Source organism: Canis lupus, chromosome 23 (assembly GCF_003254725.2).
Source record: "Canis lupus dingo isolate Sandy chromosome 23, ASM325472v2, whole genome shotgun sequence".
In the NCBI taxonomy this organism is placed as follows: domain Eukaryota; kingdom Metazoa; phylum Chordata; class Mammalia; order Carnivora; family Canidae; genus Canis; species Canis lupus.
In genome coordinates, this window is record NC_064265.1 from 3,310,657 (window position 1) to 3,795,343 (window position 484,687).

The 484,687-nt window shown below is 39.0% G+C and overlaps 8 protein-coding genes, 1 long non-coding RNA gene and 2 pseudogenes across 65 annotated transcripts; 7 read left to right on the forward strand and 4 right to left on the reverse strand.

Annotated features, from left to right (window-relative positions):
* The first annotated feature begins 3,074 nt into the window (after window positions 1–3,074).
* Window positions 3,075–181,127, forward strand: CLASP2 (cytoplasmic linker associated protein 2). Of its 46 annotated transcripts, XM_025461432.3 has the most exons (43): window positions 3,076–3,491; window positions 18,224–18,302; window positions 24,672–24,775; window positions 26,600–26,691; window positions 27,854–27,929; window positions 29,469–29,566; window positions 37,016–37,086; window positions 60,783–60,929; window positions 76,231–76,310; window positions 77,965–78,057; window positions 80,769–80,914; window positions 84,343–84,478; window positions 92,067–92,137; window positions 95,510–95,569; window positions 97,014–97,091; window positions 98,040–98,207; window positions 101,179–101,234; window positions 102,105–102,278; window positions 109,631–109,654; window positions 111,325–111,342; window positions 113,406–113,507; window positions 113,661–113,687; window positions 116,530–116,556; window positions 119,265–119,435; window positions 119,861–119,968; window positions 123,562–123,624; window positions 124,588–124,694; window positions 126,544–126,567; window positions 127,986–128,230; window positions 129,607–129,670; window positions 140,257–140,420; window positions 141,411–141,489; window positions 141,622–141,672; window positions 145,831–145,974; window positions 154,132–154,275; window positions 155,623–155,729; window positions 157,407–157,560; window positions 160,972–161,200; window positions 168,971–169,164; window positions 169,684–169,812; window positions 174,247–174,453; window positions 176,035–176,151; window positions 178,940–181,127. In XM_025461432.3, exons 1-43 carry the CDS (start codon window positions 3,297–3,299, stop codon window positions 179,024–179,026), a joined length of 4,710 nt encoding a protein of 1,569 aa, XP_025317217.3. In that variant the 5' UTR covers window positions 3,076–3,296; the 3' UTR covers window positions 179,027–181,127. The 46 variants fall into 46 exon arrangements, with proteins under 46 accessions (XP_048955722.1, XP_025317217.3, XP_035560850.2 ...); XM_049099765.1 differs by lacking the exon at window positions 109,631–109,654 and having other exon boundaries at window positions 3,075–3,491; XM_035704957.2 differs by lacking the exon at window positions 141,622–141,672.
* Window positions 90,501–91,312, forward strand: LOC112668866 (transcription initiation factor TFIID subunit 9-like; annotated as a pseudogene).
* Window positions 181,128–201,671: 20,544 nt separating the features above from the next.
* On the reverse strand, window positions 201,672–203,063 carry LOC112668890 (neural Wiskott-Aldrich syndrome protein-like). Its single transcript, XM_025461537.1, has 3 exons — window positions 202,708–203,063; window positions 202,150–202,468; window positions 201,672–202,007 (listed from the first exon to the last, which is right to left on the reverse strand). The coding sequence occupies exons 1-3, from the start codon at window positions 203,061–203,063 to the stop codon at window positions 201,672–201,674; spliced, it is 1,011 nt and encodes a 336-aa protein (XP_025317322.1).
* Window positions 202,852–255,385, forward strand: UBP1 (upstream binding protein 1). Of its 4 annotated transcripts, XM_025461425.3 has the most exons (16): window positions 202,857–203,220; window positions 217,091–217,242; window positions 226,655–226,731; window positions 232,450–232,555; window positions 233,231–233,337; window positions 234,868–235,020; window positions 235,122–235,232; window positions 235,667–235,774; window positions 240,885–240,988; window positions 242,902–242,956; window positions 243,241–243,334; window positions 246,132–246,222; window positions 246,983–247,098; window positions 248,957–249,099; window positions 249,825–249,876; window positions 252,335–255,385. In XM_025461425.3, the coding sequence occupies exons 1-16, from the start codon at window positions 203,108–203,110 to the stop codon at window positions 252,370–252,372; spliced, it is 1,620 nt and encodes a 539-aa protein (XP_025317210.1). In that variant the 5' UTR covers window positions 202,857–203,107; the 3' UTR covers window positions 252,373–255,385. The 4 variants fall into 4 exon arrangements, with proteins under 4 accessions (XP_025317214.1, XP_025317210.1, XP_025317213.1 ...); XM_025461428.3 differs by lacking the exon at window positions 235,667–235,774 and having other exon boundaries at window positions 202,858–203,220; XM_049099794.1 differs by lacking the exon at window positions 217,091–217,242 and having other exon boundaries at window positions 202,859–203,220.
* An 11-nt stretch (window positions 255,386–255,396) lies between these two features.
* On the reverse strand, window positions 255,397–364,055 carry FBXL2 (F-box and leucine rich repeat protein 2). Its single transcript, XM_025461430.3, is given in 18 exon segments — window positions 255,397–256,352; window positions 257,021–257,233; window positions 279,030–279,086; window positions 279,635–279,679; window positions 280,447–280,507; window positions 282,005–282,135; window positions 283,846–283,920; window positions 284,053–284,179; window positions 284,400–284,495; window positions 284,596–284,664; window positions 291,823–291,917; window positions 296,174–296,194; window positions 296,196–296,249; window positions 296,746–296,800; window positions 329,353–329,426; window positions 339,945–340,038; window positions 340,178–340,239; window positions 363,907–364,055. Coding segments are annotated over 18 exon segments (1,440 nt in total). The 5' UTR covers window positions 363,910–364,055; the 3' UTR covers window positions 255,397–256,244.
* Window positions 364,056–364,152: 97 nt separating this feature from the next.
* On the forward strand, window positions 364,153–455,801 carry SUSD5 (sushi domain containing 5). 8 transcript variants are annotated; one of them, XM_049099796.1, is made up of 7 exons: window positions 364,153–364,403; window positions 366,248–366,356; window positions 367,507–367,686; window positions 405,798–405,975; window positions 409,445–409,563; window positions 426,786–426,974; window positions 445,628–455,801. In XM_049099796.1, exons 3-7 carry the CDS (start codon window positions 367,617–367,619, stop codon window positions 446,932–446,934), a joined length of 1,863 nt encoding a protein of 620 aa, XP_048955753.1. In that variant the 5' UTR covers window positions 364,153–364,403; window positions 366,248–366,356; window positions 367,507–367,616; the 3' UTR covers window positions 446,935–455,801. The 8 variants fall into 8 exon arrangements, 3 of the variants coding, with proteins under 3 accessions (XP_048955753.1, XP_048955754.1, XP_048955752.1); XR_007405155.1 differs by lacking the exons at window positions 405,798–405,975; window positions 409,445–409,563; window positions 426,786–426,974; window positions 445,628–455,801 and adding exons at window positions 386,771–386,962; window positions 390,084–390,170; window positions 390,328–391,375 and having other exon boundaries at window positions 367,537–367,686; XM_049099797.1 differs by lacking the exon at window positions 366,248–366,356.
* On the forward strand, window positions 373,644–375,076 carry LOC112668807 (dynactin subunit 2-like). Its single transcript, XM_035704999.2, has one exon. The coding sequence runs from the start codon at window positions 373,755–373,757 to the stop codon at window positions 374,715–374,717; it is 963 nt and encodes a 320-aa protein (XP_035560892.1). The 5' UTR covers window positions 373,644–373,754; the 3' UTR covers window positions 374,718–375,076.
* LOC125752147 (aminoacyl tRNA synthase complex-interacting multifunctional protein 2-like) lies at window positions 375,486–377,010 on the forward strand. Its single transcript, XM_049099798.1, has one exon. The coding sequence runs from the start codon at window positions 376,116–376,118 to the stop codon at window positions 376,851–376,853; it is 738 nt and encodes a 245-aa protein (XP_048955755.1). The 5' UTR covers window positions 375,486–376,115; the 3' UTR covers window positions 376,854–377,010.
* LOC112668809 (epithelial splicing regulatory protein 1-like) lies at window positions 376,886–386,313 on the forward strand (annotated as a pseudogene).
* Window positions 392,915–398,101, reverse strand: LOC112668810 (uncharacterized). 2 transcript variants are annotated; one of them, XR_003141891.3, is made up of 3 exons: window positions 397,852–398,101; window positions 395,149–395,217; window positions 392,915–394,728 (listed from the first exon to the last, which is right to left on the reverse strand). It is a non-coding gene; the product is annotated as an uncharacterized LOC112668810 (long non-coding RNA). The 2 variants fall into 2 exon arrangements; XR_007405157.1 differs by having other exon boundaries at window positions 395,149–398,101.
* Window positions 455,802–455,830: 29 nt separating the features above from the next.
* On the reverse strand, window positions 455,831–480,575 carry LOC112668805 (cartilage associated protein). Its single transcript, XM_025461418.3, has 7 exons — window positions 480,037–480,575; window positions 477,669–477,818; window positions 475,762–475,933; window positions 470,870–470,998; window positions 466,407–466,552; window positions 464,960–465,043; window positions 455,831–456,578 (listed from the first exon to the last, which is right to left on the reverse strand). Exons 1-7 carry the CDS (start codon window positions 480,538–480,540, stop codon window positions 456,525–456,527), a joined length of 1,239 nt encoding a protein of 412 aa, XP_025317203.1. The 5' UTR covers window positions 480,541–480,575; the 3' UTR covers window positions 455,831–456,524.
* Window positions 480,576–484,687: the final 4,112 nt, after the last annotated feature.

Sequence of the window (484,687 nt, forward strand, 5' to 3'; positions counted from 1 at the left end):
AAGGTTTGCGAGATCACAGAAGTGAGACATCTTAGGTTTTAATCGTGGATCTGAAATCATGAGCGAGACAGGAGACTTAACCAGACTTAAGCTGCACCTCAGCTTTCTTGTCTCTAAAATGAGGACTCAATACCTTCCATATAGAAGTGCGTGAATAAACAAATAAATCTTAAAAAAAGTGCTTGGAGGATTAACAGACCTAACATAAGTCAGGCTATGCTCCTCAGGCAACAGCTTTTGTGAAACCCAGTTCCCATTAGCCCATGCCTTCTTCCCATATGAGCTGCTATTTGTGTTTCCTGTATTTTGTCTCTCTGAGAACTTGGGTATTGTCAAGTATCTGTGAGGTATTGTCAGGTAAACTGTGTGCTTCGGCACCCTAGGCCGCTATAGCAAGCTCACCTAGAGCAGTCCAGGATACTTTAGATTTTATTATTTTTTTATTTTTTTATTTTTTTGATACTTTAGATTTTAAAGATAAATAGTGATACCTGGCATCTGTCAGACATGGCACAAACTGTACTGGCTCTAGGAAGTTCACAGTTTCAACATTAAATTGTAGTACATTTCTTTCAATGATGTCCTATCTTTGCAAGGCTGTTTTCAGTGCTGTATGGAAATCTATGTACAATAGTATGAATATGGCAGAATCCAATCTGATTCCAAGGTCTGAGAAATTGCACAGTGACCAAGAGGTACAGACTTCTTGTAAGTACCTAAGTGTTGTTATTTAAAAATAAAAAACGTATTTTTTTTCTGGTTGCCTGGGTGGCTCAGTTGGTTGAGCATCCGATTCTTGGTTTCTGCTCATGACCCATGAGATCAAGCCCTGCCTTCTGCTCCATGCTCAGCATGGAGCCTGCTCGGAGTCTTTCCCTCTTCCTCTCCCTCCCCTGCTGCCCCCCTCTCCTACACACTCTCTCTCAAATATTCTTTAAAAATGAACTTCTCTCAATTTTTTTGTGTTATTTTACATCAGGCTACTAAGATCTTAGGTATGAATACTCATTAATTTGTTTGGATGTTACTATTCTGTGGGTGGTATTTCTTAGGTTTTTTTTGTTTTGGTCTAGAGGTGTATGAAAAGTTGACTGAGATACTAGGTAGGTGCTGAGAACTAGAAAGTCTGAGAACTTTCTGTTCTAATGATGATTAACCTAGGATAGACAACAGTGATATAAATATGTAGATTTTACAGTGGGCATGTGATGACAAATGTTACAACATTCAAGGCTACATTTTGTAAACTATTCCCCAAGAAACCACTTCTTTCACTAATTAATTCCTATGTACCATCAAATCTCTATTTTTTTTTAAGATTTTTGTGAGAGACAGCATGTAAGCAGACGGAGGGACAGATGGAGAAACAGGCTCCCCACTGAGCAGGGAGCTGAATGTGGGGCTTTATTTAAACCTGGGACCCTGGGATCATGACCTGAGTTGAAGGCACAGGCTTAACCTAATTGATTGAGTCACTTAGGCACCCGCTGAATTCCAATTTAAATATAACCTCTAGCAGGAAGCTTTCCCTGATTTACAACTCTATTCCCATTTTCAGTGCCCTCTAGATAAGGAACCTCTCATCTGGGCTTCCAAAAACCCTTTGTTTATTCCATTATAGCATCCTGGAATTGTTTTTTTTTTTTTTTGCCTTTGAGTTTGTTTTGGGTGGAGAACAGTTTAAATGAACTTTGTATCTATGGAACCTGGCACAGTGTCTAGCAGGTAACAAGTGCTCAGAAGATACTTGATGAGTTAATGAAACACGTGCAGCTGTATATGGGTAAGAGCAATCAGTATTTACTAAGCATTTTATAGGTACTTCCAGGGTTATTCGAATGCCATCATATTATAAGTTGAAGAATACTTAGTTTTCTTATGATTTAAAGACCAGCTAGTGTGATCTGTGCATTCAGAAAGGTGAATGGAGGGCTAAGAGCAACAGTCATTTTTGGCTGTAGGAACACACTAAGAGGTCTGTAACCAACAATCCTGAGCATACTGCATACTGTGGAAAATGTGCAGCAACTGGAACTGTCAAGCACTGCTGGTGAGAGCGCAACTTAATGCAGCCACTTTATTTGGCTAATATTTCCTAATATTAAGTACATGTTTATCTGAAGACCTGGTCGTTCCAGTCCTTGGTATTTATCTATGAGAAACGAAAACATGTGTTGACGCAAGGACTTCTACACATTATTAAAAAGCTCTTAACACAAAGGTCTATAAGCAGGTGGATGGTCCACGATCGTACTGCTTGCACACAACGGGATCGTGCTCAGCAACGGAGGGGCGTGGCTCCCACGCGAGCAGCGCTGGTGACTGTCAGAACATCGGCTCAGGAGGAGGACGGCTGGCTCTAGGGGTGCCCGCCTGCCCGCCGCGTGAGGTTACGGGATGCTACAGGGAGAAACCACACCCAGGTTCTAGAAATTAGATGAGCGCTTCCGGGGCGGGAGCGGGGTTTGTGGTGGTAGTGGTCGTCCGTCAACTGGGGAGTGCCTGAGCTCACCGCAGGGTGGGAGTGTGCCCTGGCAAATACGTTTGCCTAAACTCGTGATCTGTACACTTACACTACGTGTACTTTGTTCCGTGTACGTTAAAGCTCAGTTAAAAACAAAACAAAACAAATTACACGGTGACCCAACCAATAACGGTGGCTGGAAGCAGAGGTCGTGGGTGTTCTTTTGAGGAAGTGAATTCTTACAAGTTGAAAACAACAACGACGACGACGAGTGTGGAGACCGGGAAGGGGATTACCCAGGACCAGGAACTTTCCCCGGTACGGAGGAGGTAACGCAGCAGCACACTCGGAGGCGTTCTCTACCTCGGGGTGGCAGGGATGGGGCCCGGGGCCCGACACTGCCAGCCTTCGGAAGATGCCGACCTTTGGGGCTCCCAGCCCCGCCAGGGGTCCCACGCCGCCCCGCCGCCCCCGGGCCCGCCGGCGCTCCCACCACGCCCGCCCACCCGCCCTGGCGCCGCCGCCGCCGCCGCCGCCGCCGCCGCCGCCGGGAGGCAGCAGTCCGCAGACCTGGCGCTAGCCGGCGTCGCGCTGACGACACGCGCGTGCTGACGTCACCGGCCGCCGCGGCCTCTAAAGCGGGCTGGGTGGCGGGGGGCGCCGAGTTTGACTAGTTTGGGGGCCGCGCAGCGCCTGGCGCCGGTCCCGCCGCTCGCCGCGCCCCGCGAGCCTTGTGTCGGCCGGACGGAGCGCTCCCCGCCCGCTCCCGGGGGCCCCGCACTGGCGGCTGGGCGGCGCTCGCAGAAAGTTGGTTCCTCCCGGGCGGGCGGCCATGGAGCCCCGCAGCATGGAGTACTTCAGCGCCCAGGTGCAGCAGAAGGACGTCGGCGGCCGCCTGCAGGTCGGCCAGAAGCTGCTGCTCTACCTCAGCGCCCCCGGCGCCATCCCGGACCTGGAGAAGGACCTGGGCCGCCTGGGCGAGACGGTCGACGCGCTCACCGGCTGGGTGGGCTCCAGCAACTACCGGGTAAGCGGCGGCGGCGGCGGCGCGGCGGACGGGGCACGCCCTCCCGGCCGGCCCTTTAATCCCCGGCTTGCGTGACCTGCGGGGTGAGCCCCCGGTGCGCCGGCCCTCGGGACCGCCCGGCGGGGGGTGTGGGGGGGACCTGAGGGTCAGGGTCCCTGGAGGCCCCTCCCCATCCCCCGGTGCGCCGGCCCTCGGGACCGCCCGGCGCGGGGGCGGGGGGGGGCCCTGAGGGTCAGGGGTCGCGCCCCCACCGCCGCCCTGGGCGCAGGTTCCCACCACGACCGAGTGTTTCCTCACTTGTGAACAGTGACAGATTCAGCGATTTCGGGACACAGTGCGGAGTTATTTGGCATTAGGACACAATGTTTGATCACCTATTTAAAAAATCATTGGTACTTTGCACACACAAAGCGCTCGAAGACTTTTTGCGTTTGCAAACCTTGTAAACACTACCTAGACCTAGGACATTAGGTACGATTTTAATTTTTAAGTTCAAAAGAGTATGTCAAGTTAATCCTTAATGTGTTTTTTATCCTACTTAATCTTGTTTCTTTTTTTCTTTTATAAATTTTGAGTCTGGAAGGTTGTGCTCTTTGTCTCTAAAGGATCTGTAGAGTTTAATCAGTGCCTGATTAAGTTTACCGTTAAATCTAACAAAGATGCTGACCCAAGGGCATTATGTATTTGTTTTTAATTCATTGTCGATAGAAAGCAGTTGAACATTCCCTGTCAACTTGTTTTGCTGCAGTTGAGGACTGAATCAGTTTGAAACTTGTGTGCCAGTAGGTGATCTGGTGAAACGTGTCTTAGTGGGTTTGAGCTGATCCTGAAAAATAATTATGAGCCACAAGAATGAGTGTTTTTGAAGAGCTGGTAGTAGGCAGGTTGTAAAATAGCCACGTTGAGACCAGGTGAATATTCTGTAATTAGCTTGTACTGTAGTTTTTAGCAGTTATTTTTCTTTCTAGTCTTCTGGTGGCAGTGTTGCTTTAAAATGCTGGCCCAAATCTATGGTTGAAGTGATTCTTCTAAGTAATTTATACTTATAATCCTGCGAATAAGCTGTACTTTGCAAGTTTTATTCTCAGAGAGTAAAAAATCAAACTCTACAATTACTATGTAGATTTAATGGTGAATCCATGAGTTTTAGAAGGGGTTGACTTTTACAAGAATAACAAACTGTATGGGAATTAACTACCTGGATGCTCTATTACATACCATTTCATTATTTTTTAAACTTTAGAAAACGTTAACGTTTAATGATACATCAGTACTGTTTGGGAGGTTATTATTTTTGGGGGAGAAACAACCTAAATTTGCTTACACTAAGGATATATGCACACTCAAGAAAATTGATTTTATGTTGCAACATAGGCTGTTAGCTCTTTGGTAATGCTTGCTCCCCTTCCCAAGTGAAATGTGTCCCCTTCTATGCTGGCCCATTTCACTCTGCACGTGTAACATCTCATCACCTTCTATGCTGGCGGTGGTGAGTTGGCTTTGGACCATTTTACCATCAGTGAATAGCATTTGACCAGTCAAATGAAGGAATGAAACACATCTCTTGGCCTCTGTGATACCATAGTATCCTAATTTTTCTTTAATGTCTTTAAGCACTCAGTGCTGGGTGGAAGTAGTCCTTAAGAATTAGGACTTTCAACTGGTCCTTAAGAATTAGAATCCATGAGGGATCTGACTCAGGTTCTCATCTCTTTACTACTACACATTCTCTCCTTGCTCCTTACTAGATACTGTAGTCTGAGACAGTTTCCACAATCAGAAGAAAACTGTCACAGGCTTCTGCATCTTTATTTATATGCTCTCTTGTAGTTGTGCCATATATTCTACCCTTTTCTCCATTACAATGAATGAATGGTCTATCTTCCTCACTTACTATATGTATCAGTCCCTCCACATGAATATTAGATTTCCTCGTCTCTTGCCTACTTAAGGCCATTAATTCATTAATTCTGTTTTCTCCTTGAATCATTAGTTCTCTTCTTTCTACTGAATGCTATATGTAAAACCTTTTCTGATGTTTTTAAAAGGGCATTTGAATTAGTTTCCTATTTGGGTTTTATAAACTAAATTACCAAGCTAGATCATCATTTTTTACCCAAGATACAATAAAATATATTTAAGTCTTTTGAAAAAAAGTGTATCATGGAATTTTTTTGAACATACAAATAGAGAATTGTACTTAAATTTCAAATTATGCTGAACAAAATGCAATTTCCTTCACATTTGGTAGTACTTTATATTTGAGTATCTTCATAACCATCGTTACTTCCCAAAATTTGAGTGATTATGCTATATGCTGTGTATTATTCTGGATACTGAGGATCTAGCTGTGAACAAGACTAGTAAAGCTCATTCATTTAGCTTCATTGGGTATTCATTGAGGACCTACCATGAGCAGGCACTCTTCTAGGCACTTCAGATATAGTAGTGGGAAAACCAAAATCCTTGCCTTTGTGGACTTAGATTCTAGTGGAGGTAGAGGAATACACAAAGGTAAATAACTAGAATCTGTAGTGTGCTAGAGGTGGTAAGTTCTTTGGGGAAAAAAAGCAGTGAAGGGAATAGGGAGTGTTGGGCAGGATCCATGTAGTCAAGAAAGTGAGGTGAAATTTGGATATAGACAATGAAATAAATATAGGAGTGAAGAATGATTTAGGCAAAGGAAATTGCAAATATGGAGGCCCTAGTTCTATGGAGGAACAACATGGCTAGAGTTTACAAGTGATGTGTTAAGAAAGATTAAATTAGGGAGGCAGACGGAAAGAACTTTATAGGATTTTATTCTAAGTCAGTGGATGGTTTTATATAGAGGGTGGCTGCTTTGTGGAGAGTGGACTATAAAGGAGCAACAAAAGAAGCAGGGAGGTGATGGTGGCTAAGACTGGTTTGGTAGCAATGGCAATGTTGGGAAGTGGAGGATTTTGAGATACGCTTTGGTGATAGAGCCATTGGGACGTCCCGTTGGGTTGAGAGAGAGGAATTAATGATAATTGCTTTTCTTGAGCATCTGTCATATACTTGGCAAATTGATGGAGGAGTACTTGAACTTGGGGTTAAGATTTTCCTACTCCTTTTCTGTACTTTCCTAAACCTCTTCAGTATCCTTTGATTTGTCAGCTCTACTTTTTTATATATATTATCTGCAAGTATAACAGTAAGTTGACTCTAAAAATGGAGAAATAAATAGCATTTAGGGTTTTTTTTTTCCAATTTTATTTATTTATTCATGAGAGACACAGAGAGAGGCAGAGACAGAGGGAGAAGCAGGCTCCCAGCAAAGCAGGGAGCCTGATGTGGGGCTTGATCTTAGGACCCCAGAATCACGACCTGAGCTGAAGCAGCCACTCGACCAACTGAGCCACCCAGGTGCCTCATAAATAGCGTTTATATTATAACTATGTAATGCTGAGCTGAGTAATGTGCTAAGATATCAAGTCTTCTCAGAATCCAAAATCACAGCCCCTTTGCTATTTGAAGGATGAAACACATTCTAATGTTAGCCTCACCTCGATTGTTTCTTATAAACCATCCATTTGTTAAAATACAGTATTTCTTAGATTGCTTAAATACAAATTGTTGGATCTATTTGTATATGGACCATGCCTTTTCTTTTTACTTAACCATAAAGAATGTCCCCATTGGTTTTTTTTTTTTTTTAAAGATTTTATTTATTTAACTCATGACAGACACGGGGGAGGGGGGAGCGAGAAAGAGGGGCAGAGACACAGGCAGAAGGAGAAGCAGGCTCCATGTAGGGAACCCAACATGGGACCTGATCCCGGGTCTCCAGGATCACACCCCAGGCCAAAGACAGTGCTAAACCGCTGGGCCACCGGGGCTGCCCTATTTTTAATTTTTAATGTAAACATTCTTTTTTTTTTTTTTAAATAAATTTTATTTATTTATTTGAGAGAGACACAGAGAGAGAGAGGCAGACACACAGGCAGAGGGAGAAACAGGCTCCACGCAGGGAGCCCGACATGGGACACGATCCTAGGTCTCCAGGATCATGCCCTGGGCTGAAGGCTGTGCTAAACTGCTGAGCCACGGGGGCTGCCCCTGTAAACATTCTTATACATTGTCTCTTTGTATATGTGCATGACAGTTGTTTAGGGCAGTGATTCTGAACTGTGTTAGATTCAGTGGCCTGTTTTAACATCTCCCTTATAATGTAATAAGATTTATAGATAATACCTACTACACATAATTTTTATTTTTTATTTTTTTATTGGAGTTCAGTTTGCCAACATATAGCATAACACCCAGTGCTCATCCCATCAACTGCCCCCCTCAGTGCCTGTCACCCAGTCATTCCCACCCCCCGCCCACCTCCCTTTCTACCACTCCTTGTTCGTTTCCCAGAGTTAGGAGTCTCTCATGTTCTGTCTCCCTTTCTGATATTTCCCACTCATTTTTTCTCCTTTCACCTTTATTCCCTTTCACTATTTTTTATATTCCCCAAATGAATGAGACCATATAATCTTTGTCCTTCTCCGATTGACTTACTTCACTCAGCATAATACCCTCCAGTTCCATCCACGTTGAAGCAAATGGTGGGTATTTGTGGTTTCTAATGGCTGAGTAATATTCCATTGTATACATAGACCACATCTTCTTTATCCATTCATCTTTCGACGGACACCGAGGCTCCTTCCACAGTTTGGCTATTGTGGACATTGCTGCTAGAAACATCGGGGTGCAGGTGTCCCGGCGTTTCACTGCATCTGTATCTTTGGGGTAAATCCCCAGCAGTGCAATTGCTGGGTCGTAGGGCAGATCTATTTTTAACTCTTTGAGGAAACTCCACCCAGTTTTCCAGAGTGGCTGTACCAGTTCACATTCCCCCCAACACTGCAAGAGGGTTCCCCTTTCTCCACATCCTCTCCAACATTTGTTGTTTCCTGCCTTGTTAATTTTCCCCATTCTCCCTGGTGTGAGGTGGTACCTCATTGTGGTTTTGATTTGTATTTCCCTGACAGCAAGTGATGCAGAGCATTTTCTCATTACACATAATTTTTAAAAATCACACGAATGTCCTATCTATATTAAAAATGTAAAGTTATAAGTAATTTGTAAGGGATAAAATAGATTTCAGTATATGAATGTCCCAGCCTGACTTCCCATGAATGCTACCATGGCCAGTTCAGACCACTGTGGTATGTATGTGGTTGGTGGCATTACAAGCGGCATTACTATTGGCAGTTGTGATATTCTAAAACTCTAAATCCTGTAAGTTACTTTCCTTGAGTACTCCAACTTAAAGAGTTTGACCACCTCAAACTAGTTAGCTTTTAAGTATCCCATGGTCCCTTTAGTCTGAGCTTAAATTTCCTGGTCAGTCACACCCTGACATTCATTCCTAATTCTGTTTTCCCCCTTCATACTAAAGGTAGACGGTAAAGAACACAAAACCTCTGACTTCAATTTAAATTTCAGACCTTCAAGTGGGCTCTAATTGGTGACTGGTAATTATACTATATTTCCTAGTTCTTTCTTTTTTTTTTTTTCCTTCTTTTTTTTTTTTCCTAGTTCTTTCAGTCTTTCTCGTAGACAACTATTTTATATCTTTTCCTCCCACCTCAGACCTACTGGTATCTCTTCTTCCATCATCAGTGTCAGCTGATGGCTTACTTGCTACTTACTTTATGGAGAAAATTGAAGGAATTGGAATTTCTTAAGATTCCCATTACGGTATGTACCTACCTCCCGGCATTTATACCCATATCAGGCTCAATGTTTGTTGAATCTAAATTAAAACACATTTGGCCCTTGACTTACTAGCCAGGTGCATTCCTGGGGAACTTATACTTATAATGGTTTTTTCTTTAATGTCTTTCATTAATATTTCATTATTTTCTCCAAGCAGGTTTTATGCACATTTTGTTAGATTTACTCTCAGAGTATAAATGGTGTTTTTTTAATTTTTAAAACTATGCTGATGTATTGAAATGAAATGGCATTTTTGGATAATGATTTTTGTGGCCAAACTGCTTATAATTCAAAACGTTTTTTCTGCAGTTTGTGGATTCTTTTATGTTTTCTCTACATATAATAATCTCTCCTCATTCATGGGGGATACATTTTTAAGACCCCCCCCCAGCAGATGCCAGAAACAACAGATAATACCTACATATTTATGTATGTTTGTTTTTCCTATGCATACATACCTATGATAAAGTTTAATTTATGTTGGGCACAATAAGAGATTAATAATAAAATAACATTTATAACAATATACTATAATAAAAGTTATGTGAATGTGGTCTCTCTTACAAATCTCCTTGTACGATACCTTCTTATGATGTGGGAGAATGAAGTGATGAGATGAAATGAGGGTAATGATGTAGGTATTGTAACATAGTGTTAGGCTACTGTTGAACTTCTGATGAGGATTATCTACTTCCAAACCAAGTTGACCTTGGTAACTGAGGTGTGGAAAGCAAAACTGGAGATAAGGGCGGATTACTGATTTTTTTTTTTAAGATATTATTTATTTATTTGTGAGAGACAGAGAGAGAGAGGGGCAAAGATACAGGCCAAGGGAGAAGCAGGCTCCTCACAAGGAGCCTGATGTGGGACCTGACCCCAGATCCTGGGATAACGCCCTGAGCGAAAGGCAGACGCTCAACCACTGAGCCACCCAGGCATCCCAACTGATGGTTAATTTTTAAAAAATTTATTTAAAAATTGTTAATATAACCTCAGTACCATTATCCTATGTAAAAAATAATTCCTTGGCATGAAATATGCAGGTTTAAGGTTCCAGTTTTTAAAATGTCATACAAATTTTTAAATTAGGTGTTTTGTTTGTTTGTATTTTTAGTAATCTCCACAGCCAGCTTGGAGCTCAGCATGGGCCTTGAACCTCGACCCTCAGATCGAGACCTGAGCTGAGACCAAGAGTTGGATGCTTAACTGACTGAGCCACCCAGGCTCTTTAATTATTTCAAGTAAAATCAGGATCCAAATAAGATTTCCACATTGTGACTCGTTAACATATTACTTTCCTCTTGCTGCTGTAACAAATTACCACGCACTTAGTAGCCTAAAACAGCATAGATTCATTTTCTTACAGTTCTAGATGTTAGAAGTCCAAAATGGGTTTCATTGGAATAAAATCAAGGTTTTGGCAAGATTGTATTGTTCTAGAGAACTTCAAGGAGATAATGTTCCATATTCTGGAAACTCCATGTGTTTCTTGGCTCATGGCCTCTTCTGTCTTCAAAGCTAGCAGTGTAGCACCTTCAGATCTTTCTTCCTACTGTTTTTTTCATCACATCTCTGCTTACTCTCCTGCCTCTCATTTATGAGGGATCTTATGACATATTGGGCCCAGGATAACCCAGAGTAATTTCCCCATTTTAAATCTTTACTACATCTTTAGAGTTCTTTTTTACTACTTAAGGTACCATACTCAGAGTTCTTAGGTGTTAGGATGTGGGCACCTTTGGGAGGCTATCTTTATTAAGTTTCTTTGAATTTGTTTCTCCCTTGGTTTCTCTTTTTAAATATTCTTGGATTTATTTGTGGAGTTTCCCACATTCATGATTTTGCTGTGATGTTAGTTCTTCTGTATTTATTAAATTGGTAGTTGGACCTGAAGCTTGATCAGATTCAGTCTTTCTTTTGTTCCCACTCAAGAGGAACATAACACAAAAAAGCGCATAAGGTCTGATAGTATCTTTTTATGATGTTAGCAACCACTAACGTTCAGCGTTTAGATCTCTTAATTCATTCAGGTTTGCAAAATGATACTCTAATTTTGCCATTCCTTCACTTATTAACTAGAATACTTGTATAAAGAGAAACACCATTTATTTCTGTTTGTTTACTCACTGGCATAGTTTATAATAGAAAGGCAGGTGCACCTCCTTTTGTTGTGCTTTACATTATTGTGCCTCATAGATACTGCATTTTTCACAAATTGAAGGTTTGTGGCAACCCTGCATTAAACAAGTCTATTGGTGACCTTTTTCCATCAGCATTTGGCCACTTCATTATCTCTTTGTCACATTTTGGTAATTTTTGGAGTATTTCTAATATTTTTGTTATTTTGTGTTATGATGATCCATGTGATCAGTTCTCTGATGTTACTATGTAATTGTTGGGGGGGGCACCATGAACCATACCCATTCAAGATGGTGAACTTAATAAATGTGTTCTGACTGCTCCACTGACCAGCCATTTCCCTGTCTCTCCCCCTCTCTCTGGGTTTCTCTGTTCCCTGAGACACAACCATATTGAAATGAGGCCAGTTAGTATCTCTATGATGGCCTCTAGGTTTTCAAGTGGAAGAAAGACTTGCGTGTCTCTTGCATTAAATTAAAAGCTAGAAATGATCAAACTTATGAGGGGAAGGCAGATAGGCCAAAAGCTAGGCCTCTTGTGACAAACAGCCAACTTGTGGCTGCAAAGGAAAGGTTCTTGAGGAAATTAAAAGTGCTACTCCAGTGAACACACAAATGATAAAGTAAAACAGCTTTATTGCTGATAAAGAGACAGAGTTTTAGTGGTTTATCCAGATCAAAGTGGCCACAACACTCCCTTAAGCCAAAGCTGCATCCTGAGCAAGGCCCTAACTTTCTTCAATTTGTGAAGGCTGAAGGCTGAGATCATTGAGGAAGCCGCAGAAGTTTGAAGCCAGAAGGTGATTCATGGGATTTAAGGAAAAAAGCCATCTCCATAACATAAAAGTGCAAGGTGAGCAGCAGGTGCTGATATAGAAGTTCCAACAAGTTATTCAGAAGATCTAGCTAGCTAGAAGGTAGCTACCGTAAACAACAGATTTTCAACATAGATGGAATAGCCTTATATTAGGAATAATAGGCTATCTAGGGCTCTCACAGAGAGGAGAGAACCCAATGCCTGGCTTCAAAGGACAGGGTGACTCTCTTGTTAGGGGCTAATGCAGCCTGTGACTCTCAGGAGAAGCCAGTGCTTCACTTACCATTCTGAAAATCCTAAGGCCCTTAAGAATTATGCTAAACCTACTCCCCTTGTGCTCTGTAAGTGGGACAACAAAGCTTGGGTAAGAGCACATCTATTTACAACATGGTTTCCTGAATATTTTAAGCCACTGCTGGAAAAAAAAAGATTCCTTTCAAAATATTGCTGCTCTTTGACAATGAGTCTGGTCACCCAAGAGCTCCAGTGAAGATGTACAATGATAATTGATGCTATCTTCATGCCTGCTAACACAGTATCCAATCTGCAGCCTATGGGTCAAGAAGTAATTTCAGCTTTGAAGACTTACTACTTAAATACATTTTGTACTGCAGATAGTGATTCCTGTGATGGATTAGGGCAAAGTAAACTGAAAACCTTTTGAAGAGGATTCACCATTGTAGATGCCAAGAACATTTGTGATAACTTGGGAGAGGTCAAAATATCAACATAAATAGGAGTTTGGAAGAAGCAGATGGCTTTGAGGAGTTCAGTGGAGGGCATAACTGCAGATGTGGTAGAAATAGCAAGATAACTGGAATTAGAGGTGGAGCCTTCGCTGTGCAACAGCTTTTTATTTTGATGTAGTCCCACTAGTTTACTTTTGCTTTTGTTTCCCTTGCCTCAGGAGACATAGAAGTTGTTATGGCCAGTGTCAAAGAAGTTACTGTCTGTGTTCTCTGCTAGGATTTTTATGGTTTCAGGTCTTACAGTGAGGTCTTTGATCCATTTTGAGTTTTTTTGTGTGTGTGTGTAAGATGTAAGAAAGTGATCCAAGTGGTCCAGTTTCATTCTTCTGCATGTTGCTGTCCAGTTTTCCTGCTGTTGTTGGAGAAACTTTTTCCCATTGGATATTATGATGGGTTAAATATGTGTTGGGGATTAAGGATTGCACTTGCTGTGATGAGCATAGGGTGATGGAAGTGTTGTGTCAATATGTCGTACACCTCACACTCATGTAACACTGTACATTCAGTAACTGGAATTAAAGTAACCTGGAGAAGGAAAAGAAATGGAACCTGAAGATGTGCCTAACTGCTGCCATCTCATGATAAAACTTAAGCAGATGAGGAGTTGCTTCTTGTGGATGAGCAAAGAAAGTTTTTCTTTGGATGGGATCTACTCCTGGTGAAGATGCTGTGAAGATTGTAGAAATGACACCAAAAAGTTGAAAATATTACAAGTATTTAGTTAGTAAGCAGCATCAGAGTTTGAGAACATTGACTCTGATTTTGAAAGAAATTCTGTGGGTAAAATGCTATCAAAAAGCATCACATGCTACAGAGAAATCCTTCAGGAAAGGAAAAGTCAATTGTTGCAGCAAACTTCACTGTGGTCTTATTTTAAGAAATTGCCACAGCCTCTACAGCCTTCATTCAGGAACCACCATCCTATCCTGATTGGTCAGCAGCCATCAACATCAAGGCAGGACCCTCCACCAGCCAAAAGATTACAACTTGCTGAAAGCTCAGATAATGATTAACATTTTTTAGCAGTAAAGTATTTTGTAATTAAGGCATGTGCTTTTTTTTTTTAGATATAATGATAATGTTGCTTACTAGAGCATAGTATAGGGTAAACATGACTTTTATATGCACTGGGAAATGGAAAAATTCATTCGACTTACTTTGTTGCGATATTCCCATTATTGCAGTGGTCTGGAACAGAATTCACAGTATTTCTGAATTCACAGTATTTGTGAGGTATGCCTGTAGTTCATATGATTCTTTCCTTTCATTTACTAATTGTCAAAATATTGAGGTTGTCTTCTAGCATCCTCCAATATTGGCCAAATAGTTTTCATCATTATGAATTCTTATATTTAAACATATCTAATGTGTTTCAAGACAACACAGTTATTATTATTCTTACTAATATTTACGGTGTCCTGCCTTGACATGACCCTAGTAATCTCTTAGAGCATACTTGCTGTTTAGTATCACAAGATATCCTATTTCCTGCTCTAGCCTGGAATCAGCCACCTCTCCAAGAAACTGGTTCTTTTTAGTGGGAAATAGTATGTGGAAAATACAGTATGAGTATGAGTACTAGTGGAACTCATTGTTACTTGTTTGATCATTTCTAGATTTTTTCCAATGAATACCATAGGTTTTATTTTAATTTTAAAGAAAAATACATCATGGGGGATCTCTGGGTAGCTCAGTGGTTTAGCGCCTGCCTTTGGCCCAGGGCGTGATCCTAGGAGTCCTGGGATCCACTCCCGCGTCGGGCTCCCGGCATGGAGCCTGCTTCTCCCTCCTCCTGTGTCTCTGCCTCTCTCTCTCTCTCTCTCTCTATCATAAATCAATCAATCAATCAGTCAATCTTTAAAAAATTAAAAAGAAAAATACATCATGAATTCATAGTGATTCTAGTTCAGTTTCAGGACTGATTTTTTACTACTTCCGTATGTCTTCTAATCTCCTTTAATCAACAAGATTTTAAAAAGCATTGAAGTTTCTTTTTTGGTAGAGTTTGGTTTTTGTCCATAGGTTATATGCCCCTCGAGAAAGATAATCAAATTATTATACTTTAAAGTCACTTGAAACAGTCTTTTGTGTGGTTATAATACTAATTTGGTATATGTTTCAGTTCACTTATTTTGTTTTCAGTGAAATTAGTTATTGTTACAAATACAGTGTATTCCAATTAGTCTGGTTTCTTTCTCAATTCTTTTTTTTTTTTTTTTTAATTTTTATTTATTTATGATAGTCACAGAGAAAGAGAGAGAGAGGCGGAGACATAGGCAGAGGGAGAAGCAGGCTCCATGCACCAGGAGCCCGATATGGGATTCGATCCCGGGTCTCCAGGATCGCGCCCTGGGCCAAAGGCAGGCGCTAAACCGTTGCGCCACCCAGGGATCCCTCTTTCTCAATTCTTTATAGCCTGTTCGTAACCATTAAATTTTTTTCCTGATCATTTTTCCCATTGCTGTTATTTATGATAAACATTTCTAATTATATCTATTTGTAGTACATATATGCATATTTCCAACTTGCTTTTTAAACTTAACAGAATGAAGGTGCACCTGCATGGCTCAGTTGGTTAAGCATCTAACTCTTGATTTCGGCTCAGGTCCATGCTCTCAGGGTTGTGAGATCGAGAATTGTGTCAGGCTCCGCACTTAATGGGGAGTCTCTTGAGAGTCTCTCCTCTTCCCCTCCCCCTGCTCTCTTGCTCTCTCTCTGAAATAAATAAAATCTTAAAACAATATCATGGAGGTTATTGCATAGCAGAATTAGAGTAGTCCTCATTTATATTTTATTTATTTATTTATTTATTTTTTTAAAATGGGGACATGACCCTTTTTTTTTTTTTAATTTTTATTTATTTATGATAGTCACAGAGAGAGAAAGAGAGGCAGAGACACAGGCAGAGGGAGAAGCAGGCTCCATGCACCAGGAGCCCGATGTGGGATTCGATCCCGGGTCTCCAGGATCACGCCCTGAGCCAAAGGCAGGCGCCAAACCGCTGCGCCACCCAGGGATCCCTCTCATTTTTATTTTTAAAGTGTTACAGTACCCTATAGCATGGATGCACCATAATTTATTGAATCTGTCTCATATTGGTGAATGACAGTTTCTGGTCTCTCACAATGAATAATATTCACATGTTCTTTAATAATTTTGCTAGTATATCTTAGGGATAGATTTCTAAGTGAGATCTTACCTAGTATACGTATTTTTCCTGCTGATTTGAGTTACTGCTTTTATCATCTGTAAAGTCTGTTAAGTCTGTGATTCTATTTATAGGTTTTCAATTATGTTTTAACAGCTTTATTGAGGGGCGCCTGGGTGGCTCAGTGGTTGAGCATATGCCTTTGCCTCAGGGCATGAGCTGGGGTTCTGGGATCAAGTCCTGCATCCGGCACTCCACAGGGAGTCTGCTTCTCCCTCTGCCTGTGTCTCTGTCTCTCTCTGTGTGTCGCTCATGAATAAATAAATAAAATCTTAAAAAAAAAAAACCAGCTTTATTGATGTAATTTACATACTATACAATTTATTCATTTGAAGTGTACGGTTCATTAACCTTTTAGTACATTTACAAATGTATACAGCCATCAGCACAGTTAATTTTAGAATATTTTCATTACCTCAAGAGGATCCCTGTACCCTTTCACTGATACCACTTGATCCCCCCCTATACACACACACACACACACACACACACACACACAGTTCTAAGCAACCACTAATCTACTTTCTATTACTATAGGTTTGTCTATTCTGGACATTTCTTAGTTGTTTAATTATATAACATCTGGCCACTTGTGACTCTTTTTTCACTTAAAATGTTTTCAAGGTTCATTCATGTGGTAGCATGTACCAGTCCTATTTATGACCACATTTTCTTTATCCATCAGTTGAGGAATATGTGGGCTTTTGTACCTTTTAGCTATTGTGAATAATGCTGTAATGAGCATTGGCATACAGGTATCTGTTTGTATCCTGCTTTAATTCCTTTGAATATATACCTAGGAGTGGAATTAACTGTTGGGCACTCAGTGTTTTTTTTAACACCTTTCACTTTAGACCTTCCCTTTTTTCCTGTACTTTATAGATGTTTTTTTCCATGTTCTCTTCTCCAGTGGTAAACTGTTCCTTTTCTGTTCTTGCTAGCCTACTTGTGGGAAGTGGGAATGTTCTCTGCTTTTCTGGTCCAGCTTCAGTCTTCGGAGCCCTTTGTTCCTAAGTCTTGGGGATGAGACTTTATCAGAGATCCTGCCTCTCCTCAACTGTAGACCTCTAAATCACCTGAGCCCAGGATGATTTTCTGCTTCTCTCTCTGAAGTAGAGAACTTTTTTTCTTTTCTCTTTGATCAGCAGCAGTGAGTTTTTACCTGTGTCCTGGAGTGACAGTATTTGTCTTTCAATAGCTTCATGCCTTTGTTCCTTACAAGACAAGGGTATGGGAAAGGAAAGGTTTGTGCCTTTCCTAAAGAGGCAGCTGTTCCCTTCCTCCGAGACCTGTACAACCAAGAGATAATTTTCCAATCATGAGTGTCAAGGTTTGTGAGAAAGCCGGTAAATGGAGGTCTCTCCTTTTGTATCTGTGGCTACTAGGGATTACATACTTTGATGCTAGCCCACATTCAGCTATTAACAATGAGTTAAATAAAGTTGAACTCTTTTTAATTTTTTTTAAAGTTGAACTCTTAACTTGCTTGTATCACAGCTTTATTTTCCTTCTGTCCTCTACCACATGTGTCATATTGCTTATGTCCCATGTCTCCTTGGGAGCATCTATCTTTCCTTAAATTTCAGGCTAGTTGATTATCCTATAACTTTGGGATTTTGATGGATTCAAGAATAGATAACGATTCTATAGATTATTTGGCTTTTTCTTGTTAACAGTGGGAGTGGTATTTTTTTTTCCAGTGTCTTTATCCTGGACAAAAGCTGGGATTCCTCTGTAATTAAAGGTGCTCTTATTTTTAACTTTCATTTAGGAAACATTTCAACATTATAGAAAAGTTGTATGATGGTCAGTGTGAACTTCTTTGTACCCTTCACCTAATTTACCAGTTACTAACATTTTGTCAAATACACTTTATCTTCCTGCATATTTATACATTATTATTATTATTGAACCATTTGAGAATAGGGGGCCCTAACCTCATGACTGTTTACCCCTGGATACTTCAATCTCCTTATTTTTTTTAAAAAAAACTTGGTAATATATGAAGATCTTTATATGTCAGTGATTGTAATTGATATGAAAGAATGCATTGATAGTTTGTATTCATTAAAATTTCTTTCTATCTGTAGGTATCATTAATGGGATTGGAAATTTTAAGTGCCTTTGTGGACAGATTATCAACACGATTTAAGTCCTATGTAGTAATGGGTAAGTTAACTTTATTTAAAAGTCATTGTAGATTTTGATATACTGCCTTTCTTTCTCCTGGTTTTTAATGGAAAGAGTTCTCTGTGAATGCAAAAATGTAATTTTGTACAACCCAGAGACCCACGTAGCATTTTAGTTTGCCTAGACATAAAAGATTTTAAGCCTAAAGAATACTTCCTTTGAAACAAAAAAAAGGCAAAAAACACACAATATACTGTTAATAGATTTTTACTTCATATTTAAAAATGTTTTACTGTAATGTTTACTTTTTTGTAACATTAAAAACTTACACAGCATCACTTTTTTCTTTTTATTTTTTTTTCCTTTTCAAATTTTTATTTAAATACTAGTTAACATACTAATCAACATAGTTGATTAATACAACTAATCAATATTAGTTGTAGGAATAGAATTCAGTGATTGATCATTTACATAGAACACCCAGTGCTCATCATAACAAGAGCCCTCCTTAATTCCCTTCACTCATCTAGCACCCCCCCCCCCCCCGCCCCGCACCTTCTTCCCAACATCAAGCCTTAGTTTTTTCTCTATCATTAAGAGTTTCTTCTGGTTTGTTTCCCTTTTTCTCTTTTTTTCCCCCTTCTCATAAGTTTATCTGTTTTATTTCTTAAATTCCACATATGAGTGAAATTATATAGTATTTGTCTTTCTCTGACTTACTTCATTTAGCATAATACACTCTAGCTCTATCCACATCATTGTAAGATTGGTAAGATTTCATTCTTTTTGATGGCTGAGTAATATTCCATTGTGTATATATACCACATCTTTATCCATTCATCAGTTGATGGACATTTGGGCTCTTGCTATGGTTTGGCTATTGTAATAATGCTGCTATAAAAATTGGGGTGCATGTACCCTTTCGAATCTGTATTTTTCTGTCCTTTGGGTAAATGCCTAGTAGTGTAATTGCTAGATCATAGAGTATTTCTGTTTCTAACTTTGAGGAATCTTCATACTTTTTTTCCAAAGTGGCCACACCAGTTTGCATTCCTTTAGCACCACTTTTTAGACTGTGTGTGGTAAAGGACCACCAGTTCTTTTTTTGCTAGTCTGTTGCAGATGATAGTTTGTAAAATATAATAAAAATAAATTACAGCAAAGTGAAAGGAAAAAATATAAGGCCCAATTTTTTATCATTAGATCCAATAAAAAAATTGTTTTGGTCAGATTGTTTTTTAAAATTTTACTTTATAACACTCTCATTTCTTTCTTTTCTTTTTTTTTTTTTACCATAAATAATTTATAGGCTGGTCCTGGGCTGCCAGCCATATTTAGAGGTACACTTAACAGTAGTGTTTTTGCAGTACAGTACATTAAAAACTAGTGTACTAGTACAATGCTTTTCTTTGTGTAGTGGTTAGGATTACAGCATTGGCTTTGACCTATTTTCTAAACCTGAGTGACCTTCATGTATCTTTTAGAGTGCTTTGATGAATAGATTTGGTTCCTATTTAAGGGAAACCTCAGATGTATGTGATTTTCTTTTATTGATTAAGTTAATGCTTAAGAATGCCTCACACTTATTTTCAAATTATCTTTGGTTAGCTTTTTTTTCATGTTTGGTATGTCCCCAAATTCTGCTGATTGCATTTATTTATTTATTTATTTATTTATTTATTTATTTATTTATTTATTTTTATTCTTAAAAATTTCTTTTATTTTTATTGTGTATCCTTTTAGCAGAAGCATCTTAGTGAGTTTTCCTTTATTATTCTCTTTTTATTTATTTTTATTTTATTTTATTTTATTTTATTTTATTTTATTTTATTTTATTTTTATGATTCTCTTTTTAATCAATACCTGGTTCCAATTCATTCTTTGTATGAATATCTTCTGGAAAGGTGGTTTTTTTACTCTATCAGTCTTCTGCTTAAAATCCTATGATGTTAGAAACTACACTCTGCAAACGTGTTTTACTTATGTATTTTCTTAAAATTTTTTGAATGATTGCTTATAATTAGAATGTTTTACATAAAAATTCATGTTTATGACTTGTCTTGAACAATTGGTCAATATGGCAACCCTGATTTTCCACTCCCACAGGTACTTATTGGGTGGAGTTTTGCAATAGCTTCCCTTTGAATGGGTCATGAGCTTTCTGATTCATAAGTCCCTCCCATCTTCTCTTGTGTCCTCATAACTGAGAATACTGCAAGCTTGGAATACTGCCATTTTTAGAGCTAATTCATTTTTGGCATTTTCTGTATGTCCCTGACTATTGGCATTTATGTTTGTGACCCTTGCCCTGTAGTATTTCCCTAATATTAGTTGTGACAGATAGTATTTTAGACTTGACAGTAATTCTAGGTATTATGTATCTTGCTTAATTTTTGAACACAAGGAGGGCCGGATGGGGGTTGATGCACCGACTGCTTGTAATGAGGCGGTAGGAGTATTGGGACGAGAATCCTAGTTTGTTGCCTCCTAGGACTGTCCTCTTTTCAGAACTTTTTTGCTGTCCTTTGGTGTTCTAGTTTTCTCACCATGTTTGTCCCCTCTGCATCATAGTAGCCTTATTCATCAGTGATCTTTAGCAAATACTCTTCTCCACTTTAGCTAATCAGAAACTTGCTTGCTTTTGTTAGTTCTGGCTTAATTTGTTCATGCTGTTGTTTCTTCTTGAAATCCTCTCCTCTTGGGTTATCTGGGTGGTATAGTCGGGTAAGTGTCCGACTCTTGGTTTCATCTTGGTTTCGGCTTGGGATCTCAGGACCCTGAGATCAAGCCCCAAATCAGGTTCTGCATGGAGTCTGCTTGGGACACTCTGCCCCTCCCCTCTTTCTCTCTCTCAAATATGTAAATAAATGTAAAAAAAAAATCTCCTTTTTTCTATCGTTCTTTCTCTTTAAAAGATTTACTTCAAATTTCAGTATCTGGGAGCTTTTCAGATTAACCTCACCCTACATTGAATTTTTCTTTACACCATAATTCTTATACCCTTAAATACTTAATAAATTACGTTAAGTTGCTCTTGTTGGTAGGTATTTCCTGTGTGTTCTCTTATAGGCTTATATGTGTAGTTTTTTTGTCTTCTGATCTCTTACTCTTATATGATTACTTCTGTGCATTAATGTCAGCCAACATCATTTTCACTTTGAACCCTAGGTGTTCATTATTTTTCTTGGTGAAACTTGGATTTGTTATCAGTTGAGAGTCAGTGTGGTATAATAGGAACGTTTCAGCACTAGTTTTCTACTATATATTGCCTACTTGTTATCCTCTCACATATATGAGAGATTATCCTTTTACTATTTCTAATTTATATGATAGTTCCATAAGTAGGCAGTATATCTGTGTACTCTTAAGGAAGTACAGTACTAGGGTTGACTTTCTTGTTTTACTCTGTCTTAGAACTTAGCCAGACCACTTTAGAAGCCTTTCTGTAAAAGGAAGGAATTGAAATAAATTATGTGCAGAAGGTTTTTGTTTTTGTTTTTAAATAATATATATATGTATGATATACATATATATATATGTATATATATGTAACTTGATGTGCATGACATTTTCTTTTGATGCGCTTAGGTCATCATAGATATATTTACCTTTTTACATTAAAAGTGAAGAGATGTTTTAGAAAAATTGAGATTCAATTTCAGTTGTAGATGAAGTGCCATAAAGAATATGGGCTCTTTTGATGTAGTTCTTCAATATAAAATATTCAAATTTTCTTTGTGACCACATGTACTGTGCAAAAATAAGCTTTTGAAACAAAAAAAATATGCACAATTTACATTTAACACTGATCACCAACCCTGGTTTTATGATAACTGAATTCAGTAAAGGATCTCATATTTTATAAATTTTAAGCAGATACTTTTAATCGAAAATGGAATTACAGAAAGAATATTAGAATAGTTGGACTACCTGGTTATCAGTTTTGCATCTTGTAAAATGGTATGCATCTCATGTACTGAGAGAATAAAATATACCAGCTGTTCTTTACCTTCTTTGGTGTTTCCTGTTCAAATTGCAGTCTGATCTATTCATCTGTTTAACAAGTTTTTACCATCTATAGGGTAAAAAGGTCTGTTTTGGATTCCTATAATTATCTTTTGAATATTCATCATGTTGAATGGTAAAATTCAGTGGTCATTATATTATATACAGATCTTTAGGACTTAAACTGTTGACTCTTCCAAATGCTTATGGGCTTAGCATAAGTCTTTTTTACCAGTTTTACTTCATCTTCTCACTAGCCATGTGAGGTATAGGCCTGTATCTGTCCTTATCTTATGGACAAGGAAAGTTTGAAATGCAGAGAAATTTACTGTTTTGCATAATTAATAACTGGTAGAGCTAGGAATAAAATCTTACTCTGCATTAAAAAGGAATTCTAATGCAAAAAATTCACGGATTTTTTAAATAACTAATAAAAAGTTTATGTAGTGTGAAACTGTTTTTGTTGTTTATTTTTTATAAAATTTAAGTTTTTCATATTGAAGTGAGCCCTTGTTTGGGCCAACATTTAAATTTTCTATTTGGAGTTAAATTCCTCCTCTCAAGAATGAAGTGGCTATTTTTTTTTCATACTACTGTTGTGTGATTATTAAAAACATACACAAGAGAACACCTCAGTTACAAGTAAATAGAAATAGTTATGACTGGGACCTAATTGTGTGGATTATTTAAATCCTGGTTTCAGCTTGCTATATGTGTGATTTTGGGCAAAGCATTTAATCCCTTTGGGTCTTCTCTATCAAATGGGCCTAGTCTATTTCATAGAATTGTTATGAAGATGACATGAGATAATTCCAAGCTTAGTACATAATAGTATTTTAACATTATTAAGTGTTTATTACTATCGTCTGCCTCTCAGAAGCTATCAGAACCAGAGTCCCACAATAGCCAATCCTACAGATGTCAATGATTTTCTCTGATGTTAATAATACATCTAAGCAAGATGAGAAGTGTTTATATTAATCCAACTGACAGGTACTTCAGTTGCTTCATGATTAGGCTTATGATTTTGTAACAAGGACTCTTTCTTACACAGTCATTTCATTGATTAAACTTAGGTTTTTGGATATCATTCCATCTGGTATAGTGGGCTTCTCACTCTAGTTGAATTTCCTTCCAAAAATAATTAATTTCTTTTTTCCTTAAGTGTTGTTGTTTATTATTATTACATTAGTCTTGTTGTTGTATTGTAGACGTTATATTGTAGAACATATTTGCATCAAATTATATATACATTTAATTATAATTGTTTATAAATAAATGAGAGAAAATCCCTTTCTCTCTCATTTCTTCTTCCCTTTTTTAAAAGAGGCCTCAGCCTTCATTGCCTCAGGGAAAGGAAGGCCATAGCTATCTGTCAAAAGAGAAACTAAAGTTAATTTCTTTGCCTTTGAATGTGCAGGATGATGGTAGGGATGATGGAGGTGGTAGGTGACACACAGAGAGAGCACTTACTCAGTGCCCTTCACTCTAAGTTGTTTAAATTTATTCTCTTTTAAATTTTCAGTCATCTTCTGAGGTGAGTACTGCTACAAACATTTATGGGTTGAGGATGTAAAGACAAAAGCTGATCAGATATTGTTGCCATGTGCCTTTTAACACCACACAAGGAGCAATGGTAATTTAAGGGATTGCAGAAAGACAATTTTGACTGTGAGGTATTTTTGCCCTGTGAGTGGACTTTAGAACCTGTTACCCTCTAAGTTCTAGCTATTCCCTCCCTTTCCCTTCATGCTGCCTCTCAATAGATGTGATTTCTTTTTGGTGCTTTATTGATATGTAGTTTCAGAAACCTTTTTTGTGAAAACTCTTCAAGAATGGACACTCACCTGCCTTTCCCACCTCCTTTCATGAAATGGTGCCACAGTCTTAGACGTAGAAAAACCTCTATCCCAGGGGCCGAGGCTTTTATTTTTGTCAGTTGAGTAATATGTCATACATACATAAGAGTGTATATCAAACATGTAATTGTAAACTAACACCTGCTTGTGCCCAGCCCAGGCAACTAGAACTCTGTCATCTTAGATACTGCCTCTGCATTCCTGATGACACCTCCCTCCCTCTACCAGAGATAACCACTGACATGTCCTTTTAGATAACCATTCCCTTGCTGGTGTGTAGAGCTTGACTAGCTATACACATCTCTAAATAGGATAATATTTAGTCTTGCCTGTTTTTTGAACATTTATCATAAGTGGATATCATGTAGTATATGTGCTTTTGAAACTTCCTTCTCCTTTACTTTTGATTAGACTTACAAGTAAAATAATTTGCTTACCCCTTAACTTTCCATTTATGGAAACAAGGTGTTTATAATTTTGTAAAATATAGCTTATAATGGAGGTAAATTATAAATATTTACTCTTTTTTTCTGCCTTTTTCTAGTTATTGTAGCTTTAATAGACAGAATGGGAGATGCCAAAGACAAAGTTCGAGATGAAGCTCAGACTCTGATATTGAAGTTAATGGATCAAGTAGCACCACCTATGGTAGGCCTTCATTTTCAAATTTAGATTTTGCTAATCAATGATGAGATATAAGTAAAGACAGCTGGTAATCACAGCAAGTCATTGAAGCTCCAAGGGACATGAAAACTGAAATTTTAAACGGTGAATTGTTGTTAATTGTTAAAGGATTTAAAATTTAAGATAAAATGTCAATATTTAACTTTTTGGGTTTTTTTTGCTTTTCTTTTTCCTATTTTCTACTCTTTGACATCTTTTACAAAGCTAACTCAGAGATTCTCTTGGACGCTATGGTGATTATATTATTCTTCAGGATTTTCTATTTTTCCTACCTACAGATAATATAGTATTTAGAGAGAAAGCTCATTTTGAGAGCTACTGAATGCTATATTTAATTTGTGCAACTTTTACAGCAACAAGAAGAAATTTATTTTTATTTGAACAAGTGGTTGCTAATTGTATAAGGCATATATTCTATGACACTGACTTGTGTTTTATGAATATAGTAGGAAAAATTAGCCCTTATGGAGATATTTTGAAAGGAGAGCAAAAGGGGCCCCTGGGTGACTCAGTCAATTAAGCATCTAACTCTTGATCTCAGGGTTGTGAGTTTAAGCTCTGTGCTGGGGTAGGTGCAGAGCCTACTTAAAATAAAAAAAAAAAGGTGCGACAATAAATTGACACGTAAACAAAGATTTAAAGAGTATCTCATGTTAAGTAGAAAAAAATCAGAATTTACAGTATATACAGTGATATTATGGTCATTACCTAAAATACAGTTTTAAAATTATAATACATACTACATATGCTTTGAAAAAATTCAGAGTATTAAATTGTAAAAATAAACTGTTTGCCCAGATATTTTATATCTTGAAAGAAGTTCTTGTTAATAGTTTGGTGGGTATCCTATAACACTTGTTTGATGGTTAAATTGTAACTCATTTTTTGATATGCTATTATAAACAGTTCCATAGGAACATCCTTATACATGTGTCTTTGGACATAAATATAAGTATTTATATAGAATAGTGTTCCAGAGATGTTGTTCCTGCATCAGGTTATTCACATTTAAGATTTACTGAGTAAACTTCCAAGTTACCTTCCAGAATATTTGGCAGAAAAAGAAATATTAGTAGAACTGAATAAAGAGTCCAGGAAGAGGTATGTGTGTGTGTGCACATGAATTTAATAAATGCTAAGGATGATGTTTCTATATGTGGAGAAAGGATTGATTGAGACAATTGGCTATGTGTTTAGAAGAATAAAGTTGGATTCCTTCCTGCCCCAAGTTCTTATAATTACTGTGAATTATCTGTATAGATATGTATACTTTTTATGAAAGAGAATTATAGTAGGGAGCAATAAGATGACTTTTACCAAATAATGTTTTTGTACTTGGTTAACAGGCTAAAGCAAGAAAAGCGTGAATTATAAAATGTTGAAAAAGCCTGTTCCATGTGACAGTGTGGAGTAGTTGCTAGGCAACATTGGACCTTTCAAATACTTCCTGGACTACTGGGCTTATAATGGTAGCATTGTTGTTGGGAGGTTTCTAAAGCTTAGAAAGAATTCTATGTCCATGGAAATTCTAAGGTTTTTAGAATTGGACATGGTTTTTCTGAGAATAATTGATTCTAAAGTGAACGATAACTAAATAAAAACTAAAAATGTGATTAAGACACTTGAATGAGAGCAACATTAGTATAAATTTGGCTTAGAAAAGCTTATAGAGAAATAAAGTCTGATGGGAAAATTCAGTTATCATTAAGGTTGGTGATAAGGTTGGGAATTAAAGTTATAACACGAGTAATTTAATTTTGTGTTATATATTTCTTTTCTTTGGAATAGTACATTTGGGAACAGTTGGCTTCTGGTTTTAAGCACAAGAATTTTCGATCTCGAGAAGGCGTGTGTCTGTGTCTTATTGAAACCTTAAACATGTAAGTTTTATGATTATTGAAAATAGCCATCTTGTTTTTCATTTTTCTGAAAGGGAAAAGCAATACTCATTTCGTAAAGCTTGAAGAAAACTATGGAAATAACGTTTTGAGTAGTTATGAATTGATCTCTGGTATGAGAGTTTTTATTTGATTTGATGTCTTTAGCTGTTAATTTTTTATGTGTATATTAATTTTAAATTACTAGTGATAAATGTTTCTTTTTCTTGAGTAAGTTGATAATTTCTACCCAAAATAGATGGTCATATAAGATACATTGACATAACTTAGGATATACTTCTATTCTGGGCCCAGTTTGGAATTGTTTTTAGTTAACTCAGTGGTATTTCAGATATTGTAGCCATTTCCCCCAACCCATGTTTTCTAGACCACTGTGGGTAGACTGTTCTAAAAATCATAGACTGAACAAGACTCTTCCAGATAACTAGCCAGTGAATCAGGTAGCAGTAAGCAGAGCTCTGACAGCATAGAGCCACAGAGCTCAGAATTCCAGTCTGAAGAAGTTGTAAACTAGTGCTTTTTTTCTCTTTCTGGATTTTTTGGTCAAGTTCTATGCAACAAGATAGGTGATATATAGTAGCTTTCAACTTTTCCTGTAGTGTTACTTCCTTTTTTCTAACTATACCTTCATTTATTTTCTTTTACTCCTCTATGATCCTTTCTGCCATCTAGAGCTTGTAAGTGCATTCAGTTCTGCACAATTTTCATGGTTTTTGGCTCTCCTGTCATTTGCTTTCAACCCATGACCTCATCAAAATATTAATAAGCATAAAGGTTTTATTGGAATGCAAATTTATTTGAGACCCAGTGTCTAAAAAAATCACTCTTAAAGCAAAAGCTCCAATTTTCATGAGTAATCATAGGTTGCTAGGTTCAAGAGTGTCATTGGTTGAACATTTTGTTCTGTTGGATCATGTGTTGACAGTTTTCATTGTCAGTCATGATTTTTCAAGTTTGCATATGTCACATTGTTTAGAATTAGTTTTTGCTTGTGTCTCATGTCCTTCATGTTTTAGTGATGTGTACCCATGCTTTCCACCATATTTGTCTTATTGATACAGACAAGAAGAAAGTATAAGGATATTTTGTTTACTGTTTGATTAAAACCAAATTCTCTTTTATTTCTGTTTCAAATTACATTTAGTTTTGGGACTCAGCCACTAGCCCTCAGCAAGTTGGTACCACATTTGTGTATCCTATTTGAAGATTCCAACAGTAAGGTAAAATTTTACTTACATTCAAGCCTTGACTAATTTTTTTGGCTACCTCTTCTTTTCTAGTGCCCTTATTACTTCATTTAAAAAAAAGGAGGGTGGAGGGAGGGGGGGTAGTGAAGTCAAGATTTCACCTCATTTTTTTCTTTTAAAATCCACCAAAGTTACTCTCTAAGAACACTTTCATATTCCCATGAGTTGCCTAAGTTTGTCACTCGTTTGGCTAATATTAAGGAACTAAAAGGATAGTTTTTGGGTTTGTAAGATTGAATGACAAAGAGCCTGGATTCCTTTCTATAGTCTTCCTACATGTTAATTGTGAGGACAGATTGTCAGCCTACATTCCTGAATGTAGTGCATAACAACTACTTTTTGCAATAGTCATAACCCTAATTAACAGAGGGTATTTGTACCAGTGGTGTATTACTTGTTAGAAATTTCTTTACCTGAGCCATGTATGCTATAGGCATAATACAGGGGTGTATTCTAGGTCTTGTCCATCCTGTTGAAGTTGAATCTTGACTATAACCTTTTTCGCATAACTTGGGCATTTGGAATAACCCTGGATAGTTTTCCTTACTATTAGGCCCTAGCTCTGCCTCTGGAGTTTGAAGAGAGTTCTACTATCTCTTTATCTGCTCTTTGACAATGAGCTGTGCAAGGAAACTAGAGCTGTCTTCCAAATTCTTGTCTTGAGTCCACATTTTTTTTTAAATTGTGGTAAAATATACACAACATAAAATTTACCATTCCAGTCATATTTTTAGTGTACAATTCATTTACATTAAGTACATTCACACTGTTGTACAACCATCACCACCGTCCATCTCCAGAACTTTTTCATCTTCCCAGCCTCCATACCCATTAAACAATAACTCTCCAATCTTCCCAACTCCCAGCTCCTGGCCACCACATTTTATTTTCTTTCTATATGATTGTACTACTCTAGGTACTTCATGAAAGTGGAACCATACAATTTGTCCTTTTGTATCTGGCATATTTAACATAGCATAATATCTTCAAGGTTTGTCTGTGTTATAGCACATGTTAGAATTTCCTCCCTTTTTAAGGCTGAATAATATTCCATTGTATGTGTGTATACCACATTTTGTTCATACATTCATCCATAGGTGGAGATTTGGGTTTGTTTCACCTTTTGGCTATTGTGAATAATGATGCTGTGAACACTGGTGTTGAGTTCAGACCATATTCTTGAAGGGCAGTTTTATTTCAGGAAAGTATATTAACCACAATAATGATTTGTATTCATACAGTTATTGGCAATTCTTTAAGCAGTCTTAATACAAATAGAAGATTTTTAAAAAGCCACATTGGTAACTTTTATGTATGTGTTTCTTAGATTTTTACAAAGTTTCCCTAGAGTTTTCATAGCAAGTCCTCTTCATTTTTGTTAATGACCTGCCAGAATCTCTCAGGGGTTTTAGAGACATTAAAACCAACTGAGAACTTCAAGTTATAATGATGCCTTGAGGTGAAGTATTTGATTATGTCTCATCTAAGTTTAAGCTCTGAATTCTTTGGCAGGTGAGAGATGCTGCAGTATTGGCTATGGTGGAAATCTATAGACATGTGGGAGAGAGAGTGAGGGTGGATCTTTATAAGAGAGGAATTCCTCCTGCTAGGTAAGTCATGCTAAATTTGTTTTTCTTTGATGCTGATTTTAAAAGTTTTAATTTCATATGTTTATTTTCAATAGGTTCAATTTTCTGAAATGTTTTAAAATTCACAGAATACAAAAAGATATATAGGTTATCACTGTTTAAAAAGTTCTTTATATCCTGTAATTTTTTTGGACATTGTTTGGTTATTTACTCATACATTATTTAATATTTAATTAAATACCATCCAGTAAACTGTCTTTTGATACCAGGCACTAATAATTATTTGAAAGATGCTTGAGCAAGAATTTGGTAAAAATATTAATCTATTCATTAAGTAAATATTTTTTGAGTGCCTCTTGTTGAAAGGTATCACACAAACTGGATGACAGAAAGCTGTATAAGAATTAGTCACTAGTCTTAAAACCTAGTCAAATAAGGGATCCGTGGGTGGCGCAGCGGTTTAGCGCCTGCCTTTGGCCCAGGGCGCGATCCTGGAGACCCAGGATCGAATCTCACATCGGGCTCCCGGTGCATGGAGCCTGCTTCTCCCTCTGCCTGTGTCTCTGCCTCTCTCTCTCTGTGCGTGTGTGACTATCATAAATAAATAAAAATTAAAAAAAAAAAAACCTAGTCAAATAAAAAGAAAATTTACAATATCTGAGTACAATAGCTTTGGTCAGATCAGTAAAAATCCTATTGATGAGCTTCTCATATATCAGAACATTTTTTTCCAAAGATACTTTTTTTTCTTTAGTACTTCTCAGAGTTACTATTTTTATTAAATATTATTCCAATTAAATTTTTTGTAATCAAATTTTAGTTCCTGTTTTAAAGGGGGCTTGAAAAGATTTTTTAAAACTTTTCATTATGGAGAATTTCAAACATCTACTGAAGTAGACAATAGTATAATGAACTTTCATGTGCCCGTTAACCAGCTTCAATAATTAACAACTAGTGGCCAGTTTTGTATGTTATAGTCTTACCAACTTATTCCTATCCTGTATTATTTTGAAGCAAATCCCTATTCATAATATTTCATCTGTAATTCAGTACATTTCTAAATGAAAAAAAGTTTTTTTTTAAATCGCAACTATAATACTATCATCACAACTTAAATCTTTTCGCAAATCTGTAAATCCAATATCCAGTCAGCATTCAAACTTCCAGTTGTTTCATAAACGTCATAAGTTTGTGTATATATTTTTAGGTTTGGTCGAATCAGGATCCAAATACAGTCCAACAATTAGTTGATATGTTCTTACAAGTCTTTTTGAATCTTTATATACCTCCAATGCTTTTTTTTCTTGTGTTTATTTGTTGAATAAGCCAGGTAGTTTATCTTGTAAAGTTTCCCATATTCTGAATATTGCTAATTCTTTTTCTGTGATATGATTTAACATATCCTTCTGTCTTTATATCCTATAAATTGGTAGTTGGATCTGGAGGCTTGATTAGATTTTTGGTAGTAGGGGGCAGGGTGTCAGGAGATGCAAGGCTACTTCAGAGGTGGTAGTATGTTCTGTTATAACTCATTATACCTGGCTGTCTCTCTTACCATGTAGTATTTTCCAATACCAATTATTTTTCAGTAATTGTCCATTAAATATGCATTTTGTTTACTTATTCATTCATTTTCTACTTCCGGGGCTAACAATTTCATTTGAGTAAATCCTACATCATCTTATATGAATGAAAGAAATGATGTTAGCATAATGTATTTATGTGTAAGAGTGTGTATATGTACATATATATTATATATTTTAAATGTTCTACTGAAATTATTTTTATTAAATAATTTTATAATTTTATGCAAGTATTAAATCCATACAGAAAAGTATGTAAATCATAAGTATGCAGCTGTGTAAATTTATCACAAAGTGAATACTCCCATGTGTCTACCACATAGGTAGCAAAGTTGAACATTAAAATCACCCACAAGCCTCCCTAAATCTTTCTTAATTCTTGAATTTTTAAATTTTATGTAAGTGGAATCATATAGTATGTATTCTTTTGTGTCTGGTCTCTTTCAGTTAACATTATTATTATATTTTAAAGATTTATTTACTTATTTGAGAGACAGAGCAGGGGGAGAGACAGAGGGAGATGATCCTCAAGCAGTACCACCCCTCCCCCCACCCCCTTGTTGAGCATGGAGCCCACCTCACCATAGGGCTCAATCCCATGACCCTGAGATCATGACCTGAGCCGAAACTGAGAGTTAGTTGCTCAACCAGTCGAGCCACCTGGGTGCCCCTTGTTGTTGTTGTTGTTGTTGTTGTTGTTTTAAGTCATTTAGGTTGTTGGATTTTGCCATTTAGCTTTCCATTTTATGAATAAGTCCTACTTTATGAATCCATATTAATGATGGACTTGTGAGTTATTTTCAGTTTGTTGCTTTTTTTTTTTTGAATAATGCAATTAAAAAATATTATGTTGGCGCACCCGGGTGGTTCAGTCTTTTGAGTGTCTGCCTTTGGCTCAGGTCGTGACCCCAAGTTCCTGGGATCAAGCCCTACATCCGGCTTCCTGCTCAGCGGCGGGGCGGGGGGGGGGGGGGGGGGGGGGGGGGGGGAGAGGGGGTGAGGCGGGGGTGGCTGGCTGCTTCTCCTCTTCCCTCTGCCCCTTTTCCAGACTCAATTTCTTTCTCTCTTTCAAATAAATAAATGAAACCTTAATAAAGAAATAAGTAAATAAATAACACTCTTGTACCTGTCTTTTTGTGTACCTATATATTCGTCTCCTGGAATGTATCTAAGGGTGGAATTGCTGGGCCATATGGTATGCTTACCTATAATTGATATTGACAAACAGTTTTCCAGAGTGATTGTATGCACTGATATTTTCACTGGCCCTGTTTGCAAGTTCCTATTATTCTGCATTTTCATTGACATTTAGTATTTAGTCTTAACTCACTAATTTTAAGTTTCTGGTACATGTGTTATCATTATAGGGGTAATCTATATTTTTCTGATTACTAATAAGGAAGAGAACCATTTTGTGTATTTATCAGCCATTTGGGTATGTTCTTTTAAAGTGTCTTTTCAGATCTCCTGCCTATTTTTAAAAATTGGGTGGTCTGTCATTTAAAAATTGATTAGTGGGACTTTCTAAAATACATTCTAGATACAAGTCATTGCTAGCTATGCATATGTTTCAGATATCTTCTCCCTTTGTGACTTGCCTTTTTATTTTCTTGATGATGTCTTTTAATGTACATAAGTTTTTAATTTTGATGTAGTTTCCAGTCATTTCCTTTATGATTAGAAATTTCTGTGCCCAGTTTAAAAAATCTTTGTGACATTCTCTGGGTAACTGTCCTGAAGTTTTTTTTTTTTTTTTTTTTTTTTGTCTTGAAGTTTTATTCACATTTTGATTTATAGTCCATGTGATATTTTCTTTCAAAATGGTGTGAGATAGGGGTTCAGACACATTTTTTTAAAAGATTTTATTTATTTATTCATGAGAGACAGAGAGAGGCACAGACACAGGCAGAGGGAGAAGCAGGCTCCACACAGAGAGCCTGACGTGGGCCTTGATCCTGGGTCTCCAGGATCACACCCTGGGCTGAATGCTGCGCTAAACTGCTGAGCCACCTGGGCTGCCTTAGACACATTTTTTTTTTTGTTTTTCTTATGAGTAGCTATTTGACCAGCATCCCTTATTGAAAACCTCTTTCTTCAGTGTTTCTTTTATTATAAATTAAGTGTCCATATATGTATTTAGGATTTTTCCACCTATGCTCAAAATAAGATTAGCCTATAATATTCCTTTCTTCTTAAGTTATGTTTTATAAATACTTTTAGTTGTTAGGGGAAACTCCTTAACTGATTTCCCCCCCATCAGAATCAGTCTCCTAGGAACTTTATCATACATGGATAGCCTACACTTTTAATGTTCTTACTGAAATAAGCCAATGATTTATTAACCCTGTCCCTTCTTATTTATGGTTTCTCTGACCACTAAGTGGTGAGTCAGTTGGCAGATAAGGATTCTGAGACCAGAGCAGTGACGGGTAGTTGGTCAGAAGCTGAGGCTTTCTGACTCCCAGGCTACAGTTCTTTTCCTCCATGCTCTGGTTCTGTTCTTCTCCATGAGGCTTCTCTACCAGATAGTAGGGAACGAGAGGGTACAGGGTGTGATAGCTTTGCTTATTCAAGCATACAAGTGTTTTCCATCCTTTTAGCATGTGACTTCATTATTTTGTAGGTAGTATTTTGAGTCTAAAACTTTTATAAGGTAAAATATGAATGAATTTTGGTTTACCCATTTCTTTTTTTTTTTTTAATTTTTATTTATTTATGATAGTCACAGAGAGAGAGAGAGAGGCAGAGACACAGGCAGAGGGAGAAGCAGGCTCCATGCACTGGGAGCCCGATGTGGGATTCGATCCCGGGTCTCCAGGATCGTGCCCTAGGCCGAAGGCAGGCGCCAAACCGCTGCGCCACCTAGGGATCCCTTACCCATTTCTTTAGATGATTGTTGCACTGTTTCCCTTTTTCCCTAACATTTATTCTCATAGCTTTATACGGGATATTGCATTTATTTGAAAACTATAATCTTTTATCATATAGTGGTTATGTTCTCACTTTAATTTTCTGAAAAGTATTTCTGCCTATTAAATGCGCTCCCTTGGTGATTTCCAAATTTCCTATTGGATATAGCCCTTTAGGGTAGAATTTCTGATTTTGTCCACCCTTATTTATATCAAGAACATTCTTTATTAAAATAGCTGAACTTAAGTATTATTTATAAAGCCATTGAGTCAAATAGTTTTAAAGTAATAATTAAGCATTTTTTTCCCTGGGGTACCTGGTAGCTCAGTTAAGGACCTGTATGTTTTATTTGCCCACTTCACTCAGTTCCTTACCAGTTCTCTTCTCTCAGAGCTTTCTTTCCTCAGTTTCTTACTGTCATTTTGCTACTCTAATTCTTAATTTCATGCTTCTTAACATCTTGTTCTGCCATTTTCCCCAGAGAGCTTTCCTGGATCCTCTCCTTTCTGTTTCTGGCCTGTGTGATCTTTCTTCATTCTGAGGTCCCACCTTCCAGTTCCAGTGTTCCTTCTCCCATTTCATCTTGTCCAGTCTTGTCCTGGGCAACTTGTCTGGTGTCTGCTCAACTCTCTGGAAGATACTACTATGTAGGATGAAGCAACCTGTGTCTTTATTTATTTATTTGTTTGTTTGTTTGTTTGTTTAACCTGTGTCTTTAAACTGAAGTGTGTGCTTTCAGATGTGTGAATATTTTTATTTGTTGAATTCAGTGGAGGTAGAAGGGGGAGGCTAAGGTTTAGAAATCACATTATGATGAGTTCCTAGGAGGAAAAAAATGTATTTTTAAGACAAAAAAGTATCTGCATCTTCGGTTTACAAGCAAGAAATGACAGGATATGGATCAAGGGCTAATAACTAAGGTTGTAGAAATGATGCTGTGAAAGAAACAAGGGTAAGACAGAGAATATCTGGCAATTAAAAACAAAATGACAGGGATCCCTGGGTGGCTCGGCGGTTTCGCGCCTGCCTTTGGCCCAGGGCGCGATCCTGGAGTCCTGGGATCGAGTCCCGCGTTGGGCTCCTGGCATGGAGCCTGCTTCTCCCTCTGCCTGTGTCTCTGCCTCTCTCGTTCTCTATGTCTATCATAAATAAATAAAAATAAATCTTAAAAAAAAATGACAGTGGCCCTCTTCCCTTCTCCACATCTCTAAGTCATAACTTTAAGAATAAATCATAGCATAGGGGTGTCTGGGTGGCTCAGTTAGTTAATTTTTGCTCAGGTCCTGAGATTGAGCCCAATGTCAGGCTCTGCACTGAGTGTGGAACCTGCTTGAGATTCTCTCTCTCCCATTCCCTCTGCCCCTCCTTCCCCTCCTGTGCTCAGCGCTCTCTCTCTCTCTCTCAAATCCATCAGTCAATCAATCAATAATAGCATGATATATAGGAAAGTAAAGGCAAAGCAAACTAAAAAATACTGCTGTCAGCATGATCCCATTTTGATCTAAAGAAAATTTATATATAAATACAAACCATTTATATATAAATACAAACTGAAGGCATACAGTTTAAAAAATTGGATGGTGGGATTGGGGTTTAGGTTTTTTTCTTCTTCCTAATTATATTTCCTAGTTTTCTTTTATAATGAGTATACATTATTTTTGTAATAAACACATTTTTTTTGGTTTTAATGTATTCTGAATTTCTTTAATTGCTTAGGATCTTTTTCTAACAGTTACGTTTTTTTTAATTCATTTTTTATTGGTGTTCAATCTGCCAACATACAGAATAACACCCAGTGCTCATCCCATCAAGTGCCCCTCTCAGTGCTGTTACCCAGTCACCCCCACCCCCCGCCCACCTCCCTTTCTACCACCCCTTGTTCGTTTCCCAGAGTTAGGAGTCTTTCATGGTCTGTCTCCCTTTCTGATATTTCCCACTCATTTTTTTCTCCTTTCCCCTTTATTCCCTTTCACTATTTTTTATATTCCCCAAATGAATGAGACCATATAATCTTTGTCCTTCTCCAATTGACTTATTTCACTTAGCATAATACCCTCCAGTTCCATCCACGTCAAAGCAAATGGTGGGTATTTGTCGTTTCTAATGGCTGAGTAATATTCCATTATATACATATACCACATCTTCTTTATCCATTCATCTTTCTATGGACACCGAGGCTCCTTCCACAGTTTGGCTATTGTGGACATTGCTGCTATAAACATCAGGGTGCAGGTGTCCCGGCGAAGAAACATATTTTTGACTTAAAAAAAAAATGATAGCAGAATATAGAAAGTAATTCTGAATATAATCAGAAGCAGTAATTGAAAGTCAATAGTAGAGAAAATATCAAATTATCAGTTATATCCTTCTCATTTTAGTTTCTAGCATTTTATATTTCATTGTTTTTATGTTTTCCTTATGTTTCCTTTGCATGATTTTATGTACTTTTTAAAGATGTTTGGTGACTCAGATTTATTATAAGGTTGTAGCTAAAGTATTTTTGATGGGTTTGGAGAAATAATTTTATGAAATTATGAAACAATTTCATAATTTTATGAAACTGCACATAGATAACTGCCTGTGTTTGGCTGCTTCTCTACTTAAGAGGGATGGGCTTTGTGTTTTCTCTTAGTAAGTGAGGTAATTAAAAAGAGAATTGTATAAAACTAACTGAATCCCTGAACTTATTTTTCTCAGGGAAGTGATTAAGGAAATTGTTTCTATTTAAACTGTATATAAAGGGCGCCTGAGTGTCTCAGATGGTTGGGCATCTGTCTTCGGCTCAGGTCATAATCCCGAGGGTTCTGGGATCAAGCCCCATGTCAGGCTTCCTACTCACGAGGGAGTCTGCTTCTTCCTGTCTGCCCCCCCCCCCAATCCCCAACTTGTGCGCGCGCTCTCTCTCTGTCAAATAAATAAGATCTTAAAAAAAATTTAACAAAAACTGTATAAAAACAAATGTGTTCTTTATTTCCAGATTAGAGATGATTTTTGCCAAATTTGATGAAGTGCAAAATTCAGGCGGCATGATTTTGAGTGTCTGCAAAGGTAAGAATAATTATGTTATTTCAGTTCTCAAACATTTCTAAGATTGTTTAGCAAAGTTTTAGGTACTAAAACATGTTTTCAAGTCAACTGTTATGTCACTGATTCAGCAGATTTGATTTTGTGGCTTGAACCTTAGTTAGGATATAATAATAGAGTCTTTACATCCTGCTAATTATTACCTATTCTCTGACTCTTTTATAGTAACTGAAAATTTAATTTTGGATCAATTGTGTAAAATGATATGGTTCTTTTCCTAATTTTTGTAGCTTCTGGGTTAAAGATATGTTGACTCTCTTGCTTTCCATGTTCCATGCATAAAATGTTTTCATTCCAAAAGTAATTGTCTTAGTTGTTTTTAGTAAAAGTTTGGGGATTGATGGGCTTTATTACACCTATGTGTAGACTCTCAGTGATGATATTGGTGAAGAGACTTACATGTAGAAACTTCATCAGCATGATCTGATCATCTTTGGTTTCTCAACTGATATGAGACAATTTAGAATACAAGGTTGTTTCGGGTTAGTATCTGGCACTTACTCAATTTGGTGGTTGCTCTTCTTTTTGTAAGGTTGCTAGATTATGTTTGGTTTTAGTGGGTGACATTTACCACGACTTTTCATTTTTAGCCATATATGTGAAGAATATATTCTTTTTCCAAAAATAGTACAGGTGTTTTTTCCACCTAGGAAAGTCGGTTCCTATTAAAGAGAGGGGGAGGGAAGGCACCCGGGTTGTTCAGTCTGCTAAGCATCAGGCTCTTGATTTTGGCTCAGGTCATGATCTCAAAGCCCTAAACTCAATGAGAATCTTCTTCCCCTTCTCTCTCCCTCTGTTCCCCCCCACGCATGCTCAAGCTCTCTCTCAAATAAATAAATCTTTAAAAATAAATAGAGTGTGGTTACCTTAGTAATACACCTGATATTGGGGGGAAAATTGGTATGAGTTGTGTAGTCAAATAATGGAAGAACTAGTTAATATAATTTAGTTCTTTTTTATTAAACCAAGACTGAGCCTTACTGTGTTGCAGGAAGGCAGATGGAATGACAGACAGTTCAGTGTTAAAAACCTAATCTAAACTTAGTTCCAGAAGCGTAAACTGACTTCAGTGCAACAGTCCTCACCCTGACTGCCAGCTGTTTCTCACTCTTCTCTGAATAGAAGGTGTTCTGAGTACCTTATCCTAATTTTTCCAGCAGTTACCTCTATTTCCATAGAAACCAGAAACAGCAGGAAGATTAAATTTAATCTAAATTTCCTGGATTGAGATTACTATGTTTTCATTCCATTTATAGTGCATTCTCATTTGTGTATTTGATTATGTGGCTACAACTCTAAGAAAAAAGTTAAAATGCATATTATAAATTTAAGGTATTTATTACTTGAACATGGTTTATTTTGAAAGTGCTGTCTTTTTGTGAGGTTATTTCTGTTACCTTCAAAATAGAAGGTTTTACATTCCCTGTTCTCTTAGCTCCCATTTCTTTTTCTCGTTTCTCCATAAACAGGAGGTTTGGGGTCAGTATCTGGCATTTATTTCTCTTGGAAGGAGTCTTCAGAGACTTTATGTATTGGAGATTATGATCTGAATATTCTAACTGTGGTCAAATGTGAATATTAAAGTTTAATAGTCATACAGTGGGATATAGAAATAAGTCAGGGTGTTTTTGATGACAATACTATGCTGTCACTGAAAAATACTTTAATGGATTCATTAATAAGGGAAGAGAATAGAAAAGGGAAGCCTATTTATCATATTGGCAAGTCCCAGGGCCTAGGTCTTTCCTCTCCCTTGTCTGTATTCTTTCTCTGTAATGTAATCCAGCCCAAAGGCTTTAAATCATGACTACTTGCTGTTGACTCCTAAATGTGTGATTCTGGCCCTTATTTACCTCTCTTATGCTCTAGATTTAGTAGCTTGTGGCTCGATTACATTTCCTTTGGGGTGCTTAATAGGCATCTCAGGCTTAACTGTTGGTCTCTTCCTTTTCCTCAAATCTCTTTTTCTCCCAGTTTACCATTTCAGCCAGTGCTGCCATCATCAGCTCAGGGTACAAACCTGAATTGATCTCCCCCTTGGTTTACCTTTGAAATCCTAATATATCCAAAATTTGTTCATTTTTTTTCCTGTGTCCACTGCTCACACCCCACCCTAAGTCTTTAGCTTTTACCTGAGTATTGCGATAGATTTCTATTCCATGTTTGCCTTCTAGAATCTATTTTCTACCCAGAAGTAAGAGTGATCTTAAAATGTAGATTAGATCATGTTACAACAGTGAAGAAGACAAAATTTCTGCCTCAGGGAGCCTACATTCTAGGGAGGGAGATAGATTGTAAGCAAGTAAGCAAATGAATATCCAGAATGATTACAGTTGGTAATGGAAAAAATACAACTACCCTTTGTTTAATGAATTTAATGAAACTAATTTAAATTATTCCTAAAATCCTTGCAGCTAAGTGAAAACAATTAAGTGAAAAAATTATTTACACTAACATTATGGTATGTGTCATCCTAACCCCAGACAATGAATAATTTTTGAATAATTTTTATAGGAGAGAAATCTATCAATTGAACACTGAAAACGAATTTTTGTAAGTAACAATTTGAAGGTAAAAAGTTTGTACCCGAAGTAATACTCTTTTTTAAATTTCTCCACGATTTTTCCCTACAAAATTTTCAGCCCTTATTGGCTTATTGTAATTGTGCCCTCAACCTAAAACTTTAAAGTTACAGAACAGAAAAACATTACTGGGCAAAGTAAAAGCTCAAGATGAAAACTTGTGAAAATAGTTCATGCATATAACAGACTGAGAGCCTTTGAAGGTAGCACCCCTTCTCTATCACTTGGTGTACATGTGCAAAGAAAATTGTTAAGAGTTTACCCAAACATGGCATTCAGTTCAGATTTATTTCATATAATATTCTAGAAACTGTTTGGTAAATAAAAAATTTTAGCGTCTATGCCTAAAGCATCACACTTCTTATGATATATTGATTTAGAGTTTTTACCTAAACACAGACAAGAACAAAAAAACCCAGGGGATTTGTTATTAAGGTATAATATTAAGGTATAACTTTATAAGAGATATTTTTTTCTGTTTAGTGTACCTCTTATCCCCTTATGCATGTCCCGATACACAATTTTACATCTCATGCTTTTTGTCTCTGATTTCTTTCATAACTGCCATATCTATATTCTTTTAAGTTTTGGTTGAACTCTTTGACTTGATTTTCTAGAGAACTAGTTCAGCATACTCAAGACACAAAGTAAATTACATAATTAGAGATTTGAGCATATCATTTAGTTTAGGAAAGGGAGAAATGCACATTTTTTAATCTTGAGGGTTTTCTAAGCCTGACTTTAATTCTCATATTAAATTATTATATAATTAATAATATTAGATTATTAGTAAGTAAAGTAATCTAGAGCAGAATCCCTGAGTACAGTGGAGAATTAGCTCTGCTGTTAGAAGATAACTGAGTTTAAAGTTAATCAGATCAAGGCTGGAAGGAGGCAGTACCAGCCCTGGAGGAAGGAAAAGACTGAGAGTTGCAGGCCCCCTGTGATTATGTCTGGGCCTGTTGTCATGGAGCTTTTTAGACCATCTCCTACACTAGCTGAGATGTAAACACCAACAGTGTTGGTGGCTGTGACTGTAAGTCTTTTTCTCTTTCACTGTGAAAAAACTATGCAAAATTCTCATTTGTCTCCTGTGCATAGGATCTAATGAAGTCTTGGAGTAAAATCATCATAAAATGCTTCCCCACTTCTATATTTGAAACAGTTGCTAGAAAAAAATTGCTCTAGAAGGCTGCAATAAAACAAAGCATAGAAATTAGGCTTTGAAATTACCCTGATACTTGGATTATAAGAGGCTAAATAAGGTAACTTGCAGTCTAGTTCTTTATATGCTTGTAGCATACACTTTAGTGAAAAGCAAAGCAGCCCTTTTCTTACATTGATTTTAAAACGTGTTTGTTTGTGACTATTAGCCCCAGGGCCTTCCCGAAGCTTGACAATGTGCTGATGGTTGTGCAGCTTGGATGGAGGGTGCTCCGTGTCCTGCAGCTGCGCACTGGCTAGGTTCTGTCTCCACCAGAAGCAAGCTTTGTTCCGTGTGGCTCTGCTGTCCGCACACAGAGCAGCCTTTGATGGGCTGCCTTTGACGTGATTTGTTTACGGCAGCCAGAAATGCTTCCTGCATAATGAGAGCAGTTAATCATGGAAACTGGGCTATTCCTGTTTGTGCACTTCTAGCAATCTTCTGTTGTAAATATTAAAAGGTAATAACAAAAGCATGAAAACCTTTTTTAAAAGGCACAAATCAGTTAATCCATCAGATCATGTGATCGCTACTGATTACATGGATATCTTTAGGGAAGCAGAAAATGATTGCTGAACACATGCCTTGTGTTTTGATGATTGCATTAAAAGTCCCCTACTGGGATGGCATTTATTGGCTCCTCGAGCTTTTCTTACATTAAATTTCAGGCAGCCAGTATAAGGAGAAGCACCGTAACCTGTGTATAACCACATATGTGTAGTTAAAGAATAATCTTGATCAGGCTCTGCTAGGTTCTGCTAAATAGACAAGGATTTTCAGCAAGACCCCAGACTTTTATTTTGAAGTGGAGTAGCAGCTGTTGGCTATTGCGGTGCAGAGCTGCAGCGCGGCCTGGGTCACACAGTGCTCTGGGTGTCTGCAGGCTGCAGGCCGAACCCAGTGGCGCAGGCACCGAGCAGCATTTATTTGCTGTGCTGTTTGACCTCTCGGTTTGAGAAAGCTCCCTGGACCATCTGAATGGCTATGGGAGATGGTGAGTAAGATCTGTTTTTCTTCTTGTGCTTGTGTTGTTATATACTTCCTTTTAAAGTGACGATCATTTGCTGTGTGAGAAATATATTACTTCCTAAAGACTGTGTGTGTGTGTGTGTGTATGTGTACAGTTGTGTATGGATATATGCACATGTGTGCTTGCTTGCCATTTAGTATCCTTTTCTGCTTGATATGTCTGTATAGGATCTGGCAAATATGTCAGTTTACCTTGCAACCCAAGCAAGCCCTCAGTCTGTGGTAGTCTATAGGAAGGGTTATTGGAAGAAACATGGAATATATGCAAAAGCTTTGAAGAGAGAATATGGAATATGGCTCTTAGACGAATGACAGCTTTTGGCAGGAAGGTTTGGTTGGCTAGCTTATCATCTTTCCTGTTGTATATGACAACAAGTAGAATCTTGTATTAATAAAGTATTTAAGGAAGCAAAATGTCTTGCCATAGACACTATTTTAATTAACATGCTTGTGATTTGTCAGTGTCCCTAGTAAATAGTTCTCTAGAAAATATTTATTCTTTTACAAATCCTATATAGGGTATAATTTGATTAAAAATAGATTTTTCCAGTGTTTTATTATAATAATAATTTTTAAAATATTTCTACAGTGCTTTATACTGTTCCAGAGTACTTTAGTATACTTAGTCTACATTAACTCCTCAGGTACAAATAATTCTATAAGTATACGGAATATTTTGGCATTTCCATTGCACAGATTGTGAAACTGAGGCTTGCTACTATGATAAGTCCTAGATCTAGACACAGAGCAAACGAGAACCAAATCTAGAACCTTAAGTTGCATTCGGTATTGTCCTTCATAACCCCTAACTACCTGAGCATGATTTTTTTTTTTGTTATTAGAGCTTTTTAAAATATGCTTAGAAGTAAACTTTATAACATCATCAATGCCAGAGATATGTATGAAGGGAAATTTGAAGTTCCTCAAAAATATTCTGTATTTTCACTAGGTTCTTAAGGAAGACTGGTCTGTTTTTGGAAGTTTTAATTCTCACAGTTTTATCCTTCCTTATGACAATATGACTTCTCTCTCAGGAGTTTGTCTCCTTGGAACTATGAGGAATGGGATACAAATGTACCAAAATGATGATGTTGGTAAATAGTCATTTAAACTGTTAGGTATATTTTGATTTGATATTGTAATGGTTTATTCCAAGAATTTACGTAAGTCTTTTAGATGTCCTTATGAAAATAATTTTAACTACTAATTTTTAAGGCAAAGTCCATCAAAATTATCAAATTAAGTTCTCATATACTTATGGGCATTGCCAAGTTTATATATTTATTTCTGTTTTAAACCTTAATTTACAGGTAACTCTAAATGTTAAATTTGATTTGGGCCATATTTAGATTTTGTTTCTTTCTTAAACATAAATCACATTAAACATTAAGTCAATGGATATCAGTGTATTTTTGCTTAATTTTTCGTATTTCAAGCAATACATAAATACATTCAGACTATTTAGGAATGTACTCATTTAAAAAAATTAAAGCAACAGTCTTTTATAAAGTTCAGAGGGTAAACCTTTCTCATTCTATTCTTCAAAAGTGAATACTTTTATTGCACTTTATTGATAAGTGTAGCAATACACCTTTATTTAAAAATGGGAGTATTTTTATTGCATTTTATTGATAAGTATAGCAATACACCTTTATTTAAAAATAGGAAATCAGGATGCTTGGGTGGCTCAGCAGTTAAGCATCTGCCTTCAGCTCAGGGCATGATCCTAGGATCCTGGAATCGAGTCCTGCATCAAGCTCCTTCCTCTGAGGGAGCCTGCTTCTTCCTCTGTCTGTTTCTGCCTCTCTCTCTGTGTCTTCATGATTAAATAAATAAAATCTTTTAAAATATAAATAAAGAATAAAAACAGGAAATCTAGGGAGGTGCTTGGTTAGCTCAGTTGGTAAAGCTTGAGACTCTTGATCTTGGGGTTGTGAGTTTGATCCCCATGTTGGGCATAGAGTTTATTCTAAAAATAATTAAAAAGAAATTTATGAGAGAATGAGTTTGAGAGAGAGAGCATAAGCAGGGGGGACGAGTAGAAGAAGCAGACTCCCTGCTGAGCAGGAAGCCTAATGTGGGACTCAGTCCCAGGACCCTGGGATCATGACTTAAAACAAAGGCAGATGCCTGGGATCCCTGGGTGGCGCAGTGGTTTAGCGCCTGCCTTTGGCCCAGGGCGTGGTCCTTGAGACCCGGGATCGAATCCCATGTCGGGCTCCCTGCATGGAGCCTGCTTCTCCCTCTGCCTGTGTCTCTGCCTCTCTCTCTCTCTGAGTGACTTATCATAAATAAATAAAAATTAAAAAAAAAAAACAAAGGCAGATGCTTTTTTTTTTTTTTTTTTGGTGCTGAAACCCGGGATCGAAAAGGCAGATGCTTAACTGACTGAGCCACCCAGGTGCCCTAAAAAAATGAATTCAATTTAATTTAAAAATAGAAATAGGAAATCTGAACAGTAAAGATAGTAAACATAGTAACATGTTACCTTGGGATTTGTAGTTTTTATCAGTTTTATATATACTCTTGTATATTAGTCTTTCTCACATATAATACACATATACTATGCTAATATCATGTGAACATGTGTAACAAATGGATGATGTTATTCCTAACCTGTGTTATTTCTTATTCTTTCATTTTGACTAACAGAAATATCTTCTTTTCAAAATTCAAACAATGCAGATAAAGTAAAATTCCCCTCAGAACCACCTCAAAGCCCAGGTATAAACAGAGGTGAACACTTTTATTATTGTGGTATCTGTTTTTGCATACCTTTTACTGTGCCTTACATGCATATTAAGTATCAAAATAAATGGTTTTGGTTTTTGTTTGCATAAATGATATTGTTCTGAAAGTATTTTTGCCATTTGCTATGTCTACTCAGTATGGCACAGAGTTTTTCTGTTTTTTTTTAATGTTCCTCATGTGTAACTGTCTTTGAATTGTTACATAATATTCCATAGTATGAATGTATCATAACCATTTCTTTTATAGAATTTGAGGTTATTTAATCTCATAAAATTTTTTTTTTTTTTTTTTTTTTTTTTTTTTTTAAATTTTTATTTATTTATGATAGTCACAGAGAGAGAGAGAGAGGCAGAGACACAGGCAGAGGGAGAAGCAGGCTCCATGCACCGGGAGCCTGATGTGGGATCCGATCCCGGGTCTCCAGGATCGCGCCCTGGGCCAAAGGCAGGCGCCAAACCGCTGCGCCACCCAGGGATCCCTCATAAAATTTTTTAAATGATTCCGAAACACTTTTCTACAAGTAATACGTGTGTATACACATATGTTTCTTAAAATACTTTAGAGTAGAATTTCTGGATCTAAGTTTTTTTCATTTCAAATTGTGTTCGTTGTAGCTAATTTCCTCAAAAAGAGACTTTACCCCTTATATTCCCACTACCAGTGCCTGCTATTCTGCATTCTTTTCAGTTCTCGCTATTACTAATATTTTTTAAATTTACCTGTCAAACAGGTGAAAAATATCTCACCCTTTTAAAGACATTTCCACTGCCTGGTAAGGTTGATCATCTTCAAATGTTTGGTTATTTGTATTTCCTTTTCTATGAATTATGTTCTGGCATCCTTAGCCAACTTTTTTTTTGTTATTTAACTTTCTTGTTATTTATTGATAGTTACTTTTTATATATTTTGGCTATCAATCTATTATCTATTGAATACATGTTATATAAGCTTAACTTCAAGATCATATGAAAGATTTTATTAGTTTTCTTTCTAGGCAAACGGGTTTTTGAAACACTGTAATGGCTATCAAGTGAAGAGTTGCTGAGAGTGGCTCTCATGTGCCTTTCTGTTTAGTTTTATTTATCCTTACCCAAGAATATAAAACCAAGTAGTCAGCTGATTGCAAAGTAGCTCTGGGCAGTCAAATCAGATAGAGTTAAAAACCTGTAGGATTATTATGTGGCACTGAGCCCTGCAATCTGCCTCAAAAGCTCATGGGAGGAATTTGCCCTTTGGTGTTATTGCTGCAGAGTGGCTAGAAAGAAACAAGGTTTTGTTGCAAATAGATTGTTTCTACACTTACAACATTTCAATACACTCTGTTCTTTCGAACATGAATATTTTTAAATTTTTTATTTAAATTCAATTACTTAACATATCCTGTATTATTAGTTTCAGAGGTAGAGGTTAGTGATTCGTTAATCTTATATAACACCCAGTACAGGGATCCCTGGGTGGCGCAGCGGTTTGGCGCCTGCCTTTGGCCCAGGGCGCGATCCTGGAGACCCGGGATCGAATCCCACGTCGGGCTCCCGGTGCATGGAGCCTGCTTCTCCCTCTGCCTGTGTCTCTGCCTCTCTCTCTCTCTCTCTGTGACTATCATAAATAAATAACAAAAATTTAAAAAAAAAACAAAAAACAAAAAAAACACCCAGTACTCATTCCATCACGTGCCCTCCTTAATGTCCATCACCCAGTTACCCTATTTCCCCATCACCCTCCCCTCCAGCAACCCTCAGTTTGTTTCCTGTGGCTAAGAGTCTCTTATGGTTTGCCTCCCTCCCTGATTTTGTCTTATTTAATTTTTCCCTCTCTTTCCCTATGATCCTCTCTTTTGTTTCTTAAATTCCACACGCGAGTGAGATCATATGATAATTGTCTTTCTCTGATTGATTTACTTTGCTTAGAATAATATCCTCTCATTTCATCCACATCATTGCAAAGGGCAAGATTTCATTTTTTGATGGTTGAGTAGTATTCCATTGTGTGTGTGTGTACACACACATCATACATCATCTTTATCCATTCAGCTGTCAGTGGACATCATGGCTCTTTCCATAGTTTGATGTTGTGAACACTGGGGTGCAGATGGCCCCTTCAGCTCACTACATTTGTATCTTTGGGGTAAATACCTGGTAGTGCAGTTGCTGGGTCACAGGATAGCTCTATTCTCAACTTTTTGAGGAACCTCCATACTATTTTCCAGAGTGGCCACACCAGCTTGCATTTCCACCAACAGTGTACGAGGGTTCCCCTTTCTCTGTATCCTCGCCAACATCTATCATTTCCTGACTTGTTAATTTTAGCCATTCTGACAGGTGTGAGGTGGTATCTCATTGTGATTTTGATTTGTATTTCCCTGATGGTGAGTGATATTGAGCATTTTTTCCCCAAACATGAATCTTTTAAAAAACATATAAGTGATTGTATAACCTTGACTTTCTAGAGGTAAGCCTTCTAGACCACTCCAAACTGACATATGACTGCTGATTCGGTGGGAAAGGAATAATAGCAAGAAATTAGTGCTGAGTAAATATCTCATCTTCTATACCCTGGAATATTCTTTGTGCTATGCTAGAATTGGGTTAACACAAATCACTGAAAGAAAGCAGCCCTTTAATTTAGTAGCAAAAAGGCCAAACTTTTTCTCTAGAAACAGTGATAATGGGGAAAACAAGGAAAAAAAGTAAATAACAAGGAACAAAAGATTAGGCATTCAGCAATTTAGGCAGTAGAAAATCTTAGCCTTCTTGAAACAGAAGACCACCTTACCCATCTGGGTGCAAGGTCTTGGGGCACCAGTAACAGCATATTCTCCAAGATGATATTGCTGATGAACCTGATTCTTCAAGAAAAGGTTTACATCTTTTTTTTTTGGTATGTGTAGAATGTATAGTTGATGTTCTTGACAGCTATTATGACCAACTATAGTTGTCATGAAAATTTACCCAAAATGACTTTTTGTGAAGGTTGTAAATAAACCTTATTGGGGCATCTGGGTGGCTCAGTTGGTTAAGCCTCTGCCTGTGGCTCAGGTCATGATCTTAGGGTTCTGGGATCAAGCCCCACATCATGGTTGTTGGGCTCCCTGCTCAGTGGGGAGTCTGCTTCTCCCTCTCTCGCTGCCCCCTCCCCCCTGCTTGTGCTCTTACTTTCTTTGTCTTTCTCAAATGAATAAATTTAAAAATCTTAAAAAAATAAACCTTATTATGAATGTCATTTATTATTTACTTTGATATTATGGGTATCATGAAATATGTTGTTTTAAATTTTATTAATACCAAGTAATAAATTGTGTCTGCCCCTTAATTTCATTAAACTATCAGAGGTCTTAAATTTTTAATGGGTTCCTTTAAAGAAAAGAATAAAAGTTTTCAAGCAGGTTTTTAACTAGTGAGTTAATACCTACCTAGAAAGCTAAGTAAGAGATATTATGAAATTTCTTGGTCTATTTTAAACTTTATATGAGATGGACCTTATTTTTTAAATAAAATTCTTAACAATTTAAGATTAATTGTGATCCTCAAAACGCAGCATCTTTGTGAGAATATTAAAATTTGGCCATTGTTTTGAAGCACTTGGATTTTTAATTTCTAGTCATTTCACTAGAATTTTTTGTTTTAGTTTAAGTTGAATACATTGTAAATGTTTACTGTTTGATTATTTTACTTCTTAAAGCTGGTGATTTTCTTTGGCTCTGAGAAATCTTCTTTTATTTTTTTGATAAATTTCTCCCCTTCATTAGCTTTAGTCTCTCCTTACAAAATTGTTACAGTCAACACAGTTGAACCTCCTGTGTTGATTCATTGTCCATTATGTTTTTGTCTCTTAACTTTTATGTCTTTCTCTTTTCCCTTGTATTCTAGGGGTTCTCCTTAACTTTCTCATCCAATCCTTCTATTAAACTTTTTTTTTTTTATTAATATTTTTTATTTATTTATGGTAGTCACAGAGAGAGAGAGAGAGAGAGAGAGAGGCAGAGACATAGGCAGAGGGAGAAGCAGGCTCCATGCACCAGGAGCCTGACGTGGGATTCGATCCCGGGTCTCCAGGATCGCGCCCCGGGCCAAAGGCAGGCGCTAAACCGCTGCGCCACCCAGGGATCCCCAATCCTTCTATTAAATTTTAATTTTGGCAAATAAAAGTTTATGCGATTACAAGAACTTTTTTCCCCTTTTCTGGAGGTTCTATTTTACAGAATTGTGTGTGTGTGTGTGCGTGCGCACACATGCACATATGTAAGCATGCACACGCATACTTGTATATAAAGTATTGAGCTTTCTGAGTTGGGAATTGGAAGACCTTAATGATGAAATCATTTCATAGGGATTTTCAGTGGTTCCTTGCAAATCATTCCTGTCCTTGGTAGCTTAGAGAGAGTATCACTTCTCTGTCCTACAAGGTAGACCAATTCTCACTGCTGTTTCAATTTGCTTCTAAGAATTCTGAGTTGCAACTCTGCAGTGGTTTTATTTTTCAAAAGCTTTTCATCCTTTTAATTTGCATTTTATGAGAACTTGTTGCTACTATTTTTTTGCATGCTGGTTTCATATACTTTGTCCTGCCTCATTTCTGTGGTCTTAATATATTTCTAATAATTTTATTGGGGTTCCATTACAGGGTTTTAAGCAAGAGAGCAAAGCGATTCAAATTGTCATAGTTCTTTTAAGGAAGAATTTCAAACATACCCAGAAATAGAGAATATTGTGACAAACCTCCATTACTACCCACTATACAGTTTCAAGAAATTATCAATACATAACCAATCTTTATTCATCTCTATCCCTACCCATCTTTCCTTAGCTTTACCTATCCTGCTGGATTGGCGTATCTGTGTGTGGACACATATGTATGTACACTCACACACGTAAAGTAAAACATCTTTTTAAGAGACAATTAGAGGTTTTGTTTGTTAGTTACCAGGAAATCTTTTATTGACAACCAGTTTTCATATCTAAAAAATTAACCCTTAGTATCAAATATTCAGTGTTTAGATTTACTCAGTTGTGTCCTAAATATGTTTTTACAGTCGAATTTTATTTATTTTTATTTTTATTTTTATTTTTATTTTTACAGTCGAATTTTAATTCAAACAAGGTTGACCATTCTAATTGGCTGATAAATCACTTAATGCTCTATTCATCTGTAGCAGATGTCTCTCTTTTTTTCCTCTTGCCACTAATTTGTTGAAAAAATATATCAGGTAAAGTTTTACCACATACTAGATTTTGATGATTACATTGCCATGGTGGTTTTATGTTTTTGTTTTTTAAGGTTTTTATATCCCCTTTATTTCCTGAAAATTGAAAATTCTCCTAATGGCTTGATCAGAATCAGGCCTAATTTTTTTGTTTTTGTTTCTTGGGCAGTTTTTGGCACACATTTTTTATAGATGGTGTTATGTATTTTTATCAGAAGCCATACAGTGCCTGATGGTCTTTTTTTGTATATTAGTATTGAACAATGGGTTCAGGTGTTGTCAACTTGATCTATTATTTATAAAGTTCCCCATCAGCCTTTCATTTTTCAGTTTCAGCAGCCACCGGTCCAAGTTACATTTTTAGGTGATCTCTTTGCCTACTCTGTTTGAAAGTTCAAGAATGAAGCAGGGAGACCAGTTAAGTTGTAGCAGTACAAGCAGAGAAGATACTGGTCTTAGATTAGGAATGGCACCAGAAATAAAAATAAATTAGGTGGAATTGAAATATAACTTGGAGTTATATACAACAAGAATTATTAATAATCGATGTGGGGGGATCCCTGGGTGGCGCAGCGGTTTAGCGCCTGCCTTTGGCCCAGGGCGCGATCCTGGAGACCCGGGATCGAATCCCACGTCGGGCTCCCGGTGAATGGAGCCTGCTTCTCCCTCTGCCTGTGTCTCTGCCTCTCTCTCTCTGTGTGTGACTATCATAAATAAATAAAAATTAAAAAAAAAAGTCTCTTAAAAAAAGAATAATCGATGTGGGGCAGAGAACTTGGAATGGGGCTCCTACATCATGGGCTTGAATAGCTAAATAGATGGTGATGTCATTTACTGTGATAGAGGTAGACTTGGGGAGAACAGAGAACAAGTTTGGAGATGGTATTGGTGTTAGGTTATGTATGTCAGATTAGAGATGTCTTCAAGATATCAATGGGGAGAGATATTTAGTAGGGCAGTTGAATATTTAGGTCTGGAATTTAGAGATGGTATAAGCTAGAGACAAAGATTTGAGAGTTGTGAGCATATAGATGTTTTTTAAACTATTGAGAATAGTTGAAGGCATTTAGAAAGTGTGTAGTCTGGAAGGAAGGAAGATATTCAACATTTAGTGATTGGATAAAGGAGGAAGAGACTGAGCTAGAGGGACCTTTGAAGTCAGAGGAAAGCCAAGGAGAGTATTCTATTGTAAAAGCAGAGTGAGGAGTGCAGGCAATTAAAACTTGACTTTTCTGAGACACTTATGGTACCATAGCTTATAGAAATTATTGTTTCCTAATCTCAGTTACTAATTGACCTGTTACATATGATCATGGTCATTGTTAGATATGTAAGAGAGTAAAAGCATTCAGGAATCCAAAGTCCTCTTACTCAATGTTTTAATTAGAATAAGGAAGGATATAGCTTCAAGAGGAAAGAGGAACTTTGGTATAAGAAGCTACTTAATATGAAACAGTATATTTGTGCATGAAATTTGATGGTGTTGTGGGTTGTTCTTTCTTAACTAGTTGGTTTACTGAAGAAAGGCCACCCAAAATGGATTTTTTTAATGAGATATGATATAAAGTTTTGACTTTATCTTTTTTTTTTAAGATTTTATTATTTATTCACGAGAGGCACACACACAGAGGCAAAGACATAGGCAGAGGGAGAAGCAGGCTCCCCACAGGAGCCTGATGTGGGACTCGATCCCCTAACTGGGATCACGCCTTGAGCTAAAGGCAGAGGCTCAACCGCTGAGCCACCCAGGCGTCCCTGGCTTTATCTTTTGATTGGCATGTAAAAATGGAGCAGTTTTTCATTCTTTATGTGAATTCAGATACAGAAATTTCAGGTTTTGGAACACATATACCCATAAGAATGAAGTGGAAAGTTTGAATAGCAATTTGAATATATGGCTTTACTTTGAAGGGAAAAAGAAAAAACGGAAGGGATTTGCTTATGGTCATATAAATTTACAGTTTCCTACCTGAAACCTTGGGGACCAGCTATGTTTTAGAATTCTGAATAGGTCAGAATTTAGAAAAGTAGTGCTCATAAACCATATATGATACAACTCCAGCTGGGTCTGAGGTCGTACCTTGCAATCAAGCACATTAATATTTTTATAGTTAAATATATGCAGATTCACAATGAGTGAAATAAAGACAATAAATAGCTTCATGTCAGTTCACATATTTTGCCTAAGCGAAGTTCAGATCAATTTAGATTTTGCTACCAAATGAATTTAAAAAGATGAAACAATTTAAAGAAGACAACACCTATTCTCAAACTATTCCAAAATATAGAAGTGGAAGGAAAGCTTCCAAATCTATTCTATGAAGCCAGCTTTACTCTGATACCAAAACCAGATAAAGACACTAAAAAAGAGAACTACAGGCCAGTATCTCTAATGAACGTAGATGCAGAAATCCTCAACAAAATTTTAGTAAATCAAATCCAGCAATATTAAAAATCATTTAGCATATCAGATGGGATTTATTCCTGAGAAGTAAGGCTTGTTCAATATTTACAAATCCGTCAACATGATACATTACATCAACAAGAGAGGTTAAAAACCATAAGATCATTTCAGTAGACAACAGAAAAAGCATTTGACCAGGTACAACATCCATTTTTGGTAAAAACTCTTAACAGTAGATTTGGAGGGAATATATGCCTCAATATAATAAAAGCCATATATGAAAAATCCACAGCTAACATCGTACTCAGTGTTAAAAAACTGAGAGCTTTTCCTTTAAGATCCAGAAAAAGAAAAGAATGTCCTATCTCACCGCTTTTATTCAGTATAGTATTGGAAGTCCAAGAAAAAGAAATGAGGCATCTAAACTATAAGAAAAAATAAAACTTATTTGAAGATGATACATTATATATGGAAAACCCGAAAGATTCTATCATAACATTGCTAAATAAAACCGGTAAAGAAATTCAGTGAAGTCAAAGGATACCAGATTAATGTACAGAAATCTGTTGCATTTCTATACATTAATGATGCAGCAGAAAGTAATTCAGAAAACAGTCCCTTGTACAGTTACACCAAAAATAATAAAATACCTAGTATTAAACTTAACCAAGGAGGTAGAAGACTGGTACTCTGAAAAACTATAAAACGTTGATGAAAGAAATTGAAGATGACACAAAACAAATGGAAAGATATTCTGTGCTCAGTGATTGGAAGAACAAATACTGTTAAAATGCTTATATTATCGAAAGCAATCTATACATTTAATGCAATCTCTCTCAAAATACCAATAGCATTTTTCACAGAACTAGAGCAAACAGTTCTGAAATTTGTGTGGAACCACAGAATTCTCCAAAGAGCCAAAGCAGTCTTGAAAAAGAAGACTAAAATTGCAGGTATCACAGTCTAGATTTCAAGATACACTACAAAGCTGTAGTGATTGGGGCAGCTGGGTGGCTCAGTGGTTGAGCATCTGCGTTTGGCTCAGATTGTGGTCCTGGGGTCCTGGGATTCAGTCTTGCATGAGGCTCCCCACAGGGACCCTACTTTTCCCTCTGCCTGTGTCTCTGCCTCTCTCTATCTCTGTCTCTCATGAATAGATAAATGTTTATTTTATTTTATTTTATTTGATAAATCTTTAAACAACAAAAAAGCTGTAGTGATTAAAATAGTATGGTACTGGCACAAAAATAGACACAGTGGAACAGAATAGAAACCTCAGAAATCCATGATTATAATCAATCTTTGACAAAGGAGGCAAGTATATGCATTGGGGAAAGACAGTCTCCTCAACAAATGATATTGGGATAACTGGACAGCTACATGTGAAAGAATGATACTAGATTACTTTCTTACACCATACACAAAAATACACTCAAATGGAATAAGGACCTAAATGTGAGACTTGAAACCATAAAAATCCTAGAAGAATCAACAAAACTAAAAGACAGTTTATGGAATGGGTGAGGATATTTGCAAATGTCATCCAATAAAGGGTTAGCATCCAGAATATATAAAGATTACTCGGCCATAAAAAGGAATAAACTCCCTATTTGCAACAACATGATGGATCTGGAGTGTATAATGCTAAGTGAAATAAGTCAGTCAGAGAAAGACAAATATATGATTTCACTCCAATGTGGAATTTAAGAAATAACACAAAGGAACAAAGAAAAAGACAAACCAAGAAACAGACTCTTAACTATGGAAACAAACTGATGGTTACCAGGGGGGAGATAGCGGAGGGGGTGGGGGTGGGGATTGGGTGAAATAGGTGAAGGGGATTAAAAGTACATGTATCATGATGAGTACTGAATAATGTATAGAATTGTTCAGCCACTATATTGTACACCTGAATCTAGTTTAACACTGGGTGTTAACTACACTGGAGTTAAAAAAAAAGACAAAACACGCTAAAGCTGGACTCTTAGAATTTACTGACTTTCAGTCATTGCAGATAAGGGATTGTAGGCATATCATCTTTCAGTGCTTGCTGAGAACAGTGTCCTGTTATTACAAGAAGGCAAGAAAGGGTAGAGCCTTATTCTAGTTGGGCTTCTTTTTATTTCTTTCCATCTGCCCTCACCCCTACTACCCTTATCCCCTTCCTTCTCCTGCTCTTTTCTTCCCTACTCCTTCATTTCCTCCTTTATTTCCATCATGTTCCTTATTCTGTTGCCATTTCTTTTTCCTCTCCGACTGTTATCTCCATCTTTTTCTTCTATTCTTATCAGCTACTCTTCTTTCTCTCTCCTCCTTTTCCATTCCCATCACACACATAACCACTGTAGCCTGCTACTTTATTAGTTTTTATCCTCTGGTACTTTTTAATAAGTTCATCTTGTTCATTTTCTGCACCAAACCATAGTAATTTTTTTTTAAAACATTGGAGTATCAACATAATCATGCCTTCTGTATTTAATCCTTTTTTATTCAGTAAATATTAAAGTACCTACCATATGTATCCCAGGTGATTTTTTTTTTTTCTGATTTATCTTCCAGTTCACTTGAGCTGTATATAATCTATCTTGCTTGCCCACTGAAGCAAGCATTATATATTTATTTCTAGAAGGTCTGTTTGGTGGTTTTTAAAAATCTGTCACTTCTTAAGGCACCTGGTTGACTTCAGTCGGTTGAGTATCTGACTCTTGGTTTTGGCCCTGATCATGATCTCAGGGTCCTGGAATTGAGCCCTGCATTGCAGGCTTCATGCTCAGCAGGGAGTTTGCTTGAGGATTCTCTCTCCCTATTCCCCTCTCCTCACTCACACCATGCACACTCTCATACTCTCTTCCTCTCTCTTTCAATAAATCTTTTTTAAAAATATCTGTCACTTTTTAAATGATTTGATCCTTGAAATTATTTTCAAGCTTGCGTAGTAAAGTTTTTTTTTTTTTTAAGATTTTTGTGCTCTAAGAAAGAGCACAAGCAGGGGGAGCAGCAGAGAAAGATGGAGGAGAAGCAGACTCCCCACTGAGCAGGGAGCTGGATGCCCAGGGTTTAATCCCAGGACACTGGGATCATGACCTGAGCCAAAGGCAGATGTTTGACTGAACCACCCAGGCACCCCTATAATCTGTGCTTGATAATTCTAGGATTTTTAGTGGATCTGTTCCTGTTCTCTATTTCTTTATTCTTGCTAATGGTTTGTTGTTTTCTGTCATGCCAAGTGACCCTTCAAAAATTATTTGTGCATATAATATGAGGACTGAGACTTTATTCCAGGAAGATTTTTCATTTGCCTTAGCTGTTTCTCGGGAGTAGGTGCACTACCAGTGTGAGCCTACTAAGTTCCTAGGGCTTAAGTCTTCTTGACTGTCCAAGCAGTTGACCTTAATGACATACTCCTTTTGATTTACTTCTCTGTTGTTCTCTTTTGAGAAAAATTGGAAAAGAATAAAAAGTTTAAGAAGATAAGAGCTTACTTATGGTTCACTTCAACCTTAAGAGTATAGTAAAAAACAAAACAAAACAAAACAAAACAAAAAAAACCAAAAAAAACAAAAAAAGAGTATAGTTGTTTGGTATACCAGCTTTTGGTGGGAGGAGTTTCCTATTAGATTCTGTATCTTTTTTATGTAGGTTCCAAATCCTGTTCCCTTTGTTCCACAAAGCCTTCAGAACAGAAATTCATATGTACTGACTCTGTCCCCTATTTCTTACTATTTTGTCAGGTACTTAATTGTTTTAAGGAAGATTTTTTTTTAAAATATCTATTCTATTCAGTATTTGTAGTTGTTTGCCTTTGGAGTTTTGTTTCAATAACCTGGAGACCGAAGGTCCTTCTAAGCATTGTTCACATGTCAGAGTTATGGCAGTGGACAAAATAGACAAAACTTCTTACTCTAATTAGATAATACATTTCAGTGGGAAGAGTCAGATAATAAAGTACAATATATAGATGGTAAGTGCTAAAGAGAGAAATGAAGCAGGAAGGTAGGGATAGATCAGTAGTGTTAGGATGTTGGAAAGTTTATGATTTTAGTGTCTGGAGATGACCTCATTGAGGAAGTGATAGAAGAATAAAGATCTGAAGTTGGTGAGTAAACAGACTGGCTATGGAGGGGAAGAGCTTCTAGGCAAAGGGAACAAGTACAGAGTCCTTTGTAGGAGTCAGGGAAACTGGTGGGGCTGGATTGGAGCAAAAGCTGGAAGCAGCAAGTCGAATCACATACGTGGTATCTAAGATCTTGAAGATCTTGGAGTACTGGTACCTTTTTTTGGACTCATAAGAGCATTTTGAGCAATGGTGTGATGTGCCTTTGTTCAACTCAGGACGTTATGTTGAAAACAAGCTCAAAAGGAGCAAAGGTAGAAAGAATGGCTAACTATGATACTTATCCTGGGAATCTTGTCTAGGCAGTGGGGTTATAGGGTAAACAACACATTTCTGTTCCGTTTCAGTCCAACTTCTGGTTTACTCTTATTATTTCAGGAAATGATAGGTACTAGGGAGAAATATAACTGATTTGGTCTGAATATTTTACAGTTAAGAAAATATTTTTAAGCCTAGAATATTTATAATCTCTAAATTACGAAACATTTTTGAGGACTTAGGATGATGAATTCATTTTTATGAATTCTTTTAGCTTATAGTCAAGAAAAGATGGAACGTTATTAGAAGTGATAAAAATTTTCCGCTTGTAGATATGTTCTGTAGATATGTTCTGTAGATATGTTCTGTCTTGCTTTATGTTTTTGAAGCTGTGTTACTGGGTACATAAAAAGTCAGGGTTTTGATTTTTTCCCCCCTGTTGGATTGACACCCCCCCCCTTTAGGATTATTAAGAGTCTATCTCTAGTAATACTTCATCAAACTGCTTTGTTTGAAATTAGAATAGCTACATCAAGTTTCTATTGTTTGGTATTTGCCATAGTCCATCATTTTACCTTTAACTATTTTTTAAAAAGATTTTATTTATTCATGAGAAACACAAAGAGAGAGGGGCAGAGACATAGGCAGAGGGAACAGCAGCCTCCCCACAGGGAGCCCGATGAGGGACTCGATCACAGAACCCTGAGATCACATCCTGAGCCAAAGGCAGATGCTCAACCGCTGAGCCACCCAGGCATCCCTTTACATTTAACTTCTTTGTGACTTCATAAAGTATACCTTTTTAAAAAATTCAATATTGGTCTTTACTTGGAATGTTTAGTTCCTTTACTTTTCAGGTAATTATTGATATATTTGGCTTCATTTTTGTCCCATTGTCTTCTATTTCTATTTCATCCACTTGTTTCTATCCTTCTTTTTATCCACTTCCTACTTCTTTTCAGTTAATTAGATTTAAAATTTTTTCTTCTATTATTTATGTATACAGTTACTCTTATATTAGTGCTTATGGTAGAGCAGGGATTGGCAAACTGTTGCTTACGGGCTAAATCCAGTACCCTCCTATTGTACATAAAATTTTGTTGAAACAAAAAAAAAAAATTTTTTTTGTTGAAACAGCCACACCCATTTGTTTACATATCACGTATCACTGCTTTGGCACTACAATAGCATAATTGAGTAGCTGTACAGAGAGATTACATGTATGGTTTACAAAGCCTAAAATATTTACTATATGACCCTTTAAAAAAAGAAAATTTGCCAGTACATGCTGTAGAGCAGTGGTTCTTAAACTTGGCCATGCATCAGCATCACTAGGAGGGTTTTAGTACACAGAATGCTGGGCTCCCATCTCCAGAGTTCCTGATCATTAGATTTCTGTTGGGGCCAGAGAATTTGCATTTTTTAAAGTTTTATTTATTTATTTATTTTTTATTGGTGATCAATTTACCAACATACAGAATAACCCCCAGTGCCCGTCACCCAATCACTCCCACCCCCCCGCCCTCCTCCCCTTCTACCACCCCTAGTTCGTTTCCCACAGTTAGGAGTCTTTACGTTCTGTCTCCCTTTCTGATATTTCCCACACATTTCTTCTCCCTTCCCTTATATTCCCTTTCACTATTATTTATATTCCCCAAATGAATGAGAACGTATAATGTTTGTCCTTCTCCGATTGACTTACTTCACTCAGCATAATACCCTCCAGTTCTTCAACGTGGAGAATTTGCATTTTTAAGAAACTGCCAGGTGATGCTCAGCTGTTGGTCCAGTACAGCTATCCTGGAGGTTACAATATGTATGTCTGACTTACTCAATAAAAAATAATGTGTTTATTACTTCCACAATAATCCTTAAAATTCTTAGAACCCTTTAACTGTGTTTGCTTACCTCTTAGGAGCACTATTATATTAATTTCAAACTGGCAACAACTCAAGGGTCGATCAACAGAATGGATATTACTAAATTGTAGTACACTAGAAAACTATAAGCAATGAAATAGAATCTTCCAAACATCATATTGAGTGAAAAGAAGCTAAATACCAGAGTAGATATTATATGATTTCTTTTATGTAAGGCTCAAGAATGTGCAAAGCCAACAATGGAATTAGAAGTCAAGACTAGTTAGTTAGCTTTGGTAGGAAATAATGACTTTGAGGATGTCAGTAAGATCAGCAATAGGGCTGATAATGATCTCTTGGTCTGGAGACTGGTTACACTGGCATGTTTGTTTTGTGAAAATTCATTGAGCTGAATAATTATGATTTATATACTTTTGTCTACCTTATTTTGATAAAAAGTTAAAACTTAATTTCTTAGTAGTTTGAGAATGTTAAGAGTTAATTTTTTTTTAAGTGGTAGAGACATTTATTCTTCATGTGTATGTAGGAACAGAACACTGTTTCCATGGAAACTTCTGGCTACTCGGTGTTTCAGTACCTACCTTTCTGTAGATTTGTGTGTTTACTCCGTCTCTCTTAGCTATATATTTTTTTATAGTAGTGGCAAAAAAAAGTTTATTTGGGATTGTATTAGTGTTTTTAATAAAGCAGTCTATATAGAGCATAGGTTTTTAACTGATCCTGACTGACTCCTTAATAGTATTATGCTAAAAAAGGGTAAAAAAAAAAAAAAAAAAAAAAAAAAAGTCTTGAAGATCCTTTTTTTTCTTATAAATCGTGCTATTTAAGAGAAAAAAAAAAAACACTGAAATGGAATGTGGCTCTATATGGGTGTGTGTCTATTTTGGTTTTCTTTTTCCCAAATAAAAGTCTTATCACTTGTTTGGTAAATTTTCTTTAAAATATATTTAATAGTTGGACTTGAAGTTTCCCTTTGTAGTAATGATTTCATTCTAGTTGATTTGGGAATTTGCATAGGTAAGGAGGAGCGACTTGAAAGGAAAAGATTCTGACATACTGATCTGAAGCCTGTGGTAAATCTGCTTCTCTGCCTCGCCCATCTTGTTTGTCATGGTTGGTTTGTGCAGGGTCCTAGAGAAAACCATCTTCTTCGACGAGTAAATGCATATTGCTTGTGATTTTTTTTGTGAGAGATGAGGGAGTACCATTTTATACAAGGAGATGATACTAGTGTGGTCATTAATATTCTAAAAGGAGCTTTGGATAGGATATTTTAGAATCATTTATGAAAACAAATTGGTTTGGTTTCTGTGGCCTAAATAAACAGCAAATTGTAAGATTACAGAATTAATTATACACAGTAATGAGCACTCTGATATTCCATGTTTTACTGATGCAATAAAAAGCACCCCGGCATAACGATTATTGCATAAAACCTTATTTTATATTCGTATTAATTTTCATGTGAATTAAATAGGAGAAAACAAATTTAGGTTTATCAACCTTTGTATTGAAAGCCTTTGAAATTTAGGCAAAGAATAATTGCAGCTGCATAGATAATTTTTTAAATACATGGAGAATTTTTACCTTTCATCTGGCAGTAGCTGCCATAAGATGATGTCACCTTGTAGCTGATTGGCTGTTACAGCACCTAGGGCAGGGAAGAGAAAGAAAAATGCCGGCACAAACCTCAGTGGTGGTTCTGTGGTTGTTTCTGTCTATTTTTGATAGAATCTTTGATTAGTACTGAATCTACTGTATTTGGCCATGTGAACCATTGGGAGCATCCTAGGGTGAGGGAAATTAAGAGCTTTCAGAGGAATGAGGCGACTGATTTGCAAACGGATCTGTGATTGTAAGTTGCAGGATCTGGGTGGAAGGAATAAGGCAGGGTGTGCTGGAAGATATACTATGGGAGGAGCTGGCAGAAAATGCTTACATGAGTAGCAAAAAAAAAAAAAAAGGAAAAATGCTTTTTACTATCCTTAGAGTTAATATATTTGGTTTTATGTTTTGACTTAATATATAGGCAAGACATACAATATTGCAATCAAATTTTACATAATACTGGATTATTATTATTACCAATATATAATATTCAAAGGAGCTTTATTTTTATATCTTATATCTTACAAAGTAATGGTTTTATATACAGCTTTATTTGGTTTTTGAGTCTTATGGAAAATGGAGCAAAGCTTAGTTCTCTTAAAATACATTTTTTTTTAATGCTTTGTGCAGATAAAAGCTTTGATGATGAAGAATCAGTGGATGGAAATAGGCCATCATCAGGTGCTTCAGCCTTCAAGGTTCCTGCACCTAAAACATCCGGAAATCCTGTCAACAGTGCAAGGAAGCCTGGTTCAGCAGGTGGCCCGAAGGTTGGAGGTAATGTAAATCCATTTCAAATCTGATGTGCATGCCTCATGCCCTTGATATGGACATAATACTTAGAACTTCAGTAGAATATGTTTATTCATGGCTGCAGCATGATTGCAGATCTGGAGAGTCTATTGCAACACACAGAAAAATATGCTGCCTTTTCCAAAATGTTTTTAAAATATTGTATATTGCTGTTTCCTGTGGATTAATGTAGTCGAGAGTATTCATTTTTCAGATGTCATTTTAAAGGGAGACATTTCAGGGAGTTTTGGGATTTGGGTTTTTTTGTTTTTAGGGAGAGAGCAGGTTTTTCAGAATTTGGCTGTTAATTTTCGGGTGCTATAGTTGCTAAAGAAATACTGATTTATGTAACATTTCTATAAATTCACCTAGTAGTGAGTCTTGAATATTTCAATGTTGAAAAAATGGTTGAAGATACTGGGTATTGAATCGTTTGTCACAATGGGAAATGGGTGGTGGTCAAGTGAAATTGCCTTAAAAATGGTTTCTGAATTAGATAATAATAAACAGGAAAAAACAGTTTTTATGAAGTTATACAACACATAGTTGTTTTTTGATCATATTAGAACTTCTAGCATATTGTTTATCTTTTTAAAAATTTTTATGGGTATTTTTTCATATTCTAATAAAACCATGAGTACTTTTCAGGTGCCAGTTTCTGCCAGGTCTTTCTGATAAAATGAATCCTATTAGAATAAGCAAATATTTAATGCTAAAAGGACATTAGCCTGTCTTTCTTTCTTTCTTTCTTTCTTTCTCTTTCTTTCTTTCTTTCTTTCTTTCTTTCTTTCTTTCTTTCTTTCTTTCTTTCTTTCTTTCTTTCTTTCTTTCTTCTTTCGTTTTGGTTTTCATTTGGGAAAACAGATTTTTCCTTGTTTATGATAACTGGTAGGAAAATAATGGTCTTCAATCTCTTTTATTAAAAGCATAAAGGAAAGAAACATAAGTTGTATATTTTGACCAGGTCTTTAAGTTGTGTTCTCTTGATCTTTCTACACAACTGAACGTTAATTTCAAGTCATATGATTTTCTAAATGCAGGGAAAATACCATAAATATTTTAACTATCTTTAGTGTGCCATATAACTATCAAGAAAGATGGTATGATATATACATACTCATATATCTATATATAAACATATCATATATTTACATATATTTATATGCATATAAATAAGTAGGTAAATATTGTGAAATAGAAATGTCTTACTGATTTATCTGGGTATCTTGAATAATTTAAATATTAGTATTTTAATTTCTTCTTGTTTTTTACAATTATAGGAATATATTCTCATCCAAATGTTAGTTATCATATCCTATTACATGATATTTTCTATTATGCATTCTTACCTCTGGTAAAAAGTATGACATCTCTGTGATTTCTTTTTTTGTAACAAATGACTACTTTGAATTACTGTAAGGGGAATTTTTTTATCTTGATTTTTGAATTATAGATTTCTGATATATATGATATAGTTACTTCATGAAACGTTCTTATTTGACTTAAAATGAATTAGTATTTTAAATACATGATATTTAATATTTTTTGTGAATCTGAGCCATTGGTGTGTAATTAGCTCTGTATTTCATGTTTTGTTTTCTTTTCATAGATGAAAACTGAAGTTGTAGTTTATCTACCAAAGCTCACTTAATTTTTATGTTAATTGAATTGATAAAATCTGGTATTCTTTTTAAAGAAACAGAGATTTTCTTTATGCTACCTCACCTTCTCTGGTTTGTAGTCCTACCAGATATGAGAATTGCTAGGTAGCTTTTGTGATAAGTAGCCATTAATCACTCATACAGATTATATCATCCATCTAAGCAGAGGCTCTTTTGATAAAAAATTAAGGGTGATACTTTCATTCCTTCTTCCTTCTCTTCCTCATCCTTCTTCTTTTGGCAATTGCAGATTCATTCTGCAATTTTTTTTGTTTGTTGCTTTTGTTTGCCACAGTTCATTTAGTTTCACTGCCTATTTTTCTGTCTAAGAAAAGAGCTACTAGCCAGAGGATATTGATAATGCTTCAGAAATTAATGCTCTTCTTGGGTGTCAGTCCTTTGAAAATTTAACTTTAGATTTTCTGTTCTTGGCAGAGGCTTAATGATTCTTAAATTAGTTATAGAAAGTTTCCTTAAAGTTGTAGAATCTTTGTGTTAAAGGGGACATTGGCATATAGTTCAATTTGCTATTCAAGTATAGCAGCCCCTTTTATAATATTCCTGTTGGATGACTATTCAACATCTGATTAAAATAATGTGTGGGCATGGATGAAAATTTAGAACAAAAACACCTACGGTACCACTACATGTGGGATAATCAACTGATAAATTATGATGTACTTCTAATTACTTCCATAATTAATTTTCCAATCATTTTTATACCTACACATGTTTTTTCAGGAGGAGGACAGAATTGGCAGCATTCACCATATCTTTTTGTATAGCTTTTTTCTTACTAATATTTTACCTGGAGCATTTTCTCATTATCTTAAATTATTAATTGAAAACTATTCATGGTTAAATAATATCTAGGTTGCTTTCAGTATTTTTTGCTGTTATAAACAATTCCATTATTCTTTTATGTATATCTTTTAGCACCTCTCCAGTCATTTCCTTGGAATAAATCCCTCAAGTTTATTGAATCAAAAGATACAGGGATTTCTAGTGTTCTTTCAGTTTGGCATAGTGTCCTTCAGGAAGATTATAAGCCAAATTCAATTCTGAATAAATTAATACTATTTTATATTGTATTAAAATCTGCCTCTTTGTAACTTAAGCAGAGAAGATGAATTATTTAACATGACACCTTGAAATACTTGAAGGTTGGGTTGCCTCTTCTCTCTTTATAACTATTTTGCTTTCTAGACTATACATTTTCTTTCTCATAAATTTATATGGAATATGGGGATTCAGTCTAGGTATTTCATTTGCTACTCCTAGGAATATAATATACAGATAGGTATGATTATTTCCTAATTAAAGGAATATCGTAGGTTGAGGGTATGTTTTTGTTAGTTGAGTAAGCCTATCACAGTCCTCTGAGTTTAGCAAATATTTTTTCAGGTAAGATTACCAAAATAAAAAATAAAGTGAACTTCTTTGGAATTCTGACTGAATCTACTTCTGAAAATTTAGAGTTTAATTTACCTCTCCCAGAGATACATGTCAAGATTAAAGAGATGTATGCTATTTTTAGCAAAGTATCCTATCCAATTAATTAAAGCCAGTAGGACCTGTGTTTAATCTTTAGTGTGTGTTAGTTTTTCTTTGTTCTTTGGCTCAGCATGCCATCCCGTTTTACTCATACTGTACTGGTGTGGCCTTTAAGTCCAGGAGAACCAAAAAAAGGGATGTGAGTTGCTTCATACCAATATATTATTACTATAGAAACCCATATTATGTGGGTGTCAAAAGTGTTACTTTTGTGCTTTACTAATTAGAATAAGGATAAAATGAATTCCTTTAAATTGTTATTTTCTGAGTAACATTTATAGCGTAATAATAGGAATTAAGGTAAACACGTTTTCTTTTTTTTTTTTGGGTTAATGATCTAGAATATAATAGCTGAAGGTACCTGATTATTTAAAATATTTTTATCTTGAGTATTTTAGGTAATACTTTTTTTTTTAATTTTTTGAGCATTCTCACATATATTCTCTCATTTAAATCAAAACCTCTAGAGTTAGGCACTTTATTATCCTAATTTGACTGATGAGCAAACTAAGGTTTGGAGAAGTTAACTTGTACCATGCATCTAATAAAGTGCATTAAAATGCACAATTACTTTGATATACTGCCACTCACACTAATCTCCCTGAGTAAATGATTCTTTAGAGCCTTTAGCTCTGAGATTATAATCTACAATAATGATCACTACCTTTAAGCAGCCATAAATCAGTTATCTTAAAGCTCACCTAGTACAATAGTTAGCAAATAGAATGGAATTAAAGCAAACCTGAAATTTTTTCATTGTAAATAGAAATGCTTTTTAGTATTTTCTTGTTGAAATCACTCTCCTGTACTGATTATTTTGGCTAGTATTCTTTAAAAAAAAAAGATTTTATTCATTTATTCATAGAGAAAGAGAGAGACCGAGACAGAGACAGAGACACAGGTAGAGGGAAGAAGCAGGCTCCATGCAGAGAGCCTGACATGGGACTCAATCCTGGGTCTCCAGATCACGCCCTGGACTGAAGGCAGCACTAAACAGCTGAGCCACCCGGGCTGTTTGGCTAGTATTTTTAAAATACAGAGGTTGAACTAGATGATAGTATAATTGTTATTTTTGTAATAAGTAGTAAGTACCAGATTTGGGGGTTAGTCATTTGTTACTGAGGCTTGTATGTAATCATGGAGACACATCGTTGGCTAAATCATTAGTTCTCAAAGTTCTGTTGTTCTCTCTCACTTGCTCATTCATTCAAGTAGACTGTTTCCATCTAATATCAAAGACTACTTTGAAATAGTTTAAAATCTTATAATTAAGTAATTACCACCTTTTCTAATTCGGGAATACTTAGTCATCTTTTTGATATATTTATTTTACTTCATTTGTGCCTGACCTGAGGTCTTATTAAGAATGTCCAGATATCTATTTTCCATGCTAATCATTCCCATTTTCTCCCCTCATGCAAACAACAAAGTTGGTTTTCTTTAAAAGAAATAAAGGAGGCACCTGGATGGCTCAGTTGGTTAAGCCTCTTCCTTTGGTGTTAAGTCATAGTCCCAGGGTACTGGTCTTCCTGCTCAGCAGGGAGTCTGCTTATTCCTTTCCCTTTTCCCTTACCCTTGGTTGTGCGTTCTCTATCTATCTATATCTATCTATCTATTATCTATCTATCTATCTATCTATCTATCTATCTATCTATCTATCTCAATAAATAAATAAATAAATAAATAAATAAATAAATAAATAAATAAATAAATCTTTTTTAAAAATAAAGTAAAAAGCACCAGAATCAGTATGTATTTAATAAAAGATTTTTAACTGATAAACCTCAATTTCTTGCTTTTGGACTTTATGTAAAACCAAATAACTTTTCTGTTGTGTGTTTTGTTTTTGTTGTGTTTGTTTTCTTTCTTCTTCCCCTAAAGTAAGGAAAGATACTAAACCAGAATATTTTAGCCCTCAATCTTACAGATTATCTGGCTCCACTTCAGGTGAAGAGACCGAGCCTCTGAAAGTTAAATGATATATCCAAGACAAGACAGTTATAAGCAGAGATGAAACAAATATCCTGTGGTTAGCCAGAGGCTTTTTCTTGGTTCATCTCTGGGTCATCTCCTATCCAGTACTGCATGTGATACATATTTTATCCCATATAGCAAGACAGTATTATTGGTGTTTGTAATGTAGGGATTGGCCAGTAGTCTTTCTCTGTTAAATTACAATGAATCCCACATCATTGTCTATCCATCATAAGAAACCCTGGTACTATTCTTTTTTCTTTTTTAAAGATTTATTATTTATTTTAGGGAGAGGGTAGGATGGTTGGGCAGAGAGAAATGGAGAAAAATCTTCAAGCAGACTCCTCACTGAGCCCAGAGGCCAATGTAGGGCTCAATCTCAGGACCCTGAGATCATGACCGGAGTCAAAATCAAGAGTCAAACACTCGGACAGCAGTTGAATGTCTGCCTTCGACTCACGTGATCCCCGGGTTCTGGGATTGAATCCCACATTGGGCTCCCCACATGGAGCCTGCTTCTTCCTTTGCCTATGTCTCTGCCTCTCTTTATGTCTCTCATGAATAAATAAATAGAATCTTAAAAAAGACAACCGCCTGAGTCACCCACATGCCCCTGGTGCTCTCTTAACTTTAGTTTTAAGGTAAATAGGATACAAGTATTTCAACAGGCTTAATCTAATAGTATCTTGCCTCTCTCTAATCTTGTTGTTCTGCAGTGGCCAGTATTAAGCTTGATATGTATCCTTACACATCTTATTCCATGTTCATTTATGTAGGTACTCAGATTAGATTTTATGTTTGCCCACATTAAACACACTAGTAAGCACTTTGCAACTTGCTTTTTTTCATAGAACATTCATCTTTCAACATCAAAAATGACCACTCTCACATAATTTTATTAGCTATATAGTATTCCATTATTATTGACATACCATGATGTAATAAACTGTTTCTAAGTCAGAGTCATTCAGGTTATCTACAACTTTATGCCATTACAAGGAATGTGGATCTCCATGTACTTATATTTGGACATTGTGGTGCTTCTGATCTGTGGAATAGATTCCTCTGAATGTTCAGTTAAAGATTGGGTATGTTTTTAATTTTAATAAAGATATTATTTTACCTTTTCCAACATTGAATGTAATAGCCTCGTTAATTATTGTCATTAGGTGAAAAATTATGCTTTTTTTTTTCTTTTAATTTGCATTTTTCCATCCACTTATCCATCCTGCCAGCAGCGAGCAAATGTTTTCTGAAAGCTTTTAGCATGCTGCTGCTTTTGTGATCTCTGGAAAACATAAGTAAAAGACCCTGCCTTCCTGGAGTTTTTATTTTATTGAGGTTCAGAATATTTAAATTCATTAATGAAACTAGCATATCCTCTTCTGTGAATTACATGTTGTTATTTGCCCATGTTTTAATTGGGCTGTTTGTCCGCTCATCAGTTCATTACAGTTTTTAAAATATTCAGACCTTAAAAAAATAAAAAATAAAATAAAATAAAATATTCAGACCTTTTATTCTTTTGTTGAAAGTCATAAATATTTCCTCTGTCTCCTTTGTGGAGTTTTTACAACAAAACTTAAAAATTTCTGTTATGGCAGGTAAAATATCTGTTCTGTCCTTTTTGACTTCCAAATTTTCTATCCTGAATGAAAAGGACTATTGTCCAGTCCAGTGCTATGCAAATGTTTTCCAGTTTATTCTAAAACATTATTTTATTTTATTTTTAGTTTGTTCAATATATCTGGAATTTATTTTTGTATAAAGTGACAATATATCCCTTTCAATTTATGTTCTTATGCTTGGCGAATTAATGTCCATGCAATTAAAGAAAACATTCTTTACTTCATTGAATGAATACTGTTGCATGTATTTCAGTTTTCTGTAGTTTCTTTTCTTTTTTCCAGAGCTTATATCTTTGTATCTACTCTAGCTTTATAGTAAGTGGTTTCCCAAACTTTTTATTAAGAAAAATTTTGAGTATATAGCTAAGTTATCATGCAGTGAACACCCATCAGCTAGATTGAACAACTAGTGTTTGCCGTATTTGTTTTAACTCTCTATATAAAAATATCTCCATGTATATTCTTTTTTTAAATCTCAGTTGGAAAGTAAGTTGTAGACATTATGACATTCCAGCCATAAAATATTTAATATGCTGCTCCTAAGACTTAGAGGTATGCTAATGCTACATTATATCCATAATAACATTGTTATACACAAGAGGATTCCATAATATTATGTATAAAATAATTGCATTACCAATAACATTACACATAACATCGATAATGACTTTTTTGAAACGTCTGGACCAGTTGTCTTAGATTGTCTGGGTTTGTTTGGATTTGTCTGATTTCTTTGTGATGTTATTTAACTTGTTCCTTCTGGCCCTTTTATTTTTTGTAAATTCTTAAACTATATATTCACATCCTTTTAATCCATTCCATTCTATATTCAAATTTCCTCAAGTATTCTAAGAATATTTTTTTGTAACAAGTGATTTCTTTGAAACCAGGAAGATTTTTTTTTTAGTTTCTTCATTCAAGAATGCCCTCTTCTGTTGGTATGGTGAAATGGCAGCTATTTACTAAATGATACCTCGGGGGCTTTCTACTTCTAGTTTTGTTTTAGTATCTTATTTCATTAGAGCCCTCATTTTCCCATTCTTCCTTTCTTTTATTCACCAGTCTTCAAAGGGATACCTCTCCTTTCTAAGTGCTACTTACCTGGGAGTCTTGGGGGAAATCTTCGTTGAGGTCTGTGTTCCACCACTACCAGGATCTTCATCCTCCGTACAGTTTCCTCTGATTTTTCTCTCTAGTTAGGACTCTGTAGTTCACATTGCTGGCCTTGGTTGTTCATATTTTCCCAATTGTAGATTGAAGTTTGAAGTGTTATTGGTCTTCTCTTAGTTGTCTTACAAATATGTGCTGAGAGTAATTGTATTTGCTCTTTGGTCTCTGGTTTTTGGAGTATGTAGTTGAATATTTGATTTGAATTTGGATAACTACCGTCTCCCATGGGAATGAAAATGTCTACTCTTGGTTTTAATATTTAGTAAGGAAGTGCCTTTTTTCTTGATAATCCATTGTCTAAGCATTTCGTTGAACTTTAGGACATTATTATTTTAATAGTTTTTACTTTTGCCATTGAGTTGAATCACTTCTTTGTCATGTATCAGAGTTTCATATTTTTGTGGGTCATTTTTGAAGTCTCTATTTTGTTCATTTGATTAATTGGTCTGTTCCTGCACTAAAACCTTATTGTCATAATTAGCTTTGTAAATCTTGATAACTGGTAGGGCAAGTACATCCTTCCCCAAATTCATCAGTTCATTCATTATTAGTGCCTTTTGTTGATTGGTATCTTTGTGGTTCTGTCTACATTATTTCTCTAAGTGTTATATTCATATTCTGTAGTATATAACTAGACTATGTCTATAGTGCTGAGTCTATTATTTGTACTTGTGACTCTTAGTTTTTAATGGTTTGCCTTGTGTATTTGAACTTTTTGGTGAACTCGTTGCTTGAAGTAATTTAATTGATAGGAGTTCTTTGGGCCCAAACTTTGGTTTGTAGAAGTTTTCCTCAGTGATTTGTTCCTGCTCAAAACTGGGGAATCACCAATCAGGGGCCTCTCCAGCCTCTCCTAGATCTTGTCTCAACTGAAGAATTCCAGGTTACTCCTCCCTACTTGTTGGCCAGGGAATCCATTCTTGGATGGGAAGAGCTGCAAAGTCATATTGTGGAAGGAGCATTGAAGAATTCAAGAAATTGTTAACAGCTATCCTTACAAACAATTGCAGTTTGTCCTCTGACCACAATAATTCACATGCTTTTACGCACAAGGTACTTTTCTCAAAAGTTTCGGCTAATTTAGAGCATCAGGTTCAAAGTCCATGATCTTGTGGCCTGCATCAGGTCACATGAAAGGGTTCTGTGGTATGCTGCTGTCCGTCCAGAGGCCTATTAACTAAAAAGACATCTTACTTGCACCCCACATGCTCATCATACAATGGTGGTATCAGGACGGAATATCCATAATAGACATTCCATATAAGAAGGGGAAGAATGAGAAGTTCACTGACATAGCAATTTTCAAATCCAACAGGAACATGTAGTTAGGTTCCCTTACTTAAGGGTTGGTAAGTGTTCCTTTGATGAAGGTTTCATGGTTTCTTTGGGTATGGTTCTCTAAACCAGTATTTTCCTCTCTTCTTGATTTTGCACTGAACTCTGGGCTCTGCCTTCTGAAATAATTCCTCCTTTTGCATAAAAATCTTGTGTTGCAACTGAGTATCTTTTTCAGCCCTGCTTTAAAGAAGGCTCTTGTATTAAACTGTTTCTGTCTCTTGGTAGCACTCTTCAGAAGCACTGGTAATACTCTCATTCATTAACCCTCTAAAAATTATGGGTTTTATATGAATTTTGTTGGGGTTTAAGCCACATTTACCCCCTGTTTCTTTATCATTTATTTTTCTCTTCAGGGCTGGTCTCTTCATTGTAGCAAGAGAAGAACCTGCCCCTTTCCACCTCTGAGACTTGTTCCCCTTGTTCCTGTATCTGAAATATACTGCTTTACCCCTTGTCTCATTCACCTTTATATCTAGCACTTCATCTTATTAGTCATTAAGGACTAAGAAGAATGAAGTTTTCTCTTTATACTTAAACCCTTAAGTAATATTTAGGAATTTCTGAGAGTGCCTACCCTAGTCAGTCTAGCATACTAGAAACCATGCTATCTCATGAGTGCCAGAATCTTCTAATCTCCACCCCACTAAGTTTAGGGTGAGTTCTAGAGCAGAGATCAGCAAACTAAGCCGGGGCCACATCCAGCCACCTGTCTGCTTTTGTTTTATGCATGAGCTAGGCATGTTTTTTTACATTTTTAAATGATTAAAAATACTCAAAAGAAGAATAATATTGTGTGACATGTGAAAACTATATGAAATTCAAATTTTAGTGTCCATCATTAGACCTTTATTGGAATACAGCCTTGCTCATTCATTTACATGTTGTCTGTGGCTGCTTTCACACTACAGTGGCAGAGTTGAATAATTGCAGCTGAAACCATATGGCCCACGAAGTCTACAATACGTATTACTCTCTCTGGCCCATTACAGAAAAAATTTACTGACCTCTGTTTTACAGTAGTTAGACAACTGAGCAAAGCTGTTCTGTTGTGTTTTTGCCCAATGTCTTCCAGTGTAATTATTAACCCAGTTATATTTGAAAGAGCTTTAGTCAAGTTGGAAGCTAGCATTACTCATCCCTTCAGCTCTGCAGCCTCTATTTGTGCTCCTGCTAACTTTTTTTTTAGATATATCTCCACTTTGTGTGTACATTCACTGTCCTTTTTTTTTTTAATTTTTAATTTTTTTGAGAGAAAGTGAGAGTGCTTCAGGAGGTGGAGAGCAGAGGGAGAGAGACTCTGAAGCAGGCTCCACACCCAGTATAGAGCCTGATGTGGGGCTCAGTCTCACCACCCTAAGATCATGACCTGAGCCAAAACCAAGAGTCGGTTACTTAACTGACTGAACCACCCAGATGCCCCCACTTTCTTGGAATATTTAACATTAGAGCCCATCACTCGTTTTGACCCTCCGCCTATGGTATTCATGCTCTTTCCTGGTGCTAAAAGTATTTTATAGTATTTTTTAGGTAAACCTTAAAGCTGGATCAGGAAATGGAGTAATGATTATGAGAATGAACAGTTTATTCAGCAGATTATTCCACTAGGCAGAGATCCTTTTTCTGCTTTTATTGGCCACACAATCAAAACCAAGGGGACGGGAAACATTAGGCAAACTAGAATTGTAAAAAAGTTTACTTGTAATACATGTAAGAGATGATCAAGACCAACCTCAGCATATCCTGTCTTTATACTATTCACATACTTAAAACACTCCCATTAGCAGCAGCTCTGCTTATGCTAAGTGATTCTGAAAGGTAAGAATGAGATACATTGGGGTTAACTATTCAAAATCATACCAGTACTTGTGAAATTAGTAAAGCCCATGTCCAGGTTTATAGACCAAATTATCACATCTGAACTGGCCATACGGCTGCATTTAGTGATATTTGAAGCCTTTCGTCTCTGCTTCTCTGGGACTTTATTTTATTTTATTTTTTTAGTTTTTTTTTAATTGGAGTTCAATTTGCCAATATATAGCATAACACCCAGTGCTCATCCCACCGAGTGCCCCCCTCAGTGCCCGTCACCCAGTCACCCCCACCCCCTGCCTACCTCCCTTTCCACCACCCCTTGTTTGTTTCCCAGAGTTAGGAGTCTCTCATGTTCTGTCTCCCTTTCTGATATTTCCCACTCACTTTTTCTCCTTTCCCCTTTATTCCCTTTCACTATTTTTTATATTATTCTGTGGGACTTTTTAAAAAGCCATGTAATTTTTACTCTACTTACCCTCCCCACTAGGTTATTTTACCCAACTCATAAGACATAACTCTCTGGATAATAAAACTAAGGCAGTACAATCATAGTGAATTGTGACTTTCAAAATTAGACTTTCCTTTGTATGTCTTTAGTCAATGGCACAATTTTCTGGCTTTATTTGGGATTTGTTTAGATGCTCTGTATTTCCACTATGTCTGTTTTTGACATTGTGCTGTGGTTGGTGGGTTAATGTGTTGGAGTTAACATTCTCTTCTACATATTATAGCTTTTGTAAACTGCCTGTATGCTATAGTAACTCTTCATATTGATCTCCCCTTCAGTTTTCCATTTCTCTAAAATTTTCCGACTTCCACACTTGAGCACACTGAAATTGTCAACTGGCTCTGCTCTGGTATCTGCACAGGCTTCCACCCATGGAGATGGTTTCCAGAAACCAGTTGTTCTCAAACTTGCCTAATCGTTCCTTTTGTTACTGTAACAAAGTAATTTGCAACAAGTGGTATATAAGTGAACAGCCTATATTTAATGAATGTGTAAAGAAAGCTGTTTTATGAGAACTGTTGAATGTTTAGGAACTACTTGATAAGGACAAGTCCCTAAAGAAATTTCTGTTCAGTGGCCTGAGCTGGACAAGACAACTGTGAAAGATTGGGAAGAAATTGTAAAAATCTAGGCCTTTACTTTCCTATCAGGGAACCTATTGTTAAAAACAAACCCAGGAAAAAAAAAAAAAAAAAAACCCAGGGCTCCTGGCCAAGTCAGTCAGAAAAAAGAGCTGCTGTTGATCTTGGGGTCATAGGTTCAAGTCCCACATTGGGTATAGAGATTACAAATGAAACATTAGGAGATTGATAAAGGAATGTAGTATAAGATGTTAAGATAATATGGTTAGGTATCTTATTTTTTGTTTCTTTCCTAAAACTGATTATTTTCAGTTAATCTGTTCATTTTTAGTACTGATTATGGGAATAGGGTCACAAGTTTTATTATTGGGTTTTTAATAATAGGGGATAGCTAATTTATTTACTCTTCTAATTGAATTTCCTATAGCAAGAATGTATTCATGCCTCTCTTAGTTTATTAAATTGTCTTTACTTCTAAGTTGTAATTTTATATTGCCTTACAACTTTGTTATACTGTTCTGTGGTCCATCTCTTATTGCTATTAAAACTCAAATACAAAAAGGTGATCTTCAAGGATTTTTGTTTGTTATTTTATTTTATTTTATTTTTTTTTTTTTTTTTTTTTTTTTTTAAATTTTTATTTTATTTATGATAGTTACACACAGAGAGAGAGAGAGAGGCAGAGACACAGGCAGAGGGAGAAGCAGGCTCCATGCACCGGGAGCCCGACGTGGGATTCGATCCCGGGTCTCCAGGATCGCGCCCTGGGCCAAAGGCAGGCGCTAAACCACTGCGCCACCCAGGGATCCCTGTTTGTTATTTTAAAATGAGGAGCTCCTTACATTCAGAAATCCTGAGTGGTTTTTTTTTTTTTAATTAGGATGATGTTAATTTTTAAATCCAATTTTGAAAATATTAATATTTCCTTTGGTAGATGATAAACCTAATTGGGGAGATATTATTATTTAATTTGTAATGGATAGATTTTTAAGTTAATTGTCCCTTTAGGATATGCATCTTTTGTGGTTGAACTCCATTTCAGTGTGTTAAATTATTACCACAAAGAAATAAATATATAGACGAATAAATATATACGGAACCCTACTATATTGGCTGGGCCAGTAGTATAGCCCTACTATATTGGCTATACTATATATAGTTTTTGTCAGGAGACAGAAACTACAGAGGCGCCTGGTTTGGTTAAGCATCTAACTCTTGGTTTTGGCTCAGGTCATGATCTTAAGGATTGTGTGCTCGGCCATGCGTTGGGCTCTATGTGCAACAAGGAGTCTGCTTAAGATTCTCTGCCTCTCCCCCTCTTTCTGCCCCACCCCTTGATCTTGCATGCATGCATGCGCTCTCTCCCCCTCTCTCAAATAAATCTTTAAAAAAAAATAACTGTTGTGTAGGGCACTTGAGTGGCTCAGTTGGTTAAGCATCTACCTTTGGCTTAAGTCATGATCTCAGGGTCCTGGGATGGAGCCCTGTGTCTCTCGGGCTCCCTGCTCAGCAGGGTGTCTGCTTCTCTCTCCCTCTCCCCCCTCCCATTCATGCTTGCTCTCTCTCTCTCTCAAATAATAAAATCTTAAAAAAAAAAAAAACTATAACAGTTTTTTTTTTTTAAGATTTTATTTATTTAAGAGAGAAGAGCGGATGCAAGTGGGAGTAGGGGCAGAGGGAGAGAGAAAATCCCAGGCAGGCAGAAACCTGCTGAGCAAGGAGCCCTACTCACACCTCTATGCCACAACCCTGAGACCATGACCTAAGCTGAAATCAAGAGTTGGATGCTCAACTGACTGAGCCAACCAGGCTTCCCAACAATTATTTTTTACAGGAGATTGATTGATAATTTTTTTTTGAAAGATTTTATTTATTTATTCATTAGAGACACAAAAAAAAGAGGCAGAGATACAGGCAGAGGGAGAAGCAGGCTCCCTACAGGGAGCGTGATGTGGGACTCGACCCCAGGGACTCCAGGATCACACCCTGAGCCAGAGGCAGACACTCAACTGCTAAGCCATCCAGGTGTCCCTTTATAGGAGAATTTAATATAAAGAATTGTTAAGTAGGTATAGTGAATTAAAATGCAAAAATTGACCACTAAAGTGTCACAGGTAGCAATTACATTCAACAGTTGCTACTCCTACAGCTGGAGGAACAAAATGAGGTTAAAATTCTTAAAACTTAGAAGTGGAGTCCTGCAGAGCTGTGGCTTAGACCTCTGTGAGGGAATACTGGCTGGTTGGTGTCTGCAACGGGCCCTGTGAGCTGGTTCAGTGAGGGTTAAAAAAACTGCAACAGGAACCAGGTGCTGTTGACTGAAAGGAACTTCCTGCCAGAGTTGCTACTGTTTTTACTGACAAGAACAAGAAGCCAGAAGGAGCATGTTCCTTCTTCCTTCAACTTCCAGTCTTTTCCAGCACCCCTGTTAACAGAGTTTTAACAGAAATTCATTAGAGTCAGCAGAAAAATGGTTTGCTCAGTTCTAGCCAGGCCTAGCATCACTGAATATGAAAGAGTGGATTTGGAGCTGAAAGACAGTACCTTAATGACTGGCTCTTAAACAGCTATGATCAAGTTTACTTTTTTTATTGTCTATGTATGGTAAAGGAAGATTTCTTTGCATATTTAAATTTAATTTCAAAGCCCTCATTTCTTTCACATTTGCTTTCCTGAGCACTGCAGCATACATGGATCCTCTGCTCTGTTAGTTCCTTCATTTATTGACAGTGTCATTTAAAATTGCCATTTACCTTTTTAAGGGATTCATCTTTCACCTGTATTTCTTGTGTACTTGCTACTGCATTGAGTAAGAATAAGAGGGTTCTATTCTTATAGCTTGGATTTTACGACTAGCCTACCCAGTACTTTATAGAGTTAATCAACTATTGCTGTAGACCTTGACTTTTCTGAAAGATGATTTTTTAATACTGTCTTATAAAATGGAATGTCTCTCAAGATTATGTCTTTGTTGATATCAAAAGTTGTATTTTTCATACTTTTTTGGTGCTAAATGCTTAAAAATAATCTTTAAAAAATAAATTTCTTTTTGATTGGTAGGTGCTTCAAAGGAAGGAGGTGCTGGAGCAGTTGATGAAGATGATTTTATAAAAGCTTTTACAGATGTCCCTACTGTTCAGGTAAGGATACCAGTAAAGTGGCACTCATCATGAATATTGCTTGCATACCTCACATATAATTATTTTTGTCCTTTTTAAAAATTCTTTTTTTCTTTAAATGACTAGGTAAGTAATATACTTGGCTTATTATTACCAAACACTGCTTGTTCAGGTGATTTTTTACTGAGGCTAAAATCGAATCCATATTGAATTACATTGCAATGTTCAACTGCATCCACTTTTGTTAAGCTGTTTGCAATACATTCTTCTTCCTTGTTTTGTTTTTACCTCCTACCTTTTTGCCTACTTTATCTCTGTCCTTTATAGGCATACCTTTCTCTACCTGACTGTTGAATATTGGGATTTCTTAGGGGTTCACTTATGGACCCTTTCCTCTCCACTTTCTTACCAAGTCACTTCCCTCAGACTCATGGCTTCAGCTCCTGCCTTTGCATAGATGATGCATCTCTCTTGAATGCCAAGATAATTTCTCCACTGATTGTTTACCTGACATGCCCGTAAAGATTGTTCAGAGGCATCTCAGACTCAACCTGTCCAAAATGGGGCTAATGATCTCCTTACAAATCTACACTTCCAGTGTTTGGTATGTGGAAAAAGTCATAAATCTAGTTGTAAAAGTCAGAAATCCGAACTTAATCTACTTCATCAGATTTCTAACTTAGTAGTTTTCACACTTCTTTTGCTTGTATTATCTCCTAAAAGAATGTTTGAAAAGTTGTGTACCCTCTCACCAAAGTAAATTTTTTTACTTTTCTCTTTTTCCCTTGTTGAGGAAGGAGGAGCCTTACACTGTATTCCGGAGCAGTGCACTAATTGATTATGGTTGGGTCATTTGCTCTTCCTTGGACCCCTTTGTACCTTTTACTCCTATGCTTTGGCCTTCTTTCATTTTCCTTCTGTCAAGAGCTTTTGCACATGCTCTTCACTCTAGGGAAGGTTAATCTTCCCACTTGGCCTGATGATGTTCAACTCATCTTTTGGCTCTAGTTCAAGCATGACTCTTTCAACTAGTTCACACCTCCTATGTAGACTTTCTTGGAACTGTAGTTCCCTTTGGCAGTACTTCCTATTTGCAGTTTTATATCATTTCATTAATTTGTTTCACTTCCTGACTAGATTATAAGATTCATAAGGCAAAGACCATGCCTATTTTTGCTCACCATAATATCCTTCGATTGCCTAGCATAGTGCATCCCTGTTACATGAATATTTAGGTGAGCAAAAGGATAATGATGTTTTGGGCAAACAGTTGTCTCCTGAGGAAACAAAGCATTTAACTCTCCTGGCTTCAGTGTAGGGAAGCTAACCTAAACCATGTCCTTTTGCAATGGTGTGTAAGTATGAATGGAATAGAAACGTACGTGAAGTCATTTTGAGAAATTAGACCTTATTATTAATTCTTAGGATGTTTACATCATGTTTTTAAATACAAAGCGTTTTTAAGTTAGTCATGAGCAGAGAAATAGCCCAAGGGTAACAGGTAAGGAAAAAAAATTAAAGCATTTTATTTTATTGTCAATAATATACATCTATTTTCCATTAAAAATGGTGCTAGAATGGGAAATAACCTTATTGAAAAGTTGTTATAAACATTGAGGCATAGTTTTGATATTTATGGCAAGAAATATTAATGTCATAATTTTGTATCTTTAAGATCTATTCTAGTCGAGAACTTGAAGAAACATTAAATAAAATCAGGGAAATATTGTCCGATGACAAACATGACTGGGATCAGCGTGCCAATGCAGTAAGTTTTTGTTGTTGTTGTTGTTATCCTTCTCTTCTTTTTTTTTTAATGTTCTAAAAACATGGAGATTCAGAAATATGACTGTGTGATATTTGCTTATAAAATAGTGTTTGAAAGCTAACATTTCTTTCTGGAAAACACTTTGAGAGATAAGAATTTTTTGAATTAGGGTCCGTTTTTATCTTTCTGCTGATCAGCGGAGCCTATCTCACTCATTGGTTAGTCTCTCCACATGTGCTGCTTATTGACTTCACTGATGTCTGGGCAATGGCTTTGTGTGGGCTTACATAGGTGTTCATCAGCAGGCAGTGTTCTCAGTTCTTACAAGGTTTTCCTGTAAAGTAGTTCACTTTGCCCACATGCTCAATAGTTTCATAGTATTGACATCAACTGACAACAGTATGTCTGTCTGGCATTTTTCCTTTCTTTTCTCACATATGTCTCTGAATATGATGAACATTTTTCACCTGTGATTTAAAAGAAAAAAATATTCTATTCTTGAGTTAAGTATATTTTATCCTAAATTCCTTGATAAAATATTTGGTAAATATTTTAAAAATATTATCTACATTGACAAAGGGCTGTATATTTTAAAATTTGTAAATTTGTCAGATTTACATCTGAGATTCCAAATGAGTACCTCTGTCCTCAGGAAGCCAGAGAAAGGGTCCATTTGAAGACTTCTGAGAGGTCTCAATATCTGTTTTGATTAGTAAATCATATAAGGCCCTTTGAAAATTACCCTTTATGATGCTATGAACAAAAAGATTTTCAACTTCTCTAATAGGAAGTTTGCATATATTAAGGTGTTAAAATATTTTAACAAAATATGTTGTTCCATATTTGTTAAATATGATTCATTATTCAGTCTTCAGTTCTGAGATTAGTCTGAGATAGAAAGACTCCTGTCACGGGTAATCTGTGGAGAAACATGACAAATTAAATGTTGTTAATACAAAACACAAACTATGTACTTACGAGGTTTTTGTTGGGGCACCTGGCTGGCTCATTCAGTGGAACGTGCAACTCTTGAAAGTCCAAGGGGTTGTGAGTTCAAGCTCCATGTTAGGTTGTAGACATTACTTTAAAATTTTAGTGTTGCCAAAATATTTTCAACAAAGTTGTTAGTGACTCATAATCTTACTTACAATAAGAGCATGTTTTCTTTCTTATACTGGATGCTGTTAAGTCTTTTTAATTTTTTTACACAGTCTTTTTTTACTGTGATGGAGAAAAATGATGTATCTTTGTTGTAATTAGCATTTGCTTATCACTAGGAAGGTTGAGCACATTTTCATATATTTTGCTCAATTAGATATTGGGTTATTTGTCTTTATCTCATTTTATTATCATTCTTTGTGTATTTCACTTAATGTGCTGCAGGAAATTTTTTTCCTACCATGTTGTGATTTATTTTGTTTTTAGTTAATTGCTTAGGTGCCTTCTGATTTCTCTGCTACCTATGATAGTTTCCCTTACATGCGTTAAGATTCTATAACTATTCTTGCAAAATTTTTCCTACTATTATAGTGTCTTTTTTATGTTTTTCACTGTTAATGTATCTGATTTAGTTTTAAAGATCTTTTTAAAAATTTAGAGAACCTCAGAGTTTAATGTAAAATTATATATATATATATCCATATAATGGATATGATAGGTAAACTTTTAGCTTCTCAGTATGTGTGAGCCCAGATGTGTACCTGTGGTTATTTTTTTTTTTAATAATAAATTATTTTATATTGGTGTTCAATTTGCCAACATACAGAATAACACCCAGTGCTCATCCCGTCAAGTGCCCACCTCAGTGCCTGCTACCCAGTCACTCCCACCCCCCACCCTCCTCCCCTTCCACCACCCCTAGTTCGTTTCCCAGATTTAGGAGTCTTCCATGTTCTATCGCCCTTTCTGATATTTCCCACTTATTTTTTCTCCTTTCCTCTTTATTCCCTTTCACTATTATTTATATTCCCCAAATGAATGAAGCCATATAATGTTTATCCTTCTCTGATTGACTTATTTCACTCAGCATAATACCCTCCAGTTCCATCACCTGTGGTTATTTTTTGATTGGTGTAATTTTATTAGGTATATCTGGTGTTAATATGGAAAACATTTGTCAATCCTATATTAAAAAGGAATCCTTTTTAATATACTAAAGGATCAAAATGGGGAGAAAGAGCTATTTATTTCACAAGGTGTAAAAATATTAAAATATGGACCTGGCTGACTAGTTGGTCCATTTGATTCTGTACTTTTGCTTATGAGTGAATATAGTTTCCAAATTTGGTCCTTTTAAAAATAGTCTCCTTGGTTAGATACTGGTAATTTTTGCCCTCTTGAATGTACTTATACCACTGAATTGTATACTTTAAAATGTTTAAAATGATAAATTTTATGTTAATGTGTATTTTACCACAATAAAGCCTCCCTTAAAATAATAAAATTTATTTAGCTATTCATACATTACATATGTCCATTTTTCTTATAACTAAATCTATAACATTCTTTCCCAGAAAGCTTTCTTTAGTATGCATGTTTATTTATAAGATACATTTAATGCTGTTAAAATGTCTGAATATAAAAAAAAATGTCTGAATATAGATATAAAAATATAATGTCATTTTAAAATTTTTGTTGAAATAATGAAGTTTTGGTAACTTTTTTTTGGTATTGATACTCTATGTCAATAATAAAAATTCTCTTTATTTCAGCTTAAGAAAATTCGATCATTGCTTGTTGCTGGAGCTGCACAATATGACTGCTTTTTCCAACATTTACGCTTGTTGGATGGAGCACTTAAACTTTCAGCAAAAGATCTTAGATCCCAAGTGGTTAGAGAAGCTTGCATTACTGTAGCGTAAGTATATTCTTTCTGTGTAAGTATTTTTTTGTGTGTGTGTGTGTAAGTATTTTTTATGAATGCATTTAGTACTCAGTGATTCAGTGCTCATTAAATAAAGCAAGATAACCCAAAACAGCATGTATGTGATCCAAAAATAATTTTTATTCTAAAAAAGGACCCCATTTATATTATTTTTAAAAAATCATTCTTAACACTATATAAACATTAAAATGTGGTTGTATGTCTAAAGCCTACTGGGCACTTTTGGTCACTAAGTCTGTAAGAAGAGAATGAACAACTCTGAAAACTATTGTTTTTTCTTTACTGAGTTGGATATTAAGCTATTTCTTTTTTTGTTGTTTTAATTTTTTAAAAAGATTTAATTTATTCGTGAGAGGCACACAAAGAGAGGCAGAGACATAGGCAGAGGGAGAAACAGGCTCCCTATTGGGAGCCTGATGCAGGACTCAATTGCAGGTCTTAGGGATCATGACCTGAGCCAAAGGCAGGCACTTGACTACTGAGCCACCCAGTTGTCCCAGCTCTTTATTTCTGATATTTTAACAATTATCCTGGAATTGTAATGTGTCATTAACTTATCAAGATTTAAATTTATTCTGTATATTTATATTCTTCCAAAATTCGGGTATGGTACAATACTTAAATTTCTTTTACCTCTACTTCTGATCTGTGTGATATTGTTACATAAGTGTTCCTTTAAAAATAGGGAACACAAAGATACTTACTATTAATATTTCTAATGAGAATTGCATTAGATGTCCTGGTTAGAATGGGGTGGGGGGAAAGCCCAGGAAGTAAAAACTATGAGGATTGCTAGTAAAGAAATAAGACTGCCATTGTTAACAAATAGTATAATTATCCATGCAGAAAACCACAAGAATATATAGGTATTTTAGTTAAAGGACTTTAGCAAGATGCTAGATACAAGTCATTTTACAAAAATAATTGAATATCTTTTAAAAGCAAAAATAAAAAGGAAAATAAAAATCTACAAAATGTAACCTTGAAAAGTATTCCATGGTTCTGCTTCTAGCAATGATACAATAACTGGTACAGAGGTAGCTGTCTTGCAGAAAATTGAGTAAAACATGTAAAACAGCTATTTATAGTTAACGGACAGTGGACAGAGCAAGACTGTGATTCTTGAAAGAAGCAAATCAGTTGAGCAGTTTGGTCAGCACAGTTTTGACCTGTGCTGGTACTTTCTGGACCATGCAGAAGAGAGGAAGAACCCAAACAGAACAAGAGAGTTTCATTGAGTTGAAGAAACAGAGATTGGAGTTTCTGAAGATTGAAGTGGTTAAAATTTGCAGTGCAGAATCCTGGAGAGTAGAGAAAGAAACAGAAAAGGAGATAGAGATAACTGCATAAGGGATCCCATGAGTCTAGCTCATGTGAAAGGTACAACTCCCTGAGGACAGGAAAGAACTAGTGCTAGAAACTATAAGATAAACAACAGTTCCCAGAGCTCATATTGGCTGGAAGACGTTCAAGTTCTGATGAGCCAGAATGGAGAAACTTAGTTTAATAATCAGGGCATTTGGTAGAGATCCCAAAAAGGCCATTGTATAGGAATAGTACTAAACTAGTTCTAAAGTCAAGTTTCCTTGTGACAAACAAAGATCAGACTGATTCCCAAATACATCACCTGCCTACCAGAACAAAACTCACTCTTTAAAGGAAGACCACACTATCCAGACACAGGTGGTACCTCCTTGCATCTGATTTGAGGTTCCTTTTGCCCGTGAGTTTAGACATAAGAAAACTTGAAAGTATAACTGAACACTAGTAAATAGGTCTGAGTACCTCTGTGAATCAAGAACCTGAATTTTGGGAGCTAACTGTATCACAACAGTATATTTTAAATAAGATACAAATATATAGAAAGTAACCAAAACTGCATGAATTGTCAGAACTGTGATTACAGCATCCTTCTAAAGTGTTCTAACTAAATCATGCAATTAAAGACAATTTAGTTGTTTAACTACAAAATTGGAAAAAGAAGATAGTTGTCTTAGGGGTCACCCAACTAACTAGCATATGGTAGAGTTGTATTTTCAACTAACACCAAAGATGTAAGGGAGTATTTTGAACTAAAACAGTAATGGTACCATTAATAGAAATGGAGACTGTCTTGAGTACTAATTTGGGGAAGATTTTGAACTTGTTTATAAAATATGTTGAATTTGAGATTGATGTTTGGGCATCAGAATAGAAATACCTGATGGATAAAGACTAAAGGTCAGGGCAATCAGGACTGAATGTTTTACCTGTCAAGATAATGGTTAAATTATGAGATCAGATGGCTCTCTTCATCATTGTAAAAAGATGGTAAAGGGGTATGTGGAAGGGTGTCTGGGCAGCTAGGTCGATTGAGAGTCCAACTCTTGATTTCAGCTTAGGGCATGATCTCTGGATCCTAGGATCAAGCTCCCCATTGGCCTCTGCACTCAGCGAGGAGTCGGCTTGTCCCCCTCCTTCCTCCTGCCCCTTACCACCAAAAAAATAAATGAAATCTTTTTTTTTTTCCCCCACAACTGAGGGGCTCAGTCAGTTAAGCATCTGATTCTTTTTTTTTTTTATTTATTTTTATTTATTTTTTTTATTGGTGTTCAATTTACTAACATACAGAATAACCCCCAGTGCCCGTCACCCATTCACTCCCACCCCCCGCCCTCCTCCCCTTCCAACACCCCTAGTTCGTTTCCCAGAGTTAGCAGTCTTTACGTTCTGTCTCCCTTTCTGATATTTCCCACACATTTCTTCCCCCTTCCCTTATATTCCCTTTCACTATTATTTATATTCCCCAAAGGAATGAGAACATATAATGTTTGTCCTTCTCCGACTGGCTTACTTCACTCAGCAAGCATCTGATTCTTGATTTTGGCTCAAGTCATGATCTTGGGATCATGGGATCAAGCTCTGTGGAATCTACACTCAGCATGGAGTCTACTTGAGATTGTCTCCCTCCTCCCACTTGTACTTTCTCTCTAAATAAATAAATAAAATCTTAGAGATGGTAAAATGCCAGATTTCAGCTTTGACTAGACAGTTAAAAGGTGAGAAGAGGGATACCTGGGTGGCTCAGTGGTTGAGCATCTGCCTTCAGCTCAGGTGATCCTGGGGTCCTGGGATCGAGTCCTGCATTGGGCTCTCCATAGGGAGCCTGCTTCTCCCTCTGCCTGCGTCTCTGCCTCTCTCTCTCTCTCTCTGTGTGACTATCATAAATGAATTAAAAAAGGGGGGGGGTAGGAAAAACAAGGAAATGAATAGCATTTGTACTTCTTTTCTCTTTTGTTTTTCTGCCATTAGAAGTGATTGAAATAAAAATTTTAAGTTAATTCAGTAAGAAAATATTTTTAAATTATATGGTCTTACCTGTATTTACTATTTTAAACTTTTTTTTTTGTCTTCCTTTGTAGACATCTTTCAACAGTTTTGGGAAACAAATTTGATCATGGCGCTGAAGCCATTGTACCTACGCTTTTTAATCTCGTCCCCAATAGTGCAAAAGTCATGGCAACTTCTGGATGTGCAGCTATCAGATTCATCATTCGGGTAAGTTCTTCTGTCTTCTTCCCTGTCTCCTCCTCCTTCTCTGTTTTCAATATACTTAAATAAGTCATTGGTATTTTTTTTTTCTTAACCCCAAGGGAAAATAATTTTTGTATGACTTTTTCTGAAATAAAAGCATTACAGTTATTATAGAAATTTAGGTTATCAAGTAAACATGCTTGCATATAGAGTATAATATACACAGGTACATGTACTTATGTGTATGTATGTGTAATTATGTTACAGGTAGTAAGTAATTATGTTATAGGAAGTAACAGGCAAATGTAAAACAGAAAAATGTTATAGGCATTGGTATGACAGGCAAATTCTTAGTATTTCTCACCTTCCATATCTTGAAAGTGCCCCTAAAAAACAGTTAAAAAATAAATCTCCCTTCTTTAATTCTGTCCTTCTGCAACTAATCACTCAAGCCATTCGGTATATACTTTTCCAAACATCTATTCTATGCCTATACAAACTGTATTTACTATAAAGTATAAATATTTATATTTTACATATATATAAATATTTTTTAACTTGTTTTTTAACTTCATGTACTTGGGCAGCTTCCCTTGTCCATCCATATAATTTTTCTTAATGTCTAGACAGGTTCTCTGTTAAAGGACAATAGCATTAAATTGTCTTCACCATTCTTACCTCTGAAATCTATGGAGACCTTTTTCTCCTTTACCAACATTGTATATGATCAGTCTCTTAAAGGCCTTATAATTTAATAAAGTGGCATATTATTTCATACTTTACTTCACATCTCTTAGATTTTTAGACATTAGGTTTTTTTTTCTTTCAGAATTCTGTGGATTGTCATTTTATAGTCTTTGTACATCTTTTCCTCACGGATTTTGAAGGTCTTTTTATGTATCATAAGTATATTGATTCTGTGTTGTAGATATTGCAGGTATAATTTTCTACCAGTCTGTCAGTTTTTCAAATATTAAGCTATTTTTTGTTAAACATAGAACTTTTAACTTTTTGTGTATTAAGACAATGCTTTTTTTGTGGGTTTTGTTATAATTAAAATGACCTTCCGCATTTCACAATTTAAAAAATACTCAGTTATTTGAAACTTTTATAATTTGTTTCTTACATTTAGATCAAACTGGATTTTTGCTTCCTTGTGAAGTATGGGTATCTAATAGGATTTTCCCCCAATACAAAACCACTTGACTCAATGGCATATATAATACAGTCTTTTCTTACAATGCCACTATGTTTACACAATAAATTTCCATTAAGTATATGGGTCTGTTTCCTAAACTCCTGCTCAGTTTCTTTGATGAGTTTGTTGTTTCCTATTAAAGAGATAAAGTTTCAGGGCACCTGGGTGGCTCAGTTGGTTGTCTGCCCTTGGCTTAGGTCATAATCTTGAGATCCTGGGATCCAGCCCTGTGTCAGGCTCCCTGCTCAGCAGGGGGTCTGCTTCTCCCTTTCCTTTTGCCGTCTCCCCCTGCTCGTGCTCTGTCTCTGTTTCTTAGATAGATAGATAGATAGATAGATAGATAGATAGATAGATAGATAGATAGATAATCTTTTAAAAAGTGGGGGACGCCTGTGTGGCTCAGCAATTGAGTGTCTGCCTTGGGCTCAGGGCATGATCCTGGAGTTTTGGGATCGAGTCCCACATCAGGCTCCTGCAGGGAGCCTGCTTCTCTTCTGCCTATGTCTCTATCTCTCTCTCTATGTCTCTCATGAATAAACAAATAAATCTTTTTAAAAAAGGCTATGAATCCTTCTTTTCTGTTTTAATATTTTTTTAAGCTTCTCTAAGACCAGGACCTTCACAGTGTTGAAAAGTTATGAAGGAGGAAAAAATAAAAAGGAAAGTAGTAGGAATTATTGAGATCTGTTTTATCTCTGAGTTTAATGAGAGTACTTTAAATATGATATTTGGAACAGGTTTCTATGGATACTCTATATTAGATTATGGGAATTTCCTTCCGTTCATATTTTTGCTAAATTCTGATCGGGAATAGATGTGAAATCTTACCAACTATCTATTTCAGTAGTTTTAGAAATGATTTTTTTAGAAATGATTCCCTTTTTATTTAACCATTGTACATTCATGAACTGAATTCTGCTTGTACATTGTGGTACTACTAGATTCATTTGGCTAATACTGCAGGTCAGATTTTGGGATTCCTTTTATGTATGAGCCTTTGTAGAACATCCTGTACTTTCCTGTTTACTTATTATATTATTACATTATTCTTTTACTAGGCTTGCTGACCTTGAAGTTCCTTAGTGACTTTCTAGTATTTTAATCTCTAGGCATTTTTGTATTTCATTTTGAATTGTTATTTTTATTTTCTCAGAATATCTTTTTCATAAAGATTTTAAGAATCTTTGACCTGAGGTTGTATACTGTATTCTCGTAAGTTAAAAAAAAAAGTCTCTACCACTGTAGTTCTGTTATCATTTTTTCTTGTTACAATTCTATTCAGTTTTTTTACACTTGCTAGAGGCATTGTTTATGGTTCTTTATAAACTTCAGATTTTAATTTTATTGTTTTCAGGGGTGTCCTTCAGTTTTTTCTACTTTTTTAGTTTCAATAAGTTTCTTAATTCCTTTGACTTGCATTGGCTTCTTTTTTCCCCCTAGATCTTTGTGATATGTTCTTAGGTAATTTGTTGTAATTTTTGTTATTTAAAATTATAAGGCTGTAGGTTTTCTTGTGAATTTGGCATTGGCAACATCCCAATGATTTAGATTTACCAAATTCTCTTTATATTTATCTCTTATAATTTTCATTTCAATGTCCTCTTTGAATTATGTAATATTATTTGCATTTTCAGTTGGTTCTTTTGTTGCTCTTGTCATCCTTTGTTTATAATTTCATTACATTCTGATCAGAGACTTTGGTTATACAGTTTCTTCTTCAGTGGATGCTTTGAATTTTATTTGTGTCCCAGTATATCCTAAATTTATAGAGGTAGTCTTTTAACTACTTGCAAAACATGGAATTTGTTTATAAGAGTACTTTGTTCGTCTCTAAATCTAGCTGGATATTTCACATTATTCAAATTCTTCATAGTCTCATTTTTTTTAAAAAGGTATTTTATCTGGTAAATTTTGATTCTAGTTTTTTAAATTTCATTTTCCTGACAATTCTTACTTTATATATGGTCAAAGGTTTTCTGTTACTATTTTGAAGTAGTATTTTTTTCCTATCATTTGTTTTCTGTTCATTGTGCTTTTTCTTATCTGTTTCTTATTTTCTTAGAAGTTCCTTATTCTTGATCAGTGTCCATAATAAAACCTGTTTTACTTCCCTCACATTTTAAAAAGTTTACATTTTATCTCATTCATGTTGTTTTTCCCTTAACCATTAAACAAAGTTTTTCATTTTCAGCAATTGAAAATTATAATTTTTTTACACTTTTCATTCTTAACTATTGTTAGTAAATTCTTACTAACCAAGTTTAATTGGGTCTGTGTAATTTGGTTTAGTGTGTTCTCAATTTTCATGTGTGTTTATCTTTCAGTATTTTACTTTTTAAATTTAAATTATTTATTTACTTAAGAGAATGTGTGAGCACACCAGTTGGGGGAGTGGCAGAGGAAAGGGACAAGCAGACTCCCCGCTGAGTGTAGAGCCTGATACAGGCATCATCCCAGGACCCTGGGATCATGACCTGCACCAAAGTCGGATGCTTAACCAAGTGAACCACCCAGGCACCCCTATCTTTGCATATTTTAAAGTGGCTTTTCTCTACCTTTACAGAACTAAAAAACTGGACTTTACATTCATATTCCTTTTTCCTCAGAATTGTTTACTTTTCACGGCACCTGGCTGCCTTAGTTGGTAGAACAAGCAACTCTTGATCTCAGGATTGTGAATTTGAGCCCCAGGTTGGGTAGAGATTACTTAAAAAGTAAAAACAAACAAAAACCTTTTTAATTGTTTACTTTTCATTCAGAATTATTTTCTTAATTTTTTATTGTTTCCCTAAGAAGTGAGATATACCATTTGTTTCTTTTCTTAAAAAAAAAAAAAAAAAAAAAAAAGACTTCAGGAAGCCTTCCAGATTAGTCTCCGTGTTAGGAGTTTCCCTAAAACAGATCTAGGAGTCTTCCTTCATTAGTGCTATCCTTTCACAGTGGATAAGGATTTCTGACAAAAATGAATTTTCTTTAAATTATGTTAATTTTCATGGATCATTTATTTATTTATTGCTTCTGTTTCCTTTGTCGGGTTTTTGTCTTGTTATACAGATTTTGGAACCCTCAGTATAATTTATCATTTCTTGGATAATTTTTTGTCTTTTGCCTTATAGCTGTATATGTTCTCAAGAAAAATTTCTTTAAATTCTACTTATGTGACAGTACCCATGTTACCATTCTTAGGCTTCACACATCATACATTGTCTTCAAATCTCTCATTTATCATAAGTTTGTTTAATGTTATTGATATACTATTCTGTCATCTCACTGAAAATAGGAATCAGGTGGTTTTTGTTGTTTTATGTGATTTCCTGTTTATTTTGTCTCCCAGAGGATTTAGATTAGATTAGATCTCTATTTTGATTTCTAATTCTTTTAATTCTAAAGAAGCTTTTTTTTTTTTTTTCCCAGTTATCAGCTTGTATTAATATATTAAAATCTAAATCGTCTGACTTGGTGTTTGGTTAAAATGCTTCACTATAACCCTGAGGTTCACTTTTTATTTTCCTTTGGTACAGCTCCCCCTGAATATGGTGTAGTAATACTTAGGTCAGTGTATCTCCCCATCCCTGTCACTGTGTTGAATGTGGGCTAATCGGCGTAGGGTTTTGGGGAGGTTATAAGAAAGAGGGAAAGGATGGTAGGTAAGACCTATATACTGTGTTGTGGCTGGAGAGTCTCCTTGGGCTTTAACTCCAAAGCAGTGTTTAGGGAATGGGTTTTTCTGGGTGCTGTAGGAAAGAAGTCCACAGAACCTTTCCATGCTGAGTGTAACAGTTAAAGAGCACACAGGTCAGCATTTTCTTCAATAATTCTCTTTTTGAACAACTTCAGGTCTATAGGTAGTTTTCCTCTACAGTAGCTGAAAAAACTTTGCACTTTTATTTTGCTTGAGTTAGTTATAGCAGACACAGATGTGCCATACATATTCTCCTTCAGTGTAAGACTTGTTTTTCCAATACTGGAAGCATGTTCAGCAGAGAGCCTTTAGGGGCTTCCTCTTCAAGGATTGCCTCAGTCGCAGAGAGCTGCCTTTTCCAAGGTCTTGCCCTTCCCTTTAAGGCCCACAGCCGATACCGGATTGATGTGGAAGTATAATGTTTTGGCCATTTTGAACCAACTCAGCGCTACTCTAAAAGGCCATTTTAACTCCAGAGCTGTGGCTGAATCACGGATTGATTTCTTCATCTGCCCTTTCCTGCTTCCTTCACCTCCCTTCCACAGGAGTTGATTCCAAGGGTACTTCTTAATATCCTGCATGCTAGACTTTATCTCAGAGCCTGCTTTCTAGGTAATCAATCCATGTTGTACCATCAGCTCAGAAGAAAAAGCATATTTAAAACATCAAATATTAAAAAATAAATAAATAAATAAAAAATAAAGCATCAAATATGTATGCTTAGATTACTATTTTATTCTTCTGTCAGTTATGCACTTTTTAGTGTGTACTTCACTAATGAAGAGTGATAAAGAATTACTAATAGAAATCAGAAGGTTGTATCTCTTGGGGCACCTGAGTGGCTTAGTCAGTTAAATGTCCAACTCTTGATTTCGGCTCAGGTTATGATCTCAGTCATGGGATCCAGCCCTGCATCGTGGGCTCTATCCTTAGCAAGCAGTCCGCTTGAGAGTCTCTCTCTCCCTCCCACTCTGCCTCCACCCTTGCACTGGCACATCTCTCATTCTCAAATAAATAATCTTTTAAAAAAAATTAATGTAATGTTGCTTTTGAACATCCTGCTCACTAGTACACCAGGGGTTGGAAAAACCACATTAGGCAAAGAACTCGCATCAAGATCAGGACTGAAATACATTAATGTGGGTGATTTAGCTCAAGAAGTCTAATCAACAGATATCATAGAGTCTGGCAAGATGGCTTCTCCCAAGAGCATGCCGAAAGATGCACAGATGATGGCACAAATCCTGAAGGATACGGGGATTACAGAATATGACCCAATAGTTATAAATCAGATGTTGGAGTTTGCCTTCTGATATGTGACCACAATCCTAGATGATGCAGAAATTTATTCAAACCATGCTAAGAAGGCTACTGTTGATGCAGATGATGTGCGGTTGGCCATTCAGTGTTGTGCTGATCAGTCTATTACCTCTCCACCCCCAAAAGATTTTTTTATTAGATATTGCAAGGCAAAGAAATCAAACTCCTTTGCCACTAATCAAGCCATATTCAGACCCCAGGTTGCCACCTGATAGATATTCCTTGATGGCTCCAAACTATAGACTTAAGTCTTTAAAAAAAAAAAAAAGCATCTACTTCTGTGGGAAGAATAACAGTTTCACAGTTAAGTGTTGGTTCTGTTACTAGCAGACCACGTACTCCCACGTACTACATACTCCCACGTACTCCCACGTACTACCATGTACTCTTGGTACACCAACCCCACAAACCATGTCAGAGTCAACTAAAGTAGGGACTCCAATGTCCCTCACAGGGCAGAAGTTTATAGTACAGATGCCCACATCACAGTTCCCAACTGTAAAAGCCTCAATTCCTGCAACATCCGCAGTTCAGAATGTTCTGATTAATCCATTATAAATTGGGTCTAAAAACATTCTTATTACCACTAACATGGTGTCATCACAAAATACTTCCCAATGAATCATCAAATGCATTGAAAAGAAAATGAGAAGATGACAATGATGACTATGATAATTTGTAATCCAGCCTTAATGCTTGTAACATGTATACTTGGTCTTAAATCCATTGTACTGAGATTAAACATGCATGCTGGGTATTTTCAGGTTGTGTTGTAGAAACCTTAAATGGTATTTAATGAATAAATATAGTTATCCTTTCCTATTGAGACGTTGGGTTTTCTTTAATAGGATTAGGAATGGTTATTCATTAGCCTTTAAGTGTGAAAAATAAAATTGTTGTTCATCAAAAAAAAAAAAAGATTGTATCTGTTAAACTTTACCTGAATTCTAGACAGCTGTGGTTCAACCACAATGAAAGGTACGCTAAAATCACCATTTCCAAGTGTATTCCCAGTAGTTAGGTGTGTAGATTCACTCTGGTTATTTGCTTTGATGACTTAATAGTTACTGTTTTTCACCAGCAGTAGCCATAGCCTTTCAAAGAGCATGACAGATGCATGCCCTAGGACTCCCTCCCAGAAATACACTGTCTCAGCAGTTCTTTGCAGTTATACGATTAACTTCTCTTTCTTATATAATATTTTGGCCACACCTGCCCTTCTGAAACTATATCATCATTACTGTTACTTTAATTAGGGGAACTGTTTGACAGTCTTAATTTCTCTCCAAATCTGATTTTATGGTCTTTTTGTTCTGTTATTATATATCTAAATGCTTGGTTGTAACGCAAATAGAAGAAGGAATGATGTGAAGTAGACAATATTTTTCAACCTTTTGAAACATCTTTTTCAGCATACTCATGTACCCAGACTTATACCTTTGATAACAAGCAATTGCACATCAAAATCAGTTCCTGTAAGAAGGTAAGTTTTGAGGGAAAAAAAATTTTAGTATGTCTTTAATATTGTATTATGTTTAATTCTTATTCTGATGAAAAATTAGTTGTCACTACTTTCTTGCCTTCTAGAAACCTTAGTAAATTTTTAAAATCTTATTTCTTATAAAGAAAAAGGAATGAAATGATCATTATAATCATTCATGTTTTCCAGTTTCATCATATTAAGCTTTAGTTTCTTTGGGCTATGGATTGCCTGGTTTTCAGAAAGGATGGAGTATAGAGTCAGGCCTTTGCTAGAGTCCTACAGCTGCCTTTGATTGTCTTACCTTAGGCAATTTAAACCACTATGAACCTCTAATCTACATATGTTAGTAGGGCTAATGATATTGACCCCATAGAATTATGAGGATAAAATGAAATAGATATGCATTAGTAGAATTCAATACAGTGTTTGGAACAGAGTAAACAGCCATATCAGGTCAATCTGTCAGTCTCTCTCTGTCTCTTTATGATTTTTACTGTTTTTAACATCATCATTGTCACCATCAATACTAAAGGCAACAAAAATGAGATTGTACATTTGATGTTTAAGAAAATTGTGAAGAATCAGAGATGCCTGGCTGACACAGTCAAAATTACATGTGACTCTTGATCTTGAGGTCATGAGTTTGAGCCTTATGTTTGGTATAGAGAGTACTTACTTACATAAAGAAATACATACATACAAAAATTGAATCAGGGACACCTAGGTGGCTCAGTTGGTTGAATGTCTGACTCTTGGTCTCAGCTCAGGTCTTGATCTAGGGATTGTGAGTTCAAGCCCCACATTGGGTTCCATGTGGGGCATGGAGCCCACTTAAAAAAACAAAAAAGGAAGGAAGGAAGGAAGGAAGGAAGGAAGGAAGGAAGGAAGGAAGGAAGGAAAAAACTTGAAGTGTATCATGTCATTTCACTGATACGTAGAATCTGAAAAACAAAACAAATGAACATTCAGAAATACAGAGAACTAACTGATGGTTGCCAGAGGGGAGGTGATGGGCAAAATGGGCTGAAGAGGATTAAGAGGTACCAGTTGGAGTTATAAAATGAACAAGTTACAGGGATATGTAAAGTACAACATAGGGAATATAATCAATCAATAATATTGTTTAACTTTGTATGATGGCAGGTCATAACAGTTATTGTAGTGAGCATTTTATGATGTTAAATCACTATGTTATACACCTGAAACTAATAGAGTATTGTGTATATCAAGTACAATTAAAAATAAATTTTAGAAGTAAATTTAAAAATGAAGACATTTAAGTACCATATTTTATATAATAATTTGATGCATGTACCCATCTTTTGTATTCATATTCTTTTCTTGATTTGTTTCTTAACTATTTTAAAATTATGTTGGTTTGATTTATTTTATTCAAAAACCATCTTAAATGATTTTTGCAAGACAGCAGGCATAAGAAAACAACTACATTTTTTATATTTGCAATGAGATATTTGGATCACAACAATTTAAGCTATAGTCCTATCTGATCATATTCTGGTATTACTTCTATTGCTATATACTTATAAAATCTGTTCTTACTCATTTGGAGACTGTATGTGGTTCACGAAGCCTAAAATATTTACTGTCTGGCACTTTACAGAAAAGATTTACCAACCTCTCTGCCTTATATTGAGGAAAGTGCTAATTGGAGAAATAGGAATGTGGCAGAGAAGAGAGAGTCAAAAAATGCATCATAAAATTGCCTTGAAAACGGGGACCAATTCAATAGCTGTAGGGGAATTGAGTGGGTGTAACCTACTCAGAGATGTAAGCTTGCTGAGGGCTACAGAGCCATCAGACAGGCCATTTAGGCCAGAAAACAGGATAAATGGAAGGTCTCAGTAGGAAAAGAAGCTAATGGGGTGGGGGAGTGGGGGTAGGCGAGTGGGAGCAATGTAGGAAGAGCAGGAGTAGGTTGAAGTCAGAGAGTATAGAGGGCTTTGAATGTCTACGAAGAGAAATTTTGACATTACTTCATACCTTGACAGTTTTTGGTGAGGAGGTAGTGTCATCCATCTTAGTTTTATTTCAGCTATGACCAATGATTAAAAAGAGACAGCAAGAAGTATTGGTTTAATTAAGTAGGAATTCTTGTAGCTCGTGTAAGAGGGGCAGGATCTGTACTGGAGCTATATTGATGATAACTGATTGAAGATTTTATTCAGGAAATAAATTCAAGGGATTTGGAGTGTAGAAATGAAAATTGGATCATCGGATATGGTTGAAGAGGTGATATCAAGTGCTTCAGACTGTGGGTTCTGGAATCAGAATGCCAGGGTTTAAGTCCTGTCACTTAGGCAAGTTAATTTAACCTCTGTGTTTCTCATTTTCTAAACTATAACATGGGCTAAAAGAATGGATTTGAGAGGGTAAGAGTTAATATGTTCTTTTGTATGTTAGTGTTTGAGTTGACAGTCTCTGCCTGTATAGGGATGTCCATGAACTGGTTGAAACTTTGACTTGACAGCTGAATTAAAGAATCAGTGCTGGAGATAAAGGCTTAGATGTGAGAAGCATAGTCGATAGAGCTAAGGGTACAGGTGATACAGATAATGTTTCCCAAGTTAAAGACTATGAAAGAGAAGTGGGCGAGGACTACATGAGCACATTTAAAAGAAGGTAGAGGGCAGCCCAGGTGGCAGAGCGATTTAGCGCTGCCTTCAGCCCAAGGCATAATCCTGGAGACTCAGGATCGAGTCCCATGTCAGGCTCCCTGCATGGAGCCTGCTTCTCCCTCTGCCTGTATCTCTGCCTCTCTCTCTCTTTCTCTCTCATGAATAAATAAAATCTTTAAAATAAAAAAAAAATAAAAGAAGGTGGAGAAAAAAATGTTAATAAAAGAAGAGAAACAAGGGATAACTGTGTCATCAGTGCCAAGAAAGAAGAGAAACTCAAGAATGAGATAGTTGAAGAACTTGAGAACTAGGAGGCTTAGGAGAAAAGACACAAATACTTGATTAAAAATTTTATATATATGTATACTTAGGAAAACAAATACAGAAATGGAAGATCTCTTTCTTGGTCGCCATTGTATATCTTCAGTTGCTACTGCAGAGTAGGTGTTTGATAACTATTTTTTAAATTAAATGTGTTACATTTTTATATTTGACAAATATTTTAAGGTAAAATCATGGGGAACCCTCAAGGTTTTTTGAGGGGTCAAAACATAGATAACATAGATAATCGGAGCCTTAAAGTAAGTTAAGTATTTGACAGTTAAGATAACTAAAAACATATCTTATACTTTAATTCAGAGGACAAAGTGCAGTATTATAGAAGAAAGTAATATTTAATTTCAATTAATATAACAATGTAATGTTATAACAGTTACAATTAACTTTTATTTTTCAGGCGTTCATTTGAATTTTTAGATTTATTGTTACAAGAGTGGCAGACTCATTCATTGGAAAGGTATGCATTGACTCCTCCTTTCCCACATCCCTCTCCTCCTCATTGGCACCAGTTCTTTAGAAGTTAATTGTATTGTTTTTGCATTATTCCTCCTTCTGCTTAAAAGTTATTTGTACTGGTTTTCCTTTAAAGCTGTGATACAGTGTGGCTTCTTTTACTCAGGGCAGCTATGATTTTCTTCTTTATTTGGGGGTTGAGTGAGGATAGGTAGGTAGATAGAATGGGTTATAAAAGATACTGCAGGTTAAATTGGGCAGATTTTTAAAATGTATCTCCAGACCAGGTTTCCTGGAGTGTAACTAATCAGGTAATGATTTAATATAGAAGGAGGTCCCTTCTTTTCAAAGGAAAGAGATTTTAAGAGATTCTTTGGAAAGTTTCTCTATCAGCTGTCACGCATTATTGGTCAGGAATACACTGATGTATGATGTAGCTCTGAGATGAACGAAAGGAAAATGTGCACAGCTAGTTGGTCACTAAGCTATTTGGCTATTTGCCCGGTAGTAATTTCAAGTTTGAAGCTTGGAGTATACCTGCATTTACAATGAATACCTTGCTGATTTTCCATTTTCATGGAAATTGTTAAACCTATTTACAACCCATTTTTTAAAAAAATAGAGTTTGTTGTTTAATGTAAGCATGATATAATTCTAGGTTTCTTTTAAGTTCTTTTGTGGCAGCTCCTATTCAGTTAGGTCATATCATAACTAATCATGCTATTAGCAAATCATTTCTACTTTGATGGGTTAGTGAGGAACCACACCGAAGGGGCTTTTTTATTAAGAATTTAAGGGGGATCCCTGGGTGGCTCAGCGGTTTAGCGCCTGCCTTTGGCCCAGGGCATGATCCTGGAGTCCCGGGATCGAGTCCCACATCAGGTTCCCTGCATGGAGCCTGCTTCTCCCTCTGCCTGTCTCTGCCTCTCTCTCTCTCTCTCTCTCTCTTTCTCTCTCTCTCTCTCTCTCTCTCTCTGTGTGTGTGTGTGTGTGTGTGTGTGTGTGTGTGTGTCTCAGGAATAAGTAAATGAAATCTTTAAGAAAAATAATTTAAAATGTGAGTACTATACCTATATACACTGTTTGTACTCCTTATAAAAATAATTATATTCAGGTTTTTGAAGTTTGACTTGTCAGGGGGAAACCATACATGAATGAAATGTGTGGGGTAGATTATTAGAAAATCTTAAATTTATTATTGCACACTAATTTTTTAAATCTCCCCTGCCCTTTTGTGATTGATGTGTAACATATAGCCAATAAGTATACTTTGTGGTGAAATACAGTTTTACTCATGAACCTAAAGGTGTTTGGGGGCTTCTGGCTAGCTCATTTGGTAGAACATGAGACTCTTAGTCTTGGGGTTATGAGTGTGAGTCACATGTTGGGTGTAGAGATTACTTACAAATAATAAAATCTTTTTAAAAATAAGATGTTTTGTTCTATAGACATGCAGCCGTCTTGGTCGAAACTATTAAGAAGGGAATTCATGATGCTGATGCTGAAGCCAGAGTGGAGGCAAGAAAGTAAGTCTATGATGTATTTTTGTGACAGTTTAATTAAATGTACTTGGATATTTTCTTTGAAAGGAATTATACTGGAAGAATGAGAATATAAAAAATGTCCAAGTATTCTACTTGATTTGCTCTTTAGTAATACCAAGACTGATTTTTCTCCATTAAATCTGTACTAGATATATGGGGCACCTGTTGGTAGAGCATGCAACTTGATCTCAAGGTTGTAAGTTTGAGCCCCACATTGGGTATAGAGATTACTTAAAAAAAAAAAAAATGTACTAAATGGCTAACAGTTGACTTTATATTATCATTTGTTTAATCATTAGTATTCATTCCTATTCCATCATAACATCCTCACTTTGATTATGAATTAAAACAACTGCCATTTATTGAGAATATGCTAAGTAACTGATACTGTGGGGCACCTAGTATATATTACTATCTAATCTTTAGAATGATCCTGCAAAAGTGGTATGTCTGTAGATTGGCAACAGAAGTTTGGAGATTTGGAGGCCACACAAACTATAAGAATTGTAGTCAGATTTTGAACAGAGATCTGCTTTTCTCAAAATCCTGCCATCTTTCCACCAAACTTGTTAAATTGAGAAAGTCTTTATTTGAGGGGCACCTGGGTGGCTCAGTTGGTTATGCTCCCAACTCTTGGTTTCTGCTTAGGTCATGGCCTTGCAGTCATGGTATCAAGCCCCTCCTTGGGCTCCATGCTCAGTGCAGACTCTGCTTCAGGTTCTTTCTCCCATCCTCTCTGCCCCTCCTCTCTCTCTCTCTCTCTCTCTCTCTCTCTCAAATAAATAAATAAAATCTTTTAAAAAATATATTCATTTGATATGTAGGAAATATATTAACATGGTCTCACCTTCATTCTTTTTCAATGTATGTATTTTATGTAAAGCTATTATTTTATGTTCTTTTTTTCTTTTTTGTTCCTTTGTTTTACAGGACATACATGGGTCTTAGAAACCACTTTCCTGGTGAAGCTGAAACATTGTATAATTCTCTTGAGCCATCTTATCAGAAGAGTCTTCAAACTTACTTAAAGAGTTCTGGCAGTGTAGCATCTCTTCCACAATCAGACAGGTCCTCATCTAGCTCACAGGAAAGTCTCAAGTAAGGCCATATAAATAATAATTACTGATTTCTTCCTCTCCAAATCCCTGTAGTTACTTAAATTAGATGATTGAATACCTGCTTGTTTTCACTTAAAGGCTTGAAAGAATGATGACTGGAATGTGCAGTTGACCCTTGAACAATATGGGAGCTAGGGATGCTAACCACCCTCTGCACTGTAAAGTTAAAAAATCTGCATATAACTTGACTCCCTCAAAACTTAACTACTAATAGCTTCTTGTTGACAAGAAGCTTTACTGAGAACATAAACAGTCAATGGACACACGCTTTGTATGTTGTATATATGTTATATACAATATTCTTAAAGTTAGGTAGAAAAAAGAAAATGTTACTGGGAAAACCATAAGGAAGGTAAAATACAATTATAACACTGTAGTGTATTGAAGAAAATCTGCATAGAAGTGGACCCTCACAGTTTAAATCTGTGTTGTTCAAGGGTCAGCTGTACTTACTTTTTTGGTTTGTGTCTCAAGGGTTAGATTAGATGCTAGTGTAACTTTTTCTGGAGTGAAGAGTTTAGTGATACAAATTTTGCTTCTGTATGTTCATGTCTGTGAAAATGTTGGGAAGCACTGATTTATATATATTTTTTAGATACCTCAGAAAGGTGGTGAAAGGAGAGGTGGGCGGGGGGGATGGGGGTGACGGGGTGGTGGGCACTGAGGTGGGCACTTGACGGGATGAGCACTGGGTGTTATTCTGTATGTTGACAAATTGAACACCAATAAAAAATAAATTTATTAAAAAATAAATAAATAAATAGATAGATAGATAGATACCCCAGAAATAGTTCATACAGCAAGCAGCCCATTTCTAGGGCATTATAATGGAGGAATTGTAATGGGGATTCAGAAGTCATCTTCAGAACTCTGATACAGTACAGTGTGACTGGTAAAAAAAAAAAAAACACTGCTTTCCTTCCTCATCTTTACCATAACATAAGGACTTTAGCAAATCCCTTGGGGCCAAATTTCTTAGTATCTGACTCACTTCTGTATAATTCCATTCTCATCATTATGTTGGCTTACTCAACCCTTGTTGCTGCCTTGGCAGCCTTTACTCTAATTTTCTATCTCTTGCCCTATGAGGTTGCCCTATGGCATCTCTGATGCCATCTCTACCCCCAAACAGTGGCCTCAAGTGTCTCTAGGTTTCCTCACAAAATATGAGCTTTCCTCTGTGTAATTCCTGTCCCTTTGGGACCTTGACCCCACAAAGACTGATGCTTGCTTTGGCAGCTCCCTAATGTAGGAGTGAGACCAGGGTGAGTCAAGTGAGGCAAACTAGGGCACAAGACTCAAGGAAGCATTCATAGGGTCTTGTGAGTACTGGACTAATGTGCAGTGACTTACAGGAATAAAAGGAGATATCCAATTTTGATATAATTATTGTAAGAATAATTAACCTATCTGAACTTCTGTTTAAATTTGTTATAAAAGGGGATCCCTGGGTGGCGCAGCGGTTTGGCGCCTGCCTTTGGCCCAGGGCGCGATCCTGGAGACCCGGGATCGAATCCCACATCGGGCTCCCTGCATGGAGCCTGCTTCTCCCTCTGCCTGTGTCTCTGCCTCTCTCTCTCTCTGTGTGACTATCATAAATAAATAAAATCTTTAAAAAAAATAAATAAATAAATAAATAAATTTGTTATAAAACCTCCCTGTAAATGAGCTTTGTTGTTTTTTTTCCTTTTATTTACTTTGGTCAAACTTTAGAGTGCCCATGAGCCACCTAAAGATCTTGTTAAAATGCAGAATCCCGTTCAGTAGATCTGGGATGGGACCTGAGATTTTGCATTTTTTCATATGTTCCTGGGTGATATCTTTGCTTTTTGAGTATGGACCATTCTTTGAGTAGCAAATACGTAAACAAGATATTTTATCTCATTTCAGTATAACATCTTTAAATATAAACATCTTTAAGTCCTTGAGTGTTGAAGTGGACTGCCTCAGCCTAATAGAATAACAGTTTTAAGGGCCAGTTATTAAAACAATATAATACTGGATTTAATAACAACTACCAAATTTACAATTTGATAATAATGACTTAAAGAATATATGTCAGTAGCCTCATGTTATTAACCTGTTTGAGGTCTTTGCTTCTCTTTTACTCCTCCTTTAAAATCTATATACTCGGGAATCCCTGGGTGGCTCAGCGGTTTAGCGCCTGCCTTTGGCCCAGGGCGCGATTCTGGAGTCCCGGGATCGAGTCCCACGTCAGGCTCCCAGCATGGAGCCTGCTTCTCCCTCCTCCTGTGTCTCTGCCTCTCTCTCTATGTCTGTCATAAATAAATAAATCTTTAAAAAAAATCTATATACTTTCCCAATTCCCTCTTAAATACTTAGATGTATTATTTATCCATGAGCTGCAGAATGGCATTATAATTAAAGATAATAAAAAAAATACTAAAGGAGATGGTGGATTCTTTGAGATGATTTGAGCTGTTTTGCTTTCTAATCACATTATCCTCAGCAATAGTTCTTAACCTCATTTCTCTTGTCCCACGCAGTAACGCTCAATAGCACTGCATGAATTGCCAATGGCCACAGCCTTTATAGCTTAAATGAAACAGGCTTTGGTTATGCTGAATTCCCTATGTGCTAGTGGTAACTCTCTCCTTATAAGGAAAACATCTTAGAATACAAAGTTGGAGTGTGCTCTGTTGCATCCTCTGTGGTGAGCACTGTAATGGGTGCCGAGCACCAGAGTGAACAACAGCAAGATGATTGCCTGTCTTTGTAGAGCTTTATAGTCTGTTCATTGCTAGTTATTTCATTTTTGCTTCACAGCTGAGATACCATTGATATGTGACAACAAATATTCTAAGATGATTTGTAAAAGGAAAATTAAAATTAGAGATAAACTCTTCAGAAAACTCAGTAGTTCATTAAGGGTTTTGAGAGGAGTAATAAATTACATCTTCTTACTAAAAATATTTCTTATTACCTTGCAGTCGCCCCTTTTCTTCCAAATGGTCTACAGCAAACCCATCAACTGTGGCTGGAAGAGGTAAACTGCCTTTCTAAGCAAGAGTTAACAAGGATATTTTACATAGAAACCTAGTACCACATATATATATATATATATATATATATATATATATATATATATATAATATTACTGTATATTATATACGTTTGTAATGTACAATGCAGTGTATACAATTATATACATACAATATATATGTTATATAGTATAAGCATAATCCAAGTTCCCTGAAGCACAGCTTACTCTTTCTTGTAATGCACTCTGTTGTGGTTTTTTTCAGTTTTTTTACAGTGCTGGTCTGACCCACTCTGTTGACTTCACAGCCTATTCATGGATCATAACTCACAGTTTATAAAACTCTTTATATATAAAACTGAAAAACAAAAGACCAGAAATTTAATGACCTAATTTGCATTGCCTATAAGTGGTAGAATCTGCATTCTTTTCTGAATAACCAAATCCTAGAGTAGTTCTTGCATTTTTCTGATAGTAAAAAAAAACAAAAACAAACAAACAAAACAAAACAGTGCTGTCATTTATTTATATGTACAGTGCTTCATTTTCACGCATCAGTCATGAACATCATCTTTTCATCTACAGAACAGTTGTATGAATTTTACGAAGTATAGGCATTTTTTCCCGTTTTATGGAAGATGAAAGTGAGACAGAGACATACTGAGAAATTGTCCAAGAAGATTTAAACAGGATTGAAACAGAAGCATTCTTACTTTAAAATACTATAAAGTACTTTCTAGTATCCATTTGTACATTGCTTCCTTTTTGACCATTTGTCATCATGGATTAGCTCATGGTGGTTTCAAGTTTATGTAATTTTCATTCTGTTTGCAGTGATTTAAATAATACAGGTTACCTCTGCTTTGTTTCCCATAGTATCAACAGGCAGCAGCAAAGCCAGTTCCCTTCCAGGAAGCCTGCAGCGTTCTCGAAGTGACATTGATGTGAATGCTGCTGCTGGTGCTAAGGCACATCATGCTGCTGGGCAATCTGTGCGAAGTGGGCGGTTAGGTGCAGGTGCCCTGAATCCAGGTTCCTATGCATCACTAGGTAAGACAGCTAATTGTGGGATATTGTACTTTGTTTTCTTCCTGGTCTCAATGAAGTCAGGACAATAGTGATATCTTAATCATTTCTATTTCATTCTTGCTAGTTTAGGGTAGTGCATATGTTTTAACATGATCTTGTGCTTACAACACAATGCTAAGATATTGCAGCTCCCTTGTTTCTATTTTTCCTTTAATCACCCTCCTAATCATCTTGGCACAGAGAGACAATTCTTGATTCCATTATTTGCCTATAGAATTTTCATAGTTCTGCACTACTGCCACACCCACCTACTGGTTACTAAAAGAGTTGGGAAAGGCATTGGCCTTGTATCCAGCTTTTGTTCCCTTGCCAAGAAGTTAAACCCTTTTGGGAATCTGAAAAATGCAAAGCTTAATTATAATCAAAATTTAAACATGTATTCCCAAAGCTATTTGGAATTTTTTTATATTTATCAACATTTTTAGTTTATCTGTTTATTTAAGTAATCTCTATTCCCAATATGGGGCTCAAAATTCATGACCCCAAGATTAAGGGCCTAGCGCTCTTCAACTGAGCGAGCCAGACATCCCTACGTTTATTAGTGTTAAACGTTTGAGACTGTTTATTCATATTGCTTATCTCTGTTTTGTGCTTTATTTTTCTTTCTCTTGAGTAATTCTGGTAGAACACGAGGCAGGCAGATCATTGGAACACAGTAGTACATGATAAAGTTGGCACAGCTACATTCAGTGAGGAAAGGATAAATTCTTCAGTAAATAGTGTTTAGACACCTGGTTTACAATTTGGTATAAAATTAAGTTAGAATCATTATTCACACCATATAAAAATTCATTCCAGATGACTTAATAAGTTGAAAAGCAACTTGATGAAACCAAAGTAGTTGTGTATTCATCTAATCTCAGGTTGGGGGAAGGTATTTCTAAACATAAAAGCCAAAAAACCATGAGGGAAAAGACCCTCAGATTTTTTTTTTAATAAATTTTTTTTTTATTGGTGTTCAATTTACCAACATACAGAATAATACCCAGTGCTCATCCTGTCAAGTGCCCTCCTCAGTGCCTGTCACCCATTCACACCTACCCCCCGCCCTCCTCCCCTTCCACCACCCCTAGTTCGTTTCCCAGAGTTAGGAGTCTTTATGTTCTGTCTCCCTTTCTGATATTTCCCACACATTTCTTCTCCCTTCCCTTATATTCCCTTTCACTATTATTTATATTCCCCAAATGAATGAGAACATACACTGTTTAAGACCCCTCAGATTTAAATCTTAAGTACAAAAATATAAAATCAAGTGGCTGAAAACTTAGAGGGGAAAAAGTTTATTACATACCACCATAAAAGCTAAAATGTCAGCAGGTTTTTATAAGTCTATGAGAAACATAGGAGCTTATTTTTATAGAAAAATATTCTATGTATATCAAAATTATACCCCCAAAACACCAGAACAAATGTTGAACCTTAGCTGGAATCAAACAAGTGCAAATTGAAAAAGCTGTAAATATAATGAAAAAGGATTAGTGCCTACTGCTGATAAAGAATGTGGTTGAAAAGTGCTGATGTGAATTAAACACAACACTTTTTCTGAGTGGCAATTTAGGAATACCCTAATACTTTTTTTTTTACTATTGAAATAAAACTGACATAAATATTATACTAGTTTCAGAGGTACTGCATATTGATTCAACAATTCTATATATTACTCAGTGTTCACCACAATAAGTATAATCACCATACAATGTTATTACAATATTATTGAACTCATGAAGTTTTTTCAGATGTTCAAAATTTATTATGTATTATTATTATTTTAGAGAGAATGAGTGTAAGCGGGTTTGGGGAGAGACACAGGAGATGGGGAGAGAGAATCTTAGGCAGGCTCAGCACAGACTCTGACATGGGACTCAATCTCACAACCCTGAGATCATAACCTGAGCCAAAATTAAGAGTCAGATGCTTAACCAACTGAGCTACCTGGGTGACTCGAAATGTTCAGAATTTAGATCCAGTAATTCTGTGTTTATAGATGATTATGCCAAGAAATAAAAAAGAATATTCATCATATTTTTAATAATAGATGTTATTAAGAGAACTTGGATATATAACAAAGGTGGTATGATTAAATTATGGTATGTACTTATAAATACTATTAACAAATATTAACAAATAATATTTTCAACGAAGATCAAATGATACTACCAATGTGATAATTTCATCATTTTATATAAAATTATACATAAATATATTAGACAAAGATGTTAACCAAGATGTCAACAGTGGGTTGTTCAGTGCTTTTAATTTTCATAAAACTTTTCTTTTTTTTCTTTTTTCTTTTTTATTTATTTATGATAGTCACACACAGAGAAGAGAGAGAGGCAGAGACATAGGAGAGGGAGAAGCAGGCTCCATGCACCAGGAGCCTGACGTGGGATTCGATCCTGGGTCTCCAGGATCGCGCCCTGGGCCAAAGGCAGGCGCTAAACCGCTGCACCACCCAGGGATCCCTCATAAAACTTTTCTATGTTAGAAACATTACCTTGCTAGGAATGCAGTGTTATTTCAGTATATGAAAACAAATCAACTAAATATACTTTATTAATAGAATAAAAAGACAAAAACCACACAATTATTCAAGTATATGCAGAAGAAGTATTTGACAAAGCCCAACAGCTTTTCATGATAAAAAATAATTGACAAATTGGGAATAAAAGGGAAATTTGTGAACCTGATAAAGACCATCTATGAAAAATCCACAGCTATCATTATTATACTTAATGTGAAAGACTGGACACTTTCTCCCAAGATCATCACCAAATAGGGATGTCCACTCTTGCCCTTCCTTTTTTTTTTTTTTTTTTAATATTTTTAAAATTTATTTGAGAGAGAGGGCATGAACCAGGAGTAGAGGCAGAGAGAGAAGCAGGCTTCCTGCTGAGCGGGAGCTCAATGTGGGACTCCATCCCAGGACTGTGAGATCATGACCCAAGCCAAAGGCAGATGCTCAACCAACTGAGCCACCCAGGAGCCCTGACACTCTTGCCCTTCCTGAGAACATTATCATGGAAGTTCTAACCAGGTCATTAAGGCAAGAAAAGGAAATGAGATGTCTCCAGATTGGAAAAAAGTAAAAATCTGTGTTTGCAGAAAACATGACCTTAGATAGAGAAAATCCTAAGGAATCCACAAAAAAAATGATCAGAGCTTAATAATGAGTTCAGCAAGGCTGCAGAAAACATGATCAATATATAAAATTGATTGTATTTCTAAATGCTAGCAATAAGCCATTTGAAATGAAGAAAACAACATCAATTATAATAGCATCAAAAAGAATAAAATGCTTAGGAATTAATATAACAAAAGAAGTGTAAGACTTCTCTAGGAAAAACCACTCATATTTCTTCTTTACTCTCAACACTCCTATTACTTTTTTTATGACACCAGATGTGTGGGTTTTCCACACCAGCCAGTTCTACACCAGCTGGGTGTCCTACATTTCAATTCAGTTTTGAGTTGAATTAGCACAGACCTCACAGGTTAAGGGCTCAGTCCCATAAGACTGCCCCCACCCCCACACTTCAGACATTAATTGCAAATCCAGGTTGTCTCCAGTGCTTCTGACCAAACTGGCTGTAAATCAGAGGTTCCCATAACCTCTTCAGGTTCAGTTAATTTGCTAGATTGACTCACAAAACTCAGGAAAACAGTCTACTTACTACATTGCTGATTTATTACAAAGGACATGTAAAGGATTTGGATGGGCAGCCAAATGAAGAGATAACGTGGGGCAAGGTCTGGAAGGGTCCCAAGCACAAGAGTTTTTGTTCCTATGGAGTTACAGTGTACCACCCTCCTGGTACATTTACCAACCCAGAAAGTCTCTGAACCTTGTACTTTGGGGATTTTTAGGAAAGCTTCATCACATAGTCATTATGAATCATTAGCTCAGTCTTCAGCTTTTCTCCCCTTCCCAGAAGATGGAGAATGAGGCTGAAAATTCTGAGCTTCTGATCATGGCTTTTCATCTTTCTAGTAACCAGCCAGAAGCTCTCTAGAAGCCTACCAGGAATCACCTCGTTAGAACAGAAGACACTCCTATCACCCAAGAAATTACAAGGGTCTTAGGTCAAGGTACCAGGGCCAAAGACCAAGTATTAGAACAAAAAAAGATGCTCCTGGTGCTCTTATAATTTAGGAAATTATAGAGTCTTAGGAGGACTGTGTCAGGGCGGCATAGGGCACCTGGGTGGCTCAGTCAATTGAGTGTCCACCTCTTGGTTTCAGCCCAAGTCATGGTCTCATGGGTTGTAAGATCAAGTCCTGCATCAGGCTTTCTGTGCTTAATGGGGACTCTGCTTAAAATTCTCTCTCTCCCTTTCCCCCTCCCCCATTGCACTTGTGCTCTCTCTCATTGTATAATCTTTAAAATAAATGAATCAATCAAGACTTAACATTGTTAAGATAGCAGATAGACCTATAGATTCATTGCAATCCCCATCAAAAGTCCAGATGCCTTTTTATAGAAATTGACAAGCACATCCTAAAATCCATATGAAAACGCAAGGGATCCAAAATAGATGAAACAATTTTGAGAAAAAACAATCTTGAAAAAGTTGGTGGCCTCACACTTCCCAGTTTCAAAACTTATTCAGACCTATAATAATCAAGTGTCTGTAGTACTGGCATAAGGATAGACATAGAGACCAATGAAGTGGAGTTGAGGGACCAGAAATAAACCCATATATTTATGATCAGTTGATTTTTTTTCACAAGGATACCAAGACCATTCAATGGGGAAAGAATTCTTTTCAACAAATGGTGCTGAAACAACTGGATAGCCAGCCACTTGCCAAGGAATGAATTTGAATCCCTGCCTCACACCATAATTCAGAAAGTTAACTCAAAATGGATCAAAGACCCAAATGTAAGAGCTAAAACTGTAAAACTCTTAGAAGAAAACATAGTTGTAAATTTTTTAAGTAGTGTTTTCTTAGGTACTACACCAAACACACAGCCTAAAAAAGGATAGATAAATTGGGCTTCATCAAAATTTAAAACTTCTGTGCTTCAAAGACCACTATCAAGAAAGTGAAAGGACAGCATAAAGAATGAGAAAAAATATTTGCAAATCATATATCTAATATCTGGGACTTCTATTCCAATTACATGAAGAACTCCTACAACTCAGTAACAAAGACAATCCAATTTAAAAATGGGCAAAAGATTTGAACAGACTTTTCTCTAAAGAAATACAAATTGCCAGTAAGTGTATGAAAAGATGTCTAACGTCATTAATCATTAGGAATGTGGAAATCAGAAACACAGTAAGATACCACTTTATATCCATGTTGATGGCTGTTACCAAAACAATGAACAAAAACAAATGCTAGTGAGGATATGGGGGAATTAAAATCCTCATGCAATGCTGATAAGAATGTAAAACAGTGGAGTTGCTATAACAACAGTTTGGGAGTTTCTCAAAAAGTGAAACAGTTCCAGGTGACCTAACAGTTCCACTCCTAGCTGGTATATCCAAGATAATATGAAGGCTATGTTCTCATAAAAAAATGTCTTCATGAATGTTCATATCAACATTATCCATAATAGCCATGGATACAACCCAAATGTCCATCAGCTGGTGAATGGTTAAATAGATATGTCTGTATACTAGAATGGAATATTATTCAGCCATAAAAGGAGTACATTACATCAAAATACTAATGCATGTTTCAAGATGGGCGGATATTATGAAGACTCCAGCAGCCACTTATTGTTTGATTCCATTTACATGCAATGTCTAGAATAGATGAACCCATGGAAACAGGAAGTAAATTAGTAGTTGCCAGAGGCTGAGAGTCAGGGAGAAGAGGGAGTGGCTCCTAATGGGTACAGGAGTTCTTTTGTGGGTGATAAAAACTTTATGGAATTACTGATGAGGGTTGTGCAACCTTGTTAATATAATAAAAACACTGACTTTTATACTATAAAAGGATGAATTTTAGAGTACATGAATTATTTCTTAACTTTTTTAAGTGGGAAGAAATCTGGAAAACAAATATAAAACCTATTTATCTAGAGTCTTAAAAATAAGTTATATTTTATCTATTATTTTTATTACCAGAAAAAAATACAATATTTGAAATGTTCTAATGTGAACTAGAAAGGCTATTTGTAGCAATATTTTTTTCATAAGAAAGTCTATAATAGTTGTGAGATTGACTTAATTAGTTTCTTTTGGTTAAGGTTTGAATTGCACATAACTTCATTACAGAAGGGAAACGTGTCCCTCTGTCGTCTTTACCTGGCCCAGACTCAGAGACAATGAGTTCCTTGCCCTTAGCTCTTTCTGAGACTTAGATAATAGATTTTCTTCTTCCTCTCTTTTTTTATTTCTTGTTTATTTCTTTATTTCTTCCTCCCTTTCTTTCTCTCTTTTCCTCTCCCTCTACCCCACCCTACTCCCTCTCCCTCTTCTGCCTCTCACCTTCTCTCCTATCCCCACCCCCATCAGCTTCTTACACACATGTGACTGATGTGTTCTCTGTTTCCTTCTACTTTGAGCCTTGCTTGTCATGGCTTAACATTTATGGATGAGAGGGAGTGTTCATTGTTTTTCAGCAAACACTTAATGAGCACTTAGTTTTGCCAGGCACCCCACTAGGACCAGAGATCCAAAAATAGATGCTTCTGTACTGAAGAGTCTCTCAGTCTAGTGATAGATTGCTAAAGAATTAGCGGCTAATATCTTGTTGCATTTTATGCATTTAAGAGTTTGAAGTCCCAGAGAGACATCACACTAGAGGTGTTGAGGAGCCATGGTGGTATAAGGACAAAGGGAAAGATATAGTGGTAATGGAACTCAGAAGAGAGATCTGTGCTTGTGAGATTAGATTTGGAAGTCATTAAACTTAGTATATTACTTAAAGCAGTTGCTGCTGGGTTTTTTTGTTTTGTTTTGTTTTGTTTTGTTTTTTTGTTTTTATTTCTTCGGTACTAACTCCTTTGGGAATGGGGATATGATGAGTGTTTGATTTAAAGAAACTTGGAAGACAAAGCAAGAGGTCTGCTTGATGATGGCAAGGGTCCCAGGTTGGGATATGGGCTTCACTAACTTCTCTTTCTGGCCAATGAAAGGCAAACTCATATTATTGATTCTTTGTTTGTTTTTGTATCTTTGTCTCAAACAGGAACCTCATCTTGTTTAAATCTCCTTATATGTTTTAGTTGAAAACAAGTTTCATATACATGTCTTTGCTATGAATTCTGTCATCTTAAAAATAATGTTTATAGGGATTATAAGATTTTTTTTTCTAATATACTAAGTTTTCCTCTGTTCTTTGCTTGCTCTTTCATCAAAGAGGATACTTCTGACAAGATGGATGGTAAGAACTTCCTTTTCTAATTCTACTAAAGATTTTTATGGCTCTTGGATTCTGTATAATATCTTCATTCTCTTTTTGAAAATAGACTACTTATTTTGCAGCAATCTTAATGTAAAATGGCTATGTAATTCTCTGAATTTTGGGTTAGGTATATCCATTTTTGGGTTTCCCAGTCTCTTCAAAAACTAGGTTACTGTTCGTTGTAAGTTAATCAGTTATCTTTTTTTTTTTTTTTTTTTTTACCTTAGCTCATAAAAATATTCTTGATTTAAGTCTTTCTCTGAGATAGAATCAGAATCAGAAGAATGGAAAGGGATCTCTTTAGTCTACCAACGCTGATACAGAGAGAGACAAATGAAATATTTTACAGATTTATATGGTTATTTGTGAAAATAAAAATGCAAATTACAATGCTATCTTTTTAAGAGTGAGTTTTAAACTAACATTTAATCAGGACTGAACTTTAAGCTTTGGCTTTTTAATTTTAGTGTTCAAGTGATTATTGTATATCTCTACTTGATTCAGTGTGGTATATTTTATCAGTGTGGTATTTGTCAGATACTACACGGCGTATCACCTACAGTGTCCCTTGATCTCCTCAAATACCATGATGCTGTCTAGGAACTTGAGCTGTTGTTAAGAATTTATAGGAAGATACTGAATTAAATTAAGTCTTAGTATGAAATCTAGGAAAAAAATGAAGAACAGTATATTTTTCTGTCAATTATTACATAAGCCCTTAAATTGACATATCTTCCATTCTAATGAAATGTGGGATTTATTTAATCTTGGGTTGGGTACGTGACTATTATGTTGTCTCTGTGCTCCTCTATATATTTCGTGTATGTCATAAGTTTAAAAAATTACTGAATGAAATGAAAGCCTACCACAAAATAGTTTCTGTATTTTAAACCCTTTAGTATCACTTCTTGCACTGAAATTCTGTGTCCTTAAACTATTCTCACTTTCCAGATTAAAAGTGGAAGACTTTTCCTCTTTTAGACTCATCTGTGTCACGTGATCTGTTATTCTCACTGATGTTCAATCCTGTGTTTAAAAAAATATGTGTATACATATACAGATGTACATCTTTTATTGCTCTTTAGTGAGTTGTGATATTTTCACTTGTTCATTTCTGCTACTTTTCATTGACATCTTAAGGAGCATACATAAATATTGAATAAATAGCAAGGTCTTTGTAATGCTTTAATAAAAATACTGGGTTAAAAAAAAAATACTGGGTTAATGAGGCCTAGATCATGGATTTGATAACTCCCATGTTTGTCAGCTTTTTCTAGTTCTCTTATGGACAGATTTTTGAAAATGCACAAGAAAGTATTCTTATTCTGTAAAAATCTTCAAAGACAGTAATGACAGGGTTACATCTTTGAGTGATTAACTTCTATAATTTTCTTTACCATTTCAAATTTCGAGTATGAAATGTAGCAGATAAAAGTGTTTGTTGTGGAATGTTGCCATTTTCATTTGTCTAGTTTTAACCTTTTCTTGTGCTGTGAGTCATTTGATGACCTCAAATTTTGTGTAAGGCTATCAAACTAGATTTTTTTTTTTTCATTTTTTTTTAGTCTTGGGTGGGGGTTGCAAGTAGGTCTTAATATCAGCATTGGCAGAATTTGTTGAAATGTTATTGTTTTATTTCTCTTATTTAGGAGCAACATCTGAAGATGGTAAGAATTATACATTTTGTTAGTAACACAAATACCTCTACCTTAATATTTTCATTAATAGGCATTCAGTATTAAAAACTAAATAGGCTTAATTTCTTTGCACAACTATATAATTTGCCAGCTGTGATAGCTTCTATATTTTGTTTGGTTGTGTTAGTTACACATGTGGATTTTTTTCTTTAGTTCTTCATTTAGAGTTTGATTTGTATTTTGGATCATCTCATGCTAGAAAAAAACATGATTGCTTAACATGTTTAATAATATCTAGTATAAAATAAGTAAATAGTTTTTTTTTCAGTAGCATCATTAATGCTTTTCTTTATTTTTGTATTTTTGTTTTTAATTTATGCTAATTTATTTATACTTTGCGGGGAGCATGCTCCATTGCTTTATCATGGGAGTTTAAATGCATTTATTTAGTCTGCTTTTTAAATGTGTCTTTGATTTAGAATCAGTGGATAATTGCATATATGATTTGAATTTGGGATTATAAAAAACTTGCTAGATACACTAGTTTATTTTATTGAGCCAGTTTAAGAAAATAATTACTTCTTTTGAATTTGTAGAAAGGAAAAAAAATTCATTTTTTAATTTATATTGCCTAAAGGCTGTCTTATTAAATCTCTAATTTTGAAACACTTCTTTTTCTCCTAAGTTTTACACGGATGACCTTTTCTTGTGATCCAAAACCAAGTATATTTAACATTTTTAGTCTCATACATACTCTGATATATTTGAAATATTTCATATTTTTCATATCCATTGGAGTAATCTATAAAAAATGGTTTCTGGCACTGTAGCTTTGTAATTTAGAACAATAGTATCACAATACTTATCCTGATTTCTTTGTTATTTTGGATAAATTCTCCATTTCAAAAATAATAATTTTGTCTTTCTGTTTTACTTCTTAGTTGGGAGAACATTGTATCCTACTCTAAACAGATTCTGTAAAAGGGTGAAAGGCCTGAACTATGGGCTTATTAAGGGCCTTGAAGAATTGAGAGAATGCTAGACTCACCAACTAGACTTCTGGTTTTACTTCTGTTTTATTACTGGTTTTTAATCACTCTCTTAATCTTCTGTCACTCATTTCTTAATTTCGTAATTTCTCCCTACTCTTCATTTATTTTTTTCTAATTAATATAGCCATATCAGGCTAGCCAGTATAATAATTGCCTTACAAATTGTGCTGTTTAACTTGACAAGATTCTGAGCCCTTCTTGATGTTTGTTATTGGTTCTGATTTGATATGGTTGAGACTGCTTGAGAACACCATAGTCCTACTAGTAATATTTTTTTTTTACTAATGACCATTCACTTAGGTACTTTGAGAAACATTATTTCCTTTGGTTCAGAAGCTCTAGAAATAGATGTTTGTGGCTTGATTTTGTGGAGGGGGATGAATCAGTGGTAGAAGAGAAGGGAGTATCCTGAGAAAAGTGCCAACTCTTATGTGATAAATGTTTCCTCAAATTATTTTATAAATGAAATGGGCTGGGGGAAGAAAAATAGTAACTGTGTCCATATCTGTCTATAGTAACCTAGTGCTTGGCACAGGATGAAAATATGACACCATCTCTTCTTGCAAATCCCTTTAGAAGTATATTTTCAGTCAAAATAATTGTTTGAGTTTTTGTTTCTAATAAGATTAGGCTTATATTTAAACTATAGGCTGTATTTGAGAATAAACTAAATTTTATAGAAACTGAAATTTTAGAATTAGAACTGCCAATTAAGAAAATAAATTAACATGCTTATGATAATTATCTTAATTATGACTCTACTGAACTAATAATATCAAACTAAGAATGGAAATATTTTAGTTTGACCTTATTTTTACCCTTGAAAGAAAGTTAGCTTACGGTGCAACACATAAAAAGCAGTATGTATTCTAAAAATTTTAAGAGAAAAATAACCTGTCAGTGATGGTCACATTACTGCAGAATTTAACAATACGTGAAAAGCATACCCAATTAGAAAATTATAGTGAGATTTTTTTCCCCTCATTACTATTACCATTATAGAAAAATCTCTTTAATTACCTAAATAATTTTATTCCTTAGGCCGGGTGAGAGCAAAGCTTTCAGCACCACTTGCTGGCATGGGAAATGCCAAGACAGATTCTCGAGGAAGAAGTCGAACAAAAATGGTGTCTCAGTCGCAGCGTACGTATTGCCTATGAGTTTTCCTGAATTTGTAATACACTAGGATAAGTGTGTTGCTTGTATATGACTGTATTAGGAGATTGACCACTGGATAAAGACAAAGCTAACTTCAAAAAGACAAGCCACATACTGAGTTCTTGTTCTGTACTTTAGGTTCATCATCACCTGACAAAAATGAAGGTATTTTTTTTTCAATGTTTTGGATCAGTTGTTGTGCATGTTTTGGAATTTTTTTGAGTGGGTGTTGTCTTGTCTCTGGTGTGTACTAGGGCTGCATCATTGATTTCTGCCACTTAGACAGAAAAAACTTCATCTGCTGTATAAAGTTTTGCATGGAGATATTTTAACACAAATCTCTTAGCATTAAGGTTTTCTCAGAAACTTGCAAATGTAGAAAATTGTGCTTTTTAGAGGCAAAATAATTGTGATAGCATCTAATCTGGTTGCATCTACCTAATGCTATTCAAGGACAGATATGTGTGTCTTCATCTCCTCCCCAAATCTTTTAGAATACAGTTAGCATTTTTGGCAGGTATATACTGATTCATAGTGAGGAAACATAAATTAAAATGACCAATTCTATTATATTCCTTATTGAATTTAAGATTTATATTTTTACTGTTTCATTGGAAGCTGAGTTCCTCATAAGCACAATTATTAAAAAGCACAATTTTGAGGTCTAGGTAAAATGTTGATTCATTTCTACATGTTCCAGAATAGTAACCCATACATTTATGGCATTATTAATTTAAGAGTTCATTTCTATTCTTTATCAGATTTTTCACTAGCACTTAGCTCTAAAAATAGGAATATTTTTCTAGGGAAGTAATTTGCAAGTTATTCTACATACTTGGCTATTTATTTAACTACCATCCACAGTTGTGTAGGTGATTTATCAAGATATAGATGTCCTATTTTTCTGTTTTTAATTTGATTCCTGAATCTTGGAATCAGGGAAAAGAGCTGGGCTTGGAGGGGGCCATGTAGTGATTACACAAGTCCTGCCAGCAGGTTCTCCTTTTCTCCTTTTTCCCGAGTCAAAAAGTCCAGGCAGAGAAGTGATGGGAATATTCAACAAGAGTCCTAAAAGTAAGGGAATGCTTTGTAAAATTGGTTTGCAAATTGAGGATTATTTATAAATAGGAAAAATGGCAAATGCTTTCTGGATAAGGGCTCTTTTTCCAACCAAATTAGAAATGGATCATATCACATTTTTCCCTGATCTTTTGTATTTTTAATTTTTTTCTGTATTTTTAGAATAATTTTTTTAATCCATCTTTAGCAGTTGTAGCATAGTTGCTTAGAGTCTTGCTACTCAAAATGTAGCATCGGCCTCACCTGGGGGCTAGTTAGAAATGCACAGTTTCATACTACTACAGATGTCCTGAATTCAGTCTTTTTAACAAGATCACCAAGTGATTTGTGTATAATAAAGTCTCAGAAGTATTTGATTTAGATCATGGACTCCGGAGCCATCTTGCCCACTTGTGAATCATGGCTTTTCCACTTTAAGTTGCTGTGTTTCTGTATATTTTTCTATAAAATGAAGAGTATAATCCCAGAGGACTGTAGTAGGATTAAACGTTGTAGTATATTTCATATACTTTAAGACAAATAACAAATACCTGAGCCTTCAGCTGATAAAATTGTCCTCATTGTTATTGTTAACCTAATGTCAACTGAGTTTTAAACTCCTATTGTGTACTTTTGTACTGTTATGTTTATGGCCTTCAGGAAACAAATAAATAATGATAATGTTAGGAAATTTAAAGCATAAGGAAGAATAAAGATAGCAACCCAAAATTTATCCAGTATCTTAAGGATAAAATTAAATTTGATATGAGCTATTTTATTTAGTTCTTTCCTAAAGTAATTCCAAGACAGAACTTGTGACAAAGATTCAAAGTGCTTTGTGTATGGTTTTCTAAGATACTACCTAAGGACCTTCCTTTTAGGTATATTATAATTACTGATCACTTCAGTAAGATTTAGAATAACTTTTTTACATTTGGTTTTTCACTTTGAAACCCAATCTACAATACTTCAAATCCTCTCCTGAAGTATGGGAACATAATAATGATGGGTTTTTTAGGCCTCGTAGGATTTTAAGATCAGAAGACTTTCTCATTATAAAATCACTTAGGTTTTAAATCAGATTGAAGAGGTTTTTGTTTGCTTGCTTGCTTATTTATTTGAATGACTGTATATTCCATTCCAGATTCTTTTGAAAAAGGAAATTATGGCCCTATATGATTTGATGCAAGTTTCTTTACAACATATTTGCACAGAAATATTGCTGTGACCTCCGTCTTCACTTTGTTGTGAAGTAATTCATTAGAGTTTGCATGATCTTTCCAAATTTTTTTATTACCATTTAGGGAAAAAAAAATCCCTTGGGTCAAAGCAGGTGTGTTTTGATGACTAACCAAAATAAATAAAAGCATACCCAATGGAGAGACTTCCAGATTTATATTTACGTAAGGATGGTGTCTTGTTACTGTCGGTAGTGACTGGTTGTGTACAAATGGCTGTACAGCCTGTCAGAAACTTGGTCTCCTCACCCCCGCTCCCTGCTGTTTGTTGTTTTTTTTTCTGTGCATCTTAAAAAAAATTTTCTAGCTTTTTCATGTAAGCTTTCTTCAGCTGTAAGATGTAGTACTTTACCTGTAGTTTTAAATTAAATGTTTAAATAATAAAAATTAAACATTTAATTATTTAGATTATAGGCTATTAGTAGAAGAAAAGCTGAAGAATTTACACTTACTTTTGCAACTTCATTTCATCTGCTTTGTACATGAGTGTCTGATTTCAGCTGTAAAAGCTACTAAATATACTGCTTTTGTTACAGACATCTGGCTTAGGGATTTTTCTTTTAAAGTTTGCTTTTTTTGCTTCAGGGTTTTTTATTTTCTAAGAACTGACTAAAGCTTTCTTATTTCCATCTGCCATTCATTTTAAATCTGCTCCTTCCCTCTTCCTGGATTATAACCCTTACCCTAATTCTGCCTTTGCACTTGTTCAGGATCACAGTCTGCTAATACCATTGGTGGTAAGAATCTATAGACTCTGTGTGTGTTCATCTGTTGTTTGATCACCTATTTTCATTATTGAGAATGGGTTCTATTCAGCAGAAATTCTCAACATAAAATTATATCATGTGTAGCCATATTGGGGCAAAAAATGCTAATTATCTTTGGCCTGTCTTCATTTTATTACCAAAACCTTGAATTGTTGAAATTATCTAAGTTGATCTCACAGGCTTAGTCATTCAAAAGCAAAGGAGCTTTTGTAATGCCTTGAAAATACCTTGTAAAAAGTATAAAGTGGTAGTTTGAAAACTTTAGGTAGCATGAGAGAAATTAGGTATCCAGTTTTAAGTTTTGCAGATTATTTTCTAGTAGCATGCTATTCCCTGGGTAGATCATGTCCCTTTTCATCAACCATGTGGTTTTCTTATAAGTAATTAGCCTATGAGGTTCTTGGCTGAGGAAAGAACCTTGATATTTTCTCTAAGCACAAATAATTCCAACATGAGTCATAGGCATTTGACTGTTGGTAGGGGTTTGGAGTCAGTAGAGAAGAGAGGGTAATGATGAAAGCAAAATGAACACTGGCAATTTTATTTTCTAGGAGAGGGTATGAATGAATTTAAATTGAGAAAGTGTGAGCTTGCATAATTTTGTTGACTACAGTTAACCTAGGATAAATGGAGTGATTACTCTGCTTCTATACCGCATGTTTCTTCTCTGCTGAATAGACCTGCATTTCAAGGAATTCTCCAGTCTCCAACAGCACCTTTACCCCTTAAATTTATATTGTTTTTAACAGAATATCATATTGTATGTGTTCATTCAATTCATTATTTATACTTTTTATATTGTTGCAAGTGTCCCATAAAATATTCCATTGGCTTATCTTGCATTGTGAGTTTGTGGCATGTTGGGTGTTTGGATGTTTTGGTGTGTATGTTTAGTTTAGATACTGCATGGAGAAAATAGGTGCCTTGTGGGTATCCTTAAGGTTATAACTGAAAAAATCCGATTTGAAGATTCTTCACCTGAAACACCAAGAAACAATTGAAATGAGCCATCGCTTTAAAGTAGAGTTGAATAATTACCCTGCAATAATTTAGAATTCCTTCTACGTAAATTGCTAATTTCATTGGAATTACTGCTTTGTTTTATACAGTATTGCTGTAATCAGTGGAAGATAATTTTCATTTTGTGTGCTGGTAAAGTTTAGGAATTAAGCATGAATTTAAATTGTATTCAATAAGACCGTGCCAAGAGAGCTATAGTAATTGTCACAGATAAGCAGCCCATGCACCACAACCAGCTTACCTCCATTCATGTATCATCTGACCTACACAACATGATAAAAATGAGAAAATTTCAAAGTTTTCATGTTTTTAAAAACCCTAAAACCTAGCTGGTATTACCTCAAGACACAGCTGGCTGGAATTAAAAAGTCACCCCTCCCTGCCTTATACTCAGTGCTCCTCCTTCATTAACATCTGCTGCTTGACCACATTGACATTTGAGTCTTTAGTTTTTGTTCTATGGAAATGATTGGGTAAGATTACAAGGTGAGCAGTGACTAACCTTTTGGTTAAGAGAGGTGATGCCCAACAAAGGGGAAAAGTTGCTTTCATTTATTTAAGTGCAAGTTTAACTTTTCCCCTTTATAATGCTACCATTCAGAATGTAGAATTAAATTTTATCTTGTAGTTATCTAGTTTTTTTTCCATTCAATGCATACATAAAATGTTTTGATTGACAAGGAGCTCATTTCCTTAAAAGTTAACCCATGCAGCTTGCCATGTTTCTTAACTTTTTTTTTTTTTTTTTTTTTTAAACCCTTGCTGTAGTCTCTGAGATTTTGTCTGGCTGCCTCTGTCTTTTTCCCCTGACCATGTATTCTCTGCCTTCCAAGACTGAGAATCACCAGTTTGGAAAGGGTCTGACTTCTTTGACATTGCTTTTAGTTCTTTTCTGTCCTCATTAGCCCTGCATCCTAAGTGTGGCCACTCAAAATCCTTTTCTGTTTAAAGGCAAATTGCAAAGTGCACATAGAAGCAAGATAATTTTGTTATACGCATTCAGCGACATCTCAGAAGGCAAAATCTTTTAACGTGGAGAAAACTTTTATTATATTCTTTTTTTTTTTTTTAAGATTTTATTTATTTATTCATGAGAGACACAGGCAGAGGCAGAGACACAGGCAGAGGGAGAAGCAGACTTCATGACTCGGTCCCAGGAATCCAGGATCACACCCTGGGCTGAAGGCAGGCACTAAACTGCTGAGCCACCCAGGGATCCCAAAGTTTTTATTATATTCTTAACAAAATAATAGCAGTAATGGAATGGCTAATCTTTTTTCCTTGCAAATATATAAGCTTTCTAATACATAGCTATAGCCATGTGAAATGCATTGTCAGAGAAGTTATTTTTTGAAAATCTTTTATACTATTTATATTCTGAAACATACTATTAGTGTTGTCCTTATTAAACATAGCATCCTATACCCCCCAAAAGTGAAAATGGATTTTACATTATTTCTACTGTTTAGTCCTAGTATATATAGCATATTTTTTTTTCCAGGTTGTGGTTATATATGTCTTCCTCAGTCCGTTTCCTTTGAACTTAAAATTTGCCATATTATCCCAGTTTTCTCAGATGTATTTCTTGAATTTTTATTCTTTCAACAAGTTCTCTTAGAGTTCACATCTTAACATTTGTATGTATGTTTGGTGTTCAGCTGGCAGCCGATCGGGGTCTCCAGGAAGAGTTCTGACCACAACAGCCCTCTCCACTGTGAGCTCTGGTGTTCAAAGAGTCTTGATTAATTCAGCCTCAGCACCGAAGAGAAGCAAGATACCTCGGAGTCAGGGCTGTAGCAGAGAGGCTAGTCCATCTAGACTGTCAGTGGGTAAGGTATTCTCTGTGAGACTTGGGACTTCTTCTTTCATATTTCAGGCTGGGATATTGGGTAGCATGACAGACATCAGTTGGACACTTAGAAGCTAGAAGAAAACAACTCAATTCAAGGAAAATTGAGATACAGATTATAAATTAGGTATCTTACCTGAAAAATATAATTCATTTATATTTTAATCCTTTTATTTGCAGCCTTTTTATGTTTGTAGAATACCATTTTACCCTTGTAATCTCATACAAATTAGAGGACTGTATTCAAATTTAACTATATTCCTGGTAATGCTTTATCAAAAGTAATTTCTTCTCAACCTTAGAAAGATTGATCAGTTTCTTTAAAAGAAAAATAAAATAGCATATCACAATTCAAATTCTGTCTTTTGTTTCCTCCCTTTCTGTGCTGCTGTTGCTTTGTTTTAGCTCGAAGTAGTCGTATTCCTCGACCAAGTGTGAGTCAAGGATGCAGCCGGGAAGCCAGTCGGGAGAGCAGCAGGGATACAAGTCCTGTTCGCTCTTTTCAGCCCCTTGGTAAGTACTTGGGCAGGTGTTGGGTGCATTTCTTTCCCCTCAGCATCTGATAACAACCTCAGCAGACTTGGAGTTTAGCTTTCTTCATTGACAGCCCATCTTTCCGGTCCTGATAGAAGAAAGAGTCAGAAGGAAATTACATGTTTGGGAAATTCCTTTGACATTTACTTGTTTTAAGTGAGCAAGTTAGATCTTGTATAAACAAATTGCCTCCATAATCAAGTAAATATCACACAGATTTGAACTACAGAATATTGAATTCAAGATTTATCTTAAAAGATAAATCTATACAATTTAAAGGTAACATTTAAATATTTACCCCTAAGTGAAGTATGGGCTATTTCATTTGATAAAATAAGTGCTGTTAGTTTTTTTTTCAGCAGAAATACTAACATTTCAACTTAGATATTTAACTTAGGTTATTAGGAAGAGTGCTGTGCTGCAAAATGCCATATGAACTACTAACTAAAATGGGGAAGATTAATATTTTTATAGTATTTTACAGTTCAATAGTTGTTTCCCATATATTAGCTTGTGTCATGTCACTGCTGTAAAACCTCTCTGTTCCTGATTATGTAAGCTATATTCTAACCTTGACTATAGGAGTATAGTTACCTAAATCGTAAAAATCTTAAATGTTTAAAACTTTTAGTATTTGAGAATAATCAGAGGCAGAGTTTTTTACATTGAAAATTTTTAGAATTTCTGCATGCTTCTTCAACTTTTTAACTAGTATGTACACACCTAAAACTATTTCCAGTTTTTTTCTTTTAATTCTATAAAATGTAGTACTTGGAGAATTTCTCCTTGGACTTTGTGTACATACCTAAAACTATTTCCAGTTTTTTTCTTTTAATTCTATAAAATGTAGTAATTGGAGAATTTCTCCTTGGACTTTGTGACATTTAAGTAGAACATAGTTCTATTCATTGTCTATTAGAGTTATTATTTCCTCCAATAGACATGTTAGTATAGAATATCTAGAGATTAGTTTCTTGTTCCTGGGCCATTTGGTTCAAATAAATCACTAGACTGCCCTGTATAGACCTAGGAAACCCCATTGAGCTAGCGACACCGACAGGGATATCCTCAGCCGTTGTTGTTCCTGTTCCAGTCCCAGGTCCCAGAGTTCCCTTTCAGTACTTTGCAAGAGATGTTTTTAGTTTATATACAATAATCATACACAATATTTTAGTTCATATATGTATAGACTATATGCATACACATAAACATACATGTAGGTGTACATGGTATATCTCCATGTATATGTGTTTTAAAAATGAAATAAATCCTACATTTGTATAAAGCATGTCATCTTGAAGGATTGAAGGAAGGTGGAGTATGTGGTAGTTTAAAAGCATACGTTCTAGGGTCAGATGGCCTGGGTCCTGTAACTTCTGTACCTGAGTTTCCTCATCTATAAAACTAGGATAATAATAGTACGTACTTGTTAGGATTGTTTGTGAAGAAGCTATAATGAGAGAATCATGAAACAAATCCCCCGCAGTGGGCACATAGTGAACGCTTGGTCATTATAATCATCGTCCAGGCCACCACTACTGCTTCTCCACCTTTCCCCTGAAGCTCTAACTGCTTGCCTAGAAGTAGTTTTCTTCTACTTTAGTGGCAAGGGTCTTAGGTATTTTTAGTGGTATAATATCTGCATCTGTGTAATGATAATGCTGCTGAATTGTTTAAAAAAAAAAAAAAAGAGATATCAAGAGGAGACCAAAATGTTTTTCTGTACCTTTTAAACATGTGCAGTAGTCAGAGATTAATGAAATTTATAATCAGCTATTAATCGCTTAAAAAACATTGTTAATATGCCTGTTTTTAAAGAGAGAAATAGTGGCTAGCCATTCATTTTCTAGATTCATCTCAAAGCCTCCTTTTGATAATTTAAATCACTTAAATTTTTATTATTAAGGGAAGCTGTTTTCCTGATTCTAATGAAACATTCTACTATAGTTAAAGAAGATTATATCTTTTAATCATATAGTTTTAGAAGAATTGATTTTTATAGTCATTTTATTCATATATGGATACTGCATAATAAAGGTTGCAGATTAGCCCTGTTTATTACACAGGGGTAAGGGCGGGGTAGCATTCTCGAAGATCGGCTTATCCTTTCCACTCTCATTGTTTGCTGTGTTTGCCTGCATCCTGCTATCCTTAATGTGTTTATTTGGTGAATTCTTTTTTTACCTGACTTGACTATCACCATTCAGCAGATGAGCCCCAAAGTTTGCCATGCCCTCAGTTGTTGTACAAGGCCAATGTACTTGTGAAATAGCACAAGTACAGTGCTCTTTCTAAAGCATCAGAAAAAAAGCAGAGCTGAGCAAAGCCGAACTTCTCTGGATCTTGTACCCTACTTTATGTTTATTTCTGGAGGCAGGTTTCAAAAAATACTCTTGTGTTATTACAAGCATGTGAGTGGTACCTCTTACCTCTTACCTGGATTGGTTCCAGAAAATTTTTTTTAAAATTTTCATTCATTAGGCATTTCCATATTGGTTCTACTCTCAACCATTTCAAAACTTATTTCTGCCAGGTAAAATTAAAACTATATATCAGTATTTTTATTCACAATACCAGTCACCTTTCAGGATTAATTAAACCTTTTGTGTAGTATTCTTTCTGTTTAACCCTTTCAATCTTTTTGATCTTTTTTTTGCGTTCATTAAGGTCGTGTAATAAAAGTATTTTAACTGTTCTAATTAATATATCTAAATAAGAGTAATCTATTTCATTAAATATTAAAATGAGTCTTTCCTAGCTTATTTGTTTCGGTATATAAGAAGAAAACTGACTTTGTGGTGTTAGGAAAATCAGGATTTTAAGATACAAAATTTGAGATACTCTAAAATTAGATTCAGAGAGACATGTCATAAATGGAGACGTCACATTTCTAGGTCTTGATTAGATTATTAATGCTCCCTTTTTTGTGTTCAAATGTTCTTTGATATTTAAAGAACCTTTTACTGAATGCAGAACTTACTTACATTCTATGAACCATTATAGAAAATGTTTAGGTTAATGTAAATGAGATATATTATCTTTTGAACAATGTGAAGATGGTACATATACTGTTTAAGAGCAAAGACCATGAAAGAGGACAGATACTTAGGTGTTTAACTTACTAATTTATGGCTTTGATCACATTAATTAACTTCTCTCTATGCTTGAATTTACCCACCTATAAATGGAATAGTAATACCTGCCTCATTGGGTTCAAGGTTAAAGGAGATAGGATTATTATTGATTACTAATTACCATAGTGGTTTTTTTTTTTTAACTACAATGTTCATTTTTTTGTTTCATGCTTGTATTTTTGACATTTCCTTCCATTTGAATACTTGCTTTTTTTGTCTCCTGTGGGCTTATGTCTGTCCCCTTAGGTGTAAGATCTTTTGTGTGTCAAGGATGATATTACAGTGCTAGTGTTCAGTTGCCTTACTGGCAGTATTCTGATCCTTAACTATTACTAGTAATACCAGTGTTGACTAACTCTCCTTTGCCTGACTATAGTGCTGCCACTATTCCTTGTTTCTGTGGTAATAGATGAGGTTTGTATGGTCCTGTTATTCCAGCCTCCAGACACCATTCCAGATCTACTGGTGCCCTCTACGCCTCCGATGTATACGGGGCCTCAGGTGAAGGATGAGTACATTTTCACTATCATCTGTACATTCATCTCAGATTTTTGTCCTTTTCAGTTTTCATTGAATTGTATATTCATGTTTTTAATTTGTTGGATAATAAGTCATTTGTAATTTTTTTTAATTTTCTCCCAAGTAACTTTATCCCCTTACACTACCTTATTTGGGCATTTTTCCTCACTGGCAGATGACATTTTTTGTATGTATGTAATCTAAGTTATGTCATTTTTAAACATGGAATTGTTTTATGTTCTCAATTATGTACTTCATCTTTGTACATGTTTTGGGGAAAAAAAAAAAAACCAAAATGGTGGATGAAGTGTTTTAATTGTAAATTATGGTGTAGAAAGTAGTTGAGGGGGAGAATCCAACTCTAGTTTGTCTTTACATACCTCAGAATGTTGGGCACACAGTAGGTGCTTAACAAATATCAAATGACATGTCTTGGTTATAGACTGAAATCAACCTGTCTTGATGGAGAAGAAATAATAATTGGAAGGTTTTTTTCCCTTGTTAAACTAGTGTGGCTTTATTGAGGTCCCTAATCATTATTGGTTTGAGGTTTGATCTTTGTTCGGACTACTCTGTGGCTCACCTGTATGGATGAGATTTGCCTGATTGATAGAGCTGGATTAATCACAAGGGCTATAGATTCACAAGCCCTTAGCCAGCCATTCTTTCTTCTATCTTTTGGTCATAAATGTATCATAGCTACTATTCTTTAAATTAATTTTCCACACACTTGTCAGTAATTTTAATTGCCTTTACCATTTTTGTTTTTGTTTTTGTTTTTTAACCAAAAACCAAATGTACACAGAAAATACAGAATTGCTTTTAAAATGCTTTGCTCCATTGGTTTTTTTTTTTTTTCTCCCCTTAAGGATCTTAAAATTTCCAATGTGATGCTGTTATATTTATGACTCTCTCAAAGCTGTTTTCCTCCCTCTGATGAATTAGGTCCTGGGTTTGGGATCAGCCAGTCAAGCCGTCTGTCATCTTCTGTCAGTGCCATGCGAGTCCTGAACACAGGTTCTGATGTGGAGGAGGCTGTAGCAGATGCCTTGGTACTCTTCTCCATTTCCTTATTATTAGATGTTCCAATTATGAAACTAAAGTATGGGTAAGCCAGCCCACCAGTGTGGCAAAGGACATGGGAAAATGCTTGTGGATTATCTAGGAAGATCACATGTGGGTAATGTAAAAAGCAGAGCAGTATAATCAATTCTTGATCTTTAGAATATTTCTTGGAAAAAAAAATAATAAAAAAATAAAATAAAATATTTCTTGGCCAGAAATTTAAGCCAAGGCCAAAAGTAATTGATGGCATGTCAAGAAAATAAATACTGAGGTCATAAATATGATGGTGTGTTTTATGCACTGCAGTACTCTGAGAATAAGGGTATATTAGTACATAAATATTTATTCTACAAGCATATATCTCAGAGCTTGCTTAACTTTGAGTATTTAGAGACTGTTTTAGTCTGGGATAGGATTTTGTTTAGTCTTACTTATGTTTTCTGAGCTAAGAGAAAGTATAACTTCAAGATGTGATAATTAAGATATCTTCCTGGCTCTTTATACTTGACACAATAGATCGTGAGGTTTAAAAACGTTATCTCCAGATCCATGATAGTTTGTCAGAAGAGTGCTGCACATGTATCACTGTTGTTTTTCTCACTTAAAATTTTGAAGGAAGTGTCATTTAAACAGCGACTGGAATTGGCTTTTGCCAATTTCCCAAGTCAATTCAGTATGACACTTTCTCTTTCAAATTATATTAATCCAATGTTTGGGAAGCATTTACTCACTTTCTTACAAAGAACTTATAAAAAGCCTCATCTTTGTTTTGAAATTAAAAATACATTATGTTTTTTAAGACTTTATATCACATCTTAACCAGTGTTGATATGATACAATTTATGCCGTATATATTTGAAAAATAAGTTTTGAAAAAGTCATTGGTCACAGCTGTAATATGATAAATGTAATAACATATGTAGTTCTGCTCTAGCAGTCTATATGCACTGAATTTTTCCCTTTACCTCAGCCATTTGGTTAATTTTTTTTACAAATAATACAACTAAGTAGGAACTTTGTTCTCTTGAGCATGGAGATAGAGTGATCACCTCTTGTTCTGATGATCTGACATCAGTCAAATGCTTTTAATTTACTCTTTTCATCACTATTTCTCAAATCATGTTTTCTAGTTTCTTTTTAAATGGAAGATTTATCGGTTAAATTATGCTCACATAAATTTTATGAAGTGAATGGGTTATTCTTGAACTACTATAATAAATGCTAAGTTAAGATGTATTTGAATTATATAAGGAATATTTAACGACCACCACCAGGGCTAAAAGTTGAATCCCAATAATTTGATTCTGTCTACTTCTATTATTTGCATAGCATAAATATTCCAATTATAACTATTAATTTCTAGGAAAAAACTCTCCAACTATTAAGCTTAATTTGCACCTTGGGAAAATCACAGAAACAAAGTTAACTTTGGAAATGACAAAAGGATTGAAATAGAAAATTTGAGGGGCATCTTAGTGGCTCAGTTGGTTCAGCATCCAACTCTTGACCTCAGCTCAGGTCTTGATCTCAAGAGTTGTAAATTCAGTCCCTGTGTTGGGCTCCACACTGGGCATGGAACCTATTTAAAAAAGAAAAGAAAAGAAAAGAAAATTTGAGTTTCTTTAGGAAAACTGGTTACAGGAATATTTTTGTAGCTCAGGACTACAGGTATTGGCAAGATTAAAGATCTAATCTGCTGATAAGCAGTTCTCATGTATCTATAAAAAAATTTAATGTTTCTGATTTTGGGCATTGTTTATACCTACTTCATTGTGCTGTTTAGCAAAATGTTCTTCATTATTTTCAATTTTCTCTTTAAAAATTTACTGCTCTCAGCTCTTAGGAGACATACGGACCAAGGTATAGACATTGCTGTTTTCTGACATCTTATGATACTGTAACTTTTTTTTCTTGCTTCATCAATTTAACAGATGATAGTCTCTAGAAAATATTCAAGTAAAAGTAGCTCAAGTGAAAGTAGCTTACTAGTTTCAAGAATCTCATTCTTTAATACATCCATTTTTCTGTATATATGATTATCAATAGGGAAATGCCACTTGAACAAACTGTCCTGTAGGGGTTCTTGTCCTTCCAGCTCGACTACTCCATACAAATGAAATGTTATCAGTCACACTGATGTCTATAACAAAACTGATTCTGGGCGGAAAAAAAAAACAAACCTGATTCTGGAGAACACAAGAAATACCACATTAGCACTTTCTAAATTAAGTTGGTATCTCTAAATCAGTGAAAGACATTTATTTAGTAATGGAAATGTCTTTATAAAGCTATTTTGACTTAAATTCAGGTTGATTTTTGTTTTTAGATTTTAGACTTCGGAGAATTTGTAGCCACTGGAATGGTTTTAAATTATTGTACTTATTAACATGTTTCATAGAAATGTCTTCACTGCTCATCAGCCTAAAATCAAATATTAGATTACATAAAGATGTATTTCCAGTTCTTCCAAAGAAATCACAAAATAAGCTATTTACCCTCTCTCATAATTTTTGTTATGCAAGGTATAATTGGCAGTTACCTATATTTAAATAATAAGCTTCAGATGTAAAGAAATCAAAGGAATCTAAATAGGCTTTCTTGCATTTATTGAAATAGACACATTGGGAAAAACTTGGGGGGCCCTCAAGAAGCTTGCCTCCTAAAAATAATAGTAAGCCAAACAGGTTCTCCTCATTTTTTGTCTGTTTTTCACTTCTCTAGGAAACATAGGGTTGGGTACAAAGGAAGAAAGTGTGCCAAGAGAAGTAGTAGCAGACGTAAAAGGAAGATTAGAGAAAAGAGAAGGTAGACAGGAAAAAATTGAGATCATACAGGAAAAAAAGTGTTTAATCCATTCTCATCCTTTAAAAAAGTAATACTCTTCTCACCAACTCAGATTTCCAGTAGTTTCTATTCATTTATACTCTAGTAGTTCTTGGTTTCCATGAAAAGGAAAAAGAAGAGGGAAAAAAACATAATTTGAGCACTTCCCACTTTAATATCCGTACTCTCATATAGTTTTGTTTCTTCTATATCCCATAGTTTAAAAATATTTCTACTAACTTCTAAAACATGTTTTCTGAAGCAAAACTAAATATAATAAAATCAATTATCAATTGATTGATACAACATTGATAATAATTTTATTATTACAGTGATTAGCCGCATGCTTGGTACTGATTTTAAAACAAACACCAGTCCTTTTGCGGTCAGTAGAAATTGTGAAATACCAGTGTATTCTTTTGGCTACTGCTAATGAGAGCCTTTATGTATGTCAGAAAAAACCTGCCCGAAGAAGATATGAATCCTACGGAATGCATTCAGATGATGACGCCAACAGCGATGCATCTAGTGCTTGCTCAGAACGCTCATATAGTTCTCGAAATGGTAGTATTCCTACGTATATGAGGCAGACGGAAGATGTGGCAGAGGTCCTCAATAGATGTGCTAGTTCCAACTGGTCAGAAAGGAAAGAAGGCCTCCTGGGTCTGCAGAACTTATTAAAAAATCAGAGAACACTAAGGTGAGTTGCATTGTCTTAAAATAATTGTCCTGTCAGGTTAGCACTTTCAACTCGATCCTGTTTTCATGACCCCTTAGAGATACTAGTATGGGAACAGACTTGTTTTAAATTCAAAAGATGATTAAAAAAGATAAATTCAAAAGATGGCATCAAAATATTTTCCCAAGCTTCAGGACCATCCATACTATCTGTACTAGAAATTTTTATTTAAAAGGAAGCTTTTTATCCACAAATACAAGTTCATGAAAAAAGTTCTTAATATTTAAAATTAGAAATAATAAAGTGTGCATACGATTAAAGCTGGCCAGTTTGTTAAAATTCATTCTGGATAAATTTTTCAGTGAGAGGAAAGAATATTTATGCTCATTTGAACATGAAGGTATATTCTTAGTGTTCACATAGTATGTGAATCTTAGCGTAATACCAAATGGAATTGGAGTGAATTTCTTTTAACAGAACTTTATTATGGTTTTTAGTTTGATTTGGTTAGGTTTCCTTTCCTAATGGCTTTTACTTCCTTTTCCCCCCTAAATTCTTTATTGTCTTTGTCTGTGTAATATTTTAAACATCTCTAGTCAACCACTTTAAGAACCTAGTTTCAGATAATTCGTAAAGTTTGAGTGTAGTGGAAAATTAGAGGGCTACTTCCTGACTTGATACCTGACATCAGGGTTAGAGTTGTTACCAATATATTTACTTTATGAAGTAGTAAAACTATTTAATTTAAAATAGATGTTCATCTGGGCACTGCCTAATATATTTTAATGTTTGCATATCATACTTCATGAATCATTGCAATAAATCATAATATTGTTCTTAACCCCATCAAGATTAGGTTAATATTAGGTTCAGTATATCGTTATCAGTGGCAAGGTGGTAGCCATAGCATAGAAAGATTTTAGCCTTCAGGTGACCAAATTTATGAAAACATCCTAGCATTTAAAGGGTAAGATTCATGTGCTGGGAATGTCATTTGTACAGTTTCCCTGGTCATGCTACATTAATGAAATACAATTGTAGTTCTTTTTATATAACTTTTAACTTTTAAAATAATGTGGGTTGCAACTGAATTTTTTTCTTAAGAAGCCTAAATACAGCTAAGGTTACTTTTAAATGGATTCTTCCTATAGCAAGATATTAATAAGCTACTTTCAAGGCACCTGTGTGGCTTAGTTGGTTAAGCATCTGACCTTGATTCAGGTCATGATCTCAGGGTTGTGGGATCAAGCCCTGCCCCCACATGGCCCCTTGGACTCCCCACTCAGGAGTCTGCCTCTCCCTCTGCCCCTCCCCCTGCTTGTGCTCTTTCTGTCTCTCTCAAATAAAAATAATCTTTTAAAGAAATATATTAATAAGCTACTTTATTATTTTGACAGTCGAGTTGAGCTGAAAAGATTATGTGAAATTTTCACAAGAATGTTTGCTGATCCTCATGGCAAGGTATGTTTTAGTATTTAAGATTATTTACTCCTATGAGATGTCATTTGTGGATTGTCAAAAAAAAAAAAAAAAAGCACTATAAGCCATTTTTGTTTTATTATTGCCCCAGAATGGTAATAATCTTTTCAAACATAATTGAAATTGTTTGATATCATACATAATTTAGAAATTGCTCTCTGGTAACCATTTAAGCTTCTCCAAAGAGAGATTATCTGAGACTATATATAAGCTGAGGGATATACTAACAAGCACCACTCATAGAAGGAATCAAACTGAATGTATTTGTATCACTAGAAACTTTTTACTGTTTATAAAGGAAAAAAATTGGGTAAATTGAAAAAATATCTTTTTGAGAACTTTTTATTGTTTTCTTCTTTTACAGTGTTAATGTAAATATATTCGTATCTTAAAAGAGCAATTGTGTAGAAAAGAATTGCCAGTAAATAACATAAAAATATTTGTTTATTTTTTAAGCAGCCATTGTTTGGTAGTAACATTAAAAAGGATTTTATCTATTGAAATAGTCCATAAAAATTTTCAAAACATTGTTTAATTTTTAATGTTGATTAAAACATACTTTATTTTTTAAGCAGTTAGGTATAACCTGCATCCATAACCGGGAAATTTTGTTTCACTTTGCAGTATAGTACTGTTGCAAAATGTATTTGGTTACTCTGTTTTCAGAAACGTGTCTGACAATGGTGAAATTTTATTGTCTTTTTTTTTAGGTTACCAGTTGTCTGCATGAGAATTTCTAGCCTAAATGAGAGGGAGATGTGGAAGGGAAATTATAGAAAAATATTAATGAATTTCACCTTATTTTTTATTGTCTTCACTTTATTGTTGTACATATCATCCTCATTTCTTTCTGTTTTCAGTATTTTACTTACTTGCAACACTTACTTTAAAGATAAAATCCTACTTTAGATATAAACTAAAATCCAGCTAAAAATTATAAATTGCTTCTACTTTAAAAGTTTTCAAAGATTATCCTCTATTAGAAGGTATATTTATTTTATCCAAGAATGCAAAACTCTGTTAAAGATAAAGATTAAAAAACACTTGGTTAAGCAGTTTGTTTAAAGTTTATAACTTTCAGGGGTGCCTGGCTGGCTCAGTCAGTGGAGTGTACAACTCTTGGTCTCAGGGTCATGAGTTTCAAGCCCCCATACTGGGCCTACAAATTACCTAAAAGTAAATAAATAAACAAATGAAGTTTATGACTTTCAAACTGAACGTGTAGGTGACTATTTTATGCTTATGTTGCTACCACTAGTTATAGCTGTAAGGCTTGCTTTAATGCAAAAATGTCTATAAATCCTGAACAAATTAGCTGTTGATATATTTTCGTGCCAATATAAACCAAAGGACAAGACAGTTGTAATCTGGATAGACCTGTTTTACAAACAATATTTCAGTAATTATCTATACAACTTTAAAAAATAAAATTTTAAAACATCTTTAATAAGTGATATAATTCTTCTCTGCTGGAAGGTATAAAATGGAGGCTGGATTATTTCTTGAAGTCCCAGTTTACTTTCTGCTAGGAAAATAATACAGTTTAGTTGGATGTTAGAATTTATACAGTAATAAAGAGAAACACTTTTTAAAGAGTCTCTTGGAGATCAATAGGAAAGCTGAGTTTGACGTTGGGAAAGGAACTGAACTGAATATTTATACTTGTCTTCCCTTAATAGACATGGAGAACCATCTGCAGTCCTCCCTAGAATTCTCACAAAGGTGACTTTTTGGGTTTTTTTCATCAGGTTTCATAACTATATACAATTCTTACTGACCCATATGGTTTTGTTTGTTTAATTAGGTTTTTGGCTCTTTAGGTAGTTCATTGAAGACCATTGTAATGGGAGGATTTTTGTTAATTTGTTTTTGCTTGACCTTTGGTGATTGTCCATCAGAGGCTCTTCCAATAATGTAATTCATTAAGAATAAACTGGATACATCACCATACTGTGCTGAGTTTAAAATGTCAGGTTTAATTTGAGCTTTTGCATTATATCCTGATATTAAAATAGCAAATCCCTCCCATTTTTCAAATATATCTTTATAAAGTACCAACAGCTCCATCTTCAGGATCAAGCAACTGATTATAATACTCTACTTTCTTTCCAAATAAAGTCTTATTCTTTTTTTTTTTTTTTAATTTTTATTTATTCATGATAGTCACACAGAGAGAGTGAGAGAGAGAGGCAGAGACATAGGCAGAGGGAGAAACAGGCTCCACGCACCGGGAGCCCGACATGGGATTCGATCCCGGGTCTCCAGGATCGCGCCCTGGGCCAAAGGCAGGCGCCAAACCGCTGCGCCACCCAGGGATCCCTAAAGTCTTATTCTTTATCAGAAGTAGACCATTTTTCTGTAAAGGGCCAGAGTGTAAGTATTTGCAGCTTTGTGGGCCATAATGATCTCTGTCACCACTACTCTGCCATTATAGCACAAAGGCATCTATAAGTAGTATGTAAACACATGAATATGGCTGGGTTGCAACAAAACTTTATTTATGAACATTGAAATTTTAATTTTTTTGTAAATTCCCTTAAAAAAATTTTTAAACCATTTTTAGCTTGCAGACCATAGTTTGTTGATCCCTGTTTTCTATGCTCAATTCTGGGTTATTGACACTACAATAGAAACATGTTCAAAAACCTCTGCTGGTGGAGCTCGTGCCACTGGTTGACGGTTAGGATTCCTGAAGGGAAACAATGTACAGTCCCCTGGGTGAAATCAGCCCTGTGTATTCCTGTGTTTTCCTGCCATTCTCCATTACTGATTTTTGTCTAAATGCTCAATGCTGCCTTGTAATCCTCCTCCTCTCATTTATCTCCTCTGTTCTTCAAGGAGACCATGTCAAATAGTTTCTCTCCTCAAAACTGCAGCCTATTCACCTCCCAACCTTCATTATGCCCCAAGTGTATGTCCTGCCTTCTTAGCTTACCCAGAAGATAGAAGCCATCAAGCAAAAACTCCCATTTCCTGCCTCCAAACCAGCCATCTTAACAGTAGAAACCCATTCTTTCTACTTTCCCTCTTATTGAAATGGAGGGAAGCTTGAAGCTGTTGTTGGCCACACTATTCTATTGGGCATCATTTTTTGCTAATATGGTCTCATCTGCTTGGCCTCCATGAATTTCTCATAAGTTACATTTTGCTGGTTGACATTCCTTTTTGTTTTTCAACTTTGTTGTCAGTGATTTGATGTATCTTTTTCTGCCACTTTAAAGAACGTGATGTGTCTGTTGTTAATGTGCCTGTTGTGTCTCATCCAGTCTTCCTCACACTCTGTCTTCTTACAGCACCTATCTTCGTATTTTACGAAGTGTTGGTGTTGTATAGATTCTTGACCTAGGCTCTCTTCTTCCATTCTATACCTTATCTGAAGCTTAAGTTACTGCTTGCTGTAACCTAATGACTCCCAAAAATGTACTTCCAGCCCATATTTTTCTCTCGTACTTTCTAAGTCACCTGCATTATTGGTCATCATCAACCTCAAAACTACTCTTCCTCCTCTGTTGCTTTATTTCAGATGAAATCACCATTCCCTTACTGCTCAAGTGAAGATTTTGGGCATCATTCTGGAAACTTCACTTAATCCTAATTGATTCTACCTTGTGAATATCTCTCCATTCTCACTGCTAGTTGAACACATAGTGGTCTTTTGCCTGTTGCATCTCCTCTACACTGCATCCTTTAGCAATCTTTTTATAAAAGAGTAATTTTCTTTACCAGCTTTTAAAACCCTGTGGTGACTACTCATTGCCCTCAAGATAATGTCCAAACAAAGCCTATCATTTTGCTTGTCATTTCTTCCTCACTCTCACGCCAGCCTGAAGTATGTCCATGTCCTCAAAGGAGCCATACACTTTTCTCATAGCCTTGAAAAGTGCTATCAGGGACACTTCTTTGTCTTCCTCAAGCTTGGGTTAGCTCTCCACTACTAGTGAATTGTGGTCACTTATCAGTAACCTCAAATGTCTTGAAACCTCACAGGGCAGAAAATGTCCGAAGCCTTGCCCCTAGAATGGACCATAGTGTTTAGGAGGAGACAGACGTCTCATACCATGAGCTTAGTTAGGTGGATTTTTCTCATGAAATCAATATTTCAGTTTCTATGTTAACACCTTCTGGATAATAGCCTGTTGCCATGATAACTGAAGGTTATTCTCACTTAATGCACAACATGATTGAGACTACCTACTGTCCTCAGCAGAAACAAGATACTTAGACAAACAGTGTGGGCAGTCCCATCCACTTTCATGAAGGATCTCCTTCTCCAGCCCACAGAATGTTCCCCTCTTACATATTTTAGAGTATCAGGCGAGCTCTAGTATATAGTGCAGACACCCAAAAAAGGAAGGGTAAGGAAAGAGCTCTTTCTAAATACCACTGAAATAGATACTGGATTTTTTTTCCTGGAACAAGATTGGCAAATGTAGTTTACAAGCTGAAATTATTTGATGCTTGTAACTTGATAACCTTTTTTAACTTCAGATACCAGTATGGAAATAAGTGATGAATGATGACATATGTATGACAATAATTTAGAACAGAAGCTGCAAATGTTTGATTTAATGCCTGTTAATATTTTTCTCGAGAGACAATACAACACAGTTCTAACAAGTATGGATAGTAGAGCTAGATTACTTGGGTTCAAAATCTACCTCCAACACTTATTAGCAGTGTGTGCCTTAGTTTCCTAATCTGTAAGATAGAGTTAATAGTAATACCCACCTCGTAAGGTTGTGAGGATGATTAAATGAGTTAATATTTGTAAAGCCCCAAGAATATACCAAGCATTACATAAGTTTTTGAAAACTAAATTTAAATGAGTTTGAAGAATTAAGGAGTTCAGGGAAGATTTTTATTTTGACTGTTCTAGAATCATTTTTTTTCCCTTAAATGTAAGAAGTGTCAGATGCCAGAAGTTACCTTATGTGTTCTGATGTTTGCCTCTAAAGTAACTGTTTGAAAAGAGCCACCTTCCCTGAGATGCATGCTTTGAATTGGCGTTTTCTGATCTGTATACGTCCTATGTCTTGAAGTCATACCATTGAACCTTGAAGAGCTAGGGTAGGAATTTAACCTATAGCAACTAATATAGGACACAGTTGTTGAGTGCCCAGGTCACATCTCATCTGGTCTCCCAAAGAGTGTTCTAGACAGCAGAGCTGCCTGCAGTCCTAAGAGCAGGAGACCATAATGCATATCTTATGTTGGGAAAATTCAACGTTGTGGTATAAATAGCTAGTTTTTCTTTCCAAACAACTGTAGTTGTTCTAAACCTTCACAGATATCACTTAACTTGTGAATGTATTGTTTCTGAAGAGGGGGGAAAAAAACTAGATGCTGTACTTTAGAAGTAAATGTTGGCACTGTTCAGAAATGGGGGCAGGTGTCTGTTAGTTATAGATTCTTTCTAGAAGTTGAGCCTCAGGATATTAGAGGTCTGGAAAAGAAGTTGGTTTTCTGGGTTTTGTTTTTAAATTTCTTTGGCAAGGAGGTGAGGGAAAAACACAAGAAAATCCCATGCTCTTCTCTCATACTATTCATTTAATACTTATTTTAAAAGCTATTTTGAGTTTACCATAAAACTTTGAAAAACATTTGTCACTTTTATTTTCTAAGTGTTTTTCTTCCATACAGGAACTTTGCATTGATGGCGACTAATTTGTGTGTTTTTCTTTTTTTTCTTTTTTTCCTTTTGCATGCTGTCCCCTGTGTTGGAACTCTCAATAGAGAGTAAGTTGGTTCAATATTTGTTGGAAACCTAACTTTACTGCATGACTGTGAAATTAACCCTTTTTCTCTGTTTTCTCTCCCGAAGAGTTCATGCAGTGTCGGACCCTTTGCAATCCACGAAATGCTATTTGCAATCATGCAAACTGTCATTCTGTTTGGAGATGTGCTTTTTAATCTACTAATTAATCTAATTTGATGATGTTCTTCTGTTTTCTATTTGATGACTGGCACACCTAAGATAGAAGTGAGATTGAGAAAAGACTGCCTCAACTGTAATAGCTCAAATGTTACCATTGTTTTCCAATAAATTACACCTGTGAGATATGTGGAATTATAAACTGATTCCATTGAAGGTTGGTTCTATTGAATTATTAGAAATAATTCCCAATTTCCACAATTACTAAAAAAATCTTTAGCCCTAATCCTCCCATATGTACTTTCTAATATTCTATAAATTTCATTCCATGAAAGCAAAGAAAACAGTTTATGGAGCAGTGGCTCTCAAATTTCTTTTCTGAAATCAAGTTTTTAGCTCTAATATTAGCATATCTACATTCCACTTTCTCTGTTAATTTTAGGTAAGGAAATGGGAGGATATCAACATCTAACATCAGTGAACCTGTGATAGAGTGTCAAGTAAGAAAAAAAAATTTTTTTAAAGATTTTATTTATTTATATATGAGAGACACAGAGAGGCAGAGACACAGGCAGAGGGAGAAGCAAGCTCCATGCAGGGAGCCCAATGCGAGACTCGGTCCCAGGACCCCAGGATCACGCCCTGGGCCAAAGGTGGCGCTAAACCGCTTAGCCACTTGGGCTGCCCTCAAGTAAAAAATTTTATGTGAAATTCTCAATATATGTTTTGGATAGATATATATAGGCATGTATATTATCAGTAAGTACTATTGATAGGATTTAAATATTATGAAAATAATAGAATTCTCTATGTGGAATACTATAAATAACATGTCTACATTTCTTTCATCTGTACTCATATATAATCAAGAGAAATTTCTATTTAGGAGAATCAGAAATCTTCTTAAAGAAAATAGCAGTTCAGATCTTGTCAGGAACATAAACTTTGGATATGTCAGCATGAAAAGAAAGGGCCTCCTGGAAATGACTGGCATGAGTCCAGAGAAATGGGAGATGTCAGAAAGTTTATAGGAGAGAGAAAGAAGTTAATCTTGGCTGGGTTGAAGGGGAGATCTTATATCTTCCCTTGCCATTGAGAAAAAAAGGGCTGGCTACCAATTACAGGGTAACTCTCCATGTAAGAGAAATCCTTACTCTTTAAGGAACTTTTTCCGCACATTAATTGAGCTTTTTTTTTTTTTAATTTTTATTTATTTATGATAGTCACAGAGAGAGAGAGAGAGAGAGGCAGAGACACAGGCAGAAGGAGAAGCAGGCTCCATGCACCAGAAGCCCGATGTGGGATTCGATCCCGGGTCTCCAGGATCGCGCCCTGGGCCAAAGGCAGGCACCAAACCACTGCACCACCCAGGGATCCCTTGAGCAGCTTTTTGTTCAGTCTTCAGCTTCTGATAAACTTTGAGCTTGGCTCTAACTGGTAATGCAAGACTATGTAAAAAATAGAGGCTTTATTCTCAAATGTTATATGTTCCAAATGGGAAGATAATAAAAATACAGAAAAAGTTAAATAGCACTGGTAAGTAAGTCCCACAACAGTTCCAAGGGGCCAAATTCTAAGTGGTGTAAGAAGCTTTCTGACTGGGACATGAGTGGTAAACTTTGTAGTGAGAAACATGCTGTGTGTAAATAGAGGAGTATGGTAAAAAACCAGGAGTGTGGTGAGATGTGCTCAGGGACAAAGACTTTATGTTGCCAGATAGTCCAAGGTCAGTTTGGAGAGTTAGAACATTGTCTAAGTATTTGAGACATTATTTTGTAGACTATTCTATAGACGATGGAGGATTTTGTTTCTCTCAGAAGAATGATATCACAGTTTGATGGTAAGAAAGAAGCATGAGTTGACCTGCTACCTGTTCTGTAAATAAAGTTAGATTGGAATGCAGCTGTGCTCACTTCTTGGCATACTGTCTTTGGCTGTGCTACAGTGGCAGAGTAGTTGTGACAGACATTGTATGGCCTACAAAGCCTAGAATATGTACTTACCTGGCTTCTTCCAGAAATCCAGACTTGAGGTCAGAAAGACCTGGTGCCTATAGTGACAGTATAATGAACAGATTTGGGAAAGGCCAAAAGCTATTTTAGAGGTTATGAGGCTTTGTAGTCTAGAGCAGAGGGGGCCTGTTAAGGTCACACTTTTGATGAAAAGCAAATCACGAAGACTGGCTCTCCATCACTGCACATTTAGAATGCAGAAGGAAAATCCCTGACAACAGAAATGAAAGAAAGAAAAGAAATAATAATGGGAAAGCAGTGGCAAGCTACAGAATGACTAAGCATCCCAAACTAATGAAAAAGCTACTACTTTTTGTGATTAGGAGATAATTGGTGGGAAGGAAACACAAGGATAAATTCTTAAGATGTTATCTTTTGTAGCTATACGCAAAGGATTGAGATTGAGAATATAAAAATAAAGATAGTAGTGGAGACCATATGGAGAGCAAGAATCCAGAATAGAAAGATGAGTCTTAACCGGGATAAAATTGGCTCTCCCATGTAAAAACAATTACCAGAAGGATGTCTATGGAGGAAATGAAAGTAGGGGGAAAGTCAGTGGAGAATTTATGTGGAATGACAATGAAGTAGATGAAGTTATCTCATAATGGAGTGGATGGAACACAGCTGAAAACGAACTAACTTAGCTTTAAGTCATGACCCAACCTTTCACTATGGAAACCTTGGACAAGTCACATAATTTTCTGGTTCTCAGTTTCCTGAGAACCAGATAAAATGGGAGAGTTGACTTGGGAATTGTAATATTGATTTTGCTATAGTGAAAGCTTAAAGTTGGAATCTTCAAGAGAAGAGACAAGAGTTAAAGCAAGATTAAAAGTTAAAGAATTTGAGTGTGGTGCCTGGCAAACTAGGTTTGTGGGATGGGCAGAAAGCCCTGATGTGTAGTGTTTGCTATAATTCCTTAGGTGTAAACACTTGTGCCATTGCTGATTTCAAGCTATCAGCTAGCTTACAAAATTCCTAAATATTTTAAGAATCAGCTTTCTAGGCAAGTACTAACTGAGTCCAACACACTACCCGGCAGATTTGCCAGGGGCCAACCAATAAGAGTCAGTACTAAATTAGATACATGCATTTGCCCTAAAGTAGGTTTAGTGGAGTTCCTCAACAGTATTCTAGACCCAGAGGAGATGGCCAGAGGCCATTTAATTGAGACAGTGGGCCGACTTTTAAATTTAAGAGAAGCTAGGTTTTTAGGTATGGTTGGGAAAGTGGGATGGAAGTTAATGACTCTTCATTGTGAATAAGAGCAGTGTTGAAAAGATACTGCCTGGGAATCAGAGAATATTAGGAAATTTAAGATAGTCATAGTTTCTGCTTTTACACTTAGAGTGCGTCTTGAGAAAATAGCTAGAGTTTATTTTTTTCTAACTCAGATTCAAATATTAAACCTTAGTTATAATTCTAATCAGGAAAATCCTTCATTCCTAAGTTAAGAGAAAAAATGGGAGTGCATGTATAATTGCATAAAGGAAATTCAAGAATAAGGAATATATTGAGAACAAAACTCATTACTCCTCAAATTAGCAAAGTTTTGAGGTTATTAGCTTTTTTAAACCATAGTTTTTATAGTCTGTTGTGATTATACATTGTCTTATGATAGCTGACATTGGTCCTACAATTTTTTTCTTCTTTACCTAGAAATAAATTCTGCAGTATGAATTGAATTTCTTATAGAGATAGAACCTTAATGTTGGTCATTTTTCATGAGTATCTTAATGAAATGCATTACTTAAGAATATTAGCTTTCCTTTCCTTAAAATTTTTTATCTCATAAAACTTTTCAAACTACTTGATTAATATTGCAGCCAAGTAAAAAACCCATCAAAAGAAATGGAGACTGGGGTGCCTGGGTGGCTTAGTGGTTGAGCAGCTGCCTTTGACTCGGGTCCTGATCCCAGGGTCCTGGGATCAAGTCCTGCATCGGGCTCCCCACAGGGAGCCTGCTTTTCCCTCTGTCTATGTCTCTGCCTCTCTCTCTCTCTGTGTCTCATGAATAAATAAAAATATTTAAAAAAAATAGAAAAATAGAAACTAATAGCCATCTATAATTTTTTAGAAATCACTAAAATTAAGATGTAGATTTGTATCCTGAATTTATTTTAGGTACAGTTATAGTTATCCCAGATCATTTAAAATTACATTTGGGGCAGTTTTAATAAATAATGTATCTCATACCACTTTGTGACATCTGACAGATTGAGATATCTAAGAGTCTCTAATTAGCCCAGTATGTCAGAATGTTGTTATACTTTAAGGTAACTGTCAGCAAAGTCATTACCTGAGTGCCACTCTTCCAAAGAGCTAAGAGCTGGTGAGGCTATCAATAGGTAATTCCTTGCCCTAGATTTCAGTTTAACTGGATTTTAAGCTATGGCATCATTGACAGCATTAGGTGTGGCAGTCATTATGGCCAAAGTTTCTTTACCAAGTGATGCTGCATGGAATAGCTAATTGTTGAACTTCGGCAGAAGTTGGATAACAGTTCAAACGTACTCTTGTATCACAGAGTCCAATGAAAAGCAAGAGAGATTGTTTTTCCGCTTGGCTGCCAATCGCTGTGCCTCTGATTCCTGTATTCCCTTTCTATTTTGATTTTCAATTGATCATAAAGGTCAATATTTCCTCCTTTTTCTCTCCCTTTCCCTATTTATCCACTTTAGGTATTCAGCATGTTTTTGGAGACTCTAGTGGATTTTATACAAGTCCACAAAGATGACCTTCAGGACTGGTTGTTTGTACTGCTAACACAACTATTAAAAAAAATGGGTGCTGATTTGCTTGGGTCTGTACAGGCAAAAGTTCAGAAAGCCCTTGATGTTACAAGGTAATATTTTCTTCATATATTTCAAGTTTATCCAGTAGTCATCAGGAATGTTTGGTTTCTGTGTTTAGATTTCTGAGTCCTTTTGATCCATTTAGAGCCACATATTCATTTGAAAATTGCTAATGATGCCCATTCACATGGGTATAGCTAATGCGACATTGGCCCATAAATCAAACACTGCCTTTATTTTCTAAAACCGTCATGTACATTGGTTGAATAATTCAAAGATGATATTTTATCTTAATTAGATTGAAAGCAGAGTTGAAGATCTTATTCAATCTAATGTAAACATAAAAAATATTTCCTAAATTTGAAAAGAATGTTTTATTATGCACTTAAATATTCAGAATCTTTTTTCAGAAGAGTTTGAACCAATGTTATATTTCTACTCTCTTGTATAGATTGTTGAGGTGATTTATTTCAATACCCATTTACTAGGTTGAGGTGAGTCTAGAATTCAGATATTAGGTCTGGGGAAATATCTCTATAAACATTATTAGTTCATTTTTTTCTTTTTCTTTTTAAGATGTTTTTATTCATTTATTTTAGAGAGTGTGCAAGCAGAGGGAGAGGCAGAGAGAGAATCTCAAGCAGACTCCCTGCTAAGGACAGAGCCCAGTGTGGGACTCCATCTCATGACCCTGAGATCATGACCTGAGCTTAAATCAAGAGTCGGACCCTTAACCGACTGAGCCACTCAAGCACCCCACAACTTTTTTTTTTCTGATTAAATCCAGAGTTGAGGCAAGACACAGCATTATTTATTATCTTGTTGCTTTTTAACCCCCAAAAGGATATAGATTCAAATGTTCACATTGTTCTGGGAATAATTGGTGTACGGTACTACATAAACTATACCACTTACAGTTGCTACTTCATACATGCTCTTTGAATGACACGTTTTGGTATTAAGCATAATTTTCTGTTTAGTTTGGTAAATGTTTACTTGCTGATTAATTTTTGTTTTGCTTTATTCTTTGCTTATTTCAGAGAATCTTTTCCAAATGATCTTCAGTTTAATATTCTAATGAGATTTACTGTTGATCAGACCCAAACACCAAGCTTGAAGGTAAAAAATTAAAGTTTTTCAAAGACATTGTAAGGAATTGAAGTATTTTATTAATAAAGTTATATTGATATTTGTATTTCTGTCCAATGAGCAGCTGTTCCATCAGTGGATTTTGTTTTTATAAACTTTCAGACAGTCAAGCCAGCACTTCGGGACCAGCTTCACTCTTTTTGGAGCTCCAAGGTTTTTTTGTTTTTGTTTTAATCTGCATTATTTCTTTTCTTAACTCTCTTTAAAAATTCTGCCGTGTTTCAGAGAATGTTTGTATGCATCTGATTTCAACTACTAACCTCTGTAAGCCCTTTAAGCATGCACAGATTTATTTCAAATGTTACTCAAATGCCAGACTGTCTCTTGAAGAAGCTTACTGGGGATTTCCATTTAGAAGGCAGCACAATTATGGCCATCTAACTCTAAGCTGGTAATGCAGACTTGCTCTGTGAAGTCTTATCTAATTTTATGTTTGTGATTTCCCAATGCTTATTTTTTTAGTTTAGAAGTTTCAGTAGGTATTTTGGGCAAAATGTCAGTTTTGCCTATATATTTATTTTAGTAAATAAAAATTTTTAAGTTTAATCTCCCTACTATTCTCCAGTTCTCCTTAACTGAAAGAGTAACTTTTCTTTTTGCAATGTGGTATTTCTAATGTGTGCATAAAATTTAGAATCAGGATTAACTTTCTCAATTATTAGCACACATTTTCTAGTTAATTTATATGAAAATGAGGTGAATTCCAATTTGTGACTTAAAATAATTATTAAGTTTAACATAAAAGAAAAAATAATTTAATGCAAAATCCTCTGAATTCTTTACTACAGATGTTTTCTTAGTGAGTTTTATTAAATGAGATTAAAGTCAGGGAAATAACAAGCATATGTGCATTTACAAGCCTTATATTTTTCTGCTCTCTTCTGCACGAAATAAATTTCTATAAGCATTATTGCCCATGATCAATTTTCCTTTAAATTTCTGAATATGATTTTGCCTTAAAAATCACAGTTATGTTTCTTCCCAGAGTTACCTGACGCTCAACATAATGTTAATTTCTCAGACCTGCTTTGTGAAAGGGATTCCACCTATTTTGATTTTAAAATGTGACCTACAGAAAGAGAATCATTTACTTTATTGATAAATATGTTTTGAATTCATTGTCTTAGCCATTGTGCAAGGCATTCCTAAGAATATATAATTTACAATCTTTTTATCATTATTATAGTGCATGATAAATTGTAACAAGGGTTATGATTTAGGTACTAGGGGTACCTAGTTTAGGTAGGTATTCAAGTGCTGTTGAAAATGTACATAGAGATATTTCATGGGCCAGTGGAAAGGGAGGTCTCTAAACCATTAGCTTAAGAAATAGAGAAGTTCAGGGAGAGAATAAAGTTGCTGGGTGCCTAAAGAAAAAGACTATGGGAAACAAACAAATTAAAATTAGCTTTCCTGGCTGATGAATCCCTGACCTCTACCTCTGAAACTTAGTAATACATTATATGTTAATTAATTAAATTTAAATTAAAAAAATTTTAAAATAAAGTTAGCTTCCCTATTAGAAAATGGAGACTGGATTTACAGACTATTTTTTATATACATGCATTATGTATTATATAAACACATGCAGGCAAAGCAGGCAAAGCTGTAGGGAAAAACCACTCTTCAATTCTAAATTGATATTTTAAGATAACAAGGAAAAGTTAAATTGGAGTTGTACCTGTGCCCAAAAATAAAAGTAACTTTAGATGGGTGGCAGATTAAGATTAAAAACTTGAACAGGGGACGCCTGGGTGGCTCAGCAGTTGAGCGTCTCCCTTTGGCTCAGGGCGTGATCCCCGGGGTTCCGGGATCGAGTTCCGCGTCGGGCTCCCCGCATGGAGCCTGCTTCTCTCTCCGCCTGTGTCTCTGCCTCTGTCTATGTCTCTCATGAATGAATGGATAAATAAATAAATAGGAAAGGAAGGAAGGAAGGAAGGAAGGAAGGAAGGAAGGAAGGAAGGAAGGAAGGAAGGAAGGAAGGAAGGAAGGAAGGAAGGAGAAAGAAAGAAAGAAAGAAAGAAAGAAAGAAAGAAAGAAAGAAAGAAAGAAAGAAAGAAAGAAAGAAAGAAAGAAAGAAAGAAAGAAAGAAAGAAAAGAAAAGAAAGAAAAGAAAAAAAAAGAAAGAAGAAAAGGGAAAAAAAAAGAAAAGAAAAGAAAGAAAAGAAAAGACAAGACCTGAACAGGTTATAGAAAGACACAACTTGAGATCTATAAAATTCTTTACTAAAAGAATGATGGATCTTTTAGATAAAGGAGAAAATTTTATATGAAATTTTATTTCTCACAGTCATGTGGTTAAATGTCAGACAAGAAGCAATAAAATGGTGCAAATGGCAATACAGAGTGATTTTGAGTAATATTTTAAAAAATAATTTTGGTGACCTCTTTTTCTGGGTTTCACAGATATGCTGTAAAGTTAATGCACATTTTAGTGGGATAATTTTTCCTTCTCTGAAGAAGAATGCATGTTTGTGTTACTAAAATTATGGATGGTATGTCAACTTACGAAATAGCCTACTTAAATCTAAACTTTCAAATGATTATTACATGTGTATTGTGGTTATTTTGCCTAGTGGTATAATAAACACACCTATCCTGTTGAAACCCTTTAAAACTTTACACACCTCTATAAATTGCCAAGACACTGCACTAGTTGAATCTCACATAGCACAAATAATTATATTCAACTATTGACGGTGGTGGTAAATTGAAAACAAACTACATTGATGTTCATTCTTTGATTTACTATAGTCACCTTTCAGTTAGTTATCCACATTTCATAGAAGGTGACATGGCTTCAAGAATCCAGAATATGAGATGTTGCTGTAATTTATTGGGCCTGCTACCATAAAATTAACCGTAAGTCTCTTTCCCTCTCCACTGTACATTTTACCTGAGATGGCTGATAGGTTAACTCCATTTTTTCCAATATGTCTCTTAAAGTTATAGTTCTTAAAATTTATTCATTTTGAAATGAATGTAATCTGATCACTTTTTTCTTTTAAAAATCTTTTTAAAGATTTATTTTAGAGAGAAAGAACATGCATAACAGAGGGGGGAGAGGGAAAGGGGAAGAGAAGCCGACTTCCTGTTGAGCACAGAGCTTGATCCCATAACCTCATGAGTTGAACCAAAGTCAAGAGTCAAATGGTTAACCAACTAAACCACCCAGGCACCCCCTTTTTCTTTTATAAACTGGAGTCTGAAGGGGGAAATGTACAAGAGTCAGAACCTTATTTTAACACTTCACTGCCTTTAAACTTGGCACAGTACTTCCCAAAGACCTTATTGGGGTTGAATGAGACAAGTAGCATGTTAAGATCAATAACAAGGGCAGAAAGATCATTGTTACCTTAAGCTTTGGCAATAGTTTTCAGAGTTGCTGTTTTACTCATACATGTAAACTTTCCCAAGTCAGCAAATCAGTATTTAATACGCGTTCAACATCTGCCATATCCAAGGACTGTGCACTATGCCAGGTGCCATTTCTAAACAGAGTCCTTTAGAATCATTATTTAGAAACCCTAGAATGTTAGAAGATATGACCATTAAAGGTTTTCAACCTGCTTTTCTGTCCCAACATACCTGAGAGAAAGGAGATAATTTAATAGTGGCTTATGCTAAGGATGAAAAAGACTGAATAGAAGGAAGAAGCAATGTGTGCTTTGACCAACCTTCTGCTGATGGTGAAGCCTGCATTCGACCACACACCTACCTACCATGCACCCAAACATCAGGAATTACAAATATGTGTATTTTCTTCAGTGGTACTTTTGTAAAACTTCTTTGTGACACCTCTATTGAAAGGTATTTCTAGCAATTGATGGACCTATTAAGGAACATGATCTCATTGGGTGAATGTCACTGTATGTTTGGAGAAAAACCTGTATTGCCCACCTTGATTACTTACTTAGTTTAGGATACTTTATTTCCAGGATACTTTGGTTCATTTCCCCAAAAGCCAAATTACACTTAATTTATAAAGACTGGCTCCCAGGGAAATGTAGACAAGAGTCAGCTATAAGCTTTGAAGGCCGACTCAAGAAGGGTCTAATCTTGTCAAAAGAGTCTTCTGCACTTGTTTAGACACAGGGAATAAAACACCTGGGACTTAAAAGTTCTGCTATTATGTGAAAAACAAAAATCCACATTACCATGTGTTTGTATCTCAGGTATGTAAGTGGTTATATAATTTCTTTTTTGTTAATTTGTTTCATTTTGTATTGGTCGAAAGAATAATTATTTCTGAAGTATCATCTGTATCTCTCGGTGACTGATTGTCGTCTCTCATTGTGCTTACATCTGCAGGTGAAGGTTGCTATCCTTAAATACATAGAAACTCTGGCCAAACAGATGGATCCAGGAGATTTTATAAATTCCAGTGAAACTCGCCTGGCAGTGTCTCGGGTCATCACTTGGACAACAGAACCCAAAAGTTCTGATGTTCGGAAGGTATGTTTTAACTTAAGGTTTAGAAGATAAATTAGAAAAGCAATTGGTAATCAATACAAAAGATTTACCTTTTGACTGTGGAAGTATTCACTCCTACACCATGTGGTTTATTGCTACCTCCTTTCTTGTAGAAGCTTTGTTGTGGTATAAATAATTTGCCTTTCATTTTTTTCATTTGCCTGGGTTTTTTTTTTTTTATGTTGTTTATCTGTTCATATTTTCAACATCTCTGTAACATATCCATGGGTAACATTTTCCATGTGTTCAAAAACGTAAGTTAGTTATTTCATGGGAAGTTCCTTCCTAGACCTTCTGTTTTCTTTACCATCTTTTTAGCATTTCTCTTCACCCCAATCATTGATTTCTTGCATCTTATATGTAGCTCTGTTTACTCTCTTACTCTGTGAATAATTTTCTTCAATATTTACTGCAAATAAGCACATAGAATATAATATACATTTTATGACCTTTATTTCTAATGGCAAACACTTTACCCAACAGAAGCAGAATGTAGGGCAGCCCTGGTGGCGCAGCGGTTTAGCGCCGTCTGCAGCCCGAGGTGTGATCCTGGAGACCCGGGATCGAGTCCCACGTCGGGTTCCCTGCGGGGAGCCTGCTTCTCCCTCTGCCTGTGTCTCTGCCTCTCTCTCTCTGCGTCTCTATGAATAAATAAATAAAATCTTTAAAAAGATTTAAAAAAAAGCAGAATGTACATTCTTCTCAAGTGTACATGGAACAGTCTCTGAACATATTCTCTGACCACAATGGAATGAAATTAGAAATTAATAACAGGAAAATTTGGGGGGCTCACAAATATGTGGAGACTAAACAACATATTCCTAAATCACCAGTGGATCAAAGAAATCAAAAGGGAAATTAGAAAATACAGTGAGGTGAATGAAAATGAAAACATGACATAACAGAACTTATAGGATATAGGTACTTGTGAGTGGTGCTTAGAGGGAAATTTATAGCAGTTAATGCCTGTAATAATAAGGTCAAATTAGTGACCTTAACTACTACCTTATGACACTGGAAAAAGAAGAACAAACTAACTCTAAAGTAGACAGACATAATCAAGATTAAAGCACAATTTGGAAAAAAAAAAACAAAACACAATTTGGGGCACCTGGCTCAGTTAGTAGAGCACATAACTCTTGTTCTCCATGTTATGAGTTCAAGCCCCTCTTTGGGCATGGAGCCCACTTTGAAAAAAAAAAGATTAAAACACAAATTAATTAAACAAAACAATGATCAGTGAAACTAAAAGCAGGTTTTTCAAAGATCAATGAAATTGGCAAACTTTAAAGTATATTGACCAAAAAGAGATTAAAATTACTAGAATAGAAATGAAAGAGAGAATATGAGCAACCTTACAGAAAAAAAAGAATTGTAAAGGAATACAGTGAATAATTACATGCCTGTAACACAGATGAAACAAATCCTAGAAATATGTAGACTACCAAATTAACTCAAGAAGAAATAGATGTTAATAGAACAAGAGATTGACTTACTAATCAAAAAACTACCTACGAAGAGAAGCCTAGGTTCAGATGGTTTCCCTGGTGAATTCCACAAATTACTACCAATTCTTTAGAAACTTTCAAAAAAGAAGAAGGGACACTTTCCAACTCATTATGTGAGGGCAGATCAAGTACCTTGATACCAAACCCAGACAAAGACACCACAAAAAAAAAAAAAAAAAAAAAAACAAAAACAAAAACTACAGACCAATATCTGTTACATGGATGTATTTAATCCTCGACAAAATATTAGCAAACTAAATCCTGCAACATACAAAAAAGAATTACCATGATTAAGTAAATGGGATTTATCCTAGGAATGCTAAATTAACATCTGAAAGTCTATTAACATAATATACCATATGAATCAAAAGATTAAAAACTCGATTGGCTGGCTCATTCAGTGGAACATATGACACTCCATCTCAGGGTTTTAAGTCCAAGTGCCACATTGGGTGTAGAGATTACTTAAAAATAAACTCTTAAAAGAAGGAAAAAAGAAAAAGCATCTGGTAAAATCTTAACATCATTTCATGATTTAACAAAAAATAAATGAAACCATGGAAAGAACTTTCTCAACCTAACAGAGGCACCTACAGCTAAAATCATAATTAATGCTGAAAGACTGGATGCTTCCTCCTTAAAATTAGGAGCAAGACAAAGATGTCTGCTCTCACTGTTTCTATTCAACATACATCATACAATTCAAGATATGCTATGCATTACACTATACTCTGGTCTAAGTAGAGTACTATTATGTCTCAAAATGTGCAATTCAACAATCTCTATATCTACTCAACTAGGGGTTCTAGCTAGGACAGTTAGGAGAAAGAAAGAAATAAAAGACATCTGGAAAAAAAAAAAAAAAAAAAAAAAAAAAAAAAAAAAAATAAAAGACATCTGGATTATAAATAAAAAAAGAAAAACTAGTTCCATTTACAAATGATATCTCATATAGAGAAAATCCTAAGGAATCACTAAAAAACTATTAGAACTAGTAAGTTCAGCAAGTTTGCAGGATATAAAACAGCACACAGAAAACAGTTCTATATTTCTAAACCCTTGGAGTGAGCAATCAAAAAGTGAAATTAGGAAAATAATTTCAGTTACAATAGCATTAAAAGGTTATAGAAATAAATTTTAACAAAAGAAGTGCAAATCCCAGAAGTTTGTAGAAATTTACAAGCTGATTCCAAAATTCATATGGAACTGCAAGAGTCTCAGAGTAGCTAAAACAGTCTTGAAAAAGAGCAAAGTAGGAGGACTTCACACGCTTCGTGATTTCAAAACCAAGTCAGGCATACCTCAGAAATACTGCAGATTCAGTTCCAAACCACTGCATAAAGCCAAATCACATAAATATTTTCATTTCCCAGTGTATATAAAATTTATCTTTGCACTATGCAGTGGTCCTTAACTGTGTCTTTTATTAAGTATGTCTAAAAAATGTATATACCTGAATTTTAAAATACTGCTAAAAAATGCTAACCATCATCTGAGAATTCAGAGTCCTAATCTTTTGGCAGGTGAAGGGATTATCTCAGTGTTTACTGATAAGAGTGGTGGTTGCTGAAGGTTGGGAAGGCTTTGGCAGTTTCTTGAAATTAGGCAGCAGTGGTGGAAAATAGTATGGAGATTCCTCAAACAAAAATAGAAATACTATATACACTACTGGGTATTACCCAAAAAAAATGAAAACACTAATTTGAAAAGATATTTGTAACCCTGTGTTTATTGCAGCATTATTTTTAATCGCCAAGAAGCAACTCAAGTGTCCATTGATAGATGAATGGATAAAGATGATTAGGTATTCATATACAATGGACCAGTTATAAAAAAGGATGACATCTTGCCATTTACAACAACATGGATGGGCCCAAAGGATATAATGCTAAGTGAGATATCAGATTGAAAAGGACAAATACAAAAAAAAAGAAAAAAAAGAAAGAAAAAGACAGATACCTTGTGATTTTTTTTTTTTTTTAAGATTTTATGTATTTAAGAGAGATTGAGCTTGGCTGGAGCAGAGGCGGAAGGACAGAGGGAACCTTAGAAGCAGACTCCCCACTGACAGGGAAGCCTGATCCCAGGACCCTGGGATCATGATCTGAGCCACAGGCAGATGCTTAACCACCTGAGCCACCCAGGTGCCCCTACCTTGTTTTCACATATATGAAATCTAAAAAACAAAACAATTGAATACATAAATAAAAAGCAGAATCAGACCTGTAAATACAGAAAACGATGACTGCCAGAGGGAAGGAGGCAGAGGATGGGGAAAATGGGTGAAGGAGAATGGAAAATACAGCCTTCAGTTATGGAATGAATAAGGTTATAAGAGGCACAGCATATGATATATAATTAGTGATATTGTAATGGTATTGTATGGTGACAGATGGTAGTTCTTGTGGTGAGCACAACATAACATAGAGAAGTTAAATCACCATGTTGTACATACATGTATATTCAAATTTTAAAAATTATTTTTAAATAAAAATAAAAAATACCTAGAATTCATTTTAAAAATAAGACAACAATGAAGTTTTCTCCATTGATCAAGTCTTCCTTTTGCCAACAATTTCTCAGTAATAGCATTTTACTCACAGACTTTCTTTAAAAATTGGAGTCAGTCCTCAAACCCTGCTGCTGCTTTATCAACTAAGTTTATATAATATTCTAAATCCTTTGTTGTTATTTCAACCATCTTCACAACATGTTCACCAGGAATAGATTCCATCTCAATTACTTTTCTTGCTCATCCATAAGAAGCAACTTAGTTTTATCATGAGATAGCAGTAATTCAGTCACATTTTCAGACTCCACTTCTAATCTAGTTCTGTTGCTAATTCCACCACATCTGCAGTTATGCCCTCCACTGAAGTCTTGAACCCCTCAAAGTCATCTGTGAGGCTTGGAATCAGCTTCTTCCAAACTCCTGTTTATGTTGATATTTGATCTCTCTCAAGTAATCACAAATGTTCTTGGCATCTAGAATTGGTGAATCCTCAGTAAATACTGTTTGAAAAAGTGTGCCAGTAAACTTGTTCAACACAGAGTTGCCACAAACCTCCAAAATGTATAAAAACTTATACAACTCAACACCCAAAATACAGTCCAATTTAAAAATGGGCAGATGACACGAACATCATGTATGTCTCCAAAGAAGACCTACAGATGGCCAGCAGACATATAAAAAGATGCTCCCATCACTCATCATCAGAGAAATGGAAATTAAAACCACAGTGAGATACTACCTCATAACTATCAAAATGGCTAAAATCAAAAACACAGGAAACAAGTATTGGCAAGGATATGGAGAAAAAGGAACCGTCTTGCACTGTTGATGGGAATGCAAGTTGGTACAGCCACTGTATGGAGGTTCCTCAAATTAAAAATAGAACTACCCTATGATCCAGGAATTACAATATTGGGTATTTATCCAAAGAATACAAGAACACTAATTCAAAGTGATACATGCACCTCTGTGTTTATAGCAGCATTATTTACAATAGCCACATTATTGAAGCAACCCAAGTGTCCATCAATTGATGAATAGACAAAGATGATGGTGTGTGTGTGTGTACATATAATGGAATATTATTCAGCCATTAAAAAGAATGGAATCGCACCATTTGCAATGACCTGGATAGAGCTAGAGAGTATAATGCTAAGCAAAATAAGTCAGAGAAAGAGAAATACCGTATAATTTCTCTCCTGTGAATTTAAGAAACAAAACAAGCAAGGGCGGGGGGGGAATGAAAGGGAAGCTCTTAACTATAAAGAACAAACTGAAGGGGCATCTGGCTGGCTCAGTGGGAGGAACATATGACTCTTGATCTCAGAGTTGTAAGTTTAAGCCCCACATTGGGTATAGAGATTACTTTAAAAAATAAAATCTTATGATAAAAAAATCTTTAAAAAGAAAAAAAGAACAAACTGTAGGTCACCAGAGGGGAGATTGGTGGGGGGATGGGTTTAATAGGTGCTGAGGATTAAGGAGTCCATTTTAATGAACACTGGGTAATGTATGGTATTATTGAATTACTATATGTATACCTGAAGCTAATAACATTGACACTGTATGTTAACAAACTAGAATTTAAAAAAAAAAATCTTAAGGGGCATCTGAGTAGCTCAGTCTTTTGAGTGTCTGCATTCGGCTCAGGTCATGATCCTAGGGTCCTGGGATCGAGCCCCACATCAGGCTCCCTGCTCAGTGGAGAGCCTCCTTTTCCCTCTCCCTCTCCTCCTCCCCCTCCCTCTACTCATGCTTGCTCACACGCATGCACACTCTCTCTCTTGCTCACTCGCTCTCTTTTCTCTTGCTCTTTATTTTTAAAAAACAATAAAAACTTTTTAAAAAATGGAATACAGTTTTCTAATAAAGACCTGATTTATGTTGTGAAATAATAAATGAATAAAAATGCATCTAGTAAAGCAAATGTGATGCTAAAATATAAACTAACAGAAATGAAGGACTATCAAAATATGCTAAAACTATTGCATTTTAAATCATACAACTTGGGCAGCCCCGGTGGCTCAGCGGTTTAGCGCCGCCTTCAGCCCAGGGCGTGATCCTGGAGACCCAGGATCGAGTCCCACGTCGGGCTCTCTGTATGGAGCCTGCTTCTCCCTCTGCCTGTGTCTCTGCCTCTCTCTCTCTGTCTCTATGAATAAATAAATAAAATATTAAAAAAAAATAAAAATAAAAAATAAATAAATCATACAACTTAAACCCATATTATTTAATGCAGAAATAGACAAATAGATCAATAGAACATAAAGGAAGATCAGAGGATCAGAAATATAGTTCAGTTTATATAGGTGGTTAATTCATGATAAGGATGTCACTTCATGAGGAAAGGATATACTCACTGATAAATGGTTTTGGAACAGTTGGGCTCTCTACCTCTGAGGGGAAGAAAGCTGAGTCTCATACACCAAAATATACCCTGGATAGAATAAAGTATGCCTTAACAATCATCAATTCATTTGCTCACAGTAACTTGAGGTAGTTTTAGTGTTGTTCCAAAAAAGACCCAGGATCATAAAGTTTTGTTTCAAGATACAAATAGGTTTTTTTAAGTTTTTATTTCAGAGAGAGAAAGAAAGTGTGTGCTCAAGGTGAGAGACGGGCAGGGGGAGAGGGAGAAGCAGAGAATTTCAAAAAAAAAATTCCCCGCTGAGTGTAGAGCCTGACACAGGGCTCAATCTCACAACACTGTGGTGATCTGAACCAAAACCAAGAGTCAGATACTTAACTGACTGAACCACTCAGGCACCCCTAAAGTACAAATAGTTTTATTTAAGTACTATTAACATGTTCAAGGACATACCCATGCAATGTATATTTTGTTGTTTTTAACAAAATGGGCTGTTACAGCCGTTGTTTTATTATATTTTTCCTTTAGCAGTATATGATAGCCCTCTCCTGATTTCTTCACGTATAGAGTTTCATCATCTTTCAAGGCTCTGTTGTGTAGTGTGGCACTGCTCCAATGTAACATAATTTAACCATTCCTGTAGAGTTGTATATTCAGATGTCATAAACACAGAACACTTATATTTTCACAGAGTCAGGTCTGAGAAGGTCCAGGACAAGATGCACATATTTTCATTTGAGTCATGTTAACTTTCTATTTAATCTGAATTTCAGAGTTTGGCTTTCAGTAGTTCTGTTGATTACATTAAAAGAAGGAAGTAAATGTATAATTTTCCTAACTGATCTGCGTAAGCTTCATTTTGTTCCCATTTCTACCAAAACATTATTTTCTGTTTATATAAAAATGAATAGTATTAAGTTGCTCTGGATGGACTTTGTATGGCTTAGGGATATATAGATTTATCCTTTTATCTGAAAGTAGTGTTCTTATGAAACCTTTCATACACCAACATGGTGTAAAGCAAAGAAGCAGTTAGCATTAATTTATATGGAAAAACAGAGTTCCTAGACCGAAAAAAATAACGTATTATAGGCTTTTCTGATACCTTAGGGTACATTTTGGGGTTTTTTTTGGTTAGGGAAAATAGATGCTGTTGTAGGTCTTTTTTTTTTTTTTTTTAAGATTTTTATTTTATTTATTCAAAGAGAGAGACAGGCAGAGACACAGGCAGAGGGAGAAGCAGGCATCATATAGAGAGCCCAACGTGGGACTCGATCCAGGGTCTCCAGGATCATGCCTCGGGCCGCAGGCGGCACTAAACTGCTGTACCACCGGGGCTGCCCTGTTGTAGGTCTTTCATAAAAGCAAAGTGGCGTCATGTGAGCTTTTGAAAGTTGTAGGATGCCTGTATTTGTCTATTTCCATCCACCTTTCTTCTTGTAATCATTTGAGGAAAACTGAAGTAGCATATATTAGTAAAATAACCCTGGAAACTGGTTAACTTTTGCCATTGAATTCTAGATTGTATTCATGACACTTTTTATATTCTCTTCTTACCTTCAAAAAAAAAAAAAAAGGTAGGTCAAATATTTTCTTACTCTCCCAAAAAGAAATTTGAGAGCATATGAAGACAACTTCTTTTTCTGTGGGAAAGATGTCCTTGTGCTATTGAACAGAAATGTTGCGTGAAGAAATTATCTCCTTTGAGTAACCAAAATATACTTCTCTACTCCTATGTCTTTGTTTTCTAGGCAGCACAGTCAGTGCTGATTTCCTTATTTGAACTCAATACCCCAGAGTTTACGATGTTATTAGGAGCTTTACCAAAAACTTTTCAGGATGGTGCTACAAAGCTTCTTCATAATCACCTACGAAACACTGGCAATGGAACCCAGGTATCTTTCAGTTATTTTCTTGGCTATTAATGTGATATGATGGTTTCGCAGCAATTGCTTTCTTTTACATGAAGTAAACTTTTGATCCTAGTATATCTATTTTTTTAGTATATCTATTTTTTATCTATTAGGCAGCATCTGCAGTATTAAATACTGTCCTGGAAAGATTACAGTAGTTAGACTTGTTTATGTTATAATTTGGTATATATGATTTGGTTGGTAGTGAATGGTGGTCAGGTATGAACAAGGAAAGCTAACCAGTCCTTATTTGAGGACCAGAGGGGGGATGACTTGGTTACCAAATAAGATCTGAAGAAGGTAGGGCTTTAAAAGGTATCTTCACTAACCCGTTCATGAGGCTGTTTGTCTATAGTTGCTTAAATACAGAATTTTGTTTTAGGGAAGTAAGGTCTGAATAAATGAAGCAATCCAGTGTTTACATACCTAAATGGCATGAATCATTTACATAATATGCCTAAAGAATTAAACTTAGGTTTTAAAACGACAGATCTTTGATCATGGATAAAGGAAAAATTACATGCACTTATGGCAGGCTTAAGGTAAAGTCAGGGTTAAAAACAATCTGAGAAAAAAAAACAATCTGAGAACAATTTCTTGGGACTGAAGTTGGTTATCTTTTTAAAAAGAGAGGGAAACTGGGTGGCGGGCATTAAGGAGGACATGTGATATGGTGAGCACTGGGTGTTGTTATACTATATATGTTGGCAAACTGAATTTAATTTTAAAAAATACAAATAAAAATAAAAGGAGAGGTAATTGTTTAATTATATCTTAAGAGGTAGGTAAATTAATAATACCAAATTTTACTTTGGTGTGTTTGTGAAAATTATTTGTAAAGCAAACCCAAGGAGAGGTAAAATTTGAATGATTGAAGGAAGGGAATTGGCTTAGAATGGGAAGCTAATTTAAAATTGTTAGTTTGCGGGGAGTACCTGGCTGGCTCAGTCCATAGAGTATGAGATTCTCAATGTCAGGGTCATGAATTCAAGCACCACGTAGGGCATGGTGCCTACTTTAAAATTATTTTTTTTAATTTAATAATTAATTAAAATAATTTGAGATCCTGTTGAGTCTTTGAGAAGAAAGATGTTGACAATATTTGAGAGCAGGAGGTGGGTGAAGAAAACAAAAAAAAGAGGTAGATTTTTGAATGGGGAGAAAGTTTTTCCCTAAGAAAGCAGAGATAAGTACTTGAATACTTAAAATATTGACCTACAAATATGGCTTTTCCATATTGTTCAACTTCTTGATTGCATGGCTTCCTTAAGAGCCTTTTAGTTGAACTTACCTATCGTATGATAATATTTATTTGACTACTCCCGTCAGGGTTCCATGGGGAGTCCTTTGACGAGACCAACACCACGTTCACCAGCCAACTGGTCCAGTCCTCTTACTTCTCCTACCAATACATCACAGAATACTTTATCTCCAAGGTAATAAAAGGGTTATTTTCCATCATGGCTTGTGTTTGCAGATTCTCGTTTCATAGACCACAGACATTAATATAATTCCACTTGATTTCCACTTGATTTGAAAGGTCTTGACACATAGAAACTTAGCAGATACAAAACTTTTTTTAAGTTTATTCCAGAACTAACCCTTTAAATGAAAATAATGCATAGGATATAAAAATTTTTGTAAGTGAAAAGAAAACCTACACAGCTTTTATAAATTACTACTTGAAGCATTAAATGTCATAGTTCTATTACTCAGATATGCTTATAGACAAAAACATAAAAACAGAGAAGAACAAATAAGGAAAGGCTAAATATAAAATGGTCAGGGATGCCTAGGTGACTCAGTAGTTGAGCATCTGCCTTTGGCTCAGGGCATGATTCTGGGATCTGGGGATCGAGTCCTGCATCAGCCTTCCCACAGGGAGCCTGTTTCTCCCTCTGTCTATGTCTCTGCCTCTCTCTCTGTGTCTCTCATGAATAAAAAAATAAAATATTTAAAAATAAAAGAAATGGTCATATATTTGTCTTAGAAAAAAATGTGTCTGTGAAATTGGTCTTTAATGTAAAATATATAAGCTGTGTAAAATTTTCAGACACTTGTGCAGTTCAAGCATGGGCTGTATTTCAGATGAGGTTCTTGACTCATTAATAGACTAATATTTTTTTCCCTTTTCTTGGCCTTTTAAAAAAATAGTATGCATAGTAGTCATATTTATTAACATAGTTATTAACTTAATTTTATTAGCCATATATCATAGCTGCTTCGTAATATTTATTACAATTATAGGATACTTCATCAGCATCTAAGGAAGAAAAAAAGATTGCAAACTTAACATTTAGCTTGTTTATTCCTTGTTATATATGTGTAACGTGATGGCTAAATTCCAGCTTCAGTTGAGTTTTAGAATTTGACTATAAAAATGTCAGTAACGTGTATTATGTTCAGTGTTAAAACTTCTCTGCCTTCCTATAAATTTGTGAAAAATACATTTATCTTTAAACTATACCATTATTATAAGTTAATCACAGGAGTTGGCAAACTTTCTGTAAAGGGACATATGGTAAACATTTCAGACCTTGCAGGCCATGCAGTCTTTGTTGCCTTTACAATGTCTGTTGTTACAGTGTGAAAATAGCTGTAGAGGATGCCTGAATAAGTTCCAATACAATTTTATTTATGGGCACTGAAGTAAGAATTTTATGATTTTCATGTGTCTAGAAATGTTATTTTGACTTTTTTTCAACTGTTTTTTGTTTGTTTTTTGGTGGGCAGCAAAGCAAAGTTTATTGAGCAGTAGTAGAGTTCAGCAAAATTTATTGAGCGATAGTACAAAGCTCCCCAAGAGGGAGAAGACCCCAGAGGGTTCTCTCTCAACTATTTAAAAAGTAAACATTTTTAGATTGGAAGGGTCATGGTTTGCTGACCCCTGGTTAATCAGAACATTTTTGAAGGTAACAGACAAACCAATTGCTAAAGGCTATGCACCTAGAGTCGTTGTAAGCTGCCCTTGGTGGGTAGACTAGGGGACATACCGTAACCATTTATAGTTGTCAGGTTTAGTTTGGTTTTGCTAATGATGCTTTGGGGAATCCTACATAATCTCAAATGTGTTTGTGTTTTAAAACTATAATTAGTTGTCATCTTTTTCTTAGTGCATTTGATTATGACACCGAAAATATGAACTCTGAAGATATTTATAGCTCTCTTAGAGGTGTTACTGAAGCAATTCAGAATTTCAGCTTCCGTAGTCAAGAAGATATGAATGAACCATTGAAAAGGGATTCTAAAAAAGACGATGGTGATTCCGTGAGTATTTGAAAATTCTTTCATTGCAGGCTTTTCCATTAAGAGATTTCTTTTTAAAGATAGCTTTATTTATTTGAGAGAGCGTGCATACACACTTGAGCTGGGGGAGTAGAAGAGGGAGAGAGAATCTTAAGCAAGCTCCACACCCAGTCAGGAGCCTGACACAGGGCTCAATCTGATGATCATGACCTGAGCCGAAATCAAGAATCAGACACCTAACTGACTGAGCCACCCAGGTGCCCCTCATTAAAGAGATTTTTGTTGGATCATTTGTGTTTGTTTGTTTTAAACTTTGCTTTTTGTCATTTTCAAATGTAACTTTTTGGGGGTCAGTCACTCTGCAAGCATTCACTGAGCATCCACCACATGCCAGGCACTGTTTTGGGTCTTTGATTTTACAAGGCAAAGTCGCTGCCTTCAAGTTCCTTATAAATGTTCAGATAGAGATGAGTACTTTTGAGTTTTAGGTTAGAACATAAAGTGAATCTATTTTAGATTAATTGGTCAGGGAAGGCCTAAGTCAGTGGCATTTGCATCAAGAATAAATTAAAAAAAAAAAAGAATAAATAAAGCCATACAAGATCTAGGAGAGAAGAATTGCATAAAAGAAGTGGCAAGTGCAAAAACAGTTAGATGGAATCAAGTTGTGCATAGTTGGAAACCAGATGAAAGGCAGTGTTGTTGGATTGTTGTGAAAGAGTTGGAGGGTAGAACATAAGCCAGATAGGTTTTTATTTTCTCATTAAGTGTAGTGATAGAGATTTGCATCATCAGTTTGTATGGCTCCAATTGAGAATGTTAGGACTCATTTTTCTGACATTGGTAAATATTGTTCAGTTTGTTGCTTCTGCCATCATACAAAGAATAGTTGTTTTTTTAGTTGGGGAGGGGGAGAAAAGAATAGTTGTTTTATTTTTTTGTTTTTAAATATTTTATTTATTTATTCATGAGAGACACAGAGAGAGAGGCAGAGACACAGGCAGAGGGAGAAGCAGGCTCCATGCAGGGAGCCCGACGTGGGACTCGATCCCGGGATTCCAGGACCACACCCCGGGCCAAAGGCAGGCGCTAAACTGCTGAGCCACCCAGGGATCCCCAGAATAGTTATTTTTTTACACTGTTAATTATTTTTCTCAAAACAAGCCATTCCACTATTTCCTATGGAATCCATGGTTCCTCAGTGTTTGTAGAATTGTAGAACATTGTAGTACTTCAGCACATCTCTAAAGGACTTTCTCTTCTGCCTTCCTTACTGCTTTCCTGCTGTTTTCTCCCCATGCCTATCTGGCAGATGGCCCTACTAAATTGGATGCCAGAAACCAGCTTACTACTCATATCTGAGGTTCTCCACCCCAAAAGCTATATGAGGTAACAATAATAGCTTAATAATAAAAGTCACTGTTTGAGACATTTTTCCCTCAGAGATAGCAGAGTGCAGTGTGAGGAGCTCAAACAGTGGATTCTGGCTGAAGAATTTAAACAATTCCAATTCCTGGCAGTTATTAACTTGTTAGATTATTTTATCACTTCTAAGCCTCAGTGTCTTCATTAGAAAAATGATGATATTACTGCCTACGTTAAAAGTTACTATAATAAATTATATGACTCACTATATAGCTACATCCAGTTGCTTGTTTGAACTTCTCATCTTTTTCCCTAGAACTCTTCCTTTCTGTTTCAGTTGATAGCAGCCCTAATTGCTCAGCCAAAAACTTTGGACCAAAGACTTGTCCTTGTTTCCTCTCTTTGTCATCCTCCATACTCAGTCTGTCCAGAAATCTGTTAGTTGTTTTCAAAATATATCCAAAACCCATCCACTTCCCATCACTGCTATTTTAGCTTGAACTATCATCATCATCAATTCATTTACCTGGGTTTTTAAAATAGGTACCTGCCTAATTGGCCTTCTTGATTCTGCCTGTTGGTCTCCTGTCATCCGTTCTTACTCCTCAACTTATAACTCTGTAGGCGGTCCCAGACTACAAGCCAGAGTCTCCTGTTACCTCTCTGGCCTCATGTCCTACTACTTTCCCCTGCTCCAGCCATACTAGCCTCCTTGCTATTTCTTGAACTTCCTGGGCATGCTTTTGCTTCGGGGCCTTTGTCTTGGCTATTCCCTCTGTCTTAGACATCCTTCCTCAGATAGCTCCATGGCTGATTTCCTCAATTCCTTCAAGTCTGTTCAAGAGGCTTACTCTGACCACCCTATCTGATCTGCACCCTCTTCCTCCCACCACAACTCTCATGGTCCCTTTAATCCTGCACTGTCTCCCATACACCAGTCACCTTTTACTATTCCATATACTTTACTTGTTCTTTATGTTTGTAAATGTCTGTTCCCCCCACTAGAATAAACTCTGAAGGTGGACATCATTCTCTCTTTTGTTCACTAATATATCCCCACCTCCAAGAACAATGCATGGCACACAGAAGGGGTAGAGTAAATATTTGAAGAATATTTGTAAAGCACCTAAGTAATGGCTTAGCACACAGTTGCTGTGAGTAGACAGTGACAATGGTGATATTGGTAGTTGTAATGATTTTCATAATAGAATTAGTATCAGTGTTAGTATTGATGTTTTGATAAGTCTGTTAATGTAATCAAACTGTATCAAGCATTCTTTCAAAAGTTATAGTCCTTAAGGCCTTTTTTTTTTTTTTTAACAGCAGGCCTTTTTAAAGAAAAATTGATTCTCTTATACTTAATTGACATGCTTTCATTGTATAATTTACTACCTTAATAATGGAATCTGGCAGATTTTAGTTCTGTGTTGTTATTGAAAATCCTCTTATAACTTTAACTGGCATAGAGAAGCCTTTGGTAATCCCACTGTATATTGTTTGGTCACGCCATTAACAGGGGAACTATAGGAATCATTAGAAACAGCATTCCTTTATGGTTCTTATTTGCCCTCACAGCTGTGGGTTTGAGGTGTTTATTTTTACATCTTTACTATAAGATTTGACATTTTGAATGTTCAATTTTAACTCATCATGTTAATTCCCATTACTTAATTTTTTCAGAGGTTTATTGTTACCTTTTTAAAATAGACTTTGAAGCAATAGGGAAACCTCTTTTTAGAATTTTTTTTTACATTTTTTAATTTAAAATCAATTTGTCCTTTTAGAATTTCAAAGAAATATTTTAAAATGAACTAATTTGCAAGATGCTTGGGTATCTCAGTCTGACTGAGTAAAACGTCTGACTCTTGATTTCACCTAAGGTGGTGATCTCAGAGTCGTGAAATTGAGCCCTGTATCAGGCTCCATGCCCAGCATGGAGCCTGCAGGGATTCTGTCTTCCTCTCTCTCTCTGTCCCTCCCCACCCTCCTTCTCTCAAATAAGCAAATAAGTAAAATGTTTTTTAAAACATAAATTAATTTGCTATACCTTTTCCTCCCCATTAATAGATGTGTGGTGGTCCTGGGATGCCTGACCCAAGAGCAGGAGGTGATGCTACTGATTCAAGCCAAACAGCCCTTGATAATAAAGCTTCATTGCTCCATTCAATGCCTGCTCACTCCTCTCCACGTGCTCGAGACTATAATCCATATAACTATTCAGATAGCATCAGTTCCTTCAATAAGTCTGCCCTCAAGGAAGCCATGTTTGATGATGATGCTGACCAGTTTCCTGATGGTAGGTTCTGGGTCATATTTTGTCACCTGTGTTTTAGAGGACTGGGAATCAATGAAGCAAAAGAAATTGACATGCTCTTTTATTATAACTCCCTAAGAAGTAAGAAGCTTTGGGATGAGAATGTCTCTCCCATCTCGTAGGAGCTCATTTCTAGTGATTTGGTAGTTTTCTACCCCAGAATGAGAAACAGGGTAATCCTGAGATCATACTCAAAATCAGGAAAACCTTACTGACCGCTCAACTGCTCAACTGAAATCAGTTGTAGCCTATAAATTTAGTTTATCTTTAGACACAATTCAGTCATTAATTTTTATACCAGCATGACAAAACCTTAGAAAAACTACCCGTTGTTTATAATAGCCCTTTAATAAAGTAAGAAATCATAAACTCTGGTAAGATGCATTCAAGACCAGATGTGAAAATCTACCATTAGAATTTGGAGCCAATTTAGGACTAGCTCTGGTACTTACAGTGACTTATACCAAGGATGTGGGACTAGCCCTAACATTCACAGTGGCTTGGAACATGGGCATAGGACTAAGTTCTAACACTTACTAAGCTGTACGGTCTATTTGGTTGACTGTCTTGAGTGTCACTTCTGAAAGAGGGTGCAGATATACTACTACCTACTCTTCCAATTACAGTATGCAGTTAGGTTTACAAAAGATGTATAAAAACTGATACAAAGTACAATACATTGCAAATGGTTTAGGTATTTTTAATAAGGAATTACATTTTTCCTGTATGAATTACATAATTCTTTTTTTTTTAATTGAAAACTCTAGTGTAAAGCAATAGATAACTATATATGGGTAAATTTGAAAGTCCCCCCACCTTACCAGCCTCATGATACTATACTTAGGAAGTTTCTGATTTTCCTTTGTTCCTCCAGTGTTGCTGTCAGTGAACCTCTTTCTGCATAAACTTTTATGCACATACGTAAGTAAGAGATTCTTAGAGATATAATTTCTCAATTAAGGGATATGTAAGTTGAAATTTTGAGAGTTACTACCCAATTACCAACTCAAAACTCTTGGCCAGTTTAGGTAGTGCTGATTTCCCTACTGGCACAAGATGTTCAGATGTTTTAAAATTTTGTCATCATGATGGATATAAGGCAGGCCATCCTAATGAGCATTTCCTTAATACTAGGAAGACTGAGTAGTTGGATATCAGAGATTTTTTAATTTTTGTAATTAGGTAAGTGGAAAAAATCCCCACTTTTATTTCTTTGATTACTGATAAGGTTGACGAATCATGTTTCTACCAGTATGTCATGTTAAAAGTCTCAGTATATCACAATTACTACAAAGACAAAATTATGACAACTTGCCAAACTAAGTCCAAATTACATAAGGGTGTATAAAATTGCCAAAATGATTCACTTTGGTGTGTTTTGATCTGTCACAAATAGTTGATTCTGTTGCTGAGGTTTAGTCACAATAGCAGCAAACAGGAAGGAGTAAATTGGACCTAGTGTGAGTGTGTCCTTTAAACCCTCCCTTGTTGCAGCAGCATGGTAAACTGAGACCTGGTATTAGCAGCTTTAATTGTTCTTAAATTATTTATGTACAGAGGTCACAAACTGGGAGACCAAATTGTTTCCACTGACATTTCTTGCCTTGGCTGCGATATATATATATATATAATTTTTTTTATTTTAAAACAAAAGCTTAAAAGATAGGGATATAGCACATAGAACTTTTTCTTGTGCTATAAGTAAGAGTAAGCTGTCAAAAAAAAAAAAAAAAGAGTAAGCTGTCAAACTGATGCTCCATCGCCCCAAATACTTCAGGATATACTTTCTATAAACAAAGACATTCTCCCACATATAACCACAATATCCTTTTTTTTTTTTTTAACCACAATATCCTTATCCAAATCAGGTAATTATCATCAGTACATTAATAACCGCCTGCCCCATTAGAGTTTTGTCTAATTGTCCCAATGATACCTTCTAGCCAAAGGATCCACTTCATAATCTCACATTGCATTCAATCATCGTGTCTCTGTAGTCCTCTTCAGTGTTCAGTCTTTCCTTTGTTCTTGTGACCATGGCACTTTTAAAGATCAGAGACCAATTATTTTGTAGCATTTCCCTCAATTTAGGCTTGTCTGATGTTTTCTCATGATTGGATTCAGGTCATGTGCTCTTGGCATCAGTGTCCCAAAAGTGATAGTGCATTCTTCAGGTAATACATGATTTCACTTTGCCCTTTGACTGGTGATATAAACTTGGTCACTTGATTATGGAGGTAGTTACTAGGCTTCTCCATTGTGAAGTTACTCATTTTGTAATTAAATAAGTGTTTTGTGGGGAGATACCATAAAACTGTGTTAAAATGTATTCATTTAGGGGATCCCTGGGTGGCTCAGCGGTTTGACGCCTGCCTTTGGCCCAGGGCGTGATCCTGGAGTCCCGGGATCGAGTCCCGTGTCAGGCTCCCGGCATGGAGTCTGCTTCTCCCTCCTCCTGTGTGTCTGCCTCTCTCTCTCTGTCTATCATGAAATAAATAAATAAATTTTTTTAAATGTATTCATTTAAAAAGTTTCATTTATATATTTCTAACAGTATGAACTCGTGGTTTACATTGTACTCAATGGGTTATAATTTATAACTATCATTTATTTTGATGCTCAAATTGTCTTTGATTGACCTGTTCTTTTGATATGTCCCCATCCTTGCGTGCTGGAATGACAAAATATTGTTCTGTCCCTGCTTCAGTTCTGGAATCAATAATTTCTTCAAGAATTGATCCTTGGTTTCACTAAATGGAAAATGGTTTTTAAAGGCTAGAGTCTGCCCACAAGGTGTACTTACTGCTAGTGGGCTATCACTATTCCCAAGACTTCTCAGTGGCCAGAGCTAGGGAATGTGTGTGTATGTATGTGTGTATATGTGTACACACACTAATTTACATGTATTTTATTCATCAAAAGCTTACATAAATAACTCCCAATTCCAATTTAGCACCATAAGATTAGTTCTAGTTTCCTCCTTTCTCATATTGATAAACTCCCTTTTTCCTGACACTGAGAAACCTGCCTTCATTATCTTTAATATATTTACTTACTTGATCAGTCCTCCTCTATGCAGCCAGTTTTCCATCTCTGCCACTACCTCCCTACTTGCACAGATGTAATCCTTACCTTGGTGGGCTCTGACAGGTCACACCTGGTCTACCACTCCTGTGGATACTCTTCTTGCCATCGCTGAGCTCTAAAATTCCATACTTTCACGTGTAGAAACCCTGCTTACTCTGCTCAGGAATCTGTGTCCCCAGGCCTGGTCATTTGTAATTTTGATGAATGGAAAAATCTCTTCATTCATGAGGCTGTTTTTGTTTTTGTTTTTGTTTTTGTTTTCTCCCAACTGCTTATGTTAGAGTTAATTAGTATACCACAAAGCCAAAATTGTGACAGCTTAGCAAGAATACCCATTATTGACTGATTCTGTTTTCCTTTAGTAAAGATCATATGTTTTCCATTTGTTAAAGAAAACACCTTTAGAAATTATATAACTGAAATATAAACTGTATAGAATATTTTGAACTTGAGAAAATTACTTCTTCGCAGCAAAAAAATAATTTCTAATTGATTTCTGAAACATAAGACAGCTTTTTATGTTGAACACTCTTGGAAAATGGATAAGCCATCAGTTAAATAAAATAGTTGCTCGGGACGCCTAGGTGGCTTAGTGGTTGAGCATCTGCCTTTGGCTCAGGGCGTGATCCTCGAGTCCCGGGATCGAGTCCCACATTGGGCTCCCTGCATGGAGCCTACTTCTCCCTCTGCCTATGTCTCTGCCTCTCTGTGTCTCTCATGAATAAGTAAATAAAATCTAATAAATAAATCGTATTTGCTCTAAGCTTCATATAGCAGTCATTTATTATTTATGTTCATTTTTATTTTTATTTTTATTTTTTTTATTTTTTTTATGTTCATTTTTAAATTTGAGATAGGGAAGACCTTATTTGACATTATTTTATTGTGAACATTGCAAACATTACCCATTCCTTTTAATTTTATTAACCTCCATTGGTCTTTTGATTTTCCTTCCATGTCTGCCCCAATGCAAAATTTCTCCCCATTTTTTTGTTTTTAAGCACATAACTTGGGACACCTGGATGGCTCAGTGGTTGGGCATCTGCGTTTGGCTCAGGGTGAGATCCTGGAGTCCCAGGATCGAGTCCTGCATCAGGCTCCTTGGGGGGGGGCCTGCTTCTCCTTCTGCCTATGTCTCTGCCTGTGTGTGTGTGTGTGTGTGTGTGTGTCCCTTACGAAGAGACATCCGTAACTTTTGGCAGGAGATAATTATTTTGTTCAAGTCTATGTCTCTGCCTCTGTGTGTGTGTGTGTGTGTGTGTGTGTCTTACAAAGAGACGTCCATAACTTTTGGCAGGAGATAATTATTTTGTTCAAGTCAGAATTTCTATAAAAAACTTTTTTTGAAGTTCTGAGACTTATTTATTATGTCTCTTATTCAGATGTTTCTGTACATGTTACAGACAAATACATTAGTGATAAATTTTTCTAAATTAACAAGTCCAGGCACCTGGGTGGCTTCTGGGTTAAGCATCTGCTTTTGGCTTGGATCGTCATCCCAGGTACTGGGATCAAGCCCTACATCAGGCTCCTTGCTTGAGGAGAGCCTGCTTCTCCCTCTCTCTCTGCCTGCTGCTTCCCTTACTTTGCTTTCGCTCACTCGCTCACTCTCTCTGTCAAATAAATAAATTAAAAAAAAAATTAACGTAAAAAAAAAATCCCCTAATGACTACATCTAATAATGATCTTTGTAAAGTTTACCAAGGACTATACTACTACAGAATAATATCGCTAGTGAAGATGATTCTGTTATTCAAGGAAGACTCATATCAAAGTTTGCCAATGAAAAGAATATCTCATGTTTTCTCAGCACTGCAACAGAAATATCAGAATTGTGCCAATATTTGTCACAAGAACACAAAGAAAATTAATATTAGTGAGTTTATTGTATTCTAAGCCCAGATCTCATGATCGTAGGAAGTCATAGTCTCTTCCCATTTTACTCCTAAGAAAACTGAGCCTCCAGAGTTAAGAATGTGTGTCTACTTCACAAAGGAAGGGTAAGAGGCACAGGCTTAATGGGATTCCAGAGCCTTTTCTGTTCGCATGACCATGATGCCTGTCAGAAGAGGAGATACAGTTGGTTACACTTTAATTGAGTACTTTAGGTTTATCTCATTTTGTATCATATAAATCCATTTATGACAAAATATGTTTTCTTTGGCAGAAATTACTTTCCTGTCATCTGTTCAGACCGTTTTATGTCAAATCATTTCTAATTATCTCCTTAGAGTAACTAAAAAAGCCTATATTTATGGAGAAAAGAGCTGCATTCCTTTGAAAACATTTTTTTGTGAATTCCCTTTATTGGGCTGAAATAAAATACACTCTTACCAGAACAATCCTCTGACATCTGTGAAAGTCTGATAACGTGACTTTTATGAGGTTTAAAGAGATGGATGCATTTATCATGCCAGAGTAGCTGCTGTTAAACCAGTGATACTGTTCCAGTGTTGGTCTATATAATGAAATTATTGTAAGACAGTTTTTATCCTCCAAATTAAGATGTCATCTTTGAACTCAAGATGTTCTTCTTTTTCATAGTTTGCTCTCCATTTTATAGAGGTTTTCTCAAAGCCCTAATCTGGTTCACCTTAGTGATCATTCTTTCCAGATTATGTCACATTTTTAAGCTCAAGAATTGCATTTTGTGCTCTGTGTAAGAGGTTGTTAGTGCTCAAATTGTAGTTCCATGAAAGTTGGTATACTAAACTTCCTTTTTAATAGTGAATGTTGTCACTACATTTTAATTCAATTTCCCTTCCCTATCATCTGTTAGTTATACTCAGTTGAATTCATCTATTCTTTTTTTATTTTTAGAGAGGAAGTAAGGGAAAAGGGGGAGAGGGAGAGAGAGGATGACCTGAGCTGAAATCAAGAGTGGGGTGCTTAACAGACTGAGCTACCCAGATGCCCCTGAACTCATCTATTCTAATAGTTTGGCTTGCTTTCCTTTCCTCAAGTTTCTGAATCCCCCTAAGTAAAATATAATTTCTCTTTCCCTACTTATATTTGTGGGTTCTGTACAACCTCTGTCAGGCCATTCTATCTCTAGGTCCGTGGCTAACCAGTTGGCAGGATGAGGCACAGTAGCTTCTGTTTTTATGGACCAGTAGTGAACTATTCAGCAAACTGCAACCTCAAGGTTCATTTTTGAAAAGTGGGCTCTTTCCTCTTGAGCCTTTTTTGTTATAGTAACAGTTATCTCCCAGATTCCAGGTGCTCAAGCCTTCTCTGTCCTATTAGAATCAGCATATGTGGCAGCCTTTTCCTACAAAAGGCCAGCATGTTCTTGCCAAGCGGACCTACAGACAGTATAGCTCCATGGTGTCAACTGGAGATTCAGGAGAGAGAGTGACCATAGGTGTACCTTCCAAGCTCAGGCCCCATATCCTGTGTTTATTTTATTCCAGAGGAGTTAAGGAAAGGAGTCTGTGGCACAAGCTCAGGCCACTGTCTGCCCAAGTCCCAGAAGGGCTGAATTTGCTATGTATTTTACCACAAAAGAATTTATGAAGAACTCTGGTACTTTGTATTTTTTTTTTTTTGGTACTTTGTAATGTTTTAATATGAACTTTGGGCTGTACCTGTCTTTCCTACAAAAATTACTCAAAGCACTAGAAGTGTCCTTTGACATTCATAGAACTCGTGAGTTTGTGATAATACTTCAAAAAGAATGAAAACTCTTTGATAATCACTGGGCCCAACCCTTGACTCTGAAATTTAAAGGGAAAATAGTATTGTGCCTCTTCTATCAGACTGTTTCCCAATATTCAAAGTAGCTCTGACCGAAAAAGATACTCTCCACGGAAGAATTCCTGCCCAATTTTAATTCCTAATAAAATAATTCAACAATAATCAGTGGGTGAAACCATTACTTGGGACGCCTGGGTGGCTTAGGAATTTAGCGCCTGTCTTTGGCCCGGGGTGTGATCCTGGAGTTCCGGGATCGAGTCCCACATCAGGCTCCCTGTGTGGAGTCTGCTTCTCCCTCTGACTGTCTCTTAAAAGATTGATTGGGGCGCATGGGTGGCACAGTTAGGCAGCTGTCCAATGTTTGGTTTCAGCTCAGCTTGTGATCTCAGGGTCATGACCTCCAACCTTGTGTCGAGCTCAGCCAGAGACTACCTGAGATTCTCTCTCCCTCTCCCTCCACCTCCCCTGCTTCCCACCCAGGGTGCCTGCTTTCTCTCTCTCTTAAAAAAAAGAATATGGGGGAACTTTAATGGTGAAATTGAGTTGTCACCACTTAAATCCAGTGGTCGTTATTGATGTCACTAAAAATGGAGTAGCCAAATATTGCAAGCCTTCTGGCATGACACCATAAAAACATGTACCAATGTATGTAAGGATTAAATGATCTATTTGCCACTTCTAAAAATATTTCAGAAAACAAGTGAGGAGGGACAAAGATGACTGGTAAAATCTTGATAATTGTTAAATCTGGGTGAGGGATATATGAGGGTCTGTTAAGTATTTTCTTTATGTGAATTTTCATTATAAAAAGTTTTAAACTAGAATTGATGTTTTCAAGATGACAAAATAGAAAATTAGTCTTTTTTTTTTCTTAAAACTAACATTGCCTCATGATGTTATAAAGTTGATCCACATACTCATGAGAGATGACCTATAAGTTACAGAATTAACATTATGTCTTCTTGCCAGATCTTTCCCTAGACCACTCTGACCTGGTTGCAGAGCTGTTGAAGGAGCTGTCTAACCACAATGAACGTGTAGAAGAAAGAAAAATCGCCCTGTATGAACTCATGAAACTGACACAGGAAGAATCTTTCAGTGTTTGGGATGAACACTTCAAAACAATATTACTTCTATTGCTTGAAACCCTTGGGGATAAAGAGGTAAATGGCAGGATGTGTAACTAAGAACCACTCTTTCCTGTCTTGGATTGCCCACCCCTGCCTGTAAATCAAGAGCTGCACAAATTTGGAATTTGGGAAAATCAGTCTCTTTTACTGCTACTTCTTGTGTGAAATTTTCATTATGAGTACATTTTCTTCTAAATCAATAGCTCAGTGATTTTGAACAAGTGACAATGGGAAAAATGAAAGGTTGCTGATAGTATTTTTATAGGAGAGTACAAGTTACTTGTTTTGCATATTTAAACTACTTGTTCAGAAGTGAAATTTCCTTTTTCAGAGGATGTTGCTGGTTTTTGATCTCTTACAACTATAAAAAGTGTGATACAAGTTTTCAACTAGAGATGTGAAAACTTAATTATGTAATATACCATATACTTTGTGCAGTTGTCTATGACTTATCCCTGCCCCAGTGTTAAGACCCTTAAGTTACAGAAATGGAAAATTTAGGTCATTGTCTACAATCTAAAATATTAAAAACATTAAAATATTTCTTCTTAGCCTACAATCAGGGCTTTGGCATTAAAAGTTTTAAGAGAAATCCTAAGGCATCAACCAGCCAGATTTAAAAACTATGCAGAACTGACTGTCATGAAAACATTGGAAGCACATAAAGATCCTCATAAGGAGGTAAGTTACCTGACCATTAAATTATTATTTTATTCTCAGTACTTCTGATATTATTTCATGAAATATATAAACACTGTTCGAAGAATACCCTTAAAGAATATGTCATTTCAATCAAATGAACACTCTGATGTTCCAGATAATATCTGATGGACATATAATTAATTTTTTCTATGAAATGAATTATGGTGATATCATGGTCTTTAACCTAAAAAGAAACCCAGCTTATTTTAGGTGACATAATCTTGATTTCATTTTTGGATTTTAATTTGACTTACAGTTTTCTACTTTGGAATTCACCAATTGTCACTGTCCACTTATCAATAAGAATTTGTTTTTTTGAAATAACTAATGAAGATAAAAATCATTATTATTTTAAAGTGATAAAGTATTAGGGTGCCTGGGTGGCTCAGTCAGTTAAGCATCTGACTTTGGCTCAGGTCATAATCCCAGCCAGGGTCCTGGGATCAAACCCCACACTGGGCTCCCTGCTGAGCAGGGAGCCTGCTTCTCCCTCTCCTTCTGCCCCTCCCCTTGCTTATGCTCTCACTCTCTCAAATAAATAAACAAAATTTTAGAAATTTTAAAATTAGGGGCATGGGCGGCTCAGTGATTGAGCATCTACCTTTGGCTCAGGTCATGATACTGGAATCCTGGAATCAAGTCCCACACACCAAGCTCCTCGCAGGGGGCCTGCTTTTTCCTCTGCCTATGTCTCTGCCTCTTCAAGTATGTCTCATGAATAAATTAATAAAATATTTTTTTAAAATTTTTAATAAAGTGGTAAAGTGCTTATAGAAGCTAGATGTCTGTTCAAAGTTTATTCAATAAATGACAGCTTTCCTGAAAGAGTCCTATAAATCTGTCTCATTTATCTTTTTATTTATGGTTGTATAAAATTTTTTTTTACTTTTTAAGCTTTTATTTAAATTCCAGTTAGTTAACAGTGTTATATTAGTTTCAGGTGTAAACTATAGTGATTCAGCTCTTCGATACAATACCAATGCTCATCACAGCAAGTTCATTCCTTAATTCCCATCACATATTTCACCCATCCCCTCCCTAATCTCTTCTTTGGTGACCAGTTTATTCCCTATAGTTAAGGGTCTGTTTCTTGATTTGTCTCTCTCTCCTGTCTCATCTCTTTAGAGTCATAATATTCCCACCACCACCGATGACATTAATGACATAACCATGAGGATTTTTATTAAGTCTCAGAAATAATTAGAAAAGGAAATTTCAAATAGAAACTGCAGTTCCAAGAGAAAGCCCCAGAGCAGTAGCATTAGATGCCTCTGGTAGAACCAAGACGTAAGCAAAAGAGGTCAAAAAAGCAAAGTTAAAAAATAGCAATGAAACAAAATAGATCAAAGCTAAATGTAAAAGCTGAAACTATCATGGGTGTAAATCTTTGTCATCTTGGATTAAGTAGTAATTTCTTAGATGTAACACCAAAAGCACAAGTAGCTAATAACAACAACAAAAACATAAATTCGACTTTATCATAATTTAAAACTTTTGTGCTTCAGAGCACCCAGCTGGTTCAGTTGGTAGAGCATGCAACTCTTGATCTCAAGGTTATAAGTTCAAGCCCCACATTGGGTGTAGAGATTACTTAAAAATAAAATCTTTTGGGGGCACCTTAGTGCTCACTTGGTTAAGCATCCAACTCTTGGTTTCAGCTCAGGTCATGATCTCAGGGTCCTGGGTTCCACACTCAGCAGAGAGTCTGCTTGAGATTCTCCCTCTGCCCCTCTCGCTTGTGCTCTCTCTCTCTCTCTCGCACTCTCTCTCTCTCTCTCTCTTAAGTAAATTTTTTAAAAATAACATTTTTTAAAATAATAAAATAAATAAAAACATTTATGCTTCAGGGGCACCTGGCTGGGTCAGTCAGGTGTAAAGAACCCTTACAACTCAACAAAAAAAGGGAAATAACCCAATTAAAAAAAATAATAATAACCCAATTTAAAAACAGACAAAGGATGGGGGCTCCTGGGTGGCTCAGTCAGTTGAGCTGCTGACTCAGTTTGGGTTCAGAGCATGGGATCAAGCCCTGTGTCCAGCTCTGTGCTCAGTGTAAAGTCTACTTCACTCACTTTCTCTTTCCCTCTGCTTGCCCCCCCTTTCTCTAAAATAAATAAATGAATTTTTAAAAATAGGCAAAGGAGGGATCCCTGGGTGGCACAGCGGTTTGGCGCCTGCCTTTGGCCCAGGGCGCGATCCTGGAGACCCGGGATCGAGTCCCACGTCGGGCTCCCGGTGCATGGAGCCTGCTTCTCCCTCTGCCTGTGTCTCTGCCTCTCTCTCTGTGTGTGTGACTATCATAAATAAATAAATAAAAATTAAAAAAAAAAAGAAAAAAAAATAGGCAAAGGACCTGAATAGGCTGTTATCCAAAGAAGATGCACACATTAAGCACAATAAGCACATGAAAAAATGCTCAGTTATCGGTATTCATTAGGAAAATACAACTAAACCCACAGTGAGATACCATTCCACATACACTAGAAGGAAAGACCATAAGAAGTGTTGGTGAGGGGATCCCTGGGTGGCGCAGCGGTTTAGCGCCTGCCTTTGGCCCAGGGCGCAATCCTGGAGACCCGGGATTGAATCCCACGTCGGGCTCCCGGTGCATGGAGCCTGCTTCTCCCTCTGCCTGTGTCTCTGCCTCTCTCTCTCTCTCTCTCTCTCTCTCTGTGTGTGACTATCATAAATTAAAAAAAAAAAAAAAAAAACAGTGTTGGTGAGGATTTGAGGGTTCCTGGCTGGCTCTGTTGGAAAAACATGAGGCACTTGATCCTCGGGATCTTGAGTTTAAGCCCACATTGGACATAAAGATTACTTAAATAAACAAATAAATCTTTAAAAAAAGGAAAGAAGTAGTATTGATGAGGATTTAAAGAACCCCTCTGGGTAATTTAGTTTTCAAAAGATATGACTGTAGGTCTTGTAGAAGAATGAGTTATAATTTTTTTTAAATCTACATGGGTTTTTATTTTGATTTTTATTATTCAGCTGTTTAGTAGTGGAACATCTATAGTATCTTGCTGAAGGTTTTAAAAACTAATATTTGTAGTTTAATCATCCACCTTCTGACCCAAATAAGATAAGATCTGGCATCTCTATTTTTACAAAAGATAAAATTGACATTCTTTAGGCATTACATCTAAAATTAGCCCTGGGTCTTCTGACTTCCAGTGTATTTGGTACCTCTCTTAGTACCTTTCATAGATTGAGATCATAAGTGAGAAGGTACTAAAGTAGAATCAAAGGAATAATTTTGGGGTGCCTGAGTGGCTCGTTGGGTAAGCATCTGCCTTCGGCTCAGGTCATGATCCCAAGGTCCTGGGATCAAGCTCATGAGTCTGGCTCCCTGCTCAGTGGGGAGCTTGCTCCTCCCTCTCCCTCTGTCTGCCACTCCCCCTGCTTGTGCTCTCTCTCTGTCAAATAAATAAAATCTTTTTTAAAAAGTCCACAATTTTTACATGACCTCAAGACCATCTCTAGAGATTACAGATTCTACTAAGATAGACAGCCAGCCTTTTCTTCTCTTCATTGCACAGAGTCAGCCCTCCCCAGCCCCGGTACAGAAGGAAAGAAAATCATTATGAACAGAAGAAGGAATAGCATGTTAATTTGATAATCATTAATGAGGTGGGGTTTTTTTTAAGATTTTATTTTTAAGCAATCTCTTCACCCAACATGAAGTTGAACGCACAACCCCAAGATCAAGAGCTGGATGTTCCACCAACTGAACAGTCAGGCACCCCAAGATTATTTGTATCTTATTTTGTTAATAATGTGATGGAAAGGGCATGAGTACTCCTGGAGTTGAGGGTACTGATAATGAGCAGGGTTTCAGCTTGGCTGTTGTAGATGACTCCTTGGCACCTTATAGTCTAGATAAACAGAGCCTCCACCACCCAGTACAGCTAGACCACAGTATGATTTAAAAATTGTGTTAGCCTGGGGTGCCTGGGTGGCTTGGATGGTTAAGCATCCAACTCTTGACTTCACCTTAAGTTATGATCTCAAGGTTGTGAGATCTTGTCCCACGTGGGACTCCACACTGAGCACAGAGCTGCTTAGGATTCTCTTTATCCCTCTCTCTCTCTCTGACCCTCCTTCACCGTCCTCTCTCTCAAAAACAAGACACAACTGCATTAGTCAATATTAAGAAAACACAAAAGAAGGGAGAATATCTGGAAGAAATATTTCTCCCCATATATCCATTCTGGCTTCAGAAGTTGGGCAACTTCAATATTTTGCCAGCCCTGTTTTATCTGTACCCTCACTTTTTGTGTTTGCTTATTATAGTAGTTTCAAAGGAAGTTATAGGTATCTTGTTATATTGCAGGTTTCATGAAGTTTGTACTTCCAGGACACAGTATAACATTTAAAAAATTTACTCCCAGCTTACTTTCCTCTTTGTTTTAGGTGGTAAGATCTGCTGAGGAAGCTGCATCAGTGCTGGCCACTTCAATCAGTCCAGAACAGTGCATCAAAGTGCTTTGTCCTATCATCCAAACTGCAGATTACCCAATTAATCTGGCTGCAATCAAAATGCAAACAAAAGTGATAGAGAGAGTATCCAAGGAAACCCTTAACTTGCTTTTGCCAGAGATTATGCCAGGCTTAATACAGGTGAGAAACAAAACTTAGAGAAATAAATGATGATACATTTGGGATTTGGTTATTTTAGGCACTTTGTAGGCAACAGTAGTGGTATGCCAAGGCCTTCCTGCTGTCTTGAATGTTCAGAGCAAAGACTTAGCTCTGTGTGTGTGTGTGTGTGTGTGTGTGTGTGTGTGTGTGTTAAATATATACATAATATAAAACTTAATGGTAATTTTGCCATTTTTCAGTGTGTAATTCAGTGGTTTTAAATACATTTATGATGTACAACCATTACAACTATCCATTTCTAGAACATATTTCATCATCCCAGACAGAAACTCTATACCCATTAATAATTCCCTATTCCCTCTCCCCACCCCTGGTAACTTCTATTATACTTTCTTCTGCTTTCTAGGTTCCTCATGTCAATGGTATCACACAGTATTTGTTCTGTTGTGGCTGGTATATTTCATTTAGTGTAATGTTTTTAGATTCATCCATGTTACAGCATGTATTAGAATTTAATTCATTTTTTATGGCTAAATAGTTTTCATTAGTATGACTACAATTTATCCATTCATCTTTTGATGAGTATTTGGGTTGTTTCCCTTTTTTTTAATAACATAAATATTGCAATAATATATATATATATATGTACATATATATCTAGAAGTCAAATTCCTAAGTATTACTGGATTTCTCTCCAAAATCGTTATACTAATTTACGGTCATAAATGTAATGTGTTTTTTTTCTATGCACACAAAGCCTTCCACATAAACATTTTAATAATGGGATCATATTTTATAACATGTTTTGCTTAATCATAAATTATTAACTTTTCCATCCAATAAATTATATTCTATAATGTAACTGAATGACTATTATATAGTGTGTATATTAAAACCACTCCTTAAAAAAAAATAAAAATAAATAAAAAATAAAACCACTCCTTAAGAGAAATAATTGTTAATTTCTTCATGCATCCTTTGTATTATCTTTGACTCTGTTCTAAGCTTAATATTGCTCAGTAAATTGTGGGGTCCTTGAATATAAGATCCAAATCTCTTCTTCGTTCTTTGGTACTGAAAAGAGAATGTACGTGATATGTGTGTATCATACATATAATGGGTACTGAATGAATTTTTGCTGAGTGAATAACTTAGAATAATGGTAGGGATGGTACAGATCTTGACCTTGCTTCAGCCTGAATTGTAGGAGTACCTTACCTACCAGGCCCAGTTTTGCTTGAGTTTAGGTTTTATTCGATAGTGAAGCGCTCTTGGGCTTCCTGCAGCTGAGTGTTTTAGTAAAAGGTTCATCTAGAGACTTTACAGGGCAGGTTGCAAAGGGGCAGCTTTCCAAGCTAAACAAGGTAGAACCTGATAAGGCTAATAGTGGAGTGTGGAGGTGTGGAAGGGGAAGAAGAAAGAGTGTAGGGCACATTTCTGCCAGCAAAGGTAGAAGGGTTAACTTAACCTCAGTCACGAAAGCTTCCTCTCCTTGATACGCCTGCGATCTCATCTTTGAGCCACATCTTTGGTCCCTGTTGAAATGGTGCTTTTTCAGATACTTCTAGTTAGGAGTGCTAACAAGACTTTTCTCCCTAGGGTTATGATAATTCTGAGAGCAGTGTTCGGAAAGCATGCGTCTTCTGCCTGGTGGCTGTTCATGCGGTAATTGGTGATGAACTAAAACCACATCTCAGTCAGCTCACTGGCAGTAAAGTAAGTAGTGATGCCTTATTCTAAAGGTGATGACATTGATACATTTTTAAATTTTAATTCTTTGTTGTGTTAAAGGATGAATTTGTTATTCAACTTTAAGTCAGCCTTGAGCATCCAACTCATTCCTCCTGCCGTTTGAATTTTAACTGTTTTCTACGTTCACATGGGTCACTCAGGTGAAGTCAAGTAGGGTACATTGCTGTGAAAGAAGTGCCTGCAGCCAGCTGGTTCCTTTCCCACTTCCACACCCAAATCCTTACCCCCAAGGACTGTTTAAGAATAATTAGTGGTTGGGGTGCCTGGCTGGCTCAGTTGGTGAGGTGTGCGACCCTTGATCTTGGTTGTGAGTTCGAGCCCCACATTGGTTATAGAGATTACTTAAGTACATAAGTACATAAATAAATATCCTTTTTTAAAAAAAAGAATAAAGAGTGGTTTTACATATTCATGGATTACTTTATATCTCCCAAAATGTGGAATACTTGAACATTTCTTAAACTTTCCCCTATGAACTATGATAATCAAATATTTGCTGTCCTTAAAACTTAAAAAAAAAAAAGAAAGAAAGAAAGAAAAGAAAACATAGGGGTGCCTGGCTGGCTCATTGAGAAGAACATTACTTAAATAAGCTTTTTTAAAAATGTTTTTAAAGACTTAAAAAGGTGAGTCTTGCTTTTCCTTATTTCTTTAATACCTTTAATACTATCAAACATTGAAATTCATTCTACAAGGTGAGAATAGACTATGATTATTGAATTGTTGCTTATGAACCAGTTAGCAGGAAACACTAAAGAGTTTCCCAAAACCCTAGCAATTATCATTACTATGATCAAATTTCTTTTTAAAATAGCAGGAAGGCAGAGAAAATACCTATAAAGCTCAGGTTAACCTTATGTTAAATACCTGTGTAAGTTATAGATGGATTAAAGCAGTGGTTCTTAATCTGAGTTACCGACCACTTGGACATCTAGGTACTATCTCATCCTTTTTTTTTTTTTTTTTTTAAGATTTTATTTATTTATTCATGAGAGAGAGAGAGAGAGAGGCAGAGACACAGGCAGAGGAAGAAGCAGGCTCCATGCAGGGAGCCCGATGTGGGATTCGATCCCAGGACTCCAGGATTATGCCCTGGGGTGAAGGCAGGCACTAAACCGCTGAGCCACCCAGGGATCCCCTACTATCTCATCCTAAGAAAAATAAATAAATACAGAAAATTTTACACGTAGTCTCAGAGGATTCATTGAGTCCCTGAATCCTATGGATGCCAGGTTAAAAACCCTTGGATCAATGAGTTAATGTTAAAAAAGCAAACTTCAACAGCATAGTTTTCTCTCTTTTTTTTTTTTTTTGTTATTTTATTTCCTTTTCTTTTTTGTTTTAAAATAAACTCTACACCCAACATGGGGCTTGAACTCAAGATCCTAACATCAAGAGCCCCACATGCTCTACCAACTGAGCCAGCCAGGTTCCCCAACACAGAGGTTTTCAAAGACAAAAAAAAATCTCAGCTTTTGTAATAAGCTTAAGTTGTATCCTGATAATGTAGAGATGTCTGTGAAAGAACTAAAATTCAGTACTTTGTCAAGACTTTTAGCTCTAGGAAAAAACTGAGGGTTATTGGAAGGGAAATGGGGGGTGGGGATAGGGTCACTGGGTGAAGGAGGCATGAAGGAGAGCACTTGAAGTAATGAGCACTAGGTGTTCTATGCAACTGATGAATCACTAAATTCTACCCCTGAAACTAATAATACACTATATGTTAATTAAATTGAATTTAAATTTAAAAAATTTTAGTTAAGTACTTTGTTAGAATACTAAGCAGCCAATTGCATGAAACCTGTAGCTAGGCTGAAAAAATATTTGGAAATTAGATGAAAAAAAAGTAGAGCATAAAATTATGTATACATTGATTAAAACTTTATGAAGATATATCATCTAGCAAAGACTGCAAAGTATCACAGAAGGGTACCTGGGTGGCTCAGTTGGTTAAGCATCTGCCTTCAGCTGGGGTCATGATCCCAGGATCCTGGGATCGAGTCCTGCATTGGGCTCCCTGCTCAGTGGGGAGTCTGCTTCTCCCTCTCACACTGCAGCTCCCCCTGCTTGTGCAAGTGCACACGCATGCTCTCTCTCTCTCTCTCTGTCAAATTTAAAAAATCTTTTTTTAAAAAAAGTGACAAAGAAATCAACATTCTTGGAGGGCAGTGTTTTATAGTTTTTAAGATCTTGGGTCCTAGAACCCAAGTGCCTAATTTCATATTTTGGCCCACTTCTTACCTACCCCTGTGACTTTAGGTACACATCCTATATCTTGATTCCCTCATCTATAAAGTGGTTATTGAGATAAGAAGTAATGTAAGGTAGTTAGCTTATTATATAGCACATAGTGCTCAAATATTTGTGCTTAATGTCTTAATAGTGACCTCTTTTTTTCTAAGTTAAAGTTTACATGCTATCACTACAACATTTTTTGAAAAGGCATATTAGAATACTCAAGTCATCAGGGGCACCTGGCTGACTCAGTATGGTAGAGCATGTGACGACTCTAGATCTCGGGGTAGTGAGTTCAAGCCCCATATTGGATGTAGAGATTACTGAAAGAAATATTAATTTGTGAACAGACCAAGACTTGAATTTTTCCTGGTAATTCTTACTTATCAACAATCACTTGGGCATAACTTAGTCTAAAATCTCTTTTTAAATTCATATATGTATATCATTTTTTTAGTGAGCATCTTACTATAATTTATAATTTTCTCAGTGACATATGTTTGGCTTGAATCTGCAGATGAAGCTACTGAATCTTTACATCAAACGCGCACAAACAGGTTCTGGAGGAGCTGATCCCACTACTGATGTTCCTGGACAAAGTTAGTGAAGCTGATTAAAGTGAACCAAGACTCAAAGAAAGGACAGACAGACCACCCCTCATCAACGAAAGGAAATTTTCAAACACATCTTTTGAAACTTACCACCTTTCCCAGTTTTAGTTTTTTGTTTTGTTTTGTATTTTCTGTAACAGAGGGCTATCCTCAGTCTGCATGTAACTTTTATGATAGTTACTCCAAATTCAAAAAGAAGCAGTATTAACATCAGTTGATCAATACAAAGTAATTTTTAATCGAATTCATCATTTCACATGTTTGTACTTCTTTGTCTTCCCATTAACCTTTGCCAGTGTTATGATTGTATAAATTTTTTTAAATGCTGGTTAAAGAGGAATGCTTAAAGCTTTAAAATTTTAACAGTCTAAACATTTTTTTGCCTCTATTCAAATGCAGAATAATATTTTTATTGCTATTTGGAGTTTTGTTCTGTATCATGTCTTATGCCAGAAATACTGAAATGATGTGAAACAAAGCAGGACTAATTTGAACTACAGCTGGACTCTGTTGACGTGATGGTGATACATGTCATTAGTTGCAACTTCTTTGGGGTAATCTGTAGTTTAAGACCTCAGAGAAAGTGCTACAGAATCAGCCAGTTCTGTAACACTGATACTGCTTGTTGGTTGTTGGTCTTGCCATCATTATTTAAAACCATGTCCCCTCTAAGATTCCATAAGAAAGCTGCACCAAATCATCTGCCTGTTGTTTTCTTGATACTTATTAAAATAGAAGGTTTTTATTGCAGGGTTTTTGGTTTATCTTTGTTGTGAATGATGCTTTTTCATATTTATTAATATCAAATTCACTTATGAATAAACTTGATAATGGAAAGAGACAAAATAAAATCAAGTGCATGTGTGTCCTTGACCATCTTCTGTTTCTCATTATAAACAAACTTATTGAAACATGGGAGTCAACCAGCACCTTTTCTTTAAATGGTGGAACCTGGTTTCCTTTTGCCATGAAATTGTGTTACTTGAAAACATTGATCCTGATGAGAGAGATGGTGCAAGGCTATTATCTTTGTGTAATGGACTCAAATTCTCTACCTCTTCAGGGCTAATCCTTATAACTGAGCTGCTGCCTGTAGTGTCTTTTGGAAAACTACTTCAAGGGTGATTTTCTGTTACATTTTAACAAAGTTTTTAATCACCTTTTGCTACACCTATTCTTTTCGTGTGCAGCCAACTTTCAAAAATTACCAGTTTGGTGAAAGGCAAATTAGATCATTTGGAACCAGGATACTAATGATTTCTCATAACCTTTTTTTAAATCCTAACATGAAGTGAATTTGACTGGAAAGGCAAATAGCTATTAGGGAAGCAATTTGCTGTTGTTACAGAGTTATCTGTACTTTCTTTGTTTAATTGAAAAAAATGTAGAAATGTATGTAAAGAATTTAAGACAAGAGTACTGGATGGATGGATGATTTGTCATAGGCTTTTCCCTTTGTTTCTGTTCTAGCAGCAGGAAAATAGTTTCTCTCTATCCCCTCCCCTTTACCTGTAACAATTTTGTTTTCTGCTGTTAATTACATTGTGTATTTATAGTCCTATGCTTACTGTTGTGCATATACTGGCAATAAACCTGTACATAACATTACTTGAAAAAAATAACAATGTATATCAGTTGTTTTTCTGTCTCACTGTCTGACAAGTCACTTAGCTCCCAACCAAGTTTTTAAAAATGTTTCAAAGGTCGTGTATTAGTGGTATTCTCTGAATTTTATAAGTGCATCTGAGGAGAAAAGATTTATCAGGAGGAGCATCCACAGTCAAATTATATAGCTATATATGCATGTGTATGACATAGTTTTATCTAAGAAGAAAAGACATTTTAAACATTGAATTCTTCTCAGTTTCTCAGTAATGTTTTATGTTCCATGACCTTTTGTATGTTTTATAATCACTTTTTAATCTCAATATTGATTTAATTTTGACCTCTGCTTTAAGATCTTGCTTTAACTCTTGCTGACAACTAAGTGTGATTGATATAAGCTGATAATAATAAATAACTCTACTTGAAAACTTAGATCATGTACCTGGCATCTAAAGGCAGGCATTCAAATAAATGAACTGAATAGTGAAAGAGTATGGTTTAATGTGACTAAGTTAAAGCTAATATATTAAAACATGAAAAAAGTCATATTTAAAATTCTATAATTTTAGGGACACCAGGCTGGCTCAGTCGGTAGAGCATGCAATTCTTGATCTCAGGGTCGTGAGTTTGAGCCCCATGTTGGGCATAGAGATTACTTTAAAAAATTAAATAAAAATATATATACATAAAAAATAAATGAAATTCTATAATTTCAATTAATGAAGCTTTATGAAAAGTTATTATAGACTACTCACATTTGTTCATTCCAGAAACATATTTAGGTTTCAGCTATTAAGAACTGGTGAGGGACGCCTGGATGGCTCAGCAGTTGAGCGTCTGCCTTCGGTTCAGGGCGTGATCCTGGGGTCCTAGGGTCAAGTCCCGCATCAGGCTCCCTGCATGGAGCCTGCTTCTCCCTCTGCCTGTGTCTCTGCCTCTCTCTGTGTGTGTCTCTCATGAATAAATAAAAATAAAATATTATTAAAAAAAAAAAAGAACTGGTGAAAAGTTCCTGGTTAAATTTTTTCTTTCCACTTTTCTCTCTAAACATCAGTATCATTCATTTACTGCATTGCTCAGAGCTAATTAAAAGGACATAACTCCAGATTATAAGCCATGTTTGTTTCTTGGAGGTTTTCAAAATCTTAAATAAGCTTCTGCCATTTTCAAGTAAGATGTGATTTGAACCTGAGGTTTCAAATTTGGAATAAATTTACTGTATTCCTTCATATTTTCTCTTACAAATTTTGGGTCAAAACGACTTTTCACCAAGTATGTCTCACAATAAAAGGCTGGAATCTTATCAAGCCATATCTGTTTGTAAATTCAAGTGTATCTTATAATTATTAATTTAGAATAGCATTTACAGAAATAAAAATGAGGATTGGTCATGCATACAAGAACACATTTTTATAAACTTAATCTTTGACATCTTTGCTTCTTGTGTTTAGGTTTATTTCATTGCAATTAAGTACAGTTTTACAGCTAAGCAAAAGAAAGAATTAAGCTTTAAAAAGCCAAGAGTTGGGATCCCTGGGTGGCGCAGCGGTTTGGCGCCTGCCTTTGGCCCAGGGCGCGATCCTGGAGACCCGGGATCGAATCCCACATCGGGCTCCCGGTGCATGGAGCCTGCTTCTCCCTCTGCCTGTGTCTCTGCCTCTCTCTCTCTCTCTCTGTGACTATCATAAATAAATAAAAATAAAAATTAAAAAAAATAAAAATAAAAATAAAAAGCCAAGAGTTAAAGAGTTACCCATCTCTCTTTTTTAAGACTTTATTTTTAAGTCTTCTCAATACCCACCATGTGGCTCAAACTCACAACCCTGAGATCAAGCATCACATGCTTGGAGACACCTGGGTGGCTCAGTGGTTGAGCGTCTGTCTGCCTTCAAGTCAAGTCTGGGGATTGAGTCCCACATCAGGCTCCCTGCATGGAGCCTGCTCCCTCTGCCTGTGTCTGCCTCGCTGTGTCTCACATGAGTAAACAAAATCTTAAAAAAAAGTTGCATGCTCCACTAACCAAGGGAACCAGGTGCCCCAAAAGTTATCCATCTCTATACAGCAGAAATAAATTCTATAAAACTAGAAAAATAGAACAGTTCAATGAAATCAAGAGCTGGTTCCTTGAAAAACAAATCAATAAAATTGATAAACCTCTACCCAGACTTATCAAGAAAAGTAGAGAAAGGATTCAATAGAATCACAAATGAGAAGTAACCAACACTACAGAAATACAGTCATAAGAGAATACTATGAAAAACTATATGCCAACAAATTGACAACATAGAAGAATTGGATAAATTCCTAGTAGAAACAAATGTACCAAAACTGAAGCAGGAAGAAGTACAAAACTTGAACAGACCGATAATCAGCAAAGAAACAGATTCAGTAATCAAAAATCTCCCAACAAACAAAAGTCCAGATCCAGATGGCTTCACAGGTGAATTCTACCAAACATTTAAAGAAGAATTAATATGTATTCTCACCTATTCTGAGAAGAAAAAAAAAAAAAAAGGAAGGAAAACTTCCAAATTTATTCTATGGGGCCAGTATTACCCTGATACCAAAACTGAATAAAGACACCACTAAAAAGAACTACAGGCCAATATCCCTGATGAACATAAATACAAAAATTCTCAACAAAATGTAGGAAACTGAATTCAGCAATACATTTAAAAAATCGTTTGCCACATGAGGTGCCTGCCTGGCTTAGCAGAGCATGCAGCTCTTGATCTCAGGGCTATGAGTTGAGGCCCCATGTTGGGCATGGAGCCTACTTTAAAAATGAAGAATCATTCACCATTATCAAATAGGATTTATTCCTAATTTGCAAGCATGGTCCAATATTCGCAAATCAGTCAACATGATACATCAATAAGAAAAAGGATAAGAACCACAAGTCAGTTCAATAGATGCAGAAAAAGCATTTGACAAAGTACAACATTCACAGTAACTCAACAAAGTGAGTTTAGAGGGAACATAACTCAACATAATAAAGGCCATCTATGAAAAACCCACAGCTAACATCATCCTCTGGGGAAAAACTCTTTTCCCCTAAAGGTCAGGAACAAGGGATGTCCCCTCTCACCACTTTTATTCAACATAGTACTGGAAGTCCTAGCCATGGCACTCAGACAACAAAAAGAAATCAAAAGAATACAAATCAGTAAGGAAAAAGTAAAACTTTCACCATTTGCAGATGACATACTATATATAGAGAACCTAAAAGACTCCACCCCAAAACTGCTACAACTGATAAACAAATTCAGTAATGTCACAGGATGCAAAATCATGTACAGAAATCTGTGCATTTCTATCCACCAATAATGAAGCAGCAGAAAAAGAAATTAAGAAAACAATCCTATTTACAATTGCACCAAAAATGATAAGATACTTAGGAATAAACCTAGCCAAAGAGGTAAAAGATACATACTCTGAAAACTATAGAAGACTTATGAAAGAAATTGAAGATGGCACAAAGAAATGGAAAGACATTCCATACTCGTGGATTAGAAGAACAAACATTTTTAAAGCAATCTACATGTTTAATGCAATCCCTATCAAAATGCCAATTAACATTTTTCCAGAGCTAGAACAAACAATCCTAAAATGTATATAGAACCTTTACAAAAGACCCTAAATAGACAAAGCAATCTTGAAGAAGAAAAGCAAACCTGGAGGCATCACTATTCCAGACTTCAAGTAATATTACAAAGCTATAGTGATCAAAACAGTGTGGTACTGGCACAAAAATAGTCACATAGATCAATAGAGCTGAATGGAAAGTCCAGAAATAAACCCATAATTATACGGTCAATTAACTTTCAACAAAGCAGGAAAGAATATCCAATGGGAAAGAGTCTCTTCAACAAATGGTTTAGAGAAACTAGACCACTTCCTTATACCATATACAAAAATAAATTCAAACTGGCTTAAAGACCTAAATGTGGACCTCCTGGGTGGTTCACAGGCTTTGGCTCAGGTCATGATCCTGGGGTCCTGTTATTGAGCCCATGTGGGCCTCCCTGTTCAGTGGAGAGCCTGCTTCTCCCTTTCCCTCTGCCTACCCCCTCTCATGCTCTCTTTCTAATGAATAAATAATAATAATAATAATAATAATAATAATAATAATAAACTTAACATTGACTATAGCAACATCTTTCTAGATATGTCTCCTGAGGCAATGGAAACAAAAGCAAAAATAAACTATTGGGACCACATCAAAATAAAAATCTGCACAGCAAAGGAAACAATCACCAAAACTAAAAGACAACATACAGAATGGGAGAAGATATTTGCACTACTGGGTGTTTACCCAGAGAATACAAAAACACTAATTCAAAGGAATACATGCATCCCATGTACAACAGCACTGTTTACAATAGCCACATTATGGAAGCAGTCCAAGTATCCATCAATTGATGAATGAAGAAAAGGTGTCATACATATACAATGGAATATTATTTAGCCATAAAAAAGAATGAAATCTTGCCATTTGCAGCCACATGGATGGAGCTAGAAAGTATAATGCTACGTGAAATAAGTCAGAAAAGAGAAATACCATGTGATTTCACTCATATGTGGAATTCAAGAAACAAAACAAACAAAGGGAAAAAAAGTGAGAGAGAGAGAGAGAGAGAGAAATTTAATTATAGAGAACAAACTCATTGTTACCAGAGGGGAGGTCAGTGAGGAGTTTGGTGAAATAGGTGATGCAGATTAAAGAGGCCACTTGCTGTGATGAGCACCGGGTGATGTGTGGAAGGGTTTAATCAGGTGTATATTATACACCTGAAACCAATATAACAGTATATGTTAACTAACTGGAATTTCAATAAAAAATAAAAATTTACCTATCTCTATTGTAAGCAATAGATATTGCTTAAGTAAACTTAAAAAAAAATCTCTTTAAAAAAAAGGGAGCTCTACTATTTTTTTAAGATTTTATTTTTTTTTAAGTAATCTCCACACCCAACATGGGGCTTGAACTCACACCTCTGAGATCAAGGGTCTTCATGCTCTACCGACTGAGCCATCCAGGTGCCCCAGCAAGAGCTTACTTTTAAAACAAAAAAATAATCAAGAAATCTTGGGTATGACTTCTTTCAGTAGTTTTATTTCAAAAGTTTTATTCTTTCCTTATTACGTTAAAATATTGAGTTAGCTCTCCAAACTGAACAAATCACTTGGGTGCCCCCAGCTGGCCACCATTATACAATTTAGTCTAATTTGGCTGGAACAAGGGATACCAGTGGAGGAAGGACCCCAGATGGAGTATTAGATATCGTTAGGTATGTATTCTAAGATAAAACCTAATTGAATTAGAGTTCACCCAAGACTTATGCAGAAGAATAACGTGATTAAAATTAACATCACAAACATTGAAATTTTACATGCTCTGAAAACTTCAGAAGTGAGGTGTCTGTATAGGCTACAATTTTTTACAGATTGGTCTTATGAATCTGATTCTGATTACCTCTATATAGCTATTAAATATTTTAGCACCTGCTGTGCATCTGACACCCCTTCAGTCTGTCTGCTGGAAACTTTTTTTTTTTTTTGTCTGCTGGAAACTTATAGTTGTGGATCTGATAATGAGAGAAACACATTAATGTGCTTTCAGAAATGCGGTTGGTACAAGATGTGCTGGCCCATGACTCAATGACTCACTGTAGAAAAGTGCCCAGAGGTGCTCCTAGTAAACCACCATCCTGAAGGACATGCACTGTGTGCAGCCCTGGTCTCCGAGGATTCTTCAACTATTGGTAGTGTCAGACTGCCAAGGCAGTATTTTTTCCCCTTAAGAAAGTATAAATCAGTTACTTTGTTGGAAGTGAGTAAAAAATTACTTAATAATCAGTTTGTAGATTTTAGTCTCCAGCCAAATTTATATTAGTTTTTATCTAAGTTTATCAGAGTAGAAACTTAGGATCAGAGTTAGAGTATTTTGACATAAGCAAGAAATGAGCCTTTTCTTCTCCATCCTCCTAAAGCCGTGTTTCTCAACTTGGTGATTTTGCCCACTGGAGGACATTTGGCAATATCTGGAGATACTTTGGTTGTCATAACTTGGCAGGGAGGGCCACTGACACCTGGGTATAGGTCAATGATGCTTGCCTGCCAAACAAATATCCTATGGTACACAGGATTGACCCCCACAACAAACAGGTGTCCTGCCGCAGATGTCAACGATGCCCAAATCGAGAGACCTTGCACTAAAGCCAAGGAGTTGCTGTGGACAACTGCTCTAGTGACATAGCCCAGTTTAAAAACAATGAGTCAGGGATAAAAAAAGCAAAAAACCAAGTCAGGTTTTTTTACACCAATGTTGAAGAGAAAGGTGAACAATCCAGAACTCACTTCTAGATGACTAATTTGATTATTTTCCCATCTTTTAATATATATGGGCTCACATACCAACCATTCAACATAAACCATTGACCCCCCAACATAATCCAAACCAACTTACTCCATTCTGAAGTGTCTGTCCAATACAAAGTTAGTCCCTCCAAGGTTGCTCTTATAAAAGAGACAGTAATTTTTATTTTGAGGAACTGATTATCTGGCTCCTGAGGGCAGAGAATTTCCACACAGTGAGGTTCCCTCCAGACCACTAACAGCGCGGTTGACCGAGGAGACCCAGAAGAATGGCCTTGGTGTTGGTTGGCCAGTATTGAAAACTTAATAGTCATTCAAATATCACAGGATTCCACTTATGAAGTGCCCAGAGTAGTTAAATTCATAGAGACAGAAAATAGGATGGTGGGTGCCAGGGGCTAGAGGAAGGGGGAATAAGGTGTGATTGTTTAGTGGGAACAGTCACTGGGGTGATGAAAAGAGGTGGACAGTGGTGATGGCTGCACAATGGTGTGAATGTACTTAACATAACTGAACTTCATGTTTTTATTTTTATTTTACTTATTTTTTGAACGGTACATTTTTAAATGACAAAGATGATAAACACTATGTTGTGTATTTTACCACAACTAGAATAAAAAATGACTTCATGATCATTCAAATGAGGTCACAATATAACAGTGATTAGAACTCTGTTCACCACCTGATTGCTGTGAAGGTCACACACGAAGGTCAGGTAGATGCTGTCTATGTATACATATGGAGTCTATATTAGAACAGAGCAGGAGGTCTGAAAATGTGCGCTCCATCTAGATACACGGAAGGAGATGAACAGTGAAGTCAGACCACTGCCACCGTCGAAGACTAGAGCACCGAAGGCCATCACTTGCAGGAGGTCAGACTATGCCTAATAATCAGGCAGGATTTCATGGAGACCCCACAGCCATCTCATGTGATGGGTGCTATTATTCCCGCTATTCTGGAGATGAGGAAGTGAAGCTTTGAAGGATTAAGTAACTCGCCCAAGTGGTGGAAATAGTGATTTTTACATGAGCAGTCTCACGGCATAATCTGTTCCCTGAACCACACTGTGGCTCTACTTCTCTCGGAAAGGTGAGGAAAGCTGTGGGCGAGGTGCTAGTAGTCAGCATCACAGCAAAATGGACCCTCGTAACCTCTTAAGTGTAATTTCAGTAACGTTCAGTATAGTCACATTGCTGTATGACAGATCTCTAGAACTTCATCTTGCAAGACTGAAATTCTGTACCCATCAAAGACTAACTCCCCCACCACCAGCCCTTGGCATCCACCTCCCCACTTTCTACTTCTGTGATTCTGATCATTTTACATACTTCATAAGAGTGGGAATCATAGAGTATTGTCCTTTTGTGCCTGGCTTATTCACTTAACATAAGGTCCTCGAGGTTCATCTATTTGGTAGCATGCAACAAGGTTTCCTTCTTTATGAAGGCTGAATAATATTCCATTGTATGAATATACCACGTTTCTTCATCCATTCATCTGTCAATGGACAGTGGGTTACTTCTGCCTCTTGCCTATGATAATGCTACACAGTCTTTTTTAAAAACCATTTATGCATTTCTAGCACTGTTCACAATAATTGGAACATAGCAATACTATTATAGCAAGTCTCTCTTTTTTAAACATTTTATTTATTTATTTATTTATTTATTTATTTATTTATTTATTTATTTTTATTTTTTTATTCCTGAGAGACACAGAGAGAACCAGAGACGTAGAGGGAGAAGCAGACTCCCCATAGGGAGCCCAATGTGGGACTCAATCCCCAAACTGGGATCATGCCTTGAGCCAAAGGCAGATGCTCAACCGCTGAGCCACCCAGGCATCCCATATTATAGGAAGTCTTACTATTTGTTTTATAAATGAATACACAAAAGAATTAGTTCAGGGAATCTTTAGAATATCCAAATCTCTTAAAACAATAAGTCATTGTGAGCATTTTCACATTCAGAATTTTACTGGTGTTTTACATTTTAGTTTGAAAAGATATATATATATTTGAAAATATATAAATATATATATGAAAATACATAATAAATACTGTATACTGATTGTTCTTTCTTGTGAGTCAAGACAAAACCTCTTGTGAGGTTTTGTGCTCAGCACATGAGATCTGTTAACTCTTCATTCCAATCCTATGAGTTGGGTATTATCATCATCCTCAATTGACAGAAGACACTGAGACATGGAGAAATTAATTGATTTGCCCAAGGTCTTGTAGCTCATAAGCTTGCAACTAAGTTTCAAACCAAGATAATCTGAGGCCAGAGATAGAAAATTCAATCCCTGTGCTAGAAGTGCTCTAGTTATTGTACATGAACATTTGTAAGGTTCTACCCCAACTTTGTGACTATTGGCACCCTTTAAGATCTAAAAAAAAAAAAAAAAAAAAAAGGGCAGCCCTGGTGGCACAGTGGTTTGGTGCTGCCTGAAGCCTGGGGTGTGATCCTGGAGACCTGGAATCAAGTCCCACATCGGGCTCCCTGCATAGAGCCTGCTTCTCCCTCTGCCTGTGTCTCTGCCTCTCTCTCTGTGTCTATGAATAAATAAATAAAATCTTTAAAAAAAATAAATAAATAAAATAAAAAACAAACAAAAAACTATGGCATTTTAAAACTGCTGTTTATATATATTGAATAACTGGGACATAAAAAACACTGAGTTTCTAAAAATGCACATATCTAACCTAGGGAAATAATCAAAATAAGTAAAAATAATAGTCATAGTAGTTAAGAAGAGGATCCAATTTCCATATCCTTTATCATACTGGAAGCACTGATAAAATGATAACACAAACATTTGTCTTGGAGATGCCTAATAACCCAAAGTGTGCTAGGTGTGGCAGCAGGAGCTCCAGCTCTCCCGTCTCACAGACACTAATAATTCTGATTACATCACCTTTTCCAATTGTCCTGCCTCCCTTTGCTTGCCTGTCTTCAAACCTGGATGGTGAAGAGAAGTCTCTTGAAGACACCATTCAACAGCCTGAAGGAGGGGTAGCCAGCCCTGACTGGAATGCAGGGATAGCAGGCTCCCGGTGGAACGTCTCCAAAGGGGGAGAACAGAAAGAAAGAGGGGGACAAAAGAAGAGGACTCATCTGATGAGTGCATATATTGAAGGGATTTTCTCAGATTTGGGGAAGGAATTAATGTGGGTAACCTGACAAGCACATAGAAAGCAAAGTGTGTATCACAATATATTATGTCTTTATCTGTCAATAATATTTAGACATAATGATATGGAAGTTGACTTAATCAAAGAACTGTGACAACTTTGATGCGGCAGGAGGCATACAGATCATTGAATCATCATCTGCCATTGTAAAAAGTAGATACTACCTAGAAACGAGTACGGAAAGAAATTGATGAAGTTTGGAAGTGGCTGCTTTGGAAAGTACCAATCTCCTGAGAAGGGAGACTGGGGCAGGGGACTGAATTTTGTTATAAACTCAGCAGCATTAGTGGCTGTTTTCAGATATGTACGTTTACCACTTTGATTTTCTTTAAAAATACATAAATTACACGAGCACTTCCAGATGTGTACTGTTCATGGTGACAAAAACAGTAACAAAAAAAAAGGAAAAGAAGAAAGAAGAGAAAGAAAGAAAAAGAAAGAAAGAAAGAAAGAAAGAAAGAAAGAAAAAGAAAGAAAGAAAGAAAGAAAAGAAAGAAAGAAAGAAAGAAAGAAAGAAAGAAAGAAAGAAAGAAAGAAAGAAAAAGGAAAGAAAGAAAGAAGAAAGAAAGAAAGAAAGAAAGAAAGAAAGAAAGAAAGAAAGAAAGAAAGAAAGAAAAGAAAGGCAGCCCTGGTGGCTCAGTGGTTTGGCGCCGCCTTCAGTCCAGGGCGTGATCCTGGAGACCCAGGATCAAGTCCCACATCAGGCTCCCTGCATGGAGCCTGCTCCTCCCTCTGCCTACATCTCTGCCTCGCTCTCTCTCTGTGTCTCTCATGAATAAAATTAAGAAAGAAAGAAAGGAAAGGAAGAAAGAAAGAAGAAAGAAAGAAAGAAGAAAGAAAGAAAGAAAGAAAGAAAGAAAGAAAGAAAGAAAGAAAGAAAGAAAAAAAGAAAGAGAAAGAAAGAAAGAAAAGGGAAAGAATGTGTGCATAACATAGGATTTTAAAATTTGGGGAAAACAAAGAATACATTCCAGATTGCAAACTGGGATGTGAAGGTAGGGGATTCATCTGAGGAAGAGAGAAGAAAGAGGATTTGTGATGTGACATATGATTTCATTTGTGGAAATTTAATGTTTGTTTCATGAAAGTCTTACCTCTACAAAAAAAAAAAAAAAAAAAAGTTTTCCAGTCTTTCCCACTGCTTCCTTGGCCCAGTGTACCTTTTCTCCTACCTCCACATTTAAACCAGCGTTTTTATATGACAAACACCAGTCTTTGGAGCATGCTCTTTGGCAAAGGAAAGTGGTATTTCAGTTCAGAAAACCCCTTAGCACATCAATGATCCGTGGGTAATTGGGGCAGATTGATTCCCATTTTTCTAGGTCTCCAGATCTAAGCTTTTATTTATTTTTTTATTTTTAGCTCTCTCTCCCTCTCTTTTTAAAGATTTTATTTATTTACTCATGAGAGACAGAGAGAGGCAGAGGCACAGGCAGAGGGAGAAGCAGGCTCCATGCAGGGAGCCCAATGTGGGACTCAATCCCAGGACCCCAGGATCACGACCTGGGCCAAAAGCAGAAGCTCAACTGCTGAGCCACCCAGGCTTCCCAGACCTAAGCTTACAACATGTTTTCTGCAAGAGAAAACTTCTTACTTTTTCTGTTTTTAATATCATATGACATGTTGCTATTCTGTGGATCAATCATGAACATCATTCAGACCTACTGCATTTGTAACAAACTCTCCAGGTGACTCATATGATTTGTGACTCATATGCACGTTCATGTGTGAGAAGCACTGATGGAGAGGTGTTTTGTGGTAAACAACACTGATGTTATTTATGTTGTATAGTCCTTTTACTTTAGCAATTGTTAAGCAATTTATGGACTCCACTTTGAATGCTTTCCAGTTAGCAGCTATTTCTTTTCATGACACATTCTCATAGGAAATCTAGTAACAAATTTATTAACTACAATACTGGGAATTCCAGGACTACATCACCAAGATCACACAGCTTCTGGCAACAAAAGGTACACTGTATCATGGTGAAATAACAAGTAGCCTGATTCAAGTTACCAAATGTATTGTTTGAGCAATAAATACTACAACAGAAATGTAATTCAATTCTATTTTAAAAAGTGCTGGAGCACCTAGGCAGCTCGTTCGGGCAAGCATCTATCTGCCTTTGGCTCAGGTCCTGATCCCAGGGTCCTGGGATTGAGACCCACATTGGGCTCCCTGCAGGGAGCCTGCTTCTCCCTCTGCCTATGTCTCTGCTTCTTTCTATGTGTCTCTCATGAATAAATAAATAAAATCTTTAAAAATTCATTTATTGGCTCACTTGGGTGACTCAGTTGGTTAAGCATCTGACTCTTGGTTTCATTTCACGTCACCGTCTCAGGGTCCTGGGATCCAGCCACCACATCAGGGTCTGTGCTTAACAGGAGTCTGCTTGAGATCCTCTCTCTCTCTCTCTCGCTCTCTCTCAAATATAAATACATCTTTTTTTAAAAATCACTTATTCAACAAGTACTTGTGATGTAGGAAAGATGTTGGGGTATGGAGCCAAAAGCCAAGAAAGAATTCTTGAGACATCTTTGGTGCAAAAAAGGCGCTTTTATTAAAGCATGAGGGCAGAAAGAGCTGCACTGGGGTCATGAAGAGTGGCCCATTATATACTTTCCAGTTGGGAGGGGGTCAGGAACAGCATAACCCCCCAGGTATTTTGGAAACAAGGTTTCCAGGACCTTGAGGGGGCTAGCTATTGTTAGGAAAAGGTCACTTACTACTGTGTAACAAAACCTGAGTCATGAGACCCTTCAGATGTATATCGGTAGGCCATGTGCTTGGGGGATGATCGCCAACATGTATCTCGGGGAGGGTAGAGATAAAGGAAGTTTCCAAATGAATTTTTATATGTTGAAGTAGACTTACAGGATCCTGGGGATCTGTTGCCTTTTGCCGTTAGCAAAGTATTAACATTAAGGCAGCTGAGTCCCTAAAGGAAGGTCACTCTGCTTATTTCAAGGACTTCCAATGGGTTCTAAGTAGTATGGAAGTTTAATTTTTCTTTTGCCCCTGCTTCCCACATCACTTGGATGCCCATTCAAATGTCAGACACCGTTCTAGGCACTGGGAATATCCTACTGAAAGAAGCAGACAAAATCTCTTTCCTCATGGAACTTACATTCTAGTCAAAGAGAAAAGATAAATAAGAAAAATGTAGCATACCTGAGATAATGACAAGGACTAAGGACAAAAAATCAAGGAAGGAGGATTTTAAAAGATGAGGATATGATAGAATCTTACAAAGACTGGCCAGGGAAGCCCTCCGTGAGAAGGGTGTGGCGCAGAGGTGAGGAGGTGGATTGTGCTGGCAGCAGAAGGGCTCCCAAACAGTCTGGTCCTTAGTCCCGGGACTGTGGACATCTTACCCTCCGTGGCAAAAGGAACTTTCAGGTGTTGTTAATTTAAGGGCCTTGCGATGGGAAGTTTAGCCTGGGTTAGCCAGGTGGGCCCAATGTCATCACAGCGTCCTTCTAAGTGAAAGGGGAGGCGGGGGTCAGGTGAGGAGGAGGCTGCCGGGGAAGCAGGGGTCCCGCAGTGTGGGAACCCAGGAACGCGAGCTGCCTCCAGAGGCTGGAGAAGGCGAGGCAAGGTTCTTCCCTAGATCCTCCAAAAGGAATGCAGCCTGCTGGCAGCTCCACTTTAGTCCAGTGAAGTTGATTTTGGACATGCGACCTCCAGAACTGTGAGATACTACTTTTGGCTGCTGTAATCCACCCGGTGGCTGGTTGGAGTGCGCTGGGGAGCTCAGGCACCCAGTCAGGCTGCGGTGGTGCCCGGACGTGACTGCTTTAGCAAACATCCTCCAGAGCACGTGGCTTCATAAAACCAACATGCACTCCTCATTTGCAGGACAGCCTGATGCAGGCGGGCCGGGTACTCTGCTCCACGGCCCCAACAGGGGTCCAGCTCCCAGGGCCCCATCAGTGGCTCCCCCTCACCCTGGGCCTCACAGTTGGTTGAATCTTGGATTTGAAAAAAAGCTGTAATAAACAATTTAGGGACAAATGGAGAGATTTGGAAATGAAATGATCATTATATAATGTTACTGAATTTCTTTAGTCGAATCATTAAATTTCTTGATGTAATAATGACATTAGAATCATGCTGGATTGTTTCTGTTCTCTTAGAATACATTGTAAATAGGGTGCCTGTGTGTCTCAGTGGGTTAAGTGTGTGACTCTTGATTTCGGCTCAGGCCCTGATTTCAGGGTCGTGGGGTCCAGCCCTGCATCGGGCCTCGCATCGGGCCCCACATCGGGCTCCTTGCTCAGTGGGAAGTCTGCTTTTGCTTCTCCCTCTGCCCCTCCTTCTGCCTGCTGGCGATATTCTCTCTCTCTCTTGCTCAAATAATAAAATCTTAAAAAAATACATTGTGAAGAATTTAGGCATGGGTTATCAGGAAAGCTGCAACTTAGTCACATGATTAAACAAATAGACAAATGAACAGAAGTAGAGAAATTAGCAAGAGTGAAATATATGACTAAAGAATATATAGCTGATCGCTTTTGTTCTTTTAGCTTTTCTGTACGTTTACAAAAACATAGTTGAAATGAATTACGTTTCTTGGAGAAGCACTTTATTTTTATTTCTTAAAGATTTTATTTATTTGAGAGAGACAGACTGAGCGAACAAGAGAGAGAACACAGGCGAGGAGGGGGCGATGAAGAGAGGGGGAGAGAGAAGCAGACTCCCCGCTGAGCAAGGAGCCCGACAACAGGGGCTTGATCCCAGGACCCCAGGATCAAGACCTGAGCCAAAGGCAGATGCCCAACTGGCTGAGCTACCCAGGGCTCCGAGAAGCATAATTTTATATTAAATGTGCTTAGGAGAAAAAAATTTACCTGTTCTGTTTTCAAGATAAAGGGCATTTGGAAGCATACTTGAATTTTCTGGTCTACAGTTCTCCAGGGTCAAACTTGTCTCAGTTATTGCTGAGTGAAATATCTAAAAAACTCCCAAGTGGCTCAGAGTATTGGTAAATGACTATAAGCTGGAGACTGTCCACATTTGCATATGGTCAAGTAACATTTTGTCCTTTGTCGGATTTTATGACACTGTCAAAAACACCATGAATGATGACAGCAAGGGCACTGGCACATGAAATGTCTGTCCTTGAGCTGCCTGCTTATCCAGGACCTGGTAGTCCACTCCTTCTTGTTGATGAGGTGGGTCAGAGGTTACACACAATAGCAAACACATGATGCTTACTCTGAACCAGGACAAGTTCTAAGCTAGACAACATATTAACTTATTTAATCCTCACAACTCCAAGAGGGAGATAAACTATTATCTCCATTTATAGATGGGGAAACTGAGGTAATGTCCTAGATCACACACTCCTAATTGGCAGAGATAGAATTTGAATCCAGGCAATTTAGCTGCAGAACTCCTATCTATATTCAAAAGAGTACATGGCCTATATTTGTGGTCACATAGTTTATACGATGTTCACATTCTTTTGGACACCATTCCAGTTCTCAAAATCTGAATGCAGGGCATTCTCCCCATGCACACAGAGCCAGGAAGGTAATATTCTCATTTTAAAAGCAAAGAGAATTTATCAAATCCCACCTAATGGTGTTGTTATCCACCAACCTCAGACTGAGCCTATTTGTTAACTGTTTCAGGGACAAATTTTGCTAGTGTTAAGTCCAGTTGACTTGAAGCTTTTCAAAGATCTTGCTGCCTGACTGTATGTGCTGTTTACAAGAATGGCCACAATTTTCCATTCCATCTCCCATTTCTCTCAAAGAGAAAATCTGAAAAATATGCATTTTATAATGGTGAAGCATTTTAAGAACCACCAGACAAAAAGCATCTTTGCTCCTTTTGAGCATTTACACCAAATAATTTTTGTGATTTTGTGCCTCCTTTCACCAAGAGATGGAGTCTGTTTCTCCACCCCTTGGGGCTGGACTAGTTTTGTGACTTGCTTTGGTCAGAGATTTCAGCAGAGGTGATGGCATTCCAGTGCTGGATTAGGGTTTCCTGTTGTCTCTCAGAACCCATCCAACCACCATGAGAACAAGGCAGGGCTAGTCTGCAGGAGTGTGGAGACCATGTAGTGTGACTCAAGCAAACTCAGATGTCCTGGGGAAACCCCAGACATGTGAGAAAGCCAGCCAAGATCAGCAGAACCATCGCTGGCTACGGATGCATGAGGAAGCCTAGCTGGGCTCAGAAGAACTGCACAACTGAGCCCAGCAAAAGTTCTGATACACGGAATCAAGAACTAAAGGAAGCCTGGGTGGCTCAGCAGTTGAGCATCTGCCTTTGACTCAGGGCCTGATCCCAGGGTCTGGGATCCAGTCCCACATCAGGCTCCTGCAGAGAGCCTCCTTCTCTCTCTCTCTCTCTCTCTCATGAATAAATAAATAAAATCTTTAAATAAATAAATGGGTGTTGTTTTAGATCACGACATTTTGAATGTCAAAAAGTTAATTGACCTTCTGGCTCACTGGATACTTAGCACTGGCTTTCCCAAAACTTCAACATGCCTCGGAGGCATCCCTAGTACTCTGCTGTCTTAGTCTTTTCAGGCTGCTTGCTGTAACAACAGCAGACTGGTGGCTTATAAACAATAGCAATTTGTTTTTCATGGCTCTGGAGGCCGGAAGTCTGAGATCTGGGTGCCAACATGATCAGGTGGGTCTTCTTCCAGGGTGCAGACTTCACACTATATCCTCACATGGCAGAGAGGGAGTGGGAGAGCTTTCTTTATAAGAGCACTAATCCCATTCTTGGGGGCATAGCCCCTCCCAAAGGCCCCACCTCCTCCAATACCTTGGGGAGGGGGTAGATTTCAACGTCTGAATTTTGAAGAGACACAAGCATTCAGACGCTGGCACCCATGAACATCTTAACAAAGACAGAATCTGAAAAGGGCGCCTGGGTGGCCCACTGGTTGAGCGTCTGCCTTCAGCTCAGGTCATGATCATTGAGTCTCGGGATCAAGTCCCAAATCAGGCTCCTCACAGGGAGCCTGCTTCTCCCTCTACCTGTGTCTCTGCCTCTGTCTGTCTCTCATGAATAAATAAATAAACTCTTTAAAAAAAAAAAAGAATCTGAAAGGATACATATTTTGAAATAGTTAAGCAGCCAAGAGCCATCACGCAGAAAGTGTGCTACTTCTTAGCATTTGAAAATTTTATCATTTATCACTGATTTTTCTTTTTTTTTCTTTTTTTTAAAGATTTTATTTATTTATTCATGAGAGAGAGAGAGGCAGAGACACAAGCAGGCTCCATGCAGGGAGCGTGACGTGGGACTTGAACCCGGGTCTCCAGGATCATGACCTGGGCCAAAGGCGGCGCTAAACTGCTGAGCCACCCGGGCTCCCCTATCACTGATTTTTCTTAAGGAAAAACTAATTGCTGTGCAGAAGTCCAAGCAGGTAGGTCTTTTCATTCCCAGCAGTCAAATGTGAACACTTCTAAAAGACTTGATTTGCTCCATCAAGAGCTTGTTCTTCCTGTTTCCCAGCTGTATCTTCCTGTTCATTAGCTGTTACTAAGTATTGAGTGGATAAAACCTGTGTAAGGAGAGCAGTTGTTCCTTAGGCTGATCCCCAGGGTCACATTTAATTGGGAGAAAATGGTAGGTATGGGATCATTGACCATGGCTATAGCAGCCTTTCTGTTGAGAGCTGATCAGCTGCTTTCACAATTTTGCAAAACAGCAAGAACTGTGTTCTTCAGATGCTGCTAATCTTTGCCCATTACTGGCAATATAAAATTCGAGTGACCAGGTTTTAGATTGTGTTGCAGGAGGCAGCTCTTAGTTGCTCTCTTCAATGAAAGTTTCTCTGTGCATCTATCTCAAACGCATGTATTCCAACTTGCATATTCTTTGGAGTATGAATGCCATTTTCAATTTTCACCATACTTTGATTTATTTGCAGGAACTTTTTTTTTTTAAGACTTATTTATTTATTTGAGAGACAGAGAACATGAGCAGAGGGAGAGGGAGAAGCAGACTCCCTACAGACCTGGGAGCCAGACTTGGGGCTCCATCCCAGGACTGTGGGATTATGACCTGAACTGAAGGCAGATACTTAACTGACTGAGCCACCCAGGTAAGCCAGGAACTTTAAATGTGTTAGGGAAACACAGCTTTTTTCATGATCTAAGTCCTAAATGGTTTTTTTTCCCTGTTCTTTTGATTTTGCTTATGGTGGTTTACTATAGAGAAATATTTTTGTTTACTATGTTTCTTTACTATTAAGAAATATGTTGTCAAGTGCGTCAATCTCTTAAAATTTCTGGATTTTGTATCATAGTTACAAATGCCTTTTCCTGAGTTTCTAAAGTTATTCTCCCACGTTTTCTTTTTCTTTTTCTCATGTTTTCTTCTAGTGTTTTATAATTTTTTTTTTATTTATGATAGTCACAGAGAGAGAGAGAGAGAGAGAGAGAGAGAGAGAGAGAGGCAGAGACATGGGCAGAGGGAGAAGCAGGCTCCATGAACCCGGAGCCCGACGTGGGATTCGATCCCGGGTCTCCAGGATCGCGCCCTGGGCCAAAGGCAGGCGCTAAACCGCTGCGCGACCCAGAGATCCCATAATTTTGTTTTTGAACATTTTTAAAGAAAAAGAAATTTGAGCCATTTGGAATTTATTCTGGTATAAGCTTTTTCAGGTCCTTAAAGTTGATCCCCAAACCAGTTATTGAATAGTCCATTTTCTTTTTTTTTTTAATAAAGATTTTATTTATTTATTCATGAGAGAGAGAGAGAGAGAGGCAGAGACACAGGCAGAGGGAGAAGCAGGCTCCATGCACCGGGAGCCCGACGTGGGATTCGATTCTGGGTCTCCAGGATCGCACCCTGGGCCAAAGGCAGGCGGCAAACCGCTGCGCCACCCAGGGATCCCTGAATAGTCCATTTTCTTTCACTGATTTGAGACTCAAATTTACTCAATGACACAATTATTTATTGCATAATAAATTTCCATATGCATATTGATCCGTTCCTGGATTTTTCATTCTCTTCCTTTGTTCATTCATTCATCAATGCATACTGGTTTTAAATATTTAGGTTTTATAATGTTTTAATAACTAAACTTAAAAAACTTTTGACTATTTTTGCTCATTTACTTTTCCATGTTAGTCTTAGAATCATTTTGTCCAATTAAAAAAATTCTGTTAGTATTTTTATTGGAATCACATTAAATTTACTACTTAGGTTAAGCGGAACAACCATTATAATACTCGATGTAGTATTTATGTTCAGTGTTTTTTTTTATGTTCATTTTGAGAATTTAAAAATTTTACTTATATAGTTCTTGACACTTCCTATTAGTTTTGAGGCATTTTTATCTTCTTAAATCCTGTTACAAATTGATCCTTTGCTTTCATTATATTCTCAAACCTTTTATAAAACTATTGATCTATGAATATTCATGCTCTATGTCACTGTTATTAAATTTTTACTTGTTTTCCATGAGATCTTCATTTATATGAACATATAATCTATAAGTAGTGACAACTTTCACCTCCTTTTCCCACTTTTATATCTCTAGTTTCTTTTTCTGACTTGTGTTTAGTGCCTTCAAAACCTATTAAGTATAATAATGAATATTACTGTTGTGAATAAAAATCTGTCAAGTTCTTTGATATTCATCCTTCAAAAGATAAGAGACAAATTATCTTCTTGAATGGAGGCTAGCTGGAGTGACTTGCTTCTGTGGAATAGCAATAAAGAGGAAAGGATAATGTATGACTTTGGAGAACAGGTCATAAAAGGTGGTGTAGCTTCCTTTCTCTATCTTGGTTTATTTACTGTGAGGAGAGAGGTGCCAGATTCATGTTTTGAGGACATGCAGGCATTGAGGCTTCTGCCAACAGTCGTCCAAGTGAGCTAGAAAATAGATCCTCCTGCCGCGGTTAAGCCCTCAGATAACTGCAGCTCCAGCTGATATCTTGACTGTAACCTTACGAGAAATTGGAGCCAGAACAACGCAGCCAAGCTGCCCCCCAGATAGGTGTTAGTAACGTTTTTTGTTCATTGGAGCAGATTATAAGATATATTCTTTAAATTTTTATTTATTTATGATAGTCACACAGAGAGAGAGAGAGAGAGAGAGAGAGAGAGAGAGGCGCAGAGACATAGGCCGAGGGAGAAGCAGGCTCCATGCACCGGGAGCCCGACGTGGGACTCGATCCCGGGTCTCCAGGATCGCACCCTGAGTCAAAGGCAGGCGCCAAACCACTGCACCACCCAGGGATCCCTAGAGCAGATTATAAATTGATTCACAGAAAACCCATGAAGCTTAGAAGTGAATTGTATCAGTTTGGCCTGAAAAGGACAACTCGAATACCCCCTGAAGAGAGTACTTCAGACCCCTGCACAACAATGGTTGGGAAATGGCTCAGATAACTACTGAGTTGTAAATATAGGCTAGTTTTTAAGGCACTGGAAGGATAACCCAGAGGGCAGAATCAAGAGTCCAGTGGATGGAGACAAGAACCACTGGGTATTGCCAGAAAGTACGATGAAGTTCTAAGCAAGGAACTGTCAACATTTACCGAATTGGATTTCAGAATGTCAATGCTCTAGTGACTGCTGTGTGCCTTCTGTTCCCCTTTGAAGAAAAATGTCTACAGAGTAAGTTTCCTGTGCCTCTCCCATGATGGCGTGTGAAGTATGAGGTAGTGGTTGGGGTAGGTCACTTGTCTTTTTAACTCACAGATCTTCATACAGAGGGGCCACTTAATGCACACCCAAGGACCATCCAAAGAGCCTCATCTGTTCCAGGACCTCACAAAATCCTGAACCTCGATGTTGTAACGGGATGAGAACTTTGCAGGGGGCTGGGGAGGAGGTGAGTGTTTACTGCATGTGGAAAAGGGTATACATTCTTTGTGGCCAGAGGATGGATTTCGGTTGTTTTAAAACCTGGCCCCCCAAATTATTTAGCTCTCTTCCCATCAGTATGATTCTATGGCGGCTACACTAATACAGTACAGAATAAAGAGTGTATCAGTTTCCGCTCCCAGGCCTTCAGTGTTAAGAGAAAAAATATTCAGTTGTTAAAAATGGTTAAGGCAGACTTTACTCAGGACCGTCCCAATAGGTATTAAGGACCACACCGACAGAGTTTTGCAGTGGAGATTAGGCTCAACTCCAGATACAGCCTGGCTAAGTGAGGGTTTGGGGCCAGGAGCAGGTTGGGGGGAGCGGATATAAAGTTGCTATGAAGGCATTACCAGGAGGGAAGGCCGGGTGGTTCTGGCAGGAACGACCTAACAGGACTCTCTAAAGGCCCCCAGGGTGATCAGACGTCACCGGGGGGCGGCGGGGGCCAGGGGGCCTGAGATAAGGACGGACAGGGTTCTTGCTAGGGCGGCTTTACAATCCCGGGCACAGACGGGCCTAGGGGGTGTGGTCAAGCAAAGAATCTTTGCCATTAAGACACTGACGATTTCCACTTCCCGTCGTGTGAGGCGCTGGCTTTAGAGGCAGCGGCCACGCCGAGCGGACGTCAGGGGCACGCAGAGGCCAGTGCGCTGCAGCGGCCCCACCCCGCCGAGGCCCCAGCCCCGCCACGTGAGCGGGGAAGCCCGAAGGATGACGTTAGCCCAGCCCTGCCACTCCGCCCACAGGGGGGGATCCGGAACGAGGGTCACCCGGCTAAGCCCAGCGAACCTCCAGAACCACGAGCGACAACAATAACCCGAATGCGAGCTACTACTGCGACGGACGCACGAGGTCAACTCGGGCTTGCCATCGTGTTCACTGCAATCTGCAACTGGGAGACTTCCGGAGCCCTCTTTAGGAGCGCTGATTGGCTGACATGCACGTCAATCAGGGCTTTCTACCCAATAGGCTTTCCAGTCCCCAGGCACCTATCCCGCCCCAACCCCGCTCTCTCCGAAGTAGTCTGGGCAGAATCCAGAGACTGCCCGGAAAGACCACAGAGCAGCCAGGGACCTCCCGGAGAGGTGTAGGGGGCTTCCTCCGGCGCGGGCCAATGAACTCTTTCTTCCGGCAGCCAATTCCGTTATCGAGACCGCCCAAGAGGAAGGACGTTTCGATTGGCTGTTCGGTACAGAGGCACAGAGACTCGCGGGAGCCTCGACCAAGCCCTCGCCATTGTTGTCCAGTTGGGCTGTCAATCAGTCCGCCTCTCTGGGTGGGCGGAACTGGACGGCCCGCGGGCCCCGCCTCTTCCGGGGCTGGCCTGCGGAGCTGGCGGGGGGGCGGGGGCTGCGGGAGCCGCGGGGGCGGGGCGCGCTGCTCGGCGGGGACGCTCGGGGGTGCAGCGCCAGGCGTGCTCCCAAAGCGGAGCCGGGCGGGGCGGGGCGGGGCGGGGCGGGGCGAGGGCCGACCGCGCGGGTGGGGGCGGGGCCGGGGCGGGGCCGGAGGAGGCGGAAGCGGGAGAGAGCTCGGGCCGCAGCCATATAGGAGCCAGCGTCCCGGCCGGCGGAGCGGCGGCGGCGGGGTTGGCCGGGGCGGCGGGGCGGGCGGGCCGGGGGCCGGGGTCGAGACCAGGGGTCGGGTGACGGGCGGGCCGAGCTCCCGCCCCATCGCAGAGCCGGGGAGGATGCGGCCGGGGGCTCCGGGGCGGGGCGGGCGGCAGCGGCTGCAGCGCTAGCGGCGCAGGGGGTGGGCGGCGGCGGCGGCGGCATGAGGCGCGGGGCCGGCGCCCGCGGGAGGGAGGCGCTGCCGGCGGCCCGGCCGCTCCCGCTGCAGCTGCTCGCCGGGCTCGCCGTGCCCTGCGTGCGGGGCCCCGGTCGCTCTGGTCCCGGCCGCCGCCCGGGCCGCCCGTGGTGACCATCCGCCGCGCCGCCCGACGCTTCACCCGCGCCCTCCCCCAGGGCGCGCCCGCGGAGCTTCGGCCCCATCGCCTGCTCGCGGAGGCCGCGCCGGGCGGCGGCGAGGCCGGAAGATGGCCTGGGTCCTCAAGATGGACGAGGTGATCGAGTCCGGGCTGGTGCACGACTTCGACGCCAGCCTCTCGGGCATCGGGCAGGAGCTGGGCGCCGGCGCCTACAGCATGAGGTACTCGGCCTCGGTGGGAAAGGCCTGCACGACTTCCCGCCGCGGGGTCCGGGCCGCGTGGCCTCTGCCCAGCCGGGTGGCGGGCGTGCGAGGGCGGCCCCGGGACCTGCACCCCAGGGCTTGTGCCGGCGGTGGAGCGGGCCGGCTGCCGGGGGAAGGGGCTTCCTTTCCTTGCAGGCGGTCGGCTGGCTGCTCGGAGCTGGAGTGCGGGGCGCGGCGCCGTGGAGCTGGTGCTGGGCAAGCACTCGCCAAGGTTTCGGTTATCAGTTCCTATTCTCTTCTACGTTGTAGTCTTTGCTGGTGGCAGATTTTCATCACTTGCTGTTACAGTAGTGATTCTTTCATAAGTGAAAGTAGACGCAGGGGAATAAACGCACCTTAGAGATTGATGTTTTTGGATTGTTTCAAAGTAAAGGTTTTCATTTTGGGGACCATCCTCCTGGGCCATTTCGTTTTCCTTTTGGAAAAGGGCTTTAAGATGCAGCGATTGCACAACAAACACTAGTTTGTTTGGTCCCGGCTGCCTGTACCAGCAGCCATTCATTTTGTTTAATTTTGAAGGTTGAAACAGATCGGAGCTTAGTCTCTGGCCTTTATCCTAGAGAATGCCGTGTTGTGTTTTGTGTGCTTAACTTCTATCAGTTCGGTGGTTCTTTGTTTTTATTTTTAGCAGCGTTATTGAAATACAGCTAATGCACTATAAGTTCATCTTTATTAAAGTGTACAGTTCCATGGTTTGGCAGCTTTCTGTTGAGATTTTTCTGACTGTTCTTTAAATGATGCCTGATGTCTTTGAAGTGCTGTCCGGTCTCCCAGTAGCTTACATACATTTCACTGCAGCTCTGAGGGAGGCTGGAGCATACCTGTCCTGAAGAGAACTTCAGGGTCAGGGCAGGCCTGGGTAGTGGGGGCTGCACCCGGCAGACTCAGCTTGTATAGCTTGCAGGGAAAGCCAGGGGCAATCAAGAACTCAAAGAAAGGACGAGGTGTTTCTTAGAGTGTGGAAGTGTGTGGAGGTCACCAGACTCTGGCCCTGATAAGGTATGCGCTCCTCTCCCTGAACTTGGCATTGATCTCCGCAGTTGTGCAGCTTGAGGGCTTCGGACGAGCTGTCTTATTTTCTAGAACAACTGTCTCAGTTGAAGAAGTTGATCTATTGAACGTCATAGGGTCACCCCACATAGCACTAGAAACCGTGATTCCCTAGGTAAAACAGGCCTGAAGTGCTGTGCTGCTCCTTGAGACCAGGTAAGGCGCACGAAGGGAATTGAGTATTTTCAACTCAAAGGTTGCTTCGCACTTCTCAGTTATGGTAAAATGAAAGTTTGCTGCCAAGAACTTCGCTTATTACGGTTATTTTGAGCTTTTACTTTTCCTAGAGTTTTATTTAAGTGACTCAGCCAGCTAATGAACTTTTGTCTTTGGTTTATTCTGTGAAAAGAAAAGAAAATCATGATTTTAACCTTTCTCTGACCTTGTTCTTAAAATAATGTTTGACATCTTAATGATTATGGGTCTTTTACAACACTTGTCATGGGGAAACTTTCCATTGAATGTTTCGGGTTATTGCTTACATGGTGTGTCATTTAATCTAAAATTTCAGGTATTTTTGAAGGCAATTAGCAGTTTATAAGGAGTTTTTGTTTGTTTTTTAAATATTGAATTGGATCCTCAAAACTGAGGAGCTGATGAGAGTACTTGCCTCTTGCAAAATCAGGGCCCTTATGTGAAATTCAAACTTGGGCAGTACCAAATTGGACTTGACATGGACTAAGTCTGAAGAATGCTTTAGGCTGTTGCCGGCCTCCTTGGATTGAACTGCCCCGGCCTGGGCATGGAGCCCTGAGAAGGCTGGATCCTAGGAGTGCCTAATATCTATTTTCTGCATGGGCAGGCAGTAGTGGCTTTTCATCTGGTATCAAATGGGAAGTAAGGCTATTGATGCTTATCTTTCTCTTTGATTTGTTCTCTCTTAAGTTCAAGAAGTAAACTGAGGTGCTAAATTTGAAATTATTGGAAAAGTGACTTAAATGAAAAGGTGCCTACAAAGTAAACTTTTTTTTTTTTTTTTTGAGTCCAAAGTGAAATATGCTTACTATATTTGCTCCCTGGATGGCTTAAACCATCTATTTTTAAGGACTTCTAAAGAAATCATTTCCTCAGATTTGGGGGAAGATGGCTTGTAAGAAAGATGGTTTCTTTCTTAATTTAAAAAACTGCATTAGGGCACCTGGCTGCCTCTGTCGCTAGAGCATGCAGCTCTTGATCTCAGGGTCGTGAGTTTAAGCCCCGTGTTAGGCACAGAGCCTACCTTAGAAAAAAATCTATTTGCATTAAACAATGCTGGCTGATGGTATTGGGGTATGTGGTGGCAAATTTCTGATATTATCGTTGCTTCCTCGCGTCCTCTTTGTGCTCTTGGCTTTTTCATTTTCTCTGTCTCTGTCTCTGTCTTTCTCTCCTCCCCACCCCTTTTCGTCCCTCCCCTCTTCTGTGTGTATTGCTGTATCACATTTGTTTTTTTTTTTTTTTTTTTAATTTTTTTTAATTTATTTTTTTTTATTTTATTTTTTTTTAATTTATTTTTTATTGGTGTTCAATTTACTAACATACAGAATAACCCCCAGTGCCCGTCACCCATTCACTCCCACCCCCCGCCCTCCTCCCCTTCTACCACCCCTAGTTCGTTTCCCAGAGTTAGCAGTCTTTACGTTCTGTCTCCCTTTCTGATATTTCCCACACATTTCTTCTCCCTTCCCTTATATTCCCTTTCACTATTATTTTGTATCACATTTGTATGTGAGATATGAGCTGCTGCAGATTCTGTTTGAAATGAGGCAGGTCGGGCAGCGCAGGTGGCGCAGCGGTTTATCGCCGCCTTAGGCCCGGGGTGTGATCCTGGAGACTCGCGATCAAGTCCCACGTTCCACGTCGGGCTTCCTGCATGGAGCCTGCTTCTCCCTCTGCCTGTGTCTCTGCCTCTCTCTCTCTCTCTCTCTCTTTCTCTGTGTGTGACTATCATAAATAAATAAAAATTAAAAAAAAATAAAACTCTTAAGAGGGTCTTTTGGGCCCTTGTTAATTTTTTTCCCATCTTACTATTCACATGAAATGTATAATCTGTAGCAATTTAATTTTAAAGACTTAGGAAATAATGTGACCACTTTAGATTACACATAAAATTTTTGTTACCTGGGGATCCCTGGGTGGCGCAGCGGTTTGGCGCCTGCCTTTGGCCCAGGGCGCGATCCGGGATCGAATCCCACATCGGGCTCCCGGTGCATGGAGCCTGCTTCTCCCTCTGCCTATGTCTCTGCCTCTCTCTCTCTCTCTCTCTCTCTCTGTGACTATCATAAATAAATAAAATTTAAAAAAATTGTTTTTGTTACCTTACAGAGGGCATTGGTCTTGTTGTCAAGTAGACTGGGGAGACCTTGGGTCGTGAGGCTCTTGACCCAGCTTGTCCAAAAGATGTCACTGGAGGCTCTTGATCTCATCAGGAGAAAGACTTCAAGGACAGACACAACACAGCAGTACAAGTAGGAAAGTTTGTTGAAGCAGAAGTATGCTCTCAAGATTGGGAATGCTGGCAGGCTCCAGGGAGAGTGGCACCCACTAGATCTGGGTTTCTGTCCACACCCAGCATGGAGCCCAACACCGGGCTTGAACTCACAAGCCTAAGCTTAAGACCTGAGCTGAGATCAAGAGTCGGATGCTTAACCAACTGAGCCACCCAAGTGCCCCTGGGTTTCTGTCTTAACAGCTGTTAACAAGAGGTTGGAATATTTACTACTTGAGGCAGGGATTTCTTGGAAGCCAAGCCTTCTCTCCCATATTTGGTCAGGGGTTTCTTGTCCTGGCACTGGTAGGGAGGAGATTTAGAATGCTAATGTAGTATAATGAAGGAATAATGTGAACCTTGGCCTACTTTGTCAGCCATCTTGGGCCTGTCTGGTTTGATCCGGTTTCTTGTGGTTTTTATTTTGGAGTGCTGCCAGGACAAACCTCTGACTTCCTCTTGGTTGGCTGAGACTTCCTCTGTGCTGGCCTCCAGGCATCCTATTAGAACCTAACTAACTGTCACAGTTCTTTTCTGGGAAATGATAGGCTCACTTTGTTCATTTTTGAGGAAATTTCTGCCCTATACCCAGATCTGAATAATCATAGTTTGTTAGTTTTTCTTTCAAGTTAAAATGATATTCTGTGAGAGAAACTGCTCAGTCGGCCTGCAGATCAAATAAATGGTGGCGTAAAAGCTTTCCTTGAGACAACCATTGCACTTTGGTGTGCCTCAGAAATACATTACACATACCCAAGAGCCAACATATACTAAAATTAATTTTTATGCAGTGACTACCAGTGCCTTGATTTTGCTACCATTTGGTGCCACTCTCTTGGTTCATGCTAAGGCACCAGCAGTTTTAATCACCTTTGGTTGCATGCAAATGTCATCAAAATGAAAAGCAAATAATGTGTTAGTATTCTGAAAATAGGTTTGACCTCTCAAGCCTCCTGAGTCTGTTTCCTCAGGATTCCACAGATCATACTTTTGAGAATCTCTGGTTTAATGTATGCCTACAGTTTAAATACTTAAAATGTTTCCCTCTAAATTAAAGCAAACCCATTATTAGAGCTCAGAGAAGTTAAGTAGCCTGCCAGAGTGTCACTCAACAAATGCTGGAGCTAGTAGGATTTGAAACTCCAGAGCTGGGGTATGGCTTCTACTTCTTTCCATTGTGCTCTTTGGCTGCCTACCGATTAATAATTGAGAGGTCTTCTCAAGATAATAGAGCAAGATCTTTCTGGATAGGAGGAAAATCAGCCAAGAAGGCTATGTATATATTTTCTCTTTATCTTGTATCATTTTTTTTTTCCTCCAGGACTTTGCTGAACTTCATAGTTCTAATAATTTGTAGGATCTTAGACTTTCTAGTTATACAACTTTTTAAAATAATGGTAGATTTGTTTCTTCCTGATGACCTTTACATTTCATTTTCTTGCCTTAGTATGTCAGCTAGGGCTTCACAGCAGTGTTATTTAGAACCACTAAACACTTGAGTTTTTAGTCTTTCTGACTTTAGAGAATGTTCCCAGAGTTTCGTAAATAGGTTACCTTTGTTCCTAAATGAGACTGGTCCTCAATTTTCTTTTCTTGCAAACCTATTACTTACTTTTTTAAACGTCAAGGCTGTATCAGTTTCAAGTGAGTTGAATACTTTCTCTTTCTATGGGCTGAAAGCTTTATTTATGTATTTATGTACGTATGTATGTAGGCTCTGTGCCCAACATGGGGCTTGAACTCCTAACTCTGCATTCAAGAGTTGTGTGCTCTACAGTCAGGTTCCCCTAAGTGTTTTTTAATGAGATGAGACTTACCTATTTGTCCAAATTTTGTAAAGCTCACTTGGAATCTAGCCTGGATTTGGCGACTTTTTTTTTGCACAAGTAGATATTTGCCCCTGTAATTGATTTAATGGACATAGGAATATTCTGAATTTATGATTGTTAGTTGGTTGTGGTAATTTTAATTTTCATAAAAAATTGCTCTAAGTTTTTAGATATTTTTTTAAAAAGATCTCTACAGTATTTGTGATTATTCCCTTCTTTTGTATGACTTGTGTCTTTTCTTTCTTTTGTGACCTCTTTGAGAGGTCATTTTCAATGCTTTACAAGAAGCCAAATGTTGGCTTTTTCTTTTCTGTTGTGTTTTCTCTTTTACTTTTGTGGTTATTTTCTTCGTTTTCTTTGCTTGCTCTTGTTATTTTCCAACTTCGTTGGTTGATGCTTTTTCCTCCTTAATTTTTAGTGTTTTCTAATAGATGCATTTAAAGGCTATATATTTGTCTAAGTCTTGTAGGATTTGAAGGCAACACCTTTTTCTTTGTTCAGTTCTGTTGTTTTCTTTTTTCTTTTATTTGTTGTTGTAGTTCCTCCTATGTCCTGGATGCTAGCCTTTGGTTATATACAGAAGTCATAAACACCTCACCTCCATGACTTGCCTTTCTGTTCTCTCAGGTGGCTTTTGAATGTTCTTGAGTTTGATGTGGTCAAATAGAATAATCTTTTCACTTATACCCTTTCCTTCCTGTGAGGATATAAGATATTCTTACAATCTTTTCTGAAGATTAGTTACTTTAATCTCATATCTAAGTTAACAATCTATCTGGAATAGTTTTTTTCTTTTGTTTTTGGTATGGTATGAAGTAGGAGGCCAGTTGCACTTTTCCCTGCTTGACAAGACTTTTTACTCGAACCTCTTCACAATGCCATTCTGTTCTAAATCAACTGTCCAGAAATGTGGTGTTGTGTTTCCAGATTCTGTATTCTGTCCTTGTGTTCCTGGGGAATGCTCAACTAGATCATGCTTTGTCATTATATTCTTGGATTTGGTTTGTTAATACTTAATTTGGGATTTTTACCTCTATGTTTGTGGTTTAAACAAACTTTTCATTTTCTTTTTTAGTTCTGTTCATAGCTAGTTTTGACTTCAAAATTACAGTAGGCTCATAAAATGAATTAGAAAGTATTTCTTCTCTTTCTTTTCTGTTGAAGACTTTCTGCAAAACTGCCTTTGAAAGTTTGATAGAACTTGCCTGTAAAACCATTCTAGGGTAGGAATTTTCTTTGGGGGAAAATTTTTAACCACAATATCAGTCTTTGTAAGATTATTTTAAAATGATTTTTGTGTCTTGAAGGTGTGTTTTTTTTTTTTTTTTTTTTTTTAAGTTTTAACTTTTTAAAAATTATCTCTACACCTAGCTCAGGGCTCGAAGAATATACAACCCCAAGATCAAGCGTCACATGCTCCACCAACTGAGCTAGCCAGGGTGCCCGTGTGTCTTGAAAGTTTTGATAAGTTATCTTTCCAGGAAATTGTTCATCTATCCATATATTCAAACGTATTTGCATGAAGTTGCTAGTGATATTCTCATCTTTATAGGTTTTTTTTTTTTTTTTTTTTAGGTTTTACTTATTTGAGAGAGTGGAGAGAAAGAATGGGAATGTGGGGATAGGGGCAGAGGGAGAGGGAGAATCAGACTCCCCACTGAGCAGGGAGCCTCATTTGGGGCTCTGTCCCAGGACCCAGGGATCATGATCTGAGCGGAAGGCAGATGCTTAACCAACTGAGCCACCCAGGTGCCCTGCACCTTCTCAGTTCTTCGCCATCTCCCCTTTCTTACCAATTCCTAACCCGCTTTCACCTTGCCCTCTGGAATCCTCAGTCTGCATTACATAGATTGAATTGTGTCCCCCAAAAAGAATATATTGGAAGTCCTAACCTTCAGCACCTCAGAATGTGACCTTATTTGGAAATAAGGTCTTTATAGAGGTTATGAGTTAAAATGATATAATGAGAATAGGCACTGATGTCTTTATAAAAAGAGGACATTCAGGCACAGGGGGAAGACTTAAGTCAAGACACATGGAGGGGAGTGGGGAGGTGGGAAGCTGGCCATGTGATTGGAGGGCTGTGTCTGCAAGCTGTGGAAGGCAGCTCACTTCACCAAAAGCTGGGAGAGAGACCCGGGGCAGAACGTGCACACAGCCCTTGAAGGGAACCAGCTCTGCCAGCACTGGTATTTCAGACTTCTGGCCTTCAGAGCTGAGAGGCAGTGCATTTTCTGTTGTTTGAAGCCACCCCGGTTGTGACAGGCTGAAGAAACTGACACAGGCAACTTTGTCTCATAATGATGTCTTCACCTTGTTCTTTTGGAAAGCTGGCAGTCCTCTCAGCATATACCTTTCCCCTGAAGCCCTGGCAAGCAGTGGTAGTTTATTTCCACAGGCCTGCCACTGCCCAGAACGGTAGGGAAGGATCCTTCTTACTTCTCACTGACACTTTCAAGCTATGCTCCCTTGCTCCTTCCTTGTAAGACCCCTCCCCCACAACTTTGAATTTCATATTACCAAATAGCCAATCAGTCGCCCGGTTATTGCAGTCATCTTAGTGATTTCTGGATCAGACCTCATTATTTTAAAAATTTTAGGTCCTGGTCCATTGTCACCATCTGACACTACTACTTGATTCTTGGTGATTTCAGAAGATATTTAAACGGGCCTTCGGTAGCCTGACATTTCTGTTCCTTGTATCTTTTTTACAGTAGTGTTATCTTCAGCTATTCAGTCCTGTGGTCATATGTTAGACCTTGACATTTCCAATCATGGAGCCACATATATAATCTCAAATTCAGAGTTAACTACCACCTTCTACCCTTTGAGCTCACTTCCACAGTCCCTTCTTTCTCCTGTCATTTGGCCCCTGTTTTGCTTTTATTTCTTTTTTAAAGATTATTTATTTATTTATTTATTTATTTATTTATTTGAGAGAGAGAGAGAATGAGCTGGGGGAGGGGCAGAGGGAAAGAAGCAGACTCCCCACTTGATTGCAGAGCCTGATTCAGGGCTCCATCTCCCCACCCTGAGATCTTGACCTGAGCTAAAATCAAGAGTCAGACACTTAACTGAGCCACCCAGGTGCTCCATCACCCTCTTGAACACATTTTTTTTTTTTTTTTTTTTTTAATCTTCAGCCAGTTTTAATTTCCATGGTCAATAGCTGTATTGTTTCCTTGCATATATCCTGGTCTCTCTTGCCCCCTCTTGCTCTATTCCTCTCTCATCTTTTTTCTTTTAGCAAAACTGTAACCCTGATTAAATGTGACCCTTCACCTACCTTAACCCACCTAAGCAGCTGAATGTGGTCTAGAAAAGCATTGAATGGCTCTTGCCTGAAATTCACAGCCTCAGCATTCAAGTATATCCTTCAGTGGCTGTGCCCTGTTGTTCCCATAGTGGCCTCATCCACTGCTCCCCACCCCCAGTACTGGAGGACCCCAGGACTCCTCTTTGGAATTCTGGCCAGTTTCTCCCCAAGCCTGCTTTTCATTCATTGAGTCCCTTTCTTGGTACTTCCTTCCACAGACTGTACTGGCTGAGATGTTTTTCTTGATGAATTTAGGTGTGGATATCTTATATTTATCCTGTTTTGGTTATTTGGCTTCATGAACCAATGGATTGGTATGCTTTATCACTTCTGGAACTTGCTCAGCCTTTAACTCAATAAAAATATTGCCTCCACAATATTTTTCCCTCTTCTGGGGTTTCAATTCCATGTAAAATCTTCTCACTTTGTCCTTTCTCTTTTGCATTTTCCATCATTTCCCTCTCTGCTGGCTTTTGAATAACTTCTTTTTTACGTATATTCCAGTCTCCTTATTTACTCTACTCTGCATTTCTGTCTGAGCTACTATTAAAGCTAAGTTCTTAATTTTAACAATTTTATTTTCCAGTTCTAAAAGTTCTGTTTGTTTCTTCTCAGCTTTGTTGGCCCTTAAAATTTCCTCTTCCTTACAGATCTTTTTGGGCTAGTCTTTTATTTCTTTATAAAGTTAATAAGCATAATTTTATAGTATGAGTCCTAATCTAGCATCTGAATTTTTTGAGGGTATCAGTCTGTATCCAATTAGGAAAATAGAAACCGTTTAGATCTTTCAAGTGGAGAAAGATTTGATGAAGTATTTGAATGCAAAAGTGCTAGAAGGATTTGAGGGGTGAGGAGGCTTGTTACCTGGTTGCCCCTGGGCTAGCTGCTGGAGGCATGGCTGCTGCTGCCCAGAAATTTCCTGTAGCTGCAATCTGCAGTTTCCTGCTTCTGTCTTTTCCTACTCCCTTTTAATTTCCCACCAGCTCTTCCCTTGTACAATTTAGCTAGCCTCCAGCTGGCAAGAAGTCTTGTTATGTAGTTTCAGACATTGAACCCTCTGCAACAGAGGCAGAAAAGAACTGAATACCAACAGACAGATCTGGAACTGGGAGTATGCCATCTGTTGTTTTTGCTGTTGGTTCTTGCTCCCAGAGTCTTGTTTGTCTTTGTGTGCCTGGTTATTTTTGGGTACTGGCATTTCAAAATTACTTGTAATAATTTGAAGCCTTGAGAAGCTTTTCATTTGCTTGTCAGATCCCTGGGAGCTCTACCTGTCGGGGATATGGTATTACAAAAACAACTGAATACTAGAACTTTCTTCAGGTTCAGCCCAGCAGAAATGATGATCTTAAATTACCTAGACACCTGGTTTTTCATTTTAGCAATAATTGATTATTAGTGCTGCAGTTGGTTTATTGGTTCAGCAGGCATTTGAGACCCTTTGTGATAAATGCTGGGGTAAGTCAGTGAAGTGAAATAAATTTGGGGCATTGGTTATATACTTCTGGGGTGATACAAACTTAAGTCCTGTGTGCTGTGGGGAGGTTATGAGCTTTGTGGGTAGATAGAGCAGCACAAGGGAATTGGGAACATGGATGAGAGGACTGCATTTGTCATGCTGTCTCTGAGAAGGTGACATTTAAATGAAGTGAACAAGATGGACGTCAGAAGAATAGAGTTAAAAACCCAGTGCCAGGGCAGATGCCTTGAAAAATGCAGGATGGGAGGCTGATGTGGGGGACAAGGGCAGTGAGGGCAAGTAGTGGGAAGAAGAACAGAGTGAGTGGGGCCTGGAAGGGATCCTAAGAGAAGGTGAGCGGAGGGGGAGTTCAGAGGAATGAACTGATCTGGCTTCTGTTTGAGGAGGGTCACTGACTGCTGTGTTGATTGGAATGTATTTTCTCGTGAAGTACAAAAGTAATTGGAATTTCAATAGCAATGATCTTTTTTTTTTTTTTTTTTTAAGATCTTATTTTTAAGTAATCTCTACACCTGACTTGGGGCTCAGACTTAACAACCCAGAGATCAAGAGTTGCATGCTCTACTGACAGAGCCAGTCAGACACCTCTTTTTCTTGTCCTTTAAATGCTTACATATATATGACATAAGAATATATATGTTTTCATCTACTGTGAAACCATTTTGACTGTTTTTCATGAAGAGAGCTGTTCTAAGTCTTAAAGTACCATTTTATTTTATATTATTTTTAAGATTTTATTTATGTGGAGGGGAGGGAGAGAGCACAAGCAGAGGAAGAGGGAGAAGTAGACTCCTCACTCAGTGGGGAGCCTGATGAGGGGCTTGATCCCAGGACCGTGAGATCATGACCTGAGCCCAAAGGCAGATGCTTAACTAACTGAGCCACTAGGCACTGCTTAAACTACCATTTTAAAGTCACCTAAGAAAAAATAAAAAATAAAGTCACCTAAGAAGTTTCTATATCTGTCACAAGGTTTTATACATATGCCACCTAGGTGACCTCTAGGTTGTAGTGCTGAGAAGAGCTCTAGAGGAGGGTTGGGCACCGTCACTAACTGTGTGTTTATACTTGTTTGTTTTAGTAGTGTTTGAGTTTCCAAGTATAAAGAGAACTAGTGGGTCATTAATCTGAATAATCAGTCCGGTGCTTTAATAGAGTATATTCAGGGAGGAGGGAATGCAACACATGCTTTCTCTCTCATCTCATTCATTTCAACATTTTGTTTTAAATTGATTAATTCAAATGGGCTAGCCAAATATCTTAGTTAATAATGGCTTTGTAGAAATAAAAAAGGAAAATAAGTAATTCAGTACAAACCCTTGGTCTTCATGTTGATATAGTAGTTATTCATTTAGATTTATTTATTATTATTTTAAAAGATTTTATTTATTTATTAGAGCAAGAAAGAGCATAAGTAGGGGGTGGGGAGAGGGAGAAGGAGGCTCCCTCCCCGCTGGGCAGAGAGCCTGATATGGAGCTCAATCCCACACCCCAGGATCATGACCTGAGCCGAAGGCAGATGCTTAACTAACTGAGCCACCCAAGTGCCACTGGATATATATATTTATTTTTAAGGATTTTATTTATTTATTCATGAGAGACACAGAATGAGAGAGACAAACAGAGGCAGAGGGAGAAGCAGATTCCCTGCAGGGAGCCTGATGTGGGACTCGATCACAGGACCCCAGGATCTCGACACCAGCCAAAGGCAGACGCTAAACTGCTGAGCCACCCAGGCATCCCTGGATATATTTTTTTAAAGATTTATTTATTTATTTATTTATTTATTTATTTATTTATTTATTTATTTATTTAGAACGATCAAGTGAGCAAGCATGGGGAGGGGGCGGTGGCAGGGAGAGAAAATGTGGAGCAGACTCCCCGCTGACATAAGGTTCAGTCTCTGCTGAGATGACCTGAGCCAAAATCAAGAGTCAGTTGCTTAATCACCTGAGCCACCTAGGCACCCCTCATTTGGATACTTTGTTATTATTTTACTTTTTTTAATTTTTTTTTATTTTACTTTTTATTGAGGAATGAACATAGAAACATTATCAAGACACAGATGTAAGGCCAGTGATTTATCTCAAAAACAAATATCGAGGGCAGCCCCGGTGGTTCAGTGGTTTAGCGCCACCTTCAGCCCAGGGCCTGATCCTGGGGACCCGGGATCGAGTCCCGTGTCAGGCTCCCTGCATGGAACCTGCTTCTCCCTCTGCCTGTGTCTCTGCCTCTCTCTCTGTCTTTCATGAATAAAATCTTAAAATAAAAAAACATACCCATAAACTCATACATGGGAAAGTAAAAAGGTATAGCTGCTTTTGGAAAGCCATTTGGCAATTCCTCAAAAAGTTAAATAGAGTAACCATATAACCTAGCAGTTCTACTCCTAGGTTTATATCCAAGGAAATTAAACACATGTCTACACAAAAAATAAGCAAGTGTTCATAGCAGCATTATTTATGATAGCTAAAAAATGGAGATAACCCAGATGTCCCACAGTGGATAATCAGAATGCAATGTGTGCATACATAAGGGAATATCATTCACCTCCAAAAAGGAATAATGAAGTGCTGATACATGTTACAACAGGAGTGGACCTTGAAAACTTATTAGGTAAAAGAAGCCAGTCTCAAAAGGCCAGGTGATTCTATTTGCTTTACATGTTCAGAATAGGCAAATGCATAGAGACAAAGTAGATCACTGCCAGGACTGGGGTAGGGTCAGGGGATAGGGCTGAGGAATGATTGCTAATGGGTATGAGAGTTCTGTTTGAGGTGATGAGAATCTTCTTAGATTAGATAGTTGTGGTAACTGCACAACTTTGTTCATATACCCAAACCCATTGAATTATACACTTTAAAAGGGTGAATTTTTCTGGAATGTAAATTATATTCTCAGTTGTTTTTGTTACAAAACAAAATAAACACATCCATGTATGTTTGGGTTAACAGAGAATATAGACAATGCCCCAGAAGATCTCCCCCCACCATCCGTCCTCCCAGTCCGTGCCCCAAGTTATTCTCGGGGTTAAAAAAATAGCAGCTGTTTCTACTGCTACTGTTTGCTGCTCAGAAGAAGCCATTGTTTTAGACTAAAGCAAGAAGCTTTATGCTCTCTGCATTTGCCAGGCTTTGCAGGGCACTTTTTGTAAAGTACCATTTTAATCAAATGCTTCTTTTTGACTTTATGGTACCAATGTGACCACCTTTCAAAACAGGTAGCTATGCACTCTTGACTTGCTCTTTTTTTAAGGTATATATATATTAGATCTTTTGCTTAATCAGTAGCATGGACTTTATTAAGTATTAAATACTTCTTTATCTGCCTCATCGTAGCTGCTCCGTCCTTTTTTCCCATAGTCACACTAGAGGTATGGGTTATTAATACTATCTTTAGGGGAACTAGAAAACATTAATAGTTCTTTTATTCTCCATGATGTTTTTGAGCTTAAATTCTTATTTATTTATTATTTATTTATTTATTTATTTAATGCTTATAATCTTTACATCCAACATGGGGCTCGAACTCACAATCTCGAGTTCAAGAGTTGCACACTCCACTGACTTGAGACAGCCAGGCACCCCGAGCTTAAGTTTTAAAAGAAACTACACTTATGTGTTTTTATATGCTTTTAAATATTTTAAACTCAAAGTAAGGTCAGTGTTGATTCTTTTGCCTTTCAGCGATGTCTTGGCATTGCCCATTTTTAAGCAGGAAGATTCCAGCCTTCCATTGGATGGTGAGACTAAACACCCACCCTTTCAGTATGTGATGTGTGCTGCAACCTCGCCAGCAGTAAAATTGCATGATGAGACACTCACTTACTTGAACCAAGGTGAGTATGGCTGTATCATGTGTTTTTTTTTGTTTTTTTTTAAGATTTTATTTATTTATTCATGAGAGATAAGAGAAGCAGAGACATAGGGAGAGGGAGGAACCGGCTCCCCCCCCCCCCCCCCCCCCCCGAACCAAATGTGGGACTGGATCCCGGGGCTCCGAGATCACGCCCTGAGCTGAAGGCAGATGCTCAATCACTGAGCCACCCAGGTGTCCCAGCTGTGTCATGTTTTGATGTAAGAATTGAGACGTAGCTGAAGCATTTTGGCAGCTTAGTTTACGGGTAATAATTTGAAATTAGGTTATTTTTCTTAAATTTGGCCACTTTAGTTAACAAAACTTAATAAGCATTTACTGTTGATCAACAAAGTAATAGTTTATGGAAACTGATTTGCATGAAGAGGGTCCATGGAACAAGATTTTTTTTTCCTAAATATTTTATTTATTTGAGAGAGAGAGAAAGAGAGTGTGTGCACACATACACAAGATGAGGAAGGGGAGGAGCAGGCTCCCCACCAAGCAGGGAGCCTGATCAAGCAGGGGCTTGAGCTGAAGGCAGCCACTTGATAGAATGAGACACCCAGGTGCTTCGGTGAAACAAGATTTCTTACAGGGTTTCTCAGACAAAATCCAAAGGAGAAGCAAGTAAGAAAGGATGTCAGTTATTTTTAGGAAGATTGGTTTTAATATGGAACTTGAGAATGAATCAGAAATCCAGTTAGCAAGGAACTTGGGTCTCAGGCTGAAGCAGGTTTGTGCTGAAAATAGACAAGCTGCATCAAGACAGTTGTGGCTAAAATAAACTGTGTTAGGTTTTGTCTACACTTTATGTCTACATATGTCTAGATTTTTTCTGTACTTTATGAGAATAGGATGTTTTGGCAATATGAAAATGAGAGCTGGCAGTGTGGAAAATAGAGATGGAGAATTTACTGTTGGAAATGAGAAGAGATTTTTTTTTTGAGGTGCTCTTAGCAGTTTGGGCATAGGCCAATGTGACTGACCAAATTAGAAATACTTTGTTACATAGCTATAAATTTGTTGGACACACATAGTGAAAGCATATTGCACCCTTATATTTTAAAATAATCTGAATTTTTATTCTTATAGTACATTCTCTCAATGTAGAAAGATTGGGAGATATGCCAAGAGGTAAAGCTGGAAATTGACTACGGTTGCATCCCCACACGATAACTAATTTTTTGTTTTAGGTGTATTTTCCTATGTGTATATCTACTTTATTTCAACAGAATTGGAATTAACATCTGTTCACTTAAGAGCGTATTGTGATTATTCTTCTGTTAAATAGATCTTTAATTCCTTGAACTTTTGGAAAGAGCTATGGATTTTAGACTTGTGATTAGTTTTCTGAAATGTGGAAGGATAACTTATTATAGCTTTTCATTTAATATATAAATTTCAAATCTAGGCAGCCCGGGTGGCTCAGCAGTTTAGCGCTTGCCTTCGGCCCAGGGCATGATCCTCGAGTCCCGGATTGAGTTCCTCTTTGGGCTCCCTGCATGGAGCCTGCTTCTCCCTCTGCCTCTCTCTCTCTCTTTCTCTCTCTCTGTGTCTCTCATGAATAAATAAATAAAATCTTAAAAAAAAATTCAAATCTATGAGGTTTTACTTCAGGTTATTCTACCATAGCACCTATACAATACCCTAACCTTGTCAACATTGTTTGGGTAGGCGTTCTGTGTCCTATTTGAAAGAACCTGAAGTTTGTAGGCCAAGACTTGTTTTAGATTTTAAAATATCTGAAGAAACAGTGTAGGGGCATGGATATTCACTGTAGCATAATTTCTAATGACAAGGAAATAACTTGCATTTCTCTTACTTGGGGAAGTTCTGTTACATGCATACCATGGGATAAATGAATGCACACACACACACACACACACACCCTGTTTAAAGGAACGTGTTGGAGATATCTGTCCTTTGGCCTGGGGAAATACCCATAATTTATCACTGTTATTAAACTGGAAAGAGATATCTAATGTTGGTAAAAGTTGCAGTCTACCATCTGTAGTAATGATGTATTAGACTGACATTTGCTTAGTGCTTATGTATGAAATAAATATATATATATATATATATATACACACACACACACACACACACACACACATACACACACTAAGTACTATACATGTGTTATATAGTTTCCACAGTAACTCTAGGAGAAGTTCAGGGGTACCTGGGAGGTTCAGTTGGTAGAACATGTGACTTTTTTTTTTTTTTCTTCTTTTTCCGAGAGAGGGAGAGAGAGAGAGAGAGAGAGAGAGAGAGAGAGAGCGCGAGCGAGCATGCATGCATGCAAGGTTGGGGGAGAAGGAGAGGAGGAGAGAATCCTAAGCAGGCTCCACATCTAGCACAAAGCCCTACAGGGGGCTGATCTCATGACCCTGAGATCATGACCTGAGCCAAAATCAAGAGTTGAATGCTTAACAACTGACTACACAGGTGCCCCTGAGATAAAACATGTGACTCTTGATCTTGGGGGTCATGAGTTCAGGCTTATTTAAAAAAAAAAATCCATCTTACAGATTTATAAAATAGCTGACAGCAGTTGATTAACTTGCTCAGTTCATACTGAGCTTGGTCAAGCTTAGATTTGACAAAAAATTATTGATGCATATAGTAGTGTGCGCAAGTCTTAAGTGTGTAGTGCAGTGAATTTTTACGTATATTATTCCCTCGAAACTACTATGTCCAGTATTTCTAGCACGCCAGCAAGCTCCCTTGTATTCCCCTCCCAGATGATACTCGAAATTGACTGTAATTAGTAAAAGTGCAGGTGATTTTCTTGCACTTGACTCTGGTCATTGCAGTATTAATGATGAATCTTTTCATGGTTGTAGAATTGTGTTAGTTTATCTTTTAATTTCTTTGTCTTTTAAGAAAAAAGTGGAAAAGTGAACTGCAAATGTAGAAATATTTTTTAAAAATGTATGAATATTGAGGTGCCTGGGTGGCTCAGTTGGTTAAGCATCCATCCAACTCATGATTCTGGCTCATGTCTTGGTCTCAGGTTATGAGATCAGGCCCCAAGTTGGGCTCCCCACTTGGCAAGGAGTCTGCTTCTCTCTCTCCCCCATTCTACCCCTTCCCTTGCTCGGGCGTGTGTATATCCTCACTTGTGCTGCATACGTTCTCTTTCTCTAAAATAAATTGTTAGAAAAGCCTATTTGAATAACCTTTAAAAACACATTGGAGTAATTAAAAGGAATTATTTTATATACCTTTTATTTTTATTTATTTATTTTTAAAAAGATTTTATTTATTTATTCATGAGAGACAGAGAGACACAGGCAGAAGGAGAAACAGGCTCCACGCAGGGAGCCCGATGTGGGACTCAATCCCAGGACTCCAGGATCACTCCCTGAGCCAAAGGCAGATGCCTAACCGCTGAGCAACCTAGGCATCCCTTTTATATACCTTTTAAAAAGGAACTGTAAAACCTTTATTATGTGTGTGTGTGTGTGTGTATATATGTGTATATATATATATATATATATATATATATATATATAGTAAGATTTTATTTATTTATTCATGGGAGACACAGATCGAGAGAGAGGCAGAGACACAGGCAGAGGGAGAAGCAGGCTTCATTTAGGGAGCCCGATGCAGGACTCGATCCTGGGTCTCCAGGACCATGCCCTGGGCCGAAGGCAGGCGCTAAATAGCTGAGCCACCCAGGGATCCCCAAACCTTTATTATAGTACAGGAGTATCAAATATATGTATTACAATGTCATTCTTTCACAGATGTGGCTCCTAGCATTTTTCACTTTGACAAAGGTTCTGGACCCATGATTTTTCATGAATCCACTAAAATTCTTTTCAGTAAGGAGTGGTTCCATAGCTCTCTCTAGAGCCAGGCAAGATTTGGCCTGGGTGAGATGTGGGTTGAGTGTCTTTCATCCCACCTCTTTTAAGCTGCAGAAGCAAACAGATCCAGGCTCATTCAGCATGGTGTCTTCAGGTGATAGGGCTCCCTTTTCAAAGGGAACATTCTCAGGAATGCATATGCAGTTTTGATTAGAAACTAGAAACGAAAAAAAAAAAAAAAGAAACTAGAAACGTTTCCTGTAGTGCATAATATAAAGAGAATCGGGTTAAGTATGGAAAATAATGAGATTTGATTAATTTTATCCAGGAATTACAGCAAAACCCCTATGAATATTTTTTCAGCTGGAGTGACATCATGTCATGTCAACTTCTTGTGAAGTATACCTCTGTGACACCATTTTAGTATTGATGGTTGGACTAAGTATTGACAAAATTTACTGCCTATGTTTTTAGGAATCCAATTGTCACTCACTTTTAAGGCTTATGAATCCATTTTCTTGCATTTATTCTAGCACATGAATGAACTGTAGTTCATTTTAGTTCTAGATGAACTCTTCATCTCCACCAAAGAAAATGACTTAACATGGCAGTATTGCCTTGTGTATTTAAAAAGGACACACCCTATAAGAAGGGATTAGACAGGGCTTTGGAGGTGTCATTGTCAGCATGAATTCTTACTCTTTTTTAACTTACTTGTGAGTTTATCTGCATTCATTTTAGTACATGAAGGAAAGTTGGAAATGATGGTTAATGAAAGCACAGTTACCCCATTTTATGATTATATGATAACTTTGGAGGGATTAATTATCCATGCAGTTAACTTAACTTAGATTATTGACCATACCACACTTTTTATAGATAAAGATTTAAACCCAGAGTGTTCTGATTCCACATCTAGTTTTCTTAACTACCAAATCTCTTTACTGGAGTAGTTCCCAGTGTTTTCTAAGTTTTTAGTTAATTGTCACCATTTAAAACTTGACAGTTTAAATGGAGGATTATATACATGGTTCAGACTTTGAAAGGTATGAATAAATAAAGTCTTCTTTCCTCGTCTCCCAGTTATCAATTTCTGCTTGCCTCAGGCAGCCACTGAATTAGAACCATTTATAAACACCTAAGACAATTCTAATCATGTGTTATGACAGTCTTTGTGTAAGAAAACTATTATACAGTTAATATTTTACTAAATTTATTCTAGTAAACTTGTTCACGTGATGGGTGAATTGTGTGCTTAAGTGTGGTTGTGGTGAATATGATGGTCTTGTCACTCAAGGATGAAATTTAAAAGAGAACTTAAACTTAGTGTGTCTGTAGTAAGGCCCGGTAGATGCTGTCATACATGGTTGCTGATTAAATAGCACTGCCTAGGCTATAAATACCCCTGTTGCGCATTGGATGTCCTTAAGCACATTCTTCACATATCTTTTGGTTTCTTTAAGTGTTTCACCTGGGTACAATGAGTAGTGATTTAAATGTATCCTGTGTCTTTTCTACATGTGATGGGGTATGAGGTGGAAAGGGCCATGGTGAGTAGTGGCTATCTGCGGTCTCAGGAATGGGGCTGCTTTTGAGTGGATCCCATTCCGTCACTTGCTAGCCTAGGCAAATTTCTTAATTTAATACTCCCCACATAAGGTAGTTGAGAATTAAGTTGAATTAATGTGTATAATGCACTTACAAGCCAGGCAGCACATAGAAAGTACAACATGAGCCTTGCTGCTGTTACTGTCATTTATAACTAAGTAGCTTGAATGGTTTCTGTGCTGGAAGACCAACTATTTAGACCTTGGTCGCTGTGTTAGTTTCTTGTTGCTGTTGGATAAGCAGTTTTTACAAATGGCTAGAACCCAACTTGGACTCCATACCTGTGTAACAACTCAGGAAGTTTGCAGGTTTGTTGGAAAGTATGTTGTTATAATCTTTTATTTTTTATATCATTTTTTGCACACACACAGTATAGGAAGGGGCAGAGGGAGAGGCAGAAGCAGACTCTGCACTGAGCAGGGAGCCACATGGGGGGGGGGGTGCTCAGTCCCAGGATCCTGAGATCGTGACCTGAGCCAAAGGCAGATGCTTAACCGACTGAGCCACCCAGACACCCCAGAGAGCCTTTTTTAAAAACAAACAAAACTTACCTTGATTTGAGAAGAATAAAAATCTAATATAGGAGCTTTAATGCTTTATAGGTGCTTTAATACAGGAGCAACAAATCCTAAGATGTGTTTGTGGAAACAGATTGAATTTTATATTGAGCACAGAAGTATCCTTGTTAGGTTGACTAGAAAACATAATACAAAGGAAGATAGGAACATTGAGATTTCGTCCTTTGTTTGATTTTTTTTCAATCCTGAGAATTTAGAGATTTTGAGAATCATAAGATAATGCTGGTGGGACGAGTTGTCGTCGTCGTCGTCGTCCCCTTCCCCTCCCCCACCCCCAGGGGCAGGTTGCTGTACATCTCTTCCACTTCCCATCCCCCTGGCTGCACTTCTTTGAGTTACTGTCTATCCCAGAGAAGTCTCTTGACCCTCTTCTCTTTTTTCTGCACTCACTCTTTACATGATTGTGTCTTTAAGTAGCCATATCTAACAGCTGTACCTGAAAAGTCCTCTGTTAATCTCTCCAATCGACATTTTTTTCCTCTTCACTTCAGATTTGTACATCAACTTGATTATCAATTTGGATGGCTAGTAGATATCTCAGACTTAATGTATTCAGTTGTGCTCTTGATTTTCTCTCCAGGTCTACTCCTGGTGGTCTTCATTATGTTCAGGACCTTCTGTGGCCAAAATTTGGAATAACCTTCAATTCTCCCCCGCCCCCCCCCCCCTCAAATTGCACATCTGATACACCAGCAGATGCTTAGGCTCTTCCTTCAAAATAATCTCCAGTGACAATTTCTTACAGTCTCCACTCCTACTGTTGTATTTGAGTGACTGTTTCAGACTGAGGGAGTTATGCTAACCTGATAAGTGAAAATTGATTTCAGTATGATTTTAATTTGCATTTCTCTGATGGAGATTAGATGTCCTTTAATATGTTTAAGAGTTGTTGGCATTTCCTTTTGTGAACCACGCATTCGTGTCATTTGTTCATTTTATTTCTTGTAGGGATGTTGGACATTAGTTTGTGATTTTGTAGAAGTTCTTTATGGATTAGGAAGATTAGCCTTTTGTGTCTAATATGAGTTGCAGATATTCCCCCTCTTGCATTTTTCCTGTTTGTGTTGACTAGCAGGAATCCACGAGTCAAAGAATATAGTATTTAATTTTAAAAAATACTTATTCATATACTTTAAAATTTATTTTCTGAGTTTAGATCCATTGTTAAGTATGCTGCAAATTTAACTTTTTAAAAATATCTTTTGGCATAGTATTATTTAGTGATAATCTCTCTCATTTTGTTGAATGACTTAAGGACTCTTCCTTAGTAACATACTCTAAATAATGGTTTTCCTTCACCAGCTTTGGAGTGGTTTGGTTGTATTTTGTGGCCATATGACCTAGTACCGTTTGTATATTTACCGTCTGTAAACCCCACTGGAGTATGGATGGATCATAAAGATCCTCAACTTCATTTGGTGCTAGAAGCACACCTTTAATTACTTTTGATTTTCTCCATATCAAGTTATACTGTCATTTTTATTACTTATTTTAGGTACTTATGCAGAAATCATTTTTGTGGTTTGGAGTACCTTCTTAACTTTTGGCAGCAGCATATTTTCCTAATTATATAGCTTGTGTGTGAATATCTGTTTGTGTTTTCTTATGGACACTAAATGAACACTGAGAGAATGTGAGTTGGGCTCATTGGTCACAAGGAAGAAGGCTCTAGGATTAAAATTTGGTCTTCGCTCACACAAAATGTGGTACACAGTGTTCATAATATCACTACTCATGGTAGCCAAGGAGAAACAATCCAGATGTCCATCAGCTGATGAATGGATGAACAAGTTGTAATATGTTTGTGCAGTGAAATAATATTTGCAACAAAAAAGGAATGAAGTATAGACATAGCTTGTAGATGCTGCAGGTTCTGTTTTAGACCACCACAGTAAATACTGCAGTAAAGTGAGTGAGTTTTTTGGTGTCCCAGTGCATATAAAAGTTACTGTGACAGCATCCTGTAGTCTGTTGTAGCATTAATGTCTAAGAAAACATGTATATACTTTAGTTAAAAAATACTTCATTGCTAAAAACTGGGTTATAATGACTGTTCACAGTTCACCTTAATAATGATGAAAAAGTTCGAAATCTTGTGAGAATCACAAAATGTGACATAGAGACACAAAGTGAGCAGATGCTTTTGGAAGAAAGGCCCCGTTAGACTCATTTGATGTGGGATTGTCACATATAAGCCTTCACTTATAAAACTCACAATATCTGCAAAGTGTGATAAAGCAGAACCCAACAAAAGGAGATCTGCCTGTGGTAATACCTGCTACAACATGGGAGAACCTTAAAAATATGTTTTAGTTAAAGAAGCCAGTTAATCACATGTTGTGTGGTTACATTTGTATCAAATGTGCGAAGTAGGCAAGTTGCTAGACAAAGAAAGTAGATTGATGAATGGTTGCCAGGGGCTGGAATGGATGAGGATGGGGAGTGATTGCTAAGGTAGAATTTTCCTTTTGGGGCCATGAAATCCTCTAAAATTGGTAGTGGTGATGGTTACACAATTCTGAATATACTAAAAACTAGTTAATCATATACTTTAAAGGGATGAGTTTTATTGTATGTAAGTTTTATCTCAATAACACTGATCAAGATTTGTTCTTGGGTTATGCATGTATGCATAATAAAAATTTAGTGTGGGGGCGCTTGGGTGGCTCAGCGGTTGAGCATCTGGCTCAGCGGTTGATGCCTTTGGCTCAGGGTATGATTCCTGAGTCCCAGGATGGAGTCCCGCGTCAGGCTCCCTGCATGGAGCCTGCTTCTCCTCCCTCTTCCTGTGTCTCTGCCTTTCTCTGTGTGTCTCTCATGTATAAATAGATAAAATCTTAAGAAAAAAAAAAAATCTCTCTCTCTAAAAAAAAAAAAAAAAAGTGTGGGAGTATAGCAAATGAAAGTAATGCCAGAGAAACTCCTCAGTCTTCTGTGATTGTGCAAGAAGGAAAGGATGGTGGTATTTGCAGGGAAGAGAAAGATCAATCTGAATTTACTTCTCTAGTTGAGAGACAGTTGAATTTTTTCTTTCAAAGATTTTATTATTTGAGAGAGAGCATGCATGTGTGCATACATGCAAGTGGTGGGGAAGAGCAAAGGGGGAGAGTGAGAGAATCCTAAGCAGACCCTGAACTGAGCATGGAGCCCAACACAAGGCTCCATCCCATGACCCTGAGGTTGTCATGACCTGAGCCAAAATCAACAGTTAACCTGACTAACCTAATCACTTAACGTACTGAGCCAGCCACCCACGTGCCCTGGGAGACTATTGAATTTTTATGTTAAACAGAGTGATGTTAAAAAAAAAAAAAAAAGCGTGATGTTCTTTATATGGATTGTTAATGATACACAATTTCTTTACCATCAAATAATTTCTTTAAAATAGGTCAGTCTTATGAAATTCGGATGCTGGATAATCGGAAAATGGGAGATATGCCTGAGATCACTGGAAAATTGGTAAAGGTAAGGATGATCCATCATAATTCCTAACAGATACTGCAATGCTTAAAAAACAGTTTTGCTGTAAAAGTTTTGGGGTTTTTTTTGCACAAGAGTTATTTACAAATTATTTAATTTCACTTTAAGAAGTAATAGCTGTATTGAAACTCCTAACTTTTATTTTTTTTAAAGATTTTATTTATTCATGAGAGACACAGAGAGAGAAAGAGAGGCAGAACACAGGCAGAGGGAGAAGTAGGCTCCTCGCAAGGAGCCTGTTGTGGGACTCAATCCCGGGAACGGGATCACACCCTGAGCCAAAGGCAGACGCTCAACTGCTGAGCCACCCAGGCATCTCTGAAACTCCTAACTTTTTGAGCTATATTTTGTTTACTTATCTGTAAAACAAATGATAGCAGTTAGTGGGTGAAGTAAATGTGAAAGCCCTTTGGAAACTAAGGTACTGTAGTTGTGGCTATGGGGGGAAAAAAACCTACCACCACAACAAAGGCTTAAGGTTTTCTTTAAAAGATATGTGGGGGGTAATGTAAGTGTTCATATGAAACTCTTCAAAACCCTTTTATTTTACCTCTTAAAATTTCTCTAAGTAAAAATCAAACTCTGTTCACTCTATTGATGTATTTGAATGAAGGCAGTCATTCCAAGTATAGAAGGTGTGGCCCACCGCTTTTAGACTATATCATCAGAACCATTTCTGCCCCCTCCAGTGTCATGCAGGGTGGGTCCTCTAGCCTCTACTTGTCACTCACCACGGTGTATTATAAATTCCATAGTATTACAAGGCAAGACTTCTAGAATAAGCTTAAGTGGAAGAAGGCAGAACTTTAGTTTGTCTAAGTGTTAGCAAGAGAAAAGCAGACATGAGTTCTCTTGATGCTTCCCTCTTCCTACAGAGAGGCATGTAGGGGCCTGGGCACTGCTGGGCCCTCAGTATGGAGAGGCATTCCATTGGAAAGACTCCCCTCTGTGGATCTGCCTTTTTAGAGGGTGAGTACAGGAAAGGCAGCCTTCACAGGGGAGTGGATACTAATATAAGGCTAACAAATTTGGTGTGTCTGGGAAAGCCAGGTGCCCAGCACCCAGAGGCCTGAGAGTCTTTGGGATGTTTTAGTGTTCCTCCTACTCCTGGGGGCAGGAAGCCTCCCAATCCTGTGAGAGGTTGAGGGAAAGATAGGGGCTTGCTCCCCACCGATTAGTGTCTTGCCAACTTGGAGTGAGCTCCCAGACTTCTCCTTCTGACTCCTGGGACTCGCATCTTACCCAGAACAGAGGGGGAGAGATTATTTGCCCATTCTCACATTTGCCATTTGTTCTTTGAGTCTGTTGTGTCTGTGCTCAATTGATGGATTTGGTCATTTCCCTGGAGGGTGAGTCAGATGATTTTATTTTTTCATTCTCTCCATTGGCATTCTGACCTGTAGTGAATACTGACTGAGCTTACCGTTTTAAAAAGCCATCATCGTTCAGAGTGAGCAGACCCTACTTGGATTCGCTGTTTCCTGCTGGGCAGATAGCTACGGTCTAGTCAAGGGCCAGACTTAACAGCTCTCATTTTCCAGTGTGTAGGAAGCTTATTGTCAGGCCATTGGGCACCCCGACACCCCTTTAGGCAGATCTGCCAATTGTGTCACACCCACTTAATGTCTAACCAATAGAGATTCCTGGGTGGTTCAGTGGTTGGGCTTCTGCCTTCCCCTCAGATCACGATCCCAGGGTCCAGGGATCGAATCCTGCATTGGGCTCCCTGCTCAGCCAGGAGCCTGCTTCTCCCTCTCCCTCTGCCTGCTGTACCCCCTGCTTGTGTGTGTGCACACGTGCGCTCGCTCTCTATCAAATAAATAAAATCCTTATATAAAGTAAAAAATAAAATTCAACCAATATACATATTTTGAAGATGTGGGTGAACCCTTCTGTTTCTGTGAAAATTGTATTCGGTGACTGTTAGATGTGGTTTTGTTCTTTTTTAAATCAGTATAGAAGTATAGAAAAATTGTTTAAATTGTAGATTTCTCTATAAATTGGAGTAAGACATTATGTGCCCCATATTGATACCCTTAAAACTGGATCCAAAAATGTTAGAACACTACTGAGAAACTACTTCTATGCTAAAATTCAAACATAACCCAGAAGTAGAATGGTATGATGCATCCATATGTGTCTATCATGTGGTCGTTTATGATAAACTCTACATGTCTATCATTGATGCACATGAAAGTTCTCCCACCAACTTCCACAAGAATCGTCAGTTTGCCATGCTTGTATCTCTTTCCGCTTGCGCTTGCTTTTTTCTTTTTTTCTCTCTCTCCCTTCCTTCCTTCTCTCCTTGCTAGACTATAGAATTTACTAACTCATAATTTTATTTTCTCTTTTAAACAGTAATTTTAACTAAGCTCATCATTTCATCATTCATAGCTGTTCAGCATTCTGAGCAAAATAAAACAAACTTTGGCATGTGGATCAAATTCCAAATTTAGGTTTCAGTCAAAGCACTAGAGAAAGTCCCTTTGGAAGCAGTGAAGATAAGCTGGCTTTTCCCTGTAAAATAGGTGGTAAATTTAGAAATAACTCATCTACTAGAGGAGACTTAATGTTTAAAATACTTTTGGTAAGCTAGCTAAAAATATCTGTCAGAGTAACTTGGAATGGTAATTCCAAGGATTAATTAAGTTGTTGCATGACTGCTTTTTAAGTTCAGCTTCCTTGGACTTAGTTCTAAATTAAAATACATTAAAAACACTTAATATACAAAATTAATGCAAGTTAAGAAATTACAGCAAAAATGAGTCTGCATCATGAGATAGTGAACTGTTGACAGTAGAGAAACCATCCACCTATAAGCACAGAGTGGATATTTTGTTGACATTAAACCAGGATTTGTCTTTGGAAACATCAGTTTCCTTAAAGAGCTCCGGATTGGAAAGGTTAATTTTTAAAAGGTCTTAAATTGGTTTTATCTTCCACTTGATAAAGCCCCTTTTCTGGTACTTGGTGGCTGTGCCAGAACACATCCAATTAAGTCTTGAGAGCTGGTCCAGGATTCAGAGCTACAGTCTGCTACAGCCAAAGACTGCAGGGTGAATTTCTTAAAAATTACATCCTTTTTTACCAAGAAGATCCCCAAAATATTCCATAGCAGTCTGTTACCTAATTCCTGGCCCCATGATCTTTGACTCTGCTACTGTGGGGGAGTCTGGGGAGCAAATGCTGGAGTGTCAGCGATGCTTTGGAACTCGCTGAACATGCTTACTGTACTCAGTGAGGTGCTTATTCTATTCGTCATATTGGTAGGGCCCTTTAGCTGTTGCTGGTTGTTTAGGTGTCTGAGTTAATGACTTTTTTTTTTCTCTTCAAATTGCATTTAAGAAGATTTCTTATATATATTGCCACTTCTTAAGTATGGTTCTCCTTTCATATTCCTTACTGTACTATCTTAGTCTGATCTAGAACGGGGTTTAGTAAAGCTCTCAAATGATACCCACATTCTCATACTGTTTCCATCTGAACTTGTGGATTCAGTCTGGGTCTTACTAAATATGGAAGAATCAAAATCATGACATTTCAGTGCTGCACTTTATTCTGAGTTCAGTGTGTTGGTGAGTGTGACCCAGGGGCCACTGCCAGCCTGTGTACCTTCCCTGTGAGGTTTTTGCTGCCAGTGGGTGGCAGCATGACATGGGTGTTGGTGGACTGCCTGGGCAGGCCCTGTACACGTGGGTGCAGGTGGGGGAAGGCAGATAGACATGAATCAGAGCAGCAACTGTGCCTCTGTAGATTTCTACTTTGGTCCTGATGACTGACTTGGCCTCTCTTTAAACTACAGTTGACCCTTGAACAACACAGGTTTGAATGATATGGTTCCATTTACAGGCAGATTTTTTTCAATAAATAAGGTATAGTACTGTAAATGTATTTTATGATTTTCTTAGTAACCATTTCCTTTTCTCTAGCTTTATTGTAAGAATATGGCATATAATATATAACATACTAAATATATGTTCTTCAATTGTTGTTATCACTAAAGTATCTAGTCAACAGTAAGCTGTTAAGTAGTTAAGTTTTGGGGGGATCAAAAGTTATACATGGATTTTTGACTGTGTGGGAATTCAACACTCCTAATCTCCATCCTGTCAAGGGTCAACTATATTTCAAATTAAGATATAGCTAATTTTAAATAGTTTGCTTCAAAATACTTATCTACTATGTTTTGGACAGTACTTGGTGGATAGGGAAGGCAGGCACACTAAAATAGTATTTGTATGTATTGCTAACAAATTATTTCCTATTTATACCAGAGCATCTGTTAGAAATACGATTATCTTATTGCATCATGAGAAAGTTATCTATATAAATGTGTCACAATCATGAATTAGTGCAAACGTGGTATCTGAAGGCATTTGGATGACCTGTTTTCCTGTTCCTGGAATGGAACAATAGTTGGCACCCCAAACCTGTGGGAGGCGAAAGAGGGATGGGTGGAGAACAGAGAGCTGGCCTAGAGTTTGTGGAGTAAAGTCTTCCCTGGAAACAAACCATCCTGTTTGGATAAAGTTTACCTGTGAGGTTTTTTTTTTTTTTTTCCTTTCCCTTGCTTACCTCAGATAACCTCTTGCAAGTGAAATTGTAGAGATGACTTTTGCATATATATGTTCTTCTTCTTCTTCTTTTTTTTTTTTTTTTTTCAGATTCCCCTACCTGTTCCTTGACAATCCTTTTGTTTTTTCATTTCATTAAAATATAGTTAACATGCCATGTTATTGGTTTCAGGTACAATATAATGATTCAGCATTTCTATATATTAGTACTCATCCTTGACTATCTTTAAAGAAGTTCAGTTATCAACTTTTATTTTATTTATTTTATTTTATTTTATTGATTGATTTTATTTTATTTTTATAAAGATTTTATTTATTCAGGAGAGACACACAGAGAGAGGTAGAGACACAGGCAGAGGGAGAAGCAGGCTCCACACAAGGGAGCCCGATGTAGGACTTGATCCCAGGTCTCCAGGATCACACCCTGGGCTGCAGGCGGCACCAAACTGCTGCACCACCAGGGCTGCCCTCAACTATTATTTTAAATGAACAGTTTTACCATTGTACCTTGGTTTCTTTGTTTCTGTTTATACTGCCCTTTCATTTTAGTAATTCCTGTGTGCATCTGATGTTTTCTTCATAGAAATGGAGTTCTTGCTCACTGATTTTATGGGCATGTACCTTAACTTTGAATTGCACTATCAGATTTTAAATAGAAATTTTCCCTAAGTAACCATTTTATTTGCACCTTTTATTTCCAAGTTACAAATCTTGCACCAAATAATTATACTCATAATCCAGATATTATTCCAAGAAAGCAGTTCACTTAGAAAGTGTTTAAAGGGGGATCCCTGGGTGGCTCAGTGGTTTAGCACCTGCCTTTGGCCCAGGGAATGATCCTGGAGTCCCGGGATTGAGTCCCATGTCAGGCTCCAGGCATGGAGCCTGCTTCTCCCTCTGCCTGTGTCTCTGCCTCTCTCTCTCTCTCTCTCTTTCTGTGTGTGTGTCTATCATGAATAAATAAATTTAAAAAAAAATAATAGAAAGTTGTTTAAAGCAGGTTTTTTTTTTTGTTTTTTGTTTTTTTGGTATGCTCCTCTGTTAGAGGTTAATACATAACAAGTGAAAATGCTTCTGCATGTTAGCTGGAACAGTTTAAAAGTACTCATTTTCCCTACTTGTTCCATAGAGCATCATAAGAGTTGTATTCCATGACAGACGGCTACAATATACGGAGCATCAGCAGCTTGAAGGCTGGAAGTGGAATCGTCCAGGAGACAGACTTCTTGATTTAGGTACGAGTGGCTGTCAAAAGAGAGATGAAGGCAGTTGTTTAGGTGTGCCTGGTGGGTAGGGAAGGCGCCATGTATACCTGCACCATGTATAATTGGGTGGAGAGAGTTTTGATGTTAGCAGATCCTGTGTGCCTTGAGTTGTTCTATGGTTTAGAAATGAAGTGGGCTTTTAGTGCTAAAAGAACCTAAACCAAGAATTTGGGGTTTAAAATCATTTATTTAATTCTCAGTTGGCTCCATCCATCATATGTTGAATAAAATGAGATAGAAACCATGGTGAAAGGGATGCCTGGGTGGCTCGTGGTTGAGCATCTGCCTTTGGCGCAGGGTGTGATCTCAGGGTCCTGGGATCAAGTCTCGCATCAGGCTCCCCTCAAGGAGCCTGCTGCTCCCTCTGCCTGTGTCTCTGCTTCTCTCTCTGTGCGTCTCTCATGAATAAATAAATAAAATCTTAAAGAAAAGAAAAGAAACCACCAGCCATCCTGGGAGAAAGTCTGATAGGCATTAGGTGGGTTTCAGTGTTAGCACCTATTGAGCCGTTGACAGGGAAAGCATTGAAGGGAAAGGTTCTGTGTAGAGCTGTAATAGCTTCATTTGAACATAATTATAGTAAGTTGTAAGCTTTTTAGTTACCCGTAGTGAATGAGTTTCTATGTAACTTTTTTTAAAATACAGATATCCCAATGTCTGTGGGAATAATTGACACAAGGACTAATCCAAGCCAGTTAAATGCGGTTGAATTTCTGTGGGACCCTGCAAAGCGCACGTCTGCTTTCATTCAGGTTTGGAGTTTTTATGTTATTAGAAGCATGCTAGCTGAGGCATTTAGAAGGCCATAGATGAGATTGAATTCTTGACACATGAATGTATCTTCTTTAAGTGCTTGTTTGTAAGCTCTTTTGTAATGTTTTCTATTTTACACACTTTTAAACTTACATATGTATATGCTGTTAAATTGGACTTAATCTACTGACTCATTTGTAGAATATATATATATATATATATATATATACATATATAAAGACAGTCTGGCATGTAAAGCATTATTCAAATGTTACTTTTACCATTGATAGTGACAGTAATCAAAACTTTTATTGTTCATAAGATACATTTCTCTTGAACTTAAAAGCTGCTGTTTAAAATAGAATGGGAGTGGGGTACCTGGCTGGCTCAGTCTGTAGGATGTACGAATCTGATCTCTGGGTCGTAAGTTCAAACTCCACATTGGGTGTAGAGTTTACTTAAAAAAATAGAATAAAAGGGTGGGATTGAGAAAAGTGTACAGTTTCAAGATTTTCTCTCTAGTATAATTTAAAGACATTCTAATATTGAAAATTTCAAGCCCCACAAAAGTAAAAGAATAATAATGATGAATCCTCAGGGTACCCATCATCTGGCTTCAGCAGTTAGTAGTAGTTTCCCTTGTTTTAGTTATTGATGGAATACTTTAAAGCGACTCCCAGGCATTTAATTTCACCTATAAATACTCAGTTTGTATCTCTAAGAGATGAATTTTTAAAAAAAAACAATGTATGTAAAATGCAATCAGTAGTAGTTTTTATACCTTGTATACGAAAAGGTAATCTTTATGTAGAAAGGGAAATTGCTTAATTGTTAATCAGCATAAGTCTGATTTGTGTGAACTGTAAAGAATATTTGTTTTTTTAAGTATCTGTAGTATTTTGTGTTTCTTGTGGTTTACCAAATACTACCAATAATCACTAGGGCATGGTACACATTAGTTGACATCATGCTGGGATTGGGAGAGGGGCAGAAGTGGTGGGAAATGAGCGTTGTCCTCAGTGAACTTTGAAGGTTGACAGAAGAGTTTGGATTGATCCAAGCAGGGTGAATTGTGGCCCTGCTCCAGGCGGTCTCACAGCTGGTGTGTGTAGACACAGCAGTAAGCTGCTGGGCTGGCTAGAGTCCAGGTGGTGACAGAAGAGGGCAGACAACAGAAGCTCTCAGCAGTGAGGTGTTGGATGCTGTGGACTGAGCCAGGGAGTCCGGATCTGAGAGCATCATTCAGTCCGGAGTGGAGGTTAGGAGATGTACCTATGATCCAAACAAGTCCTGCATTAGACGAGGAGAGGCACTGGACTGGGGGAGAGCTCATTGCTAGAATGGTCAGAAAGGCCCAGTTGGATTTGTGAAAGCCGTACGGAAAAAATTCATGTCAGCCATCTGGCTAATATGCAGGAGTTTGAAAGGATCTTGAATTTATGGCAGTGGCAGGACATCTGAGAAGGAGCAAAGTAGGAGACTCAGCGGACGGTCCGTTGGGTCCCCTTTCAGCTTGAGTTGTTTTTCAGGTACACTGCATCAGCACAGAGTTTACCCCAAGGAAGCATGGTGGTGAGAAGGGAGTGCCTTTCAGGATTCAAGTTGATACCTTTAAGCAGAATGAAAATGGAGAATACACGGATCATCTACACTCAGCTAGCTGCCAAATCAAAGTGTTTAAGGTGAGCCATAGAAACAAGGCTTTTAGTTACTGAAGCCCAGTTTTGCTTGGAAGTTGTCCATCTTCAGCCCAGTGGATGAAATCATCTGCTTTGTTTTCAAGCCTAAAGGTGCGGATAGGAAACAAAAAACCGACCGAGAGAAGATGGAGAAGAGAACGGCTCACGAGAAGGAAAAGTATCAGCCGTCCTATGACACCACCATCCTTACAGAGGTAGCGCACAGTAGCGTTTGGTATCCGAGGAGGAGAGCGGTTTGCATATCAGCACTCTCTAAGGAGGAGTTGCGCTGTAGCGGGGTCGGGAAGGTGGGGTGGTAGAATGTTCTTGGTGAAATTTGTGGGGAAAGGATTTTACTTAAATTTGGGGGTTTTAATAGATTAAGTTTCCTGGGTGGGGTTGAATGAAGATGCTGAAATCCCAATCAGGTCTCAGAAACAGACCTTCAAAACCTTGAAGTTGGCGAGAGATGAAGTCGGGACCTAGAATGTCTGACTTTTTTTCACTGCTGGGGTTTTGCATTTTCTTTAACTTTGAATCCTGCTAGTCATACGTTTGTTTAATTGGACTGCAGAGACATAAAACAGGGTATTAGATCTTTCTTTGTATAATGAAAAGACATTGATCCCAATCTTTGGTGTTTGTCCAGATGAGGCTTGAGCCTATAATTGAAGATGCAGTTGAACATGAGCAGAAAAAGTCCAGCAAGCGGACTTTGCCAGCAGACTACGGTGATTCTCTGGCAAAGCGAGGCAGTGTAAGGGACTTCTGCTTCTCTTTTCATTGTGCAAGAAACCTTGTGCAGTGTTAGATATAGGATCGACTTCCACAGAAAAGTAAAGCCAAATTTGTTTTTGATGTCCTTGTCTTGATTTAATTTGCTTTTGTTTAGACTTCCTGCTTTCTGTTTGTTCCTCACTGAGGAAAATTTCCTAAATCTAACACTTTAAAACAAAGTTGACCATATTGGGTGGTTTTGGAGGGATAAACGACACCCAGAAATGTGTTCCCTCCCCGTCTCCTTCCCCTTCTCCCTCCCTTCCTCTCTTTCCTTGGCACACACACTTCCTTCAAGAGCACTGAAATTAATAAAAATACTTTCTTTAGTAAAATAGTTATCATTTTTGTGTAATTAAAGAAAAGTTTTGCTTTCTCATGTGTATAACTGATTAAGAAAATTTCATGGATATTTAGAGAAATGATGGCAGCGAGCTTGACATTAACATTCAATACTTTGTGTCACAATTCCCTGCATGTAGTATAAGAGTGTGTGTCTGTGCTTTTAAAAGCCTGTTTGGCAGCACTGGTAGAAACCTTCGCATCAGTGTTTCCTCTTGGTTCCTGCAGTATGATCTAACGCTTCAGGCCAGTCTAGCGCACCTCACTACCCTCAGACCTGGTCCTCCGAACATGCAGTCAAGGGTTTTGGCTTCGTCAGCTTCAGTGCAGCAGATCCTTATTTTATGACCCAGTTCTTCATTGAACAGTCTAGGAAGGTTTATTCTGTCCTTTAATCTTAGATCACCATGTCCCCACAATAAATGTAAACACAGAGCATTCTATAATTTTTTAAATTATTTAAATTTATTTTAAACCATCATCATATATATCAATGGCCACTCTCTCCATCATGGCAGTGCTTATGCTATCAAGGTGCCAGACAGGGGATTTTCACTCTTACACATCTGTGTGATTCTCTGGAGGTTCTGCAAGTCACTGGCACTATCACAGGAACCTCCTTTCCAAATCAAAGCACTGCATGAAAATAGGCAAGAACCATGCACATTTAGTCATCTGGATGGATGGGCAGCACACAGGATGCATTTTCTTTAACTGAGCTCTCTGGTTGTGTGGAACAACTGCTCCTTCCCGGGAATGCCCCCTCCAGTTTTATGTTTTTAATCTTCTCGTTTCCCAGCTGAAGACTCACAAATGGCTCTTGGTAAACTTTTCTGGGAGATCCTGGTAACTCAAATCAGTTTTCCTCTCTTGTTAGAAACTATTTAATTAAAAGGAATGGGTTCTGATAATTCATAAATTAAAGAAATCTGTTATAATCCAGAGCTTATCTGGAGATGGTAGAATTGTTGGTAAATCATTAATGATTCTTAACTCAAGCCTAAAGTATGCAAAACGTCAGCAGTTCACTGGCCTGGGATTTCACATCTTCCTGGAGCGTGTTGCTTACTGCCCTGGGCTGTGTTTGGTTTGGTAAGATACTTCTAGGGGGTGGTTAAAGCTCCTTTTTGAAACCTGTCTGAAAACAAGGTACAGATTAATACCTTAAAAAAGTCCATAGCATTTCCTCTATTTCTGTAAGTGTCTACAAAGAAAGGCCAGCGTTGCTCACAGCTCTTGGATAGTGACAGTGGCTTTCTTTAGGATGGGAGGTGAGGTTCACCTGTTAAAAGGTGCTATGAAATGGTCCCAACTGCATGGAGGCCCTGCTGTTGGTTCCGAAGAGCTGCTACCTGACAAACCCCTTAAGGCATCTGCCAGCCTCTGTCTCCGAGCTGTATTTTACTGGCTCACAAGGGGGCCGCTATTGTCTACGGTCTAGGGTGGGTTGGCATTTTCCAATCTTAAGGGGGAGGGATTTTGTTTACATGCAGCAGAACGGTGCCCACAAAAGTCCAAGCCAGCTGTTGCTGGAGCCATCACAAATTACAGACTCAGCACAGTGTAGCATTGCTCACATTGAAGACAGGGAGGCTGGGAGGCATGACAGAGTAGTAGAAACATTGTGAAAGTCTTCTTCAATCTGTCCTTGCCCTCCTGGGTGGAGACTGGAAGAGGAACCTGTGAGACATGGGTAGGGAGGCCATTTCAGAACCTGCCACCCATTATTCCCTAGGAGCTGAGGCCTCCCAGGAGGACCAGTTTGGTGTTCAGTGAGTAGGGCCTCCTATTTATTGGACAAGTTTTAGATGTCAGATGTTAGCAGCTGTGCTTTTCTACTGTTAAAGGAATCTCGATGTGTGCAAGTGAAATAGGTGTGTATATGGAGGTTCTGTACATTTGGTGGCTCTGCCATATTACTGTGCCGTGTTAACTTGAAGCCTTTTGATGGCTTCGTTTCCTCAGATAGCTGGTAGTGTTAACAGAGCAGATGTGGAGGGGGCCTGATGTTATAAGGTTTACCTCACTCAGATGTGCAAGTTAGGCTGCGTTGTAGTATTTTGTTTCCGGGGGGGGGGTGGTGTAGTAAGGAAATAATCTTCCAGCCAGTGGAGATGATGATGAACATGTGACACCCAGAAAGCTATTAGATCTACCAGTTGGGTTCCTCAGACCGCACAAGCCAAGGAGGTACTGTTTTGTAAGATGAAGAGAGAAACAAGGCCCTAGTTTAAAAGGAGGAAGTACAACTGAAAGATCCTTTCTAGTGAAATTGGTATGTGTGCAGTGAGTTCACCAGTGCTATCCAGCTAGAGTAGATTGCTCTTTAAGAAAGTTGGTAGTTGAAACAACTCTGTAGTCACTTTTCCCATTTTTAAGGGGGCACATAATGGGTGGTTGTAAAGAATGGGAAGAGCTTGGGATTTCTATTTTATTTTCCTTCTGTCCATACTTCTGTTGGATGTCAGACATGTTGTAAGCACCTGTAACCATCGAGGAGACTAGTTTCTGCCCTCACAGTGCTTCACAGTTTCTTAGCTCGTTCACACTGGGGTCTAGACCCTTCTATACTCAAAATAATTTTGAAAAAGTATATACTCCCTTACATATTTTGAGGTTGACATGAAACTTTTCATCATGAATGTAAACAGTTGCAAAGAAGACCATTTTCTTTTCTTTTTTTTTTTTTTAAAGATTTTTAAATTTATTTATTCATGAGAGACACAGAGAGAGAGAGGCAGACACACAGGCAGAGGGAGAAGCAGGCTCCATGCGGGGAGCCCGATGTGGGACTCGATCCCGGGACTCCAGGATCACGCCCTGGGCTGAAGGCAGGTGCTAAACCGCTGAGCCACCCAGGGATCCCCAAGAAGACCATTTTCTTTTCCACTGCCTATAAATAATTTCATCCCAGTATGACATACTTTTATGCCAAAAAAAAAAACTTAAAAAAAAAAGATTTATTTATTTATTTATTTATTTATTTATTTATTTATTTATTTGAGAGATAATGCATGGGCAAGCAAGTGGGGGAAGGGGTGGGAGGGTAGAGGGAGAGAGGGGAGGGAAAGAAGCAGACTGCTGAGTGCAGAGCCCAGCATGGGGTTCAATCTCACAACCCTGAAATCATGACCTGAGGCGAAATCAAAAGTCAGATGCAAAACTAACTGAGCCACCCAGGTGCCCCTGCTTGAAAATCTTTAAATGATCACCCTAGTTACTTCTTTATGACAAACTTACAGAAATTGAAATTTAAAATTTCCTCTGACCATAAGGCTCATAAGTCAGTTGAGATTTTTTTTTTTTTTTTTTTTTTAAAGTAAACTCTATAATCAACATGGGGCTTAAACTCATCCCAAGATCAAGATCAAGCATCACATGCTCTGCTGACTGAGCCAGCCAGGCAGGTGTCCCAATAAATTGAAAACTACTTATTGTGGTACCAGTTTATCAAAACAGCAAATCATATACATTTTGACAAATAGTTGTTAAAAGTAGAAATGTTATTGGAAATGTATCAAGAATGAGGGTAGTAGTATGCACTCAAATTCTAGATGTTTTTGTAGGTAAGAGAAACTTGTTTAGATGTGCTTATTTTTCGTTGAGCAGTGTCATTCAGGTCTTGGAATTCCTTTTGAGTCATCTGCACAAGATCCCAGTGACCTATTTTTGTATGAACTGGTAGATCATTTCAGTCTGTCAGCTGACAGCAGGTCTCCTGAAGTTTTTGAAGGCAGGAAGTTTGAAGACACACAGAAATGTTTGGAGGTCATATATATTTTTGTTTATCCTAGTATCTTTGAACGGTCTTTTGCGTGGTTTGGGGAGTCTTCTCTCCCCTGTCCCTGGTGAGGTATGACAACTTTTTTGTATAAAATGGGAGAAGAGTGATTTCTGAAGGGTGCCTTGGAACTGGGGCCATCCTCACAGACTCACTCTAGATGGAACGTGAGGGAGGTGGACTCACACTGTGTGTAGCTCAGGTTGAAAGGCTTGTACGTGGTTGCCCTGGCCTGCTCAGCCCGCTCAGCATGCTTTTGACTCTAGCTTCTTCACGTCTCCTGATGATAATAGTCAATGCGTCTTTGTATCTTTGTTCTACATTTGGTCGAAATGGTACCTGAAGTTAAAAACACCCTAGCTCACCATGCCCTTTGAGAAACTGTAAATAATAAACCTGTGCAGATGGGTGGAAAGACATGAGCAGCACGATACATGTTGTTGTATGTTGATACCAGGCCTGCCTCACTTTGCTTAGGGATTATTAATTTTAGAGGAATCGACGAATCAGTTGGGTACTGGTGAGGCTGCTCCTTGGGTGAGAGGACAAAGGCGAGCTAATGGGACAGAGCCCCCATCCTGGTCACTGTTGGTCTCATGTCACCTGTGAACCCATTCCTGCCTCTGCTGTTCTAAACCTTGATAGGTGCCTGCTACAGAACTCATAAAGAGGAGAGTGAAAGTTCTTGAAAGCCAGTGGTGCAGACGTGTACATTAAAAATGCCTGCATACATTTTTGCTGTTCTTATCACTTCAGGTCTCCCTGAGGCTAATCAGTGTGTAGATGCAGGTGGCAGGTAAAGGCGCACAGAAGTAAATTTGCTATGTTTCTGTGAGGTTGCTTGATTGTCAGGTGTCTTGTGTTTGATAACCTCACATTTGGCCAGACTAGAGAGTGACTTAGAAAAATATTTCTTCTATACACTTCTAAAACCATCTCATTAATTTGTTTTTGTTTCTGCCCTCAGTGTTCTCCATGGCCCGATACCCCCACAGCCTACGTGAATAGCAGCCCTTCCACAGCGCCCGCCTTCACGTCCCCACAGCAGGGCACTTGCAGCGTCCCCGACAGGTACCGCTTCGTGCCTGCCGCTCCCCCAGGCCTGGCCATGCCAGGCTCCTATGCTGTTCTTGTGCTCAGCTTCCAGCATCTCCTTTGCTGAGGTTTCCAGTCATGGGAGCTAGCCTCCTCAGTGTGAAAGGAGAAGACTTTTCTTTGCCCGCCAGCCATTTTGCTCTTAGCCCTTTGTGCCTCACACATTCACAGCTGTGGAAATTGTAGAAAAGGAGGTGTTTTTAAGATATATCCTTTGTGAGAGAAAACATGAGTGGAGTCTGTGGGTGGAAAAGGGCAGTGAGTTGTACAGTGCACTGTGATGTGGATGTGTTCAGGTTGCGTTCGACGTATGCACCATACGTCGAACGCGAGAGCCGTTTTCTGCCCCACAACCCCCACAACACATGATTGATTGATTTAGGTAAGTCTTTAAATTTAAAGGAAAGGCTTTCAGTTTCTGAAAGTGCTGTGGTTTGAGAAATGGTGATGGTGGACTTGTTCTCTTTTGTTCTGCGGCTCTGATTGGCATCTGTGTAGCCCAGGGCTCCGGGTGGGGGCCGGGGTCCTGTGGGGGCCGCGCGGTGCCGGGAGCGGGGGCCTTCCTGGGGCTTTTCTGAACGGCCCAAGCAGGTCACCTCAGAAGTTCCCTGCAGTCAGGAAGTTTCCAGCTGGGAAGGAAGGCTTCTCTTTCTTACACTTAGCATCCTGTCTTGGTCAGCCCTGGCGGCTGTGACTGGAGCTGTAGAGCAACAGAAACTTGCTTCTTGCTGTTGTGGAACTGGACATGTGAGGTCAGGGTAGGTTCTGGTGAGGGCCCCCTGGGTTGCAGATGCCTCCTGGGTCCTCACACGGTGGAGTGGACACCCCACCTCCCAGCGGCCCCGCCTCAGTCACGCTGTCAGGTCAGGGGGGACAAGGTTGGTCAGCATGCGCATTTGGAGGGCACACAGGAATTCAGTCTGTAACAGTCTGATAAGAAAAACAAAAACCTGCTTTTCCCTGTGGAGATGAAGAGATGGTAGGCAGTTCATCTGGTAGATGTTGGTACTTTACGAGGAGGAGCAGGTGCTTGGACTCTGGTCCGGGAGACCAGGCCCTGGCACGTGCCCTCTGGGGGCGCCACTAGTCTCACAGCACAGGCTGGGATGTCTCAGGCGACGCTTATGACCCCAGAAGCGGGCTGTGGGCCCGCACTGTCTGGGAGCTGTGCTCCACGAGTGACACACACCCTCCTGTCCCAGAGGGTCAGGAAGGACAATCACTGGTCAGATCATAACTTAAGTCATTGAAGTACAGGTGCTAAGAAAGGAGTCTGAGCCCAGGACCAGGAAGTGCCATGCTCCCCCATGGAGTTACCTTAAAAACTCAAGGGGGGTGGCACCCTTTGTTCCTTTTGTTGCCCTGGATTTCCCCCTCTTTTATCATGGGTACATGTATTATTTAAAGGGATCTCACTTTCCATTTTTACTTAGGACCCTTTGTTAGAGCTCCTTATTTTCTTTCTTTCTTTCTTTTTTTTAAGAGCTCCTTATTTTCTTAAAGTGTGTGTGTATGTGGCAATTTACTGTTAACTGTTTATCCTGATTCTTGTATTTTTCCTTACTAAAATGAATGAGTATCCTTCATTTTCCTGGCACCCCTGGAGATAATTGGAATTCTTTTTTAATTGCAATTAAAACTTGCAATTCTTACTATACCTGCTGGAGAAGGAGGAGTCACAAATCAAACAGTCATTTTCTTTGTCCTCACTCCCTGACCAGGGGTGCCAGCATTCTTAAATCACAAATTTATACTCTCTGTCCTCCGATACTATGTTAAATTTACCCAGTTTGATAGCTTTTAAATCTTGATTTAAATATGTGTGTATATGTATACATATAGATGTATATATGAAATAATTCTCTTTTCCTTCCCTCCATTCTCCCCAGCAATTCTTCTTCCCCAAATCATCAGGGAGATGGAGTTTCACAGGCCTGCAGTGAAGTAAGTATGTTCTCCCTGAAGCTGCCTGAAGCTCTGAGGGGCCTGCATTTGTAAGGCTCTTACAGAGATCCAAGGCATTGTTGGGTCCCTGAGTAGTCACACCTGTCTTCCTCTTGGGTGTTTTTTTTACTTTAAACTTGGAGGATTTCTGTGTTTTGTGTGAATATTGTTCTTCATAACATGCCAGCCACTTGGGATTTGGTTTTTTGGGGGGTTTTTTTGTTTTTGTTTTTGTAAGTTTGAATAGTTTCTTGTGTTTCTGTTCATTTTTTCTTTGTTAATAGCAACTTCAGCCTTCAGCCACGATCCAGGAAACACAACAATGGCTGCTCAAAAACAGATTCTCTTCATACACAAGACTGTTTTCCAATTTTTCAGGTATGTTTGTGTTCGTGTTTGTGTACATGTGTGTTTTGTACTTGTTTCTGAACTTTTATTAACCTTAATTTTTAAAAAAATTGAAGTAATTATGGATTCATAAGAGGTTGTCAAAACACTTAGCAGGAAGTCCTATGTACCTGTTCTCCAGTTTCACCTGGTGGTAACATCATGTGTCCCTCTTACACCAGGAAACTGATGTCAGTATGATCCACTGATTCACCAATTTAATGTACCTTCATTTTTGTACAGGTATATATAGTTCTATGCAATCTGTCTCATTTTATTCATTTTATTGTAAAGTAATTTTTTGCTTTACCGTATGTTGCAAAGATAGCACAGAGATGTTTTGTGTACCCTTCTCTCAGTTTCTCATATAATTGTAGTATCGTATCAAAACTGGGAAATAGACGTTGGTGCAAAGTGTGTATATAGTTCTGTGTCATTTTATCACATGTATGGATTTGTATCACCACCACCAAAGTTAAGATACAGAATTATGCCATCACCACAAGGATGCCATCACCACCTTTATACTACCCTGCTCCTCCCCCACCATACCTACTCCCTGGCAATCATTAATCTGTGTTCTGTCTCTTGGATTTTGTCATTTTGAGAATGTCAGATATATGGAATTACATAGTATGTGACCTTTTGAGGTTGGCTTTTTCCCCCTCAACATAATGCCCTTGAGTCCATCCGAGTGATAATGTTTATCAATAGTTCTGTTTTATTGCTGGTGGAGTATGTGCTATGAATCTACTCAGGTATAGTGTTTGTATACTTAAGGTTTTTCTTGCTGAGTTAGCTAAGGGAGTATGTGGAATTTTTAAAAAAGATTTTATTTACTTATATAAGAGAAAGAGTTGGGGAAGGAGCAGAGAGAAAGAATATCCAAGCAGACTCCTGCCAAGTGTGGAGCCTGACTCGGGGGCTTGATCTCACAACCCATGAGATCAAGTTGAAACCAGGCATCAGATGCTTAATTGACTGAGCCACCCTAGTGTCCCTGTTGATGGAATTTTAAAAGGGACCAAGCAAGGTGCTTGCAGTGGTGCTGTAAGAAACCTGTTGAGAGGGACAGAGATAGAAATACCATGTGGGACAGAAGCAGCATTTCCCAAGTATATTTGGCTGTAGGACCCTTTGCCTAACACAGCCTGGCTAAACACCCCCTGAGAATTGCCAGGCCACAGTAAACTGGTAGTGAGCTTGCCTGGCCCGCAGTGCTGTGGGGCCAGGGAAATGGAGTGTGAGCCTTTGAAGAGGACAGAACTATGTGCACACACCTGACCTAGGGGAAAGTTTGATTTCACAAAGGACACAGTTTCCTATTCTGTCAGCCATTTATTGTGACGTTGTGCAATGAGTAGTCATTCCCTGTGTAGCTCTTTGTCTCTTCAAAATTAAAGTACTGGATAAAAGTGTTGCTAGCTTGTAGCCACATTTATATATGATTGTATCTTTATCTGGAAAATTGAAAATCTAAAAATTTCAGTGTGTAGGCAAGATGCATGTTCAACCCTCACAGGAAAGACACGGGAAGAGCAGAGCTATGAAGAGCTCTGGCGGTGGGAGCTGAGGGAGGTCCTGTTAGATGAGTGTGTGTTTCTGTCTGGAAAATGTGGAGCTGGCCTCTTGCATTTCTCTCTTGCAGGAGCTCCCAGCAGTAGAATGGGGAGGGGGGACAGGGAGGCTGCCGCCCTGAACCTCTAGGCACTCACCTTCACAAAAGGCTGTGTGCAGGTCAAGGAGATGCACACACACATCTCTGGCCACAGCTCTGGGCCCTGGGGGAGGTAGCCAGTCTTCGCTTCCCCAGCTCTGAAAACCGACACCTTGAGTGTCTGCTTGATGGTGGTGGGCTTTCCTGGTCTTTTCTTTTACAAGCTAGGAAGTCAGTAGGTTCTCCCCTGCAAGCCTTCAATCAAAAATAGAAAGATAACTCCATTATCTTGTTACATACCTAAGTGGGTATTTATTACATGGAAGTCCTGTCTTAATCCCAGAGGGTACTTGAACTGTACCAGTAAACCACATCATGAGTGTTAATGAAGGGAAAGAGGAGATTATGGACACAATGAAGCATAAAAAGTAGGAAAGTGGGATGAACTTCATGTATCCAACCCCAGCCTTTGGTCAGTCTTGCTCTCTACCGTTCCCTCTCCTGCTTTTCTGTTGTATTTTAAAGCACATCCTAGTTACCAAGCGCTTACACTTAGCAGCGATTTGTGGGGGCAGTCTTAAGGTGATATGCAGTTCTGTGTCATGCTTTCCCTTTCATATTAAAACTGGCTGCTGTGACAGAGTTATGTTGCAGAACATTTACATGTTGAAGTGTAAAGAGGCCTGGTCCCAGCTCTGCTACCAACTTGGGCGAGTCCCCAAAACTCTAGACTTCCATATCCTCTTTTTGTAAAATAAAACATTATTATTGTGATCTCAAGGTTAAATGTCTGGGGTCAGATTTATGTTTACCCACACGACCACCAGCCAGCCAAGACCAGGTGAAGTCATGTATTGGGAACAGGCAGTCCAGTAGGCCCCGCTCGCCATTCTGATTGACCTTCCTCTGGGCTTCTGAGCTCCTCCTCAGTACATAACATGGGAGTGCCAGCATGGGGGTGGGGGGAGGCTCTGTGGGTGCTCTTGTGTTTGCGTGTATGAGCGTACATATGGGAGACCGTGATGGTTTTGAGGGACGGTTCACTGTGTGAAGACAGATGCTGTAAAGCAGCCAGTTCTGCTTGTTCTTTTTCCATCTCTTTGAGAAGAATCTCTTTCTACTGTTCTCCAGGTGCCGACTTATTAAAACTGACAAAGGAAGATTTAGTACAAATTTGTGGTGCAGCCGATGGGATTCGGCTCTATAATTCACTGAAGTCAAGGTAAAATACTGTGTTTTAAAAGGAACCATTTGCTCGAAATTAGGTTGTACCTTTGTGTGGGGAATTGGGGCAGAATGTGTAACCGTGCTAGGTTGGCGTGCGCCTGTGCACTTGGGGCGTGGCGGCATTGTGCTCACAAGAAGACTGTTTTGTGTGCACCTTCAGGGCAGGCCCAGATATGATGCAGGCACTGATGAGGGCAGAGGTAGACTGTAAGACTAGGAATGCACATGGGCAGTACTGATTTCTTGAAGACGACTGGGTTTGTTGCCAAGAAAACAAACTCCTCATTTAGGTGAGCGATACAAATCTCTGGTTTTTCAAGGTCATGTGACTACTACTAAACAGTTGTTAAAAATGTAAACTTCTAATTGTGAATGAAAATGATGGAATTGTAAACTTTTCTGGCTTTTAAGATCCATTTATTATCATTGCTATTTCTAGACTTGTGGTGTGAGAATTCCATTAAAATTGAATCTTACTAACTTTAAATTGCTGACTTAATCTTGAAACTTAAATTTACCAGCATCTGACAGACCCTCTCAATGGTTTAGAGTCTGGATCATCAGATTAGACCACCTGTGATAGTTGGTGTGAGGTGTGTGTTTTTATATTTTTATTAGTCAATTATTTTGTGTAATGAAATAATACTGTAAAGTTCTTTTAAGGAAATAGAACTTAGAGTCCTATAGTTGTCATCTGTACCTACCGTGGGGCTGTGTTCTCCCCTCGGCTCCCATGTGGTGTCTTCTGATTGCAGGTCGGTCAGGCCCCGCTTAACCATCTATGTCTGCCAGGAGCAGCCGAGCAGCTCACCACTGCAAGGGCAGCAGCCTGCAGGCAGTGGAGGTGACAGTGGCAGTGGGACACCCTACGGTGGGTACTGACTCAGAGGCAGCAGCAGGGAGGCCGGGAGCCAGGCTCGGAAGGGCTGTCACCGCATGGGGACTGCTGAGTGGCTCGGGTGGGAGTATGGCCGGTGTTGAGGGTGGCCTGAGGGTCCATGGGGCTGGGCCAAGACGTCGGGGGAGAGGGATCTACTGCCTTTCTCGCTTCCCCCACCACACTGAATCTCCTTTGTCCGTGGCCCTTCGTGCCAGATATAGCTAACAAGGTGGAAGACTAGCCTGAATGCTTTTTGGGACTTTTGCTGGCTTTAATTCCCCACTTACATCTCAAAATTACTGAAATGATGAATATAAGATTGCTGTGTGCCAGGAAAGCAGGAGGGTTTTTGTTTTGTTTTGTTTTGTTTTCCATTTTACAGACTGGGGGCACAAACTTAAAATACCACATGTGCAGAGATTGGTGCGTATAACCGCACTGAGTGTGCAGCCTTGTCTTGACAGGCAGCTGGCCAGCCCTGGGAGCAGTGTGCGGAGGGCACCACATCCCGGGGGCACCACACGCACACTCCATGCCTATCCGTCTGTAGGTTGGGAGGGCTGCTCGGCCTATGGACTCTCCTTATTCTGTAATAGAGTGCTGGGTTAGGGCAGAGACAGGCCCTGGTCCTTCTGTCCTCTAAATATGGCCCTGAAAAAGGAAAACAATCACTCCTTCTTCCCATATTCGGAAACAAAATAAGGGCAACACACTCAGAACTTTCCAGAGAGATGTGTTAAGGAATTAACAGAAACAGTCATTTACCCTAATTTTGGGGAAAGCTCTGTTCAGAATCACTTTGTGTTTGATAAATCCCAGGGAAAGCATCACTCTTGTGAGCTTTTCCATGTGGTGTCATTTTGACTTTATTTTTTATTTTTTTTAATTTTTTTTCATTTTGACTTTAAAAGCTGTGAATCTTAAGACCGAGGATACAGAGGCTTAGTCTGAAATGATAAAATCCTAAAGGAGCTCTCCGTGTGTCATCAAAATGTCATATATCATATCTATGCGATCAGGGTCAGGCCTGATGGGCCTCAGAAGGTGTTTGAGGAGGAGTGTAGGAAATGTTGACCAACAGCCCTAGATCAAGGGTTTCCACAAACTTCCGTAAAAAGGCCAAGTAGGAAATGCCTTGACTTTATGGCCCCGTAGGGGCTCTTTCCCACCAGCTCTGCCTTTGTGCTGCCAGAAGCACCAAGACTATATAGTGATGGGTGTGGCCATGTTCTGATAAGATTCTGCTCCAAAGGAATGAGTGAGGGATCCCTGGGTGGCTCAGTGGTTTAGCTCCTGCCTCTGGCCCAGGGCATGATCCTGGAGTCCTGGGATCGAGTCCCACAACGGGCTCCCTGCATGGAACCTGCTTCTCCCTCTGCCTGTGTCCCTCTCTCTCTCCCTCGCTCCCTCTCTCTCTGTCTCTCATGAATAAATGAATAAAATTAAAAAAAAAAAAAAAAGGAACGAGTGAGGCTAGGGTTTGGCTCACACAAGCTGTAGTTTGGGGACTCCACACTAGAGCAGCTCTGTGGCTCACCGTAATTGTAGTTCCTCATTCTAAGCTTCTCATGATGTGTACTCAGCAGAGGTTTCCATCACTCTAAGCACTCAAGAGACCACTCTTGTTTGGGGAAGCCAGGTTCTAGCACTGATGATCTGTCGCTGGCTGGCTCGAGTCTGTCACTGAGCAGGACCTATAAAGAGCTGTGCTCACTGTGGATGCAACAGATGACACCTGCTATTAAGTTAAATGTTCCAGAAACACCGGCCCCTAGGTGCACTGTGCTGCAACTTGTGGAACACAGATCAAAGACTACTGCTAAAATTCTATTCTCATGTTTTATTTCAGTTTATCATGCAATCTACTTGGAAGAAATGGTTGCTTCAGAAGTTGCTCGAAAACTTGCAATGGTGTTTAATATTCCTTTCCACCAGATTAACCAGGTCTACAGACAGGGGCCCACTGGTATTCACATTCTCGTTAGCGATCAGGTAACGTAAACTGGCGTGCCATCTCTTGTCCCTACCACACTGGCATTTACTTTCTCTCTGTTGTTAAAGGACTGTGCGAAAATTCTGTGATCTCTTGTGCTCTTGAGAATCAGTTTTAAAGAGCTGGGATCAAACTTAATAATCTGTAACCAAGAGTTTTGGATATCTTAGTGATACAAGGACTATAAACCCAGCTCTGTGGCTCAGCCCCTCTGCTCTCCACCCTCCCTTAGAACTCACCCAGGAACTTTGGGCTTAGCAGGGCTTTGGCCCATTTTATGGAGGGAGGTGTTTGGGTGTATTTTCCTTTTGTGCACTGTTCGATGACTGATTTAGGAAAGTGTTAAGGTTATTGTTCCCCCAGTGCTCAGCGACAAGCAAGTAACAGTAGAGGAGCGCTCACGTCAAGGCTTTGTGTTGAGTCGTTATTCACAGAGCCTGCAGGGGACCTGGTAGGCTGGGGGCTGGGTGGGAAGGGTGTGCTGTTGCACTGCCTCAGACCAGCCACGGGCAAGCCTGGTCAGCACATGGCCCTGCCAGCACAGCAGGTGGAAATGCGTACTACCTCACGCTGCTTTTACCAGACTGTTTTGACCTTGGAGTTCTGTACTTGTGCAACAGTATGTAGATGATGACATTTTCCTGTGGTTGCTAATTCAACTGTTTTCTGATCAGCTCAGAAAAAAAGTTGGATCTTAATTGTGTTATTTGCTTTATCCTTCTAGATGGTTCAGAACTTTCAAGATGAGAGTTGTTTTTTATTCTTCACAGTAAAAGGTACTTTGCATGACTGCATGTGTCTTGAAATGCTGGAATCATGAAAGTGTGTGCCTGTAATCAACAGTCATCCTGTGTGTTTACTTTTGAAAATGCTGGCTTTATTGTTTTAAGAAGAGTTTGAAAAATGGATTGAGAATATTTCTAGTGGTTGTAATAGAAAAACTAACTAGCAAATAAGGAAGTGGAATCAGTCTTAGATTATTGAGGGGGAAACTCAATTCAGCCACCATTTCACTGGGCACCTTGTGTCAGACAGCTTTTGGTGCTAGAAAGGTCTGGAACAGAACTCCATGAAACTCCTCGTGGGGAAAGCAGAGCAGAATTGACCACCAGATGCATATAATTAAAAATCTTTTAAGTGCCATGAAGGAGTGGGAAAGTGGAGGTGCTTGTGTATAAGGGGGAGGTTGGGTAGAGGGATGTGGTGTGGATGGTAAGGCCTCAGAGGAGGTGTCAATAATGCTGAGACCCGGAGAATGAGGGGAGCCACCCACTTGGGGAACACTCCAAGGGTGCGAAGGAAAGAGCTGGGCTGCTGTGCAGAGCCAAGCGAAGTCTGTGTCACTGCCATGTGGTGGTGTGAAGGGCACACGGAGCAAGATGGAGTCACAGTGAGAGGTATGGTCTGGTGTGCAGGACCCAGGCACAATGGTAGTTTAGATTTTATTTGAAATGCCCTGGGTTGGGACGCCTGGGTGGCTCAGTGGTTGAGTGTCTGCCTTCGGCTCAGGTCATGATCCCAGGGTCCTGCCATGGAGCCCTACATCGGGCTCCCTGCAGGGAGCCTGCTTCTCCCTCGGCCTATGTCTCTGCCTTTCTCTGTCTCTCTCATGAATAAATAAATACAATCTTTAAAAAAAAAAAAGAAAAGAAAAGAAATACATTGGGAAGTCAGTGAAGTTGTTTAAACCAAGGAGTGATGTGATTAGGTTTTTCTTTCAGTCTTACAACTCTGTGAGAATGGGGGAAAGCTGGAGGCAGGAGAGGTCACCTGGGTATGACACATTTATGGGCAGGGCCCTGCTGGGCTCCACAGTTGGGAGGTGGTGGTGACTCTTGTAAGAGCAGCTGGGCAGATGGTATTTGCAGAAGAGAGGCAGGAATGGTTGTGGGGGAGCAGTCAACAGTTCCATTTTAGGTGTGCTTGGAAAGGTCAAGTTGGCAGGGAATTGTCCCCATCTGCAGCTGGTGGGAAAGGCCTGGACTTAAGGTGCAGTAGCTCCAAGCTGTGGAAATCATTTAGGGAAAGAATATGGAAGGAGGTTCCAGCTGGAGGGTTAATGGAGGGATTTTTTTTTTTAAAGGGCTTATTTATTTAGCCACTTATTTATTAGAATGAGAAAGTGGGTGAGAGCACAAGCAAGGGAGAAGGGTAGAGGAAGAGAGGGAAGCAGACTCCTCGATGAGCTGGGACCCTGATGTAGGACTTGATCCCAGTACACTGGGATCATGACCTGAGCTAAAGGCAGACGCTTCACTAAGCCACCAATGGAAGGATTTTTAAATGCAAAATTATTATATGAGAAGAGACTTTAAAAGTCTGGTGGGTTAAAATCTGAATCTAATCTTACACGAAAGCTGTACTTTGAAGAGCAAGTCCTGTGTCCCCTTTTCCTAGATGTCATTCTTGAAGGGAGCAGTGTAAAATAGCACCCATGTTACGGCTTTGCTTGTGCCGGGTGCCTCGAGGTTGCCATCTCATTATCTGCAGGGTTGCTTTTCCGAGCTGTTCACTTCATCTTTCACTGCCACAGCATCTTTGGCGTAGTGCTCCTCAGTGTTTTGTTGTCACAGCAGTACAGCTTTTACTCTGCAAAACTCAAATGATGTAAACAAGGAAATTCATCCTGTAATTGTATGGTTGTGTTGCTGATGTCAGACATCACAGGACATCCCCTACAATCTCAGTACACTGTTTTTCAGGCTCCTGTCCTCGTGAAAAAATTTCTTTTGTTTCTTGATGAATGCCTGTACTGTTCCTAGCCATTCCGATTAACACTGGGCCATCAGACAAAAGTAGTGATATTTTCAAAATGTTTCAGATCTGCCTCTGAGGAGCTACAAAATTATTTCCAGAAAAGGTGGACGGAAGCACTCAGTTTGTGTTGTGTGGAGGTGGCTGTCCCGTGGGCTGCACGGCGTCCTCACTGCTCTGTCCCCAGCTCCCCGCCCCCTGCTCACATCATTTTGGCCACTTGTCTTGAGTCCCGTACCCCCCAGAGGTGACAGGGAGCATGGGTGCAGGGTGCTGATGGGCATATGGGCCTGACATCAGAAAGTAAAATATCTCAACAGGGACTGTGTTGTACATGCTTTTTTTCTCTAGAATTATTTAAAGGGAACTTGAGTTGGGAAGGGAAACTGTAGCTTTCTGGCAGTTTTCAGTTTAATAGCCTTGATTGTCTTAAGCCTGACTGAAAGAATTGTGTGTAACATCTCTTTCCTTTTCCTGCAGCTGAGAATGGCGATGGTATCCACATAGTTTTGAAGTGATGTCTTACTTAGTCTGAACTATATTCAGTACCAAATAAAGTCACGCTTAAAAGTGTGTGAAGACTGAATCCAAGAAGTCTTGGGATTGGATTTTACCGTATGAAATGTTTCATATTGAAAACACAAGATGACCTTTCTAATGAGCTGTATGAGAGGCGAATCTCCTCACTGTCACTGCCACAGCCAAGCATCCTCGTGAGAGTGAGCACGTTGGGACAACATGCGTGCAGCTCTGGGGGCCACATGCAGGCAGCGCTGCCTGCTTCCCTGGCAGAGGCCAGTAGATACAGTTCCTAGAAGCAGCCTTTGCTGTCTTTTTACACTGTATGCGGTTTGGAAATGAATGTAAAAACGTACTGTGGGCATTTACCTTCTGTGCCAGTTTGGCTCTTATTGCCTGAACCTTATGCTGACCCAGGGTGGGGGTGGGAACAGTGGTGTCGTGGACTCAGCACAGAATCTGTCTGCAGATGTGATGTGCCCATACCATGATCAGTGGTCAGGTAAGAGGCCTGGCACCTTCTCGGAACAAATCATGTCTAAGGGTGTGTGTGACGGGCTCGTGCCAGAGCGGGGAAGATCCAAGCCAGGAAGGCGGGCTTGAAGCAAACTGCATTATCAAGAGTACCTTGGTGAGAGGATCAGTGTAAATCCTAATAGGTACAAAGACTTTTGTGTTTTTGCTTTGTCAAGATTTATTGAAAAACCTTTTGCTTCTGCTTCCATTTTTAGCATTTTGTTTCTGGTTTTCATTTTTGAAGCCCCATTGCTTTTTAAACTCATGTGGTATTCCTCCCTTTCTCTGTCCTCCCCACCCTGCACTGTCCTGTTCTGAAATGTTTTTTAAAGCCCTTCCCCAGACAGTGGAAACCGGTGACCTAGGTAGGGGGGAAAGTATGGTAGTTTCTGACTTGCTGTGAAAGGGGTCTTTGAGTTACCAACAAGTAGAAATTATTCATGGCAAACGAGATGTCATAAATGAAACACTAAATTGTACCGTAAAATTTCACCACACTTCTGAAATACTGAGCTTTAGTACAATCATGGGTAAACATTTTGGTGATTAAGAGGCTTTTTAATATACAACATAATAGCTTCTTTTCCATAAAAAGGTGCCTCTTCCACAAAACCAAATGCTTGTCTGCCAGTGCACTTCTCAAAGGGAGTCCACGGCTTTTGCTGTTTTCCTCTGTCGCTTCTCCCGGCCCCAAGCCTTCCCCACACGCCCCAGCAAGCATCTCTGAGGCCTGTGGTATAGGAGACCGGTTTTTTAAACTTCAGTTCCACTCTGACTGTAGCATCTCTGACCATTGACCAGCTGTCTTGGTTCTGAATGTGTTCCTTGATTCTTATCTTTGCTCAGGCAGGAATAGGAATGAGTAATTTGGGCTTTGAAATCTCTCCCAGAAGACAAACTACTTCGATGGGAAAAAGCTTTGACATTTTGTGTTTTATTTGTAGAGGGGGTTATTGGATACAGAGGAGCCTGGTCTCATACATTTTCATCTTCAGTCTGAAAAGATCTGTAATTCTGTAGACCCTGAAGCGGGGGAACTTTTCTTTCTGCCATCTCCCTTTGCTTTCATATGAACACCTCTTCTGTACCAATCATTTGGAAAAGAAGTGAGCATATCTCTTGTTTTAGAGTTTTGCTTGTCTGTTTAGCATTCCTTTTTGAGTCTCAACATATATGGAACAATAAATGTCATTTAATGCTGTGTGCTATTTTGAATTCCTCATCAGGTTTTAGAAGTGGGGTCAAGAACACTTAAAAGCTCATTGAACTTGAAATTATACCAAGCAGCATTGAACATTAGTCTGTCCCAGCAAAGCAGGTTAAATTATGGCACCAGCAAATTTGCTATTTTTTTTAATAGTAGGATGTATACATTTCAGTATAATAAATGTTTTCCGATTGTTTTGCAAACTCGTGTCTCATTTAAAATCCCAGTTCCTGATGGTGTCACCTCAAGCCCTAGAATCGAGGGGGTTCCATGCGTGTGTGCTGAGCACACCCAAGTCTACATGTTTTAAGAGGTGAGGCCTATGTGTTGCATTCTTTTTGGTTTGTTTTCTCAAAGCTGATGCAGCTGAGGACAGATTATTCCATGAACTATTCCATGCCTACAGAGGAAGCCGCCTTGCTTTTCTCATTTGAGAAACCTCATCTGTGCTGTTCCCTTCTTCTAATGAAGTCAAAGGTCATTGAGGAGGGAGTCCAGTAACTCTGATATGGTTGTGTCCTGGCTCAAAAGAGATGGTATAGAAAGCCCTGGTCATAGAAATTTTTAAGAGAGACTATAATTTACTGAAGCAAGTGTGTGTTTTATGCTTTTTATTTAAATAGCTTCCTACATCAGTCACGCCCCCACGCAGAGTGGTGTCAACGTATATCAAAATTGTCGCTGTGGTATAAAAGCACACATGCTAGACCGGGCAATACTGGAGGACATCGTCCGGCCCTGACTCCATCAGGGCCTGGATGCTCATTCTGATAGTCTTGTTAAATTAACAGGGGTCGTGTGTGCACCTGCCTTCTCTTCCATTGTAACCTGAATGCTCCTAAACGGCCCGTGTAAAGGAAGCCCTGCAGTTGTGGGAAAATAACCGTCTCGGCTTGTTCCACTCCAGCTCCCCGTGAGCTCTGTGCTGGTTGTTAGGAAGGGTCAGCTGCCATGAACACTGAAGTTCACAATGTGAGAGTGGTGATGGGTTCCTAATCTTAATAAATACTACACATGTGAACAGCACAGAATGGAAACCAGAGCTTATCCGATTTTAGATAATACTAAGAAGGTCTGAATTTGGAAAATGGTTTTGCTCAGATTTGTCTGCCATTAAGATTATAGCAATAAAACCCTCTGACTTAAGCATTGCAATGGTTTATTCATTTTTATGAGTCTAAAAGGTGCCAACACTTTACTGATCTGAGTTTTAAGTGTGTACAATTTTTGAATAGTTCTGGTGTAACTTGATTTCTAAGATTTTAAAATAAACTTGGAAAAAAATCACACCCATTCTACATGCATCCATTCATTATTTTTAATTGATTATATATATTATAGATAACTTAAGCCTTAATTCTATTTCCTTAAGGTCCCCCAAATTTTGTGAGAGATGACATGATTAGCTTTTCTCCTACAACAAAAATGCACTCTGCTGTAGCGCACGCCACAGCTTATTTCCAGTCAGGCAACACAGCCTCTGAGTTGTGTTTGTTTAGTTTCTGGTCCCCAAAAGTGTAGATGACAAGCTGACAGAAACAGAAAGGTGAAGACCCTGCTCCACCCAATTCTGAGTCCTCATTTCTTTGGTGTCTCATGGAAATCTACTAACTTGCCTCCCACCTAAGTCTACATATAAAACTCTCAGGCATCACGAATTTGCAGTACAGGTCACTTTGAGAAAGTTTTGCTGTTTCATCAAGTGGAAAAAGTCCTGCTAATCAAAATGAAATCAATGTGAATTAAAGTAGGCCACTGGCTTAAGTATCAGGTAGAAAAAATCAACAGCTTATTTTTTCTGCTTGATTTGTGCTAACACTGATGGTCTATTGAGGAATGCTGACAAAGCCAACAGCAGAACTTCTGTACCTAAGAAGGCACCCACCTCTTAGATTCAGGTCTCTTGCATGTTCCAGGCGGCACTGAGACCACTCTTGCCATGTGCTGACAGACACAAGGCTTTGATTTGATTGCATCGTGGTAGACTAAAGGTGAAAACTATCACCAGTTACTGAAGTCTTTTACCTGTAAATGTCTTTCCCAGTGGAGAACCAAGAGATTTGGGTGAAGGTGGAGCAGGTGGGGAAGACTTGGGTCTTCTCTGGAGGAAGAAACATCTCATTGTGCCTTGGGCTCAGGCAGCTGTCGTCAGAGGATGACACAGCACCTACAAAGTCGCTGGCCACTTCCTCCCACTGCGGTCGGAGGAGTGACAGGAGCAAAATAGGCGTGGACTTTGACGTGAGGGAGCTGAGCCTGGAAGCAGAAGACAGATGAGGAGTGCCGAGTAGTCATCAAGAGGCTACGCTGAGGATTAGAGGGACAATCCCAGACAGGCCTACAGTTCTCCATGTAGAATCCACTCTACTTGATGCTCAGGCAGAGTTCATATAGCATTTCTAGTGTAGGCCAGAGCTGCCCCTGTTGACATACATATCCCCTAAAGCAACACCTTCTGAAGAGAGGTGAACAGAGTATCTGCCCAGGGGCAGTCACTAGTCCTGCGCCCTGAGCGGAATCCTCACAGCCACAGCCCCTGGGCCAGCTCTGGGACATGAATGCAAAGCTGCCTCAACCTAAAGCACACTCAAGGAGACTAGGGGAACTGCCTGGGGGGAGAAAACCCTCTGCTTAAGGCCTCTTCTCTGGAAGTTAACCAGGACTGTGGTCTCCTTCCCACTGGTGATGACTATGTCCCGGATTTCCTTACAAGAGTTCTGATCCCCAGACTGTGGCACCTCTGCCCCACACCCATTCTGGAAGTTGAATCTGCCAGGAGGGAGACCTAATAAGGAAATCTGGAATAAGACACTTGCATAGCGTCAGTTTGTATCACTATAGGCTTAAGAGAAAATGTGGAAGCTGGATTCTTGATGTATTCATGGCTTAAAAACTGCAGGAAGTGGAGCCCCGTGCCCGCTTACCCGCATGCGCTTGATGCCTGCGCGGGTAACCTGCTGGCAGTCGTACAGCTCCAGGCGCTCCAGGCCGCGGCAGTTCTCCAGGTGCTCCAGGGCCACGTCGGTGATGAGGAGACAGTTGTCCAGTTCCAGTACCCGCAGCCTCTCGTGACCGCAGGTGCTGTTGCTCAGGTGCAGGATCCCATCATCAGTGATGAGCTCACAGTGGGACAGACTCTGGAACAGGGAGACATGCGTGGATATCTGTGAGACCTGCTCTCTCCCAGGCTCCAGGCCTGTGAGAAGCGCACATGCTGGGCGGAGCAGAGTCCTACAGTAACTGCTGACCACAGGAGGATTAAACACCAAACCTTGGGGTGCTCTAGCCATGGGTTTGCTGCAGCTCTTGGTGACTGACTTCTCTCATTTTTACAATTACGTAAAAATGGAAATCATATTGCAGGTCACAATACAGTTGAAGAGGACAACATGAGAGGATCCTGAACCTTCCATAAACACCCTGATTCTACAGCTACATAAAGGACAGCCTACTCTAAAAAAAAAAACAAAAAAACAAAAACCCCAAAAACCTAAAAACTGGCTGACTCCACATTGAATGAGAGAAGGCCCATGTCATGGTAGGTAGGAGACGTTGGGACACAATCTTGCCATAAGTCCCACTCCCAATGCAGAGACCCACAGCTGGGAGGGAGGGAACTCAAAACCTGGAGTTTCTCCCTGAGTAGCAAAGGCCTTAAACCCCACATTGGGCATCCTGGCCCTTAAGATCTGTATTTGAGAGACCCTTAAAACATCTAGCTTTGAAAACCAATGGATGTAAACCATGACACCCACAAGACTAGGGATCCCAGAAACAGCTCTTAAAGGGCTCACACACTTGGACTCACCCATCTCAGGGCCCGCATGGAAGTGGCCCATTGAGGGGTGCCTGGACTTTGTGTGGAAGAGGCCCATTTACTTGTCTCAGAGCACTAGCCTGAGGGTCAGGTATCTGATTTGACACATTTAGGGGCATGCTGGGGTACTCTAGGTATGGGGGCTAGGGGGCATTCATCTTTACACTCCTATCTTGCTCCAACTGGAGGATGCTTTTTAAAAAATATATAGGGGACCCCTGGGTGGCGCAGCGGTTTGGCGCCGGCCTTTGGCCCAGGGCGCGATCCTGGAGACCCGGGATCGAATCCCACGTCAGGCTCCCGGTGCATGGAGCCTGCTTCTCCCTCTGCCTGTGTCTCTGCCTCTCTCTCTCTCTCTCTCTCATAAATAAAATTAAAAATATATATGTATAGGCTTTTGCAGCTGCTGCTAGAGGACACCTCTATATCTCCTGGCTCTGGGGGCCAGGAGATGGGACTTAAGCTGGTGGGCCTCACAGGACCATAACCAACAGAGAGAGTGGTTAAATGTCCAGTATTCCCAGGGCACAGCAAGAGACAACAGGCCCAGCAATTGACTCTGTAAAAGAGGCCTAATAGCTTATCATCATAGCTGCAGCCTGAGGGGCAGACTTCTAATTAAACACAGCAAAGGGCGGACTATCCTCACTGGAGACCTCGGAGGGCACCAGGATCTCTTGGAGGGGAGCTTTTATATGCTTCTGGTGCCCCAGTCTTTGGGGCCTGCCATTCAGGGATGCTCTTGGATCAACCTGGCTCTGAGGGGATCCTGGACTCACCTTGTCCCATAAATACCCTATTCTATAGCTATAATAGATGAAAAAAAGTGGAGATAGCATAAGGGATTTATGGGACAACATCAAGTGGACTAAGATTCATATAAAAGTTAGAGAATCTTGAAGTCAGCAAGACAAAAACAACTTCTGTACAAGGGAACCCCCATTAGACTATCAGCAGATTTTTCCACAGAAACCTCAGGACAGAAGGGAGTGACGTGATACATTCATAGTACTGAAGGAAAAACTACTTACAACCAAGAATACTCTAACTAGCAATATTATCATTCAGAACTGGATATAGGGTTTTCCAGACAAGTTAAAGCTAAAGATGTTAATCATTTTGCTAAACCAGCTTTACAAAAAATATTAAAGGGACTCTGTCAAGATGAAAAGACAGGGCACTAATTAATAAAACTTGTGCAAGCATAAATCTTACTGGTTAAGGTAAATATATCGTAAAAGTGTAATGGATTAATCATATCCAGTATGAAGACTGGAAGCCAAAAGTAGTAAAAAAAATAATAACAACAACAAAACCCCAAACTACAAACAAGGGATACACAAGATAAAAAGATGTAACATCAAAAACGGAGGAGGGAGGGAAGAGTAAAAATACAGAGCTTTAGAATGTATTCAAACTGGGATCCCTGGGTGGCGCAGCAGTTTAGCGCCTGCCTTTGGCCCAGGGCGATCCTGGAGACCCAGGATCGAGTCCCACGTCGGGCTCCCGGTGCATGGAGCCTGCTTCTCCCTCTGCCTATGTCTCTGCCTCTCTCTCTCTCTCTCACTTTGTGCCTATCATAAATAAATAAAATTAAAAAAAAAAAAGAATGTATTCAAACTTAAGCTATTATCATAAAATAGACTGTGACAAATATTTATATGTAAGCCTCATGGTAACCACAAAGTAAAAATCTATAGTAGATATATGAAAGATAAAAATAAAAGAATCTAAGTCTAAGACTAAAAGTCATTAAACTACAAAGGAAGAGAATAAAGGAACAGAAAGGAACTACAAAACAGCCGGAAAACAACGAACATAATGGCAGTAAGTACATAACTATCCATAATTACTTTAAATGTAAAATGGACTAAATTCTCCAATCAAAAGACATAGAGCTGGGGCTCCTGGGTGCTTCAGTCAATTAAGCATCTGCCTTTGGCTCAGGTCATGACCCCAGGGTCCTGGGATAGAACCCTACCTTGGGCTCCCTGTTCAGTGGGGAGCCTGTTTCTCCTCCCTGCTTGTGCTCTCTCTCACTATCTCTTGCTCTTCCTTTCTCAAATAAATAAAATCTTAAAAAAAAAAAAAGTGCTCAGTGAATTAAAAAAAAGGACTCATTATATGTTACCTATAAGAGACTCACTTTAGGTGTAAGGATCACACAGATTGAAAGTGAAGGGATGGAAAAAGCCCATGCAAAGAAAAACCTAAAGAAAGTTGGAGGTAGCCATAGTCGTTACATCAGACAAAATATATTTTAAAACAGACTATAATAACAAAGGACGTTACATAATGATAAAGGGGTCAATCCAACAAGCGTATAAACATTGGTAAATATTTATAACCCAACATAGGAGCACCTAAATATATAAAGCATATATTAACAGACCTAAAGTAAGTAATTAGCAATACAATAATGGTAGAGGGCTTTAATACCCACTTACACTTACTTAATGATATAGATAGAACATCCAGACAAAATCAGTAAGGAAGCATAAGCTGTACATAGCATATTGGAACAGATGGACTCCACAGATATATACAGAAGATTCTATACAAAAGCAAAATACACATTCTTCTCAAGTGCACATGGAATGTTCTCCAAAACAAATCATATCTTAGAATACATAAGAAATCTTAATACATTTAAGAAGTGTAAAATCATATCAAACATTTTTTTCTGACCAAAATACTATGAAAGTAGAAATAATTACAAGAAGAAAAGTGGAAAATTCACAAATACATGGATATTTAACATGTTACTGAACTACCACTGAATGAGTCAAAGAAGAAATCAAAAGAGAAATTTAAATATCTTGAGACAAAAGAAAATGGAAATGTAATATACCAAAATTTATGGGATGCAGCAAAAGCAGTTCTAAGGCAATAGTTCATAACAACAAGGGCCTACTTCAAGGAATGAGAAAAGTCAAACCACCTAACTTCACACCTTAAGGAACTAAAGATAGATGACAAAGCCCAAAATTAGTAGAAGGAAGGAAATAAAGATCAGAGAGGACATGAATGAAAGAGACTAAAAAGACAATAGAAAAGATCAATGGACTTAAGATCTGTTTCTTTGAAAAGATAAGCAAAATTGACAAACCTTTAGTTAGAAGAAAAAAGAGAGGGCTCAAGTACATAAAATCAGAAATGAAAAAAGAGATGTTAACAACTGATACCACAGAAATACGATGGATCGTTAAGAGACTACTAAGAACAATGAAGGCCAATAAATTGGACAAGGTAGAAGAAACAGATAAGTTCCTAGAAACAAAGACCAAACAAAACTGAATCATGAAGAAACAGAAAATCTGAGCATACTGATTACTGGTAAGGAGATTGAATCTGTAATCAAAAACTTCCCAATGAAGAGAAGTCGAGGACCAGATGGCTTCATTTATGAATTCTACCAAATACTTAAAGAAGAATTAATGCCAACTGTCCTCAAACTCTTTAAAAAAACAGAAAGGAATATTTCCAAACTCATCTTGCACGGCAAGCATTATCCTGATACTAAGACTAGACCAAGACACTACAAGAAAAGAAAATTACAGACCAACATCTCTGATAAACGCAGGTGCAAAAACTCTCAACAAAATATTACCAAACTGAATTCAACAGTACATCAAAAGAATCCTACACCACAGTCAAGTGGAATTTTTATTTCAGGGATGCAAAGATGGTTCAGCATTTCAAATCAATCAATCAATCAATCATACAGCACAGAAGCAAAATGAAGGATAGAAATCACATGATCATCTAAATAGATGCACTAACAGAATCTGACAAAATTCAACAACCATTTATGATTAAAAAAAACCCCAACACATCAACAAAGTGGGTAAAGAAGGGACATACCTCAACATAATAAAGACTGTATAAGACAAGCTCAAGTTCACAGCTAACATTATACTCAATGGTGAAAAGCTGAAAATTCTCCTTTAAGGTCTGAAACAAGATAAGGATGCCCACTCTTGCCATATTTATTCAACATGGTATTAGAAATCCTAGCCAGAGGGATTAGGCAAAAAAAGAAATAAAGACATACAAATTAGAAAGAAGTAAAACTGTGACTATTTGCAGATGATGTGTTAGATATAGAAAACCCTAAATACTCCACCAAAAAACCATTAGAACTAATAAAAAAAATTCAGTGAAGTCTCAGGATACAAAATTAACACACAGAAACCAGTTTCATTTTTTTTTAAAGATTTTATTTATTTATTCATAGAGTCAGAGAGAGAGAGACACACAGGCAGAGGGAGAAGCAGGCATGATACAGAGAGCCCGATGTGGGACTCGATCCAGGGTCCCCAGGATCACACCCTGGGCTGCAGGCGGCGCTAAACCGCTGCACCACCGGGGCTGCCCAGAAACCAGTTTCATTGTTATACACTAATAATGAGCTATCAGAAAGACAAAGTAAGAGGCACCTTGGCGGCTCAGTCAGTTAAGCATCCAACTGTTGATTTCAGCTCAGATCATGGTTTCAGGAACGAGCCCTATGTTGGGCTCCCTGCTCAGTGGGGAGTTTTCTTGAGATTCCCCCTCACTCCCTCCCTCTGCCCCTATCCCTACTCATATTTGCTCTCTCTCTAAAAAAATAAAGAGAGAGAGAGAGAGAAATTAAGAAAACAATCTCCTTTACAATTGCATCAAAAAGAAAAGTCTAGAAACAAATTTAACCAAGGAGGTATAAAAGACCTGTACTCTGAAAACTATAAGATATTGATGAAAGACATTTAATGACACAAATGGAAAGATACTTTGTGTTCACAGATCAGAAAAATTCAAATTGTAAAGAATGTCCATACTACTCAAAGCAATCTACAGATTCAAGCGATCTTTATCAAAATTCCAGTTGAAATATTTTCAAAAAAATATAGAACAATCCTAAAATTTGTATGGAACTATAAAAAAAGACCTTTATTAGCCAGAGCAATCTTGAGAAAGAACAAAGCTGAAATTCATTACACTCCCTGGTTTCAACCCATATTACAAATAATGGTATAGTAATAAAAATAGTACAGTATTGGCATTAAAAATAGACACACAGATCAATGGAACAGAAGAGCCCAAAAATAAGCCACACATAATTCATCAATTAATTTATGACAAAGGAGCCAAGAATATGCAGTGGTGAAAAGACACTCCAGTAGTGCTGGGAAAATGAGAGCCACATGCAAAAGAATGAAAGTGGACTCCTATCTTATAGGATATACAAAATTAACTTGAATTAAAGACTTAATGGAAGAACTAAGACCATAAAACTCCTAGAAGAAAACATAGGCAATAAGCTCATTGCCATTGGTTTTGGTAATAATTTTTTTGGAATGAATACCAAAAGCAAAGGCAACAAAGGTAAAAATAAATGGGACTACATCAAACTAAAAGCAAAGGAAACCACTCACCAAATGAAAAGGCAAGAATGGGAGAAAATATTTGCAAAACATATATCTGATAAGGGGCTAATATCTAAAATATATAAATAACATGTACAACTTAGTAGCAAAAAAAAAAAAAAAAAGTCTGATTAAAAAGTGGCCAAAGGGCCCAAGTAGACATTTTTCCAAATAAGACATCCAGATGGCCAACAGACACATGGAAAGATGCTCAACATCATTAATCATCAGGGAAATGCAAATCAAAACCACAATGAGATAGATACCACCTCACACCTACCAGAATGGTTATTATCAAAAAGGAAAGAAATGACTGATGTCAAAGACATGGAGAAAAAGGAACCCCTGTGCACCACTGATGGGAATGTAAATTGGTGCAGCCACCATGGAAAACAATATGGAGGTTCCTCAAAAAATTAAAAACAGAACTACCATAATCCAGCACTTCCACTTCTGGGTATTTATCTGGAAAAAATGAAAACATTAATTTGAAAACGTATCTGAACTCCCATGTTCATTGCTGCATTATTCATAATAGCCAAGACAGGGAAACAATCTACGTGTCCACCAGTGAATAAATGGGTAGTGAAAACATGGATACACACACACACACACACAAATACACACACCCATACCCAGAGTGGAATATTATCCTGCCATAAAAAAATAATGAAATCTTGCCATTTGTGACAATATCAATGGACCTTGAGGGTATTATGCTAAGTGAAGTAAATCAGACACAGAAAGATACCATATGTTGTCACTTATATGTGGAATTAAAAAAAACAAGCAACCAAGTTCATACAGAGAATACATCCTGAAATCAATATTACACTGTATGTTAACTAACTAGAATTTATTTATTTTTATTTTACTTTTTTTAGATTTTATTCATTCATCTGACAGCACAAGCAGGGGAGTGGCAGGCAGAGAGAGAGAGAAGAAGGACGCCCCCTGCTGAGCAGGGAGCCATCCAGGTGCCCCAACTAACTGAATTTAAATAAAAACTTGAAACATAAAAAAAGGGGCACCTGGGTGGCTCAACTGGTCGAGCATCTGCCTTTGGCTCAGGTCATGATCCCAAGGTCCTGGGATGGAGTGAGTCCCACATGGGGCTTCCTGCTCAGTGGGGAGCCTGCTTCTCCTTCTCTGCTTCTGCTCTCTCCGCTATCTCAGTCTCTCTCCCTCATTCAAATAAATAAATAAAATATTTTTTAAAAAACATTAAAAAAAAGTGGTAGTTGTCAGAGGTGGGGTGGGAGTGGGTAGATGTAAAGGGTGAAGGGAGTTAAAATGGAAAAATTTCCAATCGTTAAATAATAAGTCACAGGGATATAATGAGAGAAAATCTTAAAAGTTCTCATCCTAAGGAAAAAAAATTGTCAACAGTATGACAGTGGTTAACTAAACTCATTCATGTTGATCATTTTGGCATATATACAAATATCAAATCATTTTGTACACCTGATACATGTATTTTTCTCAAGTATACCTCCATTGAAAAAAGAAAGAGAGGGCACCTGGGTGGCTCAGTGGGTTAAGCATCTGCCTTCAGCTTGGGTCTTGATCCCAGAGTCCCGGGATCGAGCCCAGTGTTGGGCTCCCCGCTCAGCAGGGAGTCTACCTCTCCCTCTCCTTCTGCCTCTCCTCCCAGCTTGTGCTCTGTCTCAAATAAATAAAACCTTTTAAAAAAATGAATTAAAAAAAAAAAACCAACTGGTGGTACCCAGGACTCTCTGAGTAGCAGTAATTCTGGAAAATTCAAACTTTAGTGCTCACAAAGCTTGGGAATGAAGGAGTCAATGTGTGGAAGTGCCCATCAAGACAGAGTTAAATGGGTCTTAACAGACACCTGGGCAGATCAAGCACTCAGACTGATGACTTTCCTGTGGAATCCTGGGTGGTCTGCCTAATAAGCAGGGTTCTCCATGCCCCAGAGGCAGGTGCTCTAAGAATTCAGTTCAGTAATGAGCAAAAGAATAATAGGTTGTGCTTACTGCCCTCAGTTAGGGACAGGTGGGCAGCAGGGTGCTGGAAGAAAAGTCAACTGTTGGATATTAGATTACAGTGTGGACTAAAACACTAATATTGTAGATTATTCGCTATTCTGGTGATCAAGGAATGGAATCAAAGCCCACTCCTGTCTTAGCATGGCAACCAGTAAGCTGCTGTGTCATTTTTATTAAATTATTATTAATTTGTTCATTTATCATTAAAGACACTTTTAACATTAAAAAAATATTGCAGGGGAAATTTCAGTTTACTCCATTCAGTGCAGTTTGATAGCCCACTTCTCCACTTGAGGGGAGGCCAGTGCAATGACTTCTGATGCCCATGTCATTTAGAAATTGTGCAAAGAGCCTTGACTCAGAGGCATAGTGAACACTTTTGATGGTTATAATTAAATAGACCTTGAACAATGTGATCTGACATTACTGGCTTCTCTTGGGTATAAACAGTAAAGATTGCAGAATGTAACAAATTCAGATTAATATTATATAGCCAAATGGCATTTTTAAAAAGATTTATTTATTTTAGAGTGAGAAAGTGCACACAAGTTGGGGGAGGGGCAGTGGAAGAAGAAGAGAATCCCAAGCAGACTCCACTATCAGTGCAGGGCCCGATACAGCACTCAATCCCCTGAGGGATCTCAGGACCCTGAGATCACCATCTGAGCTAAAACCAAGAGCTGGACATTCAAATGAGCCACCCAGGTGCCCCACAAATGGTATCTCCGTATTTTAAGTTCTTCATATCAGTCTTTTCAAGACCTGATGTTTTCTCCAAATGCATATAAAATATAATACTCACCCCACGATAAAAGTTCAGAGGCAAAAAGTTGTACATCAAAGTCTCATTATTCATTTGTTACTTCAAACATATGAGCTCTCACTCTGTGTCAGGCCCTATGTTGCAATGGTAAGTAAAAACATACTTCTCTGCACCGGTGGAGACGAGGGTCTAGAAATAGCATCACTATTAAACAGAAGCTAAAGTAAGTGCTCTGAGAACACATGGCAGTAGGAGGTGACCTGAGGAAAAGAACACTAAATTGATAATTGATAATTGATAATTCATCAGAAGTCATTGCACTGGCCTCCCCTCAAGTGGAGAAGTGGGCTATCAAACTGCACTGAATGGAGTAAACTGAAATTTCCCCTGCAATATTTTTTTTAATGTTAAAAGTGTCTTTAATGATAAATGAACAAATTAATAATAATTTAATAAAAATGACACAGCAGCTTACTGGTTGCCATGCTAAGACAGGAGTGGGCTTTGATTCCATTCCTTGATCACCAGAATAGCGAATAATCTACAATATTAGTGTTTTAGTCCACACTGTAATCTAATATCCAACAGTTGACTTTTCTTCCAGCACCCTGCTGCCCACCTGTCCCTAACTGAGGGCAGTAAGCACAACCTATCCTATCAATTGATAATTGAGGGACTAGGAGCCAAGAAGGAAGAAGTGTGTGAAGAGTGTGTTGTGTGTGACACTGCAGGCAGCAGAAGAATGGCAAGTACTGCACATGGGAAGAAAGAAGTATCTAGATGAATGGAATTGTAGAGCTGGGAGCCAGATCACAGCTGTGCAGGCCATGTAAAGAAGTTTTACTTTGATTCTAAGGTTTTTTGGAAAAGTTTTAAGGAGAATGTGATAATTTATTTTTCAAAGAGACCATCATGTATTTTTACATACCCACCAGAATGGCTAAAATGAAAAAGATGGAAAATCTGTCATTGGTGAGGATGTGGAGCAACTGGAACTCTCCTGCATTGCAGAAGGATTTGGATATTTCTGACTGGAATGCATATATGTGTTCACCATAAGACAGAATAATACTGGTTCTAATACCCTCAAACTGGAAACTACTTAAATGATCAATACTAGCAAGGATAATTAAACCATAGTGTGCCCATTCTACACAATGATGAGAATGAACATTGTTCACTTATATGCAAGAATATGGATATATTTCACAAATATAATAGTGAAGAATCCAGACACAGAAGAGTAGATATGATAATTCCATTCATATGGAATGGAATTCCATCATACAGTTTACATCATACAGTTAGATAATAAAGTACAAAACAAGGGCAAAACTAATCTAGGGTTGGGGTGGAAGTCACTCCCCTTGGTGGTAGGTGGTTGGGGGGGAGGTATTAGTGACCAGAAGGGAGCAACAGAAGGGCTGTCTGGAGTCCAGTAATGTTGATTCTTCATCATTCAACTTATGCAAATGCATTGATATATACACCTATACTGAGTGCTCTTTCTTGCATGTATGTTTTTAGTAAAAAATTAAAATTGAAAAGATTAACCACCCTGGAGTGCCTGGCTGGCTCAGTGAGAAGAGCATGTGACCCTTGGTCATGAATTTGAGCCCCACATTGGGTGTAGAAGTTACTTAAAAATAATTAATTTTTTAAAAAAGAAAAAAAGATAAGTCATCCTGACTGCCAGATTATTCAGGATGTAAATGAGGATATACAGTCGAGCAAATAGAAGACTACTGTAATCTTTAAGGCAAGGAAATGCCTGCCAGTTTGGACGTGATGAGTTCTGGTGGAGGAGACAAGTAAGTATCCACTTACTTGTGGTGTGAGGTATTTTTGCAAAGTGAAAAAAAAAGTCAAGAAAGACTGATACTGGATACAAGAAATAGGCAGCTGAGTACAAATTAGAGGGAAGGGAACATAGAATGAGAGAAATTCTGTCGGACCTTGATGCTTGAACACTTCCTCTTTGAGCTCTTCTTTGAGCAACATGGGAAATACTTCCTTTCTCCTGAATCCAAACATGCCATATGATCTATGTGAAACAGTATTTATATGATCGATTACTCCTGTTCACTTGCTTTTAGCTTTAGAACTGATTTATGGATAAAGCCAGAAAGCTTTTCAGGAAGCTGTTTATTTTTTAATTTTATTTATTCATGATAGGCACACAGTGAGAGAGAGAGAGGCAGAGACACAGGCAGAGGGAGAAGCAGGCTCCATGCACCGGGAGCCTGACGTGGGATTCGATCCTGGATCTCCAGGATCGCGCCCTGGGCCAAAGGCAGGCGCCAAACCGCTGCGCCACCCAGGGATCCCCAGGAAGCTGTTTAAATCAAGAAATAGAATTAGGGGCACCTGGGTGGCACAGTTGGTTGGGTGTCCAGCTGTTGGTTTCAGCTAAGGTCATGATCTCAGGGTTGTGAGATCCAGTCCATGTCAGGCTCTGTGCTCAGTATGGAATCTGCCTGGGAATCTCGCTCCCTCTCCCTCTGCAGTTCCCTCCCTCTCTCTTTCTCACTCTCTCAAATAAATAGATCTTTTTAAAAAATAGAATTTGAAAAGAAATTAACTAAAAAATTTTAAAAAGAAATAGAATTTGATTATTTCTAATAAAGTACAACCAGAAACAAAGTGTGTATGTATACGTATTATTTACATATACACATATATGGATAGGCACACATATACACCATGCAGATTAGAAGAAGTTCAAGATGATATAAGATATATAAGATATAACAACTTTGTTGTTTTAATACAGGGGAACTGAGGAATCAAAAAGTTAATGGTTGCATCTGGGACCAAAGGGATAGATGCTCTCATATTAATTTAAAAGCTTCTATACTGGCATATGCATGTATTTATATAATTTAAATTTTATTTTTAAAGATTTTATGTATTATTTATATGACAGAGAGAGAGAGCATAAGCAGGCAGAGCAGCAGGCAGAGGGAGACGATGAGGTAGAAGCAAGCTCCCCACCAAGCAGAGAGCCTGTGGCCCCATCCCAGGACCCCAGGACCATGACTTGAGCAGAAGGCAGACACTTAACTGATTGAGACACCCAGGCGTGCCAAGTATTTATATAATTTAAAAACTGGTTTAATTTAAGGATAATCAGAGGGGCTCTTGACATGTTCCCCAGGGTCAATGGAAAATCTGCCAACACAGTTTACTCAGCAGAGGGGCCTTTTAGTTTATGCTAATAATGGGCCAACGGTCAAAGCCATCTGGGTTAGGCCACTCACTGTTTATACATTATTTCCTTTATGCTTCAGAGCATCCCTGCAGAGCTCTCCACTTTACAGATGAGGAAACTGAGGTTCAAAGAAGTTGGGATGTGCCCATTATAGTAAGCTCAGGGTAGCCTTAATAAGCCTCTCCCCCTGCCCTGCCTTATCTCGTCCACCCACAGTATCCTGCAGATTTAAGACTGTTTATGGTAGGTGTGTTAAGAGGAAGGAATATTCTAGAAAAACAAGTTTACCACTGATAGGCATTATCTATTCACAGGCTAATTGGGAGTGTCATATTCTGCAAGTGAACAGCTTATCCTATCATTCCTGAGAAAGCAGTAGCAGCCAGGGGTGGTAGGGGTGAATATGCAGAGCAAGAAGTGTAACTACCATTACTACTACTACTACTATTTATCTATTTTTTATATTTTATTTATTCATTCATGATAGACACAGAGAGAGAGGCAGAGACAGGCAGAGGGAAAAGCAGGCTCCATGCAGGGAGCCTGATGCAGAACTTGATCCCAGGACCCCAGGATCATGCTCTGGGCCCAAGGCAGGCACTAAACTGCTGAGCCACCCAGGGATCCCTGTGTAACTACTTTTTTTTTTTTTAATTTTTATTTATTTATGATAGTCACAGAGAGAGAGAGAGAGAGAGAGAGAGAGAGAGAGAGGCAGAGGGAGAGGCTCCATGCACCGGGAGCCCGACGTGGGATCCGATCCCGGGTCTCCAGGATCGTGCCCTGGGCCAAAGGCAGGCGCCAAACCGCTGCGCCACCCAGGGATCCCCCTGTGTAACTACTTTTAAATGCAAAACAGCAGGTGTCTTTTGCTAGAAGGAGGGAGAGTAGGGGAGAAAATCTCTCAATCTCACATAGAATTTCTCCAGAAGAAAGAGACATTAGCCACAGACACTATCCCTGACGGTGCAGGTTGGGAAACAGGGTAACTGGGAGATTTTAGATGAGTGGGATTTTTCTCTTGTATTTTTGGCACTTAAAAAGCTTTGGGCAGCCCAGGTGGCTCAGCAGTTTAGCGCCACCTTCAGCCCAGGGTGTGATCCTGGAGACCCAGGATTGAGTCCCACGTCGGGCTCCCAGCATGGAGCCTGCTTCATTCTCTCTCTAAGTAAATAAATTAAATCTTAAAAAAAAAAAAAAAAAGCTTTAATTTTTTTCTTCTGAATTTTATCAAATGCTTTTTTTTTTTTTGCATTAATTGCTGTGATCACTAATTTTTCTTCTACCCAGCCCGTTAACATGGTGGATTATACTGATCCATTTTCAAATATTAAACTAGACTTGTGTCCCTGGAAAAAAACCCTGCATGCTCAGGGTAATTATTTTTTATATTGCTGAATTCTATTTGCTAATATTTTAAGGGCATTTACTTCTATGTTTATGAGGGATACTAGTCTATAGTTTTGTCTCTTGGTACTACTATTGCCTGTTTTTTTTTTTTTTAAGATTTATTTATTTTAGAGAGAGAGAAAGCAAACACGGAATGGGGGTGCAGAGGGAGAGAAAGAGACAATCTTAGGCAGACTCTGCTGAGTGTGGAGCCCAACAGGGGGGTTGATCTCATGACCCTGAGATCAGGACCTGAGCGGAAACCAAGAGTCGGATACTTAACCGCCTGCGCCACCCAGGTGCCCCTATTGCCTGGCTTTTATATCAGGTATTACTGGCCTCGAAATGGGTTGTGAACTATTCTGTCATTTATTTTCTGGAAGAAACTCTTTAGAATTGACTTCAGTGTTTGGTAGGATTCTTCAGTGAGATCATCTGGACTGGGATATTTCTTTTTTGACAGTTTAAAAATTATGAATTCAATTACTTTAGTACCTACAAGGCTATTGAAATGACCTCTTAAAATGAATGAACTGTCTTGCTTTGCCTTTTCAATGTACTAGGGGAAGTGGTCAAACTGATTTCTGTGGAGGTGTTTCTAATACTCCCTCATCATCCTGTAAGGTCTTCAGGGCCTGTAGTGATGGCCCGGGTCTCAGTCTGTTTGTGCTGCTGTAACAAAATGCTACAGACAGGCGTATAAACCCCAGAAATTTCTCCCTCACAGTTTGGAGACAGGAAATCTCCGATGACAGTGCAGGCAGATCTGATGTGGTGGCTGGAGACAAGCCCCTTCCCAGTTCACAGCCAGTGTCTTCTGGCTGTATACTCCTCAAGTGGTGGACGCAGTGAGGGATCCATCTGGAGGCTCTTTTAGAAGAGCATTTAGCTCATCCGTGAATGAGCTCTTAGCCTAATCACCTCCCCAAGATCCTAAGACCATCCCTGTTGGGGGGTAAGATTCAACATATGAATTTGGGGGGGACACATACAGACCATAGCACTTCTGTTTCATTCTCATTGTGTGGTAATATCATCTCTTCATCAGTCTTGCTAGAGGTCTGTTTCAAAGAACCAGCTTTTTGTTTTGCTGACTTTTTTCTATTGTTTTTTACTTTTTATTTATTGATTTCTACTATTATTTTTAGTTTATTCTTTCTTTTCCTTATTTTGCTTTTTTCTGGTTTCATCTAGGTCAGAGTTTAAGATTATTGAGACTTTCCTTATTTGTTTTAAAGTTTATTTATTTTATTTAAGTACTGTCTACACCCATCATGAGTGCTCATTAAGCTTGAACTCAGGTGCTTTACTGACTGAGCCAAAAAGACACCCCAAGACATTCCTTATTTTTATGTAATCATTTAATGCCACAAATTTCCCTTTTAGCACTGCTTTACTGCATCCAACATATTTTAATTTTTTAAAAAGATTTCAATTAATTAATTAATTAATTTTATTTATTTGATATATAGAGAGAGCATAAGCAAGGAGAGCAGGTGGCAGAGGGCGAAGCAGGCTCCCTGCTGAGCAGGGAGCCCAATGTGGGACTCAATCCCAGGGCCCTGGGATCATGACCTGAGCTGAAGGTAGATGCTTAACCTCCTGAGCCACCCAAGTGCCCTATTTTGATATGTTCTAGCTTTTTTCATTTAGTTTAACTGTTAAAAAATTTCCCTTGGGGTGTTGTTTTCTAGTGTGGCTGCATTCTCATAGTGGTTTTAAGTTTTATATACTTGCTGATTTTCTGTCTGGTTGTTCCATCAATTGTTGAGAGTAGAATACTAATGTGTCCAACTATTACTGTGGATTTTCCGGTTCTAACAGTTTTTGCTTCACATAATTTGCAACTCTGTTATTTGGTATATATATGTTAAAGATGGCATTGTCTTCTTTTTAAAAATATTTTATTTATTTATTTGAGAGAGGGAGGAGAGCATGAGCTGCTGGAGGGGCAGAGAGAGAAGCAGACTCCCTGCTGAGCAGGGAGCCTGACTCGGGGCTCCATCCCAGGACCCTGAGATCATGGCCTGAGCTGAAGGCAGACGCTTAACCAACTGAGCCACCCAGACACTCCTCTATTTTCTATTTTAAAATTTATATCTGCTTTAATTTTTGTTATTTATTCCTTTCTGTTAACTTTGGGCTTGGTTTGTTTTTTCCTTTATAGCTCTAGAAGTGTAAAGTTAGATTGTTTTAGATCTAGTCATATAGTTGGGTCATGGTTTTTTATCCATTTAGCACCTCAATGTCTTTTGATTGGGGAATTTAATCCATTTACATTTAGAGTGATTATTGACAGGGAAGGACTTATTGCTATTTTTTAAGCTAAGGAAGTTCGCTTACAGCAGATATAGGAGGATGACATGATAGTACTCAGACTTGTTTGTTCTCACCCCTTTTCTTCCACTTCTACTAGGCTGCTAGGGAGTGTCCTATGATTCAGAAGTATGTTTGTGTGAGTGCGTGTGTATGTGTGTATATCCCACATCTTGGGCATTGCTCCCTACCAAAACCCAGGGACTTAATGGAATTTGAACTGAAATGTTAATAAGAAATTAAAAAATTCAAGCCACTTGTCTGTTAAAATTAGGATAGGCCATGACCTGAGAAATCTGGATATTCTCCTCTTCCCCAGGGCCCAGAATCTTCCCCTGAGATCTGTTCCAACAATAAGAACTCTTTTCCTCCCCCTTTTCTCTCTGAGTTTGGTGATGTGAAACTGAAGGAGCTGGTCAGGCTGCCTTGACAAGGTTGCTTGATACCATAGGTAAGGAGAACTTGGGGAGTTTAGGATTCCTGATTGCAGAAACTCCTCACCTGCTCCTTCAGCCAAAAAAGCAGCTTCTCATGTAAGATCCTAGCATGGCCAGGGAACTGCTGGCAGTCTCCAGAAAAGGGCTGCACTCCTTGGGACCTGAGCACCACAGTTGTAGGGATCATTACTCACATAACAGTTTCTGTGCCTGACTCGCTCAGATTTGGGCTGGCTTGTTCACATCCTACTTTGTTCCAAAAGAGGATTGGAAGTGGCTTCTCCTGGCTAAGCCTTGTGCAAGATGCTGTTGGTAGAAGAAAGAGGAAAGATCCTGACTCTGTCTTCCGGGAATTGATAGTCTAAATCACAATCCTAGACTACCTCTAAAATTACTACTGAGGAAAGCTTCCTTGGCTAATAGTGCAACTACTAAAAAAAATCAAGGCTAGAGATATGACTAAAAAGCCAACAGACAATTTAAAATGCAATTAAAACAAATATTTAGTTAATCCAAAAAGAAGATGGGAAAGGAGGAGCAGAGAATAGAAAGCAAAAGGGAGAAAATACCCAACTGCATCAATATTACACTAAATATAAATGTCTAAACATTTTGATTAAAAGAGAATTTATCAGACTGGATAAAAGCAAGACAGCCTTTATATACAAAAACATAGATTAATTGAAAGAAAATGATATGTCCTGCAAAAATAAGCATAAAAAGAATGATCTTAATATCAGATAAAGTAGACTTCAGGACAAAGATTTAATCAATGATAAGATTTTAATCAATCAATAACATTTAATAATGATAAAAATGTCAAGTCTTCCAGAAGATACAGTAATTATAAATTTGCACTCAAATCAGAGGATAAAATGTTAGTGAGGATAAGAAAAGTCTGAGCCATAGGAGGCTACTCTGAACTGGATATGAGGTTTAAGTCCCAATACCTTGTTCAGGATTTGTGGGTTTCCATGTGTGCATGGAGTTGTTCTACTTATAAAGTTTTAGGAATGGTCTAATGAGTTTGGTGAATCTCAACATTCTAACTTGAGACAATTAGAAGAAATGAATAAACCAGGGTCTCCAGTTTGGGAGCAAAATATGGGCCAGGTTACTTTTAGGTATGCCACAGAACACTGGCCTTCAGACTGTGAGCCCCTATCTCAGCTTCTCACTGTCAGCCTGGTAGGCCTCACAGAGACAGTTGATTGGAACAGGTCTACCCTCTTTAGTGGGGGCCATGACGCTCTGGTCCTGCTTCCCATTCAGCCTCATCTCCTCTCCTTCCTCACTCTGAAACCCAGACATGGCTTCTGTCAATCTAAGAATATGTGCTGTTTTCTCCATAAAAAAGGCTTGTAAGCCCTTCTCTACCGTACTCTTGCTACCGCTTCAAGACTGGCTCAGCAGCTGAGAGTTAAACAGAATGACAGCTAAGTGAAGACGGTGAATCTTGGGGATCCCTGGGTGGCTCAGTGGTTTGGTGCCTGCCTTTGGCCCAGGGCGCGATCCTGGAGTCCCAGGATTGAGTCCCATGTCGGGCTCCCTGCATGGAGCCTGCTTTTCCTCTGCCTGTGTCTCCTGCCTCTCTCTCTATGTCTATCATGAATAAATAAATAAATTTTAAAAATCTAGCTCATTAAAAAAAAAAAAAAAAGAAGGTGAATCTTGAGGATCAAGGAAATGAGTTAATAATTGACCACACAGGGGATCCCTGGGTGGCTCAGCAGTTTAGTGCCTGCCTTTGGCCCAGGGCACGATCCTGGAGTCCTGGGATCGAGTCCCATGTTGGGCTCCCGGCATGGAGCCTGCTTCTCCCTCCTCCTTTGTCTCTGCCACTCTCTCTCTCTCTATGTCTATCATAAATAAATAAATAAATAAATAAATAAATAAATAAGTAAGTAAGTAAGTAAGTATATCTTTAAAAAAAAATAATTGACCACACAATTTAGGCTGAGTGGGGAGGAGAAAGGGACATCAAATGGGAATTGACAATGATAAGATGGTAGGCTTAAAGGGACCCATTTAGATTCAATTTTGGTTGCAGCTGGGTGACACAAAGAGTGACTGGGAAAGACAAGAGATGCTGGTCAGACCGTGGGGTGTGACACTGAGACATAAACAACACACATTCTATTTCACGTTGTTATTTTCCAAAGTGTTCAATGTCTCATTTTAAAATGGATGAAACAGTCATCTAAATGTTACCAAGTCTTGTTACCCCTATTTTCCCTCTTGTGTCCCAGTTGAGTAGTGGTTTGATAACAAGATTGTTTCATATCATCAAGAGCAGCTTTCCACCAGTTGAGTAACTTGTATACTTGTCATTCTGAAAGGACAGTGACTCACTAGACACCTGATGGCCTTGGCCTCCTATGCAACATCACTGAGCTTCGATAAATCAGGATGAAAGATAAAACTCTATAGCATTGAAGACAGTAATGGGGACTTCCTTTTTGGCTATATTCCTTATTCTTTAATATAATAAATTCCTAAAATTCTTCTTGGATAGCTTCTAGGACAAATGAGTTGCATAATAAGATTTTTAAAAGCTCCCCAAAACTGTCTCTGATATTGAAAAGGAAATCAGAAAACAAAGCAAGTTTCAAAATCAACAGAACTTGCTGATGACACATCCTACAAGTTAAAAACTAGTGTATGAGAAAGGATCCTTAACATCCTCTTATCAAATTTCATGACACTATAGATCCTTCCAGGTCCTACTCTGTGTTCTTTTGAATCTGGAATTCCCCTTGTTTGAAAATATCTAATGACTTTTCAAATAAACATGATTAGTTTTCCTTTTCAAATAGCCATCTGCATTTTGTTAAAGTGTGTGTACAAGGCCTCACTTCCCTTGGGGATCACCGAGTGACTCCTAGACAGGGCAGTGTGTGTACACAATTGCCTCTTGTCTGAAGGACAACCTCGGAAACTGCAGTGTTGGGAACTGAGGTGCAGTGATCACCTGGCTTTGGCCTGGTGGTCACTTCCCTCATTCCTATATGCTTGCAGATCTCTAGTAAAATATAAAAGCCATACTTTGCAATTCTGAATCTACAGAGTCCTTCCCCCAACTATAGTTGCCTCTTCTGATCTCTGTAGGCTGGGGTAGGAGTCCCTGCTGGGAACCCCAGAGTAGCCTGTTTGTGGCTCTGTCAGAGGCAATACTCTCTGAGCCTCCCATAATAAGGTGAGCTGCCTTGTGATGGGGAATGGGCTGCTCCTGGGCTGCCGCCTGGCTCAGCATGAGGCCTATAGAGGAGAGATGTGCAGGCATCACCTGACACACTCATGGCCTGCCATCCTACATCCTCCAAGAGCTGCCATCATATGCAAGCTACTGCACATCTGCTCTGTCAGACCTGCTGCAGTAGACATGTACTTACAACAAAACCTGCACTCTAACCTGCCCTCAGCTTGACCTGAGGGTTGAGAAGCATTGCTATTACTGTCCATCATTAGAGTGCCTAGTGCTCCTGGAGTACAGTACCCCTGAAACAAGGATCCAGACCACTTCTCTGAAATTTCAGAATGAGGATAAAGTTGGCCTCTCCTATTGAACTGTCTTTTTATTCCCCAGTGCCGAGAATAGTGCCTGGCTTGTGAGAGTCTGGAGGTGATAGTAATGAGATGGGGGTGGAATAGATGTAATCTGGCTCATTTCCTTTTTGTCTTGGCTCTTAGACATCTTCAAAGCTAAGTTTAGATTCCAACTGTCATTGTTTCCCTGTTTTTTCTGCTAATAATTCTTTCTGGTTTTTATTTTGGGCTCTTGGCATTTTGGCTTTATTATACTTATCTTTCATTCTAAGTTCTGTTTCTAGAAGTAGCTTGTATAAGTACAAGGGACATGATGGAGAAGATTTTCAGTCACCAGTATCCCTGCTGGGGAAAACACCCTATATTGTTAGATGTTCCCTGACAAGTTACCAGTGGAGCCTGCACTACTGAGGAGATAGCAGCAGGGCAGGAGGCAGAGAGCTAGTGGGAGGCCCTGTTGGCTCAGTGCAACTCCTCCTGGGGCCCCTCCATCCGGATTCAAGATTTCTTGTAAATGCTGATGAAGAGCTGGGAGTCTGAGTCTAGGCTATCTCAGGGTAGGGCAGAGAGAGCCTTTGAGCAGCAGAGAGGAGGGGTTAAAGGGAATAATAAAGTACCAGGGCTCCTAAATTTCCCATCTCTGAAAGGTTGGGGGTCAAGGGGCAAAGGGTGGTGAGGATAAAGGGAGAGTATCTTCAGTACAGGTTCTGTCAATTATAAAACTGTATCTGAACTAATTTGGGAGTAAAGACAGTACTACAAAATAGTAGAGGGAAACAATTTAGAGAGTTTGAAGATTTATTTTTTAAAACAAGTCTTTTCTTTTATTTTTTTTTTGATTTATTTATTTATTTATTGAGAGAAGAAAGAGTGAGCAGGCACATACGCAAGTTGTGGGGAGGGGCAGAGGGACAGAAACCCCAAACAGACTCCCTGCTGAGTGTGGAGACCACCTCAGGGCTTGATCCCACAACCCATGAGACCATGACCTCAGCAAAAACAAACTGTCCAATGCTCAACCAAGCAAACACCCAGGTGCTCCTAGTCAGAGAGTTTGGATACAGGTAGGTTCCTGACTAATCTCTGAAATCTGACTCCAAACTCTTAACAAAAAAATGTCCCAGAGCTGTCCAGGGCCCAGTTGTACTTGTGCCTAAGACAGAAAGTATCCAGAGGAAATGTACAAATTAGGAAAATTGGTGGGGTCAGTACCCCAAAGCCAAATGGAGCTTTAATGGTGTTATAAAATTCTGGCTCCCACAGAGAGAGCAAGATTCAAGACAACAGAGAAAGCCAGCTTAAGAAAAAGTCTGTTGTGTGTCTCAGGGCAGCAGAAAGACCAGAGCCCATGGAGGCCAAAAAACCTGGGGCCTCCAAACCGTTGTGTGATTTTGGGCAAGTTTAATTGCTCTGAGCCTCAGGGTCTTCACTGATAAAATGGAGATGTCCAGAGTCGTACATCACAGGGCTGTGGATGGAATAAAATGAGACAATATATCTAGTGGGCATAGTAGCACAGTTCATGTGGGCTTGCCCAAAGGGTGGGGATTCCATCCTTCCTCCAGGCTCCACACTGAGCAGGGAGCCTAATGTAGGTCTCGATCTCAGGACCCTGGGTCATGAACTGAGGAGATGCTTAACCCACCGAGCCACCCAGGCACCCCAGAGCTTTTAATATATTTTAATTCTTCTTCCCCCATAGATAGATATAAGCAGGTATGGAATGAAATATGACACAAGGATGGCCTCAATCTTTTGTCTCGATTTTATCATTGTAACATGCTAAGTTTCACTCTCCCTGAGATAATGAACATGAATGGAGTGGTAAGGACATGGGTTTCTACAACAGGTTCACATCCTAAAATGAAAGCAGTAACATTTAGATAACCTACCTCCCAAATTAGCCCAACTAGCAGACCTTTGAAACCAAGAATGATGATACCTTTACAGAAAGGAAAACCAAACAGATTCTTGCTGTGGTGGGAGAGTTCTTTCATCTCTAAAAGGTGAATAATGTCACCAAAAACTCAGACTCACCAAGGCTTGCAGTTTAGGACAGTGAACGGAGAGCTGGATGAGTGTGCTGTCGGTTATCTGGAGAGAAACATGCTGTGTCAGTGTGGCTTCCACACCAGAACTTAATACCTAATTTTGGTTTCTCCTGAACATGAGAATCAAAAGGTGTAAAACAGAATTAAAAACTCATCTCAAGTACACTCAGGCTGGGAGCTCCTCTCTTCACCAACAATTTCAATTTCTATAGACACAAAGCTGTGTTTTAGTCTCTCCTCTGGTGATCCAAGGACAGAGGACAAAGAGGGAGTCACCCAGGATTCTCCTCTGTAGTCACCTCATCACTGTACTTGCAAACCTATTTCTCCCTTCAATTCTGTGAAATACATATTTTTTTAATGTTTGGCAAAAAATGGAGCCACCCTGACTTCTCAACTGTAGCTCTGGTGGCTAAGAATAGCCCAAAGTTCATGCATCCCACTGCCATGGCCCTCATGGGTTCCCAATTCCTAACCCACACACTGGGGTGAGGAGGGTTCAGACAACAGCCAGCTGGGGTCTCTGGCTGTGCCTGTTTGTCTCTCAGGACTGAGGGGCAGCCCTGCAGGGCTTGTCAGGTGGGTACTTACCAGGATGCATTCTTCAAGATCCATCTTCTCCAGGTCATGGCAATTCTGGAAAAGTCCGTAAGACATCCCCCACCATGTGGTCAGTGGTCAGGGCAACACTGGTGACTTGCCCTATCTGAGTACTGGCCCCGAATCCTTGTTCTCTTCCATTAAGGAGTGTGACCCAGTGAGCCAGCACTTCTGAGAAGGTGCCTTTTGAATCACATTCACTTTGAAAATGGGAATGTGGCCACCCTGGGCTTCATTTCCTTTTCTCATCTGGAAAGGTAGGGCCTTCCACCTTCCCAGTGGCTCATGGGTATCCTCCTCTAAATTTAGCCATAGAATAGGCTTGGGAAGGCATGGGGTAGAGTGCTCAAGCACAGTGTGGACAGGTGAGGGTTAGGGTAGGAGGAAGAGTATATCACCATCCCCATGGGTTCCCAGCAACAGGCCAGAGAGACCCCCATGATGGTTAGTGTCTAAAGGGTGATGTGGAAGGAGCAGAGGCACAGCACAATTCAGTTAGGGGAAGCTACTGACAGGCTGCATCAGGGTTTGTATGAGGAAGGGCATGTCCTGCCAGGGAAGAAGTTTCTCTCATTGTGGTCCCACCTGACCAAGTGAGAGTGCTCTAGACCTGCTCCAGAACCCCCTAGAGGACCACTTTCCCTTTTTGGGGAAAATGTGAAAATGTACCCTGAGCACTCTACTTCATATCTGTCCTTTCTGAAGGTACACACATTTTTGCACATTCCAAACCACAGCAAGTTATTTTGAAATGGGGGAGGTAAATTATAGTTTGGTTCTGTTTTTTGAAACCTCTGGCTTACCCGAGCTAAAAGTGTAAAGCCTGCATCAGTCAAATGGGAACATCGGGCAGCCTCCAAAATCCTGGGATATAGGGTGCATGGGAGGAAAAGGTAGTGACTGATTAACAATAGAAACACATATTTTAAGATGCACACAATTGAGTTTATTCTGCTCTCTGACACATGTTTGCTTCTGGAACAGCCCTGAGGACTGGTAAATGCAAATACTGTCCCACTGGATAGATGAGGGGAAGCAGGCTTAGGGAGAAATGTGGCCTGCCTTAAGTCCCAAGGTTCCAGCTCAAATTCAGATAGTGAACCCAGGAATCTTACCATAATATCAGGACATTGCTGCTGCTATTGCTTTTAAATATTACTCCAATATTTGTTTTTTAAACACAATTAAAATGAACTTTTACTCAACAAAGTTATCTTGATATATAAACTGCATTTAGTGAAATTCCCAGTTACCCTAATAGAAACTTTAAAAATTTGCAGCAAGTGAAAAACATGAGTTAATTCTCAATGCCCATGCTTAATGGGGATGGAGTAATAAATAACATTTTAAAGTTAAATATGCCCTTGTAGCAGTAATTTTAACCACATTTCTGACCAGTTTTGATCACCCATATTCCTTCTACAATTCAGAAATATCAAAATTGTCTAGAATTGTCCCTAATGCAATAGTAAGAAAAATGGGCAAAAGACACCAAGAGACAATCCTTAAAAGATATAAAACTGGTGTAAGCATGAGAAATGGATCAGTTTCACTGATGAGTAAACAACAAAATAAGTATCTTTTTTTTTTAATAAGTATCTTTTTTCAGCCTCTTGTACAGGGGTTAAGTCTCAAACACTACTTTTACTTCCTACTCATCATATGGCCCAAGATACATTATGTGATTTTCTTTGAGTCCCAATCTCTCCTCTGCAAAACAAGTGAGAATAATAGTGCATATCTCCTATAGATGTGGTCAGGATTAACTGAGATAATGCTTATAAAAGTGCCCAACACAGAGCCTGGAATATAAATGAGTTCAACTGATGTTAATTATGATTATTACTTTGTTGCCATTATTAAAGTTTTAATATTCATAATATTACTGGAGAAAATCAATATTTATTTGTTACAACAGAACTTCTTTCTCCTGGGGAAGGTGATAAATAAGGTTACTGTGATCCCCTACCCCCTTCTGTCCATTTAGCATCTGGTGTAGGGGAGAATCTGGTGACATTTGGATGTAAGGTTGTCATTCTGACACTATCAGATCACTCTGATGTCAAAGTTATAACAGGATGAAGCAAATCAAGTGGGCACATGTGTAAAGTCCACCAAGAAATTACAGTTCAGGTTCCCTGATGGTGGACAGTTTGGTACCCTCCTGTATACCCGTAAATAACCTGGATTACATATTGTTCCACCCCAACCCATCTAGCAAAAGCCAGCAATAACACAATCCCACTGCCACCTCCATCACTACCTATCCACCTGCTGGCAAACCTTTCCCTTCCTGCAGGAAGACTTCCTGGTCAGTCCTGCCAAGCTCTGAGCTACAAAGCAAAAGCATGGTGCACTCACTGAAGTCTCGGGCAGTTCAAAGCCAGGGCTGTGAGAGAGGCGTCTGTGAGGTTACTGCAGCCAGAAAGGCAGAGGGCCTGAAGCCGATGGCAGCCCCTGCATATCTGCACCACACCTTCATCTGTAATGCGCTAGGGAAAGCCAAAATAGGAAAGAACATCAGAAGGCACCAACAATACTGAAATGAGAGCAGCAAAAAATGGAATCTACTGCTGATCTGTTAAGTTGCCAAATACTAGCATTTTATCCTAACAGTTTAAATAAAATAAAATGAAGTACAGAGTTGACATGTATTGGTTACCTCTGTACAGCTTTAAAATATTCTAGCATTACCAATAGAGAATGACATTTTTTAAAAAGATTTCTTTATTTTAGAGAGAGTGTATGTGTGCGCAAGCAGGGGGACAGGCAAAGGGAAGGGTGAAAGAGAATCTTCAAGCAGACTCTCTACTGAATGTGGAGCTGAACATGGGATTCAATCTCAAGAGCCCAAGATCATGACCTAAACTGAAATCAAGAGTCAGATGCTCAATCAACTGAGCAACCCAGGTGCCTCCCAAGAATGAAATTTAAAAATTCCATTCCCCTCTCCAGCATTCATTTGATTTTTTTTTTTCAGGAAGAATTCATAAACTTATGTTAAAGACCAGATTAAATAAAGAGCTCATAAGATTTGCCTAGTTAAAAAAAAAAAAGTTAAGAAACAAAACAAAACAAAAAAAGATTTGCCTAGTTAAGTGATATAATAATTTTTGGTTGAATTTCTACAGATTAATGTTTTAAGTATCTACCATATAAACCACATATGTATATATTTATAAATATTTCCTCAAATGTTTTAGAAAATAGCATATGAAATAAATCACTAAATTATTGATAAATAACTTGCATATTTATTTTTTTTAAAGATTTATTTATCCATTTTAAAGACAGAGAGAGAGTGTGAGGAAGGAGGGTTAGAGGGGGAGAATCTTAAAGCAGACCTGCAGAAGGCCCAATCTTACAACCTGTGAGATCACGACCCATAACATCACAACCTGAGCCAAAACAAAGAGTTGGATGCTTAACTGACTGAGCTACCCAGGCATCCCTGGCTTGCACACTTATATTCTACTTTAAGCCATCTGCCAGTTCCCTCCTACATGTAATGCAAGATCCTAATATTGCACAGTGCCCATAAAGTCATTATTTGTCCAGAAGACAGTTTCTGTTCTATCTCCCACCATCAAGGATTCTAAAGACTTAAATGATTCATTTACTGAATACCAACTGCAAGGAATTTCTTTTATATTTCTCAAAATTTATGCTCCCCTTGAGAAACCCAGGAGAATGTAGTAAGCGCTCTTCAAGAATCAACACTGACAATGGCCGTGAGGATGGAACAAGTGTTTTTCACATGCTAATGCCAAAATGAAAATTGCATCTTGCTCTTGCTTTATTTTTCAAAGCATTTTCACATCTATCATTTCATTTTATCCACTGAGATATGAGAGGTGTCATTATCCCCAGTTTATAAGTTAAAAAAAAAAAGACATTAAGAACTTACCATGAATTTGTTCAGGTTACTGACTAGTTCACAGTATTCCTGATATCTTAAAATAAATCGCAATGTCAATCTATATTATTTTTAGAGGAAAATGTTAGTGGCTTTGTATTGGCCATTGTGTTTAGACTGTTATTCTTTCATCTTGTGGCAAACTAACAGATCATATGAGGACACAGAATAAGAAAAAAAAGGGTGTGGCGACCATCCCACCTGCCTGGGTACTTCAAAGAGGGCCTACAGCAGACTCAGGGAGCTTGGGACAGGAGGATGCTCCCAGGTAAAGCACGTTACTTACTGAGCAGGACTGTAAGTTGAGGCTCACAAGTTCATGGCAGTAATTCTGAATGTGTTTCAGAGCTTCATCTTCTAACTGAGTGGACAGAGAGGGATGGAACCAGGTGAGGGAATAGTGAAGAATCAAAAAAAAATGCAACAGCAAGTTCTCTAATGAAGTGCCCACACCTCCTGTTAGATAAACACACCTCAATAGACCCCTCGGTACCTGTGTGCAGCCCCTTAGGAGTAGAGCTTTTAGGCCTCGACAACCTCGCACCAGTGCCTCAATGCCATCCTTTGTGATTTGGTCACACCAAGAGAGATTCAGGTACTCCAGGTTTCGGCAGCCCTCACTGAAAGAATAAGAAACAAGACCATACATGTGCAATCTATCCTACAGGTAGTGTATTATCAAGTTTGAGTTTGGTAAATAAAAAAAAAAATTAAGGGGAGAGAAAACCTCTGTGACCTGAGTCACCTATTTCTTATTCCAATGGGATCATTAGAACGGTTTTTAGACACACCAGGATACTCATAGGCTTAAGTGCTTCATCTGACAACAGGTACTCTTACCTGATCCCCTTTAAGGAGCTGTTTGTAATGGACACACAGGAGGTCAGATCTAGATGTTTCAGCTTGGAACAGAATCTGCTAAGGCTATAACACGTGCTGGAAAAGAGCAGACACACTAAAGGTATTTTCAACCATGTTTCTCTCCCCTCACTCTTCCTGTGGCCAATTAGTTACCAAACTAATTCTCATTCCTTACCTGTCAGTGATTTTGGTGCACCCATTGAGGTTTAAATGTTCAATGTTTCGGCAGTTCTGTGCAAAGGTCCTAAAAAGAAAAAAACATTTAAAAACTTGCAGTCAGCCACTAGAGGGCATGTGTCACCATTCACATTTAGAACAGAGCTCAAACTTTTAAATTTTATTTTACTGTGGAAAGAAGACTTAACATGAGATTCACTCCCAACAAATTTAAAGTGTACAATATGTTATTGTTGACTAAGGTACTGGTGCTCCTCAAGTTTTAATGTGACATGAAACACCTGGGGTTTTTGTCACAGTGCAGATTCTAATGGTATACCTTGACAAACTGATGGTCTCATTTCTAAGAAATTCCCAAGTGATGCCAGTGCTGCTACTTTGGGAACTATACTTTGAGAAGCAAAGCCCAAGACTGACTACATATCAGTCATAATTCTCCTTCAACCCACACCTTGGTGAACATCTGAGAATGGAGGCATGGCTCCTTGTTCTTTCTTCTCTATAGAAAAATCAGTTGGAAGCAAAGGGACTGAATCTTTTTTATACTGTGCCATGCTGTCATTTGGTTATTCAAGGGTCTTCCTGAAGAAATTATCTTTGGCCATTGACAGGATCAGTAGTTGATTGGTATGAAGAATCATCCACTTACTGGTGAGGATACTGAGTCATGAAGGGCAACTTCCTCAATGATTTGTGGGTTGGTAGAAAGGCCAAAAGTGGAAAATTAAATATCTCTTATTCACTACTTATTCCTTAACATATTCAATAAGGACTGGCAAGTCATCCACATTTTCCTGAAATACTGTTTCAATGTATTTATAGTGTTGAGTCCTGATTCTTCCATGCAGTACCCAAATGTCTCCAAAACCTGGCTTCAAACCAGATGTCACTCTTCTCTGCTCCTTGAGCTCTGGTTTGGTGCTATGGAACTAACCTGGAGCCTTGTGGAATCCCTGAGTTGAAGATATGGAGCCAAAATCTGACCAAGGTGATTAGAGTTATCAGAGAAGAGTATTGGGGGCACAGAGAAATTCAGAGGGTTTCCCTCAAGAATTCAGTAGAGTACTAATCAGAGCATGCATCCTGGGTAACTATCCAAAGCCAGGGAAAGAATCATCAAAAAGCACAGAAGGAACAACAGCCAGAGCTCACCCAGAGACAAAAGTGTCAATTCCCATAAGCCAATAGTGAAAAATGTCTTAATTTGTGGGGCACTGGGTAGAGCACTGAAAAGTATACAGGTGTACAATTAGTCCTCAACTAAACATGCCTTTGGTCCAACTTAACAACTTAAAAAAAGAAAAAAGATCTTAAAGGAAGTATGTCCAAATAACTATGTCCAGAATAAAATTCAAGAATATTTATAGGAATACAAAAAATATTCTGCACTCAAAATAAAATTCACAATGTCTGGCGCTGAGCAAAAAAACTGGCATGCATTCAAAGAAGGAAAATACATCCTTCTTTTTCTTTTTTCTCCTTTTTCTCCTTCTTGATTGCCTAAGAAAAATCAATCAAAGTTGACCCAAAACTGATACATATATTAGAAATAGTAGACAAAGATATTATATGTTATTATAACTATGTTCTATAGAATAGAGTTCTATGGAGCTACATAAAGATTAAACATTATGTTTACTAAATGTGTTATGTAGAGACATCAGGGCTATTTTTAGAGACCCAAATTAAACTTTCAGAAAATGGCTAAAATAAATATTTTCTGGATGGGAGTCATAGCAGATTAGACATTATGGTAGAAAAGATTGGTGAATTTGAAGACATGGCAATAGAAACTATCCAAAACAAAACATGGAAAGAAAGGGGAAAAAAAAAGAACAGAGCATGAGCTGTGGGATAGCTTCAAGTAATCAAATATACAAGTGACTGGGAGTTCTCAAGGAACAGGAGATTGGGCAGGGGTGGGGTAGGATATCTGAAGAAGTAATGGCCAAAATTTTTCCAAAGTTTATGAAAGCTATAAACTTATAAATCCAATAAACTTTGTTTATCCAAGGGATAGAAGGCAGGTTTAACATTCAAAAATCAACCAGTGTAATTCAGCATGCTAACTAAATTAAAAAAAAAAAAAACATACAATCATCCAAAAGAAAAGATGCAGGAAAAGCATTAACAAGGATGCCTGGGTGGCTCAGCAGTTGAGCTTCCACCTTTGGCTCAGGGCATGATCCCGGGTCCAGGAATCAAGTCCTGCATCAGGCTCCCTGAAGGAACCTGTTTCTCCTTCTTCCTATGTCTCTGCCTTTCTGTCTCTCACGAATAAATAAATAAGATCTTAAAAAAAAAAAAAAAAAAGCCTTTGACAGTATCTAACACTCATTCTCAATTAAAAAAAAAAAAAATGAACAAACAACTCTCCACAAACTAGAAATACAAGAAAATTTCCCCAATTTGATGCTTATCAACAACAACAAAAATCTATAGCTAACATCATATTTGGATGCTTTCCCCTTAAGCCTAAGAACTGGCTAGGATGTCTATTCACCATTTCTATTTAACCATTTCTATTCAACACTGTAGTAGAGATTCTAGTCAGTGCAATAAGTTAAGAATAAGAAAAGGCACTAATTGAAAAGAAAGAAGAAAAGCTATTTTTACTTATAGGTGGCATGATTATGCTGAAAATCCAAAGTAATAAAAAAAAGCTACTAAAACCAAGTCTATCAAGGTTGGAGGATAAAAGATCAATGTACAAAAATCAATAGTATTTCTGTTTACTAACAATGAACAATCAAAAATTGAAATATAAAATATCACTTATAATAACATTTCATAACATTTAGGGATAAATATGACAAAAGAGGTGTACAATTATACTACTAATAATTGTAAAATATACTGAGAGAAATTTTAACACATCAAAATATATGGAGAGATATACTATGTTCATGAGTTGGAAGACTTGATATTGTTGTCAATTCTCCCTAAATTGATCTATGGATTCAATATCATCCTAAATCAAGATCCTAGCAAGATTTTTGTAGAAATTGACAAGCTGATTCTATAATTTATCTGAAAATGCCTGGGGTGCCTGGGTGGCTCAACTGGTTAAAGCTTCTGCCTTCAGCTCAGGTCACAATCCCAGGATTCTGAGATCGAGCCCTGCATGAGGGCTCCCTGCTCAGCGGGAAGCCTGCTTCTCCCTCTCCCTCTGCTGCTCCCCCTACTGTGCTCTCTTGCTCTGTTAAATAAATAAATAAAATCTTTTAAAAATTAAAAAAAAAAGAAATGCAATGGATCTAGAATAGCCATAACAACTTTGGAAAGAAGAATGAAGTTGGAGGACTTATACTAATTGATTTCAAAACTTATAAAGCTGCACTTAATCAAGACAATGTGGTTAGGTATAAAGACAGACAAATAGAGCAATGAAAAATATAGAGAGTACAAAAACAGTTCCACAATTATTTGGACAACTGATTTTCATCAAAGACGCAAAAGCAATTCAGTGGAGAAAGAGTGGTTATTTCAACATACAGTGCTAGAACAATCATACATCATATGCAAAAAATGAATTTCAATCTATACCTCATACCATATATAAAAATCAACTCAAAATGGATCATAAATCTAAACTACAAAACTTCTAGAAACACAGGAGAAAATCATTATGACTCTATATGTTAGTCAAAGATCTCACACATCACCAAAAGCATGATCTTACACATCACTAAAAGCACTTCATTAAAATGAAAAACTTCTCTTCAAAAGACAGTTAAGAGAATAAAAGGATGAGCCACAGACTGCAAGAAAACATTTACAAAACATAAGTCTGATTAAGGACCCGTATGCAGAATCTCACTCTCAAAATTCAATGGTAAGATAAAAACCAATCTAATAAAAAAACAGGCAACTCCCCCACAATTGAACAGACATTTCAGCAAAGAAAAGATGTGGATAGCGAAAGTACATAAAAAGATACTCAACAGCATTAATCATTAGAAACACAAATTAAAACCCCAATGAGATACTACTACACGTATCTATTAGAAAAGCTAAAATAAAAAAGACTGACCTACCAAGTGTTGACAAGGATGTGGAAGAACTAGAAGTACCATAAACTTCTGGTGGGAATATATAGTGATACAATCCTTTTTGGTAAAAGCTTGAAAAATTTTAAAAATTAAACATACACCTAGTCATTCCACTCCTTTTTTTTAAAATTTTTTATTTATTTATGATAGTCACAGAGAGAGAGAGAGAGAGAGAGAGAGAGAGAGGCAGAGACACAGGCAGAGGGAGAAGCAGGCTCCATGCACCGGGAGCCCGACATGGGATTCGATCCCGGATCTCAAGGATCACGCCCTGGGCCAAAGGCAGGCGCTAAACCTCTGCGCCACCCAGGGATCCCTAGTCTTTCCACTCCTAGGTATTTGCCCAAGAGAAATGAAAACGTATGACATACAAAATCTTGTACACAAATGTTCATAGCACTTTTATATTTAGTGGCTGCAAACTGGCAAGAATCCAAAGGAGAAATGAATAATTTTGTAGTATAACCATAAAATGGATTCAGCAATAAAAAAAAATGAACTAGGGGACGCCTCAGTAGCTCAGTGGTTGAGCGTCTGTCTGCCTTTGGTTCAGGTCATGGTCCCAGAGTCCCGAGATCGAGTCCCACATCGGGCTCTGGCATGGAGCCTGCTTCTCGCTCTGTCTCTCTCTCTCTCTCTCTGTCTCTCATGCATAAATAAAATCTTAAGAAAAAAAAAGAACGAACTATTGATACACACAACAACATGGATGGATCTCAAAACAATTATACAAAGTGAAAGAGGCCAGGCAAAAAGGAGTACAGTGTGTGTGTGTGTGTGTGTATGTGTGTGTGTATAATTATATATAGGTTTTTAAAAATTTAAACTAACCAATAATGACAGAAGGAGATCAATGGTTGCCTAGCAATGGGGCAGGGACAGGGTAGGAAGAAGGGATTATAAAGGCACATGAGGAAGCTTTTACAGGTCTAAGTTCATTATCTTGATTATCAGATTGTACACTTTAAATGCATAGTTTATTGTATCTCAATTAGATCTCAATAAAGCTGTTAACAATCCATAGGACTTCATATATAATGATACAGCAAGAGTTACAGAGAAGATACATATAAGATCCATTAGTACTGGGATTTTTTTTTTTTTTTAAGATTTTATTTCTTGGGGATCCCTGGGTGGCGCAGCGGTTTAGCACCTGCCTTTGGCCCAGGGCACGATCCTGGAGACCCGGGATCGAATCCCACGTTGGGCTCTCGATCCATGGAGCCTGCTTCTCCCTCTGCCTAGGTCTCTGCCTCTCTCTCTCTCTGTGTGACTATCATAAATAAATAAAAAATTTAAAAAAAAGATTTTATTTCTTTATTCATGAGAGACACACAAAGAGAGGCAGAGACATAGGCGGAGGGGGAAGTAGGCTCCCTACAGAGAACCTGATGGGGAACTCGATCTCAGGTCCCTGGGATCATGACCTGAGCCAAAGGCAGCCGCTCAACCACTGCACCACCCAGGTGCCCCTAGTACTGGGATTTTAATCTATTTTGATTACTACTGTATCTCCATTCCCTAGATCAGTACCTGGTGTACTCAATAAATATTTGCAAATGAATAGCCTCCCTCCAACCAAAACAACAATATACAAGTGGGGCAGAGTAGAGGCTGGCTTTAGGTGATTACAATAAACAACTGGAAGGATAACGAAATTCCTTCTGAGTCATATACTAGAATTATGCTTATCATTATTTCTCACAGTAATCTGATCTCACATATTAAAAATGTATAAGATAATAAGGCACCTGGGTGGCTCAGTCGTTTAGTGTAGGTCTTCTGATTTTGGCTCAGGTCATGATTTCAGGGTTCTGAGACTGAGCCCCACATCAGACTCCACACTGCTGAGGGTGGAGCCTGCTGAAGATTCTCTCTTTCTCTCCCTCCTCCCCGCTCCTCCCCGCTCCTCCCCTGCTTTCTCACATGCATGCGTTCTCTCTCTCTCTAAAAAAAGTGTGTAAGATATTAACATAGATTTCTACTATAAAAATTACAGTAAACCACTAACATTCTTAGCCTCAGGATAGTTTTGCTAGTACATATGGCTTTATTCTAATTGCCAAGATAAGAATATATTTCTTTGATATTCCTCATTGACAATCCATATCTTCACATTTTAGTTTTTTAGTTTTTAATGGAACCACTATTTTTTTAACGGAACCACTATTAAACTTATGTTCTCTTTTATAAGTTATCTTAGGATCTATTTGATATATTTAAGCTTTGTATTAAAATAGAATCAATCTATTCCATCAGTTTACAAAGCTTTTGAAGTAGCATAAAATTTAGTCTGATGATCTGAATTTCTTGATTAAAAAAAAAAAACTTTGTTCCATAACATTTATAAGGAGTGTTTTGATCCTTAAAATATGTTATGAATCATTTTCTTGGCAATGGTATAGCAGATGTTTCAATTACAAATTCCACTATCTGTAATCACTATGTATTGCACATTTCTACTGGCAGTTGCAATTGATATACACAGTGGCGATGCTTAGGTCTGCAAGAGACAAAGTCTGTCCCAGGGTTCTAGGGGGGCACTGTGTGTTCTAATTTAGACAACCTCAAGAAATAGTAGAGGCCACAAGGATGAGAATATAAAGGTTTTAATTATGTCTTGTCTCTAGAAAAGCACATATCCTTAGCAGTGTATTAATAACATTTCCAATAAATAATGGCTATCCAGTAAGAAGAGGTGGGCAAGCATTTGTTTGGATAGGATACAAGTGGATAATTTCATACCAGTATGAGTAAGCAAAATTCCAGGTGTGCTAAGGAAGTTTTTGGAAGAATTATTTTGTTAAGTCATATAATATATAAAAAGACAGTCACTCTTATGAGAACGAAACTAGGAAGATCAGAAAAGTGGAGAAGGAAACAGAGGAGTAAACCATTATTATGCACCAGGCACTTCATATGTGTTGTTTCATGCAGGAACTATAGCTACCTTCACTTTGTAGAAGTGGAGAGGTGAAATAATTTGTCCTAAAGTTGTATCCCTAACCCAGGCCTACTGACTCCCAAGTCATGGTTCTGTCACTTCTCTATGTAAATTACAATAGAGAGAATTTAACAGAAGAAAAGCACGTAATATCTTGGTTTATTTTTGCTGATGACAAGTCAGCTACAAAGCTGCTATGACAAAGTGAGTCACTGTGGATTCAACTTACTTCAAGGAGGAATCTCCAACACCAATGCAGCCTCGCAAGCTGAGCTTCCTCAGGAATCCACCACATCGCTTTGAGATATTTTCCACCACTCGACCCTTAAATTAAAAAAGTTAGGAAAAAATCTTATTTTCCATGCTGCTTATCTAACAGCATACTAACCTGAAATTTAGAAACTGAATATATTTTTCCAGGTTAAAAGAAGCTATTTTGGAACATTCTTCCAATATCCCACTCTGTTCCTAGTATATAAAAGAGCTGCAAGCACCGAAAAATGTTTTCTATTTAGGCATTAGGTATTAAAAAAACTCTAGTGCACTATAATTTGGAAGTTTCAATCCTGGAGTTAGGCCTCTTCTACCCAGGGCTCAGAGCTACTTCACCAATTACAAGGTTTTCTGAGGTCAGCTGTGGGAACACTGGCTGTAGCAGCAATCTAAAACAATATTGCTCAAAAAAAGAAAGAAAAGAAACTCCCTTTTAGCTAAACATTACCACTCTAAAAGTTTGAAAATGTGTCATAAACGCTCCTCCTCAACCTCCTTAGCAATCCCCTACTTAAACACATTTGCTTTGAAATAGGAACGTTGGCTGGATACTGGCAAATACATTAAAGGAAAAAAATGAACATTGATTAAGTACTTTCACTTTTTCAGGCACGATTTTTAACACCTTCTGAACATCACTCAAGGACTTTAGCTCTTCTTTTTGTGTGTGTGGTTGTATATTGGATACTTGTATCACATTAGGTCGAATTATGATCTTGTTATTGTCTTTATTTGAGATTAAATATGTATGGGTGCTAAATTGACATGAACTTTTGATCATTAATCTTATGTGTCAATTTGACTGGGCCACAGAGTTCACAAACTTTTGAATCTGTGAGAGTATTTCTGGATAAGATTAGCATTTGAATCAGTAGACAGGATAAACTAGATTGCCCTCCCTAGTGTGGGTGGGACTCATCCAATCAATTAAAGACTTAATAGAGTAAAAAAAGTTGAGTAAGAGGGAACTCCCCCCTACTTGACTGCTTGAGCTGAGACACTGGTCTTTTCTGGTCTCTGGACTGGGACCGAAACATCAGCTCTTCTTAGGTCTGGAACCTATTAACTTTCAGATTGGAATTTACCCCATTGGCTGGTTCACAGGTCAGATTGGAGCTACACATCAGCTCTCCTGGGTCTCCTCTTCCTGAATGCATATCTTGGGACTTCTTGGCCTCCACAATCACATGACCCAATTCCTTATAATTAATCTACGTATTTGTATATATACATACCCTATTGTTTCTCTGGAGAATCCTGACTAATACAGACTGGATCCATACCTTCATTTTGCAAATAAAGAAATTAAATGGTTAAATTGCCAAGGTTACACTTAGTAAGTAGTAGAGTTAAGGTTCTAACAGGTTTATTTGATTCAAAGGCTGCACAACTACTATCTCCACAAGGGAGGAAATATGAAAAAGGGCCATGCTGGTCTTTAAAAAAACACTATTATCCCCACTTTATAAAACAGCAATCTTGGCACTGAACTGCAAGCACTAAAAATACAGTAGGACACATCAAACCACAGGATCACAGGAACAGGGCTCACACATATCATTACCTGGCTAACATCTTAAGATGAAAATCTACACTCTGATATTGATAGCAGCTTTATTTGTGCTTTCTTGAGTATTACTAAGTTAAGACATTTTTGTCATTAGGGAGAAAAAAAGACTATGACTTGGAAGTCCAAGATAAATATTTAAGTACAGAATAAAACAACAAAAAGGTCTCCATAGCAATGTCTACAAATGGAGGACACAACATATTTTTCTCCATTTCAAGTCAGTCACATTTATATAAGCTTTCTATTCTTTCTTTGGAGTAAAAGTTTTTGTACTGAGATTTAAAAAAATTACATTCAGTATTTTCTGCTCCACTGTTTCCAGCTAAGAGGAAAAACGGGCAAACCATCTCCAAATGCAAAGTTTAAGTCAATTATCCATTTAGATAATATGTTGTAGATGGGGATTTGGAAATAAAGGGCTTTAGAAAAAAATAAGGCCTAAATGGAGGGACTTTTGGAGTTAAAACTTTTAGATTAATATGTTACTTGGTTATTTCTAATTTTTGGCTGGGTGGGATCTTTAGTAACCATAAAGACACAAAAAACGTCCAACTTTTAAAGGCCTGGTAAATGCTTAAACATCAGGGAAATAATACCCTGGGAAGAATCATTCTCAAGGAAAAGCAAAATGCACACTTGTCATCTGGATGCTTTATTCTACCTTTTCTCTGAAACAGTCACATAACCCATTTTATTCAGGGTACCAACTGTCTCCTCTTATTAGATGAATGACCTTGGGTAAGCTATTCAAATTTTTTATGCCACAGTTTCTTCAATATGGTGTTTTTGAGAAGATTAATTGATTATATATAAGTTGCTTAAACAGTGCTAGGCACGTAGTAAATACTGTTAGTATATTAATCCTGAACCTTGGTATATTCTCTCTTCTCTCAGCATATCCATAAATCATCATTTTCATCCTGAAGAAATAATTTGAGATGCTCAAATTATTCCATAGGTGACTATCCAATGGGTCCTATTTAGAGAATATAGGGGTTCCAACACTTGGTTCATAATCCAATCTGGATTCAAGTAGTCAGCCCAAAAGGGCAACTAACTAGTCTTAGACTAGACTAGACTAACATGGTGCCAGCTATTTTAAGTTCTCACATGTAATTCTTTACACAACTGGTGACCTGTACACTAGTGTCTCCTTTAGTGGAAGTGCTCTTAAGTATTTCTACACTGTCCGCTGTCAGCTGAGATTCCGTACAAGGTTGTGCTGTTTACTTGAACTAGTATTCTTTAAAATCTGAATTGGAAAGTTTCGATATGCCTTCCAAAAAATTGTACAGTTTGGAAAAATCATGAAAGAAAACTGAGGGGACAGTAAGAACCACAAAAGAGAAAAGATAATTTGCAAAAATTTTAAAAAAACAATGACTCTCCTTTGGTGAGCAGAAATGACTACAATTTTTGGAATTTAATGTGCTTGTCAACATCACTAAGTAAACACAATGAGCAAAGCTCTATGAAGAGGAGTCACACATCAGCATGTTTCAGTAGGACCTTGTTGCAATCATTGCTAGTAAGCCTGGATAGAACATCAAAGAACTCCTAATCCAGGGACCATAGTCCAAAACAGGAACTGAGAGTATCTTCCCAGGCTGGGGGTGACCCTTCCAAACTCAGAGCACCACAGCACAGGAGGAGTCCCAGAGTGAAAACTTGTGCTCTACCCCACTGCTGCAGCTGCTCTGCTCCACTGCCGTGAGACTGATCAGAGACTCTCCAGCTAGTAACCCATAGAAGGACGGAAGGGCCTCCACAATGGACCCTTAGTTCTCCTAGGTAACACCAGGTGAAGTAACTTGCAGGGAACTGTTTGGGCTCATCTCAATGTTAAGCATGATGATTTCTTGATCCATTAAAAAAAGACACAAAACATACATTTCAGCAAAAACACATGATGAAAATGCTATGTGAGAAACTGAATTAAAATACAGCTCCATGACTGTAACTGAGTTGGCTAAATTAGAAATGAGTAAGGTTTTCCTAATATTGGGTTGATAAACTTCAGAACCTCCACACCCCTAAAACAGTATCTAGATAATTATTAAGTGCAATGAAGATTACTTCCTTCTTTCTTTTTGGTTATAAATTGGTATTTAATCTACAAGTTGTCTTAAAATAAACTTTTCTCACTTGGTCAGGCCTACCACTCTTACATGGAGATATTCACATATTCCCAGATAAATACATGAGAATCCTGGAATTATAAAAGGCTTTAAGGATTATTTTGCTTCTTTATTTTATAGATAATAAAACTGAAGCACTGAGAGATTATATGGCTTAGGTGGTTGAGCTGGAGTGATATCTCAAATCTTCAGCTTTACTCCTGGACCACACTTCTGCCATTTCTCTATTCTTGATGCTGAATTAGAATTCTCAGTGGATCTTTCAGATCAATAAATATTTGTCAGGAGTCTCCTAAGATTTAAGCACTGAACATACCTAATGATGCAGGTATGGGGCAATAAAAAGCTGAGCAGTAATACTAGGGCTATAAACATGAACAAGGAGGAAAAGTAGTCTGTCACTGATATGGAGCCAAAGCAAAATACGAGCAGAATTTTGGTCTTGATGTACACAGATACCTTCCAGGTTTTTTTCTTCTCTATTACACCTTGACACCTTCATATTAAATCTAAATGCAGCAAAAGAAAAAGGCAAGAAAGAGTGACCATTTTACTGATCTTTTTAAAAAAGTCTTTTGTCTAAAATAAAGCTAACTTACCTCTACATCTGTTTGAAAGCTTAAAAAGGTCTATTCTTTGCCAGTTGCTTCCATCCAGGGCTAAGATGTTCCAGGCCTGGAGTGGGGAGGTACAGGAGGAGAGGTGGGGGTGAAACGGACACACTAAGTTAGACTGTTAATGGAACTCCTGATTCAACCTTTGTATTTCCCAACTTTTATTCTTGATATACATTAAGTGAACTATCAAATATAGAATTATAGTAACTCCATGTTAGGTTAAATATAAAAGATGATATTTAAAGTTCACTGCTTGTGGCACTTCAGTGGCTCAGTCGGTTAAGCATCCAACTCTTGATTTTGGCTCAGATTATGATCTTGGGGTCATGGGATTGAGCCCTGCACTGGCTCTGCACTAGACATGGAGTCTACTTAAAATTCTCTCTCTCTCCTTGTGTCCTGCTGCCCCTCCCCATTTATGCATAAGCGTGTGTGCACACTCTCTTAAAAAAATTAAATTAAAAAAATAAAGGTAACTGCCTGTTTGAACTAAAACTCATTCTCATTATAATAAAACTCAATATTGATTGACAAAAATCTGGTTAATACTCTACCTTGGAAATCTGTGCACATCGGCACAAAGTTACTATATCCAAGAAGGAAAATATTCTAGGAAGAAAGGGGAAAAACAAAAAAATGAGACGATATTAACATTTTAGGATATTTACAACTTGAAAGATAAAATCTAATATGCCATCTGCATATATCACAAATTTTTTCAAGATTCTTCAGTTTGCAATATACAAGCTCATTATAATTTTTACATCACTACTGTGAAATATTAAATATTCACATATTCCAAAGCTGTTTTAGACACACTACAAAAATCCCCTTAAAACAAAACCCATTAAACTTTTAAGTCCCTTGTTCTAAGACCTGGACATGAGATAGCAGATCGTAACTTGTCCTATTCAAAAACCAACTGTCTAATCTCCTACACACTAAGCCTCAGGAAAGCTAAATCCTTCTAATTCTCATGTCCCTAACACACAGTACAAACCCCCTCTTCTGGTAGTAGATGTACCAAACAGGCTCAGATGCCTGAGCCTCATGTAACACAGCCAAGGAGGACTCAATGATAAAACCCATTTGGTTTTGATGTATTTGTTCACAGGGCAGAAAGATGGAGCCCATTCATTGGTAAGTTCTATAGTGACCAGTTATAATTGAATTGAAGCCAAGAACCACAGAAGATGGGAAAGATGAGGAAAAAGAAAAGCAGAGAAGTAAACAAAAACCTAGTTGACATCAGCAGTGCTCCTAGAGGAAGCTGTCAGCATGGGTCTGAGTGAGGTCCCAACACCAGCAGTGGAGATGAGTTGCTGATGATAGCACAGTGGCAAATAGCTGCCATGTGTCTCAGTGCTGTGTAGTAATAGCTGCAAATAAAGAACAGCTTTTCTGTGAGAAAAAAGGTGAGTGAGGATAAGGTGAGGGACAATATAGGATCTGAATCCATATAGTCCTGGGAGATAAATGAGAGTTTGTGTCTGTGTGTAGAAGGGGGAGAAGGTAAGATAGCAAACAGCTACCTATAAAGTTCTTCAAAGTACTTCAAAGGTAACAATCAGTGGTGAGTTGAAAAATCCATGGGCTTAGGGAAGGATAACAGATTCATAAAACACCAGAGCATTGTAACCTACAATAATGTATACACAAGTAGCACCACAGGACTAGGGACGCTACAGATACCACTCTATAATATAGGCTCCAATAATTTTCTGGTGAAAAGCAAACGATGGAAGCATAAGGGCTGTGTTGATCTTAAAAGACTCAGTGGAACTATGCATATAGGAAAATGCTGGTGGCTGAAAATATGCACTAAAGTATATGCTAAACATATTTCAGGGTGTCTGCAAACACCTACATTGCCTCTATGGAAATACATCTTGCCCACCCATAGGCCTTTCTTCCCTAACATCCATGTTCTATACCATATGACCATTCCACAATGAGCCACAACTCATCACTAGCTCTCTAAAAGACCAAGGACCAGATAGAGAAATGCATATGGTAGAGTATTTCATGCAAGGGTTGGGTTCTAAAACCTACAAACCTAGGTGAAAAAGGAGTTAGGTAAGTTTTCCTTGAGAATCTCTTAAGACTGTACTACCTTGGAGACCACATTCTATCACCTCTTAGTAAGAACAATTGCACTGATATTGATAAGAATAGCTAACTTTGATTATGTATTTACTATGTGCTAGCCACAGTTTGTTAGTCATTTAATTATCTCAACACTGTTATAAGATGCTAATATTATCTCTGTTTTTTGGAGAATGACATGGAGCACAGAAAGATTAAGTAACTTGCCCAGTCCACACAGATAGGAAGAGCAGAGCTGGGATTTGCCCAGGTAGGCTGGCTTGAGAGCCCAAGCCTATGACTACTATCATATACAGCCTCAGAAAGTTTAACACAGATGTTCTTCCCTCAGGATTGGACTAAATGCTATTTCTTCAACTGAAGAGCAGATGAAGTAATTGTGCTTAGTGAGCATGCCGTATGGAAATCACCTATCTTTGAATGCAAGGATCACACTAACTGAAGCAAAATGCTCACACATCCAGATACACATGAGAACCAACAGCTGGAACACAAGTTTACATTTTTCATTTCATGGTTACTACCAAATTTTATGGTTACTGAATGAAAAAGTAGATTGCCTTTGGTGTTTACATTATTTTCCCTCTTCCTATCACCCCATGGATATATGTAGTTGTATTTGCACAAGTTAAATAGGTATGATAGAACTCCAAACTGCCAAACTGCATCCTAAGCCAAATTCCTGAATCATGTTTCAGTGGATAAAATAAATGCCTTAGGTGACAGAGCGTGGGACACTGGCAATAGAAACAGAGATAACTAGAAGAGTTAGAGTCCTGGCCTTTCCAAAGCATCTTCTTTTTTTTTTTTTTTCTTTCTTTCTTTTCTTGGAAATTGCTTCCTACCTCAAATGTGATAACTTCACCCTTCATTAGGAAAGCACTGCAGTGTACAAATTGGTTATAAAGAAATATATACAGGGGTATACTGGAGTGGATGTGCTTCTAGACTTTGTATTCTAGTCTACTGGTCTGTTTTCTACCTTTATGCCACGAGACTGTTTTAATTATGAAGCTTTATAAGTCTTGATGTCTGGTAATATAAGTCCTTCAATTTTGTTCTTCAAGATTACCTTGGCTATTCTTGGTTCTTAGAATTTCCACTTACATTTTAGAATCAGCATGTCAATTTTCACAAGAACTTTATGAAATTTTTACTGAGATTACACTGCATTTATAGAAACTTCGGGGAGAATTGAAATCTTCACAATATAGTCTTCCAATCCAGAAACATGATATATTCCATTATTTACTTAGGATGTCTTTAATTTCTCATAGTAATTTTTGCAGTTTTCCATATAGCTACTCTGCTCATCTTTAGATTCCACAAACCACAGTTATTTAAAGTGTTACTATTAAAAAGGAATTTTAAAATGTCATTTTCTGTTTTTTTTTTTTTTTAAGTAATCTCTATGCCCAAAGTGGGGCTTGAGCTCATGACCCCAAGATTAAGAGTCACATGCTCTACCAACTGAATCAGCCAGGTACCCCTTCAATATCTTTTTCTAATTGTTAATATACATCATAGTTAATTTCCACATATTTAGCTTATATCCAGTAGCCTTTCCAAATTCATTACTAAATCCTAAAGATTTTCTTTTTTTTAGTACTTTATTTGAGAGAAAGAGAGAGAGAGAGAAAGGAAGAGAGCACAAGCATAAGCAAGGGGGAGGAACAGAGGGAGAGTGAGAATCAGGCTCTCCACTGAGCAGGGAGCCCAACATGAGGCTTGATCTCAGGACCCTAGGATCATGACTTGAGCCAAAGGCAGACAATTAACCAACTGAGCCACCCAGATGCCCCAATTCTAATGATTGTCTACATACAGAAACAATTCATTTGATTTTCTTCCTTTACAATACTTTTAATTTCTTTTTCTTGCCTTATTGAAGTGGCTATGATCTTCTCTAGTGTACTAATGATAATGAAAGACAGCTTTTTCTCATTGTTATTTCAGAGAGAAAGCTGTCACTTTTTAATCAACAATCATGATATTCACTATAGGGATTTTCCCCCTACCTTTTCAACCTTTAAGGTTTTTTTTGTTATACCCTGTAAAAGGTCTGTTTTGTCATGCTTGACTTAAACATCTAACATTCACTTCTCTCCTAAGAATTTATTAAAAGTAAGAACATATGGAATTCCCATATATTACCCCTGAACTTGACACACATAGTTTCCCCTATTATTAACATTTTGCATTAGTGTGGCACATTGGTTAAAATTGATACTGATACATTATTAACTAAAGTCTGCTGTTTAGGTTAAAGTTCACTCTTTGTACTGTACAATTAATTCTATGGGTTTTGACAGATGGATGATGACATGTGTCCAACATTACATTATATAGGATAGTTCATCAGCCTAAAAATTACCTGACTCACCTGTTCATCCCTTCCCTCCTTCAGATGAAGCCCAGTTAACCACTGGTCTTTTTAATGTTTCCACAGTTTTGCCTTTTTCAGCATGTCCTAATTGGAATCATATAGTATGTGCCTGTTCAGATTAGTACCTTCACTTAGCAATATGCATTTAAGGTTCTTCTATGTCTTTTAGTGGCAAGATAGCTCACTATTTTTTATTCCTGTATAATACTGAACAATATTGAAACTGATGTACCAGTTTATCCATTCATCTACTTTAGGCTATCTTACTTGTTTTCAGTTTTGGATGATTATGAATAATTCTGCTGTAATCATTTGTTTGCAAGTTTTTGTGTGGATACATTTCTACTCAGTTAGAAAAATACCTAGGGGTGGAATTGATAGATCATGTAACCTTGTGTTTAGCTTTGTAAGAAGCCGCCAAACTGTCTTCCAAAGTGCCTATACCATTTTGAATCTCCACCAGCAATGAATGAGAGTTCCTGTTGCTCTGAATCTTGTCAATGTTTGGTATTGCTAGATTTTTAAATTTTAGCCATTCTAAATAGGTGTACAGTGATATCTCATTTCTTAGTTTTCAAATCCTTAAGAACATAAATACTTCTTCTTTGGTGAGGTATCTAAATATTTTACCCATTTTTAAATTGGTTTGTTTTCTTGTGTATTTTGAACATCAGTCTTTTAACATATATATATATATGACTTTGGCAAATATTTTCTCCAAGTCTGTGTTTTGTCTTTTCATTCCCTTAACAGTCTTTTTTACAGAAGTTTTTGATTTTAATAAAGTCCAACTTATCAATTTTCTCTTTGATGGGTCATGCTTTATTGTATCTAAAACTTCATTGCCAAGCCCAAGGCTACCTACATTTTCTCATTTTCTCCTATGCTTCTTCCGGAAGTTTTATTTTATTTTTTTTCCAGAAGTTTTATAGTTTTGTATTTGCCATACAAGTCTATGATCCATTTTGAGTTGACTTTTGTGAAAGGTGTAAGGTCTGTGTTTACATTCTGCTTTTGCATTAGATGTCCAATTATTCCAACACCATTTGTTGAAAAAGATACTCTCTCCGTTAAATTTCTTTTTTTTTCTGGGGTGCCTCGGTGGCTCAGTTAAGCATCTGACTCTTGATTCGGCCCAGGTCATAGTCTCAGTGTCATGGAATCAAGCCCCATGTCAGGTTCCATGCTCAGGGGGAGTCTGCTTGAGATTCTCTCTCCCTCTGCCCCTCTGTATGCTTGCTGCTCATACATGCTTGCTCGTTCTCTAAAATAAATAAATAAAAATTTAAATTGCTTCTGCTCCTTTGTCAAAGATCAGTTCACTTTGTGTGGTTCTATTTCTGGGATCTTTATGGTGTTTAACTATTTTCTATTTGTCTTTTCTTTCACCAACAACACATTGACATGATTATTGTGGCATTAAGGTAAGTAGTGTCACTCCTCCAGTTTTGATCTTTAGTACTGAACTGGCTTTTCTGAGTCTTCTGACTTTAGAATGAGCTTTTGATATCCACAAAATAACTTGGTGGTATTTTGATTGGGATTGTGTTGATTCTACAGATCAACTTGGGAAAAATGAGTATTTTAATGACACTGAGTCCTTTTTTTTTTTTTTTGTATATTTTTATTGGAGTTCAATTTGCCAACATATAGCATAACACCCAGTGCTCATCCCATCAAGTGCCCCTCAGGGCCCATCACCCAGTCACCCCATCCCCCCGCCCACCTCCCTTTCACCGCCCCTTGTATGTTTCCCAGAGTTAGGTGTCTCTCATGTTCTGTCACCCTCACTGATATTTCCCACTCATTTTCTCTACTTTCCCTTTTATTCCCTTTTACTATTTTTTATATTCCCCAAATGAATGAGACCACATAATGTCTGTCCTTCTCTGACTGACTTCACTCAGCATAATACCCAACACTGAGTCCTTCTATCCAGTAATGTATAGCATGTCTCCATTTATTTAGATTTTGATTTTTTCATTGGAGTTTAGGAGTTTCCATCATATAGATCCTGTACAAATTATGCTAAATTTATACCTAAGTATTTCACTTTTTATGCTAATGTAAATGGTAATTGCTTTTCACTTCAATATCTAGTTGTTCACTAATGGCACTTAGGAAAGCAAGGACCTTTTTTACATATTAACCTTATATTCTACAAACTTGCTGTAATTACTTGTTAAATACAGAAATATTTTGTCACTTTTTTTTTATTTTCTCCAGAAACAATCATTTCATCTACAAACATAACCAGTTTTATTTCTTCCTTCCCAATGTATACCTTTGCTTTCCTTTTCTTATTTAATTGGATTAGCTAGGACTTCTGGTACTATGAGGAATAGGAGTGGTAAGAGTAGTCATTCTTATTTCTGATCTTGGGAAAAAAGAATCGAGTTTCTCATCACTAAGTATAGTGTTAGCTGAAGAGTTTTTATAGATATTTATTTTCTATTTTTTTAAAGTAAGCTCTAGGCCCAACATGGGGCTTGAACTCATGAATTCAAGATCAAGAGTCTCATGCTTGAGCCAGCCAGGTGGACTATTTTTTTGTAGATATTCTTGATCAAGTTGAGAAGTTCTCCTCTATTCTTGGTTTGATGAAGGTTTCTGTTATGGTGGACATTAGAATTTGTCAAATGCTTTTTCTGCATCTACTGATGACCCTATAATTTCTTCTTCTTTAAACAACTGATGTGATGGATTACATTAATTTTGGAATGAAGCATCCTTGCATACCTGAAATAAATCCCACTTGGTTGTGTGTATTATTCTTTTCATATATTGTTAAATTTGGTTTGCTAATATATTGTTGAAGATTTTGCATCTATGTTTACAAGATATATTGTTCTGTAGTTTTTCCTTTCTATATTGTCTTTATCTGGTTTTGGTATGAAGATAAAGCTGTCTTCACAGAATGAGTTAGGAAGTCTTCTGCTTTTATCTTTTGGATGACATAAAGAATTGGTATCATTTCAGGGTACTTGGGTGACTCAGTTGGGTAAGCATATGACTTCAACTCAGGTCATGATCTCAGGGTCCTGGGATCAAGTCCTGCATCAGGCTGTCTATTCAGCAGGGAGTATGCTTGTCCCTCTCCTTCTGCTCCTCCACCTACTTGTGCTCTCTTTCTCTCTCAAATAAAATCATTTTTTAAAAAATAATTAGTATCATTTATTTCCTAAATGTTTGTAGAATTCACCAATGTAACCATCTGGGTCTGGTGCTTTCTATTTGGGAAGGTTATTAATAATTGATGTAATGAATTTAATAGGTATATATCCATTCAGTTTATCTATTACTCCTTGTGTGAGAGTTAGTAGTTTTTGTCTTTTGAAGAAATGGTCCATTTCATTTAAGTGACCAAATTTATGGACATACAGTTCATAATATCCCTTTATTATCCTTTTAATATTCATGAAATCAGTAGTGATGATCCCTCCTCCATTTCTGATAGTACTAATTTGTATCTTCTCTCTTTCATTCTTGGTTAATCTGGCCAGAGGTTTATCAATTTTGTTGATTTCTGCTCCATTTTTTGTTAGGTCCTTTCTTTTGCTTACTTTAGGCTTCAATTGATCCTCTTTCTCTAGTTTCCAAAAGTGGAAACTCAGATTATTGTGCTTAATTACACTGATTTTCAAACATACAAATAAATCCTGTATTTCTAAAATAAACCCACTGGTTATAATTATTCAGCTTTTCATATATTGCTGGATTTGGCTTACTAGTTTTGTTAAGGATTTTTACATCTATAGTCATGACTAATATTGGCCTGTAATTTTCCTTTCTTCTAACATCCTCATTCAGTTTGGTATTAGGGTTATGTTGACCTCATAAAACTGTCTCTATACTTTGAAAGAGTCTGTAAGACTGGTATTGTATCTTTCTATAAATGTTTGGAAAAACTCCAAGAAAAGCTTTCTGGGCTTGTTTTCTGCAGGAAAATTTTATTTATAAATTCTATTTACAGATAAATCCAGTAATCTCTTTTGGATAATGTCAAGAGTAGTAACAGATAACTCCAGATTTTTAATTTCTTACAGTTTTTAAAAGCTGTGTTTTTCAAGGAATTTTCCCATTTAATCTGATTTCAAACGGTTGTTAAATGCATTCCATAATTATGTCCATACTACTTCTAAAAATTAGAAATGTCCCTTTTTTGTGATAATTTCTTTTTCTGTTTTTTTCCTTTATCAGTCAAGCTAGAGAGTTATCAATTCAAGTAATAAAAATTATCTTTTTTGATTTATCTAGTTCATTAATATATGCTCTTCATCAATTCCTTCATTATAGTTTCTTTGAATTTGCTGTGTTTTTTCAGTTACTTGAGCTGGAACTTTTGATCACATTCATCCCTTCTTTTCTAATGCATGCATTTAAAGCATTTTCCCCTACACATCATCCCACAAATTTTTATATGTCATACTTTCATTATTTAGCTTGAAATACTTTATGATTTCCATTGTGATAACATCTTGATCCACAGATTTAGAAATTTGTAGCTTGAGACACCTAGGTGGCTCAGTGGTTGAGTGTCTGCCTTCGGCTCAGGGCATGATCGAGTCCCATATGGGACTCCCTGTGAGGAGCCTGCTTCTCTCTCTCTGCCTATGTCTCTCATGAATAAATGAATAAAATATTTTTTAAAGAAATTTGTAGCTTAATATTTTGTTGTTATTGATTTCAAGTTTAGTTCTACTGTGGTAAGACAACATATTCTTAGCTAGTTTCAGTTCTCTGAAATTCGTTGAATTTACTTTATGGCTCAACATATAATCTATTTTTTTAAAAAAGATTTTATTTATTTATTCATGAGAGACACACACACACAGAGAAAGAAAGGCAGAGACACAGGCAGAGGGAGAGGCAGGCTCCATGCAGGGAGCCCAATGTGGGACTTGATCGCAGCACTCCAGGATCACAGGCCCTGAGCTAAAGGCAGATGCTCAACTGCTGAGCCACCCAGGTGTCCCAACATATAATCTATTTTGATAAATGTTTCATGTGCATTTCAGAAGAATGTGTGTTCTAAAGTTACTGAATGTAGTGTTCTATTATATGTCTAGTTGGTTAAGTGTGGTTCAAATCTCCTCTATCCTAATTTTTTTGTCTGATTAGTCTATCAGTTACTGTGAGTCTATCAGGGGTATGTTAAAGCTCTACATATAATTATGGATTTGTCTATTTTTCCCTTTAGTTTTGCTTTATATATTTTCAACTTATTTTATTAGGCTCATCAAAACTTAAGATTCCTATTGTCCAACTGACCTTTTATTGTGAAGAAATGTCTTTGTGTCTAACATACATCTTGCCTTAAGGTCTGCTTTGTCAACGCTAACATAGTCGCAACAGCTTTTAATGTTCCCAACTTTTACTTTCAATCAAATTGTGTCTCTTGTTATTTTTAAAACTCCAGTTTAACATGGCTTGTCTTTAAACAGGAGTGTTAAGGTCATTTAACACTTAATCATGGATATAGCTTAAATCTACCATCCTGCCATTTGCTGTCCATTTTCCCCAACTGCTCCTTGTTCCTTTACTCTCCTTTTAAGAATTCTTTAAAATAGCTAAAATGATCTTTATGTCTTTGGTGGTTGCTATGAATACAGCACATATCTATTTCAGTGTAGCTTCAATTAATATTATCCCTCCATAGGCACAATCACAGTATACTCTCATTTAATCTTTTTTTCTTCTGTGTTTATGTTGTCATATATTTTTGACATATATTATAAACCAAACAATATAGTGTTATGCTTTTTGCTTAAAACAATTATCTTTTAGATAATTTTTAACAGGTAAAAGGTATTCTATATTTACCTACATACTTACCATTTATGTGTTCTTCATTCTTTCCTGTACATGATTTTCAGCAACCTACGGCCTTAAGAACTCGCGTTAGCATTTCTATAGTAATGGGGATGTCAGTTTTTATTTACCAGAAAACGCTTTTTTTTTTTTTTTTTAAAAGATAATTTTGTAGGGTGTGTGGGTGGTGCAGTTGGTTAAGCATCTGACTCTTGGCTTCAGGTCAGGTTGTGATCTCAGGGCTGTGAGATCAAGCCCCATGTCATGCCCCATGGTCAGCACAGAGTCTGCATAGGACTCTCTCTCTCTCTGCTCCCACCCCTCACACTCTCTCTCTCTAAAATAAATATTTTTTAAAAAAAGATAAAGAGGGGCTGCACCCTGCTACCTTTGGGAGCCGTAGCCCGGGAGCGCAATTCCAGCAGCACAGACCCGGGATCCCAGGGTGCCGGGGGACACAGCCTAGGATCCTGCGTTCCCCCCAGACAGGTGGAGGCGGGGAGGGCACAGGACAGCGAGGACTCTCCTGTGGCCAGGTGCCCCCAAGCTATGCAGGTCAGCGCCCCCCCACCCGCAGGCCAGTGCGGATTGGGAGACTGTGGTAGTTACTGCGGGAGCTGACTCAAGAGCTGGAGAGCTGGCCGCGGCCAGTGTTGTTGTCCCTCCTGGTGTCACCCTGTGCCTGGGATGGAGTAGGGCCATTAGGGAACAGGGGCCTCACAGGATAAACAGCTCCCATTGAGCCGTGCACCTGGCAGGGGGCAGGGCAGGTCCCCCAGGTGCACACACCTGAGAATCAGCACAGCAGGCTCCTCCCCCAGAAGACCACCTGGAAGGACAGGGGAAGAGCAAGTTCTTGACCAACCAGCTCTGGAAAACTCCAGGGGAAGTTGAGGGATTTACAGTATATAGAACCAGAGGATACCCCTCCTTGTTTTCTTTTTTTCTTCTGTTTTCCAGTACAACTCGTTTTTAGCCACTCTGCACTGAGAAAAATGAATAGAAAGAACTCACCACAAAGGAAAGAGTCAGGAACACTACTCTCTGCCACAGAGTTACAGAATTTGGATTACAATTCAGTGTCAGAAAACCAATTCAGAAGCACAATTATAAAGGTACTGGTGGCTCAGGAAAAATACATAAGGGATTCAAGAGACTTTGTGACTGCAGAATTTAGATCTAAAAAAAAAAAAAAAAAAGAATTTAGATCTAATCAGGCCGAAATTAGAAATTAAAAATTAAATGAGATGCAATCCAAACTGGAGGTCCTAATGACAAGGGTTAATGAGGTAGAAGAAAGACTGAGTGACATAGAAGACAGGTTGATGGCAAGGAAGGAAGCTGAGGAAAAAAGAGGAAAACAATAATTAAAAGACCACGAGGAAAGGTTAAGGGAAATAAGTGACAGCCTCAGAAGGAAAAATCTACATTTAATTGGGGTTCCAGAGGGCGCTGAAAGGGACAGAGGGCCAGAAAGCATATTTGAATAAATCATAGCTGAGAACCTCCCTAACTTGGGGAGGGAAACAAGCATTCAGATCCAGGAGATAGAGAGATTCCCGCCCCCCTAAAATCAATAAAAACTGTTTAACACCTAGACATTTAATAGTGAAACCTGCAAATTCCAAGGATAAAGAGAAAATCCTTAAAGCAGCAAGAGACAAGAGATCCTTAACTTATATGGGGAGAAATATTAGATTAACAGCAGAGACCTGGCAGGCCAGAAAGGGCTGGCAGGATATATTCAGGGTCCTAATGAGAAGAACATGCAGCCAAGAATACTCTATCCAGCAAGGCTCTCATTCAGAATAGAAGGAGAGATAAAGAGCTTCCAAGATAGGCAGAAACTGAAAGAACATTTGACTACCAAACCAGCTCTTCAAGAAATATTAAGGGGGGACTCTGTAAAAGAAATAGGAAGCCCAAAGAAATAAGCCACAAAAACAGGGACTGAATAGGTATTATGATGATAGTAAATTCATATCTTTCAATAGTAACTCTGAATGTGAATGGGTTTAATGGTCCCATCAAAGACGCAGGGTTTCAGACTGGATAAAAAAGCAGGACCCATCTATTTGCTGTCTACAAGAGACTCATTTTAGACCTAAGGACACCTACAGCCTGAAAATGAAAGGTCGGAGAACCATTTAGCATTCAAATGGTCCTCAAAAGAAAGCACGAGTAGCCATCCTCATATCAGATAAATTAAAGTTTATCCCAAAGACTGTAGTAAGAGATGAAGAGGGACACTCTATCATACTTAAAGGATCTATCCAATGAGAGGATGTAATAATCATGAATATTTATGCTCCTAATGTGGGAGCTGCCAAGTATATCAATCAATTAATAACCAAAGTAAAGACATACTTAGATAATACTGGGAGACGTCAACACGGCGCTTTCTGCAAATGACCAATCTTCTAAGCACATCTCCAAAGAAACAAGAGCTTTAAATGATACACTGGACCAGATGGATTTTACCAGAAAACACTTTTTTTTTTTTTTAAAGATAATTTTGTAGGGTCTATGGGTGGTGCAGTTGGTTAAGCATCCGACTCTTGGCTTCAGGTCATATTTACAGAACTTTACATCTAGACGCAACCGAATACACATTCTTCTCAAGTGCACATGGAACTTTCTCCAGAATAGACCACATACTGGGTCACAAATCAGGTCTTAACGGATACCAAAAGATTGGGATCGTCCCCTGAATATTTTCAGACCATAATGCTTTGAAATTTGAACTCCATCACAAGAGGAAATTTGGAAGAAATTCAAACACGTGGAGGTTAAAGAGCATCCTGCTAAAAGATGAAAGGGTCAACCAGGAAATTAGAGAAGAATTAAAAAGATTCATAGAAACCAATGAGAATGAAGATACAACCATTCAAAATCTTTGGGATACAGCAAAAGCAGTCCTGAGAGGGAAATACATCACAATACAAGCATCCCACAAAAAATTGGAAAAAAACTCAAATACACAAGCTAACCTTACACCTAAATGAACTGGAGAAAGAACAGCAAATGAAACCTACACCCAGCAGAAGAAGAGAGTTAGTAAAGATTCGAGCAGAACTCAATGAAATAGAGACCAAGGGAACTGTAGAACAGATCAACAAAACCAGGAGTTGGTTCTTTGAAAGAATTAGTAAGATAGACAAACCATTAGCCAGCCTTATTAAAAACAAAAGAGAAAAGACCCTAATTAATAAAATCATGAATGAAAAAGGAGAGATCACAACCAATACCAAGGAAATACAAATGATTTTAAAAACATATTATGAGCAGCTATGTGCCATTAAATTAGGCAATCTAGAAGAAATGAACACATTTCTGGAAAACCACAAACTACCAAAACTGGAACAGGAAGAAATAGAAAGCCTGAACAGGCCAATAACCAGGGAGGAAATTGAAGCAGTCAACAAAAACCTCCCAAGACACAAAAGTCCAGGACCAGATGGCTTCCCAGGGGAATTCTATCAAACGTTTAAAGAAAAAACAATACCTATTCTACTAAAGCTGTTCTGAAAGACAGAAAAGGATGGAATACTTCCAAACTCATTCTATGAGGCCGGCATCACCTTAATTCCAAAACCAGACAAAGACCCCACCAAAAAGGAGAATTTTTGACCAATAGCCCTGAAGAACACAGGTGCAAAAATTCTAAACGAGATACTAGCCAATAGCATCGAACAGTACATTAAGAAGATTATTCACCATGACCAAGTGGGATTTATTCCTGGGATGCAAGGCTGGTTCAACACTCATTAAGCAATCAATGTGATAGATCATATCAACAAGAGAAAAAGCAAGAACCATATGATCCTCTCAATAGATGCAGAGAAAGCATCTGACAAAATACAGCATCCATTCCTGATCAAAACTCTCCAGAGTGTAGGGATAGAGGGAACATTCCTCAGCATCTTAAAAGCCATTTATGAAAAGCCCACAGCAAATATCATTCTCAATGGGGAAACACTGGGAGCCCTTCCCCTAAGATCAGGAACACGACAGGGATGTCCACTTTCACCACTGCTATTCAACATAGTACTAGAAGTCCTGGCCTCAAAAATCAGGCAACAAAAAAGAAATGAAAGACATTCAAGTTGGCAAAGAAGAAGTCAAACTCTCCCTCTTTGCAGATGACATGATACTGTACATAGAAAACCCAAAAGACTCCACCCCAAGATTGCTAGAACTCATACAGCAATTAGGCAGTGTGGCAGGATACAAAATCAATGCCCAGAAATCAGTGGCATTTCTATACACTAACAATGAGACTGAAGAAAGAGAAATTAAGGAGTTAATCCCATTTACAATTACACCCAAAAGCATAAGATCCCTAGGAATAAACCTAACCAAAGAGGTAAAGGATCTATACCCTAAAAACTACAGAACACTTCTGAAAGAAATTGAGGAAGACACAAAGAAATGGAAAAACATTCCATGCTCATGGATTGGAAGAATTAATATTGTGAAAATGTCAATGCTACCCAGGGCAATTTACACATTTAATGCAATCCCTATCAAAATACCATGGACTTTCTTCGCAGAATTGGAACAAATCATCTTCATATTTGTGTGGAATCAGAAAAGACCCCGAATAGCCAGGGGAATACTGAAAAAGAAAACCAGAGTCAGGGTTATCACAATACCGGATTTCAGGTTGTACTACAAAGCTGTGATCAAGACAGTGTGGTACTGGTACAAAAACAGATAGATCAATGGAACAGAAGAGAGAATCCAGATATGGGGCCCTCAATTCTATGGTCAGCTAATATTTGACAAAGCAGGAAAGACTATCCACTGGAAAAAGGACAGTCTCTTCAATAAATGGTGCTGGGAAAAGTGGACAGCCCCGTGCAGAAGAATGAAACTAGACCATTCTCTTACACCATACAAAAGATAAACTCAAAATGGTTGAAAGATCTAAATGTGAGACAAGAATCCATCAAAATCCTAGAGGAGAACACAGGCAACACCCTTTTTGAACTTGGCCACAGCAACTTCTTGCAAGATACATCTATGAAGGCAAGGGAAACAAAAGCAAAAATGAATTATTGGGACTTATTCAAGATAAAAAGCTTATGCACAGCAAAAGAAACAGTCGACAAAACTTAAAGACAGCCTATAGAATGGGAGAAGATATCTGCAAATGATGTATCAGATAAAGGGCTAGTATCCAAGATCTATAAAGAACTTTTTAAACTCAACACCATAGAAACAAACAATCCAATCATGAAATGGGCAAAAGACATGAACAGAAATCTCACAGAGGAAGACATAGACATGGCCAACAAGCACATGAGAAAATGCTCTGCATCACCTGTCATCAGGGAAATACAAATCAAAACCACAATGAGATACCACCTCACACCAGTGAGAATGGGGAAAATTAACAAGGCAGGAAACAACCATGTTGGAGAGGATGCGGAGAAAGGGGAACCGTCTTGCACTGTTGGTGGGAATGTGAACTGGTGAAGCCACTCTGGAAAACTGTGTGGAGGTTCCTCAAAGAGTTAAAAATAGACCTGCCCTAGACCCAGCAATTGCACTGCTGGGGATTTACCCCAAAGATACAGATGCAGTGAAACGCCGGGACACCTGCACCCCGATGTTTCTAGCAGCAATGTCCACAATAGCCAAACTGTGGAAGGAGCCTCGGTGTCCATCGAAAGATGAATGGATAAAGAAGATGTGGTCTGTGTATACAATGGAATATTCCTCAGCTATTAGAAACGACAAATACCCACCATTTGCTTCGACGTGGATGGAACTGGAGGGTATTATGCTGAGTGAAATAAGTCAATCAGAGAAGGACAAAGATTATATGGTCTCATTCATTTGGGGAATATAAAAAATAGTGAAAGGGAATAAAGGGGAAAGGAGAAAAAATGAGTGGGAAATATCAGAAAGGGAGACAGAACATGAGAGACTCCTAACTATGGGAAACCAACAAGGGGTGGTGGAAAGGGAGGTGGGCGGGGTGTTGGGGTGACTGGGTGACGGACATGGAGGGGGGCACTTGACAGGATGAGCACTGGGTGTTATGCTATATGTTGGCAAATTGAACTTCAATAAAAAAATACAAAAATAAAAGATAAAGATAATTTTACTGGATATATAATTTTGAGGCTTTTTTTCTTTCTGTACTTTTTTTTTTTTTTAATTTTTATTTATTTATGATAGTCACACAGAGAGAGAGAGAGAGGCAGAGACACAGGCAGAGGGAGAAGCAGGCTCCATGCACCGGGAGCCCGACGTGGGATTCGATCCCGGGTCTCCAGGATCGCGCCCTGGGCCAAAGGCAGGCGCCAAACCGCTGCGCCACCCAGGGATCCCTCTTTCTGTACTTTAAAGATGCCATTCCATGGTCTTTGTTTTTAATTATTTCTTACAAGAAGTCAATGAAATTCATATTATTGCCATATATATATATCAATATATGAATTTCATTGACTTCTATATAATATGAATTTTATATAATATGAATTTTATATATATATAAATATATCTATCTTCATATTTTTCTTTATCTTCATATATATATTTATCATATTTATGATATCATATCATATCAGATTTCTCTTTATCTTCAGTTTTCAGTAATTTAACCATAGAGTACTTAGGTGCTATTTTCCATTGTATTTATTCATTTGGCATTCACTAAACTTCCTGAATCTGGAGACCGTCCTCAGATTTGGCAAATTTGAGGCTGTTTCTTTAAGCTTTTTTATGCCCCATTCTTTCTCTGGACCTCCAATTACATGTGTGTTATTACATTTGATATTATTTTGCTCTTTTCTTTCTTTATGTCACTTTGGATAACTTCTATTAACCTACCTTGAAAGTTCATTGATCCTATCTTTTGCAGTGCCTAATTTGCTGAAAAGCATAACCAATTTTTTAAAAAAGTTTTAGTACTGTATTTTTCAGTTCTAGAAATTCTATTTCTTTTTTTAGAATTTCTGCATCTCCTGAGATAACCCACCTTTTCACTCATTATAGCCATCTTTTTTTTCTGTATATTCTTCAACATATTTTTTATGATTAAAAAATTCAAAAAAAATCATTAATGTATGGTTGACATACAATATAATCCAGTATTTAGGTGTACAGCATAATGATTCAACAATTCTATATGTTATGCTCAGTGCATTATTACAGTATTATTGACTATATTCCTTACACTGTACTTTTCATCTCCATGACTTGTAACTGAGAGTTTGTACTTCTTAATTCCCTTCATCTGTTACACCCACCCCTCCAACTTCCTTCCCTCTGGCAACTACCAGCTTGTTTTCTGCACTTATGATTCTTTTTTTAAGTTTTATTTATTTGAGAGAGAAAGAGTTCGAGAGAATGGAGTGGGGAGTGGCAGAGGCAGAGAGAGAATCCCTAGCAGACTCCGTGCAGAGTGTGGAACCTAACACAGGGCTTGATCTCAGGACCCCAGACATCACGATCTGAGCCAAAACCAAAAGCCAGGCACTTAACTGACTGTGCCACCCAGGCGCCCTTCTGTACTTATGATTCTGTTTCTATTTTTGTTTGCTCATTTGTTTCACAGATCCCCATATTAGTGAAATGATATGATATTTGTCTTTGACTTACTTCACTTAGCATAATACCTTCTAGGTCCATCCACAGCATCATACATGGCTAGATCTCATTGTTTTTTATGGCTGAGTAACTTTCCAGTGTGTGTACACCTACAAACATCTTTATCCATTCATTTATCAATGAGTACCTAGGCTGCTTCCATAACTTGCCCATTGTAAATAATGATGCAATGAACATAGAGGTACATATATATTTTCAAATTAGCATTTTCTTAAGGTAAATACACAGTAGTGGAATTACTAAATTACATATTTCCATTTTTAATATTTTGAGGAAACTCCATATTGTTTTCCACAGTGATTGTACTAATTTATACCACAGCCACAGTATATGATTCTCTTTTCTCCACATCATTGCCAATACTTGTTACTTCTTGTCTTTTTGATAATAGCCATTTTGACAGTTGTAAGGTGGTATCCCATTGTGCTTTTGACTTGTATTTTCCTGATGACTAAAGACATTGAGCATTTTTTCATGTATCTGTTAGTCATTTGTATGTCTTCTTTAAAGAAATATCTATTCAGGTCTTCACCCATTTTTAAATCAGATTATTTGGGTTTTGAGTATTGAGTTGTAGGAGTTCTTTATATATTAGCCCCTTATCAATATCATTTCCATATATATTATCCTATTTGGTAGGTTGTTTTTTTCATTTTGTTGGTTTCCTTTGCTGTGCAAAGGCTTTTTATTTTGGTATCGTCCCAAGAGTTTATTTTGCTTTTGTTTCCCTTTCCTGTTAAGATACATCAATGATCTTTAATGTTTTGTAATAGCTGCTTTATTTTGTAAAAGATTTTATTTATTTATGAAAGAGAGAGAGGAGAGAGGGAGGGAGAGAGAGAGAGAGAGAATGAGAAAGAGAGAGATCTACAAGCAGGAGGGAGGGGCAGAGGGAGAAGCAAGCTCCTTATTGAGGAGGGGGCTGATACAGGACTCATCCAAAGACCCTGGGATCATGACCTGAGCCAAAGGCAGATGCTTAACTAATTGAACCACCCAGATAACCCTGTAATAGTTGTTTTAAAGTCCTAATATACTAATTTGCATAACTGGGTCATCTAAAAGTCTGCTTACATGGACTATTTTCTCTTGTTCATGGGTCACATTTTTTTGCTTACTTGTATGTCTCATAATTTTAGGCTGTATTCCAGACATTGTGGCTAAAATAGTAAAGACTGTCCTATCATTTTGACTTATTTCCCAGAAAGTGCAAGCCATTTCCTCGATCTGATCATTCAAAATCCTTCTTGAGTTGAGTTCAAGTTGGGTCACAGCTAAAATTAAATTTCATTTGTGTTTGGCTCAATCTCCAGTTTCCTGAGCCATACATAATATTAAAAAAAAATCTTATCAGTGTATGATCTAGAAGGGGTTAAACTGCAATTTCAGTTAGCTCTGGTTTGCCTTTGGATTTCAGTCTGGCAAATATTCTGAATCCCATCATTGCAAGAATGATGGTCTGGACAATATCTCCCTGCTTACAAGTCTCTTCTCTATCCCTTCCTTCTTGGCAAAACTTGGAAGGTCCAGGGAGGAGTGGAGAGGAACTAACAGGGAAGAACTGCTAGACCAAATTATTTGTCCTTGCATTTGAGTCTCCAAAGCATGGCTAATTTAGCCTTGTGTATAAAGCAGGCCTATCTGTACACAACGAAGCACCAGTGGGTATAGAAGCTGCTGTGGTTCTGCTCACTAAAAGGGTTTGTCTCTCTGAGAAATTCAGTTCCTTCAGACCTCCCTTTGTCCACTGTTCTTTGCTTGCCCTATAGAAAGTATGACTTTTAAATTTTGTGTGTAATTTTTCTTGTGATTACCATCAGAGCAAAAGTCTTTTGTGTCCTTCCTAAACAAATGCATAAGTCTCTATAAGTTAATCAACATGTCTCCCTCAAAATTTTAAATCACTTTAATTCTGATCACTATCTTCCCATCATCCAACTGAAACCATCGACAACTGTTCTTGCTGTCATTGCTTCCATGAAATCTTCCATGTTAGTTATTATCAATATTTTCTTTTTCTAGAGTCAATACTAAATAATATTTACCCACATGGTTGCATTTTGTTTACCAGTTTGTTTCTCACACATCCTTTCTGAAATCAAACTTATTAGATTTTATCCTTCAGACAGGTGTGTTCTAAAAGTTGGAAGTTTTTAACTGTGACCTTAAAAATTGAGGTAAGGTTCACAAAACAAAACCACTTTAAAGCATACAATTCAGTGACATTCAGTTCATGCACAATTTGCACACCACTACCTTCATCTAATTTCAAAATATTTTCATTACCCCAGAAGAAAACACCATGTCATTAAGCAGCCATTCTCTATTCCCCACTTCCTCTTAGCCTCTGGCAACTACCAACCCACTTTCTATCTCTGTGGATTTATCTATTTTGGATACTTCATATAAATGAAAACATATAATATGTGGTCTTTTAGGTGTGGCTTCATTTCTTAGCAAAATGTTTTTGAAGCTTATCCAAGTTGTAGAATATATCAGTACTTCTTTCTTTTTTATGGCTGAATAATACCCTATTGTATGTGTATACGACAATTTGTTTATTCATTCATCATCAATGGAACATTGTGTTGTTTCCACATTTTGGCTTTTGTAAATAATGACACTATGAATATTCATGTATAAGTATTTGAGTTTCCAATTCTTTTGGGTATATATCTAGGAGTGGAATGTCTGGGTCATGTGGTAATCCTAATTTTTTGAAAAACTGCTACAAACTGTTTTCTACAGTGGCTACACTATTTTACGAAGGCTTTACTTTTTAGAATGATAATTTAGGTAAGTAAAGAATTCTAGGTTTACATTTCTATTGGCACATGAGAAATATTTTTCTACTCTTTGCTTCTATTGTTGCTGATGAGAGAGAGATCTACTGTCAATTTAACTGCCAATCCTTTTAATTTTTTGCAAGATGAGTAATTTTACTCATCTTGCTGATTTACTTAAGACATTTGTCTCTGAAGTTCTGTTGTTTCATTTGCCTAGGTACAAATTTATCTTTATTGATCCTGTTCAAGGCCCACTGCACTACTTCAATTTGAGGATTTATATCTTTCTTCCATTCTCAAACATTTTCAGCACTATTGCTACAAATATCACCCCTTCCATATTTTCTCTATATTGTCTATTGTTATATTGTCTATAACTTCCTTTACACATATGCTGAATCATCTAATCCCACCTTTTGGGTTCCTTAATCTTTTCTATATTTCTCTTTCTATGTTAAACTATGTTGAATTTCCCATCTCTATTTTCCAGTTTCCTAGTTTCTTTTTCAGCTTGATCTAATGACTGTTTAATCCATTTACTCTACCTTACAGTCATTCATTTCCTTAGGTAACTTATAATATTTGACCACGACCTAATTTTCATCTGATTATTGATGTGTGGAAAACTCATGCATCTTGGTTTGTGAAATGTCCCTAATGAAATTGTTTAACATTTGATTCTGTCAAGTTCTCAAAGGTTTCATCTTTCCACCATCAATTTAATATTAATTTCTAAGTTTGAATTTTGAATCCTCCACACAGGAAATTAGATTTCCCAAGAAAAACCTTTTCCCCCAGAACCCTAAGCAGAAGCAAGGTCTTTTGCATCTTACATGGTGCAGGGAACCTTTCCACAGTCTCTAAATTCCTCTCTAGGTACATTTGAGGCCTCATCTCCGTTCCCTGGTGGCATTAAAATCCTGGGCATTAGTTATTATAGACAATCTGATAGCTGATTTGCTAACCACTGCCAGTTATTAGTACACTAAGATTATTTCTATCTTGAACTATGTATTTGATTTTTAAATTTTATTATAACCACTGTTTCTCCTTGTGTTCTTAACTAGCTCAATTACAAGGTTACAGGATGTTCCTTTGCTTTGATAACAAATAACAGCATGGTATACAGAATGCTCTAGGAGTAGAATGTCAGCTACTCTTCATTTCCATTACTATAGCAAAGAAAATTAGGTACATTAGCTAGTTAACTTTTTATTAGACACATGCCCTATAGTGATGAATAATCTGTTAAACTGGAAGTTTGTGCTCTGCTGAAAAGAATAAAAAGTATATGCCTTATCTTGTATAGTCAGATATATGAAGATGTGTGAAGATTTTTTTGTCTGTCTATTTTATAGATTATAAGACTAACATATTCTGGAGACAATTTTTGTTGACTGGGAAACAATAAGGTATAGAAGGAAGAATATGAAATTTGAAGTTAAAAGCCTTGAAGTCTCAGATCCACACAGACCCTTTAAACTCCAAATCTCATGTTTTGTTTTTTAAGATCTCTTTATTTATTCATTTGAGAGAGAGACACACACAGAGAGAGAACACAAGCAGGGGGAGAGGCAGAGGAAGAGCAGGAAGCAGACTCGCTGCTGAGCTGGGAGCCCAATGTGGGACTCAATTCTAGGACCTGAAAATCATGACTCAAGCCAAAGGCAGATGCCCAACCATCTGGACCACCTAGGCGCCCCCAAGTCTCATGTTTTTAAACAACTGTGGAATCTTGATTAACTCACTCAACCTCTGTGCCTAAGATTTTTTATTAAAACTGTTCCTTCTACTTATAAAGATTATTTTGAGTATCATGTGATGATTATGAAATTGCTACACATATACTCAGTTCTTCCCCCCCCCCAATAATAATCATTAATAAGTCTTAGACTGAATGGCTGATGTACATTGAGAACAATTTTTAAAAATTGGATGAAAAAAAATATCAACAGAAGCAGAACCTTAACAGTCCCTTAGCAAAGTGTGGGGAACTTTAAATTATCACATGAATGTCAGCTATTCTGTTAAGAATTGCTGTGGATGGAGAGTGGTAGTAAGACCCAGAATCTGACTTTTGGCATTTCTATATTTATACACCTCCTTCATACCCTTAGACAACTAGGATAACAAAAAGTGATGCCAAGCCCTCTGTATATTCTTCAAAGAACTACCTTAGAATAATGCCTCCAAAGTTGAAAATATGGGTTTCATTTTTTATGTAAATGAATAGTCTCTGAAGTGTGGATATAGAAGAAAAATCTTTTTCTAAAGACCACTAATCCTGTTCTCATATACTAAGGCAGATGAGTGAACAGAAAACCATTATGTTCAAATATTAGACATTTGAGGTTTCAGAGCATTGGTTTAGTGATATTATCTAAGAGAGAGAGAGAGAAAAAAAAAAAGCTCTAAAACAGTTAACCACTTCAGAAATGTTTCCAAAAGCATAGACACTATTTACACTTTTTACCTCAAAGTATGAGAGCTGAAGCATATTAACAGCAGATTTATCATTTTCTTTATTTATCTTTTTTATTGTCCTTGCTAAAGTTATTAGGCTTTTTAATTTAAAATATAACAAAGAAAAGACGACAACAAGAAAATTACTCCATAATAGCAAAACTAGTTTCACATAAATGTAGTCTCTTTTTGACCCTCCATATTTTCAAGGGAAGTTAAAACTAAGTTGTTAATATTTGCAATCATTACATTTTCTGATAAAGAAAATAACTTTTATGGTTAAATTTCAATTATTCAATTACTATATGATGAATAAAGATTTCATCATAAATATTGAGCATTAAATAGTAACTAAAATAGAACATACCCTCTCTCTCTGTGTCTTTCATGGATAAATAAATAAAATCTTAAAAAAAAACCCACAAAAAAAGAAGTTAGTCAGCTTTTAACTAAAGTTATTTTTTAAAAGATTTTATTTAATTTTAATTTTTAAAAATTTTATTCTTAATTTTAATTCCAGTATATTTAACATACATTGTTATGTTAGTTTCAGGTGTACAATATAGTGACTCAACAATTCTATACATTACTTAGTGCTCACTATGGTAAGTACACTATTTAATCCCCATTATCTATCTCACCAATCTTCCCATTTTAAAAAACATTTTAACAGGAAGAGTATAATCAAAGATCAGTGACTTCATGAAAATGCAAGACACTTAACCAATGATAAATCTACTTCTGCCATAATGCTAGTGACCTTAAAGAATCCATAAATGAGTTTCTAAGAGAAATATCTGACTTTTAAAATATAAGTCAACTGAATGATAAAAAAGGTAAAATTTTCGAAGGTTAGAGCATTGCATCATAGAGCTGGAGAAGGGAGATTTGCAAAGTCAACACTGGAAAGAAAATCCTGGTAGAATGTATTATTAAGATTGAATCAAATTACAATAAAAGATGAAGAAAGTAACTCTGAATTTTAACAAAAGTAATTTGAGAAATTAACAGTAAACTTAGCAAAGTGGTGACTCAAAAAGGTTGGAACACAACAAATGGGAATAGCTTCTGAATAAGAAGTGAGAAACAAAATATTTATAAAGATCAGAGATACCTAACCCTAAGAGACAGCCAAGGGGAGATGCAGTTAACAAAGTGGTTAGGCACATGAATAAAAACTAATCAGGAGACAAGTCAAGAAAAGAATAAAATGTAGCTTTTCTTCATATCTGTCAAACTTATTACAAATCTTTTTATTTATTAGGAATATTTTGATACATACAAAAGAATATATGACACTCTGTAGTCCCTAATAATTAAAGTATATGATTCACCACTGAAACTTAAAAACTAGAACATTACCAGAATCACAGCATCTACTTTATATTCCTCCTTATTTCTTTTCTCTCCCTCTCAACCAATAAGTATGTTCATAATTTCTGCTTTTTGTTCCCTTCAGAGTTTTACTGCAATGTATACATTCCTAAAATGCAGCTTTTGATTTTGTTTTTTTTAGCTTTTGATTTTGAATCTTAAAAAAAATAGTACATGTTGTAGTCTTTTGAAACTAGCTTTAAAAAAAAAAAAAAAGAAACTAGCTTTTTTCCCACTAGCATCATAACACTAAGATTTATCTGTGCCATTGTGAGATTTTCATATATTTCATCATGTTTATATTTCACATTATACATTTTAGCACATTTTATCATTTACATTAATAATATTCCATATTCCAGTGAATATTTGGTTGTTTCTAGTATTTATGCTATTACAAATAGTGCTATGAACATTTTAAGATTTTTATTTATTTGAGAGAGAGAGAAGGAGAGAGCATGAGTAGGGGGAGAGGAAGAAGGGGAAGGAGAGGGATGATCAGACTTCATGCTGAGAGTGGAGCCTGATGTGGGGCTCAATCTCATGACTCTGAGATCATGACCCAAGCCAAAATCAAGAGTTGGATGCTCAACCACCTGAGCCACCCAGGCACCCCTGAACGCTTTTATACATGTCACCTGGTTTATGTTTGCAAGAGCTTCCTTAGGGTATACTCAAAAGTTGTAGTGCTGGGTCAATGCCAATGTTAAATTTTATAGGACAGTGACAATTGTTTCCCAGGTACACACCTATATTTCATTTCTTAGCTTCCCTTGCAGGAACAAGTAGCCACATAACTAAGAGCTAGCCATGGGAAGGGGGCTAGCTGGAGGGAAACCATGGTTGAAAATAGCAGCACTTCCTTCAAACAAGTTTTTAATAACTGTAGAGAGCAGGGCTTCCTTGATGACTCAACATACCATTCCCAATATTATTAGATGAACAGTAAGTAAACTTCTATTGTGTTTTAGACATTGGGTGATTATTGGATTCATATGCCACATTAGCTTATTCTACACTAATAAAGAAAGAGACACATTCATTTGAGGAATATAAAAAATAGTGAAAGGGAATAAAGGGGAAAGGAGAGAAAATGAGTGGGAAATATCAGAGAGGGTGACAGAACATGAGAGACTCCTAACTCTGGGAAACGAACAAGGGGTAGTGGAAGGGGAGGTGGGTGGGGGGATGGGGTGAATGGCTGACAGACACGGAGGGGGGCACTTGACGGGATAAGCACTGGGTGTTATGCTATATGTTGGCAAATCAAACTCCAATAAAAAAATATAAAAATAAATAAAAATTTAAAAAAGACACCTTGAAGTGGGGTGCTTCCAGAACAAAAGTCTAAAATATGTGAGATCTGCTTAATGGCTGACAGCACAGGAACAGAGCTGGTAACTGTGATATTATTGCCTGTGATAATGTGGAGGGCAGACACAGTATGTAGATCTAACCTAGAGAAGAGGCTAGAAAGTGCCAAAAGGTTAGTGACTAATGGCTTATCATTGCTGTATTTAGCAAGGCATTACAAGAAAGTAAGCTACTCAGGATAAAACTGGTTAGCTTGCAAGCAGAAAAAAGGAGAGAGAGAGCACAGAAACTGAAGGCCTTGGACTGTTGAAAAAGCCAATTATGTCTAAATATTACTTTCCAAAATTTGAAAGTACCTTGAGCTACAAGAGATTACTTGAAATTCTCTGTTAAATATATTAGCTAAGCCCTGTAACAAAGACTAAAGTTTCTTCCTTTCTTTCCAAGCCTATTATTGTTGCAGATACCACTGAGAAAGAGAAGCATAGAGGCAAAAAGTAAAATACAGGAGTCCTGAGGCTGTAGTCTAGGAAATATCTGTGGGTGGGTTACAGGCACAGCGAACTAACTAGAATCAAATCAGAAGACTAGCGACTTCTTAAATTCTGTCAAGTCCATCCAAGATCTTGGCCTAAAATATCCCAATTATAAACTCATCCTCAGGTGTCCAAAGCTGCACAGGTAAGAAATGACTGTGAGATAGGAAGAGACCCCAAGATATCCCACTTCGGGAGAGTTATGGAAGAGGAAAACCTTCCAGAGGTTGGAGTTAAGGTCACCAAAACCAGTGGCAAGAGAATTCTTCACAGAAAACAGAGTAGGAACTTCCCCTACTGCCAGCACAAGGGGGACTTCTTAATGCTGGCCTAGCAGAATCCCATCGTTGCTATAGAACAGTAACTACTGTGTCTTGCAATCCTCCACTTCTCAAATTTTGTTTATTGCAGTCACCCTGTCCCTGATCCTGAACAAGGAGAGGGGCAGTAGTTGGAAAAAGGTAACAAAATCATGAAGCAACACATGCAGATATGATGGAGAGGACTGTATATTAGCCAGAGATCCTACACTTGGAGCTGGATGCAGTGAATGGATGGGATTGGTTCATCTCTTGGGGATGAAGTGTGTTCTGTGTGGAAATAAAGATCACCAATATGGTAATCTGGTAACCAGAAAGGCAGACTATGGCATAAGTAGCTAGCTGCTCACAAAATGTCATGTTTTTCTCTTTTCCTGGGCATACATGCCTAATTATGTGCCCAGGAAGAATAGGGCTATGTGGATTTTGGAGAACAGCTAGCTGAGTCTGCTTCTTTTACAGCAGTCAGGTGGGGCTATGTGGTTGGATTATTATCAAGCTAAATGTGAGGCCATGATATGTGTCACTTGCACACAGGAATTTCCCAGCATGCTCCTCCAAGCAATTATCTAAATTTTACTATAGATTACCATGTGTCATTAATATTATGTGTCATCAGTACTTTTCCCCTAAAATGGTGTAACATAAAAATTTTTCAAAAGGATTTAAAAATATACAGCAGATAAATGTTAACCAAAACAAAGCACAGTCATGCTATTATTATTAGACAAGACAAATGTCAAGATAAAAAATATAAATGTGAATGGAGATAACAGCTATATAACAATAAAATATTTACTTCACCATGAGAATGCAACAATTTAAAAATGCATCTCTGTGTAATAATACTGCCTCAAAAGATGTAAAGCAACAAACTGACAGAACTACATGGAGAATTATACAAATAACCATTACAATTGTACATTTTGACATATTTCTCTTTGTTACTGACAGGTCAAGGAGGCAAAAATCAACAAAGGTTAGACCACTTAAAACAATCTTAAGCTAATCCACCTATATGACATTCTAACATCTGACAAAGCACATATTCTTTTAATGCACACATAAAACAAATGTTGAAAAATACAGACCATGTTCTCTAACCATAAAGAAATCTAGTATGATGTAAATAAAAAAGGGTAAAGTTAAAATTATTATATATTTGGAAATTAAGAAACTTCTAAATAATATATGGGGGATTCTGGGAAGATGGTAGGGATATAGCTTTTGAATTGTTACAAATCCTCAAAAACAACAACTACGTAGCAAAAGCAATACAAAAAAAATATTTAAAACAAAACTACATGAACAAAACAACACTGTTAAGAAAATGAAAAGATCAACCACAGACTGGGAGAGAATATTGCAAAACATATATCTGATAAAGGATTAGTATCCCTAACATATATGAAAATTTTCAAAACTTAAGAAACAAACAATCTAACTTATTTATTTATTTTAGAGAAAGAGAGAGCAGTCTGTGCCAGCCAGGAGAAGAGAGAAGAAGAGGGAGAGGGAGAGGGAAAGAGAGAATCCCAAGCTGACTCTGTGCTCAGTGTGGAGCCAGATGTGGAACTCAATCTCACAATCCTGAGATCATGACCCTGAGATCATGACCTGAGCCAAAACCAAGAGTCAGATGCTCAACTTATTGAGCCACCTAAGTGCCCCACAACCTAATTTAAAATGCACAAGATATTTTGAACAGACAATTCACTAAAGAAAATATATAGATGCCAAATTAGGCACAAAGAGATATTCAGCAATTCATAAGCGAAATGCAATTAATTGTAATAACTTTACAAATGTAAAAATTATCATAACAACTTTGGACAGATGGTAACTAGACTTATAGTGGGGGATCAATTCCTAAAGTATAAAAATACTGAATTACCATGATGTATACCTGAAATTACTAGGATATTGTATGTCTTTATACCTCAATTTTTTACCAAAAAGGAAAAAGAAAGAATTTTAACAGGGAAAAAAAAAAAAAAAAGACAGCACCCCTCAAAGTATGTTCAGTGTTCAGAGACTCATGACAATCATCTCAGACTCCTTTAAGGATTCCACAGGTCAAAAGTATTCTCAATACAAAGATATTATTTACCTTTTCTGTATTAATACTTCCATTGATGGTGCAAAAGAAATGGTAGGTAAAATTGGTGGTTCCTTAGCACAAATAAAGGCAGTGGGATGAACTGTACTTAGAGTCATTTTGGCTTTCAATGCCAGGCCCTCAGTGTTTAATAATAATAATAATGGGGGAGTACCTGGGTGATAGTGGTTGAGCATCTGCTTTGGCTCAGGGCGTGATCCCGGGGTCCTGGGATTGAGTCCCACATCAGGCTCTCTGCATGGAGCCTGCTTCTTCTTCTGTCTGTGTTTCTGCCTCTTTCTCTCTCTGTGTCTCTCATGAATAAATAAATAAAATCTTTAAAAATAAATAAAATATTCTTCCCTTTTCCAACTATATATATATACAAAGCTTTATGGTAGAAGCAAATGAAATAACATTTAAGATAATCAGGAAAAGAAAATGTAAAGAATGACGTTTATATCCAGCAAGACTGGTTTTCGAGTCTAAAGGGCACAAACTGGTATCCACATACAAGACCTTAGAGAATACTGTTCCCATGAACTCTTCCTAAAGAATGAATCTTCTGGAGAACAAGCACCAGACAACAAAATGACTACATAGACATCAAATAGAGACTAGTGTGAGCATTATTCATAAGCTCAAATGAGAGTTTAAAAGGAGGGGGTACAATATATGATGGGTATACACCTGACAATGTAGATTTAGTACAGTCATTTGAAAGCAGGAGTGAGGAGAAAGAGAGAACATATGCAAAAAAGTCACGTTTTCAGTAATTACCCTGATAAAAACTATATTAGTATTGTTATTCTGAGGCTATAGTGTCCTGTGTTGTGAATAAAGCAAATGAGCAAATATAGGAATATTCTAATTCTATAATCTCCTATGTCAGAACCAGGATTATTAGTATGAAAGAAAGGAGATACAGATGTTCAGACTGATGAAGTGATAACTTAAAATCCTGAATTTGCATCAGATATATCAGTATGAAATCATGAGTTTCTCATCTCTCTATATATGTTCACTATATTGAAAAGGCCTAGATATACCTCTAGTAACCAGACTGTGGTCCTGAAATATCCTTTCCCACAAAAAGAAACCAATGCTTCTTCAAAAAATGGCTGATTCCAGGTCTAGGGCAGGGAATATATGAGATAAATCTAATACATCTATATATTTGTCAAGAAGGCAACTATCAAAACTACTAGGGCCGGGATCCCTGGGTGGCGCAGTGGTTTAGCGCCTGCCTTTGGCCCAGGGCGCGATCCTGGAGACCCGGGATCGAATCCCACGTCAGGCTCCCGGTGCATGGAGCCTGCTTCTCCCTCTGCCTGTGTCTCTGCCTCTCTCTCTCTCTCTCTCTGTGACTATCATAAATAAATAAAAATTAAAAAAAAAAACAAAAAAAACTACTAGGGTCATGTAAAAGGACTGAGGAGTCAAAGATAAGATCATTTGAATTTCAATAAAAGTAATAATAGCAATGAGTTGAAAACCATTAAACAGGTTTAAATTAATACATTTATAATACTTGTAAAAAAATCTAAGTCCCCTTCAGAAGATGGTAAGAAACCAACTAATTTTTAAGTAATTTCAGACTTATATGAAAGTTGCAAACTTATAGAAGTTTGAAAGTTTCAAACTTACAGGAAAGTTTCTCATTCTTTTTCTACATACACATATACATATACATATATATATACACACACACACAAACACACACATATACATATATGTATATGGAGAAAATATATATAATGTTATAAAATATGTTACATTAATTAAACAGGGAGGCTATTAGACTGACTCTGATGCTTTGGCTGCCTACTTAAGCAACTAAAATCTAAGCTTTTAAATGCCCCAAAATTACAAAATCAGAACACTAAGGACAACCAATCACAAAGGGCAAATGAGGTTTTAAGATATATCCAACTAGATCACTTCTTGTCTTTGCTTTCCCACCTTCTCTATGAAAGCCTTTCCCCTGGCTCTGACTGGTAGAGCACTCTCAGCTACTCCTGGTTCAGCACTCCCCCACCCCAATCTAACAGAATCTTGCTCAGATAAACTCTTACAACTTTTAATATACCTCAGCCTATCTTTTAACAAATATCATATATACATACATATATGTAATTGTCTCTGAAATATTTGAGAGTAAGCTTCAGACATGATACTCATTTGCCTCTAAATACTCAAGTATCTCCTAATAACAAGGACATTCTTGTTCAAAGACACAGTACAGTTATCAAAATAAGGACAGTAACAGAGTACTATCATTTAGTCTATAGATCTTATTCAAAATGTGCCAACTATGCCATTAATGGCCTTTAAAACAAAAGAAAAACATTTTTCTTCTGGCCACAGGACCACATATTACAGTTAGCTGTCTTTTTTCCTTAGTCTCTTTGAATCTAGAACACTCAACCTTTCTTTATCTTTTTTTTTATTTTGATATTTTTGAAGCATATAAGCCAGTTACTTTATCGGATTTCCCTCTGTGTGTCCAATATTTCCTCACAATTAGATTCAAGTTATTAATTTCTGTCAGGAATGCCACAGAAATAATATTGTGGTCCTCTTGTTCATCACATCAGGAGGCACATGGTGTCCATTTGTCCTGTTATTGGTGATATTAATTGTGATTATTTGATTAAAATGATGTCTACCAGATTGCCTCATTATAAAATTACTATTTTTCCCTTAATTAATAGATTTTTGGGATGTCTGGGTGGCTCAGTGGTTGAGCATCTGCCTTCGGCCCAGGGCATGATCCTGGGGTCGCAGGATTGCGTCCCGCATTGGGCTCCCTGCATGAAGCCTGCTTCTCCCTCTACCTGTGTCTCTGCCTCTCTCTCTCTCTGTTTCTCATGAATAAATAAATTTAAAAATCTTTAAAAAAATAAAGATTTCTGTGGAAGATTATTTGAAACTATGCAAATATTTTGTTTTCCAAATGTCATGCCTTCCCATACCTCACTTCCAAAAGCTGGCAAATAAACAGAAAGAATGAGGCATTTATCCTACTTTCTAATGTAAACTGTAATACTTTATAATCAAGTAGAAATGAAGATAAATAGCTCTTTATAGAAGTATGCTAACAAATAAATGAAAAAAGAATCAGAATATCAATTTGCAGCTCCAATATGTCAAATGATCTAAGCAATAAGCATCAATAGATGTTAACATCCCCCATTAAAAAAGAAAACCAGACATTTTGTGACCCCTGATGAAAGAATATCACATAAAAATCTTACCAAAGGGAGAACCTGAGTCTGATCAAGCCTCTGGAGCCAGCTATCAATTTCCAATAAATATAGTTGATAAAGGAAACATGCTGAAATTGTACCATGAGGATGCAGTTAGCAAACTCTGACTGTGGGAACTTCTGAAAGTCAAATAACCCAAATTCTTTTAACAGCATATGTATGGAACAGAAAGAGATGAACAGGGGACCTGTTAATTATCAGACTTAAAAAGATTTTTAATTTTTAGTAGGCAAGACAACAAACTATATAATGTCTAGGGATGTACATTTGGATAATAAATCTAAAAATGAAATACAATAATAACTATAAAAGTCAAAATAGTGGTTACTTCTGGAGAAGGGAGAAACGGTTGTGATTTGGATGGGATATGACATGGAGGCTCCCGAAAAAATTAGGAATAGAACTGCCATATGATCTAGGAATTCCAGCTCTGGGCATATAACGAAAGAAAATGAAAACAGGATACTGAAGAGATACATGTACTCCCATGTTTATTGCAGCATTATTCACAACAGCCAAGATATGGAAACAACCTGATTGACCATCAACTGATGGATGGATAAAGAAGATGGTGTGTGTGTGTGTATATGTATGTGTATGTGTATTAGTTACCCATGAAAAAGAAGGAAATCCTGCCATTTGCAACAGCATGGATGGATGCTGAGGACATTATGCTGAGATAAGTCAGACAGAAAAAGACAAATATCATATGATATCACTTATTGAACTCATAAAAACAAAGAGTAAAATAATTACCAGGGGTAAGAGGTAGGGGAATAAAAGAGGTTGTTTCAGGGTACAAATTTGTAACTAGTAGATAAATGAGTCCTGGAGATCTATAATGATAATAAGCAACAATATTGTGGTATAAAATCAAACCTGCTAAGAGACCAGATCTTAATTATTCCCACCACAAAAAAGAACTGATAATTACATTATGTGATAGAGGTACTAGCTAAAGCTATAATGACAATCACACTGCAATATATAAACTACCAAATCAAACGTGTTGTATATTTTAAACTAACACAATGTAATATGTCAAGTATATTTCAATAAGAAAATTTGTTACAACCTTTGGAAAGCAATGGTTTTGTCATAAGCTATAAAATGTTCTCTTTCTTTGATCAGTAATTCCACTTCAGGAAGCTGTCATGAAACAGTTTAACAAAAGAAGAAAAAATGTAAAGTGGTTATTTGAACTTTATCTACAGTTATAAAAAAAGCAATAAAAAGGTTAAGTAAATCATTCCTTATGCACTCTATGGAATATTAAGCAGCCACTGAAGTGGTAATTATGAAGATTATGTGCTGATAGGGGAGGGTAATCATAAAATGTTAGGTAGAGGAAAGCTCAGAGGAAAATGATTATATTCCATGCACTTCCAACTAAGTGCAAATAAATATACACATGGGCCAAGAGTAGAAGGAAACTAAATTGTGCAAGATTCCCCAAATACAGTATAATTTTTTCAAGTGCTGTTTCCTCTGCTTGGAATATTCTCACACACATATACACTCATATACCCACCCACACAAGACACATACATACACACAGGCACATGTTCACATATACATTCATATACACACACAAGCATACCCACCCAATACATATATGTGTACAGATAAGTACACGTTTACAAATACATACACATATGCTAATGTGCACGGCTATGAATTGAACCAGATACTCCCAAAATTCAAATATTAAAGTCTTAAACCCAAGTGCCTCAGAGTGACTGCATATGGAGACAAGATATTTAAAGATATAATTAAAGTAAAATGAAGTCATTAGAGCGGGCTCTAATCCAGTATGACTTATCTCCTCATAATAAGGGATTAAAACACAGACAGCTATAGAAGGAAGATCATGTGAGGACACAGGGAAAAGAGGGCCATCTACGAAGCCAAGGAAAGATGTCTTTGAAGAAACCAACCATGCTGACACCCTGTTCTTGCACTTCTAGCCTCCAGAACTGTGAGAAAATAAACTTATTTTAAAGCCAAAATAATAATAGTAACAACTATAATAAGAACCAAATAATAATAAGAAGAACCAAAAGGTGTTCTTTAAAAGCACTGACAAAATAGGTAAACTTTCAGTAAAATTGATTTTAAAAAATGGGGTGAGCGCTTAAACATAAATTAATGATATTTCAAATGAAAATAAGTACATGACAGCACATACTTCAGAGTTAAAAAATAAAAATAAAACCATCAAAACTGGCTAAAATAAAAAACACAAACAACAAATGTTGGTGAGGATGCAGAGAAAAATGAACCCTCAATGCACTATAGCTGGGAATGCAGACTGGTGCAGACACTGTGGAAAACGTTATGGTGGTTCCTCAAAAAATTAAAAATAGAATTGCCATATGATCCAGTAATTCCACTACTGGGTATTGACTTAAAGAAAATTAAAACACTAACTTGAGGGATGTCTGGGTGGCTCAGTGGTTGAGTGTTTGCCTTCAGCTCAGGGCGTGGTCCTGGAGTTCCAGGATGGAGTCCCACATCGGGCTCCCTGCATGGAGCCTGCTTCTCCCTCTGCCTATGTCTCTGCTTCTCTCTCTGTGTCTCTCATGAATAAATAAATAAAATCTAAAAAAAAAAAAAAAACACTAACTTGAAAACATATACACACTCCTATGTTTACTGCAGCATTATTTACAATAGCCAAGGTATGTAAGTAACCTAAGTATCCATTGATAGATGAATGGATAAAGACAACACAGTGTGTGTATGTGTGTACACACACACACACACACACACACACACTGGAATATTATTCAACCATAAAAAGGAATGCTAGTTATAACAATATGGATGGACAGAGAGGGTAAAATACTAAGTGAAGTAAGTCAGAGAAAGACAAATTTATGATTTCACTCACATGTATAATTTAAGAAATAAAAGGACAAAGAAAAAAGAGACAAACAAAAAACCAGACTCAAATACAGAGAAAAAACTGGTGGTTGCCAGAGAGGAGGGAAGTGGGGTCATGGGTAAAACAAAGGAAATGAAGAGTACACTTATCTTGATGAGCACAGAGAAACATATAGGATTGTCGAATTATATTGTATACCTGAAACTAATATAGCACTAATATATGTTAATATTTGAATAATAAATAAATAAAATAAGACACAGTGGGGTAGAATATCCTTTAAGAAAAAAAAAAAAACTACCAAGACAACAAATTTTAAAACCCAGACAAAATGGACAAATTCCTAGAGAAATGAAATTACCAAAGTGACTCAAGAAAAAATAGAAAGCTTGAAGAATCCTACTCATATCAAATTAGTTAAAAACTTTCCCACAGAGAAAATTGCAGACTCAGACAATTTTAGAATTTTAGTTCTATCAAACTTTAAAAGAACAATTAAACCAAAACACACAGGCTATTTCAGAGAGCTGGAAAAGACTTGAATACTCCACAACTCAATTCTACACACTTAAATTAATTCCAAAATCAGATAAAAACAATGAGAAATAAATTTAAAGGCCCTAGTTACTCAAAAATACAGATGTCTTCTGTGTGTACTGGCACAAAGAAAATTAATGAATGGAAGAGAATAAAGACTATATATCTATTAAAGAGCAGAATATATGATGGGGTAATGACATTCTTCTGAGTAAAGGAAGGACCATTTAACAAATGATTCTGAAAAAAATTGATAATCCACAAGGAAAAGAAAATAAAAATGATTCTATCTCATAAATAAAGACCCACACCAGAGTGATTAGAAACTGAAATATCAAAAACAAAATTTTTAAACTTTTAGAAGAAAATACACATGAATATATCTGTCCTCAAGGTAAGTCATACATGTTATTGCAAATGGCAAGATTTCCCTTTTTTTATGGCTGAATAATACTGCCCTATGTATATACACCACATTTTCTTTATCCATTCTTTATAACAACTCAGGTTGCTTCCATATCTTGGCTATTATAAGTAAAACTGTAGTAAACATGGGGTGCATATATCTTTTCAAGTCATTTTCATTTTCTTCAGATCAATACCCAGAAGTGAAATTGCTGGATCATATGGTAGTTCTATTTTTAATTTTTTGAGGAACCTCCACACTGTTTTCCACAGTGGCTTCACCACTTTACATTCCCACCAACAGTGTACAGGGGTTCCTTGTTCTCCACATCCTCACCAACACCAACACTCACATATCATTTCTTGTCTTTTTGATACAAACCATTCTGACAGATGTGAGGTGATATTTCATTGTGTTTTGTATCTGTATTTCCATGATGGTTAGAGATGTGAGCACCTTCTCATGTACATGTTGGCTGTATGTATGTCTTGGGAAAAAAACTCTAGCCAGAAAGAAAAGACTGACATATTTGACTTTATAAAAGGTGCTTGGTTCATCAAACTATGCCTTAAAGAATGAGAAAAAAAAACTTATAAATTGGAACAAAGAACCTGTCAGAAAACATTAAGCTCAGTACAAAGGTTGTACTGAGAATATAAGGAACTCAGTAGAATTCAAATTATATTACAAAGATATGGTAATCAGAACAGTATGGCATCAGCATAAAAACAGACACATGATCAATGGAACAGACTAGATAGCCCAAATATACCCATGCATACATGGTCAATTAATTTACAACAAAGGAGCCAAGAATATACAATGTAGAAACAACCGTCTCTTCAATAAGTAGTGCTGGGAAAACTGGAAAGCCACATTTAAAGAATGAAATTGGACCACTATTTATACCACAAACAAAAACAATGAAAATGGATTAAAGATGTGAATGTAAGACTTGAAACCGTAAAAACTCCTAGGAAAAAAAAAATACAGTCAAGAGGCTTCCTGACAATGGTCTTAACAATGATTTTTTGGATTTGACATCAACAGCAAAAATAAGCAAAAAAGGCACAAAAAAACCGAGTAGGACTACATCAAACTAAAAAGCTTCTGCATAGCAAAGGAAACAACACAATGAAAGGCAATCTACTGAATGGTAGAAGATATTTGTAAATTATATATGTGAAAAAGTTAATATCAAAAATATAAAAAGAACTTATTCAACTCAATAGCAAAAACAAAACACAAAATTGATCCAAACAATCCAATTAAAAAAATGGGCAGATGATCTAAATAGACATTTTTCCCAAGACATACATACAGCTAACATGTACATGAGAAGGTGCTCACATCTCTAACCATCATGGAAATACAGATACAAAACACAATGAAATATCACCTCACATCTGTCAGAATGGTTTGTATCAAAAAGACAAGAAATGATATGTGAGTGTTGGTGTTGGTGAGGATGTGGAGAACAAGGAACCCCTGTACACTGTTGGTGGGAATGTAAAGTGGTGAAGCCACTGTGGAAAACAGTGTGGAGGTTCCTCAAAAAATTAAAAATAGAACTACCATATGATCCAGCAATTTCACTTCTGGGTATTGATCTGAAGAAAATGAAAATGACTTGAAAAGATATATGCACCCCATGTTTACTACAGTTTTACTTATAATAGCCAAGATATGGAAGCAACCTGAGTTGTTATAAAGAATGGATAAAGAAAATGTGGTGTATATACATAGGGCAGTATTATTCAGCCATAAAAAAAGGGAAATCTTGCCATTTGCAATAACATGTATGACTCAGAGGGCATCATGGTAAATGAAGTCACACAGAGAAAGACATACTGTATGATCTCACTTATATGTGGAATCCAAAACAAAAACTGAGCTCATAGATATAGAGAATAGATTTGTGGTTGCCAGAGGTGGGAGGCAAACAGGTGGGCAAAATTAGTGAGTGAGGTCAAAAGCTACAAACTCCTGTTATAAAGTCATGGGGATGTAACATACAGCATGGTGACTATAGTTAATAATACTGCATTGCATATTTGAAAATTGCTAAGCAAGTAGATCTTAAAAATTGTTATCACAAGAAAAAATTTTGTAACTATGTATGGTGATGGATGTTAACTAGACCTATTGTGATGTTCATTTCACAATATATACAAATATCGATTCATTTTACCATATACCTAAAACTAATGTAATGCTATGTCAAATGCATATATAAATCATTTTAAAAGTTAGATTTACTGTGTTATGGTACATAAAATCCAGGTCAAACACCAGAAGTTACAAAATGCTTACAAAATCTATAGGCATACTCAGGAGGGAGAAAACATAGCCTTGAACTTGGGGAAAGCCTTAGGCTGAACTAAGTGAAAGTGGGGTAAAGCAAAAAAGACATTTTCAAGAAGTAGAATGAACCCAGGAGAGAGCAAATTAGAGAACGACACTTTCAGAGACTGGAACTAATTCAGAACTGCCAGAATTAACAAGGAAGTTGGAAAAGAATGAGAAATGGGACAGAATAAGAGTTAATAAGTATATATTTCTGGGAGAATAATTTAGGTCATAACAATTTAAATGCACTTTACACTAAAGGTAATAGGAAAGGTTTGAGGCGGGAAAGAGGCAGAATCAGTAAGATAAAGATAAGATAAAGAAATAACAAAATAGAAAATTTTAATAATCTCAGTGAATAAAATATGAGTTTTAATCATTAAAACCCCAAATTGCCCTCTTGTAAAGATTATTAAATTGGGACACTATTTGGCTAATTGGATGAAGAAAAAAATACAGAAGATAGAGTATTAAAAACAAGAAGAAAATAAAACCAACAGCAAATCCAAAGGCATCGTTAGACTTTTAATGTATAAGCATTACCCCAACCCAGGCAAAGGAAAATTTACTTCTGCCATGATTTGGACTTAGATGCCAACCCTAAAATAGTACATAATAGTATACAGAGGTAATGAAAAGGCCTTTAAGCTTCTGCATCTGATTTCTACACACAATAATTCAGCGGTGTACTGCCTCATGCAAGACAAGAAAAAATGATAAAGATGAACAAACAAAAAAATTCTTTAACAAGAAAGAAAAATCTGCACAGATGCTTTAACTTGACTTTGCAGTATGTATCCCCCAAAAGAGCATCTTACCTACTAGGCTGCCTTGGAATACACATAAGGCATCACAGACAGCAGGAGGTAGACGCACCAGTCCTTGAAAAAATCCATGGAATGCTGAAACCAACCAGCAGGTAAGAACACCCACTCAATGCTACACCAAACAGGAAGGAGCCCTTCACTGCATGGCTCCCCAAGGTCCCACAATTACACATAAGCACTGGGCTGTAACTTAATGATTGCAACAAAAACCACAATTATTGGGGATCCCCGAGTGGCTTAGCAGTTATGCGCCTGCCTTCCGCCCAGGGCATGATCCTGGAATCCTGGGATCAAGTCCCGGAATCAAGTCCCGGGATGGAGTTCCACTTTGGCCTCCCTGCATGGAGCCTGCTTCTCCCTCTGCCTATGTCTCTGCCTGCCTCTCTCTCTCTCTCTCTCTCTCTCTCTCTGTGTGTCTCTCATGAATAAATAAATAAAATCTTAAAAAAAAGAAAAGATTCTCTCTCTCCCTCTCCCTGTGCCCCTCCCTCTGTTCTAAAAACACACACACACACAATTATTTTCACTCATGGAATTGGTTTATGATTTTAAGAGAAGGAAAATTTGAAAATTTTTGCACTAGTCATTTCATAATTTTCCCTAGCAAACTAGTGAAACTGACAAATATATGTAACTGTATAGTTGATTTCATTTGCCCAAATTATTAGGCTCAGCTTTCCTGTTGAGGGCAATCAAACCTTCCCTTCACCAAGCCAACAAATACTATTAATACTTAATTCCATCATGTATCCACATAAATTTTACATGGAGAGAGAATGACCCAAATAATGATGATTTAAGGTTTTATAAATGTGTCTAATAAGAGGTTTCTTTCATTATTATTTATTACCAACAAGAGCTTTGTCCTCTCTGAATGTTTTAAAATACTTACTACATGCAGCACTCCCTATCCCTTATGAGGTAGTTTACATGTGTCTTCATTACATCCTCAACATCTGAAGACAACCATGATAGAAATAAAACCTAAGGTCAAAAAGTTAATATCAAAATTTACAGTCTTGGGTCACCTGGGTGGCTCAGCAGTTGACCGTCTGCCTTCCGCCCAGGGTGTGATCCTGGAGTCCCGGGATCAAGTCCCACATCGGGCTCCCTGCAGGGAGCCTGCTTCTCCCTCTGCCTGTGTCTCTGCCTCCTTTTCTCTGTGTCTCTCATGAAAAAATAAATAAAATCTTTAAAATAAATAAAATTTACAGTCTGAGTTTTAGGCCAATACTCAGTTCACCTAAGATTTATTTTTTTTTAAAAAGGAATGGGTCTTTGTAAGGAACTACATTTTTTATAATATGATATAATCATCAGTTGTCATCACAGCTCCATTATTAGCCTGCCTAAGCCCTAAAAGTTGTCAGTTAAATAACATTTGGTAGTGCACAATTTCCAGTGAGACTGAATTAGACCAGAGCGATGAAATCAAGCACTGGGTTACATTAACTTATTAACCAGGTTCTTTACTGAGATTGTTAGTACTAGTATATGCTGAGATCTCTATCAGGACAGCTTGCTTTTATCAGTTGTTTGCATTAAAATTGACTACATTGTCAAGTAGCATTTAATAAGTAATTCAGGTGTCCCAAAATGATCTTCATTAATGACAATAGAAGCTAACATTTATTTAGCATTCATTAAGTGCCATGCACTCTAACAGCCAGCATAACCCCGGTCAGTAAGAACCATCACTATCTCCATTTTATAGAGGTAAATCACTTTAGGGTCACACAAGTGGTAAACGGGGGAGCTGAAATCTCAAACAACTCTGGCCCCAAAAGTAATACAATAACAATGAGGATATATAAGGACAACCCAACTCACTAACAGATATATAGATTTCAACAAAGTAAAGATTTTGATTGTTATAAGCATTACATAACTGACTCCCTAGGGAGAGTAAAATTACAAGCTATTGAATTGTGTGAACATAAAGGCTAAAGAGAACTGGAGTACCCTTAATTTATGAAAGAAAGATATGTAGAAAAAGCAAAATTGTGAAAACTTATTAAGCAACAAACTAAAAGTGGGATGGTAGATGGAAACTGTAAACAGGGGATCCCTGGGTGGCTCAGCAGTTTAGCGCCTGCCTTTGGCCCAGGGCATGATCTTGGAGTCCCGGGATCGAGTCCCGCATCGGGCTCCTGGCATGGAGCCTGCTTCTCCCTCCTCCTGTGTCTCGGCCTCTCTCTCTCTCTGTCTATCATAAATAAATAAATATATAAAATAAAAATCTAAAAAAAAAAGGAAAGAAAAAGAAAGAAACTGTAAACAATATTGGGTAGTCCTAAAACTAGAAATAAGATGATCAGATGAAAAACCAGAGATTTTTCTGAGTGGATTCAAAGTGATATGAAGAGATGAAAAGAAACACACAATTCCAGGTTGTGCTCATTAATAGTTCCAAAGGGGAAGCTGAGGCTTTGCTTGATGTAATCAGTAACGGGACCTAGCAGAGAATTTAAGAGGGTCCCTGGTAACAGTTGTAGTAAAAAAAAAAAAAAAAAAAAAAAGGCAGAGACAAGATGACCTGGCTGCAAGTAAATAAGATTATCATTAAGTCAAATAATTCAACTCTACTGATGAAGTAAGACAGAAGGTAAATAGGAGGAATACAACAGGAACAGAAAGTTTGCACTGTCACAGAGAAGTCTATAGTGTGAAGTAAAAACGTAAACGTAGGACAGACACAAAGCAAAATAATCAAGACTTAAGCTCCATGAAGGATGATAAAGATGGCTACTTTGGCTCAAACCCTTCTTCAAAATTTTGCTCAGAAAGCAAAAGCAAAGGGCAGAGCTACTATTATTGAAAACATAAAGTATGAGAGTAAAATGGCAGAGATGATTTAAAGGCAAACAAACATTAAAATACCATGGGCAGCTGGAGTTAATTCTGAGGCTCACAAGTCAAAGAAGACCTGTAGCAGCAGTACTTTAAAATTTAAATTCCGCTCACAAACTCCAAAATAAGAGAAGTGGGAATGCAAACCTATGAATAGACATATTTTGAACATTTGGTCTCAAATGGCAATTCTTTTTGAAAATTGATCTATGTATGAGCCTTGTGGTATGATTCAAAACCTGTAACTGCAGGATTCACACAGCTGGGTCTATCATGAATCCTTAAAAGAACTAAAATTTCTAAAATAGCAGTTCAGAAATCACACTAGCACAAAAAGTGATATAACGCCTCCCCCCTTTTTTGTCAGCAGACAGAAACTGTTCCAAGGCTGAGAACAGTGTCAAAGCTAACCCTACAAAAGGGGACAATATTAAGTTAGTAGCTCTGAGTCGCAGATAGCAGTATTATTTATGGGAAGAGTGGAGTTTAATTACACCCCAGTGCTGAATGACTAATAATGGTAGATCCTCCAGAGTAAGAATGACATGTTCATGTTACAGCTTGATGTCTATTGTAGAGACATCAAATGTTCCGACCAAGAATGAACCACTGCACGACTCCAGAGAATACCGCGCACTTTGTCATCTGTTGTGGATGGCATCCCCTCCAATTGTGCAGTAACAGACTGCCCATCCTAACCCAGCCATGTGGGTTCTAACTGCTCTCTATGCTTGATCAAGACCTCCTAGGTTTATATGAAAAACATAGTATTCCTTTCTTGTTACCACTTTCTTAACTTTAAAAGGATCTAAAAGGCCAAAGAATATTCTCTCTTATCCAAATAAGTATTTGTTTTACTGAAATATGGTTGCTGTATTTTTCATACGATCCTGTCATGACATAATTTTCTTTTTAATTAACTGAGTAAAATTAGTTTATGGCAACAATATCAAACAATACCTGATGACTAATGGGACACCTCTGAAGCCCCTCAAATGTGATCACTACCACAAAGAAGCTAAGGGAATGGAGTCATCTGGTCAATTACTTACTGTATGTCAGCCATTTCCCAAAACTTTTTCCATAGAATGTGGAATTAATATGGAATATTAATTAATATGGAATATTAAAAGGGTTCCATGGTCAGTAAGTTTGAATTGTCACAACTATCCATCTGGGAGTATCATCATGCAAACTAGCCTATCGAGGTCCTGAGAAGTCATGCAGTAAAGAAATTGGTTTCATTATCCCAGTGCTTCCCATCATTATTTGATCACAAAACTTGTATTTTGTTTGGTTTTGCAGAATTATCAGTGATATGAGAAGAGTTTGGGAAATGCCACGCAAAGATTGCCATGTATACATGTATTAAATTACTTGTAAATAATTAAAATCTAACATCCAAAACTAAAATTGGATTTCTCTGATGATTGCAGAGTACTAGAAGAAACTGTAGTGTCTCAGGATCAACAAACATTGGTTGATAGGTTTATTTGGTAAAATGACAAGCAAGATACTATTTACTGTATATTCAGTGATGCCAGAAACACAGGACAAAAATCATGTTTTATAGTACTCACTGCCACTGAGCAGATAATTCTCACAAAATGGATAAAAATATATCAATATTTAGACTGAGCATTTCAACTTCTCAGTAAGAACATATAACTGTACTTATTTTAAAAGTGATTTATCAGAAAACATCTAAATGTCTGGGACTTCAGGAGCTCAATATCCTGTTATTGACTACATTGAGAATATCTACTGATACCAAAACAATGGCACCTACTGTAGATTATTACAATACTTACCACATTACAAAAAGAATCCAGACCAATGCTATGTACATACTTAGTACATTCTGGATTAGACCAAGTAAAATTTAACAACAAGCTGAACAGCATTCTATAAAACAAAAACAAAAAGTCAGTTAGGCTAATTCTGTCTGTTTTTCTATGCTATGGACTCATAGTGAGAAAGAAGATTGTCTTGGAACATGATGACTGAATCAAATCTGAATTCAATAGAGTTTATCTACATTTACCTTAAGAGAAGTTCTTTGGGTAACTTTTTGTTAATAAGGCCTTCATCATTATTTGAGAAAACCTAAAAGAAAAAAAACAAGGACATTGTTAAAGTGTTCCTCAACTAAAAAAAAAAAAAAGTTACATGATCATAACACCCCCAATTACTGTCCTACATATATGATACTAATTTCATTAAGCCACCACAATATTGAAGTGGTGGATTTAATGGATATAAAAAGAGTTCATACCCCATCACCCTTTCATAAAAATGCAACACATCAATTTCTATGCTACAGTGTATTAGAAGTTCTAGTTAAGGCTATTAGGCCAGAAAAATAAATGGCATCCTGATTGGAAAGGAAGAAGTAAACTGCTTCTATTCACAGATAACTTGATCCTGTATACAGAAAATTCTCAAGAAATCCATAAAAAACCATTAGAAGTATCAAAGAATTCAGCGACATAATATACAAATATGCAATAAATTTATATGAAAATAAATTGTATTTCTGTACGTTAGCAATGAACAACCTGAAAATAAAATTAAAACAATCTCATTCATGGGGCACTTGAGTGGCTCAGCCACTTGAAAAACCGACTCTTGATTTCAGTTCAGGTCATGATCTTGGGGTCCTGGGATCGAGCTCTGTGTCAGCAGGAAGTCTGCTTGGAGATTCTCTCTTTCCCTCTCCCCCTGTCTCTCCCCCTATTTTCATTCTCTGTCTCCCTAAGATAAATAAATAAATCTTTTTAAAAAATCTTATTTACAACAGAAAAAGAATAAAATATTTAGGAATAAATTTAAAGAAATGTAAGACATATATTGAGAACTCACACAAAAAAAATTTTGAAAGAAACTAAAGAAAACAAATTGAAACGCATCTCATGTCCACAAATTTGAAGATTTAAGAGTATTAAGTTAGCAACATTTCTCACACTAATCCACAGATTTAGTGGAAATCTCCATCAAAATCCCAGGTGTCTTTTATTTTTAATTTAAGAGTTGATCCTAAAACTCATATGGAAATGCAAGGGTCTCCAAAGAACCAAAATAATCTTGACAAGAAAAACAAAGTTGGAGGACTCATACTTCCTGACTTCAAAACAGTAAGTTACAGTAATTGAAACATTATGATACTAGCATAGGATAGAAATATAGATCAATGGAATAGAATAGTCTAGAAATTACCCTTATATTTATAAGCAATCAATTTTGGGCAAGCACTAAGATAATTCAATGGGGGGAAAATAGTATTTCAACAAACGGTGTCAGGACAACTGGATGTCTACATGCAAAACAATAAAGCTGTATCCTTACCTCTCATTACATTAAAAAATTAACTCAATATGATCAAAGATCTAAAAAAAATATGAGTTAAAACTATACCCTTTAAAAGAAAACATAACCATAAACCTTGGTGATCTTGGATTGTGTAATGGTTTTGGAGCTGACACCAAAAGTACAAGTAACCAAAGAAAAAATGAATTGGTTTCATTAAAATTAAAAACCTTTGTGCTTCATAGGACATCATCAAGAAAGTGAAAGGAAAATCCATAAAATAGGAAAAAATATCTGCAAATTGCATATCTGATAAGAGAATTATATCCAGAATACATAAAGAACTCTCACAATTCAACAAACAGAAAAATAAACCAGTTAAAAAATGAGCATGAGATCTGAGTAGACATTTCTGCAAAGATGATACGCAAACAGCCAATAAGCACATAAAAATAAGCTCAACATAATTAGTCATTAGGAAAGGGCAAATCAAAATCACAATGAGATATTCCACAGCCACACAGATGGCTAAAATAAAAAGATAATAATGGCGACACTGTGGAGAAATTGGAATCCTCATATACTGGAGATTAAAATGATGCAACCACTTTGGTAACAGTCTAGTAGTTAAACATAGAGCTACCATATAAATTAGCAATTCCAACCATAGGTAGTATCTAAGAGAAATAAAAAAAAGTGTCCAAACAAAAACTTGCACATGAATGTTCACAACACTATCACTCCTAATGGCCAAAAAAGTGGACACAATCCAAATGTTCACCAGCTGATGAATGGATAATCAAAATGTGGTATATTCATACTTTGGAAAATTCAGCAATAAAAAGGAATGGAAATGGATATAACAGAAATGGCCTTGAAAGTATTACACTATATAAAAGACACATATAAAAGGCCACATATTGTATGATTCCATTTACATTAAACATCCAGAAAAGGCAAATCCATCAAGAGAGAACATAGATTAGTGGTCACCTAAGACTAGATGATAGCAGATGGGTATGGAGTTTCTTTTTAGAGTTATAAAAATGTTCTTGAATTAGATGTGATGAAGACACAACTTGGAGAATATACTAAAACACACTGGATTGTACATTTTAAGTGGATGAAATCACAGGATATGTGTAATACCTCTATCTATTTCTAGATTTTATTTTTAAGTAATCGCTACACTTGATATGGGTCTGGAACTCATAACTTTAAGATCAAGAGTCGCTCCACCAACTGAGCCAGTCAGGTGTCCCTGTAATACCTCAATTTTAAAAACAGGTTAAAAAACCCAGATATATCCTAACCCATCAAAGCAAACTGCAGAAATGGAAAGAATGCTGTAAAAAGTATCCTACATTCATTTTTAAAGTACTTTCAATGATTACGTTTAGTAGTGTGATTGCTGACAAAACTGGCTTCATCTTTGGCCCTCCATCTTGTTCTCCCCTCTGGTGTAGAGATGGTGCTACCTTAGAAAACTAGTAGACAGCCCGCTCGGGCACACAGGTGGTACCACTTAAGGTATCTAGTACAGATCCTCTAGTACCAGATGGTATCACTTTAGATAACTACCTTGTGACCACACCACCATACCCCTTGTACTATAAAAGTGTGGGTCAAGGTCCAAGTTGGGTGGAGAATGTGGTGTAGTACCCTGGATCCTCCATCTACCTGCTAGCCCAATACCCTGTCAACAAATGACTGAATAAAACTCTGTATTAATGGTATGGAGTAGATTGCTTCATTTTTCAGTGTTAAAGTGCCTTCTCAATCTGGAGGATGTATTACTGACCTTCCTCAACCTTTTAACAGTGAGATACTAACATTTTTTAAGTGTCTGTTGTAGTCCAAACTCCACTTAGCACTGTGTTCATTAGATAATTTACCTTTTTCTAGTTCCTTGAAATGTAAGGTTAGGTTATTGATTTGAGGGATTTTTTCCTCAAGATTTTATTTGAGAGAAAGAACAAGAGAGCATTAGTTGTAGGAACAGGCAAGAGAGGAAGAAGCAGACTCCCTGCTAATCAGGAAGCCTGACATGGGGCCCTGAGATCTTGATCCAAGCCAAAGGCAGACGCTTAATCGACTGAGCCACACAGGTGCCTCAGATCTTTCTTCTTTTTACTGTAGGCATTTACAATAAACTTCCCTCTGATCGCTGCTTTCACTGCATCCCATGAGTTTTGATATGTTGTGTTTTCAATGCCATTTGCCTCAAATTATTTTCCTTTTTTTTTAAGATTTTATTTATTTATTCATAAGAGACAGAGGCAGAGACACAGACAGAGGGAGAAGCAGGTTCCATGCAGGAGTTCAATGTGGGACTTGATCCCGTACTCCGGGATCACATCCTGAGCCACCCGGGCGTCCCGCCTCAAATTATTTTCTGATATCCTTTTTAATTCTTCTTTCACCCACTGGTTATTTAAGAGTGTGCCATTTAATTTCCAAGTATTTGTAAAATTTCCAGTTTTCTTTCTGTTTGTTTTTTCAATCTCTGGCTTCATTCTATTGTGATAAGAGAAGATACTTTATGTGAGGTCAATCTTTTGAAATTTATTAAACTATTTTTTGTGGCCTAACATAAGGTCTACCCTGGAAAACAGGACAGGTTCCAGAGGAACAGCAATAGGTTCCATGGGCATTTGAGAAGAATATGAATTCTGCTATTGTTCAGTGGAGTGTTCTATACATCTCCAGTAGGTCTATTTGGTTTATACTGTTGTTCAAGTCTTCTGTTTCCTTATTGAACTGCTAACTGCCATGTTACTGAAAGTACGGTATTGAGGGTGGTGGTGAATGACACCATGACAATCTTCACATACCTCAATAGCTGTCAGAAGGATAGGCTTATTTTCCGTTATAAAGATCAGTAAATCAAAATTACAAGATTGCAACTCAACATAAGGAAGAACTGGATAGCAATCAGAATAGCCTATACTAGAATGTTTTACTCTTTAAAGTGATGATGCTCCATCTACAGTGCTCCTATAGAGATGACAGAACCAGGAATGTTAAGAAAAAAATCCCTTCTTTCAGTGGGAGGTTTGAATAGAAAGCCCCTAAGAACCAAATTTAGTTTACTGCATCTATCATCCAGGTTCTGCTATGTACTTCTCTGTCACCTTGGATACGTCATTTAATTTTCCTATGCCATGATTTCCTCTTTTGTAAAATGGGAATAATAGATAACCCTGCCACAAGGGTTGCTGTGAGTTAAATGAATTCGAATATGTAAAATGCCTATAGCAGTCTTGGCAAATAGTGAGTACTCAACAAATAATAGTTATGATGATGATTGTGAAATATCTATTATTGAACTGTTTCCTTTTTAATTCTGTCAGTTTGCTGTACATATTTTGGGGCTCTGTTGTTTGGTGCATGTATGTTTATAATTATTATAACTTCTTCAAAAATTGGCCATTTATCAAAATATAATGACCATCTTTGTTTATTGTTTTAACTCAGAAGTATATTTTGTATGATATCGGTAGTATTTGCATAAAAAATCTTTTCCTATCTTTTTACTTTCAGCCTATTTATCTTTAGTCTAACAGAGGTCTCTTATAGATAGCACATAATTGGATCATGGGTTTTGGGGGTTTTAATCCATTCTGCCAGTCTGTATTAACTTGGTAAGCTTAACAGTTTTACATTTAAAGTGATTACTAATAAGGACTTACTTCTGCCATTTTGCTATTCTTGTATACTGAAGTATATCATTAGATGAATTTCAATTAGGTCAAGTTAGTTGGTAGTGATGTACACATCTTTTATATCCTTACTGATTATTTTTTTACCCAAAAATTCAATTAGTAAGAGGTGTTGCTATTTAAAACTACTGATTGTACATTTGTTTCTTTCTCCCTTTGGTCTAGTTTTGTTTCATATATTTTGAAGCTTTGTAGTTAGGTACATAAACATTTAAGATTGTTATTTATTTTCAATGAATTAACCCTTACAGCATTATGAAATGTCTTACTTTCTAGAAATTATCCTTTTTCCAAAATCTACTTTGACTGATATTAACATGGCAACACCAGCTTTCTTCTAATTTTGCATCTTTTTTATCCTTTTACTTATAATCTTTGCGTTTATATGTGTGTGTACATACTTATATTTTCAAATGTGGTTTCCATTTTTTATTTTTAAAAACATTTTTGAGTATAGTTGACACACAATGTTACAGTAGTTTTAAGTGTACAACAAAGTGATTCAACTTATCTATATGCTATGCTTTGCTCATCACAAGTGTAGCTACCATCTGTCACCATACAATGCTATTACAATACCAGTGACCACAGGGGCACCTAATTGGCACAGTTAAGTGCGTGACTCCTGGTTTCGGCTTAGGTCATGATCTCAGGCTCATGAGATTAAGCCCTGTGTTTTGCACCATGCTGAGTACAGAGTCTGCTTGGTTTCTCTTTCTCTGCCCCTCCACCCCTCTACTCTCTCTCTCTCTCTCTAAAAAATAAATAAATCTAAAAACAAAACAAAACAATAATATATAACATTCCTGAGTATACAAAAATCTTCTAGATTATCACTATAGATTCAAATTTTCTATATTTGTTGTGAAAGATGTGTTACATAGCTCTTTAAAGCAACCAAACAGTATTTCTTAGTGTTCTATCTACCTGACATTTTTTCATTTTTTGTTATTTTTAAATTTTTAAAAAAGATTTTATTTATTCATGAGAGACACACAGAAAGAGAGAGGCAGAGACATAGGCAGAGGGAGAAGCAGACTCACCTCAGGTAGCCCAATGTGGGACTTGATCCCTGAACTCTAGGATCATGCCCTGAGCCAAAAGCAGAGCTTAATCGCTGAGCTATCCAGGTGTCCCTTATTTTTTAATTTTAATTCCAGTATATTTATAGTGTTATATTAGTTTCAGGTGTACAATATAGTGATTCAACAATTCCTTTTTTTTTTTTTAGACAGTGAGTGAGTGGGGACAGAGGGAGGGAGAGAAAGAATCTTAAGCAGGTTCCATGCCCAGCATAGAGCCCAACATGGGGCTCAATCTCATGACCTTGAGATCATGACCTGAGCCAAAATCAAAAGTTGGACACTTAACTGACTGAGCCACCCAGGAGCCCCTGATTTAACCAATTCATTTTTTTAAATATTATTTATTTATTTATTCACAAGAGACACAGAGAGAGAGAGAGGCAGAGACACAGACAGAGGGAGAAGCAGGCTCCATGCAGGAGCCTGACATGAGACTCAATCCCCGGTCTCCAGGATCTTAGGCTGCAGGCGGCACTAAACTGCTGCGCCATGGTGGCTGCCCACTAATTCTATATATCATTACTCAGTGTTCATGACAAATGTACTCTTAATCCCCTTCAATTATTTCACCCATTGCCCCCACTCCCCTCCCCTCTGATATGCTTTATTTTAAATGAGTACCCTCAGTTAAAGTTATTTTTTTCAGTAAGAATATTTTTTACTTGAAGCATACTTCAGAATACATGGCTCTAAAATATATATATATAAAAAATTCCATCCAAAAAAAAAATATATATATACATTTTCTTCAAGTACACATAGAAGAATCCCCTTGTTAAATTACATAAAAAGAGATATAACAACTATTACAAATTTAAGAAAAGTGAAACCATACAAGTATATTTTCCAACCACAATGGTACAAAACTATAGAACAATAAACAAACTATAGTACAATAAAATAAAGCTGGAAAATACAGTGTAAATACTAAATATTTAATATGTAAATATTAAACAACACACTACTACATAAATAGGCCAAATAAGAAATCAAATGGCAAATCAAAATATGTTTCAAAAGAAAAACACAATATTTCAAAACCAATGGGATGCAGCAAAGGCAGATGTTAGAGTGAAATTTTGCTACAAATTCTTGTATTAAGCAAAAAGGTTCAAATAAAATTACACAAGAACCCAGAAAAAGAAGAAACTTAGCTGAATTTTAGTAGACAAAGGGAACAAAGAAAAATCAGAAATAAAATAGAGACCAGAAAAATAATAAAACTGAAAGTAATGACCAGTTTTCCAAAAAAATTGAAACTGCCAATGCTTTAATCACATAACCAAAAGAGACACCCAAAACAGGATAAATACAGGAAAAAAAAAAGGTCTCTCTATATATAGACTGATGTAAGTATTGCTACTCTGCCTTTCTTTTGACATTCATGTATATGATAAATATTTCTCTCCACCCTCTCACTTTCAATCTGCAGGTATCTTTAGGTTTATAATGAGTCTCTTGTAGGTAGCATATAGATAAGTCTTAGTTGTTTGTTTTTTTTTGTATCTATTCAGACACCCTATATCTTTTGATTGAAGCATTTAGTCCATTTATATTCAAAGTAATTATTGATAGATATATATTTATTGCCATTTTATTACTTGTTTTGTTGTTGTTTCTAGAGATTTTCTCTGATCCTTTCCTGTCTTTGTTACTTCCGGTCTCTCCTTTTCACTCAAAGAGTCCCCTTTAATATTTCTTGCAGGGCTGATTTATTGGTCATGAACTCCTTTAGTTTTCGTTTAAGAAACTCTTTATCTCTCCTTTTATTCTGAAAGATAGCCATGCTGGACAGAGTATTCTTGGCTGTAGGTTCTTCCCATTCAGCACTTTGAATATATCATGCCACTCACTCCCTTCTGGCTTGCCAAGTTTCTGTTGAGAAATCTCTAGCTAGCCTTATGGGTTTTCCCTTGTGGATTAAGGACATTTCTCTTAATGCTTTTAACATTTTCTTTTATCACTGTATATTGAAAATTTAATTACAATAGGTCTTGGTCAAAACTAAGGCACTAATGCTTGTTGATTTTGATGGGTGTTCTCCTTACTTCTGGATCTGGATGTCTGTTTCCTTCCTCAGATTAGGGAAGTTTTCTGCTATTTCTTGACATAAATTTTCTGCTCTTTTTTCTTTCTTCTTCTGGGACTTTTTTTTTTTTTTTTTTTTTGAGTAATCTCTACACCCAACATGGGTCTCAAACTCACAACCCTGAGATCAAGAGTCACATGCTTGGGGCTCCTGGGTGGTTCACTCAGTTAAGCAACTGCCTTTGGCTCAGGTCATGATCCCAAGGTCCTGGGTTCGAGCCCTGCATCAGGCTCCCTGCTCCATGGGAGCCTGCTTCTTTCTTCCTCTGTCTGCTGCTCCTTCTGCTTGTGTGCTCACTCTCTCTCTGTCAAAAAGTAAATAAAATCTTTAAAATACAAAAAAAAAAAAAAAAGTCACATGCTTCACTGAATGGGCCAGTTCTGGGACTCCTATAGTATGACTGTTAACACATTTGATGGAGTCACTAAGTTCTCTATTCTTGTTTTGCATAATTCTTTCTCTCTTTTGTTCAGCTTCATTACTTTCCATTATTGTGTTCTCTAGGTCACTAGTTCATTCCTCTTGCTTCTTCCAGGCTGCTGTTGATTGCATCAAACCTGTTCCCAATCTCATTTATTGCATTCTTTATCTTGAATTCTTTGTTAACTCTTTTATCTCTGTAGTTTCCATAAGGTCTAACTAATGTCTTCTATTCCTTCCTTAAGCCCAGTGAGTATCCTTATGATTGTTGCTTTAAATTCTCCATCAGGCATGTTATTTATATCAGTTTTGCTGATTTCTCTGGCAGATGCCTTATCTTTTTCTTTCCTTTAGGATAAATCCCTCCCATCGTGGCATTTCGTATAAATCTCTGCCTTCTTCTGTTGGAAAAGTCCATTTTATCCTCTCCTGAAAGTAATGGCTTTACAAAGAAGAGGTCATATACTGTTCAGGGCCTGGCACTTCAGCAAGTATCTGCTGTTGTGTTTTGGCTGCTCTGTCCTTCAGGCCAGTTGTCTGCAGAGGCTCTCCTTGCCTGCTCTAGGCAGTGTTTGGTCCCTGGCCTGAATGTGGTAAGCTTTAACTAGGTGTGCTCTGGTCTGCTTGTTAAATGAGACCTGATGCTACTTCTACTTCAACTGAAGCCATGCAGAACTCTCTGGTGGAGATGTGGTATGGGTAGGGGTTTGTACTGGTCTTCTGGGGGAGGGATCTGCCATGCTGGGATTGAGGCAAGCTTGAATGAGAAGGGTAGTCCTGCCGGGGTTCTGGGGTTGAGGGTGGGGATGGGGCTTGGTGTAAGTAAGTTAGTCAGCCAGTGATGGCACTGCTGGTGACCCTGTTCATGCTCTATGTTTATGAGGTGCGGGGAGGGAAATGATGCCAGCCAGCTCCCCTGTTTCTGGAGAGGAATCTCTGTGAATGTTGCCTCCCAGGAACATTCTCTAAGATAAGTGAATAATCTCCCCTCTGTGTACCCCAGGTGTTCTTCAGATCACTATTTCCACACTGTCTGTCTCCAGGTTGTTTGCCTGCCTTCTCTCCTGGAGCAAGGCAGTGCCCACACTGCTTATTCCAGGCAAGCCCACTGACCTTTAAAACTCCAGGCTTTAAACCCTGTTGGTTGCAAGAACTCACTAAATTCAGCTGCTCTCATTTTCCAGGCCAGTGCCCTTGGGGAAATGTTCTCCTTGTGCATTCCCCTGTATGTTCCTCTCTTTCTTATCCTTCTCTAAGACCACAGCTCCCTGCCCTCCACAGTACCTGTGATCCACTTCTCCCTTAAACCATGTATCTGTACTTCCTATTTTCTTTGATGTGGCATGGCCTCTTCTCTTCTTTTAGTTGTGGAGTTTGTTCTGTCAGTCTTCGGGCCAATTTCTGGGGTATTTAGGACAATTTGATAGTTACCTAGCTGGGTTCATGGGACAAGACAAGCCTAGGGTCCTACTGCCATCTTTGACCCTTCTCAGTAATATTTAAGAGTCATAGCATTCAATTTAAAAAAAGTCTTTTTTTTTTTTTAAGAATTTATTTACGCATTCATGAGAGACACACACACACACACACACACACACAGAGGTCAGAGAGAAGCAGGCTCCCTGCTGTGAGTCCAATGCGGGACTTGATCCCAGGACCCCGGGATCACTACCTGAGACACAGGCACACACAACCACGGAGCCACCCAGGCATCCCTAAAAATAACTCTTTTTTTTTTTATTTTTATTTTTTTAATTTATTCAGAGAGAGAGAGAGAGGCAGACACACAGGCGGAGGGAGAAGCAGGCATCATGCAGGAAGCCCGATGTGGGTCTCGATCCTGGGTCTCCAGGATCACGCCCTGGGCTGCAGGCGGCGCTAAACCGCTGAGCCACCAGGGCTGCCCCCTAAAAATAACTCTTAAAGAAAAAGTATTCTTGTCTTTTAAACAAATATTAGTTTCAGGTGTAAAATGTAGTGATTTGGCAATTACTTACAAAAGCTTACCACAATAAGTGTAGTTAACTTTAATGTAATTATATATACTGTAGTTACAAATACACACACATATTCATACATATACATATATCACATCCTTATTGTTTATTTTAGTTCCAGTATAGTTTCTGTATTAGTTTCAGCTGTACAACTTAGTGGTTCAATAATTCCATACATTACTTAGTGCTCATCATGTAAAGTGTACTCTTGAATTCCCATCACCTATTTCACTCAGCCCCCATCTATCTTCCCTCTGGTAACCATCGTTTTGTTTTCTATAGTTAAGAGTCTGTTTCTTAGGGTGCCTGGGTGGCTCAGTCAGTTAAGCATCTGACTTCCTGCTCATCATGAACTCAGGGTTTTAGGACTGAGCCCTATGTCAGGTTCCCTGCTCTGTGGGGAGTCTGTTTGTCCCTCTCCCTCTGCCCCTCCCCCTCATTATGCTTTCTCACTCTCAAATAAACAAAATCTTTTTTTTTTTTTAAAGAGTCTGTTTCTTGCTTGTCTCTCTTTTCTCCTTTGTTCATTTGTTTCTTAAATTCCACTTGAGTAAAATCATCATGTGGTATTTATCTTTAAAACATCTGTGGTATTTATCTTAAAATAAGGCAAAATAAGCCTTATTTTGCTTAGCATAATACTCTCTAATTCCATCCATGTTGCTGCAAATGGCAAGATTTCACTCTTCTTATGGCTGAATAATATTCCACTATGTAAGATACATATCACATCTTTTTTATCCATTCATCTATTGATGGACACTTGGTGTGCCTTTATATTTAAAGTGTTTTTTATAGACAGCACATAGTTGGGCCATGCTATTTTATACAGTTTGACAATTGCTAACTTTTAACTGGAGTGTATGCTCTACTTATATTTTTTCCTACTTATATTTAAATGTAATTCTTGATATGATTCATTTTGTCTACCATCTTGATATTATCTACCATTTGTCCTGTCTATTCTTTCTTTGTTCCTGCTTTTATAACTTATTTTTGATAAAGCAATATTATTCAATTTCCTTTAATGACCTTATAGCTGTGGCTATTTGTATTCTTTTTTAACATTTGCTCTAGTGATTACAGAGTGCATCTTTAACTTATCACAAACTTAATTTCTTTTTGTTTTGCATTCATAGTCATATATTCTACTTCCTATACTAAGTATCCGATAATACATTGTTATTTTTTTGCTTTACACAGCCATAATCTTTTGATCTTATATTTTAATCCTCTAATTTTCCTAGTATAATTCATTTCTTCCTTCAGATCTGAGTTACTTTTATTATCACTTCCCTTCAGCACCAAAATACTTCTTTTAATGTTTCTTATTGTATAGGTCTGCTATAGACAAACTTTCTTTACTTTATTTTTCTTTTCTACCTCCTTTATAAAAATCTTTGATTTCCAGCAATTTGACTATGACTTGCCTAAGTTTAGACTTCTTTATATTCATCTGGCTTGGGTTTGGTGTTCAGTCTATTGTTAAGCCCATCGAATGAATACTTAATTTCTGATATATTTTTCATTTCTAGCATTCTAAACTGGTTCTTTTTATAGTTTTCCATCTTCCTGCTAATTAATATCTTCTGTTCACCATGTTCAACATCTAGACCATCACTGACTCTGTTTCTTTTATCACATGTAAAAATTTGTTTCTATGCATACTTCAAAATTTATTATCTCATGTCAGACACTGTGTGTAAAGAACATTTATTTACAAAGTTCGATGAAACTAAGAGTTATTTCTTTGAAAAAATAAATAATGCCTAAATGTTCACCAGGGATTTTGGCTTGTAATTTTCTTTTTTTTAAAGATTTTATTTATTTATTCATGAGAGACACAGAGAGAGGCAGAGACATAGGCAGAGGGAGAAGCAGGCTCCCTGTAGTGAGCCTGATGCAGAACTCGATCCCAGGACCTTGGGATCATGACCTGAGCCAAAGGCAGATGCTCAACCACTGAGCCACCCCAGGCATGCCAGCTTGTAATTTTCTTGTGATGTCCTTGTCTGGTTTTGGTATCAGGGTAACTCTGGCTTTGTAAAATGAGTTTAGAAATGTTCTCTCTTCTATTTTTTAGCAGAACGTAAGAAGGATTGATATTAATTATTTAATATCAGATAGAATTCACCAATGAAGCCATCTGGTCCTGGACTTATGTTGTATGTTTGTTGGGAGATATTTTAGTCACACTCAAGGGAAAAAAAAAGGATGCAAATAAAATCAGAAATGAAAGATGTTGCAACTGATACCACGGAAATACAAAGAAATATGAGACTACTATTAAAAACTAAGGAGCCTCGATGTCCATCGAAAGATGAATGGATAAAGAAGATGTGGTTTATGTATGCAATGGAATATTACTCAGCCATTAGAAATGACAAATACCCACCATTTGCTTCAACGTGGATGGAACTGAAGGGTATTATGCTGAGTGAAATAAGTCAATCGGAGAAGGACAAACATTATATGGTCTCATTCATTTGGGGACTATAAAAAATAGTGAAAGGGAATAGAAGGGAAGGGAGAAGAAATGGGTAGGAAATATCAGAAAGGGAGATAGAACATGAAGACTCCTAACTCTGGGAAACGAACTAGGGGTGGTGGAAGGGGAAGAGGGCGGGGGGGAGGGGGTGAATGGGTGATGGGCACTGAGGGGGGCACTTGACGGGATGAGCACTAGGTGTTATTCTGTATGTTGGCAAATTGAACACCAATAAAAAATAAATTTATTATTAAAAAAAAAAAACTACATGCCAGGGCAGCCCAGGTGGCTCAGTGGTTTAGTGCCACCTTCAGCCCAGGGTGTGATCCTGGAGACCCGGGATCAAGTCCCACATCAGGCTCCCTGCATGGAGCCTGCTTCTCCCTCTGCCTGTGTCTGTTCCTCTCTCTCTCTCTCTGTGTGTATCTCTCATGAATAAATAAAAACTTAAAAAAAAAAAAAAAACTACATGCCAGGGTTGCCTGGTGGCTCAGTGGTTGAGTGTCTGCCTTTTGTTCAGGGTGTGATCCTGGGGTCCGGGGATTGAGTCCCTCATCGGGCTCCCTGAGAAGAATCTGCTTCTCCCTCTGCCTATGTCTCTGCCTCTCTCATGAATAAATAAATAAAATCTTAAAAAATGTTTTTAAATAAAATCATGTCAAGCATCCTTTCCAGTCACAGTGGTATGAAACTAGAAAAGAAAAAAAAAAGGAAAAAATGCAAATACTTGGAGGCTAAGCAACATACTACCAAACAATCACTAGGTCAAAAATGAATCAAAGAGGAAATAAAAAAATATATATATAAAGACAAACAAAAGATAGATATCAGTGGTTCAAAACCTTAGAGATAAAAAAAAAAAAAAAAAAAAAACCTTAGAGATGCAACAAAAGCAGTTATTAAGAAGAAAGCTCTTATAGTGATATAGGCCTGCCTGAAGAAACAAGAAAAATCTCCAAAAAATCTAACCTTATACCTAAAGAAACTAGAAAAAGAACATAGCCCAAAGTTAGTAGAAAGAAGGAAATAATAAAGATCGGAACAGAAATAAATGAAACAGATTTTTAAAAATAGAAAAAAAATCAAGGAAACTCAGAGCTGATTCTTTGAAAAGATAAGTTCGATAAACCTTTAATCAGACATATCAATGAGAAAGAGGAACCAGTAAACTACATCAAAAATGAAAGAAGAAAAGTTACAACCCACACCTCACAACTACGAAGAACTATGAGAGAAGACTGTGAGAAACTATAAAAAGTTACATGTCAACAAACTTGAAAACTTATAAAAAATGAATAAATTTCTAGAAATATACAAACTTTCGAGACTAAATCAGGAAGAAATAAAAAATATGAACAGAATAATTACCAGTAATGAAATTGAATCAATAATCAAAAAACCTCCAACAAACCAAAGCCCAGGACCAGATGGCTTCCCAGGTGAATTCTACCAAATACTTTTTTTTTTCCTACCAAATACTTAAATAATAGTTATTACTTATTTTTTTCAAACTATTTCAAAAAGCATCAGAGGAAGGAATGCTTCTTAATTCATTCTACAAAGCCAATTCATTCTACAAAGCCATTCTACACTGATACCAAAAACACAACAAAAAAGTATGATGAAATTTGATATAATGTTCTGATGAACACAGATATAATAGTCTTCAACAAAATATCTGCAAACTGAATTTAAAAATACACCACAAGGATCATATACCATAATCAAGTGGAGTTTATTCCAGAGATTCAAGGATGGTTCAATATCTGCAAATCAATGTGAAACACCATACTAACAAAATAAAGCATAAAGTCATATGATCATCTCAATAGATGCAGGAAAAGCATGTGACAAAATTCAACATCAATTCATGATAAAAACTCTCAACAAAGTAAGTTTAGAGGGAACACAAACATAACAAAGATCATATATGACACACCCAGAGCTAATATCTTACTCAATAGTGAAAAGCTGAAAGCTTTTCCTTTAAGATCAGAAACAAGACAACAAAGTCAACTTTCACCGCTTTTATTCAACGTAGTACTGGAGACAAAAAATAAAAGACATCCGAATTGGAAAAAAAGAAGTAAAACTGTCCCTATTTGCAGATGACATTGTACTATACATAGAAAACCCTAAAGATTCCACCAAAACACCATTAGAATAAATGAATTCAATAAAGTTTCAATCTGGTAAAGGATACAAAATCAATCCAGAAATCAGTTGTGTTTCTATATTACTAATAACAACTAGCAAAAGGAGAAGAAAAAAAATCCCATTTACAACTACATCAAAGATAATAAAATACCTAGGAATACATTTACCAAGGAGGTTAAAGACCTATATTCTGAAAACTGTTAAGACAGAAGTGAAAGGGTCCAAAGAGCCAAAGTAATCTTGAGAAAGAAGAACAAAACTGCAGATATTACAATCCCAGCTTTCAAACTATGCTACAGATAAAGTAATCAAAACACTATGGTACTGGCACAAAAACAAACACATAGATCAATAGGACAGACTAGGGAGCTTAGAAATAAACTCACACATATCTGATCAATTAATCCATGACAAAGGAGCAGAGAATATACAATGAGGATAGGACAGTCTCTTCAATAGGTGATGTTGGTAAAACTGCACAGCCATGTTCAAAAGAATGAAACTGGACCATTATTTTACACCAGTCACAAAAATTAACTGAAAATGGATTAAAGACTTGAATGTAAGACCTGAAACCATAACACTCCTACAAAACAGGCAGTAAGCTCCCTGACGATAGCTTGGAGACAATTTGTTGGGTTTGACACCAAAAACAAAAGCAACAAATGCAAAAATAAACAGTGGAACTATATCAAACTACAAAAAAAAAAAAAAAAAAAAAAAAAGCTGCTGCACACCAAAGGAAATCATCACTAAAATGAACCTACTATAGGGTAGAAAATATTTGCAAATCATCTATCTGATTATAGGTTAATATCTTTAAAAATACAATAAACCCATACAACTCAATAACAAAAAATCTAACTTAAAAAAGTGGGCAGAAGATCTAAATAAACATTTTTCCAAAGAAGACACATAGATGGCCAACATGTACATGAAAAGGTAATCAACATTAGTAATCATCAGGAAAATACAAGTCAAAATCATGATGAGATCACCTCACACCTGTCAGAATGGCTATTATCAAAAAAACAAAAAAACAAAAAAAAACACAAAAACACACACACACAAAAATACAAAACAAAAAAAAAAAAACAAAGAGTAACAATTGTTGGCAAAGATGTGGAGAAAAGGGAACCTTGTATGCTGTTGGTGAGAATGCAAACTGGTGCAGCCACTATAGAAAACAATATGGAGGTTCTTCAAAATAGAACTACCCTATGATGCAGATTCTACATTTATCTGAAGAAAACAAAAACATAACTTGAAAAGATAGCTGCACTCCTATGTTCACTGCAGCATTACTTATAATAGCCAAGATATGGAAAAATCTAATGGATGAATGGATAAAGAAATTATGGTATATTTATGATGAAAGCCATAAAAGGGAGTCTTGCCATTTGTAACAACATGAATCTAGAGGGTATAAATCCTGCTATTTACACTAAGTGAAATAAGTCACATAGAGAAAAACAAATATCCTATGATCTCATGTATATGTGAAATTTAAAAAAACCCAAACACCTGAGCTCACAGATATAGTGAACAGCTTATGGTTACTGGGGGTGTGGGTGTGGGGGTGGGCAAAGTAGGTGAAAGGGGTCAAAAGGTACTTATTTTCAGTTAGAAAATAAGTCGTGGGATGTAACACAGTGACTATAGTAATACTGTACTGCATATATTTAAAAGTTGTTAACAGAATAGATCTTAAAAGTTCTGATCACAAAAAGAAAATGTATAACTTGTATGGCAATAGATATTAACTACGCCTATTGTGGTCATTTCTCATATATACATATACATATATAGTCAGTGTTTCTGAATCATTATGTTATACACCTGGAACTAACAATGCTATATATCAATACTTGAATTAAAAAAAAAAAAACAGTAATTTACCTTCACAAAGGGCAGTTCCTTCTTTAATTAGTTTGCTTAGGGTACAGATGGGGAGGTAAAGGGGATTGAACCCTTTTAATCTATGGTTGAGATGAGTTTGAGGTTTGTTTTAGCATTTATTAGATTCAGTTCAAGATTGGGTTAAAATCATTTTAGGGTAAGATCAGAACCTTCAGGAGAAGTCAGGATCTGAATAGTGGGGAAACTTAACAGCTCTCTTAGCTGCTTGCTTTCTGAACTCAAGAGATTTTTCTTTATTTTGCATTCTTGCTGCCAGCTAGGGAACTATTTTTGCTCCCCAGTATACTAGAACCCTCCACTGCTTGTGCCTTAAGATCTCTCTCCTCTGCTGCTCTGACTCCACCTTCTGAAAGGCTGTTGCCTTGTCCTCAATGAAAACCTGGAGCCATGGAGGGACATTCACCAGCTCTCCTGCCACGCCCTCAGCCTTGGTAGCCCTACTTTATACTTGGTAAAAGCCCCTAGAGCCTCAGAGAGATTTTTGTTAACTATCCCGCCCTGCCTCTAGCCTTTAGCAGACTCCACCCACCTCAGGATCATTCTTAGCTCTCTTTCCCTGACCCCAGTCTCCAGCATACTCTATCCTTAAACTCAGTGAAGGCCCATGGGAAAGAGGTGGCAGGTGGGTGCAGCTTTATTCTGTGGCTGGGACTCTTCAAAATTCCAAATAGTCATGCCAGCCCACATGTAGTCAATAAAAGTTTGGCTGGTTTCTCTTTCCTGGTCTATAGCAGATTCTTCTTCCTCCTGCTGTCCCACCACGGATTGAAGTATCTATCTGTCTCCTTTTTTCTGGGAATGCTCATTATGTTCTGGAATTTATTTCATTTAGACTGCTTTGTGCCTTTGGTTCTCTAGTTTTAGAGAACTAACATTTTGTAGTTTCTCCGCTTTTCTCTTTGATAACAGTGGAAACAACAACTAACTTTTGCAACTTTCAACATTCTCACAGAAAGTGGGAGTCTTTCTTATCCTTTTTGATGATAGAAAACAGACTTAAAGCAGATAAATAACTTGTACAAGGTTTAGAATTAAAAAAAAACATAAAAAGTGTAATTTATACTTATATTTCCTGACTCCAAGTCTAGGGTTCTTTGTACTGCACAACAGGTAGTAAAAACGCTATTTGTACAAGTCATTTATCCTCTTGGTATTTCTCGTTTGTAAACTGAAGAAATTGTGCTAGAGAAACTCAGAAATCTCCTTTAAATCTAATACTTCAAGATACAATGAAGTTTGTTTCTAAAATATACACTACCACAGTTTCTGAAAGCCTAATTGTGTCTTTAGATTTTTACATGTCTAATGAGCATCACAAATATATCAAATTCAAAACTAACTCCTGCTTTATCTGTATGCTAAACTTACTGCTCCTCTGGTCTTTTTTTTTTTTTTTTTTTTTTTTTTTAATTTTTATTTGAGAGAGAGAGATTGCATAAGCAGCAGGGAGAGGGAGAAGCAGACTCCCTACTGAGCTGGGAGCCCAATCCTAACTAAGATCCTTGGGATCATGACCTGAGCCAAAGGCAGACACTTTATCCAACTGAGCCATTCAGGTGCTCCCTCCCCTAGTCTTCATCACAGTAGATGACAACTCCTTCCTATCAAATCAGGCTCAAATCATGGAAACCATCCTTGATTTCCTTTTCTATTCCACAATGAATCGATCAACTAATCCTATGGATTACTGCAATAATGTCTTACCTGGAATCCTCCTGTCCTCTCTCCCCTCACTCTTAGCCTAAATGCATTTTCCACAGAAAAGATAGAATGGTCTTTTTAAAAGTCTTATTATGTCATTCTTCTTCTTAAACCCTGCTAATCACTTCCCCCTCCCACAAAGGGAAAGACAAAGTCTTTTAAATGGCTTATAAATCCTTTGTGATTTGGCCTACTTTGATCTTACCTCCTACTATGCACCCGTCTTACTACACTCCAACTACACTGGTTTCCTTGCTGTTCCTCCAACACACTAGGCATGATCTTGCTTCTGGACCTTTGCATTTGGGTCCTCTCCTGAAATAGCCTCTTCTCAAATGTCATATCAGAGAGACTTTCCCTGCCACTCTATATAAAAAGTAACTGCTTCCTCCTCTCATTCACTCTCCCATCCTGCCCTAGAACTTCTTTTCTCTCTCACTCAGCTTTACTTTTCTCCAAAGCACTTTCACAACCATATCTGTATGTTTATTATGTCTTCCTGTCACCACAATGTAAGCTCCATGACGACAGAGCCTTGCCTGTGTCATTGCTGGATACCCACTGCCCACAATAGTGACTAGCACATAGTAGCACACAATAAATATTTGCTGGATAGAAAAATCATAGGACAGAAAATTTAGTGGAGGGAAGCCTGGGTAAGTCAGTGGTTAAGCCTGCCTTTGGCTCAGGGTATGATCCTGGGATCCAGGATCAAGTCCAGCATCAGGCTCCCACAGAGAGCCTGCTTCTCCCTCTGACTGTATCTCTGCCTCTGTCTCTGTGTCTTTCATTAATAAATAAATCTGGAAGGAAGGAAGGAAGGAAGGAAGGAAGGAAGGAAGGAAGGAAGGAAGGAAGGAAGGAAGGAAGGAAGGAAGGAAAAGAAAGAAAAAGAAAGAAAGAAAGAAGAGAAAGAAGAGAAAGAAAGAAAGAAAGAAAGAAAGAAGAAAGAAGAAAGAAAGAAGGAAAGAAAGAAGAAAGAAAGAAAGAAAATTTAATGGAAAGACAATTAGACAATTATAGGGGCAGCACTGAGAACTCAAAAAGCCGGATTTGAACCTCGATTCTGACTCCACAAAAACTTTCCCAACAACTGCCCTATTACGCTTTTAGATCCCTTTCATAGCCACCCCAGTGCTGGAGGTGGGAGGAGCAGACCCCACACAGGGTAGAGGTGACACATAACGTGAGGCAGGGAAGGCAAAGGTGAAAGTGTAGCACGGCTGGCCATATCTGAGCTTTGGCTGTCTGCACAGTTAAGGAGATGGGGGAGGAAGCCAAGTAAATCCTGCAGGATGTCATTAAACAACATCATAACAGAGAGTCTGTTATAAAATAAAAAAGCTTACTGGCTCAGCTGATAAAACACTGAGACTCTTAATCTTGGCAAAGTACATTCATGCCAAGCACTGGGAACAATCTTTAGTTTGGAAAGAAGCCGTAATATAATGATGGCTAAGATGCCAGACTTTAGAGACAGACTGCTTGAGTTCAAATCCTGGCTCTGCCACTCACTATGTGACCCTGGACAGATTACCTCATCAATCTAGACCTGCTGAATGGGTATAATAATGTCACTCTCAGAGGTATGTGAAAGTATTAAATGAGATAAATGTAAAATAATCAGCCTAAAACTGGACACTGTAGAAGGGCTCTATGAAAAAGTTACTGTTACAGTTACTACAAATTATGCTCCATCCCCACCCCAGTGCAAACCAGAGGGAGACCGATATTGGTAATAGAAGGAAAATGCATTCTTTTCATTATCTATTAACATAGATCTCGTTATATAAGCATATTAGCTCTCTTACTATACCATGGGATGGCAAAGAGACCAAAACTGTCTGTAAATCTTGGGTATATTTTATTTTAAAGTTTTCCCCCACCTTGTGCTTCCCAACACCTCTGAGAAGTCCTAACCAGGGATAAACGCAGAAAGAGAAGTGTCAAAATAAGAGCAAAGTCCAAGTGAATGAATTCAAGTGGGAAAACAGTAATGACACACTGTTTTCTTTTCAAGGGGGAAAAAAACTGCCTCACAAGCTAAAGTATTAGGCAATAGCAAAAACATGACACCAGGTATCCTAATGTATATTTTTTTCTTTTTTTTTTTTTTTTTTTTGTATTTATGATAGTTACAGAGAGAGAGGGAGGCAGAGACACAGGCAGAGGGAGAAGCAGGCTCCATGCACCGGGAGCCCGATGTGGGATTCGATCCTGGGTCTCCGGGATCACGCCCTGGGCCAAAGGCAGGCGCCAAACCAATGCGCCACCCAGGGATCCCCCTAATGTATATTTTTAACCATATGAATCCAATTGCTGTCTTTTTGAAACAATTTTAGAATATGCAACTAAAATATATGTAAAAATTACTACTAGGAAAAATCTTAGAAAATATAATTTTATTTTTTAAAATATATTCATCCTCCAAGTCTAAATGGCTTTATGTAAAGCACTATTTGTGATTGACAAAAAGCATGTGTCAATTCCTAAATGCAAAGTGAAAGGACAGGAGAAACTTTCAATGCTATCACAGCCATGAATGTGAGCCCCAATCCAATAATCTGTCTTCATTAATTCCTCTTCGTTTCATCTTTGTGAAAAATGGTAGGAGAGAAAGCTAGGCATGCCTACTCTGTTCTGTAGCATCTAGCTCAGTGCCAGGAATAAAAGTAAAATACAAGTATTCATAAGTGCTCAAAAATACTAAAATCCAAGAGAACAAATTTCCTAATATATACCTGGCATATATATTGGAGAACATATACTGATACACTATACATTAGAGTATAATCCAGCGTAAGCAGGTTTTGAGACAATCTGCCTGGTTTTGAAATCTTGCTTAATTTATCAACTGGGGTGACCTGGGCAAGTTATTCTACCCTTCTGTGCCTCAATTTTCTCATCTCTAAAATGGGGAAATGGCATCTTCCTCATAGGGTTGTTGTGATGGTTAAATAAGACACAAAAGGTGCTTGGAATGTACATAATACATCTCAGAATGTACATAATAAATGCCGGCTGTCATTTTAGAAGCAATAGAAACAAGTGGCTTAATTGAAGAAATTTTCATTGAGACATAGTTAAGCAGAGTTCCAAATCCATGTGCAAAGTCATTCATATCAACTGCTAAAGCTGTATGTTTAGATTCAAGCATTTAATGAATGGTAATGTTGCAATCTCAAATACAGTTCTGGGGATTTACACAGGCAGCTTCCTCACTGCCCCTCCCATATCAACCATTCCCCCCACCTTTGGAGCCCAGCCATCAGCTCATCATAAAATCAAACCCTTCCATGAGTGAAATCCTTAATGCTTAAAACTAGACAAAATGCAAAAAAAGTTTCTAAGTTTAGCAAAGCACCTACCAGTACACAGCATAGCAGAATGCTTTTAAACTAAATAAAACTCTAAAATGCCCAAAGTGAATCAAGATGGACCATGGGTCAGGATGGTCAGGATGGAAGGGGAGAAGAAAAGGAAAATGGGCAACAGGAGGATTTCAGAGAGCTGTGAAAATTTAATTCCCAAGAATTCTTCCTTTCTCCTTGCTGTAATTGTCAGAGCTTCTTTCACATATAACATATAAAAGGCATTGCCATATTCACGACACTCAGACTTTTGTAAAATTCATTTTCTGAAACTCTTGCTGGTTCCACTAATTTGTCACTGAAAAGGCATTCAGAATTAAAAAGTAACACACACGAGATAAAGACCACACTTCTGTTATTTGTGGGTAATGTTTTCTTCCCCCTACTGTCAAAAGGCCACGCATCTGGCAGCTGTTTTTTCAGAGCCAATGACAGATACAGACCAGCCGGCCACCCTGTCTCCTACCTGCCTCTCCCTGGTTGTTAGAGTCCGTCAGGGCTCCCAGTGCTCGGTTTTTCCCGCCGGCCAAGCGGCACGGGGCAGCCCCCTGCCTGCCAGCTTACCAGCACCCCCACTAGCCCTGTAGATACAACTACTGATGGTTCGAACTGCCTCGTGAACCCAGGCAGGTCCTTCCTGCCCTCGCCAAGCCCGGGTCACACAGAGGTGTGTGCCCAGGACGGAGCCCCGCGCCGCTCTCCCTCTGCACCCCTGCAGGCCTCGGGCAAGCCCTCTGGTTAACCCCTGCCCGCATCCGTCCGGGCAAGCCCACACCTCCTCCCTCAGCTGAGGCTTCCAGGCAGGTTCTCCTTACGGGCTCAAAGGGGCGGGAGGGACGCCTCGTCGCTCCCGAGTTTACGGAGTGGAAGTCGCGATGGAAGGCGAGTAACCACGGCCGGTTACTCGTCACGCCCTGAGGGGTCGCGCACAGGTCAACACCTCCAGCTTAAAGCCCCCTTTCTAAAGAGGGAAAATGCACAATTGCATATTTAAATGTCCCCTGTCGGTACGATGAATTCTAAAGAAATACATATTATGTATTATGTCATTTATACGTAATTACGTAGCAACAAGACAGTACACAGACGGCAAGAGTGTCCACAGGAATAGGTAAAACTCACGGAGCCCTTTAAAAAACAAATAGGAAACACCACACCCTCCCCGGGCGGCTTCCCTGGCTGGCGTCACGCCGCCCGGCGGCCCCAGCGGGGTCCCGGCCGAGGCCCAGAGCCTCACGGCGGACGACCCGCGTCGCGGGCTCGGGGTCCCGCGGGGCTCCCACCACCCCCGGGCCCGCCCCGCCCCGCAGCCCGCAGCCCGCAGCCCGCAGCCCGCAGCCCGCAGCCCCGCAGGCCGCGGCCCGGCCTCTCCGCGACCCCGGGGCCGCCAGCCGCCACCCAGCAGCGGCCTGCGGGGCTCGGCCGGGCGGGGCCGGGCGGGGCCGGGCGGGGCAGGGCGGGGCGGGGCGGCGCGGCCCGGCCCGACCCGACCCGACCCGCGCGGGCCCCCGACTCACCATGGCCGTAGAGCCGCCCGCGCGCCCACAGCCCCGAGTCACACGGCGCCGGCTACGCCCGTTGTCCTGGTGACGCCAGCGGGGCGCCCCGCCCCGTTCCCAAGGTGGGCTCGGAGCCGGCCATTGGCGGCGGCGAGCACGTGACGCCAGGGCGGTGCCGCCGGGGCCGCCCCCCGCGCCGCCGCCCCCCGCGCCCCGCCCCCCGCGCGCCGCCGCCCCCCGCGCGCCGCCGCCCCCGGCGCCCCGCCCCCCCCCCCCCCCCCCCCCCCGGGCCGGCTGCCGGGCGGGGCCTGCTCCTCGCGCCCGCGGCCTGCGGACCTTCGTCACCTCACGCTGCACCTCGACGTCGCGCACCTGCGGGGGACCCAGCCACGCGCCGCTCAGCCGAAAGAGGGGCCTTTGTGGATCTACATAGGTAATACAGGGTCGTTAAAGAGGTTTCAAACCAACCATAGCAAGAATCAAGAAGAATAAGGCCACACGAAATCCCAGCACAGGTAACCACAGCTTATAATTTAGCGGCTCTCAGCGAAGTCTGTGTCACAGTACATTGTATTAGCGGAAGCAAGCCACACGCGCTTTTATGGCCTTACAATAAAAAATTATCCTGCCTGCCAGTGCACGGAAGAGCAGCGTGTGTGTGTGTGTGTGTGTGTGTTCCAGTTGGTTGAATCAGTTGGCAAGGAGTTGGGTGGGTTTAATATGGCTGAAGGGAACTTAAATGTGCTCAAACCCAGCCCGTTGCACCTGCAGAGACTTGTCCCACAGCCACTCTGACATCTCCCTTTGAATGTCTAACAGGTATCTCAAACGTAACGTAGCCCAAATAAGACTTTTGATTTTTTTTGAGATGTTATTTACTTATTTATGAGAGACACAGAAAGAAACAGTGACATGGGCAGAGGGAGAAGCAGGCTCCCTGCGGGGACCCCGATGCAGGACTCGACCTCGAGCCCCCGGGACCACAGCCTAAGCCGAAGGCAGACCTTCAACGACTGAGCAACCCAGGCTCCCTAAAATCAAATCCCATTTTGATTTAAATGTCATCCTCACTCTCCAGTTTTCCTCATCGCAGCAAACGTTCCCACTTTCTCCTTGCCTGTTCAGGACAAAAACCTAGGAATCATCCTTGAGTCTCTATCCTTTTGTCACCGTCTCCACCTCACAGTCACCATTATCTCTTGCCCAAGTTAGTCTCCATGCCACCTGTCTTCTCTCCTATAGACTACACAGCAGCAGTATTTCAGTGGCTTCTTATGGCACTTAGGAAAAAGACCCAGGCCCCCCCCCCCCGACAGAGGTCTTGTCTGCCGCACTGACTTCATCTCCCACCTTTCTTCCCTCATCCTACACACTAACCATGCTGTATTTCCTGAGGTTCCTCATACATGTTGAACACTTTCCTACTTAAGAGCCTCCACAACAACTGCTTCCTTTTTTTAGAATGCCTTTCTTCCGGAACTTCATACTGCCCATTTCTTCACTTGAAATAGGCCACTTATCTCCTCAGATGTGGCCTTCCTACTGATCATTCAATTTGAAATATCTCACCCCAGTTACTCTTTCTCACCACAGTCTTTATAACTTCTCTTATAACTGTCCTGTTTTCAAATGCCTAATACCTCTTGAAATTATCTTTTACAATTTTTTGATATATTAATTACCGCCTGCCTCTTCACCCTGGAATGCAAGTTATCTCTCTTGTTCCCTCTCTGCGTTCCTACTGTTTAGAACAGTTCCTGGTTATAGTGGGATGTTCAATACTGATGATTGATTGAATAAAAGAACATATGTTCTCAGCCTGGATGGTCAATCTGAAGACACAAATATAAGAATATGTAACCTGTTGGGCGACTGGTGGCTCAATCAGTTAGGTGTCTGCCTTCAGCTCAGGTCATGATCCCAGGTCCTGGGGTTGAGCCCCACATCGGGCTCCCTGCTCTGTGAGGAGCCTGCTTCTCCCTCTCCCTCTGCCTGCCACTCCACCTGTTTGTGCTCTCTCTCTCTGTGTCAAATACATAAATAAAATCTTTAAAAAAAAATGTCAAAGCATGAGTGTGATAGAAGAAAAGCTACTGACAAGTTTTATCTATTTTAATATGAAATACACATGTAAATAGTAAAATATAAATGTACAGTTTTTAAAAAGTGAACACCTATGTAGTAAATACTACCTAGTTCAAGAAATAGAACATTGCCAAAAACCCTGAAGAATTCATGGGTCCTTTCCCAATATTAACCCCCCCTTTTCCAAGTGACCACTACGTTGATAATTATTAAAACCACTTTTGCTCTTTTTAATATAATTTTTATAATTCATTAATTTTTCATTTTTATAAAGTATTCCATTGAATGTATACACAAGAATATATCCATTCCACTGCTGATGGGCATTTGGGTTGTTTGCATCATTATAAAACAATGCAGTTGTGAGCATTCTTCTTGTGCACGTGAGTACTCATTTCTCTGGATGAGGGTTTCATGGAAATTTTGATATTTAGGGACAGAAAATTTTGTTGTAGGTGGTGAGGGAACAGGGCAAGGGGGAAGTATTTTATATTTTGTAGGGTGCTTAGCAGCATCCATTACTTTACCCACCAGCTGCTAGTTGGCATGGCTTCAGTTGTGAAAACCAAAAATGTCTCCGGGCATTTCTATATGTTACTGGAGAAGCAAAATTGCCCCAGTTGAGAATCACTGATCTGTGGTAAATAACAAGCAATAGAATTCCTGGTTTGTATCTTTAGATTTACCACATAGTGCCAAACTGTTTTCCAAAATGCTTGCAAGAGAAGTGACATGGAATTAATAGAATAGAGAGCTCCAAGAATGGGTCCCTTGCAAAACTGGTCTTCCCAGCAAGAATTCTGCTAGCATAAACAGACACAATCAACTTTTTTAGAACTCTGGAACCTAGTCAAATACCTGTGTCAACCAGTGAGTGCTTAATGAGGAAAGATGCAACTGAGTTTTGGTAGGAGACATTGTGTGGTTTTTGCTTACCTGCCTACCATCCTTTATTCCCCAAATCAACAGCAGCCTTGTGGACAATGGCCCATCCCTGGCACAATGTATTGGCACCAGGGAAAGCAATATGGGCCTTATTCTCAAAAACTGTAGTCATGCATTTGACTTGTCTAGTGGCTCCTTGAGGAACCATAGCAGAGACTGAACTTTATTTTGCCTGCCTCAGGTTAGAGTGGCTTTCTGAGTGGCACCTGATGGAAGCATTAAAGATATATGCTATCCATTGCTGCCTAGGGCAAGGAATTAAGGATGAGGCAAATAGCAGACAGGCCCAAAAGCAGGGTATGAGGAGGCTGAGGAGGAAGATTCTTAAAGGAACAAGAGCAGTGAAGGACTACCATGTACACTGAGGATCTGGAATGCAATGTGCATTCCCTGGGGGCAGACACATACTCAGAAAAGGCCTGAAAGGACCTTTCATCTCTGGCTGATCTTTGGGTGCCACTTAAGTAGGAAGTGAAGGTTAAGGTAGAGTTGTAGTCAGCTTGGCTTAGGATTGAAGGAGTACACTAGTCCAGAGCCAGTATGTAAAGACCAAGGGTTTGTTTGTTTCTTTTTTCATTTTGTTTCCAGGCATTTAAGGAAATATATTCTGTTCCCTAGCTGACTGTTGAGATAACAGAACAGAAGCTTCAGTGAGCATACAGGACAAGGATTACAATCTTTGCAAAAGTAGTTTGGAAATGGACAATTGCAACCTTCAACAATCAACACCAGAAAGCCCTACGGAGAGGGAGAGAATCTATAGAGATGGTGAGTATGTTTGTTGTTTAGAACTAGAGGAGGAATGTGCACGGTACAAAGATGATACCCAGGGCAGCCCTGGTGGCTCAGTGGTTTAGCGCTGCCTTCAGTCCAGGGCATTATCCTGGAGACCCAGGATCGAGTCCCACGTCAGGTTCCCTTTGTGGAGCCTGCTCTCCTCCCTCTGCCTGTGTCTTTGCCTCTGTGTGTGTGTGTGTGTGTGTGTGTGTCTCATGAATAAATAAATAAAATCTTAAAAAAAAAAAGATGATACCCAAAGGGTATGAGGTTTCATTTTGAAGTGATGAAAATGTTCTAAAAAAGTGGTGATAGTTGCACACATCTGTGATTATACTAAAAACCATTTACTTGTACAGTTTAAATTAGTGAAATGCATGGTATGTGAATGTATCTCAAAAAAAGATTTTTTAAGCTCTCTTGTTGGCTTGTACACATTCTTAACTCTAATATATTCTTGGTTAATTTATCTTTGTGTCAATATGAAATATCTCTTTTGGTCCTGAACTTTTCCCTTTGAATCCCCTTTACTTTTTGCTTGTACTTTATTGATGTATTGTATTGTGTAAACATAAAATATATTTAAGATGTACAACTTTAAGATTTGGTACATGTATACACTGTGAAGGAATCATCACACTCAAGTAAATTAACATATGCATCACCTCACATAGCTACCATTTTCTTTTCTGTGTGTGTGTATGTGTATGTTGAGAACACTTAAGATCTTCCCTCTTAGCAAATTTTAAGTATATATTACTGTTAACTATAATCACATTGTTGTACATTAGATCTCCATAACTTATTCATCTTGAGAAACTGAAACCTTGTACCCCTTGACCAATATCTGTCTATTTCCCTCTACCCCAGCCCCTGCTAACCATCATTCTACTTTCTGCCTTTATATGTTTGAGTATTTATGTATTCCACATACAAGTGAGATCATACAGTATTTGTTTTTCTGCATCTGGTTTCTTTTTATTAGCACAGTGCCCTCCAGGTTAATCCACATTTTCATAAATGGCAAGATTTCCTTCTTTTTATTTATTTTTTATTTGTTAAGATCTACTTATTTATTTATGTAGAGGCAGAGACAGAGAGCATGAATGGGGGAAGGGGCAGAGGGAGACAATCCCAAGCAGACTACATACTGAGCCCAACACAAGACTCAATTTCATGACTCTGAGATGAAATCAAGAGTTGGATGCCTCAGCTGACTAAGCCACCCAGGTACTCAAAGATTTCCTTCTTTTTAAAGACCAAATAATGCTCCATTGTGTGATGTATATAGATTTTCCTAGCCTAAAAGTATGAATGTATTTATATGTAAATGGGTTTTTGTGACTAGCTTCTTCAATTTGGTACATTTTCAAGATTCATCCAAGTTGTACCATGTATCAGTACTTCATTCCTTTTTATGGCCAAGTAACATTCCACTGAATGGATATACCACTTTGTGCTTATCCATTTCTCCATCAACAGACACTGTAATAGCATTGTATGACGAGAGATGGTAGCCACACTTGTGGCAAGAATAGCACAGACGTGTCCAATCTCTATATTGCACACCTGAAACTAATGTAACATTGTGTGTCAACTCTACATCCATTAAAAAAAAAAGGCTTGGGGCACCTGGGTGGCTCAGTCCATTAAGCATGGGACTCTTGATCTCAGCTCAGGTCTTCATCTCAGGGTTGTGAGTTCAAGCCTTGCATTGGGCTCCACACTGGGCATGGAGCCTACTTTAAAAAAAAAACAAAAAACAAAAGACTGAACTCTAATGTAAACTACAGACTTTAGCTAATAATGTATTGGGTCACCAGGCATAACAAATGTACCACAGTAACACAGGATGTTAATAATGGAAACTGAGGGGAGGGGGATCCCTGGGTGGCGCAGCGGTTTGGCGCCTGCCTTTGGCCCAGGGCGCGATCCTGGAGACCCGGGATCGAATCCCACGTCGGGCTCCCGGTGCATGGAGCCTGCTTCTCCCTCTGCCTGTGTCTCTGCCTCTCTCTCTCTCTCTGTGACTATCATAAATAAATTAAAAAAAAAAAAAATAAAAAAAAATAAAAATAAAAAAAAAAAAAAAAAAAAAAAAAAAAAAAAAAAAAAAAAGAAACTGAGGGGATAGCATGGAGTCGGGTGGGGGCAGACAGGATATATGCAAACTCTGTACTATCTGTTCAACTTTTTCTTTCTTTTTTTCTTTCTTTCTTTCTTTCTTTCTTTCTTTCTTTCTTTCTTCTTTCTTTCTTTCTTTCTTTCTTTCTTTCTTTCTTTCTTTCTTTCTTTCGAGAGGGAGAGGGGTGACGGGGGTAGAAGGAAAGGGAGAGAGGATCCCAAGCAGACTCCATGCCCAGCTTAGAGCCAGATATGGGGCTCGAACCCACAACCCTGAGATCATGGCCTGAGCTGAAATCGAGTCAGATGCTTAGCTGACTGAGCCGCCCAGGCGACCCTTAATTTTTCTGTAAATCTAAATCAGCTCTAAAAAATGCCTATTAATTTGAAAAAAAAACTATAAAAGCAGAAATTTATCACAGTGAGATAAATAGAGTTGAATAGAACCAGAATGTGGTTTTTGAGAAGATTAGTAAAACAGATAACTCCTGATAATACTGATCAAGTCAAAAAGGGAGAAGGTACATGTAAAAACATTAAGGACATTGTATGGGAAAAACAATACATAATACTAAGAATAATTTTGCACCAATAAATTTGAAACCTCAGATGAAAATAGTCATTTTTCTATAAAGTTGTAAATTTCAAAAATAAATAGTATGTCAAAAAAAAAAGTAAAGGAACTATAGAAAACATAAAAAGACAACTAATCACATGAGAAATGGAAAGCTCTGGGAAACTTCCCAAATGTATCAAACAATGTTGCAAACAAGTTTTGTAAAAACTTTAGGGAACAGAAAAATGCTCTTACATGAAAGATTCCAGAGTGCAGAAAACATGAAAACTAATTTTGTGACTTTGGAATAATCTTGTCACAAAAATTAGACATGGATAGACAGCAAAATAATAACAACTAAACAGAAGGCAATCTCACACACATTGATGTGAAAATCCTCAATATTAATATTAGCACATCAATTCCAGCAAAGTAATAAATCACTAATGATAATCAAGCTTTCATCACAGAATGCAAAAATGATTTGGCTGGCTTTCTGCACATGCTCACTAGCCATTTGCAAAAGGCTTATGCTCACTGCCCTCAGGGGTGCACATAGAGAGATAGCCATGGGGTGATGGTGTGGAGGGGGGAGGTACATGGAGATGGGGGTAGGGGAAAGGGAGGATACCCACAGGCCAGTTGGGGGGATCCACAAGCAAGTCATCCCCAGCAATTTGTGGGGAGGCTTCCTAGTGGAGTCCACAAAGCAGCCAGGAGGATCTGTGTCTCTTTGATGCTGTGGAGTGCCCTGGCTGCTGTTCTGCTAGCCCTTCCTTGTTCCCCACCTCACCAAGTTGTGGAGCATACCTCTGCATTCCGGAAGGAGCAAGAAAGGAATGGATCTCTTTAGCAGCCTCCCATAAGCTGAGAAAGCCAAGTGCTCACTCACATGTTCTCACTCTGTGCCATGGGAGAAATCACCTGCTGAGCAGGTTTCTCTTGGCACTGAGCTGTGCCACCTTGGGGGAGGTGTGAATGATACAGGTAAAGTGAAGCTGTTCCTCTTACCTCTTCAATGCATTAACTTTTTTTTTTTCTCCAGCAGTGCTGGACTCCTGGACATCCATAGAGGCACTCTCATCTGTGGCTGATAGCCAAATTTATGTTCTTTGGGGGAAGATAATAGAAACTCCTATTCCAACACAGTTCAGATGTCACTCTCCATCATCTCTTTCTGGGATTCCTATTACACACATAGTGGGACTTCTCAGTCTAGTCTCCATAGGAGTCTATAAATGATTTGTCTTTCTCCCATTCTATTTTCTACCTTTTATCTTATTGTGCTGTGTGCCAAGAGATATTCTCAGTTTGATGTTTAGTTCTCTAATTACTCTCTGGCCACGTCCAATCTTTTATTCAACCCATCTATTTGGATTTTTACAAATTCCAACAGATTTGTGTTTGCATTTTCATATTTTGAAAATATGTGTTGTATATTCAAAATCTTTTTTAGTTTTTTTCTCACAGCTGACTATTCATATTGCATAATGATTTAAGAAATGTTTTATTTTGGAATGATTTTTAGACTTATTGAAGGGTTGCAAAGATAGGACAGAGTTGTTATCCCTTTAATAATGCTGCCATCTTACATAACCATGGTGCAATTATCAAAACTAAGAAATTATTACCTCTACCATACTATTAACTGAATTGCAACTTTATTCAGATTTCACCAGTTTTCCATTAATGTCTTTTTTCTGTTCCAGCATCAAATCCAGGAACTGACATTGAATTTAGTTGTTCTGCATTGTCAGTGTCAGTTCCTCAGTCCTCTCTAGTCTTTCAGATTTTATTTCAGAGGGAAAGACTTGCGTGAGTGCAAGTACCTATGGGGAGTGGGGTGGGATGAGAGGGAGGCAGGGATAGCAGGGGAAGCAGACTCCCTGCTAAGTGCAGAGCCTTAGGTGGGGCTGGACCTCCTGACGTGGAGATCATGACCTGAGCCAAAACCAAGAGTTGGTCACCCAAACAACTAAGCCACTCAGGTGCCCCTTATGACCTTAATACCTTTTGAAGGGTACTGATCAGGTGTTTTTCAGAACATTCCTTGATTTGTGTTTGATACTTTCTTATGATTAGATTAAGGCCACAGATTTGGGGGAAGAATATAACAGAGGCTATTCCTCCTCAGTGCATGGCACAAGAGAGTACACATGTCTGGAAGTCTTATTTGGGGTGATATTAACATTGATCATTTGGTTAAGGTGGTGTTGGTAAGAAAGAGTTGTCCCTTCTCAGTTTATTTATTCAATTTAATTATTTGCTATTATTAGCCATTTGATGCCTTTAAGTAGACATTACCAAATTTTATGCAAATTTTTAAATTGTCCCTATTTTCAGAAAGAGACTTATCTAATTTATTTCACCATTACCAGAAGTTCTTTATCTATAACATACCTACCTATCTATATTTATGCCTCTGATATCTATTTTTGTCTCTATCTCTGAGACATAAACAGGAAATATTTAAGGGAATTTTCACTTCTAATAACCTTAACCAAACAATCAATGTTAACATCACCCCAAATAAATAGGCATAGGTATTATTAATATTGTCTAGAATGTATTTCAGTTTTTTACATGAATGATATCGTAATGTGCAATCAGGTTTGTTTTCTCAACAATTATGTCTTGGGCTCCTATATTAGAACATACAGTTCTTCCTCATTCTTTTTTGAATAATACCACCAAACTCAGAATGATGGGTAGGTAGGGTTAGGGTAAGGGTTTGCTTTTTTATATGGTTAGTAGCCCAAGGGTACTTTGGATTTTATATAACATTTTGATTTTCTTATTATGTGAATGAATTTGTTTTGAGTTGCATAATCAAACATTTGAAACATGAGTGTTATATTGGTTAAAAAGGCATTTTGGAGTAAGAACAGAAAACCTTTAGGTAAGAGAGTGTCACTTTGCCAGACAACTTCTTTGGCATTTGGGATTATTTTTAGCATAGTGTGTTAATTTTTTAAAAGTAATCTCTACACCCATTGTGGGGGTTGAATTTACAATCATGAGACCAAATCATTTTTTAAAGATTTTATTTATTCATGAGAGACACACAGAGAGAGGCAAATACATAGGTAGAAGGAGAAGCAGGCTCCCTGCAGGAGCCCGATGTGGGACTCAATGCCAGGACCCCGGGATCATGATCTGATCCCAATGCACACACTCAACCGCTGAGCCACCCAGGCGCCCCACCATACCTTCTCTCTACCAATTTTCCACTATTTTCAATTTATGAGGAACCTCAAAAAACAGAATTGGGCTTTTGCCGCCGCCTTAGCCCGGGACTCGGACCCAGCCTCTCCCCTACCCGAACACCGGCCCCGGCTCCACCGAGGCCCCGGTCCCCCAACCCCGCCTCGCCGCCGCCATGGCAGACCCCAAATACGCCGACCTTCCCGGCATTGCCAGGAACGAGCCAGATGTTTATGAAACCAGCGACCTACCTGAAGATGATCAAGCAGAGTTTGATGCGGAGGAGCTGACGAGCACAAGTGTGGAGCACATCATTGTCAATCCCAATGCTGCCTATGACAAGTTCAAAGACAAGAGAGTGGGGACAAAGGGACTTGATTTCTCAGATCGTATTGGAAAAACCAAGAGAACAGGATATGAATCTGGAGAATATGAGATACTTGGAGAGGGTCTAGGAGTGAAGGAGACACCCCAGCAAAAGTACCAGCGACTACTGCATGAGGTCCAAGAGCTGACAACTGAAGTTGAGAAAATCAAGACATCGGTGAAGGAGTCAGCCACTGAAGAGAAGCTGACCCCAGTGGTTTTGGCTAAGCAGCTGGCAGCCTTGAAGCAGCAGCTGGTTGCTTCCCACCTGGAGAAGCTGCTGGGACCAGATGCAGCTATCAACCTTACTGACCCTGATGGAGCTCTGGCTAAGCGCCTGCTGCTGCAGCTGGAAGCAACAAAAAACAGCAAAGGAACTGGTTCAGGGGGAAAGACCACCGGTGGGACTCCCGTAGATAGTAACCTTGTCACTTACGAACTACATTCTCGGCCTGAACAGGACAAGTTCTCTCAAGCTGCCAAAGTTGCAGAACTTGAGAAGCGCCTGACAGAGCTGGAAGCCACTGTACGCTGTGATCAGGACGCTCAGAATCCCCTTTCAGCAGGTCTACAGGGAGCCTGTCTTATGGAGACTGTAGAACTGTTGCAAGCAAAGGTGAACGCCCTGGACCTCGCAGTTCTGGACCAAGTGGAGGCTCGGCTACAGAGTGTCCTGGGCAAGGTGAACGAGATTGCCAAGCATAAAGCTTCTGTAGAGGATGCAGATACACAAAGCAAGGTGCACCAGCTCTATGAAACCATACCGCGCTAGAGCCCCATCGCCTCCACCCTGCCTGAGCTGGTGCAGAGACTTGTCACCATCAAGCAGCTGCATGAGCAAGCCATGCAGTTCGGTCAGCTCCTGACACACTTGGATACCACACAGCAGATGATTGCTAGCTCCCTCAAGGACAACACCGCCCTCCTGACCCAAGTGCAGACAACCATGCGTGAGAACCTGTCCACAATTGAGGGGAATTTTGCCAACATTGATGAGCGGATGAAGCAGCTGGGAAAGTGAGCACCTTTAGGAGATGGAGAACAGGGGTAATCCCTGCCCCTTTGAACTCTGTTAACAGCTTACATAGGGCTCCCCCTTCATTATAACTCTCGCACCCCCATCCCATTTGACACTGGGGTCAAGGGATTCTTCTTGCATGTGGGGTTTACACCCCTCCTCCGACGAATACAGAGTGGTAGCTGGGGGACTTTAGATGGTGGTCTCCCCTCAGGCCCTGGGGACGTGGGCCCAGCCACAGGGCAGCTCCTGTCCAGTACTGCTTTGCCTGGGGTGGGGAAGGACTGGGTCCTGTCCTCCAGCACAGCTCCTGTGGCTGGATGTACTACTGTACAACTGTTTCTGACCATTAAATGCTGTTGTACTCTGAAAAAAAAAAAAAAAAAAAAAAAACAGAATTGGCCTTATTAAGGAAGGAATGTCAAGGGGTCAAGGGAAATTTGGTAGTTGCTAGTAGAGTGTGGCCAGCATCCTGCCTCAGTTTCCCTCCCAATACCCCCCACCCCCCACCTCCATCTAGTGTCTTTGAATGTCTGTGGTATGAGGGGAGCTCCGGGGCTAAGCTGTGGCCCTCAAGGTGCTTCCGCAGCATGACAGTCTGAGCCAGCCTGGACGCCCCGGTTTCCTCTGTGGCTGGTCAGCATGGTGCCCCAACTGGTGACTCAGGCAGGAGGGACTTGGCCCCGCCCCCCCCCCAAGGTGGTGGCTGTTGTGGATTGTCCCGCCCCCTGCAGCCTGAGGTGGGCACTGCAGTGACGAGGTGCTCAGTCCAGGGAGAGGTCCGCCAGGTTCTGGGCACAGTGCTGCAGGTAGTCGACGTCAGGCACGGGGAAGGGCACACGGGACCACTTCTTGGCCTGGACTCTCCCTTGGGGTGTCTCTAGAAGCATGCTGCGGACTTTGAGCGCCGGCAGCTTCACTGACTTGTAGATCATCTGCAGGCCCCAGGCCTCCCCACAGTTCCTGCAGTGAATAAAAGTGCAACACTCAGTGCATGTCCCAGCCCCATGCTCGGAAGCTTGGGAGTGGGAGTGGGGCAGAGAATGGGGAAGGAAAGAGCAGATAGGAGGTGATACTGAATGACTTCACATTTACCTGTGATGCCCTTTGCCCAAGCCAGAAGAAAGCAAAGGGGAAAGGGCTGCAGGGTACATGATTTATTTTCACTTGAACATGGAAGGGATGTCTCACACTCCCCCTTCCCCTTCTCAGGGGGAGTGTATCTTAATCAGCACCCCCTTCTCCATCCACCCTGCTGGGAGGAGTGACTCAGCTGACCCAGTCCTCTTACTGTCCTCCCTTGAAGAGGGTTTGGCAAAGGGGACAAAGGACGGAGCCACACCAGGCAGAGGTCTGAAGCCCTGGAATGGAGGGAATGAGGCGCACACACACTCTGCAGTCAAGAGCGTGCCAGAAAACCTCCTCAAGTGCTTTGGCGAGCAGACTAAAAACCAGCCCCGTCACGAATATCAGCTGGGTTTTACTCTGATTTGGAAAAATGTGCCGAAGACTCAGATGAAGTTCAGTGTCCAAACAATGTGTCCCATCGAAGGAGAAGGGAATATTGCACGTTTTTTGTTCTCTCTGTTTGGCCAGAAGCAGAATGCTGTAAATTTGACCCTCATAGATAGCTGGGTAGATATAGCTATCTTTCAGCTGGAAGAGGGAAGCAGTAAAGAAAAAGCTGCTGTGTTCTGCCCCATGAACTCTGCTCTTGGGAAGAGCCCCTGGCTTGTTGGGAATGAACTCACTGTGGCAGATGTTGTGTTATGGTCTGTGCTCCAGCAGACGGGAGGCTGCAACGTGACAGTGCCAGCCAATGTGCAGAAGTGGATGAGGGCATGTGAGAACCTGGCCCCTTTCAACACTGCCCTCAAGCTCCTTAAGTGAAGTTTAATAACTGTAAAAGGTTGACTTCGAGAATGGTGCTGTTTCACGTGTATTGTGGGTAAAGGAACTTGTACTAAAATCGGTCTGTCTGGGCCAGTTGCCTAGAATCAATAAAGGCATCGAATAAATAAATAAATAAATAAATAAATAAATAAATGTGAAGTGAAGTGACAGTTCAACCCAGTCCCCATCTGAGTTACCGACTTCCCAAGGACTTTGTAGACCTGTCTACTGGGGAGGATGCTCACAAACTCATAGATTTTCTTAAACTGAAAAGAAATCAGCAAGAGGATGACTGATTAGAGCGCAGAGTTAAGTCCGAGGTAAAGAGGAAACCACCTTGGCGTCAGGAGGCTGCTCTGAGCTCACAACTTCCTGTACCCCACTCCGGTTGGGGTGGGAGGCAGCATGAAATCAATAGCTTTTTATATCCATGTATATTAAGCTGGAAAAAAACAGAAGGACTTGTAAAAATAAATAATAAATAGACCTTAAATATAGGAAAAAAATTGGTGCATGCTCCAACAATTGAGCCAGCCAAGGCACCCCTAACACACTGTGTTTATAGTAACTTTTACTCTGTAGCATTTCAGAAGATCCTATTCCTCCATTTTTTCTCAGTAATTTGGTCAATATCACCAGCCAGTCAAGCCATATAATCTGTTCACTGAGAACAGAATCTTCCTCTGAATATGGAGGTATTCTTTCCATCCATTTTTCTCTTTGGCTTCTGTAGGCACACATTGTGCATTTTTATGGGACCTGGAAGCTGAAGTTGAAAGTTTTTTTTTTTTTAATTTTTCAGATGAATGAAGTTCCTTAAAAACCAAGTCCAAATAGCTACAGAACAATTCTTTTATTTTTTCATTTACTCATACACAGACTATTTGCAGGGCCCTATTAAAAGTCAGTAGACAAGAAAATATGCTGTCAATATAATGAAAAAACAGTGGGCTTTTAATTATTCTTCCAAGACTATTCCTACCCTTTTTAATAAATTAAGGCAAGGTTGGCCACCCTTTTATGATGGCATAGAAAGTAAACAGGATGTGACTAGCAATCCACAATGCAGATTATGCAAGTCTTCTCAGGGCAGGGATGTTTTTCTGCAGGGTTTAATCAGACATTAATTCAATGTCTGGTGGGGCTATATGCCTATATAGCATCTCCTATGGGCTCTGGCTACCCTCTCTTGATCCCAATCCAGCTTCATCCCTAGACTTTGGCTATCAACTTTCTCCAACTCACAGGTCCCTTGAGACTGCTTCTTGACTTCTTGTTTCCCCATCACTTGTTTATTGAATAAGTGAATGAATGAGTGAATGGATGAACAAAGCTAAGCATATTGCTCACAGTCACAGTATTTCCAAGTGGCAGAACCCTTTTGTTTCTCTGCTATCCACTGTAGTAAACAAAAGAGAAATACAAAATTAATCTGCCTCCTTTTGCTGACTATCTGTCTGGGTCCAAGTCAATTCTAGCTAAGTGCCTGGAAAATTGTCTTGTGTATTTTCCTGTAGTGGTGCCTGGCGGGCTCGGTCAGTAGAGCATGTGACTCTTGATTTCAAAGTTGTGAGTTCAAGCCCCGCATTGGGCATGGAGCCTACTTTAAAAAAAAAAGTCTATACTGTTATTTATGGATGACTTAACCTAATTATTGCTGATTAACTCAGCAATGAGTGGCTTTATGTTCCAATACATATTAGAAAGAAAATATTTGCACAAAGCTTGATACATATCTTTAGACAGTAAACTGAAGCTCCAGAATGAATAAAAAATATTTAAAGTAGATGAGTTGGTATTTTGAACAAAGGTAATAGGTGGATTGTGATGAACGCACATGTTTATTTTTACCTCCCACTATTCCTTTGAACATTATTTAAGGAAGATATTCATCCCTGTCCCTCAACTCCCAGTGGGTCCATGGCTTATTTTCCACTTTAATTCTGTGTACTTTAAGTCCCTTGGCTTCTCCTGGAAGTTGTCCGTCTAGCTGGTCTTCTGTATTTTCCACTTTAAAGTAAAGTCCCACCACCACTTACATTTACAAATACAGGTTTGTTTTTTTAAGAAATTGGCACTAGACACTTAAAGAAATGCACAGCTTTGCTTGGCATTAAGTTTCCACCTATTTGGGTTCCCATGTCCCTGTGGATGTATCTGTTTTGGGATCTCTTACAGCTCTTTTCTCAGTCTTTGGATGTTCACAGAAACCTCTGTCTTCCTTTTGAAGTATCTTTGCCTTACCAGATAGCCTTGTATGATAGGACCAAAACAACCCTATGCAGACTCTTTCCATCAGGGCCCACATTTGGTCCCAAGCTTGACAACTTTTGGAAGTGTGGAGGTAGAGCCCCCAGCTTGGCCAACAAGAAGCATTCTTTTATTTTTATTTTTATTTTTTTTTATTTATTTTATTTTATTTTATTTATTTCATTTCATTTCATTTCATTTCATTTCATTTCATTTCATTTCATTTCATTTCATTTATGAGAGACACAGAGAGAGAGAGAGAGAGAGAGGCAGAGACCCAGGCAGAGGGAGAAGCAGGTTCCATGCAGGGAGCCCAACATGGGACTCGATCCTGGGTCTCCAGGATCACACCCCGGGCTGCAGGCGGCGCTAAACCACTGCACCACCGGGGCTGCCCAACAGGAAGCATTCTAAACACAAAGAACAACTATGTATAAGGAAAGAGGTATTGGACCCAAATAAAATAATGGAATTCTGCTTAGCAGGCACCTCTCCATTATTGGGGCTTATAGAGCAACAAATGGTGAGCAACAGAATAATTAACCTAACAATAGGTTTGATGACAGTCTATGAGGGGGATCTAGTTTTCTGATGGCCAGGCATCTTGGGCCCTTCTATCAATGCTATTTCTTGAAGGTAGTGTTAAAATATGTATGCCTTTGCTAAACTTCGGTAAAAAGCCAAAATCAACATATGGTCTAAGACTAGAGATATTTAACATGTCACACCATTAGGCCAGATTTTCCCTGTCTTGTCACCATGTTTCATGTATATGATGACCATTCTTCTGGAATTAAAGATTTGGGTGCATAGCTTGACAATGACATTTATATTAATGGGTACAACAGGACTCTATTATCTAAAGGAGATCTAGGAATGAACAATTCCCAGATTAGTAGTCATCTTGTTTAATGGCTGAGAGTTGCACTGGAAATTGAGTAGGATGTACTCTGTTTTCCCAGAGCAAAAGGATGTAGTTCAGCAGTTCCTCTGTTATCTTAAAGGAAGTAAGGATCTTGACATTAGACACGGTAAAAGACTGGAATGTACTTATCCTTCCTGTTGCCACAAGTTGTCCTTGCTCAATTCACCTACCTTTTATTGGGCACCTATTCTGTGCCATGTACTGAGCTGGAAGCTGCAGATGTAAAGGAAGACACAGCCTTTGCCCTTAAGTAGTTTACAGAGCAAGGCAATATGCTAAGGTACCATGCATGTAGAAATTATTATGGGTAGTCATTTTATGTGTAGAAAGATTTGTGATTTATCAAGTAATTCCAATTTCAAAAACCCTAAATGTGAGGTAGCATTATCACCTCCATTTTATAGGTAAAGAAACTGAGACCAGAGATGCAAAGTTATGTCTCCATGATGGATATTAAGTTGCAAAAGTCAAATTTAAACTCAGTTCTGCTGACTCCAAAGTCGTCCCTCTCAGTAGCATCTGTATTTCAACAAGGATCAAAGTGTTCCATGAAAACTGCAGGACTCAAACCAGGGACTTTTGGAGATATTTGGGAGACTGGAGCACAGCCCCCCGCCCCCCACCAGCGGCCCATGACAAGCCAGCACAGCAGTAACTTGTGACATGTCCCCAGAAGTAAGCCTTATTCTAAGGGGTAGTACTGCAGCCCCAATCCTTGGCTGCCCCGAATGGCCTTCCTGTCAAGTCCAAAGCCTGCCTTCCTCTGGGGCCAAGGCTTCTGAATTGCTTTCTGCAGGTTCATTCCTACCTTTCATTAGATTAGGTGCAAACACTCTGAGTAAACAAAATAAAAATTCTCTAGCACCAGTAGCCCACTGCTAACAGCTACTCTGGATGATTTTCTTTTAGTTAATAATTCAATTGCAAAAAAAAAAAAAAGAAAGAAAGAAAAAAAAAGAGGGGCTTGGCAGGGACTTGGCTTCAGCTACAAATCAACTTCAGACCCCAGAGGCACTTGAAAGAACTACTAGTGCCCACAATGGCTCTTCAGTGCAGCCTGTGTTTATTCAGGACCAGCCCACAACCTCCATAGCCCTAAAGGCAGCCTGCATGTAAATGCTACATTGTGCAGTGATTTTTTTATTATGTGGCTTCAGGCTGGTGGTAGATGATTTGTGAGACTGCTTCAGATCCATCACACTTGAAATTTTACATTTGCTGGTATCTATTGCTTTTGAAGCTCATTCATTCATCCTTCCATTCTTCAAAGGTTAATTAAATGCCTACTGTGCTAGGCACTGTATTAGCTACCAGAGATAGGGAGACATAAAAGGCCATGGTCATTGCCCTAAAGAGAAGATGCTAAGAAGAGACCCATGTAATCCCCTGGCAAGTTCCTTATTATACTGAGAGCATTCCCGTAACACTTGCCGTGCTCTCTTCTTGGGATCCTTTGATGAGTTAACAACAGATTGCTGTTTATGATTAACATCACACACATAACATCATCAAACATAGATTGAGAAACTACTATGAACCTGAGAAACTACTATGAACCCGGTACTTCTCAAGGCAGCAGAGATAACAACACAGAAAAGGCATAGACTAGTCCTCAGACTGGAGAGAGAGATCTGCCAAATAATTGTTGCATTAAAGAGCCATAATTACTAAGAGACAACTGTTCAGGCTACAGTGGAAGCACAAAGGAGAGAGTCATCAATGGAAAGACTGGACTAAGTTACAAAGTGGACTTCACAAAGGCGGTGTTGCTGGTAATGAATCAAGAAAGATGAGCAGGTGTTCATCCAGGTGGACCATGGGAAACGGAGTGTCCCCAATACCATGGAAAGTACCTCACTCATTCTTTTACCAGACGTTTATTGAGCACCTTTATGTGGCAGGCATGGAATTGGGGCCGTACTAGACACTGGTGATAAAGAGGATGGTAAGACCCCCTGGAAACTTATTCTCCAGAGAAAGGGATAGACCCATCAATACATAATTACAGCACAGTGACCTAAGCTGTTACAGTTACAAGGTGTTCATGAGGTTACTTATGGTTTCCTTCTCACATCTGGACAACATTAGACTGTTGTCATTAGACTGTCTACATTAGAGTCTGACTTTCTAGAACATAATCCTAATTTAATAAGAAGAAATGCTTACAGGGTTTATAAAAGGTAAGAGTAGAGATTTGAGAATCAAATATACAGTTTTGACAAGCTAGCTGTATGACCTTGGGTAATTTGCATAACCTACATAGAAAAAAGCGAATATGTTCTCATTTGCAACCTGACTATAGAGTTCTTATAAGGATTAGAGATAACACATGCATTACAATGCTTGGTTATCATAGGTGATCAATAAAAGGCAATTACTTCTTAGTGCACGTATAACATTGAGAAATGAATTTCCAGTACCAAAGGGATACACTAAGTTTATTTAGGACAATCATTACTCATTACTTCACTGTTAAGAAAACTATGATCAATATTTGGCCTTCTGACTCTATCTGCCCAGGAGAAACCTGGACATAACAAGATATAAATGACGCCGGTAAGCTAATTAAATTTTAAAATCTTTAGTGGTTATTCCAAGAGATCCTGTTGAATGATGTAGGCCATTAGAGTACTTGGTCAGATTTTTAAACAGAAAAACAACTTCCCCTACAACCATTAGATAACAAGTTGGACAGTATAGACAGTATAGACTAGTCTATGGATTATCTAGGGATTTGAGCATAGCCAGGCATTTTTTTTTAATGCATGAATCTGAAATGAACCAAAGCAAAATATTTTGAATAGAAACAATGAGACTCTCAGGGAGGGCCTAAGCTCACTCCATTTCTTAAATACAAATTTAATGACCACAGAATGTTTATGAGTAGTGTGTGTGTATGTAATGGTAGGAAACTAGGGGAGGAGGGAATCTGAAAAGGGGATGGGTTTGGGGGTAGGAGAGAGTTGAGGAGACCGGGGGGGGGGGGGGGGAGAAAGAAGAACAAAACAAGGTGACCACAGAAGATGGCAGAGTGACCAATAGGACCACCTCACCGTCTCCCAAACTCCTTCTCCCCCTCCCCACCTATCGTCAAGGCATCTCCGGATTACTTGGTGGTGCTTTTTGGGATCACTGCTGGGGCGACCGGGGCCAAGCTGGGCTTGGATGAGAAAGAGCTGATCTTGCTCTTATGGAAAGTCGTGGATCTGGCCAAAAAGTAGGTGGGACAGTTGCACAAAGTACTAGTCAGACCGGATCAATTGGAGCTGATGGAGGACTATAAAGATGAGACCAAGATCAATGCAGAAAGTCTGTCCTCCTCCCCGCAGCTGGACCAAGCCCTCTGACAGTTTAACCAGTCAGTAAGCAACAAACTGAATATTGGGGTTGGAACCTCCTTCTGTCTCTGTACTGATGGACAGCTTCATGTCCGGCAAATCCTGCATCCTGAGGCTTCCAAGAAGAATGTATTATTGCCTGAATGCTTCTATTCCTTTTTTGACCTTCAAAAAGAATTCAAGAAGTGTTGCCCTGGCTCACCTGACATTGATAAACTGGATGTTGCAGCAATGACAGAGTGTTTAAACTTTGAGAAGAATAGTTTGGTCTCCTGGTATGGAGCCTTTCAGGTTGAAGATTTGGGGAATATAATTTTAGCAATGATTTCAGAGCCTTATAATCACATGTTTTCAGATCCAGAGAGAGTAAATTACAAAGTATAAAGTGGCACTTGCAGCAAGATGGAATTTATTGATAACAACACCATAGTCTGGGCGCGAGGTCTACCGTAGCAGTCTTCAGATCAAGATATTGCAAGATTCTTCAAAGGACTCAATATTGCCAAGGGAGGTGCAGCACTTTGAATGCCCAGGGTCAAAGGAACAGAGAAGCTCTGGTGAGGTTTGTAAGTGAGGAACACAGGGACCTAGCATTACAGAGGCACAAATATCACATGGGGACCCGGTACATTGAAGTTTACAAAGCAACAGGTGAAGATTTTCTTTAAATTGCTGGTGGTAGGAATATTACTCAGCCATTAGAAACAACAAATACCCACCATTTGCTTTGACGTGGATGGAACTGGAGGGTATTATGTTGAGTGAAATGAGTCAATCAGAGAAGGACAAACATTATATGGTCTCATTCATTTGGGGAATATAAAAAATAGTGAAAGGGAATAAAGGGGAAAGGAGAAAAAAATGAGTGGGAAATATCAGGGAGGGTTACAGAAAATGAGAGACTCCTAACTCTGGGAAACGAACTAGGGGTGATGGAAGGGGAGGTGGGCGGGGGGTGGAGGTGACTGGGTGATGGGCACTGAGGGGGGCACTTGCTGGGATGAGCACTGGGTGTTATTCTATATGTTGGCAAATTGAACACCAATAAAAAATAAATTTATATAAATAAATAAATAATAAACATGGATAACATGGAAAAAAAATTGCTGGTGGTAGTGGATCCCTGGGTGGATCAGCGGTTTGGTGCCTGCCTTTGGCCCAGGGCATGCTGCTGGAGTCCTGGGGTCGAGTCCCACGTCAGGCTTCCTGCATGGAGCCTGCTTCTCCCTCTGCCTGTGTCTCTGCCTCTCTCTCTCTGGGTCTCTCATGAATAAATAAATAAAATCTTTAAAAAAAAATTGCTGGTGGTACATCTAATGAGGTAGCCCAGTTTCTCTCCAAGGAAAATCAAGTCATTGTTTGCATGCGGGGCTCCTGTTTACGGCCACGGCAGATGACGTGGTGGCCTTCTTCGGACAGCACTGCCCCATCACTGGGGGGAAGGAAGACATCCTCTTTGTTACCTATCCAGATGGTAGGCCAACAGGGGGTGCCTTTGTCCTCTTTGCCTGTGAAGAATATACACAGAATGCATTGAGGAAGCATAAGACTTGTTGGGTAAAAGATACATTGAACTCTTCAGGAGCACAGCAGCTAAAGTCCAGCAAGTGCTGAACCGATTCTCTTTGGCCCCTCTTATTCCACTTCCAACCCCCCCCCCCCCACCGTTATTCCAATATTACCTAAGCAATTCGTGCCCCCTACGAATGTTAAGAGACTGTATATGCCTTTGTGGCCTTCCCTATGTGGCCACCATTGAGGACATCCTGGACGTCCTGGGGAGTTTTCTACGGGTATTTGAACGCATGGGGTGCACGTGGTATTGAATCACCAGGGCCGCCCATCAGGAGATGCCTTTATCCAGATGAAGTTTGCGGACAGAGCATTTATGGCTGCACAGAAGTGTCATTAAAAAAACCATGAAGGACAGATATGTTGAAGTCTTTCAGTGTTCAGCTGAGATGAACTTTGTATTAAAGGGGGGCGCTTTAAATCGAAATGGCTATCCCCACCGCCATGTAAGTTACCATGCCTGTTTCCTCCCTCCTCCACATTTCCAGCTCCTGCAGCAGTCATTCCTATGGAAGCTGCCATTTATCAGCCCTCCGTGCTTTTGAATCTTTGGGCGCTACAGCCCTCCACCGTGTACTCCCCAGCGGGCACCCAGCTATTCATGAACTACACTGCGTGCTATCCCAGCTCCCCAGGTTTGCCCACTAGTCTTGGCTACTTCCCTACAGCTGCTAATCTTAGCGGTGTCCCTCCACAGCCTGGCACAGTGGTCAGAATGCAGGGCCTGGCCTACAATACTGGAGTTAAGGAAATTCTTAACTTCTTCAAGGTTACCAGTATGCAGCCAGTGATGGACTTGTACACACAAATGACCAGGCCAGGACTCTACCCAAAGAATGGGTTTGTATTTAAGGGCCCCAGCAGTTAGACCATCCTCAGAAAAGAAGTGTTTGAAAGATGTGTGGTGATCCTGAAACTGTCAGATATGACAACTTCTAGCAACGTCAGAGGAAGTTTGTCTACACTCAGACTGCAGTATTTTCAGCAAACATGATTGGACAGTGGGCTTTTGCCCTATCTTTGGGTAGAGTAAAAAATTTGAGCCAGTAAAGCCAAATCCTTGTAGCAAGCAGCATGCCTGGCTCCTTGCTGGTTGCAGACAGGCATTTAAAATGTGAATTTGAAATCAGGTGGATGCCATTACTTCCAGCTAACATGGCATCATGCATGTTTCCTAAGTTTTAAGTCTTGGACAAAAAATATTAGTGTCTACCATCTCCATTAGGAACTCTGTCGTGGAATCTTCCTTTGTGTGTTTCCATTGTTCGTTCTCCATCTCTCGGTCTTCTGCACAAGTGTGCCCTCTTACTAAGTCTTGAATTCAAGAGGGCAGCTCCGGTGGCCCAGTAGTTTAGCGCCACCTTTGGCCCGGGTGTGATCCTGGAGACCTGGGATGGAGTCCCACGTCAGGCTCCCTGCATGGAGCCTGCTTGTCCCTGTGCCTGTGTCTCTGCCTCTCTCTCTCTGTGTGTCTGTCATGAATAAATAAATAAAATCTTTAAAATAAAATAAGTCATTCAAGAATAAGGTCTTGGTATCTTTAAGTCAAAAACTTAAGAAATAAAATGAATATTTTCCCACTGCCTTGGCCCTCATGATGTTTTGCAGTTAAGCCAATGAAACTTGACTTTTAACACACTTTGGGATAAATCAGAAGATCTTGCGCACCCACCACCAAACATTCATAGCTTAAAAGTTGCATCTTTTTCTTCAGCATGTACCAGTTTGTAAATAAGAATGAACTAGGGGCCAAAATGCGAAAACAAAAATGAGGCAGCTATGTGTAGTTGGTCATTTCTAGTTTATTTTTTTTTAATATTTTTATTTAGTTATTCATGAGAGACACACAGAGAGGCAGAGACACAGGCAGAGGGAGAAGCAGGCTCCATGCAGGGGGCCCGACGTGGGATTCAATCCCCGGACTCCAGGATCACGCCCTGGGCCAAAGGCAAGCGCCAAACCAATGAGCCACCCAGGGATCCCTCATTTCTAGTTTAAACTGTAAGGAACATTGTGGCTTCGTAAGTATTATTTTAATTTTTTTTTTTTTTTTTTTTTTTTTTTATTTACGATAGTCACACACAGAGAGAGAGAGAGAGAGAGAGGCAGAGACACAGGCAGAGGGAGGAGCAGGCTCCATGCACCGGGAGCCCGATGTGGGATTCGATCCCGGGTCTCCAGGATCGCGCCCTGGGCCAAAGACAGGCGCTAAACCGCTGCGCCACCCAGGGATCCCGTAAGTATTATTTTATATTGTACTTTTCCCATTACTGATGATTTGGACTTTAATAAGAGAAATCCCATTTTTAATATTGTAAAATCAGACTATTTGAACAGTGTATTCTAGAAAGCAATATACTAACTGAAGTGAATGCTTGTATATATTTAGAGCCTTAAACCTTTCTCTCTAATGCCTTAACTATCAAATAATTAAAACTTTTAAAAGCATAGGATTATAGTCAGCATGCTGGACTGAGAGGTAAACACTGAAGCGGTTAGAGCAGCTATTGATGCTGTCAGTGTTTAGCACTATATGTTTAGCTACAAAAGTGCAATATTAGACACTGGCTAGCTAGTCCTGCTGCCTCGCGTAACTCCAAAGAGGAAAATATGATTTGATTAAATGTACATGCGTTTCTTAAGTTCCTCCTGCTGTCCTTAGTGTTTGGATGCAATGCCCTGCAGATTTATGTGGCTGCTATTTTTATTTACTTTGCATTACTTTAACATCTTGAATGGAGAGCCAAACGTTCCCTCTTCATCTGACCAGCAATAGCCCTTTAACTGCAGTAGGAAAAAAACACCAGAAAACCATTTTGCGTGAAGATTGGTGACAACTGGCACTTAAGATCAGAAAAAGAGTTGTTTATACCAGATGCTTTAAGATGCTGTCTGCCCAAACCTCTGAAAGACTTTAAGATAGGAAGTAATACTTTACCACAATACCACTGAGTTTTCGTAGAATTGTTACATTTGATAATAAAAACCTGCCTGTTTAATCTCAAAAAAAAAAAAAGCTCTGAGCAAGAGGTGGCCACAGGATGAGTGCTGGGAGGGCAGGAAGCTAAGACACTAATGGTTTTTGTTTTTTTTTTTAAACTTTTTATCTTTAGAAATTCGATTTTTTTAAACTGGGGCAAACACCCCACACTAACTCCCTCCCTTCACCCTCCTGGGGGCAGGAGTCCCCAGGCCTTCCTTCCTGTCTTTGGTCCTGAGGAAGGCACTTGGCCACTACGGGCCACAAGGCTTTTACCCCCATAAGACCCCTGCCCCAGAGTGGGAGCTCTCCCTCACTTCCCCAGGGAACACTGGCAGAGACTTTGAGCTCTGGGAAATAGGGGGTCACATGCTTTCTCTATCCTTTGGGAATTTTTTTTATATGAATAAAAGTGGATTTCAGGGGGAAAAAAAAGAATAGGGAAGTCTAATACTCCATTTTAAGTTGTTTGCATTTACACAAAAATACACTTTCACTTTTCTAAATCTTTTGATCAAAGACTGGTAGGTAAAGCCTTAAGTGAATAGTTTTGGTAAATGTAAAGAAAAAGGTATACCAACATGAAGTCCACATTTGAGTCGATACTAGGTGGAAATAAAAGGGCAGTCACAGTAGAACCAGAAGTGGGGGCAGGAATTCAAAACCCAGGTCTCAGAAATTTTCGAAACCTTTGGGTGGACTTTGGACTTTTCACAGAAACTTGCCTTTGTTAAATGAACATGTGTTAAGTTTATTACTTGCGGAATAGGTATTTGGTGTGCCTCAAGGGGGCATGTAGAAAGATGAAGGGAGTGCAGGGGAAGAGCATTCTGGGGGTTATTTTTCTCCCATATTTACTATCTCTGTCTTTTCACTATAGTTATTGGGAGATTTCTCAGTTTAATCTTCAAACCCATCTATTGAGTTTTCCATTTCTGATCTTAAACTTTAATTCCTAAGAAATCTTTTTTTTTTCCTCTAAATATTCCTTTTGAAGGGGAGGGGTTGCTAAAAAGAAAATCTAGCCAAGTAAATGCATAAAGATCTAATTGGCTTTATTAAATGATTCATAAATGATTCATGAACTAGATAGGCAGCATCTTACCCCATTGAGGAACTCTCAGGAGTTGTACAAAATGGAAGGTTATTATAGGAAGAAGGATGGGGCAAGAAGTTAATAGCAAAAGAAAAGAAAGGATTGTTTCAGGCTAGGTCACCTTTCCTTAGGGGAAAGACAATGGGTCTTCTAAGGTGGATTACCTCATCTTCTTTTGAGGGGATGGAGAGAGTGCCCGTGATAGATTCCTCATAGATGCTGATCAGAAAATTCTTGATTGACCAATTGAGACTACATTTTGGAGGAAGTTGAAACTGCAATTAGGTATTAAGTGCAGATTTGGTGACTTAAGTGATGCCATTTGGGGCCTGTGGCCTTCTTTTCAACAGGGTACAATGCCCGTTCAACATTTTTTTAACGCTGTATAATCTCCACGAGAGCAGTAAGGTTATTGTGTTGAAGTTTTCTTTTCCCCGCATTGTTTCTATCTTTTCCGAGTTTTTTGTTCTTATTTCTCATTTCTTTAGGCCTCTATCATCTTACAGGTTTTCGTCAGGTACAAAGTGATCCTGCATTGTCCACCTTCCAACAGATGAGGTTATCAAGGGATGTGTGCTATGACACCTACACGCAAGGACCCATCTAAGTCATGACACAGCTCTGTTTTTTTTTTTAAAGATTTATTTATTTATTTATGATAGACATAGAGAGAGAGAGAGGCAGAGACACAGGAGGAGGGAGAAGCAGGTTCCATGCCAGAAGCCCGATGTGGAACTCCATCCCCGGACTCCAGGATCGCACCCTGGGCCAAAGGCAGGCGCTAAACCGCTGAGCCACCCAGGGATCCCCGACAACTCTGTTTTCTATTTAGATGGTCCCATAACTTACATGATATCTCCAGGCACACATGCCCCAGGAATCCATAGATTATAAGTTTGTTTAACATAGGCAATCCTAGACAACCGGGTATATCCTTCTAAAAGCATTCCAAGGATAAGACTCTCCCACTAGCAACACCATCAATTTGTTTGCTAGGAGGTCTGTCATTAAATGTTTATAAAGCTATTTAAGTGGCTCACTTTCTTTCTTTCCTTGTGTCTCCCAGGTAATGAAGAGGAAGAATTATAGACCTATTGCTTAGCCAATTACTTTGCTGCATTTACAGTGTGATAGGACATCTCATTTAATCATAGTGAGAACCATAAGGCATTGGTATGATTATCCCCATTTAACAAACAAGGATATGAAACCCAGCACTTAAATTATCTCTCCTAGGTCATGACATCTGGTAAAATCAGGAGGCCCTCACATGGCTAACCTCAATTTCTTCTTCTCATTGTGATTCCTAGGATAAAGTCCCCTAGCCAAACAACCCTCCTTCTCACGGGGACCAGTCATAGTTTCTGCTTTTCACTGAGTAGCAGGCTCCAGGTCTCCACCAGCCTGAGGAAATTATTCAAACAGGACAATCACATCCTCCCAGAGGAACCAGAGGTCACCTGACATTCTTGTTATTTAAAGCCTATGTCACGGGCACTGGGGGTTATTCTGTATGTTAGTAAATTGAACACCAATAAAAAATAAATTAAAAAATAAATAAATAAATAAATAAATAAATAAATAAATAAAGCCTATGTCACTTAGCCCCTACTTGCTCACTCTGTTCCCAAGTGCCAACCCCTATGTGGCCCTAAATGGCATGCAGTGTCCTTCTTCCCTACCCTGTGAGTATAAGTGACTACTAAACTGCTGTCAGTCTAATCTGTCTAGTGTTGGGTGTCATGTGTTTGACCATCCTCATAACCCCAGAGGGAAAAAACAAGAAAATTAGATAATGAATCCAGGAGACCCAGAATGTTAAATGTAGGAAATCCAAAAGAAGAAATCCGACAGAGGGAAGAAACATCAAATAGATAATAAGATAATACAAGTTAGGGATGGAGATAAGACTGATGTTGTTTAAGGGTATAAACTTGCAACAAGTAGTGAATAAGCCACAGTGATCTAATGCACTTTATAAATAATATAGACAACAATATTGTGCCATAATTATGGAATGTGATTGAATACAAAGGCAATAATATTACAATGTATAAATGTATCAAAATGACATTTTGTACATCTTAAATTTATACAAATTACATATATACAAATATATATGTCAAATATATTCAATAGTGAATAAATAAATAATCCGAGCAAGTTTTTCAGGCCTATAGGATATCATAGCTTGTGTGAAATTATGGATCATACAGGCATCATAATGTATTCAAGAATTCTAGAAACATCCAGAGGTTTCTTAATTTAGTGTAGATATTTTTATCACCAGAATTTGTATATAATCACTAGAAAAAAATAAAAATTATAGCCTTTAAATAATGTCAAATGTTTTTCCTTTGACAGAATGAGCCTCCAAAAAGTTTATATTGATTTCATGTATACAGTTGATAAAAAAAAATTGGAGTAGACTGATTTTCTACTTAAAGTACCTGATAACACTGTGTGAAGCTGGCATTATTTAACCATTGATGGAATCAATGTACGTGCACAAGAAAACTTGAAATAAAATGAAATTAATTTAAAAGTCATTTGAATTGAAAAATCATGTTTCATGGAATGATATGTAAATGGATATTATACATGTTAAATGCTGCCCTCAAACTTTTAGAATGATTGCTGATGCCTCTTTAGTAGATTCACATATTCTGATTTTCATGTTGTCAGAGATATTCCTCGGGTCCATGATGAGTGGTAAATACTGACAAATATGTTGGGCGACTTAACATGTTCGTTACTAACTGCCTTGATAAATGGAAATACAGTACTTGATTTTTCACTAAATATGCATTTCCTTTCTTAATTCATTGTTACCAAAAGGATTTACTGCAAAATAGTTACTAAAAATAACTAATAACTAATAACTAGATTTACACTGTACAATAAATGATCATTCTAAGTAGTAAGAGCATTCAAAGTATACACTAACTGCTCCAGGTTCAAATTATCCAGTCCCTATTTTGTGCACATATTTCACATAAATCTAACCTATCATGTCTCACTTTTCCTACTGACCTTCTGACTGGTGGCCTCATGCATCTCAGGTCACTGAAAATCACCTAATTAAGTGGCTGACAGGAGGTTTGAATACTTTTCCTATCATAATCACAGGCTCTAAGGAGTGAGTTGTCCCAAGCCACTTGGGACTGAGCATACTTGATTATATAATTGATTGGTTTGCATACTGTCCTTAAAAGTGAGAAGTTGGTTACATGGCATTAGGAGAAGATCAGGGAAAATGAGATAGTTCACTAGATAGCTTTCATGTTTAATCATTTTTCAAGTGAGAACTACACATGCATCTCACACACTATTAGATGAGAACATTCACAAACCAGAAGAAGTACAGGATCGAGGACTACCATTCTGACTTAATGTTAATTCTACTATTAATAATATTTCTTCAGAACAAAAAAAATATTTCTTCAGAAAATGAGAAATCTGGGTCAAATATGAAATTGGATGGGATACTGGGACAACAGCTGTAAACAACAGGTATGAACCAGTATGTCTGGTCATTCAGTGTTTCCCATTTGCCAGAGCAAAAGCCAGAAGAGTTTGGAAAATATTAGTGGCTCATCTTCAAGATAAACAAGTGTTGATACCTGTTCTTCTTGGAATGTTGTCATTACTAGAATAAACCAACACAGGCTTTCGTACCTGTTTGGTAGTTATTAGCCGAGTAAATGGTTCATTTGGAGAGACTAGAAGTAGAACAGTGGTTACCAGGGGCTGGGAGGCTGAAGAAATGGGATTTATTGTTTAATGGGTACAAAGCTTCTGTTAGGGATGCTGAAAAATTTCTGGAGATGAATGGCGGTGATGGTTGTACAACAACATGAATGTACCAAATGTCACAGATTATACTTACAATAATGATTAAAGTGATAGGTTTTGTGTTAAGTATATTTTACCACAATGAAGAAAAAAGTAGCAAAAGGAAATTCTCCCAATGGATAGAACTTTGGTTTTCATGGCCTTGTTCATGAATCTGCACAGATCTATGGATAATGCCTAAAATAATTGGTCAGAGACTTGAAAAGTTCAAGACTGGAAGACTGATAACAATGTTATCAGCACGGACCTCTTGGAATTAGAAGCCTGTGATATATGCAGCCCATGCCCCCCAGAGGCATTCAGTGGAGAGGATGCCCTTAATAATCAGGTGGACACTTGGAGAATGGGACCCACACTCTAGTTGTCAGGTACCTCTTCTCCAGCCACATCTGTACTTCTATAATGGAAGCAGATATGTAGGGATGATGGCAGCAGAGATGGAGGCCATGCAATAGTGGAATAATACAAACATCTTCTTAGATTTGATCTGATTACCACCACTGCTGAGTGTCCAATGTGCCAACAGCAGAAGCCACCAAGAGTCCCCATACAGCATCATTTCCTAGTAGACCCCTCCTGTTGGGTATGTGGGGAAAGGTTATTTGTATTGGATCCTTTTTTCACAGTCACAGTTATTTGTTCTCATTGTAATAGATCCTTATTCTAGATATATTACCTTCCTTGCCTTCTTTGCTTCTACTAGCATGACTACCATGGACTCATAGAATGTTTCATCAATTGCCATAGAATCATGCATTACATCATCTGGAACCAAGAAACTGATTTTGCAGCAAAGGCAGTAGGGCAGTAGAGTTTTACTGCATGCCTTATTACCCAGAAGCAGGTGGCTTGATAGGTGAGGTCACACCTGGTGACAACACTTTGAGAGCTTAGGGCATTTACCCAGCATACAGATGTGTCTTAAACCAGCAGCCAATACATGGTGTCATTTCTCTTATAGACAGAATCCACTGCCTAAAAACCAAGGAGCAGAAGTGGGAATGACCTCCTTTCCATTTTACCTAATAACCCACCTCCCAAAGTTTTGGATACCATCCCCACAATCTTTAGATTGGTGAACTGAAAGGTTTGGGTGGGCAAAGGGCAAAGGAGACCTACTTTCACCAGTAAATACACAGCCATATGCTAGTAACTTGGAAGCAAAGATTGCTCTCCAGCAAACAGAGAAGGTCACCGTACTGGCTGGTGATTGATCCTGATTACCAAGGAAAATTGGGTAGCTGCTACATAATAAGGTATGGATGACAATGTCCAGATCCCAGGGGACGCCCATGTCCAGTGACAATAATCAGCAAGAAACCATGGCAAACTAAAAAAGATAGATTCTTAGTATGAGTTAAAGTTTCCCACCAGTTAAAAAAAAAAAAAAAAACGTCATGTAGGTCAAGATGCTCATAGAATGGAAGGGGGAACATTGCCATGATTATCGAATAAGGCCTCATGACCAGTTATGGAAATGGGCCTCTAGCATGCATGTTTTATTGTTACTTACTTCTTCCCTTTGCCTTTTGTGTGAAATAGCACTCATGTGAAAATAACCACTGATGGTGGTTAGTATTACAGTTAAGCTCCAAGTGAGAATATGATTGAATCAACATACAGAACCTGATAGGACTTTATGTTTCCCCCGTTTTGTTTTGAATTCTCTTCATCATGTGAAAGAAAGAATAGATGGACTATGTGGTTGTTTTCCAATGGTCTTTCCAGCTCCATTTCCTGCCCTTCTCTGACCAACTCTGTACCTTGAGGGGATGATCTCTAAGGACTCTGGCACCTGTGCTCCTTTGCCTTGCAGCTATCAAATGGCTCAGCCAATAGGAGGCATAAGGAGGAATCTGAGGAGTCAAAGGAAAAGATGTTAGGGTATTTCTTCCCCATTCCCTTCCTACTGGATAAGCAGCAGCGATTTTTGTTCCTTTATGTATAACTAACATTCCTTTCAGGAAACTTCTTTCCTGTCTGTGGCTCTTGCTGAGTTTTGGTAACACCTCACCTTCCCTCCTACCTTCAGACCTCAAGTTGTGATGGCTTCCTACTGTTGACAGTCCCAAGACCTTTACTGTTTCTTATTGGTTCTCTCAACCCTGCCCACATCTCTATATGTGGTCTTTTTATTGAGCTTTCTTCTATTAAGCCAATTTATTCTTTAGGGCAAATTCTGAAGTATTTGCTATTTATTAAGGCATAAATAACATTCAAAGGAATGCACAGATTTGAAGCATAAGTTCAGTGGGGTCTAACGAATGTATACTCACATGTGATCACCATTCTCATCAAAACATAGAACATTCCCATTACGTCAGAAGTTCCTTTGTGTTTCTGCCCTGTCAAAGGTAAGCATAGTATTTACTGTCACCACAGATTAGTTTTGCCCCTGTGGAGCTTCATATGAATGGAATCATAAAGTATAAACTCTTTTGTATAAGGCTTCTTTCACTCGGCAACCACATTATTGAGTGTATCAGTAGTTCATTCCTTTGATTGCTAAATAGCATTCCATTGTGTGACTATGACACAGTTTGTGTTTCTGTTCATCTGTGGATGATGTTTGGGTTGCTTCCAATTTTAACTATTGTGACTAAAGCTGCTATGAAATTTGCATACAAATCTTGTTTTGGAGGTGAGTTTTATTTCTTTTGGATATACATGTAGAAGTGGAATCCTCTATCATAGGAGAGATGTAGGTTTAACTTTATATGAAAGTGCCAAGCAGTTTTCTAAATCGGCTGTCCCAAACCTTTAGAGCATGCCATCTCTAATTAGGACAGGCCAAGACAGATACGAAGAAAGACAAACTTTAAAATGTCATTAGGGGGAACCCTGGGTGGCACAGCGGTTTAGTGCCTGCCTTTGGCCCAGGGCGCGATCCTGGAGACCCGGGATCGAATCCCACGTCGGGCTCCCGGTGCATGGAGCCTGCTTCTCCCTCTGCCTATGTCTCTGCCTCTCTGTCTCTGTGTGACTATCATAAATAAATAAAAATTAAAAAAAATTAAATGTCATTAGGATTAGACAGTAATAGTCAATTGGCTATATTTTAAATACAGTGGCACAGACTGTGAGGGAGTGAGTCAGTAGATCCTGCAGGTGCCTCCTGCCCCTCCCCTTCCTTCTCAGCAATAATCAGACTTTAAAAGGTCCCCTCCAACCCAGACATGTGAAGTCTCACTCCCTAGGCTGCCAGCTAGCTGTTAGAAGAGAAGTAGATAAGAAAATTAATTTACACTTACATGTGAATGGTTGTCATGCCTCACTGCACTTTAATGCCCCAGAGTATTTGTATTTTAAAAGTAAAGCGGTTTGTTTGTTTTAAGGTATGGGTAGGATGGGGCAGAGGGAGACTGTGTGTGTGTGTGTGTGTGTGTGTGTGTGTGTGAGAGAGAGAGAGAGAGAGAGAGAGAGAGAGAGGGAATCTTAAGCAGATTATGCTCAACACAGAGCCCAAGGCAGGGCTCAATCTCACAACCCTGAGATCATGACCCAAACTGAAATCAGAAGTCTGATACTTAACGGAATGACCACCCAGATGCCCCTAAAAGCAAAGTTTTAATTCACAAAGGGATTAATCACTTTGGAATAATAATTCCAAGGCTATAGCCTTGTCATTGACATTTGGAACAAGGAAAGGAGATATCTTTTCAGTACACTTCAAAAACTTTATAAGCTGAAAAATGAGACCTATAGTATATCGGATGTGGGTTCAAATTCCAGCTTTTACCTTAAAAAAGAAAGTAGGTAGTCTTTTCCTGTCTGTGTCCTAGTTCATTGTCTTGGGGACAAGTGTTTGTTCCTTTTATTTTAGCATCAATCACTTGTTCTTCTTCCTTAAGTATGTGTCTTAAGTTTGAGCCTGTTTGTGGCAGCCCCCCACAGGGTCAGGCACTCACTACGGATCTGCTGACCAGTATGTGAAGGTGGAAGGGGCTTATAAACTGTATGATGTAGCCACTCTGGAAAACTGTGTGGAGGTTCCTCAAAGAGTTAAAAATAGACCTGCCCTACGACCCAGCAATTGCACTGTTGGGGATTTACCCCGATGATTCAGATGCAATGAAACGCCGAGACACCTGCACCCCGATGTTTCTAGCAGCAATGTCCACGATAGCCAAACTGTGGAAGGAGCCTCGGTGTCCATCGAAAGATGAATGGATAAAGAAGATGTGGTCTATGTATACACTGGAATATTCCTCAGCCATTAGAAACGACAAATACCCACCATTTGCTTCAACGTGGATGGAGCTGGAGGGTATTATGCTGAGTGAAGTAAGTCAGTCGGAGAAGGACAAACGTTATATGTTCTCATTCATTTGGGGAATATAAATAATAGTGAAAGGGAATAGAAGGGAAGGGAGAAGAAATGGGTGGGAAATATCAGAAACGGAGACAGAACATGAGAGACTCCTAACTCTGGGAAACAACTAGGGGTGATGGAGGGGGAGGAGGGCGGAGGGTGGGGGTGACTGGGTGATGGGCACTGAGGGGGGCACTTGACGGTATGAGCACTGGGTGTTATTCTGTATGTTGGCAAATTGAACACCAGTAAAAAATAATTATTAAAAAAAAAAAAGCAAACAAAACCCTCAGGAACAATAAAAGCCCCATTTCTTATAAATCAAACAAACACACAAACAAACAAACCTGTACGATGTTACCAGCACCCCAGTTATGATACTGATCTTTATGCCTCCAGCAGTGAAGACTGCACACGCACCTTCCCTCCTGAACTACGCCACTGCTACGGACCGGGCAGGGGTGAGGTGAGCTGAGAAAAGGAACCGATTCAGAGCAGGGGCTCCTGCGGCAGGATTCAGTGGGACACTTTAGGAGGTGGATTCCCAGCCCAGACCGACAGAATCCGAATTTCAGGCGGTCTCCAGGTCCAGGGAGCCTGACTGGGGAGGTCTGAAACGGCGACAAGCCCACGTCGGCGCTGCGGGTGTCGGGAACCACGCGCGTACCTGGGGGGTCGCGACGGAAGCTCCTGCAGATGCCCCTTCCCCGGGACTCTCGGGCCACACCTCTCGGAGTTGGGTGGGCCGCGCGTCGCACTCGTCGAGTGAGGTCGGCAAGTTAGAGTCCTCCGGTTCTCAACCGCGTTCCTCCCCGTGGGAGGACGCCAACTGCACGGTCAGGAGGCAGCGGACGGGAGGCCTCGGCTGGGAACTGTCCTCCCTGGGCCGGCGGGGGCTCCGGCGGCGGCTCCGGCGGCGGCTCCGGCGGCGGCTCTGCTCGCTCTCCCCTCCCCTGCCCGCCCCCCGAGCGCCCCCCTCCGCCCCGGAGGCGCCCCGAGGCCTCCAGGTGCCCGGCGCGAGGGCGGAGCCGCGTCCAGCCGCCTCCCCGGCGCCGCGAACGAGACCCCCGCGAGCTCGGGGCCCCCGGGCGGCTCCAGGCGGCTCCAGGCGCCCGGCCTCGGGAGCGGCGCGCGCGGCTCGGTCCGGCGGGGCAGAGCGCAGGGCGCACGGCGAGGGCGCACCGCCCAGGGCTGCGGCCGGGGAGCCGCGCCCGCCGCCCGAGCCCGAGCCCGAGCCCGAGCCCGAGCCCGAGCCCGCGCCGCGACCATGGCTGCCGGGAGCCGCGGACCCCGCGCCCAGCTGTGGGCGGCGGCGCTGCTCCTGCTCGCTCTGCCGCGCGGCCCGGTGCGGGCGGACGGTGAGTGTGCGCGGGGGCCGGGGCTGGCGCGCGGGCTGCGGGTAGGGACGGCGGCGCCCGCGGGGGCCCCCGGCGGCTAGCCCGGCCCTCGCCCGACCCACCGCGTCTCCGCCGGGCCCTGAGCGCGTCCCCCGAGCCCCGGAGCAGCCCGCCGCTGGCTCCCCGAGGTCCTCGCGAAAGGTCTTCACGGTCAAGTCACGTCCGGGGTGGCCCAGAACCTCCTCTGCAGACGCCACTCTCCACGTGTATTGAGCGTACTCCTGGCGGCAAGGCAGAGACGACTGCCTCGGGGGTCTGGCTCGGGCCAAAAATATCTGAAAGAGGAGTGGAAGTCAACGAGACAAAGGGGAGAGCAGTGTCTTGTGGGGAGGAAAGAGCATGTGCAAAGGCCCTGGGAGTGGCAGGGAAAATGGGATAAACGATAGAGTGGCTGGAACCACTCTAGTGAGAGTGTAAGGCAAAAGGCTGGAGAAGGAGATAAGAAACAGATGATTCCAGGTGATGAGAATTGACCTGCTTTTTTGTGCGTCTTTTGTTTCTTGAACCTGAATTCAGCTTTCAGTACGTCCCTTACGTTGGCAGAAGCAGAGCCTTGTATCCGCTAAGTTTCAAAAAGCCAATTCAGCTGTATTCAACAAAACCCCGTTGACTTAGTGGAGAAGGATCTGAAAGAAAAGAAACCAGCAGTTCTCACATCCGTGAGCAGTTTCTAGAAAATCCAAGCTTAGGACAAACTAAATTGATGAAGGAGAAAAACCCTCACCTGATTTGGGATGCTTTGTATATTTTTAAGTATCATTGATTTTTAGTAAGTAATGTCAGATGAAATCAGAAGACTCCACAAAAAGAAGCATGTTGGTTAGGGAAAGGGGGAAAGTAAGACAAAAACTTCCAGGTACTATCTTAGAGTTTTTGGTGCTTTTTATCCTAAATGCCGCTTGAAAAACTCTTTGCTCCTAATTAAGGATAAATATCTTCAGAGTGTTAGAAAAGAAAACATTCTTAACTTTGAAGGCTCCTTGTGATAACTGTTCATATCTTAATTGAGATGTGATTCATAAAATTTGCCATTTAAAAATTTACAATTCAGTGGTTTTAGTATTTTAGTATATTCATTATGTTGTTCAGCCATCACCACAATCTAACTCCTGAAAATTTCTATCTCCGAAATGAAATCCCATACCTATTAGCAGTTAATCTGCTGTTCATATTTTACTGTAGTATTTTTTTTTGCCTGACATTGAATCATGAAAATTGAGCTGATTTAAAGAATACAAGTAGAATAAATTGGAGCTAGTATTAACTTTTGAACAATGAATAGTATTGTACCAACTTAATTCCTTTTAAAGATATATCTCTGCAATCCATGAGGCTTTCGAGTTTTACCCTACTGTAACCGCTTAAATGGAATGCCAAATGGATATGGATCAATATTTTGCACCTATCTGGCTTGATGCGGGTCATAGAAAAATGGAGGCAGAAATATCACTGGAGAAGGAAAGAGTAACAGTGGCACCAGAGCTTGTTTTCTTATTGCCCCTTGCCAGAAATGCCTCCATTTCTCCTTTCTCCTTTCTTTCCTTCTCTCCCGTTCCCCAATTATGGGTACACTTGCTTTCAAGAAACTCCATTTGCTAAGTTCCAAGTTGTATAATAGAGCCATTGAAGAATTAGAACCTATAGTATGAAAGGATTCTTTTCTTTTCCAAATATATGTTTAACTACCATCACTTTCCATATTTAGTTACCTACATTCTACAGTGATGGAAGGAAGAAGAAGAAATGTTCCGCTAAACTGTGATGTGTTATAGATGTTTGAAGAGAGACTTGGAGTTATTAAAAACTCTATGGACCTATTAAAAAATAAGTCAATGAGATAAATTCAAATGAAGAACATTTAGCTTATGTTTGGTTAATAAGATATGCATCTCGTATGTAAAGGAGATCTACTGTATTTTTTCTACTGTATCTTTAAAATACTTTTGAAACAAAAATGTTCACATTAACTGAATGCAGATTAACTGTGTTACAGGAAAGGATTTGTTAATTCAACAGATAATTTATTGAGCATTTATTGTAAGCTAGGTGCAGGCCTTGCTATTGGGGATAGAATGGTGAGGAGAAATAAGTTCTTGCCAACAGGGAGCTTAAAATCCAATAGGTTAGAGAGTCAGTAGGCAAATCGTTACATGAATGAAACGTGAAGTTGCAATTTTGATAGATGATGAGATTAAAGGACAGAGGTACTATGAGAGCATATGCTAGGAAATTTTGATTTGGTTAGGAGGATCTGAGGAGGAAAAGTGAGTGTCTGTGTAGAGAATAGCATATACAAAAAAACTGTGAGCAAGGAAAATGAGCCATATGATAAGAGACAGAGTGGCTGGAGCCAAGAGTCTGACGTGGAAATGGTTTGAAATTATGCTAGAGAAATTAGGGTGGGTGCAATGAGGTGGGTCCTCATAGACAAAAGTTTTGTTTTAATCCAGAAAAGAGAAGGAAACCGTTGGATGATTTCTGGTTATAGAGTGACTGATAATATTTGCATTTTGAAAAGATCACCCTGATTGTGATGTAGGGAGAATGGATGGGACCTGGGCAAGACTAGATGTAGAGAGACCATATAGGATGCCATTTTAGTTGTGTGGATGAGAGATGGCAGAGGTATAGAGGTGGATGGGGTGAATGCAAAGGGTCTGGACTGAAGAGAAAAATGTGAGCAATCACAAGACTAAGTATAGTCTTTGAAACCTTATGCATGTCTAGAATCCTAGGGAAAGGTTTCACGGTGAGAAGAGATGACCTAGAACTGAGCCTGGAGTGAAGGAAACAGATTTAGGATTATGGGTTACTGACTGTGTCCATGAGACATATTGGCCTATAATTTTCGTTTATTATAATATTCTTCTCAGATATTGACATCAGGATTGTGATCATTTCTTCTTTCTTTTTTAAGATTTGTTTATTTATTTTAGAGAGAGAGGGCAGGGGGAGGGATAGGAGGAGACCGTCTCAACTGTTTCTCTGAAAAGGTTACTGCAAGGTGAGCTGTTTTGCTTTGTTTCGTTTAGTGTTTGGTAATGAGGTCATATGTGTTTGAAGTTTTTCTCTTGGGTAGATTTTAAATGATGAATATAATTTCTTCAGTAGATAAAGAGATATTCAGATTTTCATATTTATTTTGGGTCGGTTTTGCTAAGTTTGCTTTTTATGAAGTTCGTCCATTTCATCTAAGTTGTCATAGATACTGGCAGATGTAACATAAAATCTGTTATCTTTTCAGTGTCCATGGGGTCTGTAGTGATGTCCCTTTTCATTCTTGATATTGGTAATTTGTATTTTCTCTCTTTTTGTCTTGATCAATTTTGCTAGGTATTTATCAACTTTATCATTCTTTAGAAAGAAGCAACTTTGGCTTTATTTTCTCTATTGTATATCTGTTATCCATTTCATTAATTTCTATTCTATCTTTGTTATTTCCTTCCTTCTACTTCTTTAGAAGCCTTAATTTTATGTTCTTCTTTCTGTGTTTTTAAGATAGAAAATTAGATCATTGATTATCAACCATTCTTCTTTTGTAATATGAGCATTTGAGGCTATAAATGTCCCTTAAATACTAATTTAGTTTCTCTACCAGCTTTTGTCATTCACATAAAAATGTTTTATTTCAATTGTGGTTTCTTCTTTGAACCCATGCTTTATTTAGAAGTATATTTTGTAATTTCCATGCACAAGGGGCTTTTCCTAATTATTACTTTGCTGTTGAGAGCAGCATTATACAGTGGTTAGGATCAGTGCCTGGTTTTATATCCCAGCTGTGTGATCTTAGACAAATCACTAATACTAAATCTTAACTATAACATAGGGATAACTTATAGGGATAACCTACATCGTAGAGTTGTTATAAGAACTGATTTAATGAATATTATTTGTAAAGCAATTTAAATAATACCTGGCCTATGGGTAAACACTGTATAAGTATTTGATAAATAAATCAAGTGATTTTAAGTTGCATTGTGGCTTAAAAATATGCTTTGTATGATTTGAGTCTTCAAATGTTTTTTTGATTTGTCTTGTATTTGATGAATTTTACAAATGTCCTGTGTGTGTTTAAAATGAATATGTAGGGGATCCCTGGGTGGCTCAGCGGTTTAGCGCCTGCCTTTGGCCCAGGGCGCGATCCTGGAGTCCCGGGATCGAGTCCCACATCAAGCTCCTGGAATGGAGCCTGCTCCCTCCTCCTGTGTCTCTGCCTCTCTCTCTCTCTCTATGTCTAGCATAAATAAATAAATAAATCTTTTAAAAAATGAATATGTATTCTATAGTTTGCAAATACTGTGCATTGGTCCTTATGTCAAGTGTGTTAATTTTGTTGCTTAAATCCTCTATATTCTTTCCTATTTTTTTCCTGTTTTATCAATTACTGAGAAGGATAGTGCTTGAAATTATTATCAGCACTGTGGATTTTTTCCAATTCTCCCTATAGTTTTGTTAATATTGCCTTCTTACAGTCTAGAGTTGTTTATTTAAGTGTTTAAATTTTTTTTATATTACTCATGAAATAACTATCATAACAGAACCTGTCCTTCTCTAGTTATGCCTTTTTTAATAACAGCTTTATTGAAATATGATTCATACGCCGTACAATTCGCCTATTTAAAGTGTGTGATTCATTGGTCTTTAGCATACTCACAGAGTTATGAATCACTATGTACAATTTTAGAACATCTTTTTGCCCCAAAATAAACCCTATGCCCGTTAGCATTTACTCCTTGTTTCTCCTCAACCCCACAAGCCCTCGACAACTACATTCTGTCTCTATGAATTTTCCTGTTTTGGACATTTCATGTAAATGGAATCATACAGTGTGTGGGCTTTTGAGACTGGCTTCTTTCACTTAGCATAATGTTTTTATCCATTTGCAGCATGTATCCGCACTTCATTTCATTTCACTGCCAAATAACATTCCACTGTATGAATATTCATATCATACTTTGTTGACCCATTCATCAGTTGATGGTCATTGGGTGGATTCTACTTTTTGACCATTATAAACACAATTTTACAATTATGAACTTAAGTTATTTATTACAAACAAATGCTGCTATGAATATTCATACAGAAGTTTTTATATAAACATATATTTTCAGTTCTCTTGGGTATTCACCTAAGAGTGTGATTGCTGGGTCATATAATAACTCTATGAGAAACTGCTATTAACTGAGAAACTGCTAAATGGTTTTCCAAGGCAGCTACATTCTTTTACATTTCTACCAGCTGTGTTTGAGGGTTCCATTTTCTCCACATCCTTCCCATCACTTATGTCAAAATATGTCTTTTTGATGGTAGCCATCCTAGTGGATATGAAGTAATATCCCATTGTGGTTTTGATTTACATTTTTCTGTTGGGTAATAATGTTGAACATCTTTTCATGTGCTCATTGGCCATTTCTTTAAAGATGTCTATTCAGATCCTTTTTCTAAAAAAAATTATTTGAGACAGAAAGAGCACAAGCAGGGAGGAGATGTAGAGGGAGAGGGAGAAGCCAATTCCCTGCTGAGCAGGGAACCTGACACAGGCTCGATCCCAGGACCTCGGTATCATGACCTGAGCCAAAGGCAGAGGCTTAACTGACTGAGCCACCCCGTCATCGCCTTTGAAAAAATATTTGCGTGGGATCTCCTGAAGCGTAAGATGAAGATTGTTTTTTTCTCCAGACAAGATTTATGTTTGTTCCTACCAGGTGTCTTAGATAAATGTCAATCTCAAGCCGCTTTAAGCTAAATTCATGGCTTACAGTATTTTTGAGGCCAGTTTTTGTTAGGACTGCCATTCCCAATGAGGATTAACACTTGGGTTCCTAGCACCAAGATAACTCTTCCAACAATCCCTTGTGAATGAGGGGAGGGAATATTGTTTATCCTTGTTCTTGCTTATTCTGAGAGTTTAACCCTTCAGGGTCCAAGCTTTGTGTGTTTATGTGTGCATGCAGTGGTGGTGGAGGGGGCAGGAGAGGTCTATCACATTCCCTACCTCTTAAGCCTTGGGCTTTCATTTTTATCCCTCTTGCTCAGGAGCTTGGCCGTCAATACCTTAGTTAAATTTCATAATATATTTTTTCCAGATAGGCCAATGCTATTAATACAAAAGTGTCTTGGGGCATACGCTTCTCCAGGCAAGGCCATCAAGTACTATTGTTCAGGTTGTGTACTGAACATTGGCACCAAGTCTAAGGGAGGACCATTCACCTACAGAGCTGTTCGTTGTGGAACATTTTTGTGTTTTTCTTGTAACTTTGGTTGCGAGGCTGAGGAATTGTTATATTTCTTATAGCTATTTTGCAGTTAATAAACAGTTGAAGTATTTTGCAGTTGATAGCAGTTGACATGATTCTAATTAAATTATTATATTATGATAATTTTGCTACTGGACAGAAATGAAGTATCTCATTCTGACTGGGTTTTTTTCTCCCCTGCTTTTACCTTAAACTTGGTCAGGTTATCTAAGGCATTACTTCATCTCTACAGGAGGCTGCTAGGGACCACGGTGCTCCCCTCCTCCACTGTGATTTTCTTACCTAAAGCTTTCTTTTGCTTTCAGCCTCAGCTTCCACTGCTGCCTGAATTCATGTTCCCATTCCACTCATCTGTCACACATTTTTTGAGGCCCGCTACATGCCCATATATTGATGTACTGCAGGAAGCCACGGTGCACCCGACATGGCCTCACTATCTCGCCCCATCCAGGAGAAATGGCAGCAGGCACAAATGAACTCATTGTGGGAAGGGCCTGATAACGTCCTGAGACAATAGGACAGAGAGAAGGGAATGGAGGAGAGCTATGTGTGGGGTCACTCTAGGGCTGAGGCAGGCAGAAGAAGGGAGAGCTGAGACGTAAGTCAGTGCCCCAGACACCAACTGACCCAACTCAGGGGAGCCTAGGACACTGAGCCTTACCACATGATGCTTGTAAAATAGCTTTGAGAAAGGAAGATTTGAAGGGCTTATCCAGATAAACATGCCAGGGCAGATGGTAAATTTTTTTTAAAAAGAAGGCAGGAGCAAAACACAGATTAAAACACCAAAGTTATTGTCATCCTCTAGTCCCAGGGATGAGTGCAGTGGGGTATGTGCTGAGCTCAGATCTTCAGGCAAGCGGGAAACTCCTGTTCTGACAGGTATCTGCCACCAGACAGTGAGGTTAAATTCCCATGGCCCCTGGAGTAAGCCTGTGTTCATGCTTGTCCCCACACAGGGAAGCTGTTTGTGCTGGAGTCTCAGAATGGCTCTCATGGCCTAGAACTGGAGGTGGCTCGGCTTTCCTGCAGGAGCAGGGGAGCTCACCTGGTGTCTGCGGAAGAGCTGCGGAGGGTGGTCCAGGATTGTGCCTTTGCAGTGTGCACAACGGGCTGGTTGGCGGATGGCACCCTGGGGTAAGTCAGGTGTGCTGGGGAAAGTTCTTCTTCCCATTTGCCCCTGCGACCCCACCAGGGCTCCTAAGGGAGCTCAGTAATTGTATTATTGAGGTGCCAGCATCAGCAGAGTGCAATAGGCAGTGGCTTCCAGCACATTCGTGTTTTGAGTTCTCAAATAAAAACATTTTTGTGGAGTTCTGTCACAGTTTTTCTCCCCTTTGTTATTTTGAATTTCCTTTTTAAGTTACAAAAATAATACATGCTTGTAAAAAATTTTCAAATAATGCAGATACATATAAAGCTGAAAGTGAGTTTCTCTCTCTTCCCCCACCTCAGCTAGTACATATTCTTTATCTCTTTTTTCTCTGTGGATATTCAGCTACATCCATATGACTAGGAGAATGGTATGGCCACAGATTCTTTCACATTACTCCCATTGAAAGGTGGGGTCTGTATCCTCTCTCTGTGAATTAGGGATAGCTTCCTATTGCCTTGGCCAGTAGAACACAGCAGGCCTGATACCATGTATCTTCTGGGGTTAGATTGGAAAAATCCATGCCCAGATTTCTGGGACACTTACTTTTGAGATATCATGTAAGACATCTGTCTATCCTGAGCAGGCCATGGCATGAGGAAGCTCAGGCCATGGGGAGTTGCCCTGCAAGGGTGTCCCTACCAATAGCCCCCACCGGCATCCCAGGGCATAGCCAGCATTAGCTGCTAGAAATGTGAGTGAAGGTGCCTGTACATGATTCTCGCCCCCAGATGTTGAGTTCTCACCAGCCTATGAGTCTTCCCAACTCAGGCCCTAGACATCAGAGAGTAGAGACCAGCCATACACACTGCGCCCTGAGTTCCTGACCTAAGGAATTCTTGTAGAGAAGTGATTCTTGGCCAGCTGGGAGAAAACTACCCATTAGTTCTGCTGTTTCTTTAGTCATACTCAGAAAAGGCAGGAGCCATTCCACTGTCTCCTTCATGCCACAGGAATGTGAAAGAGCAAAATGGGCTCCAACCACTTTGGCTGATAATAACCCTGAAGATGGACTGGCCAATGGCCATAGAAAACACACACAACCAGGCTTACTTCCATCTCCAGTGTTGCCACATGTGAAGCAGCAGCTGAATAAAGAAGACAACCAGGCTACATCTGAAGATTTTCAGTGACTCTGGAACCATGACCCTCTCTGCCTGACATTTTACGACCAGGTTCCTGAACGGACAAAATAGTCCTATGCACACAGTGTAGTCAAACGTGGATACTTCTCATAACTCTGTTATTATAATTGCATCAGGTAACCAGGGTATTCAGGAATTTGGAAGAGTCAGCTTGGGGCCAGGCTTCTGTCTCTCAGGTCTTCAGAAAGGCCCACCCTCTCTGGGTTTGCTGTAAAGTGTTAGGACATATTAGTAGATGTCTACATTGCTGAGATGATATTCATTGTAGCAAACATCCTTATTTGATATATTTACCACACAACATATTAAAAATAAAACTATTTTAATATTTCTGGAACCAAGAAGTATCTGATCATCACTATATACATTTCATTGTGGGTCTTTCTTACACAGCCATCCCCCCTCCACAGTGAAAATCAATTATTATATGAATGGTACATCTTGCAATTGATGGCATAGTAAACATATAGTAGATCTGATCTATATGTCTATGAATTTATGTTGAGTGTACACAAAAATCCAGAGAAGGATGGAGGCCTAGAGTGTAAATACAGAATTGGGAGCCACTTGCCTTCTAGAAGCTTTTGCGATTCCCTAAAGAATGACTGAAAAAACAGAAGCAATATAGATAGCCTAATAGGACTAGGACAGAGATTTGAATTCAGGTTTTGTGTAGGCAAAACCTACACACGGCCTGCAGAGTCCTTTGCTTTGGGCTGGGACGTTACAGGGCTATAGCCCAGGAGTGAGAGTAAACTAGAAGTATATAGGCCCTCATAGGAGCTGTAGCATAGCTTAAAATCCTCAGGACCCATGAATGTGGATTGAGATGATACTGGAGCTCCTGTGTTCCAGATAGCTTCAGAACTGATTATTAAAATACTCTCTAGAAGAGGATAATATTATCCTAGGCAATTTATTTCCACAAAAAAACTTTTAGAAAAGAGAGGATTTGTCACACAATACAAAATAACCAATAACACAGGGAAATAAGACAACCAGAATAAAGATAGCAGATAGAAACTCTAAATATCAGCATTGGCAGACTTTAACTTTTTCAAATGTTCAAAGATACAGAAGACAATAAGGAGAATTTTGGCCAAAGACTGAAACTATGAAAAAACTGTATGGAAACTCTAGAAGTGAAACATATAATAACTAAAATTAAGAGGATAATGGATGGATCTAATCTTTTAAAAATATTTTTAAAAATGCATTTTAAGTATGTTAATACATAGTATTTTAAGTATTTTTAAGTTGTACTGTTGAAGAGGGTAAAAGTAATATTAAATATTAATAAGTCATAACCACTAAAAGAATAGTAAGAGAATATATAACTTCCTAGACCAATATGAAAAAGAGAATGCCAAAAAAGAAAAAAAAAAGAATTCAAACAATCAAAAGAGGGGAAAGACAAGAGAGAAAGAAAGGATGTGCAGAACTAATAGAAAGACGGCGGATTTTAATTCAAAGAGCTATGGTTAAATTAGATTAAAATAAATAAGATGCTCCCTTTAGAAAACAATAATTTAAAAAAAATCCTACTACTTGCAGTTTGCCAAAGATAGCCCTAAATAAGTTATGGGACAAACATAAGTTATGGTTTGTTAAGTAGCACGGATGTAGAACTGAATGACATTAAAACTATAACATACTCAAACTCATAAGATGCTGCTAAAGCTGAACCTAGAGGGAAATGTAAGACAGACATTTAGGTGCTGGTGATAGAAAAGAGAAAAGGCTAAAGGTTTCTGAACTAAGTAATGATCCATTTTCAGAAATATAAAAAAGAACATGGGGCGCCTGGGTGGCTCAGCAGTTGAGCATCTGCCATTCTGCTCAGGTCATGATCCCAGGGTCCTGGGATCGAGTCCTGCATCAGGTTCTCCGCAAGGAGCCTGCTTCTCCCTCTGCCTATGTCTCTGCCACTATCTCTGTGTCTCATGAATAAATAAATAAGTAAAATCTTTTTACAAATATTAAAAAGAACAGAAAAAAATAGACCCCTGCAAGAAGAAAGGAACTGATAAGAAGAGCAGCATTTTGTGAAATAAACACACACTGGAAAAGGTCAACAATGCACTGCTTCTACCTCTTGAACTGATATGTGTGGCCTCAACTGAAGCATCATCTGTGTCTTCCTGATTATAGGGCTCTGTTTGGGGAGAGTACTTCCCTATGGATGCTTTCAGCCAAAGATCCTAACTCAGGAAAATCTCTGCTGACTCAGAACTGACAGCAGAAAAGAACTGTTCTTTCCTATCTTCCATTGGTCCTCCTAGCACAGTGTTTTCTTTGTCTGTTTCAGGACAACCGTGTGTAGCAAGGAGAGTGATGAACAGCAAATCACGAGAGCCGTTGATGTGAGAATTGAAGGCAACCCAGTTCCCGGTGGCACATACAATGCACTTTGTATTAAGGATGAAGGTTAGTGCCAGAGCCTTTGCAAAGGTTCTGGAGGTTGCGCATGGTGGCCCCGTCTTAGGTTGCATTCCCCAGAGACAGACCTTGGAATGAGGAGATCTTCCAAAGAAAAGCCAATAGGGCAGTGGGGTAGTGGGCAGAGAAAGGAAGCAGACTGAGTGGTGGTGCAGTACTAAGCAAAGTCCACAGTGACGGTGAGGTGGTGCAGTTCTAAACGAAGTCCACAGTGACAGTGAGGACAAATCTTGGCTCAGTCCTACAGGAGATCTTTGGAGACAGTGTAGGCCACCAGTTTTTCTGTCCAGAGGTGAGAGAGCAGGGGTATTTACACCACTGCACTGTTAGTCATTGATTAGGGGCCAATGTCAGGGAGATGTATATTCCCAGGCACTTCTGGTTTATGTGTGCTGGCAAAGGATTCCAGTAGCCTGAGTGCCACCCTCCAACAAAGATGCACAGACACCTACCAGGAACCCCTGTGCATGGAAATGGCAAAGGTATCTAGGCAATATGGGGCAAACCCTTGACAGCATCTCCTACAGTTGCTGATACAGCCTGTCCTGCAGTCTTTCTTCATGGTGGGTGGCACATTAACAAGGGGGAAAAAATCATTTTTCCCCAAAAGGAAACTTACAGGATTTAAGAAACTTCTCCTAGGAAGGGGAATTCAGCTTCCCTCTGGTAAATCAGCCCAGTGGCAAGAAGAAAGCCATAAAGGAGTCTCCAGGTCAGCATTTCATATGCATTGAAATCAGTATACCGTCCTCATCAGAAACACATGCTGTTGAAAGGGAATGTCCATACAAATGGAAAGAAAGCCAGCTACTTACTCTTCAGGCCTAGAAATCAGCATAAGTACTCCTTGGCTGTATACTGGTCTCTTCTGGGAAGTTTTAAGAAATACTGATTCCTGGGTGCCAGTCCTAAAGATTCAGATATAAATGTTCTGGGCATTAGGTTTTTGTTTGTTTGTTTGTTTGTTTGTTTGTTTTTGCATTAGGGTTTTTTAAAGCTCATTAGTGATCTTAACACATAGCCCAGTTTGAAAACTACTTTTTAATGTAGAGTTTCCCAAACCTCTCTGATGATGAGAAATACCAAATGAACTTGTAAGAAATACCCTCAGGCTGTATCCTAGAGGCATCCAATCCTAATCTCTGGGGAAGAGGTCAGAAGAGTTGGGAAATGAGGGAGTCTGGTGAAGCCCAAGGCCTTGGCTGGTGCTTGTTAGATGCTTATCAGTGACAGGCTTCTCTGTTCCTGTGGCGTTTTCCTCCAGAAAGGCTTCATTTTCTCATTGCTATGGAAGAGTGTGTTGAGAAAGTCTCCTGGTATCTACCCTGTCAAGCTACTGAATGATGTGGCCTTGCTCTGTAAGGCTTTGGGAGAATAATATCCATGGTTTGTTTTCTAAAACCACGTAAGTTAATTAAAATGATCCTTTGAGTCCCAGACATAGGCAAAATTCAGACCTGAGAGAGAAAGGACAGAGCCAGAGGGAAAAGAACATGATCTTATTTCTTCAGTGATTTCAATGAATATGTGGGGTTTCTGAGTCTTCATTTTCCCTGATAAACAAGAGGTATCAGTTAGCTTTCGCCATGTAACATATGTAACATAGTGGCTTAAAACAACTGTTTATTTAGTTCACTTTTTTTGGATCAGCAGTTTGTGTTTTTCTGCTGGTCTTGGCTGGACTCATTACAGAGTCTATAGGCAGCTGCTGTCTAGGTGGCCTTGCTTCTGGGAGTTGGTGGCTATTGGCCAGGGTGCCGAGGGTCACCGAGCTATATGTTTATCATCATCCAACAAGATAGCCTGGGCTTTTCACCTCACAGGCCTTGAGACAGGTTATGTCCACACAAGTGTGTGCCCCTTTTGCCCTCAATTATAGTGCATGAAGCCAGAGGTTGGAAACATTTATTCATATTCTATAGGGCACCAAGCTCAAAGCCATGATAGCAACTCCAAAATTGAGTTTTTGCAAAACTTATATAATGTGCCTTCTGATATACTGCACTCAGAGAAACTCAACTTCAATTCAGTGGTACTTCTGCCAAAAATGCATAACTTGAATCTACTCAGGGGGAAATATGAGCCAAACTCAATTTGAGAAACATTCTACAAAATGGCTTTAAAAAATATCTAGGATGAGAAAGGCAAAGTGACTCTTCTAGATTAAAATAGACCAAAAAGACTTGATAATAAAATACAAAATATGATTCATGATTGGGGATTGTATCCCCAACCAGAAAAAAAATAGCAATAGTTGATAAAATCTGAATGTGGATTATGAATTAGATAATAGTGTAATAACTGTACTACAGGCCTATAAGAAATTATCTTTGTTCTTGGAAATGTGTACCAAGGTTTTAGGGATGAGGAGACATTGTATCTACAACTCACTATCGAATGGTTCAGAAAAGAATTACAGGTATAGATATAGGTGTATACATATTTGTCTCTGTATAAATAGATATCTATATTATCCATCTATCGAGAGAGAGAGAGAGAGAGAGATGAGTGATAAAGCAAATGGGCAAAATGAAAACACATTGGTGAATCTGGATAAATGGTTTTATGGGAAATCCTTATTCTCACAACCTTTCTGAAATTTTGAAATTATGTAAAAATGAAAAACTTCCAACAAAGAACGGTCTATGTACTGCTCCAAAAACAACAATAGGAAAAACAAAAACAGTCTGAATCGTGGGAACCAACATGGGAAGCCAGTTCATGACAGCTGCTCACCTATATGAGGAGCAGTGCCACCATGTGTGGCTCATTAGAGTCAAAGTGCTCCAGAGCCCTGCCTCCAAGAGCAGCTTGTGTGAGCCTCCAGTGGCCTCCCCTCACCTCCACCTCAATGGGGATGAGTTCATATGGGGAAGACTGGAATCTTGGTCCTACAGGCCTGATTTATGAGGAGGCTTCAGATGAGCCATGAAGAGGACTCAGGTATGCATATCGAGAGGAGATTTGGGTTGGAGGGCTGTTCTCTCTCGAACATTCTGGAAAAGCAAGATGGATTCCCCAAAGTCACTCAGAGAGAGTCAGTCCCTGTTCAGTGCTGCCTTTCATCCTTTGGAAAGAGCTTGTAAACCACTCCCATACAGCCCTCCGCCCACCTCAGAGGAGCGTTGCTTTTCCTCAGTGGAGCCTTTGTTGACAGCACCGTCAACAAGGGACATCTGTGTGCTGAAGGAAGGTGTAGGTGAAGTGTGGCTCAGCGTGCGTGCCTGTGCAGGATCATCTCCTCAGGTCGCCTGAACTCTGTACTGCTGCTTCTCTTTGGCAAGATGGGAAGAATGTAGCGTGTTAACTCCAAAAATGGCAGGCTTGTGCCTCGTAAAGAGCCCAGAAGGAAAACAGAGCCTGTGGAATATCCAGGCAGCTTCCTTCCTGTGTTTCTCTTTTGAAATAAAGCTCATCACGAATGTAGACTTTTCTCATTTTCCTTCCAGTATTTTTGTTTCACTGACAGTGAATTTCCAGCCCTGTGGTGATCTCACTTAAACTAATAAGTGAAGTTATTTTTAACCAACTAGATGCTGATGAAATAAGTTGCCTCCACTTGTGTTCTCTGGCTTTGCTTCTCTTGGTGGCTTGTCTGTGGGGTCAACTGCATGGGGTCTGGAGTCTCCTCTTGCCTTCTCCCTGTGGCACCCCCAAGGCTCCATGTCAAGTATGCTTCTGTTCCTCCTTGGGCCTGACTGCGCTTCCCACCAGCCCACCTCACCTGAGTGCCACTTCCCCTGCATACTTTACTGTTGCCTGTATTTCCCTAAAAACGGAAAAGGAATTATTCCTTCTTTGTGTCATCAACTAGAGAGCCGGATGCTCACCTTTTTGAGAGCAAAAAGACTTGTGGGTGCTTGAGAGAGGGAGAGAGGAAGGACCCATGACCACCCTCAAGGAATTGATGATGATATATATGAATAAGTGAAAAATGAATGTGTTCCCATGACACAAAGGAAGGAGGGTAATTAGGGAGATTCCTGAGGTGGGGACCGTTGAGGTAGAATTGAAAGGAGTCTATTTTGAAGGGATAACAGTTAGGGAAGGGAAGAGAAGACATTGCAGACAGAGAGAACAGGTGGGGCAACAGCTTGAAGCATAGGTCCCAGTGGTTCCAGGGAGACTAGCTCTGGGAGAGCCATTGTACTAGTGCTTCAGGGAGTGAATTGGGTTCAGTACACCCCTGGGGGCCCAAGTAGCAGCAGGGCAGGACTGAGGTCCCCACAGCAGGTAAGCAGTGATGCCCCCTCCTCTGCCACGCACATCTCCAGACCTAGACAGCATCAGGTCTTGCTTTCCCAAGACTGAGGTCTTCCATTCCAAAAACTTAGGCTAGAACAGTCCTGATGCCAGTTCCCAGGGATGGTAGGTGTCTGGGCAGCCAGAGAAATTGTGCCAGTGGGTTCTTAACCCCTGGGGTAGATAACTGTGATCTTTGTGACCTGGGGCTATAGGCACCAGCAATCTGACAGACTTCTCTGCTTCCTTGCTACTCAGAAGAGCTGCAGCTGCACTCAGAACCCATTGGTGCATGTAGGGAGACTGTGCCTATATGCATTGTGAGGAGGAGCCCAAAGTCTTGCCTCACAGACACACACGTGAGCTCCCAGAGCTGAGCACTCCAGTGGCAACTTTGCACTAGGGGTTCTTGGAGGCACTTAACTGTGCACTGTTCCACAGCAGCCTCTAGACCAGTCAGAGTCACTTAGTGACCATCTGTCATTAGCTCTCCCAGAGTGTCCTGGAGAAAGTTCTGGAGAAAGAGAACCTAGAGCAAGGTGTACTCCAAGGGGAGCAAAGGCTACATGAACACTTATAGGATATCATCAGAAGGGTTTATAATACGTCTCTCAATCCTCCAGCAGCTTGTACAGGCCTACACAGTGACAAACCACCTAAGCCATAGTTAGCAGTGATTCGAATGCAGGTCTTTCTTACTCCAAAGCCCAAGTTTTCTGCTCTGTCACCCAGTATACACAGGAACTAGCAACTTCTTTGGCCTTCCACAGGGGCAGATGCTGCCCAGGCAGCCAGCATGGCATTGAGGAGCAGCAGTAGGTGGGCAGCCCTCCTCCTGGAACCAGATCTCTGTCTAATGTTTGGTTGGGGTCTCTGATTTCCAGTTGCACTTCTGTTTATGCTTGAAAAGGATGAATAATGTAGATTCCCTGCCCTTCATGTCTCATCTTTCATTAGTGAGGAAGAGCGGAGAGAAACTTCGGGGCAGGGCGAGGATCCTGTGTGCCCAAGGGAACATGCAGGGCTACCGGGTTGGCTCAGGGGAGGTGGGCCTGGGCTGCCCCTCAGTGCAGCCAGGATCCCATTGACTGTGATGGAGAGTTTTGACTCAAGTACATTCCCTCCTTGGGAACCTGTAATCAAAGCCACCAGGATTTCTGATTCACATGCAATGTGGTTGCAGAGCTGCTTTCTTCTTTCTCCTGGGCACCTCCCTTTGTGCATCAAGGCCTGCCCTGCCTTGGTTTACTCAATAGTAAGATCATTTAAAGGCCTGCCTTCCCAGATGTGGGGACTCAAATCCACACACCTAGCTCTCCAAGTGTGACTTTTGGGTAACTCATCAACTTACACACATTTGGACTTTTCCTCTTAACACTTCCCTTCAATAAGGCACACATGAGCATTCCCCTCTGTTGGTAGAGGCTAAGAGTTTCAGGTGTACTTTACAGGTAAAAATGTTTCGGTTTTTAAATTTTAAAAAATACTTTAAAAATTATTTTTAAGTAATATCTATACCTGATGTGGGGCTTAAACTTACAGCCCCAAGATAGAGAGTTGTACACTCCACAGACCGAGCCAGCCTGGCGCTTGTAGAAAAAAGTGTTTAATGGAAGGAGCAGCACTCATGCATGACTTCACACTTAGGAGGGACTGGTTTGACACAGCTGTGCCAAGGAGGGGGTGGGTAGCTGGGGGGCCACACAGGCCTTGGAGCAGAGTCAGAACTGCCTGAACTACCTCTTATACCCAAATTGTGAATGTGATCGCCTTGCAGCAGTGGAAAGTGCTGATCTAGGGGAAGAGATGTTTTCACTATCTACTTTCAACACTACTGTACTGAGTGATCTATCACAAGAGAGAGAGAGGAGGAAGGAAGGGGAAAAGTAGGTGGGAGAGGGAGAAGGGAAGGAAGAAATAGCAGATAGAATGGAGTGAGACCTCTGACATGGAAAATCTTCCAATACATATTACACAGGTCTCAGAATACGTATAGTGTGACCTAATCTATGTTGTTAAAAAAATATATATATACTTTGTGCAGGAAAGCACTTAGTGTGTTTGAGGAACAGTGTACCTATATTGTTCAAGTGACAGAGGTCAGGGCTAGAGAGGTGGGGAAAAGAGCTGGCTATGCAAGGGTAAGAACATTGGGCTGAGTTTTAAGGGGAAATGGGAAACCATTGCAAGGTTTTCAGCTGGGAGCAAAAATTTCTGAAGATTGTTTTGGCTGCTAGTATGCAGTCCAACAGGAGATCGGGAACCTTCAAACTGTACAAAGTGCTCTGAGCCCTCTGTTTATGACAAGAAAGTTAATTGAGCACAAAGCTAAACCATTTTGTATTCAAGGGAGACAGCACATTGAGCATGGTGGTGCACAGTGGTTAGACTGTACCCAGATCCCTGGGTTCAAATCTTGGCTCAATCATTTAACTGCCTTGGGAATAATATAAGAACTCATGACATAGAGATGTCAAGAGGACAGAATAGGCCAAGCAAGTACATCACTTATCCCAGAGCCTGGCACAGAGTAAAACCTAGCAAGTACAAGCCGTGACTGTCTTGTAGCTAGCTGCACACAAACTCTAACAGTACAGTGTGATAGTGCATGGTTTCTTCACCTTGATGTCACACTATTTCCAATAAAGGAACCCATAATTTCTTTTGGAAACACTGAGCAAAATTTAATATGCATATGCCATATAGCCAAGCAATTCCATGCTGAGCTATTGACCCAAGAGAAACATGACCACACAGAAAATGAGTATACAAATATGCCTAGCAGCTTTATCATAAAAGCCAAAAACCGGAAGCAACCCAAATGTCCATCAACTGGGGAATGGATAAAAAAATTATGGTGTATCCATATCATGGGTTATTAGTTGGCGATGAAAAGAATGAAATATTAGGACAGGTAAAACATGGATGACTAACATTAAGCTAACCTAAAAAGCCAAACATAAAATGTTATATACTATATTATTCCATTTGAATGAAATTCTAGAAAAGGCAAAACTACCAGTGAAAGAATATAGAACAGTGGTTGCTTGGTTTGGGGTTTCAGAGGGTGTCCAAGGCCAGGAGTAAGGAGGAAATGTTTGGGAGAGCTATCCTATACCTTAATTGTGGTGGTGCTTACACAGTTGTATACATTTACCAAAAATTATTAAGCTGTACACTTAGAATTGCCAAGTTTTATTTTATTTTTTTTAAAGATTTTATTTATTCATGAGAGACACACAGAGGCAGAGACACAGGCAGAGGAAGAAGCAGGCTTCCCGCGGGGGGCCTTGATCCCAGGAACCCGGGCTCACACCCTAAGCCAAAGGCAGACACTCAACCACTGAGCTACCCAGGTGCCCATTGGCAAGTTTTATTTATGTAAATAATACTTAATAAAACAAAAAAGAGAACAAGAAAAAATACTGAATAGCTTTAGAATTCCAAAATTCTTTCTTCCAGAGCGTCCTGCATATAGTATCTCACTTAATTCTCAAAGCAGTACTGTAGGGAGGGTATTATTCTATTTATTCAGGTGATGCAACTGAAGAACAGAGAGATTTGGCCATTGTCTTTGGTCACACAGCTCCTAGGAGGTGCATACAGGAGCTCTTACCCAAGCATACTCCTATCCCTGTTCTTCCAAGCTCCTCTGTGCAGCAGGTCCCAAGAGCCAGTCTAGCCTGATACATCCATCTCCACCATTTAGCCTGAGGTTGCAACTCTAATCAGGACTTGGCATATGCCTCCAAATTTTGACCTCAGGAAGAGAATATTAAGAGCTAACACCCATTTAACACCCACTGTGTTACCTGAGTTCACTCTAACATAACAACCCCGCAGGAAGTACTATTGTTATTCTTATTTTATTTTTTATAAATTTATTTTTTATTGGTGTTCAATTTGCCAGCATATAGAATAACACCCAGTGCTCATCCCGTCAAGTGCCCACCTCAGTGCCCATCACCCAGTCACCCCTACCCCCCGCCCACCTCCCCTTCCACCACCCCTAGTTCGTTTCCCAGAGTTAGGAGTCTTTCATGTTCTGTCTCCCTTTCTGATATTTCCCACTTATTCTTTGGCGGTTAGGGGTTCCCCATTCCTATATGAGCGGGTTTCCAGTAAGGGTGTGCTCAGTGGCTTGACTAAGGTGGGGGAGTGCCTTGAGCAATAAGCAGGTCATGTGGGGGTGATACAGGAGGTGGCTGGTGCAGAACAAAATGGAGTTAGTCCTGCTCTGCTTGTCCAGGGGTAGGGGGTTTTTGTTAAATTCCTTGGGTCCCACAGCAATAAAGAGCATGAGTGGGGGGAGAGGCAGATGGAACAGGAGAGGCAGACTCCCTGCTGAGCAGGGAGCCTGATGTGGGGCTTGATCCCAGGATCCCAGGATCATAATCTGAGCTGAAGGGAGATGTTTGACTGAGCCACCCAGTCACCCCTGGAACTCATTTTTATTTATGTCCCCAGTAAGTTCCAGGCATGTAGTGGAACTAGGCAAGACATGAGGTCATTTAATTCTGTTAAAAACCATAGGAAATGGGTGTCACTAGGTCCATGTGCATTTTTAATATATTCTCTAATTATAAACATGAATAGGTGGTCACTGTCATAGAAAGTCTAAAGAAAATTCACATCATTTATAATCAGTCTACCCTGAGATAAGTACTTAAGCATCAGCCCTGGTTACCCTGCATTTTTATTTAGTTCACCAAATTGGGATTTTCTGGACAATATATAGGTCTGTGTTTGTTTGTTTTTCACTCATTAATATACATCTTCCCATGACACTGCATATGCCCCAAAGGATGACTTTTTAATGGCTGTTATGACAATGCATTATATGAACACACCATAAATTAGACATTTTCCTTTCATTAGACATTTTGGTAGTTCTCTGGTTTTCATTTCAGTATTATTTATTATACCATGATTGAACATCCTCATACATCAGTTTCTCTGCCCATCTTTAATTATTTCAGGCTCTTTTTATAGTTATAATTTATTGAGAACTGTGTGTCAGAAATTGCACTAAGACCTTGTCTGCTAAGACCTTGTGCCGCATCAGACATGGTCAACTGCCTACACAACAACAGTCTCCTCCCCCTTCCTTCAACAGAACCATCCCCCAGCCACGAGCCTGTTGCTAGAATTTACCAGCACACCACTGGTCAGCTGGGGGAATAAGCAAGCAGGAAAGAATGACCAAGAAAGACAAAAAATGTCAACATGTCAAAAGAGAGGGAATTACTTTAAGCTGTCAGAGCAAATGAAACAGTTTGAAACTGTTTAGAAAATAATTCATATTCTCATTGAGCAGCTCCTCCATATCCCTTTAGGTACCATCCCATCTTTCTCCTCTCCTTCATGGCCCTAAATTCCTCTATGTTCATCGTCTTCATGATCTCACTTCCCATCACTCTGCCCACTGCTTCCTGGCTTCTGTCCTATCACGGAAGTGACACCGTTCTCACCAAGGGTACTGGTAGCTTCCCTGTGGATGACTGTAGAGGCTGCGTCTCAGCCTGCATTTTGCTTGCTCTTTCTGCAGCCTTAAGTACCTGACCATGCCTTGCTCCTTGAAGCATGTTTTCCCTTGACTTCCTTTGGGTTTTCTTTGTATCTGTCTGGCTGAGTGGTAACCCTGGTAAACTCTTCATTCTCTGCTCACCTCCTGGGTTCTCACCTGGGCCTCATCTCTACTTACTCAACATTTCAGTAGCTTCAATTCTCATCTAAATGCTCATTAATCCCAGATCATTCTCTTAAGCCTAGACCTCTCCACTAAGCCCCAGATTCCATACATGCAACTGCTTATGGGTGCTTCTCTTAGAACTTCAAACTCCACTGGTCCTGCCCTGTGCTCATCCCCCTTATCCTGCTTACCACCCCGCCCCCACACACACACACTCACCCCATCCTCTCCTTTACTCCCAGAACTTTTCAGTGGTAAATTCTGCAAAAACTTTCCTTCTCAGCGTCTCCCAGATCCATCTGGGTCTTGCCATCTGTGCCTCACTTCAGTTCCTGCCCTACTCTCCTGGATATCTCAAATGGCCTCCTGACTGGCTCTTCAGTTTCCAGGATATTTCCTCAATCCGTTCTCTACCCTGCAGCAGTGCTCCTTGTAAGGTGCCAAGGGGATTGTGTTATTTCCTGTTTTTAATTGTACCCCCTTCTCCACTGGACAAATTCCAGACTTCCTGGTTCACAAAGGCCTTCCATAAACTCATCCCTGCCTGCCTACCTTGTACTTTATACTTCAGTTTTACTAACTTCTTGCCATTCCTCAACTCAGGAGGAATGATATCAAACATATTTGATATCAAAACACATTTTAAAGCTATAATAAATAAAATCATTTGGCACTGTAGAGAAACACAAATAGATAAACATGTCAATATGAAAGGCTGGAAGCACCAAAACAGACCCAGTGTGCCTAAGTATAAGTCTGTAGTGAGGTGGTGAGACTTCCAGTCAGTGGGAGAAGGTTGGGTAGATTGATAGTACTGTGATTGGTTAGGAATTTGGGAAGCTAAGCAATTCACTCTTGTACTGATATATGGAAATCTCCTGTAGATTGATAAGGTAAAGACCATAATAGAGAAATACTTTTAAGAAATACAATGGTCAATAAATATTCAACTCTTTTTACCAATTCAAAGATATGCATGTTAGTATAAGAAATCACTTTTTGGTTCATAAAATTGTCAAAGTTTACAAAGATGGTAGTCCCCGGTGTACTGAGAAGAAATGGGCAAGTTTATATACCACTGAAGGGTATAGACTGTTAAAACACTCATATTCAACTTGGCACAACCTATCAGAAGCTTCAAAAATACATATGCCCTTTCACGCATCAATTCTATTTTGAGTATTTTATTCTAAGGAAATTATCATGGGTAAGTACAAAAGTATGTTACTAAGGTGTTCATTACTTAGTAAGGGAAATTGGAAACAATGTTAATATCTAATAGGAGAGTCCATATGGTTAAGTCCATACAAATGGAATAATATATAGTCATTTACAAGTAAATTCAAGTAATACAAATATTTGGGGTGCCTGGGTGGTGGCTTAGTCGGTTAAATGTCTAACTCTTGATTTCAGCTCAGGTCATGATCTTAGGGCTGTGAAATGGAGCTCTGTGTCGGCTCTGTGCTGGGCACGGAGCCTGATTAAGATCCTCGCTCTTCCTTTCTAAAAATAACAACAATAAATAGTACAAATATTTGTTGATGGGGAAAAATATCATAATATTATGTTAAATTAAAAGCTACAAAAGAAAACAGTTATATCATCACGTGGCAAAATACCATGTGTGCGCAAAACTGAAAACAAAACCCATATTAACAATGGTTATCATTGGTGAAATTCAAGGAGAATTTTTATTTTTCCTGTGGTATTCTTTTCCCTGTGAGTTTTTCAAGTTTTCTGGCTTATGTAAGAAATACCTATATGGATAATTTTAAAACTTTAACCATGAAAATTTCCAAACAACCACAAAAGTAGCAAGAATAGTATCACAAATCCTTATCTGGCTGCCACACAGCTTCAAGGTCAATATTTTGCCAATTTGACTTTATCTATTTTCTCCAGTGTTTTTCCCCACTGAGATTTTTTTCTATTGAGATATTTTAAAGCAAATGCTGGATATCACAAATCTCATTTTATTCTAGAACATTTAAAAATTATTTTCTACCAGGGGAAACTCAGGAACTGATATCACATAGATTCCATGTGACAGTAATTGATTTAAATGTATCGATTGATATAGAATTTAACTGCATATAAACTTGCCCACACACTTGCAGTACTCCCCGCTTAGAAAGTCTGCAAGTTAGAAACCACTCCCCTAAGGCACCGGTCCTTGTCAAATTCAGTTCCCCTTGGGAGAGGTTGTGAATAATTTTTACTCATTTATACTTCATGCTGAATAAGTTGCAGTTTTTCTGAAGGGGAGATATTGTTTAAATTAACTTATTTTGTGGAGTATGATTTATACCAACAAAATGCACAGACCTTATGATTGATAAGTTTTGACAAATGTCTACACCTGTGTAATCAACACCAAGTCAAGATACAGAACATTTCCTTCACCCCATAAAGTTCCCTGGAGCCTATTTCCAAAGATTCACTGCCCCTCCTTATTCCAGCAGAGCCAAAGCAATCTCTGTTCTGATTCCCATCACCATATATCAGTTTTGCCTGTTTTTGAGGGTAGGTTTTTATCTAGAGCACTAGTTCTCCAAGAATGGTCCCTGGACAAGTAGTGTTAACATCACCTGGGAACTTGTTATAAATGCAAATTCTTGGGCCCTAACCATGACCAACTACTGAGTTAGAAACTCAAAAACACAGCAGTCTCTGTGAGAAGGGGTGTGTATGTGTTACAAGCCTTTGGGTAATTCTGATCATGTTCAAGTTTGAGGAACACTGATATGGAAAGCCTGGGAACTAACAATAAAGTTGGACAGAAGAGAGAGGGCAGTGCCAATTGTATATGGGGTGAGTAGGGTTGTAGGGAGCTGGGCAGGTGGACACTAAAGACAGCTTCTTCACATAGCTTAGAAAACACCAAAAGGAAGGAAGCAAGGTCAAGCATTTGTGTCAGGATTTCTGCATCTTGGTTTTGCAAATTGTGAGAGGCTATAAGTTTAAGATTTTTCAAAAGAAAAGCATCAACTTTTATATGAGTTCTAAATCCTGTGGAAACTGGTTATCAGAAGCTGTGGTTGGCAAATGAGTTGTTTATCAATACTATTTTATAGACAAGATCTTTTATAAAATCTCTTTTCTTTGAAGGGAAAATAATAGAAATTGCTCTTTATGTTCAAATGGCTGAAACCCAGCTTTAGGTTCTGAGAAATTCCCAAACCACAGTTCCTAGCTGCAGAATAATTGAGAAGTAGCAGTAAAGGCTGCCCAAATGTAAGTTTCTAAACTTACATCCTATTCTAAAGAGAATAGGATCTAGGTATATAGCCAGCTTTTTTTCAGAGCTCCCTTGTGAGGTTTAAGATGGGAAGGTTAATGAAAGGAATTAATTCAAGTTGGGCCTGGACATAAGTGGTGCTTTTGGCATGCACTTGGTTGTGTTAACACATACAACTGTTGTCCTAGAGTTTCTGAAATCACACCACCTAAGAAGCAGCGTGTTTCCTGTCTTGAACATTTGTGGGAAATTCAGAACTATATGGTCTGTGTACGCAGACTCTCAGGAGTATGATTGTGGTTTTCCCAAGCTAGATTCTAGCCTGTACCATTCTAGAAATTAACTCCGAGGGAGAAGATCCCATGAATCTGGTAGGATGTGAATTTGGCCTGAAGTTCCCCTTTATGCTCTCTGAGAACAGTTACTCTGCTCCTGGATTTTCATTGCAAGGAGTTGGTATTGTGTCCTACAGATAGAGCTGTGTGAGACTGATAGTATTTACTGGTCCTTTGATAGTGAATGTTTGATGAAGAGCCTCCAGTTTCCTAGAATTAGGTCCTGGTAAGAGGACAGAAATTGGGGTGTCCAGCACGAGTCCTAGCCAGCCAAGGAAGATGGAGAGAGAGATGGAGGCCGTTGCCCCTAGGTGCTAGCTGAAACTCAGGCCAGCCTTGCTTGACTGAGGAGTTGGTCCATTCTTTTCAGGATGCCCTGCTCAGACTGAGTGATGATGAGTCTCTGCTCAGCGGGGGGACCCCTGGATTTGTGGCAACTTTCAGATGGCTGCCTGGCCCTACTTGCCCCATAGATGAAACAAACACTTGATCTCCTGGGCAACACAGCCAAGACAGTTTGGGTTAAAATGCAGCACTCTGTGCCAGCATCCTTAAAAGGCAACCACACCATTTTCATTCCAAATCTCTTGTTCTCTTAAAGAACATGCATAGCAATGACTCTCGTTGAGAAAGTGCTACCAAAATTACAAGCTGACAGGCCACTCAGGGTGGCTTAAAACACAAGTTCTGTCTTCTGTCTTCATCTTTTCTTGCTTAAGTGATATGCTTCTTAGGTGATTTGACTGCATACGGACTAAAAGCTTTCCTTTCCAACATAAAACTAGAAGAGGAAATTCAAAATAAAAACTATCTCCTTTATTTAAAAAATAAAATAAAAAGCATCACCACATCACTTTAATGCAGCAATTCCACTTCTAGGAGTTTATCTTAATAAAGTATGTACCAAAATGTACACAGAGCCGTTCATTTTGTAGAATTGTTTATCATAGTGAAACCTTAGAATCAGCAAAATGTCTACGTAATGACTAAATAATGTGCTATGGAATAGCCTTTCAAAAAATGGTACTAGGGATCCCTGTGTGGCGCAGCGGTTTGGCGCCTGCCTTTGGCCCAGGGCGTGATCCTGGAGACCCGGGATCGAATCCCACATCGGGCTCCTGGCATGGAGCCTGCTTCTCCCTCTGCCTGTGTCTCTGCCTCTCTCTCTCTGTGTGACTATCATAAATAAATAAAAATTTTTGTAAAAAATGGTACTAATGTAGAAAAAGCTCTAGAACATTGGGGGGAAACAGACTTCTAGTTTTTAGCCCAGTGTGTAAGGAAAGAAATTAAATCAATAATTAATAACCTTGCCAAACACCAAACCCAGATGAGTTCACTAGAGATTCTACCAAACATTTAAGGAAGAAATTATACCAGTTGTTAAGACAATCTCTTCTAGAAGTTAGAAGCAGAGGGAATACTCCCTAACACATTCTGTGAGGCCAGCATTACCCTCATACCAAAATGAGACAAGTCACTACAAATAAAACTACAGACCAATATCTAATAAATATAAATGTAAAAATCCTCAATAAAACATTAGCAATTTGAAAATAGTAATACATGAAAAAGAATTATACATCAGAACTGAGTGGGATTTAGCCCAGATATTCAAAAATTAATGAATATAACCCATGGCATCAATAGGCTAAAGAAGAAAAAGCATGTGATCATATTGATAGATGCAGAAAAACATTTGAAAAAAAAACAATGTTCGTTCATGATCAAACTTAGCAAACTAGGAACAGAAGACCCCAGAGTTCTTTAACTGTGTAAAGAACATCTACCAGAAACCTGCAGCTAGCGTCGAACTTAATGGTGGGACATTTGAAGCTTTCCCACTAAGATATGTATACTTTAAATGGTATACATTTAGGTCACTACCTGAGAGGATGCAGTAGGGAGGCGCTTCAGGCCACAGCCGGAGCGTCCACTGCCCACCTTGAGGCGCAAGTCTGACCTTTGGCTCAGGCCCTAGCTCTGTGACCATTAACCTCTTCCCCCAGCTAATACCAGTGAGAGTGTTACTCCGCATGCCTGGGCTCTGTGTTAGGGTCAGCCCCACAGAGCTCTGAATCCAAGGGTCTCACATGAACTACACCCCAGGGCTCCTAATCAATGCAGAAGCAGGAAAGCTTGGATTCCCTCCCCCCTCACCTTAGGGGCTCCCTTGCTGACTGAAGTCTTGGGTCTTTCGTAAGCAATTTGCAAGTTTACTATTTATTTATTTATTTATTTAGTCTTAATACAAACCAGTCTACATTCATTCCTAAAAGGCTCATTTCCAGCAAATAAATAAAAATATGTACCAGTAAAAAACATTCTCATAGGAGAACTAGAACTTAACAGGACATCTGGGTGGCTCAGTGGTTGAGCATCTGCCTTCAGCTCCGGTCATGTTCCCGGGTCCTGGAATCGAGTCCCGCATCAGGATCCCTACAGGGAGCCTGCTTCTCCCTTTGCCTGTGTCTCTGCCTCCTCTGTGTGACTTTCATGAATGAATAAATAAATAAATAAATAAATAAATAAATAAATAAATAAATAAAAGAACAGGGGCGCTAAAAGGAAACCTGGGCCCCAAAAGTGACTCTTGGGGCCAGCGTGAGGGCAAAGCATTGACAGAGGTTCCAGGGATTAGGCACAGGCTCTTCTCCATCTTCACATCTAAGCATGGCACTCACCCACAGAGGGAGCCCAAATGTAAACTGCAGACTTGGGGTGATAATGAGGTGTCAATGTAGGTTTGAAGATTGTGACAGAGGTGCCAATGTGGTGTGAAATGTTGCTAATTGGACAGACTGTGCATGTATGGGGACAGGGGATGTATAGGAACTCTCTGTACTTTCTACTCAATTGTGCTATGAACTGCTCTAAAAACTAGGTTTTTTAAAAAGCAGGTATCAGTAATACCTGTGTATGTGGTTTTTAACATAAATAAGATCATGTCATATTCATACCTGTCTATGCCTACCTAACTGTGCATGTATGTTAGTGTCTGTCTATACCTATATCTGTATTTACTTGTATAGACCAAACTGGTAACAGTGTCACTGTCAGAATTGTGGCCAGGGGGGTGGGGGGGGGAAGGGCGAGGCACCTTTTGCTGCACTTTACAATCTGTAGCATTTTAGCTTTTTAAAAAATATGTTTAAAGATTTTATTTATCTATTCATGAAAGAAACAGAGAAAGAGGCAGAGACACAGGCAGAGGGAGAAGCAGGCTTCCTGCAAGGAGCCTGATGCGGGACTCGATCCCAGGACCCGGGATCATGACCTGAGCTGAAGGCAGATGTTCAACCGCTGAACCACCAAGGTGTCCCACATTTAGCTTTTTGACAGAGTACCTGTTCACTTAGGTAAGTAAGACAAAAAGGAGCTTGTTGCTAGGCATATGTTTCTGGGTCTTCCTTTCAAGGAGACATTAGAGGCTAATGTTGCCCGGCAATTTCAAAATACAAAGTTGTAGCACTTTGTAGCACATGTATTCATTCAGCCAGTATCTTTCTGAGTGCCTCCTTTGTGCCGGGCATTTGTCCAGGCTCTGGGGATGCCAGAGTGAAGAGGAAATAGCCCCTGTGATCCCAGCTCAGGGTATAGGCAGGACCCAGGGAGGGGAGAATTGCTTTTAACCTTATTTTCTCCCAGGCTGCAAAAGTTCCTCCATAGTTTGGGAAAGCTCACTGTGACTCCTTTTCCTCAGATAAGCCGTGTGGAGACCCACCTTCATTCCCACACACCATCCTGCAGGGCCGCACAGGCCTGGAGATGGGAGACGAGCTGCTGTATGTGTGCGCCCCGGGCCAGGTCACGGGCCACCACGAAACCGCCTTCACCCTGCTGTGCAACAGCTGTGGGGAGTGGTACGGCCTGGTGCAGGCCTGCGGGAAAGGTAAGCTGCCCGCCGGGCTCGGCCTGGTGCCCACACACTGTGTGCTGGATGGGTTGGGGTGGGCTCTTCTCCACAGGGATCCCTTTGAAAGAGGCTTTTAGACCTTTCCCCTGAGTTCTGGACCTGGCAACATCTCCACTTGACTTGAGGTTAACTTTCTAAATAAGTTAGAAATCTGATCAAGATGTGGTACCACGAAATAATGCCTGTGGTAAAAAATGACCCCAGATTGGTAGACAGGGCCAGGAGGACTGGTCATGAACATGGGATGCAATCTGGGCTTCCCTGTATGGTGAATCTTGTCACAGGGCATAACCCTTGCAGGGACCTCACTGGCTTCGCTATGGTATGTGACAGGAGCTTTTGGCTCTGGGGGTGGGGGGTGGGGGTGGGACCAGGCTTGGAAACCAGGGTGTGCCCACAACAACACGAGTAAGTCCTGCTCCCTGGCCCCTGAGGCAAGGAGAAGACTCTAAGACTGCTGTGTGGCCTGGCTCTGCTGACCAGAGCTGCCTGTTGCTGCCCTGATGCCTTGCTCTTGTTCCTGGCCTACAGCTCCTGCCAGTCACGTGAACCTAGATATTTAGTTGAGACTAAAAAGACTCCAGGTGAGCATTGAGCATCAGAAACCTGATCTTCTTCCCCTAGATGTCCTCACTCCATTATTGTCATACCTGGAAGTCACAGGCTTCTTCATCCTACCTCAGCCCAGTCTCTTGGGGATTTTCCCAGTAGCAGAAATCACTGTCCTCAGCCACAGCCTGACCTGGCCTCCCCATTCCTGACGTGGGCTTATGGCTTCATGCCAGACTCTGAATTGTTCCCTGACCTCACAGGGCTGCTCTTACCCCAGGACTCCTTCAGAGACCACTTCCTGACCACCACCCCCGTGATATCTGGGGACCAAGCAGAGGTTGGCTCCATGGAGGGCAATGACTCCAGCACCACAGTGTGAGTGAATTTATTGGACAGTCAGTCCCTGGAACGTCCTGCAGATCCCACAGGGGAACCATGACAAGAGTAGGGTGCTGTCTTGTCTGAGAAACTTATTCATGTCGTCACCTAAGCTGCGGTTTGTTGTCTTCACTGCTATTTACTAAATGTGAATACAGCACCATTTATTTCTCCAACATGCTGGTGGACGTTTGGCTTGTTTTCATTTGGTGGTCATCACAAGCTACACTGCCATGATTGTTCTCATCCAAGTCGTTGAGTTCACATGTGAACATCTTTCTGCTGGTTCCTGGGAGTGGATTCACTGCCTGTGGGGTAGGTGTGTCTTCAGCATGAGCAGATTCTGCTAGAGAGTTTTCTAAAGTGTTCCAACCACTTTACTCTCTTGCCTGAGAGTTCTTGTTGTTCAGCATCCTCACCAGCCTTCGGAATTGGGAGACTCGTACCTTTTTGCCAATCTGGTGACTATCCTTTGTTGACTTAGTTGTAATACTCATTTGTCTGGTTGAGCACTTGCCACATGTTAAACAGGCACTTGCATTTCCTCTGTAAAATGTCTATCCAAGTCTTCTGCCCATTTTTCTAAATGATTCAAGTTATTTACATAATGTAGGATTTCTTTTTACATAAACTTTCATAATATGTTGCAAATATTTTCTCTCATTCTGTGGCTTATCTTTCTCCTCTTGGAGGATCTTTTAATGAATAGGGTTTTTTTTTTAATTGTTTATTTCACTACTTCTCAAACTCTCTGTGGACCATTAAAAGTTGTTTTCTAGTATTAGCAGACTGATACTTTAGCAAAATACAGTAAAAATCAATTAATATAAAGCTAAAATAGGGGTATCTGTGTGGCTTAGTCGGTTAAACACCTGACTCTTGGTTTTAGCTCAGATCATGACCTTCAGGTCTTGAGATGGAGCCCTGACTTGGGTTCCACTCCCAATGAGGAGTCTCCTTAAGACTCTCTCCCTCAGGGCGCCTGGGTGGCTCAGTTAGTCAAGCATCTGCCTTTTACTCAGGTCATGATCCCAAGGTCCTGGGATCAAGCCCCGCATCCCCTGGGATGGAGCCCCAAATCAGGCTCCCTACTCAGCGGGAGTCTGCTTCTTCCTCTGCCCCTCCCTGGGCTCATGCTCTCTCTCTCTGTCTCTCTCACACATGGTCTCTTTCTCTCTCTCAAATAAATAAATAAATAAATAAATAAATAAATAAAATCTTATTTAAAAAGCTAAAATAAAGATATTTCAAATACAAATACTAGTTTTGTTAAATTAAATAAACATAAAATTCCCCACCAAATTATTGTGAAAACTTCTAAAAACATCCTCTCAGTGTATCTACGTGTCTTGTTGCAGACTAACAACAAAAGTTACAAGTGGACAAGTGCTAGAAGTATTTATTGAGCAATCTTCTAGCACTTTTCCTCATCATTATAACATCGCTGTTGTTTTGTGGCAGGAGCTCCTTGCCAATACTGATCACTCACCTGCAGGGGGAAATCAGGCATAAGACCCGAGCTTGCTGTTTGTTAAGTATGTCACCTCAAAACAGACCCATGCCCACCCTGAGATTGATAACGAGCTGGCTTTATTTCTGGTGAACTTCAAGCCTGGCCATCTCAGGAGCCACGCCCACCAGCCAAATGGGCTGTTTACAGGCCCCAGTCTAATGAGAACTAAATGCAGGTTTTGTGTGTCTGCAATGGTGTTTATTTTCTCAGGGAAAGGCAGAGCTGTTAGAGCTTTCAGCTCTTGGACAGGAATTCTGGTTTCTGGACTTGGCTGAGTATACAAACGGTTACCGTATTCGATGCCCTGTAGATTAAACATTTAAACTAGCTGTGTCATTATAAGGAGTGTGTATGTGTTACAAGACTGTCTTCACCTGGGATTTTATTCCCTTTTGCACATTTTATTAAAAGATCTTATTTATTTATTCATAGCAGACACACAGAGAGAGGCAGAGAGACACAGGCAGAGGGAGAGCCTGAAGGGAGCCTGATGTGGGACTAGATCCTGGGACCCCAGGTCACACCCTGAGCCAAAGGCAGATGCTCAACCACTCAGCCACCCAAGTGTCCCTGCACATTTATTTTTATAGTGAACATCCACTTTTGTGATGAGGGAACTGCTTCCATTGGAGAAGAGTCATCTTGGGAGAGTGGGCCACAGAAGGGTTTGGAGCTGGCCCCAGGTGGGTTTGGATAACAGCTCTTCCTTGGGGCTGATTGGCCACTCCACATGCCTTTCTATGGCAGGACCCAGGTGCTATGTGTACAAACTGGAGCAAAACTGCCCCAAACACCAATGGCAACTCTATAAACCAGGTGCCTCAAAGGAGACAGAAGCAGTAGATGATGCAGTGGAAGGAATGGCTGGGAAGCAAGGTGAAATTTTAAATTTTTATTTATTTATGATAGTCACAGAGAGAGAGAGAGAGAGGCAGAGACACAGGCAGAGGGAGAAGCAGGCTCCATGCACCGGGAGCCCGACGTGGGATTCGATCCCGGGTCTCCAGGATCGCGCCCTGGGCCAAAGGCAGGCGCCAAACCGCTGCGCCACCCAGGGTTCCCGGAAGCAAGGTGAAATTTTAAAGGAAGCGTGCATTTCCAGTTGGTGGGAATGCTCAATCATATGAAAGGCTGCAGACATCTGCCTTGGCTTCACAGCATGCGAAGGTTCTGGTGGCCTTGTATTTTCAGTGTGAACATGGGGAGTGGAGTGCTGTGAGTAGAGGAATGTGTTGAAACGAGGAAGAGGGTGGGGAGCAGACAATTCATTCTCAAATCTCTGGGGCTCATGAAGAAGACTAGGCAGAGACATAGGACGCAGCTGGAAGAGGATCAGGGGACCACAGAGATTGTGTGGCTTCGTTTTGTTTGCTTGCTTGCTCTTGTTATCTGAAGGTGGGAGAGACTTCAGTCTATGTAAAGCAACAATGGGAAGGCTTCAGAAAAGAAGGGAAAATGAACTATTTTCTTGACTTCCCTGAGTCTTACTTGGCTCATATGAAACCATGGATACTAGTTTCACGAATTCCACTGTGGGCTTCCTGCAGGTGCCTCATGTAGGATGGGACCTGTGACATGAATGGGCTCAAGGAGTGTTATTCTTTCCCTTTTACCTTCATTCTGGTCTAGGAGGGCATTCAGGCCCCCTCGTTGATGGGATCTAAGGGGCTCTGTGCATGACTCTGTCTCCCTCCCTGCTTCCTTGTAGGTTGTTGACTCTAGTGCCTATTACAACAAGTAACCAAAGGCACTCTCTGACTTATAACTCTCTGTTCCTTGAGTGAGAAGTTGGTCTTTGCCAGCAGATGTCACAGGTTCTGGAGACCAGAAGCTGGAGTCACAGCTGCCTTACTCCTCCAGGGATTGCTTGACTCTCTGTACTGGGGCCTGGCTACTCACCCTCCTTCCCTCAGGCCCTCAGGATGTGGGACTTCCCTACCCTTACTGCACAATATTTTTTCATTTCCTTGTGAGCTACTGGTGCCCACTCCAAACCCCCTGGTAGAACCTGCCCCTACATCTTGCCTCAGGAGCTCCTCTGCTGAGGTCATGACAGGGTCCCTGTCCCTAATTTCCCCTCTTGACCTCTGCAGGCCCAGAGAGCCTCAAGGCATGGGTTCCTTGGAAGTTAAGACTTAAAAGAACTCCGGGATCTGATGAGTTTGGTATCTGAGATTCTGGAGGCTTAGAGGTGTCAAGACTACTATGAGGACTATCCTATTCAAAGTTGGCATTGTATAGATATTTGAAGATTGGCTGAACATATTCGGTCAGATTCTCTAGAAGCAGAGCTTATTCAGATGGTATTCAGATGTGGTTTATTGAGGGAAGAAGCAGATAGGGAAACAGAATAGGTGAGGGGAGGATAGGCTGTGACCTCAGTGGCATTCTCCCTTTGCCTGATCTCATGAATTGTGCCACAGGGTGGGTCCCACTTGGAAGCAAAGAGGCCAGCCCTGAGTTCCTCCATATGCATCTGTCATTGGTTAGTGGGGCTTAAGTGGCAGGGTGTGCATGTGGCACCCAAGTGAGGCTCCCATTCTACCAAAGGCACCTCTCCCGAGAAGGGGATAGCAGACACCATTGGCACCATTGGCTGCCAATGCTTACAGCAGCTGGGGGAGGGGTGCAATGGCCTGGGAAAGGGGACACAGAGAGGACATAAACAGCACCCACTACTCCAGTGGAGAACACAGTTCTTTAGTAGACCAATTCTGGAGAGCAGCAGTTGTTTTTTAATCCATTAGTAAGTTAGGGACTGGCCTGGATGAGCTTGCTGAAATTTAAAAGTTGTAATGATGAGCAAGAATGAACCCTTGGGGTGCCTGGGTGGCTCAATCAGTTAGGCATCTCCCTTTGGCTTCAGGTCATGATCTCAGGGTCCTGGGATTGAGCCCTGAGTCTGGCTCTTTGCTCAGCAGGGAGTGTGCTTCTCCCTCTGCCCCTCCCTTCTGCTCATGTATGGGTTTTCTCCCTCTCTCTCTCTAATGAATGAATGAGTGAATGAACCCTAGGGGCATGTACACCTGGGTGGGTGGAGTTGGGTGATGCAGGAAGGTGCCTGGCTCACATGCTGCCTAGCTTGTGTGTTCACTGCAGTTAAGATCCAGCCTCAAGTGGTGGTAGCAAGCTCTCTCCCCTAAGTACAGTGAGTTTGTCCTTGACCATTAACTTAAATGGGTGAGGACTTATTTGACTTCCATATTTTCCCTCTGCATGTTGTATCTCTCTAGCTTTGGTTTCTAGAGACCAGGTCTGGATCCAGCCATTCAGCCCTCCATTCTATTGCCCAAAACCACACATTTTGGTTTCTCTTCCCACTAGGCAGCAGAAAATATCTGTCATACCTCTCTAATGTTCTCAGTATCTAGCTATAATTGGTTGTTGCCCTAATTACAGAAAAATCTGGAAGCTTTGCTCCCTAAGTATGTATGCAGCAGACTAACATGCTAGGTTTGCTTTCCTTTGAGCTTGTTAGTATGCCGAGTCCCATGTCCATCTTCAAGACTATGTTTTCTCTCTGGTCACCTGTATTCTACAAACAGTCTCGACCTCCCAGCCCTCCAAGAGGCCACTCCTGGCCATGTGCCCCCAGTGATGGTACCCATGGAGCCTCCCTTGTGGCTTTCCCAAGGAGCCTCTGGCTCCCTGGGCACACTCACTGCCCTGGCCACACGCTGCCTTCACCACCTGTGCGTGCTCCTGATGTCAGCACTCAGCGGTCAGTGGCCTCTGCCGCAGTGCCAGGCACAGCTGTTCATCCCATCTTTGTGGTTGGCTTGGGAGAGAACAGCTGCTGCAGAGGAACATAGGGCAGATGACCCAGGAAATGAAAGACTCGTAGACTTCCTCTGTGATTTGGCCCTTGTCTCTCCTTTAAAACTTGCCCTGACAAAGGGCATCCGCCAAGTGTTGAGATAGGCTCGGAAAGACTTTAAGACTTTCCACCCCACGCTCCGTGGGTTCTATTTATACTTTCTGGTCTATAATGTCAGGAAAGTGAGTGATACCCAGTTTGACCTCACCCTACCAGCCCCCACCCTCCTACCTCTGAGTCTGACAACAAATAGACAGCTTCTCTTCTTCCCTTCCCCGGCCTGACACAGCTGTAGAAACAAGTTAGGCACTGAGCTGTCAGAAAACCAAACACTTGCTCCATGCCATCTCTGTCCTGAGAGCAATTTTTTTTGTTGCTTTTGTCTACTTTCTTCAACAACTTGATTGAGGTCTACTTTGCGTACAGTGAAGTGCCCCTTGCAACTACAAAAATCTCTGAGTTGTCACAGGTTTAAACAACCATGAAACCACCACCACAACCAAAATAGAGAACATTTCCATGAGAGGTGTTTGACACATACTGTCTCCTTTAATCTGCACCAAGCTGAGGGCAGAAATGCCTAGCTTTAAATTGTAGATAGGAAAACAGAGGTAGAGAGAAGTTCAGTAACTCACCTGTGTCACAGAGCCAAGAGGCAGCAGGGCCAGAATATAAAAGCAGGCACTTTTGCTGTCTCGTTCCAACATCTGTTTCTTCTGTGTGCTTCCTCCAGGGGCCTGTGAAGCCCAAGGAGAGCAAAGCAACTGGGGCAGTGCAAGACCCCCATGAACTAGTTGTTCTCTCAGTGTTCCTTTGCTCTTTTATCTCACTTCTAAAGCCCTCTCTTTGTTTTCTTAAGTTAACATCAATTTCTGTTTGTCTTCGTGTTTTGGATTGAACTTCCTTCACAGAATAAAGCATGAGAACTGCAAGTGATTTAGAATTTCCTTGTCAGTATTGCCATATTTGTTCAGAGGTTCATTGAACCAGTGGTTATTTCTGGCTCCTCTGGTTGTCTTTTTCAGAATTACTATTTTTAAAGACTATGTAGCCAAGACTAGAGGGAAAAGGTATGTGTGGACTTCTGGAAATGCAACAATGTGGAAGGAGATGGAAAGTGGCAAGCCTCCTCCTTTTACTGGAGTCCTCTCCATCTGTGCTCTTCCGTTTTCCTGAAGTAACAGTGAAAAATAAACACCCGGGGATGACCTGATTTTTTCCCCATGAAGTTTACATTTTCTGGACTTGTTGGTTTCATCAGAAGGCCCCGTGTTGTGTTAGCACAGATCTCAGAGAGAGCGTGGGAGAGGGGAGAAGCCAAGAAGGAGGGCTGGATGATTAAGGAGGGTGTGGACACAGGAAAGCAGAGGGGAGGTGAGAGAACCAGCACCTTAGCAGGCACAGAGCTGGGCATTTTGAGCTTGTGGGCAGAACTTAATGTGGGGTTGAAATTCAATGAATAACAAACTTTACTCTTAACTCATGAGAAGAAAAACAGGCGTGGGATAATGTTCCAGGGGTAGACTATTGGTAAACAGTTGGTGTTCTTGTCCCTATTTCACAGGTTTGGGAAAACTGTGACATGGTGAAAACCTGTTTCTGAGTTGGGATATTGGCCTGAGAACCTGGGGAGACAGGAAGCACTTGGTCTGAGGCCTCAGGCTGCCCAGAGATGCTCTAGGCTCAGGGGACTCTGAAGGCAGAACCTACACACACACACACACACATACACACACACACATACACACACCTCATACTGTCACACTGATCATAAGGGTCCAGTCAAGGGAGGTCTACCCACAGCCACAGTGGACTGACCTTTCCCAAATCCTTAGCTCTAACATTCTACATGAGACTTGTGATTCCTGCGAGACAAGGAGAGGAGTGGGGTGAGGGGAGAAGACATGGCTTGGGTACTGCCCATATTCTATGTGCTTGTTGACCTCATGATATATTTAATTAAGCTCATGGGGTAGATTATATAAGAAAAGGAATGCAGCAGACATTGATTATGCCCAGTGCTGGAACTAGGAGCTCCTTCCCTATTCTCTGCTACTGTCACTAATCAAATAATGCCCTGCTTGATGGACTTCCAGACCGAGTCAAGCTTTCTCAGAATGGGCTCCTACCATTCACTAATTCACCTTGTCACTGACTCATTTGTACACTCAGCAAATGTTTAGAGAGTGTCTGCTAGGTGCCAGGCAGCATGATGTGTGCAGGGTATGCAAAGGCAGAGTTCCTTGTTCTCAGGGTTCATGGGCTGGGAGGGGCTTGACATGCTGTGCTGTAAGAGTAGGGTGGTTGTACCCAGTGCATGGATGCATGCTGCTGCCGTCATTCCCGTGCATAACACATGATTCCCAAACAAGATCATTTAAGGTTTAAGTCTCAAGCACCATCAAGGTATACATTGGAGTTACCCTGTCCATGTTAGGATGAGAAGTGTCTCCCAAATATCCCTAGCCAATCCCCATTCATAAATACCTTCCATTTTACCAATGAGAGCCCATTTCTAATATGTACCATCATAGTTACTAGGCCACTAATTTTGCCAATAGCCGTTTCAGATATCCAGGGCACTAATTAGGCTACCTGTGATTTTGAGCAAGACACAGATAATAGAGGTACTTACAGTAGGCACATCTAGAGGGTGAGTTTCCCAATGAGAATGCTAACTGTACACTCCTGGACTATGAATTCTTAGTTGGAATGTCAGCAGCAACTGGTTTACAGCTTAATGTAAGTGACACATGCGTAACATCAAACAATGTTTTCTCAAATATTTCAAAGTACCAGCATCTTAAGAAGAATGAATGCCTACTGTATTTATGTTGAGTGACAACCTAACAACGTGTAATATTGTTGATTTATATGGAAAACACTCCTAGTGTTACCTTCCAGTCATTGCTTTCCTAAGAATATCCAGACTTCATGACCATAAGCTATGTTTTCCCTATTTAAACTTTATTCAGTGGAAGCCTGAAGGATGTACTCTTATGTATGGCATCCTTTGTCCAACATTATGTCTGTGAGACACACCCATGTTGTTCCATGAAGCTGTAGTTCATTCTTCTTCCTTGCTGTGGAATATTCCATGCTACTGTTGATGAACATTTTTGTTGTCTCAGGTTTAGGGCTATTATTAATTACACTAATTTAATAAATAAATAAACAAATCATGAATTCCTGGGATAAACCTAACTTGATGTGATATATTATCCTTTTAATATAATGCTTAATTATTCAGCCTATCAATACAAATATATTACTAGTTTCTATTTGTCAATATTTTATTTATGATTTTTGCATCTATGTTTAGTGAGAATGGTCTGCAAAACTACTTTCTTGTCATGTCCTTGCCAGGGTTTGGTACCATGGTTACAGCAGATGTATAAAATAAGTTGGGAAGTATTTCCTCTTTTTCTGCTCTCTGGGAAGAGTTTGTGTAAGATTGGAATTATATTCCTGAATATTTGATAGAATTCACTGACAAAGTCACCTGTGCCTAGTTTTCTGTGTGTAGTGAGATTCAATTTCATGAATAGTTAATGGCATATAAAATGTTTCTATTCTTGTGGCATTTCTGATGAGCTTCTTCTAGGATTTTATCTATTTCATCAGAATTTTTTATTTGGGCCACCTGGCTGGCTCCATCAGAGGAGCATGTGACTCTTGATCTCAGGGTCATGAATTTGACCTCCATGTTGGGTATAGATATTACTAAAAGAAAGTAAATAAACTTAAAAAAATAAAATAAACTTAAAAAAAGAATTTGGGGGGGCATAAATTTGTTATAATCTCTCCAAATATCTGAAAGATCTTTGGGGATGCTTCTCTTTATTCCTGATGTTTTCATTTGTGTCCTCTCTAAATGTTTCTGAAGTAGTCTTGCTAGGGTCTTATCAATGTTTTGAGCTATCAATCAGTAGTTCTTTTCCAAGAACGAGATTTTGGCTACATTGATCCTTTATTGCATGTTTGGTTTTTATTTTATTAATATCTGTTCTTTTATAATCTCCATTTATTTATTTATTTATTTACTTACTTACTTACTTACTTACTTATTTGAGTAGGCTCCATGCCTGGTGTGGAGCCCAGCACAGGATTTGAACTCACAACCCTGAGATTAAGACCTGAAATGAGATCAAGAATTGGGGCTTAACTGACTGAGCCATCTAGGGGGCCCTCCTTCCTTTACTTTCTTTGTGTTTAACTTATTCTTCCTTACCCGGCTTTCTGAAATCAATGTGATATTTAGTCTTTTCTTTTTTAACATAGATATAAAACTATAACTTCCCCTGTTAGCACAGTGTTTGCTACTTCCTACAAGTTTAGGTATGTCACTTTTCATTATCATTCAGTTAGAATATTTTTTAATTTCCATTGTAATTTCTCCTTTGACCCATGAGTTATTTAGAAATATTTTGTTTAATATCTATGCAATACAGGCATTTTCTAGTAATTTTTTGTCTAATTTCACTATGGCTAGAGAACTTAATCCTTTAAAGTTTGTTGACATTGTATTTATGTTCAACTTTGTAAAAGTATTCTATGTTTATTTGAAAAGAATGGATGTAATCTATATATTTCAAGTAGACCACATTTATTAGTTAAGCATGTTTTCCAGATATATATTCTTAGCTGTTTGTCTGCTTGCTCTTATTGTTAGTGATAGAGGTATTTATGATCTATGATTTAGGATACTATGATCATGGATTTATGTGGGGGTTTTTTTAGTTCACATATTTTTAGGTTCATGTATTCTGAAGCTCTGTTAAGTACATATTTAAAAGTTAATATCTTCCTGGTAATTGAAACATTTATCTTTATGAAATGACCTTCCTTATCTCTAGTATTGCTTTTTTGGCTTAAAGTCTTCTTTGCTGGTTTGTCTTTCCATAGTATATATTTTTCATTACTTTTACTTTCACCTCCCTATATGGTTCTATTTAAAGTATATCTCTTGGGACACCTAGGTGGCTCAGTTTGGTGTCTGCCTTTGGCTCAGATCATGATCTTGGGGTCCTGGGATTGAGCCTCACTTTGGGCTCAGTGGTGAGTCTGCTTCTCCCTCTCCTTCTGCCCCTCCCCTTCCCTTCTTCCCCCTGCTCATGCTCACACACTCTCTCAAATAAAATCTTTTTTATTTTTTATTATTTTTTAAAGTTTTATTCATCCATTCATGAGAGAGATAGAGAGGCAGAGACATAGGCAGAGGGAAAAACAGGCTCCTCAGTGGGGAGCGTGATGTGACGCTCGATCCCAGAACCCTAGGATCATGACTTGAGCTGAAGGCAAACACTCAACAACTGAGCAACCAGGTGCCCCTGTTCTGTAAATTCTTTCTTCTAAGTTAGGTTCTTTGCCTTTTACATGCATCTTCCTTTCATCCAGAAGAGGGAATGGTCGCTAGAAGGGGATGACTCAGCTGAAGGCATATGTAGTTTTACTTTTGTTTTTCTGTTTGCTTTAAAATATCTGGGCTCTGCTTTGTCTTCAGAAAGGTTAAATGCCCTATGTTGAGATTTATTTCACCTGCACAAGGTGAAGAAGTCCCAGCGTTTTGGATTCCATCAAGAACCATCAGCCCTGCTGGTTACTGGTCTGTTTCTCGCCATCTGCTTGGCTTCTGCCTGAGATTTGCTGACTCTTCAGTACAGTTTTTGGAGGGTGAGGACGGCTACCCGTCTCTAATCTGCCCTTCTCTACTCTGCTCCAGAATCTTCTGTTTCTCCTCTGATAACGAGATTTTGAAACTTGTTGCAAAATATTATGTCCTTTACCATGCATGGTGGTTATTTGTAAAAACTTTTCCTGATGTTTAATACAGTTTCTGCATTTAAAAAAATTCATATTCATCAAGCCCAGTTGTATGTGTGTGTATGGCGTGCATGCACACACCCACACACATACTTTAAAAAATGTGTTGTGGTGTTTCCTCATTTTGAAAGGTATAGGGAAGAGAAAATATGTGATGCTGTTTCAGCTGGGCCACTTGAATATTTTAAAGCCTGGCATATAATCCACCCTAGTAAAAAAGTAATCTTTGTTTATGCCCCTGGTGATATACTTAAGTGGAGTGTGAGCAATGAGGTAGAAGAAATACACTGGGCACACTTGGGTGGCTCAGTGGTTGTGTGCCTTCAGCTCAGGTCCTGATCCTGGGGTCCTGAAATCGAGTTCTGCATTGGGCTTCTCCCTCTGCCTATGTCCCGGCCTCTCTCTGTGTGTCTCTCATGAATAAATAAATAAAATCTTTCAAAGAAAAAAAAGAAAGAAAAAAATACTCTGAGGTACTGGAAGATTTTGAGAATCCCTCACTCATACTTTTTAGCTGCTGCCTGTTTGGGTTGAGTTCTGCTTACCCATGGGCCACATCAGTCTTGGCCTCTGCTGGGGCTGTAAGGAGATGGCCGTGAGAACCATGAGAGAACACTCCCACCCTACTACCTGCCTTCACGCTGGCCTCTGCCAGCTGCCACTCTGGCAAAACTCTGCAAATATTGGTTCCTTTAGCCCTTACACACAATGGTCAGTGAGCAACAGCTGATGAAAGACAGAAAATAAATGCAGTGCCAGAATTTAACCAGAAATGATAAGAACTTCCATGGAATGAAACAGAACCATTTGTGGGCTCTCAACAGTTTGGTGTCTTAGGGCTGCAATGAAGCAACAAAGAAATACTCCCTAGTAAAATAATGTGTGGTAAGAGGCCCTCCATTGCAGATCGTGCATGAGGTAATAGGCTGTGATTTCAAGTGGGGGAAAGCTTCTTGAGGAGAAATGGTCTTGGAGAGACCTGCTTCCTGCCTTTCCCCATCATGAAAGGGGGCTGTGTTCTAGCTGAGAACACAGGCGTATTCATCCCCAACAGCAGAACCTCTGGGAGACAACTGGCATATGTATATTGTTTTACAAACATATTAATTTTTTCCGCAATGCCATAAAATACATTCTATTAAAAAAAATAAAAAACAAGTTGGGTACAGCAGATTTGAGGCAAAAAATGACCTGTCAGCTGTGTGCTATGCTGAGTTTCTTTGCATTAGGACTAACTTTTGGTGGAGAGGGCTCACTTCCCTGCCTCATGAAGATGAATCTGCTAGCAGTGGGGAGGGAGTTTTCCTAGGGCATTCTCTTACTGCAGTCAGGGCAGGGATACCAAGGGGAGGCTGGGAGGAGAATAGGTGTTCTCATAGGCTGGGCTGCGGACTGGCTGGCTCATCTGTGAGTGCAAGATGTGTGTGTGTGTGTGTGTGTGTGTCACACTCCCGTGTATATGTCTGTATTCAAGTATTGCTTCAATGGTGGCATCTCTCAGAGGTGTTATAAGAGTCTATGAATATATGTAATTAATTCCTCAGAAATCGGAAATGAGCCCAAAGTCCCCTTGTGTTTTGGGCACTGTGCCCCTGAACTAGATCTTAGCTCTGAGCAGTTGTGAGGCAGGGATCCCGAGATTCCTAAGGTCTGAGTAGATGTTCCTCCCTGTTTCTCCCAGGGCCAGTTAATCTTTCACTCACTCAAGAATACCTACAAGAATACTCATTACGGGCTGGCTGCTGTTCTGCTCCAGGGGTCCCTGTCCTTGAGCCAGCTCATGGCTAGTGTATTCGGTTTTTCTGTATAATGAACTACCCCCCCGAAACGGAATGGCTTAAACAACCCTCATTTATTTGGGTGCAGCTTTCGTGTAAGCAGTTTGGGTTGGGCTTAGCCAGCTCGTCCTTCTGGCCTTGGCTGGGCTCACTCGGATGAATGTGGTCAGCTCCCAGGCTGACGGGAGCTGGCTGGTTTAGCATGGGTTCAGTTGGGACAGTTTGCCTCTCCTCCACATGGCCTCTTATCCCTCAGTAGGCTATCCCAGGCTTGTTCTGCTGGCAGCTGGCAGGGTGCAGAGAAAGAGAGAGCGAGTGAGAGTGCACATGCAAGGTTTTCACTGTACTCTGGGCCAAAGCAAGTATAGGCCAGTCCCAATCTGAGAGCTGGAAAAAGAGGCACCCTTCTCGAAGGGAAGAGCTACACAATCACATTGCAGAAGGCCTTTATGCAGGAAAGATGGAGAATTGTGGTTTTTGTGATCACCTTTCCACGGCAGTCAGTACATACATACACGTTCAAGCCAACAGTAGAACTGCAGGGAGGTCAGAGATTTAAGTCATGGCTTTCTTAAATGTCCAGCTGGATCCCATATGACTTGTTTGGGTAAATTTTAGAGAAACATTTTGTCCTAGCTAGTGGCTTTTGTTTCATTTTGTTGTGTTTTTAAGAAAAGATGGTACTTAAATGCAAAACCCAGTCTTTATCCGGCAGGATGGGTGAGAATGTGTGCATACAAAAGCTTTGCCATGAAACCTGGAAAGTCTCAAGACCTTGGAATTCTGCCCCCTATGCTCCATGAGGGCAGGAACTGCGTGTCCCGTTCCACAGTGACTCAGAGCCCTTGCAGTGTCAGATAAATAGTCAGTGCACTCCGTGAAGCCCGTGGAGTGGTGGAGTAGGTGACTGCACTACTTGGAATGGCAGTGCAACAGAGAATGAGGCATTACGACACAAAAGTGAGTGGGCCAGCCTGCCCAAACCCTAGGGGCCTGTGTCGGAATTCTGTAATGCTCCTAAGAATGGTCCCCACCGATGTGGTTTCTGTCTAGGGATTGTGAACGGGACATCATAGGGGGTGGAAGGGTCTCCTGAAATAATCACTAGGCTATCTTTTTCCTTCTTTCTTTTTTTTTTAAGATTTAATTTTTTTTAAGGTTTTATTTGTTTATTCATGAGAGACACACAGAGAGAGGCAGAGACATAGGCAGAGGGAGAAGCAGACTCCCCGCAGGAAGCCCGATGTGGGACTCAATCCCAGACTCCAGGATCACGCCCTGAGCCGAAGGCAAACGCTCAACCACTGAGCCACCCAAGCATCCCTAAGTTTTAATTTTTAGGTAACCTCTACACCCAACGTGAGGCTCAAACTCACAACCGTGAGATCAAGAGTCACATGCTCTATTGACTGAGCCAGCCAGGTGCCCCTTGGCTATCATTTTCGAAGTGTAAAATATGACATGCATTTTACATTTATCAGAGATGTCCGTTTGTTATCTGCCGTTTTTGCATTTTTGACTGAAGACACAAGTAAAGTGAATGGGCTTAAATATTAGGAACAGGTCAGAAAGAACTTTTAAATGTATTTGTAACTCTCAAGTCATTAAGGAAGCAAAATCTGGAGTCTTGTAAGAAATAAGCCAAATGCCCACTAATCCAGTTTCAGAGCCCAGGAATGTACCACATGCCCTCTCCACATTCCATCTAGACCTTAGTTCTGGAGCTCCTTGCATTTATGCTTTTCAAGTTGCAAAGAGAAATGGGAAAAGACTGCTAAGATCTATTTCTTCCCACAGAACACTTCTCACACCAACAGCCAATTCTCCATCTCTGGACACCAGCTGGGTGTCCTGTCATTTAATTCAATGCTAACAGTAACTACTCAGTTAGTGCAGACCCCATAGATTAAGCACTCAGCCCCACAGACTGCCCCCACTTCAGACCCCAGTTCTACATCCTGAGCCTCCTATAATTCTGATCAACTAGCTCTAAATTGGGGACTCTCACAACCATCCTCTCAGACTCAGTAATTTGCTAGAAAGACTCACAGAACTCAGGAGAGCACTTAACTTACATTTACCAATTTATTATAGAGGATATTATGAAGAGTACAGATGAACAATTGGATATAGAGATATAAAGGGCAAGTCTGGAAGGATCCCAAGTACAAGAGCAACTGTCCCATGAAATTGGGGTGAGCTCCTCTCCCAGCACATGGATGCATTCATCAACCTAGAAGCTCTTTGAACCCTGTAGTTTAGGGGGTTTATGGAGATTTTGTTATTGAGGCACGATTGATTCAACCGTGGCCTTTGGTGATTGACTCTCCCTCCAACCTCCTTCTCCCTCCTCCGAGGTCAGAGTCTGGGGCTGATCAATTGATTAGTTCCTCTGGCAGCCAACCATCTGGATGCTGTCTAGGGGGTCACATGATTAGCATAAATTCAGGTAAGGCTGAAAGGAGTTTGTTACGAATAACAAAAGATATTCTTATCACTCCTAGTGCTTAGGAAATTCCAATGGTTTTAGGAGCTCTGTACCAGGAACCAGAGGCAAAGACTAAACATATATTTCTTATTTCTTATATCAAAGCCCTAGGGAGGCTTTCTATTTTAATAATTAAGTATGACTTCCATCCATTGAGAATGGGGAAATCCCAGTGGGACTGCTCTTTTCCCAGAACACAGCTCCTTGAGCCTTCCTGACCTACTGTCTTTAAATTTTGGTGTCCTAACTGTGGGGCTCTTTGTTTATTCTCACTCAGCAGGATTTAGGACATTTCACAGCATAGTCTCAAGCTATCTTACAAAGAGCAAATCTGTTTCAAAAGATACTTTTTTCTTTTCTTTTTTTTTTTTTTGACAAGGACAGAGAGGGAGCTAGCACAAGCGGGGGGGGGGGGGGGGGGGGGCGGGGGGTAGCAGAGGGAGAGGGAGAACCAGGCTCTCTGCTGATCAGGGAACCCAAGGTAGGGCTTGATCCTAGGACCTTGGGATCATGACCTGAGCCAAAGGCAGAGGCTTAACCGACTGAGCCACCCAGGAACCCCTAAAAGATGCATTTTTAATTAAACGTGACATACAGGGGATCCCTGGATGGCGCAGCGGTTTGGCGCCTGCCTTTGGCCCAGGGCGCGATCCTGGAGACCCGGGATCGAATCCCACATCAGGCTCCCGGTGCATGGAGCCTGCTTCTCCCTCTGCCTGTGTCTCTGCCTCTCTCTCTCTCTCTCTGTGACTATCATAAATAAATAAAAATTAAAAAAAAAATAAACGTGACATACATATACATCATAAGGGAATAGATCAATTAATTATCATTTAAGAAACAAAGAAATTGGCCACCACACAGGTCAAGTAGAATGTTGGCAGGATCTCCAAAGCTCTGCTTGTCCCCAGACTTAGTCATTACCCCTTCTCTCTATCCACCAACCTGACCTTTAACATCATAGATTAGCTTTGCCTAGTTTTGCGCTTTATGTAAATAGAATCACACAAAGTGTGTTCTTTTATGTCTGGCTTCTTTTGCTCAACATTATGGCTGTGAGATGTGTTGCTATCCTTGTCAGAAGCAATGAGTGGTTCATTTTCATTAATGTACAGGTTTTCCTTATACAAATATGCTGTGATTTATGTCAGTTCTGCAGTTAACGAACATTTGAATCATTTCCAGGTTTTGATTATTATGAACATTCTGTGCATGTCCTTTGGTGCCCAAATACTAGATATCATCAGTTAACATTAGGTCTTGTCATCAGTTAACTGATAACATCAGTTAACACTAATTAATGGCTTAATTTTAGCCATTGTGGTATGATGGCATGACATGTTTTTATGGCTGTAGTTAGCATTTCTCTATTACTAAGGATGTTGAGTACCTATACTCCTGTTTAATGACCGCTTAGATGTCTTTTTTGTGATGTGCCAATTTCAAGTATCTTGCCAACTTTTCGATGGCTTGTCTGCTTATTTAGTATTGATTTGTAGGAGTTCTTTATAAATTCTGGATATAGAGCCTTTGGAGATTGTGTCACAAACATCTTCAAGTCTGTGGCTTGCATTTTAACTCTCTTTATGGTAGCTTTTGATAAACAGAAGTTCCTAAAGTTAATGTAATCCAATTATGTATCCTTGTGTCATTACCACAGTCTTAAAAGTAACTCGGTTTTAGAATAAATCTTGAAATTTTTTAGATTTCAAGAAATCTTCTTGGTTCTTTGCATTTCCATAAATTTTAGCATCAGTTTGTCAATGCCTTAGATTTTTATTAAGGTTGTTTTAAATCTGTGTAGGTCAGTTTGTACAGAGTTGACAGCTGTTGACAGCTTAACAGTTGTGAGCCTTCCATTACATGACCATGTGTATCCCTTCATTTAGTGAGGTCTTTAATTTTGCTTGGCAGTATTTTGTATCATTCCATGTTCAAATCTTGCATATCTTTTGTAAGCTTTATTCCTAGGTGTTTGACTTTTTTTAACGCTATGGCAAATGGTGTCTTTTAAAATTTTTATATCTGTGTATTGCTGGTATATAGAAATACAGTTGATATTTTACATCGATGAAAGATCCAGTGTCCTTGAGAAACCCATATATTAATTGTAACAGTTTTTATTCTTTGGGTTTGTCTGTGATACAGTCATATCTTCTATAAATGACAGCTTTATGTCATCTTTTCCAGTCCTGATGCTCTTTATTTCCTTTTCTTATATTCTACCCTGCTGGCTCTGTGACCTCGGACCTAATGAGGTTTTTCCTTCTCTCCTTCCAGATGTGGCTGAGGCACATATTGACTATGAAGATAATTTCCCTGATGACCGATCTGTGTCATTCAGAGAGCTCACGGAGGACTCCCAGACAAAGGCAGAGGAGGACAAAGGTCCAGGAGACGCATCTGAGGACGCTCCAAAACAGGACCATCTGGTCTCCATTTCTGTGGGGAGAAAAAACATAGCCCAGGATACAGCCTTTGTGCCAACTACAGGCTTGTCCATCGCAGGAAGCAGTGTCCCCACAGATGTGTCAGGATCCCAACTAAACCAGAAATACTTGCTCTGGTTTCCTCCTGAGAACTTCCACAAGCCTGAGCAGGAGAAGGAGATGAATGATGGCACCAAAAAGCAGTTTCCAGCTAGAGATAACCACAGTAGCCTAACACTGGCTCCAAGTGGACCTGAAGCCAAGGTGATCTATAGCAGCACTGATGGTCACACGGGGCCATTGGTGGGCAGGACTGCCAGCAGGAGAGGGGACCCAATGGTGAGCAGCAGTGATGAGTCCTGGTTAGATGGCTACCCTGTGACCGATGGGGCTTGGAGGAAGATAGAGGCAGAAGAAGAGGAAGAGGAAGAAGATGGGGATAAGGGAGATGGGTCAGTAGGGGTGGAAGAAATGGTTCTAGTTACTTCTACTAATCAGCCCATTCCTGTAGAAGTTAAGAAGCCCAGGAATACCACCTTCACACCAAGTGAGGACATGACCCGTAGTTCAGTTCTTCCATCTCAAACACTAGATATGGAAGCTTTGGCTCTCAGACCAAAAAATGTATCTGAGACTGAGAGTCCCAGCAAGGGAGATGATGACTTGACCAAGTACCAGTCAACCGTGGCTTGGAGGTTTGCCACAGAGAAGTCTCCTATGGCCACCCTACCCTATGAACTCACCAGCGCTACCCTGGAGACAGTAACAACTGCTGTCCAGCAGATGCTGAATCACATTCCCTCAACTGTCATGGCGGCCACGCAAACTCCAGTGGAAACCGTTGCTCCTGAGGTCCAGGATAGTTTCCCATACCTGCTGTCTGAGGACTTCTTGGGACAGGAAAGCCCTGGCCCAGGTGCAAATGAGGAGCTTCTTCCAACTGTGGAACCATGTATAGGGGATAGGTGTCCCAGCCTCAGCAGAGGCCCTGTCATTGCTGCCATTGTCACCGTCCTGTGTCTGCTGCTGCTCCTGGCAGGTGTGGGGGCAGTGTGGGGCCACCGTAAGTGCCAGCACAAGAGCTCTGTGTACAAGCTGAACATTGGCCAGCGGCAGGCTCGGCACTACCACCAGCAGATTGAAATGGAGAAGGTCTAGCCACCTTCAGAGCAGGCTCTCCCAAAGCCACTTAGGAGGAAATAAACTGTGCCATGTCTCATTGATAAACACTGATAATTCACTAGAGCATGAAACAGGTGGAGTAGGGCTTGTCTTTATTTTTCTCAGGTCTTTGTTCTATAGGCCAAGAAGTGTCTCTGGAGGCACCCAGTAGGATAAGAAGGCTTTGGTGGCATCATCACACACATCAATATCTCCTTAACCAACTGCTCTGGACTGTATTGTGCTAATCCCAGACCTGTGCTCAGGCCCTCATTCCAGTGTGAGTTCAAAACTCACCTCTCACTTCATCTTCTTTTCCTTGTTTTAAGAAAAAAAAAAAAAAAGAATGACTCCACGACCTGAAATTTTTAGAAAAAGTGTGATAAACTGAGCATTTGAGAGCAGTGTTATTTAGGATGTAGATATTTAATTGTTGGGGGTGGGACACAGCAAAATAAGGGGTTATTTCCTTTTAATGTTGTGATGTTGTAAGGGCAAATGAACCAAGAACCAGGGCATAATCTAGAAGCTTTGGAATTTCTTTTTATTTCCTTTTTATTTTTTTAAAGATTTTATTTATTTATTTATTTTTTTGAGAGAGGGAGAGGGAGAGGGAGAGGGAGAAGCAGGCTCCCCACTGAGCAGAGAGCCCGACATGGGACTCAATCCCAGGACCCTGAGATCATGACCTAAGCCAAAGGCAGACGTTCAATTGACTGAGCCACCCAGTGACCCTTGAGGTTTCTTTTTAATAGTTAAAATTGGAGGGGAAAAAAAATAAATTGGAAAGAATTTAGGACTGATGTTTTGTTGGGGGGGGGGAGGTGAGGAGTAGCAGGACATATCCATCTTTGTTCCCTCCATTTTGTAGGACAGACTATTGTTTTTCTAAAAACATGCGGTTAGTTTTGGGGGTGTCTAAGTGTCTCAGTCAGTTGAGCATCTGACTCTTGATTTCGGCTCAAGTCATGGTCTCAGGGTCCTGGGATCGAGCCCCATATCACATCGGGTTCCATGTTCGGCAGCGGGTCTGCTTAAGGATTATTATCTCTCTTCCTCTCAAAAGAATAAATAAGCACATGCTCGCTCACTCTCTCTCCCAAATGAATAAATAAATCTTTTAAAAAATAAATTTAAAACATGGTTAGTTTTGTACCAGTAAGCAGCATTTTCTTTTAGAAGCAGTGGGCTACTTGTCCTTGACCAGTCTGTGCCTAACAATGTCATAGAATTTTTTTGTTAAACTAACAAAACTCAGTACTTGGTTTCCTCTTTCATGATTAATCATTTTTTTGAACCCAAGTAAGAGGGAATGACATGGGAGGAAAATAAAGTTGTAGGAGGGCCAAGGACTGGGATATCAAGTATGGGCACCTATTCAATGAGAAAGCAGAGGAATTAAAAAGGAATATGAAATGCTATGTGCTGACCTCTTCTGTACTCTTGTGGCAACTGGGAGCTCCATGGAAACAGCATGAATTCAGGATGGACTCCTCCTGACTACTGAGCAACCCATCTCATAGCATCTGGATCCTCTTATGATGGCTCAGCATGCACTGTTTACAGCCGTGGTTCTCAGAGCATGGTCCTCAGACCAGCAATCAACTCACCATGAAGCAGAAGTCCTGGGGGCAGGGCTGAGCCATCCGTGTTTTAAGGAGTCCTCCAGGTGATTCCAAAGCACACTTTATAATATAAATGTAATATAAACTGTGAGCTTTGAACCAGCGGAGGCCCTAGAGGCACAGAAGATGATGAGTAACACCTGTGGCTTGCCTTGCACCAAGTCAGGCATCGCTACACGCACCTGTGGCAGCACCGGAAGCTGCCGAAGTGCCATCTCCACTGGCCTCATATGCATTGGCACAGAAATGAAACACATGATTATTTTTATAATATGAGTCATCTTCTTCGAAGTAGTCTTCAGTGGTAAAAAGTGATGAAGCCCGTACATTGATTTTAAGACACAAAGTGTCTAAAGTGGTTTTATGGGGCATGAGAGAGATCCTGATCTTCACAACTGAAAAACTGGTAATGGTGTTTTACCTAAGGAAAAAGGAATTCGCACAACACGTTTTCCACCCTGCCACCTCTTCTTGGTACAAGCTTTGGAAAAATCATAGGCTTAGTAGCTATAAAGGCAGTGCAGCAAAATCAAAGACCCTACTCCCATTATGGGGTAAAATGAAGGCCTGAAGCTACCAGATGGAATATCTGTGGGTCAGATGAAATCTAGAATAAGACTGAAACACTTTCTGCATGTAGCCAAAGCAAAACACTACAGAATAAGTGCCAGAGACTATATATTTATAAATTAGATTCTTTTCTAATCTATTACAAGATAACTTTTCTATCTTTAACTATATAAAATAACCTCCATCTCAACATTGGGATTGTGTTACTCGACTATTATTATGTAATAATCCAAGAACACTGACTTAATACCAATACAAAAATAGGTAATGATAATACAAATGTATTAATAAATTTATTACAGATGCATTAATACATGTATTATTTCATAGATATGAACTACATGAAAACAAACCCAACACATCAGTTTTTAAGTTTTTATTGGTTTGCTTCCATCTAAATTAATGTTATAGGATCTAAAAATGCATATGGAAGGGGAATGATTAAAACATTGTAAACCTAAATTATATGTCATTATGCGTGTCTTGAGACTGGTAAACGTTTAATGTTAATGAAAATTGAGGGTCGTGTGGTCCATTAACACAAAGCTTCTGAGATCTTTAAAATAAATAATTATTTCCCCAAACAGTTGCTAAATGTATCTTGTATCTGGGTTACATCATGATGGTTTAAAAAAAAAAAAGTTTCTCTAGTAATCTCAAAAATTGTGCGTTCATATTTGCTCCAAGACCACCCTCTCGGAGTCTCAGCCCTGTTCACTCTTGCAGCAGGATTTCAGGGATGTCTGCGGAGCTCCTGCCCCTCCTCCTGCCTCCCTCCTTCTTCCTCCCCTCAACCAAAGACCATACGCTTCACTCTGACAAAAGGCCCAGGTTCAATTGTCAGTGTGGCTCCTGGGCCAGGGGCACAGGCAGGACTTGGCAGCTTGCTAGGAATGCAGAATCCCAGGCCCCTCCCAGACCTGCTGACTCAGACTCTGCTTTTAATAGAGTGCTGGGTGCTGGGTGTGCCAGGGACGTGCAAGAGGTAGAGCCCAGGGCTGATTATCCTCCTCCTGATCAGACACTCAGAGGGATGATTCAAGAGAGATGTAGAGACTAGTCATAAAAGTGTGGGCACGGTTAACAGAAACAGTGAGGGGTGCAGGGCTCTTAGGGGACCGGAAAGAGAGCTTCACGACAAAAACCTCTGGCCTCAAGCAGAACACAGCCACCATCCAAGTGTAGCCTGAAGGAAGCAGGGTCCTCCCTGCGATCTCTTGCCAGCACATCCCAGTGGCAACCCCAAAACCAAAGGATAAGGAGCCCAGACAGTGTCGACCATAAGGGCCAAGCCCCTGGGGCCCAGGACAGGCTGAAAAAGAAATCTGGAGAGACAAATGGAGCAATCAAGCTCAGAGAACATCAGCACTGATCCCATCTGCCTGATGTCCCCTTATACTTCTGTGACCACCAGGAGGCCGTCCATGCCTCCCCCGTTACCCAATGTCATGGACACAGTTGTGCCCCACCCAGATCCCCTTCACTCTGCACGTGAACCCATCCTCCAGCTACCCTGCATGGTGGCTGCTAAAATGCTCAAAAATGCCTTCTCATCCAGAGGATAGCCTTCAGCCCCATGGGAGTTCCTCACCCAGGAGTAAGAGCCACCTGTACCCCCCAGGGCAGCCTGGAGCTACGACTGGCATGGGCATACCCGAGGCCTGCCTCCCTGCCTCCGGGTGGGACAGTTCTGGGTAGAATCTGTGCTCCTGAGTTCCCATGGGATCAGGCTAAGGCTGGTCTCCCTCACACCCCAATTCAGAGCATTTCATGCCCACACCAGGCTTCGAAAGCTCTGATCCCCTGCATCTCCACGCCTCCTCATGCCATGCTTCTCCACTGCATCCTGGGGATTCTTGGGCCAGTTCCAACACCATGCCCGTGTCCCCTACCTGTCCTCACACGGCTGCTGTTTGAACTCTCCACGCCTCCCTGCCCTCACTGCTCCCTCACTCCTTGCACCTGCTTCCTCTGCTCTTTGTCTCCTTTCTGGCCCTTCAGTGACATGCACAGAGCACGGAAGCTGTTAGCGGTCATCCTTGATGGTGTTTTGGTCCTTGTTTGATCACTTCTCAGATGTTGGCAGCAAGGGACCAACCAGCTCTTTAGATCAAAAGTAAGCCCTGGATCCCAAATGTTTTTCCAAGTGGAATCCCAGATCTCCTCTAAAAGAGAACATTCCTGGGAAGAGGAATGAGCCCCTATCTCCTGAAAAGGTGCTCAGCCCGTGAGGCTAGCAAGGATCCCCCTCTGCTGAGGAAGATCCCAGAGTCCTCAGAATAAGGGTTCTGCTTTGCTGGACAGCTGTTAGAAATCTCAGGGACCTGAGAAAACAGAGCTCCTTACAACGGCATCCTCAAATGACTGGGTGTGGCTCAGGTTCACCCAGTAGACAAAACAGTAGAAAATAAGCAAAATAAAACGTTTAATGTGATTTTCTTTAAAAAAAAAAAAATCTTTGTTTTCAATAACTTTCCAAGTTCTTATTTCCTGTAAGAGTGAGATTACATACTGCCCTGGCCGAGGGAGGGGAGGGCAGAGAGACATTGGCAACAGTGTTTATAGTCTGGCCTCCTCAAAACCAAGTGATCCTGTACCTCTTGGCCAAATTGCTTATTTCCTTCTTATTCTTTTCTTATAAAGTGGGCCACCAGCATCCTACTGCATTGGCTCCAAGAGAATAGTGAGCCAACACGTTCATTCAGCAAGCCACCAAAGCCAGATATTTGGGGAGAGGCCCCTGGGGGGCAGTGATTGGTGCTGGGGGTCAACTGCTCCCACACCTGGCCTGGAGGTGGAGGGAGAAGCACCCAAGTGTGGAAAAAACCACAGTGCTCCTGACTCGGTGCAGGGACAGGAGTGGGTCAGACAAGGCAAAGCTGGCTGTTGCGATGTCCTCCGTCTCGGGGAGACACTGCAGGGACAGGGTGGGGAACAGCCCTGCCCCTGGCTGCCGGCACAGGAAGTCCTATGCACAAAACCTTTGGCTGAGGCTTATTTGAGGTTCCTTTCTCGCCCCCGCCCCCCTTGTATATAGCTTAAACTCTCCACACTAGGTCATTCAAGCCTGCAGTCACCAGAAAAAAGAAGTCGCTGTTCGGAGGATGGCAGATGATCAAGAGCGCAGACAGCTGTGATGAAGGATTAGTTGTGGGTTTTTCTCAGGGCCTCGCTACAAACTGGGTAGCAGTTCCATGTGCAAACACTATTAAATGAGAATGTTTTTTCTGGCACCAACCCACCTTTCCCCCCACAGTTTCAGTATTGAATTAAAAAAAAAAAAACAACAACAACAACCCTGAAGTAGCTTAGGTTTACAGCTCACATTTAAAACTTAAAAACATTATTTCCATAAATGTTGGCAGAAACCAGCCACTGTTTATTCCACCAGCAGTCATAATAAACCCTTCCCCATTGACAATCTAACAGATCATTTCTGTTTGCCACCGAGTTTGGTTCAATAAAATGTTTGTTCTCCTAAAATTCCCTGAGTAAGAACTCCTAAAAGCCTCATTTCCTAAGGCAGCCTTCGTGGCCAGCATGCCCAGCAGCTCTCCTGGGTCCCAGGGGTGGGCATAACAGGTTAGGGCCATCATTAGAGTGGCTCGAAGCTCAGAGGTCAAGGTACATCGTTGAATATGGTATGAGAGACATTTCAATTAGTCTCTTTTAAACCTGTGTCTATACAGGCCTCCCTCAGCGCTCCAGTTAGTGTAGACACTGAACATTCCTGGGGTCATGGTGGGCAGCCCTTCCCAGAGGATGCCACCTCCCTGGGCTACCCACATGGCAAGATGACTGGACAGATGGCCCCATCCCCGTGGGGGGTCACCTCCCTGCTGCCCTCTATGGAAATGAGTCGAAGGACACCTAAGGCTAGGTCTGGAAACTTCTGCAAAGCTTAAAAATGTGGGGGATTTTTTTGTTGTTGTTTTTCAAAAGACAGGCCCAACTAATGCTGAACCCATGAAGTCTCAATCCAGGAATCTTCTAGGCTCTTCCAAGAAACACACTCAGGGAGGTGCTGGGTTGAGGTTGTTGAATGTGGTCTGCATACTGGGTTTCATGGTAGGTTTGGAGGAATTGGCCCACCTTTTTTTTTTTTTTTTAAAGATTGGTTTGGTTTCCTTTGGAATAAAAAGATTAGTAACCCAGTCCCATAGCTTCCAATCCAAGCAAAGTGCTGACAATGTTGACCATACTGCTCCCAGGGCTTCTTCCTCAGGGGCATTGCCAGGATCGGGGCGGAGGTGCTTTTCAACCACCCTGCCACCCCTGTAAAGAGGCGTCAAGTTCAGTGAGTAAATAAGGACCCCTTCTACCACCACCACCACTCAATCATGTGTGGAGCAACATCATCCACAAAGAGCTCAGCCCAGGCTCAAGGAAGAGGACCAAATGGAAGGTCTGCAGGGCACAAAGAATTGGAGGGGATCAGACTACCCAACCCAGCCTGGTCCCATGTTGGTGTCCTTGGCTGTTCTCACACAACTGGGAGGGACAGCTGTAGCCAGGAGCTCCCTGCTGAGTTAAATGGCTGCCAGGTGTACCATCTCCATGGACTTGGGCGTCTGGGCCAGGGTGGCCACTCACTGGGTTCCTCTCTACTGTAGAGACCTGCCCTATGACCCTCCTCCCTGCTGGTGGAGCGGAGAGCAGGGCAAGGGAAGGAGGAGGATCCCATGACCATGGGTGGAAGCCAGTAGGATCTGAGTCATGCCCTGACTGGGGGCTGCTGTGGACACAAGTGTGGCCACCACAATGCCAATCACACTGACGCCTTGGCCATATGGCCTACCCAGAGAGTAAGCTCCGTAGGTAGGGCAAGACAGTAGTAGCTTATTGTCAGTGCCCCAGAAGGAGAACATGACAGGAGGATTCTTGTGCAGGTAAAAGAGGAGGTGCTCTAAAGAGAAAGGGATGGGGAGCAGAATGGTGCAGAAGGAGGAACAGAAGGGTGTTCCCAGGAATAGAAGGGCATTCCCAGAGCTTAGACTGGTGAGATGGGGCAGTGGGAGGAGGGGGAAGAAGCCTGGGAAACCAAAAATATATGAGTTTGCCACCCCCAATTACTCACCATCATATTAATGACCCCCAAATTCTATCTCCCTTCATTCCTTTAAGAGAATGTAAGAGAAGTCCTGTCTCCCAAAGGCTCCTGTAAGAGAAGTCCTGTCTCCCAAAGGCTGTCCTAGTCCCCTCAGCCTCCTTCCCCAGACCAAGTGGCTTATTGGAGGAGGGAACAAGGTTGAAAAAAGAGAACTCACATTCCAAAACACCACTTTCCTGGGTTTTCTCCAACCTCAACGGTGGCTCCTTCTAGTCTCTTTGGTAGGTTTCTCATTTCCCAGAGAGCCCCAGAGCTCTGACCTTGACCCTCTTCTCTTGCTTCTTAAAATACACATTCCATCTACATGACCCCATCCAGACTCATGGCTTTACACACAATGTACATGCTGATGATCCAGCAGGGGATGGGGAGAGACATGACGTAGAATTCCCTCCCAGACCCCTTCACAGAACTGAGACCCACATCCCCATCCCAGTCCCTCACTGTGTCTATCCCCTGCCAGTGGTCCACAGTCCTTCTGTCCTTTTGCCGGAGAACTGCCCTCAATTATCAAGCTACTTGCCTTCCAAGGTCCACCCCTGCCCCTCAAGGGACAGACAATCACTAGCTGACTAATGGAGGCCTTCACAGATTTCTTCTGAATGTGCCCTCACAATAAACCACACTTGGATCCCTGTTTCAGGCTCTGTTGAAGACTTGATCTGAGAATACTCTCAAATTTTATTTGCAGCCTGAACCTCCCATCCCGGCCTCAGGGAGCCTGCTTGACACCAAATACCTACCACCCGCAACCAACTTCCCTACACGCAGTAAATGGCAACTCCAAAAAAATAAAAAAATAAAAAAATAAAAAAATAAAAAAAATGGCAACTCCATCCTTCCAGCTACTCTGGCCAAAAACCTTGAGGTCACCATTAACCCCTTTCTCTTATGCTCCACACCCAATTGTCACCAAATCCTACTAGCTCTGCTTTCAAAACAAGCCTACCATTTGGCCACTTCTCACCATCTCCATTGTGATGGCTCAGGTTCAAGCCAACACTTCCTTTGCCTGCTATCCCTGCTCTGCCCTTGCTCACAATATGGCAACTGGAAGAATCCAGTCAATCAAGGCATTCCTCTGCCCAAACCTTCCAAAGGCTCCCATTTCACTCAGAGAAGGAGCCAAAGCCCTTACACGGCCTAAGCCATCTGCTCTCTCTCCCACCCCATGTACGTACACTGCACTAGCCTTATCTCCTTCCATTCTTCCCCTTGCCCACTCATCTCCATGGCCTCTTTGCTATTCCCTCACCACACTGAGCATGTTCTCACTGTATAGCATTGCTTATGCGGTTCCCTCTGCCTGGAATGCTTTTCCCTGAGATTTGCATCCCTAAAGTCTCTACTTTGATATCACCTTCTCAGTGAAGTCTTCCCTGACCATCCTATTTAAAACTGTAGGCTCCTCTTCAGGCTTCCATACTCACTTCCCTGCTTTATTTTTCTCCATAGCAATTATTACTATTGATAGTTTGTATATATTTATTCTTATTTATTTGTTGTCTGTCTCTCCTTATAGGATGTAGGCTCCAGAGGAAGGGTTTTTTTTTTTTTTTCTGTCATTCTGTGTGGTATTTCCAGTGAGTAGTAGGTACTCAATAAATATTTATTGAAAAATGAATGAAACTAGACTCCCTCTGCTTTCTTCCATTCCCAACTCTGAGACTTGTAACTGACAATTGTCCCCAAGGGGGACCGACCAACCATTTTAAGACTTTGGAGATGTAGAAGTGCTGGGCAAAAATCCATATTTCTGTAGTCTGCACTATCTACCCAACTTGGAGGGGTAAGACAGACACTTGAAAGACAGAGGTCTTTCAGTGGGTGCCAGAAATGGTGCAGGTCAGACCACATATAGGCTGTCGTAAGGTGTGGAGAAGTTTGGCCTTTGTTTTCCACAGTTTTTCTTGGATCAGGGCATGGGGATAATGGGGTCTAAAATCTGGAAGAGCTAATTTTAGGAGTATTTTTCTTATTAAAAAAATGATAGTGATTTTCTGGGGGGAAAAATGGAAATCTGTCCTTCCAGCCAAAATGGTGAGAAAGGCAGGTGTGAATGAGGAGAAGGCAGGTGTGAACATGGGAAGACCATGGGGAGGCAGGTGTAGTCACGGAGAAGGCAGGCTCACCCCTTATTGGATGTAGTAAGAGATGAGGCTTCTCTTTCACTTCACAGAGTAAATAGAATGCTTTGAGGTATCAACCACGTGGGGTGCTGGGGAAAGGAAGACGAACAATCTGGGTCTCCTGAACATCAAGGGACACATCTTTGCTGTGGACTAGCCAGTCTCCTCCAGCTCCAAGAGATCATCCACATATTCCAGAACCTCTCCCTGTAAGAGACAACAGGACACTTCTGTTAAGTGGGCTGACTTTGAGAGTGCTAGTAAGCAGAGACTATCTCTAAGGCGCCACTGCCAACTGCCTGAATGGGCTGCCCCCCACTGCGCTTGGGCCCAGAGGACCTGACTCACCCCTGGGAGGGACCTGGTTTCCACTCCATGTGAATATGGAGTCAAGTGCTCAGGAACCCCCACAGATGGCCTGAGGGAAGGGGGCAATCCAGCCACCCTCTGAAAGACCTTTTTAGTGCCCCCTTTTCTGGCATCGCCCACCCCTTAGCAGTTATTCCACAAGAACACTCTATCTGTTCCCTTTCTGCCTTGATCAGTAGACCATGAGATTTTCAAGGACCAAGACCTAAGCTGCTTTTCTTCCTGAGGACCTAGCACGCAGAACGTGGGAAATCTGTGAAAGGAAGAATGATTGATAGTATATGTGCATAGTGCTAGTGTGGCTCAAGCAGGTACTCCCTTTACAAGACATTTTCTTGGGTAGAGTGGGACCCACTTGCCCACTGTCAGGACCCGGAGCCCACCTGCTCCCTCCTTCTGCAATCAGACTTAAGCCTCAACCTGAAATAATTCAACACACTTTCTGATTTCCTTCTTTGTATTGACTTTTCTCTCACAACACAGCTGGGCCCACCTGATGACACCCATTCTCTTTACTGCCAAAAATCAGTGAATCACCAAGGAGGCCAAGTCACACTCCCATGAGGGTCAGCCCCACTGATAGTAATCAGCCCCCTGCTAAAGCTTGGCTTCCTTCACAGAGGTCGCCATCACAGTCCAAGAGTCTATTTGCTCTTTTTGATATTTTAACATGCTTCCTGTTATAAAATCTCAGCATCTGAGAATAGTTGGGAAATCTCCCAAGTACATGAGATGTAAAGAGGGGGTGGCTTATTATTTTCATCAAATAATTCTATCATGTCATCCCTGAGATTATGTAAGTGGAAGATTACTGATTGAAAAAACAATGTTCTTCACTTGCTTTCGGGACTCCAAAAGGAAAATACAGTAAAGGGATTATACGTATGGCCATGACAGCTGTTCCCAGAGTTACTGTTTCCTACTATGTGGCTGCTGTGACATGGATGATGGTATTGTTTGCTCTTAGCACACTAATAGGTACCCAAGGTGATACAGAGGAAAGAAACATAATCCCCTCTGTGGCCTGTTATAGTGGAGGCACTGACAGCCTAGCTCAGATCTACCTTCTCAGATCTACCCCCAGATGCTGGGGGTGTTAATTGCTGATGGCTGATAGCTGCCCCTTCTGTGGACAATTGACCTTAACCAAAAGGAGCAGCCCCACCAGGAAGTTTACACACCAACTTCTCTAGGCTGCCAACAACCAAGGAGAGAATGATAGGCTGCCTACAAAATGCACACAGAGCTCTGTGGTACAATTCATGCTCCAGAGGTCCCATGGGATCAGGCTAAGCTTGACTCCAGCTGAGACCATATATATTCATGGCTCCTTCCCTTGAACCTCACTTCTGTCCTACCTGACAGCACTCCCTCAATAAATCAATCCTGCAAATTAAATCTATTTTTTCAGACCTTCCCTAAGAAAACCATCAGAACCTAAAACTTGAAGCATCTATTTCAGTCTGTTTCATAAGTTTCTGAAATCATAATAAGCATCTGCAAAATTTTTTTTAAAGGTTTTCCATTTTACTTATTTTTTATTTTATTTTTTTTTAAATTTTTTATTTATTTATGATAGTCACAGAGAGAGAGAGGCAGAGACATAGGCAGAGGGAGAAGCAGGCTCCATGCACTGGGAGCCTGATGTGGGATTCGATCCCGGGTCTCCAGGATCGCGCCCTGGGCCAAAGGCAGGAGCCAAACCGCTGCGCCACCCAGGGATCCCATCTGCAAAATTTTTAATCACTGTGCAAACTTTCAGGAGCTCTAAGAACACATTGCAACCCCAGAAAGATAATGATGGAGAATGCCCCTAACTTCAGTAGCTAAATCATATTGTTTTGTTTCAATGTAGTATTTTGTCCTTTGGAAATTTTAAAGATTAAACTAAGAACTTTATTATATTGATTATACTTTGTTTCAAATAATTACTTGCCATAATTTGATATTATATAGGAAAGAAAATAGCTTGTTCTTTAGAGATGGATTAATTCTTTCACAATTTTAGAGCTTTGATTAATAAGTTAACTACTTCCACGACTTCCAACAGGCTCCTTTTTTTATCTTGACAGTGTCAAGTCCAAGAATACAAAAGCCAAGAATAAGCCTGTGTTCAATGGATAATTACTAACTAGCTAACTTTGAGCAAGTCACTCTACCTTTCTGAATTTATTTCCTCATCTGTGACATGACAAAGCCTTACCAAATAAGTAAAAGTTCTCTTGTAATAATATCTATGATTTTTTCTAAACATATTGTCTTTGTACATCAAAAGCCTTCAAAATGTTGATAGTTTGGGCAGCCTGGGTCCCTCAGCGGTTTAGTGCCGTCTTCGGCCTGGGGAGTGATCCTGGAGATCTGGGATTGAGTCCCATATCGGGCTCCCTGCATGGAGCCTGTTTCTCCCTCCTCCTGCGTCTCTGCCTCTCTCTCTCTCTTTCTCTCTCTCTCTCTCTCTCTGTATCTCATCAATAAATAAATAAAATCTTTTAAAAAAATGTTGATAGTCTTAGACCCAGGAATTCCACCCACGGGAATTTATTCTAAGGAAATGACCAGAAAAAAGGTAACCAATTTAGTCACAGTGATGTTATTTGTGAAAGCAAAAAATTGGAAACAACCTAAAAACCTATAAAAACAAAAAACTTTACTTTAAAAGATCCCTACCATGGAATCATTAAAAAATAATTTTTATAATAAACATTAACAAACAAGGTTAACAAAAACTACACAATCTTCTCAATAGATGCAGAAGAAAGCAAATGACAAAATTCAACACCACTTCATGATAAAAATATTTGACAAACTAGGAATAGAAGGGGAACTTTCTCAACTTGACGAAGGTCATCTACAAAAAAACTCCACAGCTAGCATCACTCTTAATGCTAACACAAAATTGAACAAGATTGGGAACAAAACAAGAATGTCTATCTATTTCTATTTGACATTTTACTGGAGGTTTTAGTCAGGGCAATTAGAAAAAAAAAATGTCATCCAGATTGGAAGAGAAGTAAAATCACCTCTATTCATAAATAACATGATCTTGCATATAGAAACTCCTAAGCAATAGACACACATACTCACACACACATACACATATACCCAAACAACTGTTAGAATAAACAAGTTCAACAAATTTGCAGAATTACAATATCAATATACAGAATCCATTGTATTTCTATATTCTAGCAATGAACAATTGAATAATAAAAATGAAAAAATTCCATTTGCAACAGCATCAAGAATAATGAAATTTAAGAAAACATTATTGAAGGAAATTACAGAAAACCTAAAGAAATAGAAAGATATCCCATGTTAATGGATCAGAAGACTTAATACTGTTAAGATGTCAATACTATCTAAAGGATCTTCAGATTTAGCACAATTCCTATAAAAAACCCAGCAGCCTTTTGTAGAAATTGGCAAACTGATCCTATTGTTTATATGGAAATGCAAGGGATCCAGAATAGCCAAAATAATCTAGAAGAAGAATGAAGTTAGAAGACTCGCACTTTCAATTTCAAGATGTAGTACAAAGCTACAGTATTCAAGACAGTGTGGTACTGGCGTCAGGATAGAAATCTGGATCAATGGGTTAGAATTCAGTGTCTAGATATGAACCCTCGCATTTATGGTCAATTGATTTCCTACAGAGTGCCAAGACAATTCAATGGAAAAGAAAATCTTTTCAACAAATGGTGCTGGGAAATTGGATATCAATATATAAAAGAATGAAACTGAACCTCTACCTCACATCATATGTAAAATTAAGTCAAAATAGATTGTAGATCTAAAGTCTTAAAATTGGGGCACCTGGGTGGCTCAGCTGGTTAAGCATCTACCTTTGGCTCAGGTCATGATGCCAGGATCCTGGGATGGAGCCCTACATCACGCTCTTTGCTCAGCAGGGAGTCTGCTTCTCTCTCCTTCTACCTTTCCCTTGCTTGTGCACTCTCCCTCTCAAACAAAAAAAAAAATCTTTTTAAAAAAAGTCTTAAAATTATAGAAATCTTAAAAAGTAGGAGTAAATTTTCATGATCTTGGAGTAAGTGATAGTTTCTTAGATATTGATACCAAAAACACAAACAAAAAAGAAAAAAAAAGATACATTGGATCTCATCAAAATTTAAAACTCCTATGCTTCAAGACACCATTAAGAAAATGAAAAGACAACCCACAGATTGCAAGAAAACATTTGCAATTCATATATCTGCCAGAGGACTTATAACCAGAATACATAAGGAACTCTTACACTTCAACAATAAAGACAAGAAACCCAATTTAAAAAACTGGATAAAGAATTTGAATAGACTAGACATCTCTCCAAAGATGATATACAAATGGCTATTAAACATATGAAAAAATACTCGACATCATTGGTCATTAGGGAAATGAAAATCAAAACTGCAATGAAATACTACTTCACATCTACTAGAATGGCTAAAATAAAAAAGACAAACACCAATGAGTGCAGACAAAGATATGGCAAGTTGGAAATTTCATACATCACTGTGGGAATGCAAAATGGTGCAGCCAGTTTGGAAAACAGTCTGGAATTCCCCAAAAAGTTAACTGCAGAGCTACTGTATGACCATTTCCACATATATACTCTCTTGGTATTTAAGAGAATTAAAAACTTCTGTCCAAACAAAAACATGTACACAAATGTTCATATAGCATCATTATTCAAAGTAGTCAAAAAAGTGGAAATAACCCAGTACAAATGTCCATCAACAGAGGAGCAGGTAAACAAAATGTGATATATATGTACAGTGGAATATTATTCAGCAATAAAAGGGAATTTTACATGTAACATAACATATATTACAACATAGTTGAACCTGGAAACATTATGCTCAGTGAAAGAAGCTAGTCATAGAAAACCACTTAGCATAAGATTCCACTTATATGAAATGCCCAGAACAGACAAATCCAGAGACAGAAAGTAGATTAGTAGTTGCCAGGGGGTGGGGACAGAAGTGAGGGAGAGGTTGGCAGAGAAGAAGGAATGGGGAATGACTACTAACAGGTTTGCAATTTCTTTTGGGGGTGATAAAAATGCCCTAAAATTAGAAGTGATGGATGCACAACTTGTGAGTATACTAAAATCCACTATATTGTGTACTTTAAAAAGGAGAATTTATGGTGTGTGAATAATATTTCAATAAATCTGTTCTAGAAAAACATAACAAGGGTACTTTCTCATATTACCATATTAAGTGGAATAGCCATGGTATCTATTACAGATGGGTTTATTATGAATACATTTTGGAAGATGTACAGGAAACATTGGAAGTATGTATACCAAAATAGCAATAGTGGCTTGCTCTGGATTATTAGGAACTCAACTCTTCCTTTTTTTAAATACATTTTTCTCTACTTTCCAAATGAGAGCAGCCAAACTTGTATGTAGCCAGCACTCCTTCCTTTGCAGCATCCTTGTGACTTTATCTCAGGCTCTGCTTCTTAACACAACCTAAGACTCATGAGCACAATGACCCCTTCTTAGTCTATAAAGCACTTCCACATGCAACATGGTACTTCATTTCCCCAACCCAGTGAGGTCAACATTATTAGTTCCATTTTATAGGCAGAAAACCAAAGCCCTGGGAAATTTAGCACATGCTAGTGATGAGTCCACCCCATGCAGATTTGAGCATGGAAAACAAATTCCAAGATAATATCTTTTTTTTTTTTTTCCAAGATAATATCTTATTTAGAAGTCCTTCACCAAAAAGCAGGGCAGTGAAAGAGAAAACCTGGAGTCTCAGGGCCTCTAAGTCTGGTCTAGCAGCTCATAGAACTTTCCTGTCCCCCAGGCCCTTCATCTATGAAGTAAGGGGTCAGGTCAGAACAAGCTCTAAAAGCTGGCAAGTCCCTAGCTGCCTTAGGAAGCAGGTTCTGGTTTGTTTCAAACACATCTCTCTAAATACTACCCGTAAGAAGGACTATCCTGTGACTAGGCTGCCCCACCCCAAAATGACTGCTCCAACAGCAGTGGAGTCTTTGTCAGAAAAGGAATCAGCTGAGGGGAGCCCGGCTGGCTCAGTAAGAGGAGCATGTGACTGGACTCAGGGTCATGAGATCAAGCCCCACACTGGCTGTAGAGATTACTTAAATAAAAACTTAAAAAAAAAAAAAGAGAGACAGCTGAGTAGGAATCAGGAATTTCAAGCAATCTCAAACAATGATAAAATGACTGAGCAAGGACCGAATTTACAAAAAGAAAAAGAAAAAAAGAGATTGATAATAATATCCCAGAAAACCTGGGATGAATGAGGCTTTCCAAGTGTTTTCAGGGCACTGAGTCATTGAAAATCCATTATGACTTTATAAAGTTAAAAAATGATCACTGGATGACTTCTATGATGGGTTCCTCTATATTGTCAGGAAATGTGGTGCTAATGACCTGGGTTTCCTAGAAAGCTGTGTCCCCGTTTAATGCAATCCCTATCAAAATACCATGGACTTTCTTCAGAGAGTTAGAACAAATTATTTTAAGATTTGTGTGGAATCAGAAAAGACCCCGAATAGCCAGGGGAATTTTAAAAAAGAAAACCATATCTGGGGGCATCACAATGCCAGATTTCAGGCTGTACTACAAAGCTGTGGTCATCAAGACAGTGTGGAACTGGCACAAAAACAGACACATAGATCAATGGAACAGAATAGAGAACCCAGAAGTGGACCCTCAACTTTATGGTCAACTAATATTCGATAAAGGAGGAAAGACTATCCACTGGAAGGAAGACAGTCTCTTCAATAGATGGTGCTGGGAAAATTGGACATCCACGTGCAGAAGAATGAAACTAGACCAGTCTCTTTCACCATACACAAAGATAAACTCAAAATGGATGAAAGATCTAAATGTGAGACAAGATTCCATCAAAATCCTAGAGGAGAACACAGGCAACACCCTTTTTGAACTCGGCCACAGTAACTTCTTGCAAGATACATCCACGAAGGCAAAAGAAACAAAAGCAAAAATGAACTATTGGGACTTCATCAAGATAAGAAGCTTCTGCACAGCAAAGGATACAGTCAACAAAACGAAAAGACAACCTACAGAATGGGAGAAGGTATTTGCAAATGACGTATCAGATAAAGGGCTAGTTTCCAAGATCTATAAGGAACTTATTAAACTCAACACCAAAGAAACAAACAATCCAATCATGAAATGGGCAAAAGACATGAAGAGAAATCTCACAGAGGAAGACATAGACATGGCCCACAAGCACATGAGAAAATGCTCTGCATCACTTGCCATCAGGGAAATACAAATCCAAACCACAATGAGATCCCACCTCACACCAGTGAGAATGGGGAAAATTAACAAAGCAGGAAACCACAAATGTTGGAGAGGATGCGGAGAAAAGGGAACCCTCTTACACTGTTGGTGGGAATGTGAACTGGTGCAGCCACTCTGGAAAAACTGTGTGGAGGTTCCTCAAAGAGTTAAAAATAGACCTGCCCTATGACCCAGCAATTGCACTGTTGGGGATTTACCCCAAAGATACAGATGCAATGAAACGCCGGGACACCTGCACCCCGATGTTTCTAGCAGCAATGGCCACAATAGCCAAACTGTGGAAGGAGCCTCGGTGTCCATCGAAAGATGAATGGATAAAGAAGATGTGGTCTATGTATACAATGGAATATTACTCAGCCATTAGAAATGACAAATACCCACCATTTGCTTCAACGTGGATGGAACTGGAGGGTATTATGCTGAGTGAAATAAGTCAATCGGAGAAGGACAAGCATTATATGGTCTCATTCATTTGGGGAATATAAATAATAGTGAAAGGGAATAGAAGGGAAGGGAGAAGAAATGGGTAGGAAATATCAGAAAGGGAGGCAGAACATAAAGACTCCTAACTCTGGGAAACGAACTAGGGGTGGTGGAAGGGGAGGAGGGCGGGGGGGTGGGGGTGAATGGGTGACGGGCACTGAGGGGGGGCACTTGACAGGATGAGCACTGGGTGTTATTCTGTATGTTGGCAAATTGAACACCAATAAAAAATAAATTTATTATTAAAAAAAAAAAAAGAAAGCTGTGTCCCCCTGCCAGTGCTCTGATTTTTCTTAAAATGCCTACAGAAACCGTATTTCTCAAAGTCCCCTTCTGTTTCAGGGATGACTTGGCCTTCAGGTGATTTCTGCAAAGATGTGAGTAATATTTTCTCTTAGCCAGACGTGTGCTAAACATGAAAACTTACCTCATCATCATCCATTATATTTTCCTTAGCAAAGTCATACAACTCTTTCTGGAGTGTAGTCACGTTAAAGAACTGAACTGCTTCCTGTTCAGACAAAAACAGAACAGTTTCTATGACCAACCCTTTGATGTCAGAACTGGGAGGAGGGGGAAACAGGGTATGGATTTCTTTAGGGGGTGATGCAAATGTTTAAAATTGGATGGTGGTCATGATTGTACAACTCTGTCAATCTACTGGAAACAATAAATTGTACATTTTAAAGGCATGAATTTTACTCTCTGTGGATCATATCTCAATTAAAAAAGAGTGGCCAGCCCCAAGTGAGTGAAAGAGTGAGACACAAAGAGACAGAGAGGGAGAGAGAGAGAGAGAGAGAGAGAGAGAGAGATTGTGTGTGTGTGTTGGCAGGGGAATGAGGTATGAAGGAAAACCTATATATGGCAAACTAGGGCAGCATATAAAAAATCCCAATGAAAATACAAGTTAAGGGACGCCTGGGTGGCTCAGTGACTGAGCATCTGCCTTTGGCTCAGGTCATGATCCCAGGGTCCTAGGATCGAGTCCTGCATCAGGCTCCCTGCAGGGAGACTGCTTCTCCCTCTGCCTATGTCTCTGCCTCTCTCTGTATCTCTCATGAATAAATAAATAAAATCTTAAAAAAAAAATAGAAAGAAAATACAAGTTAAGGGCAAAGACTAATTAGAAAAGGTCTTTTAAAAGTAATACATAGGGATCCCTGGGTGGCTCAGCGGTTTAGCCCCTGCCTTTGGCCCAGGGCGTGATCCTGGAGTCCCGGGATCGAGTACCATGTTGGGCTCTCTGCGTGGAGCCTGCTTCTCCCTCTGCCTTTGTCTCTGCCTCTCTGTATCTCTCATGAATAGATAAATAAAATCTTAAAAAAAAAAAAAAAGTAATACATAATCCCTGAATTCTGTGACAACACATGAAAAGCTGAGCTTGTCCATCAAGTGAATTAACTGATGGCCCATCCATAAACGAATCTACCTTGGAGTGTTAAAAAACAAGCAGGTGTATGAGTGTGACATGAAAAACGTTCATGATGAATTGTTGAGAAGACAAGCAAGGTGCACAACAGCAGGTAAAGTATGACCCTGTTTCTGTACATGCTGATATATAGATAAATAAATACATGCTGTATATATGAGCAAATACATAGCTATAAGGCAAGGGGTAAAGAAAAGGTTTGGGATTTCGAAGGAATTTCACTTTGTTAGCAAAACATTTTTGTAATGTTTGAAATTTGCAGTTTTTACTGATTTGGGAATCAGAACAGAGCAGTAAAATATTAAAAGACAAAAACAAAACAAAAAACAACAAAAACCCAGAAAAGAAAAAAGGATTTCCTTTCATGCATTCCAAACAGTCCCCTGAAAGTGAGAATGAAGAGGAGGCCCACAAACATGATGCCCAGCGCCCAGGCACCTACTGGTCTGGGCTGGAAATGCTCGTCCGAGAGGCTCCACTTGTCCCTGTGGTACTGGTAATACACCAGGTTCTGCTGCATGACCTTGTCATTGTGGTCAAAGAGCAGGTAGCTGACCGCACAGGGGGCTGCGTTCTTCAGGTCGTTCACTGAGGCCGGGGAGAAAAGAGAACAGGAATCAGCAAACCGTGCCCTGAAATTCCCATCGCCAACACAGCTTCCTAAAGGAAATATCCATGGGCAAGCCTCTTCTCCACACCCCTGGTTGGGAAAGCCTGTGATGCACCAGAAGCCTGCCTGGGTGAGCCGGTCACAGGCTGGGTCTCCACGGCAGCCCGGGAGCAGTTTTGAAACATAGAAGTTCCTCATTGGGCAGATGCCTTTGCAGAATTGTCTGCTATATTCTACTTGAGGCTCCGCTGACCTGAGCTGGGAAGACTGGGTCTCAAGGCCTGGACTGTCCTGGGGCTGAGGGAGGTAGGGAGGTAAGGAGGTAGGGAGGATGTCCTGGGTCCCCCCTGGATGACACCACAATCCCCAGATCCAGGCAGCCTGCCTAAAGCTAACTAAACCTAGAAGACCTAAAAGATGGTGGGCCTTCTGGGCTGGAAGAAATCTGAAGTCACTTGGTGTTGCCATCTCCTGGAAACTGGGGTTCCCACTTGTAGCATCCTTCCTTAGAGTTGCCCCATCTATGGCGGCACTTCCAGCATAGGGGATCTGCAGGGGTTGGGATTTGTTTTGGGGGTGGAGTGGGCAAGGGGAAAGAGGTGATAAACCACAAGCCCCTGTATATATGCTGGCATAGGACACTCCAATTTACAAACCACTACCTTTGCTAAAGGTCTGGTTGGCCAGGGTGACCAAAATGTGGGCATGAATACATTGTGCCACCCAGTGGGTGTCTGCTGTAACCACAATCTTAAAACGAGCACTTAAGGACACATGTTATTCACAAGGTCTACAAGGCAGGGGGAAGTACTTATTTCAAGGCCAATGAGGCTGGGGTTCAAGTATAAATAACATCTGCCCTCGCCCTCAAAAAATTCAGTGTGGTAGATAATCTAGACAGAGTTCACAACAGGCCCAACTTGCAGGAAGCTAATTTCAAGAAGTAAATATTACTCATACTGTTTACCTAAAAACCCAGAAAGCAAAGATTTTCTGCGAAGCAGGCAGCAGAGCTAGAGGTTTTGGTCTACTGGTGTTAAGTCATTGCCACAGTCTCCATATGCAGGGCGATTTTCAGAGTATGTGAGGATTCCAAGGACCAGTAAGCTGCCAGAGCCTGGAAGTATCTGAAACACCTCTAAACTCCCAGTGTTCTGGCTTTGAGCACACAGAAGCAGTTCAGAAGGCTAGAACACCTGATGGATTCTTCCCCAAGTTTCAGAGTCCAACACGGGGCCTAGCTCAGGAAGGTGCCAACACAGGTTTTCGTGAAAATGAGATAAAAACATCCGCTTACTCAAAACAACAACAACACTAGCTTATGTTTTCATCCACAGAAAACTTAATTTTTCTTAGAGATTTTATTTATTTGAAAGAGGGAGGTGGAGAGAGCAGGAAACAGAGCACAAGCGAGAGGTGTGGAAAGGCAGAGGAAAAGGGAGAAGCCGGCTCCTCACCGAGTAGGGAGCCCCGAAGGGAGCCCAATCCCAAGACCCTGGGATCATGACCTGAGCCAAAAGCAGATGCTTAACCAACTAAGTCACCCAGGTGCCCCAACAGAAAACTTCTAAAATGTGAATCCAAGATTGGCAAAGTGTTGATAAAAGTTGAAGTTCGGTTTGGGCATACTACAATTTATTATACCATCTCTCTAATGTATACTTTTGAATTTCCAGAATTAAGTTTGTTAAATGTACATAATTTCCGTAATTCTCATTAAAACAGGGTTCTTCCAAGTGTGGCTGAATGTAAGCAAATAGTTAATACTGGGATTTGGGGGAAGGGAGGGATGCAAATGGGTGGTTTGCTTTGGATGTTTCTCTGTATATCTCTGAAATGTTTGCTGTAACAAGCTTGTACTACAAGTCTTTTTGAAAGAAAGCACTAATCAATCACTAATACTAAAAAAGAGGGCTCTACGACCCAGCAATTGCACTGCTGGGGATTTACCCCAAAGATACAGATGCAGTGAAACGCCGGGACACCTGCACCCCGATGTTTCTAGCAGCAATGTCCACAACAGCCAAACCGTGGAAGGAGCCTTGGTGTCCATCGAAAGATGAATGGATAAAGAAGATGTGGTCTGTGTATACAATGGAATATTCCTCAGCCATTAGAAAGGACAAATACCCATCATTTGCTTCGACAGGGATGGAACTGGAGGGTATTATGCTGAGTGAAATAAGTCAGTCGGAGAAGGACAAACATTATATGTTCTCATTCATTTGAGGAATATAAAAAATAGTGAAAGGGAATAAAGGGGAAAGGAGAGAAAATGAGTGGGAAATATCAGAGAGGGAGACAGAACATGAGAGACTCCTAACTCTGGGAAACAAACAAGGGGTGGTAGAAAGGGAGGTGGGCGGGGGGGTGGGGGTGACTGGGTGATGGGCACTGAGGGGGGCACTTGATGGGATGAGCACTGGGTGTTATGGTATATGTTTGCAAATTGAACTCCAATAAAAATACATACATACATACATACGTAAAAAATAAAAAGGAGGGCTCTTCAAAAGCAAAAACACTGCTAGTGAGACCTGTCCCCTTGACACTAGAATGCAGCCAAATCAATACTTGCTGGGGACCCTCTATGAGCTTAGTGTGTCTCATGTGAAAGGGTGTTCCTAGATTGTATAGAATAAGACTTGGGGCACCTAGGTGGCTCAGTCGCTGGGGATCTGACTCTTGATTTTAGCTCAGGTTATGATCTTGGGGTGATAGGATTGAGCCCCCTGTCAGGCTCCATGCTTATTAACAAGTGGCACTTGGCAATGTCACTTACAGGAAGAGGAGCCTCAGCATGGAGCCTGCTTGGGAGTATCTCTCTTCCTCTGCCCCTCTACCCAGCTCCCAGCTCACTCCCTCTCTGTCTCAAAAAAAAAAAAAAGAAGTAGGAGGAGGAGGAGTTGGAGGAGGAGAAGGCTTCTTGTCTTCTATGCTCAATAATCTTTTACCTAAGAGTTGGTGCCAGGATTACAGTGGCAAACAAAAATTCACCCCTGCCCTCTGTGCAAGAGGAAGGACATCTGTTGAAGACACACCTCTCCCTCCTGTTGATCTCATTGCAGGATATCTCATTGCATCCTTAGGTGAGGTTCAGACTGTTGCAATAACAGATTCACTGCTGAAAGAGGCAAGTTCCTTCACTCATTAAGCTCTGGTGTAAGTGACTGCTACAGAGCCTTCTCAGAAACAATCCTGATTAGCAAAATTTAAAATTATATATATAGGGGCACCTGGGGGGCTCAGTGGTTGAGTGTCTGCCTTTGGCTCAGGTCAAGATCTCAGGGTCCTTGGATCAAGTCCCACATCAGACTCCCCATGGTGAGCCTGCTTCTCCCTCTGCCTATGTCTCTGCCTCTCTCAGTCTCTCATGACTGAATAAATAAATAAAATTTTTTAAATAAATAAAAATATATACATAGAGAAGAAAAAATATTTTTTCTTTTTTGTCCCTTTTTTAACCTTCAGCAGGCAAATCTTTCAGTGTATCCTGAAGAGGGGAGGTGAGAGGAAAAGGCAGGTGGCTATTGTAAGAGGTTGGACTCAACACATAACAAAACAGCCACAGTGGGGAAGGAGGGCTGTGGGTGCCAAGGTCAACCAGTCACTCCCAACTACACATCCCTGAATCCCCAGGACCACCCACTCCTGAGTGGGAAGGATCCTCCTGCACTCACCACTGCACTGAGGCACCTGCCACTCAGACGAGTGGCACTTGGCAATGTCACTTATAGGAAGAGAAGGAAAAGGCAAAGAGATATACTCTGAAGTCTGAACTCTGAATGACTTTCTCTCTTAACATTTGTTTCCCTTTGACTCCTTGGAATGTTCTGATCCATTAACTCGAATTTCAGGTCCAAGGAGGACCAAATGGAATAAAACTCAGTCTGGATGGTAAGGCTAATGATAGGGAGGAGATAATGCCATGTACTGGGGTATGAATACCCTAAGCATTCCCCACATATCAACTCACTTCATCCTCATGACAATTTCATGAGGTTAGTACAATTATGTCTAATTTACAGATGAGGAAACTGAGGCACGGAGCAGTTAGTAAGTGATGAAGATGAAATTTAAACCCAGGCAGTCCGGCTCCAGGGTTCGTGCCCTGAATCACCAGGCCTTGCTGCCTTTTTGTGCAAAGCACAGCACGAGGGCTATCAAAACAACCTTGACAGATTCTCTCAACAACCAGAGGTAAGAGTTATTATCCCTATTTTTTACAGATGGGAAGCTGAGCCTTACGAGGATTAAGGATCTTGCCCAAGATGTTGTAGAAGATAATTACTTACATTTATAATAAGCAAACTGCAAATAATGATACATGGTAGCCACGAATTTCTCCACTGGATAGCCTCCTATAACTGGGGTGAGGTTCTTTTCACACTGTATTTTGCATTCCAGGACTTCTACATAATGATCTGAAACAATACACACAAATTTTCAGAGCAGTGCATTGATTAGTTTCTTATACTACTACTGCCCCCCTCAATGATCCAGGTAAAAGGCAAAGATGATAAAGGTAAAATATTGCAACTCTTATGATAAAAGGACTAAAATCCTTAATATACAAAGTTACTGAAATTCAGTAAGAAAAAGACAGACACCCATTATAAAGATGGACAAAGAAAAGAAACAGTAAAAATGGCTAATAAACATTGTGAAAAGATGTTAAACCTCATTTGTGATTAAGAAACACAATCCCACTTAAAATATGTTAAACTGCTAAGTTGGCAAAAAAAAAAAAAAAAAAAAGACAAAAAAAACCTGTTTTGTTGAAGTAGCTTGACACACACGTTGCATTAGTTTCAGGTGTAAAACATAGTGATTCCATGAGTATATATGTTATGCCATGCTCACCACAAGTGTAGCTACCACCTGCCACTTAAATCAGCAAAATTTTTAAAATTTGATAACAGTCAGTGTTAAGAAGAAAATGGTGAAACTTATACTCTCATATTCTGTTGGAAGAAGCAAAACAGGAACACTTTTTTTAGATAGCAATTTGGCAAAATGCATCAAACGTTAAAATGCACATATCCTCTGGCACTTCTAGGAAATTTTCTCTAGACACAGGCACACATGAGCACTGTTTGCAACACCAAACAGAGTTGGAAATAGCCTAAATGCCCATCAACAGGATATTGATTAATCAATTATGGTACATACAAACAATAGAATCTGTACAACCTTGAAAAGAGAATAGGTAGGCCTAAATATCAAAATAGAGAAAGATGTCAAAGGCTTCATTCAGTTCCCAGCCTCCCTTGCAGTGGGGCTGACGCCATATAACTATTTGTGCCAATGAAACGTGGACTGCAACAACAGATGAATGCTACTTCTACCACTTTGGGGATTGGTCCCTAAAATCCTCCCATATGATCCTTGGCCCCCTGCCTTTTCTCCCTTCATGCAGCTCACAGCAAAAGGCTCCAAGACGATGGTATACATTTTGTCAGCAAAACTGTAGAGGACAGGCACTCTCACACATTTTTGCTAGGAATACAAAATGGTAATTTAAAATACTAAATAGGGCAGTCCAGGTGGCTCAGCGGTTTAGTGCCACCTTTGGCCCAGGGTGTGATCCTGGGGACCCAGGATCGAGTCCATGTCAGGCTCCCAGCATGGAGCCTGCTTCTCCCTCTGCTTGTGTCTCTGCCTCTCTCTCTGTCTCTCAAGAATAAATAAATAAAATCTTAAATAAAATAAAATACTAAATAATTTACAGAGACATTTACTCTTTGAACAATCAATCCCACTTATGTTATATATCAATCCCACTTTGAAAACATACCTCCCCACTGAGTTAAAAAAAAAAAAAAAAAGCCTAAAGTTTCTGATTGCAGTATTACATGTAATAGCAAAAGACTGGCACCAACCAAATGTCCAAGAGTTGAATAAACTGCGCTGCATCATTTTCCCCACCCCTCAGTGGAATACTCAGTAGCAATAAAAAAGAATGACTATCTCTATGTGCTAGTTAGGATATATGGCTAAGTGGAAAAAGCAAGAGACAGAACAGTGTATAAAGTATGGTACCTATTTACTAGGAAAGAAACAAACATAAAAATACAGAAAAAATAGACATATATTATGTCTTACTATATAAATACATATTTTATATATATATATATATATATATATATATATATATACACACACACACACACCTTTATAGGGAAAAAAAATCAGGCAAGAATCTTCAATATATGCTAAATCAATATGTGTGTGGTAGTATGGGAAGGAGTGGAGATAGAGTTTGATGAACAGCAAATTGTCCTAGTCTTCAAGTATCTCTTCACAAATTATTTATTAATATCAAAAGGAAAAACAGTATTGCAGAGAAGCTAGAAACTGGAAATTACCTTAACCAAATGCCTAAAAATTAACATCACTGGTAAGGGGCAAACAGACACCATGCACATCTGGATACCCTGAGAAGCATACTTCTGTAGTGTTCCAGCCAAAGATGCACAACCTGAATGTAATAAAAACCCAAATTGAGGAATATTCTAGAAAGTGACAGGCCTATATTCTAAAAAAATATCAATGGCATAAAAAAAAATCAATGGCATAAAAACAAAGGCCAAGGAACTGTTCGAGATTAAAGAACACTAAAGAAAAATGACAAATAAATAGGAAACGTGGTATTGGACTGGACTGTACTAAGAAAGAAAAAGTTGCTAGAGGACATTATTGGAATAATTGGCAAAACTAGAATATAAACTATAGACTGGATAAAAGTATTACATCAATATTAAGTTGCTTAATTTAATAACTATTATAGTTACAGTTATTATACAAAATATTATTATTCTTAGGAAATATACTGAACTATTATGGGGTAAAGGGTCATGATGTATGCAACATACTCTCAAGTGGTTTTGAAATAAAAATAATAATCATACACACAGTTACAGAGAGAATGATAATGTAAATGTGGCACAATCAGTGTGAAAAATTGGTGAATCTGGGTAATGAGTTTATAAGAGTTTTATACTACTCTTGCTGCCTCTCTATACATTTGGAATTATTTAAAAATTAAAAATTAAGGGGCACTTGGGTGACTCAGTGGTTGAGCATCATCTTTGGCTCAGGTCATGATCCCAGGGTCCTGGGATTGAATCCCTGCATGGAGCCTGCTTCTTCCTCTGCCTGTGTCTCTGCCTCTCTCTGTGTGTCTTTCATGAATAAATAAATAAAATCTTTTTTAAAAAATTAAAATAAAAAATTATTTTAAAATAAAAATTTTAAATTAAATAGATTCCTAAATTATCTATCTACATATAAAAATACAGCTATAGATACATATCTTAAGCATATCAAAGATAAAGTGATCTTTGCTTATTTTATGTCAAAAAAAAAAACTTTTAGAGGTATATAAGCCAGAAGCTAATAAAAATGGTTATCTTTGGGGTGAGTGGAATGGGTAAAAGAGATGTGGATAGAAGTAAGACTTCCTTCTAACTGCCTGCAACTCCTTCCTCCCCTTCAGCCTAGAAAAGATAATAATTCAGCTACTAGTAGCCCCAGGGTACCATTTTGCCCCCTGGGGGTTCAACTTCACCCACATTTCTATAAATGAATCCATCTTGAGGTATCTTCATGTATGTGTACCATCTATCTTCAAGTCAGGACCTTGACTTATTTTTTACAGAATATCCTTTTGTGTCTTTCACTATGTGCATATATGTTACCTATTTGAAAAGAAAAGAAAAGAAAAGAAAAAAAAAAAGAAAAGAAAAGAAAAGAAAAGAAAAGAAAAGAAAAGAAAAGAAAAGAAAAGAAAAGATGAGATTAAGTCCAATGTAATCCATGAGGAGAGACTATTTCACTGGAGGTGAGAGGGAAGAGCCTACGGTCAAGACTGCCCGGTTTCAAATCCCGGCCCTTCCCCCTGAGGACTATCAGCATAGTACTTAAGCTCTCTAAGCTTCAACTTTCCAAGCTGTAAAATGGGGAGAAAGCTAGTACCTTTCTCACAGGATGGTAAAATTGAGATAATACCCATAAAAAGCATAGGACAGGGCCTGGCATCTAGTTAGAGCATAATAAATGTTACCTTTTCTAATAACTGCCTTTTATCTATAGTCAAAACACTTCAGCTCCAGCTAAGCACCCTTTATGTACCCCTCCTTTAGTCTGAGTGTAAGGAGTACTTCCTGACATAGGCAAGAAGGGATGCTAGAAGGAAGGACCTCTCAGCAGCAGAACACTGGCTAACAGGGGCCATGTGAGGTCCAGCATTAGCACCAGCAGCTGCCGACATTACAGAGAAAGAGATGACCAGACATCCTGTGCCTCTTGACACCAGAACTGAGCACCAACTAGGAAGTAGTCCTGTGCCCCAACCTCCACAAAGAAAGAAAATCAAACCTGAGCTTGATCAAGCCTCTACATTCAGCTACCAAGTTATAAGAAACACAGAGAACAGAGGACGAAGGGATACAATCAGCAAAATCCAGACTATAGGAATCTCTACAGTGCAAATGATCCAATTTTTTCAATAGCCAGGGGAAAAAACAGATCTAATTCTATGGATGAAAAGAGATTTAAGGGACAATCAATTTGCTACAACATTTGTGAGGCTTGAGGACGTCATGCTAAGTGAAAAAGTCAGTCACAAGAGGACAAATACTATAGGATTCTACTTATCCAAGGTACCTGGAATAATCCAATTCACAGAGATGGAAAGTTGAGTGGTGGTTGTCAGGGGCTGCGGGAAGAATGGGGAGCTGGTGTTCAGTGGGTACAGAATGTCTGTTGGGGAAGATGCAGTGATGAGTGGTGGAGATGAATGGTGGTGATGGCTGTACACCAATGTACAAGTACTACACACCACTGGACTGCACCCTTCAGGGTGGCGAAACCAGTAACGATTTATAGAACATGAGTCATGTTCTCTTGAACATGGGTTGCTCTTCAACCCATTTTTATTTTTCCAAAAGCCTATAACCGAGCAGGGCTGATCTGGTAGATCCCCCTTCCAGGCCTGTGCTTGAACATGGTACTCAGGTATTTTGCCAGAAGGCCCTACTGAGTCAAGGGTACGTATTACCTACCCAGCCAGCCACTCACACTGAAGCTCAAAAGTTCCTGGGAGGTCACCCAAGCCACTGGGAAGGCATGCAGGTGCCCCAGGGCAGCTGTCCCATGTATGCGTAGAACACAACATGCCACCAACCTGCGATGGAAAGGTAGAAGTCCTTGAAGTCCTTGATCTCCCTGGAGCCCTCGCAGGCTGCGAGACACTCGTAAAAGGCTTTGAAGAAATCGGGAAGGGCCAGCTCCATGTCAGTGACAGACGTCCTCCAGTTCTCACCATTGTAGGCTCGCACTGCTCGGATGAACAGGCTCTGGAAAGCACGGAGAAGCGGGTGAAGCTCACACATGAGCAGGCAGGCCGTCCAACCAAAAAGAGCCAGACCATCATGCAGTTCCACTCTCATTAGTTCCAAGAAAACCATACTGACACTTCATTAAATATGAAACCAAGCGGGAAACTGACACATCTAGCTTTTTCTATCCTATGTACAATGGTACGCTTCTTATTTAATTCAAAAAGTAGGAGATGCTTGATAATAAAATTAAACTCAAATCAAGAAAAAACAAAAACCATAGTGCCAGAAACCAGGGAAGTAGCTGCCAGAGGTCAGTGCTTGGGACACAGGCTTGACTGGAAAGGGGCCTAAGGGAACATTTTAGGTGAGATATAAATATTCTATATTGTTATTATGGTGGAAGTTACACAATTGCATGCCTTGACCAAACTCATTAAATTATACACTTAAAATTGGTAGATAAATTTTAAATAAGTTACACCTCAATAAAGCTGATTTTTAAAATTGAAGCAGAGAAAAGATAGACGCTTGAGAGCAGGTGGCAGATACTCTTTCCCCAACGGTTAAGTATAAAATAGGCATGCTGTGCATCAGTACTAGTTACCTGGGGAGGGTGGCCATGTGCCAGGTGGTAGAAACTTCAGAGAATTTCTGCTAATTGTTGACAGGATCAGAGAGAGAAATAACTAAGGCTGAGGAAGCTGCTTGGTGTCACAAGAAATAAGCAGAGATCTTGGGTACACGCGCGACCCTGAAAACATGGAAGGTCCAGGGCAGGACTGGAAATATGGCACATAATATGGCACATTCCATTTGGAGTTGTTTTTTCAGTTGCTCCAAAATGAGGGTGTCTAAGGACCACCCCTCAGACCTGAACTTTTCACCAGGCTTCAGGGGTCAGGTAAAGAGGGTGATCTCCCTAAAATTCCTGAGCAGGTGGCAGCCCCTGGAAATAAGGAAAGCAGCTAACTGAACTACTGGCCTAGAGGCTGGGTAAACGAGCAGCCACTGCAGGCAGCTGGAAGAAAACCACACATGGAGAAGGAACCCGTGGGCACGTGGGAGGGCAGCCCCACCACAGCCAGCAGGACTCCAAGGAGGGAGAGAATGGGCTAGCCACATGCAGTTAGGCACAGCACACTGACCTTGGGCTCTCAGCTCCGCTTCCCAAGCCAGTGAAAACCTCAGTGAAAAAGGTAAAAAGGCAGAAATCCTTTTCACAGGAGAACAGAAAAGGAACAAGCAACAGACAAGACATTGCAACAACTTTTGGAAGGACAGAAAGCCAAATTATCACAGAAGAGGGTCTGGCGGGGAAGTGACACACCCCTCACGCACACTACACACCTGTTAGCTTTTGTAGGCACTAGTGACCACAGAGACTGGTGCTAGGCGTGAAATAGAGAACAGGGCTGAAAATCTGAACAGGGCTGTTGGAGCACCGTGTTTCCTCGCACACCCACCTGTCCACCCAAGGGATCCCACCTCCCAAAACTGCTCCTCACCAGAAACTGGTGATTGATTCCAGAGCCTCTATCTATGGAGGGCTGGAGGATCAGGGATCAGACATAGCAGAGTGGGTGCTGAGGCACAGGGCCAAGAACCAAAAAGCAGGTGAAGTCTCTGGCTCAGCTGTGAGGCCCCCTCACCTCTTCCCAGACTGGCCTAAGATGACAAGAGCTGTTCATCAAGACCCGCTTTCTCAGCCACTCACACTGCAACTACCTGCTATGTAAAAACCCAGATGTACCTCGTATGACTTGGTTTCCAGGTCCTTAATGTAGTCCTCAGCATCAGGCAAGCTCTTGTAATACGCCATATTTCTCTTCATCATTTCGTCATCAGGATGCTTCAGTAGAAAGGTATGAGCGGCAGCAATGGCTTTAGGAAGATTATTCGCCTGAGTACAACAAAGAAAGAGATCTACTCAATGGAGGATGAGCTGCGATTTTTGCTAAACAAGAATGCTCAGTCCTTCAAATAAACCTGTATTTCAACACAGTGCTTCCAGCTGAGGGCTCAGTGACTTCCATGGCCCATCAAGACTTGCACTCTGTTGCTCTCCAGCTTCCGATGGGGTTCACAAGTAAGAAGCCCCAGTGGGAGCCTGAAGGGAAGCAAGGGGGTAAAGTTGGGTTACATAGTCTTCTGCCTCCCTTCCTTCAGCCACCTTGGGCTGCTAGTGCCCCCTTGACTAACGGTCACAGCTCCTCGTGAGGTCTCCCTCCTTCCTGTTTCCTGGAACTGTCCTCTTCCATGCTCTTTCTGGCCCAGGGGTAGGGAGTCACACCCACCATAACTAGTCTTTGTAAATAACCACCTTTCAGATGCCTGAGTGGCTCAGTGGTTGAGCATCTGAGCTCGGCTCAGGGTGTGATCCCAGGTCCAGGGATCAAGTTCCGCATCTGGCTCCTCACAAGGACTCTGCTTCTCCCTCTGCCTAGGTCTCTGCCTCTCTCTGTGTGGCTATTGTGAATAAATAAATAAAGTGTTTTTTAAAAAAGAAAAGAAAATGTAAACATCGAAATATCGGAAGAGAAAATGTAAACATCGAAATATCGGAAAAAAAAAAAAAAACATACAGTAACACCACCTAAGATCACCTAAGATCACTTCTTCAGTGACTTTCAGTTGGACTAACTAAGAGAAGATTCTGGCTTGCTAATAAAAATCCTTAACCTTTCCTGTCCTTTAAGAGATCTCAAAATACCAAGACAGACGGTGTTTTACTGACTTAAGTGATTGTTATGAGACCTATAAAAGGTTTTGAAGAATAGCTGTGACCATCCTAAACTTTGAAGACACCATAATGAAGGAGAAAACCTTCACCTTCTAGTCGCATTAAAGGAAAATACTCTTGCCCTCCCCCCATATCACTTGTTTCAAATTCATCTGTAGATAAAAGAAATCAGCTTCTACTATTCTCCAGTTTTAAAAATAAAACATTTCCCCCTTAATTATATGACTCAAAAAGCTACACAACAAATTAAATGAGTCATTCTTTTGCCTAAAATATAGTGCTTTTATGAGCCAGCCATCATTTTTTCAATGTCCTAAAGCTTATTAATTTTATCCCCTGGTTCTATTTTAAGATTTTTTTTTTATTGCCAGGACAAACATTCACAAAGCCAACACTTTATATAAAAATGTAAGCACAGGAATAACTCAGCTTTTCACCTACTTAGAGGTTTGTGCTATTTTATTGCTCTTATGAATGCAACATGAGGTGGCTCTGTTTCAGAAATATGAAACACAGATCCTGCAGCCCCAAGACTCAAAGAAACGCTTAAAAACAAAACTACTTCTACCTCCAGAGTCAGGAATATACTATGAATTTTTTTTTATGAATCTATTTTTGTAGTCATTAAACTAAATGCAGTATATTCCTTTTAAATCGTTATAAAACAGAAAATGGACTTTGAGAGGGCTTTCTTGGCACGACGTGGTGAAGACCCGCCAAGTTAAAGTCACTTCATCCACTAACAGGGAATTCAGCCCATTCTTAAAACTTGCGGGTCCCAGGAGAAAGGACTCCAAGGATGAAGAACTGCAATTTGTGCTATTTTTAGCCAGCAGTCACAGAATTTAAGCAGCCACAAGGAAGGAGAGAGACAATCGTGTCAAATCCTAGAGGAGAGAGCGGAGAGCGCCAACCCCGAGGAGTCCCGGTGCCCGGCCCGGCCCTTCCAGGCAGGGGGTGTGCTCCCAGGAGCCCCGCCCTGGCCCGGCCTCGGGCCCCTTCTCTTAGACGGAGCTAGCCGGCAACTCTGGTCCTCTTCCCGTCTTACTACTGAAAGTCGCCACTTCCTTGAGAAAAAGGAGTTTTAAGGAGTCTGGCTTCAAGTAACAGGTAAAACGTAGCAGGCCTTGTTGGGTGCCTGGGAGTTCCGCGAACGTCCTCTCTGTCCCAGAATAAAAGTACTTTCATCCCTATTTAAGATGAAGGAGGGGGGACAGGATTTGGAGGCGTCTTTGACAAGGCTAGTTGGGGGCAGGCAGGATGGGGACTGGCGGTGCGAGGCCGCCCCGGACGGAGGGGGCGGGGGCGCAGGCCCGGAGGGCGGGGCCCGGTCCGGGGCGGGGCGGGGGCGGGGCCGGGGCGGGGCGGGCCGACTTGCCTTGAAGTAGGCGAACTGCAGGAACTTGTAGGGCTCGCGGCGCTGGAAGTCGGCCAGCACTTCGCGGCTGGGCTGCGACTGGCGGAAGGCGGGCAGGCCCTGCTTGCAGCGCTTGAGGCAGTGCGCGCGGCGCAGCAGGCCCCGGAAGAGGCGCAGCTCGGGGTAGCGGGCGAGGCCGGCGGGCTCGGGCTCGGGCTCGGGCTGGGGCTCGGGCTGGGGCTCGGCCGGGGGCACCGCGCTGCAGTTGCGGTGGCAGAAGGCCTCGCTGTCGCGGAGCAGGCGGTGCAGCCGCAGGCTGATCTCCAGGTAGCCCACGCTCTCCGCCCAGCGCTCGCCGCCGTACTGGTCCAGCGCGTGGCGGTAGGCCGACTCGAGCGGCATCAGCTCGTCCCGCGGGAAGCTGCGGAAGCTGTAGCGCTCGTACTGGGCGCGCCCGCCGCGCGGCACACAGCCCGCGCACAGCAGCACCAGCAGCGCGCCCGCCGCCCCGCGCGCCCTCTCCATCGCGCCCCGCCGCCGAGAGGAAAGGAGGAAGGCGGAGGACGGCGCGACGCGGCGAGCGCCAGGCTCGGGAGGCGGGGACAGCGGCCTCGGCCCGCCCCGCGCTGCCGCCCTTCCGCACCCAGCGGCCGTCGGGGCGAAGCTGCGGGCGCGAGGAGGTTGCCCCGGGTGCGCGCCGCCCCTGCGCTCTGCCCCGCCTCGCCCGGGCTCCCGGGCTCCCGGGCTCCGCGGCGCGCTGGTGGGGAGCTGGCGGGCTGCAAGCCACGAGCGGCCCGAGCGGATCACAGCGCAGCTTTGACTTTCCCATCCCCTAGAGGACCCGTGGAAACGCAGACCTCTAGGCCGCGCTCTCCGAGCGTTTCACTCCGCGAGTCTGGGGTGAGGGTCTGAGGACTTGCACTGCTAACTAGCATTCTGGGGGAGGCTGATGCTGAGGACCCAAGGCCTACAACTGTAACACTGCCAAGGACCTGACATTTTAGGGAGAGAGAAGGAAAAAAGTAAAAATGTGCGTGTCAGGGCACTCTGTAAACTATTTAGCTGATCAAGAGGAAGATGCACACACCTTGAGTCTGGGATTCCACTCTTCCAAATATGACCGAGAAACTCGTCTGTGCACATCAAAAGATATGGATGCAATGTTAAAGGCAGAACTATTATTTTTCTAATTCTTTAAACTTTTTTTATTTTTTAAATAAAATAATTTGCAGAAAAGTTGCAAAGATAGTACAAACAACTCCTATGTACACATGACCCACATTCACAAATTGCTAGTATTATGCCATATTTCCTTTATATTTACCTATATACTTGAGAGCAGGTGGCATACGTTAAACCCACCTGATTCTTAATCTTTCAGTTTGTAGGTCATAAAAACAAGACAATGATCAAATCTAGGAAATTTCCCAATACTTAATCTATATTCCCTATTCCAGTTTTGCCAACTGTCCTAATAACGTCTTTTATGCACGTTTTCAAGATCATGTAATTAATGTATCTCTCTTCGCAGTTTAGTGGTCTCTAATCTTTTAGCTTTTCTTTTCTTCAACTTTTCTCGTTTTGCCATTGACATTTTTCAATAATACAGGCCAAAATAATAATGCGAGCCTCTACACAACTATTAGAATGGCCAAAATACAAAATACAAAATGCTGACAAGGATGTGGAGCCGCAAGAACTCTCATTCATTGCTGGTAAGAATGCAAAATGGTCCAGCCGCTATGGAAGACAGTTTGGCAGTTTCTTACCAGACTAAACATACTATTACCACACCATCCAGCAGTTAATGGCATTTGTTAGAATTTACTGAAATGAGTGGAAAATTTATGTCCACACAAAGACCTACACACAAATGTTGACAGCAGCTTTATTCATAACCACCAAGACTTGGAAGCAAACAAGATGTCCTTCAATAGGTGAATGGATTAAGAAACTGTAATTTATCAAGGCAATGGAACATTATTTAGCATTAACAAGAAATGAGCTATTGTGCCACAAACAGACATGGAGGAAATATAAATGCATTTTACTAAGTGAAAGAAGCCAATATGAAGAGGCTTCTCCATCCAACTGTATGACCTTCCAACTGTATGACCTTCTGGAAAAAAAGAAAAACTATGAAGGCAGTAAAGGGATCATTATCAACTTTTTCCTCAGGGAACTCAAAGTCGGGAGAAGCCAGAAAAGTAAGCCTTCAATGACCCTCCCCTTAGAACTGGAATGATGACAGGGATGGAGTCCCATGTGGGCCCCAAAGAGGGCTGGGTAACCATCTTAAACTGTTCTGTTATCACAGAATGCCACAGAATGGGTGGCTTATAAACACAGAAATTTATTTCTCATAGTTCTAGGGGCTGAGAAATCCAAGACTAAGGTTCTAGCAGATTCAGTTCTGGTGAGAGACTATTTTCTGGTTCATGAATTCACAGTCTTCTCACTGTGTCCTCGCATGGTATGAGCTCTCTGAAGTCTCTTCTATAAGGACACTAATCTCATTCATGAGAGCCCTATTCTCATGATCTAATTATGTAAAAAACCCCAAAGACCATCAAATACTATCACGTGGATTAGCTTCCAACATATGACTTTAGGGGTGGCACAGGCATTCAGTCTATAGCACTGATCTAGACTGGAGCAAGCGGCCCAAGGCTCAGGAGACAGGTGATTAGTGAATCTGTGGTATCGGGATCCCTGGGTGGCGCAGCGGTTTAGCGCCTGCCTTTGGCCCAGGGTGCGATCCTGGAGACCCGGGATTGAATCCCACGTCGGGCTCCCGGTGCATGGAGACTGCTTCTCCCTCTGCCTATGTTTCTGCCTCTCTCTCTCTCTCTCTGTGACTATCATAAATAAATAAAAATAAAAAAAAATCTGTGGTATCACTCAGATGGCTCTGATACAGCAATTATACGTATTGTGATCACATTACCACTGATACTCTGACCTAGGAGTCTCAAAATGAAAAATATCACGGGGATATTTACTTATGTTCAAAATGAAGTGGGCCAGATGGATGGAGATTGTCACCTACTAGAGGGACCAACCCTGGCTAAAGGATGGCCTTCTGCTGACTACTGTTACCCTGAAGGGGCTGAGGGCCTGGTCTTGTGAGATCTGATCTTTGAAGAGAAACTGGAAATCCAGATTACATAAACTCTCCTGATTAAATGCAGACAGCTCTAGCAATTATATAAAATATAAGACACTTTTGGACCAACACGGGCCTTAAAACACATAGCCATTCTGACCATAGCTGGTTGCAACCTTCAACTGAACTAGCAAACAACTGATCTTTTGGAGAGGTGAGCCACGGCTACAGACAAAGAAGGTGAGCTAACTCTACAGGCCCTGGTGAAGGAGAAACAACAGGCCCAAATATGAGAGAGAAAGGAGCAACCTCACAAAGTGCAGCGGAGACATCCTGAGAAACAGATGCTCTGGACAGTAAGGCAACAGAAAGAAGATAGAATAGAGTGTTTGAAACAAATTCATCAATGTTTTCCCCTAAGTCAGGTCTCACTTGGGACATTTTATGTTTCAAGACATCTCAGGCTCCTGGAAGGGATTTTGAGGACATGAGGACAAGGACATCCTCACATTTATGACTGCCACATGGTGTGATCCAGGTCCTGATACACAGTTGCTGACTTTTGTTAGAACTGTGGACAAACTGTTGGCCAATTATTTCACAATTTTACCTTTTTATTGTTTCATGACCATACCCATCAGTTGGTTGCACAACCTAACCCCGGAATACAAGTCTCAAGACTTTGCATGTCATGTCCTTGTGAGAAAGATAAGGATTTGCTACTCAGCAGAACTAACTATCCATGTCTGTAGGCTGGAGACTTCATTTTTTAATATATATTTTTAATTGTTATTATTTTTAGATTTTATTTGTTCATAAGAGACAGAGAGAGAGAGAGAGGCGGAGACATAGGCAGAGGGAGAAGCAGGCTCCCTGTGGGGAGCCCCATGTGGGACTTGATCCGGGGTCTCCAGGATCACGCCCCGGGCTGAAGGCGGCGCTAAACCGCTGAGCCACCTGGGCTGCCCTAGATACATATTATTATTACCACTTACCCCTAAATGTTTCAGTGTATTTTCCCAGGACTCTGGGATCACACCTTGAGCCAAAGGCAGAGGTTCAACCACTGAGCCACTCAGATGCCCCTTTTTTTTTTTTTTTTTTTTTAGTAACTTTGTATTTTGACATAAGAATTCTTGGATGCCCTATACCTAATTAATCAGTAGTTAACATTTTGCCTTATTTGCTCCATAATTGGCTGTCTCATCATAGACATGTAATATGTGTGTACACTATGTTTAGTATATAATTATATATATAAATAGATACATATTATTTTTTTAAGATTTTATTTATTTATTCATGAGAGACACAGAGAGAGAGAGAGAGAGGCAGAGGCACAGGCAAAGGGAGAAGCAGGCTCCATGCAGGGAGCCCGATGTGGGACTTGATCCGGGGTCTCCAGGATCACGCCGGGCTGAAGGAGGCGCTAAACCGCTGCGCCACCTGGGCTGCCCTAGATACATATTATTATTACCACTTACCCCTAAATGTTTCAGTGTATTTTCTAAGAACATAGCCACAGTATCATTATAAAGATTAGAGTTTTTAATATTGATACAATAT

Excerpts from the sequence above, each read along its gene's own strand:
- CLASP2 (XM_025461432.3), top strand. The coding sequence starts at position 3,297 with ATGGAGCCCCGCAGCATGGAGTACTTCAGCGCCCAGGTGCAGCAGAAG. Across the intron at positions 84,479-92,066 it reads CTATCAGATTCATCATTCGG|CATACTCATGTACCCAGACT; the intron begins GTAAGTTCTTCT and ends CATCTTTTTCAG. Across the intron at positions 169,165-169,683 it reads AAACCCTTGGGGATAAAGAG|CCTACAATCAGGGCTTTGGC; the intron begins GTAAATGGCAGG and ends ATTTCTTCTTAG.
- LOC112668890 (XM_025461537.1), bottom strand. The coding sequence starts at position 203,063 with ATGGGGCCGAAGCTCCGCGGGCGCGCCCTGGGGGAGGGCGCGGGTGAA. Across the intron at positions 202,469-202,707 it reads CGCCCGTCACCCGACCCCTG|CGTCCCCGCCGAGCAGCGCG; the intron begins GTCTCGACCCCG and ends TGCACCCCCGAG. Across the intron at positions 202,008-202,149 it reads CCCCTACACCTCTCCGGGAG|CCAATCAGCGCTCCTAAAGA; the intron begins GTCCCTGGCTGC and ends CGTGCATGTCAG.
- UBP1 (XM_025461425.3), top strand. The coding sequence starts at position 203,108 with ATGGCCTGGGTCCTCAAGATGGACGAGGTGATCGAGTCCGGGCTGGTG. Across the intron at positions 233,338-234,867 it reads GCACGTCTGCTTTCATTCAG|GTACACTGCATCAGCACAGA; the intron begins GTTTGGAGTTTT and ends GTTGTTTTTCAG. Across the intron at positions 242,957-243,240 it reads TTTCACAGGCCTGCAGTGAA|CAACTTCAGCCTTCAGCCAC; the intron begins GTAAGTATGTTC and ends CTTTGTTAATAG.
- SUSD5 (XM_049099796.1), top strand. The coding sequence starts at position 367,617 with ATGGACAATTGCAACCTTCAACAATCAACACCAGAAAGCCCTACGGAG. Across the intron at positions 367,687-405,797 it reads GGAGAGAATCTATAGAGATG|GGAAGCTGTTTGTGCTGGAG; the intron begins GTGAGTATGTTT and ends GTCCCCACACAG. Across the intron at positions 405,976-409,444 it reads TTGGCGGATGGCACCCTGGG|GACAACCGTGTGTAGCAAGG; the intron begins GTAAGTCAGGTG and ends TGTCTGTTTCAG.
- LOC112668807 (XM_035704999.2), top strand. The coding sequence starts at position 373,755 with ATGGCAGACCCCAAATACGCCGACCTTCCCGGCATTGCCAGGAACGAG.
- LOC125752147 (XM_049099798.1), top strand. The coding sequence starts at position 376,116 with ATGATTTATTTTCACTTGAACATGGAAGGGATGTCTCACACTCCCCCT.
- LOC112668805 (XM_025461418.3), bottom strand. The coding sequence starts at position 480,540 with ATGGAGAGGGCGCGCGGGGCGGCGGGCGCGCTGCTGGTGCTGCTGTGC. Across the intron at positions 477,819-480,036 it reads TGCAGTTCGCCTACTTCAAG|GCGAATAATCTTCCTAAAGC; the intron begins GCAAGTCGGCCC and ends TGTTGTACTCAG. Across the intron at positions 470,999-475,761 it reads CTTCTACCTTTCCATCGCAG|ATCATTATGTAGAAGTCCTG; the intron begins GTTGGTGGCATG and ends GTATTGTTTCAG.